The sequence below is a fragment of the Schistocerca americana genome, chromosome 4 (genome assembly GCF_021461395.2).
Source record: "Schistocerca americana isolate TAMUIC-IGC-003095 chromosome 4, iqSchAmer2.1, whole genome shotgun sequence".
Taxonomy (NCBI): Eukaryota; Metazoa; Arthropoda; class Insecta; order Orthoptera; family Acrididae; genus Schistocerca; species Schistocerca americana.
The window spans coordinates 781,890,210-782,405,367 of record NC_060122.1 but is presented as its reverse complement, the minus strand read 5'-3'; the positions used below and the strand labels follow the sequence as shown (position 1 = coordinate 782,405,367).

General features: G+C 43.8%; 2 protein-coding genes and 2 non-coding genes across 4 annotated transcripts; all 4 read right to left on the bottom strand.

The window, feature by feature from the left end:
* Positions 1-46,924: 46,924 nt before the first annotated feature.
* LOC124612938 (dual specificity tyrosine-phosphorylation-regulated kinase 4) lies at positions 46,925-486,721 on the bottom strand. Its single transcript, XM_047141439.1, has 11 exons — positions 486,518-486,721; positions 216,716-216,892; positions 65,854-66,079; positions 59,941-60,104; positions 59,686-59,810; positions 57,812-57,964; positions 57,571-57,709; positions 57,291-57,462; positions 55,940-56,083; positions 50,350-50,479; positions 46,925-49,462 (listed from the first exon to the last, which is right to left on the bottom strand). The coding sequence occupies exons 1-11, from the start codon at positions 486,653-486,655 to the stop codon at positions 49,096-49,098; spliced, it is 1,935 nt and encodes a 644-aa protein (XP_046997395.1). The 5' UTR covers positions 486,656-486,721; the 3' UTR covers positions 46,925-49,095.
* Trnas-cga lies at positions 161,528-161,602 on the bottom strand. The gene has a single exon. It is a non-coding gene; the product is annotated as a tRNA-Ser (tRNA).
* On the bottom strand, positions 374,672-374,746 carry Trnat-ugu. Its single transcript has one exon. It is a non-coding gene; the product is annotated as a tRNA-Thr (tRNA).
* A 77-nt stretch (positions 486,722-486,798) lies between the features above and the next one.
* On the bottom strand, positions 486,799-487,360 carry LOC124613798. Its single transcript, XM_047142521.1, has 2 exons — positions 486,895-487,360; positions 486,799-486,812 (listed from the first exon to the last, which is right to left on the bottom strand). The coding sequence occupies exons 1-2, from the start codon at positions 487,358-487,360 to the stop codon at positions 486,799-486,801; spliced, it is 480 nt and encodes a 159-aa protein (XP_046998477.1).
* Between the last annotated feature and the right edge of the window lie 27,798 nt (positions 487,361-515,158).

The following is a 515,158-nucleotide window of genomic DNA, read 5'->3' as shown; positions in this document are numbered from 1 at the left end:
TCCACAAAAGTAAACTAATTGTTGTTTCATGCTGTATAGTTGAAACTTAGAACACAAAGTTTACGCGTTAAATTTAATAGCCTTTACACTCGTACGTGTTTCTTGTCAGGCAATCACACAGCGTCATACAAGATAAACCAACTGTTTTCTAAGCGGTTGTTGGACAACAATGCATGTTGTCCCGTATAATTCTCTTTCTTGTACAGCCACCACTTTCAAGGCCGGTTTGGCCAGGTCCAGTCGCACATTGGTACAGGGAAGCGCAGTGAAGGAAATACTTCGCGACACAGAGTGTGCACATATTGGGAGACACTGCAGACAGTCTTTCCTCGTTGATCCAGAGGGCAGTCCTTCCTTGTGTAGATATCGCTGAATTCATGAGTTCTATTCTGGTGAGTAAAAGGACATTACTGTGTTATTACATAGCACTCGAAAACGGAACAAATCAGAATGAAAAAGCGGATAAATAAACAGTTCACGAACTGCTTCCGTTTGGACCGGAATCAATTCCACGCAGTTCACGAGCCCATGTGACCGAGAGGTTCTAGGCGCTTCAGTCTGGAACCGCGCTGCTGCTACGGTCGCAGGTTCGAATCCTGTCTCGGGCATGGCTGCGTGTGATGTCCTTAGGTTAGTTAGGTTTAAGTAGTTCTAAGTCTAGGGGACTGATGACCTCAGACGTTAAGTCCCATAGTGCTTAGAGCCATTATTGAAATACATATTTTCGGAAGGGTGTAATGCTTAAAAACCAATTGAAAGCGAAGAAAAACTCCTTGTGTTCTTGAGGTAAGTTTTACCCAAATATCTTACAAAGTAAAGACATGAGCAAGAATTAAATAATGAAATTAATTTGGAAAATTAATTATGGAAATTTCGTTACTATTCATGGATTGAGTGTAAGATCCAGCCGTTGTTCTTGTTTGTCGACTAAGCTCTGAAAAAATGTCAGAGACGTACTGCTGGCTTCCGACGAGTACGACGGATATGAAGAACTTGTTGTGTCGTAATTCCAAGGTGGTTCGAGTTCTTGAGCTGAAGGACTGTGAATTCCCAAGAGGGATGCCTCAGTATGTGAAATCATTTCAAATATTTTACTTCGGACGAAATGTTGACTTTTTGGACGCATATTTTTAGTTGCTTGATACATCGACGTAAATAAATGATGTTGTGGGTCAATGGCAGATTTTGAGTCTTCAATCTTTTCACTTTCAGTCGCTCTTTCCTTTGCCCTTTGTTCACTCTGCACCAGATGCGTGGGGAAGGCTGCGCCATTTATCGATCTGAATTAACCTAGAGCTCAGGCTACGCCACGTATCAGCCCTCAGTTTGAGAGTCAATACCTTCACCTCCGTTGTCGTCGTTCTGAGACACTGTCCCGTGGGAGCACATATGGCGCTCGCCAAGTGAACTGTGCTGTCCTTCCCTGCTCCTCAATTTGCGCTGTTGTGCTTGCGCCGGTGTCTCACAAAAACCTTCTCTGCCCCGCCTTGTTGTTTCTATAACTGAGGGTAGGCAACTTTCAGAAGTGATAGTATGGACCAAAACAAGGAAACAATGTCCAGTAAACATGGGCTCCAACATGCACTCTTTAAGAGCTACGAGCACTCGTTCAATAGAGGAGATGTGTTTCATAGTAACGAAGATGAACAAGTGCTCATAGCTCCTGAGGAATGCATTTTAGAGACTATGTTTCTTTCTTTCTTTTGCTGCATAGTACCACCTCTGAAAGTTGCCTAGCCTACAATCTTAGCAACAACAGTACCCGTACATATATTCCAATATCAGAGTTATCAGAACGATTTTCACTTATACATTTCGGCTGGTTAGTTTTCGATACAGGGACCCGTACCTCAAATTGATGTATTTATCATTCTCCATCATCCTAGAAAGTTTGTCCATCATCGCAGAACCACCCGGTATATATATATCAAAAAAAGTTTTTCATCACCCCGGATCCCAGAACTCCTGAAGACAGACATTGACTGTGGATATTGTATCACAGTCATATTCCCTTTGACTGTTCACAGATGTCACTAAACCCGCCCAAAGATCTAACCAATTATGCATGAGCAGCGCCTATCAGACAGAGGGGGTCCGGCAGCCGATCAGTTGTAGTCATTCCACCAGGAAGGAGGTACATGGTTCTGTTGTCTGTAGTTCAACCATGCCTAGACAGTCAATACCGCGGTTCGATCGCGCCCCAATTGTTACTTTGTGCCAGGAAGGGCTCTCAACAAGGGAAGTGTCCAGGTGTCTCTGAGTGAACCAAAGCAATGTTCGGACATGGAGGAGTTACAGAGAGACTGGAAATGTCGATGACATGCCGCGCTCAGACCGCCCAATGCCTACTACTGCAGTGGATGACTGCTACCTACGGATTATGGCCCGGAGGAACTCTGACAGCAACGCCACCATGTTGAATAATGCTTTTGTGCAGCCACAGGACGTCGTGTTACAATTTAAACTGTGCGCAATTCGCTGCAAGATGCGCAACTTCACTCCCGACGTCCATGGCGAGGTTCATATTAGTAGAGGGACAAGGACAGCGTCACCTCACTCTCCATTGTTGCCAAATTTATTCAAGATGGCGGCGACGACAACATCCAATATGGCGGGATGTAGACTTGGCAACAGCGCATGACATCATCCAAGATGGCGGATTTTGGCGGGAAAATAGGCCAATTCTGCTACATTCACTAATCTAACCTCAAGAAAAAATGGCGGGAATTTTGAATTTTGGCGGGAAAATATACAAATTATGCTACGTCCACTAACCTAAACCTCCAGAAGAAAAAAATAGCGGGAAGTTTGAATTCCAACAGGATAATGCATGCAAAGACCGTCCTTGTCTTTATTATTGTTGATTATCATTTATTAACATTCATTATCATTTATAATTATTTATTATCATTTCTTATTATTTATATTATTGACCTGCCTCCACTAGAAAATTCCCTCCAAATTCAAATTCCAACATGATAATGGCTGCAAAACCTTACTTTTGTTTATTATTATTCGTTATCATTTATTAACATTCACTATCATTCATTGTCGTTTATTATCATTCATTATCATTTATTATCATTCATTATCATTTATCATTATTATTATTATTATTTATTATTATTATAGGCCTACCTCCACTAGAAAATTGCGCCAAATTCAAATTCCAACACGATAACGTCCCTAAAACTGTACTTCTATTTATTATTATCATTTATTATTTATTCAAGATGGCCGATTTTCTCGACGATAAAGACTTTCCCTTACATCCACAACAAAAATCTATCACAAGCTCAAATCCCAACACCATAATTGATCACACGTTCGAACTTTCTCGGACACTTATCTGTTTCCACTAGTAGACTATCATAATCGCGTCAAATAATAAAATGCAATCATAGTAACGTAAGTCACTTCCTTGGATTTTGCAGGGGGGAAGGGACTGAAGACTTTATTTCAAGCAGTACGGTCATCACTTGTTCTCCAACACAGTCAACACACACATCTTTGATATCGCAGTGCAGTCGCCACGACGCCCGTGCTCCAACTGAATTAGTTCAAATCCACGCCACCCACTGGCCAGCTCACGGAGACACTGCCGACGCCTGTCACGTGAGGCGGCCGCCGCGCTGGACTACCGGCACGCTGGGGGGCGAGCCCAGCGATCGCTAACACTTCGTAAACATGTTTTCGCTCGACACACTGGAACTTGCCGAGTTTGACGCCACAGCGGCCCCTTGTCCGCTCACCACGTGTATTCGTCGCCTCCGCACGCTTCCCGCCAAAATTGTTTGCCTCGGAGCTGAATCACACAACGGTCCGCCGTTCCCAGCCACACTTTTGGCGCCAAAGTTCCTGGGCACGTTCAAACCTGTCGATGCCGACCGCTCACCGTCCACCACGTGTCCTTGTGCGAGTGAGAACGCAGGCTGCACTTTTGGCGGCAAAGTTTGCTCTACACTGGAATCCGCCATGACTATATAACAGCACGTTTGGTCCGCACTAGAACGCTCGCTAATTCACTCCCTCGCGCGCGCCTAATAACTGTACAATCGCTGCGCCGCCGCCCCGCTTACATCACACACCCTCCATACACGCGACGGACCTAGTCTTCTGTAAATACCTAAGTACTTAATTCCATTTCGTTTTTAATCATATTAAATAATTTAATTTACAATTTTATACACGTATGCAAAGGTGTTCAACTACCTAATTTCAACTACTTTTTGAGGACCAGACAGCCACCTCATCCTAGGAACCAGCACCGAGTTTGAATTCTGGCAGTAAAGAAAGGTCACTTCTGCTTTCTCTACCAACTTAACAAAATTGTTGTAAATAAAGGCACTTGTACTAACCTCAGCAACCCGACCGCCACGTCCTCCTAGGAACCAGCGCCAAGTTTGAAATCTGCCATTAAACAAAGCTCACTGGCGCCTCCGCCACCAACCTCAGAAAATTGTTGCAAACCAAGCTCATCACTGCTAAACTAAGCCACCAGCACTCAACATCTTCGTACACATTTCGGGTAAAAGGACTCACCCTGCACTAGGCCCATGGATGAAGGAACCAATTAACTTTGTTTAGGAATGGAGTATATGTCTCACACCGACGTGCTCCACACCATACAGACCTGCAAAACACTCTTACATAACTCATTTACAATGCTCTAGACACACGCTTGCTAATTGTAAACAGTTAAAAATAGCTCATGGCCTAGCCTACAGACATGCAAGCCGCTCGTAAATAATGCAAAACATTTATGTCCAAATAGCCAAACAACTGCTAATTTCTGGAATATAATTTCAGTGTACAGGCTGATGGAAGGAAGAACGAGTGTACTTTATTTATTTGCGACATATCTTTTTGATACTTTTACTTCTCACAGGTTTCGATATGTAAGGCTGACATCAGGCAGTTTCGGAACTCCAGTAGTGCACTACACTTGGCAACACAACCACACCCATCAAGATATTCATTCCAATCCAGACCTGTAACTCATCTACAGATAAATTTGTCCAGTTATTTGTTGACTCACTCACAGTCCGACCAGATTGCACTTTTGGCGTAAAAACCGCTCAGACTGCGCTGCGCTGCTCGGGGAAGTAATGAAGGACTGCACGCTATTTGTTTGGAGCCCCTTTTGTTTAGTCGTGGAGTATATTTGTCACAAAACACCCGCACTGATCCGACTGTGGTCATCTCACACAGGCCACAAAGATGTAAACAACTCCTAATTTCACCACACAATAGCAAACAGCTCTTAAATAATGCAGTACACAATATCCGCAGACGAGCTCTGTACTCTTGAACTATCCAAATATAGCACAGCACAGTGCACAGACATGCTCGCAAAATAGTGCAACAGACGCGCCCAAACACCCCCAGCTGCCAAACCGACCAAAAATCTCTGCTTGGTGCCCCCCAAACATGACCACAACACAGTCGCATTCGCGCCTAACACCGGGGGAAATTGATGTCGTCTATGCACCTTAGATTACGCTCCAAGACAGGCGGGAGAGAGGGTTCCAGAGCCTCCACCCAAGTTGCTTGCTCGCTCGCTCGTGACAGCCGACCAGAAAGGGCAATTCACGCGCCATAATCTCTGGAAAACCGTACTTCTATTTATTATTATTATCATTTACTATTATTTATTATGATTTATTATTATTTATTCAAGATGGTCGATTTTTGCGGCAAGAAAGTCAATTCCCTTACATCCATAACAAAATATCTCTCACAAATTCAAATTCAAACACGATAATCTGTCATACCTACGAAAAAAAGAGATGAATTGGGGCCATGCCGTTGGTGGGGAGGCTTGCGTGCCTCAACGATACAGATAGCCGTACCGTAGGTGCAACCACAACGGAGGGGTATTTGTTGAGTGGCCAGACAAACGTTTGGTTCCTGAAGAGGGGCAGCAGCCTTTTCAGTAGTTCAAAAAATGGTTCAAATGGCTCTGAGCACTATGGGACTTAACATCTGTGGTCATCAGTCCCCTAGAACTTAGAACTACTTAAACCTAACTAACCTAAGGACATCACACACATCCATGCCCGAGGCAGGATTCGAACCTGCGACTTTAGCAGTCCGGCGGTTCCGGACTGAGCGCCTAGAACCGCTAGACCACCGCGGCCGGCTTTTCAGTAGTTGCAGGGGCAACAGTCTAGATGATTGACTGGTCTGGCCCTGTAACACTAACCAAAACGGCCTTGCTGTTGTGGTACTGCGAACAGCTGAAAGCAAGGGGAAACTACAGCCGTAATTTTTCCCGAGGGCATGCAGCTGTACTATATGGTTAAATGATGGTGGCGTCCTCTTGGGTAAAATGTTCCGGAGGTAAAATAGTCTCCCATTCGGATCTCCGGGCGGGGACTACTCAAGAGGACGTCGTTATCAGGAGAAAGAAAACTGGCATTCTACAGATCGTGAGCATGGAATCTCAGATCCCTTAATCGGGCAAGTAGGTTAGAAAATTTAAAAACGGAAATGAATAGGTTAAAGTTAGATATAGTGGGAATTAGTGAAGTTCGGTGGCAGCAGGAACAAGACTTCTGGTCAGGTGAATACAGGGTTATAAATACAAAATCAAATAGGGGTAATGCAAGAATAGGTTTAATAATGAACAAAAAAATAGGAGTGCAGCTAAGCTACTACAAACAGCATAGTGAACGTATTATAGTGGCCAAGATAGACACGAAGCCCATACCTACTACAGTAGTACAAGTTTATATGCCAACTAGCTCTGCTGATGACGAAGAAATTGAAGAAATGTGTGATGAGATAAAAGAAATTATTCAGGTAGTGAAGGGAGACGAAAATTTAATAGTCATGGGTGACTGGAATTCGACAGTAGGAGAAGGGAGAGAAGGAAACATAGTAGGTGAATATGGATTGGGGCTAAGAAATGAAAGAGGAAGCCGTCTGGTAGAATTTTGCACAGAGCATAACTTAATCATAGCTAACACTTGGTTCAAGAATTATAAAAGAAGGTTGTATACGTGGAAGAATCCTGGATATACTAAAAGGTATCAGATAGATTATATAATGGTAAGACAGAGATTTAGGAACAAGGTTTTAAATTGTAGGACATTTCCAGGGGCAGATGTGGTCTCTGACCACAATCTGCTGGTTATGAACTGTAGATTAAAACTGAAGAAATTGCAAAAAGGTGTGAATTTAAGGAGATGGGACCTGGATAAACTGACTAAACCAGATGTTGTACAGAGTTTCAGGGACAGCATAAGGGAAGAATTGACAGGAATGGGGGAAAGAAATACAGTAGAAGACGAATGGGCAGCTCTGAGGGATGAAGTAGTGAAGGCAGCAGAGGATCAAGTAAGTAAAAAGACGAGGGCTAGTAGAAATCTTTGGGTAACATAACAAATATTGAATTTAATTGATGAAAGGAGAAAATATAAAAATGCAGTAAATGAAACAGGCAAAAAGGAATACAAACATCTCAAAAATGAGATCGACAGGAAGTGCAAAATGGCTAAGCAGGCATGGCTAGAGGACAAATGTAAGGATGTAGAGGCTTATCTCACTAGGGCTAAGATAGATACAGCCTGCAGGAAAATTAAAGAGACGTTTGGAGAAAAGAGAGCCACGTGTATGAATATCAAGAGCTCAGATGGAAACCCAGTTCTAATCAAAGAGGGGAAAGCAGAAAGGTGGAAGGAGTATATGGAGGGTCTATACAAGGGCGATGTAATTGAGGACAATATTATGCCAATGGAATAGGATGTAGATGAAGATGAAATGGGAGATACGATATTGCGTGAAGAGTTTGACAGAGCACTGAAAGACCTGAGTCGAAACAAGGCCCCGAGAGTAGACAACATTCCAATCCCAAAGAAAGCAGGTGTTGACAGATGTGAAAATTACCGAACTATCAGTTTAATAAGTCACAGCTGCAAAATACTAACGCGAATTCTTTACAGACGAATGGAAAAACTGGTAGAAGCCGACCTCGGGGAAGATCAGTTTGGATTCCGTAGAAATGTTGGAACGTGTGAGGCAATGCTGACCTTACGACTTATCTTAGAAGAAAGATTAAGGAAAGACAAACCTACGTTTCTAGCATTTGTAGACTTAGAGAAAGCTTTTGACAATGTTGACTGGAATGCTCTCTTTCAAATTCTAAAGGTGGCAGGGGTAAAATACAGGGAGCGAAAGGCTATCTACAATTTGTACAGAAACCAGATGGCAGTTATAAGAGTCGAGGGGCACGAAAGGGAAGCAGTGGTTGGGAAGGGAGTGAGACAGGGTTGTAGCCTCTCCCCAACGTTATTCAATCTGCATATTGAGCAAGCAGTAAAGGATACATAAGGAAAGTTCGGAGTAGGTATTAAAATCCAGAGAGAAGAAATAAAAACTTTGAGGTTCGCCGATGACATTGTAATTCTGTCAGAGACAGCAAAGGACTTGGAAGAGCAGGTGAACGGAATTGACAGTGTCTTGAAAGGAGGATATAAGATGAACATCAACAAAAGCAAAACGAGGATAATGGAATGTAGTCGAATTAAGTTGGGTGATGCTGAGGGAATTAGATTAGGAAATGAGACACTTAAAGTAGTAAAGGAGTTTTGCTATTTGGGGAGCAAAATAACTGATGACGGTCGATGTAGAGAGGATATAAAATGTAGACTGGCATTGGCAAGGAAAGCGTTTCTGAAGAAGAGAAATTTGTTAACATCGAGTATAGATTTAACTGTCAGGAAGTCGTTTCTGAAAGTATTTGTATGGAGTGTAGCTATGTATGGAAGTGAAACATGGATAATAAATAATTTGGACAAGAAGAGAATAGGAGCTTTCGAAATTTGGTGCTACAGAAAAATGTTGAACATTAGGTGGGTAGATCACGTAACTAATGAGGTGGTATTGAATAGGACTGGGAAGAAGAGAAGTTTGTGGCACAACTTGACTAGAAGAAGGGATCGGTTGGTACGGCATTTCCTGGGGCAGCAAGGGATCACAAATTTAGTATTGGAGGGCAGCGTGGAGGGTAAAAATCGTAGAGGGAGACCAAGAGATGAATACACTAAGCAGATTCAGAATGATGTAGGTTGCGGTAGGTACTGGGAGATGATGGAGCTCGCACAGGCTAGATTAGCATGGAGAGCTGCATCAAACCAGTCTCAGGACTGAAGACGACAACAACAAGAAGTCAACCTCCTGTGAATTCGTGGGAAAAGGACTGAAGTCTTTATTTCATGCAGTACCGTCATCACTTGTTCTCCAGTAGATTTAGTACACATCTTAGAACGCAGTCCAACCGCCACCAGGACCCCAGTCCAACGGAATTAGTTCACATGGTCGCCACCGCCCCGCGCGCCACCGGCGAGCCAGCGGTCGCCTCACGTGACGGCCGTCAGCTGCGTCCGCGCCCGCTGCCCGTCCAGCGGCCGTCCACGTCACAGCCTACTGGCGGCGACTCGCGTCACAGGCCTGCGCTGGTCCAGCGATGTAAACATGTTTTCGTGGACAGTGGAGTCCACCCCCACCGACCAGTTGGCGTCAAAGCTGTTCGCTGGACAGGTTGGAACCTGCCGATTTCATATCGGTCGGTCGGTTGACCCAGCACCTGGTTGACAAAGAATGTCTTGTCGCACGATTGACGCGAAAGTTTGCTCGAGAGTGGAATCCACCATGACGTCACACAGGTGGTCCAGCACATGTGCTCGCCACGACGTCCCTCGCTAAGTTAATTGATCAACCGACTCTCAGTATTCAATCCACATTCTGCACTTACCTAATCGAAGATCGTCACGAAAACACACGCCCGTACACGTGAGCCTTTGCGCGCGCCGAGCTTAGTACCTCCGCAAGTGAATGTAACAAAATTCCCATGACTACTTAATTACATTGATCAATTAATTAACCTCTCTGATGCGGAAAACTGCCACGTCCACCTAGATGGGGAATCAATTTTCCATCAGTACCACGCCCACCTGGACTCGGAACGAAATAGTTAAAGTCCCTACCGACCACCATGGCCCCTTACCGAACCATGTTCGGCGGCTAACATGTACTAATGTGTACTGCCGTTTACTAACGTGCACCAACCTACATTAACGTATATCACATTTTTTCTATACAAAAAAGCCAAGATTGAATTCTGATGGTCAGTTCGTGTTTCGCTACCAACACGAGAAAATTGTGGCAAACTAAGCCACTAACCTAAGTTACCTGTCATGACTCACAATCGTCTGCCTCTCTCACACACCACGAACGCGAGTCCGCCCACGTCACAGCTTGGACCTTTATACTCGTGTCGGACATACTCCTCTGTAAATATTCTAGCTAAACTATGACCCGAATACTGCTGTTCAATCCACACGGTCTAGGACATGGCCAGAGCTCACCCCCAGTACCTAAGCCGAGAACATCGCTCGCCCCACCTGTAGTTAACCGATGAGAGACGGAGATATGCTGCAATCACATCCCTCGCGCTGTCGTAGATACTTGCCTCAGCAATTCGATCTAACAAAAGCTCCAAGTAGAAAAAATAATAACCAACTCTCTCATATTCTATATCTTCTCACAAATACTTAACCTACATGTTATTTAGGCATCGAGTATATCTATCACTCCCAAACAAAAAACACTCGCCCTGACAGCTCTCAATTCACTCAGAGTTCTCTGTTCTAACCCTCAAAGATGACTTGATGACAGCCACATTCACGCCTAACACCTGAGAAATTCACATCACCTAGACGCCAAACATGACTATCCAAGACAGGCCGCGCCCGTCGTTTGTCACGGTCCTAACTCAGTGCGGTCCAACACACATGTTAAGGCTACATTCCATTGCTTGCCGGCCTATTTGCGACACATCTCCACCTTTACGTCTGTTGTCAGAATAGCCGAGAGCGAGTTCACACGCACACACACACACACACACACACACACCGTCCACACACATCCCAGTGCTGCCCTCCCCTCACAATCTAAAACGATCATCATACTATATAAAAAAAAATTAAGAGCCCAGTCCAGCTCTCCGAAATTGTATATTACCCCCCAGAAATAGTTAACGCTCGCTTTCGTGTTTTCTCAGCTTATTTGTAAATTCAAATTCTTAACTTAACAGAACTTGTTCACGAAAATAATACTAAATGCGCTCCTAACCGCCTACCCTTCCAGCTCTCAACATGCGCAAATGTTCTCAACTCTCCTATATCCCAGAACAACCGATTAATCATTCTTATTCCTTCTTATCGAATTTACAGGTCTAGTTTCCTAAGGACCCGTTATCGAAGTACCATACTGCTTTTCTTTCTGAGCTTTCTGTGCTTACTTTTACAGAGATCGCTAAATTAGCTCCACAGCCCCCTCAATCTATACATACACACACACACACACACACATACACACACACACACACACACGGTCATCCTCTCTACTCATCCCATAACATAAGCAATACTAACATTACAAGCCATTATATACGAACCCTACACAATGTAAGCCACAGTAATTTTACGATACCGACTATATGCCCCAGTGCTCTCCATTCCTAAGGAAGCGCTGTGAACCTGCTCTTTCTTTCTACACACGACACTCAGCGGTAATCAGCCCTTCTACATCAACAGACAGAAGTCCCTCTCATAATTGTTCACAACTTCGGCGATCGCTTCCCCTCAACATAAATGCGTTACTTTCTCTTCTCGCTTTTTTTATACAAACATGTCCAGACTCATAGACTACAAGAACACACCATAATTTTTTGAAGTACTTATAGTCGGTATTGTAAAATTACTGTGGCTTACATTGTGTAGGGTTCGTATCTAATGGCTTGTAAAGTTAGTATTGCTTATGTTATGGGATGAATATAGAGGATGACCGTGTGTGTGTGTGTGTGTGTGTGTGTGTGTGTGTGTGTGTGCATGTTCTGTTAGGGTAAGAATTTGAATTTGCAAATAAGCTGAGAAAACACGAAAGCGAGTGTTAACTATTTCTGGGGGGTAATATACAATTTCGGAAAGGTTGACTGAGCTCTTTTTTTTTTTTTTTTTACATAGTATGATGATTGTTTTAGATTGTGAGGGGATGGCAGCACTGGGATGTATGTGGACGGTGTGTGTGTGAACTCGCTCTCGGCTATTCTGACAACAGACGTGAAGGTGGAGACGTGTCGCAAATAGGCCGGCAAGCAATGGAATGCAGCCTTAACACGTGTGTTGGACCGCACTGAGTTAGGACCGTGACAGACGACGCGATCGGCCTGGCCTGGATAGTCATGTTCGGCGTCTAGGTGATTTGAATTTCTCAGGTGTTAGGTGTGAATGTGGCTGTCATCAAGTCATGTTTGAGGGTTAGAACAGAGAACTCTGAGTGAATTGAGAGCTGTCGGACGTGTGACTTAGTGTGGGACAGGTTCATTGCGCGCGTCTGTTGAGCTATTTTGCTGTGCGTTATTTGGGCAGATTACGAGTACTGATGATGTTTACTGATATGTGTACTGCACTATGTAGGAGCAGTTTGATATTGTGCACTGAAATTAGGTGTTGTTGTTTGCGTGTCTGCCGACTGTGCAACATGTGAAAGGTGGCTACACTGAGCCACTGCGCCAGAGATTGCGCCAAAGAGTATTATTAAGCCGCCTCCACAGTGCTTGTCGAGAGCTCGTAGAAGTCACTGCCTGTCGAGGACTCGTAATAGTCAGTGCCTGTTAAGAACTCGTAGAAGTCAGTGCCTGTCTAGGTCTCGTGGTAGTCTGTGCTGAGATGTAGCAGAGAGTGTTTGTTGAGATGTGCTATTAGGCAGTGCTTGCTGAGATGTGATATTGGAGAGTTCTGGTTGAGATATAATGTAAGGATTAGAGTGATTTTCATCAATATAAATGAGGTAACTAACTCCGTTTGTTTTTAATTTCAGTATCCTAAATAATGCGTCATTACAGGTTCAGTCAACAAAGCATCTGGCGTGTGTTCTTGTATTAGAGTGTAATTCTGCTTTCCTTACGCAATTATCGTATTTCTAATTTTCTTTTATCACGTCAGTATAATTGGTATTTAAAAATTCTTGTCTTGTTGAAGAAGAACCGTGCCAGATGTGTACGTTGAGTCACTCCCACACACAGAACAATTACATTTGTGCTTGGGTTTTGTAGGTTTTATAGTTGCTGGGGACTTAATTAATTAATTGTGTCAACGAAAAATTTCATTTCATTCTTGTTGTTGTTCTTTGCAGTCAGATAGCGTAATAATACTAGTCAGGGCCAACCGATTACGAGACACAGCGTAATCGGCCATACAGCTACTAAAAACTAAAAATATTTTCAATCATATTTAATTAAGCCCCCATGCACATGATACCAGGTCCGTCAGGGCGAGTGTTTTTTGTTTGAGAGTGATAGATATACTCGATGCCTAAATAACATGTAGGTTACGTATTTGTGGGACGAGATAGAATATGAGAGAGTTGGTTATTATTTTTTCTACTTGGAGCTTTTGTTAGATCGAATTGCTGAGGCAAGTATCTACGACAGCGCGAGGGATGTGATTGCAGCATATCTCCGTCTCTCATCGGTTAACTACAGATGGGGCGAGCGATGTTCTCGGCTTAGGTACTGGGGGTGTGCTCTGGCCATGTCCCAGACCATGTGGATTGAACAGCAGTATTCGGGTCATAGTTTAGCTAGAATATTTAGAGAGGGGTATGTCCGACACGAGTATAAAGGTCCAGGCTGTGACGTGGGCGGACTCGCGTTCGTGGTGTGTGAGAGAGGCAGACGATTTTGAATCATGACAGGTAACTTGGGTTAGTGGGCTTAGTTTGCCACAATTTTCTCGTGTTGGTAGCGAAACACGAACTGACCATCAGAATTCAATCTTGGCTTATTTGTATAGAAAAAATATGATATACGTTAATGTAGGTTGGTGCACGTTAGTAAACGGCAGCACACATTAGTACATGTTAGCCGACGAACATGGGTCGGTAAGAGGCCGTGGTGGTCGGTAGGGACTTTAACTATTTCATTCCGAGTCCAGGTGGGCATGGTACTGGTGGAAAATTGATTCCCCATCTAGGTGGACGTGGCAGTTTTCCGCATCAGAGAGGTTAATTAATTGATCAATGTAATTAAGTAGTCATGGGAATTTTGTTACATTCACTTGCGGAGGTACTAAGCTCGGCGCGCGCAAAGGCTCACGTGTACGGGCGTGTGTTTTCGTGACGATCTTCGATTAGGTAAGTGCAGAATGTGGATTGAATACTGAGAGTCGGTTGATCAATTAACTTAGCGAGGGACGTCGTGGCGAGCACGTGCTGGACCACATGTGTGACGTCATGGTGGATTCCACTCTCGAGCAAACTTTCGCGTCAATCGTGCGACAAGACATTCTTTGTCAACCAGGTGCTGGGTCAACCGACCGACCGATATGAAATCGGCAGGTTCCAACCTGTCCAGCGAACAGCTTTGACGCCAACTGGTCGGTGGGGGTGGACTCCACTGTCCACGAAAACATGTTTACATCGGTGGACCAGCGCAGGCCTGTGACTCGAGTCGCCGCCAGTAGGCTGTGACGTGGACGGCCGCTGGACGGGCAGCGGGCGCGGACGCAGCTGACGGCCGTCACGTGAGGCGACCGCTGGCTCGCCGGTGGCGCGCGGGTCGGTGGCGACCATGTGAACTAATTCAGTTGGACTGGGGTCCTAGTGGCGGTTGGACTGCGTTCTAAGATGTGTACTAACTCTATTGGAGAACAAGTATGACGGTACTGCTTGAAATAAAGACTTCAGTCCTTTTCCCACGAATTCACAGGAGGTTGACTTACGTTAGTAAAACTGCACTTTATCACTATTTGACGCGATTTTCATAGCATAGGACTGAAAAAATAAGTGAGGGCGACAAATTCAAACTTCGTAGGATGAAATGGAGTGAGGTTATTGTACATGGCCCCAATTGCTCTCTTTTTTTTCGTAGGTATGACAGATTATCGTATTTGAATTTGTGAGAGATATTTTGTCATGGATGTAAGGGAATTGACTTTCTTGCCGCAAAAATCGACCATCTTGAATAAATAATAATAAATCATAATAAATGCTCATAAATAATAGTAAATGACAATAACAGTAAGTAGAAGTACAGTTTTCCAGAGATTATGGCGCGTGAATTGCCCTTCCTGGTCGGCTGTCACGAGCGAGCGCGCAAGCAACTTGGGTAGTGGCTCTGGAACCCTCTCTCCCGCCTGTCTTGGAGCGTAATCTAAGGTGCATAGACGACATCAATTTCCCCCGGTGTTAGGCGCGAATGCGACTGTGTTGTGGTCATGTTTGGGGGGCACCAAGCAGAGATTTTTGGTCGGTTTGGCAGCTGGGGGTGTTTGGGCGCGTCTGTTGCACTATTTTGCGATGATGTCTGTGCACTGTGCTGTGCTATATTTGGATAGTTTAAGAGTACAGAGCTCGTCTGCGGATATTGTGTACTGCATTATTTAAGAGCTGTTTGCTATTGTGTGGTGAAATTAGGAGTTGTTTACATCTTTGTGGCCTGTGTGAGATGACCACAGTCGGATCAGTGCGGGTGTTTTGTGACAAATATACTCCATTACTGAATAAAAGGGGCTCCAAACAAATAGCGTGCAGTCCTTCATTACTTCCCCGAGCAGCGCAGCGCAGTCTGAGCGGTTTTTACGCCAAAACTGCAATCTGGTCAGACTGTGAGTGAGTCAACAAATAACTGGGCAAATTTATCTGTAGATGACTCACAGGTCTGGATTGGAATGAATATCTTGATGGGTGTGGTTGTGTTGCCAAGTGCAGTGCACAACTGGAGTTCAGAAACTGCCTTATGTCAGCCTTACATATCGAAACCTATGAGAAGTAAAAGTATCAAAAAGATATGTCGCAAATAAATAAAGTACACTCGTTCTTCCTTCCATCAGCCTGTACACGGAAATTATATTCCAGAAATTAGCAGTTGTTTGGCTATTTGGACATAAATGTTTTGCATTATTTACGAGCGGTTTGCATGTCTGTAGGCTAGGCCATGAGCTATTTTTAACTGTTTACAATTAGCAAGCGTGTGTCTAGAGCATTATAAATGAGTTATGTAAGAGTGTTTTTCAGGTCTGTATGGTGTGGAGCATGTCCGTGTGATACATATACTCCATTCCTAAATAAAGTAAATTGGTTCCTTCATCCATGGGCCTAGTGCAGGGTGAGTCCTTTTACCCGAAACGTGTATGAAGATGTTGAGTGCTGGTGGCTTAGTTTAGCGGTGATGAGCTTGGTTTGCGACAATTGTCTTAGGTTGGTGGCGGATGCGCCAGTGAGCTTTGTTTAATGGCAGATTTCAAACTTGACGCTGGTTCCTAGGAGGATGTGGCGGTTGGGTTGCTGAGGTTAGTACAAGTGCCTTTATTTACAACAATTTTGTTAAGTTGGTAGAGAAAGCAGAAGTGACCTTTCTTTACTGCCAGAATTCAAACTCGGTGCTGGTTCCTAGGATGAGGTGGCTGTCTGGTCCTCAAAAAGTAGTTGAAATTAGGTAGTTGAACACCTTTGCATACGTGTATGAAATTTAAATTAAATTATTTAATATGATTAAAAACGAAATGGAATTAAGTACTTAGGTATTTACAGAAGACTAGGTCCGTCGCGTGTATGGAGGGTGTGTGATGTAAGCGGGGCAGCGGCGCAGCGATTGTACAGTTATTACGCGCGCGCGAGGGAGTGAATTAGCGAGCGTTCTAGTGCGGACCAAACGCGCTGTTATATAGTCATGGCGGATTCCAGTGTAGAGCAAACTTTGCCGCCAAAAGTGCAGCCTGCGTTCTCACTCGCACAAGGACACGTGGTGGACGGTGAGCGGTCGGCATCGACAGGTTTGAATGTGCCCAGGAAATCAACTTTGGCGCCAAAAGTGTGTCTGGGAATGGCGGACCGTTGTGTGATCCAGCTCCGAGGCAAACAATTTTGGCGGGATGCGTGCGGAGGCGACGAATACATGTGGTGGCGTCAAACTCGCCAAGTTCCAGCGTGCCCAGCGAAAACATGTTTACGGAGTGGGAGCGATCGCTGGGCTCGCCCCCAGCGTGCCGGCAGTCCAGCGCGGGCGGCCGCCTCACGTGACAGGCGTCGGCAGAGTCTCCGTGAGCTGGCCAGGGAGTGGAGAGGATTTGAAGTAATTCAGTTGGAGCACGGGCGTCGTGGCGACTGAACTGCGATATCAAAGATGTGTGTGTTGACTGTGTTGGAGAACAAGTGATGACCGTACTGCTTGAAATAAAGTCTTCAGTCCCTTCCCCCCTGCAAAGTCCAAGGAAGTGACTTACGTTGCTATAAGTGCATTTTATTATTTTACGCGATTATGATAGGCTACCACTGAAAAAAGATAAGTGACCGAGAAAGTTCGAATGTGTGATCAATTATGGTGTTGGGATTTGAGCTTGTGATAGATTTTTGTTATGAGTGTAAGGAAAATGGCTTTCTCGCCGAGAAAATCGGCCATCTTGAATAAATAATAAATGGTAATAATAAATAGAAGTACAGTTTTAGAGACATTATCGTGTTGGAATTTGAATTTGGCGGAATTTTCTAGTGGAGGTAGGCCTATAATTATATATAATAATAAAAATAATAATGCTAAATGATAATGAATGATAATAAATGATAATGAATGATAATAAATGACAATGAATGATAATGAATGTTAATAAATGATAATGAACAATAATGAATAATAATAAACAAAAGTAAGGTTTTGCAGCCATTATCGTGTTGGAATTTGAATATGGAGGGAATTTTCTAGTGGAGGCAGGTCAACAATAATAAATAATAATAAATGAAATTAAATAATAATAAATGATAATGAATGTTAATAAATGATAATCAATAATAATAAAGACAAGTACGGTCTTTGCATGCATTATCCTGTTGGATTTCAAACTTCCCATCATTTTTTTCTTCTGGAGGCTTAGGTTAGTGGACGTAGCACAAGTGGTCTATTTTCCCGACAAAATTCAAACTTCCCGCCATTTTTTCTTGAGGTTAGGTTAGTGGATGTACCACAATAGGCCTATTTTCCCGCCAAAATCCGCCATCTTGGACGACGTCATGCACTGTTGCCAAGTCTACAAGCCGCCACATTGGGTGACGTCGTCGCCGCCATCTTGAATAAATTTGGCAACAATGGAGAGTGGGGTGACGCTGGCCTTCTCCCTCTACTAATATTTGCATCCACGACACAATGCAGCGCAGTACAGATGGGCCCAAGAACATGCCGACTGGACCTCTCAGGATTGGCATCATGTTCTCTTCACCGATGAGTGTCGCATATACTTTCAACCAGACAATTGTCGGAGACATATTTGGGGTCAGTCTAGTCAGGCTGAATGCCTTAGACACACTGTCCAGCGAGTGCAGCAAGATGGAGGTTCCCTGGTGTTTTGGGGAAGCATTATGTGGGGCCGACGTACACCATTGGTGGTCGTGGAAGGCGCTGTAGCGGCTGTATGGTATGTGAATGCCAATCTCTGACCAATAGTGCAACCATATCGGCAGCATATTGGCAAGGCATTCGTCTTCATGGTCGACAGTTCGCCCCCCCCATCGTGCACATCTTGTAAATGACTTCCTTCAGGATAACGACATCGCTCTACTAGTGTGGCCAGCATGTTCTCCAGACATGAACCCTATTGAACATACCTGGGATAGATTGAAAAGGGCTGTTTATGGATGACGTGACCCACCAACCACTCTGAGGGATCTGCGCCGCATCGACAGCTGCTGAGCCGAGAGGCCGTGCAGCAGAGCAGCAACAACACTTTTGTGATAAACTGTAAATTAATGTAGTCCTTGTCTTTCTGTTCATGGGTTTCCGCAAAAAAATGAACTATACGTATGTCTTTTACTGTGTAGACTAGTGGTTAGAAAATTAATTGTAGTTTTCGTTTTTGCGTATGTCCTGTGAATATCCTTGTGTAGGGCGGCTTCCTAGTGTAAATTTTCCATGTAGAGGAATTTATTTCTGTTTAATAGCTTGCGGTCTCAGAATACAGTGAGAAATCTGCACACCAACTTTTAGTGTCACTTTATTCTCTTTTGGTATATTTTCAAACCCAGTAGCGCCACTTGAGACCTTATATCTATTTTATACACAGTACGATATGGCTATGGGCTGTGCTTGTTGTGAGAAGACGCAAGGAGAGTTGGCTGCTGTCCATAAACAGCTGGAATTTGCGTTGGCTAATGTCGATGTGAAAATTACCGAACTATCAGTTTAATAAGTCACAGCTGCAAAATACTAACGCGAATTCTTTACAGACGATTGGAAAAACTGGTAGAAGCGGACCTCGGGGAAGATCAGTTTGGATTCCGTAGAAATGTTGGAACACGTGAGGCAATACTAACCTTACGACTTATCTTAGAAGAAAGATTAAGAAAAGGCAAACCTACGTTTCTAGCATTTGTAGACTTAGAGAAAGCTTTTGACAATGTTGACTGGAATACTCTCTTTCAAATTCTGAAGATGGCAGGTGTAAAATACAGCGAGCGAAAGGCTATTTACAATTTGTACAGAAACCAGATGGCAGTTATAAGAATCGAGGGGCATGAAAGGGAAGCAGTGGTTGGGAAAGGAGTGACACAGGGATTTAGCCTCTCCCCGATGTTATTCAATCTGTATATTGAGCAAGCAGTAAAGGAAACAAAAGAAAAATTCGGAGTAGGTATTAAAATTCATGGAGAAGAAGTAAAAACTTTGAGGTTCGCTGATGACATTGTAATTCTGTCAGAGACAGCAAAGGACTTGGAAGAGCAGTTGAACGGATTGGACAGTGTGTTGAAAGGAGGATATAAGATGAACATCAACAAAAGCAAAACGTGGATAATGGAATGTAGTCAAATTAAATCGGGTGATGCTGAGGGGATTAGATTAGGAAATGAGACACTTAAAGTAGTAAAGGAGTTTTGCTATTTAGAGAGTAAAATAACTGATGATGGCCGAAGTAGAGAGGATATAAAATGTAGACTGGCAATGGCAAGGAAATCGTTTCTGAAGAAGAGAAATATGTTAACATCGAGTATAGATTTAAGTGTCAGGAAGTCGTTTCTGAAAGTATTTGTATGGAGTGTAGTCATGTATGGAAGTGAAACATGGACGATAACCAGTTTGGACAAGAAGAGAATAGAAGCTTTCGAAATGTGGTGCTACAGAAGAATGTTGAAGATAAGGTGGGTAGATCACGTAACTAATGAGGAGGTATTGAATAAGATTGGGGAGAAGAGAAGTTTGTGGCACAACTTGACTAGAAGAAGTGATCGGTTGGTAGGACATGTTTTGAGGCATCAAGGGATCACAAATTTAGCATTGGAGGGCAGTGTGGAGGGTAAAAATCATAGAGGGAGACCAAGAGATCAATACACTAAGCAGATTCAGAAGGATGTAGGTTGCAGTAGGTACTGGGAGATGAAGAAGCTTGCACAAGATAGAGTAGCATGGAAAGCTGCATCAAACCAGTCTCAGTACTGAAGACCACAACAACAATGACAACAATGTCGACAAGCTTCTAGCTAATGCTCAAAGTCGCGGTGACGTCGGGGCACCAGTAATGAGACCTATGACACCTTTGGTGCCTCTGGTAGCCCCTGGTGGCCCGGATGTCGCCGCAGCTTCCAATGCGCAACATCTGGCCAGTCCGTCTAACTCCAGAGTGGGTGGCAGACACTGGTGGGTTCACGTGTCACTGGGCTTCCAGGCAAAAGAGGGAGCAGGCTGTGCGGCTGGCTCTCTACGTCTTAGCAACAGGTATGAGGTGCTTCCCAGTGTTGATGATAGCTCTGAGTCAGCACAGGATGCCTCTCCTGTTGGGCCAGCAGTCAATTTTCCTACCCAGTATGGACAAGTACAAAGGGTGGGTATGCCAGTCATTGGGAGCTCCAATGTTAGGTGGGCGATGGAGCCCGTCAGGGAGACAGCAGGCAAGATGGGAAAGAAATCCAGTTTGCATTCGGTATGTTTGCCAGAAGGTCATATCCGTGATGTGGAGGAGGCCCTGCCAGTAGCTATTGAGCGCACTGGGTGCAACCGGCTGCATATAGTGGCACATGTCAGCACGAATGACGCCTGCCACTTGAGTTCTGAGGCCATCCTCGGCTCCTTTTGGCGGCTGGCTGATTTGGTGAAGGCAACTAGCAATGTACGTGGGATGCAGGCTAAGCTGACTATTTGTGCCATCGTACCCAGGGTTGATCGGAGTCCTCTGGTCTGGAGCAGAGTGGAAGGTCTAAACCAGAGGCTCAGACAGCTCTGCGGCGGTATCGGATGCGAATTTCTCGACCTCCACTATCGGGTGTAGAATTGTAGGGTTCCCCTTCATAGGTCAGGCGTACACTACACGCAGGAAGCGGCTACTAGGGTGGCGGAGTACATGTGGCGTGCACATGGGGCTTTTTCAGGTTAGAGGACTCCTCCCTTAGGAGCTAACACGATTTGCCTGTTAAATCAGCCATGGCGACCTGAGAGAATCTTGATCCTCGCAGATCAGAGTTAGAAAAGAATAATATAATTTCAGTAAACTGCAGGAGCATCCAAGGAAAGGTCCCAGAATTAGTATCGCTTACTGAAAGTTATAATGCACAGATAGCATTGGGAACAGAAAGCTAGCTGAAGCCAGACGTCAGACTGGAATGTTTATAGTAAGGATACGTTAGTCGACAATGGTGGCAATGTGTTTATTACAGTAAAAAAATTCGATAAAGTCTAGCGAGGTGATCACAGATTCTGAATGTGAATTAATCTGGGTGAAATTGAGTATCAAAGAACGGTCAAAAATGGTGATCAGATGCTTTTAAAGTCCACCTGGGTCAAGATATGTAGTTGTAGAGGGCTTCAGACAGAACTTACAGAATATCATTAGTAATTTTCCTGATCATGCCGTTGTAATAGAGGGTGACTTCAACTTGCCAGGTATAGATTTGGAGTGTTATGCCATCAAAACTAGTGGCAGAGACAGGGAATCATGTGGCACTGTTCTAGATGTCTTGTCCGAAAATTACCTTGAGCAGACAGAGAACCACCTCGTGAGGGTAACGTCATAGACTTCCTGACAACAAACAGGACCCGAAGAGACTTTCAACAGGACAACTTACTGAATTAGTTAACGTAGAGGAGGATATCAGTGATCATGAGGCTGTGAGAGCATCTATGACGATTGGACCTACAAGGAATGTTAACAAAGGTAGGAAGATATATTTGCTCAGCAAGGATGACAGGATACAAATTTCAGAATATCTCAGCAGTCAGCATCAAATATTCGGTGATGAGGACGAAGATGAGGAGAACAAATGAAAAAATTCAAAGGTGTCGTTCAATATGCCCTAGACAAGTATGTTCCGAGCAAAGTTTTAATGGAGGGGAAAGATCCACCGTAGTTTAATAGCCGTGTTAGAAAAGCGCTACGCAAACAAAGAGCTCTTCATCTCAGATTCAAGAGATGTAAAAACCTAGCTGTCAAACAAAAGCTGAACGAAGCGAAAATGAGTGTAAGGAGAGCAATGAGAGAAGCGTTCAATGATTTTGAAAGTAAGACGTTGTCAACCGACCTGAGTAAAAAGCCTAAGAGATTTTGGTCGTGTGTAAAATCAGTAAGTGGGTCAAAACCATCCATTCATACTCTCAGTGACAACACCGGCACCGAAACGGAAGATAAACAGAGAGAAGACCGAAATACTGAATTCTGTCTTCCGAAGTTGTTTCACTGTGACAGATCGTAATACTGTCCCTCCTTTCAACAGTCGTGCAAACGTCGCAATGGCAGATATTGAGGTAATCGATCGCGGAATTGAAAAGCAGTTACAATTGCTTTGTAGTGGAAAGGCTTCATGACCAGATGAGATACCTGTAAGATTCTTTAAAGATTATGCGAAATAACTTTCTTCCTATCTTGCAGTGATTTATCGTACATCGCTTGAGCAACGAAAGGTACCTAACGACTGGAAAAAGCGCGGGTCATTCCCGTTTTTAGGAAAGGTCGTAAGACAGATCCACTCTATTTTAGACATATATCGTTGACGTCAATCTGTTGTAGAACAATGGAACATGTTTTATGCTCAAGAATTATGACGTTCTTGGAAAATGAACATCTCCTCTATAAAAATCAACATGGATTTCGCAAACAGAAATCCTGTGAAACTCGGGTATCATTCAGCTCACGCTAGGAGAGAAGAGCCCTCCGTCATGGTGACGTAGGCACGCGTCATCATGAGTTTCACAAGTTGTCCTCTCGACTGTTGTGTGCATTCTGTATATATCGACTGTTGTGTGCGTCTTGAATCTGCGTTGTTATTTGTTTGTGTTCATTTCCAGCAATACTCGAAATTATCTTCAGAACCACTTCAATTTCTTAGTCTAACGGTTCTGCCCACATTAATTATGTACAATTCATTGGTTTTTATGAAGATATGAAACACTTTAATTTCTCCCTATTTCACGTTTTTATCCACATGATTTATGCACGAGTAATCGGATTAAAAAAATGACTACACACTTTTTTTTAACTTTCGTTATGATTATGATTCCTTCACTCAGCAGGGTGAATAGAAACAGCAGGGTGAACAGAAACAAAACTTCATGTACACAATTACTTTGAATACTACTGGACATTAATTTGAACTATTATTGTTTTTGGGTTGGCCACACTTCAGACTGTTGTTGTTGTTGTGGTCTTCAGTCCTGAGACTGGTTTGATGCAGCTCTCCATGCTACTCTATCCTGTGCAAGCTTCTTCATCTCCCAGTACCTACTGCAACCTACATCCTTCTGAATCTGCTTAGTGTATTGATCTCTTGGTCTCCCTCTACGATTTTTACCCTCCACGCTGCCCTCCAATGCTAAATTTGTGATCCCTTGATGCCTCAAAACATGTCCTACCAACCAATCCCTTCTTCTAGTCAAGTTGTGCCACAAACTTCTCTACTCCCCAATCCTATTCAATACCTCCTCATTAGTTACGTGATCTACCCACCTTATCTTCAGTATTCTTCTGTAGCACCACATTTCGAAAGCTTCTAAGGAAATTATGTTTTGTTGGGTTGGCAGCATTATAGATTGATGTTTATCCTTGTGTCTGTGTCGATAATTTTTAAGTTGTTTTCCTACCTACTTTGAACTTCTCTAGTAAGTAAACATGTATTCTACATATGGCAGTTAATGGCATTGTAAGTACTAGGTATAACATCTATATAAAACAGTAAGGACTGGTTTTTGTTTCACTTTCAGTGAAATCAGGTCTGTGAATTTTCAAAATTTTTAGGTTATGTTTATAAACTTAGCAAAATCTAAAAAAATCTATTAGTATGCCATATTAATACTATATAATTCTCCAGTTATGTTACATGCACAACTAACATATCTTCCTTGTTTCAGAGTTGCTGTTGAAATATGCCACGGAAATACAAACCCATCATAGGAGGTGGTTACGAAAAACACAGACCTAATGGTATAAACAATGCCCCTTCTGACATCAAATTGGGGGTTAGCTTGCGGAAAGCAGCTGAAAAACATGGGATTCACTTTAGTGTACTATACAGACACCTAAAAAGAGGCGCCAACATTAAACCTCAGGGTGGACAAACTGCCTTGTCTTTTGAAGAAGAGAAATTGTTTGTAGACAGATTGGAAACATGCTGCGAATGGGGATATCCTGTTGACTTTACAGCCGTAAGACTTCTAGTAAAGGATTCGCTGGACAGAAGGTGGAAGGAAGTGAGAAGGTTTACGATTCATCTCCCTGGTCATGATTTTGTGAAATCATTTATGAGGCAACACAAAGATCAATTATCAGTGTGAATGTGCCAAAACATAAAACGCTCCAGAGCTGGTGTTACACCAGAAACTATCAACAGTTACTTCGATGAACTGTCAAAGGAATTTGAGAATGTGCTGCTGTCTAATATAATAAAGTATGATGAGACAGACCTTATAGACGATCCAGGAAATCAAAAGGTAGACACACGGAGGAGAACTAAATATCACCCAAGGGTCATGAACTCCTCAAAGGCATCAATTTCCGTAATGTTTGCAGCTGCTGCAGATGGCACTATACTACCCTCTTATGTCGTGTATAAGGCTTTGCATTTACATCGAAGTTGAACCGAAGGTGGGCCAAAATATGCAAGATACAATTGGACAAAATCTGGTTGGTTTGATTTGTTCTACTTCGATGATTGGGTCCTTGCAGTTGCTGTCCCATACCTGAAAAAGCTGGAAGGTAAGAAATTTCCCATTGGAGACAATTTATCTTCGCATCTGTCCATAGAATCAGTTAAGCTGTGTCAGGACAATGACATAAGATTTATATTCCTACCAGCAAACACACCTGACACAACCACTGGATGTGGCATTTTTTCGGCCTCTTAAAACTACTTGGCGCCAAATATTAGAAGAATGGAAGAAAGGCCTAGGAAGAAATGAGGCAACGTTTCCTAAGGATACATTTCCTCTGCTTTTCAAAAAGTTGCGTGACTCCTTGAAGGAGAAAATGTTATTGCAGGTTCTAGGAAATGTGGGATTGTACCTCTAGACCGCAATAATTAAGTGTTGTCAATGCTCCCAAGTACTGGTACCAGTATATCAGTAAATGAAAACCAGGATAAGGTCAATCTTAAGGAATCCACTAATGCTATTGAAAACAGTTTTAAAGAACTCTTCCAGGGTCTTAGACAAGACCAGACTCTTAAACAAAGGAGAAAAAGGACAAAAGATAATGACTAACCTGGCAGAAGTGTTAGTGTTGATGACTTTTAGGACATGGATGGGGAGGGCCCTTCGAGAGTCTTACACAAGACCAGACTCCTAAACAAAGAGGAAAAAGGACAAAAGTTAATGTCCAGCCTGACAGAAGTGTTAGTATTGATGACTTTGAGGACATGCATGGGAAGGATGTAACCTGCAATTCTTCACTTTACAGTGATCGAAGCCCTTGTACATCTAAACAAGACAAGACAACGAAAAAAAAAAAAAAATACCGAGAAAAACAGAACAGTCTTGCTTCATCATCAAAGGATGCAGATGCATACTCAGTGCAGGTCAGTGATGATGACTTGATTTTGCCCTCTTCAGATCAAGATGAAAATACTGGTATCTCCATAAGCCAAGGTGACTAAATGGTGGTCAAAGTATATGGTAAAACATCATCTTTTCGATGTTACGTCTGCAAAGTTAATTACCTTACTGACAATAGTTTTGTTGGAACATTTTTAAAAAGAGTTCCCCAAACCAAAAAGTTCACAATGACATGATAGCTTTATAACACTGTTTCTATTCACCTATAGCTGCGAGGTGACTAAAAACACCATGTTTAAATTTTTTTAATTAATTGAAAGAAAATAATTTGATAATAATATCATAAGGTGATAAGAGCAATACAGACCTGAGTTTTGGGTAGTAATTTTTTGTTTAAACTTGACAAACAATAAGTAAATTTTTCAACCAAAGTTCAAATTTGTTAATACCCCATTTTACAATATTCATTATGTTCATGACACACACTATAACATCCCAAATTGTTGGAATTACAGCTTAATAATTAATTCATCTGGGATGAGCTTACCACACAACTCCTGTCACTTCGTTTGTACACATGTATTTACATTTAGCTTTGACATTATTGGTACAACCGCAACGATCGATGTACTTACTCATGCAGTCAATTTAGGTTATTTACGTCACGTTGACTTAGCGTTACGACACTATGACATAAGGTTGTCCTCATCTGGTGTGAGATGAATGCTACCCGCGAAACTCAGCACGTTCTGTTCCTCCAAGAGATCCTCAGCGCAGTGGACAACGGCGCTCAGTTTGATGCCGTGTTCCTTGATTTCAGTAAGGCATTTGGCACAGTCCCGCATTGCCGTTTAATGAAAAAAATACGAGCTTACGGAGTATCGGAGCAGACCTGCGATTGGATTCAAGACTTTCTTGCAGATAGAACTAAACACGTCGCTATTAACGGAACTAAATCGACAGATATAAACATAATATCCGGAGTACCACAGGGAAGTGTGATAGGACCGCTACTGTTCGCAATATATATAAATGATCTAGTAGAATGCGTCGGATGCTCTTTAAGGCTATTCGCAGATGATGCAGTTGTGTATACTAAAGTAGCAACGCCAGAAAATGGTAGGAATTTGCTGAACGACCTGCAGAGAATTGATGAATGCTGCAGACTCTGGCAGTTGACCCTGAAAGTAAATAAATGTAAATACTGAGCATGCATGGGAAAAGAAATCCACAACTGTACAGCTACATTATTGATGACAAACAGCTCGAGACAGCACCTGCCGTAAAATATCCAGAGCGACCTTAAGTGGAATGACCATACAAAATGGATAGTGGGAAAAGCAGACACCAGACTCAGATTCATCGGAAGAATCTTAAGGAAATGAAACTCATCCACGAAAAAATTGGCTTATATGGCGCTTGTTCGCCAGATTATTGAGTATTGTTCATCTATCTGGTATCCCTATCAGGTAGGACTGATAGAGGAGATCTAACGAAGAGTGGCACGTGTCGTCACGGGTTCGTTTAGCTGGCGAGATAGCGTTAGGGAGATGCTAAACAAACTCCACTGGCTGACGTTACAAGAGAGACGATATGCATCATGGAGAGATTTACTATTGAAATTTCGGGACAGCACTTTTCAGGAGGAGTCAGACAATGTATTTCTTCCCCCCACATACATCTCACTTAATGACCACGAGGAGAAAATTCGAGAAATTAGAGCAAATACACCACTCTCTGTTCACGAGTGGAACAGAGTTGTAGGGATCAGATAGTGGTACCGAAAGTAACCTCCGCCACACAGCATTAAATGGCTTGCGGAGTTTGATGTAGATATAGATGTAGATCCTGTTTCCACTGCAGAAAATACAGGATCTGTTGTTACCCGTCCACTTGAAGGCAGAGAGAAAGTCATGGATAGCACAAATAAGAGCTTCAGCTTATAGAAAGCTGAAAATCGTATAGAATGATATTCATGTCCTGCATATGTGGCTCTTGAGACTGTGCTAAGTAATGAAGATGAGTGTAACATCGTCGTGAATAACAAAGTGATGAAGTTCTGATGTTAGTGTCCATTCTTCTTTCTTGAAGTTCTCCACAAAGCACATCCCTTATTTTACAAAGAGCAGTTTCATTGACATTTTTCTGAAACTTTTGTGAGCTTATGAATTCTCCTGTCTGTACCTGTATCTGTACCTAGTGATGAAAGGAGCTCTTCAAAACTCAAGTTGATAAATGCATACCTTGCGCCAACTCTTTTTCACAGATGATTGTGTGGAATGTCAGCTTCAGCCATTGAAAGCTATACCTTGAAGTTAATAAATTCAAATTCTATTTTGAAATAGTTTACTATATTAAAGGCTAAAAAACTGCAGTATAATGTTTTTATCCTAGGTAAAAATTGTCAGCACATATGCTCAACAACTGTAGGAACTAGGTCTATACATGAATTTATTAGTAAAATATTTCTGATTTGGATCATGTGCAAACTTGTATTTCCTTTAAACTTAACATACATAAAATTTTGGCCCATTAGTCAATCATTAGCTCCTTTCATGTCAGATTATCTAAAATTTAACTATTTACTGGTAAGTTTTAACCACTTATAACATACAATTTAAGCAGTTAAATAGTCTCTTACTAGATGATATTTTTTGTACTTCTGTCCCACTTTTTCCATTGGAAAATGAAATAATTTCTAACTTATCAAATTAAAAAGTTTGATTGATAAATTACAAAAATAACAGAAACTTTATGTTTTCATATTTTCCACTGCGTTTAATAGATAATACATATATTTTTACTGAAGCTAGAAAAATACAATAGGTCTAGTTCTTTCTGCTTTCAATAAAAGCTTTTAAAGATCTCAGAAATTATCTTAAATGAAATGAATTGTTTCTTTTTTTCGTATTTAGCACTGGAGTAGGATTAACAAAATACGTGTGTTACAGAGAAGTATAGCATGGTACATATTTGATAAGAAAAAGCACTCCATCTCCATGATCCCAAGAACTAGATTTATTTTTAAAGGTGTTATCAAAAGTTGAAGGAAAGCCTGTTAATTGAGATTTAATTATTTTACTTGCAATTAATATGGAAGGCAATTTCAGGTTGTGAACTATTTTTATATTAAAATGATAAGCCATGGCGCAATGTTGAAAGAAACTGAGGCCTCTTTCATTAAATGGCTGACTTAGTTCTGAGCTTTTATGAAAGTTAATGTAGTTTCTTCAGAACCTAGTAACGGCCAACAGTTAGGTCCTGGGGAGAAAATATTCGGGTAAAATTTATTACTGGCTGTGATTTAAGTATGTTTCCTTGTCGATTTTAATATCAAATTGATTATCAGACTTTGTTCTATTAAAATGATTGCAGGTGCTATTGTATTTCACAAAAGAAGTACTACAGTGCATGAAATGGGACAAGCAAATTATAATAACCAAAAGAAATGCTCTTGTATTTAAGAAAACAGATAAAATTATGCACCTGTAAAGGAAGGACAGGTTTGTAAATGAAATATGGTCAAACTTTAACAGTGTATTTTAAAGAAATCAAAATCAACTCACAATATTCCACATAGCAAATATTTGATGCCTAATATTTGAAACAAAAGATGCTCCACATGAAACGCGTAATATTTAAATGCATGCACTTGTTATTCTGATTACTATCAACAGTTCCAGTTGCTAATAATTAAGTAACAGTCCAAGAAATATCTCCTATGACCATTTCATCAAATCTGCAGAATTAACTGCATAACATGAATCAAGCTATCCAAAAGAGACAAGTACAATGGCAAGAGAGAAAACAGTGAAAAGAAAAGAGCAAAAGAGATTAGGCCATTGTTTCACTACTGTTTACACTAATTACACATTATGATCTTTGTAAGATATTTGATATATTATCCAGAGGTGTCTGGAATAGTTACGTTACTTTGGGTAAATTTTGTGTAAAAATTTGTGGTTTTATAAAGGAAACTGGAGTCTGTGAGGGCAGAATGGGGGAAGGATTAAAATGATATGTTGGTTGTGTGAAAAAATGTTTTCAAACTGTCATAAAATGACGTGTTACAGATTTCCTGACAAAGTTATTCTGCTGGCCATCAAAATTACACCATAAGGGCAGGGTGCAACAAATGCAAAATTGGCATGAAGTGTAATATTGTACATGTTTAGAGATGCAAATGATTAGCTTTTCAGCACAACACCACAAAATGTGTAGAGGTAAAGCCAACTAAATTCCATAAATAAAGAAAAATTGCCTGTTTTCCATCCAGAAATGACATTTGAATATTGGTAGTTTGTGAGAATCATGTTGTGTCTCATGTAAGAAGGAAAAATGTCTAACAGCATGTCAGAAATTGACAGTGGCAGGATCATGTTACTGAGACTGTGGTTCATCATTCTGTTATTAGCTACTCCCACTTACAGAAATGTGGAACCAATAGGTTAACGAGGGCCCTAATCAAAGCCATGCAAGATCTCAATGGCCTTATACATCTAGCACTCAGGAATACAGTTATATTGGCCACCTAATTTCGCAGAATTGTACAGCTGTGTCACATACGTTGAAATGACTTTTGGAGAACAAAAAACTATCAGCATGGTGACCATTGTTGCAGCTTTCCTTGACACAGAAGCAGAGAGGGGCAAGCTGAAGTTGATGTGTCTAGTGACAACACTGAACACGGGTGTGGGAAGACATTTTCATCTAGGAAAGTCCCAGTCCAGCGTGCAGTTTCATGATGGGCTATTCATGTGTGGGGGCTCAGAGAAGAATGAATATTATCACACTGCATTTGTCATTGTTGTACAGGCCCAGCACATGGTGTGATTGTAGAAGGTGCCACTGAGTACACAACTTTGTTTCATATAGCTTGTAGTTTGGAAAGCTGACATTACATTTCTGACATGATAAAGCTGGTTTTTGCCCTTTCTTTGAGGCTTCTATGAGGTTATCTTTCAGCATGGTATCACAAAACTACATGTTGCACATGCTGCCCTGATCTACATTAATACAGAGAGTGTTCATCTTGTAAAGCCACAGACCAGGAAACAGTGATGCCAGAACTGATCTTGATACAATGGTTGTGTATAGAACAGGTATGTTGTAGGTAACTGCTAATATGTACAATCTTGTTTCCAATTGGGTGTGAGTTTATAACTACCTTTTGGTCAAGTAAGTTTGTTTCCTGGCTTTAGATCATGACGTAAATTTACTTTAATAGAAAATTCCAGAAAAATCGACATGACATTAGTTCTTGAAATTGGTTTTCTAAATTATTTGTCTTTGAAATATCAATAATATAGATATAGACTGATAATCACTGTAAATATGACATGTTGATTTGCAGTCAGGCACAATGAAATGAATGTTATTTATTGTTCAGCCAAAGCCTTCTTCAAAAAATGAAACACACACACATATTAGTTTACAGAAATGAGCACACCTCATGCACACATGGCTGACATCTTTGGCAGCTTGGACCAGAATGCAACTGTCACGTTGAAGGAAATTCACTGTCAGGAGGGGGCAGGGCATAGGAAGGGATATTAAGGTATGACTGGGGTGAGAAAGAGCTCTATCTGGTGGAACGAGCAGGGGCTAGATGGGGAGATGACAAAACTGCCAACAGGCACAGCATCCCTGTGGGGCAGGGAGGTGGGGTGAAATAGAGAGTGGAAAAGGAGAGGAGCAGGGAAGGAGAGATGGGTGGGTGCAATGGCAGAGAGTGGTGCACAATGAGGATGAGGGAACATGAACGGGGAGGTGGTAACAGGACAGAGAGGGCAGACACTTCGGGGTCGAGGATGTGGGCACAATGGGTTACTGTAGTTGAGGCAGCGATAATTTTGGGAGCAGAGAATGTTTTGTAAGAATAACTCCCATCTGTGCTGTTCAGAAAAGATGGTGCATAAGGAGAGGACCCAGATGGCCCAGGTTGTGAAGCAGCCATTGAAATCAAGCATTTTATGTTCAGCTCCATCTTGTGCCACAGGGTTGTCTACTATGCTCTTGGCCGCAGTTTGGTGGTGGATGTTTATCCTGGTGGACAGCTGGTTGATAACTATACTGATGTTAAAAACTTTACAATGATTGCAATAGATCTGTTACACGATATGTCTGCTTTCACAGGTCTCCCAGCCTCTGATGGGGTAGGATAAGTCTGTGACAGGATTGTAACAGGAAGTGATGGGTAGGCGGATTGGTCAGGTCTTCCATCTGGTTCTTCCAAAGGGATATGATACCAGTCATAAGGGATTGGGGTTGTAGGTGGCATAGGAATGGAATAGAATGTTGCGAAGATTGTATGGGTGAAGGAATACCACTTTAGGAGGGGTGGGAAGTATACTGGGTAGGATAACCCACTTTCAGGGCATGATGATAGGTAATCAAAGCCCTGATATGGTACGCTTGTTCCAGTCCTGGGTGCTACTGGTTGACAAATAGGGCACTCCTTTGTAGCTGGTTCTTTAGGTGGTGGGAGGATTGGGGCGTGTGTGGGGAAATAGCTCAGGAGACCTGTTTGCAGACTAGCTCCATGGGGTAGCACCTACCTGTGAAGGCCTTGGTGATAACTTTAGCATATGGGGGCAAAGGAGTTCTTGTTACTGCAGATATGCTGTCCACTGTGGCCAGATTGTATGGGACAGAGTTTTTGGTGTGGAAGGAATGACAGCTTTTGAAATGCAGTTACCGTTGGTGGTAGGTAGGTTTAATTTATTTATTCCATGTGATCTGATGGTACACAGTGTGTTGCAGGTATCGGAAAATGTCATTTAACATTGTTAACATGTATTAATGTAAGCCTATAGTATTCTAATGTATTATATTGCTCAATGTTTTCAATTTAGCACAAACAGCAAGATTACTGTTCTAAGTATTCATTTACAGAGTAAAAACAGTGACACAACAAATATGACTTCACGGCTTAGCTAAATTTTATGTTGTCTTCGATGGACTTAATACTAGTGGGAAGATTGTTGAATAGTTGGAGGCCCATGTGGAAAACTCCCTTTTTACACAGTTGAGTGTTTGTACGTATAACATGCAGGTTTGCGTTTTTCTTGGTGTTGTGTTCATGTATTTCATTATTCTTTACGACTCTGGGGTCAGTTGGCACTATATGTTTTCTGAAGAATTTTAGAGTCTCAAGAATGTAGAGGCAAGGCAGTGTAAGGATTTCTAACTTTCTGAAGATGGGTTTGCAGGAGTCTCTGGGTTTGCTCCTATTAATAATCCTCAATGCTCTCTTCTGGATTCTGAATGTGCTCAGAGCAGTTGGAGCATTTCCCCAGAATATTACACCATATTTTAGGTGGGCTTGTATATAAGCGTAGTATGCACTGGTTAATGTTTTCAGGCTAGCACATGTTTTCAGTACACTCAATGCATAACAGCCAGTACAAATCCTGGCATTTACCCTTCCTGTATGTGTATTCCATTTCAGGTTATCTTGAACCCACAGACCTAGGAATTTGAAAACAGTGTCGGTATCTATTGACTGGTTATTTATAGTGACAGATGGCTGAGAGGAATTTGCATTTTGTGTTGTGTGGAAGTTCATGGAGGCTGTCTTTTTGGTGTTGATAGTTAATCTGTTGATTTTTGCCCAGTTGCTGAGTTGATCAGTAGCCACGTTCACAGCTTTTTGCACCGCCTCTGTATTCTCCCCTTTGAGGAGTACAGTTGTGTCATCAGCAAATATTATTGTTTTGTGTGCATCAACATTCAGGCCCAAGTCATTAATATACAGGAGGAAAAGTAGGGGTCCCAATACTGAGCCCTGTGGAACACCTTGCTTTACAGTTTTATTACTTGATAGTATTTCGGTTATTGAGTTGCTTTGTCTATTAGTATATTTCATGCTGACTCTCTGTATCCGATTGGTTAGGAATGTAGCAATCCAGTTGCTTGCAATTCCTCTGATACCGTAGTGTTCTAATTTTTCCAGTAATATTTTGTGGTCAACAGTGTCAAAAGCCTTTGACAGATCCAGAAATATGCCTGTTATTTGTTGTTTTCTATCTAACAGTTCTACAATCGTATTTATGCAATCATATACTGCAGTTTCTGTAGATTTGTTGCTTCTGAACCCATGTTGAGCTAAACTTATTAAATCTTTTTTTTCAATGAAGTCCATCATTTTTTTGGACATTATTTTTTCAAAACTTTAGAAAAGCAGGATGAGATTGAGATAGGCCTGTAGTTATTCATATCTTTATTATCACCTTTTTTGAAGACAGGAATTACTTTAGAAAGTTTCAGAGCTTCAGGGAAGATATCTGCCTGGAAAGAACAGTCACAGAGGTGAGTTAATGGTTCAGCAATTGTGTGTTCACAATTTTTGATTACAGCTGCTGGGATACCATCAATTCCAGCTGAATATGAATTTTTTAACTCTCTGAGGGCTTTTGCAACATCATTTTCAGTGACTTTGGTAATGAAAATTGACTCTGCACATGTGTGATATTTTTGGTTTGCTGGATGGTAATTTGTGTTAGGATTATTTTGGACCAGTTTCTCAGCTATGCTTGTAAAGAAATTGTTGAATGAGTTCACCACAACTTTGGGATTAGATATAGATTCATTGTGGAGTTTGATTTCTATGTTCGTATGTGAAGCTTTCATTTCCCCTCTTTCCCTTTTTATGATATTCCACATTGCTTTTACTTTATTGCTGGATTTGTCAATGTACTCATCATTCTGCATCCTTTTTTCTTGTCTTATCACTCTTTTTAGGATACATGTGTAGTTTTTATAGTATTCTGTTAGTTGGGGGGAGTCACTACTTTGTTTACGTAACATGTGGAGTATTCTTTTATGTTTGCAAGAGATTTTTATAGCTGGTGTAATCCAACTCTTGTTTCTATTATTATTTATTCTTACTGGTTTTTGTGGAAAGGCCTCTTCAAAGTGGTGGATCATTTTGTCAAGAAATATGATGAATTTCGTGTTGACATCATTGACTGTGTACATCTCTGTCCACTTTTCTTTACTAAGGAGGGCATTTAGCTTGTTCAAGTTCTCTTGGGTGAAAAACCTTCGTAAAGTTTTAGGTGGGACTGGGTTTGAGGTATCTTTGCTAACATCGACCTTTAGAATGACAGCTTGGTGGTCACTGAATCCTGCATTGTATACTTCTAGAGTTCGGTTAAGTTTATTTCTATTTGCAAAAATTTGATCTAGAGCTGTCTTGGATGTGGGTGTTATTCTAGTGGGCTCGTTTACAAGGCCATGGAGATTATAAGTTTTTGCAATGTTAATCAATGTTTCCCTGTTTCTGTTGTGGGTGAGAAAGTCTATATTAAAGTCACCACATATAATCACCTCCTGTTTCCACTGACTTATTTTGGATATAAACAAGTCCATTTGTAACAGAAAATCATTAATACTACTGGAGGGGGGACGGTAGATTGTAGCTACAATTAGATTTAGATCTGTAAGCTTTATGGCTGCACATTCAAAGATCTTATCTGTTCCTATTTCCTTTAGGGTAGGAAGTGGGCTATATTCAATGTGTTGTTTGATGAAGATGCCAGAGGTGTTGATGGAGCCATCAGAGAGGAAGAAGTCAACGTCCAGGAAGGTGGTTGAAGAGTACCAGATGAAACAGACTGGAGAGAAGCTGTTGAGGTCGGGAGGGAATAAGAATATTAAGAGCACCTGGACCAGACTTGGTGTTTGACATTTTGGGAAGCTAGGAAAGCCTCCTCTAGATTGCACAGAGGTTGTTATAGGAGGGTGCCATGCAGCTGTCCATGGCTGTGCTGAGGATTTGTATGTATACCTTCCCTTCAAAGGAGAAGCAGTTATGAGTTAGGATAAAGTTATTAATGTGTATGAGGAATGAGATAGTGGGCTTGGTGTCTAAAGGATGTTAGGTAAGGTATTGCTCAATAGTGGCAAGACCATGGACATGAGGGATGTTGGTACGTAGGGTATCTGCATCGACAGTGATGAGTAGGGATCCAAGAGGCAAAAGGGTAGGGTTAGTGGAAAGTCACTGATGGAAGTGGTTGGTACTTTTAACGTTGGAGGCTAGACTGCAGACAGGTGGTTGGAGATGTTGGTCAATGAGGACCAAAGTGCTTTCAGTGGGGGCACAAAAGCCAACTACAAGGGGTCATCTGTTGTGTTTATGGATTTGCGGGGCTTGACAAGAAGATTGTGTGGGTTCCCATAAGTGTGAGAGGGGGAAATGGATTCAGGGGAGAGATTCTGGGAAGAGCCTATGGCTTTAAACAGTGATTGGAGGTTTTGTTGGACTTATGGGATGGGATCACTCTGGCAGAGTTTATGGATGGAGGATTCAGGTAACTGGCAGAGGCCTTCTGCCAGGTAGTGACTGTGATTCTTAATGACAGTTCAAAATGGTTCAAATGGCTTTGAGCACAATGGGACTTAACTTCTGAGGTCATCAGTCCCCTAGAACTTAGAACTACTTAAACCTAACTAACCTAACAACATCACACACACCCATGCCCGAGGCAGGATTCGAACCTGCGACTGTAGCAAAACTCCTTTACTACTTTAAGTGTCTCATTTCCTAATCTGATTCCCTCAGCATCACCCGACTTAATTCGACTACATTCCATTATCCTCATTTTGCTTTTGTTGATGTTCATCTCCTTTCAAGACACTTTCCATTCCATTCAGCTGCTCTTCCAGGTCCTTTGCTGTCGCTGACAGAATTACAATGTCATCGGCAAACCTCAAAGTTTTTATTTCTTCTCCATGGATTTTAATACATACTCCGAATTTTTCTTTTGTTTCCTTTACTGCTTGCTCAATATACAGACTGAATAACATCCGGGAGAGGCTACAACCCTGTCTTACTCCCTTCCCAACCGCTGCTTCCCTTTCATGCCCCTCGACTCTTATAACTGCCATCTGGTTTCTGTACAAATTGTAAATAGCATTTCGCTCACTGTATTTTACCCCTGCCATCCTTTAGAATTTGAGAGTATTCCAGTCAACATTGTCAAAAGCTTTCTCTAAGTCTACAAATGCTAGAAATGTAGGCTTGCCTTTCCTTAATCTATTTTCTAAGATAAGTCGTAGGGTCAGTATTGCCTCACGTGTTCCAACATTTCTACAGAACCCAAACTGATCTTCCCCGAGGTCAGCTTCTACCACTTTTTCCATTCGTCTGTAAAGAATTCGCGTTAGTATTTTGCAGCTGTGACTTATTAAACTGATAGTTCGGTAATTTTCACATCTGTCAACACCTGCTTTCTTTGTGATTGGAATTATTATATTCTTCTTGAAGCCTGAGGGTATTTCGCCTGTCGCATACATCTTGCTCACCAGATGGTAGAATTTTGTCAGAACTGGCTCTCCCAAGGCCGTCAGTAGTTGCAATGGAATGTTGTCTACTTCCTGGGCCTTGTTTCAACTCAGGTCTTTCAATGCTGTCAAACTCTTCACGCAGTATCGTATCTCCCATTTCATCTTCATCTACCTCCTCTTCCATTTCCATAATATTTTCCTCAAGTACATCACCCTTGTATAGACCCTCTATATACTCCTTCCGCCTTTTTGCTTTCCCTTCTTTGCTTAGAACTGGGTTTCCATCTGAGCTCTTGATTTTCATACAAGTGGCTCTCTTTTCTCCAAGGGTCTCTTTAATTTTCCTATGGGCAGTATCTATCTTACCCCTAGTGAGATAAGCCTCTGCATCCTTACATTTGTCCTCTAGCCATCCCTGCTTAGCCATTTTGTCTTCCTGTCGATCTCATTTTTGAGACATTTGTATTCCTTTTTGCCTGCTTCATTCACTGTGTTTTTATATTTTCTCCTTTCATCAATTAATCAAAATATTTGTTCTGTTACCCAAGGATTTCTACTAACGCTCATCTCTTAACCTACCTGATCCTCTGCTGCTTTCACTACTTCATCCCTCAGAGCTACCCATTCTAATTCTACTGTATTTCTTTCCCCAATTCCTGTCAATTGTTCCCTTATGCTCTCCCTGAAACTCTGTACAACCTCTGGTTTAGTCAGTTTATCCAGGTCCCATCTCCTTAAATTCCCACCTTTTTGCAGTTTCTTCAGTTTTAATCTACAATTCATAACCAATAGATTGTGGTCAGAGACCACATCTGCCCCTGGAAATGTCTTACAATTTAAAACCTGGTTCCTAAATCTCTGTCTTATCATTATATAATCTATCTGATACCTTCTAGTATCTCTAAGCTTCTTCCATGTATACAACCTCCTTTTATGATTCTTGAACCAAGTGTTAGCTATGTTTAAGTTATGGTCTGTGCAAAATTCTACCAGACGGCTTCCTCTTTCATTTCTTACCCCCAATCCATATTCGCCTACTATGTTTCCTTCTCTCCCTTTTCCTACTCTCGTATTCCAGTCACCCATGACTATTAAATTTTCGTCTCCCTTCACTACCTAAATAATTTCTTTTATCTCATCATACATTTCATCCATTTCTTCATCATCTGCAGAGCTAGTTGGCTTATAAACTTGTACTACTGTAGTAGGCATGAGCTTTGTGTCTATCTTGGCCACAATAATGCATGCGCTACGCTGTTTGTGGTAGCTTACCCGCACTCCTGTTTTTTTATTCATCATTAAACCTACTCCTGCATTACCCCTATTTGATTTTGTATTTATAACCCTGTATTCACCTGACCAAAAGTCTTGTTCCTACTGCCACTAAACTTCACTAATTCCCACAATATGTATCTCTAACCTATCCGTTTCCCTTTTTAAATTTTCTACCCTACCTGCCCGATTAAGGGATCTGACATTCCATGCTCTGATCCATAGAACGCCAGTTTTCTTACTCCTGATAATGACGTCCTATTGAGTAGTCCCCGTCCAGAGATCCAAATGGGGGACTATTTTACCTCTGGAATATTTTACCCAAGAGGAAGCTATGGATGAAATTTTATAGAGAAAAACATATTCAACTATGATTTAAAGTATGTAAACAAAATTTCTATTTGTTGTAGAACATTATCAATACTTGAACATATGTAAAAGTATAATATTTGATTGTAAGTTTAGTCATGTTTAAGAACCAACAATGCTTGTAAAACATCTCAATTATTGTACAACATAAATATTCGAGCAGCAGAGCTCGCCATGTCTTAGTTTGCCTCTAATTTTAACCATTTCTCAGTTTTAATCAAGTTCTTCTTACTTTGATTTTAGTGCTACTTTGTAACAAGCTTTGTACCACAGCTGTTATATTTTGCTGGAAAAGTTAAAGACCAAACAAGAGGTCAAATAGAAATATTCATCGGGTTATTACACTTCATTACAAAAAAGATCAAACAGGCTGAATGAATTACATTTCTTGATGATAAGTATTCACTCAGATACTGATTTAGTTGCGCATTACCATTCAGTGCTTTTGGCTCTAAGTGATGTGCATTAGAAATGTGTCTCCATAAAATCATCTGCAGTATTTTCGAAGTTGAAACCCAGACTGAAATACAAAGCATTCAAAAACAGCCTGGATCATATGCTCCTTTGTGGACTTCAAGAAGGCATATGATTCAGTCCATTGGCAATCCCTTTTTGTTATCGTCATAGAACAAGAACTAAACCTGAAAACCTTAAATCTTATCAACAAACACTCACCAACACAATCTTCATAATAGACTGACTTCATGGTTTCCATATTTCTATAAGAAGAAACAATGCATAATGCGAAACTTGCTGAACTCAATCTTTTGCATAGATCCAGGAGGTGGTTTGACCAATTTAATTTGCTGTCAATATGCAAGCCTAGGTATTTTGAGGTATCCACCCTGGTTATCACCTGCTCACCTATTTTTACTACTACTTCCTCATCCTTGAATGTTGTGTGGAACTGAATGTAGTTTGTTTTAGTGTAATTTAAAGAAAGGTCATTGATGTTAAACCAGTTCAGTGTTTTACTTAAAACCTCATTTGGTGTTTCCTCAAGTTTATCTACTGAATTATCAATAAGTAGTGTAGTGTCATCAGCAAAAATGGTAATCTACAATATTCCATACAGAGAGGCAGATCATTTATAAAGATAATAAAAAGTAGGGGACCCAGAACTGAGCCTTGGGGCACTCCACATGTGATGGTAGCCCATTCTGAAGATAACAGGACTCCATTTTGACTATTCACTACAACTTTTTGTTTCCTGTTTGACAGGTACGAGTCAAGCCATTTCCCTGATGAACCACTTATACCAAGATGTGCAGCTTTTTGTAAAAGAATCTGGTGACTGACACAGTCAAACGCTTTTGTTAGGCCAAAGAGAATCCAAACCACCTTTAGTTTTTTGTTGATAGATTCCAAGACTTTTCTAGCAAATGCAAATATTGCATCTTCTGTTGACAAAGTTTTCTGAAATCCAAACTGACTTTTGCTGAGGATATTTTGATCCCTGAGATGCTTAACTATCCTGGCATGCATTAGTTTCTCTAAGACCTTTAAAAAAACTTGTCAGTAGTGATATTGATCTCTCTCCTTATACAGCAGTTTTACGACTGCATACTTAAGCCTCTAAGGAACTATTCCTTGTTTAAGTGATGCATCAAAAATATGGCAAAGGACTTTACTTACCTGGCTGCAACAGTATTTTAATAATTTGTTAGAAATATTGTCAATCTCATTAGAGTTTTTACTTTTCAGAGATTTAATAACTCTTTCAATTTCTTTAACAGTGACTATTATTATCTTCATGTGTTGTACTGAGCTAGGTACTCTGGCTTTCAAAAGATTGATGGCTTGGTTCATGGAGCCTTGTAACGCTATTTTTTCTGTTACTGTTAAAAATGTTTGTTTAATGTGTCTGCAACTATTTTTGGATTGCTAACAAGATGACACTCACTTTTTATTTGGATATTCTCACTATTAACTGCATTTTTCCTTGTTTCCTTCTTTACAAAATTCCAAATAGTTTTTACTTTATTGCTTGAGTAATCAATGTCTGTCTCCAAGAATGTGTTCTTTGCTGCTTGTATGGTCTTATTCAGAACTTTATTGTAGAGTTTATAGTGCATACTCCTACTGGGATCATTTGATCTCTTGGCTGCTGCATATAGTTCTCTTCTTTTTTTTACAAGAAATTTTGATGCCTTTAGCAACCCAGGGCTTGTTTCCAGATTTTAGCAGGTTTTCTCTCACTAACATTTTTGGATTGGTTTCTTCAAAAAGATTTGTAACTTTATATATAAATATATTAAAATTTGAGTTAACATCAATTGCAGCATACACAGGAGACCAGTCCTCTAGGCCTTTACAAATGTCTGCTTGTGTCTGTGTATGTGCGGATGGATATGTGTGTGTATGTGAGTGTATACCTGTCTTTTTTCCCCCTAAGGTAAGTCTTTCCGCTCCCGGGATTGGAATGACTCCTTACCCTCTCCCTTAAAACCCACATCCTTTCGTCTTTCCCTCTCCTTCCCTCTTTCCTGATGAAGCAACCGTTGGTTGCGAAAGCTAGAATTTTGTGTTTATGTTTGTGTTTGTTTGTGTGTCTATCGACCTGCCAGCACTTTTGTTCGGTAAGTCTCATTATCTTTGTTTTTAGATATATTTATCCTAATAATCATATGAAAATGTGTGTGGCTCATCCTCAACATTAGTGAATTTAATGAAAGTAACTCTGTGATCAGCTGAAGAGGACCACACAATTCTGATCTGTAACAATACCATCTTATGTTGTATGGTGTCATTTGGATACAGTATAGAGGGGCGTAGGTAGGGCGAGCATATGGCTCTCCCAGCCATTGTTTTCTCCGATCAGTATAAAAGCCCTGGCACTACTGAGAATTACACCCAGGTTCTTCACATGGCAATCAGATATTCTGACCTCTCAACTATGGAATTGGAAAGTAAGTGTAATGAATTCAAGTAGACTGAGAACTTTGTTATTTGACTATACAATCAATTGGAATTAGACATGACCACGAAGTTTTCATATGTTCATCAAGTTCCTTTGAACTTATGAAGAAGGATAAGCTTTGGGAATGTGGAGAGTCAATGTATACAGTCACAAAAGAAAAGGAAACTAGTAAATTAGAAAAAAAGTCACTGCTTTGATAAAAACTGCTGCTTCCTCAGTTACATTAAATCTTCTTTTGGTCCTTTATATTTTCTTTCTTACAATAATATTTTTTGAAGGAAATAGTAACCCACATATGGAATAACAGAGTTTCCTAAGAGTATCTTTCCAGAATGACTTAAAGTGGAATGACTATATGAATCTTATGATGGCAATGGCAGTTATCAGATGAAAATTTTACAGAAACTTCCAAAGCTGTTCAATACATGTACAGAAGAAACTACTTACAAAACATACATTCAACTGGTTTTTGTGCTTTGTTTTATGGTTTGGGACTCCAGCAGCTTGAATTAGCAGAAGAAATTAATGGTCATTACAAGCATGAACTTAGATAGCAAATCCTGCAGAATGGCAGCTGCTAGGTAACTGATATAGATTTAAAGAACTCTTCTTTTCATTGTGGCTTTGTTTAATTAGTCCAAGGAAAACTCAACTAATTGCAATTGAGGATGTTGCAACAAAAGCAGTGTGCATTGTATAAGACTTTCCTCACAAAATTTGAGGGCTTACATTCCAAAAAGAGTCAAGAAATGTATTACCTCCAATATATTCCACATACTGATCATATTGGGAAACTCAGAGAAATAAAACTTATACTGGCAATATGGAAAACAACAGACCACACAGTGCATTGTGGAGTATGGCTGTTGATAACCAGACAGGTAGATGGTAGGAGCAGTTTGCTGATAAAATCTTCTTTTGGTCCTTTATATTTTCTTTCTTACAATAATATTTTTTGAAGGAAATAGTAACCCACATATGGAATAACAGAGTTTCCTAAGAGTGTCTTTCCAGAATGACTTAAAGTGGAAGATAAAAAAAGACCAGTGCAGCAACATAAAGGGAGGTAGGAAGATAATAATGATTGGAGGGAAGAAAATGCTCTTTCAGCAAGGCACTAATACACAAATTTAGAGAACCAGCATTTGCAGCCAACTGCAGAACTGTTCTACTGCCACCATTTCATGTAAGGACCACGAAGATTAAATGTAAGAAATTAGGGCTTCCACAGAGGCTTTTAGACAGTTGTTTTTCCCTCACTCTATTTGCAAAAGGAACATGGGAGGAAACAACTATTAGTGGTACAAGGTACCCTCCGCCATGTATCATATGGTGGTTTGTGGAGTATGTATATGGATGCAGATGAAGGTAAATATTAAAGCATGTACCTGAGGACTCTAGTAATGTCTGGAGGAGTCCTCTGTCCAGCAGTGGACCTGAAATGGCTGGTGATGATAGTGATGATGAGTCTGCAAGTCTGAGGAGGTGGTTTTAGTTTTATAATTCTCATTTTATAGTACAATGTGGCCTGTGTCACAAAGTGATTTTATCTGAGGCACCATTCTACTGAAACATTGTTTGTTGTTTTATCCATATTTGTGAATGCAGGCTTTCTCAATGATAAAATTGTCTCAGGGTGACATCCGAGTCAATGCATTGTTCTTGGGCAAGTTTCTTACTTGCCATCTTCAGGTGAAGTGTTGGGTTCACATCTCATTAGGACTGGACCACAGGTTTCTCTGCATCCTTGGTGCAAGCAGAATCGGCACAGCAGCATGTGTGTGTGAGTGTAATTGGGGGGGGGGGGGGGGGGGGGTACACAAGTGTCGGGTCCTGGTGTCTTCTCTCCTTCTCTCGGTGTAGCCTGTTGATTCCATCCACCGCCACCGGCATGACTCCATCGGTGCGCTCTCATCTTCTTCTCGCTAATGTGTTCCACGTGGTGCTGAGTTGGAAGCCGCTATCCTGTTTGACCAGGTTATCACTGATCTGCCTCTTTAATAACAGTCCCAGAAACCCTTCACTCTACAGTCTCTTGGTTTGTTCAAATTAAAATGTGTGTTCTTCCCTGAGGCTGCGTTCCACTACCACAGATTTTTCCTTTTGTCTGAGGTGAACACTTCTCACATGTAGGCTGTGTCCCAGTGTGCTGTCTACTGTATGGAAACACACACAGTCCTGTACCTCAATACCGGGAGCTGCCATCATGTAGCATAACAGAAATCCATGCTCACTACCCTTGTACGCAGAGTTCATGACATGTGTGACAAGGACAGTTTATCTATAGAGATTCTGCACCTGAAGAAAACCTTCCAGAAAAATGGCTACACCGAGACGCAGATTAGATGCACTCTGAAGATGAACAAGAAGAAGAAGGAGGACATTCAGGAAGAAGAGAACAACAAAGGTCTGGTATTCCTCCCATATGCAGGGCTGCCCACAGCAAAGATTGCCAGGATATTGGAGAAGAACAAGATAAAAACCATCTTCTACCCTCCAGCAAAAATCAGGAATATGCTGGGCTCAATGAACACCGGGTGTCTACAGCATTTCTTGCAAAAGTGGAAAACAATGTATCATACAGATGAAGCATTGCATCACACAGCGCATCTCTGAACATGTGAGAAGTGTTGGGCTCGGGCAAAATCTGTGGTAGCGGAGCACAGCCTCAGTGAAGCACACACATTTCAATCCGGACAAACCAAGTGACTGTGTAGAGCAAAAGGTTTCTGGGACTCTATTATTAAAGAGGCAGTGGAGATACGGACAGTGATAACCTGGTCAACTGGGATAGTGGCTTCCAACTCAGCAACATTAGCAAGGATAAGATGTGAGTGCACTGGCGGAGCCAGGTTGGTGGCAGTGGATGGAATAAACAGGCCGCACTGAGAGGAGATGCCAGGACCCTGTGCCCACGGCTTCACTCACAACGCCCCACCGCATCGATTCTGCTCATGCCTGATTGGTCTGACCAGCATCGAGGATGCAGAGAAACCTGTGGTCCAGCAACAATAAAGATCTGGATGAGACGTGAACCTGACACTTTACCTGAAGATAGCAGGTAAGAAACTTGCTGAAATATTGCCTGAGAATGACGCATTGACTTGGCTCTCAACCTGAGAAGACTTTATCAATATTTATTCATACTTTCATTTCTCAATATGTTGCCCAAATTTATTTTATAAGCCTTATTATGAAGTCTCTAAGTAGAACTTATAAGTAAATTTGTGGGGACAATACACTGATCCACAATGTTAATTTTGTTCTTGTCATTATTTTACCATAAATAGGAACATGGAGAAAGTGCAACACAATAAAATATAGCAGTCCTCTTGGATGCTAGTTCATCTACATGTACCATCAGTAGTCTGCAGGCCATCTAACAGTGTGTGTCGGATGGTACTTCTGGTGCCACTGATGTTCCCCCCACTTCCCTGTTCCATTCAAGAATGGTGCATGGGGAGAATGATTGTTGGTAAGCCTCTGTAGTAGTTCTAATTTTCTCATTGTGGTCATTTTGTGACATATGTTGCCTGACATTTCCTGGAAGGTACTCTCAAAATTTCAACAGTAGACGTCTCCAGGATGCACACTGCCTTTCCATAGTACCTGTCACTGGAGTTTGTCAAGCACATCAGTTACACTCATGCACCAACCAAACAATCCCGGGAAAAATGTACCAGTCTTCATTGGATTTTCTTTCTCTCTCTCTCTCTCTCTCTCTCTCTCTCTCTCTCTCTCCTCTCAGGCCTACCTGGTAAGTGTTTCAGACTGACGAAGAATACTCAAGAATCAGTCGAACAAGCACCTTGTAAGCCACATCTTTCCTGGATGAGTTATGTTTCCGTAAGATCTGCCCTATGAGTCTGCTTTGCCTACTGTTTAGTTTCACGTTGTCATTCCAGTTAAGATTGTTCTGGATAGTTACACCTGATATTTTATGGTAGCTACTACTTCCAGCATTTTGTCATCAATAGTTGTACAGCTGCGAATTTCTTTCCCTATGTATGTGCAAACATGTTACATTTATTTATGTTCAAGGCCAACTACTGAAGTTCATTCATCAATCAATACTGCCTCCGGCATTGCTACTTTCTCATAGGCAACCACATCATGTGCGAACAGTCTTAAAGAGCTTCTGACGCTTTCTACTACATCATTTATATACATTTTAAACAGTAATAGCACTGTCACGATCTGTGCTCTGGCAGTTACCCTCACTGCCATTGACGTTATTCCATTAACGATGCCGTGTTGAGTCCTATCTGTAAGGAAGTTTTGAATCAAGTTGGGCAAGACTGCTCAGATCCTGCACAGCATTGAGTATATGACCTTCCTGATTCCATATCCACATGAGTCATTGGATTTCAACAATGTGAGCATCAGTATTGCAGAGCAATTAAATTCACTGTTGATGTTAAATGGGCCTGCCGTTGTTGAATTCTGGCACTTGTTGGTTGACATTTGTCCTCCTTGTAGGAGGCATAATTGATATTCTCATAGTCAACTAATGTTCAAATGTTATTTTGAATCAGAAACCCACTGCACACAGAATGTAGACAGCATTACTACACCTGCCTTGAGCAGTTCCACTGACAAGCTAATCATTTACATATCCAAGCCTGCAGTTTGCTATATTCATGGTGTGGCAATTTTAGTGGTGAACTATGTACGGTATTAGTTTTGTTGTGACTGATGGGTGTATATGATCGACTGGATATTTGTTACAGTGTCTGTAACTACGTTTGATATATCAATAGACAGCCTCTTGGTTGATGCACATTGTTAATTTGTTGACACCTCTCTTACATTTGTAATTTCTCTAATACAAAAAAAATCTTTTACTATCTGTGCTTATACAGCAATCTCCAACTGACTTGCATCTTATGAGTTCATATGATCGAATAAAAATGAAACACTTTGTCAGTAGAGAAACTTGTTAACAAATCTTCACAACCAAAAATTTTGTAATCATCACTAAATCTTTACCTTTCCTTAGAAAGTTCTTTCTTGTTGCATTTGGGTAGCTACATGAAATAATGTACTTCTACACACATTGTAACATACATTTATTTAATTACTTATATTGATTCTGTTATTTATTTTTAGATAATTCAAATTAAATTGCAGTATAATTACATGAAAGATTGCCTAACTTCTTGCTTTTTATGGAATGAAAAGAAACCTTTACATCACTTTTTAATCTAGAAAGTATTTTCCTTTGAGTCAACATATTTTTATGCAAATATAAGAATAAAAGAAATCTCATTTCTGTGAAATATGAACAACTGACATGATTTGAAGAAAGGATATCTCATGAGAGCTGCAGTAACAGACAGACTCAAAGTTATACATACTACCTGCATAAGCATGATTTCACTTAAAGTCCAAGAAAATGTGCATAAAAAATAAGATTTAATTTCTTTCCAATTCCAAGATATTGTGCTTCATCAATGTGAGAATTAAGTGTGTATCATGATGAACAAGTAACAAAAGTTGAATGTTGATCCCATAGTCTGCTCAACATTCTACAGTGTAAGTTCATATTACAACGTTTCATTTCACACACCGAGAACACTTTTTACTAAGAATGACACCATTCTCAGTTTTTGTAATAATGGATGTAAAATACCTGTTGTTGCTTAATTAGCTTTTTTCAGCAGTGATAACAGTAAATATTAATGATGAACCATTATTTCTGGCAGTTATAAATCACTACAGGTCTGAGAGAAACATATTTCACATTTGGTGTTTTTAGTTACAAATGCAACATCATGAACTTATTTTGATTGTTCTGATTGTCTAAGTATGAATTTTAAAATGAGAACAATGGAATGAAAGTCTCTGGATGCAGCTTAGAAATGAAAGTCAGTTCACTTTGTCACCCACTTCAGAAACAAACTTGTTAAGCAATGAGTCTGCACTTTATTTACAATGAACATGCATTTTACAGTCCCTTTCATCTGATGAAAACCTAACAGTATTATTTCTGATCATTACATGCTACATTATAACTGAGAATATCACACATTTCTCTTTGATTTCTTTGTTAGGATTGTGGAATACAGTTTTAACAGACTGCAATGAAAATAGTGTGTCCATTGTATCTTTGTTAGTACACATTACAAAATTCTTCAACCAAATCATGCAGAAGATCACTCTGAAGTCTTGTCTATCACTGAAACACAACATATAATTAAATTAAACTATCCCTTTGGCTTCTGCATGCCATACAACTGCATCCATGCATGTTGACAGAACATGCAGTTTTTCTCCATACAGCTCATACACACTTCGGCTTGTATTCCTACATGATACAACACACACATTCATGTATGTGTGTATCCACAAAAGATTTCGCACACACATAGATAAACATATTTATAAGCACGTGAGAAAGTAGAGTGTTTGATTTTTATACACATTCATGAAGGAATATAGTTCAACAAAAGGACTTAACTGAACATAAGTACATAGAAGAACGCAGCAGTATTGGTTCAGTCATGCACTGCATTTTCCTGCAAATTATGATTGCACAGATGCCTGAGTTTGACTCCACATATTTTTATTAACATACAAATGGCTTAACTGCAAATGAGCATAGCACAGGCAGTACATTATTTTCTGTGGAATGAGAGAGATCATATGGACTGATAGCTTATCAGATATTGCTAAAAAACTGGCAATAACATATTTAAAAACATAACTCAGAAAGTTACTGTTTTCCATTAAAGCAACTACCCAGGATTAGGGTAGTAATGTTCATAAATTTCAACGGAGGATAGCTACTGAGTCAGTTCATTACTGTATAAATTGCAAGTGGCAACTAAAATACTGAATTAGCATTTTACTAAAAGTGAGTATTTAAGTAAGGAATGTACAAATTATTTTTCACTTAAAAGAAAAATAGTACATAACAAATCAGATCTCACATCAATTGCAGTGAAAACAATAAGTGTTACAAATAATGAATTCAGTCAGAACAATGGTAAACACTGAGTCTATTCACACAATTTTTAGGGCACGGAACAGAATTATCCAAATCTATTCACAAACAACATGATGTCTCAAAATACAGTATCTCAACAACATTATTTGTATGTCATGTATCACAATTTAATCAGTCACGCCAACACATAAAGAGTGTGGACATCGCCATCCCTCATATCCAGAGTTAACAGATGTCTCACTTTGGCTTCACACTTCTAGTGTCCAAATGCGTGAGTCACAGTATCGGTGGAAGAAATGTGCCAGAGTCATCAAGACTGGGATCTAATGTCGAAACTAAGTCAGCTGTCATACGGCTTCCTATACTAGGTTTTGGTTTTGTAGAGTCCACACGTTCAGGTTCTAAGATCTTAGAGACACATTTCTTGCCCCTGTATAGTCTGTATAATGAATACTGCTGCTGGGAGGGGGCAGGAGCAGGTTCTGGTTCAGAGACAGGCACTCTTCTCGTTTGGTGGGGAACAGCTACCGTCTCGGAAGGTGATCGCCTCAGCTCCTGCTGGTGCATTTGGACAGTGGTTGATGACTGCAGCCACTCATGTCTTAAAGCTTCATCTGGTGTCATTCGCTTTTTAGGATCCCACCTGTTAATCATAAAAAGTATCTCAGTTAGTGCTACTGTAACAAGCTTTAACAAGTTTTTAGTTCCGGAAGTGTATAAATAGAAACCTTTTTCTTTATATTAAACCATATTAATGTTGTTTATCAAGATTCCACAAAATTAATAAACTATTGTAACATTACTACTGAAACCTGGTGCGTTTACTTCTGACAATGTATGTCCAAAAATAACTTAATCACAGTTGTAGATATGTGATATTTCTATTCAAGATGGTGACTTCTAGTTATGGACTGGAATAGCTGTGAACATTTTCAGCCCTGTAGAAATAATATTTTGCACCCCACAGCAATCTAGTTTCTTTGAATGGCATTTTACCTATATAATTTGTTGGACAACCATTGCACTAACACTGCCTCTGCCTATGCATTTATCTTCTCTTACTTTCTTTACCCTTCTTCCTGACAATGGAATTTTAATTCATGAGTTTTATGTACTACTGTACATGTCACAGATTTGACTGGAATACTTGGCTATTCAATATTTTATCACAGCCATTACAGTGCTGAACGTAAGAGCAGCCAAGAGGAAAAGAATAACTGTGTAGACTTTGCAGAAGCTGCTTATGTAAGAATCTCTTATGAAGTTTCGTAAATCACTAAATTAAACTGGTGTTTGTCATTCAGATAAATGGGCTATTCATTGAAACAAGCTTTAACATCACACATTTTCAATCATGATGCCCTACCACTAACCAATGGATGGATAAGGATAACAATAACTTTACATGAGCTTACAATAATTTTTCAGAGTCTGCATGTGGGAACAATCATCTTTTTTATACAAGTGTAGAATTAACTACGTTCATATTAATCAGTATAATAACTAACAAACACAAAAACTGGTACCTACTGGAGACATTTTGATATGAAATCCACAAACAGGGGGTCATTACACCTGATAGCAAGTGCAAGGTCTTTGGACCCAGGCTTCCTCTTCCTGCCTTTACTGTTTGTAATACATCTTGGGTTGCCTTTTGAATCTGCAAAATAAGAATAGGTATTGATGATGTTTATACTCTGCAAGGAATACAAAGCACACACACACACACACACACACACACACACACACACACACACACACACACACACACACACACACACACACACGCACACCTCGGCTATCAATGTAGATTTTTCACAACAGGCAGTTTTCATGAGCCCACTACACTGATCTAAAGGTGTAATGTTTCAGGTGTTTGAGACAAGTGAAACACAGAAACTTTGAAATTAATTCTCTGACTGAAAATTCCATGGCATCACCTGTACTACGTATAGATTTACGAACCAATAGTGAGATATGAAAATTTATGCCAGACTATGACTCAACCCCAGACTTCCCACTTAACGGGAGTGGTTGCCTTAACCACTTCGGCTATCCATGCATGCTTGCCAGACTGACCCAAACTTCCGTATGTTACACTGTCTACATCCTCATGTGATATTTAGTGGACTGCTATATCAGCATATAGCCACTGTGACATATGGAAGTTTGGGTCAGTCCAGGAAACATGCATGGATAGCTGAAGTGGTTAAGCTGACTGTTGCTGACAAGCAGGAAATCCGGGTTGGAGTTCTGGTCTGGCACAAATTTGCGTATGTCACTGTTGGGTAGTAAATCCATACCTAGTACAGCTGGAGTCAAGGAATTCACAGTCAGCAAATTAATTTCAAAATAGTTCAACAATGTCTGTCCTTTCAGATGAGCATGTAACTAACCACAGCAACAGCTCACCAAGTATCAGGGAAGAACATGGATTTGATGTGCATCAGTTAATATTTATTATGGCACTTTAAATGGCATAGGCAATTGTGGATCATTTTCTTCTATCAAAACTCAAACAGTTTTTCCAAATTTTCGCTTTCTCTGATGATTTCATCATCAGTGAGTGAGCAATGAGTGAGATAATAATCTTGTTTTGTCTTTCTCTCAAAATCTTCTCCCTTCATGTTCTAGAAAACTTAGAGTTTAAAATACATAAAGTTTTAAATGGTGAATTCCTGTGGGTATGTTCCTTACTCTCTCTGTGTGTGTGTGTGTGTGTGTGTGTGTGTGTGTGTGTGTGTGTGTGTGTGTGTGTGTGTGTGCGCGCGCGCCAGGAGAGATTCTACATTTTGCTAAGATTAACCTCTTGACAGCTACAAGGCTCTGAATTTGCTACAATCATAGCAACATACTATCCCAATTTATTTTCACCATCGACTCAAGTATACAACTACAGCCAAAAGACCTTTGGATTTCAACCCAACTACACAAAAAAATATTTGTAACAGAAGAGAAATTAAATGGAAGCCCATATGTTGACAAAATTAGATCATTTTTTTGTAGCAAAAAGAACAATCATTATTTAGCTACAATTTTTACAAAATAACACAACATTTTATTGCCACTAATCATCCAAATTTGCAACTACTACTAAATGATCACTCTCTGTCAAATATGCCACTACAACTAACAAAAATAATAGGTTTAATTTAGCGCTTTTACTACTACTGTGATAAGACAATCCAGCAAACTCTTTATCTCTGCATTTGTGTTGTGCTCACAACACTGGTTGTGCTTGCATCTAGCACATGAAATCATATTAAGAAATTCAGGAGGCAGACAATCTTGTAAAGATGAGCTATCTTCTACCGCCTTACCATTATTCTTTGTTGGTGGATGCCATTGTATCACACTCACATGTGCGGCTTTGCAGACTTCACTCTGTGACTGTCCAAGCTGAAATCAGAGTCCTTGAAAATTCCAGTTTATCTGTTCTATAAGAAGCCCTGCCCAACACCACCTCAGAAGCATAGACATCCCAAGACAATTTCACAGTGTTTCCTTTATGCAGGGAACATTCATTGGTCTGACAAATTCAAAGGGTATTTCTTCACAGTCTGGCTCAGTATGCCAGAGTCAACTCCTGAAATGCATGTGCCTATGTTTCTTTTGCAGGCTATGTAATTCTTCTTTCTTTCATGTAATGTTCGAGTTCCTTTAAAGAAACACTATCAATAACATTAATCTTGTTCATTGTCTCTCACTGCTCAATAATCCATGCAATGTTTGTTCCAAAAAAGGTCTTTAGCTGTTACTACTGACTGCCTTTTGAACTCTCACATCATTTGATGTGAAGCCTTGGTTTATTAAAAATCTTACGTATCGCCCTCAATTAATACTTTTCATTAACTACTATGTAAGCCTTGCTCATGATTCATTGAAATATACTATTCCATTAGTAACAAGCATACATTTTAAAACAGCACCAATATAAGTTGTTCTTAGAGTCTTTGGTTAGTCATTCTTGCAAAGACATTAATAAATTTTCTCCTTGCTTGTCATGAGTTATCCAATGATTTGCCTTGTCCTTTCTGTCATTGAAGGGAAGTATCTGTCTGTGTTTATTAAAGAACACATTTGGGATTTATGATGAAAGTGATCTGCTTGGAACACAAAAAAACCTAATGTGGATATTAGTTACACTCCTGATTATGAACACTCCACTGATAAAGAATATAAATAACAGCAGGAATAATGGTGTTTACTCACCATATAGTTAAACACTGAACTGCCAATATGTACATAAACAAGACTGAGGACAGTGCTGAGCTGTCAGATGAATCCCACCTGAGCTGCAGAATACCCCTTGTAACATACACACCCGCACAGTTACACTGTCCCAGCCAACTACACAGTAGAATTTGTCCAAAATCTCAGCAACATACTTAGTATTGTTCATGTGCGAATTGAGGACCCAGTGTCCCAAGTATGCAGTGAGTAGTTGCCTTTATTCCTTCCATTATTTAGATTACACCTAGGACTTTCCTGCCACACCAATAAAGAATTGTTACAGCCCAGGTAATATGATTGTTTGCCCAAAACAGATTCAGTTCAGTGTTTGATGTTTAATATTCTGGGGCCAGAATCCTGAAAAATGAAAAAGTGGACATAGCAGCAAAAGAAGCTTCTCAGGGACACATCATAGACAAATGTAGTGTCCCCGAATGACGTGTTTCCTCATTATTCCATCAGAAATTCATATGCTATAGGGAGGAAACGTGGCTGGAAGTGACAGAAAATAAGCTGCAGTTAATGAAGCCAACTGTCTAGCCATGTTGGTCCTCTTTCTGGCAACAGAATGGGACAATGTGACGCCAATTCACTTCTGTGTAGGCCATTGGCTTCTTAAAATTGCTAGAATTGCTTTTCGTATCACTTTCAATACACAATATGTTAACAAAATGTGTTTTATTTTCTGACGAGAGGCCTGCAGTAAATTTAGCTACTTTAGCTATGATAAGTGTAGTCTGTGTTCTAAACTTTTATATATATATATATGGTGTCTGTTCTTTCAGACAAGTCCAAAAGAACAGATGCCACATATACTGTAGAAAATTAAGCCAAAGATGGCCAATGATCTCTTCAGTGCTGAAGCACACCACACTTGAACTCATGAGAATCAGCAAAAGGCTGCGAGTAATGAGGATAATGGGCAGGGCACTACTTTAGTAGTGTGTGGATAGGTTGAGAATTTGGGTCTGACAGGAGACATGCTGGGGTACTCCACGCAGCATGTCCAGATGGTGCAATGGTCAGTGCAACTACCTTGTAAGTAGGAGACCTGGGTTCCAGTCCTCTTGTGGCACACATTTTCAATCTTCCTCATTGATTTAAATCAGAGCCCACTCACAACCAATGTCTGTTATTCCTTTGTGCCTTACTTTTGTGAATTGTTCAGATTCTAGCCTAAATTATTAATTGCCTTTATGTGGGACCAAAATGTTAAGGGTTGTCTGTCAACTTGACAGGGTAGGCAATTATTTGCAATTCACTGAATGCTTCTGGCATTGTTCTTATATTTTGTTTGACTTGGTTCATCATTTGTTTGTCAGCATGGATTCAGCTTTATTAGCAGCTCTCTCTGCTCTCATAGTAACTTCTTAATATTGTTATTGAAGCATAGTCAGTTTTTCCCAGCATTCACTATCTTCCATGATGCAATCTCATTTAACAAGTGGTGAACAATACTTCTGTATTTTCACCGTATCCCTTCAGAACGCAGAATGTTTGCCACTGATTGGTCAGATATTTTCCAATTCTTTTCGTCTTATCCTTGTTAAAGAGAAATATCTTCAAATTTTCATAACATTTTAATGAACATACTGATAAATGATGGTATAACAACCTTATGGTCACCAATTCCTACCTCTAAACTGCAAAGTTTGGTGAACTTTGTTGTGAACAGATGTACGTGTTCCCCTCACAAGTGTGTTGTCCAAACCCACTGTGCAAGGTAATTTTCAGGAAATTTATTTGCTATATCACCATAAGAATTATTGCTCCTACATTCCTTTCTAAACACTTCCATCTCCCAGTCTATAAGTTGCAAAGATAATTTAAATGCTATATTTTTCTGCAGTGTTCTGCCATTTTGACACTTGCTGTGAGTGGATCATAAAAACATGTCTTGAAAACATCTCCACACAGACTCTAACTCTGCATTTATGTTATTAGGTAGTGTTTTATTGGTTACCTGTGCAACTTGACAGCAGCGTCAACATCCCTCACCCCTTCTTTCTTTTCATTTGTCATTATCTATGATATCTATGACATGTCTTCAAGCTACCTATAGCCACGCCTTTTCCATACATTTCTCTCTACACATGCAGGGAACAAAACCTAAGTGTCTAAAGAGATCGACACAAGGTATTTCCATCGGACTGTCTTAGACATATAGACTGTACATAAAATATTACTCTTTGGCATATCTAGATTCTAATTTCAGATGGCTGTGCCTGAATGTTTTGTTCATATAACAAAAAAGCTTTCCACTTTCAATTTAGTGGGTCACAAAATGTCAGGACATGAGACTGCTGAATGTCCATGCCCACATAAGGAAGGTTGACCTCATGGGATATTAGAAACAGATTTACATAATGTAAACAATACATGAGATGCAAGAGGGTGTTTACTTAATAACAACAATACAGAGACAAGAAGAGAACAAAATATCAAGTACACAATTAAAGAAAAAGGTATACAAAATGGATCTCCAACTTTAAAAAGAGTTTAAGAATTCTATCAGTATGAGGAACAGGCTGACATATATGGTGAAGGAAACAGTAAAATAATAGTATTTAGTTACTGGAAGGAAAAAGGTGTTGCTTTACATGGTATGTGTGGAGAGATTCAAGAGGCAGGAGGGGACTTGTCTTGATGGGGAGACTAACTGCAAGGTGTAACAGCTGGAGATCAATTATGTTTTGGCCCTTCTTTACTTTTGAGCCTATGCAAATCTTGTTACAGTTGCTCTCACTTCCGAATTTGTTAAATGGACACTCCTCTTCTGTCTCAAAAAGTTTTACATTTCATGTATTGCCAGACTGAAATTAATTTTTATTAGGTAATGTTTTATATTCACTGACACACAGCAACCAATTGCTGCACATATACCTACCGAAAAATAACCTTCTTCTTGAAGCATTCATAATAACATCCTCTGGTGGTGTACCTAAAACTTCCATCACACATGCCAGCTGTTCTACTTCATTTTCGCCAGGGAAAAGTGGGTAACCAGTGTATAATTCTGCAAGTATACAGCCTGTAAAAAGATGAAACTAAGCTGTGATTTCCATTAAATTCTATGTTTACCTTCTATTTATATGCTCTATGCACATACTTATAACAATTCAATAAAAATCTTTTTCTCCTTTCTTAAAAGCCTAAATTTTGTAAGTGATTTAATTAGGCGGTTTGGGTGATTTAAAAGGTTTAGGAGCACACTCAGAATATACAAGGGAATCAGTATAAAAATGTGGTTTTACTCCCATGATACACTGTTTAGTAAATTTACTAAAAAAATAATTTTACTGTGTTAATTACATGTTTCTGTAAGCACTGTGAGGAAAAGGCAGAGAATGGTGTGAATAAAATCATATCCAGTTGTTTTCACCTTACTCCTCCCACCCATATGAAATTGAAACAAGGGAATTATTAATGAATAAAAAGACACCACCTGCTGTACACCAGAAACAGACTTGTGGAGTGTATATGTAGGTATTCTGCATATTCAAAACAAAAAATCTTCACATGTTCTTCAGTGTGTTTAAATAAAGATAACTGTATGTAAGGAGTGGTGGATACACAATTGCTTTGCAGTTACCTTGAAAAATGTGAAGAACTTCATACAAGCAAGTGAGAAACATGAAGTGACTGTTATAAGACAGGCAATATATGAACCACATCTAGAACATAGGAAAAGGTAACAAGTGTAATTGTGAAAGAAACTCTACAAACAAACACACACAAAAAATTTGTGCACCTTTGTATTTCATGAAAAGCTTCACACTGATGGAAACCTGGATATGGTTCTTTAAGAGTAATTACAACATAAACATGGTTTGCCAATGAATGACATAAACAAAATATGATGAAAGGAAATGATGGAGAATAAGAAAGAAAATGATGAAATGGGCACAGGAATACAATTCTGCCATATGTGATTCCCAGAGTTGAAACTGGTCTTAGTTTTTATTACAGAATGGTAAAACAATCAAGGACTATAATTATAGTAGTGAATAAGAAACACCACTGAATACAGCAGTAACAACTATTAATGGAAGTGGACTGAGTGAATACACTTGTACACAAGAGACTGAAATAACTAAGAGAACTGTAGCTGCAGAGTTGTACGGTTCTTCAAGTGCAGCGATATCTAAAACCATTGAGCAAGAAATAAAAATATTATTTCGCATACAATGTCGTACTTGTAATTAAGGAAATAGAATATTTTTTGCTGTTAACCTTACCAAGACTCCACATATCAATTGCTGTCCCATACTGCAATCCAAGAATGACTTCAGGAGAACGATAAAAACGAGACTGAATGTATGTATATACTCGTTGGTGAGCATAACAGGAGCTTCCAAAATCTATCACTTTAATGGAACTGCTTCCACGTTGTTTGAGAAGAACATTTTCCTGGAAATTACAATAATGGTTAGAGGAATAATGCTTGTAACAATAGAAAACAATTTCCTTTTACCACAATTGATACATAATTTGCTACATCTCAGTTTTGATACTTACAGGTTTGAGATCACAGTGAATTATATTTTCTCTGTGGAGTAACCTCAGACACTGAACAAGAGAATTTGCAAATCTTCTAATAAGGCTTAGGCTGAACCCTTGATAATTGTTCCGTTTTATCAACTCATACAGATTCAAACTGAAAGAATAATGACAATAAGTAATAGTTTGCACAAAAGTAACCTCTGTATGATTTAATTTGTGTGTATTCTCAGAATAAAACAGGAATTCTCAGACATACCTCATAAGCTCAAAACTAATACACAAATGATTTCGAAAATAGAAGTGGTCCAACATATGAATGACATTGTGACTTCCATCTTTATCCTTCTTCCTTAGATGGTCCAGAATCCTAACTTCTATAAGTGCTTGGTGATGAAATCTCTTCTTGTTCCTACAACACAAGAGACATTTATTGGGTTTCAACCATTCGCTGTGGAAACATGGCTATTACAACATTTAAATGTATTTCAAACAATGGAAAATCCAGTATGGAATAACAACAATATGCCTTATTACTGGGAAACAACAGTGGCCATGTGTGTGTGTATGTGTGTGTGTGTGTGTGTGTGTGTGTGTGTGTGTGTGTCACACTTGTGTGAATTTTCTTGTACATGTCCAATAGCTAAACAATATCTAGCAGACTTTTTCATTATGCCTGTCAGCCACTCAATGTCCCATTTAAATATATTTCATAGTTAATAATGTGGAGAAATAATTTACTGAACTTTGTGTTGCTCATCACTATACTCAGAGGCTGAGTTCCCTATGAGCATGTTTGTCAGCCTGCTTTGTCATCTAGCAGGGGCTCAGAGCAGAATAATGATCAGACTCTTATTTTTCCTTGACTGGGCATCAGTTTTAGATAATTTACAAACTGTTTAACTTCCTCGTGCATTAGCTGTTCTTTTTTGTCTCAAATAATGAGTACACAAAGATGTACAAGACATGAAAAAAGTTACATTATCATAAAATTGAAGATTTACACACACACACACACACACACACACACACAAACTGGCCCAGAAAATATTTAAGAGATTGACGTGGAACTGGTTCTTGATAATGACCAGGAGAACTTCCCATCCCAGAAAATACTGGAAACCACGATTTCAATGTATGTTGAGTTCTGTCAGTGGTTTCTGAATGAAATGGAATCACAAGTTTTGGATCCTTAGTTTTCTTCAGATGAGGCCTGGTTCAGCCTACCAGGATATGTGAATTCGAGAACATACACCATTATGCATCAGACAATTCCCACCAGTACTTTGAAGAGTCGTTGCACAATAAAAACTGGTGCTTGGTGCGCAATGTCTGGTGTCTCCAATGGAACATGATTCTTCCATCAAACTCTTAACGCTAACCAAAGTGTCCAGAAACTGTTTAATCCATATATAGATCAGCTCACTGGAGATGAATGACAGTATGGATATTTTCAGCAAGATGGAGCAGCAGCCTTGACAATTTTGTCACAAGTGCATAAGGTGTTTGATGAGGATACAACAATCAGCAGAGGCAGTGCAACCTGCAGGTTACTCCCATTGCGTAATCTCTCTCCCTGTAGTTTTTGTCTCTGAGGGAAATAGAAGGGTCATGTGTACTCACATAATTCTCACATACTGGAAGAGCTATAGCAGAATAATGCAAACACTATAGCTAATATCCCTCAGGCAGAGCTGCTACACATGTCTCACAGTTTGATAAATTGAGCACAGCACTGAATCAATGTTAAACAGTGGTTATTTCCAAAATCTTTTGTGATGTTCATTAACAAGGGTCAAAAAAATGGTTCAAATGGCTCTGAGCACTATGCAACTTAACTTCTGAGGCCATCAGTCGCCTAGAACACAGAACTAATTAAACCTAACTAACCTAAGGATATCACACACATCCATGCCCGAGGCAGGATTCGAACCTGCGACCGTAGCAGTCGCTCGGTTCCAGACAACAAGGGTCATTTTTGTGTCAGTTTTATTGTAAACAGTAGTCATAAGAATAAGTTAGGAATAGTGCATATTTTGAAATATGTTGGTGTATCCTACAGTGTAAGTTTCTACTTTTCTAGTATAAACTACAAAAGATACCCCTTCAGCACATTGTTATCAAATTGCTTACCTTATTATTTTTATTGCTACATGCTGATTAGTTTTATGGTCAAGTGCCCGAATGACTTGTCCAAAACTTCCTTTACCAATGACTTCCAAAATTTCATATCGGTATGATATGTGGTCATGAAGAACCTACAACAAAGACAGTACAATGATCCTTAAATATCTAAAGAAAGAAAAACATCACAAAAATTAGTCCAACACAAAAAATTAGTCAAATAAAACTAATTACGGGGACCAAAATTTCATTTGAGATACTTACTTTGTTATAACTGCCATTATCATCATCATAGCCACCATTCTGTAGTGGCCCTTCTTCACCATGTATTTTGCAGGCATCAAGACCTAAATACCAAATCTCTGGATATTTCTCTATTTCTGTTCTCTCATAGTCTGTCAGTCGATTTCCATAGTACTTCAATGCTTCTGAAATGTGCAAGAGAAAAATATTTTAATTGATTCTACTCATAATAATTTCTTGGTTTGAAAGACATGGCTCGGACATATGAAGAAGTTACAGGATTAGTTATTATGACAGTTAAGGAAATAGATTTGTAAACTTCCCAGGTTTCATCCTTATGAGCACAACAAAAAAATTGAATCTTTTGACCAGCCTCCCTCTAGTCATTTACTAGTGAAGATATTGTAAACCAAATTTTTCATTTCCTTTCTCTTTACACTTTCACTTGGGTACAAACTTAAGAAAAGTGTAGCAGGGTTTACACGATCAATCATATTTTTATTTGCACTTTTTGTTAGTAAATACCTCTTGTTGTTTTATAGAATGGATGGTATGGACCTCACTTTATATCCCACAGGATAAAAGACATGGCACATTTTTTTATCCATTATAGCTTCTTTCTCATGTATCTGAAGCAATGTCATATCAAATCTCCGTCTACTAATATGAAAAGTATCAAAATCCAACATAAATTTTTATCTTAAGAAGGAACTGCTTAATTGATATTTTACATCTTTGTCCATTTCTTATCACAGCAGACTTAAACTTCAAAGTGCAGTTTCTCGTAAAAAATTTCAAAAACTGTATAGTTCTCTATACTCTTGGTTATTGTAATTTGTATAATTTTCTGATTTTGTTTTTATTTATGCTTCTACTTTCCACTGCTTTAGAAGACAGTGGCTCACTGTAAGCTATACTCCTACTATCTATAACTCACATTTTCATCACACAGAAAGACTTTCATAAATTGGTCTTAATGGGGAAATTTCTCTCTCTCTCTCTCTCTCTCTCTCTCTCTCTCTCTCTCACACACACACACACACACACACACACACTAATTACAGACACAGGATGTTAGAGGCATAAGTGCAGATATTTTTATTAGTGAGTCAGGACAGTGTACTGAATAACATTACGTCAGCATTTACTTCATTTGTAGACTAATAATTAAAGCTAATTAGGAGCAATATGTATTTATTTTGGTTGGTATCTCGAAGTACATGTGGCAAGAGCAAGCCATCAGTGCTTATTTTCTCCTGGGCAGCAGGTCGAGTGTTGAAGTACAGACGTGTGGACACTCAACAGTTAATTCTATAGTGACAGGCATGTTCTACTTAGTGATGCAGTTACAACCATGCAGAAGACAATAGGTAATAACTTATGTGATGTGTTTGGAGGGAGACTGTCAGATGCAGAAGAAAATCAACTAACACACTGAAGCTGGTACATATTATGGTACCAATGATCACAATATCTGCACTTATAACCATAATACCACACACATATATACACATGCACACACAGGGCAAATATTAATGAAACTGACAAACTGTAGGGATGGTTTCATGACTGGAAATGGAGGAAAAAAGTCCTATGAACATGTGTCCAGAAACAGATTGTTGCCACGGCAGGTGGTGCTGACGAATGAAAGTTCCTCTGACCATGTGCCGTGTGTTTCTTGTGTGTTGCAGGCTGTGTGATTGACGCAGCATACTGTAAGCAGCAGAATGGTCTGGTATTCATGTCTCGAACAGGCCGAAATGGTGTTTGTTTATGGCCAAGCACATGGAAATGATCAATAGGCAACACGGCTACGCCAAAACAAGTACCCTCAGAGACACTAATTGTGTCACCCAAATTTCAAGCCCTTTTTGGATCTTTCAGACAGACAAACATGCCGGGAGGTGATGGACTGTGTGAACACCAGATTTGGAGGACTGTTTCTACGGGATATACAGACGAAACCTAGTACAATCTCCAGGTAAGTGGTCTACCAACATTTTGTAAGCCACAGTATTGATTATGTGTATCCTGCATGACAACCGCTACTATCCCTGTCACCTGCAGCACAACAATTATCAGCAGCAGATCTCCCTCTACAGGAAGGATTTTGTCGATGATTTTTGCACCAGACCATCACAATTACAGAATTTCTGTCATCAGTCCTCTCTATCAACAAAACAACCTTTACCAGAACTGGCATCATCAATCTGTGTAATCGTCTTCTATGGGGGCATGTGGTCGGAAGAACTCTCATTTGTCAGCGCCATCTACCATGACAATGATGCATTTCTGGACATATGTTCATAGGACTTCCTGTCAGGAATCTGTCCCTTCTGTTTGTTGGTTTTATTGATGTTCATCCTGTACATATATGAGGGGTTTCAAAAGAAAAGGCACGAAACAACACTGTGGATATAACACAATACTTTATTTAAAAGTAGTCACCATAGAGGCCTGAGCACAACTATCCTACTGTTTCACAACTTGAAGTATGCCCTATTGCCAGAATTCCTATGGCTGTGACAGGAACCAGTACTCCACCACATCCTTCAATTTGTTGTGACAGGTGATACACTTCCCTTTGAGACGGTTTTTTAGTAAACCAAACACACTGAAGTTGCAGGGTGACATGTCCAGATTGTAGGGTGGATGCTCAAGCTACTCTCACTTGAACTTTGCCATTACACATGCTGTACGACCTTGGAGATGTGTGTTACCATGGAGCATAATCACCTGCTCCACGAGCAGCCCCAGGCCCCTTGCTCTTGATGCATTTGCATAGACTACGGAGTATCTCACAGTACACATCACACATAATAGTTTTTCTGTGCTCGAGAAATTCAATGAGCACCGGACTTTGGGCACTGAAAAAGATGGTGTGCATTACCTCGCCTGCTGAGGGCAGGCCACTCACACTTCCAGACAACAACTGACAACATGGCTATACTAGCAACACGTCTGTGTGTGAAAGTTCTACTTCTGAGTAAGGAGTTTCTCTAAAAGCAACTTGATGCATCCTCTATGGAGTGAGTATCTAGCCCTTCCACTCTGTTGTTATGTCATCCTGGACCTTTCATTCTTGACAACAATGTTTCTCAGGATCAGTTATGTATGACAATGATCAACACTTTCTGAGAGTGCATAGTTTGTAAACAGCAATTTTGTTTAAGGAAATAAGCATTTTACAAGAGCATAGAGAGTAGCAACTATGATGCTCTCTAGACAAGTAAATTAGCATTAATGCACGATGAGTGACAACATTGAAAACAGAGTTTATTTATCATAATGACACTTTGTAGCCTTCTACTGACTTGTTCTACACACCTGAAAATTCCTTTAAGGACTGAGCCCTACATAACACACAGTGTGTAGACAGGGGAGTCCCAGCTGCAAATCTACACCCCCTCGGAGAAAGAAAATTTCCACAAACCAAACTCACTTCCTGTCTTTCTGCGTCAGAAGAAAGCTAGATCATGTAATGGATATTGAGTACTAGCAAGTGTGCCCAGAGGCATTTGATACTAAATCTCAAAATCATGTCGTACTTCGCTGTGAAACTAACATTGCCTACCCCCGATCCCACATCTAGCTCACATCCTGAGTGAATACACTCTTGTGTATGATTTTGTAACAAGTCATTTCCAAAGTACTTTTAAAACGTGGAAAGGTCTGTGGGAAGCTGGAAAATTTAAAAAATCATGTTTCTCTAGCCTTTGTGACGTCTTACACATTTGTATTTTTTGTATCCAAAACACAAATGTTCCATCAATACTCGAGTCATTTGTAGAAATAAACTCAGTGTGGTTTACTGTCTGTTAACTGTAATCACGTAACGCATTATAAAACTTTGAAGAGTTTAGTGCTTCATGATACCTCGCAGAACACATTTACTGTGCTCTGATCTCTCAGAGAATAATATCGATTTCCGGTGAAATCATCCTAGAGAAAACAAAGCCTGGCGTGGCTGCAGCTCCAGGCAATTGCCCACCTTGTTTCGTTCTTCTTCTTGAACACAAGGTAATACATCCACATGCACTCGAACCAGTTATTTTGTCTTGGCGGGAAACTGAGGTCTTTCAGACGTGGGTGGAAAGGTGATGTTATTTCTCAGCGGCTCGTATGAATGATAATGCATACCGCTCTTTCTACTGGAAAAAGACACCAAAAGCGTACAGAGGAGGAGGCAAGCCCTGTGGTTCCTGACAGCGTTGTAGTATTTGAAACAAAGCGCTTTCACGTCAGAACTCAGGTACCTCCATCTTTTGTCAGTTGTTTTTTCTATCAATATCTGTGAGGGTGGCGGCGCTGGAAGAGCGGCGTTCAAATTCCCGTTCGACATTACCGATTATTTTGTGCTGGTGTCCTCACAGATCTTATTTAAAGAAAGACAATTTAAGAATCACCTAGAGCTGCTAATGAAATAAGCCTTTATTCACTAAGAGTTTCAAACAACTGATCATCGTAAGGTAATACATATATTCCTGTTTGGTATTAGGCGTCTAAAATAAAATTAAAAAACCCAGGATGGTTGTTTACTACATTTTTGACGCCACTGTAAGAACTACAGCTTACAAGATGATGTTAAAAAAATGTTACCTGATGATGTTCTGTTGATTGAAAGTCGTACTGATTAAGGATTAATTTCATTAGCAGCTCTTGGTGGTTCTTAAATCTACATCTACAGCGCGCAGGCCACCTTATGGTGTGTGATGGAGGATACTTTGTGTACCACTGTCACCTTCCCTTTTCTGTTCCTGTCGCGTGGTTAGAACGACTGTTTGTAAGCTCGAATTTTATCTTAAATGTTCCTTTCGAGAGGAAAAATGTAGGCGGAAGCAATATGCTGGTTGATTCTAGTTAAGGACGTTCACGCATTTTTTAACAGTAAGCCACAGCGCCTCTGTTCTAACGTCTGCCACTGAAGTTGGAAGCGTATCACCATGGCTAAATGAACTTGTGACGACACGTGCCGTTCTTCTTTGGATCTTTTTTATTTCCTCTATCAGTCCTATGTGGCACGGGTCAAAGATACGTCCCTCGTGGTTCGACTAAGCTTACTGAGCATTCTTCCAATGTATGTCAGTCTGGCATCTGCCTTACTTGCGATTAGTCTTACGTGTTCGTCCCACTTAAAATTGCTCCGTAAGCATACGTACTTCTGCATGTTTTAGGGATGTGACTGACAGCTTCCACTGCTTGATCGGCAATCGTGTAATCATATAGTAACGGGTCTTTGTTCCTTAAATATGACATTCTTCAAACATTCGGATTTAGGTTTCCCTAAAATCTAGTATGGCAACGCGACTCAGGGATAACTTGCTTGAAAAGGCCATTGTCGACTTCGTCTCTCACCGTTATCTGACTGAGCGAGTTCCCCGTCTGTAACGACTTTGTTGTTGTTTGTGCTATGAATTCTCCCTTCTCCCTTATTATTCACCACGTCCACCAGATTCTGCATGGCAAATTAATGCTGAGATCATATGTCTGTGTCTTTGGAGATTTACCCGTTTTCTAACATCAGTATCGGTTTTTAGAATATATCTTGCAATTTTTGTATTATAATGGAAAAGGGTGTTAAATATGGCAATGTATGTTACGTACGGTGCAAATGTAGACGCCTAACTACACAACAGGTCTATCAATTACCACAACCTTCATTTCACATTCATTTTCGTTGGCGGGCCACCATCCATCCTGGTCTAGACCTCGGACTATGCTACAGATCAGTCTCTACGCACAACCAAGATTTCAAGGGGTCCACTACCACACCCTAGCCATCGCTAACGATGCTTCGCCAGGCTGGATGTTGGGCAGAAAACGCACTCCCAGTTCTCTTCGTACTAGCGGGATACCTTCCTGCAGCCGACACCATACCAAGTCACAGCACTCGCACACACACAGCTGTAGTGGAGCACACGGACGCTGACTTACCGGCTGGGGTGAGCGGCAGTCTCCGGCCGTGCGAGTCGTGGCGCGGCTGCTGCTGGGGGCTGTGGTCGGCGCTGCTCGAGCCTGAGGTGCCGACCGCAGAGCCGCTGTTCAGCACGGGGAAACACGCCGACACCGGCGTCGGGGCGGCCGCCGTCGACGACGCCCGAGACTCCTGGTGGTGGATGTTCAGCCGGGACACGGACACGCTCTTGAGCGACGGCAGCTTCTGCACAGGTTGGTGGTACCACACCGTGGTCGTGAGCACTGCGCCCGACATGGCTGCGCGGCGACTGCTGGCGGCCAGAGCGCGCGCCGCGGCTCGAGCAGCTGGTATCTCGGCTACCGGTCTGGCGGGAGGGGGAGGGGGGCGGGGAGGGGGAAGGCGCGTGGAGGGGGCGACGCTTCCTGGTGCCACCGGGTCCTTCCCCTCCTCGTAACAGTCTGCTGCTAGCGCTTTGTTTGTATTTGACCCGCTGCGTGCGCGCAGATGCGCCTTGTGACCGACCGCAGTAGTTAAATTCGTCTCGCCGTGTCGAAGGGGATAATGTGTTCATTAAAACCTCTATGGCCAAAACTGCGCACATCTAAAATCCTTGAGAAACTTACGTTCAAGAGAATCATGGATCATGTTAATAAGCATAACATCCTTAACAAAAACCAGGCTTTTTCGACCAAACACGCCATTTTCTCATTTGTCAACCAACTTCTCGAACCCATAAACAATAAAATGTCATCAGTTGGAATCTTCTGCGAGCTAAGTCATTCGACTGCGTAGATCACAAAATTCTGCTTACGAAGGCCGAGTATTATGCCTTATATGGTAAAGTTGAGATATGGTTCGAGTCATATCTAGATGGCAGAAGGTAGTACCGAATAATTCTGCAGTGGCACCTTCCTGCTCTGACAAGGGCACAGAGAAATGTGGGGCACCACAGGGCTCGGTGCTTGGTCACTTCCTTTTGCAGACCAATGATCCGCCATGGTGTACAACACGAAAAGTACACTTCACCCTATTTTTCAGACGACACAGCCATTGTGACTGACAAGAGTACCAAACTTCAGTCCAAAGAACTCTGCGTCCACTATATTCAAAGAACATAGTGGAAGGAAGGGACCAAGCACTGAGCCCTGTGGTACCCCACATTTCACTGTGACCCTGTCAGAGCAGACAGGTGCCACTGCAGAATTATTCGCTACTACCCTCTGCCTTCTGTCACCTAGACATGACTCGAGGCATATCCCAACTTTACAATATAAGGCATAATGCTCGGCCTTCGTAAGCAGAATTTTGTGATCTATACTGTGTCCACTATATTCACATCAAATGGTCTGTCCCTGAATGTTAACAAGACTCAATTCATTCAGTTTCAAACAGCAAACAAAAAACTGGAAAATATTGAAATAAAACGTGGCGGCAAAAGATATTGACAGCTTTCTTCCAATTTCCTGGGCTTACACGTCAACAACAATTTAAACTGGACCGTTTGCCTCATCGACTCATGTAAAAGACTGAATTCGGCAGCATCTGTCATTTGCTCAATTACGTCTGTTTATTTCTTGGAAATAATCAAAGCTGCATTCTTTCGATATTTCCATTCACTTACGACCAGTAGCATTGTGTTCTGGGGAAACCAGTGACGAGGAAATAAAATCTTCATTGCACAGAAGAGAATCACCAGAATTACTTCGCTAATGCGCTTTGTGAACAATAATCATACAATTTATAGAACAAACAGTGAGTATCATGATCATAATACAAGAAGTAAACAGGATTTTCACAAAGATATAAAAAATCTCAGCATGGTAGGCAGTAGATTATTCAAGTATAAAAGTATACAACAAACATCCAGTTCAGGTTAAATCAGGCATTGTGGGTAAGACTTATTTGCAGATGATACAAACATTGCAATAAATAGTATTCAAATATAAATTTAGAAAGGGCAGCTAATCAAATTTTTACTGACATTAATAAGTGGTTCATTGCCAATTCACTGTCATTAAACCTTGAAAAGACCCACTACATGCGGTTCAGAACTTCCAAGAGATTTCCTTCTGGTGTGCGTATAAAATATGATGACAAGGAAATAGAAGAAGTTGAGAGTGTAAAATTCTTGGGATTACAACTTGATAATAAATTCAGTTGGGAGCAACATACTAACGAACTGCTAAAGCATCTAAACAAGTCTGTGTTTGCAATGCAAATGATGTCAGACATAGGAGATATAAATATAAAAAACTGGCATATTTTGCTTATTTTCACTCCGTTATGTCATATGGTATCATATTTTGGGGTAACTCCACAAACAGAGAAAAAAGGTTTAGAGTACAGAAGCGTATAATAAGAGTAATGACTAGTGTAAATCCAAGAACATCAGGTCGAAACCTATTCAAAGAATTGGGCATATTAACCACAGCTTCTCAGTATATTTATTCCTTAATGAAGTTGGTTCTAAATAATACATCTCTTTCTCCAACTAACTGCTTAGTACACAGTATCAACACTAGGAATAAGAACAATATACATAAAGAGTTAAAATCACTTACTCTTGCCCAGAAAGGAGTCCAGTATTCAGCAATGCATGTTTTCAATAAGTTACCAGCAACCATTAAGAATTTAGTTTCAGACAAGGCACAATTTAAACATAGTTTAAAAGAATTTTTGGTGGCCAACTCTTTCTATTCCATCCATGAGTTTCTCAACAAGTGCAGCAGACCATTTTAATGAAAATTTATTATACTTTAATTTTTGACGATACTTGGTTGTAACAGCCAAGTAACTACCTACTGTGTGAATGATAGATGTATGGAAAGCAGATGTAAGTCTTAAGTCTGTAAATAGTGGAAGTTTAATTTTAAATCTTGTACATAATTTGACTGTTCTTAACTGAGGATCACTGAAATTAATAATTTACTTTAATTTTTGACAATACTTGGTTGTAATAGCCAAGAAACTAGCAAATGTCTGAATGATGGATTTAATGAAAGCAGATGTAAGTATTAAACCTGTAAATATTAGAAGTTTAAATTTAATTCATGTACATAATTTTACTGTTTATTGACTGAGGATCATTAAAATTAATGAAAGTCGAGTTTTTCGAATTACATTTTTGTAATGTGTTTATTTGATATGTTCCACATCCAGGAGGATTCCCTCTTTTATGGGTCTATGGAATGAATAATTAATCTAATCTAATCTAATACCGAAACAATGGAGATTTCAGAGGGTTCCAGGAGAAAGATAAACTGTGTCATCCACCGAGGAAACAGGACAACGCATTCATGATAGACAAGGCCTGTCTATGCAGCAGCCAGCTCTCCTTTCTTCACTGGCGATCCTGGCAACCAGTTGGGATCACTGAATAACAAACAACACTGCGAGACGTTCCTCCTAGGGTCCTTCAGCATACAAAGTCACATGTGCTACAGAAGGGGTGGTCTAGCAGAAGGCGCTGGCGCCTATAAATTCGATACTCTGAAGCGTCTTTGTATGCTGTTTCCGGAGACGCGTTCCTATGCTCAAATTGTTCCTCAAGGCACGCTCTACAACCTATCGAAGTTTGTCAGTGTCGTTTTGCAACACGTTGCATATACACTATCTGATCAAACGTGTCCAGGCACCGACAGTGTGAAAGGGAAAGGTGCGGGGAGGGGGGGGGGGGGGGGGGGGGAGGGCGGCATTGTGCTGGCTGTAGAGAAGCAGCAACAGCGCAGAATGAGTCTGTCAGGAGAGCTCATTGACTTCGAAAGTGCCCACGTCACTGGATATCACCCGAGTACCAGATCCGTGAGGGATATTTCAATCCTTCTAAAGCTGCCCAAGTTGGCTGTTGGCGATTATAAAATGAAAAATTGAAGGGACAATCACAGTGAACCAAGAGCAGGCACATGACATGACTGGCCCACAGAGACCGTTGAGCACTGCGGACGGCGGATGCAAAAAATTTTGAAATCAGCTGAAGGAATCACTGAATGACGTTATACTATGTGACAATTCGATGGACGGGTTTGGGTTTGGCGAATGCGTGGAGAACTCTACCTACCAACATGTGTAGCCCCGCCGGCCCGAGTGGCCGAGCGGTTCTAGGCACTACAGTCTGGTACCGCGAGACCGCTACGGTCGCAGGTTCGAATCCTGCCTCGGGCATGGATGTGTGTGATGTGTTTAGGTTAGTTAGGTTTAAGTAGTTCTAAGTTCTAGGGGACTGATGACCTAAGATGTTAAGTCCCATAGAGCTCAGAGCCATTCGAACCGTTCGTAGACGGTGATAGATTGTATCAGTATGACACTGCAACGTTTCATTAAGCAGCGTCTGACAGGCAATGGTTTGTGGGCAACAACGTTTTTGAAACGGACTTGCCGGCCGCGGTAGCTCACTGTAGTCATAAAAAGTTCGGTTTACACATCAGATTTCACGCGGTTAGGTTACGCTTTTCTTCGAAAAATCGTCGGAAAACTGCAACAAACGGCCGGCCACGGTGGCCGAGCGGTTCTAGTCGCTACAGTCTGGAACCGCACGACCGCTACGGTCGCAGGTTCTAATCCTTCCTCGGGCATGGATGTTTGTGCTGTCCTTAGGTTAGTTAGGTTTAAGTAGTTCTAAGTTCTAGGGGACTGATGACCTCAGATGTTAAGTCCCATAGTCCTCAGAGCCATTTGAACCATTTTTTTTTTTTTGAAGCGGACTTGCTTGTCCAGAGTCCCGTAATGAACCCAGTGGAAAACTTTTGGAATGAGTTAGAATGTCGACTTCAGTCAGCAGCCCAGCGTCCAACATCACTCAGTTCGTGGCTTCGGCTCTTGAGGTAGAATGGACTGCCATTTTTCCACAGCCATTCAAACACCTCACTGAATGTGTACCCAGCCGAGTTCAAGGGTCGTAAAGGCGAAGGGTGGCCACACCTCATATTAACATCCACTATCTGTCCGGATAGGTTTGATCAGATAGTGTGTATATCATAGAGAGAACGTTCGCTTGTCAATGAGTAGTTGTGAGATTCACGATTTCGGAGACATACCATTCGAAAGAGCCCAAGACACTCGATTTAGTCTACATGCGTCATGGCTTTCCTCCGTAATACGGGTGTGATGCCAGACACAATGGAGCATCAACGGCATTGTGGGAAACTACCACAATGTTATCAGTACGTCCTTACGTAAACAGGTAGATTTTAGAGGGCTATCAGTTACATGATTCCACGTTATCTGAAAAGAGGCAGAGATGTCAGAGGATTAAGAGCAGCTCGTAGAATGTACGAACCGTCGCCTCTTCTTAGTAATCTGCTCTTATTATTCCGTGTAACGACATCAGAACGAGAACATCTCCGAAGTGAGCGGAAAGCGCTTCTCACGAAAGGAGATACGTCAGAAAGATTTGCACTACGATTAGTACCACCATTAGTCGACTACTTACGAGACGTGAACTGTCGCCCCTTGCAACTGGAAAAGATAAGTAGAAGAAACAGTACGCTAAAGTGACGACAAATCAAATACCAAAAAAGTAGAAATATGGTTCGTTGTTAGCGCTGGATATGTTTTGCAAATGGTTTTAATACACGCAGCACTTTTAGTCTAGATTTGTCCTATCCCCCCCCCCCCCTTAGAAAGCGCTATAACTTCTAGAAACGAATATGTTTACCACGTTTGGGAACTACGGATATGTAGTGAATGTTACCATCAGATGCAAATCACATGTGCAACTCTAGAACCATACACACAAGTATCACTAGACATATTCAGAATAATTCACTGGTTAAGAACTGGAAGAGGTTTAATAGTGATTCAAATGAATAATAGCTATTAGCTATCTCCGTACTGAAGAAGAACGTATGGATTGTAACCGAATCAAACACACACACACACACACACACACATACTGCGTTCCATGGTATCGTAGATGAACGGGGCGAGCTGGGTTTCACAGATGATCGTTTTTTACAGATTCCATGTTGATACCTACAGAGGAGATCGAGCACAAAACTCATTCCAGGACAGACATCAGCGACGTATCGTTCTAGTTGTATAAGTCTGCCGGCCGGAGTGGCCGAGCGGTTCTAGGCGATACAGTCTGGAACCGGGAGACCGCTACGGTCGCAGGTTCGAATCCTGCCTCGGGCATGGATGTGTGTGATGTCCTTAGGTTCGTTAGGTTTAAGTAGTTCTAAGTTCTAGGGGACTGATGACCTCCGAAGTTGAGTCCCATAGTGCTCAGAGCCATTTGAACCATTTTGCACCATAATCAGTTGTTTTTACTCGTTTCGGTGTCACAATACACTGCCCTTAGGTCCCTCTGTGACTCTGGGTGAACATGGTGGCAACGGGAATCACTCCATATATCTCATAGAAGGAACACTTCGTAGACCGTGATAGACTGTAGCAGCATGGCAATGCAATGTTTTATTAAGCAGCGTCTGCCAGGCAATGGTTTGTGGAGAACAACGTTTCTGAAACGGACTTGCCGGCCGCGATGGCCGAGCGGTTCTAGGCGCTTCAGTCCGGAACTGCGCTACTGCTACGGTCACGGGTTCGAATCCTGCCTCGGGCATGGATGTATGTGATGTCCTTAGGTTAGTTAGGTTTAAGTAGTTCTAAGTTCTAGGGGACTGATGACTCAGAAGTTAAGTCCCATAGTGCTCAGAGCCATTTGAACCATTTTTGTGTAAGTCTGTTCGACAACACACCTTGAAAACATGATTGACCTACTTGTTTTCCAGTCACCTGGAACTCTTCGTTCGTGCAGCAACGTACAACTACTAGTAGAAGAGGAGCAACGCATTTCGTACGGAACATATCCGTGATGGTACGTGCGTCCAGCTCATATTGCAACATACTTTTATTCGAATATGACTTCCCGCTAAAGATACGTTATATTGTCAATACCAGGTGGATGGAGCCGCTCACTTATAAACATAAAAAAGACATAGATTAATGGCGAATAATGTAGTCGAGACGTCTTTTTTCAGCTCACCAGTTTTTGTTTGTTTGATTAGTAACATATGCTCCGTAACTACAAACACGTCTGCTTCGATCAATGTTAGGGAAAGAAGACCACCAATCCTATTTTTATCATTTTCGTCAAAGAAAGCCAACGACAACAATTTCTCTGCATTCACTTTCAACGATGACAAAACAAACTCGCTAAATTAATTATTACTATACGAATTCGGCCAACTGAAGACCACGTCAAACAGCTGATTTGTGGTATCATATTCTTTTCCTTTTTTCGCTTCCCAGTATTTCATTTTTTCTCTCTGTTGTTCTCTTTTTTCTTCTGTTCATATACCTCTTCTCTTCTTTCTTGTTTTCCTCCTGGAGTTCTTTCCCTGAATTTTTGTCTGTTTTGTAAGTCTGTCTCTTATTCTCAACTCATGAAGACCTTTCTTAATTTCTATAAACCATGAAATTTTTTTTCGGATTTTTGCCAAAGAAGTTGAATATTTCTTTCTGTCAACCTCCATTATTTTTTAAGTGGCCAAAAAATGTAGTCAACAGCTTTCTCATTGTATCTATTACCTGTTTTTTTATACAATTCCTTAATGTTTCTCAATGTCGAAATCCCATTTCTATTCTTTGGATCGAAAATTTTTCGAATTATTCGTCTGATTATTATTTAACAACTTGTCAATGTTTAAGGCGTGGCATTCTGAGGCATAAAGATACCCGGTTTTAATCACCAAATTATAATGCTTGAATTTTCTATTAATAGATAGGGTTCTTTGTTAAGTGGAATGCCATTACTGGATTAATAACAACAATAAAGCAATTAACAGTCGATTCCTGCCGCTGAGGGGGCGGGGGGGAGGTACATGAGATATTACAGTCTGCGGGTAGAGTGCTGGGATGGAGGGGCTACGAGTGAGTGTGTGTGGATACGGATGGTGGTTGGCGGTTATCGCTGATACAAACGTTTTCCGTTATATTGTTTTTTTCACGCCAGTTTAACCTGACTGTTAAACCCGCTCGAAATAACCAGTTTCTTAAGTAATCTTTTTTCAGTTTTATATCCCTATTATTTTCTGTAATAAAAGTAGAAATCTAACAAAGATTGAAAAATTTGGACTCTCTCAATTTCAAGAGACGTAGAATCAAAATATCAAATTAAATAGGGAAATAGAAGAAAACTTCGTACGTCCGCTGTTCACTGTTTTTCTCGAAAGGTAATAAGTGAATGTATAACACAAAATTACACCAGGATTATCCTATTGAGTCTAATTTTTTGAAACTCTGCTCAGAAATCATGTTGTAATCGGGATCCCAGACCACTATTCGGGCATTTGAATAGTCAGTGCTGAAGGGTGGAAACTGAGGTTGAAGAACTCTGTTTTCCTTGTTAATTTGTCCGTTTTCAAGGGCTAAAAACAGATGAAGACATATTATGTAGACACAGATAGATCACCTGCTTTATATTTTTATTGTAGCCCATGAGTGAACTGTTGGTAAGTTTATCCTTTATTACTGTTCACCTAATTTCCTTCCTTCTTTTATTATTTCACAGAAATGGCAGATAAATCTTTAATCCTTTAAAGCAAATGAAGCATTGTAGCTCACTGCTATGTTACTTCGTAAAAATATGTCCAGACTATGGTTGGTTCTAGGCGCTACAGTCTGGAGCCGCGCGACCGCTACGGTCGCAGGTTCGAATCCTGCCTCGGGCATGGATGTGTGTGATGTCCTTAGGTTAGTTAGGTTTAAGTAGTTCTAAGTTATAGGGGACTGATGACCTCAGAAGTTAAGTCCCATAGGGCTCAGAGCCATTTGAACTATGGTTGGTGTCCTGTCTCAGCAGTGCTGTACCAATACTTATGCCGTGTGTCTGTTACTCGTTTCTGTCGGCATTGTTATTATAACAGCACTGATCATTTTCAGTCGTTTTCTTTATTAGCGGAATATTTCAAATTCATTGCAGATTTTACGAATAAAAATTACTCCTTTTTTTAAAATGTATATTTAAAAACTAAAAATTTTAGCTCTGCTACTATGGTTGATTTCAGTCCTTTTACTCGGTTGTTAATAAAAATAAAAAATGAAAACTACTTTATAACCTAGTCCAAACAAATACCGATAATTCAGAAGTAAAACATCGGTATCGATTTCAATCGGTCTGTTTTTCCCATCCCTAAGTGAGGGAGAAGCGCAGCGCCACAGACGTGATAACGAGCGGAGGAAAGTAGGTGCGCGCGTTGCGTCACGACCTACTTGGGGCGTGGGTCGACGGCGGCCACCGAAGCCCAACTCTGGGCCCGCTGGAGTAACGGGACGCGGAGGCGAAATGGAAAGTCGCACTGCACACGCCATTACACCTGCAGCTACTCTCCGCGCTAGCTCACGAGTCTGTCTTGCGCTCCGGTGTGTAATACCGGTTAACTCCCTCTTCGGCTCTACTGAAATTAAAAAAAAAAATTCAATAAAGTTTTCTGAGAGAGTAAAGAATCGAAGTTCTGCTATACTTGACAGTAACGGAGATCGAACAGATAGTAGGCTCCGTGTAATACTTCAGCAAATCTCGATCAAGTTCTGCAGCAGTGGTCGAAAATAGCACACCGCAAGCGCAAACAGGTATCTTACGCGCCACGCAATCCCTAGTCTATCCAACGCAGAGAGTTGTGCACCAGTATGATGCAACAGCGGGCACACCATCAAAACAGATGTCCATCTAAACGAGAGAATGCGCATTATAACTGTAACGATTAAAGCCACACAATCATGTTAGCTCCACGCCCTTTCAGACATCGCTCGCTAGACCTGAGATGACAACCGGCCACAATTGAAGAATAGAACAGGCTTCATGCTCCAATACTTCAATGAGTAAGTCCAGTCGACACAATACTAGATAATACTACACTCTCATGCTTGAAGTTTCGCATAACCCTTTGGGAAGATAAAGCTGCGTTGCAGCGTCAACTCACTATCCTCGAGAAAGCATGGAAATAGAGATGGAAGGCTAGCAAAGGTTTCCATCATAATGGGTACGAAGTAGCAAGCAAGATTGCAAGATTTGGTGCCGCCTACACAGGATAAGCAACGCCAAAACTAGGGCCGCCCTACACAGATGGGGCTTCGTCGACAGTTTTGAACTGCAGAGCAGCTGAAGAGATTGTGCAGGCTATTGTCCAATAGTGCTCCAGGAAAAGGTGCTCTGGGGAATGGAGTGATGACCTGGAAGCTACAGCTGAAGTTGTTAACTGGACATGATACACATCTGTGGGTGTAGAATGCTGTGTCAAAAGTAGTTTTCCGTAGAATCTGTGATTTGTATTACCTTCTTCTTTAATTCGTGATTTCTAATCTTTCTATTATACTTTATACTTTCGCTTACGTAGCACTGCTCCTTCTTGGCGTTGTGATTCTTTTTCCATCAGTGTATGTAAATTGTCTAAATTTAGCTGCCAATGCTTTTTTTTTGCTTTAATTGTTCACCTCCAGTGCTTATGAAGCGCAGATTGCGAACCATTTGGGCATTTACGTGCAGGGATGAGGGCAAACGTCTAAAAGCCTCACTTCGGCTGACCAGTGCGACACGTGGACGGCAATTCATCCGGGCTGGCTCGTCACCCAGTGTCCAAGCTACGGCTCTATGGTGCACACACAGCAAATTAAATACATGTGTATGTAGAACTAAGCCGACGAGACGTACGAGCACATGGCTAGATGGATTGTCCATTGTTGGCGGTACGTGGTGCAACATTCACCGACAAAAGAAGCAAGTTGCGTCAGGACAAGTATGCTAATAATGGAAGATCCTGTGTAGAATAGGATTCCAACAGAAAAAGCGGAGAATCTTTGGGTGAAATGGAAGAAAAAACAGAAGAAAACGTTGCAATCTGCTTGTGGACCAGATGATTCGCCGACAGTACAGGTCGCTATTGTGAAAAGAACGAAAGAGATTACAATTTTGATAAGCATTCAGGAAGAGTAGTTGGTTCTAATGCAGCAAACTCTCGAACTGTGCAATTCATAAAATGTGTTATTGAAGGAGATCTTGTCTAAAGAGTAACAGTCACAATCGGAATGAGACGCCTCATGAAACACGCGGAAGTAACATTGCCTGTGGATATGAAATGCAGTATATTTCATCGATAAGTAAGTTCGCTTCGGTTAATTAGTAGGATACTGGAAAACTTTATATCTTATAGCCTTTTCTGGAATGTTGCTCAAGTGTCTCGGAAAAATTTTAGAATCAGGACATTCTGAAAACCATGAATCAAAACAATCAGGTAGATGTAGTGTTTCTTTACTAGTGAAAAGCCATCCATTAAGTACTACACCAACTATTATTAATGAAAGTACGGCCATGGTAGGGAGGTTCCAGCATGTTGTTTGGTTGGCGAGTCATCGACCAATATAGAAGTAACCTCAGGCGTACGTATTGGGCTATTAATATTAGTAATTGCGCCAGGCTTTTTACAGATGCGTTGGTCTACAATGAAGTACACTCTGAAAAAAGCTGCGCAAATATTCGATCAGATGTGGATATAATGTCAGAGTGGTGGAAAGATTGCCAACTTGGTTTAATTGTTCGTAAATATAAAAGTGAGCATTTCGCAAAACGAAAATATGTAGTATCATACAACTACAATATCCTTGAGTCACAATTAGAAGTAGTCAATTCATAAAAATAGCTGGGTGTAACAGTTGTGACGACATGAAATGGATTGATCGCATAGGCTCAATCGTGCTTAAAGAAAGTGGCAGACCGGTTCGCTGATAGTATACCAGGATCGTCTGTCTACAAACGAGATAGCTTACAAAACACTCGTGCAACACATTGTAGAATATTGCTCAAGTGTGTGGGACCTATACCAAATAGCCCTAATACTGGATTCTGATTGAATACAAAGAAGGACGTTTTGTTTGACTCGTGTGAGAGCATAATGGGAATGGTGGTACAACTGAACTGCCACAAGCTTGAAGACAGACAACTATCTCGCGAAAGCCTATTTAACAAAGTTTTGAGAACCAGTATAAAGCGAAGAATCTACAAATACTCTTCAAGTCCGCAAGCATCGCACCTGCCGGGACAGCGAAAACGAAGATTTGACTGACTACAGCGCGCCCACAGACATTAAAACAATAATTCTTCCCGTCACCCATACGCGAATGGTTTGATGGTAAGACTCTCTGTCACGCTCTTCACAGTTGTAGAGTACATGAAGACTGAGCTAACTGCGGTATCCAATGGAAGGAAGCCTGACGTGATACCAGCTTAAGTCCGAGGAGAGAGTAAATGTCGGAAATTCTTACCTGGTAGACACTAAAATCTACGTAGAAAATGCCGAGAACCGGTTCTCAGTGATAAAATTGGGAGTAGTCTTCTTCATTCGCTTACCCACTTTCCCCGGAGATGAGATAAAATTATCTGGATGTCGTGCGAAGGTATTCCGGCAAGTGTTTCAAATCACATTTCACCCATGAACGAGACAAGAATAAAGTATAAGATAATACAAATTACATTAACTGATTTTCTAGGTACAGAAATAAAATAGGTTGGAAATTTCTTTCGGCTCTGAATCGCCGCTGCTCTTGACTCAGACTGCCCACGCCATAACAGCGCTGTTACGAGCCATTTTATTCCCTAACTGCTCGCGCTTCTGGGTTGTGGCAAGGGCGTAGTCGAAGAAACGGTTCTAACTATGGCAAACACCTGCGTCGTATGAAAACTAGCTGTGTGAGGATATTGCTTGACTACTTAGAGTTTTACCGGGAAGGTTACAGCCGATACACAACACACCCGGTAGCTTTTCTTTTTAATATTGACCTTGACAGATGTTAATGAACTTAGTTTTCCACTACCTGTGCTAGAAACGAAAGACATAGTGAGTAAGGAAAAAGAAAATCAGGAGAAAGTGAACGCAGCACGTCTGTACTTTGAAAACGTCTAACAAAAAAATGTATGCTTTTCACTGTTCGATAACAAAATAGAACCAACGCTAACGCCTTACGTTATACTCCTATGCAATCTGACAGTGACAGCCATCCAAGTGGTGCCGTGGCTAAGATACGAAAGGGGCTGGGTTCAAATCCCTGTCTGCTATCCTAATTTTTGGTTTCTTCCCTTTTTTCCGGTGGATACCGGGATAATTCTTCGAGCAGACTTCGCCTATCGTTTTCACGTCGTTCTCCAACTGACCTTGGTCTAACTCTAACGTTTCTCCTTCCCTCTCCTGCACTTTTTTGTGAATTAAAATAGGCCACTGTTAAACGACACTGCACTTTCACTGTTAACAGGCCTTCCGATAGCAGTAAGCATTATTTCGTATAAATTCCAGAACGAACACATCAGAAGAGTATAGAATTTACGCTTGGATAACGCTGACTCAGACATTTCAAAATTAAATAAAAGGAGAGTAACTTTTGTGTTACACTGGACATCAATAACATATTTTTTAAGTCAGAGATCCAATCAACAGAAGACGGGCCTACAGCTTCCTATGCTAATGGAAAAACTCGCAATTCTGATATGTTTCTGATATATTAGCTACCAAAGTCATTCACTCGGAGGCCGTTGTTCACTGGTCCACACTTGTACAGGACAATTTATGGGCAGTTCTCAACTGACCAATACGTTTATTGTCGTCGACATTCTGGTCTACCATGCGAGTGATGGTATAAACTGCACAAGATGTTCAATGAAGTAGAACAAGGTAGTGTGTTTAAGAAAAGATAAAGCGTCCCCGTTTTGGAGTACTAGTTAGGCGTGGACAGAAGATAGGATACGGTTTTTTTTTATACTTCACCTTCAAATGTAGCTGGGAAAACTCTCAGTTCGCAGCAGTCGAGACTAGTGACAAAATCCACGGTACTTGGCACAATCACGACGCTTCGAAGGATATGCAGAAACAAAGCAACCACCCAACCTGCTGTAAAATGTGTGACAGAGGGTACTTTTTATTGAACCACACACAAAAGTATTAAGGTCTGTTCAAATACGTAAATTATCTCTTTTGTTGACAAACTGCAATCCCTCAGCATCCTACCAGTAAGTGTAAGCCTGCCATCTTACGTATAACTGTGCCAACGTTTTCATTCCCTGACGTGGAGAGCTCGATGGTAATCCATGCACCAGGCTGATTTTTTGCTAAGCTCTAAAAGTATGTTACCACAATTTCTACCCTCGTCATCTGCCAAAAGCCTGAGATTTCAGCCAAACTACCTGCTAGGCAATGAACGGCAGTGGCCGACCACACTTCCCTGAAGCAGCCCCCTCCCCCAGTGCGTGTGGATGACTCTCCGTTCACGATAGCTTGTTACTCTCTGCCTGTCCTAAAGAACTTAACTCAGTCACGAACGTGGTCACTTAATTACACAGAGATATTAGCTTTTGTAGAAATCATTGCAGTACTGCATGAAAAGCTGTTTGAAAATCTAGAAATATCGCATTCTCTTGGTCTGTTCTACCCATGCCCCTTATAGTATTATATCGCCTGTGCTGTGGCGATCATCTCGGAGGTAAGCCAGTTCGAATCCTAGTGCAAGACGAAATCTTGACTACCAGTATTTGGGCGGTACGAGGAGGAGTTGTGGTGGAGTAAGGTTTCTCGTCACCAGTCTTTGCGCCATGTCCTGGGTTAATTTCCAGATCTCTCCCCAGTGTGTCAACAAGTGAGGGCATGTGATGCATCCATCGGATGACGACGTTGAGTTTGGCGGCCCCTTTGGTGCTAGTAGAGAGGAGTAGCCTATGTCTTGGTACCTGGTTTCACCTTGTCCTTTCTCCACAAATAAATACACTGAAATGCCAAAAAACTGGTACACCTGCCTAATATCGTGTAGGGCCCCCGCGAGCACACAGAAGTGCCGCAACACGACGTGGCATGGACTCGACTAATGTCTGAAGTAGTGCTGGAGGGAAATGACACCATAAATTCTTCAGGGCTGTCCATAGATCCTTAAGAGTACGAGGGGATGCTTCTGAACTGCACGTTGCAAGGCATCCCAGATATGCTCAATAATGTTCATGTCTGGGGGGTTTGGTGGCCAGCGAAAGTGTTTAAACTCAGAAGAGTGTTCCTGGAACCACTATGTAGCACTTCTGGACATGTGAAGTGTCGCACTGTCCTGCTGGGTTTGCCCATTTCCGTCGGAACGCACAATTTACATGAGTGGATGAAGGTGATCAGACAGGAAGCTTACGTACATGTCACCTGTCAGAGTCGTATCTAGATGTATCAGGGTTCTCATATCACTCCAACTGCAAACGCCCCACATCATTACAGAGCCTCCACCAGCTTGAACAGCGCCCTGTTGACATGCAGGGTTCATGGATTCATGAGGTTGTCTCCCTACTCGTACACGTCCATCCACTGCATAAAATTTGAAACGAGACTCGTACGACTAGGCAACATGTTTCCAGTCATCAACAGTCCAATGTCGGTGTAAAGCTCTGAAGGGTACATGAGTGGGCCTTCGACTCCGAAAGCCCATTCGCTGACGTTTCGTTGAATAGTTCGCACGCTGACACTTGTTGACGGCCCTTCATTGAAATCTGCAGCTGTTTGCGGAAGGGTTGCATTTCTGTCACGTTGAACGATTCTCTTCAGTCGTCGTTTGTCCCGTTTTTGGAGGATCTTATTCCGGCCGCAGCGATGTCGAAGATTTGACGTTTTACCAGTTTTCTTATATTCACAGTACACTGGTGAAATGGTCGTACGGGAAAATCTCCATTTCATCGCTACCTCGGAGATGCTGCGTTCCATCGCACGTGCGCCGACTATAACACCACGTTCAAACTCACATAAATCTTGATAACCTGCTATTGTAGCAGCAGTAACCGATCTAACAACTGCGCCAGAAACTTGTTGTCGTATATAGGAGTTGCCGAGCGCAGCGCCATATTCTCTCTATTTGCATATCTCTGTATTTGAATATGCATGCCTATACCAGGTTCTTTGGCGCTTCAGTGTATAACGGCACACCTCTAATGTATCCACATTCTAGTAATGTGCGCGGAGGAAGAATACCCTTTCCGACAGGGCTGAACCCATGCCTGTGGAGTATCCCAGCCAATAAGCCATACGATATTTAGGTTTAAGGCGTCATAAGTAGAACATGCTAGCTGGAGTGTTGAGCTCAAAGTACAGTTTCCAGGCTGTTCGGGGGCTTCGCGAGTTAACACTGAAGAGCGTGAGACTACTTCTAAAATGACCGCTTTCTCAGAAAACAGAGTACAAATCGTTGTTTCCTTCAGCATATTAGTGGTGTTGTTCCAGTGTAATTCACAACCGAATAGAAACATAGTGTCGGGCTCGCCAGACACTTCTACTTTCTAAGGAACGAACATTAGTGTTTAACTACCCGTCGACGAAGAGGTCATTAGAAGAGATGGAGCATGAGCTCAGATTTGCGTTACCGAATGAGGTGGTGCAGTGGTTAACACAATGGACTCGCATTCGGGAGGAGACGGTTCGAATCCGTGTCTGGCCATCCAGATTTAGGTTTATGGTGATTTCTCTAAATTGCTTGAGGCAAAAGCCGGGATGGTTCCTTAGAACGGCCACGGGCGATTTCCTTCCCCATCCTTGAAATATTCCGATGTTGTGCTGTGTCTCTAATGATACCGATGTCAACAGGGTGTTAACCTCTGATCTCCCTTCCTTCCTTCGGAGTGTGGAAGAGGGGGGAAGGAAATAGGTCGTGTCTTTTGAAAAGGAACCATCCCGGCATTTGCGGTAAGCAATTTAGGGGGACTGTAGAAAACCTGAAACTGAAACGGATATTTGAACTGCCGGCATCCCGAATTCGAGTCCATATCATAGCACTGGGACTGCTCGGTCAGTTTCTGTCATTCGATGTCATAAAGTGTAGGAGCTTTTACTTTAACTCTTATAACTAAAGAAAGTATATACTTGGCATCCCTGAGGTTGCTGCTAACACTTTTAGTTATTTGTGTTCTGATCTCTTCAAATGGTTCAAATGGCTCTGAGCACTATGGGACTTAACATCTATGGTCATCAGTCCCCTAGAACTTAGAACTACTTAAACCTAAGTAACCTAAGGACAGCACACAACACCCAGTCATTACGAGGCAGAGAAAATCCCTGACCCCGCCGGGAATCGAACCCGAGAACCCGGGCGTGGGAAGCGAGAACGCTATCGCACGACCACGAGCTGCGGACGTTCTGATCTCTGTCAGTCACTGGTTCATTTTTGTCGTCAGTCTTTTGACTGGTTTGACGGGATACGCAACGACTTCTTTATCTGTCTCAAAGTAGAGTCCTCCATTATTTGCTGGATGCATTCCAGTCTCCGCGTTCCCCTACAGTTTTCGCTCTCTACGATTCCCTCGGGTACCACGACAGTTAAGCCCCTAGGTCTCAACACAGTTCCTCTCATCCTATTCCTTTTTCTACTCAGTGCTTTCCGCATAATCCTTTCCTTGCCGATTCTGCGGAGGAAATTTCTTATCAGTGCAATTAATTTTTCGTATCCTTACGTAACATCTCAGACGCTCCGATTGTATTTCTTTCCGGTTTTCACGCGGTCCGTGATACACTTCTGTTCAATGTTACCGTTTCAAAAGTTGGAAAAGAAGTTTACAAAACAGCAGTAGTGAATTTGAACGAAGGAATAATATTCCACGTTACTTGCAGTTATCTGGAAATTATAACGGAAACGATATTATACGGTGAGTGTGAGAAGTCGGCTGTCCGCACATCGCTTCGAGCAGTAGAGGAGGACCAGGCGAGGCCTGTCAATGAAAACAGCGTATCACGGCCACTGCTATGACGAAGCAGAGAAAGCTGGCGAGCACTCGAAGGCTGTTTTGTGAGTACGCAACTCTGACGCGCGTGGTGGAACACGTCACGATTGGGGCATCATCGATAACGTGCACGATTTCCTGCAGGGGATTACGTACCTCTTCTCACGTGGCTGCGTCCTACCTGTTCGGTGTTCCCCCGAGAGTGGAGGGACATTTCCCAGTAGTGCCGGGGGCTGTCCGGTCATTAGGAACGGACAATGATGCACGGGCCCACGCTCCCCGTTAATGACGATCACTGCGGGGGCGCTGATGGCCGTGTGTACAACAGTTGGAATCGTGTGATCGGAGACTTATTTCTTGACAAAGTTTATTTTACAATGTCTGTTCTCCAGACATATATACAGGGTGTTACAATAGGTACGGCCAAACTTTCAGGAAACATTCCTCACACACAAAGAAAGAAAATATGTTATGTGGACATGTGTCCGGAAACGCTTACTTTCCATGTTAGAGCTCATTTTACTACGTCTCTTCAAATCACATTAATCATGGAATGGAAACACTCAGCAACAGAACGTACCAACGTGACTTCAAATACTTTGTTACAGGAAATGTTCAAAATGTCCTCCGTTAGCGAGGATACATGCATCCACCCTCCGTCGCATGGAATCCCTGATGCGCTGATGCAGCCCTGGAGAATGGCGTATTGTATCACAGCCGTCCACAATACGAGCACGAAGAGTCTCTACGTTTGGTACCGGGGTTGCGTAGACAAGAGCTTTCAAATGCCCCCATAAATGAAAGTCAAGAGGGTTGAGGTCAGGAGAGCGTGGAGGCCATGGAATTGGTCCGCCTCTACCAATCCATCGGTCACCGAATCTGCTGTTGAGAAGCGTACGAACACTTCGACTGAAATCTAGAGCAATGAGTCGCATGTCAACACAAGCACCGAAGTCAACATTACCTTCCTTTAATTGGGCCAGTACATACTGACGAAACTAAATTGAGCTCTAACATGGAAATTAAGCGTTTCCGGACACATGTCCACATAACATCTTTTCTTTATTTGTGTGTGAGGAATGTTTCCTGAAAGTTTGGCCGTACCTTTTTGTAACACCCTGTATATGTCGTCACATTGCTTCCAGCACTGCCTACACCGTCACACCAAACGGACAGAGCTGTTATTCTGCCGTATTTAGACAACAAAATAACAGGAAGACTTTAAGGCACAGTTAACTCTATTTATGACTACGTAACCCAGATGCGTCGATATTGCTGAGTTCTTGTTTACTGAGAAAAAATATATGCAATAAGTAAAAGGGCATCTTAAGTTCGTCCTCCGTGACGTACGACAAATTACTTTGAGCGACTCGATTAAGAGTTCTGTTTCAGTTTTCATCTTTTGGCAGTAGACTGGCTTTCAAGGGCCATTGCTCCAAGAATCCACACAAAACACAGTTAAAGGTATTTTATTTTGAATACACGCACCACATTCGCGTAACGCCATTTCATTAATTTTGAGCTCCTTTCGACATTAATCGCAAATCGCATCGTTCAGGAGATGGTTAAATATTTTCATTGCGGGAGCAAAGTAAGCAGCCATAAAAACATTTAACCATATCCCTTATGAATTAAAGATACTGACAGATATTGAAACACATAAAAAGAAATTGAAATCATTTGTACTTGAAACGTCCCTCTGTTCCGTAGATAAATTTACAATAGATTACATATGATTTAGATACATTTATGGAATTTTGTTGTAGGTTCAGATTTTTTTTAAAAATCCAGTTACATTCAGTTGTTGTAGGTTCAGATTTTTAAAAAATCCAGTTACGTGAATGGCCACTGTGTAGCCATGTTTCTATAGGAAAAATGTATGATGTTTGTAAACCTACTAGTAAGTTCCACATAATGGCGACTTGTTGCAAATGTGAACAATGGCCAAACATTGGTGACGAAAATTTCTTCCACCAGTAGGATTTCAGCCTGTTAAACCGCGTATTATCAGTCTCATGACATGTAGTGTAAAAGTATGTAACCTTGTTTGTCACCACATAAGCCTTTCCAAGAGCATTAAAAAATTATTTGTTACAGTACAATATGTCTGAGTGCCGGCCCAGAGTGCAGAGAATGTACGCGTCACCCGTGGATGTTTTTTTTCCTCGTGTTTGGTGCGATCGCAGAATTCGTGGTATCACAGTTCTCCTTATTGGTTGGCCTACTTTCTGTTTCTTCAGAAATACTTGCGTCGAGCTGCATACCTAGGTAAGAGACATCCGATGGATGGTGTCTCACCCAACACCTTGCCTGAAATCGCTCAGTCAGTCTCTCCAAGAAACATTGGCACTTCGCCAACAGTAACTGAGCGTTCCTAATGTAAGACGCGCAGGAACAGAAAAAAATAACAATGACCTATCACACTATGATCCCCACATATCTCGAATAACCAGAAAAGTTCGAAGCTTGTGGAGAGTTAATTTGATACACTTTGAGAAATGGGAATTGTTACATCACAAATACAATGACCAACGCTATACAAACTAATACTGCAGTATTTCTATGTCTGTGGCATATGACAATTGAAATTTCATCCTTGTGCGAGCTCATTTTCAGTACAGAGAAATAGTCAATCTTACGAATGAAAAAAAGAAAAAATGGGATGCGTGATGGCACTTGGGTGTGTCTAACGTCACTGTAACCTTCAAGTTGGACATCGCAACACAGAACGTGCATGTGCAGCTTATCGCCATCTTTCAAGACTTTGAAAACAGTCGAACCACTTGCACGTGGGAGCTCACGACGTCATACCGACAGATCGCAGACAAATGATGTAGCTTCATGACAAGTGGTGACCAGATGGACTCAGGGCAACGAGAGCAGGCCTGCGTCCTTGCAGGAGGACAACGCGAAGAAAAGATTGTAGACTTCTTCTATTGGTTTTGGCGAATATTCGAATGACACCAAATCGAAATACGGCCACTGGTTACGGGTAGAGTATCACCACGAACCGTCGCCAACAAATTATTTGAGACTGGGTTGAGATCTCGAGTTGTCTTTCATGGTTTACCGCTGACTCCACAACAGATATTTGGATCTACAATAACGTTGGAAGCTGAAGAACTGAATTAAAATTTGTGCTGCGGCCGGGACTCGAACCCGGGTCTTCTTGCTTACTAAATAGCCAGATATGCTGACAATTACACCACCACAGCATTATGGTCAACATAGGTGCACGAGCTACACAAGTCAATTACCCTCCCCAACACAGACTCCAATTCGTATCTCCCCTTACATCGTCACTATTACCAGGGCTCTCCGACATTGGCATAGCACCCCAGCATTGGACGTAATGGGGTAGTATTGTAGACCAGAGGCAGCAGGGACATTATGCGGCATTCTGTGCCGTTCAACAGTGAGTCTCAGTCTGGAAACGCGCAACCGCTACGGTCGCAGGTTCGAATCCTGCCTCGGGCATGGATGTGTGTGATGTCCTTAGGTTAGTTAGGTTTAAGTAGTTCTAAGTTCTAGGGAACTGATGACCTCAGATGTTAAGTCCCATAGTGCTCAGAGCCAACAGTGAGTCTCGCTTTTGTTTGTGACGGACAGATCGACGACAACGTGTCCGCAGGCAACGTGGGGAAAGCTCACAGGATTCTCGAAATCCATACCTCTCCAAATCGTGGAATAGGGAGCTGTTGGGTATCGCAGCAGGATTCATTCAGTAGTGTTGAAGGGAGGCTCGCCAGTATGTGGTAAGAATGCTAGACCCTGTTGTCATAGTCCTCATGACCAGGGTACCAAATGCGATACTGTTGCAGGATAATGCAAGACCCCACACTGCTGTTCAAATCACAGATGCCTTGTGGACTGTACAGATCTGTGACTTGCCTGGCCAGACCCCTGATTTGTTAGCCACATAGCGTGGCCAGGATGCAATGGGATGATGTAAAGGGTTATTCAAAATGATTGAAAAAATTTTTATATTGAGGTAAAATAGTATATGATTATATGTAAGCATACAGCAACTCAAGATTTTCTTTTTTGTTACAGCGATCTCCAGCAACATAGCAGTCAGACCGACGCAGAAGGCGTTTAGCGAGAAGATTGTTTTGCAAGAGGACCACATTTGCCAAGACTCCACCTCTCAAACAATTCATTTGCAAATGGGCACAGAAGTTTAAGGAGACAGGATGTCTTTGTAAAGGAGGTTGCATCAGGGCAGCTGTGACTGACATCGATGCGGACATTTTGGGGCGAACATGGGACGAATTGCACTGTAGATTGGACGTGTACCGTGTGACAAACGGTTCACACATTGAACATTTGTGAACATGACACAAAAAGCTTCTTGAGTTTCTGTTTCTACTCATATAATCATACAATACCTTACCAGCTCCTAGCCAGCAATTTTGATGAACTGTCACTGCAGGTATCTCTGGCATGGCAGGGAACTCATCAAGATGACGTTCGGAGACTGTTTGTTTCCATTCTATAACTAATACAAGAGTGTAGAAGTGCCCATGACGGCACACCTAGTACTGATGTTAACGACGGACGTAAGTTCTGAATGAAATGGAAATTTAATCGTTTAAAATATTCATAAAGTAGGTTAAATGTTGAGCTGGTGTTTCATGGTGTAACGGTTTCCATTTCCATACTTACTAAAATATTCCAGACTATTATGCCGCTGTCGGATGAATTTCTTGTTGAAACACAACACCGAAATTAGAATCGAAGTAGTATCCAGTTGTCCCTTTGATTAAGTCACTTTCACCTCGCTAGCCTGAAAAGCTCCAAAGCAACCTCAGAGTATGTTTCAGGAATGTCGAAGTGGGAATCAAGGCTTCACCCACGCAATGCACTATGCGTTCTATTCAGCTGAAACATCTTTTTGAATTGGCATACTGATTTAAGGCAGCAGACACAAATGGTTCAAATGGCTCTGAGCACTATGGGACTTAACATCTGAGGTCATCAGTCCCCTAGAACTTAGAACTACTTAAACCTAACTAACCTAAGGACATCACACACATCCATGCTCGAGGCAGGATTCGAACCTGCGACCGTAGCGGTCACGCGGTTCCAAACTGAAGCGCCTAGAACCGCACGGCCACTCCCAGCAGACACATTTCTGCTTGATCACGATATCTTTAAAACTACATTGTCGTTCTATGGAAAAGGCTCTTGTTGACAGTGACGAATAAGTACAGCATCTGCCGAACTGAGTGGTCGATGAGTGCAGAATGTGGAGTGAGAGTGAAACAAAGAAAGGTGATAGTAATGAGAAGTAGCACAGATGAAGGATAGGAGACAAACTTAATATCAAAACTGGGGCCCACATAGACGAACTGCTCGAACTCTGCTACCTAGGAAGCAAAATAACTCTTGACGAAGGAAGATATAAGAAGGCTATCGGTATCAAACACAGACCTTCACCTGAGGAAGAAATTTCTGAGAGTATGCTTCTGGAGCACAGCATTATATGGAAGTGAAACATGGACTGACGGGAAACTGGAAAAGAAGAAAATCGAAGCATCTGAAATGCGCCGTTACAGAAAGACGCTGAAGACTAAGTGATCTAAGGGAAGAAACGAGTTTTCCAGACATCCGATGAGGAAAGGAAGAATATGTGAAAAACACTGAGTAGAAGAGATAGCATGGTAGGACATATGTTAAGACAGTAGTGAACAATTTCCATGGTAGCGTATGCTACAATGAGGCGTAGATACACGAAGATGGGGACTGGAAGACAGCCAACAAATAACTGCAGATGCTAGGTGTGCGTGCTGTTCTGAGATGAAGAGAACACTGTTGATCAAAAATAAGTAAATAAAGGCGCTGGTGAGATCAAGATAGCGTTATAATTTGGCAGGTAATTTACTAAGCCTTTCCGCTACCGTCGTGTTATTACTTAGCATTCTTAAAAACGGTACCCACTCACACAACAAGAAAAAGTGAATTTTTCTCTCTCATTCACGTAAATAATATTGAACTCACAATAATTGGAATTTAATGGAACACCCTGTAGAAAACTAAGGCGGAGATACCGCTTTGTCGGAACACACACGTTATGCAGTTCTTTAGAAGCATTTGTCATATTCTGTTTGTCGAATACATTCTGAGTAATGGGAAGTGCACGCTGCGCCTTGTTTGGGATGTTCGGAAGATAAAGTTATCTAGCCAATCGACTCTCGGAAAAGATATGTACGGACAACGTTGTAACACGGATAGGAGTGTCTATAGGAGGTTATCAGTGAGCGGTCACGTGTATTCTTGAAAACTTTGTGTTTCTCCGGCCATCGAAGGATGATAACGACAGCTCTGAACGAATAGATGTCGTCATAAAAAAGACACACAATGCATCACAGTATTCGATCGATCCTTTCTGTGCCATTTATGCTGCCGGTAGATCAACGAAACGGGCATGTCCATATACAAGCGTAAAAGGACACTAAAAATCCGTCACTAGGCCCCCACTTTGGCTATTTGTTAATAGCACTGCGTAGTTGAACATTGTATTCCACCAGCCTGTCGAAGTAGTATATGTAGTGAATGGTTATGACGAATGCTCGTGCAGGGTAATGTTGTGATTTGTTGGTATGGAGGAGCGTGTAAGGAATGCACGTGAGTGTATGAAATCTTATTCCTCGGGGAAAACACCTACTTCAGCCTCCTCCTCCGATAGCGATTTCTGACGTGCTCATTCTGTTAACATTCTGGTACACAATCTGGTAATGAGACACCGAGAGATCCAGCATTATATGTGATCCCTTGTTTTTAATTTAGATGCTTGGGTATAACAAAACAAATGTGGTACTCATAATGCTCTCGATGCAATCATCTACAGTTCGCGTTCACTCAATACCAAAGTCGAGCTGTCTACATTCTTACCGCGCCCTTGAATATAATACGGGATTCTACGGATTCCCGATTCAGTTTTTAGCCTTTAGAACTGTAGATTTTCTGTTCCTGCGTCATTCAAATCAAACGTCTTCATTTTCAAATAATTTGAGACGGGATTTAACAATTCTTCTCTCTTCCTCAGCTAAACAGTTGCAAGAATTACGCCCACTCTCTTCATCGGGGTTACATTACAACTGACGCTGCTGTATGCAATCGCACCCCGGCAAGAAAAATGACACAAGTTGAAAAACGGCATCTTTCGTTAATGCGACCGAAAAATACGTGAGAAGTGCTCCAACGTGCACGAAAATTATAATGGAATTTACTGCATTGAAATTTAAAGGAAGTTTATACAATCCTGATATAAATTTTTAGAATTCATTCTTTAAGTCGATTTTTCTTAAATGCTGCCAGTTTTGAGTTGTGTCACTGTTCTTGCTGGAGTGCGATTTCGTTAATCGAACATAATTCGCACTGCCAGTGGCTAATATCGCTTTGTTGGGGAGACGTGCAAATTTATAAATGCTTTCCGTCACGAAGATATTTATTTGCTTTAGTTTACTACCGCACTTTTATTTCATCATCTTCAGACCATCACGATCAAAAATATCCCAGTGCACATTTAAAATATTCTTCATGAAATATCTGTAAAACGTGATAACTAAAGTAAAATACAAAATGCGTCCTTTAAAGTGAAGACGCCCCTTTACCAGTCGTGTACAGTCACCAACCTCGCTTACCCAAGCAGATGTGTCATACGGGTCTACAATACCATGCGTTAAACATACGCAAATTTTGTAGAGGAACACACCGTATACGAACTATTGTTGGCTCGCTTGGCATACCGAGCGGTTCTAGGCGCTTCAGTCTGGAACCGTTCGACCGCTACGGTCGCAGGTTCGAATTCTGCCTCGGGCATGGATGTGTGTGATGTCCTTAGGTTAGTTAGGTTTAAGTAGTTCTAAGTTCTAGGGGACTGATGACCTCAGATGTTAAGTCCCATGGTGCTCAGAGCCATTTGAGCCATTTCGCTTGGCATAAGGAAGGCTCCATCCAGTAGCCGAAAACAAGCATCTCCGTTCAAGGGAGAAGTAGGTCTCAAGGAAATGTTGCTCATCACAGTCAGGACATAATTTCTTCATAATTCCCTTTCATACATCTGGGGAACGTCTTCGCATTTTAGTGCTCTCCAATCCACTGCATTCTTCTTCTCACTCTTTCACATCCCGCTTCGCCCTCAGTCTTTCCCTTTTTCGCTCTTCGTAATTTTTTCCGCTTCCCCGGAAACGGCGACAGGCCGCCATACCCCGCCACGCCATTGAAGCCTATACCTGATAAATAACAACGATGTAATGGAGCATTGCAGTCTTCGTATGAACGCGTTAAAAGCTGCACACCAAAACGAGAAGCGAAATTTGGTTCATGACACGGTTTTCTGACAACGTTATCTTCGTCTGCGCTACAGTCAGAATGCAGACATGTCCTAGGGAACAGTCCGCAGCTCGTGGTCGTGCGGTGGCGTTCTCGCTTCCAACGCCCGGGTTCCCGGGTTCGATTCCCGGCGGGGTCAGGGATTTTCTCTGCCTCGTGATGACTGGGTGTTGTGTGATGTCCTTAGGTTAGTTAGGTTTAAGTAGTTCTAAGTTCTAGGGGACTGATGACCATAGATGTTAAGTCCCATATTGCTCACAAGGGAACCTCCCCATCGCACCCCCCTCAGATTTAGTTATAAGTTGGCACAGTGGATAGGCCTTGAAAAACTGAACACATATCAATTGAGAAAACAGGAAGAAGTTGTGTGGAACTGTGAAAAAATAAGCAAAATATACAAACTGAGTAGTTCATGGCAAGATAGGCAACATTAAGGACACTGGAACCGTAGCAGCGCCGTGGTCTCGTGGTAACGTGAGCAGCTGCGGAACAAAAGGTCCTTGGTTCAAATCTTCCATCGAGTGAAAACTAATTTTTTATTTTCAGTTTATGTGACAAACTCTTATGTTTTCATCACTTTTTTGGGAGTGATCATCACATCCACAAGAAAACCTAAATCGGGCAAGGTAGAAGAATCTTTTTACCCATTCGCCAAGTGTACAAGTTAGGTGGGTCGACAACATATTCCTGTCATATGACGCACATGCCGTCACCAGTGTCGTATAGAATATATCAGATGTGTTTTCCTGTGGAGGAATCGGTTAACCTATGACCTTGCGATCAAATGTTTTCGGTTCCGATTGGAGAGGCACGTCCTTTCGTCTACTAATCGCACGGTTTTGCGATGCGGTCGCAAAACACAGACACTAAACTTATTACAGTGAACAGAGACGTCAATGAACGAACGGACAGATAATAACTATGCAAAAATAAAGAAAGTAAAATTTTCACTCGTGGGAAGACTTGAACCAAGGACCTCTCCTTCTGTAGCTGCTCACTCTACCACGGGACCACGGCGCTCCTGAGCTTACGTCTTCCTTTATGTTGCCTATGTGGCCAAGACTGATGACCAGTTTGTATATTTTGCTTATTTTTTCACAGTTCCACACAACTTCTTCCTGTTTTCTCAATTGATCTGTGTTCAGTTTATCAAGGGCTATCCACTGTGCCAAGTTATAACTAAATCTGAGGGGGGTGCGATGGGGAGGTTCCCTTGTCAGAGCCATTTGAACCATTTTTCGCAGGGAACAACTGACATTTGTGACACCCGACCTTGACACTCCGAGATGCGACATACGTTATGTGTCAGGTGGCCTGGATTACGAACTGTTTGGTAGGGAGGGCGCCATTCTGCTAACATAAGGAGCCACCGAAATTCGGAACGAGCGACGGAGTGTCAGATATGAGTCAGAGGCGCAGTGCCTGCAACTGGGCCACCTTGCGACGTCACAGCGGCCGCCGGCCGCTGTTTACGTCGAGATAGCGTGTGACGCGGGCGGCAAGGCGCCGGCAAGCAAGGCCGCGAGGGCCAGGTAACTGTTTGCCATTCCCAGCGCCACGTCTAACTCCTCCATGTCACGCGCAGACCGTTAACTGGCCACAGCCAGAAGCTATATGACGTTCTTTGCTTTCGGTCTAATTCCACCGACTACCGAGTCTTAAATGGATCTGGTGTGTCAGAGACGGCAAAGGACATGGAAGGCACAAATGTTCAAAATGTGTGTGAAATCTTATGGGACTTAACTGCTAAGGTCATCAGTCCCTAAGCTTACACACTAATTAACCTAAATTATCCTAAGGACAAACATAAACACCCATGCCCGAGGGAGGCCTCCAACTTCCGCCGGGACCAGCCGCACAGTCCATGACTGCAGCGCCTTTACCGCTCGGCTAATCCCGCGCGGCTGGAAGGCACAGCTGAGCCTTGAAAGTAGTTCATAAGACGAACATCAAGAAAAGTAAAACAAGACCAACCAAATGCAGTCTAAGTCGGGCGTTGCTGAGGGAATTAGATCAGGTAATGAGACAGTAAAAGAAATGAGCAAATTTTGCTATTTTGGCAGAAAAATAAATGACTATGGCCAAAGAAGAGGGGGATGTAAAATATCGACTGATAACAGCGAGAAAAGTATTTATGAAAAAGTGAAACTTCTTAACATCGAGCATATATTTCTATGTTGGAAGTCCTTTTTGAAGGAATTTGGAGTGTAGTCGAACGTCGACGAGCAACTGATGAGGAGGTACTGGATCGAACTGAGGGAGAAAGGAAATTGTGGGACAACTTGACTAAAAGAAGGGATAAGATGAGAGGACACTTCCTGTGGCAGCAAGGAATTCTCAATTTGATAATGGAAGGAAGTGTTGGCGGTCAACATAGTAGAGGGAGACGTAGGCTTGAATAAAGGAAACAGGTTCAAATGGACGTGTGTTGTAGTATTTGTGCAGAGATGAAAAAGCTTGCACACGAAAGACTAGCATGGAGAGCTGCATCAAACCAGCCTTCGGACTGAAGACCACAACAACAACAACAACAATAACAAATATCTCAGAAAAGAAGAGAATAGAAGCTTTTGAAACGCACTGGTTTAGGAATATGCTGAAGATTAGATGGGTAGATCAGTAACTACAACCGGGCCCGCCCGGTTGGCCGTACGGTCTGACGCACGGCTTTCCGGAAGGGAAGGAGCGCCTGGTCCCCGGCACGAATCCGCCCGGCGGACTTGTGTCGAGGTCCGGTGGGCCGGCCAGTCTGTGGATGGTTTTTAGGCAGTTTTCCATCTGCCTCGGCGAATGCGGGCTGGTTCCCCTTATTCCGCCTCAGCTAAACTATGTCGGCGATTGCTGCGCAAACAAGTTCTCCACGTACGCGTACACCACCATTACTCTACCACGCAAACAAAGGGGTTACACTCGTCTGGTGTGAGATGTTCCCCGGGGGGATCCACCGGGGGCCGAACCGCACAATAACCCTGGGTTCGGTGTGGGGCGGTGGAGGGGTGAAGTGGACTGCGGTAGCCGTCGTGGGGTGGTGCACCACTGTGGCTGCGGCTGGGACGGAGCCTCTCCGTCGTTTCTAGGCCCCCGGTTAACATACAATACAGTACAATACAATACAACTACACCCGGATCAGAGTAACGAAGCTGTCTGCAAAAGAAGATACGACAACAAGTAACTGGAGAACGAGCTTCGCCCGCGCCTCCTGTTTAGCTGTTGTGTCACTCTGCGAACGACAGCACTGCGGTCGCTAATGTAACTGTTGTGATTAGTTTTCGTCATGTACTTTGCTTCTTTGTACTGATTTTTTGAATATTAAGCAAAAATAATGTCTCCAGGAAACAGCGAAACTGAGCAGCGAAGAGATCAGACTGTTTACTGTCCTACTAAGACAAGCAGCATTGCAGGTTAACTGAAAACATGGGAAGGAATTCCGGCACTGAATTGCACAGTTGTTGCCGCCACGTTCCTATTGGGCGAGAGGGTAAGGACGAAACGACATCATAGCTCTTTTAAGTGTCCGCCAATCACTTTGTTATTATGATCGAGGTATAATAATAAGGTGGTGCAGATTCCATCAGGGAAAAAAAAAGTGTGGCACAGTTCGACTAAAATATGGGATCGCTTGAAAGATGCGCCCTGAGGCATCAAGGAGTCGTCAATTTACTGTTTATAGGGGAGGAGGGGGCAAGTAGGGGGGGGGGGGGATAAAAATTGTAGAGGGCTTGGCTATTGTGAGGAGGTTGCTGTAGCTACGCAGAGATGAAGAGGTCTCCGCACGATATAGACCAATGTGGGGAGCTGTATCGAACCAGTTTTCGGACTGAAGACCACAACATCATAGAATTGGAATATAGTGTTGCAATAATCACTGTTTTGTATCAAAGGACACTGGCTGAGAGATGTGACTAAGTGATTAAGACCCTGAGCTCGGGTTTGGAAGAGCAGGGTCAGAGTCCATCAGGCCACATTCATTTACGTTACTTCAAAGTTCTTTAATCATTTCAGACAAATATACGGATTGTTCTCTGAAGTGACACCGCGATTCTCTATGCGACACATGACCAGGTAAACGGGTGCTCCGCCTCTAATGATCTCATAGTAGACGGGATACTGAGCTCTTGATTCCCAATAGTTGCAGTTAAATCATAGTCTCACTCATATTCCATCAGGACAGACGTAAAATATACTTCAGTAGAATAAGCTTCCGTTACACAACAGGAGAGGACTCACAGTTCATAGTATCTCTGACAATGCGCAGCGCCACACGAGTTGTAACTGAAACTTCGTCCTATTAAACGTCGCTTATTTATTTTATTTAGCGTATGGCAAGTACAAATCACGTATGAAAAATCTAAAAGTACATAACACACAAAACAGTTACAATATCACAAACAAACATCTAGGTTAGAAATATAATCGATTGCACTGTTAGTCGCATCCATGAAGTCCCTTGTTGGCCCAGGGTAGGCCCTCAGAGGGCATTCGACCACGATATGGTGAATTGTCTGCCTGTCAGCGCCGCAGTCGCACCGTGGTGATGGCACTATGCTCCATTTGTACAAGGAGTCCGCATAACGGCCGTGGCTCGTCCTGATCCTGTTAAGGGTAGACCAGATTTTGCGGGGCAAATCAAAGCCCCGAGGTCTGTTAGATGTTCCCAATAAGGTGTTAACCTGAGGCGGTGTCTTTTCCTCCCATTCTTCTCTCCAGCGGTCCTCAAGAATAAAAGCGTTCTTTACCAGATCTTTGGCACTTGCGAGAGGGGGGTGTCTGGATTTCAATCTATTTTGCTCAATTCCATTACTCAGGGTGTGGATAGGAAGATCTGGGCTATTTTGGATTTTTCGACACTCCCTGACAAGTGCGTGTTCTCTGCGCAAATGTGGCGGCGGGATATGGCTCAATACAGGCAGCCATTGGACAGGAGTTGACCTGATCGTTCCAGAGATAATCCTCATGGTTTGGTTCAAGACTGCATCCACCTTCTTGATGTGAGCACTATTTAACCATATTGGGGAACAGTACTCTGCTGCAGAATAGACAAGTCCTACTGCAGAGCTACGCAGGACGGAGGCAGTGGACCCCCAACTAGTGCCACAAAGCTTTTGGACAATGTTGTTTCTAGTTCTACTTTTTCAGCAGTGTTTACAAGGTGTTGTTTATAGCTCAATGTTCTATCGAGTGTCACGCCCAGATACTTTGGTGTTCTATTATATGGAAGAATGCCGCCATCAAAGCGGATCTTGAGCTCTTTGTTTGCTAATTTGTTATTCAGGTGGAAACAAGTGGCCTCTGTTTTGGATGGGCTGGGTTGGAGCCTCCAGTCACGGAAGAAAAAAAAAAAAAAGTCGCTAAAAATGGAGAACTCAAACGGAGACAGAAAAGTATATAAAAAGGAAAGACAGCATTGCGTTTAGTGAATTATTCCAGAATTTGTAACTGACCGCGGTTAATCGTCGGTTACCTAAATCGTGATTGCTGTCCTGGAAGTCGAACTCTGGTCAAACTCATCAGAGCTGCATGTTTCACTTGTGAGTCCCCAAGCTGATCGTCTGTGGATCTGATTGATGGAAAATGTGGCACAAAGTAAATCGCATTGTGCCCAAAAGTACAGAAATTTTGTCCATAGCCGTGCCACGAAAGGTACTGGTAGTTTTGTGTAAGTAAAACGTGTGTCACTCTTAAGTGAAGAACAATAATTTAAGTGTCAGAGCAAGTGAATTATCAGTTACGCCAGGCAGGTGTTAATAGGAGATATGGAACGGAACCAGCGTCTACATCCGTCTTGAGCAATCGCTTAGCTTACTGACGTCACACAGGAGAGTGGTCCAGGCTGACTCAGGTGGAACGGAGGTCGAATCGCTTCCGTGATCCTGTAATCCGCAGGGCTCAGGATTTATTTTCGGACCTGAGACCAATTACGGCCGTTTTCGAAGAATGGATGAAACAGAGACGCAAAATTACATGTACCATTAACAAGATTATGAGTCGGGCCATGATGCGTTGACTAACGGTTCAGCCGCTAGAGCGTAACGCAAAATACCGGTTCAGCAGGTAGTTATAATTAATTTTAATTCACACTGATATCAATACATCATTCCCGGTTGCACATGCACGATGAATGTGTTAGAAATCTCTTTATGGTTAATATCGTTGTCAATAGCTTATGAGCGGAAAATGAAACGTGTCGATGGGAAATAGTTTACACGAATAAGCGCGGAAGCTTCACGGAGATGTCATAATGATAACCAAAAGCGATTCCCTTTCAATGCTCCACTACCGAGTCCTTTGTAATCGATGACACTGAGGACTGACAAAATTCACTTCGGAATACGACAAGGAGAAACAATTCCACGTTGAATTACTATAATGAATCATTTACTGATTGCACGGTTAACAGGATCAGAAGAAGGTATTTTTACGAAAATGGAGGTTTATGTTGCGTTACAAATTTCGCAACTTCTTTTGAAAGAGTAGAAACTCAGATTTTTCTTTCTTCTTTTTGTTTATATTTCGTGCACTGTCGACAAGAAGGTCACTTGAAACATATCTGTATTAAGAAGGATGAAGACGGAAATGGCTCTGGATTCAATGCAGCACCATTCCCGTCTCGACTGAAGAGATGTAGCAAAAATCATCGAAAACGCTTGTCAGAACTGCAGGACTAGGACCTCAACTCGGTACCTCTAAACAGGAATTTTAGGTATAGCAGCACTTCACTCGGTGCGCAGAAAAACCCCTCGCGGTAAATGACCGATGAAACAACCGTACAAGGAAAATGGGGAAGCAAGGCAAGAGTTTTTGCAATTGGAATATAAATCACATTTCCTACGGTGTAGGTAATGTACAGAATATTTTTTCAGTTTTGATCCAAATAACACGAGGCCCATCTTTCCGAGCAGAACGTAAGTTGATAATGAAACAAATTTTGAAACTGACTATTTTCTGATAGTCTAATAAAATAATCTGATAAGATTGGCTGTTGAAAGCGCATCATTCTTTTGTCAACTGTGAACAGAAATGTGTGACATTCGAAACCGTTTCTCTCACAGTTGGAGAATTAGCGCTACTAAAGTGCCGTTATATTACAGAAAGAAGGTCTAATGAGTGTGCGAAAGTGTAAATGGCGCATCTCCGGAGCCAGATACACCAGGGAAAAGAAACAGCCTCCGGGGGCGTTATTAAATTGCCGTTGGAATTTTTCACCTGGCGTGTAAGATTACTGGGTGCTTCCTCAGGCTGATTCATATACGCTGATGGAAATGAAAAATGTTACACCATGAAGCACAAGTCCGATGTATAACAAACTTCGTAGAGATATTTATCGAAAAACGGGTAACAAATAATTAATTTACATTCCATTTGGATGTCCATTATCAACATCACTCTTTGAGGTGTAACCCCCACGGACACGAATACAACGGTTATATTCCTTAAGGGATCGAAACAGTCTCCCAACATCACCTTGATTAATTTCTTGTCATGCTTCAAACATATGCTACGTCAGTCCCTGAAGACTGCTGGCTACAGGCTGGTAAGACAGTACACGTTTTTCCATCACGGATACGCTCCGTGGGTAACACATCAAGGGACTGGACGGGTCAGTCAAGAATCTGTAGATTCTTCACTTCGTTCGTGACGTGATATGCAGTGTAGGTTCTTGCGTTATCCAGTTGAATATGCCTCATAGTACCACGGTCATGAAAGGTTTACCATAAGGGATTACCATTCTTGCCATATACAGGCGAGCATTCAGTCACTCATCAACGATTATCAAATAAGCGCTGTCGTCATACCCAATAGTTCCCCAAGTCACGGTTCCGCGAATTGGAAAGGCATGGTCCATCTAACCGCCCCAAACAGAAGCGAGACCCATCACTGAAACACCACAGAGTCCTGCTCAGCGTCTCATTTGCCTGTGACGCTACAACACGCGAGTGTGTGATGTCGGCGGCACAGTGTAAGCGGCAACTCGAGAACCACAGACGGCGATAAACTACTCGAGAAAGTCCTTTGGGGCACGTTGTGTTGCAAACTCCATCTGAAAAGTTCCTGTAACGTAAGACAGACCCAATATCCACATGTACTTACACCATTCTTCATTCCTGGGAATGGCTTTTTTCTGTACCGAGAATAATCTCGCATACTGATGAAATTTTAAACAACGTGTCCTATAGGCACATAAATACTGCACTACCAGTTTGCTAGCGTTCGGTCAAATTTATGGTGTAAGTTTCAGTTCCTGTCAGTTTATTATATCGGTAGGTTGAATTCGCCATAAGTTTCGAATATTTCTGGTTGAATGATGATGTGACAGGTCGTGCCTATATTTCTTCTTGCGTTGGCAATACATCTTACACCAGAGAAGCTCTGTTTCGGTTGGTGAAGTGCCAACCCTTTTTGGGGACACTGACTGAGCGATTCTGGCAAGGTGTTGGCTGAGACACCGGCCGTCGGAAGTCTCTTAAAGAGGTATGTGGCTACACGCAAGTGTTTCCGAAGAAACAGAAAGTAGGCCAACGTAAGAGGAGAACAGTGATATCACGACAGAGTAAGGAGAAATACATGTGAGTAGCGCATACACTCTCTGCATACCGATGACACCCTGAAGTAGGTCAAATTAGGTCAACGTGAAGATCGTCCACTGTCCAGTCACATCAATGTGTCCCCCTGTCAAAGGACCGCTGTTAGACGTGCAGGAAGACACCCAGTCAGTGGAAGTTACCGACAGAGACGTGGAGTCACGCCGACTCCAGAGCCGTGGTCATCTGCGTTAGATCTCTCGGTTGAGGATCTATAGCGCGAACAGCCCGTTTGAGGTGGTCCAAGAGATTCTTGACTGGGTTTAAATCCGATATACTTTAGCCAAGCCGCCATATGAATAGTTTACAAACTCTGCCGTTTCAGAAATGCTTCAACCCTTGTACCGAAAACCAATGATCGTGCCGTCCCCTCTCCATTTCCGCATTACGACAACGACTGCACTGTTTTCTGCGTACCCTCGACACGTATTATATCCTCCTCTGCTAGTGCTGCGGCCTGGCGTGTGTGAGTGATTATTGCACGTTGACGTCGTACACAGGTGGTGGTTACATTACTGTGACTAGACTGTGTATCGTCTCTGTACGTCCATCTTTCCAGAGATGGTTGCCGGCCATTGTGGCCGAGCGGTTCTAGGCGCTCTAATCCGGAACCGCGCAGCTGCTGCGGTCGCAGGTTCGAATCCTGACTCGGGCATGGATGTGTGTCACGTCCTTAGTTAGGTTTAAGTAGTTCTAAGTCGAGGTGATGATGACCTCAGATGTCATCCCATAGTGCTTAGAGCCATTTGAACCATTTTGAAGAGGTGGTTGCGGGACTCGACTGTTCGCTACAGGATATCATATCAAACACCTTTGAGCCGTCTAATTTCCAAGCTTATTTTATTTCGCTACCAGTTTCGGCGATTTACTGATCGCAACCGAGGTGGAGTCTTCCTACACGTCGGTCAGGGGCCTGAGGATGGCGCAATAAATCGCTGAAACTGATGTTGTTGTTGTTGTTGTTGTTGTGGTCTTCAGTCCTGAGACTGGTTTGATGCTGCCCTCCATGCTACTCTATCCTGTGCAAGCTTCTTCATCTCCCAGTACGTACTGCAACCTACATCCTTCTGAATCTCCTTAGTGTATTCATCTGTTGGTCTCCTCTACGATTTTTACCCTCCACGCTGCCCTCCAATGCTAAATTTGTGATCCCTTGATGCCTCAGAACATGTCCTACCAACCGGTCCCATCTTCTTGTCAAGTTGTGCCACAAATTTCTCTTCTTTCCTATTCTATTCAATACCTCCTCATTAGTTATGTGATCTACCCATCTAATCTTCAGCATTCTTCTGTAGCACCACATTTCGAAAGCTTCTATTCTCTTCTTGTCCAAACTATTTATCGTCCATGTTTCACTTCCATACAATGCTACACTCCATACAAATACTTTCAAAAACGACTTCCTGACACTTAAATCTATACTCGATGTTAACAAATTTCTCTTCTTCAGAAACGATTTCCTTGTCATTGCCAGTTTACATTTTATATCCTCTCTACTTCGACCATCAACAGTTATTTTGCTTCCCAAATAGCAAAACTACTTTACTACTTTAAGTGTCTCATTTCCTAATCTAATTCCCTCAGCATTACCCGGCTTAATTCGACTACATTCCATTATCCTTGTTTTGCTTTTGTCGATGTTCATCTTGTATCCTCCTTTCAAGGCACTGTACACCCGTTCAACTGCTCTACCAAGTCCTTTGCTGTCTCTGACAGAATTACAATGTCATCGGCAATGGCAAGGAGAGCGTTTCTGAAGAAGAGAAATTTGTTAACATCGAGTATAGATGTAAGTGTCAGGAAGTCGTTTTTGAAAGTATTTGTATGGAGTGTAGCCATGTACGGAAGTGAAACATGGACGATAAATAGTTTGGACAGGAAGAGAATAGGAGCTTTCTAAATGTGGTGCTACAGAAGAATGCTGAAGATTAGACGGGTAGATCACATAACTAATGAGGAGGTATTGAATAGAATAGGAAAGAAGAGAAATTTGTGGCACAACTTGACAAGAAGATGGGACCGGTTGGTAGGACATGTTCTGAGGCATCAAGGGATCACCAATTTTAGTATTGGAGGGCAGTGTGGAGGGTAAACATCGTAGAGGGAGACCAAGAGATGAATACACTAAGCAGATTAAGAAGGATGTAGGTTGCAGTAGTTACTGGGAGATGAAGAAGCTTGCACTGGATAGAGTGCATGGAGAGATGCATCAGATCAGTCTGATGCATCTCATCAGACCACAACAACAAGAATACAAAACTGCTGAGAACACTTCATGGAGTAAGTTAAGAGCTGGAATATTCGGAAATGTAATTGCGATGTGCGGCAGAGGGCGTCATCTGTGAGCGGCTGGCAACGGCTGAGGCGCTAAGGTGGGTAAGGTCGCCGGAATGCGGCGCCTGGGGATGCACGCAGTGGCAGCAGAAGTGGTGTGGGTGTGAGGTGTGAACGAGTGGGGGGGTGGTTGGGGGCGGGGTTTAGGCCGCGGGCGGTAACGAGCCGCCCCCGGCCGGCATGCAGCGTGCAGCGCGGGGTGCGCCCCGCATCGATCCCTGGGCGCCGGCCGGCGCTGCGGCTGACGTCACGGTTCTTTGACGCCCCGCAGCGGCCCCACCCCGCCTGCACGTGCGGCGGCCGCGACCCACCCCCGCCACCCCTTCTCGCGACATTTTCCGTAGCGAGAGCGAAAGCCGGCGCATTTCATCTCGTCAGCGCGGCCGAGAACAGCCGCACTACCAGAGATACTTAAAAGAGGCTGAGAGTTTTCTCCACTTGTGCTCTCTCTCTCTCTCTCTCTTTCTCTCTCTCTCTCCCCGCTGTTTTCGTAATTTGACAGATTAATTTTATTTAACAGTAGCTGACTACCCGGCGTTACTCAGGTATTTACACCGCCGGAAAAAAAAAAAAATTAATACACCTCGAAAGACGACGTCGATTTTAATCCGATGACGGCGTATGCCACCTGCTAATATTATACTACTGGCCATTAAAATTGCTACACCACGAACATGACGTGCTACAAACGCGAAAGGAAGAAGATACTGTATATGCAAATGATAAGCTTTTCAGAGCATTCACACAAGGTTGGCGCCAGTGGCGACACCTACAACGTGCTGACATGAGGAAAATCTCCAACTGATTTCTCATACACGAACAGCAGTTGACCGGCGTTGCCTGGTGTCGTTGTGATGCCTCGTGTAAGGAGGAGAGATGCGTACCACCACGTTTCCCACTTTGATAAAGGTCGCATTGTAGCCTATCGCGATTGCGGTTTATCGTATCGCGACATTGCTGCTCGCGTTGGTCGAGATCCAATGACTGTTAGCAGAATCGGTGGGTTCAGGAGGGTAATACGGAACGCCGTGCTGGATCCCAACGGCCTCGTATCACTAGCAGTCGAGATGACAGGCATCTTATCCGCATGGCTGTAACGGATCGTGCAGCCACGTCTCAATCCCTGAGTCAACAGATGGGGACGTTTGCAAGTCAACAACCATCTGCACCAACAGTTCGACGACGTTTGCAGCAGCATGGACTATCAGCTCGGAGACCGTGGCTGCGGTTACCCTTGACGCTGCATCACAGACAGGAGCACCTGCGATGGTGTACTCAACGACGAACCTGGGTACACGGACGGCAAAACGTCATTTTTTCGGATGAATCCAGGTTCTGTTTACAGCATCATGATGGTCGCATCCGTGTTTGGCGACATCGCGGTGAACGCACATTGGAAGCGTGTATTCGTCATCGCCATACTGGCGTATTACCCGGCGTGATGGTATGGGGTGCCATTGGTTACACTTCTCGGTCACCTCTTGTTCGCATTGACGGCACTTTGAACAGTGGGCGTTACATTTCAGATGTGTTACGACCCGTGACTCTACCCTTCAGTCGATCCCTGCGAAACCCTACATTTCACCAGGATAATGCACGACCGGATGTTGTTGGTCCTGTACGGGCCTTTCTGAATACAGAAAATGTTCGACTGCTGCCCTGGCCACCACATTCTCCAGATCTCTCACCAATTGAAAACGTCTGGTCAATGGAATGGTGACCGAGCAACTGGCTCGTCACAATACACCAGTCACTACTCTTGATGAACTGTGGTATCGTGTGGAAGCTGCATGGGCAGCTGTACCTGTACCCGCCATCCAGGCTCTGTTTGACTCAATGCCCAGGCGTATCAAGGGCGTTATTACGGCCAGAGGTGGTTGTTCTGGGTACTGATTTCTCAGGATCTATGCACCCAAATTGCGTGAAAATATAATCAAAAATGGTTCAAATGGCTCTGAGCACTATGGGACTTAACAGCTATGGTCATCAGTCCCCTAGAACTTAGAACTACTTAAACCTAACTAACCTAAGGACATCACACAACACCCAGTCATCACGAGGCAGAGAAAATCCCTGACCCCGCCGGGAATCGAACCCGGAAACCCGGGCGTGGGAAGCGAGAACGCTACCGCACGACCACGAGATGCGGACAAAATATAATCACATGTCAGTTCTAGTATAATATATTTGTCAAATGAATACCCGTTTATCATCTGCATTTCTTCTTGGTGTAGCAATTTTAATGCCCAGTAGTGTAAATGTACTGGTGAAAGTTTCAACGTCGTCCGCCAACAGATAGCGTAGTGGCATAGGTAACGTAATGCTATCCGTGTCCACCCTTTAACAGGGAATGCTCATAGCCAGAAGGTCCACTGTGGTGTAAACGTGTGAAGGAAGCAGGCAATCATTCCAAGGAGACGTACCCGTGCTTTCTACAGACAACTGAGCGAGTCTGAAAGGCGTCAGTAATTAGCCTTCCGAGAGGCGGATGGTCCTTTCGGAGAATTATCACACAAGCTGGACGTGCTGCGTCAGTCGTGCAACGATGCTGGTACCAGTGGTGACTGAACATTTTACGCTCGTAGACGAGGTTGTGGACGTCCACGCGGGATCCTCGTAAGGGCAGCAGCGGCAGATCGTACTGCTATCAGAGCACAGATAAGAGGTCTCGAGAGGCCAGACGTGTCAACACGAACTCTTGCGAACCGGTTATTAGCAATGGCACTATGAGTACGCAGCGGCTCAGAGTGCAACGAACACTTAAAACTAAACACGGAAAAGAGTGATGTCAGACTGAGATTCGTTGCCAGAATCCCCAGGAAGTGTACTGCACCTACGGGACAGCTAAGTTTACACAACCGTCGTTCGGCCGCCGCTCGTCATTCTGAGACCCGAAATAAAAAGGACTGACAAAGGAAACAGACAAGTTTCAAAGGAGAGCAGAGATTTACTTAGTATACAAGAGAGCGACACGAAGATACTCAGCCACAGAAGATACCTTGTCCACCGTTGTGTGGCTTAGCGTTGAAACTTCGTGCATTCATAGGATTCTGAACCGATGTATTTCTTGCTCCTTCCTATCTGTATCTCGCGAAAAGACCACGAAGAAAATTATTTAAATAAAAATGAATTTTTAATGTACCATGCTTTCACATAGGCCTGGCAGCTATAAAATAATGTGTAATAGCCCCAAACACGTTCCTAACTGCATTTAGAGTCCTGAAAATTTTTGATTGTGAATTTTTAATTGCTATTAAAATACATGTTAAGATTTAAAATGAAAAACGTGGGGTGCATGCAATGGATAATGTTAAGGAAGGGAAATATTCATGCATCAATTAGGAAGTAATGTAATAGTAAGGAGGTGAACTATTCATGCATCAATTATGTATTGCGTGGACCCCCTGTTTTTCGTTCTAAATATTGTAAGTTTTTTCATAGCTATTAAAAATTCCGAGTCACCAATTTTGAAAACTTGGGCCTATTTGTATGGTGTTAGGAACCAGTCTGTAGCTAGGAGAATTATTTTATACTTCTTACAAGGAGAGGCCGCCAATTGTGAAATTCAGATTCGATTCATACTGCGCATAATAAAAGCTCATGGCCAGAGGTGTAATGTGGCAAAGCACCATGATGCACTTCTCAGCCGTTGTCGGGAAAATCGACAGTTAAAAGAAACCGTTGCGGTGAAATACTCTACGATTAATAATTTCCTACAGTGTCGTGGCGCAGAGGTAAGCGCTTGGGCTCGTAATCCGAAGGTCGCCGGATCGAATCCCGCACCATGCAACTTTTTTTCATTATTAGTTTTTTGTAATTCAAATATATATATATATATATATATATATATATATATATATATATATATAAACTATTGATGAATTGCTTATGCATGTTGGAGAAGGCGGATCGCTCTCCAATTGTACCGCCTCCATTTTTCCGTTTGTTTAACAGGGTGTACCAAAACTCTCACGTCCGCACTGATTTTCAACGATGTTATAAGTTGCGCTAGGGACCGCATCTACCTTCTTTCGAAGTTAGCATGCAACTACGCTCTTATGCGGTGGCTCGTTTCGGCCCATTCAACATCTGTCCATCAAGTGTAACGAGCGAGTAACGGAGTTTATATTTCATACCTGCCACAGCAAATTTGTATTCGTGGGGTCTCTATTCTAATTAGAACGTTTTACTTACGCTATACGTATTCGTTTCGGAATATCGTTTCTACGTCTTCCGTTAACTATACGTGGTAAACATTATGAAGACAATTAATAACATTTGTGAAATACAACTTTATTTGCGGAAAACATAATGAAAACGACTTTCAACAAATTATTATATGCATAATTGTTGCAACTGATTGCCGGGAATTATATATATATATATATATATATATATATATATATATATATATATATATATATATATATGTGTGTGTGTGTGTATATACACATTTGAATTACAAAAAACAAATACTAAAAAACAAAAGGTTGCGTGGCGCGAGATTCGATCCGGCGACCTTCGGATTACAAACCCGAGCGCTTACCGCTGCGCCACGACGCTGTAGAAAACTATTAATCGTAGAGAGTATTTCACCGCAACGGTTTCTTTTAACTCGGTTTTCTCGACAACGGCTGAGAAGTGCATCTTGGTGCTTTGCCACATTACACCTCTGGCCATGAGCTTTTATTATGCGCAGTATGAATCGAATCCGAATTTCACAATTGGCGGCCTCCCCTTGTTAGTCCGATTTAGAAAAATGGTATGTTAAAAATTCCAGCTTTACGTAAATAATTATTTTCTGATTTATATTATTGTGAATGTGAAATTTTTCTATCCTTTGCAAATATTTTGATGAGATTACAACAGAGACATGTAATAAATTTCCAGTTTACTTCAGTTTCCCTTCAGCTGACTCAGTCAAATGGTTCAAATGACTCTGAGCACTATGGGACTTAACATCTGAGGTCATCAGTCCCCTAGAACTTAGAACTAGTTAAACCTAACTAACCTAAGGACATCACACACATCCATGCCCGAGGCAGGATTCGAACCTGCGACCGTAGCGGTCATGCGGTTCCAGACTGTAGCGCCTTTAACCGCTCGGCCACTCCGGCCGGCTAACTCAGTCAGTCTATCGCTTTCTCCTACGTATATCTCATGAAAAGGCCGAGAAGGTTAAAATTACAGAGATTCTAACTCACACGGAGGCTCACCAGCAGTCATTCTTCCCGCGAACCATTCCCGACTCTAAGAGGAAAAGGGAGAAACAGCAGTGACACACAAAGTATCCTCTGCCAAACACCAGGTAAGAAAACGAGTTAATATTGCATTGCCATAGCTCATCGGAAAGTTTATTTAAAATCAGCTAAAAATGTTATGCCGAACCGACAGACAGATAGACAAAAAGCGTCAAAATAAACTACGAACCATTCGCGACTGCAACAGGAATGGTGGGAAAGAATGGGTAGTACTCAAAGTACGCTCCGCCACACACCATAAGTTGTGTTTCAGAGTGAAAGTGTAGACTGGGGGGAACATCGTGTTCGCCGTCTATATATGATTCGTGTAAATTTTATTCTTTGTGTTAACAGATTTTAACTGTTTGTCTATCGTATTTTCATTGAGGCAAGTTGGAGAGCAGCACAACATTTGCCTTAACGAGCATGGAAAACCGTTTCAAAACAACACATAACACACAAAACACACACACACACACACACACACACACACACACACACACACAATGGCTGGCCGATATAGCGCACAAACGGTAGTTAATCGCCACTCAGATTCGACCAAGATTCATGTTACCTGTTACTGTGATGTTCCAAGATTTAGACTCCAGCCATTGCCCTAAATCTTTGTGCAGCTCGATTGTCTGCAGAACAGACTTTCCAGCTACCTGAGGTCAACCGAGGGGCAATGACTGAGTGCAGCACGGTCGCAGGTTCGAATCCTGCCTCGGGCATGGATGTGTGTGATGTCCTTAGGTTAGTTAGGTTTAAGTAGTTCTAAGTTCTAGGGGATTGATGATCACAGATGTTAAGTCCCATAGTGCTCAGAGCCATTTGAACCATTTTTTTGAGTGCAGCACCAGTAGCGTGCTTCCCACGAAAGATGCACACGTAGACGAGGCAACTCCTCGAAAAACTTCCGCCTGCCGTCAATAGCTGTTCAGTACTTACTATTTCATCGAAGGCCTGTAACAGCCAGACTGTATATATTGTGGTTTACTACGCTATTATATACAATGAAGCGCCACAGAAAGTGGTATAGGCAAGCGTACTCAAATACAGAGATATGTAAACAGGCAGAATATGGCGCTGCGGTCAGCAACGCCTATATAAGACAACAAGTGTCTGGTACAATTGTTAGATCGGTTACTGCTGCTACAATGACAGGTTATCAAGATTTTAGTGACTTTGAACGTGGTGTTACAGTCGGCGCACGAGCGATGGGACACAGCATCTCCGAGGTAGCGATGAAGGGGATTTTCCCGTATGACCATTTCACGAGTGTACCGAAAGTATCACGAACCCGGTAAAACATCAAATCTCCGACATCGCTGCAGCCAGAAAAAAATCCTATAAGAACGGGACCAACAACTACTGAAGAGAATCGTTCAATGTGACAAAAGCACAACCTTTCTGCTGGTTGCTGTAGATTTTAATGCTGGGCCATCAACAAGTGTCAGCGTGCGAGCCATTCACCGATACATCATCGATATGGGCTTTCGGAGCCGAAGGCCCACTCCTGTACCCTTGATGACTGCACAACACGAAGCTTTACGCTTCGCCTGAATCCATCAACACCGACATTGGACTGCTGATGACTGGAAACATGTCGCCTGGTCGGCCGAGTCTCGTTTCAAATTTTTTCCAGCGGATGGTCGTGTGCGGTTATGGAGACAACGTCATGAAACCATCGACCCATTATGTCAGCGGGGGACTGTTCAAGCTGGTGGAGGCTCTGTAATGGCGTGAGGCGTGTGCAGTTGAAGTGATATGCAACCCCTAATACGTCTAGATACGTGTCTGACACATGACACGTACGTAAGCATCCTGTCTGATCACCTGCATTCATTCGTGTCCATTGTGCATTCCAACTAACTTGGGCAATTCCAGCAGAGCAATGCGACACCCCATATGTCCAGAAATGCTACAGAGTGGCTACAGGGACACTCTTCTGAGTTTAAACACTTCCGCTGGCCACCAAACTTGCGAGACACGATATTTATTGAGCATATCTGGGATGCCTTGCAACGCGCTGTTCAGAAGAGATCTCCACACCTCGTATTCTTATGGATTTATGGACAGCCTTGTAGGATTCATGGTGTCAGTTCCCTCCAGCACTACTTCAGACATCAGTCGAGTCCATATCACGTCGTGCTGCGGCAATTCCGTGTACTCGCGGGGACCCTAAACGATATTAATCAAGAGTACCTGTTTCTTTGTCTCCCCAGTGTACATCTGCCATGTTGGAGTAAGCGAACTATCGCAAAAAAGGAAAGTCAGTGGAAACTTTGATACACTCACATCGCGAACTTTTCATTAGATTTCGGGACGGACTTAACGCTATTTACCTGTTCTTCAAGTCTGACAGAACGTGCCATGTCAGTGAAATTATTATGAGAAGAAGCAGATGCATCCACTTTTTCTATTTCCCTTGACCATTAGTAAAAATGGTTACATACAAAGTACCTGCAAAAAAAGCGCTCTTTATTGCGAGATGTACAGCCTACAAGAGGCTGTTCGGGTAAAATACGATTAAAAAAAAAAAGAAGAAGTATTAGTTCACAAATATCAACTTTAGAATGTACACGCCCCGGCCTGTTTAGCCGCATGTTTATTTTCGAAGCGTCCATGTAGCTTCATATCAATTCACGCATTTGCTGGTGGGAAGCAAACGCGAAGATCGTTGTTCCCCGCCACGTGACGCGTGGCAGATAAGCGGGTCGCTCGTGGCGTTAACGCTAATGTAATGGCCAGCTAATCAGCAATTACTGCGAAACGACGTTCATTTCGAAGACCGGTCAAGCAGCAGAAGTGCATCAATCATGGCCCGTGATTTCCTAACTAAACTGTTTAGCAGCGGAGCCGCCGCCATCAACGCAACATGCACCCGTAAACTTTCAGCGCTGTAACTCTTGAAGAGACATTGTCTATGATTGTTGAAGAACAGAAGACATAAAATGTGGACTGGCAATAGCGAGGAAAGCATTATTCAAAAAGAGACATTTGTTAACTTCTAACATTAAGTGTTAGGAAGTCTTTCTCTGAAGGTATTTGTCTGGAGTGTAGGGTGTACGCAGTTCAGAGAAAAAGAGAACAGAAGTTTTTGAAATGTCGTGCTACAGAAGGATGCTATAATTTAGGCGTCGATCGAATAGATACTTATGTGGTACTGGACCGTATTAAGGAAAAAAAGAAATGTATGGCAGAACTTGACTAACAGAAGGTATCAGTTGATAGGATACATCCTGAGGGCTCTAATACATCAGGCAGATTCAAATGGATGTCCAACAGGTTGCAGTGAAGAGACTTTCGCAGGACAGGCCGGCGTGGAGGGCTGCATCAAACCGACCTTTGGACTGAAGACTACAACAACAACGACAACATAATAGACTGAACAGTCAAAGAAACTGGTACACCTGCCTAATATCATGTACGGCCCCTGCCACCACACAGAAGTGCCGTAACACGGCGCGGCATGGATTCGACTATGACTGAAGTATTGCTGGAGGAACTGACACTATGAATTCTTCAGGGCTGTCCATAAATCCGTAAGAGTAAGAGGGGAGGGAGGTCTCTTCTGAACAGCACGTTGCAAGGCATCCCGGATATGCTCAATAATGTTCATGTACGAGGAGTCTGGTGGCCGGCGGAAGTGTTTAAACACAGAAGGGTGTTCCTGGAGCCACTCTCTAGCAATTCTGGACACGTGGGGGTCGCATTATACAGCTGGAATTGCCCAAGTCCGTCGGAATGCATAAGGGACATGAATGGATGCAGGTGATCAGACAGGATGCTTACGTACGTGTCACCTGTCAGACTCGTATCTAGACGTATCAAAGGTCCCATATCACTCCAACTGCACACGCCCCACACCATTACAGAGCCTTCACCAGTTCGAACAGTGCCCTGCTGACATGGCCGGCCGAAGTGGCCGTGCGGTTAAAGGCGCTGCAGTCTGGAACCGCAAGACCGCTACGGTCGCAGGTTCGAATCCTGCCTCGGGCATGGATGTTTGTGATGTCCTTAGGTTAGTTAGGTTTAACTAGTTCTAAGTTCTAGGGGACTAATGACCTCAGCAGTTGGGTCCCATAGTGCTCAGAGCCATTTTTGCTGACATGCACGGTCCATGGATTCGTGAGATTGTCTCCATGCCCGTACACGTCCATCCGCTCGATAAAATTTGAAACGCGTCTCGTCCGACCAGGCAACATGTTTTCAGTCATCAACATTCCAATGTCGGTGTTGACGGGCCCAGGCGAGGCGTATAGCTTTCTGTCGTGCAGTCATCAAAGGTACACCAGTGGGTCTTCGGCTCTGGAAGCCCACATCGATGATGTTTCGTTGAATAGTTTGCACGCTGACACTTCCTGACGACCCAGCATCGAAATCTGTAGCAAATAGCAGAAGGGCACTTTTGTCACGTTGAATGATTCTCTTCAGTCGTCGTTGGTGCCGTTCTTGTAGGATGTTTTTCCGCCCGCAGCGATGTCGGTGGTTTGATGTTTTACCGGATTACTGATATTCACGGTACACTCGTGAAATAGTCGTACGGGAAAATCCCCTCTCCATCGCTACCCCGGAGATGCTGTCCCATCTCTCGTGCGTATTCGAACTCACTTAAATTTTCATAATCTGCCATTGTAGCAGCAGCTGACAACTGCGCCAGACACAAAACACTTGTTGTCTTATATAGGCGTTGTCGACCGCAGCGCCGTATTCTGCCTGTTTACATGTCTCTGTATTTGAATACGCATGCCTATAGCAGTTTCTTTGGCGCTTCAGCAGAACGGCATGCTCCTGCGGCAAGCATATCTGAAATTTAGTTTGTTTTTGGATTGTGCACTTATGTGCATCTCTGCTTGCTCGTCATCAAGTAGTTCGTTGACAACACTGATTATCCCTACGGGTGACGAGAAATGGTGCCTTTATGCTAACGACCGAGCGGGTTGGCGCAGTGGTTAGACACTGGACTCGCATTCGGGAGGACGACGGTTCAATCCCGCGTCCGGCCATCCTGATTTAGGTTTTCCGTGATTTCCCTAAAAATCACTCCAGGCAAATGCCGGGATGGTTCCTCTGAAAGGGCACGGCCGACTTCCTTCCCAATCCTTCCCTAATCCGATGAGACCGATGACCACGCTGTCTGGTCTCCTTCCCCAAACCAACCAACCAACCAACCTTTATGCTAACGTAAGGATAAGAAAGGAATGGTTGAGCCCAAACAAAGCAGCTCCCCGTACAAGGACTTGAGCGCATCCACGAAAGATAACATTATGCTCGGGCGGAACAGTGGTGGTGTGGTGTATTAAGAGTTGCTTTGCCGAGGTGCAGCCATCACTGCTGACATTTATATTCGACAGCTAAGACGTCTTGCAAACGCAGTTCAAGAGCAACGACCAGGAAGACTGAATGATAACACTCGCCCGTATTCTGCTAGACTGACAAAAATCATTATACGGGAGTTGGATTAGAAGTCTATCCGACACACCTTATTCACTTCATCTTGCACCCTCAGATTTTCACCTTTTCCGCTCTGTATCGAACAGCCTACAAAGAACTTCCTTTCCGGATGAAAATGAGTTCTGAACGTGGCTCGACCAGGTCTTCGCCTAAAAACCGTGTGATTTCTACAGTCGTGAAATCGAAAAAGTATCCCAGCGTAGGCAGACTGTTGTAAATAGTGGAAGAGAATATATTATTGATGACTAAATTCTCTGTTACGTGTATCTACTTATGGAAAAACGCTACGAACTTCTGTACCAACTCAATACGTCCTTTAGGACCATGCCTAGTAACGAGTAACGAGCCTTCGGGTTGATGACAGCTTTACCTTTTACAACTCCCCACGATGTGCGAAAATAAAGAAGACGACAACCAAAGTTATGAAATGTATACGGAAACAGGAGCAGACTGGTGACATCTGTTGGGGTGGGGAAAAATAGCACAATTAGACGATTTCATATACTTTTTTATCTATGAAGCCATCTAGATCGCTAAGGATATTTGTTTATTTAAAGCGACGTTTCAACTTCTGCCATCATCAGATCGGAACTTGGAACCCGTAAAACAAACTTCCCTGTCGGATGCAATAAAATCTATGACCAGGTGTGTCGCTGTCCTAGTAGATCTCACACCTTTTTGCAGTGCAATTTAACGTGTAATTCTTCAGCTAGTGAACCATCTCATGCAACTTATGTCCCCATTGGTATAAAGGTACAGCGTTTCCAGCTGACGGTGGTAAGATCACGAACTTTTGTGCTCTCGCAGACTTACGTCGAAAGGCGTCTGCTAGTAACACAGGAGCAGGTCGGGCGAAAGTGGGTGCGCAGTTTTGTCTGTAGCGGGCGTATACATGGCCGTTGTCTGCTGGGTTTCGGGTTTCAGAGCCTGGCGGGCGCTTCGCTGGTGCGCCCGCCGTGAAGTTCAGCTCGTCTCAGAGCGGGCGCTAAGGCGAGACAGTCCTGAAGAGAATAGCTGCCACCTGGATCTCTATCTCAACAGTAACAACACTCAACTGTTGTCAGCGAGCGCAGGGCCAAGGAACTGAATAGAAAACGAGAACAGTACAGAGGGAGCGTAAAATCTTTTCTTGATTACAAAACGTTTCTAAGAAACTATGCTAGATACTGCTACGCAGTTTGTTGCAAATGGTATCTTCTAGCATACAGATTTTTTACGAATACACTTTCACATGTCTATACGGTTTTTTGCAAATACTAGCTTAATTCATGAATAGGGTGCAGAATAATAACCGTCACCAGTGCAATAGCAGGTGATTTTCTTTAACAAACGACCAGTTTCAGTCTTGTCTCTATCTTCATTTACATGTTTCCACACTAGACGTTTGAGTTCACTGTTTAAATAAAAAGCAAATAAAGTGATGATGACTAAATAGACGCAACTGAAACAGCTGGAAGTGCAAAGCGACATGTGATGGAAATATTAGCGAACTTACATATAGCTGGATTGTCCATATATTTTGAACATTATGGTTTACCACATGTTTTTACAAACATATGGATACTCCACCTGTATGTAGGTAAATTAGTATTTGCACTTCCAAATGTTTCAGTTGTGTCTGTTTGGTCGTCACCACATTATTTGCTTTTTATTGAAACAGTGAACTCCATCACCATGAGTGGAAAGACGTAAATGAAGAAGGACACAAGGCCGAAACAGGTCGTGTATTAAATAAAACAACCTTATATTGTGAGTGGTAGCTGTCATTATTCTGCATCCTGTTAAAGAGCAGTCACTAAGGTTAACTGCATCCATTATGAATAAAATCCATTTCTATTATGAAGTTTTTACTGATACACTTCGGCATGTGCTCCGACAATTCAGTTACAGGAATTTCGACCATGAGTAGTGTTTCAACGAGATGGTGCACCAGTACACCGGGAGTTATTTGTTCACCAGTTCTTCGATAAAATCTTTCCGGGCTCTCGGATCAGTACAGACATCCAACATGACGGCCACCGCGTTCACTAGACATGAACCCTGTTGACTTTTTTGTGGGGTTACGTTAAGGATAAAATGTTCAGTTCATCAGTTTCTGACGTGCAAAGTCTTACGGTTCGAATAAGAAATGGTATAGTGGCGGATACGGAAGAAATTTTGGTAAAGACATGGAGAGAAATTATGGCCTATACATTCTACGGGCAACAAACAAGGCACATGTGGAAGTGCATCCATAAAAACAAAATCCATAAAAAATTATCAGTTAAGGTACCGTTTCCTACAAATTGCATAGCTGTGTGTAACAGAGTTACTTAGAAGTAATTTTTGTAATCAGGAAAAGACTTTACGCTCACCCTGCTATGTCACGTGCGAAAAACCTGTGAGTTGTCACGCAACGTTATATTTCTTTCCAAAATTCTAAAACACTCAACATTTGACTTCTCAGCTGACATTTTCTTCAGAGTTCTTGTGGTGCGCCGCGCGGGATTAGCCGAGCGGTCTACGGGCGCTGCAGTCATGGACTGTGCGGCTGGTCCCGGCGGAGGTTCGAGTCCTCCCTCGAGCATGGGTGTGTGTGTTTGTCCTTGGGATAATTTAGGTCTTAGTAGTGTGTACGCTTAGGGACTGATGACGTTAGCAGTTAAGTCCCATAAGATTTCACACTTTTTTTTGTTGTGGTACACCCACGTGACTGAACGCACAGTCAGCAGAAAGCTACGTAAATGAAATTCGTAGAAAGACCCAAAGCGACCGTCATATTAAATAAGCCTCTCAGACAGAGAAACAAACTGCTCACTTAATGTCGGCCTGTGTGGCCGAGCGGTTCTAGGCGCTACAGTCTGGAACCACGCGACCGCTACGGCCGCAGGTTCGAATCCTGCCTCGGGCATGGATGTGTGTGATGTCCTTCGGTTAGTTAGGTTTAAGTAGTTCTAAGTTCTAGGGGACTGATGACCTCAGCAGTTAAGTCCCATAGTGCTCAGAGCCATTTGAATCATTTTTTGCTCAATCAACTCATTTGATAGCATAGAAATTAGTGGCAGGGCGTATGTACACTGACCAGCCAGAACATTATGAGACACCTACCTACCTAATAGCCGATATGTCCATCCTTGGCACGGATAACAGAGACGAGGCGTCATGACATGAAAGCAGTGAGGCCTTGGCACGCACAAGTCGTCTCATTCCCGTAAATTCCGTGGAGGGGGACAATGAACCCTGACACCTATGTTCAATCACATCCCAGATTTGTTCGATCGGGTTCAGATCTAGCGAGTTGGGGGCCAGTACATCAATTGAAACTCGCCACTGTGTTCTTCGAACCACACTACCATACTCCTGGCCTTTTCACGTGGTGCATTATCTTGCTGAAAGATTCCATTTCCGCCGGGAAACATGATCGTCATGAAAGGGTGTAGTGAACTACAACCAGTGCACGATACTCCTTGGCCGTCACGGTGCGTTGCACGAGCTCCACTGGACCCATGGGCGCCCACGTGAAAGTTCCCCAGAGCATAAAGGAGCCGCTGCCAGCTTGTCTCCATCCCGCAGTACGTGTCAAGGAGTCGTTTCCCTGTGTTCCCATGGAAGACGACGGATTCGTACCCACCCATCGGCATGATCAAGAAGGTATCGGGATTCATCAGACAATTCAGTGCTCTGCCACTGTGCCAACGTCCAATGTCGATGGTCACGTGCCATTTTAGTTGTAGGTGTCGATGTCGTGGTGTTATCATTGGCGCATGCATGAGTCGTCCGCTGCGGAGGCCCACCATTAGGAGAGTTCGGTGCACTGTGTTCAAACACACTTGTACTCTGCCCAGCAATAAAGTCTGATGTTAGTTCCGCCACAGTTGACCGCCTGTCCTGTTTTATCAGTCTGCCCAGCCTATGACGTCCGACATTTGTAATGAGGGTTGGCCGCTCAACTCCACATCTTGACGTGGTTTCACCTTGGTTTCGCCACGTGGTAAAGACACTCACCACAGTACTCCTCGGACATCCAATAAGTCGTGCAGTTTTCGAATTGCTCGTGCCGACCCTCCGGACCACAACAATCTGCCATCGTTCAAACTCAGATATATCGCGCTTCTTCCCAATTCGACACACGGATAGCACGCTCGTTGATACTACATGCACCGTGAATGTGTCTGACTAGCAGTCAATCCTTGCCAGATGACGCTGCTGTCGCCTGGGCGGTTTTTTATCGACAGAAGGTCGGTGGTCATAATGATTTGAGATTTGGCTGATCAGTGTAAATTCTTTAACTTGCACAGCTTGCTGTCAACAAGAGAAGAAAACACGCATTAAATGCCGAAATATACGAGGAAATGTAGCCGAGTGAAGGGGAGATTCTGTTAAATGATGCCTCGGCTGCAGCAGAACTTTCAGCGTTACATGAGCTGGAGTGTGGATGACTCCAACGTTCGGCTGCGCTTGTGCTTTCGAGCTGTCATTGTAATATCATTCATCAAGTTTGTTACGACAAGCGGACAACAATACGCTTCGCTCGGCAGGCTTCCCAATACGTGTGCGGCTTCAGTGCTTGGTAATACTGCAACAACGTCGTGTTTTGGAACACGTATTATGTTTGAGTATAATAACTTTTCTGGAGACTAGAAATCTACTCCGTAGGAATCAGCATGAGTTTCGAAAAAGACGATCGTGTGAAACCCAGCTCGCGCTATTTGTCCACGAGACTCAGAGGGCCGTAGACTCGGGTTCCCAGGTAGATGCCGTGTTTCTTGACTTCCGCAAGGCGTTTGATACAGTTCCTCACAGTCGTTTCATGAACAAAGTAAGAGCATATGGACTATCAGACCAACTGTGTGATTGGATTGAAGAGTTCCTAGATAACAGAACGCAGCATGTCATTCTCAATGGAGAGAAGTCTTCCGAAGTAAAAGTGATTTCATGTGTCGCAGGGGAGTGTCATAGGACCGTTGCTATTCACAATATACATAAATGACCTTGTGGATGACATCGGAGGTTCACTGAGGCTTTTTGCGGATGATGCTGCATTATATCGAGAGGTTGTAACAATGGAAAATTGTACTGAAATGCTGGAGGATCTGCAACGAATTGACGAAAGGTGCAGGGAATGGTAATTGAATCTCAATGTAGACAAGTGTAATGTGCTGCGAATACATAGAAAGAAAGATCCTTTATCATTTAGCTACAATATAGCAGGTCAGCAACTGGAAGCAGTTAATTCCATAAATTATCTGGGAGTAGGCATTAGGAGTGATTTAAAATAGAATGACCATATAAAATTAATCGTCGGTAAAGCAGATGCCAGACTGAGTTTCATTGGAAGAATCCTAAGGGAATGCAATCCGAAAACAAAGGAAGTAGGTTACAGTACGCTTGTTCGCCCACTGCTTGAATACTGCTCAGCAGTGTGGGATCCGTACCAGATAGGGTTGATAGAAGATAAAGAGAAGATCCAACGGAGAGCAGCGCGCTTCGTTACAGGATCATTTAGTAATCGCGAAAGCGTTACGGAGATGATAGATAAACTCCAGTGGAAGACTCTGCAGGAGAGACGCTCAGTAGCTCGTTACGGGCTTTTGTTAAAGTATCGAAAGCATACCTTCGCCGAGGAGTAAAGCAGTATATTGTTCCTTCCTACGTATATCTCGCGAAGAGACCATGAGGATAAAATGAGAGAGATTAGAGCCCACACAGAGGCATACCGACAATCTTTCTTTTCACAAACAATACGAGACTGGAATAGAAGGGAGAACCGATAGAGGTACTCAAAGTACCACACCGTCAGGTGGCTTGCGGAGTATGGATGTAGATGTAGACGTAGATGTAGATGTAGAAACTGTTGGTCCATGACGCCCAGACGCTGACCGTACCTACACCGGAAATGCGTGTTGAGTGCTCCGGCGTTCCAAAAAGCGAGACCGGCCGCTCGGTTTTAGTGCTAATTAAAGCCTTGACTGCCGCAGGAAACAGTCGATAGTCGACAGTGGGACCACTTTTTGTGGCCAACCCAAACGTGTCTTTTGCAGCAGTTCTGGACTCCCAGACTGAGACGTTAAGTTACGTGGCACTGTCTTCTCCCATCCACAACTTCAGCTTTCAGGTATACCGCTGCACGCGAAGGCAAATTTCTACAAGGATTCGATTTTGACTGAAATCGTCAGCTTGGGGACAATTAGTGACTTTATAACACGAGCACGTAGGGAACAAGAAAGTGAGGGTAAGGTAACTCTTTACCTATGTATCGTCATTATCTGTTTATCATCTAAGAAGTTTTGCCAACATGATGGGACGCCAGCGATCTGTATTAGTGAATGTCTAAAACGGTGCGAGGTTCCAGGTGCATGTAACCTATCCAACGGCTTCCAGGGACAATAAAATTTTGATTTTCTATATTTAGTATACTTATTGACCGGATATAAAAATTTTAAACGCTGTCAAAGTCTACTCATTAAGAGGTACAGTCTTACGTTAAAGGTTTAACAGACTAAGTCACTTATTAAAGTTAGAAACCGGGTGCATATCTTGTGGTAGCGTGAATTAAGGCACGCAAATTACCGAGATTATATTCATCCAGTATTTGAGAATGGGAGCACTTTGTGACTTCCAAAAAACCTTAGAAATAATTTCAGACCAATAGCTTATCGCTTAGTGCTGTGTGCAGTAAGAGTTCAGCATCAGTCATGATGACTTAATTTATTACTTCTTTGCTACTATTTCTATTCGTAACGCATTTTGCAGAGGGTATCTGCATACAACAAAGGCCATATCTTCAAAATTATTTCATCGTGCGACACATAGGACAGGAGATGTTACGTCATTAACCTTGAGATGCGTGAAAAATTAACTCTTCTTTAAAACAGGGCGCAAATCACCCAGGCAATACTCATTCTAAACTACTCTCGCTTACGTTCTTAACACCAAATATTTAACACATTAACTTGTTTGTAAAGTAATCAGATGTTTGTAGCCATTTTATTCATTGGTGTTGTTGTGGTCTTCAGTCCTGAGACTGGTTTGATGCAGCTCTCCATGCTACTCTATCCTGTGCAAGCTTCTTCATCTCCCAGTACCTACTGCAACCTACATCCTTCTGAATCTGCTTAGTGTATTCATCTCTTGGTCTCCCTCTACGATTTTTACCCTCCTCACTGCCCTCCAATGCTAAATTTGTGATCCCTTGATGCCTCAAAACATGTCCTACCAACCGATCCCTTCTTCTAGTCAAGTTGTGCCACAAACTTCTCTTCTCCCCTATCCTATTCAATACCTCCTCATTAGTTACGTGATCTACCCACCTTATCTTCAGCATTCTTCTGTAGCACCACATTTCGAAAGCTTCTATTCTCTTCTTGTCCAAACTAGTTATCGTCCATGTTTCACTTCCATACATGGCTACACTCCATACAAATACTTTCAGAAACGACTTCCTGACACTTAAATCTATACTCGATGTTAACAAATTTCTCTTCTTCAGAAACGATTTCCTTGCCATTGCCAGTCTACATTTTATATCCTCTCTACTTCGACCATCATCAGTTATTTTGCTCCCCAAATAGCAAAACTCCGTTACTACTTTAAATGTCTCATTTCCTAATCTAATTCCCTCAGTATCATCTGACTTAATTCGACTACATTCCATTATCCTCGTATTGCTTTTGTGGATGTTCATCTTATATCCTCCTTTCAAGACACTGTCCATTCCGTTCAACTGCTCTTCAGGGTCCTTTGCTGTCTCTGACAGAATTACAATGTCATCGGCGAACCTCAAAGTTTTTACTTCTTCTCCATGAATTTTAATACCTACTCCGAATTTTTCTTTTGTTTCCTTTACTGCTTGCTCAATATACAGATTGAATAACATCGGGGAGAGGCTACAACCCTGTCTCACTCCTTTCCCAACCACTGCTTCCCTTTCATACCCCTCGACTCTTATAACTGCCATCTGGTTTCTGTACAAATTGTAAATAGCCTTTCGCTCCCTGTATTTTACCCCTGCCACCTTTAGAATGTGAAAGAGAGTATTCCAGTCAACATTGTCAAAAGCTTTCTCTAAGTCTACAAATGCTAGAAACGTAGGTTTGCCTTTTCTTAATCTTTCTTCTAAGATAAGCCGTAAGGTTAGTATTGCCTCACGTGTTCCAACATTTCTACGGAATCCAAACTGATCTTCCCCGAGGTCCGCTTCTACCAGTTTTTCCATTCGTCTGTAAAGAATTCGCGTTAGTATTTTGCAGCTGTGACTTACTAAACTGATACTTCGGTAATTTTCACATCTGTCAACACCTGCTTTCTTTGGGATTGGAATTATTATATTCTTATTGAAGTCTGTGGGTATTTCACCTGTCTCATACATCTTGCTCACCAGATGGTAGAGTTTTGTCAGGACTGGCTCTCCCAAGGCCGTCAGTAGTTCTAATGGAATGTTGTCTACTCCCGGGGCCTTGTTTCGACTCAGGTCTTTCAGTGCTCTGTCAAACTCTTCACGCAGTATCGTATCTCCCACTTCATCTTCATCTACATCCTCTTTCATTTCCATAATATTGTCCTCAAGTACATCGCCCTTGTATAAACCCTCTATATACTCCTTCTACCTTTCTGCCTTCCCTTCTTTGCTTAGAACTGGGTTGCCATCTGAGCTCTTGATATTCATACAAGTGGTTCTCTTCTCTCCAAAGGTCTCTTTAATTTTCCTGTATTCAGTTTCTATCTTACCCCTAGTGAGACAAGCCTCTACATCCTTACATTTGTCCTCTAGCCATCCCTGCTTAGCCATTTTGCACTTCCTGTCGATCTCATTTTTGAGACGTTTGTATTCCTTTTTGCCTGCTTCATTTACTGCATTTTTATACTTTCTCCTTTCATCAATTAAATTCAATATTTCTTCTGTTACCCAAGGATTTCTATTAGCCCTCGTCTTTTATTCATAAGAATAATTTTATTCATAAGAATTCGATTCTTCAAAGAAATGGAGCTTGAGGGGGAGGGGGGAGATTATTATTGGTTTTTAATTAATCCATGCACATTATAAAAATGGATGTATGTATGCGTGTGTGTGTGCGTGTGCATGTGTGTGTTCCTCATCTCCACTTAAACCAACGATTGCATTTCAATCAAACTTGGTACGCACATTCCATACTGACGGGCATTAATGGCTGTGGGGTAACAACCGCCTACCTATCATAATTCAGGAGATATGACGTCATAAACAAAGAGATGCGTAAAAACTGCCGCATTGTGAATGGCGTTTAACTTAATAACTTCTTTGCTTATAAATCTATTGACAACGTATTTTGCGGACGGAATTTATGTATGCTGCTGAGAATGTACGAATGTACCAACACAAATATAGCGTTGTACGACACATTTAGTTCAAGAGGTATCACTTCATAAAACACTGAGCTGCGTGAAAAAATGCCGCATCATCCATGAAGTTTTAATACTTATATTCTTTACTACTAAGACACTCCTACAATCGGCTCAATTTAAGGAAATCCTTGACAACAGGCGGCGCTTTTGACAGCTTTAAACTGCGACGCGACAAATGCTGTAGGCGGAAACAATCGCCATCTATAGAGCTAGGAAGAGACGTTGCTATACAGTTGTTGTTGTGGTCTTCCGTCCTGAGACTGGTTTGATGCAGCTCTCCATGCTACTCTATCCTGTGCAAGCCTCTTCATCTCCCAGTGCCTACTGCAACCTACATCCTTCTGAATCTGCTTAGTGTATTCATCTCTTGATGTCCCTCTACGATTTTTACCCTCCACGCTGCCCTCCAATACTAAACTGGTGATCCCTTGATGCCTCAAAATACGTCCTACCAACCGATCCCTTCTTCTAGTCGAGTTGTGCCACAAATTTCTCTTCTCTCCAATTCTATTCAATACCTCCTCATTAGTTATGTGATCTACCCATCTAATCTTCAGCATTCTTCTGTAGCACCTCATTTAGAAAGCTCCTATTCTCTTCTTGTCCAAACTAGTTATCGTCCATGTTTCACTTCCATACATGGCTACACTCCATACAAATACTTTCAGAAACGACTTCCTGACACTTAAATCTATACTCGATGTTAACAAATTTCTCTTCTTCAGAAACGCTTTCCTTGCCATTGCCAGTCTACATTTTATATTCTCTCTACTTCGACCGTCATCTGTTATTTTGCTCCCCAAATAGCAAAACTCATTTACTAGTTTAATCGCCTCATTGCCTAATCTAATTCCCGCAGCATCACCCGACTTAATTCGGCTACATTCCATTATCCTCTTTTTGCTTTTGTTGATGTTCATCTTATATCCTCCTTTCAAGACACTGTCCATTCCGTTCAACAGCTCTTCCAGGTCCTTTGCTTTCTCTGACAGAATTACAATGTCATCGGCGAACCTTAAAGTTTTTATTTCTTCTCCATGAACTTTAATTCCTACTCCGAATTTTTGTTTTGTTTCCTTTACTGCTTGCTCAATACACAGATTGAACAACATCGAGGATAGGCTACAACCCTGTCTCCCCCCCTTCCCAACCACTGCTTCCCTTTTGTGTCCCTCGACTCCTATAACTGCCATCAGGTTTCCGCACAAACTGTAAATAGCCTTTCGTTCCCTGTATTTTACCCCTGTCACACTCAGAATTTGAAAGAGAGTACTCCAGTCAGCATTGTCAAAAGCTTTCTATTTTCTATCGCGTGAGCCTTGTCGCACAGTTACGCAGGGTCAGTCATCGTTAATTGGATTTGGCATGTTAATGGTTAAGGGGTGGGCGGGTGCCCTTCCTGCCGCCACCCCGTACTCCCCGGGACGGGATTAGTTTACCCCAGATGTCTGTGTCGAGTGTAATCCATGGAATAGTGCGAATGTGTTCAGATGTCTGCGCGCCGTGTAAATGAGGCGGAACATGGGGACCAGTGCGGTATTCACCTAGCGGGATGTGGAAAACAGCCATTTTTTTTTCATCTCATTTTGTTCGCTTTTGTTCGTTGCATCTGCTCGGGGCGCACGTCGCAAGACATCCGTTTAAGTTCGTTGTTGATTTTTTTTTTTTTTAATACAGAGGGTAGCTAACCCGCTGACCGAACACGCTGAGCTACCGTGCCAGCATGCTCTCGGCTACCCTGGCGGGTTTGTCAAAAGCTTTCTCTAAGTCTACAAATGCTAGAAACTTAGGTTCACATTTCCTTAATCTATTTTCTAAGGTAAGTCGTAGGGTCAGTATTGCCTCACGTGTTCCAACATTTCTACGGAATCCAAACTGATCTTCCCCGAGATCGGCTTCTACCAGTTTTTCCACTCGTCTGTAAAGTACGTTACATAATTCTAATGTTCGGTAGCCGTGGCACGGCAGTGCAGCCAGAGAAACGGCGCGCCCGGCCTGGACAACGGTGTGCGCCTTGGCGACGACAGGGAGCGCGGACACGGCGCAGAATGTGCAGCCGCGGCGGTGTCGCGTTGCGCGTCGCGCTCTCGCGTTCCGGCGCGCAGCCAAGCACCGACAAGCAGCCACCGGGCACCTGCCGCCCCCGCCTGCCGGCCCCGCCTGCTCCGGTTACCGACACGCCGCCACCTGTCGCCCCTGCTGCCACATGTGCCTCCTGTTGTGCGAACCATCACAACACGTTCTCTGCTCTTTTACTGCGTTAACTTCGGAACAAAAGTGCACGTTCCGACGAGGAGCAAGGAAGTCGATATACCATTACGGTTCTAGGAGGCGTGTGTGAAAGAAATTGCCTCTCTCCTATTAACACTATACCGTAGGTCTCTCGAGAAGCGAAGCGCTCCTAACAAGGGAACCTCCCCATCGCACCCCCCTCAGATTTAGTTATAAGTTGGCACAGTGGATAGGCCTTGATAAACTGAACACAGATCAATTGAGAAAACAGGAAGAAATTGTGTGGAACTGTAAAAAAATAAGCAAAATATACAAACTGATTAGTCCATGGGCGACATAGACAACATCATGGAGAGTGTGAGCTCAGGAGCGCCGTGGTCCCGTGGTAGCGTGAGCAGCTGCAGAACGAGAGGTTCTTCGTTCAAGTCTTCCCTCGAGTGGAAATTTTACTTTCTTTATTTTTGCATATTTATTATCTGTCCGTTCGTTCATTGACGTCTCTGTTCACTATAATAAGTTTAGTGTCTGTGTCTTGCGACCGCATCGCAAAACCGTGCGATTAGTAGACGAAAGGACGTGCCTCTCCGATGGGAACCGAAAACATTTGATCGCAAGGTCATAGGTCAACCGATTCCTCCACAGGAAAACACATCTGATATATTCTATACGACACTGGTGACGGCAGGTGCGTCACATGACAGGAATATGTTGTCGACCCACCTAACTTGTACACTTGGCGAATGAGTAAAAAGATTCTTCTACCTTGCCCGATTTAGGTTTTCTTGTGGATGTGATAATCACTCCCAAAAAAGTGATGAAAACATAAGAGTTAGTCACATAAACTGAAATTAAAAATTAAACTTTTCACTCGATGGAAGATTTGAACCAACGACCTTTCGTTCCGCAGCTGCTCACGTTATCACGAGACCATGGCGCTCCGACGTTTTCAGTGTCCTTGATGTTGCCTATCTTTCCATGAACTACTCAGTTTGTATATTTTGCTTATTTTTTCACAGTTCCACACAACTTCTTCATGTTTTCTCAATTGATCTGTGTTCAGTTTTTCAAGGCCTATCCACTGTGACAACTTATAACTAAATCTGAGGGGGGTGTGATGGGGAGGCTCCCTTGTAAGAACAGCTCAGAATGGGTCGAACAGAGGCACAAAACTATAGGCATACAGGGTGATTCAAAATTCCTATGCTGTTTAGATATGGAACCCATGTCTGGAAATGTACCGTTTGGATGTAAAATCAGTTTGGGGATAGAATCACTTTCAAAACTCACACTTCACGATAGGCGCACAGCGGATGCAGTGAGCTCTGGCCTGCCTGCTGCAGGAACTCGTGGCATGGACAATGTTTCGAGTACTTGTCTTCACCTTCTCTTCTAAGTGCCGAAGGACGTCCTCTTCAAAGTCGAGAATGCAGCGTGCCATGGAGCATCACAACCAACCTTGGAATCTGCACAGTTTCTCTTACAGTTCAGAGTGTATTTCACTGGACTCGGTTTTAGACAAATGGACTAAGTCTTATCCAATAGAAGACGTTCACTATCTATATTATTAAGTAATTATCCCGGAACCCAGTTGCACGTTGCCTATCTAACGGCTTTATGGGGAAAAATGATTTTCAACGTTTCGCATAATTTTTGGTCGAATTTATAAATTTAAAATGCTGTCATAATCTACTCATTAAGAGATATAATCTTATGTTAAAAGTTTAACACAGTAAGACAAGTATTAGAGTTTGAAACTATGTTTGTGTTGAGACTTCCAACAAGCTTTACACATCACTTCTAACATTTACGAAACCTCACAAAATGATGAAAGGAAAAAAGTTTATCGTTTACTACATTTTCGCTGTTCGTGTAGTAAAACTTTACTACCTGACATATTTTAATTTATTAATTTTTTTACTACAGACTCTATTCGCAACACCGATTGCAAACAGTGTCCACATACATCACTGAATGTGCCCGAAAAATTGTGTAGTTGTACAACTTACAGTTCAGCAGATATGTCATAGACATTCAGATTTGAGAAGAACGAACTTCTGCTTGAAATAGCGCGCACTGGAACTTCAACATCAGACATGACGGTTAATTTATTAGTTATTTGCTACTACATCTATTCGCAATACACTTTGTAGGCAGTGTCTACACATATCACTGAATGTATCTGCAAAATCATATCTGTGTACGACGCATCGTTCAAGATGCATAACATCATAAACATTCAGAAGAGTGAAAACCTTGTTTTTACTGAAAATGAGAGTAAAAGACTATATTCATCTCGTTTTGCATAATGTGAGCACTTAGCGATTTCCAACCAACTTTAAGCATAGTTTCAAACCTTTTCTAAACTTTTTCTCTATTTCATGCTTAACATCAAATATTTAACGCATTAATTCATTTGCAAAGTAATCAGGCACTGGAAGCTGTTTTATACATAGAAGTTCGATTCTTTAAAGAATCGGTGGTTGACTGGTTTTTTAACGAAGTGGTTAAACCGTCAGTCATGATTCATACGTTCACGAGCATTCAGGCTGCAGATCGTATGCAATAACACGCCTAAATGTGATCGACATAAGAAAAATTGTATGAAAAACACCATAAGAGTATTGTTTGTGCGAACGCATGAATATTTACAAAATGGTTCAAATGGCTCTGAGCACTATGGGACTCAACTGCTGAGGTCATTAGTCCCCTAGAACTTAGAACTAGTTAAACCTAACTAACCTAAGGACATCACAAACATCCATGCCCGAGGCATGGTTCGAACCTGCGACCGTAGCGGTCTTGCGGTTCCAGACTGCAGCGCCTTTAACCGCACGGCCACTTCGGCCGGCGAATATTTACAAAACGCATTTTGTGCATACTGATGTAGTAACTGTTACCAGAGAACTGTTCGAGAAACATCCTTCACAGAGCAACGGGATTATTCCTAATATAAACGCAAAAAATGTGACACCCTCCTGTGGTATAACGCGCAGGGCAGCAGCTTGCGAGACAGCGAGCAGAGGCAGTTCCGGATCTAATCCGCGTCGCAGATAGTGAGAATCGGCTGCTACACCCCCTAGCTTGAGTGCTGCTTTTAGCAGGTTCCCCACGGTCATTTAGGCAGATGGTCCCTAAGTTCCACCACAGAGAACACGATGCACAAACTGTTGAAATACGATAGCACAGAGAACAAAGTTCACACGATTCACAGACAAGAGGCCTACACGGCTATCTTCCCTGATGTTACCCTGACCGGAAGGGCATCCGGTCACACAGTCGCACAATAAAATTAATTTTGTCAAATCCTGGATAAGCAGACCTCTTAATTTGTGCCATAAATGACAGGGAAAAGAAAGAAGATGAATGCACACTGTGTTTGGAAAGAATCATTCTCTTTTGTTCCATCATTCTCCAATATTCATCTTAATACACTACTGGCCATTAAAGTTGCTACACCACGAAGATGACGTGCTTCAGACGCGAAATTTAACCGACAGGAAGAAGATGCTGTGATCTGCAAATGATTAGCTTTTCAGAGCATTCACACAAGGTTGGCGCCGGTGGCGACACCTACAACGTACTGACACGAGGAAAGTTTCCAACCGATTCCCCATACACAAACAGTAGTTGACCGGCGTTGCCTGGGTGTTGTTGTGATGCCTCGTGTAAGGAGGAGAAATGCGTACCATCACGTTTCCGACTTTGATAAACGTCGGATTGTAGCCTATCGCGATTGCGGTTTATCGTATCGCGACATTGCTGCTCGCGTTGGTCGAGGTCCAATGACAGTTAGCAGAATATGGAATCTGTGGAATCAGGAGGGTAATACGGAACGCCGTGCTGGATCCCAACGGCCTCGTATCGCTAGCAGTCGAGATTACAGGCATCTTATCCGCATGGCTGTAACGGATCGTGCAGCCACGTCTCGATCCCTGAGTCAAAAGATGGGGACGTTTGCAAGGCAACAACCATCTGCACTAACAGTTCGACAACGTTTGCAGCAGCATGGACTAATAGCTCGGAGACCGTGGCTGCGGTTACCCTTGACGCTGCATCACAAACAGGAGCGCCTGCGATGGTGTACTCAACGACGAACCTGGGTGCACGAATGGCAAAACGTCATTTTTTCGGATGAATCCAGGTTCTGCTTACAGCATCGTGTTGGTCGCATCCGTGTTTGGCGACATTGCGGTGAACGCACATTGGAAGCGTGTTTCGTCATCGTCATACTGGCGTATCACCCGGCGTGATGGTATGGGGTGCCACTGGTTACACGTCTCGGTCACCTCTTGTTCACATTGACGGCACTTTGAACAGTGGACGTTACATTTCAGATGTGTTACGATCCCTGGCTTTATCCTTCATTCGATCCCTGCGAAACCCTACATTTCAGCAGGATAATGCAGGACCGCATGTTGCAGGTCCTATACCGGCCTTTCTGGATGCAGAAAATGTTCGACTGCTGCCCTGGCCAGCACATTCTCCAGATCGCTCACCAATTGAAAACGTCTGGTCAATGGTGGCCGAGCAACTGGCTCGTCACAATGCGCCAGTCACTACTCTTGATGAACGGTGGTATCGTGTTGAAGCTGCATGGGCAGCTGTACCTGTACACGCCACCCAAGCTCTGTTTGACTCAATGCCCAGGCGTATCAAGGCCGTTATTACGGCCAGAGGTGGTTGTTCTGGGTACTGATTTCTCAGGATTTATGCACCCAAATTGCGTGAAAATGTAATCACATGTCAGTTCTAGTATAATATATTTGACCATTGAATACCCGTTTATCATCTGCGTTTCTTCTTGGTGTAGCAATTTTAGCGGCCAGTAGTGTAGTAGCCAACAGTACAAATTATAAGAGGTGTTAGGGCGTCACGTTCATAACGTGTGAACTATTTGCCCGTCAATTAAATGTTTAAATTAGCGCACACTGCTGGTCATTACGTAAATTAACAAGCTGACGTCATTAGCAACATGGGCGTAATAGCGTGAACGTAGCTTTCGACCGGTGCTTTGTCCCCATGCCAGTGATGCGAGTACTTAAATTTATTCAAATTATTCTGTCTATTGTCCATTGTTCATAACCATTAGCATAAAAGATTTTGGACGGGCTCAAGGAATGGATTAAGGTGCGAGGGTTTTAGAGGTGCTCGTGCGTCACATTATGAACTGCAATTCATCTATTCCCTGTCTCTGGCGCAACCTGGGAACAATCATTACTATATGATGATGTTAAACACTGGAATCAAAAACAAAAACTTTTGTTTCTTTGCAACATGATATGGCGAAGACAAGTAGAAATGCAACTGCTTGGAGCCGACTGTTCACTTTTTAAACTTTTTTTCAGTTCACGTAAGCCTCCTAACAAAATACATGTTCGGAAGGTCACATCGTACCGCACTATAACTAAAATATCTTACCGAAAACTTGAGTCAATTTGGAATGGTTTCTGTATGCTAAAAGCAACTAGAAATTCTGTTTTGACTCTTATAACGCCTGTTACAGACAGAGGCGGAGTAAATATTTTAGGAGGTGTTAACATAGACTAATTACAATAAAACGTCTCATATAATGTTCTAATCTAACCCAGACAAATATTCACAGAGTGCATTACGGTAAGATAAACGATTAAATTCGAAGCCTATTTTCATAAATAACCCTCCGATTTCAAATGCATTTTCGAATTGCCTTCAGAATGCCGCGTGTAGTTCTTCAGTGGTACTCTTTTTTATGAGAACATCACCGTTTATAATCTAAAGTGTCAATTCGTCTGTGTTTCACGTTTTTCTATGTAGACTTCTCCCTTTAACTATACGCAAACGTAAAAAGCTGAAGGCGTAAGGTTCGGGAACTTTGCAGGCCAAGAGACGTGACCATTTCTGCCGGTCTTTATTCTGGGGAATGTTAGATGTAGACGATGTGTCACATGATGACTGCAATGTGCATTGATCCTATTGATGCTGGGAAGAACATATCCATCCTTGTATTCAAAGGAACCTCTTCCAGTAATGCTAGAACCCCATTTTCAAGGAAGTCTAGATAAAAGCGGCCGTTTAAGGCGATTCAGTAACGCTAGTGGCCCAGTCAACTGATTGTCTGTCGTACCACACCACACATTTACAACGAATCGTTCTTGAAAATGTGTTTCCACAAAGACATGGAGGTTTTCGTCGGGCCACCGACGTCAATTACGAGTGTTATTGATACCGCCCGAGCGAATGTGACACCGTCAGCAAAAAGTATTAATGGGATTAACCAGCGATTAATTCTAGTAGTCTACCCCCTTCATCTCCTTCTAGAAGGTGTTGAATCCGCTATAAACGATAAAGATAGAGCTACAGAGACGTACTCTTGTATCGGTTCTACGCGCTACAGTCTGGAACCGCGCGACCGCTACGGTCGCAGGTTCGAATCCTGCCTCGGGCATGGATGTGTGTGATGTCCTTAGGTTAGTTAGGTTTAAGTAGTTCTAAGTTCTAGGGGACTGATGACCTCAGGAGTTAAGTCCCATAGTGCTAAGAGCCATTTGAACGTACTCTTGTATGAGGAATAAGATCCGCGTAGACATATTGTTCTTCTTGATGGACTACGTTCTGTCAACTGAATACTGTCTTCTATTTCATCCAGACCGCGTTCATTTGCACATTCAGATAATTGTGTTTTAAGATTACATCAAACAAGACACCAAGGAACCACAATACGGCAAAAATATGTGACATTCGGTTGGGCCATAAAATATTCACCATGCCACAGCGTTAAATCCAAGTCATAAATGATGCACTTGATGATGTAACGTGAGACCCGCTTACGATGACACATAGGCGATAAAATACGTCTGAGTAAACTATAAAATTAAAAAAATTGTTTTGCTAAATGCTATATTGAGACACTGAAAATATGGCATTTCAGGAAGGATTGTATTTTCCTGCAGCGGAAAAGATGGGAATTTCATGCAACGTTGTTGAACTTAGTGATAGAAGGAGTGTCAGAGAAAGGGATGAAAGAAGATTTCTTTGAAATACTCGTACTTGCGGAATAAATGAGCTAAGAACAAGTATCGTTTATTGTAACGTTTTGGTAAAGCCATAGTAACCAGCAACAGAGGGACACTGAGTCAAACTACCAGTGTAGTGAAGAATCAAACATTGCCCGAGAGACCGGTAGGATTACAACATAAATGATACCGGTAGGAGCCCGATAAAAATCTGTAAGTGTGCCTTACATTTGGTTCTAGGCAACAAAGATTTGACCGTTGAATTGGTAATATAAAATGCATCTCTCAAAGGAAAGTACAGCTTCGCCAGTGCTCGATTCTGAGGCTCCTGGAGTGCGTTAAACTACGAAACGATCTTGTTGCATTTTCTTCTCTATTTACTGGTGCTTGTCGTTTGTCTGTTATAGCAGCTTCTAACCACCTACATCTGTTTAACACGCGCCGTTTGCAGGAATCTAAACAGACGGACGCGGTCTTCGAACTCTGTGACGGGTCTTGGTGGATGCTTCAAGGACGCCTCTGGTCCGGTCGTTCTCTGCTGACGCACAGCAACCTTTGTGCCTTTCCTGGAGCTGACTGGACGTTCAACCTTCACCGCGCTTTACGCCATTCTATTTCGCAGGCCTAAAGCTGAGTCATTAGTTGACAGACCGGAAGACAGACAACAACGGTCCGTTATGTTTATTGACATCATGCCATGAATCACTCTTCAATATTGTCTCCAAACTTCGTCCACAAAGATTTATCATCATGTTCTTGTCAAGGAAGCAGGCTACTTGAGTCTAAACTCACTGCGGGGTAGTTTCAATGAATGTCGTCTTTTAGCAGTGTAAACTAAGTGGTCGAAAGTCACAGGAAGTTTTGTCACTGTCGAAGATGTACCATTTATGACTACCGAGCGTTGTGCCTCTATGTTGGGTGTGTCTAGAGTGTGGACACGATACACAGGGTGTCCCAGGGGGAAGGGTCAATTTCAGGGATATGACAGGAACGATCATTCGAAACAAAACTGTCTAGCAAACACGGGTTCTAAAAGCATACCTTTACAGCTATGAGCACCTCATTTTTGCTATTGTGACACAAATCTCTTCTACTGGCGGTACTGGAGGTAGTATGGGCCAAAACAAGAAAACAATTGGCTGATGAAAATTGAATCTAAAACCCATACTTTAAGTCTTATGAGCAGTTTTTCAGTAAAAGAGAAGTGTCTCACAATAGCGGAGATGAACAAGTGTTCATAGCTCTTAAAGTATGCACTTTGGAGCACTTGTTTACTGGACATTTCTTCTTGTTTTGATTCATAGTACCACCTCTCAAAAAATGGAAAGCGAAGAGCTTGCGATAGAAGAAATTTGTTTCACAGTATCGAAGATGAAAAAGTTTTCCCAGCTCTTTAGGTATAAATTTTAGAGTTCGTATTTACTGCACTTCTCTTCTTCGAATGATCGTTCCTGTCATACCCCTAAATATTGACCTTCCTCCTGAGGCACCCTCTAAAAACAAGTGCAAGAAGCATGGATCATAGTATATCGAAGATTAGACGATAATTTTGGGTTGGAGAGATCAACGTAGTCTATGGTATCATATACAGTGTAGCAACGATAACATAATCAGTTGCTAGCCGCTGTGGCCGAGCGGTTCTAGGCGCTTCAGTCTGGAACCGCGCTGCTGCTACGGTCACAGGTTGGAATCCTGCCTCGGGCATGGATGTGTGCGATGTCCTTAGGTTAGTTAGGTTTAAGTAGTCCTAAGTCTATGGGACTGATGATCTCAGATGTTAAGTTCCATAGTGCTCAGAGCCATTTGAACCATTTTGCACCATAATCAGTTGTTTTTACTGGTTTCGGTGTCTCAATACACTGTCCTCAAGTCCCTCTATGACTCTGGGTGAACATGTTGACGACGGGAATCACTCCATACATCTCGTAGAAGGTGGAGAAACCTCGGCGCCCGCAAAACTTCTTATCGTCTCTGGTGCGTATGTCTGCAGCACGTCAACTAACATCTTAGTGTCTAATCCATACTAAAAGTTGAGCTGATGCGCTGCAGCCATATGCTCCACAGGCGGTAAGACGTTTGGCGGACGTCGATGGTTTCTAGACCTATAAAAAGTATGGTGGTGATTTCCGTTATCAACGTGATCACACCGAGTAATAGGGAGCCTGAAGATTATGTGTTACAACACCAAACTCTGTAGCATATAAATAAACCAGTAAATACCGGTGATGATGTCATCGTTGATACATATAAGTCGCACAGTCCAATCACATTAACTTGACCACCTGTCAAAAGCCTGAGTAACCACTTTTTGCAGGGAGAGAGTCAACGAGGTTCTGGAAGGAACCGTCAAGGATGCGGATCCATGCCGACTCTCGTGACTTGGCCAGCTGCGCTAGGTTTTTCGGATGAGAAAAAACGAATTGCATGTAGGAGCGCACATGGTTCCCAAGAATAGACGCTTAATTGTTTTGATTCATTGTGCGTTTCAGAATGACGAGAACACCCAGGAAATGACACGAAAACATTCCCCAGCCCTACCGTTGGATCCTTCCGACGATGACTACAGGTCGCACACGCCAACGGCCATCTGTCCGATGAAGCATAAAACGCGATTCATCTGAAAAGCCCAACTGTCGCTACTCAGTAGACGTCCAGCTGTGGTATTGTCGTGCAGATTCCAACCTTCGTACCCCATGAACAGCAGTCAGCATAGGTGCATGAACCAGGCCCATAGGCAGGAATGTCAGTCTAGGAGACACGGTTAGCAGCCCGTTGGCTTATCTGGGCGGTCAGTTCCTCAACAGCTGCACGTCTGTTCGCTCGTACACAGTTCCGAAGCCGTCGTTCACCAGTGTCATCTATGGCCTATGTTGCACCACAATTGCCGTTTTGGATATCTCGAATTTGGGGTGCACGGTGTGCTTTAACAGCCGGCCGGGTGGCCGAGCGGTTCTAGGCGCTACAGTCTGGAACCGCGCGACCGCTACGGTTAGGTTTAAGGGGCTCCGGAAAGGCTCAAAATCATGAAAAGTTCAATTTTTACTTTTTTGCGTTTTCTGAATCTGCAGACTATTACCTTTTAATAGATATATAATTTATTCAATTCCGAAGACTACAACTATTTTTAATTTTTTTTTGAAATGTGTTCTACATGGGCGTGACCCACTGTGGCGCTGTTAAACTGCTGTCAAATGGTGTTATTATTAACGTCCGTGTTCATCAGGTACATTTTAGTGATGTGAGATAAAGTATGTGTTGTGGCTAACCTGTGATGGTTCAATATATATCGCTGGTGTGATTGTAGATTGTTTCATGTTTATTTACTCTGTCGTTATCTCGAAAATATTCGTAATTAATTCTGTTTCTTGAGTCTCTATTTTGTTGAAGTATAATAATGAGTAAAAGTAAAGTTATTAGAAATCCTCTGAAGGCTTTTAAGAAAAGGAGAAATGTTGGAAAGCCAAAGGTATGTGTTATTACTGTAAACAATAAAGACAATAACCAAGTGAGTGAACCTAACCTCTCAAGTACACCTGCCCATAGCAGTCAAAGTGGGAAAGAAAATACTTCACAGAAGAAGCTTGGTTCAATGAGTGAAAACGATGACTGTTTTATGGGCGAATCGGATGTGAATGAAATATTTGATATGTCGGTTCTCAAAGGAATTTTTTCAAACTGTGTAAAATGTATTCATTGTAGTGAAGTTGGTCTGGAACTCTCCATAATAAAGCACGTAGGACTTGCTAGTGAAATACAACTGAAATGTGATAAGTGTTCATACATGACCACCTTTTGGAACAGTGTTGCAGTAACTGCAACTGAAGAGAATGGTAGCAAAATCTACGAACACAACAACGAGCGATGCTTGCTTTAGACAAGGAACGCCTTCGGGCTGCAGACAGGGCTGTAAAGAGTCTAGAAATACAAGCAAGAGTAAACAGGAGGAGGAACAAGAGGAAGCTGGAGGAGGAGTTTGCAGAGGATGAAGATAATCCATCCTATGGACCTGGAATGCACTAAAAAGTTAATCCAATCTTTGTCGCTCGATTCCCAAAACTTTTATTTTCTCATACTAATTACATGTTTTCTAAGGATCTTCCAAACATATTTGTTTCAAACTTTCAGTAAATGTTACACAGTACCTTCTGCATAATTTAACACAGCCTTTTTCCAAAAAACTCTATATTTTTTAATATATAAATAAAAAATTGCAAAAAAATGTTGTGAATTTTCATTACAATTGAAAAAAATCATCTTTAATAACTGAACTAAAATTTTGTAAAATCCCTGTGTTAAGTTGTAGCCCATATTCCAATAAATAATCTGTAAAAAGTTCAACTTCCTACCTCAAATACTTTGTGAGGAAAGATGTACTTTATAAGCGTTATTTTAACATTGCAAGTAAAGGGCGTTCCGGAGCCCCGTAAGTAGTTCTAAGTTCTAGGGGACTGATGACCTTAGAAGTTAAGTCCCATAGAGCTCAGAGCCATTTTTTTGTGCTTTAACAACGGGGCACGCAAGCAGTTAACAAACCCAGCCGTTTCAGAAACGCTTCCACCCTTGGCCCGAAAGCCAATAATCACGTCCTTTAGGAGTCAGATAAATCGCTCCGTTTTCCCATTACAAAATGGTTCAAATGGTTCTGAGCATTATGGGACTTAACATCTGAGGTCTTCAGTCCTCTAGAACTACTAAAACATAACTGACCTAAGGACATCACACACATCCATGCCTGAGGCAGGATTCGAATCTGCGACCGTAGCGGTCACGCGGTTCCAGACTGAGGCGCCTAGAACCGCTCGGCTCCCCATTACAACGACTGCACTGTTTCCCGCGTACCCCCAACACACTTTATATACCCTCCACTGCTAGTGCTCCCAGTCGCCATCTGTGAGAGGTTCTTGAACGTTGAAGCCGAAAATGGGCGGTGGTCACTTGTTTGTGACTGGTCCAAGTGTAAGAGCTGTTATCCCAGTATCCACGACAAGATGGTCGTGTGGAGATTGTGCAGGGAGAATCTTCAGTGCCGGAGAGTCAATGTTTTCACACGCAGAAATGGCCGCACAGTTTCTGAAGTCACGTCGCCTCTTCAGATCGATACGGGGCGAACGACAATTAACTGTGAGTCAGATCGCCTCCGATTTTGGGATTCAGAATCCAAACTGTTCCAGCCAAATTAAGAGCATAGATTTCAGCATCCGATGGCCGACTCGTGTCACAATGCCTGACCATCATCTTTGGCCAGTAATCTGCTGTATATCGACATTATGGCCGAGTTTCCGCTTAAACGCCATAGTGTTCATTATTGTTTACCACCCTAAGCAGTAACAGCTCACACCATACAAAAACAATTAAAGCTTGGCTAGTGTATGGTTTTTCAAAAATGTTCAAATGTGTGTGAAATCTTATGGGACTTAACTGCTAAAGTCATCAGTCCCTAAGCTTACGCACTACTTAACCTAAATTATCCTAAGGACAACACACACACCCAGGCCCGAGGGAGGACTCGAACCTCCGCCAGGATCAGCCGCACTGTCCATGACTGCAGCGCCTTAGACCGCTCGGCTAATCCCGCGCGGCTATGGTTTTTCAGGATATATTATTTTCTCTTCTCTTTGTCAACTTTCGCTAAGATTCGTCATTCCGAAAAAAGCTACTTAAAGTCGAGCTGAAAGCTTCAAATAATGATGTGGAGAGCTTTGCGAAAATACGGGAAAAGAAAAAAGCTCTATAAATGAGGGAATATTAGGTTTTGAAGTGCTGTCGACGACGAGGTCATCCCATAATTAGCTTCAGCTTTTGAATGGACGGAGAGTGAGATGAATGTCGTCCGTTTCCCTGTTTTAAAGGAACCATCCCGAAATTGTGATGAAGTTATTTGGAAAAACAGCGGAAAACATTAATCTGGATGGCAGGGCGGGAATTTGATGCACGCTTGTCCCTACCCCAAATACAGTGCGTTAACCACGCTTTAGTCGGTAGCAAGATTGGACTATAACATCTGGACTCCGCTTCTCGAATGAGATTAACGTTTAGACCATGGAGCAAATCGGGCGTAAATCACGAATGGAGCTGCAGATGTCGCAGGATAAAAAGAACAATAGAAGCGGCGATAACAGACTGGGCGGTGCATCAAAACAAGAAACTTTAGCCACGTGTCAGGTCTATAGCGTGATGATTAGCTCAGTTGTGGCTGATAAGCGAAAAATTTTGAGAACACATTTAAGCTGCGTACAAATTATTTATTACCCGACCGCTGTTCGGGACTATCCTATATCAGGAATACTGTCATTATCACATTCAAGTTGTCACCTATCCAGTTCTAGGCGCTTCAGCCTGGAACCGCGCGACCGCTAAGGTCGGGCATGGATGTGTGTGTTGTCATTAGTTTAGTTACGTTTAAGTAGTTCTAAGTTCTAGGGGACTGACGACCTCAGATGATAAGTCCCATAGTCCTCAGAGACATTTGAACCATTTTTTGTCACCTATCGGTTATCAGGGAGAAAACTTGAAAAAACTGAACCATGTATACTATCTGATCAAAAGTATTGGAACACCTCTATATAATGCGCAGTTGACCACCAGATGGCACGAGAGGCGGACCCGCCAGTATAAAAGGAGATGGGGAGTACCACATTATCAGTAGGGACACAGTAAGGACAGCTCAGTGACTTCGAACATGGACTAGTCACTGGATGTCACCAGAGTAACAACCCCATGAACGACATTCCAACCCCTCTAAAGCTGCTCAAATTGGCTGTTGGTGATGTAGCTGTGCAGTCGAAACGCGAGGGAGCAACCAATGCTAAACCAAAACCAGGTGGTAGACCTCATATGCTGACGGACAGCAACCGTTGAGCACTCGGGAGGTGGCTGTAAAAAATCGCACGAAACAGCGAAAGGAATCACTCTATTCCAGAGTGTAGCCAGCAGTCCAGCTGGCAGAATGACTGTGCATAGAGATTAAAAATGAATTGCGTACACTGGTCGAAGAACTCTTCATAGTACATTTGTGTAGTCTACAGTGAGCTACGCGTGAAGTGACGTAACGGACGCTGCCATTGGACAGTGGACGATTACAGACGAGTGATTTGGACAGGTGAATCACGCTATACCCTATGGTAATCCAATGAACGGGTTTGGGTTTGATGAATACCTGGAGAACGTTAGCTGCCGTCATGGCTAGCACCTACACGGAAGTATTGAAGTATGGAGGAGGTGATGTTATGGCGTGGGATTTCTTTCCGTGTTTGGGCGTGCCTCCTTTACTGCGCTTAGAACTACTGGCAGCCTTGGGAGAGCAGGTCCTGACAAAACTCTACCATCTGGTGAGCAAGATGTATGATACAGGCGAAATACCTTCAGACTTCAAGAAGAATATAATAATTCCAATCCAAAAGAAAGCATGTGTTGACAGATGTGAAACTTACCGAAATATTGGCTTAATAAGTCACGGCTGCAAAATATTAACGCGAATTCTTTACACACGAATGGAAAAACTGGTAAAAGCCGACCTCGGGGAAGATCAGTTAGGATTCCCTAGAAATATTGGAACACGTGAGGCAATACTGACACTACAACTTATCCTAGAAGAAAGATTAAGGAAAGGTAAACCTACGTTTCTAGCATTTGTAGACTTAGAGAAAGCTTTTGACAATGTTGACTGAAATACTCTCTTTCAAATTCTCAAGGTGGCAGCGGTAAAATACAGGGAGCGAAAGGCTATTTATAATTTGTACAGAAACCAGATGGCAGTTACAAGACTCGAGGCGCATGAAAGGGAAGCAGTGGTTGAGAAGGGAGTGAAACACGGTTGTAGCGTTATTCAATCTGAATATTGAGCAAGCAGTAAAGGAAACAAAAGAAAAATTCGGAGTAGGTATTAAAATCCATGGAGAAGAAATAAAAACTTTGAGGTTCGCCGATGACATTGTACTTCTGTCAGAGACAGCAAAGGACTTGGAAGAGCAGTTGAACGGAATGGACAGTGTCTTGGAAGGAGGATATAAGACAATGCTTTAACAAAAGCAAAACGAGGATAATGGAATGTAGTCGAATCAAGTCGGGTGATGCTAAGGGAATTAGATTAGGAAATGTGACACTTAAAGTAGTAAAGGAGTTTTGCTATTTGGGGAGTAAAATAACTGATGATGGTCGAAGTAGAGAAGATATAAAATGTAGACTGGCAATGGCAAGGAAAGCATTTCTGAAGAAGAGAAATTTTTTAATATGGAGTATAGATTTAAGTGTCAGGAAGTCGTTTCTGAAAGTACTTGTATGGAGTGTAGCCATGTATGGAAGTGAAACGATAAATTGTTTGGACAAGAAGAGAATAGAAGCTTTCAAAATGTGGTGCTACAGGAGAATGCTCAAGATTAGATGGGTTATCACATAACTAATGAGGAGGTATTGAATAGAATTGGGGAGAAGAGGAGTTTGTGGCACAACTTGACAAAAAGATGGGACCGGTTGGTAGGACATGTTCTGAGGCATCAAGGGATCACCAATTTAGTATTGGAGGGTAGCGTGGAGGGTAAAAATCGTAGAGGGAGACCAAGAGATGAATACACTAAGCAGATTCAGATGGGTGTAAGTTGCAGTAGGTACTGGGAGATGAAGAAGCTTGCACTGTATAGGGTAACATGGAGAGCTGCATCAAACCAGTCACAGGACTTAAGACCACAACAACAACAACAACAAGAAAACGCTATGTGACGAAGGATACGAATACATTTTATGGTATTTTGGGCTGCGTACAGTAGAGGAACAGTTCGGATACGATGATATTTTGTGTCAACATGGTAATGCACCGTGTCACAAACGGCATCTGTGAGACCATGGTTTGTGGAACATGACGTTTCCTAGTTGGAGTGGCCCGCCCAGCGCCCTAACTTGAACCCATTAGAACACTTTTGGGAGGAGTTGGAACGTCGACTTCGCTCGAGACCACAGCTTCTATCATTACTACCTTCTCTGGTTTCCCCTGTTGAGGAAGGATGACCTCTCATTCCTCCACAGACATTCAGACACCGCATTGAAAGTGCCCACAGGAGAGTTCAAGCCATTTTAAAGACGAAGGGTGGACACAGCCCGTATTAATGTCCTCTAATAAGTGTCCAGATACTTTTGATAAGATGGTGGTACACTCAGGATGTCTTGTTGGAATGACGAGGTAGAAGCGACAGCTGACACTAGCTTCAGTAGCAGACGAGTTGCGCGGAATCCTTACTTGCTACATCTCTCGCGACCAACAAGAAATCACGCATTCACATAATTATATTTCTCAACTTTCTTCTTAGCAAAAGAAACGGTTACAGTTGTCAGCCTAATATGTGGTATCAATATGGACGTGATTAGCGTCAGTGCGAGATTCATAAGGACGAAGGATGGGACAATCCCGAACGCCGGTCGAGTAATAAATAATGAGCACGCAACATCTTAAAGGAGTAGTTTTTAAAAATTGGCGCTTATCAACTACAGGGGAGGTGCGGAGTCCCAAGCATCCAATAATGTTCGTAAGCTGAGGTTATTTGACAATAGCATTTCAAGGAAGTCTTCTGGGAAACTCAAATTACTATCTAAGTTTTTAGTTTTATAAAACATTCTTGCACGTTTCATTAATAGTTTCAACACTTCCTCAGTTTTCACAACATCAAGAGAAGCGAACTGTAGCACGCTGACAGCGGTAGATAATTTATGTGTACATCTGTCTAGTAAGTGCTCTACATAGGAAGGTGAATACCAGTCGTTTGATCTTCACTCCTACATCTTACATCCAGCACATTGAAATCAATGGAAACGATGAATGTAGGTGCAAAGCATTATGAACTTAGCAGAAAAAATAACGTGTACGTTCATTTTCTACAACCTCATCTACATTTTAACACATTATTTTTAAGTACTATTACTAATGGACATCTCGTTGGGCATAATTAAAGACTTCAGTAAGATCCTCCATAATTTTGAGGATCAAAGTAAAAGGTCTCCAGAACTGCTGCAGGATCTTCGCGCTACAAGTAATGTTTTCCTTTCGAAATCTGGTCTTCTGTTCTGTGTGGCTGAGTAAGAACAGTGACGCAGCTGGTGATTTCGCAACACATCAGTTTCCTCCCGCGACATACCAACGATCTTCGTCGCAACTCCGAGGCTATTTCCCGAAGGCGGTAAATAGCAGCTGGTAGTCTGATTCATATCCAACAGTGTTTCCTCACAGTGTTGCTTATTTCGAACGTGTAGCGGGCCGTACGTAGCGCTTACTACTCGTAGAAGGTGTGTAACTTCTGATTGCATTTACCGTTGGTGCGAAATACTACGTGTATTGTGCTACACCCGTAAAGAGATGCTACACTGCTTAAGATCACGGAAGAGCCCGGTTCAGATGCCATTCTCCGCCCGTATTTAAATTTCCTGAGTCTTTCGTAGGACATTGAAAATTGGTGCGCAGATCCCTTCAACGAGGACACAGCCAGAACCCTCTCCACTCCTAGTTGAACTGGACGGGCTCTTAGTCTGAAAAGACCTTGTTGATGGAATATTACTCTTTGATCTTTTTGCTTATGCGAACAAAAACTAAATTATAATTTGCTGTTTTTCTGAAATCCTGTATCAATTAATATTACAAGATTTTACCTGTCTAAGATAGTCCAACAATTTTTATTTGCTTACTTTGGGCTGTGGTGACAACATTTGTCGCAAAAGGATGGAGACTTTGTCCAGTAGCGGAGCACCGACTTGTGAAACGGGAATTTCAGTTGTTGGCCTACTTATACTTCCGAATAACGCTGTAATCAAAGTTTGTGGTGGTGGTGGTTAGTGTTTAACGTCCCGTCGACAACGAGGTCATTAGAGACGGAGCACAAGCTCGGGTTGGGGAAGGATTGGGAAGGAAATCGGCCGTGCCCTTTCAAAGGAACCATCCCGGCATTTGCCTGAAACGATTTAGGGAAATCACGGAAAACCTAAATCAGGATGGCTGGAGACGGGATTGAACCGTCGTCCTCCCGAATGCGAGTCCAGTGTGCTAACCACTGCGCCACCTCGCTCGGTCAAAGTTTGTCTGCCATGTGCTGCAGAGAGAGCGTTGTCGAGAAGTTCTCGAGAAACATAATTTAAGATGATGTTTTATCCATTCTGCATCTTGTGAGCTCCGCAACAGTTGAGTATTGTTGATGAAGAACGCAACCAGTCACAAGCACAAATAAAAACTTCATTTTAATGGGAGGAACGATCATCACGATAAAATAAGGGAAATCAGAGCTCGAACGGAAAGATATAGGTGTTCATTCTTTCCGCGCGCTATACGAGATTGGAATAATAGAGAATTGTGAAGGTGGTTCGATGCACCCTCTGCCAGGCACTTAAATGTGATTTGCTGAGTATCCATGTAGGTGTTGATGTCGATTTTGTAATCAGTGAAATAACATCACATTCCCTCTCAACCAGTGTTCGTTTCGTTTTCTCATCCCCCTCCGGGCGCTTTACTTTTTTGTCAGACTGTGTAACCAATAGCTGTAAAACATCGTCTCGTTACAGTAATTGTAGCGTGTCCTTAAGCCGTCGGCACACGGACCGTGCTGTCGAACGTTAACGTTGAGCGTGCCGAGTTCAACGTGCTGCTGAACGCTCAGGAACGATGCGACTTGTGCATACGTACGTGGGACCCAACGTGGTATACGTGATAGCAATGCACTCCAGCGGCAGTTGAGGGATGTTTCTAGTTCGTAAATCACAGTATTTACTCAACGGGCGCGCGTAAAATTCCCACGTTACCTCCATCGTCCACGAAAAGTAAAGTATCATGTCCAATCAATAAGGACACAGACTTATAAAAAGCTCCATTACAAACAGTGCGGTACAAATTTGGAATACTTCTCCGCATAAGATAAACATTATTTCACCATTCCAACATTTTAGTAAAACCCCAAGGTCAGTCTTACCTGATCACTGTTCCTACCCAGTAGCAGAATCTGTGCAACATGTGAATTACGAAGCGTGAAAGAAAAAGGAGCAAAATATCTTTATACAAGTAGCGCAAGCTGTCCTGTAGATCAAGCCAATCGAACAAAGTCATCCCTCACAAAAAAGGTGAACTTATATTTACATAACATCAACTATTACAGTATATACTTATATTAAACTAATAATAAAGTATCAGAACCTAATAAAAAGGAGAATGTTAGGAAAAATAATTTGGATATGCTAACATGCGAACCACCACCCTAATTATCATCTTCTTAGAGGTCATTGACGCTTCTCATTACGCTAAACCAACACAAGGTAAATTATGTCTAATCATATTGTATTACAGGTTTCTGAAAACATTAATCGTAGATATGTTACCAAGAACAATGCGTTTTGGGTGGATCTTCAGTGTGTCGCAGCCTTCAAATAGCCTACTCTCATAATATGCAAGTTACAATAATTCTCTTGGCAGGAATATGATGTTTCTCATTATTTTATTGGAACGAATCACACAGTTAACAACGGTTTTTCCAGTGATTCTCAATTTGCTGTTGCTCAGAAACGGCATATATACATATAGGCTTGAAATGAATGCCAATATGGCGCCACACAACTCCGTACTGAAGGGAGACGGCGTGCGTGTGACGTAGGTGGCGTTGTGCCATCTCATTGGTCAACGCTCAGACGCACGCTCAGAATATCTGACATGCCAGATATTGCTCTGCACGTTCGGAAAGACTCCCGAAACGTGCTGTTCCACGCTATGACGTCAGAATCTCGGGAGTCTTTCCGAACGTGCAGAGCAATATCTGGCATGTCAGATATTCTGAGCGTGCGTCTGAGCGTTGACCAATGAGATGGCACAACGCCACCTACGTCACACATACGCCGTCTCCCTTCAGTACAGAGTTGTGAGGCGCCATATTAGCATTCATTTCAAGCCTATATGTATATATGCCGTTTCTGAGCAACAGTAAATTGAGAATCACTAAAAAAAACGTTGTTAACTGTGTGATTCGTTCCAATAAAATAATGAGAAACATCATATTCGTGGCAAAAATATTATTGTAACTTGCGTATTATGAGAGTAGGCTATTTGAAGCCAGCGACACACTGAAGATCTACCCAAAAGGCATTGTTCTTGGTACAATTTGTTATAATTAAACTTCAATTAGTAACATATCTACGATTAAGGTTTCCTGCTTGAGCTAAGATACTATGATTAGACTTTACAGTATGTTGTTGTTGTAGCGTAGTGCCTAGCACGGCCGGCACGGTAGGTCAGCGTGTTCGGTCAGAGGGTATAGCTACCCTCTGTAACAAAAAAACTGAGTGAACGAATCAACGATCAACCTGAACAGGCTACTGGTTAGGAACACTGATCAAGTAAGACTGACCTCGGGGTTTTACTAAAATGTGGGAATGATGAAATAATGTTTATGTTATGCGCATAAGTATTCCAAATTTGTACCGCACTGTTTGTAATGAAACTTTTATAAACCTGTGTCCTTATTGATTGGACATAGTACTTTCCTTTTCGTGGACGATGGAGGGAATGTGCGTTTTAACAGCGCTAATGTGGGTTTTTACGCGCGCCCGTTGAGTAAACAGTGTGATTTACGAACTAGAAACATCCCTCAACTGCCGCTGGAGTGCGTTGCGATCGCGTATACCACGTTGGGGCCCACGTACCGTATGCACGAGTCGCATCGTTCCTGAGCGTTCTGCAGCACGTTGAACTTGGCACGCTCAACGTTACGTTCGACGGCACGGTCCGTGTGCCGACGGCTTTATGTCTGCACTCGTTACGAGTTCTCTAGTGTCCGACGGGAGACGGAGTAGTGACGTGAGGTGCAACGCCTGGGAGCGGGAGCTCGGCTAGGGTAGTGACCTGACCCAGGCCGCAGGCACGGCGCTCGGCCGCCGCTGTCACGCGATGTGGCCGCCGCTGGGACGCGTAGGCGCGCCGCCACTTGTTGCAGGCGGGCCGCCAGCGTGCGTGGGCGGCACGGCGGCTCCAGCTCCAGCTCCAGCACCAGCTCCGACTGTGGCTGCGGGCCGGCTGCCCTCGGAGGCCGGCCGCTTTGGCGCAACGCCGTTGCTCAACGGCGGCACCAGGCCGACACGTTCACCGCCGCCCCAGAGCAACCCCTTGTCACAAATCGTGACTGACCGCGCGCGTGGGCTCCGGTATCTAGGAGGCGCGGTCTTTGTCCACAGTTGAAATGATGGACTGCTCTTCCCCTAATACTTCTACAGCTCCACTGGTGTGCAAAAGTTAAGGACGAAAGTCACTTTCATATCTTGTGTCACTTCCAAGTAACATAACTAGATAAATCACAAACGGAGTCCCACAGGGTTCAAGTGTGGGTTCACTCTTATTCCTTATACAGGGTGTTACAAAAAGGTACGGCCAAACTTTCAGGAAACATTCCGCACACACAAACAAAGAAAAGATGTTATGTGGACATGTGTGCGGAAACGCTTAATTTCCATGTTAGAGGTCATTTTAGTTTCGTCAGTATGTACTGTACTTCCTCGATTCACCGCCACATGTGTGGTCTGACGAGAATCCGCACGCAATTGTGCAATCACGTCATCAACACAGATTTTCTGTGAACGTTTGGGCAGGCATTGTTGATGATGTCTTGATTGGGCCTCATGTTCTTCCACCTACGCTCAATGGAGCACGTTATCATGATTTCATACGGGATACTCTACCTGTGCTGCTAGAACATGTGCCTTTACAAGTACGACACAACATGTGGTTCATGCACGATGAAGCTCCTGCACATTTCAGTCGAAGTGTTCGTACGCTTCTCAACAACAGATTCGGTGACCGATGGATTGGTAGAGGCGGACCAATTCCATGGCCTCCACGCTCTTCTGACCTCAACCCTCTTGACTTTCATTTATGGGGGCATTTGAAAGCTCTTGTCTACGCAACCCCAGTACCAAATGTAGAGACTCTTCGTGCTCGTATTGTGGACGGCTGTGATACAATGCACCATTCTTCAGTGATTTCCCTAAATCACTCCAGGCAAATGCCGGGATGGTTCCTCTGAAAGGGCACGGCTGACTTCCTTCCCCATCCTTCCCTATTCCGATGAGACCGATGGCCACGCTGTCTGGTCTCCTTCCCCAAACCAACCAACCAACCATTCTTCAGGGCTGCATAAGCGCATCAGGGATTCCATGCGACGGAGGGTGGCTGCATGTATCTTCGCTAACGGAGGACATTTTGAACATTTCCTGTAACAAAGTGTTTGAAGTCACGCTGGTACGTTCTGCTGCTGTGTGTTTCCATTCCATGATAAATTTGATTTGAAGAGAAGTAATAAAATGAGCTGTAACATGGAAAGTAAGCGTTTCCGGACACATGTTCACATATTTGTGTGTGAGGAATGTTCCCTGAAAGTTTGGCCGTACCTTTTTGTAACACCCTGTATATGCGAACGATCTTGCACTTAACATTCAACAAGCAGAATTGGTGCTTTTTGCAGACAGTACTAGTATTATAATAAACCCTGTTCGAGAGGAATCAACAGAAATGGTGGTAAATGATATTTTCTAAAGAAGTATGAAGTGATTCTCAGAAAATGGACTGTCCCTGAATTTTGAAAAAAAAAATACCACACTGCAATCAGTTCTGTACAACAGATAGTCATAGCAAGAATCGATGTAGCACTTGAGAAGGAGTCAGTATGTACGGTAGAACGCTTCAAATTTTTGGGTGTGCATATTGATGAAAACTTGAACTGGAAGAAGCATATTACTGGGCTTGAGCTACATTTGATCTTCGTACAATTGCTAATCTTGGAAACAAACGCATCACGCTCCTGACCCATTTTGCATGTTTCCACTCAATAACGGCTTATGGACTAATTTTCCTTGGTAAGTCATCACTTAGAAGGAAAATACTGATGGCACAAAAACGAACAGTAAAGATAATATGTGGTGTTCACCCATGGGCGTCATGTAGGCATCTCTTCGAGGAGCTAGGCGTTCTAACTGCGCCATCACAACACATATACTCGATAATGAAATTCGTCATAGATAATCCAACACAATTTGAGAAAAACAGTTATCTCCATACCTACAACACTAGAGGGAAAAATGACCCATTGTTAAAGCTGTCAGGAATGAGTTCAATACGCAGCAACAAATATTTTTGATCATTTTCCCAATAAAAAAATGTCTGTCAGGAAGAAAAAAGGTTCAAATGGTTCTGAGCACTATGGGACCTGCCCGAGGCAGGATTCGAACCTGCGACCGTAGCGGTCGCGCGGTTCCAGACTGAAGCGCCTAGAACCGCTCCGCCACCGCGGGCGGCCATTCTGACAGGAAGAAAAGGAAGTTTTAAATCTAAGTTAAATTACTTGTTCCTGCACAACTGCTTCTATTACATCGACGAATTTCTACTTAAAAACTGATAACCAGTAAAAAAAAAACTTGTTTTTCAATGTGGTTGTATGAGTAGGACTAAAAAAACAATGCATTCATTAATGTTTTCACTAATCGTGTATACATACCCTGTAAACTGGCTCGTTCTTTATCATTTCGCTAAATCAGTCAGGATGATCTACGTAGCACGTAACTAACTAACTAGATCAAACTTGGGCCATACATGGAAAGAACTGCTAGAGTATAGCAGAGAAGGTAACTCGGAGCAGTACACAACGACGCGAAGAGAACTCACACGTTTATTCAAAGACAATAATTACACTGAAGTCACCGCAATTTATGATAGTACTCTGGAGATTACAAAAGGCGTGACACGGTTCTTAATAGGGTGTGTCAGGACCACGGACGGCAAAGCATGCTCTGCGACGTGCTCCCATTCTGGCCAGAAAATTGGTAAGGAGTTGTTGTGGTAGGGCGCTTAACAACTGTTGTGCGGCCGTTGGTGTGTATGGACGTGCTGCAGCTTGTCTCTCCAGCGCATCCCACACGTGACCGATGGCATTCACCTCGGGGGAACAGGCAGACCAGTCCATTTGCCGAACATCCTCTCGTTCCAAGACGTCTCTAACTGTGCTCTTCGATGCAACTGTGCGCATTTATCCATGAAAAAGAAGTAAAGTCCCGATGCACCCCTGTAAAGACGCACACAGGGGAAGAATACAGTGTCACAATAGTGTTTATCAGTTCCAAGATGTGGACGAATGGCTCTGAGCACTATGGGACTTAGCATCTGAGGTCATCAGTCCCCTAGAACTTAGAACTACTTAAACCTAACTAACCTAAGGACATCACACACATCCACGCCCGAGGCAGGATTCGAACCTGCGACCGTAGCGGTCGCGCGGTTCCAGACTGAAGCGCCTAGAGCCGCTCGGCCACACCGGCCGGTAGATGTGGACGTCAATATACCCGTGCAACATTACGCCTCCCCCCATCATAATATCTGGACCACCAAAACTATAATTTTCGACAATGTTCCTGTGCGTATTATGTGTTCCCCCCTCTCGCCATTTCAGAGTACGTCCAGCATCACCAATCAGACTGAATCTGCTCCCATCCGAGAAGAGCATGTGACGCCACTCCTCGCTCGTCCAGTCCCAGTGCTCTCGGAACCTTCACAAACGCTGCCGTTGATGTGCGAGAATCAAGTAGCAGAACGTTTTGGTCGTCGGGTAAGCAGCCCACCTCCATACAGTTGCCTTGACCCTGTGGAACGTCAGACTGTGTGCCTTGCAGGCCAGTTAAATGTTGTTGCAATTAAACCCACTGCTTGAGGTGGGTCCCTTCCTTCCTGTTGAGCGCTGTAGCAGCCATTTGCTGCTGTAATTGACCGTGATGGGCCTCCTCCTCTGCTACGGGCAGCCTGTGGTTCGAACGCTTCTCATGCTGGTGAAACAATGCTGTCAGCAGTATCAAATTCCTGGGCTACACTCGTCACACTTCGTCCTTATTTCAGTTTCCTGATGGTTCTTCCCCGTGTAAAGTGATCTAAATCTTGTCTTCGGAGCATGTTGGAATGAAGATCACCATCACAGCACACAGTTACAATTCCCTGATTGATGCATTGTCTTTCCCCGTTCCTTCAACTCTCCGTGCTGGAGGGGCCAGTCGCACTCGATGCTATAGTCACGTTCTCCGCACACCATGTGTCGCGCTACTTAGTGTGCACGACTAAGAGGCCTTCCGCGAACATTCTGTCGCACTTTCATTCATTTCCACAGAGTAGTTAATATGTTATGTTACTTTATCTATCTCATCCTCAAGTTTTGCAGAGCAGTGTATATGCGTAGTGTCTATAATGATAGCCTAAGGGCTAGTGGCTTGTGCATTAAGGCAGGTATTCCTGCGACACATTTTGGAAATAAATGCTTGAACAAATGGTTGAAATGGCTCTGAGCACTATGAGACTTAACATCGGAGGTCATCATTCCCCTAGAACTACTTAAGGCTAACTAACCTAAGGACATCACACACATCCATGCCCGAGGCAGGATTCGAATCTGCGACCGTACCGGTCGCGCGGTTCCAGACTGAAGCGCCTAGAACCGCTCGGCCACACCGGCCGGCAAATGCTTGAAACATCCTCGCAGGTTAACTGCACTTTGGAGAGAAGTGTTATTAGTGGGAACGGGAAATAGTCATTAAAATGCCTGCTTTTTGTTCCTGAAGTCGTATGGCCGAAGGACGTGAAATTAAAAGAATTTCGGGAGGCAGCCGACATCTCACGAAACTAAGGAGTAGAATGACAGCCATCGAAGGTGTAGGAGGCTCGTAATGAGCCCTACGGCATGGAACTGAGAAAAAGGTGTGTGTATTGATTCCGAGTGATCAGTACAGCTGTTCTGAAATATGGACAAGTTTGAAATTACTTGAAGCTGCATTCTCCATTGCAGACTTGGAATCAGTCACTTCCCAGGTTTGTGAGCACGTGCTCGGTAGGCTGAGAATCCTAAAATCAGATCCCGAAGCCATAGTTACCTGTGTGGTAGTGATGATAGAAGTGAAAACGAGGTGTGACTTTATTCCCTATTGGCTGTGTACTGTTACCCTCAAAAGCAGCCACGCACTATCCAGGGGTTCTGTATAAACTTTTAGCGGTACGCGTTTGTAGTCCAGCGGTCGGATCTCGAAATCTTCATCACAGAAGTTTCATTGTTTCAATGTGACAACTGTGACCATCTCTCACGCATCGAATCAAAGCTGGCTCCTCTCATACTGACTGCAGAGGATTAATCCAGATCCGCCAACAAACGGTTTCACTTAACTTTCCGGAGCAAGACTTTGCGCAGTTTGTCTCGCGCACAGCCCAGCGCAAGCAGTATTAGGATTCTGCCTGGCCGCGACCGTGCATGTGGTTACACGCGACCCTGCGGAAGCTCCAACGCACGGAATAAAGTAAGGTCTCACTCTGCCGCCGTACTTCCCACTGAGCGTGCCAGCAGACGCAAGGAACACGAAACACTTGGCGAGGAAACCGCGTTCCCAATGACGCCACGAGCGTCGTCATATACAGCAACGTCCACACGCTGGCTCTGCGAATCATGGCACTGTCGAAATTCTTTACGTTCTCTCAGCTGACGGAAAACGCAACTAACAGATCTTCGAGCTTCTGTAAAGCCCGGCGAGCAACACCACTTCTAAATACGATTACTAAGCCCATTGACACGTCTTTGATGCTCTTTGGCTCTTTTCCTTAGCGAGACTGCCGTGTTTTACTAAATTTGGTCTACACCTACACATATACTTCGCAAAATTATGCGTATAGGACGGACGATACTTTTTACCTACATTATCGATTTTCTGTCCTATTCCATTAGCGAATTCAGTGAGGGAGTAGTACGCTATCTGATCAGAAGTATCTGGACACAAATTAGAGGACATTAATATAGGCTGAGTCCAACCTCTGCCTTTATGAAGGACTGAACTCTGCTGGAGACACTTTCAATGAGATGTCTAAATGTGAGAAATGGCAGCCCATTCTTCCTCCAGAGCCGAGGTCGGAGAAGGTAGTGACGTTGGATGCTGGCGCCTGGAGTGAAGTCGAGTTCTAACTCATCCCGAAGGTGTTCCATTGGGTTCCGGTTGGGACATTGGGCAGGTCAGCCCATTTCAGGAATGTTATCGCCCACAAAATATTGCCTCTCAGGTGCTATTTTGTGACAGGGCTCATTGCAATGCTGGTGCAATCATTCATTGTCTCAGAACTGTTCCTCTGGTACACGCAGTACAAAATGCTGCAAATTGTGTTCATGTGCACCGCATTTCGTTTTCTTAAGCTCAATAAGGGGACCGCACCCTAACCACGAAAAATGACGGCAGGTAAACTTCTCCAAGCATTCATCAAACCCAGTGGCGGAGCATACTTCGTACTCATATTATTCATTTCCTGACCTGTTCCATTCGCGTGTTCATCGAGGAAAAAGATGGGTGTCTGTATACCTCCATACGCGCCTCAGGCGCTCTTATCTCATTTTCATGATCGCTAAGCTGTGTTGAAAATGGTTCAAATGGCTCTGAGCACTATGGGACTCAACTGCGGTGGTCATAAGTCCCCTAGAACTTAGAACTACTTAAACCTAACTAACCTAAGGACAGCACACAACACCCAGCCATCACGAGGCAGAGAAAATCCCTGACCGCGCCGGGAATCGAACCCGGGAACCCGGGCGTGGGAAGCGAGAACGCTACCGCACGACCACGAGATGCGGGCACTAAGCTGTGTGTTTGTACTGGTATCGGGGACGCAGAGCGTGAAACTCGGTGTTGGCACGTAACAAGTTACTCTGGAATAATTTCGAGCATGAGATCTCCATTCTAGCATCTATGGTGTTACTTGGTCTCTTTCATTAAACTCTAGCGTGTGCGTTAGCGATCCTGAATGCAGCAATGGATTTGTCCACTGTCACGAATGATGATGATGATGATGATGATGATGAAATGTGCGGACAAGACAAACACCCAGTCCCCGGGCAGAGAATATCCCCAACCCGGCCGGGAATCGAACCCGGGACCCCGTGATCCAGAGGCAGCGACGCTAGTCACTAGACCACGAGCTGCGGACGTTTTTCCTCGTTGCATCCCTTCCCAACATAGACTACATTTTCAAGCAACCTTTTGGATTAAGCATAAAAACTATACCGCTACTGTATTTTTCTTATGCCTTCAATATATTTTTGCAAGCATCACAGTTTTACGTCTATTGCCAGATAAGCGTTGCACGCCCGGTTGAAACTGCGTTGTGCACGTTCATCATAATACTCGGATTTTTCTAAAACGTTTCATTGCACAAGTAAAATGCGTCAACCTTATAGGTGTCTCCAGCAACGGGAATAGCTCAGATAGCAAAGAAAAGCCTAGCGAATGTTTTGTTATTGACGTTATGGAACAGTATCGATAATGAAACTTTCCTGGCAGATTAAAACCGTGTGCCGGACCGAGACTCGAACTCGGGACCTTTGCCTTTCGCGGGCAAGTGCTCTACAACTGATCTACCCAAGCACGACTGACGCCCCGTCCTCACAGCTTTACTTCTGCCAGTACCTCGTCTCCTACCTTCCAAACTTTCCAGAAGCTCTCCTGCGGACCTTGCAGAACTAGCATTCCTGAAAGAAAGGAGTTCGAGTCTCGGTCCAGCACACAGTTTTAATCTGCCAGGAAAGTTTCATATCAGCGCACACGCCGCTGCGGAGTGAAAATCTCATTCTGGAGTATCGATAATGTTTGTCAAATATAACGTTTCAACCTGATGGATGGACGGATTTGTATCCAAGAGGTAACACAACCAACATTCATAACAGAGTCATGTTCAGCGGTCAGTATTAGCAATAATTAGGGCTTGGTATGTGGTTGACAGAGTGCCCGTGGCGTGCTAGAGCAACATAAAACTGTATTCATCGTTTCAACGTGATACTTTCTGATAGAACTGAATACATCAAGACGAAAAACTGGGACATTACTTGTGCGTAGGCGATGAGCCGACAGGCCGACAAGGGCGATCGGAGACGTGTATTTATTATACCTCGCGGGACACAATGCAGGTTGCGCCACGTGTGTCGTGTTTCATAATGGTCGTGAACCAGTCAGTTCGTGCAGTGCCAATCGCAATCGACTCATTGCGGCAGAACATGCTTCAGTGGCTGTGAGGTTGCGGAATTTGTGCCCCACTTTGACTACCGTGGGACTCGGCACACAGATCCGGCCGAGCAAAGCCGTCGCTCGTTACGTGAAGCTGTCGTTTGCGCCACAGTCATTATTTCTACTTTAAAGGTGTTAAGCTTCGTAGTCGCCTGTATCTAGTTTATCTGTAGGAACTTTCCTTTAATTTCGCGTATGTCTGGTCCCGCTTTTCAGCACAGATTGCTACCCCGAATAACAAGTAAGGGTAGAACGAAAACTACTGGACTTCTAGGACGCTTCTGGATATGAATTTACCATTTGAAAATGGTCCCGTCGACGTCGAGGTAATTGGATAAGGAGTAATAACTGCGGTCGGAGAAGGACGAGGAAGAAGATAAAAAAAAAATGTTCAAATGTGTGTGAAATCTTATGGGACTTAACTGCTAAGGTCATCAGTCCCTAAGCTTACACACTACTTAACCTAAATTATCCTAAGGACAAACACACACATCCATGCCCGAGGGAGGACTCGAACCTCCGCCGGGATCAGCGGTACAGGAGGAAGAAGATCGCTCGTGTGCTTTTCAAAGGAAACATTCCGGAATGCACCTTAACAGATTAAGCAACACGGTGCAAAACCTATATCTGGATGATCGGGCGAGAATTCCAACCATCCCCCACCCATTGCGTTAACAGTGTATTTGAGAGTAAAAAAGGGAAAGTAAATTCTTTTGTAGAATTCCAACCATCCCCCACCCAATGCGTTAACAGTGTATTTGAGAGTAAAAAAGGGAATGTAAATTATTTTGTAGAATACAAAACTTAAAAAGTCTGTTTATGTTTTACATACCAGTTTAGCAAGATGATGATCATATGAAACAAAAGAAAAAATTTTGCGCTCGAATATTGTTATAAGTTCTACACATTGCATCGCTGTGTCTTTCACTGTGATGACGCCACATTTCATCAAGAATGTAAGTCCCTTGAAATTAGGACTGACACGAAGAAAATCAAAAGATTTTACAGTATTTACAGTCGACAAGTGGTAACAATGCACAAACACTTGCAAGTGTTAAAAAAAAGAAAGGAAATGGAAACTGTAAGTTTTTCATTTTATCTGCACTGCTGATTGACTTGAATCCTGAAAGGATAATGTACGAAATGAACTGTGAGTGGAAATTGGAAGTAAATGCGAGCTTGTTTTTATGACACTGCCGTTACGTCAGAAAATTATGAAAATGTACAGTCACTTTTAAAAAGAAGATGAAGTACGTATGGTCAATAATGTGACTTAGTATGAGCCGCGGGGATAAATATAGTACGAAAACTGAAGTACTTTAGCCATTTCGCCGGCCGCGGTGGCTGAGCGGTTCTAGGCGCTTCAGTCCGGAACCGTGCTGCTGCTACGCTCGCAGGTTCGAATCCTGCCTCGGGCATGGATGTGTGTGATGTCCTTAGTAAGTAGTTCTAAGTCTAGGGAACTGATGGCCTCAGATGTTAAGTCCCGTAGTGCTCAGAGCCATTTGAACCATTTTTTAGCCATTTCGGAAAATAAATCACGCAAGATAACCTAGCACATTTGTCGTGTTCACCTTTCTCTCTTCTTCCCGACAAGGTGACAGTGCAAGGATGCGTTGCATTTATAATTTTAAATCGTTCTGTCGGTAAGGTTTAAATTGTCCCCTGGTTTCTTAAATTAAAGCATAACTCTTCGCCGGCTGAGGTGGCCGAGCGGTTCTAGGCGCTTCAGCCTGGAACGCGCGACCGCTACGGTCGCAGGTTCGAATCCTGCCTCGGGCATGGATGTGTGTGATGACCTTAGGTTAGTTAGGTTTAAGTAGTTCTAATTTCTAGGGGACTGATGACCTCAGATGTTAAGTCCTATAGAGCTCAGAGCCATTTGAACCAACCACAACTCTTCGACAACCGTCACTGCGGTTTCTTCTCGAGAATTAACTTTTTTTTTTCTTTTTTTTTTTTTTTAACACAGATTAGGTCGAATTTCATGAGGGACTGCATGCTGACTTACCAGGCGAATGAATGTTCCATGACATCCTCGAGTTCAATTTTATTCAAACAGTTCCCACTGACCGATGATAACAGTTTGGTACCTACAAAAGACCATCTAGCAGTGGACGCCATCACTTTAAGAGTATCAGCATCTACGCTCCAATAAACCAGAGACGTCAAGGGCCTTCGACTTTATCATTGATTAAAATTTGCACAAGCAGATTTTAAACGCAAGTTCGTTTTCCCAATTACTCACTTGCAGGAGCAGGAACAAATCTCGTTCTCGTATGATATTTTGCTAGATGCTCAGAAAATAAGAATGACTTCTTTAACACTCTGTTAACAAAGAAGATACCGAAAGATTCAGATAGCGTAACCCAAACGCGTCAATTTTAAAGGACATAGCCAGTACAGGGATATACCAATCTTCATGTTACAGCGAAGCTTCAAGTGCTGTTCGAAGCTGCTACATGCAAGATAAATTACAGTTCGCAATTCGTACGTTGAGCATATGTGACCACACTACTTTGATTGTGAAATGTATTCTAGTCTCATTATTCTGATGACTTTTTTTTATTTTCACTTCTCTCAGTCTTCACAAGACCAGGTTTGCACAGACACACAAATTGATGAAGAAACGTATGGTCCTTGGTAATGTTTATACAGAAAAGTTATATGTTTATTTGCTCTATCAAGTTTAGTTCCTCCACTTCGCTAAAAGTGAGCCAATTCTCGAAGTGATGTCATTATAAAATGTTTTTGATACATTATTATGACTTTTATGCAAATGTCTGAATTCTGATGTATGAGTATGCTACCTGTTAAGGAACTAGAGCAAATTATTACAGTGTGGAAAGAAGCTGCTAGTGAAGATACCTTTATATTCTGTATCTTCAGCTTTATTAGAACAAATATGGTGAAATAATGCGAAAGATCGATGAAATACAGAATACTTTTACCATTTTATGCAAACATTCGACAACAACAATGTCGAATAGCGAGGTTGTGGAGGAAAGTACTTTAATACCCAAGCCCCGATGTAGGAGAAAATTCAGATAACCCACTAAGTTAACCACCGAGCGCGTTGCCGTTCCTAATGTTTTGCTACCTGAGTGCCTGTGATGTACGTCGAGCTAGACCCAGAATCAGGACAAGCAGTAGGCAGGCGGGGAGCAGACGACCGCCTATTTACGTGCGCTACCGTGTCCCCCTGCTTCCACACGCGGCCTGGAGAACACCGTTGTATTTTCGACGTCGTGCTCACGGGCTTTCCACGCCGGCCGCCATCTGTTTCCTGGGTGTTACACAGCCTCGAGTTTTCCGTCTGACGTGTCTAAACGATTTCCTGCAACAACTTCACTAGAGGTCTACATTACACGTGCTGATTTGAGTCATTCCGGAAATCCATAACAGCTGATATTTTTCTTGCGACTAATGTGTTTCATATTTCCATATACGAATATATCTGCCAAATGGATTCCAAAATTCCCGCTGGAGGTTCGAGTCCTCCCTCGGGCATGGGTGTGGGTGTTGTACTTAGCATAAGTTGTAATATTTTGTTATGTTTGTAAAATATTTAAAGTTTTGTATTTTTGCTCTGTATGTTTCATGTTTGGAGAGAGCAGCGCAACTCGCGGAAACGGCATCTTCACTGCCGGAACCAGAAAGAAAACTGCTGGCCACTAGACGTCGCGGGTCAACGGCCAAAGAGCAGCAGAAGATCCTGTGACCAGTTTGTTGTGTCGAACTCCAACATTGAAATAAATAAAAATTTGTAATTTTCCGTTGTAATGACGTCACAGTATGTTTAGTTCATGTTGTATTTTGTTCAGTTCTGTTTTGTAGAGTCTGATGTTCACATCTGTATGTAGCATATACGAAGACAATAAAACAGTGTATGCTCTAAAGCTTAAATATGTGTTCGAGAATTATTTATGAAGAGTTATACTGAGGAAGAATTATTTCTGAATTTTTCCAAGCTATTAATTTTCAGAAGAGTTTGATTTCGATTTTTTGAATCTTAAAGGTTTTACAGTCTGATTTTAATATGGGAAAAATAAGATAACTTGCAAGAATATAATTTCCAAGAAGAAACTTACGACATCTAAATTTCAAAAGTTTGTGCAAACCAGTTGGACTGAGTGACGTAATTTTGCACAAACGACTCAACTGAATGTGCTTTAATTGCAGCTTCGTTCAAGAATCTTTATAGAGAACTTTAAAAGAATTTTAATAATTTTTTTGAAGTGTTCTGTAAACGACGTTGGTGACGAAGTCTGCACATGGTCATATTTCAAACAAAAACCATTGAGTCACACGCGTCGCTACACTACACCGTAAAGTAGTGTGTAAGTCTAGGGGCCGATAACCTTAGCAGTTTGGTCCCTTAGGAATTCACACACATCGAAAATTCCATGGACCATTATCCAAGAATCCGGCCGCCGTTATCAAATCGGGACATGACTTAATTTTTTCTGGAGTGAATTTATTCAAATTTTAACTTACTATACGTTCTCTTCAAATCCTTCTTAATCGAAAGAAAGTGATTTCATAGAACAACAAGCCTCTCTTGACATCAGAGCCCACTCCGAAATTATGACTCGTTTTCATAGTCTGTCTTACATGTCGTTTCACTATTTTAGCGATTTGCCCTTTATATTTATGAAGCCTATAACAAATAACTATTAGCTTAAACAAACTCCTAACCCGGCATGGACATCATAGAAGAATGCTAGAGGGAAAATGGCCTTCTAAAATATGGCACTGGAGATCTCCATGACACAAATAAGGAGGATGACCGCGGCTACATTGGAAGGATGGAGCGAGGCATGCGACGCAGGACAGACGTACACAAAAGGAGGACTGCTACATAGAAGGAGATGGAAAGTTGGATGCAAGAGCAACTACATGATGCAGAAAACTCGCAGAAAGAAGAAGCAGAATAAATGTTAGAATTTCCAATGTAAGTTTGATATGTTTTATAGCTTTTATATTTAAAGATATGTCTTATACAGGGTGGTCATAAACAGTCTGAAAACATTGGAAGAGTGTTGGAGGTTAGGCTGCGCTGTGAAATAAACGTTAAGAAAAAAAATTCGATAAGTTGTATCGTTCCCGATTTGAAGTTAGCCAATCAGGCTGTTGCGCGCGCAGATTCAAGTGGCCCACCAGAGACGATGTAATCAAACGTGCTCGTCATTTTGTTTCCTAAAACCGAACTAGAGAGCGATACAAAAATTGGACACGGGACGGTGGTAAGGATCAAACCCGAGCCAAAGGCTGAACAGTCTCGTGCGCTGTGAGAACAACTGACACTAATTGTATCTGGCGGGTCGCTTGAATTTGCGCGCGCAACAACCTGATTGGTTATCTTCAATGCTCAATAACTCGGAAACGGGGCGACGTATCGAATATTGTCAAATGGTTCAAATGGCTCTGAGCACTATGGGAATTAACATCTGAGGTCATCAGTCCCCTAGAACTTAGAACTACTTAAACCTAACTAACCTAAGGACATCACACACATCCATGCCCGAGGCAGGATTCGAACCTGCGACCGTAGCAGTCGCACGGTTCTGGACTACAGCGCCTAGAACCGCATGGCCACCGCGGCCGGCCGAATATTGTCCTTAACAATTATTTCTCAGCACAGCCTACACTGCAACATACTTACAAGATGCACAGGATGCGCGCGTACAGCGGTACAGTAAGAGCAGGGGAAACAAAGCACTTTTAGTTATACGGATGTAATTGTCTGGTTGTTGTTATAAAGTTTATCTTGACATCGCGTGTAATGAACGTTTCGCTCAACAAATGCCGTCCCTGACCAATAGACACGAACCACTCACAAGAAAAATATGGAAAAAAAATTTTTTGGGTGTTTACGATTTTAACATAGTTTTTTCTCGTTCTTCCTGTTATAGCACGTATTGGTCCGATTATGTTCGCCACACATTCTCTTCATTATTCCCCGGCAAAGTGTTAACTTAAAACGAGGTACTAAGATGATCTGACGAAAATACTTGCTAAGTAATGGGATAAGGTCGCAAGAGGGGAAAATTATATTTTTAATTGTTTTGAAAAAAATCTATTACATGTTGAGCTTACGAGTTGCCACACAGATGCGTCCTCCAGCGAAGGGGAGAATGGGCGAGTGCTGGAGGTAGGAAAGCTGTAAGCCAGAAAACCCGGAGTCCACAACTGCTGTCGCCTTGACAAAAGAAGACTCGTTTAAAACTTTTTACAACGCCAGACGTTGCTTTGTGTTCGTCACTGACTCACGTAAGTCTGACTAATTGCCAAATACCAGCCGCGAAAGCCTGCACTATTTGATCACGCAATTTGTTTTATCGCGTCAGTTCAGGATAATAGATAATGATATTGAAGAATTTTTTTTAGAGGAAAGTCAGACAGTACGGTGCGCAGTTGCTATAAATGGCTTTTCAGAATATAGGCCTAATCAAAATATGATGACCAGAAACGCACTTTTTCCCAGTATGTCTTTTGTACTGGAACAGTTAGAGTATTCGGCAATATTCATGTTAAGCGGTTCTTTCGAGTCAGCTTATAAGAACTAAAAGTACACTACTGGCCATTAAAATTGCTACACCACGGAGATGACGTGCTACAGAAGCGAAATTTAACCGACAGGAAGAAGATGCTGTGATATGCAAATGATTAACTTTTCAGAATATTCACACAAGACTGGTGCCGGTGGCGACATCTACAACGTGCTGACACGAGGAAAGTTTCCAACCTGCCCTGGCCAGCACATTCTCCAGATCTCTGAGCAACTGCAAACGTCTGGTCAATGGTGGCCGAGCAACTGGCTCGTCACAATACGCCAGTCACTATTCTCCTTGGGCGAAATGCCGTTCATTCCAAGAAAAGAAAAGAAGGAGACGTTGATGCTTTTGTTTTGGAGATCAGCCCGGACGATTAGCGCGTCAGAATACTCATCGGCGACGGCCGGCTGCGCAGACGGCGACAGGGCAGGACAGGAGGAACTGGTTTGGCGGCGCGGCGGCCTTGCGCGGGCCCACGCGGGAGCGCAGACGGCCGGAATGCAGAACGGCTCATTCGAAAGGGAAATGACCAGCCAGCCGACGGTTCCCATTCACGCTGGGCGCCGGCCAGCGCTGTCGCCGCCCGTCTTCCCACCCCGGCGGTGCCAGCACCCAGCATACAACGCTCGGTACCTGGCACTCACAACCCAGCATTCAACACTTAGTACTCAGTAGCCAATACGGAGCACCCAAAACCGCGGCACCCAGCACCTAATCACCCGGTACACAAATACCCAGCACCCAACACCCAGAATCCAGCACCTAGCACCCAGCACGAAGCACCCAACACCCAACAACCGGTATGCTGAAACTTCCTGGCAGATTAAAACTGTGTGCCGGGCCGAGACTCGAACTCGGGACCTTTGCCTTTCGCGGGCAAGTGCTCTACCAACTGAGCTACCCAAGCACGACTCACGCCCCGTCCTCACACCTTTACTTCTGCCAGTACCTCGTCTCCTACCCTCCAAACTTTACAGAAGCTCTCCTGCGAACCTTGCAGGTCCCGAGTTCGAGTCTCGGCCCGGCACACTGTTTTAATCTGCCAGTAAGTTTCATATCAGCGCACGCTCCGCTGCAGAGTGAAAATCTCATTCTGGAAACATCCCCCAGGCTGTGGCTAAGCCATGTCTCCGCAATATCCTTTCTTTCAGGAGTGCTAGTTCTGCAAGGTTCGCAGGAGAGCTTCTGTAAAGTTTGGAAGGTAGGAGACGAGGTACTGGCAGAAGTAAATCTGTGAGGATGGGGCGTGAGTCGTGCTTGGGTAGCTCAGTTAGTAGAGCACTTGCCCGCGAAAGGCAAAGGTCCCGAGTTCGAGTCTCGGTCGGGCACACAGTTTTAATCTGCCAGGAAGTTTCATATCAGCGCACACTCCGCTGCAGAGTAAAAATCTCATTCTGGAACCGGTATGCTGCTCACAGTTCACCACGGCAGAGGATCGGACGGGCGCTGAGCAGTTGTCCTGGCCTTGGGGCGGGATCACATACTCTGTATAATCAAAAGCATGTGGGCACCTAAAATCGACATTAATACCATGTCTGCCCACTCTTCGCATTTAAGACGGCTTCAACTATGCTGGTGACACTTTCAATGCTGTGTCTGAATATATGCAGATGAACAGCAGCCCATTCTTTCTCAATAGTGAGAGTGGAAAATGTAGCGATTTTGACGGTGTAGGTTGGAACGAAGTTGAGTTCTAACTCATCCCAAATGTATTGCATTTGGTCCAAGTGGGGACTCTCCGTAAACCAGTCCACTCATCTACATCTACATTTATGCTCCGCAAGCCACCCAACGCTGTGTGGCGGAGCGCGCTTTACGTGCCACTGTCATTACCTCCCTTTCTTGTTTCAGTCGCGTATGGTTCGCGGGAAGAATGACTGCCGGAAAGACTCCGTGCGCGCTCGAATCTCTCTAATTTTACACTCGTGATCTCCTCGGGAGGTATAAGTAGGGGGAAGCAATATATTCGATACCTCATCCTGAAACGCACCCTCTCGAAACCTGGACAGCAAGCTACACCGCGATGCAATGCGCCTCTCTTGCAAAGTCTGCCACTTGAGTTTGCTAAACATCTCCGTAACGCTATCACGCTTACCGTATAACCCTGTGACGAAAAGCGCCGCTCTTCTTTGGATCTTCTCTATCTCCTTTGTCAACCCGACCTGGTACGGATTCCACACTGATGAGCAATACTCAAGTATAGGTTGAAGGAGTGTTTTGTAAGTCACCTCCTTTGTTGATGGACTACATTTTCAAAGGACTCTCCCAATGAATCTCAACCTGGTACCCGCCTTACCAACAATTAATTTTATATGATCATTCCATTTCAAATCGTTCTGTACGCATACTCCCAGATATTTTACAGAAGTAACTGCTACCAGTGTTTGTTCCGCTATCATATAATCATGCAATAAAGGATCCTTCTTTCTATGTATTCGCAATACATTACATCTGTCTATGTTAAGGGTCAGTTGCCACTCCCTGCACCAAGTGCCTATCCGCTGTAGATCTTCCTGCATTTCGCTGCAATTTTCTAATGTTGCAACTTCTCTGCATACTACAGCATCATCCGCGAAAAGCCGCATGGAACTTCCGACACTATCTACTAGGTCATTTATATATATTGTGAAAAGCAATGGTCCCATAACACTCCCCTGTGGCACGCCAGAGGTTACTTTAACGTCTGTAGACGTTTGTCCATTGAGAACACACACACACACACACACACACACACACACACACACGTAATCAAATCGATTACTCCGTAACAGCACAGGATTTGTCGTCTCCTCTTAGTCAAAGTGTAACGCTCTTTTCTCCCCAGTTCGATTCAGTAACTCTTCATCAGTCATCCTATCTACACATCTAATCTTCAGCTCCCTTCTGTAGTACAACATTTCAAAAAGCTTCTATTCTCTTCTCGTTTACACTGCTTATTGTTGACATTTAACTTCCACGTAAGGTTATACTCTCGTCTGTTGCTTCCTGAAAAGACTTCCTACCACTATTATGAGACGTTACCAAATTTCTCTTTTCCTGAAACGCTTTTGTTACTCTTGCCTGTCTGCATTATAAAACTCTCTACTTCGCCTACCGGCAGTTACCTCGCAGCTTAAATAGCATAACTCATCTGCTACTTTTAGCGGCTCATTTCCTGATCTAATTGCCTCTCTCAACAGCTGACTTAGTTTTGGTAGACTCAGTTACGCTTGTTTTACTTTTATTGAAGTTCATCTCATATCCTCTTTTCGACACACTATCCATTTCTACTGCTCTAAGTCCTTTTTTGCCTCTGACTGATTACGATGTCATCAGCAAACCTTAGTTTTTATTTTTTCTCTCCGAACTTTGTTACTCTTTCCGAAGTTACCTTTCGTTTACTTAACGCACAATGCACAATGCACAGATTGAATAACGCGGTGGATAGGCTCGTTACAACCCTGTCTCACTCCCTTTCCAAATGCTGCTTTTCTTTCATGTCTTTCGACTTTTACAGCCGCAGTCTGATAGATATGCATATGTTTTCCCGGCCGGTGTTGATCTCATTAAAAGCGTTGTGAGTGTATTGAAGCGTTATCTTACGAAGTGCGAAAGTGTAGCCTACGTACGTTACGGTCGAGCTGCAGCGGCTTTCCTCGGCGCAAAGTCCAATCGGTCGAAATTTCGGTACAATTTATTATTTCACAAGATAACGCGGCAGTGCACAATTGTGATGAAACTGTCATCTTGTTATTGTACAAGTTCTGAATAACCTTTTGCTCCGTTAAATATTTCAAAGAGTATAGTCCAGTCAACATCGTAAAAAGTTCTCTCTGCATCTACTAATGCTATAAATATAGAGTTTCCTTTCTTTAGGCTACCTGTTAAGAAGATGCATTGTTGTCGTGGAGTTACTGACTGTTTCCCTACGTCTCACCATTCGAGCGTTCGAATGGCCGCTGTAACAACGCCGGTTCTTGACCAGTTCTAATGACCTCGAAGCGGGCACCGTAACAAACGCACGATAACTAACTTCGCTCTCCAAATTCCAGTTTCCTCCGCGTTTTTAAGAGGCTCGTATAGAGAGAGAAAAACTTGGCGGAACGCAAATAACAGTCTCCTCGCCGGGACATAATTTCACGCGGAATTATCGGCTCCTTTCGTCGCCCACCGGCGCGGCGACGATACTGACCTCCGAGTCGTTCGCCTTTATGCCGCTCGCAGCCGATGCCATTCACCTTGGACGTCCTTAAATAGGAACGGGTGCCGTTAAGCGAGTGGAACGCTCCTTCCAACTGGCGCTCCCGGACCCTCCCTGGAACGCGAATTCCAGCAGCGCCTGCCGTCGCTTCCACGTACCCGCTGACTTTACTTCCTTTCCCGCGTAGCTGGTTAGCATTCTAGAGCAAGGCACGTTGCCCCAGCGCTCATTTGCAAACAGCTCTCAGATTCGCCTTTCAATAAAAGCTCAACGTATGACAAATTCTTTCGTCTTCCGAGCACCCGTGCTGTCGGCCGGAATCCACACACTCTCAAGGGATGTGGGGCGTGCAACACAAATTACGCGCCTGCCAACGGAAGACAGCAAAACGAAAGCTGAAATTTTAAATTTAGCATTTGAGAAATCTTTCACGCAGGAGGATCGTACAAACATACCGTCGTTTGAGTCTCGTACAGATTCCCGTATGGAGGACACAGTGATAGACATCACTGGGGTTGTGAAGCAGCTGAATGGGTTGAAAATAAATAATTCGCCAGGTCCTGATGGGATTCCAGTTCGGTTTTACGGAGAGTACTCTACTGCATTGGCTCCTTACTTAGCTTGCATTTATCGCGAATCTCTTGCCCAAAGTAAAGTCCCGAGCGACTGGAAAAAAGCGCAGGTGACGCCTGTATATAAGAATGGTAGAAGGACGGATCCTCTAAATTACAGACCAATATCCTTAACATCGGTTTGTTGCAGGATTCTCGAACATATTCTCAGTTCGAATATAATGAATTTCCTTGAGACAGAGGAGTTGCTGTCCATGCCTCAGCACGGCTTTAGAAAGCATTTATCCTGCGAAACGCAACTCGCCCTTTTTTCACATGATATCTTGCGAACCTTGGATGAAGGGTATCAGACGAATGCCATATTCCTTGACTTCCGGAAAGCGCTTGACTCGGCGCCCCACTGCAGACTCCTAACTAAGGTACGAGCATATAGGATTGGTTCCCAAGTATGTGAATGACTCGAAGACTTCTTAACTAATAGAACCCAGTACATTGTCCTCGATGGTGAGTGTTCATCGGAGGTGAGTGTATCATCTGGAGAGCCCCAGGGAAGTGTGGTAGGTCCGCTGTTGTTTTCTATTTACATAAATGATCTTCTGGATAGTGTGAATAGCAATGTGCGGCTGTTTGCTGAAGATGCTGTGGTGTACGGGAAGGTGTCGGCGTTGAGTGACTGTAGGAGGATACAAGATGACTTGGACAGGATTTGTGATTGGTGTAAAAAATGGCAGCTAACTCTAAATATAGATAAATGTAAATTAATGCAGATGAATAGGAAAAATAATCCTGTAATGTTTGAATACTTCATTAGTAGTGTAGCGCTTGACACAGTCACGTCGATTAAATATTTGGGCGTAACATTGCAGAGCGATATGAAGTGGGACAAGCATGTAATGGCAGTTGTGGGGAAGGCGGATAGTCGTCTTCGTTTCATTGGTAGAATTTTAGGAATATGTGCTTCATCTGTAAAGGAGACCACTTATAAAACACTAATACGACCTATTCTTGAGTACTGCTCGAGCGTTTGAGATCCCCATCAGGTCGGATTGAGGGAGGACATCGAAGCAATTTAGAGGCCGGTTGCTAGATTTGTTACTGGCAGGTTCGATCATCACGCGAGTGTTACGGAAATGCTTCAGAAACTAGAGGAAAGGAGGCGTTCTTTTCGTGGTCGCTACTGAGGAAATTTAGAGAACCAGCATTTGAGGCTGACTGCACTACAATTTTACTGCCGCCAACTTACATTTCGCGGAAAGACCACAAAGATAAGATAAGAGAGATTAGGGCTCGTACAGAGGCATATAGGCAGTAATTTTTCCCTCGTTCTGTTTGGGAGTGGAACAGGGAGAGAAGATGCTAGTTGTGGTACGAGATACCCTCCGCCACGTACCGTATGGTGGATTGCGGAGTATGTATGTAGGTGTAGACGTAGACATACACTGCCTGCACCAGGTGATAATAAGTGCATACTGAGGATTGTAGTGCTGCTGATTCATTTGTCAAGGTCATCACAGCGATGTTTTTACGAGGGCAGTTCAATAAGTAATGCAACACATTTTTTTTTCTGAAACAGGGGTTGTTTTATTCAGCATTGAAATACACCTGGTTATTCCCCAATCTTTCAGCTACACAACACTATTTTTCAACGTAATCTCCATTCAATGCTACGGCCTTACGCCACCTTGAAATGAGAGCCTGTATGCTTGCACGGTACCATTCCACTGGTCGATGTCGGAGCCAACGTCGTACTGCATCAATAACTTCTTCATCATCCGCGTAGTGCGTCCCACGGATTGCGTCCTTCATTGGGCCAAACATATGGAAATCCGACGGTGCGAGATCGGGGCTGTAGGGTGCATGAGGAAGAACAGTCCACTGAAGTTTTGTGAGCTCCTCTCGGGTGCGAAGACTTGTGTGAGGTCTTGCGTTGTCATGAAGAAGGAGAAGTTCGTTCTGATTTTTGTGCCTACGAACACGCTGAAGTCGTTTCTTCAATTTCTGAAGAGTAGCACAATACACTTCAGAGTTGATCGTTTGACCATGGGGAAGGACATCGAACAGAATAACCCCTTCAGCGTCCCAGAAGACTGTAACCATGACTTTACCGGCTGAGGGTATGACTTTAAACTTTTTCTTGGTAGGGGAGTGGGTGTGGCGCCACTCCATTGATTGCCGTTTTGTTTCAGGTTCGAAGTGATGAACCCATGTTTCATCGCCTGTAACAATCTTTGACAAGAAATTGTCACCCTCAGCCACATGACGAGGAAGCAATTCCGCACAGATGGTTCTCCTTTGCTCTTTATGGTGTTCGGTTAGACAACGAGGGACCCAGCGGGAACAAACCTTTGAATATCCCAACTGGTGAACAATTGTGACAGCACTACCAACAGAGATGTCAAGTTGAGCACTGAGTTGTTTGATGGTGATCTGTCGATCATCTCGAACGAGTGTGTTCGCACGCTCCGCCATTGCAGGAGTCACAGCTGTGCACGGCCGGCCCGCACGCGGGAGATCAGACAGTCTTGCTTGACCTTGCGGCGATGATGACACACGCTTTGCCCAACGACTCACCGTGCTTTTGTCCACTGCCAGATCACCGTAGACATTCTGCAAGCGCCTATGAATATCTGAGATGCCCTCGTTTTCCGCCAAAAGAAACTCGATCACTGCCCGTTGTTTGCAACGCACATCCGTTACAGACGCCATTTTAACAGCTCCGTACAGCGCTGCCACCTGTCGGAAGTCAATGAAACTATACGAGACGAAGCGGGAATGTTTGAAAATATTCCACAAGAAATTTCCGGTTTTTTCAACCAAAATTGGCCGAGAAAAAAAATGTGTTGCATTACTTATTGAACTGCCCTCGTAGATCAGCAGGCAGTAACTGTGAACAATGCAAGTTTCATTCGAGGGTACAATAATGCGCTATCGACGCGTACGTACTTCTGATGAACAGCGTCAGCCATTCGGGCGGGGTCGCATTGTGGGCCTACGGGAAGCTGGATGAACGTGTCGACGGATTGCTGCACATGTCGGGCACATAGCATCCGAGGTGCATTGCTTCTTTCAAGACTTCTTCTTCTTCTTCGGTTATCAACCCACAGGTTGGTTGGCAGCAGCACGCCATTCCGTTCTTTTGTCAACTTTCTTCTTCATATCTGCATAGGTCTGGCACCCGATGTCATTTATTACTTGTTGAATGTAGCTTAATCTAGGTCGTCCTCGGCGAGTTCTTCCTTCAATGATTCCTTCTAATATTCTCTTAATGAAATTGTTATGCCGTAAAATGTGACCTATGAAGGTTATTCTTCTTTTCTGTATATTTCGCCAAAGAGATCTGTTTTCTTTCACTCTTCTGAGGACATCTTCGTTTGTAGCCTTGTCTCGCCAGCTGATTTTTTCCATTCTCCGGTAGCACCACATTTCGAATGCCTCTAATCTTCTCTTTTCTTCTTTTCCACTAGTCCAAGTTTCACATCCGTAAAGGGCTGTACTCCACACATAGGTTTTCATGACTCTCTTTCTTACGTCTAAACTAACATTTCTACTCGTCAGTAAGTTTCTTTTTCCATTGAATGCTATTTTGGCAAGTTGTATTCTGTTTTTAATGTCACTTTTGCTCCTTCCATCTGCTGTTATTTTGCTACCTAAGTAGTTAAATTCTGTAACCTGCCCTAGTTTCTCTCCCTTTATTGTTATTCGTATGGGTTCATTGTAGTTCAGGGCGCCACTCACCATCACTTTAGTCTTTTTCTTATTTATTTTCATTCCATACTGTTCTTTTAAGGTGTTTTCCATTTCATTGAGTGCGGCTTCTAAATCTTCTTTCCTTTCTGTAATTATGGCGATATCATCTGCATATCGCAACATATCTATTTTCATTCCGTTAAGTTTTATTCCTACTTCAATATTCTCTCTTAATTTGTCTATTGCTTCTTGGATATATGCGTTGAAAATTACTGGAGATAGTGGGCATCCCTGTCTCACTCCTTTCCTTATTCTTGCTGTTTCTTCTTTGTTTTCCTTCTTAACTAAGGCTGTTTCATTTTGGTATATTTTAAAGATTATCCTTCTATCATTATATTTCAGACCAGCCTTCTTCAGAATTCTAAACATTTCTGGCCATACAACATTGTCAAATGCCTTTTCGAGGTCTACGAAGGCTATAAATACTTGTTTGTTTTTGGAAATTTGTTTCTCAATTATTAGTCTTAAAGATAAGATTGCTTCCCTCGTCCCTACACCGCTTCTAAAACCGAATTGGTCTTCACTTAGAGTGCTATTCAATTGGTTTTCAACTCTTTTCAAAATTATTCTTATTAGAATTTTTGATGCGTGTGAAAGAAGACTGAGTGTTCGATGGTTTTCACAGTCCATAGTAGATGCTTTCTTAGGTATGGGGAATATGATGCATTTCTGATAGTCTTCAGGAACTTCACCTGTTTTGTATATTTTCTGTATGAGTTGCAGTAATGTAGCTTTCATTTTGTCTCCTGATTTCTTAATTAGTTCAGAAGGTATATCATCAACACCTGCCGCTTTCTTATCTGGTAGTTCTTTTAGTGCTTTTTCAAATTCATCTTTCAGAATTGTGTCCCCTAGTTCTTCTTTCTCTACTTCTTCGCTTAATTCTATCATATTATCTGTTAGAGGGTCTCCTTGATATAGCTCTTCAATGTATTCTTGCCATCTCTTCAGCGTGTCATATCCAAATAGTACCTTGCCCTCTTTGTTCTTTATAGTTCCTGAAGATTTTACTTTCCGTTTAGCAAAGTTTTGTTTTATTGTTCTGTAGGCCAAGTCAGTTTTTCCTTTAACCATGTTTTCCTCCACCTCTTTACAAATGCTGTTGAGGTAATTTTCTTTTGCTTTCCTAGATTCTCTGTTTATTTGGTTTCTAAGCTTTCTATATTTGTTTTCGCTTTGCTCGTCAGAGGCATTTTTGTATAGTCTTCTTTCTTCCATTAGACAAATTATTTCAGGTGTTATCCACTCTTTCCTGTTTACAGGTTTGGCTTTCCCAATAAATTCTTCTGCTGCTTTATGTATGCCTTCTTTGATTTGTTTCCACTCCTCGTTAGTACTCCCGGGAATAATGTTTGATGCCATCTCATCAGTTTTCCGTGCATAAGGGATCACTAGTTCTTCAGACTTTAGGTTATCTCTGTTCCATACTTTGTTCGTTTTTCTCTCTAATCGCTTGAGTTTGAGTAAGCATTTCATCATTACAAGGTTGTGATCACTATTAATATCCGCAGACGGGTAGCTTCTGCAATCCTTGATTTGGTTTTTAAAACGCGATTTTACTAATATATAGTCGATTTGGTGTCTTCTAGTATCTCCTGGGGCTTTCCACGTGTACCTTCTTCTTTTATGGTGGTTGAAAAGGGAGTTCGCTATGACCAACTTGTTTTTGGCACAAAATTCAATTAGCCGGCTTCCTCTTTCGTTTCTATCTCCTAGACCATATTTCCCTACAATTCCGTCAACTTTCTCTTCTCCAACACTAGCATTCCAATCTCCCATTATAATTAAGTTCTCTTCACCTTTAACATAATTTATAACTTTGTTGATGTCTTCATACACTGTTTCTATTACATCGTCTTCTTCTGCCGATGTCGGCATATAGACTTGTACTATTACCGTGTTCTTTGGTTTGGTTCCAATTTTGACTAGTATTATCCTAGAGTTAAATTGCACATATCCTGTGACTAGATTCCCGAGTTTTCCTTTTAGAATTATTCCAACTCCACCGATTCCAGTTGTTCCTTGGTTAGTACCTGTATGAATGATACGATAATTTCCTGATCTGAAGTCTCCTGGTTCAGGCCATCGCATCTCAGATATTCCTATTATGTCTGTTCCCATTCTGTCCATCTCTAGTTTGAGGTTCTCTAATTTCCCGCATTGGAGGAGTGTTCTTACATTCCATGTTGCTATTTTTAGTGTATTCTTCAACTTTGCCTGACCTTCCATTCCATTCAAGACTAGTCTGCGAAAAATTCCCGCACCTGTGCACCACATTCTGAACGTCCACGCCGTAAGGACGCAAGTCAAGATCGACGCAGTGTGTGAGCAGCGGTGGCCGACCGAATGTCATGCGGGGGCGCAATCCGGGCACGTGTTGCACGAGCTGTGCCATCAGGAACCGTTGGAACAATCCACTTACACGCATGCCACTGCCCTGGCTACTATGGCACCACGACGCCATTGTGATGTCGTGAAAGAGTTGACAGAGAGTGTGATGAGGCTCTGTTGTCTTCAGTGATGAGAGTTTGTTATGTCCGTATGTGACTGATGGGCGCACATGTGTATGGTGTAGTCCTGTGACCTGTCTATTCCGCACTGCAGTTGCCTGCGACACACAGGTCCCACCCCAGGATTCAGTGTGTGTGTGTGTGTGTGTGTGTGTGTGTGTGTGTGTGCCCGCTACATTGCAGAGGCTGTTATCCAGATGCTGCAACTTTTTCTTCAACAGGAAAGTGACGTGCTTTTTCAGTAGGACAATGCACGTCCACACAGCGCTGCTCTTATGTAACGTGCTCCTTGTGGTGTACAGCAACTGCCCTAGCCAGTAAGATCACCAGATCTCTCACCGACTGAATACACGCTGGACATGACGAGGCGAGAACTCACTCGTCCTCCAGTGCCTGCAAGAACCATTGCCAAGTAGCAACAAAAGGTGGAAGTTGATTGGAATACTCTATGGCAGGATGATGATCGTTTGCAAGCGACAAAACACACGCCTACGGTGCCGCCAAATAGGGGTAAACTGTGTACTGACATGACTAGGCGTTCTTTACTTTCACATAAGTGAATCATTTGCTTTGAATTCGTTATCATATACTCCTAACACGATGAGCTACCACCGCGCGGTGTGGCCGCGCGGTCTCAGGCGCCATGTCACGGATTGCGCGGCCCCTCCACCGGAGGTTCGAGTCCTACCTCGGGCATGTGCGTGCGTTGTTCTTAGCATAACTTAGTTTAAGTAATGTGTAAGTCTAGAGACCGATGACCGCAGTAGTTTGGTCCCTTAGGCATTCACACACATTTGAACATTTTGATGAACTACCTCTCATTCCACTTGTGAATAAAATGACCTTGTGCTTGAGGATGTTGCACTTTTTTCCGTCAGTGTATTTCTCCTAATCGAGCTCGGATCATTTACCGTCAATGCTTCACTCATGACCGAGTCTTAATAACAGTCGACAGCCTGTCTTTGAACCGCGAAACAAATGTAAACTTGCTAGTGCTTCAAAACGAATAACTACTCCTTTTTAGCTCACTGCGTTCTGAAAGACTCTCCACAAAGACAAATAGAGATAAGACAATGGCATAAATCATTCAAAAACATCACGCTTCAGGTCTTTTGTATAAATGGGCGCCGGCCGCTAGGGCCGATCGGTTCTAGGCGCTTCAGTTCGGAACCGCGCGACCGCTACGGTCGCAGGTTCGAATCCTCCCTCGGGCATCGATGTGTGTGATATCCTTAGGTTACTTAGGTTTAAGTAGATCTAAGTTCTAGGAGACTCATGACCTCAGATGTTAAGTCCCATAGTGCTCAGAGCCATATGAACCATTTATACACGGGCCCACAGCTTCAGGGAAGTCATAACAGTGTAAATAAGACTGTAAATCGATGAAAAAGTTTGTTAATGAAACTCGTATCAACTACGAAAATGTCAGCTCTACTGAAAGGAAAAAAATAGACTTGCATGTTATGTGGCACTTGGAAAGAAAACGAGAGACAAACGGTAAAGCAAAAATGCGGATTCATAATGCCTTCTAAGCATCGTTTAATGTGTTTACATTTTTATATTTTTTCGAGTAAATAAACGTTAATGTTTTGAAATGTTTGGTCGTCCAGTTCCCAGCCCTGTGGAGAATCTAGCTTGCACCGTCTGTGCACAAAGTTTCGAATGTATGAGCGATGTCAGCGCAGTAACTACGGTCAAAGCTCGAAGTAACAGCTGTAAACAACAGATGTGCATTGGTTCTGCGAGTTGTTTCAAAAATTAAAATGAAGCAACATCTGTAAATCAAGTGTTCAAAACATTTCCCAGAATGTTTCAAGCTGAGAAAAGTATGTGCAAAGTTTTACCCACACACGTTGACTCCCAAACAAAAATTACGGTCCGAGGACGCTTGCCGCATCTTGACTGAAATGCAAAACGAGGTCAGTTCTTTCGTAAAAAAAAATCAACACGGGTGACGAGACTTGATGTCGTCAACACGAACGTACCATAAAAAGACAGAGTGCAGAAATTCACTTACATCCAAACCAGCGTGTCACACGAGTTGAACAATAACCCAAAGATGGACTTTGCTGACAGTTTCACGTGATTGTGTGAACGATAAGTGCGTTGCATTGAAGTGTCGGGAGATAATATAGAACACCAGATGCATCAAAACCACCGTCTCAACTTCTCTCTGATTTTCAATTAATCGGGATTTTTTTGATTGACAGAATGTAACCTTCGTTATAGACATACAGTACAGAATTTTTGCTTTGGTCATTAATAAACTCTATCATAATTTTTTGAACGTAACAGTCTAGAGCAGTTTTTATTTAACTGGTATTGCGAATTTCGTTATATTTAGGTCACACTCAGATTTAAAACCAAAATACAGTATGAAAGTTGCTACCACTGGTGTGCGTCATGATAAGGAATTTTTAAATCTGAGGATCGACAAAGACGGCCAGTTAAATAAATATGCAGTACAGACTGTTTGAGTCATAAAATGATAAAACTAGATCGCTGCTATTCCGCGCGGCGCCGACCGGTGTGGCCGAGCGGTTCTAGGCGCTTCAGTCTGGAACCGCGCGACCGCTACGACCGCAGGTTCGAATCCTGCCTAGGGCATTGATGTGTGTGGTGTCGTTAGGTTAGTTAGGATTAAGTAGTTCTAAGTTCTAGGGGACTGATGACATCATATGTTAAGTCCGATAGTGCTCAGACCCATTTGAACCATTTTTTATCCCGCGCGGCAAAATGCCACCTCTCTGTCATCATCACTAGTTCCTTAGTTGTGTTACTATACTGTGAGTCTTTCTGAGAAGGGCGGCCCCTCATACCCTCACTTTCACCGTTCAGGTGCGAAACTGCACAACAGACAGCACTCAGAACGGGCGCAACTTTGGCGCCGAAGTGAGAACAAAACCGACCACCCGTGACAGACAACGCTCGGTACAGGAATAATACACCAGGGCCGCTGTGGCGAACTCACTTGTCGCGAGTGGTCCACTGCAACAGGAAAGCCACTCCTGCTGAGGCTTTCATGCGTGCGCCTCAGTAGAGGCACCAGAGCAGAGGCTTGTTCGGTCAGCGGCCTGGGCCCTGCGGTCGCCCCAGATCACGTGTCGCACCGAAGTCACGTGGGTGACCCGGGCCTGTGTCTCCCGCTCCGCTGTTCCTACACTTCACCGACACCCGTGAGCACTCCAGAAGAAAAAAATGGTAACCCTCTGGAGGCATCACGCTAATACCTATAAACACAGCCTGCAGCACTGAAAATGACAAAAATGGTTCAAATGTCTCTGAGCACTATGGGACTTAACATCTGAGATCATCAGTCCCCTAGAACTTAGAACTACTTAAACCTAACTAACCTAAAGACATCACACACATCCATGCCCGAGGGTGGATTCGAACCTGCGACTGTAGCGGTCGCGCGGTTCCGGACTGAAGCGCCTAGAACTGCTCGGCCACCAACGGCCGGCTTGAAAATGACACTCAGTTCCGCGACGGAGATAATTCGCGAGGTTCTTCAGTAAGGCACTCATTGGCGATGATAACCGGTAGATTTACGCAACTGCGGGGATATTTATTGCTGTATTTCACCCGCCATTCCACATAGTCCTAGACAATTCGTATGGACGCTAAGATCGTATAATCAAGCTGATCAGTCGAGGCGAAAAGGGAATCTGAACGTTCGTCAAACCAATGTAGCATCAGGAGGCGGAACGAGCCATCAGGAGGTGAAAATTGTGGTAGGGAAGGCAGGTGGTAGACTTCGATTTATTGGGAGAATTTCAGGAATTCATTTGTAAAGCAGACCGCATATAGCGACCTATTCTCGAGTACTGCTCGAGTGCTTGGGATCCGTAGCAGGTCGCACTGTAGAAAGACATCATAGTAATTCAGAGGCAGGCGGCTAGATTTGTTACCGGTAGGTTCGACCAATATTTAAGTGTTACGGAGATGCTTCGCGAACTCAAATGGGAATCCTTGGAGGGAAGGCGACGTTCTTTTCAAGAAACACTATTGAAAACATTTTGAGAACTGGCATTTGAAGCTGAATGCCGAACGATTGCAGTGCCGCCAACAAGCGCGCGTAAGGGCCACGAAGATAAGATTCGAGAAATTAGCGCTCATACAGAGGCGTACAGACAGTCGTTCTTCCCTCGGTCTATTTGCGAGTGGAACAGCGGTGAGAATGACAAGTAGTTGTACAGAGTACTCTCAATCAAGCACCGTACGTACGGTGGATTGCAGAGTATCTCTGTAGATGTAGATATGGAGTGTCTCGTGACTGCTCGTGATCTCTATAACGCAAAACTGATCCGAGTGGTAAGCAGATCTGTGTCTGTCTGCTGGCTAGTCAGCATTGTACGGGACTGTAGGGAAATGCAGGGTGACTTACAGTTTCTATTTGGTGTGATGAATGACTGCTTGCTCTAAATGTAGATAACGTACGTTAATGTAGATGAGTAGGAAAAGCACTCTTGTAACCTGCGAATAGAGTAGTAGTGGTGTGCTGTGTGACACAGTCAGTTCGACTAAATATGCAGGCGTAACTTTGCAAAGCGATGTGAAGTGGAAAGAAAACATAAGGTCGTTTGTGGCGAAGGCGAATGGTGGACTTCAGTTTATTGTTAGATTTCTAAGGAAGTGTAGCTCATCTGTACAGATCACAAATGCGACCCATTCTCGAGCACCGCTCCTGTGTTTGGATCCCCTCTAGCGCAGATTAAAGGACGACATCGAAGCTATTCAGAGGTACTGTTGGATTTGTAACCGGTACGCTCAATCAACGTGCGAATATTGTGGAGATGCCTCGGGAACTCAAATGACAAACGCTGGAGAGAAGACGTTCTTTTCACAAAACGCTGTTGAGAAAATTTAGAGATGGCATTTGTGGCTGGCTGCAGAAAGATTCTACTGCCGCCAACGTACATTATACGTGAGGACGACGAAGACAAGAGAAGAAAAATTAGTGCTCGTACGGATATACATAGATCGATTTTTTCCTCGCTCTATTTGCGAGCCGGCCGCTGTGACCGAGCGGTTCTAGGCGCTTCAGTCCGGAACGGCGCTGCTGCTACGGTCGCAGGTTCGACTCCTGCCTCGGGGATGGATGTGAATGATGTCCTTAGGTTAGTTAGGTTTAGGTAGTTCTAAGTTCTAGGGGACTGATGACCTCAGATATTAAGTCCCATAGTGCTTAGAGTCATTTGAACCATTTTTTCTATTTGCGAGTGGAACAGGAAAGGGAATGACGTACTGGTACGAGGTACACTTCATCAGGCACCATTCGGTGGCTTGCGGCTAATGTATGCAGATGTACAATAGATGTAAGCGTGCAGCCGTTTGAACACAGCTGTTCTCATTTTGGCACAGGGAACTCAGCACATCATTATCATCATGAAACTTTTAAAAAAATGGCAATACGTTGTCATCGAAAATGTTGCAATTAACATCATGGTTAAAGACGATGGTAACCCGAAATGTGCGCCCAAACCACGGTTCGAAAATCACCTCCAAAGAATCACAGAACCACCTCTCTCCTGAACTACATTCCCCACACGTTGCAAGCTAGGGCCTCGTCGACTCTCGGTGCAGTCGACGACTTGAATCATTTGAAAGAAAGAAAAAAAACAACGCAAAATCGTGGCTCGACAGATCACACAACACGCCTCTAATAGCAGTTGTCCAGTTTCTGACGTGCAACTTCATTCGCGGCTGTGAGGATAGGCCTATTGCGAGGTACTTGATTTATTGCTATTACCGTCCCCCCCCCCCTTCCCCCACACACACATACCTTCGTATACACATACCTACGTAGCAGACTGACTAATCTCTCACACCAGTGTTTATTTAAGCTGTTTGTTTTTACAAACTGTAAAATTAGGCCGATTTTATCTGCTAGTTAATCTCCTTTTCCGACTGCTAACGATCAATATGCATACACAGCAATTCAGCAAATTACGGACAATGCCGTAAATGCGCCAGTATAATTACCGGTGAATTTTAGTATTCTGCTTCATTTATGCTGCAAATTAATTTGTCGGCCCGGGGAACAACCGATGGCATTCGTGGAACTGTGACCACATTCACGATCCCAATTAAAATGGCAGCTGCGCGCGACTCCGTTTGCTCGATAGCAGACACTTCGACATTAATAACGTACTGCTTGGCTCGTATTTTAAAAATTTACAGTCTGTGAGTGTGAAAATATTCAGCGTTTTCTTTAGCACAAATTATAGGACAAGGTGTGCTGAAGAAAACTGAGATCGTGGTCCTAATCTTGGAAATAAACCCCAAATAAATGTGACGAAAACTCGGAGGCTGACAGAAGAACATTTCCACGCTAGCCACTATCACAAAAGAAATATTTTCATTTTGTAAGTCACCTTTACCTCCAATCACAATGTTGCATTTATGGGATAATAATCTCAACTGATTACTACTTACGTATCGCCGGCCGGAGTGGCCGAGCGGTTAAAGGCGCTACAGTCTGAAACTGCACAACCGCTACGGTCACAGGTTCGAATCCTGCCTCGGGCATGGATGTGAGTGATGTCCTTAGGTTAGTTAGGTTTAAGTAGTTCTAAGTTCTAGGGGACTTATGACCACAGCAGTTGAGTCCCATAGTGCTCAGAGCCATTTGAACTTACGTAACACCAATTTCCTAGCGCTTAAATCAGATGGCAAAAATCGCCTTATCAAGAAAAGTTATGAATAAGCATAGCTTGCAGGCAAAGAAATAGTTTACAAAACACTTATGTGATCGACCACTGAAAACTGTTCGATCAAATGTGCTCTGGGTCTAGGCTCCCTGCTAAGCAGTTGAAGATTCCGAGAAGATCTGTGTGATTCGTGAAACTTTTTTTGGTTAGTGTTACAAACAAACATTAATGGCAGTGTTGAGGGGCACTACAAAGTTCAGGAAAGAAGTGGAAATTATGTAGGCACCAACTCTTAAAATACTAAGCGTCATTCATCAGACAGGAACAGGAGAAATGTAGTGACCCATATGCATATACAATTACCGCCTCAGTATTATATACACGAACATTAAGCCCAGCAACAGAGGTGTACATGAAACAAATTTTGTTTTTAGTTTAATGAATGCCTTTGCTATCGCCATGGCCATATAAAGTTTGGATAATGCTTCTGTACCACTGCTCGTAGCTGTGATATATAAGATGTACCAGCAATTCGGTAGCTGGGCCGTTCCCCGTCTGCCAAATTATTTTTACGTTTATCTTTATAATTATTTCCATGTGCCCGAATGGTGGTGGACTGTCAGAAGCTGATTATCTGCACTTCAGCGGTAAAGGTGTTGATTGCAATAAAGCTGAATGTAAAAGTGCAAAACATTGGTAAAAAGTGCGAAATTCAACAGTTGACTAGATCGATCTTGATGTCACGACGGATGCCTGCTACGGCGGTGGAGCTGACCCTGTAACGAAGCTGACGCTGTTGAACGTTGGCTCTGGAACTACTGTAGTTCGACTGGATGTCGTCTTCATTGCATCGATTTCCTGCCGATGCCGGCCTCTGTGGCCGATCGGCTCTAGCCGCTTCAGTCCAGAACCGCGCTGCTGCTACGGTCGCAGGTTTGAATCCTGCCTCGGGCATGGATGTGTGTGATTTCCTTAGGTTAGTTAGGTTTAAGTAGTTCCAAGTCTAGGGGACTGATGACCTCAGATGTTAAGTCCCATAGTGCTTAGAGCCATTTGGACCTGCCGATGGGATGGAACTACGAGACGAAAAAAAGAAGGTGGAAAATGAATGGAGGAACTGGAGTGTGAATGTGGGCTAAAGAAGTGAATTATTCAGGTACGCATAACGAGGGCGAAGGGACAAAATAATAGTCGTATGGCATGATTGGTCAGGAGTCCCTCAAGAAGGATATTCTATTGCCTCGTTCAAGTCGCCATTGCGGAGAAACAGGAACTACAGTTAAATGTGGGATCCGAAACACATTACCTTTCCTGGATTGGGGTAAATGGGTAGTACATGGCTGCGCTTATGGTGAGAAGTGGAAACTAGTCAAGGCTGGCCATCTCGAGGTTTTTCGCCACTTCCTGTAGTGTCTTCACGGTCGTTTCTCTTTATTTATTAACTGTAGGACAGGGACAATCGTATACGAGGTGTGGCTAGAAAAAAACCGGACTAGTACTGGTGAAACAATAAAACGAATGCAATAAGGCTGAAAGTCGCGTGGCCTGTCACGTGACTTTCGCTCCGCCTACTGCTCGAGTTTCATCTGCCTCCTGCACTCAGTCTGCCCGTGGCGTCTGTTTTAAGTAGTTGACGTTTTGTCTGTGCGTCGGAAAATGTTGAGTGTACAGAAAGAACAGCGTGTTAACATCAAATTTTGTTTCAAACTAGGAAAATTTGCAAGTGAAACGTTTGTAATGTTACAACAAGTGTACGGCGATGATTGTTTATCGCGGACACAAGTGTTTGAGTGGTTTAAACGATTTAAAGATGGCCGCGAAGACACCAGTGATGACACTCGCACTGGCAGACCATTGTCAGCAAAAACTGATGCAAACATTGAAAAAATCGGTAAACTTATTCGACAAGATCGCCGTTTAACAATCAGAGCAGCATCTGAGTTAACAGGAGTTGACAAGGAAAGTGTTAGGAAGATTCTTCATGAAAGTTTCAACATGAACAAAGTGTGTTCAAAAATGGTTCCAAAGTGTCTCACAATTGAACAGAAGGAACGCCGAAGAATGATTTGTTCTGACATCCTGGAAAACATTGAAAGTGATCCCACCTTCTTAAAAAATCGATGCATTGGAAAACTCCTGGTTCTCCACGACAAAAAAAAGCACGAATGTCAAAATCGAAATTCAAGGCAATGTTGATTGTTTTTTTTTTTTTTGACATCAAAGGGATTGTGCACATTGATTGGGTACCAGAGGGACAAACAGTGAATCAGCATTACTACATTAGCGTCCTGGCTACCCTACGTGAGCGAGTACGGAGAAAACGGAACGATTTGTGGAGAAAGAAGTCATGGATCCTTCACCAAGACAATGCCCCAGCTCACAGTGCGTTGTCAGTGAAGACGTTTTTGGCAACACAACATTCCCATCTTAGATCATCCACCCTACTCACCTGATTTGGCCCCCTGTGACTTTTTTCTTTTCCCTAAAGTCAAGTCAGCTTTGAAAGGAACTAGATTGAGACTGTTGAAGCAGTAAAAGAAAAAGCGACGGAAGTAATGTATGGACTTACCGAAAATGATCTGCAGCATTGCTATGAACAGTGGAAAATTCGTATGGAGCGGTGTAGAGACAGAGGAGGAGAGTACATTGAAGGAGATAACATGAAATTGTAAATAATTGTAAATAAATGTTTTTTCTAGCATCAGTCCGGTTTTTTTCTAGCCGCACCTCGTATTCTAGTCTGCATCACGTAATTTTAGTAATTTTATTCACACTAGCTTTCTAAAATAGATATTAGCATTTATTCCTGGTAACATATCGCCTGTGACTGTTGTATGTCGTTGACGCTGTGGTTGTGGTAATGAAATGTTCGTTTCCGTTTTCATCTGTATTTATTCTTATGTTCTGAAAATTACTACACTTAAAGCAACTAAACTGAAATTCTATTCGTTTTGTATATAAAATCGCCGTTTTCTTTCGGCAATATAATTTATTTGTTTCAGACACGTTTCGCCGTTTAGTTTAAGGTATCTTCAGTGGAATTTAGAATGATGCAGTTTTGTTTTGATATGCGTTATCTGTAGATTATAAAACAGTTCGTGACTTGTTTTTTGCATAAATAAGTGATTACTTATAGTTATCCGAGTTTTTGGCTGGCATCTGTATATAGTCACTCATTTGCGCAATAAACAAGATGCGAAATGTTTTACAATCTACAACTATGTTTTACAATCTACAACTATTGCATATCAAAACAAAACTATATCATTCTAGATTCCACTGAAGATACCTTAAAGTAAATGGCGAAACGCGTCTGGAACAAATAAAATACAATGCAGCAAGGAAAAGGCGGTTCAAAAAATGGTTCAAATGGTTCTGAGCACTATGGGACTTAACAGCTGAGGTCATCAGTCCTCTAGAACTTAGAACTACGTAAACCTAACTAACCTAAGGACATCACACATGTCCATGTCCGAGGCAGGATTCGAACCTGCGAGCGTAGCAGTCACGCGGTTCCGGACTGAAGCGCCTAGAACCGCACGGCCACCGCGGCCGGCGAAAAGGCGGTTTTTATTAACAAAACAAAACAAATATTTCTGTGCTTGTCGCAGCCACGCAAACTCGTTAAGCTGAAATTCATTTACGTTCGTTGTATCTAGGATGAGAGCATTATCAAGAAGTGAGAAAATATATTTTGTGACTAATACTGCTTCCTTTAACTGTGTAACTTACCTGGAATCCGAAATAGTTCTCATTAAAATCCTTCCGGGTGTATTACCGCGTCATCTTATAAAACATTTGAAATGCTAAAATAGTATAACCGACTGAGGATGGTCACTGCAACACGGCCGAAACGTCAGGTATTTTAGTATTTGAGCGTTTTATTAAATAAGGCTTCTATACACCTAGAAGGATTTTAATGAGATTGCCACCGGTCGCGAAATCTACTAATTTATACTTAAAATCGTCGTTGATAAAGGACTGTCACGTATATTTCTTGTTGGTAAAACTGAAGAACTATCGAAGTGAAACATTTCACCATCAAGCGATACCAATTGACGGCATTTGTGATTTTTGTTTTTTTTTTTGTTTTTTACATATATGTGTTGTCCTTCGAGATGATGAGGGAAAGTAAAAAGAGAAGTGCATCGCTTCAGTATCTAGAAGGGAGAAAGCGAAATGGGAGTAATTCTAGACGTGGATTGACGGTGGAATTTGTTGCAGGACATTGGGTCACTCAAAGGGATTGATGTTTTGGAGAACTGTGGTTGCGGAACCTATTGTGTCATCAGTGGTAGGAGCGAAATTTGAATCTGCCTCTACATCTACATCTATACTCCGCAAGCCACCTTATGGTGTGTGGCGGAGAGTACTTCGTGTACAACCATCCCTTCCCCCTTTCCTCTTCAAGGGATCTACATCTACATCTACATCCATACTCAGCAAGCCACCTGACGGTGTGGTACTTTGAGTACCTCTATCGGTTCTCCCTTCTATTCCAGTCTCGTATTGTTCGTGAAAAGAAGGATTGTCGGTATGCTTCTGTGTGGGCTCTAATCTCTCTCATTTTATCCTCATGGCCTCTTCACGAGATATACGTAGGAGGGAGCAATATACTGCTTGACTCTTCGGTGAAGGTATCTTCTCGAAACTTTAACAAAAGCCCGTACCGAGCTACTGAGCGTCTCTCCTGCAGAGTCTCCCACTGGAGTTTATCTATCATCTCCGTAACGTTTTCGCGATTACTAAATGATCCTGTAACGAAGCGCGCTGCTCTCCGTTGGATCTTCTCTATCTCTTCTATCACCCCTATCTGGTACGGATCCCACACTGCTGAGCAGTATTCAAGCAGTGGGCGAACAAGCGTACTGTAACCTACTTCCTTTGTTTTCGGATTGCATTTCAAAAATGGTTCAAATGGGTCTGAGCACTATGGGACTCAACTGCTGAGGTCATTAGTCCCCTAGAACTTAGAACTAGTTAAACCTAACTAACCTAAGGACATCACAAACATCCATGCCCGAGGCAGGATTCGAACCTGCGACCGTAGTGGTCTTGCGGTTCCAGACTGCAGCGCCTTTAACCGCACGGCCACTTCGGCCGGCGATTGCATTTCCTTAGGATTCTTCCAATGAAACTCAGTCTGGCATCTGCTTTACCGACGATCAACTTTATATGATCATTCCATTTTAAATCACTCCTAATGCGTACTCCCAGATAATTTATGGAATTAACTGCTTACAGTTGCTGACCTGCTATTTTGTAGCTAAATGATAAGGGATCTATCTTTCTATGTATTCGCAGCACATTATACTTTTCTACATTGAGATTGAATTGCCATTCCCTGCACCATGCGTCAATTCGTTGCAGATCCTCCTGCATTTCAGTGCAATTTTCCATTGTTACAACCTCTCGATACACCACAGCATCATCTGCAAAAAGCCTCAGTGAACTTCCGATGTCATCCACAAGGTCATTTATGTATATTGTGAATAGCAACGGTCCTACGACACTCCCCTGCGGCACACCTGAAATCACTCTTACTTCGGAAGACTTCTCTCCATTGAGAATGACATGCTGCGTTCTGTTATCTAGGAACTCTTCAATCTAATCACACAATTGATCTGATAGTCCATATGCTCTTACTTTGTTCATTAAACGACTGTGGGGAACTGTATTGAAAGCCTTGCGGAAGTCAAGAAACACGGCATCTACCTGTGAACCCGTGTCTATTGCCCTCTGAGTCTCGTGGACGAATAGCGCGAGCTGGGTTTCACACGATCGTCTTTTTCGAAACCCATGCTGATTCCTACAGAGTAGATTTCTAGTCTCCAGAAAAGTTATTATACTCAAATATATTACGTGTTCCAAAATTCTACAACTGATCGACGTTAGAGATATAGGTCTATAGTTCTGCACATCTGTTCGACGTCCCTTCTTGAAAACGGGGATGACCTGTGCCCTTTTCCAATCCTTTGGAACGCTACGCTCTTCTAGAGAGCTACGGTACACCGCTGCAAGAATGGGGGCAAGTTCCTTCGCGTACTCTGTGTAAAATCGAACTGGTATCCCATGAGGTCCAGCGGCCTTTCCTCTTTTGAGCGATTTTAATTGTTTCTCTATCCCTCTGTTGTCCATTTCGATTTCTACCATTTTGTAGTATGAATCGACGGGACAGATGACTTCAAGTTTAAAGGAATAATGCTTAGCTGTAGATGTATAGGTGCACGTTGGGTGGGGCAGGTCGTAGGCCAGATAACCGTGATGTCTGCATTATATTGGCTCAGAAGATAAGCCCTTCCGGCAGTTTACGTAACTGCAAGAGGCTCGGAAGCAGCGGCAGGTGTTGGGTAATGTGGAGCGCCCGGGATGTGGACTGCAGCCAGACGACACTTCCGCACAGCCCTGGCACGCTGCTCGTTGCGCGCCACGCTATTCGGTAATGGCGAGGCCCCTTGCTTGATTATGCGCGGATGCCGACGGGCCGCCACTTTGGCAGCTCTGCCAAAGGTTGCTGGCAGCACGCGCTTCCGCTGCACCGCCGTCTGTTCCTCAAGAGAAAGGCGCACCAGCTGCTCGTCTGCCGACGCTATCTCTCCAGGAAGCACCTTGCCTGCCTATCGACTCGCGTTGACTGTTTCTTCTCTCTTTTTCGTAGTTTCCGTCCCCTCTGTACACGACCTCTTCTTTTTAGATTGGATCTCTGGCAAGCAACATCTCCCTTTCAGAGTAACCATTCTAACAACCCTACCACAATGAAGGTCAAAAATTAATTATGATTGTAGTGTTGCTCACGCTGCTAAATATTGCATTTTCCGGCATCAACGAAGTTATATTATGTGGCAGGTTTCATTAGAGCACAGTTAATGTAGTCATTTCTTGAAATAATGGATAAACTAGGCACTCATCTTTTCTTGTTTCCGACGCTGGTCTCGTTGTGAACTCGTGAATCGTCGAAAATCTAGGTAGTGATGATTCCAAGCTCGGATGCAAAGAGGCCTAGGTGTTATTCTGCGATATTCAAAAGTTTTATAGATGTGTTTCATAAACCATTCTTGAAGATTAAACTTTTGTAAGTTAAGACAATGGTGATGTAAAAAAAGTAATCAGTACTCCGAATTTTAGTTACACCTCTTTATTACTTTTGTTGCAATATCACGTAACTCGTTCCAAAACATCACAATATAAAACATACTTGAAAATATCTTCCTCACTGTTAAAGTTCACATTTCATAAACTGACTACAATTTGCCTCTTTTTAACATGACGACCAAAATTTGACTCTCTAATAACTGCTTACGCGCCCAAAACTCAGAGTTACAAGTACGTCAAAGATCATAGTGACAAAAGAAAGAATACACATAAGAATAATATCAATGCAATATATAAATATCGATGTATCGAAGCACCTATACATTAATGAAATCAAATCTGAATGTTGTCACAAAAATATGTTAACTATTTTACGGAAACACAGTAGAATATTGCTGGTATCGAGAGGTTGAGGTGAGGTGCCGTAATGGTTACGTAATTCAAGTATAATTACACAATCGAACATAGTCACCACAGCTTGTAGTGAATCATACGTCTACATGCATCGTCCGCAAGCCACCATATAGTGTACAGCGGAGCGTAACTATCACCACTACTAGTTAAGTCCTCTCGAGTCATCGGTGCAGTCGAAGCCTTCTACCATTAGAGAAATCGCAAAATCGGGGCTAACAGTACACACCGTCACTCAGCTCCTATCTAGTTTCCGAGTAGTTTGCTCCACTGAAGACGTGCTACATTTGCCGCTGTGAGTATAGGCCTATTGCGAGATATTCGATGTATCCAGATCACGAATTCTGTTCCTCAGCTAGTGCACTCTCTCCTTCGACGAAATTAATATCGGTATGGTATTATTGTTTTGCACACACACACACACACACACACACACACACACACACACCGTCGTACATCTTACGATTCTAAATCCATTACGCAACAGAGTGAATAATTTCTCAAGCCAGTGTTTAACTAAACGGTTTGTCTTTCCAAACTGTAAAATTAGGCTGATCTGATCTGATCTGTTCGTTAGTCCCCTTTTCCGACTGCTAACGATCAATATGCATATACAGCAATTCTGCAAATTAAGAACAATGTCGTCAATGCGTCCACTGGCAACTGGAGCGAGGGAAAAACGGTTCTGCATGTGCCTCTGCACGAGCCCTGATTTCTCTTGTCTTCGTGGTCCTTACGCGAAACGTAGTTAGGGGCAGTATAATCATTCTGTACTGAACTTCAAACGCCGATTCTCTAAATTTTCACAACAATGTTTCGTGAAAACAACGTCGCCTTCCCTATAGGGATTCACATTTGAGTTACCGATGCATCTCGGTGACACTCGTCTGTTTATCGAACCTATTGGTAAAAAAAATTTAAAAAATGGTTGAAATGGCTCTGAGCACTGTGAGGTCATCAGTCTCCCAGACTTAGAACTACTTAAACCTAACTTAACCTCAGGACATCACACACATCCATGCCCGAGGCGGGATTCGAACCTGCGACCGTAGCAGCAACGCGGTTCCGGACTGAAGCGCCTAGAACCGCTCGGACACAGCGGCCGGCCCTATCGGTGTCACATCTAGTTCTACGCCTCTGAATTGCTTGTATGTCTTCCTTTAATGCGACCAAGTGGTGATCCTAAATACTCGACCTGTACTTAATAATGGATCGCGCTCCTTTGTAGATGAGCAACTTTCTTTCTTTCTTTTGCTTGTGTCTTTTTCCCACAGTGACGCAGGGTCGGCATGGTTAATCGGATTTGGCAAGGTTAAGTTAAGGGGTGGCCGGATGCCCTCCCTGCCGCCACCCCATACCCCCCAGGACGGAATTAGTGTACCGCAACTGTCTGCGTCTAGTGTAATCCATGGAATAGTGTGAATGTGTTCAGATGTCTGCGAGCCGTGTAACTGAGGCGGGACGTGGGGACCAGCCCGGTATTAACCTATCGGGATGTGGAAAACCGCCTAAAAACCATATGCAGGCTGGCCGGCACCCCGATCTCCGTCGTTAATCCGCCGGGCGGATTCGATCCGTGCCCCGCGCGCCTACCCCGGTCCAGGAAGCAGCGCGTTAGCGCTCTCGGCTAACCTGGCGGGTCATATGAGCTACTCTTTCTTAGAATTCTTTCCCACTGTCGCCCTTACGTACTCGTTCCATCCCATATAGCTTCGCAGCGTAATGTCTAGGTATTTAATCTACGTGACTGTGACAAGCAGCACATCATTAGTACTATATTCGAACTTTACAGGATTACTTTTCCTACTCACTTGTATATTTACTCTATATTTAGAGCAAGCTACCATTCATCACACCAAACAGAAATTCTGTCTACGTCATCCTACATACTCAATGTCGATGATGATGATGTTTGGTTTGTTGCGCGCTCAACTGCGCGGTCATCAGCGCCCGTACCAAGCCACAATCACGAATAATGATGATGAAATGTTGAGGACGACACCAACACACAGTCCCCGGACAACGAAAATCCCCAACCCGGCCGGGAATCGAACCGGGGACCCCGTGATCCAGAGGCAGCAACGCTCGCCACTAGACCATAAGCTGCGGACTCTCAAAGTCGACAATTTCCTGTATACTACAGTGGTTTTTCTTTTCTTTTCTTGTGTCGTCAGTCTTCTGACTGGTTTGATGCGGCCTGCCGCGAATCCTTCCCCTGTGCTAAACTTTTCATCTCAGGAAAGCAGTTGCACCCTACAGCATTATTGCAACTACTGGCTTATTAGAAAACAATTCCAGATTGCTGCTAACCCTATGAGTTTTGCTATTTGGGGAGCAAAATAACTGGTAATGGTCGAAGTAGAGTGGATATAAAATGTAGACTGGCAATGGCAAGGAAAGCATTTCTGAAGAAGAGAAATTTGCTAACACCGAGTATAGATTTAAGTGTTAGGAGGTCGTTTCTGAAAGCATTTGTGTGGAGTGTAGCCATGTATAGAAGTGAAACATAGACGATGAATAGTTGAGACAAGAAGAGAATAGAATCTTTCGAAATGTGGTGCTACAGAAGAATGCTGAAGGTCAGATGGGTAGGTCACATAACTAATGAGGAGGTATTGAATAGAATTGGGGAGGAGTTTGTGGCACAACTTGACTAGAAGAAGGGATCGGTTGGTAGGACATGTTTTGAGGCATCAAGGGATCAATGAATACAGTAATCAGATTCAGAAGGATGTAGGCTGCAGTACGTACTGGGAGATGAAGCAGCTTGCACAGGATAGAGTAGCATGGAGAGCTGCATCAAACCAGTCTCAGGACTGAAGACCACAACAACAACAACAGCTAACCCTATCCGTCAGAACGTCTACATATGCAGAGACCAAGAGCGGGACCGATGACCTTGCAGTTTGGTCTCTTCCCCCGAAACAACCAACCCCCCTCAACAAGAGCGGTCTTATCATCCTTCCATGGCGCACTCCTGACGATAGCCTTGTCTCCGATGATCTGACGACAACTTGTCGTCGAGAACAACGTGCGCAGTTGAACTACATAAGTGATTCTAGCCACTCACATGTATGGGAATCTATTCCATATGCTTGGTTAACGTCTGCAGTTGGACGTCGTGTCAAACGTTTTCCGGAGATACCGGGAATAAGGAATCTGCCTGTTGCCCTTTATCCGTTGTTCTCAGGATATTGTGCGAGAAACGCGCAAGCTGAGTTTCTAACTCCTTGCTGATTTGTGGACAATCTGTCCCAAGAAAATGTATTATATTCGAACTTAGAGTATGTTCGAGAATTCTACAGCGAACTGATGTTAAGGGTATGTCTCTGTAAGTTTGCGGGTTGCTCTTTCACCCTTCTTATATACTAGAGTCACCTGTACTTTTTTCCAGTCGCTTGGGACTTCACGCCGGGCTAGAGGTTCGCTACTAATGCAAGTTAAGTAAGGGGCCATTGCCGTAGAGCTCTACCTGTAGAACGATATGGCACAGCAGTGAGACGCTGCAGTAGCGGAGCATCAGCGCTAATTCTGGCACTTCCAGCGTGAGACCGGTTTACAATGAAAAGACACCGTCTGGACCACTTGCTGCGTTTTATTGGATAACCGGTTTCCACCCGTAATACACTTCATCTTCAGATGCGCATAACTGATGAAAGAAGAAAAACTGTGCCATAGTACAAAACTGACAGTAATGTGGCATTAAAAAGATGCAAACAGTGTCGGTCCAAATATAACGGCTCGTGATGTAATTCACATTTATAATTGCGAAGCGCAGCTTGCTGGCAAGGCAAGGATTCACAGAATACATTGAAAAGCTCTTTTATGTATAACCAATTAAAAGTCGCCTTCAAAACAGAAACTGCTTTAGCACAGACAGTTCGACATAATACTTACAGGGGAAAAAAATGGTTCAAATAGCTCTGAGCACTATGGGACTTACATCTGAGGTCATCAGTCCCTTACAACTTAGAACTACTTAAACCTAACCAACCTAAGGACATCACACACATCCATGCCCGAGGCAGGATTCGAACCTGCGACCGTAGCAGTTGCGCGGTTCCGGACTGAAGCGCCTAGAACCGCTCGGCCACAGCGGCCGGCCGAGACTCAACTCTTAGGCTGTCTATTACCATTACAAGAAATTAACAGTATTGTTTAAAAAGTTTCGAAGTTTCAACAGCAACAAGAAAAGATGGTTTCCTCCTTCTTTCTATTAAAATTTTACTAGGATGCAGTGCAGAAAGGCACGACTGGGTCACAGTTTTACTTCAATGGCTATGTAAATTAACAGCCATCCCTAATGCCCGGAGCATAAGGAGCTCGAAACTCGGAACTCAGCTGCCACGTGTACCACGAATAGCTCGATTTGGATAAAACCAACTGCCATGGGTCGACATGTTGAAAGCCGCACAATAGAACGTGAGCTGCCAGAACCGTCTCTTCGCTATGGATTAGATAAACCACGACTCTACACATCGACCTCTGTTGACAGTACGTCACAGAGCTTACAGATCAGCACAGACCGCAGCTGAAAGCTGTAAAGCCTGTTTTACACGATCGACTTTCTGGTCAAGAGCGACTACTTGTGGTGGGTGCGCGTCAGGTGCTTGCGTGTAAATCAGACGCCAACTGGGTCGGTGACGTCAGTGATCGACTGATTGCGCCGTCGAGAGTCTTACAATCCCGAGCATGCTGAAAACTGCGCATGCCCAGAAATAGCCGGTGGCGGCGTCGTTTGCTAACAAGGGCTTGCTGCGCTCTCTCATGTTTTAGTAATAAATTTCGCATCTTCTCAATCTTTATCTTATTGCTTGCCTTGTTTTCGTAATACTTTGAAAAGGGAGCATTAGGACTTGGTATTTTTCCTACAAGTGTTCTCTCAACATAAATATTAGACAGCTCAAAGCAGGAAGTTATTAAAGGTTAACAATATCTGGGCAAAGATACAGCCTACACTTCACATAAGTAATAACGTAAATAAATGAGGAACTACTTTTAATAAAACTTGTTTCTGCCGTAAAAAGACAGCCTCGTTGAATATCATCAGGAGCACTGCATTGTATAATATTATAGCCGCAAATATGTCTCAACATTACCCTAGCTTCCATTATGGAGCATTGTCAATGAGCGTTAAACTGTATAAAACCTCGTGTTGTTACTGAAGTTACAGACTTTACTTATGCTAGGAATACGACAAATAAAGGAAAACGGGTTGTTCTAAGTATCGGAAACAAATTACAAGTTATAGTTAAAAAAGGACGAATCTGCAGTAAACCTTTCTAGTACTAAGGAACAGGCGTACACACAGGGAGAGATGTTTTAACGCTCCGGAGAATGAGAACGGTCGTCAAAAGAAAAGTGGATGAAAAACAGAAAAAATGGACGATTATTTCCCCAAAGCGAACTGAAACTGCTTCTGGATGTTATTTGGCAGTTAGAAAGAGAATAAGATACAAAGGATAAAGTAAAAAGGCGTTATTTACTGATACATTGTTCGCTTTTTTTTTGTTTGTATGCAGGGTGAACCAGAACTCCACCGACAAACTTCCAGAGGTGGACTAAAACAAGGAAAAAACTCAAACATTGGCTCTAAGATGCATACCTTAAGAACTATAAGCATTTGTTCATATTCGCTACTATGAAATACTTGTCTTGTTTTGAACAAGTGCTCATAGCTCCTAAGGTATGCATTTTACTGGATTTTTTTTTCCTGTTTTAGTCCATACTACCACCTCTGAAAGTTTGGAGATGGATTTCTGGTTCACCATGTATATTATATCGAGCAAAGGAATGTTGACATTTTGAAATGTTTGGCTGATCAGTTTTCAGCATACCACGTTTATCAAGAGCGTCCACTGTTCATTTTGGATACGTTTTTCAACAAACTCTGTTATTATTGCCAGTTTCTTAGACTGGTTATTATATTCCTACGTTTTGTAAAGAGGGTGCTACCTCATAACCTGACTGTCACCCTTCAGGGGGCAAACTGCACAGCCGACCGCACCCAAAAAACATAATTTTGGTGCAGGATGTAAGCAAAAACGACCACTCGTGATACGCGAGACGAATTAGTGTAGCATTAGTACGCCAGGAGAGCTGCAGCAGGCTCGCTTGCTCGAGCTGTCGTTTGAGACAAGACAGTCGTTCCTGCAGAAGGGGCTTAAGTATGAAAGAAGGATAGCTGGAACGGCGAGTTACGGAAAACTTTTATACGTGTTGATGGCAACGTACGAGACCACCGCTAGCCACATGAGACAATACATCCTGCTTCAGTTCATGAGGCAGGGCACCATTCAGTCTGGTGGTATAAGCATTCTCGTGTGGAGGATGTTCTACTATGTGGAATAATTACTGTCGAGAAATCTGCGTGCCACAGTCCCTAGAAATCCTTGATCGCCATGCACTCGGCTTTCCTTTAGACATCCGTTTACTTTTCCTCAGATCCATCCTTTAGCATTTCATCAGACTCGGAACTTAGTCACTTTGAACACCCTGGAACAACCTGTACCACCCGAAAACTCGACTTCAATAATCCCAGTCACCCCTCTAATTTCCCATCCTAGTACGCCCCGCGCCTCATGGCACATACCATCAGCCCTACCGCACATTCTCCACATCCTCTTCCACCGTAATTTCAACCACGTTCCTCTCCCAGGCAATGAAATCTGCCCCGATTAATAGTGTGCTTCCAGGTATACTGCCGAACTGTTGTTTGCATTTTCTGTACAATATATCGATGACACCGAACTATCAGTTTAATAAGTCACAGATGCAAAATACTAACGCGAATTCTTTACAGACGAATGGAAAAACTGGTAGAAGCCGATCTCGGGGAAGATGAGTTTGGAAGCCGTAGAAATATTAAAACACGTGAGGCAATACTGACCCTACGATTTATGTTAGAAGCTAGATTAAGGAAAGGCAAACCTACGTTTCTAGCATTTGTAGACTTAGAGAAAGCTTATGACTGGAATACTCTCTTTCAAATTCTAAAGGTGGCAGGCGTAAAATACAGGGATCGAAAGGCTATTTACAGTTTGTACAGAAACCAGATGGCAGTTATAAGAGTCGAGGGGCATGGAAGGGAAGCAGTGGTTGGGAAGGGAGTGAGACAGGCTTGTAGCCTCTCCCCGATGTTATTCAATCTGTATATTGAGCAAGCAGTAAAGGAAACAAAAGAAAAATTCGGAGTAGGAATTAAAGTTCATGGAGAAGAAATAAAAACTTTGAGGTTCACCGATGACATTGTAATTCTGTCAGAGCCAGCAAAGGACTTGGAAAAGCAGTTGAACGGAATGGACAGTGTCTTGAAAGGAGGATATAAGATGAACATTAACAAAATCAAAACGAGGATAATGGAATGTAGTCGAGTAAAGTCGGGTGATGCTGAGAGAATTAAATTCGGAAATGAGCCACTTAAAGTAATAAAGGAGTTTTGTTACTTGGGGAGCAAAATAAATGATGATGGTCGAAGTAGAGAGGATATAAAATGTAGACTGGCAATGGAAAGGAAAGCGTTTCTGAAGAAAAGAAATTTGTTAACATCGAGTATTGATTTAAGTGTCAGGAAGTCGTTTCTGAAAGTATTTGTATGGAGTGTAGCCATGGAAGTGAAATGTGGACGATAAATAGTTTGGACAAGAAGAGAACAGAAGCTTTCGAAATGTGGTGCTACAGAAGACTGCTGAAGATTAGATGGGTAGATCACATAACTAATGAGGAGGTATTAAATAGAATTGGGGAGAAGAGATGTTTGTGGCACAACTTGACAAGAAAAAGGGACCGGTTGGTAGGACATGTTCTGAGGCATCAAGGGATCAAATTTAGCATTGGAGGGCAGCGTGGAGGCCAAAATCGTAGAGGGAGACCACGAGATGAATACACTAAGCAGATTAAGAAGGATGTAGGTTGCAGTAAGTACTGGGAGATGAAGAAGCTTGCACAGGATAGAGTAGCATGGAAAGCAGCATCAAACCAGTCTCAGGACTGAAGACCACAACAACAACAACAACAACATCGATGACTGACCCAGCAACCTTCTTCAGGTGCTGCCAGTTTTGCTGTTACGCGCACTTGCTGCCTGGATTCCAACCACCTGGAGAAGACGGATGGGTCGGTCGTGGAACACTGCAGAAAATGGAAATAATTCGAAAGGACACCAGGATGCACATTATTAATCAATAACGCCCAGAAAAGCTGGGAGGCCACAAATCTGTCCCGACATTTACCTAACCTATCAACTGTGATTTTGTCCCACTTGATCGGGGATCCCATTGCTTTCGCTCCCCATCTTTACCTACCCCTTTTCACCTTTCTCCCTTCCCCTTTTCCCCCTTCATGTTATGGTCTTACCGACATAAATCACCACCCTCCTACCCTACTAAACGCCTAACCGTCTTCCTCTCCAACAACAGACGATCTTTCCCAGGGCAGGTCCTTCAACATTTAGTGACAACTGAGTGCTTAATTTTTAAGATCATTAATTTACATGCTATTTTAAATGTATTGTTATTGTTTTCGTTTTACCTTTTAGTATCCCTGTTTTAAATTATCACTGGATCAAATCAGCTGTATTAATAGAAAAGAAAAACGCGTTTTGCATGCTGCCATATTAAGTTTTTTATTTAAGTTGTGCATCCAGACACGTTTCGTCTTATTTATATCTTCCGCGATTTCTTTCGTTTGCACTTATAGGTTATCGTTTGCACGTATACATTATAGATTTAAATCAGTTGATTGATGTTCGTATAATAGAATTGAAAGGTACTTATACATCAGCGTCTGCTTGTTTATTTGTAAACAAAACAGTTTTCTCTCTTGTGATCACTACTTTCGAGAGACCTCGCTGTTAACTGCTATTTTATGTGTCTAGAGTCTCATTTGTTTCTGTAAGTGTTACAAACGTTCTTTTTTGTTTGTTTGACTATGTATGTGTATACACTCTTTTACGTTTTATTTTATTGTTCATTTATTTATTGTCTCTTTTTTCTTTTTATTATCAGTCTTTTCTTTTTCGTGTTTCGTTTATATACTTTGTTGAGAAGTGGGACTTGTGACCATTTACTTGGTATTTCCGTCTATTGTATGATCATTCAGTGTGAAAATCGAGTGATTAGTCATATTCACCTGGTCATTTAGTAGTAGTTCCTTTCCGGCCTTTGTTTTGTATATGTGAAACGATAACCTATATATGCAAATGAAAACACCGTGTACTATTGCAGGACACTCACTGAAGTTGCCTTGTAAATAAGGCACGGAACGCCGTGCTGGATCCCAACGGCCTCGTATCATTAGCAGTCGAGATGACAGGCTTCTTAATCGCATGGCTGTAACAGATCGTGCAGCCACGTCTCGATCCCTGAGTCAACAGATAGAGACGTTTGCAAAGACAGCAACCATCTGCACGAACAGTTCGACGACGTTTGCAGCAGCACTGACCGTCAGCTCGGAGACCATGGCTGCGGTTACCCTCGACGCTGCATCACAGACAGGACCGCCTGCGATGGTGTACTCAACGACGAACCTGGGTGCACGAATGGCAAAGCGTCATTTTTTCGGATGAATCCAGGTTCTGTTTACAGCATGATGATGGTCGCATCCGAGTTTGGCGACATCGCGGTGAACGCACATTGGAAGCGTGTATTCGTCATCGCCATACTGGCGTATCACCCGGCGTGATGGTATCGGGTGCCATTGGTTACACGTCTCGGTCACATCTTGTTCGCATTGACGGCACTTTCAAGAGTGGTCGTTACATTTCAGATGTTTTACGACCCGTGGCTATACCCTTCATTCGATCCCTGCGAAACGCTACATTTCAGCAGGATAATGCACGACCGCATGTTGCAGGTCCTGTACGGGCCTTTCTGGGTACAGAAAATGTTCCACTGCTGCCCTGCTCAGCACATTCTCCAGATCTCTCACCAACTGAAAACGTCTGGTCAATGGTTGGCGAGCAACTGGCTTGTCACAATACGCCAGTCACTACTCTTGATGAACTGTGGTATCGTGTTGAAGCTGCATGGGCAGCTTTACCTGTACACGCCATCCAAGCTCTGTTTGACTCAATGCCCAGGCGTATCAAGGCCGTTATTACGGCCAGAGGTGGTTGTTCTGGGTACTCATTTTTCAAGACCTATGCACCCAAATTGCGTGAAGATGTAGTCACATGTCAGTTCTAGTATAGTAAATTTGTCCAACGAATACCCGTTTATCATCTGCATTTCTTCTTGGTGTAGCAATTTTAATAGCCAGTAGTGTAGTGCTACGTGTCCTCTGGCTGAAGAGCATGTTGACCGTAGCGCTGACAGCCCACACCCCACCCCCCACGCGTCTGCATTGTGGAGGGCGCAGGCTGGGTGTTGTGGCTCAGACGCCGCCCAACGTCCCAGATCGAGTAGCGGGTGGCCGCCTGTGGGCGTGTCCGCAGAGGCGACCGGTGGCGGGTATCCAGGTTATGTCAACAGGCCGGCACCTGGCGCGCCGCTATTGTGGGCCGCTCAGAGACTGGCAGGCGCTGCGTCTATTCTGGTGCGAGCCTTCCGCATTGCCGGCGGCCTTCCGCTTCCGACAGCTCCCCGGCGGCCGGGCACCGGGCCAGCGCCTCCTCGGACGCACTCACAGCCCTCTCAAAAACCGCTGCGCTCTCATTTCTCTCGCCTCTCAGTCCTAAGCCCCTCCTACAACAGCGACTCTCTCGTCTCTATCGACTTCTCGTGGTGAGCGCGCTGCACCACCGCTGGCGTTTTATTCCTGTCTGTCACTAGTGGTCAAAACCGTATGTATCACAGTCTAACACAGTCTCGACACTCCTGTTCATTTTTATTTTACACTGCTACAACAGAGCTCCAAGCGGTTGGAAAGCTTCACTTCAGAGTACGATATCAGATGAGCACGAAAACTACCGTTTGTTGATTTGTAACAATTTTTACAACAAGGAGTTTATGTAGTGCCATAAAAATGGAGAATAACTAAAAAAAGGACTCCAATATGTCTTTCTTCAGTTTTCTAAGGAACCTGGGAGATACGAAACAGTAAATTATAGGACAATTTATTTACAATTACAATGAAATGAATACTCCTAGCTGCATACAAACGTCGATATACGTCAACAGAGACAGTTGAAAATGTGTGCCCCGATTGGGACTCGAACCCGGGATTACATGGCAGACGCTCTACCCATCTTTTTTTTTTTATTTTCATTCCTTTCGTTCGATACAGTTCGTTGCGTTTGGTCTGGGCGAACGTCACAAGACATACGTTCAAGTTGATCGTTGATTCCTTTACCCAGTTTTTTTTATTACAGAGAGCACGAAGCCCTCTGACCCAACTCGCTGAGCTACCGTGCAGGCATCCATCTGAGCCACTGAGGATAGTGCGACCGCAGGGACTATCTCTGGCACGTCTCCCGTGAGATCCACATTCCCAACTTATTGTTCCGCACTACATTCGTAGTGTCTCTGCCCATTATTCTCATTACTCGCGGCATATCGTTTTCTTTTAAGAACAAAACATTGGCTAATAAGCAACTGAAGACCTGAGCTTTTGCAGAAAGACGTCATATATCTAATCAACAACGTGAAGTTTTCGTCACTACGCTTCCAGTGGAATCAATGAATGTGGAACATAGTAAACTTCTATCGAATGTAATACCTACATTAGTTATCGTACCAAATAAGCCACCACAACGGTAGCTGAAGATGTGATAAAACAATTTCCCAACACACAAGAAGCCAGTTGCACAACTGTTGTTACATCTGAGCCGCAGACGGCAAGAACCTTCAACACATTCGCTTCGGAAGTAAATTTAATTATATTTACGAAAATATTCGTGTATTAGAAAGTCGAACGAAGAGTAAGGATGTGCGACACATTAGACGCCGTACAAAATTGTTACGTGTCGAGGAAAGTGAATTTCACAATAAGAGCAGACAACAGAAGTATATAGAAGTATATGCTTCTCAAACACGAAATATGTGTTTACATTCAGTTGCTTTAAGAGGAGTAAGTTGCAGTTACGTCAGAAATTAATTCTCCATGAATAAGTTGTATCTTATGTCACTCAGTCAGTGAGTTTTTACTATTTCTACATTTATTTCACATCCATTCATGTCTCTTGATAGTTTACTAATGCTTGGGACGCAAAGGTATAAAACTGTACCGTCAATTAAGTAGAAAAATAAATAAAAACAAACATTAATCTTAAGGCCAGGTTTTTCGCCGTTAGGGGTGCTAGTGTCTCTCCAACTGTCAAACGGTAACATTTGTCACAGCAGGGAGTGTGGTAAGTGTGGTTTACACGACACCGCCAAAATTAGATGTGTTGTCAGACTGTCGACTATGCAGTTTGGCGCATGAAAGGTAAATATGAGGTTATAAAGGGACCTGCCTTTGTACGAAAAAAATCGATATATAGTAGCAGAATGTAGAAACTAGAATGACAATAGTGTTCATTAATGAGCAAAGCGAAATTCATAATGAATGTTATCGACGAAGGTCGTGTGGTGAATTCTCTGCATTCCTGAGAACTGAAAAGGATAAAAGAATAGAAAAACTGTAGTCCGAACATTTAGAAACATCTAAATTTATTTTCACGAAAAAATATTTCCTTACAAACACGTCAAACAATATTTATAACACAGAAAATAGTACCTTTTTATTTTCTTTCTAAGAGGCAATTAACATCGAAAATTATTTTCCCCTTTAAATTGTCACGGTTGGAAAAATTTTCATTAAAAATGTTTGTCCATTTACATTCCCATTCATATATTTTTCCTTTGTCTTTCTTGCTATCAGACAGTTCGTCTCTCTTGTGGAAGAACACTAACAAGAACAAGGTCATCGAGGAACCTTCGTAATCTGCCACGAAAACAAAGCAGAGGTTAAGAAGACACATAATCCATCACTACGACAGGAGTGAACTCTGCGAGAATAGACTGACTTCCTATGTTAGTAGACGAATCCCGGCACGTTCAATTGATCACTGACGTCAGTGATTCGCTCCCGACGTGGTTGGCGGATGATTTGCACGCAGGCACAATATGCGCACCCACGGTGGGTTCTCTCTCCTGTAAAACTGGATTTAAGGCTGTATCCTGACCCCTTTTATCTGTACAGCGTCCCGTGATCAAACCTGTGACTAGCTCCTAAGTTCATTTTATAAGAGGGACTTTCTCGTCAAAATCCATTACTCGCGGTGCATTGCACGTCTTGTGTAAAACATGCACCAATCAAGTCGCGAGTGAATCACTGTTGCCAGTGATCAACTGTCTGGCGACTATAGTGATCGAAAATCGTAGCCTGCTACAGACTGCGCACGTGCTAAAAGAGGAAACCGTGGCATCGTCTTCTAGAACTGAAAGTTAACCAATTTTCGCATTGCTAATTCATGCTCTAGTAATGGGTTTTGAACTTTCTTGCCGTCTTCATCTTTATTTAACTTTTTGTTTTGTTTTCGAGTTACTGTACGCAGATTGCACCAAAACTCGATATTTTTCCTAGAAGTGTTCTCTCAAAAGAGATATCATACATCTAAAAGCATAAAGGTGTATAGGTTTCATAGTACCTGGACAAAGACAAAAAGACTTCACTGTGCGTAAATAAGAATGCCAACAGATAAAAAAAAAATTTTCAATTAAAATTGTTTCAGTGGCGAAAGAACAGGAGAAACGGTTTCCAGTGTTATTTCCAATAACAAATAAAACAATACAGGAAGGAAAAAGTAATAAGGTACTATATAATACTTTCTCAATATTGTTAGATGTGTTTGTATGTACATGTTTCCTCGATCAAATAAATGTTGATGTTTTGAAATGTTTGGACGACACTTTCCCTATTACTCCAGATCAAAGCCGTGTGGTGAATTAACCATTTGCTTTGATCGTCGTTAATTATGTGACTACTAAATTTTGAAATTTTATAGGAGAGACAGTACCTCCAACTTCACGGCTCTCACAACATACGGAAATTTAGTGTCTACTTTTCAACAAAAATCGGCGAGACTCAGTACAGGACTAATACGTCACAAGTGCTGCAGTAGACTAACTTGTGAAGACTAGTCAATAGACAAGAAAGTCGTTCGTGTAAAAGGGACTTTAGACATTTACAGTCCGTAGCAAGGGGTTACACTGAGGCATCCGTACGAGGGTGGTACATTAAAGAAGGAAACAACAGCACCCGCAGATCTGTAAATACACTTTGCGAATTAAATCCCACGTTTAGCTGCCTGTAAATATAGCCCATCTGCCTATTGTGGGATCCTAGGCCATATTTTAAGCTCAATGATGAAGACGGAGCTGGAGGGAAACAAGCTTCTCTCAAAGCAGTAGCTCGGCTTGAAGTAAAATCACTCGTATGAAACATATGTTACTTTATTCATAGACATTTTGCAAACAACAGATGCAGGAGAAGAGATAGAATGCGGCCGGCTGGTGTGGCCGTGCGGTTCTAGGCGCTACAGTCTGGAACCGCGAGACCGCTACGGTCGCAGGTTCGAATCCTGCCTCGGGCATGGATGTGTGTGATGTCCTTAGGTTAGTTAGGTTTAAGTAGTTCTAAGTTCTAGGGGACTGATGACCTCAGCTGTTAAGTCCCATAGTGCTCAGAGCCATTTGAACGATTTTTTTTAGCGTAAAGAAGAGGAAAAAAAGAAATGTATGACAGAACTTGACTAACAGAAGGTATCAGTTGATAGGATACATCCTGAGGATTGCCGGCCGCGGTGGTCTAGCGGTTAAGGCGCTCAGTCCGGAACCGCGCGACTGCTACGGTCGCAGGTTCGAATCCTGCCTCGGGCATGGATGTGTATGATGTCCTTAGGTTAGTTAGGTTTAAGTAGTTCTAAGTTCTAGGGGACTGATGACCTCAGAAGTTATGTCTCATAGTGCTCGGAGCCATTTTATTAGTCCTACGGATAAAATGAGCAGCGAATCAGTGCATAATTTAACTACAGAAACTATCCTGCGGAAAGGTTCTTTTCATTTTTTCTGTAGGACCAATAGTTTGCATGTGCAGAGCGAGAGAAAATGAAAATCTCGCACGTGGGTTTTGAAGCCATTTCAGGTTACGTAAAACCCATCGGTGGGGGCAGCTGAATCACGCTCTATGTAGGTGTAAATTTATCTTGGCGACAGGTAACATCAAGTGACTAAGTAATTCCATCCAGATACCTAGATCCATGAATCTTATGACGAGAGTGAAACACACAGTTCATGGCCAACGCCTCAGACTGTGGGAACAGCGGACAAAGACGAAATCCCTCGACAGTTTCGGATACTGGGAGGCCAGCTCAGAGGCGAAGCAGCCACAAAAAAGCCAAGGCCTTCTTGCATCGCGTGGAAGCACAAGGCTGCATTCACAGGCGATGCGGCGGTTCCAAATTATCGGGGCTCAGTCACCGACTCCTAGCCGCCAGGCACTTGCTCCGCTTCAAAAGCGACCAACAAGGGTTCGCGAGGGGGGACAAAGACATTGTATTCTCCTCTTCCGTGCGCCGCCGACTTTCAACAGACGCACCAGTTACTTTCCTTACCCGTAGATAAACCAAGAACAAAGTATACATAAGTACAATTAAATATTTATTTGGTTTTGTGGAGGGTCGTTAGACAGGTCATAAAAAGTATAGTTTTGTGAAATCTATAATACTGAGCAAGCAGTGCGACGATTCGTGGGTAAGTGTGGACCCACTACGCCACCATCACCATAACTGCCGTTGACTTTTACGTATCCAATAGCAATGGGAGGCAGCGGAAACAAATGCAAATATCACGAATCTAAAAAATTCACTCTCGGATCATGAATCTATTCGTGGACAATATTAAAACTCGACTGCAAATTCGAATGAGACAAATGTTTGCATGACTGCTAATGACATCCACAGAGAACTGTGCACTGATAAATATGACAAAAAGTACATCTGTCGATATCTTTACGCCTCATCAGAAAATTTTAAAACATAAATTATTATCTTATTTTGTTAACTGACAGGGTGAAAACGAAAATAAAGCAAAAAAAGTATATTATAAAGAGGTTCCATTGCAACTACTTTTATTCAGAAGATATTTTTTAGCTAACGACAACATTTACGTTTAATAAGAAACACACTTCAATAATGGCAGTCTGTCCCTTTTACCGTTGCATAATTTTGTTCTGGATAAATATTCGTATTTCTTTCGTATTCTTGGTCCGAGTAAAGGCGAAAAAGACAGCAGATGGAATCAACTGGAGTTGAGATACCAGCACAGCGCCAATTACAGAAAGGGGAATAGCTATCTGAATTTATTTTGATGGTGAATAGCTTTAAAAATTGTTCTTAGATCAGTACATACGATCCTTATAAGGATTCAGAAAAATACCGAAAACAGAACTAATAAAAACTAGTGATAAAAGCGCAGCCGGAAATAATGGTGAGTACAGCATTAGTTTTTAAAATATTCGCTACGTCGATTGTGTTTCGATTGGTCTTGCAGCTTGTCTTTCCTCGACCTAATATCAATTGTCCGGTTAGTAGGCGAATCGCAGTTTTCTTTGTTGTTGTTGTTGTGGTCTTCAGTCCTGAGACTGGTTTGATGCAGCTCTCCATGCTACTCTATCCTGTGCAAGCTTCTTCATCTCCCAGTACCTACTGCAACCTACATCCTTCTGAATCTGCTTAGTGTATTCATCTCTTCGTCTACCTCTACGATTTTTACCCTCCACGCTGCCCTCCAATACTACATTGGTGATCCCTTGATGCCTCAGAACATGTCCTACCAACCGATCCCTTCTTCTAGTCAAGTTGTGCCACAAACATCTCTTCTCCCCAATTCTATTTAATACCTCCTCATTAGTTATGTGATCTATCCATCTAATCTTCAGCATTCTTCTGTAGCACCACATTTCGAAAGCTTCTGTTCTCTTCTTGTCCAAACTATTTATCGTCCATCTTTCACTCCCATACATGACTACACTCCATACAAATACTTTCAGAAACGACTTCCTGACACTTAAATCTATACTTCATGTTAACAAATTTCTCTTCTTCAGGAACGCTTTTCTTGCCATTGCCAGTCTACATTTTATATCCTCTCTACTTCGACCATCATCAGTTATTTTGCTCCCCAAATAGCAAAACTCCTTTACTACTTTAAGTATCTCATTTCCTAATCTAATTCCATCAGCATCACCCGACTTAATTCGACTACATCCCATTATCCTCGTTTTCCTTTTGTTGATGTTCATCTTATATCCTCCTTTCATGACACTGTCCATTCCGTTCAACTGCTCCTCCAAGTCCTTTGCTGTCTCAGACAGAATTACAATGTCATCGGCGAACCTTAAAGTTTTTATTTCTTCTCCATGGATTTTAATACCTACTCCGAAATTTTCTTTTGTTTCCTTTACTGCTTGCTCAATATACAGATTGAACAACATCGGGGAGAGGCTACAACCCTGTCTCACTCCCTTCCCAACCACTGCCTCCCTTTCGTGTCCCTCGTCTCTTATAACTGCCATCTGGTTTCTTTACAAATTGTAAATAGCCTTTAGCTACCTGTATTTTACACCTGCCACATTCAGAATTTGTAAGAGAGTATTCCAGTCAACATTGTTAAAAAACTTTCTCTAAGTCTACAAATGCTAGAAACGTAGGTTTGCCTTTTCTTAATCTAGCTTCTAAAATAAGTCGTAGGGTCGGTATTGCCTCACGTGTTCCCATATTTCTACGGAATCCAAACTGATCTTCCCCAAGGTCGGCTTCTACCAGTTTTTCCATTCGTCTGTAAAGAATTCGCGTTAGTATTTTGCATCTGTGACTTATTAAACTGATAGTTCGGTAATTTTCACATCTGTCAACGCCTGCTATCTTTGGGATTGGAATTATTATATTCTTCTTGAAGTCTGAGGGTATTTCGCCTGTCTCATACATTTTGCTCACCAGATTGTAGTGTTTTGTCAGGACTGGCTCTCCTAAGGCTGTCAGTAGTTCTAATGGAATGTAGTCTACTCCCCGGGCCTAGTTTCGACTTAGGTCCTTCAGTGCTCTATCAAACTCTTCACGCAGTATGATATCTCCCATTTCATTTTCATCTTCTTCCATTTTCATAACATTGCCCTCAAGTACATCGCCGTTGTATAGACCCTCTAAATACTTCTTCCACCTTTCTGCTGTCCCTTCTTTGCTTAGAACTGGGTTTCCATCTGTGCTCTTGATATTCATACAAGTGGTTCTCTTTTCTCCAAAGGTCTCTTTAATTTTCCTGTAGGCAGTATCTATCTTACACCTCCTCTTTACGTTAAAAAAAATCGTTCAAATGGCTCTGAGCACTATGGGACTTAACAGCTGAGGTCATCAGTCCCCTAGAACTTAGAACTACTTAAACCTAACTAACCTAAGGACATCACACACATCCATGCCCGAGGCAGGATTCGAACCTGCGACCATAGCAGTCGCGCGGTTCCAGACTGAAGCGCCTAGAACCGCTCGGCTACCAGTCTTCTTTACGTCTCAGATAGTTGGGTAGTTACTCATGACGCAATGTGTACTGTATTTCGTTTAGTATTAACTGCAAACCTAAGATGTTCAACACCATACGCCTCGTATACTTAAAAAAATGTATCAACTATAACAGCAACAGGACAGTTCTTGTCTCACTAGCCCGTCTTGAAAATACACTCCTGGAAGTGGAAAAAAGAACACATTGACACCGGTGTGTCAGACCCACCATACTTGCTCCGGACACTGCGAGAGGGCTGTACAAGCAATGATCACACGCACGGCACAGCGGACACACCAGGAACCGCGGTGTTGGCCGTCGAATGGCGCTAGCTGCGCAGCATTTGTGCACCGCCGCCGTCAGTGTCAGCCAGTTTGCCGTGGCATACGGAGCTCCATCGCAGTCTTTAACACTGGTAGCATGCCGCGACAGCGTGGGCGTGAACCGTATGTGCAGTTGACGGACTTTGAGCGAGGGCGTATAGTGGGCATGCGGGAGGCCGGGTGGACGTACCGCCGAATTGCTCAACACGTGGGGCGTGAGGTCTCCACAGTACATCGATGTTGTCGCCAGTGGTCGGCGGAAGGTGCACGTGCCCGTCGACCTGGGACCGGACCGCAGCGACGAACGGATGCACGCCAAGACCGTAGGATCCTACGCAGTGCCGTAGGGGACCGCACCGCCACTTCCCAGCAAATTAGGGACACTGTTGCTCCTGGGGTATCGGCGAGGACCATTCGCAACCGTCTCCATGAAGCTGGGCTACGGTCCCGCACACCGTTAGGCCGTCTTCCGCTCACGCCCCAACATCGTGCAGCCCGCCTCCAGTGGTGTCGCGACAGGCGTGAATGGAGGGACGAATGGAGACGTGTCGTCTTCAGCGATGAGAGTCGCTTCTGCCTTGGTGCTAATGATGGTCGTATGCGTGTTTGGCGCCGTGCAGGTGAGCGCCACAATCAGGACTGCATACGACCGAGGCACACAGGGCCAACACCCGGCATCATGGTGTGGGGAGCGATCTCCTACACTGGCCGTACACCACTGGTGATCGTCGAGGGGACACTGAATAGTGCACGGTACATCCAAACCGTCATCGAACCCATCGTTCTACCATTCCTAGACCGGCAAGGGAACTTGCTGTTCCAACAGGACAATGCACGTCCGCATGTATCCCGTGCCACCCAACGTGCTCTAGAAGGTGTAAGTCAACTACCCTGGCCAGCAAGATCTCCGGATCTGTCCCCCATTGAGCATGTTTGGGACTGAATGAAGCGTCGTCTCACGCGGTCTGCACGTCCAGCACGAACGCTGGTCCAACTGAGGCGCCAGGTGGAAATGGCATGGCAAGCCGTTCCACAGGACTACATCCAGCATCTCTACGATCGTCTCCATGGGAGAATAGCAGCCTGCATTGCTGCGAAAGGTGGATATACACTGTACTAGTGCCGACATTGTGCATGGTCTGTTGCCTGTGTCTATGTGCCTGTGGTTCTGTCAGTGTGATCATGTGATGTATCTGACCCCAGGAATGTGTCAATAAAGTTTCCCCTTCCTGGGACAATGAATTCACGGTGTTCTTATTTCAATTTCCAGGAGTGTATTTTGAAAGGGAATAAGCCGGCCGGCGTGGCTGTGAGGTTCTAGGCGCTACAGTCTGGATCCGAGCGACCGCTACGGTCGCAGGTTCGAATCCTGCCTCGGGCATGGATGTGTGTGCTGTCCTTAGGTTAGTTAGGTTTAATTAGTTCTATGTTCTAGGCGACTGATGACCTCAGAAGTTGCCGCATAGTGCTCAGAGCCATTTGAACCATTTGAAAGGGAATAACGTCGTACGCCAGGAACACAAGTTTCCTAGACGTGTAATTGAGAGTACGTTTATGTAATTTTATCTGGACGGATTCGTACATCACGTGTCTTTACGTCAGAACGAGCGCATTAGTCTTAGGAGAGTTGAAACAAGTGAATGTCACGCCTACGAAGCTGATTAATTACTTGCTCATTTGCGCTGATAGCTCTCTTAAAAAATACTCTAAGGAAACATTGACGCTACAATGCACACTTTTTAACTACAAGAAACCCGGAATTCAACTCCAAGAACGGTAAACAAGCAAACGGCGTAGTATGTAGACGAAATAATACTCCACTTCGTTTTGTTCTTTCTTTAGCTCATAAACACAGAATTAAATAATGAAATTCGCGAGATATTGTAACTCTGATCTCAAAGAGCATAACACGTCGATCGCTGTCTTCCTTGACACGACGTAATCCCAATATTCACCCAATTAAACAGCGACTCTTCTGTGATGAGGCCAACCTGTGCGACATTCCCAGGTGATTTTCTGCTCCCGCGTAACCAAATGTTGATCTCGATACTTCGTTTCCGTCTTACGGATGTAATGAAATCTGGAGAGAAAGACACAAAAACACTGAACATACATTGCACGATTCGCAATTGTAGGATGCTCAACGCGTCTTCCTCATGAAGGTTGCATTAGGGTCCATTACGATCACGGCCTTCACACACTGCCGCAGCAGGTTTCGCGAGTCGACGACGTCCAAGCCAGAGGGGTCCGACTGCACAATTAACGCCGCAACACACGTCCTGCGAATCGGCGCCGTAGCGAGACGGGGAAAACGTGACGAGGAGGAAGAATATGAAATCAGCACAGCAGAGAAGCGAATAAACAGTCTTCCTTTCCCATTATGCATTCGACTGGGGGACACTTCCTGCTGGTGTAACACGTGTACCGGACTACTGATTGCGCAACGACATTGCAGATGCGACTCACAGGACCCAGAGCAAACCGCAGGATTTCACACTTCACTGATGCTGCCTTTGGATCCAGTCCACTGGCTTATAAAAATAAAGCCGTACCAATAGCCTTGATCGCACTCCAGATTGATTAAAATTTCGAAATGCGTATTGTTTATTGTTACTCATTTTTCAGCTTTACTGAATAACACCGTACAGATATTTTAGGGAAAGATACACACGCTTCCAACTAATTACAGAAGCAGAAACAAAATGTGCAAGTTATATGTTGTAGAAGAGGAAAGACGAACACAAAAAACGGGACTTATAATAAACAAGAAGGAAACGGCATTTTTGTAGTTATGAAACTGGAAACTGAAACAGAGATTTGAAAGCTGCAAATGGTTTTAATATCTCGGGGTCATTCCGTTGTCAAACAATAAGGTCGTTCAGGGTATATATTCGTACAATACGTTAAATGAACGCTGTATTGTGGATCATAATCAAATTCCTGTCCATGTAAACGCTCTGCCGAATCTGAGTCACGCCGCGCGGAGTGGCAGCGCGGTTTAAGGCGCCATGTCACGGACTGCGCGGTCCCTCCCGCCGGAGGTTCGAGTCCTCCTTCGGGCACGGGTGTGTGTGTTGTCCTTAGCATACGTTAGTTTAAGTAGTGTGTGAGTCTAGGGGCCGATGATCTAAGCAGTTTGGTCCCATAGGAATTCACACACATTTGAACATTTGAATTTGATTCATGATTAGGTCGTCAGATTGCTACTTGCTTCCTAAAATTTTGGTTACGCGGCCGAAGTGATTTTGTGTGGAGTGAAGGAAAAGAATAAGTGTTGAATTAAGCAGGATGTTATTCGTTTCCTTTAACTAACTGAACAGAATCACATTTTATCTTTAGCAGATTGAGACTTTGGAAAGAAATTCGTAAACGTTGTGTAACCGAAGTTTAACGGATTCCTTTTAGCACTCATGTGAATGACCTCACACTTTTCGTCATTTAGGGTCAATTGTCGATTTTCGCACTACACATATATCTTTTCTAAATCGTTTTACAATTTGTTTTGATCTTCTGACGACTTTACTAGTCGATAAACGACAGCGTCATCTGTAAACAACCTAAGACGGTCGCTCAGATTGTCTCCCAAATCGTTCATATAGATAAGGAACAGCAGAGGGCCTTTAACGCTACCTTGGGGAACACCAGAAATCAGTTGTGTTTTACTCGATACCTTTATGTCAGTTACTACGAACTGTGACCTCTCTGAAAAGAAATCACGAAACCAATCATATAACTAAGACGATATTCCATAAGCACGCAATTTCACTACAAGCCACTTGCGTAGTACAGTGTCAAAAGCTTTCCGGAAATCCAGAAACACGGAATCGATCTGAAATCCCTTGTCGATAGCACTCAGCACTTCGTGCGAGTAAAGAGCTAGTTGTGTTTCAAGAGAATGATGTTTCCTGAATCCGTGTTGACTGTTGTCAATAGACCGTTTTCTTCGCGATAATTCAAAATGCTCGAATACAATATATATTCCAAAGTCCTGCTGCATATCGACGCTAATGATATTGGCCTGCAATTTAGTGGATTACACCTACTACTTTTCTTGCATATAGGTGCGACCTGTGCAACTTCCCAGTCTTTGGGTACGGATCTCGGTCGAGCGAACGGTTGTATATGATTGTTAAGTATGGAGTTATTGTATCAGCATACTCTAAATTAGAAACCTCGCTGGTATACAATCTGGACCGGAAGACTTGCTTCCGCTACGTGATTTAAGTTGCTCCTCTGCTCCCAGGATATCTGTTTCTGCATTACTCATGTTGGCAGCTGCTCTTGAGTCAAATTCTGGAATATTTACTTCGTCTTCTTTGGTGAAGGAATTTCGGAAGGCTGTGTTCAATAAATCTGCTTTGGCGGCACTACTTCGGTGCGCAAACAGTTTTCGATAAATACGAGCTACGAATTGAGCTAATTCGATGTAATATTAATCAATTATTCAAAAACAGTTTTAATCGCATTTATTATTATTATACCGCCAACCGGTTTCAACCCGACGTAGATGTCATCTTCTGGGCGTTTACACTGTGAAATTACAGATATCCGCCAGAAAGACTCCATTATACAACAGCTAAAATTACGTAAATTTAAAATATGTTACCCATTGGTCGACTTCTGGTGGTGTCACTCCTGTCTACATAACGGCAGGAAACTACGCGAGACTAACCCTTCGTATGGGCTTAAATAGCGTGCTGAGGTCACGTGAATAGACGGCAATACCCCAGCGGCGATCAACGACATTTAATACAGTTTATTATATGTAATCACTAGTTACCTTGGTTTAATAGAAATTTAAGTGACAGTAAATAACAGAAAACGGAACTATTCCATTTAAAAAGAGTTACTTACAATTATAGTGTTAATTGTAAAATAATAACAAATGTTCCGCAGTCAACTAGTAAAATTCGTAAAAGTATATTACATTATGTGCCATAATATAAATTTAAACAATTTGTGACACACAAAAACTGGTGTCGTCTTGCATTATAATATATCTATTCGTACTCAAATGTTTTCTACGTAAATGTACGAATATATATATTATAAGACAAGACGACAACCGTTTTTGTGTGTCACAAATTGTTTACATTTATATTATGGCACATAATGTAACATACTTTTACGAATTTTACGATTTGACTACGGAACATTTGTTATTATTTTACAATTAACACTATAATTGTAAGTAACTCTTTTTAAATGGAATAGTTCCGTTTTCTGTTATTTACTGTCACTTAAATTTCTACTAAACCAAGGTAACTAGTGATTACATATAATAAACTGTATTAAATGTCGTTGATCGCCGCTGGGGGTGTTGCCGTCTATTCACGTGACCTCAGCACGCTATTTAAGCCCATACGAAGGGTTAGTCTCGCGTAGTTTCCTGCCGTTATGTAGACAGGAGTGACACCACCAGAAGTCGACCAATGGGTAACATATTTTAAATTTACGTAATTTTAGCTGTTGTATAATGGAGTCTTTCTGGCGGATATCTGTAATTTCACAGTGTAAGCGCCCAGAAGATGACCCCTACGTCGGGTTGAAACCGGTTGGCGGAATAATAATAATAAATGTGATTAAGAGTGTTTCTGAATAATTGATTAATCATACTAATCGCTACTTCATCTCCACAACCATGTTGTCCAAAAATCGATGTAATATTGCCGCACACACGGCCGCTTTGCCCCGTTTTGGAGGGCCTGAGGGTTTTTTGGCAACAGGCTGTTCGTCCCATATCCCGGTGAGGGCGATAAGGGGCCCGTGAGACGCCGCGCCTATGTGCTCCTCCAGAGCTGCCCTCGTCTCGGGCGTGGCAAGGCCGGCGCCCGCCCGCGCGCCGCAGCCGCTGCTGCTGCCTGGCGACGCCCAAGGCCGTGTCAGCCACCTCGCCTCTGCTGCTGCTGCCTTTGTCCCTGCCACACTTGCTCCCTCATCCGGCGCGCCGCCTGGATCAGCCACCCGGCAGGTGCCACCCGCTCGCTTCTCTCCCCCCCCCCCCCCCTTTTTCTGCTCGTGTTGCCCGTACGTAACACAGCGCGGCTGTCAGCGCCTCGTGCTCATATCCTAGTCACCAAAGGTCATTTTTCAAGTGAAGTCAGAAACGGGACTAATTCTGATGGGCCAAAACATTATAACCAAGACTGACAGTGTGACTAAATGCCGCGCACGCTTGGCCAAATATCTCACGAAATAAGCGTCAAACGAAAAAACTACTAAGAACGAAACTCGTTTAGCTTGAAGGGGGAAACCAGATGGCGCTATGGTTGGCCCGCTAGATGGCGCTGCCATAGGTCAAACGGATATCAACTGCGTTTTTTTTAATAGGAACCCCCATTTTTATTACGTATTCGTGTAGTACGTAAAGAAATATGAATGTTTTAGTTAGACCAATTTTTCGCTTTGTGATAGATGGCGCTGTAGTAGCCACAAACGTATAAGTACGTGGTATCACGTAACATTCCGCCAGTGCTTGCTTCGTGATACATTACCCGTGTTGGTATTTTTAAAAACATCGGGAATCCGATACCTCGATATTTAAGAAGGATGCCATAATCGTACCTCGACATATACGAAAAACGTATCGACGTATCGAAAAAATGTTTAGACCTTTTGGCGTACAAAAATATCAGGTGCATATTATAAATATAATGGCTGTTTTAGAACTGTATATTTAAGTATTGATTTATTATTAGATATTCTGTACCTCAACAAGCTAGCAGCCTACCTACGCCCCTTAGGGCAAGAACTGAAAGGAAAACGACGTACGCTCATGCTTGGCGATAACCACTTTGCTACCAATGTAAGTGGCGCAATAAAAGGTCCCGTCGTTCGGTATCGTCAGATATCGGATATGTCCCGACTACTTTATGACGACTTCCCTGTATTTTCATTTCTGCCAACGCCAGCGACCTAGCACTTGTAGCGTCACAACTGAACAATGCGAGACTGGAATAGAAGGGAGAACCGATAAAAGTACTCAAACTACCCTCCGCCACACACCGTCAGGTGGCTTGCGGAGTATGGACGTAGATGTAGAACTGAATGGTGAAGTTAAACGTTGCAGTTGGTAGCGCTGAGCGCCGAATGCAGCCCTGCTGAATAGTCGCGCGGTGATGGGGCCATGCCACGGATTGCGCGGCCGCATGGGGGTGGGCGTTGTTCTTACCATAATTCAGTTTAAGTAGTGTGTAAGTCTAGGGACCGATGACCTCAGCAGTTTGGGCTCTTAGGAATTCACATACACACACACACACGCCGATTACATCAGCATTTCCCCTCACAAGTCTCCGCCTATCGCAAAGACCATTATTGTCATTTAGATTATTGTTCATCATTTTCAGCAACTATAAACGTAGGCTTCCGCGGCCGTTGTCACAGTCTATAAAATTCTGGGTTTGAGGCCGCATTGTCAACAATAAAATTCCGACGTTTCGGTGACTGTTGCAAGACGCCTTCTTCAGGGTGTACTGCTAAGTGGGACAGTACACCCTGATGAAGGCCTCTTGCAACAGTCGCCGAAACGTCGAAATTTTATACTTGACAATGCGATCTCAAACCCAGAAGAATCTTATTGACTGATTTTCAGCAACTGTTTTGAAGAATGATGATGTGAAGAAATAGCACACTAGTTACGTTAATAACTGTTGTTCTTTTAGAATTTTTTAACGCAACGGGTGTGCTATTTCTTCACACCAGGAGTATTGTTATCCCATTCACGAACACCACCTGCCATCCCCCCCCCCCCCCTCATTTTTGGTAAAATATCGATGCATCGGTTTTTTATCGACAACCTTTTTTCAATCTTGGATGTTCGGCTTTACGTTTCACAGTCACGTCACCAGTATCTACTTGGTCAACTTTAGAACGGTTGAAATCTCTCTGATGGATTTGTTATTCGGATGACTAGTACTCGTCGGAAGTCACTGACCTTCGCTGACCGATCCATTCTGCTGTTACTGGTTCTCTGTTGACAACACAATACTCCCAGCCTGGCGTGTCCACTTCTCGTGACATCTAGTGGTCGATTCGGCGTTACAAAGGGGTGTCCAGATAGTTTTGATGTGATAGTGTATACGGCCTTGCTCTCTCGCCATCTCGTGCCTCTAGCTGTTGCAGTGTTTCCGCCTGGTGTGTATGCTGTGCTCTCTAGCAGGGTTGAGGTTACGAATGCTGGCAGACACGCTGGCCAGTAGCCAGCGTAATGAGACGTGACCGAGGGGTCCGCGGTTGCAGGGGCGGGCGTGAGGGCGTGGTCCAGCCGTGCCGCGACTCACAACGCAGCAGCCGCGGCGGCCTTACCGTGGGAGCCGCCGACGCTCATTCACCTGCTGCTCTGCTCGCCTGCCCATCACCAACGGCTCGGTTTCTGCTTTGCTGGAGGAGCATGTCGGGCGAGCAGGCTGGTGAAGATGGGACGAGGGGACATTGGTAAGGGCGGCGCGATAATAAAAGCTTGCTCCGGCGGATGAGTTGAAGGATTCGGTGTACTGACTGCGAGGGGCAGCGGAAGCCTATGTCACCTGGAAATGGCTTCATCGCACTGGAGAGTAAAAATTTTGACAGGAAACGAGATCATAATGATACTGAATCTACTTGTGAGCGAAAATGGAGGAGTTGCTGGAGCAAAAAGCCCGACGAGAAATGGTCAAAAACAACGAGGTCGGGGAGGGCAGTTGCCCATTAATACCCCATCGCCATCCCCCACCCAGAAATAATCTTCATAGACAAGCCTTTCATCCTAACTCCTTAGGCAGAGGTATCAATTCAGTTTGGAGAAAGCCAGAACATGTCAATATTAACAGCCGGCCGGTGTGGCCGTGTGGTTCTAGGCGCTTCAGTCTGGAACTGCGTGACCGCTACGGTCGCAGGTTCGAATCCTGCCTCTGGCATGTGTGCGATGTCCTTAGGTCAGTTAGGTTTAAGTAGTTCTAAGTTCTAGGGGACTGATGACCTCAGATTGTTAAGTCCCATAGTGCTCAGAGCCATTTTTGAGATATTAACAAACAGCAAGCGTACGAAAGCCATTCGTCGTGAAATATCAAAATTATTTTGTCATTCACTGTAAAACTAACATAAGTTGATCTCGCTCCCCAAACCTACCTCACCCGTCAAGCCTCAATACAAACGACACTATTGGATAAATAATGCCGTTCCGAGATTTCCCACCCGTAATCGACAGCCGGCATTCAGATTCCTTTTTGGGTCCGTGGTTATTGTGACGCTGTCGAAATGGACGGGCTACGACGGAGCATGAGGGCGACCCGCCTGGATCGACTGAGGATGAGTATGTAAGAATGGAGATGGTTGCTGTGCAACCAGTCACAGATAGGATTGATGCTCGAGTGCTGACATGGTATGGGCGCGTCCGGCGGATGGAAGAACAACAATGGCCGTAGTGTTTGCTAATCGGTCTTCGCCAGGGAGAAGGATCCGAAGGAAGGAAACTGTTGTATCATTTTCGCCAAGAAGTTGCTTAGAAATTTTTTTGTCAAGAGCCGCATTCCAAAACATGAGTGCAGTTATAACTTCGGGTGTTCAGCAGAGATGCATACAGTAAGAAGAGTGAAGGTGGTAACAAATGCTTATTACATAAATTTAGTACGCCACAGGCAGTAGTTATTTGAAAAACAGCTATAAGCTGCTGATAAAGTAAATCTTTACTAAATATCGTTTTCGACCAACTGTTCGTCTTCAAGTACCATGAAATTATCTGCAACTCTCTGTATGACGATGTTCTTATTGTGGAATTTTACTGTGGACTCTGCAAGCCGAACGGCGGCTTTGATTTTATTTTGTCATTTTATGTTTTTTTTTATCGTACCGAAACGTGGATGATCGAAGCCGGTACTAAATAGAGAGTTATTTTATCGTCAGCTCTTGGTACTTATGAAATACAACCTTCTTCCAGGAATATACTCTTCTCTTCGGACACCGTGTGAGCAGGGTAGGGTTTACAAACAGCCCCCCCCCTCCATTTCCCCTGTACCCCTACTCCTTTGTAGGAAAAGAGAAAAACTATACCGAGGTGAAGAACCGAAAAAGCTTCTGGTACCTGGTGACGATGATCTGGTCGTGCAGAAAGTGTCATCACTTCTGTCTCTGCGCTGTTCATTTTTGCAACACAACCTACGACCAGCTTAGAGACAGAAGTGATGACACTTTCCGCAGGACCTGACCATGATTTTGCAGGACAATGCTCAAGCTTGAACAGTGCAAGCTGTTACTGATTTGTCTGACCGATGGGGCGGCTAAGTGCTATACCACCTACTGCACTCCCCTGACTTAAGCCATCGTAAGTTCAACTCGATTTCTAAACTGAAGGAAACACTTGACGCCATTCAGAACTGTTACAAATTCGTCGGGTAATAGACCGCGCCGTTCGAACTGTCAACTCAACTGGCACTGCTAAGAGTATCCTACGACTTCCACATCGCTGGCAACGGGTTAGACATAATGCTGGTGACAACTCTGAAGATCAGTAAATCGTTGAAACAGGTATCTATTTTGTACGAGCTGTAAATAAATAGTTGCCACTATGGAGAAGAAATAAAAACATTAAGGTTCGCCGTTGACATTGTTATTCTGTCAGAGACAGCAAAGGACTTGGAAGAGCAGTTGAATGGAATGGATAGTGTCTTGAAAGGAGGGTATAAGATGAACATCAACAAAAGCAAAACGAGGATAATGGAATGTAGTCGAATTAAGTCGGGTGATGCTGAGGGAATTAGATTAGGAAATGAAACACGTAAGGTACTGTAGGAGTTTTGCTATTTGGGGAGCAAAATAACTGATGATGGTCGAAGTAGAGAGGATATAAAATGTAGACTGGCAATGGCCAGGAAAGCGTTTCTGAAGAAGAGAAATTTGTTAACATCGAGTATAGATTTAAGTGTCAGGAAATCGTTTCTGAAAGTATTTGTATGGAGTGTAGCCATGTATGGAAGTGAAACATGGACGATAAATAGTTTAGACAAGAAGAGAATATTTCGAAATGTGGTGCTACAGAAGAATGCTGAAGATTAGATGAGTAGATCACATAACTAATGAGGAGGTATTGAATAGAATAGGGGAGAAGAGGAGTTTGTGGCACAACTTGACAAGAAGAAGGGACCGGTTGGTAGGACACGTTCTGAGGCATCAAGGGATCACCAATTTAGCATTGGAGGGCAGCATGAAGGATAAAAATCGTAGAGGGAGACCAAGAGATGAATACACGAAGCAGATTCAGAAGGATGTAGGCTGCAGTAGTTACTGGGAGATGAAGAAGCTTGCACAGGATAGAGTAGCGTGGAGAGTTGCATCAAACCAGTCTCAGGACTGAAGACCACAACAACAACAACATTAAAGTTCCAACCCTCGTGTCCGCTACATCCCGACTCTATTAAAGCTCCGTCGTGCATTGCGAGATAGAAACCCTGGGAAGATCACCCTGGAATAGGACAGGGCGTGTCCTCACACTGCTGCTGTCACTCTGGAGAAGACCAGAACACTTGGGAGGAAAATTATTGCACATCCTTCCTGCAATCCCGATTTGGCATCCTCCGACTATCATCTTTTTTGTGCTACTACGGAACAGATGTGAGGCCAACGCTTCCAGATGATGCAGGATGGTCGTGGATCAGTGTACCAGAGTCTTCGGGAAGCCGCAGCAGAGTTATATCGTAACAGTATTTTCAAACTCTCAGAACGACAGGAAATATGTGTGCAAAAAAATGGAGACTCCGTTGAAAAGTGACAAAGTGTGTAGATTAAGATGATGTGTTTGGTTCGTCTAGAAAATAAAGACAAAAAATTTTCAGAATTGTTGCAGATTTCTTCCAGTATTGGAAGCTAACACCCACATTTCGTTTCCTTGTTTGTGTTAATGTGTGTGTGGCCAAGTCTCCAGAACATACAAAGACGCCATCTTTCTTTTAGAGCCCCTAGGGCCGCGCCTACCTGACCTATGCGTAACTCCGGCAGTGAAAGTGCGTGATAGAGTATACAAACAGAATCATTTTCCCGCTCTATGACGAGGGAACTTAGGGGCGGTCGCAGAGCAGCGCCGGTACCTACCTCCGCCTTGGGGTGTGGCGGCTGGATGAGGGGCCTCCCGTGGCCGCCGCCGCCCCCGCCGCCCCCACCGCCGCCGCCGACATGCGGCGCGGGCACCGCTTTGCCGCCGGAGCCGCCTCCGCCTCCGCCCCCGCCGTACTTGCCCAACACGTCCTTGTGGTGGAGCGCCCCAGGACTCTGCAACACACAACGGCGGCCGCTGTCAGTCGAGGCAACCTGGCGCAGCTGACGGGCGCTAGCTCACTACCCACCACGTAGCCGCCTGTCTGCAAGGACGGCCGCAGCTCTTTGTTTACACGGCAGCAATAGGCGCCTGCGCTCGCCGCTCTCACACTGAAAATGCCACTTCGCGAATCTCTGGCAGGCTGTAGGCTAATGCTTATTGTTGTGTTGGCAGAAGAGCCAACACCGTGTTACTATTGGAGGCCGAAATGCACGCGTTTAGCTCACGCAGGCTGGCGTGAGGAGGGAAGGACTATACTGACGTGAGGTCTGGAACGTGACAAGGAATGAGAATTCAGAAAGCTGACGTAATTAGTTTGATACTGAACTTTAATCCATTAATGATGAACGTCGCTCTTGAAGGTACATGATTCATAATATTATCTGTTCAGATCCTGACGTACTTGTAGTAACTGAATATGGCACCTTGCTAGGTCGTAGCAAATGACGTAGCTGAAGCCTATGCTAAACTGTCGCCTCTGCAAATGAGAACGTATGTAGTCAGTGAACCATCGCTAGCAAAGTCGGCTGTACAACTGGGGCGAGTGATAGGGAGTCTTTCCAGACTAGACCTGCCGTGTGGCGGCGCTCGGTCTGCAATCACTGATAGTGGCGGCACGCGGGTCCGACGTATACTAACGGACCGCGGCCGATTTAAAGGCTACCACCTAGCAAGTGTGGTGTCTGGCGGTGACACCACACTTATGACAATAAAAACTTTGAACATAGCTGGTAAGGTTCAGTGACCGTGTCAGAATTATATTAGAACAAATAAGCCCTCGGTCACAAATATTAAATCAAAATTGACCAGGTTTCGACGCTACTATGAGCGTCGTCTTCAGAATAACATTAACTGTTCTAAAACATATTAGGTATATAATACATTAATAAAATTAAAGTTTGTGCTGACTGGAAAGAGATGCAGTACTTACAAGTCATATTTTAAAAAATCTAAGCCGGAAAGGCGACGTCATGAATAGTTGTAAATAAGATGGCGAGCCGCTAAGGGCTCCTCGTACTTGAGTGAACGAGGCTTGCAACCCTATAATGCATTAATAAAATTAAAGTTTGTACTGACTGGAAAGAGATGCAGTACTTACAAGTCACATTTTAAAAAATCTAAGCCGGAAACGCGACGTCATGAACCTTGTTCATTCAAGTACGAGTCTCCCTTTGTAATTTAACCCCCCCCCCTCCCTCCCCGTTTCCTTCCATTACTAAACTGAAAGACAACACAACGGAACAGAAGAGAATCGAAGCATTTCCGATGCGATGTTGTATAAAGAACGTTGAAAGTTAGGTGGAATGATAAGGTAAGATTGAGGAGGTTTTCCGCATCGGTGGGCAAAGGAGTACATGGAAAACACTGACAAGAAGAAGGAACAGGTTGATAGAAAATGTGTTAAGACGTAAGGGAATATCTTCCACGGTACTAGAGGGAGCTGCAGGAGGTAGAAACTATAGAGGAAGACAGAGGTCCGAATAAATCGAGAAAATAACTGAGGACCTAGACTGAAAGTGCTACTCTGACTTGAAAAGCTTGAAACAGGAGAGGAATTCGTGGCGGGCCACGTCAAACTAGTCAGAAGCTAACGACTCAAAAATAAATAAATGAGTAAATAAAAATTAAACAAAACTTATTATCCCCCGACCTCTAAGGATTTTTTCTATCGAACTAACCCGTCCTTTAGTCAACTCGTGTCATGAGACTCTATTCCTCTCAGTTATATTCAGTACATCTTCATTGATCGCTCAACCTACTTATCTAATCTTCAAAATTCTTCTTTATTTCAGAATCAACTGAGTCATATGGTTCCTAATCATGAAGATCAAAATGTTTAGAGCTTATGAAGCGTACTACATGGAAGTTTTCACAGTCTCTACGAATAGTAGAGAACATCGAACATAAATGCACGAACTCTAAATTACGCATCCAATTAATAAACAGAGTATTCCGAGGTGCAGGGCAACAATTCGCTTCAGTTTCTACACGTCAAAACATTTGGTCTTGCTGTGAGATGTTTTCGAGAAGCACTCTTCTTCAGCGGCTGCTCGAGGTATTAAGTCACCGAAAAAGTGTGCTGCTGAAGAAGAAAACGCAATTAATCTCCGAAAGAGGTAACCCAGAGAGCCCACGTCCGCTCTGGAACCACTCCTCCCACGTCCTATATGCAATGCATCAGGGAGGACATTAGGGGAGATGGATATTTATAACCGACCTGCCTCCCGTAAGGTGAGTGGCGAACTATGAAAATATATCCCAACCAGTTCTCGTTAGGCAACCAAATACTTGACAGATTGTGCAAAAATTCCCCGACACCTGAGAACTATTAACTAGTAAATTTCTGGTACTTACGCTGGGCGTCACGATCATTTTAGTTTTTTCTCTCTTTGTTTGATGAAATGTGCTGCTTTCATCCAAAATGAATCACTGGAGAGTAGCGAAAACTATCGGCCCCACACTTTCTTTACTATGGGGTATTTTTTTAATAGTGGCATCACCAGCACGTTATACATATGTTTAACATCGTAATCAGAACTTCAGATTGGTGTAACAGTAGCGTCAGCAAGACATTATATACACTCCTGGAAATGGAAAAAAGAACACATTGACACCGGTGTGTCAGACCCACCATACTTGCTCCGGACACTGCGAGAGGGCTGTACAAGCAATGATCACACGCACGACACAGCGGACACACCAGGAACCGCGGTGTTGGCCGTCGAATGGCGCTAGCTGCGCAGCATTTGTGCACCGCCGCCGTCAGTGTCAGCCAGTTTGCCGTGGCATACGGAGCTCCATCGCAGTCTTTAACACTGGTAGCATGCCGCGACAGCGTGGACGTGAACCGTATGTGCAGTTGACGGACTTTGAGCGAGGGCGTATAGTGGGCATGCGGGAGGCCGGGTGGACGTACCGCCGAATTGCTCAACACGTGAGGCGTGAGGTCTCCACAGTACATCGATGTTGTCGCCAGTGGTCGGCGGAAGGTGCACGTACCCGTCGACCTGGGACCGGACCGCAGCGACGCACGGATGCACGCCAAGACCGTAGGATCCTACGCAGTGCCGTAGGGGACCGCACCGCCACTTCCCAGCAAATTAGGGACATTGTTGCTCCTGGGGTATCGGCGAGGACCATTCGCAACCGTCTCCATGAAGCTGGGCTACGGTCCCGCACACCGTTAGGCCGTCTTCCGCTCACGCCCCAACATCGTGCAGCCCGCCTCCAGTGGTGTCGCGACAGGCGTGAATGGAGGGACGAATGGAGACGTGTCGTCTTCAGCGATGAGAGTCGCTTCTGCCTTGGTGCCAATGATGGTCGTATGCGTGTTTGGCGCCGTGCAGGTGAGCGCCACAATCAGGACTGCATACGACCGAGGCACACAGGGCCAACACCCGGCATCATGGTGTGGGGAGCGATCTCCTACACTGGCCGTACACCACTGGTGATCGTCGAGGGGACACTGAATAGTGCACGGTACATCCAAACCGTCATCGAACCCATCGTTCTACCATTACTAGACAGGCAAGGGAACTTGCTGTTCCAACAGGACAATGCACGTCCGCATGTATCCCGTGCCACCCAACGTGCTCTAGAAGGTGTAAGTCAACTACCCTGGCCAGCAAGATCTCCGGATCTGTCCCCCATTGAGCATGTTTGTGACTGGATGAAGCGTCGTCTCACGTGGTCTGCACGTCCAGCACGAACGCTGGTCCAACTGAGGCGCCAGGTGGAAATGGCATGGCAAGCCGTTCCACAGGACTACATCCAGCATCTCTACGATCGTCTCCATGGGAGAATAGCAGCCTGCATTGCTGCGAAAGGTGGATATACACTGTACTAGTGCCGACATTGTGCATGGTCTGTTGCCTGTGTCTATGTGCCTGTGGTTCTGTCAGTGTGATCATGTGATGTAATTGACCCCAGGAATGTGTCAATAAAGTTTCCCCTTCCTGGGACAATGAATTCACGGTGTTCTTATTTCAATTTCCAGGAGTGTATATATGTTTCACATCGTAATCAGAACTTCAGACTGGTATACTTTACGCATCATATAAACTTCAGATGAAATCAGTGTGAATGCTGATGAGATTCAGTTACCAGGTTTAGTGGCGGAGGCAGTTCATAACGCGTTTCTCGACCAGGCGAACTGTCTGGTTAGCTGTAAGTCAGAAGTACCGTGTACTTGTACGCTGACAGGACGTGGCTTCAGCTATACGTTTTACAAACGGCGTGCAGGTCCTCTGTATAAGGCAGGTGTCTTAGGTAAGTCCGTGTTTGATAATGGAAGAAAATTCGAGGCAGATGGTAGGGAGACACTCTTACATCGGAGACTACAGCTACGGGATCGCGCAGTGCAGTGATTCATGTCCGTGTATCAGAATAACGCCTTACGTAAAATGCCTCGCTCGTCGTGGGACGTCTTTATGTAATGACATAGAGCAGGCTTCAAGGCTAAAACCAGTCTTATGGAAAAAAACTTGCAATAAGCTGGGCAATGAAGGTCGAATGAAAAATAACCGAAAGACGGGCGACAGTTTTATTTTAGGTAGAAAAAATAGCAACAAACTACAAAAACTACGGAAAAAAAAAATGCAGACCGAAGTACGACAGCGTCGAAACGTTATATTCGTTCCCAGAGAAGTAATGTCTTTGGTGCGGCCATCACACTTGTGAGTTTTTCACTGCTTCCTTGAATCATTTCAAGGGAATGCTACGATAATTCCTTGAACAATATCAGACATTGTTCCTTGCGTCACTCTCGCAAGAAAGAAAAGAACGTGAAAACTTCATGCTGCTATTTTCGGCAGAGCAGAACTAGTCTGTTTTGAGGGACATAGCCTAATTCTGTTGCATTGTTTATAATAAATTAAAGCAGTTCGTTGCGTCAGAAAATATTTGGTCACGTTCCGGTGGTTGTTTACTTGAAAACCGTATTAAAAGTTTCCTGGAAGTTCCAGAAGGTGTTAAGTCTATTGGTCGATTCTAAAAGGGAGCAAAACCTGCGGCAGAAAGAAGGAAAAAATGAAGACAAGCGGCATTTGAAGCGCATTTGTTGTTGAAGTGCAGTTACGACGACGAAGGAGGGCACAGAATTATTTCTAAACTCTGTGAAGAAACACACCAACACATCTTCGTACAGCCACTTTCTGGCCTAGTTTGAGATGCAAAACCAGTAGACTTCGTGGTTCCACAGAAAAGCAAAACGGATATAAAAAATCAGACTCAGTAAAGGGAAGTATTATGGAAAATTACAACTCAACGTTCCCCAGAAGCCTTGGCTCCACACAGGTGGAATGAATAAAACGAAGTTCCATAATCAACATTAAATTTAATCACGGATCATTGGCGAGCCATCTTCACCGAAAGTAAACTGTTTGGAAACCAGCAAACGACTTCCTTAGAGCAGGTACATACCATCAACCAATATCGAACGATGTACCAGTTATTCTACACGAAAATAATATATTAATTTTAAAAATAATTATGAAATATGCTAGCTACTGAAACTGACCGTAGTTTAAATTAATTGATAATAAGTGTGTTTGAATGTGTTAATAATGTTTGAATGTAGTTCGTCCTATTACGACGCTGAACTGCCAGTATCGTTGCTGTGAAAATTTGCCAGTTTCTCGTCTGTGTAACTACATTGTCTGTTAAACAAACCAGTGTGACGCCACTCGTGGTGTTTGCTTGCGGTGATACCTGCAAGCACTTGCCTTCCGTTTCTAAGCATTACAGAAACCGCTCATACCTTAAAACCTTTAGATCAAAACACGACGATTTTTCCAAGGATCTGACTGGAGAGAAAATGAGAACAGCGACACCCGTTCTCAGCACAAAGAGCTGACGATCTACAAGTAAGAGGCGAGTCGTCTTACGATAATGACGTCATTGGTTCCAAGGGCAAAATCTCTGGCCGTCTGTGAGATCATCCGCCGGTTCCGGAACGAGCGGAAAGAGCACGGGCGGACAGGATAGAAGCGCGAGCGGTCTAGAGGTTTCACGAGCGAAAGGCACGTAGCGCGCGGTGGGCAAGGACAAGTCGACAAAGGCGCTTTCCTCCGTGTCTCCTTCCCGACAATGGCGCTGCTGTCCCGGGCCGCTAAAAAGGAGAAAGGTGATAAAAGGCGTACGCGATTGACTGCAGCAGAACTCCTGTTTTCTGAACAGGAGAAAATCTCGTACGTGCTGGCTTGTGCGCAACGGTATGAAGAGCGTGCAGTACAGCTTTCAATAATAATGGCAATATCTTAACTAATCATACAATGAAGGATTTCACGACCGGATGGTACTGTTGTTGTTAAATTCTTCCGGGTTATAAGGCCGTGGTCCATGGAATACTTCTATTCCTAACGTTTCTTCCAATACTACGTTGGACATCCTCAGAGGTATGGCTGGTCCTGTTGAGTCCTGCCCACTGACGAGTCGGGCGTCGGAGAGCGGCCTAAATATTAGGGAAAGTGGGCGTGGTCCAGCTTGCACATAGTAGCAGAGAGAAAACTAGTCAAAGATAAAACGTAACTATCGATAATAGTCCGTCATAGATAAAAATCATTTACGATCCTGTAACGCCACTGTCCATATCTCGCTTAATTTCATGGCCTCTTCTCTTCTATTAAAATTATCTTCACGCTTATAAATTTAATCACTAAAATAGCGGCGCATACCCTCTCAACAAGCGAAGTTTCATTTCTTTTGCTCCGCCCCTTCTGAGTGCTTCATTTTTGCTGTCAGGAGTTCAAATGCCGAAGTGTTTCATCACCTCGGGGCAGCGTGGCTCTCGCCCTCGAGTAGCCTCAGACGTGAACAGAGAGCCTTCATTTGTGACAGCACCTGTGCCTTCCAGACACGTCACTCCTGCGAGCTTACGTCTCTCGCACGGATCAATGAGTCACGTGCAATAAGCGTAGTCATAACGAACGCTGGCCCTTCGTCGGTCCCGCTCGGTTCAGCTTCTGAAAGGGATTTGTGTTTCTTATGGCAACAACTAGCGGTTTCTGTTCACATAACATAGTGTCAGTAGAGATGGAAAAAGCAAATAAATAAGGAGAATTGTTCAAGCAGAAAGTGCCTTCAGCAAAAAGAAGAAAATATTGAAGTCAAAACTTGTTGTTGTTGTGGTCTTCAGTCCAGAGACTGGTTTCATGCAGCTCTCCATGCTACTCTATCCTGTGCAAGCTTTTTCATCTCCCAGTACCTACTTGCGACCCATATCCTTCAGAATCTGTTTAGTGTATTCATCTCTTGGTCTCCCTCTACAATTCTTACCCTCCACGCTAAATTGGTGATCCCTTGATGCCTCAGAACATGTCCTACCAATTGATCCCTTCTACTCAAGTTGTGCCACAAATTTCTCTTCTCCCCAATTCTATTCAATACCTCCTCATTAGTTATGTGATCTACCCATCTAATCTTCAGCATTCTTCTGTAGCACCACATTTCGAAAGCTTCTCTTCTCGTTTTGTCTAAACTATTTATCATCCACGTTTCACTTCCATACGTGGCTACACTCCATACAAATACTTTCAGAAACGACATCCTGACACTTAAATCTTTACTCGATGTTAACAAATTTCTCTTCTTCAGAAACGCTTTCCTTGCCATTGCCAGTCTGCATTTTATATCCCCTCTACGTCGACAATCATCAGTTATTTTGCTCCCCAAATAGCAAATCTCATTTCTTTAAGCGTCTCGTTTCCTAATCTAATTCCTGCAGCATCCCCCGATTTAATTCTACTACATTCCAGTCAAAACTTAAGATCAAGAAAATCAGGAAAACGTAACTGAAAGCACATGTTTAAAGTACGGCAGTGTATCACTGTGAAACCTAGACCTTGAGGACTGAGGAAAGTAAAATACTGAATTCTAATGAGATATGGCAATACGTAACTAATGCACTGATAAGATCGCGAATGACCAAGTTCTTGAAAGAGTGGGGGAGAAGAAGTTTTCATGGAACATTATCGTATTGTAGACAGAAGACTTGAGATTCGTATTCATCTACTGAGAGGTGAGGGTTTCCTGTAAATAACAATAATGGAGGTATGTGCCAATAAAAAAAAGAACTAGGGGAAGACCACAACAGAAGTACATACAGGATGTTAGGGGTATATGTGCACATATTGGTGACTGAGAACAGTGTACTGAACAACATGAAAACAGTATTTATTTAATTCGCAGACTAATAATTAATAGCTATTAGGAGTAGTACGTTTTTAGGTTGTTTAGTACTTCCTAGTAGCATGAGCAAGCCAATAATGCTTATTTTCCCTTGGTGTTCAAGCGTGGACGTGTGGAGACAAAACAGTTAGTCTATATTGACTGGCGTAGTTCATTTAACGGTGCAGTTACGACCGTGAAGAAAATATCAGGTAGTGAATTATGTTTGCGGAAAGACTGTTAAACGCAGAGAAAAATAATTAACAGATTGAAATGGGCACATATTGAGGTACCAATGATCACAATATCTACACTTACACCCCTAACTCCCTGTACATCAAAGTTATGAAAAATATCAGCTGTAATTCCTACACAGGAATGAAGATGATGGAAAGACGTGAACGCTGGGATCCTGCTGCCAAACAGTCCGCGGCCTTAACACTAAAGGAAGGAAGGAAGGAACGAACAGTGTGATACAAATTTAGCAATATGCCACAAACTATGAATTATTACAGGAAAAGATTATTACAACTTTAGGTTCTCCGCGATGTTGAGACTACCTTAAGAGTTTGATTTACGCTAATGACGGGGTCCATGACATCACTTTATCAGCCACATGTGTTTTCCTCTTAATTAATACTAAAAGGGATGCTGCTGGCGTCAGATTAGGATCTTGTCCTTCAGCTGCATAAATGCGTACAGGTGAAAGATTACGAATACACTCCGAGAATGGTTGTTTGCGGTCTGTAATTAAAAACCCGGTCATTGAAGTAACTTGGTATCGAAAATTGGATACTTATGCAACGGGCGTACAACAGGTTCCTGCCTCTTTTGACGAAACATGAGATAATCAAAGTGTCTGAAATTATCAGGAAAACGTGCAAGCTACAGGGAAATAAATAAATAATCTTTTCGCCTATAGTCACAATTTTTATTTTGCCTGCCGGGTACTGCTTTCGGTACACAGTAACATCCTCAGGCCATCCTATGGTGAGAAAAATGTAGTACATAGAACAACAATGCATAAAAAATCTACAAAATATTTTTCTCTATGACAAAAAACGTATTGTATATAGTGTAACCTTCAAATGTACTCGTGTGAGTAGCCTCTTAGCTACGGTATGCAGTCATCACGTCCGCTTCCCAAGTACGAGCAGGTGTGTCAAGTACTAAAAGTAAATTTTTGCGGCCGGTAGTGATAAGAGTGCTCTCTACGCACAGAGTTTCACTTTTTACCTCCTAAAAAGAATCACAATGTAAAAGATATCGAAACAATACAAAAATAAAAATAGCATAAAATATGAAATTAAGAGAATACATGATGCAATAGTCCCCTCTGTAACAAAACAGTCAACGCTAAATAGCAAATCTATGCGACCAAGTTTTCATTGACCGTTTGCATACGGTTTATATTACTGTAAAGCAGGGGTAAGGAACTACGTATATATTTTAAGGATACGCCATATGCCATACGTTTCCTGCCGCAGAGAAAAATATTTTGTAAATATGTTATGAGCTGTTGTTCTATGTAGTGGAATTTTTTAATCATAGGGTGGCCTGAGCGTGATATGCGTACCGAAACCTGTAGCCGGTAGACGAAATAAGAATTGCGACTGTAGACCAAAATATACATTACTTCTAAAGTGTATAGATCGCTCTTCCAACTGACAGTATGTCAAGAAGATGTAGGGAAAAAATAAAAGAAAAAGAACGAAAGGTGAAAAAAGAACTGGTCGAACTAAAAAGTATGTAAGAATGCGATGCAATTTTTTTCCCCTAACTGTTCAACATGTACATCGAACAAGCAATGAAGGAAATAAAAACAACGGTTCGGGAGCGAGATTAGAATTCAAGCTGGAAGGATATCAATACTAAGATTCGCTGTGACATTGCTATCCTCAGAAAAGGCGAGGAAGAACTGCAGGGTCTGTTGAAAGGGTTGAATAGCCCAATGAGCACAGAATATGGATTGACCAAAGAAAGAGGAAAGTAATGAGGAGTAACAAAAATGAGATTTGCGACGAACTTAACATCAAAATTAGGGTACAAGAAGTAGACGAAGTGAAGCTCACGAAACTGCTATATATCGCACCTCCGACGGCTGCGACGTAACTCTTTCCATTTACTTTGGTGGTTTTATGTAGCGTTTTCAACAATATTTTTCTCGTCATGTACTCTTTATTATCGATTCGACGCTCACTCAAGCATTTCTTATCCGCTGCGGTCTCATTTTCTGTTGCCTTAGAATAAATGAAAAATGCAGATGCAGGTGTGGCTTGCCATGTCCTGATGAATATTGAGCTGAGCGGACGTAAGTAAAGCGAGCCGCGCTCTCGCTTCGTCACATTTCCTTAAAGTCCTTAATAAACGGTGAGTTAAAGTATACGTTGGACTGGGCCAGATAATTTGATAATGTATTTAATGCAATCTATGTTAAAAGTAGAAAGATGGTCGAGGAAGCAGGTGCTTAAAAAATCTTTGTGGGCGAGGGTGGGTAGATATAAAAAATACAATAGAACAGGCAAAGAGAGCACTCCTCGACAAAAGAAGTGCGCAGGTAAAGGGTATTCTAAGGAAAAGAGCAACCGTTAACTGCATTAACTGCGAACAATAGAAGCCACTCTGCCATCCACGTTTCTGATAAACTGCCGCCGTAAGCAGGGAGCTTCTAAATTCTAAATTCTGACGCGGCTCGTATCATTTCCAGTTATGCACTTGAAAACGATGCGCGTTTACTCTCAGATAACGCGTCGAGGTAATGGTGCGATAACGTGACGCCTTAAGCGAACTTCTACGATTGACGTCACACACAGAGCAGAGGAGCGAAGCGACTGTGCGGTTTGAAGCCATCACGGATTGGCGCTATGTTCAGAGTCGCTGGCGACACCAGCACACTGTATTTATGCAAAAAGTCTGTGTCGTACGAACACCATGCGTCACTTGTGAGGATAAATGATCGGTCAAGATTATTGCAACAGAGTACCAAATGGCAGAACATAGACAATGTGTACGCATTTCGCCGTAAATAAAAGTGAAATAACGAAGTTCTAAAATGTGCTGGGAATCCACAAATAAGAAGTTAAATCTCGCATGCTACAGTTGCTTTGAGCGTCCAATAGTTTTGCAGCCGTTGTAACGGAAGGAATGAACGAAGAAAGATTGTAATTTAACGTTCCGTCGATACTGAACGCATAGGAGGAGCAGCAGCTAGTGAGTGTGCTAACACATAGCCTATTCTTCTCGAACAATACGACTGTTGAAGCATGATGGTCATCATCTAACAAACGTAACATTGCCATACAATCTTATGCTCTCGATGTCCAAGACTGGATGGACACAAAAAAAAAAAAATGTTCAAATGTGTGTGAAATCTTATGGGACTTAACCACTAAGGTCATCAGTCCCTAAGCTTACACACTACTTAACCTAAATTATCATAAGGACAAACACACACACCCATGCCCGAGGGAGGACTCGAACCTCCGCCGGGACCAGCCGCACAGTCCATGACTGCAGCGCCTTAGGCCGCTTTTCTTTATCTCATTTTGTTCCCTTTTATTCGTTGCATCTGCTTAGGGCGGACGTCGTAAGACATCCTTTGAAGTTGGTTGTTGATCGATTAACTCAGTTTTTTTTTTTTTTTTATTACAGAGTGCAGCTAACCCTCTGACCGAACACGCTGAGCTACCGTGCCGACTAACCGCTCGGCTAATGGACACATTTAGTATTTATCCATGCAGGCTGGCGTAAAATCTGGTGGCACCAAACTGTAATAGCGTGTTCAGTCGATCGTTGAAGTACCTCATTCTTACCACGAGGCTTCGACTCGATTACATTTGCGTCAGACTTAACCATATTACTGCAGTTTAAAAGTATCACCCTCAAAAGATGTTTAAGAGAATGCACAAGGTGATTCAGTTAACCTTACCTATGTGCTTTATGCAACCTACAGCGCCTTCAAAAACCACTGAGAGATTTTCATATTCTCTCACTTGCTACGCACAAACTATTAGCCCTACAGAAAAAAAAATGAATGGGAGCTTTTTGTAGGAAATTCAGTGTAGTTAAATTTTGGACTGGGATATGTTTTGCTGGAGTCCACGCTTTTCGAGTTAGTCAAGAAAAACTCATTTGAAGGCCCCTTTCGTACGTTTTTCTTGAATAATTCGAAAACTCTGGCCTCTAGGGAAAACGTATCACAGTATGAAATTTAGTTACACTTAATTTTCTACAAAAATTTCCTATTAATTTTTTCTGTAGGATTAATGTTTGCGTGTAGCGGGCGAGAGAATACGAAAATTTCTCATACGGTTTTTGAAGAGGTTGGCGCGTTGTATAAAAACCACAGGTAGGGGCAGCTCAATCAGCCTGTTTAGATACGAAAAGCATATCGCGCTAGTGTCGGATTCTGTAGTATACATCCCAAGAAATGTACTCAAATTTCACACAAATTTTCCTATTAATACGCAGACATATAGTAAAGAACTTAAAAACATCTTGTCTGATGCAGCATGATGTTTACAAACGTCCAAACTAGTGACCATTAGTGTACAGAGATTGGTGATAAAGCATGCCACCGGAATAACAAAATGCATGGAGCATTTCATTTGGAACACACATCTTTCAGTTTCTACATTAAGCTGCAGATTCTTTTTATTTGGGGGGGGGGGAGATAATTACATCTTTGATGTCCCCCTCCCCCCCCCCCCCCGCCCACCACCCCAACGGGTTTGAGATCTGGTGAACGAGTAGAATACTCAACAATATTTCTCTGGTCAAATCGTCTCCTCGTCAGACGTGTATCAGAAAAAGGTATTTGTCTTGAAAATTTCCAATGCCTACAGAATCATCCTTGATACAATCATTGATGCGCTGGATAGGTGGATTTCGATTAAATTTCCTTTTAAAATGTTTTTACACATCAGTGACGTTATCGCACTTTCAGTATCATTTCCGTAAAAGTCTCTCTTCCTGAAGCTTACGCATATTTTCGTCATTATTTGAAGTCGGTTACATGAGCAAAAAGTGAAAAAATTGCAGTATCTTATGACAGCCATTCAAGGACTCAATAAGCGTTCTTACGGTACTCAATCCAATCTCGGAAAAAGGACGGATTACTGGGATACGAAACTGACAGCCAAGAAAATAATACGTAATCATTTGTCATTTTGTCCTGAAACAGGCGCAGAAATTACACCTGTGTTTGCGACGTTCAGTTCTCACCTGGAGATGGCCTAAAAAGCCGCTTGACATCGAACAAATTTAGAGTCGCGCAAGGGTCGTAACGGGCAGTTTAAGCCAGAAATGTTCGGGAAACTTAAATGGTAATCGTTGTAAAAAACACGACGTAATTCTTGTGAAACCCTGTTGGGTATCTTTAGAGAACCAGTATTCGCAGAAGACTGGGTGCCATAGCGTATATCTCACTTAGGGATAGTAAGATAAGAGAGATTAAGGCACTACAGAGTCTTGTACGTAGTTATTTCTCCTTCGCTGAATGCACGAATGAAATACGACCGAAGTCGATATTTCCACCAAGTGTCCTTTCCCATGCACTGTAAATGTCTTGTGGAGTCTTTATGTAGATGTCAAAATGCATAAAAAAGTTATAGAATTATTTTATCAAAAGCTATGACATTAACTGAATTTTCTGTCAGTGCTTGGTAGAACATGGTAACAACGTTAAATAGGAAGCACTTCCAAATGTTCTTCATAATGATATTTGATCCATCACGAAGGGCCCATATGTGCTCGGTTGGAGACAGATCTGGCGATCTAGAAGCCAAGGCATCATTTTTCACACTCTGTAGAGCATACTGGGTTACAACGGCGGATTGTGGGCCAGTATTATCGTGCTGGAAAATACTACCTGCAATGCTGTCCGTGAATGGCACCGCAACTTGTCGAATCACCAGACTGACGTACAAATTTGCAGTCAGGGGAGGTGGGAAATCACAGAGCGTTCCTAACGTCACACGAAATCGCACCCGAGATCGTAACTTCAGGTGTAGGTACAGTGTACAGCACGCAGACAAAATGGTTGCTGGCCCTCAACTGGCTTCTTTCCGACTAACACAAGGCCATCACTGACACCGACGCAGAACCAGCTTTCATCAGAAAACACAACACACTTCAACCTTCGCCTCCAATGAGCTCTCGCTTGACACAACTGAAGTTGCAAATGGCGGTGGTTTGGGATCAGTGGAATGCACGCTACGGGGCATCTGGCTCGGAGCTGTCCTTGAAGTAATCTACACTACTGGACATTAAAATTGCTACACCAAGAATAAATGCAGGTAATAAACGGGTATACATTGGACAAATATATTATACTATAACTAACATGTCATTACATTTTCACGCAATTTGGGTGCATAGATGCTCAGAAATCAGTACCCAGAACAACCACCTCTGGCCGTAATAACGGCGTTGATACGACTGGGCGTAGAGTCAGAGCTTGGATGGCGTGTTCAGGTACAGCTGCCCATGCAGCCTCTACACGATACTACAGTTCATCAAGAGTAGTGACTGGCGTGTTGTGACGAGCCAGTTGCTCGCCCACCATTGACCAGACGTTTTCAATTGGTGAGAGATCTGGAGAATGTGCTGGCCAGGGCAGCAGTCGAACATTTTGTGTATCCACAAAGGCCCGTACAGAACCTTCAACATGCGGTCGTGCATTATCCTGCTGAAATGTAGGGTTTCGCAGGATCGAATGAAGTGTAGAGCCACGGGTCGTAATACATCTGAAATGTAGCGTCCACAGTTCAGAGTGCCGTCAATGCGAGCAAGAGGTGTCCGAAACGTGTAACCAATGGCACCCCATACCATCACGCCGCATGATACGCCAGTATGGCGATGACGAATACACGCTTCCAATGTGCGTTCACCGCGATGTCGCCAAACAATAATGCGACCATCATGTTGCTGTAAACAGAACCTGGATTCATCCAAAAAATTACGTTTTGCCATTCGTGCACCAAGGTTCGTCGTTGAGTACACCATCGCAGGCGCTCCTGTCTGTGATGTAGCGTCAAGGGTAACTGCAGCCACGGTCTCTGAGCTGATAGTCCATGCTGCTGCAAACGTCGCCGAAATGTTCGTGCAGACGGTTGTTGTCTTGCAAACGTCCCCATCTGTTGACACAGGGATCGAGACGTGGCTGCACGATCCGTTACACCCATGCGGATATGTCTGTCATCTCGACTGCTAATGATACGAAGCCGTTGGGATGCAGCACGGCGTTCCGTATTACCCTCCTGAACCCAGCGATTCCATATTCTGCTAACAGCCACTGCATCTCGACCAACGCGAGCAGCAATGTCGCGATACGATAAACCGCAATCGCGTTAGGATACAATCCGACCTTTATCAAAGTCGGAAACGTGATGGTACGCATTTCTCCTCCTTACACGAGGCATCACAACAACGTTTCACCAGGCAACGCCGGTCAACTACTGTTTGTGTATGAGAAATCGGTCGGAAACTTTCCTCGTGTCAGCACGTTGTAGGTGTCGCCACCGGCGCCAGCCTTGTGTGAATGCTCTGATAAGCTAATCATTTGCATATCACAGCATCTTCTTCCTGTCGGTTAAATTTCGCGTCTGTAGCACGTCATCTTCGTGGTGTAGCACTGTGGTACCAACTCCTGCTCAGATTGCTGCTGCAGATGCTAAATGCGCTAGAGCCACACGGCGAATACGATGGTCTTCTCTCTCGGTAGTGCCACGTGACCGTCTGGGCATGTTCGTGACCACCGATGTCAGCAGTCATTACAGTGGCTACATTCCTGCCAAGTTTTTCTGCAGTATCGAGGAAGGTACAACCAGCTTCTCGTAGCGCTCTTACACGACCTCGTACGAACTTACAATCGGTGATGTGTCGATAATGTCGTTTTTGTCGCCTCAAAGGTATTCTTGTCTAACATCAACTCACCACGCCCAATCTGGAAGGTAACTAACCCTCATGACCGTTACCGCTTGTGTTTAAATCAAACCTGATTTGCATCCTCATAGTGGCGCCACTTAGCGCCACTCTTATGCAACTGGCACGAAATTTGAACAGACATCATCTTTTTGGTGTAGAAACACGCGTACCAACTTTCGTTTATGTCGCACATCTCCTCCTCGGGTTTGCGGCTTTTTTCCGTCAGCGAGCTGCTCAGTACTAACCTTGAAGTGTGATACGGTCGGGTTCTCCCTCATTGTCGCAGGCACTGTCAGTGGAAGTGCCGGTGCCAGCAGGTATTCCTAACGAAACCCGCAGCCCTCCGATTCCGTAAAAGCTATCACAGCCGACTCCGAGCGTCGCCATAGCAACGGCCTCGGTACCGTCAGAATGCTAATCACCGTCGCATCACAATGCGAGTGCGGTCGTGCAGGCAGAAACTAATGGTTTCGTAGCGCGTGGAGCACCCTGTTAACAAGACTGGAGTTCATTAGCGGAATCGTTAACGGGAAGAGCAAAAGTGACGCCGAGAACAAAGGTCCACGGTGAAGGCAAGTGCGTGGAAAGGACGTGCGTGCAGAGGGAGCGGCCGGCGCCCAGCGGCGCGTGTGATAGCGGCAGACTGCGAGAGTGAACTTTCTCCAGCGGGTGACCTACTGCTGTTGCCACAGCCGGCCGGTCGGCCGCTGCCCTTCACCTTGCCGCTTCCTGTGCCGCCGAGCGCTCCCGGCCAACAAACTTCTGACCGTCAAATGCCGGACACGGCGCCCACTCCACAACACTCGAGCCACACGTGACGTCATTTTGATGTCACGCTCCGTATCGAACCGAAGCCTTCTAGATACAAGGCCTACGCACAGCGGCCATATTGGCACGTGACGTCACAAACTGTTGGCCACCTTATCTGTAGTCGGCAGTCCTGTTGGCGTGTATGTTGTGTTGAAAGTGTGTGCCACGTGAAACTGATATATATATTTCATACAGTATTCGCATTCAGTTCTTCGAAGTATGGGATACAAGTGTTGCGTTCCCTTTTGCCAGGGAAATTATAAATCCCAAAAAGGCATGAAAGTGCACATGTTTCGATTTCCCAAATGTGTGAAGTTGAGAAATCGCTGGATTGCAGCTATTCCCAGACAGGAATTTGTGTCTACGCATCATTCAAGGGTAAGTAAATGACAAAAAATTTATAGCGTCTTATTTGTTTCCATTGCACCACATTTGCAATTTTTTTTAAAAGCAGTTATGTATCACGTACCAGTATAATTTGTTTCTTAATTCTGGACCATTGCTGCGAGGTTAATACGAAGCTGGCTGTGAAATGTCTCTCATATTTGCAACTATTGTCACACAGAATAGTTATACATATTAATTAGTATGGCTCGAAACTGTTTAGTATTACTTATCATTGCTACCAGATTATTGAGGTTCCAGCACTTTTATTTGGAAGAGCTGCAGAATGATTTTGTTCAGTTTTACATATACAGCTATTCGGAAGTAATTTCAATTTGAGTAAACTACCTTAGAAAATTGCTTTAATGAATTCAGTGTTCGACAGATTAAGCAGTATAGAAAGCAGAATTTCGATGTAAGTGCACTGTGATTAAATTAACAGCACTCTGAGACGAATTTCAGTCAAGGATATAGGAGAAACAGTCTTTTCATGTTTAAGGTTCTGAAGTTCTGGAGAAACAGGGAAATAAAATATTTTTTCGGGTTTTTTGTTTTATTAAACATTATGTCAGGAGGTGCTCCATTTCGCCGAATGATTTGAGTTTCGTGTGAGGTCAGCAAATTTTGGAGTGGAGAGAAAAATTTACGAAAATAACCAGGGAAACAAATTCTTAAATTCTGTAGGAGCTCCAGCTGGTTTATTTAAAACCGAAAACGTCTGCTTATTATTGCATATTGCCGATTTTTTACTGCAAGAAAACGTAGCTCGTGAGGTAAAAGACAGACTTTTAAATTACAGTTTGTATTCAAGCCTAGAAACTCGTATTTAAGGCAAATCGTCAAAATAATTTTACATCTTGAAACAACATAGGGCAGTTTTGTTCAGTTACTTTAAGCAATGTTATAAATTTCCATACTTTCATTACAAGGCCATGTAGAAGAGGAAAACACGAGAATACCTATGCGGTCTCAGCTCTAAAACTCGTAAAGTTCGTATAACTGCAGAGTGCTTAACACGAGCGTTCCGATACAGACCCGGCCATCAGTATGTGACGTCACAAGTGTGCGCGCAGGCCTGTAGTCTAGGTGGTGTTGATCGAAGGTGCCGACAAGGTAGCTCAGCGTATTCGGTCAGAGGGTTAGCTACCCTCTGTAATAAAAAAACTGAGTTAATGGATCAACAACGAACTTAAACGTATGTCTTACGACGTCCGCCCCGAGCAGATGCAAAAAAAAAAAAAAAAAAAAAGTTTGGTACTTGGAAGACGCCATATTGGATTTCGTCGCTCTTAGATGAAACTGGTACTTTGTGGGTTTTATATAATAACTTAGGTACTGAAAATAAATGCTTTTTTAAAAAATACCAACACAATTAGCATCTCTCGAAAACGTGTCTGTATTTGTACAATTTGTTGGAATAAAATGACGAAAGACGTCATATTGCTGATTAAAGAATTTTCGTATATGATTGTTTTCGTATTACAAAAAGGTTCAAATGGCTCTGAGCACTATGGGACTTAACAGTTCTGGTCATCAGTCCCCTAGAACTTAGAACTACTTAAACCTAACTAACCTAAGGACATCACACACATCCATGCCCGAGGCAGGATTCGAACCTGCGACCGTAGCAGTCGCGCGGTTCCGGACTGCGCGCCTAGAACCGCTAGACCACCGCGGCCGGCTTCGTATTACGACTTGCCTGTTAGGAAAGTATGCCGTTTGAAGGCAATGACGCGTTGAGGGCTTTTCAAAAAGTCGTCGTTCTTGATAGTAGTACCAAGTGACCACATAAACAGCGACGTGGGTTGCGGAGATGTAGAGGGTGAACCAGAACTCCATCGGCAATCCAAAAGTTACGACACGGTCCCAAATAGAACAATGGTCTAGAAACTTTAGAATAAATTTCTATTATTTTACCTATGATAATCCTTAGACTACTGGTTTCGGTCAGCGATGACCATCTTCAGATCTGTTTTAAAACGTATCCTAATACAATGAAGTCATAGTGGCGTCGTGAACAGATACTGTGCTGGTTTGTGTGTATCTTTCGACGATGCCACCATAGCTTCATTATATTAGGATACGTTTTAAAACAGCTCTGAAGATGGTCATCGCTGATTGAGACCGGTCGTCTAAGGATGTAACAATTTTGTGATGGTCCCGGCGGAGGTTCGAGTCCTCCCTCGGGCATGGGTGTGTGTGTTTGTCCTTAAGTTACGTTGTGCAAGACGCGACAGTTGGCTGCGACTGCGACGCTGCCCCCTCCTCTTTCCCCACCCTGGCAGACGGCGACACGGCCGCAACACGACAGGAGTCGTCGCCGTTTCCCAAGCTCCGGACGGCGGCGGCGGATTCAAATACATAAGAAAAATAAGAATTCCGATTTTCTTGCTGTAAAAAATACTGTATGTTAATGCAACAAAGTTACATCGGCTCCCAGAGTTAGTTTTTCGATACAGATTCTCCTTTTACTTTAAAAAATTGAAAAGTATCTCTTCCGGTTTTGCGTGTTTTTTTCGCTGTATATTACTTCTCAATCAATTGTGAGGAAAGTAAAAGGCACAAAAAATTGATGTTTGCGTATCTTACAGTTTCACATCACAGCTTGATAATGAGGTGTGTATTTTTCCGATATTCGTCACAGTTATCCCGATACTTAATTTACAAGTAACCTACTGCATAAAATTTGAATTGTGTACAGTGAAAAATGTGGTCGCTGGCTACTTTACGTATGGTTCACGTTAGGTCATACATCGTTGCCGATGAAAAGAAGCTAACATATCGAAATTATTTTTTAAGTTGAGATCAGATTGATATCGATCTCCGTTTCCGAGATTTGGGCTCATATATCTCCGGGAGCGTCGCGACTAGCCGCCAGTTCTGTCGGCGCGCAACGAGAATCGTGTGGTCATCACACGATAGAGAATGCATTTGTTTTGTTTCGCTGACACATTTGGACCTAATGAAACCATTTTATGTCATATTCCTCCGGTATGAGTTACTAATATTTCTCCATATGCTCTTGACAATTTCATTTAAAATGCCACGAAACGTAGGTTTCTTAAAGCCAAGTGATCAAGCAGAACCCATTTTCTTGGTTTTGCTGAGGCATCTGAACCTGTTCCAAGCTTTCTTTCTCGTTTATTTCTCTGATACGAGTCCCGAATATTCCTCCATCTGTTTTTGCACATTTCACCTAAAATTCCAATGAAAGATAAGTTTATTAACAATAAGCGCACGCTAGCTTCATTGCATTGTTTCAAGTTCTTGACAACAAGATAGGGTTACACCTTAAACATCTCTAGAATTTTGATTCTGAACGTCTACAGTATACACTGGCAGAAATGTGGAAGAAATAATGTCCATGCTTGTACACAAAATTTCCCCAAATTATACTTGTCAGTTTCTCCCATGCAGAAACTTTTGGAACAAGCTAAGGCAACTTTCATAGCCGACTGAATCTTTATTCCCATCGAAATGAACTTCCATATTCTTGTATTCTGACAGCATACATCGTTATGGATGACATCAACATTTAATCTTGCCAAGCTGCACTCAAAAGATGACTCCAGGATTTACAAAAGACGAATTTCAATTGTGAACTGTGTCAGACCAGAAGGGCCTTGTAAAACAGTAGTGCACTTTTGGCACAAGTTTTTTGAGCACCATCTTCTACCAATGAATTGAAGTGAATGTGACAAATTACTTATTGCAGCATACTGTTTGCGCAATCTGTTGAGAAACGCCTTCCTCAAAAACGAACATCTATTGATTACAGAAAGCTGTACAACAATCTGGTGGTGGTTTTTCACAACTAGAAGGTATCATCAAGACACCAATCTACCGTTTACTTTCAAAGTGAAGGTATTGTAAAATGTAACTTTCTCGTTGTACTTTAGATTGTTCATTTTATAATGTATTTGCCGTTTTCAATTTTTATCGTCACAAAAAAGAGTAATGCGAAAATTGACCAAGTTCATTTTCATCATTCTAATTCTACATCTGCATGGATTATACTGATTTTCATAACAGGCCTGAAAAATTTGCATTAATGGGAAAATATTATATATTTCACTCACCTGCCAGTTTCAACTGTGCACCAATTACTTCCCAAATTCTGTCTTTGAACATAGTGTCTCTATATTTAGGGTTCTTCAAATCGTAAAGGCAAGGCTGTTGCGAGACCAGCTCACAGAGCATCACATCATGTGAGTGGCTCATTTCAGTTTTCCTTGACTGGCACGACATCTTTCTCGCAGCCGTACGTCTTTGTGTCGTGCGACTTCCGTCGCAACACTGCTCACTGGTGCAGTGCTGCGACAGCTGCCGCAACAGTCGCGCGTCGCATCCCAAACTCGAACTGCGCATGCGCCAGCGGACAACTTCTGACGTCACGTAGCGACCCGTCGCAGTCGCTAGTGTGCGTCGCGCCTTGGACAACGTACCTTTAGGATAATTTAGGTTAAGTAGTGTGTAAGCTTAGGGACTGATGACCTTAGCAGTTAAGTCCCATAAGATTTCACACACAATTTTGTGATGATAGACGGAAATAAAAGAATTTTATTCTCCACCGACAATCTTTCAGACTTTCATCAGGGATATCTTCTGGGTATCTTCGAATAAGAGACGCACGGTCTTCGGCAACTCGTTACATGCTGTTGGATTTCGTTTGGCTTTTTGTCCCAATTAGCTTTTATCTCTGCCACATTGAAAATATCTGCAGCTTGTGTTCAGTGTCACTCGGTTTTGCTTTTACAGGTTAATTGATGAAGAGTAGGGGATGTCCGTCCCCTGCACGGGTTCACTGAAAAGGATTGCAGAGAAGCGCCAGGATGCTATATTGAGCTGTTCCCACAGCACCAGCAACCACACTGTTGTGTACATGTTATACGTCGGGGGTTGTCGTATTACTCTATGTTGTGTGTTGCACGTTTTGGTTATTGCAAACTATGGGTTTCTCCACTGTTGTGAAGGTATTTTCACAGAAGCAAGGGCGATCACGGTAACAAACCGAAAAATGGTAATTACAGTCTTACGCTGTAACGAACCGCCGGAGGTCGTGTGTCCCTTATACCAGAATAGTCAGAAAGTATCCTTGATCAGCCTCTGAAACTTTGTAGGTGGAGTTCTGGTAGTGTTCTAACATGGATACTTTGAGAACGAGCCACTTGCGCACCTTTCGATTCAAATATAGTCCGCTGCAGTGCAGCACAGTATATCGACGTGGGCAGCACCTAAATTCCTCGTAGGTGTCCTAATGACCTGCTGTCGCCTATGCAAAGCATTGTTTTGTTTTCTTTTTGGGGCGTGGCGTCAACACTGAGGGCAGCTGTACAGCAATCCGTTCAGGAGAGTCTCGGAGAGTAGAGAGTTACTGTCGACAGAGACCACTTGTTTTGGACGCTGCCTGAAGTGGGTGTTGCATCTGCAGGAAACTGTACGCAGCAAAGCAGACGAATGATAAACAAAAAAAAAGAATGGTTCAAATGGCTCTGAGCACTATGGGACTTGACTGCTGACGTCATCAGTCCCCTAGAACTTAGAACTACTTAATTCTACCTAACCGAAGGACATGACACACATCCATGCCCGAGGCAGGATTCGAACCTGCGACCGCAGCGGTCTAGCGGTTCCGGACTGCAGCGCCTAGAACCGCTCGGCCACACCGGCCGGCGAATGATAACACAAGATGTTCCAAAACAAAAGTTCGTTTTCAGAAGAGTACTGAGGTTTCAATAGGAAGATAATATGGAGGAATAATATTTGTAAACGACGCTATCTCTTGAATTACGTAACACTTAGACTACTTCCAGTTCTTCGAAGACTCTCATCTCTGCACGTCTTGTATCCCCGTGCCAACTTTTCACCTTCTCAGATAATATGCTTCTTTCTAATTACATCGCTGTAGGCGGGATGTCAAAATTTAATGGAGAATGCATTTAGTATTCCTCGTGAGCTCCCTTCCGTTCGTTAATGATTTTTAACACCTCACGGCATGTGCTATAAAAGATGGCGAGCTTCCAGCACTGCAGCCGACAGTCGATATCAACCGTTGGAGATATCTTCAGAATAACAGAGATCGCTCGTTCTCTGTTTACGCCCTTCTTACCCCGCCCCCCCCCCCCTCCACCACTCTAACTAATGAAAGCTCCGCCTACCAGCTACAAAGTTCTTTTGGCGAATGACTCTTCTCTCTATAAATGATTCTCGTCGGGTAAAAAGGGGGGTTCTGTTTTATTATTTCGATTTTAATTATTCTAAATTCCTGGTTATAAACTTAAATGATGGCTTCGCTTTAGAACAGACACTCATTAACCAGAACACGATGATCGCTAACTACCGCGAGAATGAATGTCGCCTGGTGAGTTTTCGGGCACGTGACGCTGTAGGGAAAGGACATAACCGGAGCAAAGGCGATCGGGGACTCGTAGCCACGGTACCAGCCGCAGATGAGGAAATCCAGTGAGATAAGTGACACTGGTAAAAGCCACATCATTGTGGTCCGACGCCTGCGACGAGCATGTTTGGAAATGGTTAGCTGTTCCCCTGCTAGTGTAATGGGCAGTTATGGCAAGTGTTTGCAGGACGGTGAAACCGTGCGGAGGCGACGAAGTGTCGGACGTCGATGCCTTTCCACAGAACGTGGAACTCGCAGGCTTGCCCGCTCAGTAAATCTGTGGTTGATCTGACAAGAGAGTACAGTCCCGGTGCAGGGACCAGTGATCCGCGCCGCTCCTTTCAGCGTACATTGTTGAATATGGGGGTTCAAATGATTCAAATGGCTCTCAGCACTATAGGACTTAACTTCTGAGGTCATCAGTCCCCTAGAACTTAGAACTACTTAAACACACATCACACACATCCATGCCCGAAGCAGGATTCGAGCCTGCGACCGTAGCGGTCGCGCTGTTCCGGACTGTATTGCCTAGAACCGCTCGGCCACACCGGCCGGCGAATACGGGGGTTCGGAGCAGGCGACTCCTACGTGTTCTCATGTTGATCCAATGACATTATCAGTTACGATTGCTGCTGGCATGCGGATATGCAGAGTGGACCGTGGATCAATGGAAACGTGTCGCCTGCTCGGATGACAGACGTTTCTTGTTACAATAGGTCGATGTTCGATTACGCCGTCATCTAGGAAAACGGCTGCTCGAGACGTACAAGGCAGCACGCACGCGGGCCGATGGTAGCTGTATTGATCTTGCGGACAGTCATCTGAGGTAGTAATGGTATGCTTCTGACAGCTGTGGAATATTGTTGCAGATATTTATAAAAATATTTCCAAAGAACAAAGCAGTACTGGAAAGACGGAACGCTTAACGAGTCTTTTATTACAGGACAGTTTCGTACAGGGAAACTACATACATTTATGAAACATTGCAAGCATGCTAACTTTTTTGTTTTGTTTTGGAAACGTTTCTATAAATATTTTAAGTTTATGTATTAACATTGTTGGCGGAACGGCTTTTAAGTCAATAAAGACGTTTCACTCCACGCTTCTTAAACGCCCCCTCCCCCTTCCCCACGAAATTCCCATTGTAGGTGCCATGTCTTCCGCAACTCCTCCTAGCCTGACACTGCAAGAACTTCATCTTTATCCTATATACACACCTCAAAAAATGTTTTGCATCACCCAGGTTCCCAGAACTCTTGAAGATAGACATGGACTCTGGATACTGTATCACAGTCCCTTTGACTGTTCAGAGATGTCACTAAACCCGCCCAAAGATGTAAACAACCATGCATGACCAGTGCCTGTTAAACGGAGGGGGTCCGACAGCCGATCAGTTCCAGTCTTTCCACCACGAAGGAGGTACACGGCTCCTGTTTTATGTAGTTCAACCATGCCTAGACGGTCAATACCGCGGTTCGATCGCGTCCGCATTGTTACTTTGTGCCAGGATGGTCTCGGAAAGTGTCCAGGCGTCTCGGAGAGAACCAAAGTGATGTTGTTCGGACATGGAGGAGCTACAGGGAGACAGGAACTGTCGATGACATGCCTCGCTCATGCCGCCCAAGGGCTACTACTGCAGTGGATGACCGCTACCTACGGATTATGGCTCGGAGGAACCCTGACAGCAACTCCACCATGCTGAATAATACTTTTCGTGCAGCCACAGGACGTCGTGTTACGACTCAAACTGCGCGCAATAGGCTGCATAATGCGCAACTTCACTCGCGACGTCCATGGTGAGGTCCATCTTTGCAACCACGACACCATGCAGCACGGTACAGATGGGCCCAACAACATGCCGAATGGACCGCTCAGGATTAGCATCACCTTCTCTTCACCGATGAGTGTCGCATATGCCTTCAACCAGACAATCGTCGGAGACGTGTTTGGAGGCAACCCGGTCAGACTGAACGCCATAGACACACTGTCCAGCGAGTGCAGCAAGGTGGAGGTTCCCTGCTGTTTTGGGGTGGCTTTATGTGGGGTCGACGTACGCCGCTGGTGGTCATGGAAGGCGCCGTAAAGGCTGTACGATACGTGAATACCATCCTCTGACCGATAGTGCAACCTTATCGGCAGCTTATTGCGAGGCATTCGTCTTCATGGACGACAATTCGCGCCCCCCTCGTGCACATCTTGTGAATGGCTTCCTTCAGGATAACGACATCGATCGACTATAGTGGACAGCATGTTATCCAGACATGATAGATTTAAATAAAGGGCTGTTTATGGACGACGTGACCCGCCAATCAGTCTGCGAGATCTACACCGAATCGCCGCTGAGGAGTGGGACAATCTGGACCAACAGTGCCTTGATGAACTTGTGGGTAGTATGCCACGATGAATAAAGGCATGCATCAATGCAAGAGGACGCGCTACTTGGTATTAGAGGTACCGGTGTATACAGCAATCTGGACCACCACCTCTGAAGGTCTCGCTGTATGGTGGTACAACATGCAATGTGTGGTTTTCATGAACAGTAAAAAGGGCGGAAATGATGTTAATGTTGATCTCTATTCCAATTTTCTGTAAAGGTTCCGGAACTCTCGGAACAGAGGTGATGTAATATCTTTTTGATTTGTGTTTATGTTGTGTATTACCTAACAAAACTCCAATGGCTGCCCCATCTGTACTTCCATTACAGGTTTAACAATGTCAGAATTTTTAATGACATTTGCAAATACGTGTACTAGCAAACAGTTTTAGGTATTTCATTGTTTTTGAAATTACGTTAGAAGAATAGCAGGGTAAGTCAGTAAAGTTACTACTGCCCATACATGATAGCTCCTCTCCTGCCTCTTCCCGCTCTGGTTTATGAGCATTTCCTACATAACCCTAGGTGATTCTTTGTTCTATATTGTTAGATTTGCTGTTTGCTATTGGCTCTCATCTGTATGAATTACGCTTGGTCTGTGACTGTGTTAGTAAGCTACTTTCCCCTGTTCTCCCTTCATCAATCTTCCATCAACCATCAAATCAGTCACGTGATGTATTGATGTTCTTTTATAAGGTATGTATTAGTCGACCGCAATATTTTTGCACCTGGGAATGTGGGCGCTTCGGTCGGCTTATCGTGAATTTGTATCGTGATATTTCACCAGCACACGCTGAATAACTCGATAGTGTATGCACAACGATCCTGAAAACATTCAGAGTGCGAAGCGTTTTTCTTAATGGCAACTGTACTTGTTACTGTAACATCACCGCATGTTTCTGGTACCGGCCATGCAATAACATCGCGGTTAAGTAGTAAATATAACAGTGAGTGTTTGTAAGTGTTATTACTCTTAATGTCATGCACACGGCTGTGCTCGTATTTTGATGGCAGCTATCATTTGGTGGATTTTCTAATGATGGGCTACTCCCAAAACGCGTCAGCAAGTATAATTTTTAACAACAAATTATCTGTTGATTTTAGCGGCCTAATAAAGTGTAAGTAGGCTGTTTAGGTTTTAATGTTGGTAACGCCACGTAGTGCTCTGTAAGAAAATCGCCGACTGCGCTGTGTGCAGTCTGTGGCTGGTTGGACTCATTGTTGGAATATTTGCTTGTGTAGTGTTGGGCAGTTGGGTGTGAACAGCGCGTAGCGTTGTGCACTTGGAGGTGAGCCGCCAAGAGTGGTGGATGTGGAGAGGGAGATGCCAGAGTTTTGAGAGGTTACTATAAGCGGACGATACGGACGTGTGTCCGTCAGAAAAAGTAAATTTGTAAAGATGGATGTCATGAATTGATAGATATGTATATGATGACTTTTGAACACTATTAAGGTAAATACATTGATTGTTCTCTATCATAATCTTTTATTTGCTAACTATGCCTATCAGTAGTTAGTGCTATCAGTAGTTAGAATCTTTTATTTAGCTGGCAGTATTGGCGCTCGGTGTATTGCAGTAGTTCGAGTAACGAAGATTTTTGTGAGGTAAGTGATTTGTGAAAGGTAAAGGTTAATGTTAGTCAGGGCCCTTCCTTTGTAGGGATTATTGAAAGTCAGATTGCGTTGCGCTAAAAATATTGTGTGTCAGTTTAGTGATGATGAGAATAAGTAAAGAGAGAAATGTCTGAGTACGTTCAGTTCTGGTCAGCTGTTTGAAAATCAAGTTTACCAGCACAGTCACTCTTACTTTTCAAAGGGGACGTTTCAAAAGCAGTGACGTAAGACGTGCTAGGAGTAAGGACCCGACTCCTAGTTCGGCACACAGTTTCAACTCTTAAGGAACTTTCATTACTTTAACCTTTCAGATAAAAATTCCACTGAAGCAGCATAGACCTTCTGAAATTTAGTAACGGTTTCGGTAGCAAGCAAAAAAACTAAATAAAGTTTTTTTTTTAAGTATTTGGGCACATATACAGCACACAAAGTGTTACGCCGCGCGGGATTAGCCGAGCGGTCTCAGGCGCTGCAGTCATGGACTGTGCGGCTGGTCCCGGCGGAGGTTCGAGTCCTCCCTCGGGTATGGGTGTGTGTGTTTGTCCTTAGGATAATTTAGGTTAAGTAGTGTGTAAGCTTAGGGAATGATGACCTTAGCAGTTAAGTCTCATAAGATTTCACACACATTTGAACATTTCGAACGTGTTACACTGAAAGACGTGATAGAAGGGTACGTCAGGGCAGTACAGACTGTGGCTGTTGGGAGACATTCCTGCGTTGTTCAGTCATCTACATCTACATCTACATCTATACTCCGCGAGCCACCTTACGGTGTGTGGCGGAGGGTACTTATTGTACCACTATCTGATCCCCCCTTCCCTGTTCCATTCACGAATTGTGCGTGGGAAGAACGACTGCTTGTAAGTCTCCGTATTTGCTCTAATTTCTCGGATCTTTTCGTTGTGATCATTACGCGAGATATATGTGGGCGGTAGTAATATGTTGGCCATCTCTTCCCGGAATGTGCTCTCTCGTAATTTCGATAATAAACCTCTCCGTATTGCGTAACGCCTTTCTTGAAGTGTCCGCCACTGGAGCTTGTTCAGCATCTCCGTAACGCTCTCGCGCTGACTAAATGTCCCCATGACGAATCGCGCTGCTTTTCGCTGGATCATGTCTATCTCTTCTATTAATCCAACCTGGTAAGGGTCCCATACTGATGAGCAATACTCAAGAATCGGACGAACAAGCGTTTTGTAAGCTACTTCTTTCGTCGATGAGTCACATTTTCTTAGAATTCTTCCTATGAATCTCAACCTTGCCCACAGGCAAGTCGCCTTCCGTAGGCGTTTATGGCAAGCAAGTCGCTCGTGTATCTGTAACCTTGTTCTGTCTCTATATGTAGTTGTTGTCTCCTTCCAGATAGAGCTATAATTTAAATCAGCCAATCCTCTCTCTCTCTCTCTCTCTCTCTCTCTCTCTCTCTACCTACTCCCGACATGGGTGGAGTCTGCATTTTATGTAGGGAAAAGTTCAGTCGACACATCCTGGGAAACGAGCTCTTCCCCTTCACGCCCACTACATTACGTGATTTATGCCTCGTAAACTGGTAGTGAGCTTCTAATATGGCGTCGGAAGGGGCAGGTAATCTCGCGGCTGTCGAAGCGCGCGGTGCCCGCCTGGTAAGGCAGGGCTCCTTCTGCAGAGAGACCGCGAGGCACGTGGCAGAGCGACTAAAACGTCCCGGCCGGATAGCCGCCCCACGTGCTGATAGCTTATCGCCTCGTGTGTGTGCGCGCATGCATCGTATACATGAGACGAGGCCCCCACCACTATTCCTATCCTCAAACGTTTCCCGATTACGCACCAGGACACAAACGCACTTCGGATAATTAAAAATGGGTATAGGAAGATAAGGTAACTGTCCGTTATCACATGCAGTTGGTGCTATCCGAAAACGTTTATGCCGCTTTGTGGTTATGTTATGGAAGACGCGAACATGACATGACCCCCGGCAAAGGTTTCGAATACACTACTCGCCATTAAAATTGCTACACCAAGAAGATGCAGATGATAAACGGATATTCATTGACAAATATATTATACTAGAACTGACATGTGATTACATTTTCACGCAATTTCGGTGCATAGATCCTGAGAAATCAGTACCCAGAACAACCACCTCCGCCCGTAATAAAGGCCTTGATACGCCTGGGCATTGAGTCAAACAGAGCTTCCATGGCGTGTACAGGTACAGCTACCCATGCAGCTTCAACACGATATCACAGTTCAACAAGAGTTGTCACTGGCGTATTGTGACGAGCCAGTTGCTCGGCCACCATTGGCCAGACGTTTTCAATTGGTGAGAGATCTGGAGAATGTGCTGATCAGGGCAGCAGTCGAACATATTCTGTATCCACAAAGGCCCGTACAGGACCTGTAACATGCGGTCGTGCATGGTTTCGCAGGGATCGAATGAAAGGTAGAGCCACGGGTTGTAACACATCTGAAACGTAACGTCCACCGTTCAAAATGCCGTCAGTGCGAACAAGAGGTGACCGAGACGTGTAACCAATGGCACCCCATACCATCACGCCGGGTGATACGTCAGTATGGCGATGACGAATACGCGCTTCCAATGTGCGTTTACCGCGATGTCGCCAAAGACGGATGCGACCATCATGATGCTGTAAACAGAACCTGGATTCATCCGAAAAAATGACGTTTGGCCATTCGTGCACACACGTTCGTCGTTGAGTACACCATCACAGGCGCTCCTGTCGTTGATGCAGCATCAAGGGTAACCGCAGCCACGGTCTCCGAGCTGATAGTCCATGCTGCTGCAAACGTCGTCGAACTGTTCGTGCAGATGGTTGTTGTCTTGCAGACGTCCCTATCTGTTGACTCAGGGATCGAGACGTGGCTGCACGATCCGTTACAGCCATGAGGATAAGATGCCTGTCATCGGTTCAAATGGCTCTGAGCACTATGGGCTCAACTTCTGAGGTCATTAGTCCCCTAGAACTTAGAACTAGTTAAACCTAACTAACCTAAGGACACCACACACATCCATGCCCGAGGCAGGATTCGAACCTGCGACCGTAGCGGTCACGCGGGTCCAGACTGCAGCGCCTAGAACCGCACGGCCACTTCGGCCGGCTAAGATGCCTGTCATCTCGACTGCTAGTGATACGAGGCCATTGGGATCCAGCACGGTGTTCGGTATTACTCTCCTGAACCCACCGATTCCATATTCTGCTAGCAGTCATTGGATCTCGACCAACGCGAGCAGCAGTGTCGCGATACGATAAACCGCAATCACGATAGGCTACAATCCGACCTTTATCAAAGTCGGAAACGTGATGGTACGCATTTCTCCTCCTTACACGAGGCATCAGTACAACGTTTCACCAGGCAACGCCGGTCAACTGCTGTTTGCGTACATGAAATCGGCTGGAAACTTTCCTCATGTCAGCACGTTGCAGGTGTCGCCACCGGCGCCACACTTGCGTGAATGCTCGGAAAAGCTAATCATTTGCATATCACGGCATCTTCTTCCTGTCGGTAAAATTTCGCGTCTGTAGCACGTCATCTTCGTGGTGTAGCAATTTTAATGGCCAGTAGTGTACATTAAAATGCCTACCAAAAGGTCCTCTTGATTTTTTTTTTTTTCTGTGAGACTAATGGTTTGCATGTAATGAGCGAGAGAATATGAATATCTCACGCGCAGTTTTTGAAGGCATTGTGGATTGCTTAAACACCATAAGCAGAGGCATCTGAATCATGCTGTGCAGACAACAAGAGCAGTCCTGACGATAGATATCCTTATCTTGAACACTTGCCGTCCAGGACAACGCACTGGATTGCATTACTCAAAAAATCTTCGAGCCACTCACATATCCCTGAGCAGTGCTTAATTTCTAAACTTTTAGGTGGCAGTACGCGCCTCCTTCTACCACCCCCCCCCTCCCCCCACCCGTCCCGCCGGCCACAGAGAGAGAGAGAGAGAGAGAGAGAGAGAGAGAGAGAGAGACTTGTGATAAGACCTACAATGAGAAATTATTTTTTTTAGAAAATACTGTTCTAAAATTCAGGTTTTTAAACCATAATATCTTATAATCAAAAACATAACACCACAAGGTTCCAATATAAACAACAGCTGCCACCGCCGTACCAGTGTCTACTTTGCTCCATAGTTCTGCTTCATACGTATCGGCACAAGTCGGTAGTCTTCGCGACATTGACATCATGTTTTCAAATGCTGCCCGCCGCAACGTTCGAACAGTTGCTTTGTAGCTGCTCTATGAACGTGTGTTCAGTATTAATGAACAAGGCATTTAGCGGTTAATGACGATGAAGGTATTCCTGCTCCATCTGGGTCTCGTACAATTCCGATTTCCCACGTCTTCACGAAAGGTTAATTTCTATGACATAAATTACGACACGGAATAAAATGATTTCGCGAAAGCGCATTATACAGACGTTCACATTCAAACACGGCTTACGTTATTTATTTCTCATTGACACACAGAACATGAGACGTCGCCTTGCTACTACATCGCTAAGGTTGTTGGCAGTCGTAAACAAAAGGCGATATGTACCGATCACAACTTTGGAATGATACTCAACTTATCTTGTGTGTAGTGTACGTGCGTACACACACACACAAACACACACAGACAGTACCTCCTGCCAGTCACATTACGTTGGCGACCCACTGGCACGTTCACTTGTACTGGCGCAGAGGCAAATTATAGTTACGTTGTGATTTAACACACGTGTACTACACTACTGGCCATTGAAATTGCTACACCACGAAGTTGACGTGCTACAGACGCGAAATCTAACCGACAGGAAGAAAATGCTGTGATATGCAAATGATTAGCTTTCCAGAGCATTCACACAAGGTTGGCGCAGGTGGCGACACTTACCACGTGCTGACATGAGGAAAGTTTCTAACCGATTTCTCTTACACAAAGAGCAGTTGACCGGCGTTGCCTGGTGCAAAGTTTTGTGATGTCTCGTGTAAGGAGGAGAAATGCGTCCTATCACGTTTCCGACTTTGATAAAGGTCGGATTGTAGCCTATCACCATTGCGGTTTATCGTATCGCGACACTGCTGCTCGCGTTGGTCGAGATCCAATGACTGTTAGCAGAATATGGAATCGGTGGGTTCAGGAGGGAAATACGGAACGCCGTGATGGATCCCAACGCCCTCGTATCACTAGCAGTCGCGATGACAGGCATCTTATCCGCATGGCTGTAACGGATTGTGCAGCCACGTCTCGATCCCTGAGTCAACAGATGGGGACATTTGCAAGACAACAACCATCTGCACGAACAGTTCGACGACGTTTGCAGCAGCATGGACTATCAGCTCGGAGACCGTGGCTGCAGTTACCCTTGACGCTGCATCACAGACAGGAGCACCTGCGATGGTGTACTCAACGACGAACCTGGGTGCACGAATGGCAAAACGTCATTTATTCGGATGAATCCAGGTTCTGTTTACAGCATCATGATGGTCGCATCCGTGTTTGGCGACATCGCGGTGAACGCACATTGGAAGCGTGTATTCGTCATCGCCATACTGGCGTATCACCCGGCGTGATGGTATGGGGTGCCATTGGTTACACGTCTCGGTCACCTCTTGTTCACATTGACGGCACTTTGAACAGTGGACGTTACATTTCAGATGTGTTACGAGCCGTGGCTCTACCCTTCATTCGATCCCTGCGAAACCCTACATTTGAGCAGGATAATGCACGACCACATGTTGAAGGTCGTGTACGGGCCTTTCTGGATACAGAAAATGTTCGACTGCTGTCCTGGCCAGCTCATTCTCCAGATCTCTCACCAATTGAAAATGTCTGGTCAATGGTGGCTCGTCACAACACGCCAGTCACTACTCTTGATGAACTGTGGTATCGTGTTGGAGTTGCATGGGCAGCTGTACCTGTACACGCCATCCAAGCTCTGTTTGACTCAATGCCCAGGCATGTCAAGGCATTTATTACGACGAGAGGTGGTTGTTCTGGGTACTGATTTCTCAGGATCTATGCACCCAAACTGCGTGAAAATGGAATCACATGTCAGTTCTAGTATAATATATTTGTCCAATGAATACTTGTTTATCATCTGCATATCTTCTTGGTGTAGCAATTTTAATGGCCAGTAGTGTATTTCAAATCTCGGGTGCTGAACTGTTAAAGAAAAAGAAAAAGAGTGCCTCTGGGAGGTGCCGGAACGCGTTCCGGCTGAAATTACGCCCTGTCCCTGAGAAACTATTCCGTCTGCTTGGACCGTCGCTAACAGCGTGCAGTACAACCACACACAGTCCGGCTTGCTGCAGGACAAAGGAAGGGATCATTACGAGGGACTTCAGGATTCAATAAGCAGAAGACGGACCCGACAAAGCCAATGGCGTCGTCCCGAATGAGAGGGGCCGCACGCCATCGGCAAGTGGGCCTCGAGCTCCTCGTTATCCTCGGCCTCGCCACTCGCCGCCGCCGTCACGTCCTGCTCGGATGGAGGACACAAAAAACTCCCGGAAGCGGGGAAGCGGCTGCTCGTCTGCGGCGCCAACAGCCTTATCTCGCAGGCCCCGAGACGTATCCTCGATACAGTCTTCTACACGACGCCGTGCCCCGTACAGGGCGGACCAGAACTGCATCGATAAACTTTCGAGGATCTTCTATTTTCCGAGTACAAACTATTGATCGTGCACAGCAGGCAAACAGCCGATTTGTCTAGCACTTCTCCGGATCAAACCGTCAACAATTTGTATCATGTAACAGCCACAGTCTCCAATCACGTCTTTATTTGACAAAATTGTATTCTCTCAGTATTTTGATGTTGTTGTTGTTGTTATTGTTGTTGTGGTCTTCAGTTCTGAGACAGGTTTGATGCAGCTCTCCGTGCTACTCTATCCTGTGCAAGCTTCTTCATCTCCCAGTACCTACTGCAACCTACATCCTTCTGAATCTGCTTAGTGTATTCATCTCTTGGTTTCCCTCTACGATTTTTACCCTCCACGCTGCCCTCCAACACTAAATTGGTGATCCCTCGATGTCTCAGAACATGTCCTACCAACCGATCCCTTCTTCTAGTCAAGTTGAGCCACAAGCTCCTCTTCTCCCCAGTTCTATTCAATACCTCCTCATTAGTTATGTGATCTACCCATCTAATCTTCAGCATTCTTCTGTAGCACCACATTTCGAAAGCTTCTATTCTCTTCTTGTCTAAACTATTTATCGTCCACGTTTCACTTCCATACAATGCTACACTCCATACAAATACTTTCAGAAACGACTTCCTGACATCTAAATCTATACTCGATGTTAACATATTTCTCTTCTTCAGAAACGCTTTCCTTGCCATTGCCAGTCTACATTTTATATCCTCTCTACTTCGACCATCATCAGTTATTTTGCTTCCCAAATACCAAAACTACTTTACTACTTTAAGTGTCTCATTTCCTAATCTAATTCCCTCAGCATCACCCGACTTAATTCGACTACATTCCATTATCCTCGTTTTGCTTTTGTTGATGTTCATCTTATACCCTCCTTACAACACACTGTCCATTCCGTTCAACTGCTCTTCCAGGTCCTTTGCTGTCTCTGACAGAATTACAGTGTCATCGGCGAACCTCAAAGTTTTTATTTCTTCTCCATGGATTTTAATACCTACTCCGAACTTTTCTTTTGTTTCCTTGTATTTGATATGAGTACAATAACGAGTATTTTGGTCTGTCGGTGCTCGTTACCGGGTAACTGCATTTCGCTTGATTTCTCACCCCAATTTATGTTTGTATCTATACTGCACTGGAAAAGATCTACACAACAGTGCAAATGTCGACGGTATGTGCTGTACGTTTGGAAATACACCCGTTCAGTGTAATGCCGACTTTATTTTGCGCCATCGAGACCACCTTTAATTATGCTCAGTACTGTCTGGATTTGTGTTTCCGACAGTATCAGCTGTACCTTAGCTCTGACACACAGCAGTATTGACAGGTTTACTGATGAATAGCTGACGCATATGCACATCGTGTACGAGTTCACTGAATACAATGGAAGACACAACTTTGTGATACTTAGCTATTCCCGTAGCGGCGGTAACCACATCACAGTACTATTACTGTGTTCTCTGCGAATTTCGATTCGAAAATTGAATATTAAAGGCTTTTAACTGTTACGATGGCATTTTCACAGAAGCAAATTTAGTTTTGGTGACAAATCTAATAAATGATAATAGTATTACACGTCTGTAATGCCGCCTACGTCTGTAATGCCACCTACGTCTGTAGTGCTGAAGGTGGCAGGGGTAAAATACAGGGAGCGAAAGCTATTTACAATTTGAACAGAAACCAGATGGCAGTTATAAGAGTCGAGGGGCATGAAAGGGAAGCAGTGGTTGGGAAGGGAGTGAGACAGGGTTGTAGCCTCTCCACCATGTTATTCAATCTGTATATTGAGCAAGCAGTAAAGGAAACAACAGAAAAATTCGGAGTAGGTATTAAAATCCATGGACAAGAAATAAAAGCTTTGAGTTTCGCCGATGACATTGTAATTCTGTCAGAGACAGCAAAGGACTTGGAAGAGCTGTTGAACGGAATGGACAGTGTCTTGAAAGGAGGATATAAGATTAACATCAACAAAAGCAAAACGAGGATAATGGGATGTAGTCGGGTGACGCTGAGGGAATTAGGTTAGGAAATGAGACGCTTAAAGTAGTAAATGAGTTTTGCTATTTGGGGAGTAAAATAACTGATGATGGTCAAATTAGAGAGGATATAAAATGTAGACTGGCAATGGCAAGGAAAGCGTTTCTGAAGAAGAGAAGTTTATTAACATCGAGTATAGATTTAAGTGTCAGGAAGTCGTTTCTTAAAGTATTTGTATGGAGTGTAGCATTGTATAGAAGTGAAACGTGGACGATAAGTAATTTAGACAAGAAGAGAATAGAAGCTTTCGAAATGTGGTGCTACAGAAGAATGCTGAAGATTAGATGGGTAGATCACGTAACTAATGAGGAGGTACTGAATAGAATTGGGGAGAAGAGGAATTTGTGGCACAACTTGGCTAGAAGAAATGATCGGTTGGTAGGACACATTCTGAAGCATTAAGGGATCACCAATTTAATATTGGAGGGCGGCGTGGAGGGTAAAAATCGTAGAGGGAGACCAAGAGATGATTACACTAAACAGATTCAGAAGGATGTAGGTTGCACTAGGTACTGGGAGATGAAGCAGCTTGCACAGGATAGAGTAGCATGGAGAGCTGCATCAAACCAGTCTTAGAACTGAAGACCACAACAACAACAACGTCTGTAATAAGCCACGGGAGACCGCTGGTCCCCTATATCAAAATACTCAGGAAATAGCCCCGAACAGCCTCCGAAATTTTCTTGGTGCATATCGGATTTACCCCGTATAACGTAATATACGAGGATGTGCTGGAAACTAATGCCTCCGAATATTTTATTCTGTTCTCAATACGGTTGAAGTATTACATGTCATGAATACTGCTCGCTCGACTTTTCCGCTTCGCTGATGCCGCTAGAGGAGTGTAAATTGTAGCGTTGAGCATGGTGATATATAATGTAACTGTATCGGTGCGTGAGAGGCTCTCAGAAAACTGAAATGACGTATTCGAAGAGGAAGCACCCTCTCCAGCACGACAATGCCAGAGAACGCACAAGCGCTGCGGCGACATCTGCAACAGCCCAACGCCCTGGTTTCACTGTGACTGGCCATCCTCCATACCGTCACAACTTGGTCCCATCCGATTTTCATCTGTTTCCCAACCTTAAAGAACATATTTCAAGACGTCCCTTTGATAGCGATGAAGCCGTGCCAGCAGAGGTGAGGTGGCTCCGTCAATAAAGTCAAACATTATATGGCGACAGTATCAACAAACCGGTCTCTCGTTGGGAGAAATGTGTTCGTCGCCAGGACATGTGGATGAAATGATGATGACAACACAACACTCAGTCCACGAGCGGAGAAAATCTCGAACCATGCCGGCCATCGAATCCGGGCCCGCTGAACCAGGACATAAGTGAGAAATAAATATGTAGACATGAATGATAAAAATGTAGAAAGTCAAGAACGTTTGTTTTATTTAGAAACGTTTTAAGAGGTTTCACCCAAAAAAATTCGGAGGCATTACTTTTCAGCATGCCCTCATATCACAGTTCAAAACAATTTCATAAAAAATAACCTCTATAAAAAATGGCGTGCTACGACTGTCGTCCTTGCCTGTTGTTGGGTGTATAAAATACGTAAGCAAGTTCGAATCAGACGCTGCGTCCGTCAGCTAGTATCCACAAGATCCACCATTTCTTTCCCACATGGTAGCCATATTAAGAGCCACAGCTGTATCATTCCTCAGTCTGTCTCGCGAGTTAAAATGGTGGAACAGTAGGTAATGTGCCCACTGTATTATTCTACATGAAGAATAACTTCTCTTTAAAAAACAACGACAAAAAGTGTTCTACACGAACTGTATGCCGCCTTCTGAAGTTGTATTTAGGCTCGGAATAAGTTACTGACAATTAAGTTTTGAGTTCTGTGAATGTTTGCACTGTTTCCTTCATCGTTACATTTCTGTAGGGCCGCGGGTTTCTCACGCCATCAGTATTTCTTAAAGAAAGCTGACATTGTCAGCCGAAAGAATAATTGAATGAAGACTCTCATACAAGATAAAATATTCTACGATCACATTCTGTTTCCCGGACACGTTTGATTGTTAGCTGTGTTTCCTTCGTAGTTGAAGTAATGATGCAGTCAATTCACCATTCATTTCCTGTTTTTTTTCTACATCTACATCTACATCTACATCTATACTCCGCGAGCCACCTTACGGTGTGTGGCGGAGGGTACTTATTGTACCACTATCTGATCCCCCCTTCCCTGTTCCATTCACGAATTGTGCGTGGGAAGAACGACTGCTTGTAAGTCTCCGTATTTGCTCTAATTTCTCGGATCTTTTCGTTGTGATCATTACGCGAGATATATGTGGGCGGTAGTAATATGTTGGCCATCTCTTCCCGGAATGTGCTCTCTCGTAATTTCGATAATAAACCTCTCCGTATTGCGTAACGCCTTTCTTGAAGTGTCCGCCACTGGAGCTTGTTCAGCATCTCCGTAACGCTCTCGCGCTGACTAAATGTCCCCATGACGAATCGCGCTGCTTTTCGCTGGATCATGTCTATCTCTTCTATTAATCCAACCTGGTAAGGGTCCCATACTGATGAGCAATACTCAAGAATCGGACGAACAAGCGTTTTGTAAGCTACTTCTTTCGTCGATGAGTCACATTTTCTTAGAATTCTTCCTATGAATCTCAACCTGGCGCCTGCTTTTCCCACTATTTGTTTTATGTGATCATTCCATTTCAGATCGCTCAGGATAGTAACTCCTAAGTATTTTACGGTCGTTACCGCTTCCAATGATTTACCACCTATGGCATAATCGTACTGGAATGGATTTCTGCCCCTATGTATGCGCGAAAGAGTTGAAAGCCTGTCTGTCAGTTTTATGAAATTGATGGCAACCACTTTGCGAGAAGAGCTGGCCGAAATGCAGCAGAGAAAAACCTACAGGCTTGACGCGACTCTAGGTAATGGTTTGGCGCCAGTCAAAGCAAGCTTTGTTCAGCGTCCGTCCACATGGCGGCCGAGCTTGGTTTCTACTTGGCACGTGCGCGGCCTGGGAGGCGCGAAAGTAAACGCCGCACGCCACGCACGTGAAACGACCGCAGCTCCTCATTTCTCCAGCACTTTGCTACCACCCCAACACACAGAAGAGAGGCGCGGTACGACCTGAGTTTTTCATGTGTGACAAGGCACTAACGCAGAGCGCTGTAACTGCTGAAAAATCTGTCAGACGACACTACAATAACAAAAAAAGAAAGGTAAGACAGACCATCGCTAGGTCACGGACATCTGAATAGTTGACATTTAGACCCAGGTCACTGCACGAAACCTTTCGGTCATCTTTCTCTGCAGTATCAGGGATGGGAAAAACCAATCGGTTAAAACCAACACCGGAATTTTAGTTCTGAATAACAGCACTTTTCGGTGTTTGTCTGGTCTCGGTTATAACGGGGCTCATTTTATTTTTTAGTAATAATGTTGTGTACATAGTTCTGCGTAGTCAGCGCGTACACAACTTTCCCACTAGAGCGCGCCCCACTAAGCACAACAGCGCAGGCGCAGCGCTCGTCCGTCTCCGCACTACGGGATGGCGTTGCCTTAGGGACGGACCAAATTCTGCTCCCGCCGATCTGCGTATTAATATGTAACGCAGCCAATGAGATTGCTGCTAACGTAGAACCTTTTCTCCTCGCAGATCACACTCGCGCAGTGATATCTGAATGCGCGAGGTATTATAACGAGTGTACAGACCTCCGATTATTCAGTCTGCATTTGTCTGTACCAGTCTGCATTGGTCTGTAACAGTCTATAGTCAAGTTTCAGTCTGCGCCTAATAAGATTACCATATTCCTGTACATAGCCATGAAGATAAATGAATAGACACTTTGTCAAGTTCAAAATGGTTCAAATGGCTCGGAGCACTATGGGACTTAACTACTGAGGTCATCAGTCCCCTAGAACTTAGAACTACTTAAACCTAACTAACCTAAGGACATCACACACACCCATGCCCGAGGCAGGATTCGAACCTGCGGTCACGCGGTTCCAAACTGATGCGCTTAGAACCGCACGGCCACACCGGCCGGCCTTTGTCAAGTATCAGAGATATGTGAGAATAAGATTAACGTACCAAGACCAAAGGAACTTCAGATTGTCAATTGTAAACAGCATCCAGAATCAAGTTAGGTACTGTCAATGTTATTTGTTATTTTAATAAATATGTGTGAAAATTAATCAAGTTCTGTTTAAAGTTGGTCACCGTCAATCTGCTACTCTAAGCGTGCAAGTGGCATTTCTATCATCTGACCTAACGGCAGAAGATAAACATGCCACGATAAGACCACGAGACATATTGCTGACACTCGCCTACTTCGCTAGAGCGACAAGTCAAATAATCTGATGGTGTGTGTACCGAAGGTCTTACAGTACGCACACCACAAATAACCAAGTAAAAAACCGAAATATCAATTCTTTGTATATCCATAATTGAAATGGACGATTTGAGACGTCAGCTAGTATAATATATGTTATAAAATGATGAAATTCCTCCAGCTGTATTAAGGTGTTGGTTTTATTGGCGACTAGTTTCGATGTTGTTAGAACATCATCTTCAGGCCCTGAATACAACATACCATACACAACAACCAATGCACCAACAGTAATTTATAAGTTATTATGCAAAACAATTCTATTATAACCATATTACATAATGGGTGATTTTAATGAACTAATTATATTTTTGGTCATTTCCGTTAAAATGCCATCACTCTGGACATTAACCATTTACGTGGTATCACTAAAAGACAAATGAAGCTGTATAAGCACAACGGCTTGTCACTTAAGCTTTTATATGCTCCCATTTTTTAATACCTGATATTAACCTATCATAAAATGATTTAGTGTTGTGTGACACAACGGTAAACTAGTTACTGTACATTAAAGAGGCAATAATAGTTCGCTCGCGGGTCCCGGGACTGGCGCTCTCGTCTGATGCTAGAGCTCGCACGTGTCCGTGCGCCCGTGTCCACGTGCCGCTGCGCGGCTGTAGCACGCGCGTGCGGGCTGCAGTGGTACGGTTTATCCCCGCAGCATTGTCCGCAGCCGTGGGTAGGTCACGATAAACAACTCCCCACAGAACCGCGTCGTACTCTATGTAACGGCTTCGCTACGATCCGGCGAGTAACACGGTGTTTGACAGATGTAACGACTACGCAGAGCTCATTTCTAAATGCACTGTGAGTAAATGAATGTGAGCCGCAGCTAGGTAGTAAAGTTGATCTCAGCACACAGCGACATTTAACGATGAGTCCAGTTCTTCGAATGTACGTACCCAGGGATGCAGTTAGGGAAAGACAGGCAGGGCAATTGCCTGGGGCGCCTTTACCGTGGGGGAGCAGTTTTTTCATAGTCGGAATAAATGAGGAAAGGCGAAAGTAATGGGCAGAGGGGGGGGGGGGGGATGGGAAGCGGAACGTGTAAAAGTGGGGAAGGAATTGGAGGGCACTAAAATGGATAGGGGTCGGAGATGCATGAAACAAAATCTAGAGCATATCTGATTTGGATGTTGTTAACAGCTGCATGAAACCGACCGCTCCATGGTACGGAAACGCTTGCACCTTGCTTGCCGCTACTGAATGGGGCCGCTCCCGTTTGCCAAGTGAGCCAACGAAACGAAACGGTAAAGAGTATATATAGCTTTTGTTGTTTGTTTGTTACAGCAAGGTAATAAAAAAGAAAGAATAGCATTGTTGTTGCCACCAGTTCAAAACTTGACTATTTGTTTTCTACGTTTTTAATTATACCATACAAAACAGAATTATGGAAATGTGTAGCTTTCAAACCGGCCGATGTGGCCGAGCGGTTCTAGGCGCTACAGTCTGGAACCGCGCGACCGCTACGGTCGCAGGTTCGAATCCCGCCTCGCCGGCAGCGGTGACCGAGCGGTTCTAAGCGCTTCAGTCCGGAACCGCGCGACTGCTACGGTCGCAGGTTCGAATCCTGCCTCGGGCATGGATGTGTGTGATGTCCTTAGGTTAGTTAGGTTTAAGTAGTTCTAAGTTCTAGGGCACTGATGACCTCAGATGTTAAGTCCCATAGCGCTCAGAGCCATTTGAACCATTTGAATCCTGCCTCGGGCATGGATGTGTGTGGTGTCCTTAGGTTAGTTACGTTTAAGTAGCTCTAAGTTCTAGGGGACTGATGACCACAGCAGTTAAGTCCCATAGTACTCAGAGCCACTTGAACCATTTGTAGCTTTCACTTCATTGAAAAGTCATGTCAATATTCAACAAACGAAAAAGCAGGCTAAGAAGAAATAATTGGAACATGTCGGCAACAGGGAAAGGCGCAAAGTCAAACTATAACACTAGTTAAGCTACTGATTGTTGTACGTGAAAAAAAAAGGTAAACACCACTCAGAGATTTAGTGCTTAAGCCTGTTCCGACTAGCCATATACTGTCTGCAAGTCAGTACGAGACGCGATCTGTGTTCGTGGGACGTGTGATCAACATGTCACCAATCCATCGTCCGCAGCTCGTGGTCGTGCGGTAGCGTTCTCGCTTCCCACGCCCGGGTTCCCGGGTTCGATTCCCGGTGGGGTCAGGGATTTTCTCTGCCTCGTGATGACTGGATGTTGTGTGATGTCCTTAGGTTAGTTAGGTTTAAGTAGTTCTAAGTTCTAGGGGACTGATGAACATAGATGTTAAGTCCCATAGTGCTCACAAGGGAACCTCCCCATCGCACCCCCCTCAGATTTAGTTATAAGCTGGCACAGTGGATAGGCCTTGAAAAACTGAACACAGATCAACCGGGAAAACAGGAAGAAGTTGTGTGGAACTATGAAAAAAATAAGCAAAATATACAAACTGAGTAGTCCATGCGCAAGATAGACAACATCAAGGCTAATGTGAGCTCAGGAGTGCCGTGGTCTCGTGGTTAGCGTGAGCAGCTGCGGAACGAGAGGTACTTGGTTCAAGTGTTCTCTCGAGTTAAAGTTTACTTTTTTTTATTTTCGCAAAGTTATGATCTGTCCGTTCGTTCATTGACGTCTCTGTTCACTGTAATAAGTTTAGTGCCTGGTTTTTGCGACCGCACCGCAAAACCGTGCGATTAGTAGACGAAAGGACGTGGGAACCGAAAACATTTGGTCGCAAGGTCATAGGTCAACCGATTTCTCCACAGGAAAACACGTCTGATGTATTCTATTCGACACTGGTGACGGCATGTGCGTCACATGACAGGAATATGTTGTCGACCCACCTAACTTGTACACTTGGCAAATGGGTAAAAAGATTCTTCTACCTTGCCCGATTTAGGTTTTCTTGTGGACGTGATAATCAATCCCAAAAAAAGTGATCGCATCGGACGGACAGATAATGATTGTCTGAAAATAAAAAATCAAATTTTTCACTCGAGGGAAAACTTGAACCAAGGACCTCTCGTTCGGCGGCGGTTCACGCTAACCACGTGACCACCGCGCTCATGAGCTCAGGCTGGCCTTGGTATTGCCTGTCCAGTGCATGGACTACTCAGTTTCTATATTTTCCTTTTTTTATATAGTTCCACACAACTTCTTCCTGTTTTCTCGATTGATCTGTATTTAGTTTTTCAAGGCCTGTCCACTGTGTCAGCTTATAACTAAATCTGAGGGGGGTGCGATGGGGAGGTTCCCTTGTCAGAGCCATTTGAACTAATCCGTCCAGCCGTTACTGCCAGTAGATGAATGCTGATGATGCCGCAGCTTTTTTATTCAAGTAGCTCCTCATCTGGCCTCCGTAAATGACAAAAAATCTGAAGCTGTACCGGGAATCAATGCTGAGCCCTTCCACAACGAAGGCAACGATGCTAAACATTCGGCTACGCAGGCGATCTGTGTATTGCACTAGATCTTTCTCCACCTCCTCCACTTCGACCACGCACCTCTGAAACAATCTACGCACTATCTAAGTCTCATCCCAAATCTATGCTGCATTCAAGAGAAGTCAGTTTCTTTTCCCTGTTGTAAAAGTCGCGGCATATTTTTGACTAGCAGCGAACAAAAAAAATGGCCCTGAGCACTATGGGACTTAACATCTGTGGTCATCAGTCCCCTAGAACTTAGAACTACTTAAACCTAACTAACCTAAGGACATCACACACATCCATGCCCGAGGCAGGATTCGAACCTGCGACCGTAGTAGTCGCGCCGTTCCGGACTGAGCGCCTGAACCGCTAGACCACCGCGGCGGGCAGCAGTGAACAGATATTTCTATCACATTGTCAACACTTTGTTAATACCTATCTCCTACTATTTTTTTATTTCATCTCACCTGTAAACTTGAACCTATTCGTTCTGGTTTTTCTCCGAACCAGTTAACTTCTACTCCAGGTTTTGTACTGCTGCCATACAGTTCTGTTAATATGTAACTTCTCTCATCCGAGCGGAGCGCTATTTTTTAATAAACGGACGTAAGTCAATTACGCATTGAAAAATCTCCTGTCAACGGATTTATCCGGAGTGTAGCCTTGTGCGGAAGTGAAAACGTGAAAGATAAAGAGAATAAAAGTTTTTCAGACGTGCTGCTAGAGATTGGTTGGGTAGATCGGGCAGCTAGTAAAGAGGTACTTAATTCAAAGTGGGATTAAAAGATATTAATCGGTTGATGGTATTTTAGGAAAGAAGTGGCTCATATGTAAAGGAGGCCGCATGTAGGACGCTGGTGCGACCTATTCTTGAATGTTTGGGATCCTTACTAGATCGGATTGAAGGAAGACATCGAAGCAATTCAGAAGCGGGCTTCTAGATTTGTTAGAAGTAGGGTCAAACAACACGTAAGTGTTACGGAGATGCTTCGGGAACTGAAATGGGAATCCCTGGAGGAAAGACGACGTTCTGTCCGAGGAACACTATTGAGAAAATTTAGAGAATCGGCGTTTGAAGCTGGCTGCAAAACGATTCTACTGGGGCCATCATACGCTGCGCGTAAGGACCACGAAGATAAAATACCCAAATGAGGACTCATGGGGAGGCATATAGACAGTCCTTTTTCCCTCGTTCTATTTACGAGTGGGACACGAAACCAAACGACTTGTAATGGTACAGGGTACACACTGCCACGCCTCGTGTGGTAGCTTGCGGAGTATCTATGTAGATGCAGAGCTACAGTTCATGAAAACTGCGATGTTAACTCCTACAGGCTCGCGAAGGATTTCTGGCAGATGTAAGAAGGACCTGAACGCTCTTATCTCGGCAGGTAAAATAAACACATACTTAACGTCTGACACAAAAATCTGCGGAACTTGACCTAAGAAGGTACTCTGACGCAGAATGAATAAACCAGTTAAGCTCCGCTTCCGTGTCTCTTACACCGGGGACAGGCAGTCGTATCGTACAGCGTGCAAACCTCGCCATGGGAGAACCATGAATATTTGAGGTAACACAGGCTGCGCGACGCTCCTTCGAATTAAAATGCAAGTACGATAGCATCTAAAAGTCGCTCACGTGTGGCTATTTTTTAGCACACTCTGTTCTCACTTAGAGGCTCTCTTAGACATTGTGCATGCAAGACCGAATTCGCATTACATCAGCTCGTGTACACAACATTGTTTACGTCTTCCTCAGTGCAAGCCAACGACTTGAAGCGACAAATAATTTCGTCAGTGCACGTTGGCTCTGATGCAAACAGCGCGGCGGATGTTCAGTTCCGAAAAACAGTTCTTTGCCGGTCAGTAGGCCGAGTAGTAATGAATATAGTCTTATGTTCGTGCTTCAGATGATGAGAGAAGGCAGAGGGCGAAACCCCATGCTGGGGATCCATGGCCTACTTCTCGCGAAAATCACCATGGAGGCCGCCGACCGTTGCGTCCCCGTAAGAGGGATCAGTCACAATCGACAGTGTCAAATGGTTCAAATGGTTCTGAGCACTATGGGACTCAACTGCTGAGGTCATTAGTCCCCTAGAACTTAGAACTAGTTAAACCTAACTAACCTAAGGACATCACACACATCCATGCCCGAGGCAGGATTCGAACCTGCGACCGTAGCGAATCGACAGTGTCACACGCCCTCACTTCTGCTGTGGACAGGTTGAGAATTGAATGAAGGACATTAGCGCCAAGACTGGCGATCAGAAACTTTACGCCATCACCTCTCCTCTCCTTACCGGCCAAATACAGCCAGTAAAAATTTCATCCACCATCAGGATTCGAACCGGCATACCTCCGAGTCGAGCGCCATCGCAAATGCGTGCACTAGCGACCCCTGCAACGTATAATAAAATATTTTATTTCGAGTCTTTTTAAACGTTGCCCACATCTTTGACTGTTGGCTGAATTAGGCTCCAGAGTCGTTTCCGCGCGTAATTCAAACATTGCTGCCGTCATTTTCGTTTTACTCGCTGAATATTAGAAAAAATAAAAGGTATATCCGGCCGGAGTGGGCGAGCGGTTCTAGGCGCTACAGACCGGAACCGCGCGACTGCTGCGGTCGCAGGTTCGAATCCTGCCTCGGGCATGGATGTGTGTGATGTCCTTAGGTTAGTTAGGTTTAAGTAGATCTAAGTTCTAGGGGACTGATGACCTTACAAGAAGTCTCATAGTGCTCAGAGCCATTTGAACCATTTTTGAATTGCGCCCATGGGCGCATGCGGCTCCAATCAATTTTTGGTGCGGCTCGCGGTTCCCCGCTGTATTGTATAATAATACGTGTCTAGTAACTAACATCCGAAAACGAGCTTCTTCAGAATGTAGGTTTCCTGCTCAGTAACCAAAAAAATGCTTGCAGTGGTATTAATATTTTAAAATATGTTTAATTTTAATTGGCGCTTGTGGATTCGGCCGTGAGAAAAGTATAGCTGTCCGCTTACCACATGGGCAGATGAGTAAGTGGCGCGGCCACTGCAGGGCTACAGGATACGAGGAGGGAAATTTTTTATTGTTTGTCGTCCAGTGCTGACAACTTACGGGCGCGTGTTTCTCGCGCCGATCAGCTGCTTCGGTATAAATTTCAAATGGAAGTAAAATGGATTCGTGAGTGGACATTATAAGAGATGGTCATCTTCAAATGCAGTACATATTTGCAGCAAGCAACAAGGAATTAAATTAAGGCTGTTGTAATACAATCGAGCACGGAGGAGAAAAATTACATGTCGCTGAAAGTGGCAACAATCTGAAACAAAACAGTGGACTCGAGGTGTGACGAATGGTGTGGCTTATCAGTATCTTGGGACCTGCGGCCAACTTATCACGTTCTTGCTATAGATAGTGGCTCGTAACATACTATTTATGTAGGTTACCAATTAATAAAAGGATCACTACGTATGAAGTCTGAGGTGTCACTTCACACTATCGGTATTGGCTCTCGATCACAACAGATTAACAACCACTGCGTTATACACTTCAAAAACGCTAATGTCAAGCTATCACTGAATGAATTGATTACCGTCTCTGGCTACGGCTTTTGGAGCTGTCAAAGCCACACGGCAGTGGGGAGGAAGTCTAGCAAAGTGCTTAGGTGCCAGTCGCATAATCTGTCTACGATGTGTTTTGGTGCGAAGTACGTGTCGAATTTGCAGCGGCAGTGGGGAGCCAGAGCAGGGCGCATCTGCAGCCGCCATAGCCGGCTTCCTGTTAATCCCGGTTGCGGATTCAATCAAGCCTAACCGACGTGGCTGTTTCTGCAGCGAGAGCTTAGCGTTCTGCGCCCTCAGAGCGAGTCGGATTTACTGTGCAGCTAATTAACGCGACTCGTTCTCTGGAATGGAGGGCAGCGCCCTTTATTGGAGCCGCGGCTGATTCGTTACCTGCCCCGCGCTCTGCCCGGACAGAAAAAAGATTCGCCCTGCCGTTCTCTACCACCGCATTCACACACACAAGATTTTTTCTAACTTTGGCGTAATGGTGACAGAGCATTCAAACACATACTCCCTATCTCACTCTTTCAGTGCGAAGTCTGCAAATGATGACATCGTGAATCTGACATTCCTTTCTCCGATCAGAAATATTTCGTGAAGCTTCCGCTTCACTTTAATCTGCGACGGCGTTCTGAAAAGTAATGCCTCCGACATTTTTTTGAGGTCATTCATATCTACATCTACATGTACATGATTACTCTGCAATTCACATTTAAGTGCTTGGCAGAGGGTTCATCGAACCACAATCATACTATCTCTCTACCATTCCACTCCCGAACAGCGCGCGGGATAACGAACACCTAAACCTTTCTGTTCGAGCTCTGATTTCTCTTATTTTATTTTGATGATCATTCCTACCTATGTAGGTTGGGCTCAACAAAATATTTTCGCATTCGGAAGAGAAAGTTGGTGACTGAAATTTCGTAAATAGATCTCGCCGCGACGAAAAACGTCTTTGCCTTAATGGCTTCCATCCCAACTCGCGTATCATATCTGCCACACTCTCTTCCCTATTACGTGATAATACAAAACGAGCTGCCCTTTTTTGCACCCTTTCGATGTCCTCCGTCAATCCCACCTGGTAAGGATCCCACACCGCGCAGCAATATTCTAACAGAGGACGAACGAGTGTAGTGTAAGCTGTCTCTTTAGTGGACTTGTTGCATCTTCTAAGTGTCCTGCCAATGAAACGCAACCTTTGGCTCGCCTTACCCACAATATTATCTGTGTGGTCTTTCCAACTGAAGTTGTTCGTAATTTTTACACCCAGGTACTTAGTTGAATTGACAGCCTTGAGAATTGTACTATTTATCGAGTAATCGAATTCCAACGGATTTCTTTTGGAACTCGTGTGGATCACCTCACACTTTTCATTATTTAGCGTCAACTGCCACCTACCACACCATACAGCAATCTTTTCTAAATCGCTTTGCAACTGATACTGGTCTTCGGATGACCTTACTAGACGGTAAATTACAGCATCATCTGCGAACAACCTAAGAGAACTGCTCAGATTGTCACCCAGATCATTTGTATAGATCAGGAACAGCAGAGGTCCCAGGACGCTTCCCTGGGGAACACCTGATACCACTTCAGTTTTATTCGATGATTTGCCGTCTATTACTACGAACTGCGACCCTCCTGTCAGGATATCACGAATCCAGTCGCACAACTGAGACGATACCCCATAGGCCCGCAGCTTGATTAGAAGTCGCTTGTGAGGAACGGTGTCAAAAGCATTCCGGAAATCTAGAATTACGGAATCAACTTGAGATCCCCTGTCGATAGCGGCCATTACTTCGTGCGAATAAAGAGTTAGCTGCGCTGCACAAGAACGATGTTTTCTGAAACCATGCTGATTACGTATCAATAGATCGTTTCCTTCGAGGTGATTCATAATGTTTGAATACAGTATATGCTCCAAAACCCTACTGCAAACCGACGTCAATGACATAGGTCTGTAGTTCGATGGATTAATCCTATTACCCTTGTTAAACACTGGTGCGACCTGGGCAATTTTCCAATCTGTAGGTACAGATCTATCGGTGAGCGAGCAGTTGTATATGATTGCTAAGTAGGGAGCTATTGTATCAGTGTAATCTGAAAGGAACCTAATTGGTATACAATCTGGACCTGAAGACTTGCCCGTATCAAGCGATTTGAGTTGCTTCACAACCCCTAAGGCATCTACTTCTAAGAAACTCATGCTAGCAGCTGTTCGTGACATGGGTCTTGAATAATGCAAACGTTACTAGATTCTAAACCTGTATTCTTCATGTCTGCATATTTGAAGCACTGTCGCTAAAGGGCTCCGAATGATAGCGTGTAACGTGGCGGAGTATAACGTTCATTTGTCGATGCGTGAGAATACTGTAACAGAGTTTCGAATACGAAGACTTCGTCCACACACGGAGCGCCCTCTGCTTCAGCATGAGAATTCCAGACCACACACGAGCACTGTGACCTCTGCAACATTCCGACACCCTGGGTTTTCTGTCATCGATCATCCTCCATACAGTTCTGTCTTTGCCTCATCCGATTTTCATCTGTTTCCAAAACTTAAAAGCACACATAACATCTGTTTTATTTAAAAATTCTTAAGAGTTTTCACATTAAAAATTCGGAGGTATTACTTTTCAGCAGGCCTTAGTATCAACGAACCGTACAAACTTCAAAGTATGTACTGTGGGGTTCTGGTGTTTAACTGGTTGTGTTTTGATGCGGGGATGGGTAATCAACCCAGGATTTACCTGAAATATGTTCTTTCACCAGTGATGGCATACTTTCTGGACATAGGAAACTGACCCGCTCATTACCTCTCCTGGAGCTCGTATACGGCGACTGCGGACGCTTCTTTTGAAATCTCTCACAGCAAAAACAAATTTGCACTATTACTGATTTACTGTGTTCGTTGTATTATTGCATGCCGCTTTTTTGTAGTGTTATTAGATATTTACATGATGCAACGAACTCCAAAGAATCACTAATAGAGTATCGTAATCTATCATCTTTATGGCTAATTTTAAAATTATTTTCAGAAACGTAAGGTTAAAAATTCAAAGAAATGGAAGAGGGAGCAAATTATGGGAACAGAATACACAAATCTACTTTATAACATTTACAACAAACAACAGAAAGAAGACACGTAAATATGTGCAAAGCAGAGCATAATAGTTAGATAGTTTAGGCTACCAGTGAGTGACATCAATTGCATTAGGAGTCGCAGACATGGGGTCATCTAGTCTGGACTCGGTGGGACAATCAGTTTAGGAATGTGTGAGTTGAGTTGTCCTGACCTCAGTACAATTGCGAGCGCTAAACGTTCCCCGTTTAAGAAGACCTGGTGATGATATTGTCTGCAGTCCGGAACCGCAAGACCGCTACGGTCGCAGGTTCGAATCCTGCCCCGGGCGTGGATGTTTGTGATGTCCTTAGGTTAGTGAGGTTTAACTAGTTCTAAATTCTAGGGGACTAATGACCTCAGCAGTTGAGTCCCATAGTGCTCAGAGCCATTTTTGATGATATTGCTACATCAGTGAACAAGAAGAAGAATTACAGGAGCTGCAGTGTAGACTGGGAATAAAGCGAAGAAAGATGAAAGTAATCAGAAATTGCAGGAATATGATTAGCGATAATCTTAACACAAAAACTGGGGACAATTAAGTATGTTGCGTGAGTAATTCACTTTCCTTGGAAGAAAATAACAAGCAGCGGACCAAGCAAGAAGGCTATAAGGAGCAGTCTGTCACAGACAAAGAGGGTATTCCCGGTAAAGAGAAGTCTGCTAGTAGCAAACATCAGCCTTAATTTGGCGAGGAAGTTTCTGAGAATGTACGTTTGGAGCACAGTGTTATATAGAAGTGAATCGTGGCCTGCGGCAAAAACAGGAAAGAAGAGCATCGAAGTATTTGAGATTTGGAGCTGCAAGAAGGATGTTGGAAGGTAGTGAACTGAAGAAAGAAACGAGATCTTCTGCAGAATCGGCGAGGAAAGGAATGTGTGCAAATCACTGACTAAAAGAAGGGACAGGATGGCAGGACGTATGTTAAGACAACTTCCAAGGTACTGGTTGGTTGGTTGATTCGGGGAAGGGAGCAAGCAACGAGATCATCCGTTCCATCGGGATAGGGAAGGATGGGGAAGGAAGTCGGCCGTGCCCTTTCAAAAGGACCATCACGCCACTTGCCTGAAGCGATTTAAGGAAATCAGGATGGCCGGACGCGGGTTTGAACCGTCGTCCTTCCGAATACGAGTGCAGTGTGCTAACCAATGCGCCACCTCGCTCGGTGAAGGTACTGGAGGGAGCTTCAGAGCGCAAACAACGTGGGGGGTAGGCAAATAACTGTGGATAGTGGGCGTAAGTGCTGCTCTGAGATGAAGAGGTTGGCACAGGGGAGGAAGGCCGGTTAAGCCGCACCGAACGGGCCGTTGTGGCCGAGCAGTTCTAGGCGCTTCAGTCTGGAACCGCGCGACCACTACGGTCGCAGGTTCGAATCCTGCCTCGGGCATGCATGTGTGTGACGTCCTTAGGTTAGTTAGTTTAAGTAGTTCTAAGTCCCAGGGGACTGATGACCTCAAATGTTAAGTCCCATAGTGCTCAGAGCCATTTGAATTTTTAACCCGCACTCCCCCGCCCCCAGAAAAAAGTGTCCCAAACTGATGAATGATACTAAAAAATCGATCGAACGTATTGTAAGGCATTCCTTTCGTGGATGAATTACGTTCTTCCAATGAATTTCAGTGTCCGTCTGCGTAGATGAGTAGTCAGTGCGGCTGACTGCGACCCAGAGAAGCCAGGTTCGATTCCCGATACTGCCAACGATGTTTTCCCTGGTGTGAGGAGCTGCTAGCCCGAATAGCAGCAATGTCGCCAAGACTGACACCGGAAAAGCGGTGTGCTAACCCGATGCTCCTCCATACCGCATCCAATGACGCCATTGGCAAAGGATGACACGGATGTCGGACGGTACCAACTGGCCCACCAGAGCCTTCGGAGTGGACGAAGCTTATGTTTACAATGAATCTCAGTGTGACATAGGGTTTAATTAAAATTAGTGTTACTGTTCATTCCACTTTAGGTGACTGCTCGGAAAATTACGTTTGTTGCAGTTTTCCGACGATTTTTCGAAGAAAAGTGTAACCGAACTTTTTTTTATGACTACAGTGAGCACTGCGTAGAGGTGGCGGGCATTAGACAGCCTTGAGACTAGCCAGTACAGGAACCCAGGGGCGCCTGGGTTCTTAGGAAGGCCCGAGGACCAGGTGCTGCCCGTGCAGCCAGGAGGTGCGTGGTGCGTGCCGCGACGCATCGCGCCGTGGTACGCAGCCAGCAGGCCAGGGGTCGGACACGCGCCAGATAAACTTATCTCGCGCTCTCAGCGACTAACCTCGTTGGCGGCTGGGGCGGCGTGCCATCGCCGCAGCTGAAAGCTCCTCTACAGCCGCTCAACTCTGTTATGGCCAGCGGTGAGCGGCTTTTCCATCACATAAAAAGTCGAACATTACATTTCCCGCGTCACTACGATCAATTTGAAAATCAAGCGATGTACTTCAAGGGTGGTTTTCTCTGAGTAGGTTTAACACAGTATTTCTACATATGCATCTATACCCCGCAAGCCACTTTACAGTGTGTACCGAACGGTATTTTGTGTACCAGTGTCACCCCTTTCTCCGTTCCAGTCGCTAACGTTTGCTGGTAAGCCTCCGTGTGAGCTCAAATATCTGTAATTTTTATTATCGCGGTCTATTCATGTAATATATGTCGGAGGAAGCAATATATTGGCTGAATGTAGTGGAGAGAAACTGAAAGAAATCTGAAATTAATCTCGCCAGAATGTTTGAAATCGACTGAAAAGACTAAAAACCAGAAAATGATGATTTAAATGAAAATGAATTTTTGATATACTGCGTTTTCAAATCGGACTAAGAAGTATAAAATAATGTCTGATAGACTCATACACGTTCTTCACCGTATACAGTTAGTCTTGAACTATGTGACCATGAATTTTTAATAGTGTTTTGAAAGGACGGTATATGATGAACATCAAGAAAAACAAAACAAAGATAATGCAATGTAGTCGAATTAAATCAGGTAATTATGAGGGAATTAGACTAGGAAATGATATACTTAAAGTAGTAGATGAGTTTTGCTATTTGGAAAGTAAAATAACTGATGATGGTCGAAGTAGGGAGGTTATAAAATGTATGCTGGCAATGGCAAGAAAAGCGTTTCTGAAGAAGAGAAATTTGTTAATATAGAGTATAGATTTAAGCGTCAGGAAATCTTTTTTTAAAGTATTACTATGAACTGTTGCATGTACGGAAGTGAAACGTCGACAATAAACATTTAGACAAGAAGAGAATAGAAACTTTTGAAATGTGGTGCTACAGAAGAGTGTTGACGATTAAGTGGGTAGATCACATAACTAGTGAGGAGGTACTGAATAGAATTGGGGAGAACAGAAATTTGTGCCACAACATGGCCAGAAGAAGGGGTCGGTTGGTAGGACACATTCTGACACGTCAACAGATCACCAATCTCTTTGTGGTGAGAAGCGTGAGAGGTAAATATCGTAGAGGGAGACCAAGAGAAGAATACAGTAAGCAGATTCAGAAGGATGTAGACTGCAGTAGTGCTCGGATATGAAGAAGCTTGCACAGGATAGAGGAGCATGGAGAGCTGCATCAAACCAGTCTTTGGACCAAGCACAAAAACAACATGAAAATATTCCTAAGATTTAAAAAGAAAAAAGTGGGGCATATAATTGATACAAGAGTAATGTACCTCCTTACTATTTGGTATTGCAAGCGCTCCTTGTTTTTCGTTGTAATACTTACGAATATTTTCACTATTATTCACAGTTCCAAATTTTCAGGTCTATCTCTATGCGGGTAGGAATCTGTATGGGGCAAGGAAAAATTATACTATATTTTTGGTTAATTTTGTTTTTATTTAAATATTTATTTCATTTGATGATAGCATCATTATTTTGGAAAGAAGCTGTCACACATCAAGGTTTTAGCGAGTTCGAGAAGATTACAAACAGGATATGCCTCAGTTTTGACGACGATGTGAAAAGATGTGGGGACTCGGATGGTCAGAACTCTAGAGTTGCGAGACAACTCGTCGAAGGAACCACCGTAGTATTACTTTCGTCTGTCTTGGGAACATCCTGGGCTGCCCACATCAGAATAAGTGAATCGACATTTGTTCCCAGTGCTTCGCAATATAAGCTTAATGTTTTGCCAGCATACTGCCTCGTTCAGTAAGGATCTCGCTATTCTTCACGAATTTTCTCGTGATAGGCCTGTAAGTTACCTTGACACGAAGACTGAACAGGTGAGGAATGCCATATTTTCGCTTGCGCTCTCGTCACGATTTCTTCACACGTTCTCACATACCGGTTGTAACTGTAGGATAAGAAAAATGAAAGAAGAGTAGTGCATCATATCTTCCGACACTTGCAGGATTTAAGCAGAATGCTGTGAAGCCATCGCAGCAGCCTAGTGCGACACAAAGTTCGGACGTACGGCCAGTTGGCCCACTTGGCAGTTTCTTATCTTTGGATCGTCAAGCCGGCATCAGTAAGCCGTATCTCGCCGTTGCTGCCAAAGGAAACACCGGCATGTATCCAATACCGTATTTATATAGCGACCTAGTGTCTGCAGAGGACTGCCTTAGAAGCAATAATTCACGGTCAAGACACAAATCGCCGAAACCCACACTCCCAAAACCAAGTGTAATCTTCATAGAGTTCCCCCCCCCCCTCCCCCCCCCCCCCCCCCCCCGTTACTGACATAGTTATTGAATGAGGACGTCTTATCAGTACTCAAAACGGTACGCAGCAAATTGTATTTATTCTAACTCGCCTTCTTCTTGCCAGTTATAATCCCAAATTTTTCTGTCACACCTGAAAAGAAAATATCTGCAACACAAACCCTCATTTACCACATTCTAAAACTACACACACAACACAGCTTTCTGAAAGGCTTCTCACAAGACTCCTAACATTTTTCTGAAGTTCCTCAAACTGCATACTTCCCAAAAAACCTATTGTATGCTAACAGAAGCGGCTGACTATTCATCTGCATCTATACGTACGTCATTGCATATTTTAATCTTGTAAATATTGCGTTTTATTACTTAAATTAAGGTTGAAGAATGCCAACATGGTTAACGCTATGTAGGCGAACCAAGAATCAAATTCAAATGGTTCAGATGCCTCTGAGCACTATGGGACTTAACATCTGAGGTCATCAGTCCCCTAGATTAGAACTACTTAAACCAAACTGACCTAAGGACGTCACACACATCCATGCCCGAGGCAGGATTCGAACCTGCGACCGTAGCGGTTGCACGGTTCCAGACTGCAGCGCCTAGAACCGCTCGGCCACCGCGGCCGGCCAAGAATCAAGAAGCTAAAAAAACTATAGCTGATTATTTATTTAATACAGTTACTATTTCATATACTGGCATATTTAATATACCGGTTTTGGCCGTTGCCGGACATCTTCAGACCTTTGAACCTTTGTCACAGGGTACCGCTTCAACTTCGTCATCGTGTACGGCTGTCTCAGCATTAAGCTACTACTTAACGTAATACTATTATTAAAATACTATTTTAATCTTGAGACAATGATGCTGACGCGTAACGTTGTAACTGAACTGATAATGCCTAAAGATTGCCGATAACGAGCGAAGCCGTTAATCGCCTGCATTAAATCTTAACTGTGACTGAAATGAATAATCAGCTGTAGCATTCCAACAGTTGCTGCCTCTTTCCACATTAAACAGAGGCTGAACTGGAAATACAGAGGCATAGTTTAGGAAGGATATTTTCTGAGTATTTTGGGATAAAGAACCCTTGGTGTCGAGTGACTCGTTGCAGAGTAATAATGTGGGATTTTTGGTCCGCCTTGATGCAGAATACTATGCAAGCACGGACCAATGGAACAATTTCGAGATCAAGGGAGTAATAATGTATTTACGATTATGTTGCCCCAATTATCTTTTTTTCTATGAGAGTACCTTCATAACAGTAAAAGAAACCTGTAACATGCAATAATCAAAACTTACAACACGGAACACAGAATAATGCAGTGCGCCTCAGATGTAAAAGTTCTGTGATGTGGTTTGCGTCCCTGCGGATATGGCTCAACAAGGCGTGGGTTTGTGATTCTTTCGTTTCATTCAGTGTCCGCGGCTCGTGGTCTTGCGGTAGCGTTCTCGCTTCAGGCGCACGGGATCCCGGGTTCGATTCCCGGCGGGGTCAGGAATTTTCTCTGCCTCGAGATGACTGGGTGTTGTGCGTCTTTCATCATCATTTCATCCTCATTCACTCGCAAGTCGCCGTAGTGGCGTTAAAGAACTTGTGGAGCGGCGACCGAACCGCCGCGTGAGGGGTCTCCCGGCCACCAATGCCATATGCTCACTATTCATTATTATTGCATTCAGGAACCCACATCGATCAACACGTCACCAGTAAACCACTCCATTGATGTGCAACTGATGTTGCCAGAAAAAACCAAACCCGAGACAGAACGGAGCGGTACTGAAGGCAAGCTTGAGGACGGACGGTAAAGTGGGCATTGTTCTCAGTAAGTACCGTGAGTGCACGGAGTAAGTGTCTTTTCAAAAAAGACACGTAGCGCACAAAGTTGGCATTTGGACTCTTGCGTTTATTTTCAGGGCAATACAGATACAACGACAAAGGAAGTTAAGACGCCAAACGAAATGCAATTACTTTGCCACGACGCAAGCCTTATACCGGAATACTCAGAAAATGACGTTGAATGACATCCAAAACTGTGCCGATTGTTTCGCGTTCACTGTGTATAAACTGATTCCATGTGTAGAGTAAAATACCTGGGAGAGAAACCAGCTATTGATCAATCGAAAACGAATAGCGTGTTTAGGACAGACAATCCTTTGAATTGGCTCAGAGATTCCAGCAAGTAACGGTTTGATTGCCTGGAAACGTAACCCTACTGAATCAACAGCTGCGTGGCCTCGGCGTACTGGCAAGAGGCGATGCAACGGACTCGTCCGTGCTTGCAACGACTGATGGGTAACGCTGTTGGTTGTGTACAATGATGGAATCGGCATTGTCTGGTTGGACAATACTGTCCAAATCACCCTGTCCGCGGCTGTGGTGGTGCTTACGAGGAAAGACCGTGGCGCAGTGTGTGCCCCTCATTGCAAAAACGAAACTTCAGACGGGCGCGTGAGTGTGTGTGTTTGTGTGTAGAGAGCGCGTACGAGCGGAGACTCACACAGTGAACGCAAGTCAATCCACAGAGGCGCGCCCTTGGCTTTCTACCGACACCCAGCGAAAGTCGTAGATCCGGCCCTCACTGCCCCGAAAGTAGCTTCCTTCTTTTTTCGGTTCGTGTGAAGTGGCCAGGAGCTAGCCTACCCGTTACTACGCCATATCAACCACTGAATGATGTACGTGTTTAACATAGCGACAGATACGAAGATGGAGAGAGAGAGAGAAAGAGAGAGAGAGAGAGAGAAATAGAGACAGACAGAAAAAGAGAGGGAATTACTTGCTGCGTAACTACTTAATTTCAGAGCTATTTAGGGCTCTAAACGTCTAAGCCCATACGAAACAAGGGCTACATTATATATCAGACTCTTAATGCACGGTATATTAAAAAAAAAATTAATGAAATGAATGTACAATTTCATTGAAAAGAGGCGACTATTATAAGCTAACACTTGGAAATATTTTGAATTGGCCAGATATGTTATCGAAACCATTTATTGGAGACATTTAGTAAATTATTTTATATAGGCAGTCAAAAATTCATGTTTCTTATTCCTGCTTCTTACATAAACATGTGGAAGGTTGAAAGGTTTGCGCTTTCACATCGACGAGGCGTAATGTGCTGCCGAAATTTTAGGTACACTATACAGGAAGAATTGCCCTATATTCTAACTCCGAATATTTAAAAACTGTTTAGGATATTGAACGTTGCTCCTGAAAGACTGAAAGATAATAGACTTTGTCTAATCTGGTAACTGTTGAAGACCTCAGTAGTCTATACTGTGTTCAGAGGCATAGAGCATAATTGTATTTTTTAATACTTATAACACTTTTGATTAGGTTGTTAGTCTGTTTTTTTTTCATTTGGCGTTCAGTAATTCATACGTATTGACACGTTTGTAATCGTTACGAGTTTACTCTGTAAATGCTCCGTACGTGTTTCAACACGCCGTATCTAAGTATACATGGCGTACAATTATTGGATATAGGTTCCAAGTTTTATGAAAAAAAAACTGTTTTTTCTTGTAACCTAAACACGTAAAAAATACAAGAGCTACAAATCCAAAAGATTAATATGGCATATAGAGGTCTGCACTTGGGTAAGATGACACAAAACTGTGGAATACATGAAACGTATCTAGCGTGTTTGCAAGATGACCGGAAAGCATCAGCTCATAACACAACGTTCTCTTAGCGGATGTAAATGATATACGCTGCGAGTGAAAACTCAGTAAACAGAATGCAGCCGCAGTAAAAATGTTCTGCTACTATAGTGGAGTAGATTACCAATGGGACGGCCAACTTCACGCATTCGTGGTAACTAGGTAAGTTGACAGCTCACGGCACGGTGTGTGATGTTCCAAACGACAGGTTTGTGATACACAGGAGTCAACCCTGATTGCTCGGCTATGATGATGGACCATTTTATACGCTCATCACAAGTATGTTACTAAACGGATGGATCAGCAAATCTAGCATACATGACATAAAGAATTTGTTTTACATTTGTTTTACAACGTTCCATAACTTATGTCGTCCACATAGCACTGTGATTTTTAAACTGTATCTGTTTATGATACAGCAGACAAATGAAAACATTTATCAACGGTAACTTTTATTTTCAATCACGAAGATAATGAAAGTGACTGGCATAGATACTTGTTTCAATTTATGTTTTAAAGCGTACAACCTAACAGTTTTTCAAGCAGTCAATGTCAACGATCCATATAGGAGAATACGGCTGTACGTATAAGCAGTTTCAAAACATGGTGCAAGAGGATGAGTTTTATTAGCTTATGCTGATGAGGTACTGTTTCCTTGACAGGACTAGCAAACCGAGCTACTGGTTAGGACGCAGAGGCGGGCTGAACACCGTTATAGTTCAACGTATTACTCGACAAGGCCGGTCTAGCGGGAGCTACCTTGGTCGCATACCTAGGTACAGCCGCGTTCCAGTTTAAAGTGCTGTGTCGTGTAACCTCGCTGTGCAAGTACGAAAAGAGGGAAAAATGTCTTGGCGGGCAACTACAACGTCATTAAATTTACTGACGATGAGAAGGGGTAAGAGGTACAGTGTGGAAGTAGAGGAATACGGAACGCACAATCAAAATTGTTAAGTTGAAAAAGTCCGTGTACAGCAAATTGACGATGTGGGTAAATATATTATTGAACAGAAAATCTATGATACTGTAAGCATTGTAAGGAAATACAAACTTTGCACGAGCTTCACAAAGAACTGGACTTCCATCATTGTTCTATCTGCGGAATTTGGTTTTAAAATGCGCCGCAATGAACGGCAATGCCGCAATGAACGAGAATACATATTTTCCAAAACAGCTTAGTGCATTAGATTTTTGTGAGAACAAATGAAGCACACAATAAAAGGCAGCCGGTAGTTTATTCTGGTGAAACGTCGGGTGGTATCCATTCCACGATTGTTACATCTGTGCAAGTGAAAGTGTGCGAGAAGTATTCCCAAGCAAAAGTGCCGGTCAGTGTTTAAGCAGTATTTCGCTGTAATCTGACGCGTCTCTAAACGTTGGTGATTGCAATACTGACCTATTAAAAACACAGGTATTTGTGTTGTTATGTTTGCCTCAGTTTAATATCACGACTGCATTTTCTTTTATTTGGAAATTTTCATGGATTTTGGCTGGCTCTGAGCACTATGGGACTTAACATCTATGGTCATCAGTCCCCTAGAACTTAGAACTACTTAAACCTAACTAACCTAAGGACATCACACAACACCCAGCCATCACGAGGCAGAGAAAATCCCTGACCCCGCCGGGAATCGAACCCGGGAACCCGGGCGTGGGAAGCGAGAACGCTACCGCACGACCACGAGATGCGGGCCATGGATTTTCGACATCCTTTCCGCTTATAATCTGAAAAAGGGTAAGCCGACGTTATGGTTTCTATATTTTCAGCTACGTACATGCTCGGCAAACCACTGCGAAATGTGTGGCGTTGGGCCGGCCGCTGTAGCCGAGCGGTTCTAGGCGCATCAGTCCGGAACCACGCAGCTGCTACGGTCGCAGGTTCGAATCCTGCCTCGGGCATGGATGTGTGTGATGTCCTTAGGTTAGTCAGGTTTAAGTAGTTCTAAGTTCTAGGGGACTGATGAGCTCAGATGTTAAGTCCCATAGTGCTCAGAGCCATTTGACCCTCTAGGGAACTGATGACCTCAGATGTTAAGTCCCATAGTGCTTAGAGCCATTTGAACCATTTCTATACGTAATATATTGCTCTTTCTCCAACAACTAGAGCTATCACCGATGATTTGAACTCATATACTCTTTATCGTAGAGATACATCACACGTCAATTAGGAAGTTCTGTGTGACAAGTCTGCGGTCAATCAAATCATCACTGTGTCAAAACCGTGATGGCGTACGAAGAAAAAGCTTATAAAAATGCGACTACCTGATTGTCTCGGCTTTCAGGATGTCATCCGAAGAAAGTGCGAGTTATTTTCTCGTGGACCGATGTTACGACTGGTCTCGGCAGACGCGTCGAGTTGTGGCGAAAGGGAAAAGAGGAACCAATAGTCGGCCAGCGCGAGAGCAAAAGCGGATGCGATACAAGAGAGCAGAGGAACGGCGGAGAGGCGTGCGGCCGGCGAATAACTGTGCCACCGTTAGGGCGGGGGCGGCAGCGAGAAGCGGGACGGGCAGACAGCTAGGCAAACAGCGGCGCCCACCGCCCACGCCACTGTGCGAGGACGATTAGCGGCTTCGGCGACTGAGCAGCAGTCAGCTTGCCGCCGGCGCACACAAAGGAAGGACGGGCCCCTGGGGCTTGCGACAGAGAAACCGGGCGTAGGTAGCTCTTAACGTCGTCAGAGCCGCTTTGAAGCCACAAGCGAACTCCGGAGGATACCCCAGAAAAACTGAGAAGCCAAAATAAGATCCGCCTAAATGCCAGAGTTACGCAAGCGCGTGCCAGCGCGCCTGCGTTGACCGAGGTCACTACGTCCTCTAGTCCTCTAGTCCGTAGCCGGTTCGCATTCCGGAGTTGGAAGGACGTTTCGCCGCCTCTATTTGGTTCCTTATCACCAGAGAAGAATATGATAATTCCAATCCCAAAGAAAGCAGGTGTTGATAGATGTGAAAATTACCGAACTATCAGTTAATAAGTCACAGCTGCAAAATACTAACACGAATTCTTTACAGACGAATGGAAAAACTCGCATAAGCCGACCTCTGAGAAGATCAGTTTGGATTCCATAGAAATGTTGGAATACGTGAGGCAATAGTGACCCTACGACTTATCTTAGAAGAAAGATTAAGGAAAGGCAAACCTGCGTTTCTAGCATTTGTAGACTTAGAGAAAGCTTTTGATAATGTTGACTGGAATACTCTCTTTGAAATTCTGAAGGTGGCAGGGGTAAAATACAAGAAGCGAAAGGCTATTTACCATTTGTACAGAAACCAGATGGCAGTTATAAGAGTCGAGGGACATGAAAGGGAAGCAGTGGTTGGGAAGGGAGTGAGACAGGGTTGTAGCCTCTCCCCGATGCTATTCAATCTGTATATTGAGCAAGCAGAAAAGGAAACAAAAGAAAAATTTGGAGTAGGTATTAAAATCCATGGAGAAGAAATAAAAACTTTGAGGTTTGAAGATGACATTGTAATTCTGTCAGAACAGCAAAGGACGTGGAAGAGCAGCTGAACGGAATGGACAGTGTCTTGAAAGGAGGATATAAGATGAACATCAACAAAAGCAAAACGAGGATAATGGAATGTAGTCGAATTAAATCGGATGATACTGCGGGAATTAGATTAGGAAATGAGACACTTAAAGTAGTAAAGGAGTTTTGCTATTTGGGGAGCAAAATAACTGATGCTCGAAGTAGAGAGGATATAAAATGTAGACTGGCAATGGCAAGGAAAGCGTTTCTGAAGAAGAGAAATTTGTTAACATCGAGTATTGATTTAAGTGTTAGGAAGTCGTTTCTGAAAGTATTTCTATGGAGTGTAGCCATGTATGGAAGTGAAACGTGGACGATAAATACTTTGGACAAGAAGAGAATAGAAGCTTTCGAAATGTGGTGCTACAGAAAAATGCTGAAGATTAGATGGGTAGATCACATAACTAATGAGGAGGTATTGAGTAGAATTGGGGAGAAGAGTTTGTGGCACAACTTGACTAGAAGAAGGGACCGGTTGGTAGGACATGTTCTGAGGCATCAAGGGATCACCAATTTAGTACTGGAGGGTAGCGTGGAGGGTAAAAATCGTAGAGGGAGACCACGAGATGAATACACTAAGCAGATACAGAAGGATTTAGGCTGCAGTAGGTACTGGGAGATGAAGAAGCTTGCACAGGATAGAGTAACATGGGGAGCTGCATCAAACCAGTCTCAGGACTGAAGACCGCAACAACAACAACAACATCACCAGAGTTTGTGTTAATCTCTGGTATCGTTTCCAAATCTCTCCTCTCAAACAGGGGCTTGCGACAGTCTATACTCCGCAAGCCGCCTCACTGACAAGGGGAGACCACGATGTTTGGAACGCGGATTTACTGCAGACTTCGTACACTCGTAGTACTCCATGAGGACAACAAAACGTGTAACCAGTAGCGCGTACTTCTCAAGCGTTACTGAGAAAATCGAAAGATAATTTCGGTCGTCAAGTGTATAACTGTGCGTGGCCATTTTTACCTCGAAGCGGTGGCAGCCGAGTGGTTGTATCATAGAACTCAGCTACGTTCGGGACGATCTTCCTGTCACCCGTCCTCCCCCTACAAAAGATTATTATTGTTTGTTTATGCTGTCCAAACCTTGCGACCCAATGGTGCTACAGCACCCGGACATTAACTGGCGAACGGTTTGAGGGTGTGTGCATGCACCCTTTTTACCGTCGTCAGTGTTTGCACTCTGATACGTTTTAGTCCACGGCAAATTCCCGACTAATAATCGACTTTATCGCATAGGACTGGCTACCTCCCCAACCTGCCCTGACTGTCAGCTCGAAGACACCGACGAGCACCGTCTTACGTGCCCCCTGAAACAAAACGTATGGCTCCTCATCCAACGAATCGTGGGATTTTACCTCCGTGCCCCGCCAACGACGCTAACCCCAGGTTTCTTGTTGTTGCCCCAGACGTTTCACTACCCTCTTGCTAAGCACCGTACACTCATCTGGTCTCGAGGACAGGCTTTAGAATACCTCTTTCAGAGTGGTCTGCATACAGTCCTCGACTTCTGGTCCAAAGTTGTGACCGCACATAGCACCCACACCCGAAAATCATCTTACCGACAAACTTTAGCCGCTTATCTCCGCAGCGTCTTCCTTGACCCCCCTCAAAGTTGGGGTGTGCCATGCCTACCCGTCACATAATGCTACACCCTTATCCTCGTTCTCATGCATCGACCAAACAAAAAAAAACCCACCAAAACAAAAACAGAGTATGTTATATTTTGTTGTATTTAATGTTTTTCTAATATTTTTGTTTAACTAACAATCACTTGTATATGTTCAAATCGTACCTTGAAGAACTGTTGCATTGTGTGTATGCATGTACTGTTAGTTTGTTCAATAACGATTATTGAAAACAAAACAGAATATGTTATATTTTGTTGTATTTAATTTTATCTAATATTTTTTGCTTCACTAACAATCATTTGTATATATTTAAATAGTACCTTGAAGAACTGTTGCATTGTGTATATATAATGTACTGTTAGTTTGTTCAATAAAGACCATTGAAAAAAAAAAACAAAAAAAAAGTGGTTAGCGTTCAAGCTCCATAATCGCTGGATCGATGGGTCGAGTCCCGTTCGTCACTTTTTTTTTTTATTTCTAACACAGTCACTTTCTTTACCATTTATATTACAATTGATATAATGGGAAACATACGTGAATTCGGATCGATTTTTATTAAATTTACAATGTTATTTGGCAGTCTACAAATTTTTACTATCACAAATAATATAATATTCATAACTATCGACTAGTAAACGACCAAACGCATAAAATGATACTGAAAATGTATGCTGTTGATTTACACCTGTGATATTCGACGTGAAAACAGGAGTAAGTAATTTTTTCGGCATCTTGCACGCGGTATAAACACCACATTTTTACAATTACATGGTTATTTTAACGTTTCTGTAGAAATACACGCGTAATTTACTTCAGAAAAGGTTCTCTTTCATCGGTCATTTTGGGAGCAAACCACGCATAACGAAGTTCTTTAAGCTTGCACAGTTATGTGCAATCCTCAATTTTTCTTTGCCTTTCCTTTCCATGACTTTTACTAGCGTATTAATAAATACAATATATCGAGCATTATTTCGGTTTATAAAAATAAGAAAATGTTTTCATACAGGCACTCGCCCCCATGACCCTCGGATTTCCCCTCCGTTCTGTTTCCGCTGTGCCAACTTGCTGACTGGAAACTATGCTCACGTAAGTTGCTCATGCATGCTTTGCCCCGTCCACAACAAAACTGCTGTTCTTTCTAAACGCTTGGCCATGTGCTCCTGCTGTAATTTTCATTTCTGATCGAGTCTTGCATATACCAAACATCTGGACGAAAGTGGTGATGACGAGTTGGAGCGGTCCCCTTGTCAGTTAATTTCCTCAGCAGAGGGCGACTAAGCGTACGGTGTGAGAAGGTGGCGCCTAGTCCGTTGCGTCACTGCAGGAAGAGAGCGGCAATGTGCACCGTGCAGGAGTGGAGAACGCAGACGCGGAATGGCGCCAGCTTTCGCTGGCGCCTCCGTGAAAACCCGCCCCGAAACCTCTCTGTGAATGTCACTTGTCCATAGGCAAGCACCTTACCCGCTAGCGACAACGTCTCCCCACTTGGCTCTTCGCAGGTTCCGTTAGGCACAGCCATAATCGGACAGTCACTGATCGAGTATGACGAGTTTCGTATGACTCTCCTCCATGATATTCGCATACTATATCACAGACCAGCAAGGAACCTGGATGAATACCTCACCTGGACAGAGAATACTATCACCAAATGCGCGAAAACTTGCGCTTGGCTCCACACGCTCGGAAAATTTTGCAACACATTTCGTCAGGATGTGAAAGATGACCTCGACTACTGAGATGTTATACAACCTGGCACGAGTAGTTATAACGCTAAATGGTTTGAGTCAATCATGAATCCTTGCGTGCTTTTCATCTGTAATGTTAGAATACACTACTGGCCATTGAAATTGCTACACCACGAAGATAGCGTACTACCGACGCGAAATTTAACCGACAGGAAGAAGATGCTGTGATATGCAAATGATTAGCTTTTCAGAGCATTCACACAAGGTTGGCGCCAGTGGAGACACCTACAACGTGCTGACATGAGGAAAGTTTCCAACCGATTTCTCATACGCAAACAGCAGTTGACCGACGTTGCCTGGTGAAACGTTGTTGTGATGCCTCGTGTAAGGAGGAGAAATGCGTACCATCACGTTCCCGACTGCGATAAAGGTCAGATTGTAGCCTGTCGCGATTGCGGTTTATCGTATCGCGACATTGCTTCTCGCGTTGGTCGAGATCCAGTGACTGTTAGCAGAATATGGAATCGGTGGGTTCAGGAGGGTAATACGGAATGCCGTGCTGGATCCCAGCGGCCTCCTATGACTAGCAGTCGAGATGACAGGCATCTTATCCGCATGGCTGTAACGGATCGTGCAGCCACGTCTCGATCCCTGAGTCAACAGATGGGGACGTTTGCAAGACAACAACCATCTGCACGAACAGTTCGACGACGTTTGCAGCAGCATCGACTATCAGCTCGGAGACCGTGGCTGCAGTTACCCTTGACGCTGCATCACAGACAGGAGCGCCTGCGATTGTGTACTCAACGACGAACCTGGGTGCACGAATGGCAAAACGTCATTTTTTCGGATGAATCCAGTTTCTGTTTACAGCATCATGATGGTCGCATCCGTGTTTGGCGACATCGCGGTGAACGCACATTGGAAGCGTGTATTCGTCACCACCATACTGGCGTATCACCCGGCGTGATGGTATGAGGTACATGTCTCGGTCACCTCTTGTTCGCATTGACGCCACTTTGAACAGTGGACGTTACAGTTCAGATGTGTTACGACCCGTGGCTCTTCCCTTCATTTGATCCCTGCGAAACGCAACATTTCAGCAGGATAATGCACGACCGTATGTTGCTGGTCCTGTACGGGCCTTTCTGGATACAGAAAATGTTCGACTGCTGCCCTGGCCAGCACATTCTCCAGATCTGTCACTAATTGAAAACGTCTGGTCAATGGTGGCCGAGCAACTGGCTCGTCACAATACGCCAGTCACTACTCTTGATGAACTGTGGTATCGTGTTGAAGCTGCATGGGCAGTTGTACCTGTAGGGCCATCCAAGCTCTGTTTGACTCAATGCCCAGGCGTATCAAGGCCGTTATTACGGCCAAAGGTGGTTGTTCTGGGTACTGATTTCTCAGGATCTACGCACCCAAACTGCGTGAAAATGTAATCACATGTCAGTTCAAATGGTTCAAATGGCTCTGAGCACTATGGGACTTAACAGCTGTGGTCATCAGTCCCCTAGAACTTAGAACTACTTAAACCTAACTAACCTAAGGACATCACACACATCCATGCCCGAGGCAGGATTCGAACCTGCGACCGTAGCGGTCGCGCGGTTTCGGACTGCGCGCCTAGAACCGCGAGACCAACGTGACCGGCACATGTCAGTTCTAGTATAATATATTTGTCCAATGAATACCCGTTTATCATCTGCATTTCTTCATGGTGTAGCAATTTTAATGGCCAGTAGTGTATATGACCATGTCTATGTTCCATACGCCCAGTTAGGATGGTACTGCCAAACATGTTACGTGGTTGCCATGTGCTATGTCTACTGTGCGCCCTCACCCCAGTACGTCGCACCAGATATTAAACGTGTGTCATCTCATCACAGTGGCGACACAAGGTCTCACTGATTCAGTATCCTAACTGAAACCAGGCACAAAACAAAAATATTCTTAAACTCCATCTCCTTTGCTGCTGTTTGCCTCTGCAACAAACCTCCTTCCAATCTGCTTACAATTCTATGCCCTGTTGCTCCTAAGAAGAAGCTGGACCACTTCGTTCTATCACCCTCATAACATCTCCCCAAACACTAACGCATGTGACCAGTTTCTCCTGTGTCAAACAGTAAAGCAAATGTTTCTCCCAGTTACGCTTCCGTGTCTTTTAATTTCTCAGTTAGTTTTGCCACTTTCTTTTCCCCTATCTTCATTAATTGTGTTTTATTACGTTCCTCGTTCCATCCTTCTTCTATTCGTCCTCTCCCGTTCATTGCCGCTGTCGCTCATAGTTTACCTACGCCTAATTTGTCTTTGTTGTTCAACTCCTTATGAACGAATGTAAACCGTGTTTTGTTTCTGCATGAAAGTAATATCCAAATTTTGTATTCTATACTAGATTTTACTTATAAGATGCTTATCGTAATATAAAATACGAAGAATATCTTTTGAAAAGTTAAATAAATCAACGAATAAAAATAAAATACAATTTCGCACCCACATCCTCATTTACAGATCATCCTAGCGACTGCTTAGGATATCACCTCCTTCTGACAGCTACTAGAAGCCATATCTCGGACATCTACCCAGGTACAGCATACAGACTCAAATTCCACATAACGTAAGTGCCAGTAATATTTCACTGGCAGATTGAAATTCAACCCTGGATACTGATGGAAACACCTTCACAGAGTTCACGTCACACCGTGACAGTGGGATCAGGGGGTACTCTGGCTGCCATAGACACAGAGACGGATCAGACTGTCTGCTTAGGAGCTTGTTAAAAAGAAACAAGAACTTCCGTAAACGAGCTGATATTCTTCGTAACAATCAATATAAACATTTATAAAATGCTCCCAAAACTGTTGTTAATTGGCATTAACGTAGCTCGTGATCAGCATTAACGTAGCACGTGACCAGCATGTGTGTGTGTGTGTGTGTATGTGTGTGCATTGTTTTGGCTTATTCATACCAAGTTTGTTAACCCAAGCTCAGAGACCACTCGGCCACGGTAGTTATTTAATCTAAATGAAATTTGTGTTTCAAATTAATCAGCGATTTCTGGAAAATGAGCGTCGTAAAATAGAGCTGGCTGTAATGATTTATCGACAGGCAAAATAAATAAATACAATAAAATAATTTCGTGGTTCAAAATATCGAAACAAAGTTTCCTGCTTTTGGTAATGTGCGTAGTACCGAGTATTCTGTTACAAGGTTAATATTTACAATTCCTTTTTATTCACCGAAGCAACGAGGCATCTAATTTTAAACCACACGCTCAGCAGAAGAGTTTATCGGTACTGCGCTTTTATAAGTTTTGAGTGAAATACGCAGACAAAAGCATCGCTCTAAGGCCACTTAAGTGGAGTTTAAGAGCCAATAGCAGTGAAAATACGAGGTGGCTCAAGACTACGCCTTCACATTTAGGGTACTTTCTGGTTATTTTTGTATACGGTCACAGAGCGTAAGAAATATAGCCGCAGTCGCAGTTTCAAGAGCTCGCTAATACAGCTGATTAATGTCTTTTTCCTTTTTTTACGAAGTACCTTGTTGGGAAAAAATATCCAAGCAACACAATTTCCTATTGCGTCTTGGCAGTTGTGGGAAACGAGTTTTCCGTGCCTGTAATTTTTTATAGAGGTTAATTGTGACGAAATCAGTCGGGTCGCGCCATATTGGTATTATCGTTACAAAAAGAGAACATCATTGCACTTACGTTATCTTTCGTTTTACATAAATCACTTAGCGAGTACAAAATAGCTTGCCGAGATGCGGCGGTCACGCTAATCGCAAGTTGCATGAGTGAAAGCTTTAGAGCACGCGACGACCGAGACAGAGGAAAGTTAGCCTGTCAGATAAGTTAAAGGCTCTTTGTTACCATGTTAGATACAAAACGCTGTCACTAGTTTTTCTTTATACCTCACACGCACACAATACGGTTATTTCGACACTAACTGGCATGCACAAAAAGCACATTCAAAGCGCATCCAAGCAGTAAGAAAAATACTTTTTTTGTCGTTTGGCATCGTAACCATCGCAGCACTCATCGTAAGCACTCAGACGTGCAGATTACAATCGGGAACAATATGTACCACGACACAAGGGAACGTACGCTGTAACGAATCAGCGATACCAACTGCACTTTCGGTTTTGCGCAAGACAAGTCCGCCAGCCGAAAAACCACACTTCAACTCGTTGGTCAGTGAAAAATAACAATTACCTAGATTGCCAATTATCATACAGCGCTATATGTCGCCTGCATGAAAAAAATATATACTTCGTATTTAACAAATACGTGGGTTTCCGCAGCCGGTGTGTCCGATTAACACCATGAATGAATACCACGGATGAAAAAATATATACTTCGTGTTTAACAAATACGTGGGTTTCGGCAGCCGGTGTGTCCGATTGACACCTTTCTCGACGTCGGCCGTGTCACCTTATAAAATGCTAAAGTAACCGACTTTCTATCCGAACTGCAGCAGTTCTCTAACAGCCACCGAAAACTGAGTTATTCCCGTGGTTTTAAGTATTTTATAAGGTGATGAACCAGTACAACCATAATTACTTTATTGAGACACAAGTAATTGTCACAGAAAAAGCAAAATATTACCAGCCTGCGAAATTGTCCAATCCTGTGGAGGATGTGAGGTACGAAGAACCAGTTTAGGATACTTTGAAAGTCTATAAACGGCTTTTCACCCCATAGTCTTTACTTCATTCCTTAAATATTGAATGTGATAGCAGCACGATTCGAGTTCAAATGCGGAAAATTTTCAAAATAGTTTACCCGGTACAGCAGTCGTCTTTCTGTAAAATGATGTCACCCAGCGCTTTCCGCGGAACAAAATCCTTATGGCTCACAATTACTGATCAGCAGTACACGCTATGTTATGGAATATGGGTAATTATAGTGTACAATAATACACCATGGGCAGATACACTGGGCAGTCGCCTTCCCAAGGTTGTTTAGGCAAATGGTTTCCAACTTCCCCCTCAGAGAATACAATGCACAAACAGTTATAATACACTCCTGGAAATGGAAAAAAGAACACATTGACACCGGTGTGTCAGACCCACCATACTTGCTCCGGACACTGCGAGAGGGCTGTACAAGCAATGATCACATGCACGGCACAGCGGACACACCAGGAACCGCGGTGTTGGCCGTCGAATGGCGCTAGCTGCGCAGCATTTGTGCACCGCCGCCGTCAGTGTCAGCCAGTTTGCCGTGGCATACGGAGCTCCATCGCAGTCTTTAACACTGGTAGCATGCCGCGACAGCGTGGACGTGAACCGTATGTGCAGTTGACGGACTTTGAGCGAGGGCGTATAGTGGGCATGCGGGAGGCCGGGTGGACGTACCGCCGAATTGCTCAACACGTGGGGCGTGAGGTCTCCACAGTACATCGATGTTGTCGCCAGTGGTCGGCGGAAGGTGCACGTGCCCGTCGACCTGGGACCGGACCGCAGCGACGCACGGATGCACGCCAAGACCGTAGGATCCTACGCAGTGCCGTAGGGGACCGCACCGCCACTTCCCAGCAAATTAGGGACACTGTTGCTCCTGGGGTATCGGCGAGGACCATTCGCAACCATCTCCATGAAGCTGGGCTACGGTCCCGCACACCGTTAGGCCGTCTTCCGCTCACGCCCCAACATCGTGCAGCCCGCCTTCAGTGGTGTCGCGACAGGCGTGAATGGAGGGACGAATGGAGACGTGTCGTCTTCAGCGATGAGAGTCGCTTCTGCCTTGGTGCCAATGATGGTCGTATGCGTGTTTGGCGCCGTGCAGGTGAGCGCCACAATCAGGACTGCATACGACCGAGGCACACAGGGCCAACACCCGGCATCATGGTGTGGGGAGCGATCTCCTACACTGGCCGTACACCACTGGTGATCGTCGAGGGGACACTGAATAGTGCACGGTACATCCAAACCGTCATCGAACCCATCGTTCTACCATTCCTAGACCGGCAAGGGAACTTGCTGTTCCAACAGGACAATGCACGTCCGCATGTATCCCGAGCAACCCAACGTGCTCTAGAAGGTGTAAGTCAACTACCCTGGCCAGCAAGATCTCCGGATCTGTCCCCCATTGAGCATGTTTGGGACTGGATGAAGCGTCGTCTCACGCGGTCTGCACGTCCAGCACGAACGCTGGTCCAACTGAGGCGCTAGGTGGAAATGGCATGGCAAGCCGTTCCACAGGACTACATCCAGCATCTCTACGATCGTCTCCATGGGAGAATAGCAGCCTACATTGCTGCGAAAGGTGGATATACACTGTACTAGTGCCGACATTGTGCATGCTCTGTTGCCTGTGTATATGTGCCTGTGGTTCTGTCAGTGTGATCATGTGATGTATCTGACCCCAGGAATGTGTCAATAAAGTTTCCCCTTCCTGGGACAATGAATTCACGGTGTTCTTATTTCAATTTCCAGGAGTGTATGAAGACACACAGAACAAAGTTTACTATAATAACAGATACATGGTGCACGCGACTTCGAGCGGTTCTAGGCGCTACAGTCTGGAACCGCGCGACCACTGCGGTCGCAGGTTCGAATCCTGCCTCGGGCATGGATGTGTGTGATGTCCTTAGGTTAGTTACGTTTAAGTAGTTCTAAGTTCTAGGGGACTGATGACCACAGAAGTTAAGTCCCATAGTGCTCAGAGCCATTTGAACCATTTTTTGCACGCGACTTCCCCATCTTACGTTACCTCGACAGCTGTGTTGTCAGGGGGCGGGGGGCATCCGGCCACAAAGTTAAATAATAAAATAAAAGATTGCCAAATCCTGAAAAAGCGAACGTTGTACTGGTCAGGACAAACGCTAGAGAAAAAAAAGAAAGCGTACTGTCAAAGGCAGGGTAGGCGCTGCCTCAACACAGGTTTCCATTAGCTTCAGTGTCCCGCTACGGGAGCAGCCTGTGTGTGCTCTAGAACGTCCGACACGCCGTATCGGAGCGGCAGCGTAGCTGTTGTTTACACTCCCGCTGCGCAAACAACCGAGGGCGCCGCCAACGCACGCCGCTGCAGCATTTAGATGAAACTGGCACCCGTGTGGCACGCCTGGGATTTTAAAATGGCAGGTCGTTTAAGAGAGACGGCACAGTTTTAATACACTACACTATGAGAATTTAAAGAGCTGCGTCACGGAGCCAACAAAAGCCGGTGTATTACACTATCTGACGAAAAATATCCAGCACCTCAATGTGGTCCGGCATCGACTACTACATGTCACGAGAGGTAGACCTGTCAGTATAAAAGGAGGCGGGGATACTGCAAGTCTGAAGGACGTTGCAAAGTTGTGGCGGTAATTTTTAAGTTGATTAAAAGACGCGCTCTCTGACCGCTAGATAGCATTAATATCTTTGGCAACGATAGAATGTAGCTGAGACCAGAGATGGTTATTAATGAGCAATTCAGCGCGCACTAATTAACTAGTAGCTTTCTGTCTATGTTGAGATCTGAAAGAGACCAAAAGTATACGAGGTTTTGTGAAAAAAAAAGTACGGACTCCAAGTATTATTAAGCTTGTGAATCTATTACGTAAAGGTACAGTCTCACCAACTGCGACATGGTCGCGTATACAAACAGTGATCCAATACTGTCAAATGTTTTTTATTCCAGTCTTTGGTCACCATATCAATTCTTCAGACGATGACCGGTTTCAGTCCGTAATGACTATCCTCAGATCTTTTTTACACCATGTTCTAAACTGATAAAGCCATAACGGCATCGTCAAAACATATAATTATGATCAGCACAGCACCGTCACATAGATCTAAAACAAGATGTAGAATAGGCCACATCGTCCACACAGTCGCTGCTGGAAGCACGAGAAAGTTTTCTTAGTGTCTACCTCTGTGAGACCAAGCCACCTTACGTAACAACTATGTCGTTAAATAATTTTAGGTTATAAACTGAAGCAGATGTAATGCCCAAAACACCTCAGTTTAATGCTTGGAAACGGAGTCGTAGCTTCTAAAGGCTTTGCAAGAAAACAGGAAAATAAAATATTGCAACTGAAGACGGTATACTGGGGAAGAACAAAAATACGCAGATACCAAAAACATAAGACATTATCATGCCTAATGCGATGTAAGAAAACCGATGACATACAAAAGCGTTTCCACTCATCTCGGAATGGATAAATACAGGTCCTGCATGGTTTTGAAGGGAATCTTATATCATTCTTCCCGCAAAATAGCGGCAAGTAACGAATATGGAGGTGCATAACGATCACGTACCGTTCTCTCCAAAGCAGGCGACAGAGGTTCAATAATGATGAGACATGGAGACTATGCTGGCCAGAGGATATGCAACTATTCATCGTCGTGCTCGCAAAACCGGTCCTGGCCAATGCGAGGTGTGTGTCAACAGGGGCCGTGTCGTTTTGGAACACAGCGTCACCACTGGAGAACAAACATTGTACCATATCAGCCAAAATGGCCACATAATTCTTTCCAGTAATGCCACCTTGGAGAATGTCCGCCCCCGGTAGCTGAGTGGTCACCGCGACAGAATGTCAATTCTAAGGGCGCGGGTTCGATTCCTGGCTGGGTCGGAGATTTTCTCCGCTCAGGGACTGAGTGCTGTGTTGTCCTAATCATCATCATTTCATCCCCATCGACGCGCAAGTCGTAGAAGTGTCGTCGAATCGAAAGACTTGCACCCGGGGAACGGTCTACCCGACGGGAGGCCCTAGTCACACGACCTTGGTTCAAGTGGTTCAAACGACTCTGAGCACTATGGGACAACATCTGAGGTCATCAGTCCCCTAGATTTAGAACTACTTAAACCTAACTAACCTAAGGACCTCACAGACATCCATGCCCGAGGCAGGATTCGAACCTGCGACCGTAGCACCAGCGCGGTTCCGGACTGAAGCGCCTAGAACCGCTCGGCCACACCGGCCGGCACGCGACCTTGGAGAGTACTTACACGGACGATGCAAGACTACCATATGGCTCCCCAATTCGTCACCAAACACCCGCCGTGTTTCATTCTCGGGACGTAAATTCAGCCAGAAGTTGGAAACACTGTGCAACGAGACTCATTCGAGCCAATTACTTCTTTCCATTGCTGTACAGTCCAGGTTTTATGCCTTAGGCTCCACGTTTTCCTATTACCAGCATTTGCATCACTGTTGAGTGGTTTTGGAATTCCAGCTCGCCGTGCAATGCTATCCGTACAGAGGTCGCCCCGTGTTGTTTTAATGCCGACAGGATTCGCGGGAGTGACATTGGAGTGTGCATTGTGTTTTAAGGCTGCCATCTCTTATTTTTCGTACAATCCTCTTCCATGACCGTCTGCCACGATCACACAATACACATTTTTGTCCGTGCTGTGACTTAGCCGATGATGTTTTTCCGCTTACACTGGATGCCCTATAAATGTTCGATACGGTACCTCTTGCAACACCAAACACTTCGCCTACCTTGGTTACGGAAGCGCCAACAATTTGCACCGATTCGAATTCACTTAGCTCTAACATTATGCACCTACATCTGCACGCAACACTGTTCTGAACATGCGCGACGCTTGCAACGTATTGACTATACTGTATAGGTACAGTTCGTGGCCAAGTACCGGGTGATCAAAAAATCAGTATAAATTTGAAAACTGAATAAATCACGGAATAATGTAGATAGAGAGGTACAAATTGACTCACATGCTTGGAATGACATGGGGTTTTATTAGAACCAAAAAAATATAAAATTCAAAAAATGTCCGACAGATGGCGCTTCATCTGATCAGAATAGCGATAATTAGCATAACAAAGTAAGACAAAGCAAAGCTGATGTATTTTACAGGAAATGCTCAATATGTCCACCACCATTCCTCAACAATAGCTGTAGTCGAGGCATAATGTTGTGAACAGCACTGTAAAGCATGTCCGATGTTATGGTGAGGCATTGGCGTCGGATGTTGTCTTTCAGCATCCCTAGGGATGTCGGTCGATCACGATACACTTGCGACTTCAGGTAACCGCAAAGCCAATAATCGCACGGACTGAGGTCTGGGGACCTGGGAGGCCGAGCATGACGAAAGTGGCGGCTGAGCACACGATCATCACCAAACGACGCGCGCAAGAGATCTTTCACGCGTCTAGCAATATGGGGTGGAGCGCCATCCTGCATAAACATCGTACGTTCCAGCAGGTGTGTATCAGCCAGGTTGGGGATGATGCGATTCTGTAACAAATCGGAGTAACTCTCACTCGTCACGGTAGCAGTTACAAAACCAGAACCACGCATTTCCTCGAAGAAAAAAGGCCCGATAACGGTAGATGTGGTAAATCTTATCCATACCGCGACTTTCTCGTCGTGCAATGGAGTTTCCACGACAGTTCTAGGATTTTCGGTAGCCCAAATTCTGCAGTTGTTGGCGTTGACAGACCCTCGGAGCGTGAAATGAGCTTCGTCGGTCTACAACACGGTACTCAACCAATCGTCATCTTCCGCCATCTTTTGAAGCGCCCACACCGCAAATGCCCTCCGCTTCAGTAAATCGCCAGGTAACAGTTCATGATGCCGATGGATTTTGAACGGATAGCATCTGAGGGTACGCCTAAGTGCCAACCAAACAGTAGTGTATGGAATGCCGGTGCGACGTGCGACTGCACGAGGGCTAACTTCCCCGTGCATAGACGTACCGGCTACAGTCTCCTTTTCTTCCTGAACTGTCTCAACAGTATTATGCCTTGTGCTCGGTCGTCCACTACGGGGTCTATCGTCTAAACAACCCGTGGCTTCGAACTTCGAAATCATTCTCGCCACAGCTGCATTTGTCAACGGACCTTTACCCGTTCGAATCCCCTTCCTATGGTAATAGGATCGTAACGCTGAACTAGCACATTCTCCATTCTGATAATACAGCTTCACTAAAAGCGCCTTTTCAGGTAACGACAACATGCTGCGACTGCTGGCGCATCTGATTCTCTCTCTCATTACAGCTCCTTTTCTACACGATTGTCATGCGCAGTCACTGACATTTTGCTGTCCAGCGTCATCTGTCGGACATTTTGTGAACTTTCTTTTTTTTTGGGTTCTAATAAAACCCCATGTGATTCCAAGCATGTGCGTCAATTTTTACCTCTCTATCTACATTATTCCATGGTTTATTAAGTTTTCAAATTTATATTGACTGTTTGATCACCCGGTATAAGAGCGCTACATGCAAGCTTGGCTAACATTTGAATTTACGTTAAAGCATGCATTTGTCGCGGTATTTCCATATTTTTGTCCAACCCTTGCATAACAAACAAACAAATAATCGTAACGGAGTGCAGGTGCAATCGTGTGGACAACGGGACGCGATTTTTTTCACCCGCCGAACCCGGGGGGTTTGCGCCCCTAAATTTTGCGGCTGCGCTGTTTACGGCCGGGGAAGTGTGCAAGTGGGTCAGCGGCGAGCGCGCATGCGCAGCGGGAGGCTGGGCGCGCACCCCGCGACGCCGCTGGGGTCAAGGCCGGCCGCGCAGCCGCCCCCTCACGGCAGGCCCACAGCTCCTTGTCCCTGCGGCCGCCGTTGCACCACATCCTGATCTGTCTGCCTGCCCCGCCGAGCCAACTCTCGCGTCGGATTTCGTAACGTTTTTACATCGCCTACCCGTGCGTAAAACGCATCGCCAAAGCAACTTTCTACAACCGCATATGCGCGACCATAAGCGCTTGGCTTATGACAACTGAGGCAAAAGCGAGCTATAAAGCAGAGCGTAAATAAACTGCCGTTATTTATTGCTACTTCTTTTTAACAAATTTCTATCTCGTACGCTTTTTGCAATGCTCTAAGGGAAACTCCCGCAAGACTCAGTTTTTACAAGCGTTGAACGAAAGAGGTTTTGATGTACACTACTGGCCATTAAAATTCCTACACAAAATTCACCACTCTTTGAATGTCACTTGTCCATCGGCAAGCACCTTACCCGCTAGCGACAACGTCTCCCCACTCGGCTCTTCGCAGGTTCCGTTACGCACAGCCGTAATCGGACAGTCACTGATCGAGTATGACCATTTCCGTACGACTCTCCTCGACGATATTCTCGTACTGTATCACAGACCAGCACGGAACCTGGATGAATTCCTCGCCTGGACAGAGAATACTGTCACCAAATGCACGAAAACTTGCGCTTGGCTCCACGCGCTCAGAAAATTTTGCAACACATTTCGTCAGGATGTGAAAGATGACCTCGACTACTGAGATGTTATACAACCTGGCACGAGTAGTTATAACGCTAAATGGTTTGAGTCAATCATGAATCCTTGCGTGCTTTTCATCTGCAATGTTAGATTACACTACTGGCCATTGAAATTGCTACACCACGAAGATGACGTGCTACAGACGCGAAATTTAACCGACAGGAACAAGATGCTGTGATATGCACATGATTAGCTTTTCAGAGCATTCACACAAGGTTGGCGCCGGTGACGACACCTACAACGTGCTGACATGAAGAAAGTTTCCAACCGATTTCTCAAACACAAACAGCAGCTGACCGGCGTTGCCTGGTGAAACGTTGTTGTGATGCCTCGTGTAAGGAGGAGAAATGCGTACCATCACGTTTCCGATTTTGAGAAACGTCGGATTGTAGCCTATCGCGATTGCGATTTATCGTATCGCGACATTGCTGCTCGCGTTGGTCGAGATACAATGACTGTTAGCAGAATATGGAATCGGTGGGTTCAGGAGGGTAATACGGAACGCCGTGCTGTATCGCAACGGCCTCGTATCACCAGCAGTCGAGATGACAGGCATCTTATCCGCATGGTTGTAACGGGTCGTGCAGCCACGTCTCGATTCCCGAGTCAACAGATGGGGACGTTTGCAAAACAACAACCGTCTGCACGAACAGTTCGACGACGTTTGCAGCAGCATGGACTATCAGCTCGGAGACCGCGGCTGCGCTTACCCTCGACGCTGCATCACAGACAGAAGCATCTGCGATGGAGTACTCAACGACGAACCTGGGTGCACGAATGGCAAAACGTCATTTTTTCGGATGAATCCAGGTTCTATTTACAGCATCATGCTAGTCGCATCCGTGTTTGGCGACATCGCGGCGAACGCAAATTGGAAGCGTGAATTCGTCATCACCCTACTGGTGTATCACCCGGTGTGATGGTATGGGGTGCCATTGGTTACACGTCTCGGTCACCTCTTGTTCGCATTGACGGCATTTTGAACAGTGGACGTTACATTTCAGATATGTTACGACTCGTGGCTCTACCCTTCATTCGATCCCTGCGAAACCCTACATTTCAGCAGGATAATGCACCACCGCATTCTGGATACAGAAAATGTTCGACTGCTGCCCTGGTCAGCACATTCTCCAGATTTCTCACCAATTGAAAACGTCTGGTCAATGGTGGCCGAGCAAATGGCTCGTGACAATACGCCAGTCATTACTACTGATGAACTGTGCTATCGTGTTGAAGCTGCATGGGCAGCTGTACCTGTACACGCAATCCGAGCTCTGTTTGACTCAATGCCCAGGCTTATCAAGGCCGTTATTACGGCCACAGGTGGTTGTTCTGGGTACTGACTTCTCAGGATCTATGCACCCAAATTGCGTGAAAATGTAATCACATGTCAGTTCTAGTATAATATATTTGTCTAATGAATACCCGTTTATCATCTGCATTTCTTCTTGGCGTAGCAATTTTAATGGCCAGTAGTGTAACATAAACATCTTTATCTGGAACCTGGCTAAAAGTAGGAAAAGAAAGCGCAGGAGCTACGTGCTCTCCCTACCTCCCTCCCTCCCCCCCCCCCCCCGCCTCTCTTTCTCCCCCCCTCTCTCTTTCTCTCTCTCCCTCTCTCTTTCTTTCTTTCTCTCTCTCTCTCTCTCTCTCTCTCTCTCTCTCTCTCTCTCTCACACACACACACACACACACACACACACACACACATAGGACCGCAAGCACGCTCACACATGCAACACTCACCTACATAGCCGTGCGACACACATACAGGTATTCATAAATTTATTTATTTATTTTGTTTATGGCTACATCAGAAAAAATAATATTACAACTTTCTCAAACTACAAACTAATATCCAGGCCACGGACGTACTCTACCGATCCCTGTGCCATCACCAGGAATTCTGTTGGACCGCTAGAGAAAGCACTCAGAGGAGGTTCTTGAATAAAATGGCGAACAGTCTGCTTTTCAGCGCCACAGTCACAACTTGGAGGAGTTATGTTCTCCCACTTGTGGAAAGGGTCGGCACATCCTGCACTGTCGGTGACCAGTTCTTCAAAATGTTCAATTGTGTGTGAAATCTTATGGGACTTAACTGCTAAGGTCATCAGGCCCTAAGCTTACACAGTGCTTAACCTAAATTATCCTAAGGAGAAACACACACACCCATGCCCGAGGGAGGACTCGAACCTCCACCGGGACTAGCCGCACAGTCCATGACTGCAGCGTCTCAGACCACTCGGCTATTCCCGCGCGGCGACCAGATCTTGCTTGGAAGAAGTTGAAAGCCACGTGGTTTCGTCGATATGCATGGCATTTTAAGTTGTTGTGTCGTAGCATTAATCTGCCACGTGAGTCTCCAGCTGTCATTAGTATTAAAACCGTTTACTACTAACATTCTAGCGTTTACCAGGGGTGGGTGAAGCGAGCGAAGCCTACATTTACTGATTTATTTATTTATTTCATTAACAGTACAGAATAACCCACCGCCTTGAAACGTAAGGTGGGTCGGATGCTTCTGAATCTAATAGCAAAGACTTCTCATTATTACAGCCTACATTGTTACATTTACTGATGCTAAGATTCTTGGAATGTCTGCGTGAACTGGGAGATTAAGATTTTTCTGTAGTTTTTTTATACTTCCGTACAAGCGCACTTTCCCGCCGCAGGGATGGAGGTGGTGTGTATGGGTAGCCAGAAAGTAGGTGTGTGTCTGATGGTACCAGTTACAAGCCGCATGGTGTGGCTGAGATGTGTATCAACAAGATTTGTGTGATCACTATTCGTCCTGGCTGGTGAGCAATATTCAGTAACACGGTAAACCAATCCAAGAGTGTTGAAGCAGTTGATCCACATGATGTGCTATGGAGATTCTGGTTCAAATGGCTCTGAGCACTATGGGACTTAACATCTTAGGTCATCAGTCCCCTAGAACTTAGAACTACTTAAACCTAACTAACCTAAGGACATCACATACGTCCATGCCCGAGGCAGGATTCGAACCTGCGACCGTAGCGGTCGCGCGGTTCCAGACTGGAGCGCCTAGATCCGCTCGGCCACTTCGGCCGGCTCTGGAGGCTGTTCTTTCGAGTTTTGATGTCGGCAGCTCACATACGCTAACCACTCTGAATACTGTCTGAACCTGACAATTCCTTATATTGATTTAGCTTTTGCTAGCGACTCAAAGAAGTTTCATGCGTAGTCATAAAATTTCAACTATCACCCCGAAAAAAATACATTTACGTAATTAGTAATTTGTTTGTTTCTAGGTACACGTCTTCAGTTTTGGTACTGATTGAAATCCCCTCGTCTCAGTACCTTGCAACGCCAGTAGAGGAGTCAAAAGAATGGCGCACTCCATTATTAAGGTGCAGTATCAAGTGGTATTCGGTTTCTGCGTTTCAAGGGGAATAACGGTGCACAATCTTTACTGTGTTCGTGGAAGTAACCTGCCCCGATGAACTACCAAGCGGCACATTGGCTAGGTGGCCTAGATGCTTTTAGTGTGGCCAAAATAGTGCGAATAATGAAGAATGAAGTGACAGACCATCAGTCTGTGAAGAACAGGGCGTGGCCACATAAGTGAAGGCCGTGGTGCTCGAACTCCGGCGAATCACAATAAAGACGATATTGGAAAAAGTGAAAAATCAATCATGGATCAGTTTTCAACTTGCACGTCATTTTTTAACATGACGGAAGCGGCCGCCGGCGTGGTTCGGCTGCTGCACTCGCGCCCTCAAAAAGCCCGCCGAAGCGATGTGACAGAGGAACGGTTGCGGAAGATAAACTGTCATTTTAAAATAATACAGGAACCTCAGCCCTAAGGAAATAGAAGTCAAAACACAATTTCAAAATCCAGTAGCTATCAGCTACCGTACGAATATTGGTAAACTGCCATCCTCAGATTTAAAACATATTTTAAAATGACAAATTTCACCATATTTTGCAAAAATGTCGTTTCCTCGAAATTTTCCTGCCCCTAGCGAGATGACCACGGTGATTAGCTCGCTGCACGAGACTCTCTGCACAGTGACCCGAAGGCTTCAAATCGTTATCCAGACGTGGCCCACGATCGAAAAAAATGGAATTAACGAATCCACTCACAAAACACCCTGCCGCCAGCCGGGACACACGCGGAAGAAAAAGAAGAAGGTAATTAAAATTTTATGTTCAGCCCTTGTATAAGCTTGTATGTCCTCATAGTAACTTTGCCACTTTCAGTTACTACCACTGTAGTCCTCAAAGAAAAAAGTCTGGTTGGCCTCTAAGGAAGGTCTCTTTGCAGTTACATCCACCAACATGTGGAGAACTGCTGACACACACAGCTTCACAGCGTCCACGCCTTCGTCGCTCAGCTGCACTGCACGTCCCACAAAGTGACGCCAGACGCAGCAGGTGCCAACTTTGCCGTGATTGCTCTTGACGTCAGACGGCGTTACTGTCAGCCTCGACTTTTGACGTATAACGGAAGTATCAGAAGAAAGTTTAAGGTTGTCAGAACAGTTTTCCTCCGCCATTAATGCACATATCGGGCGGCAGCGCGACACTAATACAGCGCCCGAGGCCGGCGTATCTCAGTGAGGTCAGTAGATTGCTAGCGACTCGTGTGATCTTTCAGTGAACCAACTTCGGTTCTGTCGCAAGACTAGGGATCACGTTGTTAATACATCTACATCTACATGACAACTCTGCAATTCACATTTAAGTGCTTGGCAGAGGGTTCATCGAACCACAATCATACTATCTCTCAACCATTCCACTCCCGAACAGCGCGCGGGATAACGAACACCTAAACCTTTCTGTTCGAGCTCTGATTTCTCTTATTTTATTTTGATGATCATTCCTACCTATGTAGGTTGGGCTCAACAAAATATTTTCGCATTCGGAAGAGAAAGTTGGTGACTGAAATTTCGTAAATAGATCTCGCCGCGACGAAAAACGTCTATGATTTATTGACTTCCATCCCAACTCGCGTATCATATCTGCCACACTCTCTCCCCTATTACGTGATAATACAAAAAGAGCTGCCCTTTTTGGCACCCTTTCGATGTCTTCCGTCAATCCCACCTGGTAATGATTCCACACCGCGCAGCAATATTCTAACAGAGGACGAACGAGTGTAGTGTAAGCTGTCTCTTTAATGGACTTGTTGCATCTTCTAAGTAAACCGCCAATGAAACGCAACCTTTGGCTCGCCTTTCCCACAATATTATCTGTGTGGTCTTTCCAACTGAAGTTGTTCGTAATTTTTACACCCAGGTACTTAGTTGAATTGACAGCCTTGAGAATTGTACTATTTATCGAGTAATCGAATTCCAACGGATTTCTTTTGCATCTCATGTGGATCACCTCACACTTTTCGTTATTTAGCGTCAACTGTCACCTGCCACACCATACAGCAATCTTTTCTAAATCGCTTTGCAACTGATACTGGTCTTCGGATGACCTTACTAGACGGTAAATTGCAGCATCATCTGCGAACAACCTAAGAGAACTGCTCAGATTGTCACCCAGGTCATTTATATAGATCAGGAACAGCAGAGGTCCCAGGACGCTTCCCTGGGGAACACCTGATATCACTTCAGTTTTACTCGATGATTTGCCGTCTATTACTACGAACTGCGACCTTCCTGTCAGGATATCACGAATCCAGTCGCACAACTGAGACTATAGATACCCCATAGGCCCACAGCTTGATTAGAAGTCGCTTGTGAGGAACGGTGTCAAAAGCATTCCGGAAATCTAGAATTACGGAATCAACTTGAGATCCCCTGTCGATAGCGGCCATTACTTCGTGCGAATAAAGAGCTAGCTGCGTTGCACAAGAACGATGTTTTCTGAAACAATGCTGATTACGTATCAATAGATCGTTCCCTTCGAGATGGTTCATAATGTAATAGGTGTTGCACGGCATCTCTGAATCTACTATTGAAAAATAACATTTTTTGTAATTCACTTCTTCTTTTCTCTTAATAGTTACAACGTCACTAATTTACTTTTTATTTTATTTCATGCACTGTCTATAAAGTGAAACAAACTGTATAGTACAACATTCACCCTCCTACTGTTTTTTTGTTTACTGTAAAAATAAACTCAGAAATCGATTTATTAACGCTGCAGTCAGTTGGGTGGGTTTTGTTAAGTGACCCTCGATATCACAGTCATCAGTTCCCATTCGAAAACATTTACAACTTTCCAATCAAAGAATTCAACGTAATAAAATGACACCAGAATAAAATACTAAGCTACAGAGAATGTAACGTTACAAAAATACACCGAACAAAACTGTACGAATACGATGTATAAGACATCAGTGTAATAACGCCGAAATAATTAAAACCAATTACTAAAAAACCAAGTTCGTCTTCCTAAAAGTTTTGAGGAAAAAACTGTTGCTCTCACAAACCAAAGACACTAAGATTGAAAATGTAGCTCTCCAAAATAAAGAACATCTCAATAAAATTAATCTTTCTCTGCAACGGAATGTGCGCTGTTTTATGCTGAACTAGAACTCGAACGTGAAACCTTGCCTTTCGTTGGTCTTTGGGAGTAGGAGGGCTGGACCGCCAAAAGCTTTAGAGAGAGAGTTGTGAGTCGTGCCCGGATAACTGAGTTGGTAAGGGCATTTCTGGCGAAAGCCAAGTTTCCAAGTTCGTGAACCGATCCGATATACAGCTTTAATCTGCCAGCAGGTTTCAAAGTCCCCTGCCGAACGATCTGAAGCGTCTGTTCAGCATATATACCATACAGCGCCATGATGCAGTGTGTTCGGTAGTCTATGGGCCTTTCTGGACCGAAAGAAGCCTTGGGCTCAAAAGCAGTACACTTTACATAGGCAAGTAATGTTACAATATTTAATTATCATCACTGCCGTGACGCACAGGACTACGGCGTGGTTATAAGTAAACTTTCTCTACTTGAGGGGGTAGTCGTGAAAAACGAGTGATTGGAGGACAATGAAACTTTGTGCAAACATTTTTGAGGACATGCGGAAGAGAAACAACGAATAAACCATTGAAATAAATCCTTTTAATTTCGACACAAGAGGGTTCAAATCGGTGATCTCGATGATCACTCAGCTAGGAACGACCAGCCAATGATTCGATCTTCTCCAAAAGTGTTACGAAGTAGCCGGCCGCGGTGGCCGTGCGGTTCTAGGGTCTTCAGTCCGGAACCGCGGGACTGCTACAGTCGCAGGTTCGAATCCTGCCTCGGGCATGGATGTGTGTGATGTCCTTAGGTTAGTTAGGTTTAAGTAGTTCTAAGTTCTAGGGGACTGATGACCTAAGATGTTAAGTCCCATAGTGCTCAGAGCCATTTGAATCTTTTTTTTTGTTACGAAGTAGCCGAGTCACCTTACGAGCAGTGTGAGGTGGAGCTCCATCGTGCACAATGGTTCAAATGGCTCTGAGCACTATGGGACTTAACTTCTAAGGTCATCAGTCCCCTAGAACTTAGAACTAATTAAACCTATCTAACCTAAGGACATCACACACATCCATGCCCGAGGCAGGATTCGAACCTGCGACCGTAGCGGTCGCGCGGTTCCAGACTGTAGCGCCTAGAACCGCTCAGCCAAGCCGGCCGGCTCCATCGTGCATCAAAACTGTTGTGTCCAAAGAACCTCTCTACCATAGAGCACGGATCACATGTTGACGAAGCAAATCACAGTAAGGTCTGCCTTTCGCACTGCATGCCCTTGGTCCTTGGGATCCGAACTCCCCAAAGAAAAATGGACGTCATGAACTGTGCCGCCAAAACCACACTACACACTGACGCGTTATCTATGCAGGGGAACTTCATGAACGTTCGTTGTCTGTGGCGGTCCCCAAATGCAACAACTGTGAATATTAACTTTCTTAGTGAGCGTAAAGTACTCGCCACCACTCCACAAAATGTTTCAGGGCGACATGTTTTCAACTTCAACCCTTGCAAGAAACATAAGACCGAAGTCTACTTGAATATGTGGGTAAGGTGCCAAAACTTGGTGAGTGATGTGACGTGTGTGCGGATACACAATTGTTCGCAGTATTTTTAGAACGGCGGACTATGGAATGTTCAGGTGTCGTGACACAGCTCGTACACTGCTTGAAAATCGCGTTTTGCTTCCAGCATTCTCAACCATGGCAACAGTAATTTCTTCAACAATTTGTAGCGCAACTGGTCGTTGCCCTTCACAGGAACAAACCGAATCATTGGCCGATCGTTCCAAACTGCATAATCGCCAAGATCACTAGATTTGAGCCCTCTAATGTGGAAATTAAAATGTATTTCCTTCATTTCTTTTCCGCGTGTTCCCCAGAAATTTTCATTGTCCGACGATAAATAGTTTTTCATGCGGACCTCTCTCAATTAGCGAAACTATAACCATCCTGTAAACCCGCGCCGATATCATTGTGACACGTCGAGGACCTTTCAATTCTACATTTACATCCATACTCCGCAAGCCACCTGACAGTGTGTGGCGGAGGGTACTTTGAGTACCTCTATCGGTTCTCCCTTCTATTACAGTCTCGTATTGTTCGTGGATAGAAAGATTGTCGGTATGCCTCTGCGTGGGCTCTAATCTCTCTGATTTTATGCTCATGTTCTCTTCGGGAGGGAGCAATACACTGCTTGACCCCTCGGTGAAGGTATGTTCTCGAAACTTCAACAAAAGCCCGTACCGAGCTACTGAGCGTCTCTCTTGCAGAGTCTTCCACTGGAATCTATCTATCATCTCCGTAATGCTTTCGCGATTACTAAATGATCCTGTAACGAAGCGCGCTGCTCTCCGTTCGATCTTCTCTATCAACCGTATCTGGTACGGATCCCACACTGCTGAGCAATATTCAAGCAGTGGGCGAACAAGCGTACTGTACCTACTTCCTTTGTTTTCGGATTGCATTTCCTCAGGATTCTTCCAATGAATCTCAGTCTGGCATCTGCTTTACCGACGATTAATTTTATGTGGTCATTCCATTTTAAATCACTCCTAATGCCTACTCCCAGATAATTTATGGAATTAACTGCTTCCAGTTGCTGACCTGCTATATTGTAGCTAAATGATAAAGGATCTTTCTTTCTATGTATTCGCAGCACATTACGCTTGTCTACATTGAGATTCAATTGCCATTCCCTGCACCATGCGTCAATTCATTGCAGTTCCTCCTGCATTTCAGTACAATTTTCCATTGTTACAACCTCTCGATATACTACAGCATCATCTGCAAAAAGCCTCAGTGGTGGTGGTGGTTAGTGTTTAACGTCCCGTCGACAACGATGTCATTAAAGACGGAAGCCTCAGTGAACTTCCTATGTTATCCACAAGGTCATTTATATATATTGTGGATAGCAACTGTCTACGACACTCCCCTGCGGCACTCCTGAAATGACTCTTACTTCCAATTGACACGCCGTACTCACGGCTCTCGTTCACAGCTGAACACAGGTTAACTTTCGCTGATGATATACGTGCAAGCATATTAACTGCACAACTGGCGTTAAGTGTGACTCTGGCCCGTGATATAGCACGGACAGTGTTTCGAAGTATGAAATCCGAGGAGGAGATGGCGGTCTTGATAGAGGCACAAGCAGAAGGCATCTGCGTGAGAACCGCTGACTGGCCGCCTCCAGCGCGCAGTGTCGGGTTGCGCTTCCAAGTTGGCTGTCGACGAAAAAAGCGCTGGCGACGGCGCAAGTGCCCGGCTGCCCGGATGCCCTCGGTGGCCTTTGGGTTGCCTAACGCCCAGGCGCTCCGCCGCCGCTACTGTCTGGCGAAAGGAAGGCGCGCGACTGCTTAAGTGGGCCAGCAGACAGGTGAGGTGCCTCGCGGCGGCGCCTGGGGTCGCCAGCCTTACGTCTAATGCAGGGAGGACTCGCTCTGAAGAGCCAGGCGCGTGCAGCTGCCTACGGGCCACCGAGCTGATGGCTTCTCATAAACAGCCAGCGTCGTAGTGGTTAAAACTGAGGGAAGGGTCATTCCACCTAATAGAACAGTGAAAGAAGCCACCAGAGTAAAATTATAAAAGTGGACTTAACATTTCACTTGACGAAAGATGTTTTTGATATTACTGTTGCCAAACAAAAGTTATTTTATTGCCACTTCGCTTTTCTGTGGTTTAAACATTCATCATCAGGTTGATCCATGTCTTTTGTTATGTCTTTGTGGCAACCTGAGGCACTGTCTTCAGTGGATCATTTGCGATTTGTAAACACTACAGTATTCTGAAACGGCAAATTATGTAACACGACAGAAAAACGAATTTGTGGCCGCTGGAGACAGTGCTGTGGGTTACCTAAAAGCAGTAACTCGTGCATTCACGTAATTCTACCTGATAAGTGAGGTTTAAATCTCTGAAATATGTAGTGGAAACAAAATAAACTGATTCAGCAAGCTTTTTTTCATTCGATATCAATAAAAGTCACGGCAAAACTGCTAGTGAAACCTCCGGGCTGTATACTCGCGGGCAGTGAAACATTTTCGTTCTTGACGTATAGTCCAGAGCTGCGTTGGAGGTTCTCCTGAGCCTCGCCGAGTAAAGAAAAGCTTAACTCAAAATATTCACATGTTCTAGTGTTTACAAAAAAATCGTTCTCTAAATACATGAGGTGAAAGGAACCAGTTATTACAACTTATCATTGATAGGAAAATACAAGCGAAAACTCGTGGCTGAAGGACGAGCAGAGGTGATACAACACAAGAAAATACCCTTCACGCTTCACTGTCATGTCCAGAGGTGATGGCTACGTAGACTGTCAACCTCTGTCGGGAGAAAGCTCCTTAAGAAGAAGAAAAATGCAAACATCCATCATCATAGGGCAATAATAAGGCCAGAATGCTTTGTATCAGATATGCTAACTGTAAGATCAATGAAAGAGAATGAATAAATCAGAAAAACGCGAAGAAAAGTTATTAGGAAGGTACTTGGAAATGGGAAAACAGCAGGAGTATTTAAAGTAAGAGGTAACACAGAAGTATACTCTCACGCAGAACGAAATATGAAGATAGGGAAAAAATGGCTTATGTTCTATGGCCAAATCCAATGAATAGCCGTAGCAGAATGAAAAAAAAATTGAACAATATTTTGAGAAATTAAAAGGCAAGCGAAATTGGCTTAGGAAAGTGCATGAATCTCGAACAATCTGGTGTAAAAAAAAAAAAAAAAAAAAAAAAAAGTGGAAGGAGCTCAGATCACTTCTGTTTACAAAAAGGGACAAGACTCTGATGCGAAGAATTATTGACTTTCTTTATTGACGTCCATCTGGTGCAGGTTCCTAGAGCGTATTGGCTCAAATATTATTGCGTTCCTGAAAGAAAACAAGTATTTCTCTCAAGAAAAGCTTTTCTTTATTCATATGCAACATGTCGCAAACAATACGTGAACAGGCAGAATTTGTCTTCGTAGATTCCCTTAAGACGTTCGGCGCTGTACCACATTGTCAGCTACTAACTAAAATGCGATCGTGATATGTATCTTCGTAAATGTGTAACTGACTCGAGGAATATTTGATTAGTAGAGTTCAGCAGGTTGTACTGGACGGCGGTAAGTTCCACAGAAACAAGATAAACACTGGAATTGGCCCAAGGAAGCATTACAGCTAATGTATTCAGTATATACAAACGACTTGTCAGACAAGGTGAACAGCAGTGTGAGATTGTTCGCTGGTGACACAGCTGTATATTGGAAAGTACCGTCGTCATCCGACGGTCGCGAGAAATTGCTGAAAGAGTCAGACAAAATTTTTCTTTGTATAACTTATGACAGCTCTCTTTATATGGGGATAAATTCAAGATAATGCGTCTAACAAGGAGAAAGAACCGTGTAGTATCCAGTGACAAGATTAATGGCGAACGTCTTGAGCACGCCACATCGTATAAGTATGTTCGAGTAATGTGAACAAGCGACAGCAGATGGAACGATCACGTAAAATCAGTATTAGAGAAGGCGAAAGGAGACTTACAAGGAAACATCACCAACCAGTATCTTAAGGAGAAAAGATTACACGTGCAAGATATCAGCCCTAGCGATCGGTCCCGCGCGAAAATTGGGCCATTAGCCAGATAATAGCCAGTTATAACCTTCTTAAAGTACAGCTTTTGAACACCGCTCCGCCCCAGCGCATCCGCGTAGTGCCCGAACGCGACAGCGGAATGACAAACAATGCCCTCCTATTGAAAACCATCACAGCTTCTTTAACAGTGTCAGCTTTACAATCCAAAGGAAATACGGCACAACAGCGATAGAAGTCGCCAGCGGGTGTCCTCAACATGTTCGATAATGAAGACCGGAACTGAGTTTCGTATTAAGAGTTACTTGAAACATATTGTGCGTAAATCAGGGAACATTGTGTAACAGGGGCCAACCGAATAGGGCAGTGCAGTTGTTAAGCCACTGCTCTGATATTTAGGAGTCGCCCTGTCCGACCATACTGATTTGAATTTTCCGTGGTTTTCATAAATCACTAAGGAAGGCAAATGCCGGGACGTTTTGTTAAGCAAGACCACGGCCGACCACCGGTCCTATGCTCATAAATCATGTTATGTAGTCTATGTGTTGCACATTTTGGGCTTTTGATTTGTATTGTACTACCTTCACAATTCCTACATCATTGTGAGATGATCCTGAAGTAAAAGAAGATAATAATAATAATCATTATTAGCTAGGGCGGAACATCAACTCCATTTTCAAGTAGGTGGATATCAGTAGGTTTTAGAAAGAGTAGATCACATTCCGAGCTGGTTCTCTATTTAAAGTGAATAGCAATGTACCTGAAAAGAAGACCTAAAATTTTCGTAATCACTGTTGTTGACTTCAGGAAAGTCGATGAGCACCGTCAACAGGAATTCACGGTTTTAAATACGCAATTAACTGGGCTTAGATAGTAAAACTGCATCTCAAATTAAACACACACTAACAAACGAGTTCTAAAGTGAAATTTAGAGGTACAGTTTCTAGAAATTTTTAGATGAAAACTGGAGTGAGCTAGAGAGATTGTCTCTGCCCGCTGCTCTTTAACTGAGTTCTAGAAAAAGAAATAAGGGAATGGAGATTGTCATTAGGAGGAAACCAAACCAATGAGGGAGTTAGATTAGGTTACACAAAGGGAAATATGCAAATGGACTGCTTTTTTTCTCAGACTCAATGGAAACAGCCACCAGACAAACGGAACGGTTTAAACAACAAGCTGAAAAAACGGTCTTACGTGTCTCCTTTGAGAAAACCAAATTTATGACAAACACCAATACAGCCACGAAAATAATGAAAACGAAGAATGAAAAAAATTGTGTGAACTAACAATTTCAGGTATGTAGGAGAAATAATTGAACAAGAGATTTCGGAAAAAGAAACCATTAAAGTGAGAATTATTAAGATGAAAATAGCATACTGCTTCAACAATGGCTAATACGATGAGAAATCAATATCGATTAATGCTAAGCTTACACATTACTCTGCAGTAATTCTCCCAGAAGTACTTTATACAGCAGAATGTTAAACTCTGAACAAAAAGACAATAAAGAAAGCCCTGGAAATCGCACAAAGAAAGGCACTAAGATAAATTTTAGGAACAATTAAAGTGCAAACACAATACAGAAGACGTCATAATAGTGAAGTTTATACACATATTGAAAAAATTGCAGACACGATCAGGGAAAACAAAATAGCTTTCTACGGCCTCATTTAAAATATAAATCCCAACAGACTAACAAAAAGATGTTCACATACTTCGATAAATTAAGTGCAAAGAAGATGCGAGGGACATGGACGAACTACAGATAACTGCACAAGATATTGAGGAAAGGCTGCCACTAAGAAAGGGTTACGGGACTGCAGGGGTTCCCACGAAAAAAACAAGAACGGGAGCCACGTGGACGAAAGGGGAAAAAAGAGAAACATCGAGAAATGATAAGAGAAATGTGGAAGAAAAGAAATGGGAAATAGATGAAGTAACCGTAGTCCATAGCGACTCGTACGCGAAAGAATAAGAGCGGAAAAGAAAACTGATAATGTTAATACGATGTAGTCTCCGTCATGCAGTGTACCGTGTCTTACCGAGTATTTATGTACACTACTGGCCATTAAAATTGCTGCACCACGAAGATGACGTGCTACAGATGCAAAATTTAATCGACAGGAAGAAGATGCTGTGATACGCAAATGATTAGCTTTTCAGAGCATTCACACAAGGTTGGCGCCGGTGGCGACACCTACAACGTGCTGACATGAGGAAAGTTTCCAACCGATTTCTCATACACAAACAGCAGTTGACCGGCGTTCCCTGGAGAAACGTTGTTGCGATGCCTCGTGTAAGGAGGAAAAATGCGTACCATCACGTTTCCGACTTTGATAAAGGTCGGATGTAGCGGTTTATTGCGATTGCGATTGCGGTTTATCGTATGGCGACATTGCTGCTCGCGTTGGTCGAGATCCAATGACTGTTAACAGCATATGGAATCGGTGGGTTCAGGAGGGTAATACGGAACGCCGTGCTGGATCCCAGCGGCCTCCTATGACTAGCAGTCGAGATGACAGGCATCTTATCCTCATGGCTGTAACGCATCGTGCAGCCACGTCTCGATCCTTGAGTCAACACATGGGGACGTTTGCAAGACAACAACCATCTGCACGAACAGTTCGACGACGTTTGCAGCAGCGTGGACTATCAGCTCGGAGACCACGGCTGCGGTTACCCTTGACGCTGCCTCACAGACAGAAGCGCCTGCGATGGTGTACTCAACGGCGAACCTGGGTGCACGAATGGCAAAACGTCATTTTTTCGGATGAATCTAGGTTCTGTTTACAGCATCATGTTGGTCGCATCCGTGTTTGGCGACATCGCGGTTAACGCACATTGGAAGCGTGTATTCGTCATCGCCATACTGGCGTATCACCCGGCGTGATGGTAGGGAGTGCCATTGGTTACACGTCTCGGTCACCTCTTGTTCGGATTGACGGCACTTTGAACAGTGGACATTACATTTCAGATGTGTTACGACCCGTGGCTCTACCCTTCATTCGATCCCTGCGAAACCCTACATTTCAGCAGGATAATGCACGACCGCATGTTTCAGGTCCTGTACGGGCCTTTCTGGATACAGAAAATGTTCGACTGCTGCCCTGGCCAGCACATTCTCCAGATCTCTCACCAACTGAAAACGTCTGATCAATGGTGCCCGAGCAACTGGCTCAATACGCCAATCACTACTCTTGATGAACTGTGGTATCGTGTTGAAGGTGCATGGGCAGCTGTACCTGTACGCGCCATCCAAGCTCTGTTTGACTCAATGCCCAGGCTTATCAAGGCCGTTATTACGGCCACAGGTGGTTGTTCTGGGTACTGACTTCTCAGGATCTATGCACCCAAATTGCGTGAAAATGTAATCACATGTCAGTTCTAGTATAATATGTTTGTCCAATGAATACCCGTTTATCATCTGCATTTCTTCTTGGTGTAGCAATTTTAATGGTCAGTAGTGTAGATGTAGACCGGTCACCCATCCGAGTATCTGCCCCGCCCCTATAGATCTCGCCGTCGACGGGACGTTGAACTCTACGCTCCCTTCCTTCCTTTTGGCTAGCTGACTATGCTACAGGTACGTCAGCCAGTGAGACAGCGCAGTGAGAACAAAAGCCGGCAGCGAGCGGAGGCGCGGTCGTAAAGATGCCCACACCGCACGGCACCAGCCGCGGCCGTCCTTGGCCCGCTGCAGCCGCAGCTGCAGCCGCGGTTGTCCGGCCTTTTATGCCCCGGGGGCGTCGCCGGGGCCCACGTGCCGGACTTAACGCGCGGGAGCCGTTACGTTACCGGGCCCCGCCCACCCTCCACTGCGGCTCTCCTAGCCTTCACGCACATCTCCGACGCTGTGGCAGACTTCGCTAGGAAGGAAGGAAGATTTAGAGTCGACAATGAGGTCATTAGGGACCGTGCACAAGCTTGTGGTGGGGAAGGAAATCGAGTGTCTCCTTAATCTGGACGCCAGGCACTCAGTTGTGAATTGCAGAATAAACATGTAGATGCATTTGTCGATGGAGACTTGAACCGGCATCCTCCCGAATGAGATTCCAGTGTGCTGAACACTGAACGGTATGACACATGTACACCTATACTCCATAAGTCACCTTACGGTGTGTGGCGGTGGGTACTTATGGTACTGTCATCACCCACCCTTCCTCTTCTCTTTCCGCCCCCTACACTGCTCCATTCTCGAATGGTGCGGGGGCGGAACGACTGTAGATAATCTGCCGCTTGAGCTCTTATTTCTCTGAGCACGTGTCACAGACCGGTTTTGCGATAATACACAATGCTACCAGTGATTCGCTGCGATTCTACCAACGCATTCCATACATTTATTGGATTCAGAAAAAAATCCTTTATTGGTCAAAATCGCAATTTAATATTTTTATTCGTTACTATTTTTAGCTGAAGTTGTTAGCCATCTTAATACCACAGGATAAAAAAAAATATTCTGTATGCAATCACCAACCAGTAGAACACATCGTCATAAATATTGTGAAAGCTGTATATCTCATTCTTATTATAGAGCTCGATGAAACATTAATGTGAAATCGAGCAAGATTAAGAGAACATCACATGCACTGCATAATAATATTATATGAATAACCTCCGCATGCGCCTAGTGACATCGCTATTACACACTATTTACTCAAGAGACGTAGCACCGGAAAACAATATATAATTTCCATTCAGTTTTATCAGGATGAAGTATCCATACGCAGTACCACACTTGCACAGTGGATATGACATCCTCACATAAATTGAGTGGAAATTATGTATTGTTTTCTGTTGTTACGTCTCACGAGTAACGTAGTGTGTTGCGATCTCACTCCGGACATGGGAGGATTATTCGGTATAATGCTATTATACAGTAGATGCGACGATCTCATAGTCTCGGGTGATTTTACATTAATGTTTCGTCGAGTTGCGTAATAAGCTTCAGCTATACAGCTTTCACAATATTTATGAGGGTGTGTTCTACTGGTTGGTGATTATACACAGAATAATTTTTTTGTCCTGTAGTATTAAGATTGATACCAACTTTAGCTGGAAATAGTAATAAATAAAACAATAATTTGCGGCCTTGACCAATAAAGTATTTTTTTTACTCAAGTTATAGATAGCGTATCTCCGATTTGACCATGCCAAGTAACAACTAAAGTAATCTACTATAGCATTATCAAGCGTGAAAGCAAACAGTATGGCTTTAGCCATCACTAAATAACTCTGTCCGTCTCTCCCGCTGTTAGCTGAAAATTACTCCTTTCCCTTGGTGCTGCAGTAATTTCGGTGCCGTCCTCCGGAAACGATGATTTACAGAAAACTGCTAAAAATTGGGGTACCAAATCTATATCCTGTCCCTTTGCCTTGTACGTCCTCATACATATTTTTGTTAATGTCAAAAAGGGTTTTTCTCAACTATTCTGATAGTTTTTCTGTTTCAGATTTTTAGCGTTCAGTTCATAGATATAAGAAGAAAAAATATTTGTAATTTTTTCCTATTTTATTTACTGGTTTATTTGATATCCTAGATTTCATCATATGAGGATGTAATTTCAGGTTACCGAATTGTGTCGTATTCACAATATTAAGAGCTGTACTTAGCGTGTACTAATATGTTTGCTGTTTATGTATCAAAGTAATCTATCTCAAAAATACTGACTGGATAACAGTCAGTCGTTTAAGATAAAATAAATTTTGTATACAGCCTGTTAATTTTGATTTTTGCGGCATCACACGATCTCAAATTGGTCTATTCAGTTGTATCATAAATGCCAACTTCAGAACTTTTCTCCTCTTGGATAATTTTTTTGTTATTGGCTTTCGGAAAGTACCCATACAGTCATCTCAACACTGGAAATGTTATATTACAGTTTTTTTGACAATTCAGAGTATACATTAGTTCAAGTCGTGCGCTGGTACGAAGTTATGTCAGATTCCGACGAGAAACAAATTTTACATCCATAGTACACTGAAACGAATAAACAAGACGTAATGTATCACAGAAAACACAGAGGTAGTGCGCTGTAAAATTCTTATTGGTAACTCAATAAGAAGCGATGAATCGCTTTTGGTACAGATTTGGGATGTTCCCACTTCAGTGCATATTTTGACTATGTATCTAAATCCATACACATAATAAAACTGGATGTATGTAGGTGTGTATATGTGTATATTCCACATTTCCTCCAAAATCAATGTACCGATTTCAACCAAGCTTGGTACAAATATCTCTTACTATCAGGTAACAATCGCTGTAGGGGTAATACCCCATACGTATAATAGTTCAGCAGAAATGACGTCATAAACAATGAGATGCGTGAAAAACTGCCGAATCATGCAGTTTGTTACTTCTGCGCTACTAACTCCATTCGCAACAAATTTCGCACACAGTGAAAGTACCTACACAACTACATAGTTGTATGGCACTTGATTCAAGAGGTATTACGCCATAAACAGCTATATGCACGAAAAGTGCCTCATCATGAAGTTTTAATACACTTATTCTTTACTACTAAGACACTCCTACAGTCGAGTTAACTTAAGGAAATCCCTGACACCTGGCAGCACCTTTCACAGCTTTCAGCTGCGAAGCCAAACAGTTGTAGACGAAAACAATAGCCGTCTACAAAGCTACGAAGAGGCTTTGCCATTGAGAAGGTTTACACAATCGCGTTGCAGACACTCGAAGTAGCTGTGCCCAGAAACTGTCCGGAATCGCTTCACACAGAGGCTACTGCAGGAGTGCATAAAAGGTAATAATAAACGAATGGAAGATTTTGTCTTGCTCACAGGTCAAATTGGCAAAATGAATACCCGGACAGTGCCTGGTTTGTCAGATAGTTAACAATAAATTGAATGGTTCGAATGGCTCTGAGCACTATGGGACTCAACTGCTGAGGTCATTAGTCCCCTAGAACTTAGAACTAGTTAAACCTAACTAACCTAAAGACATCACAAACATCCATGCCCGAGGCAGGATTCGAACCTGCGACCGTAGCGGTCTTGCGGTTCCAGACTGCAGCGCCTTTAACCGCACGGCCACTTCGGCCGGCAACAATAAATTGTTCTTTTGTATGTCCTGTAAGAATTCTCAATAGCTGCGGATAGAGAATTGAATATTTGTCGAAGTCCATAAGTACCACGTAGAGTGAACGTGAGACCAATATACAAGAACAGATATGGGTGTTACAGATATACAGGTACTGCAGTATTCAAAATGGTTCAAATGGCTCTAAGCACTATGGGACTTAACATCTGAGGTCATCAGTCCCCTAGGCTTAGAACTACTTAAATCTAACTAACCTAAGGACATCACACACATCCATGCCCGAGGCGGGATTCGAACCAGCGACCGTACCAGCCGCGTGGTTCCGGAATGAAGCGCCTAGAACCGCTCGGCCACAGCGGCCGGCTGCAATATTCAGACAAATATTTAGGAGGTACATACTGACATGCATTTGTAGGCCAAGCGCTCCATATCCTGCTGAGTAGCACTTGGGAATGCATTCTGCATGGAGAAATTTCTGCGGACGCCCGTGGTCGTGAAATTGGTTTGTGGTTTTCCGTGCTGGTAAAAAAACACTTTTAACTGCGCAGGTAAGTGGATTACACGTGGCCTTCCTCATTTCTCCTGAAAGGACGACGCAGGCTGGCCGAAGGGAAACACGCAAACAACAAAGTGTCGTTGCACAGAAAGACCTGTGTGTAATCCACAAGGGGCAGCAGGCAGATAACAGGTGCGCAATGCCGACAAAAGAACGGCAGACCACAAAGGACTAGCGTCCGAGCCGGCTACAGCGCACAATAGCGAGGCTTAGCTCGTAACCCACAGCGAGGAAGGACCTGCTACATACAGTCTACACGACACGCGCAGAACACCACTCCCCCGTCCAGGATGCCCAGCGTGAGACCCCTCCGACCCGCCGCCGGACGCGGAGGAAGCCCTGCCGCGGAAGGGCAAATAAAACACCGCATGATATCCCGTCTTTCAGGTCGTAACACTTTTCTGCACGTCCGATAGAAAAAGGCGACTACGACCAGAGTTGGAGCGTCCGGTGTCTACCGGAGTATCTCCTGGGAAGCGCGCAAATCTTCTTCCACTTCAGTCAGATTACATGTCTCCTACAGTCAAATCTTACTGTGTGTGGCGGAGGGTACTACGTGTGCCTACGTCCCTTCCCCCCTTTCTTGTTCCAGTCACTAACGGAGTGCGGGAGGAACCATTGTTGGCTACCCTTCGTGTGAGCCCGAATTTTTACCTTCGTAGTTTCTTCGCGAGATATACCCCCGTCTGTCAAAAACGTTTCGACACTGGATTCTGGATTAATGAAAAACAGAGAAAAGTTACGATGGTGGTTCTAACGTTTCGGTGTTCTACATGCTCTTTCCCCCCCTATGGGACTTAACTTCTAAGGTCATCAGTGCCCTAGAACTTAGAACTACTTAAACCGAACTAACCTAAGGACATCACACACATCCATGCCCGAGGCAGGATTCGAACCTGCGACCGTAGCGGTTCCAATCACGCCGCGTGATACGCCAGTATGGCGATGACGAATACACGCTTCCAATGTGCGTTCACCGCGATGTCGCTAAACACGGATCCGATAATCATGATGCTGCAAACAGAAGCTGGATTCATCCGAAAAAAAAGACGTTTTGCCATTAGTGCACCCAGGTTCGTCGTTGAGTACACCATCGCAGGCGCTGCTGTCTGTGATGCAGCGTCAAGGGTAACCGCAGCCATGGTCTCCGAGCTGACAGTCCACGCTGCTGCAAACGTCGTCGAACTGTTCGTGCAGATGGTTGTTGTGTTGCAAACGTCCCCATCTGTTGACTCGGGGATCGAGACGTGGCTGCACGATCCGTTACAGCCATGCGGATAAGATGTCTGTCATATCGACTGCTAGTGATACGAAGCCGTTGGGATCCAGCACGGCGTTCCGTATTACCCTTAGCACACTGGACTCGCATTCGGGAGGACGACGGTTCAATCCCGTCTCCGGCCATCCTGATTTAGGTTTTCCGTGATTTCCCTAAATCGTTTCAGGCAAATGCGGGGATCGTTCCTTTGAAAGGGCACGGCCGATTTCCTTCCCAATCCTTCCCTAACCCGAGCTTGCGCTCCGTCTCCAATGACCTCGTTATCGACGGGACGTTAACAACTAACTACCACCACCACCGTATTACCCTCCTGAACCCACCGATTCCATATTCTGCTAACAGTCACTGGATCTCGACCAATGCGAGCAGCAAAGTCGCGATACGATAAACCGGAATTGCGATAGGCTACAATCCGACTTTTAACAGTCGGAAACGTGATGGTACGCATTTGTCCTCCTTAGACGAGGCATCACAACAACGTTTCACCAGGCAGCGCCGGCCTACTGCAGTTTGTGTATGAGAAATCGGTTGGAAACTTTCCTCATGTCAGCACGTTATAGGTGTCGCCACCGGCGCAAACCTTGTGTGAGTGCTCTGAAAAGCTAATCATTTGCATATCACAGCATCTTCTTCCTGTCGATTAAATTTCGCGTCTGTAGCACCTCATCTTCGTGGTGTAGCAATTTTAATGGCCAGTAGTGTAATTAAGGAGGTTAGTCGGACCTACGTTGCCATAACCTCTTCATCGAGGGGTGCGAATGGTAAGCAGCAAATAAAAAAAGACGGTGGAGCGACAATCGCACAGAAAACTCAAGACTTTTGAGGCTTGTCTGAATTTAGAGCTTCTCTCAAGTTTTAAGCTTCTTTTACCACGAGTCCGGTTAAGAAGCCGTCCTACTAAAATCTATGCGCTGCTATCCGGTGGGAGCGACAGTCTTCAAGATCTCGTTGAGTGGCAAGCAGCGCCACCTGCGAGGATGCAGCGGCCAGTGAGTAAGTATGTTGTTGTCAACAGAAGGCACGGGGGCAGCGGAGCGCCAGACGGCCGGCGCTGGCTGCGGGAACGGGGCCGGCGCGTAAATATAGCGCGCAGCGCCGCCGTGGGCGTGCCTTTTTTGTCGGCTGCGGCTGGCGGCGGTCGGTGGCTTACTGGCCCGCCCGTGTTTTCGGCCCGTCTCCGTCTGTTCCGGGAAGCGCCGTTACCCGGCCAGGCGTGTCTGCGCTTTCCGCAGCTGTCAGCTGTTTGCACAGCGCACACGCCGCGCCCGGCACCGACCGTGCTCCTCGCCAGATAAACACGAGAGCTAGTCGTAAACTTTTATTTGCAACCTCGAGAAAAAAGACACCACGGCAATGAATTCAGTCTTTCGCTACATATTCGCCCATCAATGTGACACAATTTTTCCCGACGATGAACGATTTGGCGGAGACCTCGGTTGTGGTAGTCTGCCTTTTGGCATATAGGAAGACGATCGACCTCGATAATGACCTTGTCGTCATCATCCCAGAAAGTGGAAAAAGTATCTGGGTCCCAAGTCGAGAAAATACGGGGAAGAGGTAAAATCTGAAAGATAAATTAGCAGCACGTGTTACTGTGTCCTGTTCGCGATGATATAGCCAGCTGTCGTGGATCAATAGCACTGCCGTATATACACACATCTAAAAAAAGTTTTGCATCACCCTGGTTCTCAAATCTCCCGAAGATAGACGTTGACTGTGGATATTGTATTACAGACACAGAGATCTCACTAAACCCGCCCAAAGATGTAAACAACCATGCATGAGCAGCGCCTATTAGACGGTGGGGGTCCGACAGCCGATCAGTTTCGGTCATTCCACCAGGAAGGAGGTACACGGCTCGTGTTGTCTGTAGTTCAACCATGCCTAGACGGTCAATACCGCTGTTCCATCGCGTCCGCATTGTTACTTTGTGCCAGGAAGGGCTCTCAACAAGGGAAGTGTCCAGGCGTCTCGGAGTGAACCATAGTGATGTTGTTCGGACATGAAGGAGATACAGAGAGACAGGAACTGTCGATGACATGCCTCGTTCAGGCCGCCCAACGGCTACTACTGCAGTGGATGACCGCTACCTACGGATTGTGGCTCGGAGGAACCCTGACAGCAACGCCACCATGTTGAATAATACTTTTCGTGCAGCCACAGGACGTCGTGTTACGACTCAAACTGCGCGCAATAGGCTGCATAATGCGCAACGTCACTCGCGACGTCCATAGTGAGGTCCATCTTTGCAACCACGACACCATGCAGCGCGGTACATATGGGCCCAACAACATGCCGAATGGACTGCTCAGGATTGGCATCATGTTCTCTTCACCGATGAATGTCGCATATGCGTTCAACCAGAAAGTCGTCGGAGACGTGTTTGAGGGCAACCCGGTCAGGCTGAACGCCTTAGACACACTGTTCACCGAGTGCAGCAAGGTGGAGGTTCAAATGGGTGTGAAATTTTATGGGACTTAACTGCTAAGGTCATCAGTCCCTAAGCTTATACACTACTTAACCTAGATTACCTTAAGGACAAACACACATACCCATGCCCGAGGGAGGACTCGAACCTCCGCCGGGTCCAGTCGCACAGTCCATGACTGCAGCTCCTTAGACCGCTCGGCTAGGTGGAAGTTCCTTGCTGTTTTGGGGTGGCATTATGTGGGGCCGATGTACGCCGCTGGTGGTCATGGAAAGCGCCGTAACGGCTGTACGATACGTGAATACCAACCTCTGACCGATAGTGCAACCGTATCGGCAGCATATCGGTGAGGCATTCGTCTTCATGGACGACAATTCGCGCCCCCATCGTGCACGTCTTGTGAATGACTTTCTTCTGGATAATGACATCGATCGACTATAGTGGCCAGCGTGTTCTCCAGACATGAACCCTATCGAACATGCCTGGGATAGATTGAAAAGCGCTGTTTATGGACGACGTGACTCACCAACGACTCCGAGGGAATTACGCCGAATCGCCATTGAATAGAGGGACAGTCTGGACCAACAGTGTCTTGATGTATTCGTGGATAGTATGCCACGACGAATACAGGCATGCATCAATGCAAGATGACGTGCTACTGGGTATTAGAGGTACCGGTGCGTACAGCAACAGCTTCGGTGACGCATAGAGGCATTTAGACAATTTTCACTCGCTCAGTACGCGAGTGGAATAGGAAAGGAATTGGATAATATTGGTAACTCATGCACTGTATAGTGGTTTATGGTTTGTTTATGCAGTTGTTTACAGGAAACCTGAGAATGCAGCATTTGTGGCCGCCAGCACTTCTAGCAACTGGAGTGGAGAACTTTATGAATGAGAGACCTAGAGGTCCTCTGTGTCCCAGTGGTTGTCTTGGGTATGGCGTCGGATACTACAAACCTAAGTATGTTAGCTTCCATAATGCAAAATGGAACTCGTCGTGTTCCAGGTCTTCTATTAAAAAGAAAGGCACAGATCTTCAAAACAGTAATCATATTTTTAAAGATAAGGAAATAATGAGGGTGAAAGTGTTCGGCGAGTGTTTAAGAAAAACTAGGGGGGAGCCGCGCGAACCGTGACAGGACGCCCTTAGACCGTGCGGCCATTTCGCGGCGTCAAACACAAGAATTTCTTGTTCTTACTGGTAAATACGAAAGTTGGTTGCGAATAGTAGATACGTTTTTCACATAAGTTCGGCGAGGTATTGAAGTAATGAATGATATGTTTTTGTTCTGCTGTTTTTTCATTTTTACCTTTTAGATGAGGTTCAAATGGTTCAAATGGCTCTGAGCACTATGGGACTTAACATCTATGGTCATCAGTCCCTTAGAACATAGAACTACTTAAACCTAACTAACCTAAGGACATCACACAACACCCAGTCATCACGAGGCAGAGAAAATCCCTGACCCCGCCGGGAATCGAACCCGGGAACCCGGGCGTGGGAAGCGAGAACGCTACCGCACGACCACGAGCTGCGGACTTAGATGAGGAAATTGCGTTTTATAGCGCTGCATGACAAATCTATATTGTTTTCTTTATTTTACTACAACATCCCTCTGTTTCACGCCACAAATCAACAATTTTCGAATAAAACCTGAATTAAAAATTGACAATTTCAATTTTTTTATAAAGACTGCTCACTTTTAAGCAACAGACAGGAGGACAACTATGTATGTTCCGTAGAATACACGGTCCTCTATATATCCTCATTGTTTCTAGACAGTTTACCGCTTCCGGTTTTTAGGGGAATCTAGTAAGACGCTGACCGCACATGTACAGAAAGTGATCGTTATGAGGTAACGTCCGATAGGTATGCAACAAACACATTGCACAGATAAGTGGGTACGACCTTAAGTGACCAAAGCTACTGGAAAACTACTGCAGTCTACGCTTACTTAAGGTAGTCTACGGTAGTTTCACAACTCTGTTATTGCTGTATTTTGCTGATTCATTAATTAGTGAAAGAGATTTTTCTGAAACAACCGTTTTGCAGCAATGGGGAAATCCAGGTCGTTCTCTTTGTAGTTTGTACTACAGAGACGAAACGGTGAAATAAACGTTTCACAGCAAAAAACACACAAAGCCTGTTAAATTTTCAACATCGGATCAGCAATCCCTTAATGAACATGAGATCTTTCAAAAGGCTGAAGAGATTGAGTGTGCCTTTCCTCACACATAACAAGAAGAACATAAAAGGGAAGCTCAGCTGCGCGACTGTTGGTAATCGACGCTGTTGAACAAAGCGAATATAGTATCTTCATTACTCTTCCTACAGTCCGAACTCTAAATTCAGTCACCTTTACACTAGCATGCTGCTTTATGCTTAACCTTTAATTCCTTCATGACTGTTGCAAGATTATCCGCTAGAGAGTAACACAGTTCGCACTCCTCTTATATTAGCGCATCTGCCAGGTAGGGTTTTTCGGCATTTCTGTGATGACTCGAACAAACCTTAACCCTTCGTGCCGCCCCCTTTGTATCCTCTGTTAGTCCGGTTTGGTGTGGTCCCACATACTTGGACAGTATTTAAGATGGGTCTCACGAACAGGTGTGCTCCTTGGTAGGCTCATTGCCAGCGCCCTAGCAGTGAAAACCCCTCCGCCGCACCCGTAGTGCACAGCTGTATGCGGGCGCGGACCGCTCACGTATCGCGGACCCTAGCCGGCTGGCACCTGCCGGGTTCAACGCCCCGACCTTGCTGTCTATATCTGTAGCCACACTCTGCACGCTGCCATCTGCTCTCTGGCGATCCCCCTCTGCTCCTGCCGTACCGCCCCCCCCCCCCCCTCCTCTTGTAATGCACTACTGCGCCGTCTTTTTCTTGTTCTTTGGCCTTTTTCCCATTTCTTATAAGAGGTGTGCTTTGTTACACGGCTGAGTCCCTGTTAATGGCAGTCGGTGGCTGATGCGTTTCGTGAGGCCATGAACGAAATAGTTCTAAATGTTTTCGCAGCGTGTAACTCTGGCGAGACATAGATACCAGGTCTGAATTTACCTAGGTGGATGTGAGACACCGTCTTCGTATCACATCCACACTGGCCGACTCTTCACTCATAGTGACTAACTCATGAGGCAGACTCGATCCCGGGCAAGGTCGCCCGTATCCCGGAAGCAGCGCGTTAACGCTCTCGGTCATCTGGGAGGATGCTGTACTACATACGATTATTTTCTTTCGCTATTTACCATCCTCTCATCTGTGAACCTAACTAGAAAAGACTTCTCCATTAGGCCCCCAGCCAACCTCAGTGACTCCACTGCGTGGCCATTATCCACAGGAAGCACAGATATATTCGTTTTGTAGATCAAAATCGCCTTTTCTTCGCTGCAACGTATTTTATTTATTCCAGACACGTTTCGCCTTTTCTGCTTTAAGGAATCTTCAGCGCAATCTAGAATGATACACTTCTGTTTTGATATCTGATATCTGTACATTATAAAACAGTTCACTTCTTGTATTTACCTAAATAAGCTGATTACTTACATTTTATCGAATTTTTCGTTGGAATCCGCATTTCCTCTCACGTGATAACATGCAAGAGGTCGCACTATAATTTAATTTACGAAACATAAGCATATTTTCACTTTACAATGTTTTTTCTTCGCAATTTTCATGTTCTTTGCGCTAATTACTTTAGTGCATTATTATTCTTCCATCCCTACTTGTACACGTTTTTCCCAAAACTGTGATTTAAAGTCGTTTACTTTATGTGTATAACTGAAATTTACAGTATACCCACAGTAACTGATATTATCATCCCCCCACTCTGCAAATGGTTAAAATGGCTCTGAGCACTATGGGACTTAACAAAAAATGGTTCAAACGGCTCTGAGCACTATGCGACTTAACTTCTGAGGTCATCAGTCGCCTAGAACTTAGAACTAATTAAACCTAACTAACCTAAGGACATCACACACATCCATGCCCGAGGCAGGATTCGAACCTGCGACCGTAGCGGTCGCTCGGTTCCAGACTGTAGCGCGTAGAACCGCACGGCCACTCCTGGGACTTAACATCTGAGGTCATCAGTCACCTAGAACTTAAAACTACTTAAACCTAACTGACCTAAGAACATCACACACATCCACGCCCGAGGCTGGATTCGAACCTGTGACTGTAGCAGTCGTGCGGTTCTGGACTGAAGCGCCTAGAACCGCTCGGCCACCGCGGCCGGACCCCAATCTTCAAACCACCCACACTCACAACAGGAAGCTCCATAGGGTAAACACAGTGCCACTCAACAAGGAGAACTAACAAAAAGACCCTGACATAGTAATGCAGATGGCCAAGAACAATGGTTCAACAGAAACAAACACAATCACGATTACACAGTACCAGAACAACTACGCAGAATAATCAGTGCCAGACTGTTAACGAAGGTCCGACCCTACAGAGTACGCTCTCAGATATATGAGACTACTTTCTAAATAATATATTCGGTACGTTGTCCTGGATGACGAGTGTTTATCGGAGACGAAGGTATCGTCAGGAGTACTGCAGGGAAATGCGAGAGTGCCGCTCTAGTTATCTGTACGCATAAACGATGTAACGGATGGGGTGAGCAGCAACCTGCGAGCGTCTGCTGATGACATGGAAGTGTCGACGTTGAGTGACTTTGTGACAATTTTTATGTGGTATGATGGATGGCACTTGCTCTAAATGTGGAAACTGAAACGCAGGTAAGGAGGGAAAACAATACTGTAATGTTGGAATACAGTATTAGTGGTTTGCTGCTTGGCACAGTCAGTTCGATTAAGTATCTAGCCGTATCGTTGCGAAGAAACTTGAAATTGAAAGGTCAGTTTCAGGGAAGGCGAATAGATAACCATCACTGGGAAAAGTCGGGCCGTAATTTTAGGAAAATGGTTCAAATGGCTCTGAGCACTATGTGACTTAACATCTGAGGTCATCAGCCACCTAGAACTTAAACCTGACTAACCTAAGGACATCACACACATTCATGCCCGAGGCAGGATTCGAACCTGCGACTGTAGCAGTCGCGCGGTTCCAGACTGAAGCGCCTAGAACCGCTCGGCCACCGCGGCCGGCCGTAATTTTAGGACTGCCATGCTGTGGTGCCAACAGATTATGCCTGTAATCTCCCGACGAATTATGGGAGGCTGTCAAGACGAAGGTGTTATGATGTGGGGAAGGATAATGTTGCGTGGGCGTACGACACGGTCACTCACTGTCCAATGTTATTCTGACACTGTGCTCCTTCAGCACGTGCGTCTTTTCAGGGATGCAGTCGATCTTTAACCTTATTTTTGTGAGTGAAAACGCACGACCGCATCAAACTGCCCAATAATGGAGTGGCCTGCCCGTTACTCTGACTTAAAACCCATCAATCACGTGTGGAATGCGTTGGAGAGACGTGTTGCACATACTCCAACGAGCATATACCCTATTAAACGAGTATACAGGGTGTTACAAAAAGGTACGGCCAAACTTTTAGGAAACATTCCTCACACAGAAATAAAGAAAAGATGTTATGTGGACATGTGTCCGGAAACGCTTAATTTCCATGTTAGAGCTCATTTTAGTTTCGTCAGTATGTACTGTACTTCCTCGATCGAATTGTAAATTTTTACTATCAACATGTGTGGGCTCACGAGAATCCGCACGCAATTGTGCAATCACGTCATCAACACAGATTTTCTGTGAACGTTTGGGCAGGCATTGTTGGTGATGTCTTGATTGGGCCCCATGTTCTTCCACCTACGCTCAATGGAGCACGTTATCATGATGTCATACGGGATACTCTACCTGTGCTGCTAGAGCATGTGCCTTTACAAGTACGACACAACATGTGATTCGTGCACGATGGAGCTCCTGCACATTTCAGTCGAAGTATTCGTATGATTCTCAACAACAGATTCGGTGACCGATGGATTGGTAGAGGCGGACCAATTCCATGGCCTCCACGCTCTCCTAACGTCAACCCTCTTGACTTTCATTTATGGGGGCATTTGAAAGCTCTTGTCTACGCAACCCCGGTACCAAATGTGCTCGTATTGTGGACGGCTGTGATACAATACGCCATTCTTCAGGGCTGCATCAGCGCATCAGGGATTCCATGCGACGGAGGGTGGATGCATGTATCCTCGCTAACGGAGGACATTTTGAACATTTCCTCTAACAAAGTGTTTAAAGTCACGCTGATACGTTCTGTTGCTGTGTGTTTCCATACCATGATTAATGTGATTTGAAGAGAAGTAATAAAATGAGCTCAAACATGGAAAGTAAGCGTTTCCGGACACATGTCCACATACCATATTTTCTTTCTTTGTGTGTGAGGAATGTTTCCTGAAAGTTTGGCCGTACCTTTTTGTAACACCCTGTATACCCCTCTAAAAATCATGTCCTGCCTATTGCAATGTCCAGAGGACCACCAAAAATTGCGGCGTCTTTAATGTGTTTGAATAAAAGTGTCTTTTATGTTCGTCTCATTGTGTAATTCTCTCAGTTACCTTCTGTACTGTGCTGTAGCAGTTCTTTCTATGTGTGTGGTCCAAGTTTCATGGAGCTATGTTACTTGGCAGTGACACATAATGCATAAGTTACTTTCGTCCTTAGGTTTTGAACACCAGTGTAATCAGACGGAAGCGCGATCGCCCACAGGCAGTGCCAGGCAGCCCGCGCCCTTCTCGGGCCTCGAGGGAATAGTTGCTGGTTCGCAGCCAAGCGGCGGTCGCGTGCTTCCCCTAGTTATCACGCGTCCAGGAAGCGCCATGGCAGCGGGGGCGACGGCCCGCGTCAGCCGAACTTCGCCTATAAATCCTCCGCATGCGGCGGCCGCTGCGGAAGCGACTAGCGACCGAAATGCTTTGTCCTACGGTTCCAAATTTTTGGCGAAACATCGCTCTCGCTGCTTGATTCCTGCGATAAAGGCCGCGGTCGACTCACACGAGCTGGCCGGAGTGGCCGTGCGGTTCTAGGCGCTACAGTCTGGAACCGCGAGACCGCTACGGTCGCAGGTTCGAATCCTGCCTCGGGCATGGATGTGTGTGATGTCCTTAGGTTAGTTAGGTTTAAGTAGTTCTAAGTTCTAGGGGACTGATGACCACACCAGTTAAGTCCCATAGTGCTCAGAGCCATTTAAACCATATCCTTTTCACAATTTTACTATAGCACAATTCTTTTCTGAATGAATCTAATCTTGTCTTGTCATTTTTTATAACAGAACCAGATCCGACACTATTTGGACAAATGTAATAGTTTGTGTGTACTCTCCTAAAGTTACGCACGAAAAGGTATGTATTACAGTGAGCCAGTTAAAACGAGAATGAAAAGTCTCGCTCGCATTTGTTGTTCTCCAAAGCGCAGATGATTCAGAATGAATTTTCACTCTGCAGTGGAATGTGTGCTGACTCGAAACCTTTTCGTACATTAAAACTGTGTCCCAGACATGGACTCAAACCCGGGACCTTCACCTTTCGCGGGAAAGTTTGGAACGTAGGAGATATGATACTGGCGGATGAAAAGCTGTAAGGACGGGTCGTCAGTCGTGCTTGGGTAGCTCAGTTGGTAGAGCTCTTGCCCGCGAAAGGCAAAGGTACCAGTTTCGCCTCCCGGTCCTCCCAGCAAGTTTCGCAGAGGACTCTTCTGTCCAAATATATTTTCATGTCCTACATGAAGGGCAAGTTTCCGAATTTGGGTTAGGGAATTAATGAACAACTCGTCGCTTTTCAGCAAGCCGCAATAGAGGAGAAGAAAACATTCTGAAATTTAAAAAAAAATCTTAGCTCTCCATTCTACTCTGTCTGTTTTTGAATCCTGGATGCCAAGTTAAAAAGTGCTTCATCTGTTTCGTACTTTTTATTAAGTTTGTTGTTGTTGAAACACTAGTCTATTAATTAAAAAATGGCTCTGAGCACTATGGGACTTAACATCTGTGGTCATCAGTCCCCTAGAACTTAGAACTACTTAAACCTAACTAACCTAAGGACATCACATACATCCATGCCCGAGGCAGGATTCGAGCCTGCGATCGTATCAGTCCCGCGGTTCCGGACTGAAGCGCCTAGAACCGCACGGCCACCGCGGCCGGCTATTAATTAAATATTTCAAAGTTAAAGTAGTTGTTATTGCCCATATTTTGTGTGCTAAACATTTATTTACCTTCAAATGTTCTCCCTTCATCGCTTTATAAATCTCTTCGCACGTTTCTTGAATTATTTTGGTTAATGTGCTCTGTGGTACTGGAGTGCTGTATTGCAAGCTAGAGTAGCTCTCTCCCTTAGCAAGAAATCGCAATGTTATGGTAAGCCTGTATTGTGCATATATAGGATTTCTGAAAATGTTCAAATGTGTGTGAAATCTTATGGGACTTAACTGCTAAGGTCATCGGTCCCTAAGCTTACACACTACTCAACCTAAATTATCCTAAGGACAAACACACAAACCCGTGTCCGAGGGAGGACTCGAACCTCCGCCGGGACCAGACGCACAATCCATGACTGCAGCGCCTAAGACCGCTCGGCTAATCCCGCGCGGCCAGGATTTCTGAAATGTGTGTATTGTTTTGTAACGTGAGGAGCCACTTTACTGAGCAAATACTGAAATGCACTCTCATTCATTTTTAAGTAATGTATATAATACTTGAGGTCCTCCATTTGCAGCTCTCGTAAAAAAAAAAGTACTGAATGCTTTTATTATCTCGACGTAAAACCTACGGCTTCAGCCAAGTATGTTTCCTTTTTTTCCACCGCTTCTCTTCCAGACGCACACGCAAATCAGTTGTGGTACAAGCAACTGCAGAGCATAGTAACAAGTTGTTGTTATCCGCCATCTTGAACTTTTGACGAAAAATGTAACGACAGTTTAAAGCCCATTTTTTGCACCACGTCAAAGATCTTTGTTAAAGAAATTTGACGAATTTTTGATCATATTTTTTTGTCAAAGAAATATGATATTGTAATACTGGCCTTACACGTAACGCGTAATGTCACAGGCTGGTTATTAATAATCACTGCAGAGCTCCTGCACGTGTTTTTCGAAGTTTTCTCCGGCGATTGTGGACTACATGATCGTGGTAGCGGTAGCAGCGTATTCAGTTTGAAACTGTGGATAGGTGCGGCCTGCACAGCAGATTCGTGCGCCGGCTGGCCTTGGGCTGTTGCAACGGCCGCTGCAGCTAGCTGACCAGCCAGCTTTCTCGGCGGGAGTCTGTGAGCGCTTACCGTAGCAGACGAACGATCCGCCAGGCCTCTCTGCACGCTAAACGCAACGTTATCGTCGGCTCACCGCGCCAGATCTCTCTCTTACTGACAGCCATCTGAAAATTAGCTTCTCTGCCTGACTGGGGTCTTACTGCATCGATTGTCACAAATAAGGCGACCACGTGACAATCGGATTTTTGCAACTTTTTTTACATTTGTGTTACGTGAAGTTCAGATCTCATACACTCAGTCGCAAAAGTATTCGGACAACACGTAACGGCGCATAATTTTGCAGTTCGCCGCATGAACAAATACAGAAATTGCACTTTGTAATGTATTTGGGACTCTGGGTACGATGTCTCAACGTGAAACACGCGTCAAATACGAAGAATTGTTGTTGGACATGTGTCTGTTACGTAATATTTCCTGAAAACGGCATGGGAAGGTGCAACAAAAGTATTCGGACAAAGGCGGACAACGTGAGAAAATAGTTCATTCCGAGACGCACAGAGGGTGAAGCGACTGCAGTGTGTCCGACATTTCCGCGAGACGATAGCGATGATTAGTAAACACGTATCGCGAGCCTGTGCAGGCCGACGATGGGACGCAGAGGGAAGTGTTCTACGTTGGAGCAAAGGCAACTTGTCGTTTATCATCTCGCGAAGGGGAAAACCTGCAGGGAAATTGCCGCAATAGTGAACATGAAGAAAAGTACAGTTCACGACATTATTAAACGGTTCGAGAAAGAAGACCGATTGGAATTCCTTTGCAGTACAGGACGGCCACGGACATTTTCACAGAGAGATGAACGTGTGATTGTGCGGAAGGTACAACAGAATCCGAAAATATCTGCCACACGAATTGCAAGTGAGGTGGAGGGAGACCTTCGTATAAAAGTTCATCCCGAAACCGTGCTGAGAGTACTACGACGATCGCAGTACCACGGTCGAGTGGCACGGCGAAAGCCATTCATAAATGCAGTGAACCAGGAGAGACGTATGCAGTTTCCGAGGGAATACTCCGAATACGTTCAGGCTTGGTGGAATCGGGTGATATTTTGCGACGAATGTAAATTTACATTATGGCAAAGCGACGGAATGGCAAACGAGTGGCGAAAGACTAATGAAGAGCTGAATCACAGGAACCTCAAACCAACAGTAAAGTTGGGAGCATCATGGTGTGGGGATGCATGTCCGGCAGTGGTGTGGGTAATTTAGTGTTCATTGATGATACGATGAACAAGGAAGCGTATTTGACTATACTGCGAGGACATTTGAAGCAGAGTGCACGACATCTAGGTATTACGAACAACTTTCATTTTTATCAGGATAATGATCCCAAGCATACTGCACGTATTGTACAAATGTGGTTGCTCTTCAATTGCCCGAAAGTATTGCACCCCCCTCCCCAATCACCAGACCTTAAGCTAATCGAACATTTGTGGGATAAAGTGAAACGGACCCTCCGCGTGGACAACATCTATACGAAGGAGACCTTGAAAGAGAAACTGCGCCAAGAATGGGCAAATATAGGTCCAGATTTCACGAAAAAACTCGTGGAAAGTATGCCTGGTAGATTGGAGGAGGTATTGAAAACGAAAGGTGGACCCACAAGGTGTTAACATTTTCGTCGCACAACATATGAACATTTATTGGACAGTGTCCGAATACTTTTGTAGCACAGGGTGTGCAGGAAGTTTCATTTTTGTTGTTAATTTTTCTGTTATGTTTTGGAAACGAAATAATAAAATAATTCTTCTGCAATTAATGTTGTTACGCATATATATTGCTAATAAATATGTTTGGGTTTCATAGTCAGTGTTTCTCGAGTACTCATTGTGAAACTTCCCACTGTCCGAATACTTTTGCGACTGAGTGTTTATCAATCCCCAAAAGCAGCTCGACGCGACTCTTAAAAACTCTGGAGAAAATCGAATTTGAAGTTTTCTGAGTGTTTTAAAAATCAAGGTTAACTTTTCCAAAGGTATCTGTGGTCCTGTGGTGGAATGGTCACCTGTCATGCACGTGGCCTGCTGTCGATGACTGGATGATACGGTGTTTTCAATGAGTCTGTATGCTTAACGAGCATGTTCATGAAGTATAAAATACATATAGATGAAAAACAGATATATCGATAGCGCTCGAGCCTGATGAACGCAAGTTCGAGTCTCGATCTGTTATTATCCTATTTTCGTTTTTTTTTCGTTTTTTTTTAATTCAGTTGGAATACATACGACGTTCAAATATAAACTTCACGAAATATGTTCAAAAATGGGTCAAATGGCTCTGAGTACTATGGGACTTAACTTCTGAGGTCATCAGTCCCCTAGAACTTAGAACTACTTAAACCTAACTAACCTAAGAACATCACACACATCCATGCCCGAGGCAGGATTCGAACCTGCGACCGTAGCAGTCGCGCGGTTCCAGACTGTAGCGCCTAGAACCGCTCGGCTACTACGGCCGGCACGAAATATGTGATAATTATCACATGTCTAACTGTCGGATAAGTGCACATCGAGGGTTCCGTGCAACTTTAATTATGTACGTTGATAGTTATCCGTCATGGGAATCGAGAATCAGGGGGAACGAAGCAGTTGTTTACATTAGGAGTTAGTGAGTCAGCAAGCACGAGGTTGTGACTTTCATAAGCCGTTATCTGATAAATTTTTCATTAGGGCTCAAGCAGATTTGCATGTATTTGCAACTAAACTACGTGTGCTGAGAAATTTAGCTCATCTAAATTTTTTTATGGCAATGTCTATATTTCGGCAAGGCACCACATATGGAGGGCGTGCGGTAACGCCATAACGAGAGCGCCGCACAAGTTGCGGTTAACAACTTTCGCTCTACGGTGGATGCAGCGGAAAAAAATATTTTTTCCGTGCGGCTAGTGTACAGAGATGAAAATAAAATACTGCAAAAGATATTTTTTTCTAGTAGTAAAAACACTGCGTTGTGTAGAAAATGGGCCATGCTGTTAAAATACTTTGGCTTTTTATAATTACAAACGCATGCAGTCGCCATAACGGCGGAACTAGTTAAGTAGACTTGACAGTAGAGGACGTAGGGATTATCAAGGAAGGACGGGGGTAAGATTAGGTTTTGACGTCCCGTCCACGACGAGATCATTAGCGAGAGCACACAAACTGCGAATGCTGACAGCTCTAATATTTCACTAACTGTTCAAGGTATTGAAATAAATAAAGCAGGATACAAAAATATTTGGACAAATTTGGGGCGTTTATCGGGCAGAAATAAGAAAGAAAGAAGTTCAATTGTGTGTCAAACTGCTACGCTTTTAAATTATTAGAACTAGCACTTTTCTGATACAGCCGATAAAAGTTGACCTCCTGATAACATTTCGAGATACGCAGCATACTGTGCCTGGTCGTCATACTTCCACCAGGCGCCGGCCAGGGTGGCCGAGCGGTTCTAGGCGCTACAGTGTGGAACCGCGCGACCGCTACGATCACGCAGGTTCGAATCCTGCCTCGGGCATGGATGTGTGTGATGTCCTTAGGTTATTTAGGTTTAAGTAGTTCTAAGTTCTAGGGTACTGATGGCCTCAGAAGTTAAGTCCCATAGTGCTCAGAGCCATTTGAACCACTTCCACCTGGCGACAGGAGAATGTTCGTAATCATAGTTCTTGGATTTGATCATTAACATTACACACGACAACCAGACCATTTGTGTCACAACTCGGCACCATAAAGATGGTCTACGAAACCGCTTATTACATAGTAAATGTGTGATACTACAGCTGATGTGTTTTTCCATTAATCAGTGAAATTCAAGACGCTCTAAAAAATCTTCCTAAGGCAGAAAAATTGTATATGATGGGATTTCAGCGGATTTGGTCTTCTGTTGTAGACGCATTTCAGGTGTCTCCTATGGCAGATTTATAAGTGGAGAAGGAATAGTTCCACGACCTGCCCGATCTACACATTTGTCCTTTATCTGTAGAAAGATCTAAGAGAGCTAGTTTATGCAAAAGAATTCCAAATGTGGATACGACCTATACCTTGTCATGGTAATCCCGAATGTTTCCAATATGGTTGGTATATCTTTGAAATATTTCGTTAATTCAAGATTCGAAGATACTAAAGTGAAGAGACCAAGAGTAGAACAGTTTGAAAATTGATGAAGTGAACAAGCACTACGAGCGGATAGTTAAAAACAAATAATGTGGTTTCCTATGACGTACTTTATACACAACTTAAAAGCGAAACTTTTCCAAACATACTTTACGTGACTTTTATCCTTTGTTTAATTGGAGGAACTAAAATCCAGTGTTTGTTCTTGTATTTCTGCTGCAACCTCTGTACAGACGACGGCAAAGACGTTAGTCATTTAATTGGTTTCAATCGAATTAAAAGGACACTCTTTGTGAACATTGTATGGGACAACGTATTTGAGAATTTACATCAGGCGTTCTTCGCCCTTCAAGACGTTATTTTTATTCCTTCCGTAGCGTTCTCTTTTCCCGTTTAGACAGTGACGTATGATAAACAAAACTTTTGATGGGTTCTGAAACGGCTTCTTTTCAATGGAGCTACTTCCGTGACCCCACGCTCTGTCTGGCAGCAGCAAGCCAACTTGTAGTACCTCGAGACCGCACTGGGGTCAGATACGAAACGACACACGTCAAACGGCTCGCCAAAGAAAATTATGGACCATACGAGATGTGTTACAGACGTGTAAACGGTAGTGAAAATGTCAAGATCTAGAGTAAAACAGCTAAATATGATCGAGAATGAAGGGCTGTTTTCTGCTAAAAGTTCCACAACATGCACTCTCGTTACACATTTACGCGAAATTTAACATCGCGTGAAATCATTATCACGAAACAATTCAGAAGCAATGAAGCCATAACATCCTAGTCATCAGATAAACTCAAAACTCGTAGCAACTGTTGGGAGACAAAGCCTGCTCTTCATGTATACCATATTCCGCTCGTGAAGTACATCGCAGAGGGTACTTTTCTACAGTACCACATATTTGGTTTTCGTCCGATTACATTCGTATACGGAGCGTTGCGTGAAGAATGCCTCAGTGCGCTTACAGGGTTTTCGTATATTACATATCATTCCTAACATTATACCAATAACTGAAACTTTACCAGTAGGCCTTCGCAGCACATTTCAAGCGATGAAAACCGCAACAGCTGCGCCAGAATGATGTATTAATGTCGATTAGTCTCGTGACATTATAGTAACACTTTCAGGTAACAAACCATTGAGCTTTCGTCACGTAGCATCATCAAAACTCCGCAAGGGCAAGTAATAGAAATATCCTATCTTATTACGTGAGGATGTGACTGTAATGTCACGAAATTAGTCGTGATTAATAAATCACTTTGACGCAGCAACTGCGGTTTATATCAATAGAAATGTATCATCACTACTGTGGTTGGCTCTCATACCAAATGAATTGTAGGTTGGTAGGACAGTTGGCGTCCATCTTCAAATGTCAGCAGTTCTGCAACGCTCTCTCGTTACTCAAACAATTCTGTGACCGTTCGTGCTCCCCTTATACAATCAATATCTACTGTTAGTCTTATTTGCGATACGATCAGTCCCCAGTCATTTCGTAGACTGAGTGCATTTCCCCATTATCCTACCAATGAACCCACGTCTGTGGTCTCCTCTACACACGACTGAGTCTACATTATGTACCCGCGAATTGTTGCTCACAGATAGCTTATTTGTATAAGTTGGCTGATTCCGTTTGTGACACACAAGTATTGTAGTAATAGAGAACTAATTTTAGCTTTTTTGAAGAGAATAATTTTACATTTTTGAACATTTAAAGCAAATTACCAATCTTTTACCGCTATGAAATCTGTCAAGATCTGGCAATATTTGTGCGTTTTTTTTTTTTTTTTTTCAGATAGCATTTCACTGTAGATAACGATTTCCTCTGCACAAAGTCTGACGTTACTATTAATACTGTCTACCAACACAATTTCGTGGCGTACTCCTGATGTAACTTCTACATCTATCGATCTGTCAATAGTATCAGCCGTACGAGAGGGGGGTGGCCAGTGTGTTGGAGCGTTCCTTCCAATCCACCGATCCGGACAATACTCCCCTCCCCAGACATTACGGCCCTTGACTTTTTTTCTGCGGCTATATCAGGGACAGAGTCTTCGTCACATCAGTTGCTGACGTCGACGAACTGGAGGCTAGGATACAAGATGCTGTGGGTACTGTGACAGAACACATACGAAACACCTGGAGGGAACTGGAATACCGCCTCGACAGTCTTCGAGCTACCGAGGGAACACACGCTGAGGGTTACTAACGTATGTGGTCTTTAAAAAAAACTAGTAACACTAACCTATGTAACGGCATCAAATGTAAATTATTATGTCAAACGGTTGTTCTGTAATAAATTGTTATAATCAGGGCAAGACTTTTTGCTCACGCTGTATATTTAAATATAAGTACAATTACCGTTATTAATAAATTAATCATCCGCTTGCACAGACGACACAACAACATTTCGTCAGGATATTGCTGTTTCACAACTTCGTTGTCGTTAGGGGGAGATTTGTGGGGGAAGGGGTATTTATTTAGGCGGTAGGCGGCAGCAGTCTGAAAAGCAAAACAGTCGACACGAAGTATTCCGAATGCTGCCGATCAGAACTTGGTAGCCAGTGGTCAGTTCATCGTGATGTAATATAGATTCTATAGGGGCTCATTAACAGCTTATATAGTTTACCAGTTAATAATGAAATAGTTATACATGCGGCCCGAGGTATTACCCCACAATGTCAGCATTGGCTCTTGAACAAAAAAAGACTGACGACCACAGGTGTGGAAGGTGTAATTGGCGCCGCAGGTGGTGTTTTTCGTATTATGACTTGGGTCCACTCAATCAGATGACTGCGATCATTCCAGCCTTCTCTGCGACCAAGTGTTGCCCCTGGTTCTCCATATTCCTGATGAGTATACTGTACACACTCTCGTCCAAGATGACAGCAACTGTGCTGACAAGACCGCACGCATCCATTCATGCTTTCACGAACACTGAAGCACCCTACGGGGTAGCCACTGAACCACAAAATCGCCCATCTTACGATAATTCCATAGAAAATATCAGGGGCTATATGTAACAGCGAGTGGAACGCATCAATCAACACTCCATGATGTGGATCGTTTCACCAATGAGAAGGTTCACCTGAATATGCTGCATTTGAAGAAACTTGTGGACATTCTTACTCGCCGAATTTAGACCGTCATCAAGGTCAGAGGTAGTGTTACGCGGTATTAGCGTGCTGTCTGGTGTGGTTACTTTTTGTCCCGTGTGTTTATGTGCCAATAATTATCTCGCACTTAATTACTGGACAAGATGGTTAAATAAAAATTGCAATGCTGATTTCAACTAAATGTACACTACTGGCCATTAAAATTGCTACACCAAGAAGAAATGCAGATGGTAAACGGGTATTAATTGGACAAATATATTATACTAGAACTGACGTGTGATTACATTTTCACGCAATTTGGGTGCATAGATCCTGAGAAATCAGTACCCAGAACAACCACCCCTGGCCGTAATAACGGCCTTGATACGCCTGGGCATCGAGTCAAACAGAGCTTGGATGGCGTGTACAGGCAAAGCTGCCCATGCAGCTTCAACACGGTACCACAGCTCAAGAGTAGTGACTGGCGTATTGTGACGAGCCGATTGCTCCGCCACCATTGACCAGACGTTTTCAATTGGTGAGAGATCTGGAGAATGTGCTGGCCAGGGCAGCAGTCGAACATTTTCTGTATCCAGAAAGGCCGATACAGAACCTGCAACATGCGGTCGTGCATTATCCTGCTGAAATGTAGGGTTTCGCAGGGATCGAATGAAGGGTAAAGCCACGGGTCGTAACACATCTGAAATGTAACGTCCACTGTTCAAAGTGCCGTCAATGCGAACAAGAGGTGACCGAGACGTGTAACCAATGACACCACATACCATCACGCCGGGTGGTACGCCAGTTTGGCGATGACGAATACACGCTTCCAATGTGCGTTCACGGCGATGTCGCCAAACACGGATGCGACCATCATGATGCTGTAAACAGAACCTGGATTCATCCGAAAAAATGACATTTTGCCATTCGTGCACCTAGGTTCGTGGTTGAGTACACCATCGCAGGCGCTCTTGTCTCTGATGCAGCGTCAAGGGTAACCGCAGCCATTGTCTCCGAGCTGATAGTCCATGCTGCTGCAAAAGTCGTCGAACTGTTCGTGCAGATGCTTGTTGTCTTGCAAACGTCCCTGTCTGTTGACTCAGGGATCGAGACGTGGCTGCACGATCCGTTACAGCCATGCGGATAAGGGCCTGTCATCTCGACTGCTAGTGATACGAGGCCGTTGGGATCTAGCACGGCGTTCCGTATTACTCTCCTGAACCCACCGATTCCATATTCTGCTAACAGTCATTGGATCTCGACCAAAGCGAGCAGCAATGTCGCGATACGTAAACCGCAATCACGATAGGCTACAATCCGACCTTTATGGAAGTCGGAAACATGATGGTCCGCATTTCTCCTCCTTACACGAGGCATCACAACAACGTTTCACCAGGCAACGCCGGTAACTGCTGTTTGTGTATGAGAAATCGGTTGGAAACTTTCCTCATATCAGCAGGTTGTAGGGGTCGCCACCGGCGCCAACCTTGTGTGAATGCTCTGAAAAGGTAATCATTTGCATATCACTGCATCGTCTTCCTGTCGGTTAAATTTCGCGTCTGTAGCACGTCATCTTCGTGGTGTAGCAATTTTCATGGCCAGTCCACTGGCCAGTCCAGTGTCAGTGATTAGTCGTGTCACAGACATCCTGACAAGGACGTAAGGTGCCCTCGTATAAAGTGTGTGAACGTAACGAACTCAGGACAGGTGGAACCCCTGGCCAGGGAGACTGGTGTGGTGGCGGTCGTGAGCGGCTCCGTGCGTGCCTGCGGCCATCTTCTGCCAGAGCCCAGGGTCGATTTCCTGTGGTCGCGCCGACACGCAAGGTGAGGTGACCCTGCCGGGCCTGCTTCTGCAAGAAAACTTCAGGGAGTCGCCCAACCTGCCGCACCTCCAAAGTGAAACTTAACTAACGTCTTACGATTCATTATTGATCTTTACGACGCTACGGAAATATCTGTTTCCGTCGCTAATACCACTACGTCTGTAGCTTCTTACGTATTCCACGAGCCAATGCACAATGAATGATGGAGTCACTTTCGTACTGCGTGTCCCATTTGTAAAAACCGAACGTGTCTGTCCAGTGGTAACACGCTGAATTCTTATTATGAAGGACTAAGGTTCAAATCCTCGTCCGGCTATCCAGATATAGGTTTCCCGTGACTTCTGGAAATGGTTTAAGGCTCGACTGCCTCCGTAGCCAAAAGGCTCCATACAATAGGGCATATAGTTATAAAGAAAAATTAGTTGCACGAAATTCAGCAACTAGGAAGACATTCAATGCAGTATGCCAACATTATAAGAGCAAAGTAGAAACAGTAGCCGGCCGAGTTGGCCGAGCGGTTCTAGGCGCTACAGTCTGGAACCGCGTGACCGCTACGGTCGCAGGTTCCAATCCTGCCTCGGGCATGGATGTGTGTAATATCCCTAGGTTAGTTAAATTTAAGTAGTTCTAAGTTCTAGGGGTTTGATGACCTCAGAAGTCAAGTGCCATATTGCTCAGAGCCATTTGAACCACTTTGAAACTGAGTATGGCTGCGAGAAGTGGAAGAAGATATAGGCAAATACCGATAAACAACTGATGAATTCAAAAGCACGATCTTTGTGGCACAGGGTTATCCACCAAAAGATTCCTACGAGCAGCAAACGGTATGAAATGGGACTTAGCCCTTAGTCACTGTCTACTCGCTGCAGCCTAGAGATATGATACGTCATCGCATAACACGAGCTGTGAGAAGACCGAAATTTGGCAATGGACGAGACAAAGACATGCAATCATAACGTGTATTCCACCATCGACCTACATTCAGAAGACATTCTATTCTCAGGCAAGTTCTTTTATGCAAAAAATGGTTCAAATGGCTCTGAGCACTATGGGACTTAACTTCTCAGGGCATCAGTCCCCTAGAACTTAGAACTACTTAAACCTAACTAACCTAAGGAAATCACACACATCCATGCCCGAGGCAGGATTCCAACCTGCGACCGTAGCGGTCACGCGGTTCCAAACTGAAGCGCTTAGAACCGCACGGCCACACCGGCCGGCTTCTTTTATCCAAGAACGAAACACAACGCATATCTGGCCCCTAGCCTGTTGGACACACTACTCAATTAGCAAGAAAACAGAATGAGTGTTGATCATCTGGTGTTACTTGACAGTGGAGCACAACAAACTGCTAGACTGCACAAAATACAAAGATACTTTCGCCCGATTTTTGACGTCTGTTCTATAATACTGACCCATGCTACTGCAAAGATGATTTGGTTAAATTCCAACTTTTAGAAACATGTTTTTATAAGTTTTTATTATTCTCGAGAAAGAAGAATTCTGTTTTTCAACAGCAGACGAACCACGATTTATTTGTTCATACGAAACGAATTTTAATTTCAAGAACAATAAAGCAACGAAGCTAGTCGTAGAAGGCAAAGGAGGAGATAAAAATTTTTTTTAAAAAATTGTTAGTGTCACTACCATCATTACAGAAGGACCCGGGTTCGATTCCCGGTACCTCAACGGATTGTTTTGAGCTATGGCTGTCTGATACGGAGTCCACTCGGCCTCGTGAGGTCAGATAAGGAGCTGCTTGAACAAAGAAGTAGCGGCATCACCAGGATTCATCACTGGCAACAACGGGTGGCAACATGATAATCACATGTCCCACGATCATAAATCGCTCTTCGTACTGCTTTGTAGGGAACAGTGGGCCAGTCGGAACAAGCCTGAGGACTAATCTGTGAGTGGTGTTTACTTGTTCGTTTTACGGTTTAAAGCTAACGCTGGGATGTTTCCCGTGAAAAGTACATTGCCGATTTCGTTCGTAATCCTTCGCCAAGACGATCTGTGTACTCTGATTCCAATATCCACATTGCCAATAAGAAGTTAAATGTGTACTTTGTAAATCCTTCGGCCGGCCGGAGTGGCCGAGCAGTTCTAGGCGCTACAGTCTGGAACCGCACGACCGCTACGTTAGCAGGTTCGAATCCTGCCTCGGGCATGGAGGTGTGTGATGTCCTTAGGTTAGTTAGGTTTAAGTAGTTCTAAGTTCTAGGGGACTGATGACTTCAGAAGTTAAGTCCCATAGTGCTCAGAGCCTTTTGAACCATTTGAGCGGTGGCTGTTGACGAATAGGCGGACAGCGCGTTTCCGGACCCATGTCCACATAACATCTTTTCTTTATTTGTGTGTGAGGAATGTTTCCTGAAAGTTTGGCCGTACCTTTTTGTAACACCCTGTAATTAGCGTCTGTCCCTGTTTCGCGATCTCTTTGCGATTACTCATGTAGGTGAGAGGAGAGTGCAGATGTCTGTGAGGGGTAAAACGTTATTAGATGTGAAAAAGAGGCCCGTGAGAGAGAGACCAGTGGGAGAGACTGGACAGTTTCCGGTGCGGCCGCGCCGCCGGCGTCTGCGGCGACAGCTGGAGCGACAGGTGCGGCCAGCGGCCGAGCCATTGACACGGCCAAGGCCACGCAGAGCCGCGGACCAGCCTGCCACACGAGTCTGCCCGCTGCGCGCCTTGTCATTTTGTCGCACGCACGTCGTTTCACCCTGTGTGGTGTCACCAGCAATGGGCTACTTCCTTTCGACACCGTCCCGTTTCGCAGAAACTCGTCAGAGTAATTGCGTGTTAACGAACTGGTTTCCTGGCGCCTGGAGCTGCAGCGCAACATTGCACTAGTTCGGCCCTCACTCTTAGTTTCTTCAGCGCATGCGTAATGGCCGTTACTGTCATATGAAGTGTGGCCACTGATGAACCCGCGTTCCAGCTTCAGAGCTTAGCAGATTACATGAAAGAGCGCTTGAAAATCGCATTGCCTCTCCGAAACTACTCGCGAAGAATAAATAAATAAATAAAAATAATGAAATTAGCTATGGAAATGCTATTATACGTTCTCAATTATCTGGTGGGGGCAACGCCGTTGCCGCAGTAGATACACCGGTTCCCGTGAGATCACCGAACTTAAGCGCTGTCGAGCGTGGCCGGCACTTGGATGGGTGACCATCAGCCGCCATGCGCTGTTGCCATTTTTCGGGGTGCTCTCAGCCTCGTGATGCCAACTGAGGAGCTACTCGACCGAATAGCAGCGGCTCCGGTCAAAGAAAACCATCATAACGACCGGGAGAGCGGTGTGCTGACTACACGCCCCTCCTAGCCGCATCCTCAACTGAGGGTGACACGGCGGTCGGATGGTACCGATGGGCCACTTGTGGCCTGAAGACGGAGTGCAATTATCTGTTGGCTGTAGTCCAATCACCGTCACTCTCTACAGCTCCCTCTAACACCATGATCCCCGACGTCTTAGCAGCCGTCCTGTCATCCTTCTTCTTGTCAGTTTTTGCCGTATATTCCTTTCCTCTGCCATTCTGCGTAGAACCACTACATTTCTTACCTTATCGGTCCACCTAATTTTTGACACTGTTCTGTTGCACCACATCGCAAATGCTACGAGTCTCTTCCGGTTTCGCCACAGTCCATATTTCACAACTATACAATGCTGTGCTCCAAACGCACATTCTCAGAAGTATCTTTCTCAAATTAAGGAAATTTATTCCTCAAATTATGGCCCATGTATGATACTAGCAGGCTTCTCTTAATTTCGTTCATTATAATCGACGTTTTTGGGAAGCTTGCAGTGGCGTCATTCATGACAGACTGGATCAGTTACTTATTTTGTCCAGAAATTCCCTTTTTGCCAGTGCTAGTCTCCTTTTTACGCCACCCTTCTTCAGTCCGTCACGGGTTATTCTGCTGCCTGGGTAGATTAATTACTAATCTTCATCTGCATCGTGATCACTAATTTGTATTAAGTTTCTCGCTGTTCTCGTTTCTGCTACTTCTCATTGCTTTCGTCTTCCTTCGATTTACTCTCAATACATATTCTGCACTCATTAGATTGTTCATTCAACAGATCCTGTAATTCTTCTTCATTTTCACTGAGGATAACAATGTCACAACCGAATCTTATCATGGTTATCCTTTCACTTTGAATTTTAATCCCACTCTTGAACATTTCTTTTATTTCGGTCACTTCTTCTATGTGTATGCTATACTGGAAAGTAGAGGCGAATGCATCCCTCTTATACACTTTTTAATCTGAACACTTCGATCTGCATTCTTAGTTATAGGCCCACAAAATTCTCCACCTAAAATAACGGAGAAGATCATGAAGAACTGGACTCTCCCGGTAACCCTCTGTTTATCACATAATGTCGACGCATCTTTCGAAACATCGAATGTTTACTTACATCAAAAATGCCTTTCTACTTGGCAGAATGAGATATTCGTCGAGAAGGACATCAGCCATACTAATTACTTTGAGACAGTATCATTATTTTCGATTTCTGTATATGGGCAAAAATAATGTTTCGTATAAAATCAATTTTCTCTTAAATATACACTGCCTGAAGAAAAAAGTGAAGCATTAAGATACATGTCGGATTGTCAATGTAACATCGTGTACGTACACACCAAAGGCGAGTCTGTGGATGGTTAAGAGAGGCAATTCTCTGTGACATATAGAGCAACCACCAGAGTACATTAATCCTTATCTCGTAGCGTACACAGAGGAGTGAACAACGCCAGTTGTTGATAGATCACTTGGAGGGGACAGAGATGCCACGTATCGTCTGAGACAGCATTATCAGTACCTGACAGAATTTGAAACAGACCTCATTGGGGGTTTCCATTTGGTCGGCTGATCTCATCGTGCAATACCTTCATTTATATGGCTTTTGGATGTGACAGAGGCCTTTGTTGGCCCTCACTGGAACGTGAGCGCAGGCATATTCGTCGTCACGGTTTCGGTCGATCGCGTGTGACCACCACCAGGGAGCATGTACGTGTTGTGCAACCACCCCGTAACCCCTTCACGTCTACGCCCGCCGTCTGAGTACAAGCGATGGACTTCCTGCAACATTCTGCGTCATCCCGCAGTATTGCTCGGAGACTTGCAGAAACCGGTCTACGGGATTACCGGCTCACGCGTGGACTGCCGTTAACATCATATCACAGACAGCTGTGTTTCAAATGGTACCGTGACCGGCAAACATGGACTGCTGACGAATGGTGTATTGTGCTCAGCGACGAATCGCGGTTCCGCACGTCCCTGGGTGACCAGCACCGGCGAGCATGACGGCGACTGGAGAGAAATTCCATTCTTCCAGTATTTTGGAGAGGCACATCGGTGCTACTGCTTGGCGTCATGGTGTGGGGAATTATCGAACATAATACAGGTCACGGCTGGTGGTGATAGAGGGACTCTGACTTCACAATGATACGTCAGGGACATCCTACGTCCTCATCTCTTACCTCGCACGAGACAGCGCCATTGTGTCTTGTGAAAGCTGAGGGAGGAGAAAGGAAAGGGAAGGGACTGATGATATTAGATGCGAATTCCGCGTGGTGTCTATTCTTTCGCACAAGTCCGAAAGAACATAAACCGCGCATTCATGTAATTCGTATGTCTATTTTCCAATGGACAATGCTCGCCCTTACAGTGCACGTGTGTCTATGAACTCAGATGTCGAGGTGCTGCCTCAGCAGCAAGATCCCGAATTTTTCCCAGACAGAACATGTGTGGGACCAGCACGGATATCAACTCTGCCTCAGGGCAGGATATCAAGGAACAGCTATATCGGTTGTGATTCAAAAATGGTTCAAATGGCTCTGAGCACTATGGGATCTAACATCTGAGGTCATCAGTCCTTTAGACTTATAATTACTTAAACGTAATTAACCTAAGGCAATCACATCCATGCCCGAGGCAGGATTCGAACCTGCAACCGTAGCAGTCGCGCGGTTCCGAACTGAAGCGCCTTGAACCTCTCGGCCACCACGGCCGGCGCGACACCTCTCCCTGCACAACAGCGTCATTAGCGAAGAGTCGCAGATTGTTGCTCAGACTAACTGTCAAACCGTTTATATACGGGTGTCCCAGAAATGTTGCGACAAGCTTCGAAGCCGTTGTAGGGAGTGTCTTGAGGATAGCAACCCGTGTCCAGGAACGTCTTTCGACGACGCTACAGGGCGTCGACGTTGCAGGAGCTGGCGCCTGCCGCTGACTCCCCTCCGGCAGTAAACGTGACTTTGTACGCGGAACATTTCGCAGTGTTGTTTGTTATACATCGATCACAACTGACCGCCACGATCACCAGTGGAGAAGACGGAATTTGCTGCTGCTTAGACAGGCTTTGACTCCTATGAATGCCATGCTCTGTTGCCTTAGAGGATGATAGTATCTGGCTCGGGTTTCCATCCGCAAATCGTCTCCTGTATACCGATATACATTTGAGATTAGAGAGGGTTTAGAGGGCCAATGAGACAACAGAGCGTAGCATTCATGGGAGACAAGGTCTATCGATGTAGTAACTGATTCCATTTTCTCCACTGGCGATCGTGGCAACCTGTCGTGATCACTGAATAACAAAGAACATTGCGAGACGTTCCGTCTTCGGTCCGTTGCGTACAAAGTCACGTTTGCTGCCGAAGGGATGGCCTGGCAACAGGGGCGGCACTATAACTTCGACGCTCTGTTGCGTCGCTGGATAACATTTCTGGACGAGGGTTCCTATTCTCAATTTGTTCCTCAAGACACCCTGTACAACCTATCGAAGTCTGTCGCAGCATTTCTGCGATACCCTTCATATAGACAACAAAAGCAGTCCTAAGCACTTCGATGGGGCGCTCCTGACGATACTCGTTGTCTCTCATAAACACTCGCCGATGAGGACAGGGTACTGGGTTCTGTTACTTACGAAGTCTTCGAGCCAGTGATATATCTGGGTACCTACTCCGTATGCTCGTACCTTCGTCAGCAGTCGAAAAAGGGACACCGTGTCAAACGCTTTTCGGAAATCTAGTAATTGTCGAACTATCAGCTTAATAAGTCACGGCTGAAAAATACTAACGCGAATTCTTTACAGACGAATGGAAAAACTCGTATAAGCCGACCTCGGGGAAGATCAGTTTGGATTCCATAGAAATGTTGGAACACGTGAGGCAATAGTGACCCTACGACTTATCTTAGAAGAAAGATTAAGGAAAGCCAAACCTACGTTTCTAGCGCTTGTAGACTTAGAGAAAGCTTTTGACAATGTTGACTGGAATACTCTCTTCCAAATTCTAAAGGTGGCAGGGGTAAAATACAGGGAGCGAAAGGCTATTTACAATTTGTACAGAAATCAGATGGCAGTTATAAGAGTCGAGGGACATGAAAGGAAAGCAGTGGTTGGGAAGGGAGTGAGACAGGATTGTAGCCTCTCCCCGATGGTATTCAATCTGTATATTGAGCAAGCAGAAAAGGAAACGAAAGAAAAATTCGGAGTAGGTATTAAAATCCATGGAGAAGAAATAAAAACTTTGAGGTTTGAAGATGACATTGTAATTCTGTCAGAACAGCAAAGGAGCAGCTGAACGGAATGGACAGTGTCTTGAAAGGAGGATATAAGATGAACATCAACAAAAGCAAAACGAGGATAATGGAAGGTAGTCGAATTAAATCGGATGATACTGCGGGAATTAGATTAGGAAATGAGAGGCTTTAAGTAGTAAAGGAGTTTTGCTATTTGGGGAGTAAAACAACTGACGATGGTCGAAGTAGAGAGGATATAAAATGCAGACTGGCAATGGCAAGGAAAGCGTTTCTGAAGAAGAGAAATTTGTTAACATCGAGTATAGATTTAAGTGTCAGGAAGTCGTTTCTGAAAGTATTTGTATGGAGTGTAGCCATGTATGGAAGTGAAATGTGGACGATAAATAGTTTGGACAAGAAGAGAATAGAAGCTTTCGAAATGTGGTGCTACAGAAGAATGCTGAAGATTAGCTGGGTAGATGACATAACTAAAGAGGAGGTATTGAATAGAATTGGGGAGGAGTTTGTGGCACAGCTTGACTAGAAAAAGGAATTGGTTGGTAGGACATGTTCTGAGGCATCAAGGGATCACCAGTTTAGTACTGGAGGGCAGCGTGGAGGGTAAAAATCGTAGAGGGAGACCAAGAGATGAATACACTAAGCAGATTCAGAAGGATGTAGGTTGCAGTAGGTACTGGGAGATGAAGAAGCTTGCACGGGATGGAGTAGCATGGAGAGCTGCATCAAACCAGTCTCAGGACTGAAGACCACAACAACAACAGTAATATGGAATCTGCCTGTTGCCCTTCATCCGTTGTTTTGAAAGGTAACATGCGAGAAAGGCTAAAGTTCGCGCGAGCGATGTTTTCTAATCTATGTTGATTTTTGTACGGAAACTTTTCTCTCACAAGGCAATTTATTGTATTCGAACTTCTAAGCACTTTTGCAGCGACCCCTGCTGGTAGGCTTGTGAGTAGGCACTGCCTTTCCCTGGCAAGCGCGCGTGTTTACGGGAGCGCGGCGCCTCGGCTCCTGTGGTAGAGGTGGCAAAAAATAACGTAACTGATAGAAATAACCGGTTACTGAGAAGTAACGGTTACTGCGATAACCGTTCCTCTGATTCTGGCAGTTATTTCAATAACTGTTTAGTGTCAACAGTGCCTCGCGCCATCTGTTGACCGAAGATCGTACTGCGCATTTAGAGGCGTTCTATAGACCATGGGAATAACTGTGAGACTGCGCGCCATCTGTTGATAAGAACTGTGTACTATTTCGTGGGCCTTCGTTACTTTTAGCATAAACAATTAAATAAAGTTAATGTCCGAGCCGTGGCTGATAGGAGCTGCAGTACAGGCATTAACAAGTGCGGTCGTTCCCTTAAGTCACCGCCTTACGTGTTAATTTAGCTTGGACGGGTAGTACAAGGAAAGTTACTAAGGAATTCGAGCGCATATGGAAATAACTGTCAGAGCCGGTATTCTCCTCTGGCAGTTATCGTTATTGGCTCGTAGTTCTAGTTCTCTGGTAGTTATCGGGCTACCACTACAGATAACCTGGAAGCTGGTAACGGAATAACTGTGTGTCTAGACGTTCCTGACTCGGTGACTCCAGTTAAAGGTCGTAGTTCCAGGTGATATTTCCAGAGAGGATAGCAACTGGAGCGAACAAATATTTTCGTACTGCTACGGAAATAGCCGCTGGCCATCACGAATGACAAATAACATGTCAGAAAGTATAACATAATACAGTGGAATATAATAATTATTATCCTCATCATTTGTCAGGAGATTGTCAAAATACGTGAATATATCACAGTAACTGCTAATATTTACAGAATTGGCACACTGACAGAATAAAACACAGTTACGTACTTTTAATAAATTTATCGTACACAGAATACCCGATCTTGACTGTTGCAACCAAGTGCTGTCAAAACTGAAATATAGCAGAATTTTTACCTAAGCTGGTCCATCAGTCTCTGTTACGATATTCATCTACAGAGTAGAAGGAGGGGTCACTGGAAGCGTCTGATTCCATCCGTCTGCTTCGACGTAAAGGTGTTGTGGTGTGTGAATGTCATTACGGCACGGTGTTTATGAGTTGGTTTTTTTGTGTGTGTGTGTGGTTTTTTTGTGTGTGTGTGTGGGGGGCGGGGGGGTGTCGATCTAGGTTGCAGTGCCGGAATTTGCTGGTGGTAATTAATTTTTTTTTTCTTTCTAGCTGTGATGTTTTGTGTATTTATGAAGTATTGAATGTGATTTAATTTATGTAGGGATGATTGATTTGTGGACTTTTGGGATTGTGGTTTTATTTTTCGCAGTTGTAGGTGTTGATCTTTTGGTATCAGTAGCTGTGGTGGACCTACATAGGTCACCGGATAATGACCGATTCCCATTTTCATAATTGTGTGTGTTGATGTTTTAGTATCGTCATCTGAGGTTGACCTATGTAGGTCAAGGGAAATGTCTGATTCCAATTTTCGTACTTTTAGTTGTGGGTATTGGTGTTTTGGTATGGTCACCTATAGTTGACCTATATTGTTCAAGGGAAGTGTCCGATTCCTGCAGATTTTTGTTGGTGTAGCAGAATGCTGTATTTTTTTTCATTTTGTTCTTCATTTTGTGTCTTGGGATCATGGTGTGTTTTTTTTACTAGCTTGTCCTCACCCTAAAACCCCCAACTTCCCGCAGTTGTCCCATTGGTTTGATTGTATTTTTGGTGGGAAATGTTATTGTATTATTTATATGTATCTTCGTGTTTGTTGCCATGTGTATGTAGTGACGTCATAGATACACTTAAAATAGACATTTCCGGCATATTGATGATGGGTGGAATCAGACACGTATGTATCAAATAGTCATTCAAACACACTGTAAACCGTGCCTTATCTGAAACCAAGTTTTTAATGGTTGCTGACTTGCTGGCAGCTTATTGAAAATGCATGTTCCTGAATATTGGACCCCTTTTGGACCAAGGTAAGTAATTTTAGGTCTTTATGTAGATTGCTGTTCCCATTTCTAGTACTGATATTATGTATTAAGCTATTGGTTGGAAATACTTGTAACAAATTTCATTAAGGAATAAATATACTAGGAAGCAGTGGTTAGAATACAAAGTTCCTTGAACAGGTTCCTACATGATGTTCCTGAATTGATACCACAAACGATTTTTATTACACGCTTTTACATGCGAAAAACTTTTGCTACGTTTGATGAGTTACCACAGAATATGTTCCCTTATGAAATAATAGAATGAAAAAATGTGGTATGCCCTCCCCAACTGAATTTATTATCGAGTTGTAGTCCCAGAAATGTAACACTGTCAACCTTTTCGATCTGCATGTCTTCATATGTTATAAACATGCTGTCGCTGGAGAAATCGAGCAGTTTGCAAATCTGACATAAAACTTGGATTAGCGTACTCACACTTTCCCCAATAGGACTAGCTTTTACAGCACAGGAGTAAACGAATCTGTCACATTACGTATATTTTTTGTTGTATTACAAGGCTGTACACTTTATTCTATTATGTGAGCAGCACAAGAAATTAAGCTTCGAATTTAACCTACAGTACTCAGTTTACATATTACTTCATACTTAAAAACGCACGTTGTTAACATTTTACTTAAACATTGCTTTGGCGAAGTTCCGCGTACTTTCTGTCGCAGCTGCGAAGATAATATTTCTAATTGCGACCGATAACCTACAAACATCGAATCTGAAACACTAATAATCGTTCTAACATCAACTAAAATGTACCCGGAGTTAATAAGCTGAGGTTATGACACGATTCATACGACATTCCTGCTATTTCACACTATTCGCAGTTATACTGATAACTAAACTGATGGATTCCAACTATGTCGTTATTTAACTGTCGGAGTTATCGGTATTCGCTAGCGAAAAATAACTTGGCAGTTATTAATAACCGTTAACGATAACGGTTATCAAAGAATAACTGGAACTGTGATAACGGTTACTCCAGAATAACCGTTTGGCCCACCTCTATCCTGTGGGCATCCTCGGCCGAGCCGAGCTGATCTCCCATAAAAAGAGGAGGGGGTGGGGGGGGGGGGCGGCTCTAGCCTAATTTCCATCGGCTGCGGCGGCGCCGGCCGCGGGGTGGGGGCGTCAGAGGGGGGAGGGGATAAAGGGGAGGCGGAACCGGTCCCTCGGCAGCCTGTTGCCAGCTCTCCTCCGCGCCTGCTGCCTTCGTCTCAGCACGCGTGCCCTGTCGTGCGCCCTGGGATTATCTCTGATCCTTCGTTCTACAAGTGCACACTTGTGGCGCTATCCAGTACTGACTATGTACGAGGCATACTTCGAATATAGTGAACGCACTAATGTTGTTGCTCGCATTTGGAGAAAATAGCTGTAGACACTGCACAATTACTTAGACCTATAATGCGGTTCTCTATAATGAAATACTTTCCGAAAAAAGGTTCACAAAGATCCGGTCATATCTGGATAAGATTTCAAACGCTGAAAATTTACTTCAAATGTTCAGAAAGCTACAAGTTTACACTTCGCAAAAGGCGAAAGCGTGACCACGATGTGAAATCGAATGATCACATATGGTCGATCGTAGGTAAAGCAGTTGGCAGTTCCTCGGTATGAAACTGGGAAAATGCATTCCGTCTACATAGAAGATTGCTTACAAAATGCCCCTGTGTCCTCAACCTACAATCCTACAATCCAGTTCGTAGTAATAGACGGAAAGTCATCGAGTAAAACAGAAGTAATGTCCGGCGTTCCCCAAGTAAGTGTTATAGGCCCTCTATTGTTCCTGATCTATATTAAAGACATAGGAGACAATCTGAGTAGCCGTCTTAGATTGTTTGCAGATGATGCTGTCATTCACCGTCTTGTAAAGTCATCAGATGATCAAAACGACTTGCAAAATGATTTAGATAAGATATCTGTATGGTGCGAAAAGTGGCAATTGATCCTGAATAAAGAAACGTGTGAAGTTATTCACTAAAATAAATCAGCTAAATTTCGATTACGCGTTAAATCACATAAATCTGAAGGCTGTAAATTCAACTAAATACTTAGGGATTACAATTACAAATAACCTAAACTGGAACGATCACATTTATAATATTGTGGGTAGAGCAAACCAAAGAATGTGATTCATTGGCGGAACACTTAGAAGGTGCAACAGGTCTACCAAAGAGACTGCTTACACTGCGCTTGTCCGCCCTGTTCTGGAGTATTTCTGTGCGGTGTGGGATCTGTGGGACTGACGGATGACATCGAAAAAGTACAAAGAGGGGCAGCTCGTTTTGTATTATCGCGAAATAGGGGAGATGGTGTCACAGACATGATACGTGAATTGGAGTGGCAATCACTAAAACAAAGGCGTTTTTCGTTGTGACAGGATCTTCTCATGAAATTTCAATCACCAGTTTTCTCCTTCGATTGCGAAAACATTTTGTTGGCACCCACCTACATAGGGAGAAATGATCATCACGATAAAATAAATCAGGGCTCGCACAGAAAAATTTAAGTGCTCGTTTTTCCCGCGTGCCGTTCGAGAGTGGAACGGTAGAGAGACAGCATTGAACCCTCTGCCAGGCACTTTATTGTGAATAGCAGAGTAATCACGTAGATGTAGAAAGAGCGGTATAATTTTCACCAGGGTATAACTTATACACTGTCCAGTCACATTGTGACCACCTTTCAAAGGGCTGAATAACCACCTTTGGCAGACTTGTGTGGCCGTGCGGTTCTAGGCGCTTTAGTCTGGAACCGCGTGACCGCTACGGTCGCAGGTTGGAATCCTGCCTCGGGCATGGATGTGTGTGGTGTCCTTAGGTTAGTTAGGTTTAAGTAGTTCTAAGTTCTAGGGGACTGATGACCACAGATGGTAAGTCCCATAGTGCTCAGAGCCATTTGAACCATTTTTTGAACCACCTTTTGCAACGAGGAATGGTGAGAGATGTCCAGTAAGAGGTTCAGTGAGGTTCTGGAAAGTACTGGCAGGGGACGTGGAGCTATATCGACCCCAGTACCGTGACCAGCTACTCAGGTTTCTCGGCTGAGGAAGTGAAAAGCCCGATAGAGGTTGTCCCCCAGATTTTCGACTCGGTTTATATTCGAGGAGTTTGTTGGCTAGGTGGGTATGGTAAACTTATCCCGGTGCTCTTCGCAGATGCCAACGCACCGGAGGAAAACAAACCCCATGTGGGACTAGACAAGGTCCCCAAAGGTAGATGCACACTTGTGTTGATGTATTGTGCCTTCCAGGATGATGAGATCACCGAGGGAGTGCCACGAAAACATTCCCCAGACCACAAAACACGAAGGGTGTTTGCTTTCAGACGATTCACGCCGGACACGCGGACAGCCATCTGTCTGATGGTATATATAAAACATGATTCAACTCAAAAGACCACCTCTCGCCACTCCATGGACGCTCAGTTGCGGTGATGACGATGATGATGATGTCCCATATTCATGGGAATTCATGAACGAGGCGCCTGCTATGGAGGCCCATAGGCAGCAACGTTTACTGAACGGACATTGGACAGACACTGTTGGTAGTAGTGATGGGGAGCTCGTGAATGAGTCGTTCAAATGAACGCTTCACTCCAGTGAAGTGTGAACTAACCACTCAATTTCAATGAACTGGTACTTCAAACTCTTCACAGACAGCCCACTCTAGACTTTTTTCTAGTTCACTCACTCTCTTCCCCTCTCCCACTACATCGGCGCTACGTCACTCATCCTCCCTTCACTTCAGTCCTCCCTTCACTGCCCGTCGACGAATCGCGCGGTGTTTGTGGGGAACGATAGGTTTACGAGGGGATGGGGAGGTGAGGGGCGAGGAGAATGCAGCGTCAGATGCTTCCTGCAGTGCTGACATCATTACCCGTGATTATTTGTGCACTTAAACTTCGCGTCTACGGCTAGCCTACCGTTGGCAGCGCTTGCAGACAAATGAATATTAAAGATACAAACGAAGAGGCTGGCTGTGTGAGCATGCACAGCCAACATGAAAATAAGAGGTTTGTTAATAACACTGAAAGAGGGATTTTACCTGAAATCGTACCAATGACTACAGGTGACAGTTTACGTTTTGAATCTGGAGGGTTATTATTCTCAACAAAAATAAAATCTACGGGAAAACTTCTGAATAATTACTTAACGTAGGTATATAGACTTTGTGACAGTGGTAAACATACTCATTCTATTTTGGATTAAGTTTTAAAAGGAACATAAAATTGGACTGCATTTCGTTGGTAGCCCTAGTTTTCAGTCCATGAATACAAGAAATAATGTTTAATTTGGCAGATAAAGACTTTTTTGGGCGCTTCACGAGAAAATGTCGAGCAAGATTAAATGTAATATCTTCTTTATATGTGACAGGCTCCTCTGTTTATCTTTCCTTTGTCCCCCTCGACCATGCTCTATTTAAGTTAACTCAGACGCTGTAAGAGCGTATAACGTTGCGTGCACGTTACTGCATAGTTCGGCCATCCATTGGTAAAATTATGAAGTATTACGAAGCTTTATTGTACGAGCGAGGCGAAGCGAGCGCAGCCGCGGCTGAGAGGCGAAATGGGCAACTTCGCCAGGCTTCCGTACTTCATGAATGAACTACTTTATTTGAACGCTTCACGGCAAAGAGTGAAATGAACGAAGTAGTTCACGGTAATGAACGAGTTCGACCCATCTCTAGTCGGTAGGCGCTTGGTTCACCTGCGCGGTCAGCTGCTCAACAGCTGCACGTCCATTCGCCCGTACACATCTCTGCAGCTGTCGTTTACTCCCCACCACAGGTGCCTCGGCGCCGGTGTTGGATAGCGCCATTTTGCCATGCACGGTGTACTTGAACCGCATCGGCACGAGAACAGTTTGCAGACTGAGCCCTTTCGGAAATGCTTCCATCCTTGGCCCTAAAGCCAATGATCGTGCCCTCAGTCAGGTAAATCGCTCCGTTTCCGCATTAAGACAAAGAATGCACTGTTTACTGGATCTCGCCGACATTATTACCCTCCACAGCCAGTGCTGCCGTCTGTGAGTGGTTATTGCACGCTGTCGTCGAACAAATCCGATGGTCAATTAATATGAGAGGGCCGTGTAATAAGTACTCATTTAAGCAATGGTTTCACCTGTTACAAAATAACATTTTCAGAATGAAATTTTCACTCTGCAGCGGAGTGTGCGCTGATATGAAACTTCCTGGCAGATTAAAACTGTGTGCCGGACTGAGACTCGAACTCGGGACCTTTGCCTTTCGCGGGCAAGTGCTCTACCAACTGAGCTACCCATGCATGACTCACGCCCCATCCTCATAGCTTTAATTCCGCCAGTACCTAGTCTCCTACCTTCCATACTTCGCAGAAGCTTTCCTGCGAACGTTACAGAACTAGCACTACTGGAAGAAAGGATAATGCGGAGACATGGCTTAGCCACAGCCTGGGGGATGTTTCCAGAATGAAATTTTCACTCTGCAGCGGAGTGTGCGCTGATATCAAACTTCCTGGCAGATTAAAGATTCTGCAAGGTTCGCAGGAGAACTTATGTGAACTTTGGAAGGTAGGAGATGAGGTACTGGTGAAATTAAAGCAGTGAGGAAGGGGCGTGAGTGATGCATGGGTAGCTCAGTTGGTAGAGCACTTGCCCGCGAAAGGCACAGGTCTCGAGTTCGAGTCTCGGTGCGGCACACAGTGTTAATCTGCCAGGAAGTTTAAAATAACGTTTGCTGGCATTAGTCACGATTTTGATATATTTATTTTATGTACGATGCGTTTCAGGAAATACCGGTGAGAATCCATCTAAAGAGTTTTTTTTTTTGTGTATCAGCACATTTTTAGACGCGATCTGAGCTCGTGCCTTTACTGTAATGTAAACACGCGCAATTTTCTATGTATGATGGAACTTTCTCTATAGCCAACGGCGAATTTGCAAATAACGTCTTCTTAAGGATTATTCGTTGTCCTCTGTATAGCGTTATTTCCAATTTCGACATCAACTATTCAAATACCACAGATTTAAACTAACATTGTAGTGGGAAATAAGTCATTTGAATCTATTGAGACTGTGGTCTCCAGCCAGAATAACTTCATTGTAGAATATTGCTCAGGTGTGAGTGATCCTTACTAAATAACACTAACAGGAGACAGGCAACGCGAATAGTGAAACACTTGTTTCATTCACGGGAGGGCGTCGCGGAGCCTGCGAAAGCCTACTTCTAAGTTTCAGAAACGAGTATCAAGCAAGAAATCTAGCAATCTACTACATCTCCCACAAAGAGAACGCGCAGATTTGATTAAACCAGGAACAGCGCGCTCCGTACGCGAACGGAACGAGGTAAAATCCTTATCCGTGGATCAATGGAAAATACCCTCCGCCATGCACTTCACACGCAGCTGACGACCTGACATAACGGAACATGAATGGTTACTGTTTTATCACGATTTTAATTCCATGTGACACGCCACTGTTAACTTCAGGCCGGCCGATGTGGCTGAGCGGTTCTAGGCGCTTCAGTCCGAAACCGCGTGACTGCAACGGTCGCAGCTTCGAATCCTGCCTCGTGCATGGATGTGTGGGATGTCCTTAGGTTAGTTAGGTTTAAGTAGTTCGAAGTTCTAGGGGACTGATGACCTCAGCTGCTAAGTCCCATAGTGCTCAGAGCCATTTGAACCCTACCTTCAGGGCGAGAATTGTAAATAAACAATTCTCCACTTGAAGATGATGGTGTGAACCATCAAAACGTGTAGTGGCAAAATAAATAAGTGACTGATGCAGAATCTGTTTTATTTGCATATACCTACACTTGAAAGAACGAACGTTTGTGTTATGAAATAAAGTTTGTGACGTGGTTGAGGACTTCTTGGTAGGGAGGACGCAGTGTTGTCTTGGATGGAAGGTCATCGGCAGATGCAGAGGTAACTTCGGGCATAAACCAGGAAAGTGTGTTGGGACCCTTGTTATTACATTATTGACCTTGCGGACAATATTAATAGTAACCTGAGACTTTTCGCAGATGATGAAATTATCCACAATGAAGTACAGACTGTGAAAAGCGGCACAGATACTTGGACAGTGATAAGATTTCAAAGTGGCGCAAGGATTGGCAACTTGCTTGCGTGTTTAGAAATGTAAAACTGTGCACTTCACATAACGAGAAATATAGTATACTATGATTAGAATATCAACGACACACAATTGGAGTCCGTTAACTTACAAAATTACGTGGGTGTAACAATTGGTAGAGAAGGTAAATCAGGTTGCTTACTTCGTTTTATTGATAGAATAAATAGTATGGTTATGAAATGAGACTACAAAGGAGATTGCTTACAAATTATATGTACCTCCCATGCAAGAATACTGCTCAAGAGTGTGGGGCCCGTACCAAATGAGTCAAAAAAGGCTTACTGAACGATTACAGAGAAGGGCAGCACGAACGGTCAGGCGTTTGTTTGACGCATCGGAGATGAGTTCAGTGATGCTGAAGAAACTGAACTGGCAGACGACTGAAGACAGACGCAAACTATTTCGGGAAAGCCTTCTTACACAGTTTCAAGCAGCGGATTTAATTGACGACTCTAGGAATATACTACAAACCCCTACGAATCGCTCTCATGGCGATTGTGAGGGAGCCGGCCGCGGTGGTCTATCGGTTCTGGCGCTGCAGTCCGGAACCGCGGGACTGCTACGGTCGCAGGTTCGAATCCTGCCTCGGGCATGGGTGTGTGTGACGTCCTTAGGTTAGTTAGGTTTAAGTAGTTCTAAGTTCTAGGGGACTTATGACCTAAGATGTTGAGTCCCATAGTGCTCAGAGCCATTTGAACCATTTTTTTTTTTTGATTGTGAGGGCAAGATTAGATTAATTACACAACACATTGAGGCATTTAAGCTATCATTGTTCCCACGTCCTTGACGTGAATGGAACAGGAAAATGCCCTAATAACTGGTACAATAGGAAGTACCGTCTGTCATCTACTTCACTGTGGCTTTCAGAGTATTGAACGTAGAAAAGCTGCGCCACTGGAGGCCAGAGTGAGTAGTCGAATGTGCACGCCTCACGTGTTACACATTACAACAGCACCAGACAGACAAAATTTATGTATCATTGACAAATTAATGCAAGCCCCATCTGTGACACAGAACCAGTCGAGAAGCTGAATTTCTACACTGATTACGAACGAAGTGGTTTATCGTTCAAATTGTTAGCAACAGTTGGAATGCGAGACAGTGAAGCTCACAACATGAATTCCAGGGAGAACTAACAATGGAAAAAAGATGCGAGATAGAAGCAGTGAACGGTGCAAGCTCAAGATGTGGAACACCGAGCGAGTTACAAGAACCATGGCGTCCTAGCTATTGCCGGCACGGTAGCTCACAGCGTGTTCGCTCAGAGAGCTGGTTGGCCTCAGCCTCTGTAATAAAAAAAAACTGAGTGTAAGGAGCAACAAACGAACTTTAACGGATGTCATGTGACGTCCGCAACGACAAAACACAACGATAAAAAAAAGAGCTACGTGGTCGCTGTGTTGGACTGCAAAGTGGAAGATCCGAGTTCAAATCTCCCTCATGCCCCAAATTTTTCACATTTATGAACTGTCCGCCCGGTCATTGGCGTGTCTGTTGTCTTGGCAATTGTCATACCACACATTAGCTATAGAATATGAGTCATGTGGTAAAAATATATAACCGTCACAAGTAAAAGTGATGAATAGTGAGAGCAAGCGAGATGCCGCATAGACCTCTCACAGAAATGAAAACAACAATTAAACGGGTGTGCACTATGTTGCAACAAAGGAGTTCAAGAGGCAAGACTTCCAAAGCGGAATACAAGAGCCATAACGTGTGGTACTTATGTAGAACAAATAGGAGGTACGTACGTCTGGATGTCCCTTCGTTACTGCTACAGACGGACGTTACACGACACGGACACAAATCTGAATACACCGAACAGACATTTCAATGACCGGACGGACAGTTCACAATTTCGTGAAAAAAAAAGTGGTATAAGGAGATTTGAACAAGGATCTTCTCCTTCGGTGTCCATCATCGTGGCTACATAAACCACGATCCATAGCTATTCCACTTCGCTCGATGTTGCACATCTCGGGCTTGACCTTTCAATGTTTCTATTTTGCTTCTTTTTTCACTGTTCAATACACCTTCTTCCTATTTTCAAGCTTGATCTGTGTTCAGTTTTTGACGGGCTGTCCTATGGGCCATCTTACCACTAAATCTGAGGGGGATGCGAAGGGAAGTTTCCCTTGTAAGATGTGCAATAAGAGACTTCGATGAGTCTAGCTGGAGGCTCTTGTCTCGGTTGATCAGGTCTGTTGCTTCCTTGTTGACCGTATAACCACGAAAGGACGATACTATGTCCAGCGTCTGGAGTTCGTTCAAATTGTTAGCAACAGCTGGAATGCGAGACTGTGAAGACTCACAACATGAATTCCTGGGAGAACTAACAATGGAAAATGATGCAAAATAGAATAGTCAGTTAAAAAACAGCCACAACAGGTATTTTCGACTCTATTACTACGCCCTGACATTCACAATAAATTGTCACCGATAACACAAGAGGAGGTCACTGTCTTCTATGCTATTTACTTTACACTACGCGTTTCGACGCTAATTTCCATCACTGAGCGACATAAAGAAACCTCCTCGTGGGCCGTTGGGTTCCGATTTTTACTACATAACTAAGTTGTCTATGCTAACGTGCAATGTTTTCTGTGTAGGGCGTACTTTAAAAAAAGTCCGCAAATTTTCAAACGATCCACGTCTTTGGAAAATGTGTGCTCATATTCTAAGTATGTCTGCAAGTGGGTATTACCTAGAAACGGTTCCCCGTTTATAAACACCCATAGGCCACTTGATTCTGTTGGAGGACTAGAAGCACTCGGACCAAAAAAGCCACTTCTGTACATCGTCTGGCAGAGGAACATAGGATTTCAGCAGGATGTAGCGTAAGAACAGTTACTGGTTATCGTTTGATTTTCACGAATTAAGCTTTCCTTCAGTTCAGAGCTTTACATGACGAGATCTTATTAGACTGATTTCATCTCCAGGTATCATATTGCAGCGACATTAAGAAGCTTAAAAATATTCTCAAAGTCCCCACCCCCTCTCCCCAGTTAAAAGTACGTAGAATTTTTTTGCGTAGTTTGCAAGAAACTTTACGCATATTTGTCGAAGCGCCCGCTAATTGAGATTTTCCAACGGTTTCGTTACACTTTCCCTACAGTAAAGCAAGCTTACGACCGTACGCACTGCCTTCTGTATGTAATCTCGATGTCCCACGTTAGACTGATATTAGTAATCCCCCGATCTCCAAAGTATCGAATTCCCACTTATAAAACAGCTTCAAACTTCTGAATACTTTGCAAGAGAATTAATTTGTGAAATATTTGACGTTAAGCATGTAAGCGAGAAAAAGATTAGAAAAGGTGTGAAATTATTTTTAACGTTTGTTGAAAGTAGCTATGTGCTGTCATTAGCAAACAGTGAATGAGTGTAATTTGGATAATTTGCGCTCCATTTTTAGCAAACGCTATTTTTCCACCCATCTCAATGTTCATGATATCATATCTCCTGACGTATACGTTGTTCAATGATATAATTTTGAACGCACATTTAGTGGTCTATGTGTATACTGTCTCGACAATGTGTTACGAATAGAATTAATAGTAAAGAAGCACTGTAATAAATTAAAACGTTATGCCTGATGGCGAAATTTTACAGCATTAGCAGTGAAAATGTAGCAAGCGATAAACGTTTTTCCTTCCACCATTTTGTGGGGGATGTCAGCGAGAAAAAGTTTCGTAAACGTTTGAGATTATATGTAAAGTTTGTTACAAGTCACTAAGTGCTCTAATTCCCAAATTCTGGACGAGTAAAGTGTGGGTATTTGCGCGCGGTGAGTTAAGCATATACACTGTTTCTAACGGTAGTACTTTTCGTACTGTGTTAAACCTCTAACGTAAGATTATACCTCCTTATCAGTAAGCTATGACAGCATTTTAAATTTTTAAATTAGGTCAGTAATTATTTTGTTTCCACTGTAAGTCATTAGATAGGTAACCTGCAACTGACAGTAATATATATGTCCCATATACTTAACAGTATACCGGTATAGATCGAACAAGCGTTTTATATCAAGGCTCTTTCGTGGACTACTGCTCTCCCAATATTCTACGATTCGTACGTAGTAATTTCTTGTAACTAAAAACAAGTCTCACTTACTGTTACTTTAAAATATTCGAACGACAAGAGTGGCTACAGATGCGACTGTTTAATCGTGTCGTCACGTTCTCACGAAGTCAACTCTTAAAACTTTGTCTTTTCTTACACGTAGAGCAAATTAGCAAGCTTCGTAACAGGATGATACGTTATACGGTCTAATTACGAATGCTGAACTTTGAAAACTTCTCAATATATTATACCTAAATCTGACGAAGCAGATATCCTTGTCCGAATATAGTCGTTTATGACAGACAAAGAGGGGATTTCACTCAGTCTACAAATACTCAATCTCAATCCACTGTTGCCTTCACTGCTGTTGACAACACAACGAGTATCGCTTGCACCAAGCGTCTTCTTTATTCCGTAAACAATCACTTCGCAGAATTTATAGATTCCATAGTGAATATTTGTCTCCTCCATTTATCTGCTGACAATGTGAAGACGACCACTGCCTGGTCGAACCGATTACGCCATTGTGAAATGCTCATTTGATTGTGCCGTAAAAAAATATACGAAATAAAACAATATTTATTAATTTTCAGAGATATAATCTAGTTCTAATGTTTCCCGCGATATCCCGAGATCACGCGGAACCGTGTTACGGAACGGCTGCCTGAGCGTATGCAACTTCGCTGGAGTCCCTATCAGAAGAGACGAGAGTAAAAGCTAGCGACTGACAGGCAGTTGACTCCCACGCGGTGAAGCACAGCTGAGCGCGCAGAAAGCTACCGACGCGCTTTTTGCGTGCAGTACGCACGTTGTCGGAGGTCCGTTTAAGGTCAGTGCGTGGGAGTTGTTGGTAAACACTCGTCAGCTCGCGTGGGTGTCTTCCACCCCCGGCAGCCAGACGGCGGAGGCGCAGTCCTGGCGCGCGTCTGCTGAGGACCACACGTCCCCGACAAATGCGAGCGCAGATGTTGATGTGATGGCGTATAGCTGTAAACAGCGAAAGTGCTCTTGGAAGAGAATGTTGTTGTTGCATATCCCGTGTCGTTTTCTCGACAGCTTTGCGAGACGAGTTCTCATGGAGTCGGCCCATGACGCTGTGAAAAATTGTAAAATGCTTGTTCTACGAAAATCACACATCAATCCAGACATTGTATATGTTAATTTCCAAGTGGTAATTACGTGACACGGTATAAAGGAGCGACAACGTTACCGAAGTTCTCACAACCACCGAACTCACTTCACCGATTTATCGGTTCTCACAATGTTAGCCCTCCATCTATTACCACTTTTCTGCAAGCGGCGATGGTTGACATCATTACTGAAGCACAAGTATCCTACATTGCGCCAACCTTGAGCGAACATACAAATTTTCGAGCTCAGATTCTTTAGAGAAATATGTTCGAAAGCGCATTGTCAGATTTAACTTAATGTATATGTAGAGGTAAAGTACTTAATGAAACTAATCACTTGACCTTAAATAGATTTTTTTAAATTACTTTACTTAAAATCACAAAGCACGTTCTAAATTTCGCGCATCATCGGTTTCTGTTAGCTGACTGTCTTATAGTTACTGGCCTTGGAAATGTTCCTCTTACTTCGCGAATGTACTTCGGAACACTAGACAGAAATATTTGTATCGCTCAGTCTGGCGTTGTGAATAAGAAGCTAGATCGATGTTCTATAGTCGCGTACCTCTGATCCGAATTTCATTGCCAAGATTTAATGGTGTCAGCGGTTATGATGATGTATCGTTTAGCTTAGTTGGTTCTCCGTTCTTAGATGACCAAGATGCCAAGGATGTGCAGTTCTGAGAGCATTATAGGGCTTTAACTCCATAACTGTGGCGAAAACGAACGTATAAGTTGATGACACACAGCAATTAGCAACCACTAGAGGTTTTAACTTTATTTGAAAATATAAAATGCGATTTAAAATTTCGCTCGTTATCAGGAAGAATAATGATTTGTGTAGGTTGTGCTCCACAGCTTTGATATAAAAAATGGATGAAATTTGGAAAAACACAAAAAGTTGATTTTTATGTGAAAACTCTACTTCGAAAATTATCATCTAAAATAGCAGCGTTCGGTGTTTTTCAAGATGTTTTTATTACTTAGCAGCTAACATTCTCCATTTATTTTCACATTCGCTCGATATTTACTTCCGAATTGTATTTTGAACGAAATTTAAGAATACGATGCTCACGTCTAAATTAACTTTCCATCTTCAATTTTCGAATTACAGTAAATATTTTGTGGATCAATAAACACAATAAAAAGAATCCTATCTACGACATATTTTCTGGTGAGTACTTCAATTCTGGCACAATACGTTTTATTCTTATAAGGATTACGAGTTGTATCTAACGCTCGATTAGCTGTAGTAGATTTATAAGCGTAACAGTTCATCATAAGGTATTGCAGGTATCGAAAATTTGAACAACGGTAAAAAGTGTAATTGGAATGCGAATAGAAATACGTTCTCTTTGGTACGTTTCAGACTTTGTTCATGGATATTTTCTGAGTATTTTGGTATAATGGACCTGTGTTCTCCAATGGCTTGTCACATAGAAATGACACTTGGTTTGATTTCTTACCTCCATTTATCTTTGTACCTATACTGCACCGAAAATACCTGCGCGATAGAGGAAATGTCGACAATATGAATTGTTTGTTGTTTGGAATCAAACTTGTTCTATTTACTCAGGATATTTGTTGTTGAAGACGGTAAGTTTGCATGAAATACTGCTCTGTTGTGTTTCGCGTTTGTTTTTCCGTTAATGTTAGTTGTACGGTACAGAGCATGCACAACAGTGCGGATAGGTTTATTGATGAAGAGTTCGCCGAAATGCCTCTCGTGTAATGAGTTCATTGACAGCAATGGAAGAGCGGCACAAGGATCCTATGATGAGCCGTTCGCGCACCACGTTGCAGTATTTATACGACACAGGCATCTACGAGCAACCAGCTCCTTCCGCGTTAGAACGGAATATACTAGCCGTGCAAGGTATGCTACAACCTTTATTCATTTATTTGCTATTTTCTTTTAGTCTGCTATCTGTATAAAAGAACAGACCGAATGTTGCACATGAATTGGCATGAATAAAGCACATATCATAACATAATTTCAAATGTTATGCTAAAACACCCAATCTAGAAGATTTGACTGAAATAGAGGTATCTGGAGAAACAAAAAGTATAAATCAAAATTACGACAGTACTCTGCAACGAGCCACCAGAGAGAAAAGGCATGTTGAACCAAAATTCTCAGATATGTCCCAGAACAATCTCAGAAATTTTGTGGCTCGAGTTCGGGTTCGCTTTGAATACATGTAAATGTATTTATTTCATGTACAAAAGTCAAGTCAGACCGACAATGCAACCAGTACACATCACAATTTGTTTTAATAGCTATATTTACATTAGCACGACGCGTGCTGCCGTCACCAGGTGCATGGTTATTGGTTAGATACTATTTTGTATGATTACATACGCAACAGGTACGATGTTTTGTTGTTGTTGTTGTTGTTGCACAAGTCATTGAACATCGTTGGTCGAGTTCTGACGTATAAATTACAGTAGGTTAGGATCAATCACTTACTTTCAACACGACGTGCACTGATTATACTGCCCTGTTAGTCGCGTATGGAATGAAATACATTGCAATTTCTGGCACATAGATAGCTAAACAAAAACAGTAACATCGTTTACAGTTCCTCTCAACTGCGTTCACAATAAAGACCGGACGCCCATAGGAAGATGTTGAGAATGATCTTCAAATATTATATCGAGTCGACAGAGAATATGAAATGGATTTGTACGAAGAACTAAAAATTTTCTTACATGGCAAGGAATGTGGAAATGAATTACTGAATGACAATGGAACACAATGATACGAATTTTTTTCATAAACTTTTTCACAGCTGAGTGCCTCTTTCAAAAAGACCATAAACACCTGAATAACTACTGAGTCTCTTCTAAAAAAACTAATATTTTCCGTGATTCCTGTACGACAAATAGTCATGGAATGGAACGCAATGAATTTTTTTCAAAAACTTTTTCACAGCTGAGTGCCTCTTTCAAAAAGACCATAAACACGTGAATAACTGTTGAGTCTCTCCTAAAAAAAACTAAATGTAATATTTTCCGTGATTCCCGTACGACAAATAGTCATCCGGTGCTAATAGCTAGTTTAGCTTAATTCAGGCATCATAATATGTGTGTTCAAGTTCAATAACTTAACAGTGCAATGGTGTTTGTCTCCAGAATAAACATAATCCTGTGGCTCTGTAATAATCTTGAACGTATAGTCACTTGATACGCAAGTAACATTTTTTGTCAATTGATACATGTGATGTTAAAGCAGAAAAATTGTGTTGATCGTAACCCACTGCGAATTCTCGTCAGAACTTTGCTAACTGATCTCGCCGGCACTCACAATAACAAACTCATCGCACCTGCGGCGTAGGTAGTCGTACTAAATAGTTGTTAATTAACAGACGAGCACCTGATGGTGACACCATATTGCCGAAACGCCTCGCGTTTAAGTATATATATTGGTATTATACGTGAGTGAAGCAGTGACTTGAGTTGTTTGTAAAATTCGTCAGACGGTTGCAGACCTCGCCCGGACCCACAGAACACGAATGTACGCATTGTGAACGGTACTTGGTGATTGTATTTCGTGGTTCGACCACTGGTCCGCCGCAAATTGTGACGACAGGCTGGAGCCGATGTAGGTACCGCTGCGCAGGGTGCCGGTTCGGAAACTCGAGAGCGGCTCGCCGACTACTGTCTAGACCAGCCCGCAGCCAGCACGCGGGCCGCGGAGGAGCAGAGCAGCCAGCAGAGGCGAGAGGGCGTACCGCGTGCAGGTGCGCCGAGCCGCGGTTCCAGGGGTACGTGTGGTAGCAGCACGAGCCCATGGCGACGCTGCCGACCGCCGGCGTTCACTGGACCCGCCGCCCGGCGCCGGCGCCGCCGCCGCCTCCGACGCCGCCGCCGACGCCGGCGTCGCCTGCCGCCGCTGCCGCCGGGCGCGCCACCGTCGCGCGCCCGCCGCCTGCACGCGGCGGTCCGCGATCAATACCCGGCGCCGGCCGACAGCCGCGGTTCAGCCGCTGCCACCGACACCGGCCGGCCCTCTCCGGGGAGGAGCAAAGGTCAGGCACAGGCGGTGTCAACACGGCGCCCGCACAGCTGCCGGCGGCCGCTGCTTTTGCCTTACGAAATTGGCGATCTCGTTGTGGAGAGCCGAGGCTATTCTCTTACTACCTTTGCACTAATCTTCCTTTCTTTCTTCTTGTCGTATTGGGCATCGGCGGAGTACATTATTTCAACCCTACGAGGTTTGTCCGGAAAATACGTATAAAAGTTGAATAATAACTTTATTTTACAATTATTCAGGCATTACAATATGGTCTCCTTCAAAGTACTCGCCCTGAGACGCGATACACTTCTGCCAACGCCGTTTCCACTGTTGATAACATTGCTGAAAGTCTTGAGTTGTGACGTTGTTCAGTTGCCGTGTCGTTTCCGCCTTGATGGCTTCCACATCTCCCAAGTGCCGCCCCCGAAGCACCATTTTGCATTTCGGGAACATGAAGAAGTCACACGGGGCTAAATCGGGTGAATAAGGCGGGTGGTCTGTCACGGTGATTGAGCTTCGGGCCAAAAACTCGCGCACAACGAGCGACATGTGAGCGGGCGCATTGTCGTGATGAAGGATCCACCTGCCCCCTTTTGCCAACTCCGGTCGAACTCGGGCCACACGAGCTCTGAGACGTGTCAGAACTTCAACGTAAAAATTTCCGTTCACTCTCTGGCCGGGAGGGACAAATTCCTTGTGAACAATGCCCCTATAATCAACGAAAACAATCAACATTGTCTTCACACTGCACCTTGATTTTCGCGACTTTTTTGTTCTCGGTTCTCCTGCTAGTTTCCATTCCTCGCTTTGAGATTTGAGGTCCACATCGAATTCGTAAAACCATGACTCGTCTCCAGTGATGACACGGTGGAGAAAGTCCCCTCGTTCCTCTGCTTCCAACCAATCCTCACAGCACTCGACCCTCTTTGCTTTCTGTTCTGGCGTCAAGAGCTTCGGTACGACTTTCGCACACAATTTCTTCATTTCAAGTTTTTGTGTCAGGATTTCGTGAACTATTGTTTTGGGGATTGACAGCTCGTCAGCAATCATTCTGACTGTCGATCTATGGTCTTTAAGAACACAAGCCCGAATTCGTCCAACATTTGCATCGGAACTCGATGTCGACTGCGTCCTGGGCGCGGGTCATCGTTCACTTCTTTTCGGCCATCCCGGAACCTTTTTAACCACTTGTTCACGGTTGTTTCCTTCAGAGAATTGTCTCCGTAAACCTGTTTCAAACACTCAAAAATCTCACGGCCATTCTTGCCTAGCTTTGCAAGAACCTTGATGTTGACGCGCTGTTCCTCAATCAGAGAGAGCTCCATGCGGACGGCAGGTGAAACGGGGTAACTGTCAACAAGCTGCCGCACACTCCCACCTTCACGCAGAGTGCTCTGACTCGAACTGAACGTTGATGGGATTGATTACAGCAGTAGTCCCACCTGGTGGTGACTGCAACTTGTAACATAAAGACATTATTAAACTTTTATACGTATTTTCCGGACAAACCCCGTACTGTTCTTTTCCCTTCCACCTGGGTCTTAACTTTAGTCTAGGAATAACTGAATTCCCGGCGTTGCCCGCATATGTATTAATTCAAACTTTTTATTAGTCCATCTCTTCTTTCTCACTCTCTGAGTCCGCCTCTTCCTTCACCCCATCTCTGTCCATATCCCCACCCCCTCTCTGTGTGTACCTCCTCCATCCCCCATTTTCTGTCCATCTCATCATTCCCTAGTCGCTGTTTACGTTCTTCTCCCTCGTCTCCCTGTTCATCTTCTACTTCTTAAGTAATAGAACCCAGTACGTTATCCTCGATGGTGAGTGTTCATCGGAGGTGAGGGTATCATTTGGAGTGCCCCAGGGAAGTGTGGTAGGTCCGCTGTTGTTTTCTATCTACATAAATGATCTTTTGGATAGGGTGGATAGCAATGTGCGGCTGTTTGCTGATGATGCTGTGGTGTACGGGAAGGTGTCGTCGTTGAGTGACTGTAGGAGGATACAAGATGACTTGGACAGGATTTGAGATTGGTGTGAAGAATGGCTGCTAACTCTAAATATAGATAAATGTAAATTAATGCAGATGAATAGGAAAAAGAATCACGTAATGTCTGAATACTCCATTAGTAGTGTAGCGCTTGACACAGTCACGTCGATTAAATATTTGGGCGTAACATTGCAGAGCGATATGAAGTGGGACAAGCATGTAATGGCAGTTGTGGGGAAGGCGGATAGTCGTCTTCGGTTCATTGGTAGAATTATGGGAAGATGTGGTTCATCTGTAAAGGAGACCGCTTATAAAACACTAACACCACCTATTCCTGAGTACTGCTCGAGCGTTTGGGATCCCTATCAGGTCGGATTGAGGGAGGACATAGAAGCAATTCAGAGGCGGGCTGCTAGATTTGTTACTGGTGGGTTTGATCATCACGGGAGTGTTACGGAAATGCTTCAGGAACTCGGGTGGGAGTCTCTGGAGGAAAGGAGGCGTTCTTTTCGTGAGTCGCTACTGAGGAAATTTAGAGAACCAGCATTTGAGGCTGACTGCAGTACAATTTTACTGCTGCCAACTTATATTTCGCGGAAAGACCACAAAGATAAGATAAGAGAGATTAGGGCTCGTACAGAGGCATATAAGCAGTCATTTTTCCCTCGTTCTGTTTGGGAGTGGAACAGGGAGAGAAGATGCTAGTTGTGGTAAGAGGTACCCTCGTCCACGCACCGTATGGTGGATTGCGGAGTATAGATGTAGATGTACATTCCTTTCTCTGCGCATATCCTTCTAACACCCCCCCCCCCCCCCGTACTCCTCTGTTCATCTCTTCCTCTTCCCCTTCTGCAGTTCGTCCTCCCTCTCTGTCTGTTATTCCCCTCCTCAACCTCTCGCTACTTATCTCTTCGCCTCCCTGTCTCTGTCCATCTCCTCCTCTCTTCTTTCTCTATCCGCCCCCCCACCCCACCCCCCCCTCCCCCCGTTTCTGTGCCTATCTCCTTCTTTCCCTTTGATGTCTGTTCATCTCCACCTCCACCCTTCTCTCTCCACGCCATCACTATCAACCAAATAGGAGGCTTGTGGTACTTACCTCCACAATATTTCTTCCTAGACTGTAGCTAATATGTGTACGAAATTTGGTTGAAATCGTTCCAGGAGTTTAGGATGAACTTTTTATCCGTGGCTTTGCTTTTGTACGCACATGTCAAATATATTTCACGTATTTTTACATGTTTCACACGTATTTGTACACATATTTCAATGATATTCCTAGCGAATTTATACTGGAGTTTCATTTTTATGCAGTTCAATATTTACGACGTTGTGTCTCCTGAACTGTGAGTCGTACCATGCAATATTCTTCTAGGTACATTTAGCGGCATATGTGGATACTGTCTGCGAAACGTGTGGCGAATAGAGTTAGTAATAAAGAAAAAATAAATTAAAACGTCATGCTTGATGCGGCAGTTTTATTGCGTGAATAGTGAAATCAGTTTGTGGAGTCCGTCATCGAGAAAAGGTTTCGTAAAGGTTTGAAATTATGTGTAAAGGTTGTCGCAAGTCTGTAGTGCTCTCATTCTCAAACATTGCGTGAGTAAAGTGTGGGTGATACTGGCAGAAGCGAAGCTGTGAGGACGGGGCGTGAGTCGTGCTTGGGTAGCTCAGGCGGTAGAGCACTTGCAAATGTCCCGAGTTCGAGTCTCTGCCCGGCACACAGTTTTAATCTGCCAGGACGTTCATATCAGCGTACACTCCGCTGCAGAGCGAAAATCTCATTCTAAAGTGCGGATACTCGCGCGTCGTGGGCGACACTGCTTTCTCACTCCCATCCCCACCAATACCCCTTTCATGGGTACGTGGTTCTTACCCACACAGCGATGATTTGTGCGCCAAGTTTGATTGATATCTATCCAGTGATTCAGAAGGAGACGTGGAACATACATATATATACATACATACATACATTCGGTCATCCATTTTTGTAATGTGTATGGACATGAATTCCTGCTTTCCTTTCCTATACAGTTCCTTTGTCGCTTCGGTCTACATTTTGCCACTTGTTTTGGCTTTTCCCGGGAGCCAAGGCGCTGTCTGAGTTTCTTCTGTGTGCGGAATGCTTTTATGGATACGCTCCAGTGTTATCTCCACCCCTCCTAGATCTTTGTCAACGCTGACGAACTACCCCTTCTTAGTTTTCTTAGAGAGTCGCAGACTATGCGATTGCTTAGCTTCGTAGAACTCATACAGGCAATGTGGCCTTAGAAAACAACCCTACTACTACGAATGGTGATATTCTACATACGTAAACGTAAACTCCATCCACAGGCACTGGCGGGTCCATCGATACCGACCGACTGTCGCGTCATCCTTCGACAATGGCGTCACTGTTTGCGGTATAGAAAGGCGTGTAATCAGCACACCTCTCTTCTAGCCTTTGTCAGTTTTCATGACCTGGAGCCGCTGCTTTCCGGTCAAATAGCTCTTCAGTTGGCATCACGGGGCTGAGAGAATCCCGTTCCAGTTCTCACATCAAGGAAAAAATCCCTGACAGTACCGAGAGTCCCATGTCGTCCATGCTGATCGCTCAGCCACGGAGGTGGACGTTACTACGGCAGGTTAACTAACTTGTATTGAATGTTGCACTCCACTTCAAAGTGACACAAGCATATGACAGTGTCTTTCGAAGCTGCCACCAACGCTATAACAACGGTCGGAGCATTCCACCATCGTTCAGTCTCTCGATGACAAGAATGCGCTCATTGGTCACCGAACCACATTTATGAACACCCTCATTGCCGGAAATCTGCGATTGTTGCGAATCAGTTCCTGGATTGCCTGTAGAATGTTGTCTGTGGTCATGTCGATGGCTTTCCTTCCCCCGATTAGAATCACCAGCGCCTGTGAGGCTGCGGTCAAATTGTCAGCTGTATACAAGCAATTTGGCAGGACACGAGATTGCACTTGACCCATAAAACGCCAGAATTTCACTGTTAATCTGTGTGAAGTTTAAGTGTTTGCCTGCAAGGGTAGTACTGTCCACCGTACTGCAGCTTCGGAGTACGTTCCATTTGCCGCGTCACTTCAATCCCACTCTGTGACGCACCTTCCATCCGTATCGTAGCAAAACTGTTTCTGTGGGAAATACAGAAGATTTACTCTCTTCTGACAATGCCCTGCTACTGCGCACTATGATCTTAGCGCGGGATGACACGTGTAACTTATTTTTGGAAGTTCCGATGTCTATATAGAGTTCATGTTGTGTCGTCTCCTGAATTTTATTGGGCCTACAATGTTCCGCAAGATCAGTCTTTCTCTTATTTCTGATTTCTCGATAAGACATTTTCTGTTCATAGCAAGGCATTGTATGGCGTTTTTGTAATAAATTGATACTGATATATTCTTGTGAGCACTTATGGCTACTCGGTATTGTTTTCCCATACTTCCAATTTGTGATGCAAAAGCTAATTTCTCAGAGATGTTAGGCTCCTCCAGCCTCCTAGATACACTCAGCCCTATTTATTGTTTTATTTATTTGCAATCGATTCTGTAGCAAACGGCGGGTTCATCTTCAGCCACTTTGTCCTTGATACCGATATGGCGTATCACCTGAATTAGAGGGCTCGTGGTTTCCATACTGGAGAAATGGTTAAACGGCTCTGAGCACTATGGGACCTAACATCTGGGGTCATCAGTACCCTAGACTTAGAACTACTTAAACCTAACTAACCTAAGGATATCACACACATCCATGCCCGAGGCAGGATTTGAACCTGCGACCGTAGCAGCAGCGCGGTTCCGGACTGAAGCGCCTAGAACCGCTCGGTCACAACGGCCGGCCATTCTCGAGAAGGCTGCGATTCTAGAGTGCAGGAGAGTTCGGTCAATTTTCTTGTCGCCTTCGATTATGTTTCAAAATACTGTTTTTGGGAATTCTGTCGAAATCACTCGTTGCGACTACCTCTAGTAGTGGCAGTGTCTCTAATGACTCACTTTATTAAGTAAACGCCGTTAGCAAGCAAGGGAACTGTTAGCAGCTGCAAGTAGCCACACGTGTTTGGCTTACTTACTTCGTTTAATCATTCGTGTAACACTCGCTAGTGGTGTCTCTAATATTACCCTACTCTATTGCACTCTAGGCAGACTCTTGCAAACTCAACACTCTTTTACTAAGGTGGATAGAACTTCGGAGGCCAGAATCAGAAAACTATATTTAACACTATTAAAACAATAGTATGAAATACCAGTTAATGACGTATCAAAGTATAAGTGACAACTGCAGGGACAGGGATTCCAGAATGCAGGTTCAGCCATCCCGTTAATTCCCCTTCGTTGTAAGCAGAGTAAAGTGAAGGTCATGTGGAAGTAAGTACGACTACCTTAGGCACAGCTGGTTCTACAAGCGGTATTCTATAAAAAAACACTCCAAAATCCTCTCCCATGGAGCTAATTTACGTTCCATGTCGTAGCTACCACCTATTTGTGAAAAATCTCTCGATATCACCAATTTTTTTAAAAAAAGTTGACAGTCATTATTTAGTTCCATCTGGAAAACATTCGAAAGCTCCATGATAATAATTTAATTTCTGTTACTCAATCCTGAAGAATATATTTCAATGTGTACTTGGGGGCGGCTTCGGCTCACACGGCCTTTAACCACGAGGCACCATTGTTAACGAACCGTAGCATCATCTGCTCTTGTAACAGCCGGCCGCGGTGGTCTAGCGGTTCTAGGCGCTCAGTCCGGAACCGCGCGACTGCTACGGTCGCAGGTTCGAATCCTGCCTCGGGCATGGATGTGTGTGATGTCCTTAGGTTAGTTATGTTTAAGTAGTTCTAAGTTCTAGGGGACTGATGACCTCAGATGTTAAGTCCCACAGTGCTCAGAGCCATTTGAACCATTTCTTGTAACTATAAGACAATCAGTACAAACAGTCGAGTTATTACAGTTCCAAAATACACGATCTGTAACCAGGAGGAAGAAATATGACTTCTTAACTTTTGTTCAAACGTGGGGTCTACTACTTTTAGTGAGTTAAACTATACGGCATGCACACGTCTTTGTCGTAGTTTCTCGCGCTGCAGCTTTCTGAATATTTCTGTGACACCTTAGCGCTGACTAAGCAAGCTCGGGTAGAGTGGAACAGCCCTTGTTTCTGTCTTCAGTATCTTTTCAGTTAATCCAACTAGGTAAGGGGCCCCAACAGACGAACAACAAATAGTACAGGAAAAATTCAGTTAGCCGTCCCCAGCTGCAACGAATTGCTATCCTTTAGAATTCTCCGATAAATCTCAGCCTGACTAGATTTACGAGGTCGTTCCGCTTTAAATTGCTCCGGATAGACACCTCTGGATACTGCACGTCTCAGACTGATTACACTGCCGCGTCGCTGACCATGTTGTTCGACACGGCTTCTTTTCGCCTGTTTTCCCAGCCACGTTACTTCATTTCTAAGTCAACTCCCTGCACACAACTGCAGAGCCACGGCCGTCTGTTCATAGAATAGATGGAGCTGATTTAGCAAATATATGAGCCGCCAAAATTTTTCTAGAAATCATACTGATTTGCTTGTAAAATTCTGTGCGGTAGTAACCTTGTTGTAGACAATCATCGTTTGGTCCTCTAACGGCAGCCGTGTTTGCAGATAAAATTATGGGATTTTTGTTGTGTCTATCAAACAAAAAACTAATCTCTATTTCAGCGCCTTTGTGCCGTTACCAGTGGGTCATATTTTTTCATGTTATATTCTCGAGAAGGTTTTTCAGGGCCTTGTTTAAATTATGTGTTTTTCCTGTAACCAAGTTTGATTTCACTGGAACCGTTGTGCACCGCGAATGTAGTAACTACTTTTTTTAAGGAAAAGGAATTCACCAATCAGTTGCAAATCCAATCCACATTTTTAGTGCAGGTCTGGATTTCAGCCACTGAATAGCTATTATCTTCAGTGCATTTAAGCCGGCCGCTGTGGCCGGTTCTAGCTTCAGTCCGGAACCGCGCTGCTACTACGCTCGCAGGTTCGAATCCTGCCTCGGGCATGGATCTGTGTGAGGTTAGTTAGGTTTAAGTAGTCTAGGGGACTGATGACTTCAGATGTTAAGTCCCATAGTGCTTAGAGCCATTTAAACCATCAGTGCATTTAAGTAGAGTCATATAGACTCGTCAAGCTTTTCGCCACACGCATTCTCACACATTTAGGACGTACATTGCCAGATTCAATTAGAATCTGGCACTGTAGGTCCTAAAGTCATGTAATAAATGTGGTCAAAAGTTTGACGAGTCTATATGACTCTACTTAAATGTACTGTATATAGCTATTTGGTATCTGAAATGTAGGTCTGCAATGCAGATCGGATTTGCGACCGATAGGTGAATTCCTTTTCTTTTTTTGCGGAGGGAGTGGGGAGTAATCCCCATAATTGTTGTCCTTATCTGTATATCTTTGCAAAAATACAGAGCCACAGTACATGTTTTCAAACAATCAACTCTCGCTAGTTAAAAAGTCAAACTTCGCAAAACACACTGCACAAACTTCGACATTGCGTTTTGCAACGTTCGACGCTTTAATTTGTGAGTGTGTTCATTTTTTTAAAGTACTATGGCTCTATGCCTGTTTCTGTAATAAATGTTTTGTATCTGTCGTCAACACTAAACGCCCTATCACTCTCCTTCGGTGGACTCTATTTACCCTTTTGTTGGTGTTTCCCTTCTAATAACGATATACGAAATTATGTTTGTTAGGAAGTCGTCAACCCAATATCATTTCTCTTCCGGTATTCCGCATGTTGTTAGGATGGAAATTTCAAACGATCCGAATTGTAAGTGCTATTAGTTTTGTCAGCTTGTGGCTAGATACAGGGCTCGAATGTACTTATTAACTCCCAAATTTGAAGACAGACGTATTTCCACATTTAACGATGGTAAACTGCGATGGTTGTTCATAAGTGTCTGAAAAATGGTTCAAATGGCTCTGAGCACTATGGGACGTAACATCTGAGGTCATCAGTCCCCTAGAACTTAGAACTACTTAAACCTAACTAACCTAAGGACAGCGCACGCATCCATGCCCATGCAGGATTCGAACCTGCGACCGTAGCAGCAGCGCGGTTCCGGACTGAAGCGCCTAGAAGCGCACGGGCGCAACGGCCGGCATAGGTGTCTGACATTCCTCCTTATTGGATAGCGCCTCTGAAAGAAACCTCGTACGATTTTGCTTTTGGGCTCTCACTAACGCTTCGTATGAGCGAACAGTACGTCCGTTGTAGGCGCGCACTCTGAAGACATAGACAGACAGACAGCCCGTGTGAAGGAAGTAGCGATCCACTGTGTGTGCGGATGTGGCGGGCTTTGTGTGTAGAGTGGTATCAGCAGGCAAGTAGGCCAGCTAGCGGTGAGCAGGCGCGATACAGGTTGTCACCGGGAAAGGGGGGGGGGGGGGGGGGGGGAAGGGAGAGGATGCGGCACGTGACCAGTGCTGCCACGCCCCAGCGCTCTTTTGTTCCCAGCAGGCCCATAGGACGCCCACACTGGCGGGCTGTGGTGGCCACTAAGCACCATAATACAGACGTACCAGTCTCTTGACCTTAACGGAATAATTCCTCGTGTTACGGTTATGAAGAAAAAAGAAATATATCAGTATCTTCTGGGGGCAAAACACAGCTGCTGCGCCGCTCTTGATGCAGCTTCATTACGATGCTGCCAAGCCTTGTATCAGAACCGAGCATGAAGAGATGCCTGTGACCTTTGTCAGCGTCTACAAGTTAAGGGAATTTGATTCCGCCTATTATGTAAACAACTGATCCTTTTACTGCCTAAATATGTTGCAGCACATTATTGCCATCATCTCGGGGTCATGCTTTTTTTAATTTCTTATTCTCTTGAATTTCATGTTTTGTAGGGCCATATTTACATCTACATCTACATCTACATTTATACTCCGCAAGCCACCCAACGGTGTGTGGCGGAGGGCACTTTACGTGCCACTGTCATTACCTCCCTTTCCTGTTCCAGTCGCGTATGGTTCGCGGGAAGAACGACTGTCTGAAAGCCTCCGTGCGCGCTCTAATCTCTCTAATTTTACATTCGTGATCTCCTCGGGAGGTATAAGTAGGGGGAAGCAATATATTCGATACCTCATCCAGAAACGCACCCTCTCGAAACCTGGCGAGCAAGCTACACCGCGATGCAAAGCGCCTCTCTTGTTGAGTCTGCCACTTGAGTTTGTTAAACATCTCCGTAACGCTATCACGGTTACCAAATAACCCTGTGACGAAACGCGCCGCTCTTCTTTGGATCTTCTCTATCTCCTCTGTCAACCCGATCTGGTACGGATCGTACCAGATTATCGTATAACTTGCCTTACTTTTTCTCACAGTTGTTATCCACATCTCTGTGCTGCTATCTTTCAGAAATAGGCAGAGAAAAACAGTATATGTTTTTAAATGAACAACACGCACATATCAAAATGCCGAAAGCTACAAAACGCAATGTATACACGGTGTAACTGTTATAAGTTCAGATATTTCTAATGGTGACTTTTGTGTTGGCAGAAGAGCCAACACCGTGTTACGAGTGGCGGCAGAATTGCACGCGTTTTAGCTCACGCAGGCTGCCGTGAGGCGGGAAGAACTATACTGACGTGAGGTCTGGAACATGACAAGGAATGAGAATTCAGAAAGCGGACGAAATTAGCTTGATACTTAACTTTAATCCATTAATGATGAACGTCGCTCTTGAAGGTACATGATTCACAATATTATCTGTTCAGAATACATTCTTGAAGATAGTACTTATAGTAACTGAATATGGCGCCTTGCTAGGTCGTAGAAAATGACGTAGCTGAAGGCTATGCTAAACTGCCGTCTCTGCAAATGAGAGCGTATGTAGACAGTGAACCATCGCTAGCAAAGTCGGCTGTACAACTGGGGCGAGTGCTAGGGAGTCTCTCTAGACTAGAGCTGCCTTGTGGCGGCGCTCGGTCTGCAATCACTGATAGTGGCGACACGCGGGTCCGACGTATACAAACGGACCGCGGCCGATTTAAAGGCTACCACCTAGCAAGTGTGGTGTCTGGCGGTGACACCACAGTGACTGAGGACAGTGTACTGAACAACATTACATCAAAAAAATGATAATTAATCGAAACCCTCAGCTGCGAACAGGTGCTGTTGATCTACCTCAATTGGGACAGCTGAAAAAGTGTGCCCCGACCGGGACTCGAACCCGGGATCTCCTGCTTACATGGCAGGCGCTCTATCCATCTGAGCCACCGAGGGCACAGGTATATCAACAGCACCTGTTGGCCGCTGAGAGTTTCGATTTATTGTTATTTCTTTCTAGAAAAGCTGCATGGTCATCATTGGTATCTGTTTTTCGGAACAGTTACTATCTTCATAACATTACATCAGTATTTACGTTTTTTTGCAGACTAATAATTTCAGCTCTTATGAATAGTATATTTTAGGTTGGTTAGTACCTCCAAGTACATGTGACAAGAGCAAACCTTCAATGCTAGTCAGAGAAAAACAGTATGTTTTTAAATGAACAACACTCACATATCAAAATGCCAAAAGCTACAAATCGCAATGTATACACGGTGTAACTGCTATAAGTACAGATATTTTTAATGGTGACTGAGGCAGCAGGACAGGTACCGAAGTTAGTCTGACAGGCGTTAGGACCGTGCAGAAAACATCGTGTCCTAAACTTTGTGACATGCTTTTGGGAACTCTATTGGACGCAGAGGAGGAGCAACCAACACATTGACGAGTGTACATATTAGGTACTACCTATAAAAATATGTCCCCTTACACCTGTTACACACAGTATGTTCAGCCTAAGTGTTTTGTGAAGTTTGACGTTTGAAATCGCGAGTGTCGTTCATCTGAAAACATGTGCTGTGGTTATGCCTTTTCTCGCAGAAGTATACAGGCGAGGACAAGAATATGAGAAAAACTGATAATTTAAAGAAGGCTCTATACAGAACCCAACCTCCTCGACAATAAGACACGAAAAAAACATAGCCCCCTAATAATTGGACAAATGTGCTGAAACCAGTTTGAGAAATGAAAAGATCAGTTTTTGAAACTTCCTGGCAGATTAAAACTGTGTGCCCGACCGAGACTCGAAATCGGAACCTTTGCCTTTCGCAGGCAAGTGCTCTACCATCTGAGCTACCGAAGCACGACTCACGCCCCGTACTCACAGCTTTACTTCTGCCAGTACCTCGTCTCCTACCTTCCAAACTTTACAGAAGCTCTCCTGCGAACCTTGCAGAACTAGCACTCCTGAAAGAAAGGATATTGCGGAGACATGGCTTAGCCACAGCCTGGGGGATGTTTCCAGAATGAGATTTTCACTCTGCAGCGGAGTGTGCGCTGATATGAAACTTCCTGGCAGATTAAAACTGTGTGCCCGACCGAGACTCGAACTCGGGACCTTTGCCTTGCCCGCGAAAGGCAAAGGTCCCGAGTTCGAGTCTCGGTCGGGCACACAGTTTTAATCTGCCAGGAACTTTCATATCAGCGCACACTCCGCTGCAGAGTGAAAATCTCATTCTAGATCAGTTTTTGTTTGATAGGCGAAATCAAATCCACACAGTTTAATTTGCAAACACGGCTCCTGTTACACTAACAAAACCCAGATGACGATGACAACGTAGTTACCACAGCCAGAATTTTAGACGTAAATCGGAATTTTTCCAACGAAATTTTGGCGACTGATATGTTTACTAAGTCAGTTTCATCTTTTCTATAAATACGTATTCGTGTACGTGCAGAAAAAGATTTGAACTGAGAAAAAATGTCGGCACGATAATTAAAAAATATTGAATCGATTTGTCAACAGAAGATGCGTAGGGAGAGTAGCTTGACATCATCCCGCATAGGCGGAAAGAAAGATAAAGTTTAACATGTGTTCGACGTCGAGTACATTAACGACGGTGCACAAGAGCAGTTGCATAACGGGGGAATCAAAGTCGGTTGGGGCTTTGTTGAAACAAACCCGCTCATTCTATAGAAAAGGAATCCAGTTTCTTAACAACTGCGTCACATTGCTCAGTCATTAATCATTATTCTAACGGCAGTTCGTGGGGAGGAAGTATCACGATCAGGTGTCGTTACCAGCTTCAGGTATCTACACAGTAAGCGAAAATCTTTGTTAACAGTGTGAGGTATTTTACTTGCGGAAGATGTAGTTGTACAGTATTATAGTTGTAATTCGGTTTTGTGTTTGTGAAGTAATGGGATTTTATTCAGTTACTTTCCGGATAACGGCCATGCCATCCCTCCCATCATGCATGCGTGAGCCTGTCAGCTAAGTTTTGGAAGCTACTCGAAACGACCAACTGATAGAATCCATGTACTAATTACTGAGGTAGCTGCGCATGGTTCTCCAGGGAATGGCGGTTTTAATTTGCTAACCTGTGAACGATATGTCTGATGTGTAACTGTGTTGCATGGACGGCTGCGATTTGTGGTGGTGCCGCATTCTGTTGTTCATGGTAGGAAAGAAAAAAAAAAAAAAAAAAGAAAACCAGAGCTCCTTTCAAATATATGAATAGGGCCATAGACCTAACTGGTCTCAGTGCTATGTCATCATTTAACGATGTGTTGCGTATGTGTCAGTTACTGCGCGACGGAGGAGGCACAGTAACTCAAGGAAAAAAAAATCAGGGAACGAGAGACAGAGCAACATAAATACACAGACATTACCATCAATATCTATGTAAGGTCCTAAAGTACGTGAAAATGGAAACAGATTCCTGAAACATGTCGTGCTGCACGTGAAAAGAGATGTAACTGGTGAAGTACTTAATTATTTAAATAATTATTGACGCCGTTGCAGACTTCCAAAAAACGTCATTTACGATGGATGAAATTAATTAACCGCCTGATAGATGTCAAGTGTCTCATGCCTGCACCCCACGAGACACTGCGCACATGCTTCGATGCGATATCAGGAATTTCACTCTGAACACTCCCCTGAGACGAAAATTACTTCCACCACTGGGATTGGAATGGGTCACCGCTCTGTCGAGCTTCATCACACTAACGTGCATTAGAGACTTCGAAATTGGAGGCTATCGTAATCTGATCTATACAAAGAGAACCCTCGCTTTACAGATAGCTGAATTAATATTGTTTCCATGTGAAACCCGTAAACATTTTTCGTTTCCAAGCGTAATAATAATTTCAATAGTTACATCCTGAAATAAAACTTTTCTTGACGTCATAGTTTACTACGAAGGGCATCCGCCGCATACGTCGCGTATGTAATGGCTCCCAAGTCCTCCCAGCTTAGAAATAACTTTGGTGTCTAGTCTCACAGTTCTGTGAGGGTAAACAAATTCGGAAGATGTAGAAGACCCCGAATGGGGACTTCGACAACGAACATGTGTTCTAAAGATATCGACGATGTATCGGAAGACAAAGTTTACTGTAGCGTTGTGTTTGTGCTTGGAGTATACGTAACAGGTAAACAACCTGCAACTTATGTGTGCCCTGGCTCCCACGGAAGTAGGTTGCGTAAAGAAGCGGGGATATTCACGTTTCTTTTCCTTTCCAAAACACAGCTCCATTCTCAGAGGTTTGGCCCACCATAACAGTCAATTCCCCTTCCTCCCATTTATTAGCCAGCGCAGTAATATTGCAGCGCGCAACGCAATAATCTCCCAAAACATCGTGCGGTGCAGTGTAGTGTAGCAATCACTCAGGGTCACTGTGATTTTGAAACGACAGACAAGTATTCTCCAATATAGATGTCTAAAAACAACGCCAGAAAGCGTTTACAAGTGCGGTAACACACTGCTTTAAAGAGGATTTATTTCGTGAAAGTGTCGCTTTTCCAGAGTGTAGAAAAGAACTGTATACAGAAACCCCTTGAAATCTTATAGGACCGAGCATGGCTTGTTACTATATCCACTCATCTGCAACTGAGGTAGAGGCAGATTACTATACTCCAATTACGCATACGTTCTTTGACCTATCGAATCTGTAAACCATGTACATATATAAAACTGTATGTGTGTATGTGTGTGTGTGTGTGTGTGTGTGTGTGTGTGTGTGTGTTTTACACATCTCCTCCTAAACTACTGGATCGATTTCTATCACACTGGGAACACCTAGAATGGGAAGAATATTGTAGGGACAAGAAACACGTAACTCCCATATTATAGGTGGGGGTGAAAAGGGTTGATAACTCCTGATATCTAGGCTTCCATGCATAACATGAAACTTGTGCAGGTATGCATCCCAAGGAGCATAGGTGCGGATATGGATGACTGAGCAGAGAGCAGACAAGGAGATAGACAAAAGTCGGAGTAAGAGATGGATGGAGAGAGGTGGAAGAGAGTGGGGGTGAGAGTGAAAAAGTTTGGTAGCCCCTGACATCTAGGCTGCTCTGCATGACATGCATGTTGTGTGGGTTGTTTTCGAAGGCAGTCCAGGTGGTGTATGTGCGGATCGGCACAGCTGAGCAGGGAGAGGGGGGAAGAGGAGGAGATGGACAGAGAGAGGGTGGAGGAGGGCATAGACAGAGAGTTGGGGAAAGAAAGAGCAGAGAGGAAGGAGGAGGAGATGAATGGAGAGAGGGTGGACAAAGAAACGTATGCGATACGTATGCTGTTTGAGTCTGTGAGAGAAGCTGTTGAAAAAGGTTTGTGTATTTATGAGTTCATTAGGCTTTTAAAAAGCGATATTCAATGATACTTTAATTTGTACCAATGACTTGATAGTTTCTTTAATTTGTTAATGTATGAAAACTTAACTTCTGGTATCAGAATGTTTTGTGTTTCTGTACTCACGAAAACGTAGCCAGCCAGCCGAAATCGGCTATCATCCAGTTGTTATTGCATTATAAAGCGATAAAAACGATTGAAATTTATGACGAAAGATGATTGCTTCTGGTGTGTCCCATGGGAACGAACTAGAATCTTCAATTTTCTCAGTATACGTAAAAGATTTACAGGCAGCAGCAGCAATACCATAAGATTGTTCGCTGACCCCGATACTGCCCATGGGACACTATCGCCGTTGGACGAGGAAGACTTGGACAAAATTTCCATGTAATAAAAGTGGATAAATATAAGATAACGTCTATAACAAAGAGGCAGAACCCGACTGCATCTGATTATGGGATTAGTGGTGAGGATCTTGAGCATGTCACGTTGTACTCGTATTTAGAAAGGTAGTAAGCCTTCTAAGAAGCGATTTGAAATGGGACGATGATGTAAAATCAGTATTAGGGAAAGAGAAGGGAAGAATGTACGGAGCAACTGTTGAGTAACTGACCGCGCAGATGAACCAAGGGACTCCTCAATGACCGTTCAGCGAACGTTGCTGCCTATGCGCTTCTGCAGCAGACTCCTGGTTCACAGACCCATGCTGACTGCTGTTCGTCGTCGAAGAAGATCAGAATTTGCACGTCAATACCCCAACTGGACGTCTACAGAGTGGCGGGAGGTGGTCTTTTCAGATGAATCATGTTTTATGCTCCATGGGAAGGATGGCCGTTGGCTTGTCCGGCGTGCAAAGTCTGAAAGCATACACCCGCCTGCATTGTGGCCTGGGGAATGTTTTCCTGGCATTCCCTGGTTGACCTCGTCATTCTGGAAGTTACAGTAGGTCAACACAAGTGTGCATCTCTGGGGACCATGCCCACCCCTACACGGAATTTGTTTTTCCTCGGCACGATGGCATCTACCAGCAGCACAATGTAACGCGTGACACAGCTCGCATTGTACGCGCCTGTTTCGAAGAGCACCAGGACGAGTTTACTGTACTCCCCAGGCAACCAAACTGCCCGGATTTATAACCAGCTGAGAAACTATGGGACCACCTCAACCGGCTGTTTGCTCCGTGAATCCCCAATCAAACCTAGTGCAGCTGGGCACGGCGCTGAAGTCGGCATGGCTTCATATCCCTACCGGTATCTTCCAGAACCTCACCAACTCTCTTGCTGCACTTCTCGCAGTGGTTCGCGCTGTAGAAAGTGATTATTCAGGCTTTTGACAGATGGTCACATTAATGTGACTTAAAGCAGCACTCCGTCATCAGGCCAGATGTGGGCAACCGGTACCATCCGACCGCCGTGTCACCCGCAGCTGAGGATGCGGATAGGAGGGGCGTGTGGTCAGCACACCGTTCTCACCGTCGTTATGATGGTTTTCTTTGACTGGAGCCGCTACTATTTGGTCGAGTGGCTTCTCATTTGGCATCACGAGGCTGAGTGCACCCCGAAAAACGGCAACAGCGTATGGCGGCCCGGATGGTCACCCATCCAAGTGCCGGCCACGCCCGACAGCGCTTAACTTCGCTGATTTGACGGGAACCGGTGTATCCACTGTGGTAAGGCCGTTGACGTTTAATGTGACTTGGCAGTGTATATTACTTAGCGACTGTCCCGGTACCCCATTCAAGTTGCAGGTTGTCCATGTAAAGTCTCGCGGCAACAACGAAAATATTATTTTAAGTATTTCGCGTTGTTATTGTTCAAATTTAAAAATGTGAAATACTGTCATAATCTACTCATTAAGAGGTGTTACATTATGTCAAAAGTCTGACGCAATAAGGGAAGGGAAGTATTTTCTTGCGACAGCGTAAGTGACGGTGCGCAAATACCCGGACTTTAATCATCCAGTATTTGAGAATCAGAGCACTTAAGAAACTTCCAACAAACTTTAAGCGTATTTCCAATATTTTCTAAATTTTTTCTTGCTTACACAATTAACGTCCAACATTTGACTCATTAGTTAATGCGTTGGAATCATCATAAACTTTTTTGTGCTTTATTTTAGGTAATATTTTTAATTTATCGATGTTTATGGTGGCCAGGTTGCAATGTGTTGGGGATTTATATTCAGATATCTGATGGTATGTAAAAATGTGTTAACATTTTTTCGAAATAATTTCAACCCTTGCAACATATTTGTAACATTTACAAATCTGAAGATGGCAATATAACTTTGCTAAACTAGTAATCAGGGTATGTATCAAAGGCGTTCTGGGCAATAAAATTTCGATTTCGGAAGTTTTTTTTTACATATAACACATTAACTCATTTGTAAAGTAATAAGACGCTCGAAGCTGTTTTACACGTGGGAGTTGGATTCTTTAAGGAACCGTGAGAGGGTGGGGTTAGTATCTAATTCACTCCCTCATGACAGTATTCAAGTCGGCTTTGATAACGGAGTACGAAGAGCCAAAACAGAGCTGAAAAAATGCTATCATTCGTATTGCAAAGCCGTATAGGCTACGGACACAGTGTCAAGCGCGCTAGCTGTAGCACACAAAACTACGTCATGAACAAAAAGCTGCGACATTTTGCGAATGGGGAAGGCAGCAGTATGCAAAATGCGCTGGGCGCTGCAGAAATTTCTGATAGCAGCCAAGCGAATTGTAAAATGAAAAATCCTGAAATTATTTTAAAGCGAGCGACAAGTCTACATTTTACTGCTCTAGAGACGGACAGTCTGTCTTACTCACCGATGTACCTACATCGCGTCGTCGTACTCGCGACCGGCTCGATGTCACATGGTTCTACTCCCAGTGAGGAAACAGAAGGAAAAAGAAATGTCATCAGTAGTACACAGCTGATGCTTTATTGCTGGTTACAAGCGTGCGCGCTAGTGTATTAGACCGGACCTCAATCCTTTCATATGATGGGACTGAGTGAACCGAAGACATGCTAAAAATGATGATTTGTCTGTACACTGATTACATAAATTTCATCATACTTTTGCAATTTTTACACACGAGGAAGCTCAACTGGATTTTCTTTCACCCTTTTATTTGCATCCTCAATCAAACTTTCGCAGTTCTGATGAACCGCTACACTAGCACGCACTCGTAACATCTGTCTATACTAAACACTTACATTGCAAAGTACGTAAAGGATGAAAAGAGACAAGATCAAGTTACATACACCAGCACCACGCTACAACAGCAACTCGGGTGTTCAGTATTTTAATCACAGTCAGTAAATAACAAGTTCGCCAAACGTGAGTAGGAAAAACCACCATCTTTAATTTTGTAATTCCCTCGCAAGGCGTTAACGAACACAGTGAAAAGCTTTTAAACTTTCCGTGATTACATTTTCTTCTGACTTTCTCTCGGCGTCTCTCATTCAGTTATCAAATCTGTCACAGAAGACACACTGCTCGTTTGTTTATTCTCATCTTCATCAGCGTAATGGATCCAGTAATTACTGCGCACGTGAGGAGTGCTTAAGGGCGGCTATCAGGTATGCTGTCTAAACGCCCTTCTTTTTACGTTTTGTAAACTTGGCCGTATGTCTTTACGGTAGTAACTTACATTTTTACTCATATCTTCCCTTCTCCATTAACATTTCCGTCGCTGGGTCCAAGAGTACGCTCTTTATTTACTAGAGTCTTTCAGATTCCTATAAAGTGTAAAGGGAATCAGTACTGCATCCAGTTAAATGAAAGTGGACAGTTTCTTAAGAACTCAGCAATGTAGGAAAACGTTTATCGGTTTTTTTAGACTGTGGATACCTTATTGCTTGTAAATGGACGCAAAGTGTACAGCGTATAGTTTAGGTAAGGAAACTGTAATTTGGCGTAGCTTTATTCGGATATTGACGATTTGAGTAACGGTAGTGAAATGTGTTTTCAACATCAGTATTTGAACAGTACAAAATTGTTAAGGCTTTTGTGGCCACTTGTTGACAAACTGCCTATTGGCTTCTGTCTCGGGTTCTTCGGCCGACGTTCGTCTAATGATTTTTCTGACGTTTCGCCAGCACGAGTGGCTGGCATTGTCAAAGCTTCACCCTCCGCCCAGTTGCTATCACCTGTTCCCTAGGTTAAAAGAACATTTGGGCAGAAAGCGATTCAGCTCCGACGACGAGGTGAAAGAAGAGGTTCATAACTTTCTGAACAGCATGGCGGCCAGCTGGTATGACATGGGCATACAAAAACTGCCACAGCGTCTACAAAAATGCATCGACATAAATGGTGATTATGTCGAAAAATAGCTAAATGTTCAAGCTGTAAACTGATGTAAACCAATGTAGAAATAAACAGGTCTATGTACTTATAATAAAATAGGAGACCTTACTTTTGGGATTACCCTCGTAAGTCCCATAGTGCCTGGCGCCATTTGAATTTAAACTTACGTGGAGCGAAGCGTTCCTAATCAATGGAAAAAGTACAAGTCATTCCTGTGTTTAAGAAGGGTCGTCGAACAGACGCACAGAAGTACAGAAATATGACGTCAGGCTGTTGCAAAATTTTGGAACATGATTTACGCTCGCGTATTATTTTTCTGGACGCCGAAAATATCCTCTGTATTAATCAACAAGGGTTCTGAAAAACAACGGTCGTGTGAGACCCAGCTCGCTCTTATAGTCCACGAGTGCCAGAAAGCAGTAGATACAGGCACCCAGGTAGCTGTAAACTGATGTAAACCATTGGAAAAATAAACAAGTCTATGTACTTATAAAAAATAGGAGACCTTACTTTTGGGATTACCCTCTTAACATCTGAGGTCATCAGTCCCCTAGAACTTAGAACTACTTAAACCTAACCTAAGGACATCACACACATCCATGCCCGAGACAGGATTCGGACCTGCGACCGTAGCAGCAGCGCGGTTCGGGACTGAAGCGCCTAGAGCCGCTCGGCCACAGCGGCCGGCTCTGCGTGAGTAATGACACGGAACAATCAGAGCAAAATATCTCTATAGCTATGTAGCGTCACTGTCACTTTACCATCTCTCGGTCGCCATCGCATCACACATAAAATTGATTTTCAAAATTTTCAACTAATTAGTTTCCTGAATCTAAATTAATTTTCAGCCCCAAGTGCTCAAGTTTCTTTATCTAGGCACTTTTTATTGTCTCGCCGTCCCTCGAGTGTGTGTCATCGCAGCTGCCTCGAACAGGTGAGCTACGAGGCTGACTGCAATCCTAGGTTGCGAGCAGGCATTTTGGGCCGAGTGAGAGACGGGCGTAGCTTTCCCAGGCAGCACCCGTGCTGATTAGCCTCGGTAGCTATCGGCGGCCGGAGAAAGCCCGCCGTAAACGCTTTCGTTCACAGCTAGAAAGCGCCAGCTCGTCTCCGAAGAGTACCCCGGGGGACGAAAAGGTTGCTGTCTCGAGGCTCTGCTGTTACTGCGCTGCAACAAAGCACAGGTAATAAGCTGAGGCTGCCTGTTCACGAGCCGAAGACTAGATAAACAGCTCATCACGATGCATTCGTCTCGGTCCATTACTGCTTGGCACCTTTACTCGATACTTCTAGGCGACTGGTACCCGCTCGTTACCTTATTCGGATTCGTAGTCTCAAGCCGAACACTGATGGAAAACGAGTTGCAACTCCTCCACTAATATGGGCAGCGTTTCCTTGGACATATCTGTATTACACTTCGCTGGTTATGGCTATGTAGTTCGTTCCCAAGCGACGACGTAGTGGCGTTCCGAAAAGCTTGAGTTTTCAGGCAGGTTCTCCATATCTCCACATATACTCACGCAAACAGCCGGCCGCCGTGGTCGAGCCGTTCTAGGCGCTTCAGTCTGGAGCCGCGCTGCTGCTGCGGTCGCAGGTTCGAATCCTGCCTCGGGCATGGATGTGTGTGATGTCCTTAGGTTAGTTATTGGTTCAAATGGCTCTGAGCACTAAGCGACTTAACTGCTGAGGTCATCAGTCGCCTAGAACTTAGAACTAAGTAAACTTAACTAACCTAAGGATATCACACACATCCACGCCCGAGGCAGGATTCGAACCTGCGACCGTAGCGGTCGCTCGGCTCCAGACTGTAGCGCCCAGAACCGCACGGCCACTCCGGCCGGCTTAGGTTAGTTAGGTTTAAGTAGTTCTAAGTCTAGGGGACTGATGACCTCAGATGTTAAGTTCCATATTGCTTAGAGCCATTTGAACCAACTCACGCAAACACTGCCCTACTCTGTTCATGAGTATGTGGAGTAAACATTAATGCTCCAAAATATTTGACCTCCTGATTAATAGCTTGCTGGAAACCAATAATGCAGTTATTCTTCGTGGCATGGATTCATTAAGTCATTAGTACATCCCCGGAGGTACTTGGCAGAAACGTCTGTGCGCACGACACTCAGTTTCTGTAAAATACGGGCCAGTGGTTTGTCAGCGCGGAGCTGTATTCCAGTAGCATCCCAGGCGTGTTCCATCGGGTTCAGACGAGGCAAATTGGCTAAGGTATCAACGTGAGTCCGCTATCATGGTGCTTAAACCACTGCAGCGTTATTCTGGCCGTGTGACACTAATAGCTATTCTGCTGACGTCATCGCTTCGGGGTCTGCATGTTCACTAGTCCACAGCTGTTCAAATGGCTCTGAGCACTATGGGACTTAACATCTTAGGTCATCAGTCCCCTAGAACTTAGAACTACTTAAACCTAACGACATCACACACATCGATTCCCGAGGCAGCATTCGAACCTGCGACCGTAGCAGTCCCGCAGTTCCGGACTGAAGCGCCTAGAACTGCACGGTCACTGCGGCCGGCTCCACAGCTGTCACGATGCCTTCGATTACAACCACTTGTTCCCCGGAACCCCAAGCGAATTTCGCCAAAAGTGTAATTCTGGCCCTACGGACCTGCGTTTGTGTTTCGCTGAAAGTTTCTACCACCTATCCACCTGGATGACACCATATCCAGAGATGACAGACCTGCTGCAAGTAGGAACGTCATTCATCCGACCAGGTGAAAATTTATCATTAATTCAGTGTCAAATATCTATGATCTCGCGCCCACTGCATTCGTAAACGCCCGTTGGGTCCACATGGAAGCAAGTAAGGGTCGCCTACTGCGGAACCCAATGTTCAGAACGTGCCCTGAGCAGTGTGCTCAGAAATACTTATGCCTGCACCAGTACTGCTTTCTGTCGTTAGTTTTGCCACTGATCACCACCATTCCCGCCGCACACGCCGGGCAAGTTTCAGACCTCCACGTTCATGGACCAGGAAAAAAAAAGTATTTATTCTTAACTATATATCTATCGCTGCAATTAATGTTACGATTTAACAGATGGCCATTTCGAGTCATTGCTTTGAGAGACACCTTTTGATCAGATAATGGCATACCAACATTATCTCGAACACCTTTTGCTCCTATTAAGCGAGGCGGTGCAGTGATCTCAAAGCCGAGTAATGCGAATTCTAAGATGATTCGTTTGTAATGAATACGGCTATTTCGTTCCCCGTCAGAACATGTGCTCCGTCTCTAATGATCGTATGGTCAGTGGCACTTAGAACTCTAATCTTATTCGTAAATAAGGGACGCTTGAAAGTGAGATACTCCGAATCTAAGTATTGACCACAGATATCAGAACCCTTCCAACAAATCTTTTATTCACTTTCACTAATAGTGATTAACGTGACAGGTCATTTCGTATTGTTTTTCAGTATTACTGTATTGGACGGTAAATGGCAGCATCACCTGCAAACAATCGAAAAGGTTGCTCAGATTGTCTCCTAAATCGGTTATACTGATCACCGATAGCAGAGGGCGTTTAACACTTCCTTCGGGAACGCCAGAGATCACATCTGTTTCACTCGATCACTTTCCGTCAGTTACGACTTCTTCGTCTTCCTCTTTCCTGTTCCAGTCGCGAATGGTCCGCAGGAATAGTGATTGCTAGTAAGACTGCGTATGACCTCGAATTTCTTCAGTTTTAACTTCATGGTAGTTTGGTGTGATATACATATAGCAGCAAGCAAAATGTTCATTGCCTCTTATAGAAAAACATCATGTAGGAATTTTAACAGTGAACTACACTAATGAAGTTTCAACTACACTATAGTTTCACAACAATGTTCTTGTAACGTCACCAAAGAAGCCGAAGTAAATATTCCCGTATTCGAATCAAGAATAACTGCCATATGAGTTACTTAGACGTAGATATTTTCAGTGCAGCGAAGCAGCTTAAATCACTTAACGAAGGTACGTCTTCCAGTACAGATTGTACACCGGTTAGATACTTTTCAGAGTATGCTAATACAACAGTCTATATTTAGCAAACTTATACAACCACTCGCTGAACGAAGTATCAGTACCTAAAGTTGAAGAGTTCAAATCAGTACTCAAGAAACGAAATAGGAGTAATCCACTCGATGTCAGACCATACCATTAGAGTCGATCTGCTGTAGGTTTTCGGAACATATACTGTTTTCGAACTTTATGAATTACCTCGGAGAAAACTATTAATTGACAAATAGCCAACACGGATTCAGAAAACACCGTTCTTGTGAAGCACAACTTGCTCCTTATCCTCACGACAGGGGATGTCAAATTGATTCCACAGTTTTAGATTTCTAGAAGGCGTTTGACACCGTTCCTCAGAAGTGGCTAATAATAAAGTAACGTACATAAAGATAGTCTCAGTTGTGTCACTGGATTCGTGATTTCCTGTCAGAAAGATTTGTTACCGGTAGGTTCGAAGAACACGCAAATATGACGGGGATGAGCCGGGAACGGAATTGGAAATCACTGGTGAGAAGGCGCGTTGTTTCGAGGAGCACTATAAAGGGGCTCCGGAACGCCCTATACTTGCAATGTTAAAATAACGCTTATAAATTACATCTTTCCTCACAAAGTATTTGAGGTAGGAAGTTGAACTTTTTACAGATTATTTATTGGAATATGGGCTACAACTTAACACAGGGATTTTACAAAATTTTAGTTCAGTTATTAAAGATGATTTTTTTTTCAATTGTAATGAAAATTCACAACATTTTTTTGCAATTTTTTATTTATATATTCAAAAATATACAGTTTTTTGGAAAAAGGCTGTGTTAAATTATGCAGAAGGTACTGTGTAACATTTACTGAAAGTTTGAAACAAATATGTGTGGAAGATCCTTAGAAAACATGTAATTAGTATGAGAAAACAAAAGCTTTGGGAATCGAGCGACAAAGATTGGATTAACTTTTTAGTGCATTCCAGGTCCATAGGATGGATTATCTTCATCCTCTGCAAACTCCTCCTCCAGCTTCCTCTTGTTCCTCCTCCTGTTTACTCTTGCTTGTATTTCTAGACTCTTTACAGCCCTGTCTGCAGCCCGAAGGCGTTCCTTGTCTAAAGCAAGCATCGCTTTTACCATGTTAGAACCTATCTTCATTCCCATATTTCTAAATACCTTGCACCTTACAATGTTGTCATCATTGAAAGTCGCAACAGCATCATACACACCAAAGTGAAGTGTTTCTATTCCAACAAATACAGTCTTGGGGATTCTCGACCATATAACACTATTTACACTTTCATTCGGGTTTTGAGTTTTTCCGTGAATACACTTTTTCAACAGTTCAGGTGCTGCTAAGTCTCTGAAAATAGGTTTTATCACCTCCAGTATTGCATGAGGCAGACTATGCTTGTGAGTGTACACTTCACCAGTTAGCAATCCTTTGTTATATTTACACCAACTGTCTTCTTCTTTGGGACACAAGCATGTTGGGGATTTTCATCGGTTGAAGAAGTATGAAAAAAAAAAGAGCCCAAACAGCCTTCTTCATTTCGTCGACACTTTGTGTATTTTGCCTAATAGCCATTCCATAATAGTTCTGTATTTTGTCAATTACACTGTCAGTTAACCTTCCCTTCCCATCCAACCCTTTACCATCACTGAGTTTTTGTTTTTTGTACGAAGCTTTCAGTCGCCGAAGTCTTGTTCCCATTCGCTTCTGTACGTGTCCAATACACTCAAATTTCTGCACTACAACATCATCACCATAGGGCTTCAGTCCTTGAACATGTTTGAAACTTTTAGAATCACCGTCACCGAGGTAATTAACATATCGCACTTTATCACACGCCTCAGAACGCTGGAATATACTGGCAACACCAACCACTTCCATTCCTCCACTACTGCCACTATAGTTAGCTTTGCAATTATTTTCATGTGTACCTTTATATTTTTGTGGACATCTACAATACTTTGATATTACTGCTACATCTAAAACTTTCCCTGTATACATACTGGTGGCAGATACTACACCATGAAGAGATGTGTGTTCCCGTTTATGCCAGGTACCATCGAACGCTGCAGTCAAATCTCTGTTACCATTATTTTCCATTACTGCCTCTTCCAAAGCGTTCTTCATAGATTCTATACAGACATCTTCTACTTTAGACCCTATTAATTTATTATAGGTCGTAAACTTGGTTGGGGGATTTGAAAGATTCATGATGCCACAGAAAATTGCACCTGCAGTAGCACCCTTACCAACTGAAAGCAAGGAATAAACAAATCTAATGTTGTGTTCGTAGATTTTGCTACCATTTTCTTCAGTTGCAGTTACTGCAACACTGTTCCAAAAGGTGGTCATGTATGAACACTTATCACATTTCAGTTGTATTTCACTAGCAAGTCCTACGTGCTTTATTATGGAGAGTTCCAGACCAACTTCACTACAATGAATACATTTTACACAGTTTGAAAAAATTCCTTTGAGAACCGACATATCAAATATTTCATTCACATCCGATTCGCCCATAAAACATTCATAGTTTTCACTCATTGAACCAAGCTTCTTCTGTGAAGTATTTTCTTTCCCACTTTGACTGCTATGGGCAGGTGTACTTGAGAGGTTAGGTTCACTCACTTCGTTATCGTATTTATTGTTTACAGTAATAACACATACCTTTGGCTTTCCAACATTTCTCCTTTTCTTAAAAGCCTTCAGAGGATTTCTAATAACTTTACTTTTACTCATTATTATACTTCAACAAAACAGAGACTCAAGAAACAGAATTAATTACGAATATTTTCGAGATAACGACAGAGTAAATAAACATGAAACAATCGACAATCACACCAGCGATATATATTGAACCATCACAGGTTAGCCACAACACATACTTTATCTCACATAACTAAAATGTACCTGATGAACACGGACGTTAATAATAACACCATTTGACAGCAGTTTAACAGCACCACAGTGGGTCACGCCCATGTAGAACACATTTCAAAAAAAATTTAAAAATAGTTGTAGTCTTCGGAATTGAATAAATTATATATCTATTAAAAGGTAATAGTCTGCATTCAGAAAACGCAAAAAAGTAAAAATTGAACTTTTCATGATTTTGAGCCTTTCCAGAGCCCCTTAAGAAAATCTCGAAAACCGGCATGTAAGGCTGACTGCAGAACGATTCTACTGCCGGCAACGTACATTTCGCGTAAGGGCCATGAAAATATGATGAGCGAGATAAGGGCTCGTACGGGAGGGCTCTGTTTGTGAGTGGAACAGGGTACGGAATGGCTCGCACCTTGCGGTGTTCGTATGTAGATGTAAATAGGCAGTGCCTTACACTGAGAGCTCGCGGCTTGGGGTGGCTTGACCGCCGGGGTAGGCAGGGCGCGGCGCTGCGGCCCGGTGGGGGCGGGGCCCGGCCACGTGTGCCGGCGGCTGCCCGGGTATCGACCGCCGTGGGCGGCGGCGCTCAGCTGGACCGCAACTGGGCCGCGCGCCGCCGCGCCACCTGTTACCCGGAAACTCCCTCCTCAGACGTGCCAGCGCTGAATAATTCCGCAGCGGCGCGCTCTGGGACGTACCTCGGCCCTTCTCACTTACCGACCGTTGCCGGGTTCTTCCTCTCTCTCTATCCTTCACTCTCCCCTCCACATCATCTAACGCTGTGTGGCAGAGGGCACTTTGGCTGCTACTACCCGATCTCTCCTTCCCTATTCCACTCGCGAATGACGCGTGGGAAGAATTATTGCCGGTAAGCCGCTGTATTAGCTACAATTTCCCGATTTTTCTCGTCGTAATCATTTCGTGAGATGAGTGTGGGAGGAACTACATTACTGGCCATTAAAATTGCTACACCAAGAATAAATGCAGATGATAAACGGGTATTCATTGGACAAATATATTATACTAGAACTCACTTGTGATTACATTTTCACACAATTTGGGAGCATAGATGCTGAGAAATTACTACCCACAAAAACCACCTCTGGTTGTAATAACGGCCTTGATACGCCTGGGAATTGAGTCAAACAGAGCTTCGATAGCGTGTACAGGTACAGCTGCCCATGCAGCTTCAACACGATACCACAGTTCATGAAGAGTAGTGACTGGCGTATTGTGACGAGCCAGTTGCTCGGCCACCATTGACCAGACGTTTTCAGTTGGTGAGAGATCTGGAGTATGTGTTGGCCAGGGCAGCAGTAGTCGAACATTTTCTGTATCCAGAAAGGCCCGTACAGGACCTGCAACATCCGGTCGTGCATTATCCTTCTGAAATGTAGGGATCGAATGAAGGGTAGAGCCACGGGTCGTAACAAATCTGAAATGTAACGTCTACTGTTCAAATTGCCGTCAATGCGAACAAGAGGTGACCGAGACGTGTAACCAGTGGCACCCCCATACCACCACGCCGGGTGATACGTCAGTATGGCGATGACGAATACACGCTTCCAATATGCGTTCACCGCGATGTCGCCAAACACGGATGCGACCAACATGATGCTGTATACAGAACTTGAATTCATCCGAAAAAATGACGTTTTTCCATTCGTGCACCCAGGTTCGTCGTTGAGTACACCATCGCAGGCGCTCCTGTCTGTGATGCAGCGTCAAGGGTAACTGCAGCCACGGTCTCCGAGCTGATAGTCCATGCTGCTGCAAACGTCGTCGAACTGTTCGTGCAGATAGTTGTTGTCTTGCAAACGTCCCCATCTGTTGACTCAGGGATCGAGACGTGGCTGCACGATCCGTTACAGCCATGCGGATAAGATGCCTTTCATCTCGACTGCTAGTGATACAAGGCCGTTGGGATCCAGCACGGCGTTCCGTATTACCTTCCTGACCCCACCGATTCCATATTCTGCTAACAGTCACTGGATCTCGACCAACACGAGCAGCAATGTCGCGATACGATAAACCGCAATCGCGATAGGCTACAACCCGACCATTATCAAAGTCGGAAGCGTGATGATACCCATTTCTCCTCCTTACACGAGGCATCACAACAACGTACCACCAGGCAACGCCGGTCAACTGCTGTTTGTGTATGAAAAATCGGTTGGAAACTTCCCTCGTGTCAGCACGTTGTAGGTGTCGCCACCGGCGCCAACCTTGTGTGAATGCTCTGATAAGCTAATCATTCGCGTATCACAGCATCTTCTTCCTGTCGGTTAAATTTCGCGTCTTTAGCGTGTCATCTTCGTGGTGTAGCATTTTTAATGGCTTGAAGTGTAACGTGTTATGCTTTGCCGGTTGAAATAACCCTCGTCGCCACAGTGGTAGGTTCTGAGATTTGCGTGGGGCGTATGCAAAAAAAATTTGCGAATGGAGGCTGGGTATATGCGACAGTATCACACATCTTAGTGGGAGGGTCTATACGCCCATATGGTACCACTCTACTGGTCAACATAGAGTCCAACGTCTTGTTGCAGCGGTAACCTCCCCATCCTACACGAAGTGCATCCTTCATTGGGCCAAGCGGATGGAAGTCGGAAGGTGGGAGGTCCGCGCTGTAGAGTAAGGGAGGTCGAATGAAGTTCTGTGAGCAATTCTCGGGTGCGCAAGTTTCTGGTAGGCGTTCCGTTGCCATGGAGAAGGAGGAGCTACACCTCGCCCAGCGACTCACCGTGCTTTTCTTCGCTGCCAGCTCTCCGTAGAAATTCTACAAGTGCCTATGGATATATGCGATGGTTTGGTTTCCGGCGAAAAGAAATTCGATGACAGCTCTCTGCTTGGAACACACCTCCGCCAGTTTAGACACGTACAGACGTACCTCTTGAAAAAATGAATTTTTCATCTGGAATATGTTTTTCGTATGATCCTTATTTTTGGAGATATTTTGTTGCTGCAAGTTTATATGTAAACACGTTGCAGAAACGACAACGTGCTTTTAACAACTAGCGCTGCGCTTTCAGTTTAAAACTGGATGACCAACGCGGGGGGTGGGGGGGTGGGGGGGAAGGCAGCGGAAAGAAAAATGGTTTGAGGAAGGGATAGGGTAATTTGCTGGTTGAAATGTTGGGTAATGTCAAAGAACACGTCCGTCACGTTAGTTGGCCAGTTTTTAATGGTTCAAATGGATCTGAGCACTATGGGACTTAACTGCTGAGGTCATCAGTCCCCTAGAACTTAGAACTACTTAAACCTAACTAACCTACGGACATCACACACATCCATGCCCGAGGCAGGATTCGAACGTGCGACCGTAGCGCAAACTGTTTCAGCTGAGTGCTGTTCCGAGCCGAGGCTCTGGAGGCGGGGCAGTGTACTGAGTATGCTTTTGGTTCCAACGACTCTCATTCACACAAACGCAGTTATATGGAGTACTGCGCTAAATGTCCAAAAAATAACTCGAAGAAACAGAGCCCATAACTGTTCCAAACTGTAGCGCCTAGAACCGCTCGGTCACTCCGGCCGGCGCCAGATTCGACGGAACCAGGAGCGCTTCTGAAGATGTCTAACGCCGTTCTTGGCGAGCCATGAGGAACAACCATGCGAGGCGGAAGATTCACCAACAACTAGGGTAACTGGTCGTGAAAAGCCTTCATTGTATGATCAATGATTTTTATGTTTATTAATGTTTTCGTATGCTCATCGGCTCTTGCGTAAGCACTAGAGGAGCGCAGTATACGTTTCTGTTTATGACATAGTTCTGCGTTCATCTAGCGACTACACAAAATTTTTTAATATTAGTTATGGGCTCTGTTTCTTCGAGTTATTTTTTTGACATTTGGCGCAGTACTCCATACAACTGCGTTTCTGTGAATAAGAGTCGTTGGAAGCAAAAGCGTTCTCAGTACGCTGCCCCGCCTCCAGAGCCTCGGCTCGGAACAGCACATAGCTGAAACAGATTACTGAACGTCAGCTGCAACATCTCCGCAAACCGGGCAGCTCTTCGCTCCCGCAGTGAACGAGGTTGAGTAAGACCGCCGACGTAGCGTGTGACATCTCCAGGCACGAGTTAGCGCGTGCCACATACCGACAACCTGCGTCAAAGTTCCGAGTCAGGGTCAGTCTGAATCACACCCAACAGCTTTACTTGATAGTGGCGGCTGCGCGCCGTGGCTCACTTGCAGTGTGTCACTGCGTACGGCTGGAATGTAGACTGCACGTGGCTATGCAGCGCTGACTCGAAACTCCCAGGCTACATGTTCTATTCATAAAAACGGAGCTGTATCAGTCGGAAGCAGCATTATACAAAACCCAGTCAGGCCGTTCTGACTCATATTTTAAGTATTTCCGTAGTTTCCCTGAAACATTTGCAGCGAAAGCCAGTGTGGTGCTAACAACTGCAGTTTCTATAAAATAGTCATTATTCCGTCTCTAACTTTTAGACTTCAGCGACATCATAAACTTATTCTTCGTTCCTCCACTGAAGAGAATTTAATCTCCTCAAGCTCTGTTCATTGCCGGCGATTTGTGTCACATCTGTAAGAGAAAACTCTTGCAACGTAACGCATTACAAAGTTGTTTCTAGAATGACTCTTTCACTCTGTGGCGTGGACCACTCTGCTTTGAAACTTTCTGGAAGATTACAGTTGTACGCTGGACTGGAACCGGAACGCGCACCCTATTCTTCGTGCGGACAATTCAGCCCCTTACAGACATTGTAAGGTGTCAGGCAAATCCAACACCTTCCATGAAAACCCTGACATGATAGCAAATCCGGCAGTATGTCACATAGCTCCAAATAAATCCTGACATTAAATTAACCAAAGTAATACGATCAACGAGTGATCAAGTGGAATACCACAGACTAACACAAGAACGCCTGAATGCATGTCATACCTTCCCACCGTGAAACAGACGCAGTTCCGAGGGAAGAAACGAGAACAGAAGCCGAGAGCAGAACCGTGTTAAGCTGGAAGCCCCTACGATAAGGGACGGACACCCACGTCGCCAGTTGACCGCCAAAACCACCCCCCAGCCCATGTTAAAAGATAGAGGCCTCCCGAAGAACAGTATAGATCTTACGATAACAGTAAAAGGGCCACACCAGCTGCAAGTTTTATCGTGAGACTTTTTCGCGTCTCTGTTACGTTGCAAACTTTAAAAAACATTGCCCCACCACGAAAAGTATAACGTTTCTCATTGGATAGACAGAATTTTTGTAGGCGGAGCTTAAGGTTAACATTGAGACCCTGATCGGTCAGTTGAAAACACAGCCAGATAGCTTTTCTTAAACCAACTTCGGTAAATTGTAGTAAGGAGAAGTTAGAGAAGGAGTTGCTTCCGAGACGGCGAAATGCGTGGAGCTGTGCTGCCCGCCGCCCCCTGACGCTGCCTAACCAATGACAAGATAATGAACGCACGCGATGCCGCATAACAGCGCATAACGCTTCACTCAGAACTGCAGAAGTGTCATCTGTTACACCCCTTTTTGCGTAATACTAGTGTCGATCGTCAATTAAAGCTCATGGTATTCACATTTGCTACGTAAGTTAAAATCTGAAACGCGATGATTTTTCTGTTATATAATTATTGAGAAGCCACATCAGCCACTGTAATTTACAACAAGTTAGATAAATAATTAAAGATAATTGAGGGTCACTGTAGACCATTTTGGTAGTTTTCTCTTTTGTGAAACTTAATTTAAACCTAGATTATAGATGTGATATGGCATAGGTTATCCTTCGATCCATTGTAGAACTTGGAAACCCATTCAGGGAATATTCGTTCACATTTTTGATGAACGCAGTTGGTTTTTATCATCCTGTATTAAAACATTTCCTTTTATCAATAGTGCAATTTATAAACAATGTTTTGGAGTAGAATAAAATTTCCAATGGTAAACTTAACTGCTTTTTCGACGTTATTTTACCAGCTAACTAAAAATAGGAAAGCCTTGAACCCCTTTCACTAAATTTAGTTAGTATTAAGATTCTTTTACAGGGAGTGCAGTGGAACTGACGCTGAAATCATTAAGTATTTGATTATATCATCGCTAGTCTCACTGAACTCTTCTGAACTCTAAATGTCATGTGTGGTCTGGCGTCTCCTTACCCGCAACAGGTCCCAGGATCAACCTAGTCAATTCCCTAAAAAACACGCTCAGAGCGTCGTTGCGCGAAAGTGGTAGGGTGACACGACTTAGAACAAACAGACACCACGAATGTTAGAACATATTTAGGCCAGTACTGCCTACCACTTCCCGAACTTCTCAGAAGCTCTCTTGAGAGACTAGCACTCCGGGAAGAAAGAGTATTTTGCAAAAATGACTTAGCCAAAGCCTAGGTAATTTGCACTTTTAGAGTGGATCATAGTTCAGTCGTTAAGAGCATTGCCCGAGGAAGGCAAGCTTCTGGGTTTGAGTCCCGGAATGGTACACAGTTACTGCCTGTGAGAACGCGGACGTTGGTTTTGCCTTGACAGCTCAATTGGTAAAATCATTTCCGCAAAAGTCAAGGTCCCGGATTTGAATTCCGACGTGGCGCACACTTATAAATGCGACAAAGTTTCAAAATGTTAGCTATCTGCTGTATATTTGTAGTAATAAAAGAAAAAGCAGAAACATAACTAATTGGCTCATGAAGAAAAGTAGGAAGTACAAGATGTTGCACGAAGTTCGTGAAGGGAATAGTTACTCAGAAAGAGCTATCATACTGTAACTCTGTTTCTCACGTCCTGCTCTCATGTGCATCATTTCCTGCTGGCATCAACAGACGCTCACTTTCATCCACGCGCGCATGAAAACAAACTATTGCCGTTTGCAAAACACTCATGCAACAGCCCGCTGACGCCGAACGCGGCAATGGTTGATCAAAAAATCTACTTTCGTTCAGCCGTAATTGATTACCGCTGTAGCAAAGCTTTTAAAGCGTTTGCTTACTCTTCAACTATTACGGACATTGCAGTCTTTATCGTTACCCCCCACGGGTTCTGAGAAGACATAACAAACCTCAGTTAATGATGTCAGCAAATCTGGTAATTAGCAGTTCTCGTACATGAGGCTCGGTGATGGAACAACTTCATTCGAAGTACTACAACAAACGTTAACAAAATTACTCTTAGTACGAAAAGGAATAAAGAAAAGAAAATCGATACAATCATAAACCGTTTAATGGTAATGTACTTGAGAGGTCTACAAAGTATAAATCTGCTGAGTTAAACAAACAATCCACGATTTTTGTTTATTACTCCGCATAGGGAATTTTCGTTATGCTTTAAGTCTTCCCCCTTTCATTCCAAATTATCCGTGGCCGTCACACGATGCAATAGTGTCTTCACTGAAACGTGGAAAATTACGCTATTTCAACGGGCTTCTTTTTGCTTTTAGTGAGGTTGTTAATTAGGAAATAATTTAATGACATTACATTATAATTACATGGCAAGCTTTCGTACTAACGGTTCATGACTCGACCAAGTTAGCCACAATTTTTCACTCTGTCATCTGGTGAAATTGATTATAGATGCAATCTTTTTTGTGTTTCCCAACGAAATGAACTTCCTTGTAACTTTGGAGAAATGATACACAAAGACAACAGGAAAAAAAATTTAGTGTTACAGAGGAAGCAGTTACCTTTCGTAGACCAACGTATGACACGGTATGGAATCTTTGTTTTAAGATACTGTTGTGTGAGAAATATCCCAATCATCACAGAATAACATTGCCCCGTTGTTTCGTAATTCTACCGAGTTCTTCCTTCTTCCAACTGGACAGCATAGTATATACTACCATCAAGAAGATGTCGCTGCTGGATGAACTATCAACTGCTTAGGAATTAGGGATGGAATCTACATCTACAACATTCCTGTGCAATTCACATAAATATTTCGCAGGCTGTGCATGTGACCACCTTCAGACTATTTCTCCACCTTTCCACTCTCTACTAAGTTGGAATAATGAACATATAAGCTTTTTTTTTTACTTTGTCACGATCGTCTTTTACTTCTGTGTAGGTGGTAGTCATCAAAGAGCTGGTGGTTCTAATTTAGTGAAAAGATCTCCCCGCAACGAAAAACGCCAATTTGCTTATCATGTCTGCAGTAGTCCCTCCCCTATTTCATGATAATACAAAAGATGTGCCCTTCTTTGAACTTTATCGATATCCGCAGTCAGTCCTTTGTGGTAAGAACACCATACCGCACAGCAGTAGTCTACAAGAGGACGGATAAGTGTGAATTTGTTGCATCTTCTAATTATTCTGCTAATAAAACAGTGTTTGGTTCGCCTTCCCTACAATATTTTCTATCGGACTGTTCTTATTTAACTTGTTGTTAATCGTAATCCCTATGTATTTATTTGAATCGACAACCTTCAAATTTGTATAGTACAGGGCTATTACAAATGATTGATGCGATTTCATAAATTCACTGTAGCTCCATTCATTGACATATGGTCACGACACACTACAGATACCTAGAAAAACTCATAAAGTTTTGTTCGGCTGAAGCCGCACTTCAGGTTTCTGCCGCCAGAGCGCTCGAGAGCGCAGTGAAACAAAATGGCGACAGAAGCCGAGAAAGCGTATGTCGTGCTTGAAATGCACCACAGTGCAACGACACTTCAGGACGAAGTTCAACAAAGATCCACCAACTGCTAACTCCATTCGGCGATGGTATGCGCAGTTTAAAGCTTCTGGATGCCTCTGTAAGGGGAAATCAACGGGTCGGTCTGCAGTGAGCGAAGAAACGGTTGAACGCGTGCGGGTAAGTTTCACGCGTAGCCCGCGGAAGTCGACGAATAAAGCAAGCAGGGAGCTAAACGTAGCACAGCCGACGGTTTGGAAAATCTTACGGAAAAGGCTAAAGCAGAAGCCTTACCGTTTACAATTGCTACAAGCCCTGACACCCGATGACAAAGTCAAACGCTTTGAATTTTCGGCGCGGTTGCAACAGCTCATGGAAGAGGATGCGTTCAGTGCGAAACTCGTTTTTAGTGATGAAGCAACATTTTTTCTTAATGGGGAAGTGAACAGACACAATGTGCGAATCTGGGCGGTAGAGAATCCTGACGCATTCGTGCAGCAAATTCGCAATTCACCAAAAGTTAACATGTTTTGCGCAATCTCACGGTTTAAAGTTTACGGCCTCTTTTTCTTCTGCGAAAAAAACGTTACAGGACACGTGTATCTGGACATGCTGGAAAATTGGCTCATGCCACAACCGGAGACCGACAGCGCCGACTTCATCTTTCAACAGGATGGTGCTCCACCGCACTTCCATCATGATGTTCGGCATTTCTTAAACAGGAGATTGGAAAACCGATGGATCGGTCGTGGTGGAGATCACGATCAGCAATTCATGTCATGGCCTCCACGCTCTCCCGACTTAACCCCACGCGATTTCTTTCTGTGGGGTTATGTGAAAGATTCAGTGTTTAAACCTCCTCTACCAAGAAACGTGCCAGAACTGCGAGCTCGCATCAACGATGCTTTCGAACTCATTGATGGGGACATGCTGCGCCGAGTGTGGGAGGAACTTGATTATCGGCTTGATGTCAGCCAAATCACTAAAGGGGCACATATCAAACATTTGAGAATGCCTAAAAAAACTTTTTGAGTTTTTGTATGTGTGTGCAAAGCATTGTGAAAATATCTCAAATAATAAAGTTATTGTAGAGCTGTGAAATCGCTTCAATCATTTGTAATAACCCTGTATATCGCGTAACCGAAATTTAACGTGTTTTTACTGCTCAAGTGTTACTAGGCGGTAAACAGCAGCGTCACCTGCAAAGTAAATTAAAAGGTTGCTCACGTTGTCTCTCAAATCGTTTATGTAGATTAAGAATAGCAGAGGGCCTATGATGCTTCCATGAGGAACTCCAGCTATAACTTGGTTTGGTTTCATAGAATGATCTCCCGTCAATTAGTAGGAACAGTGACCTTTCCGACAGGGCGTTAATTCTTCGTCTGATGACTTTGCTCTCCTATCCGGCCAAGTACAGACGGCCAAAGTTTCTCTTTTTTCGCGCCGATTTACCTTCAGTTCGACCACCATCGTCCGAGCGTACCTCGCCGATCGCGACTACTGACGAGAGGGCAATGTGCAAAATGTGTAATCAATAGTGCGTGCAACGATAAGCCAATCGGTGAACTCAGGGAAGACGACTTGAAGGTGAGAAGACTACAGTTAACAGGAAACCGTGGTAGCCTGCATAAGCAAACAGCGGTGGAACACCGGTGAAGGCTGAATAATACTTTCCGCTTCCCTTGGCGTGGGAGCCCGCAATCTCCATAGTATTAACATATCAACGCCGCGACGTCCAGAGGCATGTTTATGGACTGGCCGTATTCCAAGTCACATGGAGCGAAGAGAGTAGGTAGCCTAGCGTCCTAGCACACGTGAAATATTTGCTAGGGGAGTTCTCGCCTTCGCTGCGCGCTAGTTGCAAGATTAATTCCCTCATTTTCACATCATTCTCCTCGTCAGTGCTTTGCTAAACGGTGATCAATGCATCACGGAACGTACTTACTGCCTCGTTTATGGACTGACCTTCATTATCCAGAACGTACATTTATAACACAAGGTCTCGCACTCTGGATTTTGTCCAACTTACGAGTCTCTCTCGGCGATCGTCAGACGAACTTTTTGTCGACAACTGCAATGACATTAATATCGTTGCGAAAGCAATAAGTAGTCGTACTGAAATATCGTACTACATAAGTGTACTTGAGAGGACAAGGTAATTACACAATTTCTTAAAAATGTACAGTCTAGACCACATATCTTACTGATATTAATAAAATACGAAACCTAGACTATGCTTTGATCAGAAAATAACAATACAAGATCATTTTTTCTTGGCTCAAATGCAAGGAAAAGATGATTATTCTTTACCACCAGATGGTACTAGTACGTTTTAGGGGCCTTTGTCATGAAAATGGGGCATCATCAAATACAAAATTATAAATATATTGACAAATATACGATTTGTTGTGTTCCCGACTGCTTAAGATGTAGCACAGGACACACCCAAAAAAAGGTAAAGGACGATACTAAAATGAAAACTTTCACGGCCGGAAATATCATGTCCATTATAATTATCCGGGCTGCTTTGCCGTGGTCGGTTGATGAATTCTGAGGTGATTCCCAACGTTTCGTCTCCGACTGCGGGAGACATCTTCAAGGGGGTCCGTAGCTTGATGGAAGGTCCAACACACACACTGGCTCGCTACTGACTGCCGCTAAATTCCGTGTCCGCGCGCCCCCGCGCCGCGGCGTGACGTCACGTGTTTTGAAGACGTCAGTGCAATTGGCCGCTGTCCGTCGCCGTCGATCGCCGTTGCCATCACCCAGTAGTGGACGAGTGGTACACATCTTCTTTAACACCGGCATCCATATACCGTTTAATTTGACGCCCTCCTCCTTTCGGTTGAAATTATTTGGGTGTTTAGCGATTTCGATTGCCTCCCTGTAGAGCCTTTCGTAGTATCCGCTCTTGGGCGCTAGTACTTGCGTCTCCTCGAAATGAATATTGTGGTTCCCTGGCTGGAAAGCATGCTCCGCAACAGCTGATCGTTCCGTTTCTCCTCTTCTACAATTTCCCTTGTGCTCTTCCAAACGTTTAGAAACAGTTCTTTTGGTGGTACCCACATAAACATCACCACAGCTGCATGGGATCCTATACACTCCAGATTTTTCCAATGGTTTGCGAGCGTCCTTGGCAGGGCTAAGGTATTCCTGTATCTTCCTGGTGGGCTTGTAAATTACGGTAATATTCCGCTTCGTCAAGATCCTCCCTATTCTTTCCGTTACATTTTTAACAAACGGCAGGAAAACCTTAGATTTTGCAGTAGCCTGTAAGTCAGTATGATTTCTGCGTGGCTGCCTCAACGCACGTTTTATTTCGGCGGACGAATATCCGTTCTTCGTTAGTGCATTGTGTAGAAGAGGAGAAACGGAACGATCAGCTGTTGCGGAGCATGCTTTCCAGCCAGGGAACCACAATATTCGTTTCGAGGAGACGCAAGTACTAGCGGCCACGAGCGGATACTACGAAAGGCTCTACAGGGAGGCAATCGAAATCGCTAAACACCCAAACTATTTCAACCGAAAGGAGGAGGGCGTCAAATTAAACGGTATATGGATGCCGGTGTTAAAGAAGATGTGTACCACTCGTCCACTACTGGGTGATGGCAACGGCGATCGACGGCGACGGACAGCGGCCAATTGCACTGACGTCTTCAAAACACGTGACGTCACGCCGCGGCGCGGGGGCGCGCGGACACGGAATTTAGCGGCAGTCAGTAGCGAGCCAGTGTGTGTGTTGGACCTTCCATCAAGCTACGGACCCCCTTGAAGATGTCTCCCGCAGTCGGAGACGAAACGTTGGGAATCACCTCAGAATTCATCAACCGACCACGGCAAAGCAGCCCGGATAATTATAATGGACAGGTAAAGGACGGCTAGAGTCTAGTGTCTCGTCGACGCCGATGTCATTAGGAACGCTGAATTATCATGAGATGGATAGGATCATGGGATAGTGTGTGGTGCTTTTGAAAAAAACTGTCGCAGCATTCACCAGATGCGATTTAGTGAAACTACGGGAAACGTACCCCTGGATTACCGAAGAAGAATTTAAACCCTTCTCCTCTCGAACACCAGTCGAGCGCCGTAGCAACTGTGCGAGATCGTTCCATAAGACTTTCTCAGTCGTGAAACTGTTACTGTCCATTGAGCGGGTTTGACACGGCGTCATCTGTGTGGCTGCAGTCTCGCTCTACATCTCTGCCGAATTGAAACGCGACATTCACCCGAAATCAGAAAGGAAGTAAACTACGGTTCTGTCCGCTAACATGAATAATGCGCGAGACAATAATGTGACAACAAAGCGGGTTTGCAATGTGGTGTGCTCTAGAAATTCGAAAAACATTTTCATCAGAAAATGTCAGACTACACTTGCTGACAAAAATAGGTGAAAGACCCACAAGGGGCCGAGCGGTTAAAGGCGCTACAGTCTGGAACCGCACGACCGCTACGGTCGCAGGTTCGAATCCTGCCTCGGGCGTGGATGTGTGTGATGTCCTTAGGTTAGTTAGGTTTAAGTAGTTCTAAGTTCTAGGGGACTTATGACCACAGCAGTTGAGTCCCATAGTGCTCAGAGCCATTTGAACCATTTTGAACCCACAAGGGGAGGAGGAAACGAAATAAAACCTCAGGGGTAAGAGTGTATTTGATGTTATTCCAGTGATTACAAAATCGAGACAAATTAAAAAGTAGTCGACAGTATGAGCCAGTTTATCGCTATGATGCACAGCCCCCGCTCGGATGTAAGCACTGCGAAGGGTGTAATGAAGCTGTTGTATCCTATCCTGGAGCAAACTGGGCCATAACTGTTGTAACTGGTCCTTGATATCCTTGGTACTGTCTCGTGGACAGAGTTGACGTACGAGCTCGAAGTACCTCAACATCATGTACACAGTTCATAGATGATGATGATGACGATTTTAGTCTGTGGGCCCTCAACGACGCCGTTATGCAGCGCCCGTGCAAATTCCCAATCTTTTCACTGTCCAGTCTCGCCATTTTCGTGAATGATGGTGAAATGATGAGGATAACATAAACACCCACTCCCCGGGAGCAGAAAATCCCCCACCCGGTCGGTAAACGAACCCAGGACACCGTGATTCAGAGGCAACAGTTCATAGAGAGACGTGTCCTGCATGAACGAGGATTGTCCTTTTGAAACATGGCACTTTGGTGTTGTCGCATGAGAGGTGACACACGAGGATGCAGAATGTCTGTGACGTACCGTTGCGCCGTCAAGATTTGCCTCAGCTACCAGCCGTGACTTGCAGTTGTACCTGATGGCTCCCTGCCCATCACGCCAGGAGTAACTCCTTTCTACCTCTCATAAATATTGGAAAATGGGGCTTCTCGCTACGTCGCCGCCAAGTTTGCCGAAGATGGTCAACCAGGATAGTGCACAACTGCGATTCCCCGACGAACGCAGTGCGACGCCATTTATTAGCAGCCCATGCTTACCGGTCCCGACATCACTCAAAACTCAGCCGTTCGTATCTTGGCGCCAACGGCAGCCTATGCACGGGACGACAGATCCCTAATCCAGGTGCTGCCAGTTTCCGACCAACGGTGCGCGATGACACAGAGACCTTTACTTGTTCTCGGGTGGCAGGCAGAGATGTGAAGGGGTTACGACGTGCCTGGTGCACAGTATTGTGATTCTCCCTTGTGGTGGTCACACACTGACTGGAACCTTGATGACGGATATGCTTTCGTCACATCCATCGGGCCACCGTCACATTCGAATGCCCCACGAATCTGGATATTGTACGGTACGACCTGTCGACCAAATGGTGACCCTCAATGAAGCCCCTTTCCAATACTATCAGATGATGATAAGACTTTCTCACGCGAGTTTGCGTCTCTTTCATTGTGATCACTCAACATATGACGCTGTTCACGGCCTTTAAATACCCTACAACGTGTGGCGACAAATAATAGTCATGCACGCCGGCCGCTGGTGGCCGAGCGGTTCTGGCGCTACAGTCTGGAAACGCGCGACCGCTACGGTCGCAGGTTCGAATCCTGCCTCGGGCATGGATGTGTGTGTTGTCCTTAGGTTAGTTAGGTTTAAGTAGTTCTAAGTTCTAGGGGACTTATGACCTCAGCAGTTGAGTCCCACAGTGCTCAGAGCCATTTGAACCAATAGTAATGCACTCTGCTGGGCGTTCTACGTGTCACAGAATACTGCAACTCTAATAATTAAGATACCCGCCGATAATGAGTGAGTGCATTACATTGACATCCGACCATATACTGTATGTTGAGTGCTTCACTTTTTTCCTTGGGCAGTGTAGGAGTATATTAAAGCGTCTCACGTCTTCATTGTGCTGATATTTTAGGAGTAGTATCGGTCGGATTTTCCAGCAATTTGTACGTGGTATCAGCAGCTGCTGCATCAACAACTTATCAGTACTGGTACTCGTACGAGGTGTGTGAGAAAAGTGATGAGACCGACAACACTGCAATCCTTCTGGCTACGCTGTACTGTTTCACTTGCATAGACCGGCTTGTCCATCCCTTCCAGATGGTCAGTCCGAGTTTCAGCTCCGTACAGCCATATACAATATGTACAACAACCAAGAGGGAATAATAAGAGTGGACGATCAAGAGCGAAGTGCTCGTATTAAAAAGGGTGTAAGACAAGGCTGTAGCCTTTCGCCCCTACTCTTCAATCTGTACATCGAGGAAGCAATGATGGAAATAAAAGAAAGGTTCAGGAGTGGAATTAAAATACAAGGTGAAAGGATATCAATGATACGATTCGCTGATGACATTGCTATCCTGAGTGAAAGTGAAGAAGAATTAAATGATCTGCTGAACGGAATGAACAGTCTAATGAGTACACTGTATGGTTTGAGAGTAAATCGGAGAAAGACGAAGGTAATGAAAAGTAGTAGAAATGAGAACAGCGAGAAACTTAACATCAGGATTGATGGTCACGAAGTCAATGAAGTTAAGGAATTCTGCTACCTAGGCAGTAAAATAACCAATGACGGACGGAGCAAGGAGGACACCAAAAGCATACTCGCTATGGCAAAAAAGGCATTTCTGGCCAAGAGAAGTCTGCTAATATCAAATACTGGCCTTAATTTGAGGAAGAAATTTCTGAGGATGTACGTCTGGAGTACAGCATTGTATGGTAGTGAAACGTGGACTGTGGGAAAACCGGAACAGAAGAGAATCGAAGCATTTGAGATGTGGTGCTATAGACGAATGTTGAAAATTAGGTGGACTGATAAGGTAAGGAATGAGGAGGTTCTACGAAGAATCGGAGAGGAAAGGAATATGTGGAAAACACTGATAAGGAGAAGGGACGGGATGATAGGACATCTGCTAAGACATGAGGGAATGACTTCCATGGTACTAGAGGGAGCTGTAGAGGGCAAAAACTGTAGAGGAAGACAGAGATTGGAATACGTCAAGCAAATAATTGAGGGCATAGGTTGCAAGTGCTACTCTGAGATGAAGAGGTTAGCACAGGAAAGGAATTCGTGGCGGGCCGCATCAAACCAGTCAGTAGACTGATGAAAAAAAGAAACTAGCCATCACACGATTTTTGAGAGCGCCATCAGTGAAACCTTGTTTTTTTCTGTGTGTTACGAAAACGGAACAGCGGAATGTAGAACAAAGTTATACCCTCAAATTTTGTGTTAATCTTGGGGAAAACGCCCGAGTGTGATCTTTGAAAAGTTGAAACAGGCCTGTGGAGGAATAGTGTTGATCATGAGCACAAGTATTTCGCTGGCAAAAATCATTTTTGGAAGGCTGAAAACACGTCGGAAATGAACATCGCTCGGGGGACCTTCGACTTCAAAAACCGCCGAAAAAGTCGAACGTGTGCCTGCTTTTGTGAGATTGTTCCTACAGGACAAGCTGTCAACCAAGTGTTTTACAAAGATGGCCCCAAAACGCTCAGGATATCGAGTTAGAGTGGACATTGGAGGCAAGTGGACGCTGCATGGTGACAACGTTCCATGTCACATGGCGACTTCCATTACGGAATTTTTGACCTCAAAGTCACTCCCGTTCTGCAGTCGTCCCCCCATCTTTATCCCCTGGTCTGAGACCTTGCCACTTTTTTTTCCGAAATCGAAAAATGTCTTAAAATCGCGTCATCTTGGGTCTGGAGAACATTCAAAAGAATGTGACTAACGTGTCAAGGGACCGCCAGTTGAAGCCTTTCACAGCTGCTAACAATGCTGGGACCAACGATTCCGCCGGTGTATAGCTGCCGAAGAAAACTAATTTGAAGGAACAACACTGTTGTTTGAAAAAAATAGAAAACTTTGGTAGATGAAAAATCAGTCTCATTACTTTTGGTAGATAAGGAATCAATCTTATTACTTCACTCACACACCTCGTATGCTGTTAAGTCACGATATACTTTTCAAATGGTTGAAATGGCTCTGGGCACTATGGGACTTAACATCTGAGGTCATCAGTCCCCTAGAACTTAGAACTACTTAAACCTAACTAACCTAAGGACATCACACACATCCATGCTCGAGGCAGCATTCGAACCTGCGACAGTAGCGGTCGCGCGGTTCCAGGTTGAAGCGCTTAGAATCGCTCGGCCACACCTGCCGGCGATGTACTTTTCGTTTTATTCAGTTTGAACATAACCAATGGCAAGGCTTCTTGATATTGATAACAAATAGGATGTGATGTCTGCACGAACGTTCCAGTTGCGTTTTCCAGTTTTGGCGCTGCTGCTGCTCATAAAAAAATAAGAAGAAATTTGGGAGACCATAAATGAAGAACGGAACACAAGGAGGCTGACACTGAAGTATATTGTTAAAGCAATATTTTTCGGTCTGTTACTAGCACTGAGTATGGGAAGTGGGTGAGGGAAGGAATATTTCCTCACTCTAGGCTTCACCCCTCTTCAGAGGTGCGTATTGTACGCGGCATTCCGGATGAAATTAAAAGGGTAAAGGAAATTGAATAGCAGCAGTGCGGCCGGTGTAACGTAGTGAAAGAGTAGCATTAAATTTTGGGACGACGTTTTAAAAGCGGAGGGGGCGACGGCGTGGCGCCTCGCCGGCTGGCCCTAAACTCATTGCAGGCAGAGTGGCTGCGTGGGCGTCCATTATGTGGCGCGCTGCGTGGGCGGAACGCCGGTGGCCGCTGCGGTCCGCGGGGGTAGGCGCGCTCTTCACAGCGGTACAGGCAGCTACAGCTCAGCGTTCTGGCCAAAAGTATCCGGACACGGCTACGCACTGCAAAACTGACCACTAGATGTCACGAGCGGCGCGCCCACCAGTATAAAAGGAGGCAGCGAGTATTGTGTTGTCAGTAGGGAAGCAGTAACAGCAGTCGTTGAATGTCATTAGCTGTGATGTCCGCCCCCGGTAACTGAGTGGTCAGCGCGACAGACTGTCAATCATAAGGGGCCGGGTTCGATTCCCGGCTTGGTCGGAGATTTTCTCCGCTGAGAGACTGGCTATTGTGTTGTACTAATCATCATCTATTCATCCCCATCGACGCGCAAGTCGCCGAAGTGGCGTCAAATCGAAAGACTTGCATCAGGCGAGCGGTCTACCCGACGGGAGGCCCTCGTAACACGACATTATTATTATTAGCTGTGGTGGCTCCTTCGCGTTTCACCTTCACAATCACATAACTAGCAGTCGACTTGGGCAGATTTAGAACGGTTGAAACGTCCTTGACAGGTAACAAATCCATCAAGGATATTTCAACCGCCGGCCCGTGTGGCCGAGCGGTTCTAGGCGATTCATTCCGGAACCACGTGGCTGCTACGGTCGCAGGTTCGAATCTTGCCTCGGGGATGGATGGTGTGATGGCTTTAGGTTAGTTAGGTTTAAGTAGTTCTAAGTCTAGGGGACTGATAATCTCAGATGTTAACTCCCATAGTGGTTAGAGCCATTTGAACCATTTGATATTTCAACCGTTCTAAAGTTTCCTAAGTTGACTGTTGGTGATGTGATTGTGAAGTGGAAATGCGAAGGAACAACCAAAGCAAGGTACTGACGGAGAGGGGCCGTCGAACATGGTTGCAAGAAAATCGCGTCAGAGCGACAGAAAGAATCACTCGTGAGTTGCAGAGTGCTACAATGGCTTTAGGGAGTTAGAAAGATGGCGTACAATGACCGAGCAACTCCTCATTTAGTAGTCAGTGTTAAGTTACGCTCGATGTGGTGTAAAGAGCGAGGCTAATGGACAGTGGATGACTGGAAAGTGATGATTTCGAGTGATGAATCACGCTATGCTCTGTGGCAGTCCGATGGACGGTAGTGGCAACAGTGAAAAACGGCGGAGGGAAAGTTGCAGTACGGGTGTGTTTTTCACGGTTAGCTTGTGGTCTCCCTATTGCAGTTAAGAAAGTGCGGAAGCATATGAATACGTTTTACAACTTTGTGTTCTTCATACTGTAGAAGAACAGTTCGGAGACGATGATTGTTTCTATCAGCACGATAATGCACCCTGTCATAAAGTAGAATCTGTGAGGAATGGTTTGTGGACAACAACATTCTTCAAATGGACTGGCCTGCAGAAATTCTCTATGTGAACCGAATGGAACCCATTTGGGGTGAAGAACCCCGACTTCGCTCCAGATTCTATCGTTCAACTTCACTGCCTTGTATGATTACGGCTTCGAAAGTCCAGTGGGCTACCACGCTCCACAGACATTCACACATCTCACTGAAAGCTGTCGTAGATTCATCTTCTATGAGAAACGGGACGACGGATGGTCACTATCTCAGGAATGACGCTACCGCCTTCAGCCGTGAGTTTTTCAACTTCCTTTACTAAATGTGGCTGTTTTCGGTGCTGCATTTAGTTTTGATTCAGTTATTGTCAATTGAGGGCTCGATGAGTGTAGACCGAAACCGGTCGCATTGCATAAACGAGTTTTAAAAACACACGGCTGATGGTAGTACCATCACTCCTCACCTCGTTAAAAGTGCCCCCAGTAGAGCTCAAAGGTGGACTTACCCCATAACAAGTGTCCGGATATGTCCGTGTGCATCCAATTCTCGAACACAAAAAATGGTTCAAATGGCTCTGAGCACTATGGGACTTAACATCCATGGTCATCAGTCCCCTAGAACTTAGAGCTACTTAACCTAACTAACCTAAGGACATCACACACATCTATGCCCGAGGCAGGATTCGAACCTGCGACCGTAGCAGTCGCGCGGTTCCGGACTGCGCGCCTAGAACCGCTAGACCACCGCGGCCGGCTCTCGTACACAAACTGTTAAACTTCTCTGTATCTAAATATCTACCAGGAACTAACGTCATAGAGTGTGGCAAAGGGTTCTTCCCCCTTTCCTATTCCACTGGCGAACAGCGTGCGGGAAAAAAAAATTGTTGGTAAGTCTCCAAGCGAGCTTGAGTCTCTCATGCTAGAATCGCTGTCTTTCCGCGAAATACAAGGAGGAGAAAGCAATATGAACACTGAATTTTGTAAGCAAGTTCGCACACAGAATTTTAATAGCAGACCAAACTGTGATTTACAACGCCTCTCTTGGTAGGCCTGTATACTTAGTTGGCTTAGTGACATTTTCACGCTTGTTTGACGAACCTTTGACGAAACTTGCTGCCCTTCTTTAGATCTTCCCTATTTCCTCTATCAGTTCTTCTTGAAGATTCTTCCGATGAATGACATTCTGGCGTTTGCCGTTCCTGCCTTTTATTTTATGTGATCGAGCCACTTTAAATAGTTGCGTACGGATACTCGCAGATATTTAATGATTGTATTGCATTGCTTGTTCAGCGATCGCGTAATCATACAGTATGTGTATTTCCCCCAATGTATGCCAAATATGCTACATTCGTTTAAATGTCACGGTCAACTGACAGTCCCTCTACAAACAACGGTCTGCAGATCTTCCTGTATTTCGTTACAGTCTTCTTTCATTGTGTAACATCAGCGAACAGCCTCGTAGAGTCTCCGTCGTTATCCACTAGGTGATTTATACCAATGGTTCCACAACACTCCCTTCGGTGAACAACCGAAGTATCTTTTCAGCTATAGATATCTCTCCGTTAAGAATTACGTGCTGTGTTGTACTTCCTAGGAGCTCTTCAATCCGACAAGTCTCATATTCCATATGTTCGCATTTTCTTCCTTAGGCGGCAGTGTGGTAATGTATCGAACACCATCCGGAAGTCAAGAAAAACGCAATGAATATGGACATCGCTATCTACTGCATTGTGGCTGCCCTGTACGAACAGAGACCTGGAGTTCATTACAAGGGGTGTTTCAAAAGGTACGTTACAGTTTCAGTGTCGTATAACTCGACTTTTGCTTAGTTTAGGAAAAAAAAAAGATGTTCCTCCGATGCACCAACTCAAAAAGCTTTTTATGTAAGATAATGAATATAATATATTGCCTTCCCAGTTGACAAGAGCGATATAACTGAAAAAAAAGTTTTTTTCTTTTTGTCCCAGGATATCAAGGGCACCATAAATGAATCTAAGAACGGAGCTTGCGCAGGAGAAAGCACAGTGTGTGGCTTGGTTTACTGAAACGAAGTCAGACATCCAAGTTCAGAGAAATTTCAGGATTTCAGGACGCGATACTGGAAACCACCATACTCTCAGTCACCTATAAGAAAGTGGTACACGAACTTCGTGGGAACAGGGAGTGTGGATTTGAAGCACCATGTACGCAGGTCAAGGAGAAGTGGCGAAGACAGGGGGAGAATACGACAAGTTTCCACTGTTCACCACAAAAGACTGTTTGTAAGGCACTAAAAGAACTGCGAATCCCTCGAACGACAGTGCATCGCGTACCCCGAAACCATCTTCATCTGTTTCTCTGAACTTGGGTGTCTGACCTCGTTTCATTAAACCAAGCCACACACTGTGTTTTTCAGGCAAAATATTTTCTCATTATCTTAGATATAAAAACCTTTTTGAGCTGATGCATCAGACAAACTTTACTTTTTTCTCTAAGTTAATCACAAGTTTGAGTTATATGACACTGAAATTGTAACATACCTTTTTGGAACACCATTGACAGTATAACTGAGGCGCTAACGACAAGAAACGCCTAAAGCACACTGTCATTGATTTTGAGATTGTAGCATGATTGCATGCTCCCGACATCTGTTGATCTTATGGTGAAGCAGTTTTATCTATGTCTGTAGCCCCACACTGTATATATGAAGATTCACGAAAAGCTGTCTCACCACTTTCTCCGATATTCAGTTCCATAAGGGTCCAGAGCACAAAGCTCAATTTTGAGGTGTTGGAATAGGTCAAATTGCGTATGGAGTGAATTTAGTATCTCTTCTTTATGTTGTGATTGTGCTTTCACATTAATTACAAATCTTAAAACTGTCAAAAGACACTATTATCACTAGCCTACAAACGGAAATTTTGTGAATTAACCTTAACGATAAATGTAATCTTAAATACGAGGCTTATTCGGAAAGTAAGGTCCTCTGGTTGCAAAATGGAAACCACTGTGAAAATCAAAAATGCTTCATTTGCAACAGTTAGCTACCCCTTCCAGCTACTTCTCTACATAGTTGCCACTCCTATTTCGACATTTGTCATAGCGTTGTACCAATTTTCCAATACCCTCGTCATAGAAGGAAACCACTTGTGTTTCCTGTCAATTCTCTGCGCTGGTCTACAGCTCGTTGTGTGTGCCAGAACGTTGTCTTCATAGCTAGCGGTTCATGTGAGCAGAGGTGAAACTCATGGAGAGTCAATTACGGGCTCTATTGTGGGTGAGCAAACACTTCCGATCGAAAACTCTGCAGGAGCATCTTCATTGCCCCTTCGGAGTGCCGCCGAGAATTGTCATGCGGAAGGAAACGTACAACAGTTAAGTTGTGTGGGCTGCATGACATCAGGCGAAATCTCGCACCAGGCCCTCATACTTGGCGGGAGACACTATTGTTCTAAGCATCTTTACGTGCTCACTGTGCGCTCAGAACTGAAAAGAACGACGTGACGCGATGGACGGGCTTACTAAAGATATTGCCCAACACATATGTGCAAAGCTTCATGGAATTTTTCATTGGGTTTCCATTTCACACCCCATCGGACCTCGCTTTCCGAACAGCGCTCATATTAACTTATATTTCATAGCATAAAAGTTCTAAGCAAAGAAGGGAAAGCAGAAGGGGGAAGGAGTATATACAGCGTCTATGCAAGGGTGATGTTCAAGAGGACAATATAGTGGAAATGGAAGAGAATGTAGATGGAGATGAAATAGGAGATATGATACTGCGTGAAGAGTTTGGCAGAGCACTGAAAGGTCTAAGTCGAAACAAGGCCCCAGGAGTAGACAACATTCCATTAGAACTACTGACAGTCTTGGGAGAGCCAGGCCTAACAAAACTCTATGATCTATTGAGCAAGATGTATGAGACAGGCGAAATACCCTCACACTTCAAGACGACTATAATAATTCGAATCACAAAGAAAACAGGTGTTGACAGATGTGAAAATTATATAACTACTAGTTTCATAAGTCACAGCTGCAAAATACTAACGCGAATTCTTTACAGACGAATGGAAAAACTGGTAGAAGCCGACCTCAGGGAAGATCAGTTTGGATTCCGTAGAAATGTTGGAACACGTGAGGCAATACCGACCCGACGACTTACCTTAGAATATAGATTAAGGACAGGCAAACCTACGTTTCTAGCATTTGTAGACTTAGAGAAAGTTTTTGATAATGTTGATTGGAACAATCTCTTTCAAATTCTAAAGGTGGCAGGGTAAAATACAGGGAGCGAAAGGCTATTTACAATTTGTACAGAAACCAGATGGCAGTTATAAGCGTCGAGGGACATGAAAGGGAAGCAGTGGTTGGGAAGAGAGTGAGACAGGGTTGTAGCCCGTCCCCGATGCTATTCAATCTGTATATTGAGCAAGCAGTGAAGGAAACAAAAGAAAAGTTCGGAGTAGGTATTAAAATCCATGGAGAAGAAATAAAAACTTTGAGGTTCGCCGACGACATTGTAATTCTGTCAGAGACAGCAAAGGACTTGGAAGAGCAGTTGAACGGAATGGACAGTGTCTTGAAAGGACGGTATATGATGAAAGTCAACAAAAGCAAAACGAAGATAATGGGATGTAGTCGAATTAACTCGGGTGATGCTGAGGGAATTAGATTAGGAAATGAGACGCTTTAAGTAGTAAAGGAGTTTTGCTATTTGGGGAGCAAAATAACTGATGATGGTCGAAGTAGAGAGGATATAAAATGTAGAGTGCCAATGGCAAGGAAAGCGTTTCTGAAGAAGAGAAATTTGTTAACATCGACTATAGATTTAAGTGTCAGGAAATCGTTTCTGAAAGCATTTGTATGGAGTGTAGCCATGTATGGAAGTGAAACGTGGACAATAAATAGTTTGGATAAGAAGAGAATAGAAGCTTTCGAAATGTGGTGCTACAGAAGAATGCTGAAGATTAGATGGATAGATCACATAACTAATGAGGGGGTATTGGATAGAATTGGAGATAAGAGAAATTTTTGGCACAACTTGAGGAGAAGAAGGGATCGGTTGGTAGGACGTGTTCTGAGGCATCAAGAGATCACCAATTTAGTATTGGAGGGCAGCATGGAGGGTAAAAATCGTAGAGGGAGGCCAAGAGATGAATACACTAAACAGATTCAGAAGGATGTAGGTTGCAGTAGGTACTGGGAGATGAAGAAGCTTGCGCAGAATAGAGTAGCATGGAGAGCTGCATCAAACCAGTCTCTGGACTGAAGGCCACAACAACAACAATAACAGCATTAAATGGGTACACTATGTTTTTGTAGGAAGTTGAGACCTGGTTAAAAACAATTCAGACTTTTGTGACTCGTGATTTGTCTATAAATTTGATTTCACAAACATCTATTTTTCTCAGAAGTTTGTTTCTGTGCCGCATTTGTTAGCGTACCCTAAAGTCGGGACATTTGGCGTCTCGCAAGATATTTACGCTGGATGGGTCATGCCACACCCCAAAATCGGAAGGTCCCACGAAAATCGGGTCACCTGGAAACGATAGTTCCGCAGCAAATGTTTATTTCCTGAGAGATAGCTATCATGGTCAATTTCGGTGGCCAGTCGCGCTGGTGCGTCGCAGAAGGATCCTCCGGCACGGCGCGTGGTGGGGGCCGATCTCCCGCAGTGGCGCGTCCGGACTCCCACGGGTGTGCGGCGACCTTGCGCTGGCGAGATGGAGTGCGGGCAGAGTTATGGGCGCCGCGTGTGATCGGCCACGCCGCTATTTCGGCGCCGCGGCCGGCAGAAATAGCAGCGCCGAGCGACGCCCCAGCCTCCAGGACCAAAGACCGGTCGCTGGACAGCGAGCATCGCGCTGCACAGCGCAGACCGCCGCCACGTGCGCCAAACGACCCCCCCCCCCCCCCAAAGTCTTCCTGTCGCGGCGTCCCGGCCCACAGCTTCCCCCGCGGGGAACGAATGGAACCGTACACAAATGAAAACACGTCTGGCCAGTTGCAAGCTTCCAGATCACTCTTCTCGTCCTTCAATTCTCACGGCCGCGGTACATAAAAACATTTAATCTAGTTAATACTAGTTGAGAAACCCGGCGGTTTCCCGTGTATTTATTTATAGCTGTGCTCGACGCTTCGAACGCGTGGAATTTATTTTTGTCTTGTAAAGCGTCTTTGTATACAACGTTTGAAGTAGTACGTGTGCTGCCGTAAGGTGTCGCGCACTGGTCGGCAAAGAGGTTGCAAGAAGATCGATAATACGCGCTGAATCAAGCGCGCCTATCACGAGAGAGGCCAAAACAGACTCGCAAACAACGAGCCTCCAACGCCCTGTCGATCGCCAATATTTAGATCGCCGCCGCAAATAGGAGGGTCCGGTCTGTCATAGTCCCAGTAAGTCACAGACAGTCAGCCCAGTCAGTCAGAGAGAATCAGTCGCAGACAGCTTAGTTACTAGCTCAGTTACTATTCTAGTAGGCGTCTGTCAGTTTACGTTACTGGCTATGAGAGTGTAGCGGGACTTTTACTTCGCCAACAGCGAGGCTAAGTGGACTACTACGGAAAAGTTTGTACCACAGCACATGGATTAGCTAAAAGTAAAGAACCCAGTTAATACATGTGTGCAGTTCGTGTTTTGGAAAGGAGATACTGGCCACCAAACAACATCCTCTCCCTGGCTTCCCCTGGTACAAGACTACAGTGACAAAGACGACACAAAAGTATGATGTGGGACAGAACGAAGAGCTTGTTTCCTTCATTGACACAGGAGACAGCCAAGAAGAGCTGGCCCTACGAAAAGCAGCTGAAACTAAGGTCCACGACCACAACACGCAGCGCCTGACCTTGGGCTTTGTTGACGGTCATGGCATAACATAAGCTCACAGGGGACTATACATGTTTGAAGCGAAAATTGACAATTTGTAGTAAGTTCCTACGGGACCAAACTGCTGAGGTCATCGGTCCCTAGGCTTACACACATCTTAATCTAACTTAAACTAACTTACGATCAGGACAACACACACACAAATGCCAGAGGGAGGACTCGAACCTCCGACGCGGGGAGCAGCGCGAACCGTGGCACGGTTCCTAAGACCACGCGGCTACCGAGCGCTGCTCTTAAAGCGAATAGGTAAGCTGTTAGGGATAAGTGGGATTCTCGTCTGCTCCACTTCCCGTCAAAATTTCCGCTTCTATGGTGTTACGTTGCAGAGGAGAAACTTTAATGTCCTGTGAATGAAGGGTTCTGAGGATTAAAATAATGCATGACACTTTCGATGGGTCACTTCGTGTCTCGCTTTCGCAAGATGTTTCCACAGACCGAGTTGAAGCCTGATGTTCTCGAGCCGCAGCAAGTACCGTCTCACGATCTTCATTGGATTCTGTCTTGTGCCCGTTTTGATGTATTCACTAAGATTCGCCCGTTTTCTAGGCATTTTTATTCGCAAACAAAACGAAATGAAAAACTGATGAGTAGACACCCAAACCACAAAGAAAACTTAATAAATTGGTTTATTCTAGCAAAGAATATGCATAAAATGTATAGAAAGGAGCAAAGGAATGTCGTTAAGTTTTTCACACAAATCGAAATAAGTAAATCTGTATATCCTAGCCAAGTAAATTCAATGTTACTTTGTATCCGTACAGATAAGATTGCGTCCTTTAATTCTGATATTGAAGTAAACGTCCGAAAATACTTCTCAGGTAAAAATAAAATCTGGTTCTTTGGTGTACTACGAATATCAGTGCTCTCTGTTGGATTTTTGGTGTACAACGCCATGATCATGAAATATCCGAACTACTAGGCTGACCAGACAATTTTAGCCGGCCGTAGTGGCCAAGCGGTTAAAGGCGCTACAGTCTGGAACCGCGCGGCCGCTACTGTCGCAGGTTCGAATCCTGCCTTGGGCATGGATGTGTGTGATGTCCTTAGGTTAGTTAGGTTTAAGTAGTTCTAAGTTCTAGGGGACTGATGACCTTAGAAGTTAAGTCCCGTAGTGCTCAGAGCCATTAGAACCATTTTTGAACCAGACAATTTTAGATAAAATTTTAAATTGTGGTACTGGTACCTTTTCTTTCCGTTACCCGATTTTTATGAAATAAAGCCTGTACATTGCCCCATGCTACACTCTAGTTATTGCCCCATGAAAATTCGTCTACTAGTTTTGGTGATTAGCGTGTTCAGACGGAGACGAGGGTTTTACAGTTTTATTGTTAGTATAGCTATAGGTAGATACAATACATATTCCAAGTCGGAAAGAATCCTTGTTGTCAGGTTAGAGTGAGGGTACCAGTTTCAATCGGTTACGGTTCTTACTGATAGAGACACACGTGTTAAGTCACAAACCTGCTGATTTATTAACATGTAACACTTAGTTAGGCAAACTTCCATATTCTAATATTTGACAAAAATACACCGTTAATATCGTGGTTTCTGCCATTTGATTTTTAACACACCTAATATACGTGATGAGTGTACGGGCGCGAAAGCAACCTGGCCAGCCACTTCTGTGTGAGACTTGAACAATACTATTTCCAGCCTCTTCCGCGCTGCAAATTGTTACGCAAGACTACAGCAAACATCACAGAGCGTTCACTACCATTCACTTGTAACAATTAGCAAGCGTTTACACTGAAGCGACACGAGAAAACGGTACAGGGTGCCAACATTAGGATCATTGAGTTATAGTTTTTTTCTTTTCTTTTTTAACGTGAAAACGTGTTTTCGATCATCAGTCGAACTTTGTCGTGTGAGAAAATACAGTCAGATTTGAATCGCTAATAACTACGAAACTAATAACGCTTAAACAACGGCTGAGCCCACAAAGGATAGGTCAGATCTGTAAGTATTTTAATCGCAGTGTTTTGTTCTGCATGTGACGTAATCGTACAAGTGTAGCCGCATTCGCATGACTGTTTGCATAAAATTATAAATTGTTGTAGCGTTGAAACGCGTTTAGCTAGGACATTGAGTCGAGTGTGAAGAGCTTACGGAGCACTAAAAATATTCGCTGGAATGTAAGTGAAATTCGGTATATAATTGAAAATTACAAAATAACGGGAGCTGTCGTCTCCTAATACTCTGAAATATGCTAGAAATGATAGAAAACACGAGTTGTAGCCATTAGAGTGTGTTTTTCTGAGATCGTTTGGCAGTGTCACAGGCCACAATCAACAAAGATGCTGACACAGATGGCGTCAGAAATGAGATTATAGAAAAATTTTATCCTGCCTTGGAATCGTACAGTTTTGGAGCTAATCATTGTACGAGACGGCGAAATTCACGATGGGAGCAAAAAACTCGTATTCTCTTAATCGTACCTGAACTGCTAAATTTTAAGGTACTACTACTCGTATTACCTTTCCACTCAAAGTGTGCCAACGAAGAACTTGTATTCAGTTTAGCTTATCATTCAGAATTCTTAATTATGGAAATAGACTCTACAGGGAATGGTGGTGACGGCTGGGCATGTAAAGTGGAAGGAGATGTACGATTCACACTGATGATCGAGCACAGATTCACTACGTCAAATAATACGCGCTTCCGCAGGAACGTTTCTACTTTTAAACTAATAAAAGTGTGCGCACTGCCACATTTCGCAGGATTACAAGTATCGTTCAAAGTAAACGTATGTGTCCAAATTGATAAGGGAAGATCCGCAATCGGGCTATCCGAACTGATTTTGTCGATACTCAAGTTAAATTAATCGAAATGACCACAAGTCTGATGAACACAGATTACATTGATCCCCTTGTAGCTCAAATATGTCAAGATACGTGTTCATCAACCAGAACAACGTGTTGTTGTTACTATATCTGCAACTTGTCCTACTTGGTAACCACTTTATAACATCGATAGCCCACAAAAATGAGCATACACAGACGAGCAGTTTGGATACTGTCAGAAAGAAATGTCGGGCTACATTAAAACATTTAAAAGTGTAACAATGGAAGTCACCTACGACGCAGTGTTACTTGGACCACGAATATAGCGACGAGATTGACTGAAGACAAACTCTTTAACTGTATTGTCAATGTTAGCCAGACTTGCGCATGTATTTCGTACTATGAGCATTATTGCAGAAGACAAATCTGATTGAAACAACGAAGGGAACAGTATACTATAAAAGAGCTGATTGTTACAGTGCCGCATGGAAGTTGAGGCACAACCCACGATGGTATGAAACTTGTCACCAGCAGTTCTGTAAGTGAAAACGACCCGATCTTGAGGAATTCGGATGCTAAGGCTGCGCAAATGCAATGATACTAGTATACTGGAAACGTTAAGGGAAGCCCTACAGTGCTGATCGATCCCACATATGAACTTAAGAAGTGCGCTGTTTGGGTCGATGGCCGCTTGCGTGAGTAATCGTGTTTACTTTCACCGTGTTTGTACACGACAATCAAACTTCCAGGAGCTCAGTAGGTAGGTTCTTGACCTAACCGTATCTCTTCACTTTCAGGAGAACGGGGAATGCAAATAATGTCTCAATGGTCTATGAGTTAATGTCATTAGATGTAACAACGACATGGCAGCTTTCAATTTCGGTAGGATTGTAATCTAGGTCTGACTTATGACGCCAACTGAACACTTGCTTCAATACGTAAGATGTGACGTAAACACGAGATAGCTCTTTATCTGTCAGATTAGAAGTAGTACCTTATTTCCTTACAGTGCATTTTCGATAGCGTGACCTTAGAAAAACTTTGAGATGTCCACCATCATTTCTTTGCAGAGGATTATTCACATCTGCCATTGCACTGAAAACGAAAATATTTTACACATACTACTTAATGAGATTTGCTCAACTTAGTAATCAAATGGTATACATCCTCAAATTAAAGTAGATTCACACTGTACTCTTTATGCGTACCGTATACACAGTAAATAAGCCGAAGAACAAAAGTTGTCAGCACAGTTACTGAATGTAAATCTGAAACACGGATTTTGTTTGTTTTTCAGGTAATATGGACCAGTTTATGGTGAAAGGGTACAGTACCGCCCGACATTGAAAATAGGTACAACATACTTCATTATTTTTGTCAGAACAACACATTTTTTTGGAAAAATAACTCAGTTTCAATTAATACAGCGAAGCCGGATACCAGTGTGGGAAAGAATGACAATTTATTTATTTAATTGACCACATGTGCACTCCCACAAAATAAATCCCTACATCCAGTTTGGTGAGATCTGTGAAATGAATGAATGTATGGTCGTCTGCTAACCGCAGATAGTGAATGTGAATATATGATCATCGTTGCGACGATCCTTTGGCCACCTTTAGTGGGACCAAAGAGATGAAATTTACCTGAGCTTTGAGCGCCTGAAATGTGGCTGACCAATACGGTAGCAAGGTCCTCCCCCACTTGGGCAGAGGTGCGAGAGGACCTGAAGAGCGGCCATGTTTCAGCACTCTGCCGCTGGACCTTGTGCTGTTAAGACCTGTTTTAGGTGTGCTCCGTAAAGACAAAAGAGTGGAGACATGGTATGCATGTGGAATACTGAAGAGTAGTTTGAAATAATAATTTCTCTATTTCAGGAACTTCTGTGGGGAGAATTAAATGTCAGGCAGGTAATATTAATGGGATCGTAGTAATCTTCGGAAGTGACCAACGGTCACAATGAAACCACGTGTAGCAATAAGCTGAAATACTTCCGTATGCTTAAGTTAAGCTGAATTACTAGCATGTGTACTATAAGTTGAAATACACTCCTGGAAATGGAAAAAAGAACACATTGACACCGGTGTGTCAGACCCACCATACTTGCTCTGGACACTGCGAGAGGGCTGTACAAGCAATGATCACACGCACGGCACAGCGGACACACCAGGAACCGCGGTGTTGGCCGTCGAATGGCGCTAGCTGCGCAGCATTTGTGCACCGCCGCCATCAGTGTCAGCCAGTTTGCCGTGGCATACGGAGCTCCATCGCAGTCTTTAACACTGGTAGCATGCCGCGACAGCGTGGACGTGAACCGTATGTGCAGTTGACGGACTTTGAGCGAGGGCGTATAGTGGGTATGCGGGAGGCCGGGTGGACGTACCGCCGAATTGCTCAACACGTGGGGCGTGAGGTCTCCACAGTACATCGATGTTGTCGCCAGTGGTCGGCGGAAGGTGCACGTGCCCGTCGACCTGGGACCTGACCGCAGCGACGCACGGATGCACGCCAAGACCGTAGGATCCTACGCAGTGCCGTAGGGGACCGCACCGCCACTTCCCAGCAAATTAGGGACACTGTTGCTCCTGGGGTATCGGCGAGGACCATTCGCAACCGTCTCCATGAAGCTGGGCTACGGTCCCGCACACCGTTAGGCCGTCTTCCGCTCACCCCCCAACATCGTGCAGCCCGCCTCCAGTGGTGTCGCGACAGGCGTGAATGGAGGGACGAATGGAGACGTGTCGTCTTCAGCGATGAGAGTCGCTTCTGCCTTGGTGCCAATGATGGTCGTATGCGTGTTTGGCGCCGTGCAGGTGAGCGCCACAATCAGGACTGCATACGACCGAGGCACACAGGGCCAACACCCGGGATCATGGTGTGGGGAGCGATCTCCTACACTGGCCGTACACCACTGGTGATCGTCGAGGGGATACTGAATAGTGCACGGTACATCCAAACCGTCATCGAACCCATCGTTCTACCATTCCTAGACCGGCAAGGGAACTTGCTGTTCCAACAGGACAATGCACGTCCGCATGTATCCCGTGCCACCCAACGTGCTCTAGAAGGTGTAAGTCAACTACCCTGGCCAGCAAGATCTCCGGATCTGTCCCCCATTGAGCATGTTTGGGACTGGATGAAGCGTCGTCTCACGCGGTCTGCACGTCCAGCACGAACGCTGGTCCAACTGAGGCGCCAGGTGGAAATGGCATGGCAAGCCGTTCCACAGGACTACATCCAGCATCTCTACGATCGTCTCCATGGGAGAATAGCAGCCTGCATTGCTGCGAAAGGTGGATATACGCTGTACTAGTGCCGACATTGTGCATGCTCTGTTGCCTGTGTCTATGTGCCTGTGGTTCTGTCAGTGTGATCATGTGATGTATCTGACCCCAGGAATGTGTCAATAAAGTTTCCCCTTCCTGGGACAATGAATTCACGGTGTTCTTATTTCAATTTCCAGGAGTGTATTTAAGAAATAGCGTGTGCAGGACTTGAAATTAGAGGCGAGTACTTCCACGTGGTGAGTACTGTGTGGGTTTCAATCTGTGTATGAGACAAAGGATAAAGAGAAGTACTCGTCCATGGTATCAGTTGAGGACTCGTGTGTGTAATGAATATGTTCTTAATATTACTTTGCGTGATATGTTTCCGTGTGACGCTGGATTCAAACTATAATACTCTGAGAGAGAAGCAAGGTGAGTCAGCCGTCTATTCAGCAACGCCACTTGGCTTGCATTGCACAGGAAGACGTGCATATATTTCCAGAGTTCATAGTAAGAAAGTAGAATTACGAAGTGGGGCAGTGTCGTGTGAAACTGGGATAAATATTAATTGAAGTGGGAAAGCTGAAAGTGATAATGTTGTGACTATTCCCTGTGTTGCATTTCATGTTGTAGTGTGGTGTATGTCATGTAATTTGAGTGTGTGTGGTTTGCATGGGAGAATAGCAAGGTAGTTTCAGAGGTAGTGGGTTATGCGTGTTCCTTTTGTACCGCTCGGTCTGGAGGAAAGTTTCGTGATGATGGTTGTGAGAGTCGAAGTGTGAGATATAGCAAAAGATCCACCAACCTATCCAGAAAGTGCACTGTAGCGTTAAATAATTACGAGACCATAAGGTAGAGAATCACCAATGTAAAGCCATGCCCACTGGGCGGAATTTCTCATGTGTTATTGTTGTAGGTTATAGAATTTGTGTGTTTAGGTTAGAGAATTTATCGGAATAAATAAGATAGTGAAAAGAAAAAGATTGGTGGCCTTTTCCTTCGAATTGTATGTTGTCATGATATCCAGAATTTATAATGTGTGCGCCACTAATATTCAGTGCGATGGCCATGTGTTGATAAAAGCCGTTAAATAAAAAAAAAGAAAATGTGGTATTGCCAGTGCGTAGTGAACAGTCAGAGTAGTGTAAATTACTAAAAGTCAGATGTGCGTTTCCGTTGCGTAATATTCATACAGAAGAATAATTTGTAACTTAATTTTGAGTACTAGAGTTCATGTTACTCGATAAATAAGAATGAATCCACTCGCTTGGCAGACCACTCATCTTGCAGGCCTGACTGCTTGATCCCACAGTATGAGCTAGGCATGTGGGTGCCTCTCAATAGCTAGAGACAAATTAAACCCTAGTCGTTTTTTTGTTCTACGTTCACACTATATAGTGTCTCTGCTACACTAGGCTATTGGCGAAAAATAATGCATCACATTGAACTTCAGTTGAGTCCCTCACTTAGTACTAAGCATTTCGACTTAACGTTGCGCCGGTAATAGCGTAAACTAGGGGAGCTATAGAGGGTGGTGCAGCGGTTAGCACACTGGACTCGCATTTGGGAGGACGACGGCTCAAATCCCCGTCCGGACACCCAGATTTACGTATTCAAGGATTCCCCTAAATCGAAATAGCAAATGCCGGGATGGTTTCTTCATCAAACGCACAGCCGATTCCCTTCCCCATCTAGGCCTAATCCCAGCCTGTATTTCGTCTCTAATGACAAAGTCGTTGACGGGACTTTAAATTTTAATTTTGCTTCGTTTTTCATACAGGTTTTATTTTTTAAATGTGTCACATATTCCTACAGGAATAATCATATGTGTGAAAAACAATACCTGTCGAGGTATGGGTCGTTTTAGTTGTGACGAGAATGTGTAGTATTTAGCGATGTAGCAGGATTCACAAGCGATGGCATAGAAAATATACTAAAATGCACACGAGTGGGCAGATTCCAACTCTCGAGCAATCGCGGAGGTAAGACTGCAGAATTGCTTCAGTATCAATGCATGGGCAGGAGTTTTCGGTGACACACTCATAGGACCGTACAATTTACCAAACAGATTAACAGCTGCTGTGTGTCACCGATTTCTGTGTGATGAGTTGCCATTTGAGAATGTTATCCTTGAAGAAGGAGAACTACTGTGATTTATGCACCACACCATTTTCAATCGATCGTACGACGGTACCTCACTGCAAAGTTTCCTGGGCGATGGTTGGTCGAGGAGGCCCGGCAGCATGGCCTGGGTTCAGAGATCCTGAATCCGTTGAATTTCTGGTCATGACGACGTTGAAAGGCATTTGTGGGTGCTCAACCCGTCTAGAACGTGTATACGTTAGAGATGCGTGGAACAACGCACGTTGCGCAGTCCGATTGAAGCCAAGCGTGCTTGAAAGAATGCGTGATTCACTGCGAAGACGGGCAAAAAGATGGCGGTAACCACATGCGGCACTCTCTACTGTGTCTGCTTCTACGAGGCAGACAGATGGGAATGAGAAGCCAGATTGCCCCATGGGAATGAGAAACCAGATTGCGCCATATCTCAACAAATTTTGGTAACTGCATGTATTATTATGTGGACATACTATACTATCTCCAGCAGAAAAATGTGACACCCTCTATCATTAGGTAACGCGCCATCAGGACGAGAGATTGCTGTGAGACTCGATTAGCTTGTACGCAGCTGATCAGCATGGTTCCCAGAAGGCGTTTGACCCCGTTCTCCACAAGAGCCTACTAATGAAACTGCGTGCCTATGTAGTACCGCTACAGTTGGGTGACTGGATTCGTGAATTCCTGTCACAAAACTCCCAATACGTAGTAATCGGCGGAAAATCATCGAGTAAAATAGAAGCAGTATCTTGTGTTTCCGAAGGAAGTGTTACAGACCCTCTGTTGTTCTTAATCTATATAAGCATTTTAGGAGACAATGTGAACAGGCCTCTTAGATTGTTTGCAGATGATGCTGTCTTTACCGCCTAGTAAAGTAATCAGAAGATCAAAATCAGTTGCAAAACAATTGAGATGCGATATCTCTATGGTGCGAAAAGTGGCAACTGTTTCTGAATAAGGAAAGAGGTGAGGTGATCCACACGAGCACCAAGAGAAATCCGTTAAATTTCGATTACACGACAATCACACAAATTTAAAGGCTGTGAATTCAACTAAATACCTAGGAATTAGTAATAGGAACAACTAAAATTGGAAGGATCACATCGATAACGTTATCAGGACCATAAACTACAGACAGCATTTTGTTGGTAAAACAGAAAATGCAACAGGTCAATTAAAGGGGCCGCCACAGATCCATTAAAGAGACTTTCTACACTACGCTTCTTCGTCCTGTGCTAGGGTGCTACTGTACTGTGTGAGATCCTTATCGGATAGGATTGATGGAGAAAATCGAAAAAGTGCAAAGAAGGGCAGCTCCTTTTGTATTATCGTTAAATAGGGGGGTGAGTGTCACGAGTCTGATAACCGACTTGGGGTGGCAATTATTAAAATAAAGGCGTTTTTCGTTGCGGCGAGATATTTTCGCGAAATTTCAATCACCAACCTTCTCCTCTGAATGTGAAAATATTTTGCGATCGCCAACCTACAAAGGCAGAAATTATCACAGCAATAAAATAAATCAGTACTTGTACAGAATGGTTTAAGTGTTCATTTTTCCCACGCACCGTTGGAAAGTGGAACGCAGAGAAACAGTCTGAAAGTGGTTCGAAGAACCCTCTGCAAGACACTTAAATGCGAAATACAGATGTCACTTGACTACTCGGAGCAACTTACACTGCTGCGGAAACGATAATCAGTAAATTCGTCGACTTGATGTGCGCCTGCCTCACGAATCAACTGCATTTACGCGCTCCAGTTCATCCGGGATGGTGAAAGCAACGGTTTCCGTTGATGAGGACCTCACGCTCAGCGTGAAATAGGAAGGTATGTGATCTGGCCTAGATTTCGGGTGCCTTACTCTTTCTCTCTTTCCTAGAGTTTACCCGTTTCATTGGCTGCCAATTTTATTTTTACTTGAGTCAACCTAAAGTGGGTGAGTCAAGCGTCAGGTATTCCTGCGACTCACGTAAACTTTCTTCTCTGTGGTATGAACATTACCTTTTTGGGTTTTCTCAAACAGAGGTTGGGAACTAGCCAAGCATTTGCCTAACTGAGCGTGGAAACAAACTTCAAACCACACTTAGGCTTAGATCCGAGTCTGTCTATTCTTGTCCCGCAAGTTAGGGCGCTGTACTTTAAGCTATACGAGCATACAGGCATGTCAAAGGTCAAGTTTAGGGGAGGAAGGGGGGGGGGATGAATAGGGTGCTTTACAGTATAATAACAAACATTTAGTGAATACTAAAACAGAACTGAATTCCACGACACTTGAAATGGGACACAAGAGGCATATACAATAAAATTAAATTTGTAATAAAAACAGTGAACAGAGTAAGTAAGAATGGCATTATAGCTAATCAAGGAGTTAAGCAAGGTTGCAGTCTTCCTCCAATTTTGTTCAGATTATGTATAACAGATATGTTTAAAAATGGAATGAGGAAACGAAAAACACCGAAGGAATAAAACTGGAGAAGGGCCATTGCGTAAACACTTTTAAATTAAACTAAAGGGTCATATTGTAATTTAAAAAAATCTTTAAAAAAACAGAGGTAATGGCACCTGGAGGAAAACAACAATTTCGCTCAAAAATGGTGGTAAAAAAACAAAATCATAGAGCAAGTAGGTCATTTTAGCTACCTGGGCTGTGACATTTGTTTCGATTACAACTAAGATATATGAAGAATAAAGCAGCAAAAATTTTTAACAACTAAAGAAACAGAGCTAAAATTCTATAAAACGCTAGCTGTTCCAGCGCTACTTTACGGATCTGTGGCATGAATAGCAAACAAGCAGGACTAAATCGACAAGTGACGTCAGAAATGAAATTCCGCAGATCAGCTAAAGAATGTAAACTAGACGGTGGAATAAGGAACAAGATGTTGTAAATGAGCGTAAAATATTTGCAATAACAGAAAAAATCGGTACATGTTAGCAGAAACGGAAGTAACATGTAGACATAATGCAATAAGGCCTAGATCCTAAAAGGCCGGCCGGAGTGGCCGTGCGGTTCTAGGCGCTTCAGTTTGGGATCGCGTGACCGCTACGGTCGCAGTTTCGAATCCTGCCTCGGGCATGGATGTGTGTGATGTCCATAGGTTAGTTAGTTTTAAGTAGTTCTAGGTTCTAGGGGACTAATGACCTCACATGTTAAGTCCCATAGTGCTCAGAGCCATTTACATCCTAAAAAAGTTTTGCAATACATACGCGAAGGGATAAGCGGCGTAGATCGACCCAGGAAGCGATGGAGCTAATGACGTTGCAACTGGATCACTTTCGTCGAACAAAGCTAAATTTCGTGGTGTTATTGTCCTCGAAGGACAACAACTGGTGCATTTTTGTAAGTTGTTCGTAAATTGAAATATGTTACGCCTCATTAGCGACAGTACTTATTTTCCTGTACTTATCATCAGGCTGTGGACTTTCGAGGACGGTGAATCAGAATAGCACGTTAAAAACTGTAAAACCTAAGTAAGCTCTAGGTAGCTACTGACAAGGCGAAAGGGCTGTTTCATAGGAAACGTGGTAGACTAAGCTAATGAAAGCAGGTCGGATACGGAAGATTTGCTACAGGATGGTTAGCCTGTGTGTTTGGGTGTAAGAGTAGGACGCAAGTGGTATTACAACGCCGCCGCGGTGTGCGGTGAACGCACGCGGCTCTCCGCTCCCCCTATCCTGTTTAGCTACTCGACGTCGCTGAACGTGCAGGCTCTCACGTACGCAGCTACATCACACCCTTCCCCTTCCCGGGACAACGTGACACCATCCGCAGTCACATTTGTGACCACTTCCTATCTCAGAAGGAAAGAACCACTTACAAAACACCTGTTCGACGGGTTTTTAATTAATTATTGGACCATTACCAGGTTGGTTTTTAGAAGAGGTAGAGAAGATCCAATGAAGATCGGCACGTTTCATTACAGAAATACTCAATAAACTCCAGTGAGAAGCGCTGCAACACAGGTACTGAGCTTTAGGAAGAGGTTTGTTTACCGTTGAAATTCCAAGAGACAGTGTTTCAAGAAGACTGGTGCATATTACCTCCTCCGACGTTAATCCTTCGAAATGACTAGGAAGAATTTTCAACATTTATTCTTCCCACGCACCATTCGCCAATGCAACAGCGAAGGTCAAGAAAATAGTTGTAACCCAAGCACCCTCCGCGGTACACTATAAGGTGGGCTGTGCACTGTAGATGTAGAGAAACGATGAATAATTTTGTTGATTCTATCAAATGGAAATACATTGTTGTTGTTGTTGTTGTTGTGGTCTTCAGTCCTGAGACTGGTTTGATGCAGCTCTCCATGCTACTCTATCCTGTGCAAGCTTCTTCAACTCCCAGTACCTACTGCAACCTACATCCTTCTGAATCTGCTTAGTGTATTCATCTCTTGGTCTCCCTCTACGATTTTTACCCTCCACGCTGCCCTCCAATGCTAAATCTGTGATCCCTTGATGCCTCAGAACATTACCCTACCAACCGGTCCCTTCTTCTAGTCAAGTTGTGCCACAAACTCCTCCCCTATTCTATTCAATAACTCCTCATTAGTTACGTGATCTACCCATGATTCCAATCCCAAAGAAAGCAAGTGTTGACAAATGCGAAAATTACAGAACTATCTGTTTAATAAGTCACAGCTGCAAAATACTAACGCGAATTCTTTACAGACGAATGGAAAAACTGGTAGAAGTCGACCTCGGGGAAGATCAGTTTGGATTCCGTAGAAATGTTGGAACACGTGAGGTAATACTGACCTTCCGCCTTATCTTAGAAGAAAGATTAAGTAAAGGCAAACCTACGTTTCTAGCATTTGTAGACTTAGAGAAAGCTTTTGACAATGTTGACTGGAATACTCTCTTTCAAATTCTGAACGTGGCAGGGGTAAAATACAGGGAGCGAAAGGCTATTTACAATTTGTACAGAAACCAGATGGCAGTTATAAGAGTCGAGGGGCATGAAAGGGAAGCAGTGGTTGGGAAGGGAGTGAGACAGGGTTGTAGCGTATCCCCGATGTTATTCAATCTGTATATTGAGCAAGCAGTAAAGGAAACAAAAGAAAAATTTGGAGTACATATTAAAATCCATGGAGAAGAAATAAAAACTTTGAGGTTCGCCGATGACATTGTAATTCTGTCAGAGACAGCAAAGGACTTGGAAGAGCAGTTGAACGGAATGGACAGTGTCTTGAAAGGAGGATATAAGATGAACATCAACAAAAGCAAAAAGAGGATCATGGAATGTAGTCGAATTAAGTCGGGTGATGCTGAGGGAATTAGATTAGGGAATGAGACACTTAAAGTAGTAAAGGAGTTTTGCTATTTGGGGAGCAAAATAACTGATGATGGTCGAAGTAGAGAGGATATAAAATGTAGACTGGCAATGGCAAGGAAAGCGTTTCTGAAGAAGATGAATTTGTTAACATCGAGTATAGATTTAAGTGTCAGGAAGTCGTTTCTGAAAGTATTTGTATGGAGTGTAGCCATGTATGGAAATGAAACATGGGCGATAAATAGTTTGGACAAAAAGAGAATAGAAGCTTTCGAAATGTGGTGCTACAGAAGAATGCTGAAGATTAGATGGGTAGATGGAAATACATACCATCTGTAATAAGTCAGTTGTTATTGCTACTCTATATGACTTCAGCTATATGACTGAGATGTTGAACTATACGTCCTTTTTTTGTGCGTCACGCTTTGTAACCGCTTTCAGCATCACGTCACATTGTCTGGGAGACACAATAGAAACTCACTCTTTTACGTTATTTTGGGAGCTTGAATTATTTCTTGAGAAATTATATAGATTGGCAGAACACTTAGAAGGTGCAACAGGTCTACCAAAGAGACTGTTACACTACGCTTGTCCGCCCTATTCTGGAGTACTGCTGTGCGGTGTGGGATCCGCATCAGGTGGGACTGACGGATGACATCGAAAAAGTACAAAGAAGGGCAGCTCGTTTTGTATTATCGCGAAATGGGGGAGATAGTGTCACAGACATGATACGTGAATTGGAGTGGCAATCATTAAAACAAAGGCGTTTTTCATTGCGACGGGATCTTATGAAATTTCAATCACTAGTTTTCTCCTCCGACTGCTAAAACATTCTGTTGGCACCCACCTACATATGGAGAAAAGATCATCACGATAAAATAAGAGAAATCAGGGCTCGCACAGAAAAATTTAAGTGCTCGTTTCTTCCGAGCGCCGTTCGAGAGTGGAACGGTAGAGAGACAGCTTGAAGGTGTTTCACTTAACCCTCTGCCAGGCACTTTACTGTGAATAGCAGAGCAATCACGTAGATGTAGATGTAGAAGTCTTCGCGCGATTTTATTAGGAAAGAAAAAAAATTCCCAGTCTTTCGCCGAGTAGCAGAGTGGACTGTTTGCAGTCCGGCTCATTATGGAATCGCAGTTCTTTTCAGCTATTGAACAGGCGAGCATGAAATGCGACAGAGGGGTTCCCAATGGTGAATAAAAGGCAGGAGTTAGCAGTTCTAGTATCTGCCTAACAGCTATGCATCCCCTCCCCCCCCCCCCCCCCCCCCGCCCCCATTACCTGTATTGGAACTAGGGTACTAGAACTACTTTTAATTTAATGAGCACTTCAATGTTCTGTCGCACGGAATAACAGGTGAATCTTTTTTGGAAGGAATTACTGCATTTTTCTTAAACTATTGTATCTGAAAATGGGTGCGGTATTTTAACGGAAGTTATAATGTCTCTCAGTTGCGGTGAAGTAGAAGTTTGTATTTCCAGTTCTGCTGCTGACGAAGTCGTTAACGCACACCAGCTTAACGCACTCCGGCCTCGTGCATTCAAAAAGAAAACTTCCACTATAAGTATTCCAACTAGCTATTTCTAGTTTCAGAATTTGACCACAAAGAGTGATAAATGTAGTGTCGTATAGGTTCCTAATTAACAGAGCACAGGCCTACATTATAATCCTTGTCTCAATTTCAAGTACAAACCAGCACCCAGTGGCTCGAGGAGTAAGGCCGTTGTTCTCGGAGGTTCCTCAGCGCTGTGCAACAAGACGAAACTCCGTCAAACTTCCCGCTATCCTTCAACGCAGGCACGACGCTAAACTTCACGTGCACCCATCTCAGCAAACTACCCAGTACTAAAAAGTTACACCAGAGACACAACTGCCATAGTTTGTAATGAAATGCGTATACTCACATAAGAGCGAGGAACACCTCCTTAAATTCGGTGTACGGGATATCTAAGCCAACAGCTCTATACAACTTCGCTTTAGTTTTTACTTTGCGTGAAGCAAGTAGTGCATAATGAGATTTCACGCGTCGCTTGATTTCACTATTTAGGTAGAATTACAAGAGCCATCAATGGGGCTCTCTATTTTGAACTTCCCTGCGGTTGTAAAACTTAGCTTGTACTTAGCTTGTCCGTCTGACTGAAATGAGCCGCCAGAAAACGAACAAAGCTTTTAAACTGCGTAATTTCTTTTTGCTTTGTTAGTGCTTTAACTTCTCGTCTGCAAGCTAATTAAGAACGGATTGGCCTACTTCAGGTCTAAATCAGTTTGAGTTCTCTCTCTCTGTGTTTAATTTCTGCTCTAGTCGACGTCATTAAGAATCTACTAAAGGCAATGCATCGTAGGATACGCAAACCGCTGCGGCTGTATCGCAGCTTTTTTTCATAAAAGAAGTGATGTTTCGCCAGAGAATAGTAACGTCGCACAATACCTGACGAAGATTCCCGCATTGAACTTTTGCCACTCGGAGAACTGTTCTGAAACTAGAGCAGTGTGTTTACAGTCAATGAAGTTGACATTTTATATCGAACTGGTACCTTTGCAGGCGAATAAGAAGAACCACGTAAGCCCAATATTCTTGCTGGTCACAGCTTGAGTGTGAGATGGATGCAAGGCGAGTTTCTCTGTTGTTTCCAGGATTACTCGGCATCTTCAGCAAGATCTAGGTTTTTCTTGTTGAGCGTAATACCTACGAGCGTGGATAAAAAAAAGCCTCCTGTGTAATAAAAAAAGGCCGGCCGCGGTAGCCGAGCGGTTCTAGGCGCTTCAGTCCGGAACCGCGTGACTGCTACGGTCGCAGGTTCGAATCCTGCCTCGGGCATGGATGTGTGTGTGATGTCCTTAGGTTGGTTAGGTTTAAGTAGTTCTAACTTCTAGGGGACTGATGACCTCAGATGTTAAGTCCCATAGTGATCAGAGCCATTTGAACCATTTTTTTTGTCATAAAAAATTTAGTAATGAACATTTAACAGTGAAATTAGTACATATCATAGACTGATCCTACTTCTACACAACATTACCGTTTAACAGGATTACAAGGCATTTTTGCACATTTGGTCATCATTGAACGCGGGCATTAAATCTAGTTTGTAGAAATTGTGAATTTTGCTTCTTGACCCATGATTTTAAAGCTGTTATCAGCAGTGTGCGGCGTTGGGTGAAGACTTTCCGTAACAGAGAAACGGGCATTGCAGATAAACTGCGCAGCCGCTGGTAGATAACATCTCTCGCGGATACCAGTTGAGGATGTGCTGATGAAATTATTCGAGGAGACAGACGCGTTAGAGTTTACAATCAACACCTTTAAAATCATTCTGAGAAAAATGAATCAGGAAGCAAAAACCTGAATTTTTACAGCCTGATTTTGTACCCGTGTTCAACGATGGCGCAAATCTGTACAAGTGCATGTTGACTATGTTGAACCATAGTGTTGTGTAGAGGGTGGTCCAGGCTCTGATCTGTATTAATTCCACTTTAAGTGCTCATTACTACATTTTTTATGACACAGAAGGCATTACTTTTTTGATCCATCATCGAGTCTGTGAGCAATAAAGGAAAAAGCAAGTATTCGCGGATAACTTCCTAAAAACAAACTGACGCAATCAACCTGCGTGTTTCCAAGTGCGTCACACAGCACGGCGCTTCGCTATCTTGCACAAACATCGGTGGCGTACGACAAAGGTTGCCACATTCTTTGAGCTGCCGCCAGTGCTTTCGCGTCAAACGTATCGATCGCTGGTCTAAATGTTCCGTGTTTCCTGAAGGGTGCTTGCTTTGGCCGTCCGGTGACTGTGTCGCTCAAAAGCTTATACATTTATTTATCGGCTTTGTCGCGTGTCTCTTAAGCTGTGCTTTTGTGCAATGTTAAGATATTTTGCCGTTCAGTTTTGTGACGAGTCACAAAAGCACTGGAGAACTCATTGCCCAAGAAGACAGGTATAGGGAAAAAGTTGATGTAAATTGCTAACGAATTATATAGCATTTCTCGTGAAATGATATTAGAGCGCCTTATTCAGACGTCATCACTGTTGCACATTTTCTTAATCTCATCCGCAGAGCGTTTAAAAAAAGTCTCACATATTTGTATAGGAGATTAGACAGATCAAGGAGAAAAGTTTTTGTAATGATATATGCGAAAACCAGTACCTACTGAGATACGGGCTAATCTGAGCTCTCATTCCCATCTGTGTGTTACGCACAAGCAGAGCTGCATGCAGTTACCACGCATCCTGACACATCCTTCAGCCCTTCTTCACAGTGAATCGCACATTCTTACATTTACACCTAGTTCCATTCGGACTGCGGAACATGCGTTGGTCACGCTTCTTTAACGTCTGCACATTGTCGATTAATTGAGCATACACCAGTACATTTATACATCCTCATAGGCAGAAATCCAATGATTCAGGTCCGGTGAACGGGGAGGTCATGCCACTGAAGCAGTCCATCGCCCACATAACGTCGCGGTGAGGCAGTATCGCACGATCTGTAAAAAAACGTTGCAGTGCCCTGTCGTGCATAAAAACTGTCGCTCTGTTTCTGCAAGGATAACGTTCTCCAGTGATAACTCATCACGCAGAAATGGGTGATACATAGCACCTGTTAATCTGTTTGGTAAAATGTATGGCCCCACCAGTCTGTCACCCACACTCCTGCTCATACACTGCTGCTGAAGCAATCCTAATGCTTCAGCTGCTGCTCGAGAATTTGAATCTGCCCACTCGCGCGTACTGCGACAATTTGCTATGCTGAAACTTCCTGGCAGATTAAAACTGTGTGCCCGACCGAGACTCGAACTCGGGACCTTTGCCTTTCGCAGGCAAGTGCTCTACCAACTGAGCTACCGAAGCACGACTCACGCCCGGTACTCACAGCTTTACTTCTGCCAGTACCTCGTCTCCTACCTTCCAAACTTTACAGAAGCTCTCCTGCTATGCTGTCTCTTGTGAATAGTACCTACGTTATCACAGGAGAATACGCACTTGTTCAAAATGGTTCAAATGGCTCTGAGCACTATGGGACTTAACATCTATGGTCATCAGTCCCCTAGAACTTAGAACTACTTAAACCTACTAACCTAAGGACATCACACACATCCATGCTCGAGGCAGGATTCGAACCTGCGACCGTAGCGGTCACGCGGTTCCAGACTGAAGCGCCTAGAACCGCACGGCCACACCGGCCGGCAATACGTACTTGTTCTAACCATGCAGTCATTTGGTACATTTTATGTAACACTGCTTGCAGCTAACAGATCATGGTTAATGAGTGTTCGATACATAGCATGTTGACACTAACTTATTAATCCAGTGACAAGTATCACACCTAGAGTCTTCGGATACAAGCTGTATATCTGAGCTTAGCCGTGGAATATAAGTACCTCTGCCGGCCGAGGGGTTCTACGCGCTTCAGTCAGGAACCGCGCGACCACTGCGGGTGCAGGTTCGAATCCTGTCTCGGGCATGGATGTGTGTGATGTCCTTACGTTAGTTAGGTTTCAGTAGTTCTAAGTTCTAGGGAACTGGTGACCTCAGAAGTTAAGTCTCATAGTGCTCAGAGCCATTTGAACCATTTGTAAGGACTTCTGTTTCTCCGATGTTGCACCGTATCGTATTCCGAAATGATTTTTGCTTGATGGTGATAAATAAAGAAGTTGAAGAGAAGTGCTGAAAGTTTTGCTTATAACAGAAGGAAGCGCAACTTTCGTGCATGCGTAAGCATGAGGGTCTCCGAATAATTCGTTATTATTACGACACTACGTAACTGTCCACGAATAGATTCTTCTTTGCAAGTACAACATTAAAAAGCAACGCAGTGATTATTAAAATCTTCCACAAGACACAGGGTTTGTTTAAACACCATGGAATTATCCAGCTGTAAACAACCGAAATGTCTTTCTGCCGTTCCTCAGCTGTTGCCGATCACATTCTTATAAGCCATCCACCCGGGTAAATCGTCTGACTGTATGCAAGAAAGACATTGTATAGCAACTCATTGTAATCATGGAAAATGGTTTCCAATGTGAAGCTGGTAATGTACTATCAGGCAGGAAAAAAGATAGTCTGTTTGTGAACTAATGCACGGTTCATTTAAAAATATTTTCGCAACAAATGGCTCTGAGCACTATGGGACTTAACATCTGTGGTCATCAGTCCCCTAGAACTTAGAACTACTTAGACCTAACTAACCTAAGGACATCACACACAGCCATGCCCGAGGCAGGATTCGAACCTGCGACCGTAGCGGCCGCGCGGTTCCAGACTCTAGCGCCTAGAACCGCTCGGCGACAAAGGGCGGCAATAATCCTGAATATTGGAACACCGAACTGGCAGTTAATAAGGACAATAACGGAAAATAATAGTCGATAACAATATTATTGCACATGGGGGAGAGGCCGCTTCGATTTGGTTTATCGTGAGTTTTTATCGAGGTTTTTCAAGAGGGCTGGCCGAACCACTTGGTAGTGTACGGACAAGTGTCTTGAAATCATTCACAGTGCGATACGTTTTCCTTAATCGTTGCTATATGTGTTTACTGTAACTTCACCAAGTGTTTCCGATAACAGCCACTGAGGACACGAGCAATAATATCGTGATGGGGTAGTGGCTACATTTAAATCAAACGAATGATTGACAAGCATAAAATTGAAATAAATTTTCAGACTTTATTTTCTATGAGGGGGCTGGTCAGAAGAGGCAGACACGGTTTACACCACAGTTATGGTCAGGACACAGCCTACATTATATCTCTTGATAAAAACTACACTCATTGCCAACTAACAGATTTCAAACATAGGTGAGACCGCTTGATATTTCCTTGGTGTGCTTTATTCATGGTTACGTAGCGAACTGAACACCACGTGCAGTGTACGAAAATATTTGGCGGCGTCTGTCTTTTGCAGCAGCAGCTTACGCTATCGTTTAAACTTGCACTGAGTCAAGCTCGGATTACCCCTGCAGTCACTGACTCAATGGCGCAGCGCTGTCTAAGCTTTCGCAGAAGAATGATGACAATTTCCGCTCATCTTGATTATGTGAACAGGCGCCGTCTGCCTGCCTCGTCCATTCTGTGCGACGCTAACATCATCAGTTCTACATGTAATTTTTTCTTTATTGTTAGTTCAATTCCTCACGAAGAGGCGGTGTGGCAGCGGATAAAACGGCTCTTCGTAGGTCACACGATTTGAAAATTGGGCAGAAAATACAAAAAAAGATAAAAATAAATGATTATTTAAAAACACGTTGGTGGACAACAGTTACAATTTTTACGGAAAACCGGATGCAAAATGAAGATTTTAAAGAACACATTGTTGGACAATATTGAAGGTTTTTTTTTTTTTAAAAGCGTTGTAGCTGATTTTATACTATACTTGAAATAATTTGATGATAAAAAGAATGGTGATGTTGGTGATGCATGAAAATGATCGTGGTTATAAAGATGGTGGAATGACGAGTATGACTGTGCGGCAGGCAGGTTGCGACTTATCAAGGTAGAGGAAAAGGGAGGAACGAAAGTGGAAGGTTGGTGGGAAGTGTATCGTTGTGACTAGGGTTGGAAATAGGTGTATTGCTCGAGATGGATGTCATCTTTGGAGGGTGGGAGCTGGTTGAAATTCCATAGAGGGTCGGTAAGGCATGAGTGAGCATGGAAGGTGGAATACGGATGTAGTGGCTCAGCGGAGTACCTGGACTAATGGTTGGTGGGAGGGAAACTAGATGCCAGGACTGGGTTTCATAATTAATGTATTGAATCGAAGGTACTCTCGGAAGAGAAGAAGGTGTGGGAAATGGAGGAGTCATTACGGAATGCGAATTGGCGTAGGTAGGTGGATGCGAAAGGCGAGGCGAGTGCGTATCTTTCCAAGGTTTTAAGGGACTCGTAGAATTTAGGGGAGGTGCAGATTGTAAGGGGTCCGTAGGCCCTTACTATAAGTTTTGCGACAGCACAGGTCGACAGGACAAACTATCGATAGTGTGCGTCGGGGAGCGAGAGCGAGTGTTGAGTCAGTAGAGTGGGACCCAGGCTGCGGGCCGGGCCGTGGAGCGGCCGGTGGCCGTAATGCAAGGCCGTACCGACAAAGGGGGTGGCCATCGCCGCGGTTTAACCCCTTTTCTGTTAGAAATATACGGGAAAGTGAACAAGTACAATTACTAGTGTGATTCAGTGATATTTCAGTGCCGATATTTGTATTTTCGCGTCTACCGCGCCGGCATTATTTGGATTGCAGTGTTGGATACAGTGATTAAAATTTGCGTGTGACGATAATGAATAACAAAGAGGCCTGTGCTGAGATTTGCCGTTATTAATTTTGTACGACGAAGGCAGTGGCTGTCTCCTTACTTTGTGTTTTTGGTGATAAATATAGGTTGTTGATTAATGAAGCTGTGTTGTTGTTCTTCTTGGCACCAGACATATCATTATTACAGCATTTGAGAAGGACAAAATGGAATGTAACAACTCCGTAGCAGTCCAATCCGATTGCCAGCCCCATTAGGTACACGGTCACATTATTTAATACCTGTTTTGGGCTGCTATCAGATCTCGATCGAGCGGGATAAGTCAGTAGTTTAAACCGGAGTGTTACAAGATCCAGGCAACAATGGCGTAGGTGAGGATTGCTTGGATGGATGTTTACAGGTGGGGATAGTGGTAGAAGGATACAGTCCCCATTTGCGGTCTGTTAGTAATTTTAGTAGGTGATGGATGGTAAAGAAATGTGCATTCCATGTTCGTTTTTTCCGTCGACGGATAGTTCTAAATACTTTATTGTGTAAGAGGGATGGAAATCTGAACGTCGAAACAAACTATCTGTGTGATAAGTAATTCTATTTTGGCCAAGCCGTGTATGTCGTTTTGTCATTATCTCAAGGAACTATACATCTACATGTACAATCCGCAAGAGCTATGACAGCTCGTGACAGAGGGTACTTCGCTGTAATACTCTAACGATTTTTTTTGTCTTAAAATCACTCCCCTCCATAACTACTGCGGTGGCGCTGGTACAGCAACTGTAATAGATCTTTAGATACAGAAAAAATAGTCTCGGTTGCACAAGATAGGTTTATTTAATCTTTACATGTGACGCGTTCCGCCTGTTCTAGACATCACCAGGCAGTCGATAAAATTGTTGCTAATAGTGGCCGAGTCACGCATCAGTTTTGGTAACAGCGTCGCCATAGTTCGCGTTTGCAGCGCGCACGTCGGAAAGATACGAATTCCACGCTAATCCCCTGCCTAGAAGTCGTTGCTTAGAAACCAGCACCGGAGTCGTACTACGTTGAATGTACACTGCAGTAAGGCCCTCAGACGGAAATTTTTTGATCGCCCCTATTATATTCTGACATTTGTATCTCATAACCTGACATTCACCGTCTCGTACTGGGCTAGGCCACGTGACATTGGTTTGACGATCCGTCTAGCGTGAGGACACCTCCATTTGCCGGTGTCCTGTAGACTTCGCCTAGTAAAATTCGCAACCACAAAACGTCGAGGAGAGGTCCACTAGTCTGTCTCTCCGAACTCCGCACATTGCTCGGCAGCTAGAACAGCCAAGGGTTCTTACGTGGCGAACTTATGAAGAGAACCACAGATGTTCGAAAACAGTATTGTTCAAATGATAATTAATTGAAACCCTCAGCTGCAGAAAGGTGTTGTTGATATACCTCGCCGGGGACAGCTGTAACTGTGTGCCCCGACCGGGACTGGAACCCGGGATCTCCTGCTTACATGGCAGATGCTCTATCCATCTGAGCCGCCGAGGACACAGATGAAGAGTGGGAGTGCAGGGACGTATCCCTTGCTCGCAGGAGATCCCGGGTTCGAGTCCTGGTCGGTGCACACATTTTCAGCTGTCCCCATCGAGCTATATCAACAACACCTTTCGGCAGCTGAGGGTTTCAATTAATTATCATCTAGAGAAGCTGCACGGTCATCAATGGTATCTGTTCTTTCGAGAAAAGTTACTATCTTAATATATATAGTTAAAGGCTACCCAGCCATCGACCTTCGTCTGTGCAAATGCGCACAGGTTGCCCAAACTCTTACGGGAATCGTCACCTTAGTGTGTGCGAGTAATGAGTGGATGGGCAAATACCTATTATGTACATTACGTGTGTAGATTGTGGACAGTTGGGAATGTGGGTCTCACGGGAAGCGTGCAAGGGATATGTCCCTACAGTCGCGCTATTCGTGTGTATCCTCGGTGGCTCAGATGGATATCGGCACGGTAGCTCAGCGTGTTCGGTCAGAGGGCCGATTGTCCTCTGTAACAAAAAACTGAGTAAAGGAATCAACGATCAACTTGAACGGACGCCATGTGACTTCCGCCCAGACCAAACGCAACGAACTATACTGAACAAAATGAAAAAAAGAAAGAGAACGATGGATAGAGCGTCTGCCATGTAAGCAGGAGATCCTGCGTTCGAGTCCCGGTCGGGGCACACGTCTTCAGCTATACCCATCGAGGTATATCAACGACACCTTTTGACAGATGAGGGTTTCAATTAATTATCATTTATTCTAGAGAGGCTGCACGGTCATCAATGGTATCTGTTCTCTCGAGAACAGTTACTATCTTCATACATACAATATTGATTATTTCTTGACACAATGACTTTTTTATGACACAATCATAACCTATTTCAGCCACAATGAACATCTTCAAATGCTAAAAGCAGCATCCGGATAATACATGTTCGTGCAATACACTGGGCGCAGTTTTCAAACGTCCCCAGTGGACAGTACTGTCGCTCTCCATTCCGTTTCGTTGACGTCCAATGAGAGTCGTTTTAATGCGTCGCTTCCCTTGAACAAACGCGACGTTTCGGTGGGTAGCCGAGGTACGCTGCGTAGGATAGTCTACGTGTGCCTTTTTTTAGCGCCAGAACACAGGAAGAGACGCGAGAGAATGCGACCCGCCGCAGACTGCGGTATTCCGAGAGCGCGAGGTGTCGGCAGACTCAGACATTAGCATCGGCGGCAAGCCGCGTGTAGCAGCGCGTGCTTCGGCTGAGTCAGGCGGCGCTGTCCTATCAGCTTTCCGGGAGACTTGCACCGCGGCCGCGGCTGACGCACGGCTTCACAGCTAACTGCACCGTCGCTAATTGGCAGCTTTCCTGTCTGCTGTTCCCAATACTGCTCTGTCTTTCCCGGTCGGCCTGTCGGTGTGAAGTGGACCACTAACCTAAGACACTCATCCACGCGGTACTTTGTCTGCGGCTGCAGTTTGTTTGCACGAAGGGTGAGTCACAAAATTTCAGTTACGCCCTCGAAAAAGTAAAGTTACATAATTACTTTTTTCTTTGTCCGCAGGGGCATTTCGTGTGATATGAGGGTGAGTCAAATGAAAACCTTAAATATATTTTTTTAAGTACACTACTGGCCATTAAAATTGCTACACCACGAAGATGACGTGCTACAGACGCGAAATTTAACCAACAGGAGGAAGATACTCTTGATAATGTTGACTGGAATACTCTCTTTCAAATTCTGAAGGTGGCAGGGTCAAATACAGGGAGCGAAAGGCTAATTACAATTTGTACAGAAACCAATGACGGACGGAGCAAGGAGGACATCAAAAGCAGACTCGCTATGGCAAAAAAGGCATTTCTGGCCAAGAGAAGTCTACTAATATCAAATACCGGCCTTAATTTGAGGAAGAAATTTCTGAGGATGTACGTCTGGAGTACAGCATTGTATGGTAGTGAAACATGGACTGTGGGAAAAACGGAACAGAAGAGAATCGAAGCATTTGACATGTGGTGCTATAGACGAATGTTGAAAATTAGGTGGACTGATAAGGTAAGGAATGAGGAGGTTCTACGCAGAATCGGAGAGGAAAGGAACATGTGGACAACACTGATAAGGAGAAGGGACAGGATGATAGGACATCTGCTAAGACATGAGGGAATGACTTCCATGGTACTAGAAGGAGCTGTAGAGAGCAAAAACTGTAGAGGAAGACAGAGATTGGAATACGTCAAGAAAATAATTAAGGACGTAGGTTGCAAGTGCTACTAGGAGATGAAGAAGTTAGCACAGGAAAGGAATTCGTGGCGGGCCGCATCAAACCAGTCAGTAGACTAATGACAAAAAAAAAAAAAAAAAAAAAAAACAGAAACCAGATGGCAGTTATAAGAGGCGAGGGACATGAAAGGGAAGCAGTGGTTGGGAAGGGAGTGAGACAGGGTTGTAGTCTGTCCTCGATGCTATTCAATCTGTATATTGAGCAAGCAGTAAAGGAAACAAAAGAAAAGTTCAGAGTTGGTATTAAAATCCATGGAGAAGAAATAAAAACTTTGAGGTTCGCCGATGACATTGTAATTCTGTCAGAGACAGCAAAGGACTTGGAAGAGCAGTTGAACGGAATGGATAGTGTCTTGAAAGGAGGATATAAAATGAACATCAACAAAAGCAAAACGAGGATCATGGAATGTAGTAGAATCAAGTCGGGTGATGCTGAGGGAATTAGATTAGAAAATGAGACGCTAAAAGTAGTAAATGAGTTTTGCTATTTGGGGAGAAAATTAACTCATGATGGTCGAAGTAGAGAGGATATAAAATGGAGACAGGCAAAGGCAAGAAAAGCGTTTCTGAAGAAGAGAAATTTGTTAACACCGAGTATTGATTTAAGTTTCAGGAAGCCGTTTCTGAAAGTATTTGTATGGAGTGTAGCCATGTATGGAAGTGAAATGTGGACGATAAATAGTTTAGACAGGAAGAGAATAGAAGCTTTCGAAACGTGGTGCTACAATAGAATGCTGAAGATTGGATGGGTAGATCACATAACTAATGAGGAGGTATTGAATAGAATTGGGGAGAAGAGGAGTTTGTGGCACAACTTGACTAGAAGAAGGGATCGGTTAGTAGGACATGTTCTGAGGCATCAACAGATCACCAATTTAGTACTGGAGGGCAGCGTGGAGGGTAAAAATCGTAGAGGGAGACCAAGAGATGAGTACACTAAGCAGATTCAGAAGGATGTAGGCTGCAGTAGGTACTGGAAGATGAAGAAGCTTGCACAGGATAGAGTAGCATGGAGAGCTGCATCAAACCAGTCTCAGGACTGAAGACCACAACAACAACAACAACGAGGAAGATGCTGTGATATGCAAGTGATTAGCTTTTCAGAGCATTCACACAACGTTGGTGCAAACTGACCGCTTGATTCACGTCTGCGAGTGGGATCGCGACAAATCCTTCTATGGCCACAAGTTGTGACATCTCCTTTACGGGGTTCCATTCGTTTGCGGAAGCTGTGGACAGGCGAAGTGTAGCACCACATCCCAGCGCACAGTGGAATCCTCGAGCCACTGAATTGCAGCACAGCAAGAGGAATGTCGCAGCTGTGTTAGGGCAATCACTACGACTTCTTTAGACATGAGGAGTGAAATTCCCACGCCTATCTAGTTATAGAGGTTCAGGTTTCTGGTGGCTTCCTTAAACAACTTCAGAGAAACGCTCGATCGAATCCTTGTAGAAGGTCAAGCCGAAGGAGGCGACACGTTAGCCGATATATCTGACTTGCAGTCGGGAGGATCGGCACTCAGACCCCTGTCCAGCTATCGAGATTTCCGTTTTACGATATTTCCCTGAACTGCTTACGGTAAATCTCCGGGATGGTTCGTTTTAAAAGGTTATAATAAACTTCCCACTCCATTCTTTCCGATCTGAGCTTGCGCGGGCCGGCTGGTGTGGCCGAGCGGTTCTAGGCGCTTCAGTCTGGAACCGCGCGACCACTACGGTGGCAGGTTCGAATTCTGCCTCGGGCATGGATGTGTATGATGTTCTTAGTTTAGCTATGTTTAAGTAGTTCTAAGTTCTAGGGGACTGATGAGCTCAGATGTTAAGTTCCATAGTGCTCTGAGCCATTTGAACCATTTGAGCTTGCGCGACCTCACCACGAATGACACTTTAAACCCAAAAGTTACTTACACACAAGAAGGTCAAGGTTAGTTCTTTCGCCAATCTTACCACCGTTTTGCTAGGATTGTCTCGAATCACAACGATCTCGATGGGGTGGTCGTTTCTTTATAGGCCGAAGATTATGTTGGTTCTTGGTAAGTGATTAAGAAATAAAGTGAAAATGTCGTGTCCCACTTCTGTGAGGAATGCTCCCAGTGAGCCACGTGGTGACTTGCCGGTCTGAATAGGGACTGCGGGTGCAATCCTCGCTAACAGTGCTAACTAAAAAGTAAAGCCGTCTGGCATTGTGGCCGCGGAGGTCGCGAAGCGGGCGGTCTGCCCTTAGTTGGAACTATTCATTCTTTCTCCTCGCGCTCTTTAGCACACCTTTTTCGCAAAACACGAATTTAGCATTTTTAACTGTAAACGTTACACGTAGACGAGAGACGAGCGCTTGCTGAATGTTGATCACAATGAAAGAGAGAGGAGGGAGAACATTTCTGCTTACTTTTCGAATAGCACGCAGCTGGTAGCCAACCTTATTATCGCCATCAAACGATATCCGTGGACTTCACTGCATGCCGGAGGTTACTTCGTACCATTGCTACGACTTTCTGTCCTAGTGTAATGGCATATAGAGCGTGTGAAAAACGACTGTTTATGGATTGGTCAGAAAAAGTCTCAAAAGCTTATAATGGTGTTGCAGGGGAGGCTGTGCTGAGAAACAATTGTTAAAAAAACGATTCGATACGTTGTGCCATGTCCGAGTTAATCAAAAATGTTCAAATGTGTGTGAAATCTTATGGGACTTAACTGGTAAGGTCATCAGTCCCTAAGGTTACACACTACTTAACCTAAATTATGCTAAGGACAAACACACACACCCATGCCCGAGGGAGGACTCGAACCTCCGCCGGGAACAGCCGCACGGTCCATGACTGCAGCGCCTTAGACAGCTCTTTTTAATTAGTTTTTTTCTTTTTTAAATTTTTTAATTAACCCTGAGCGGAGAAAATCTCCGACCCAGCCGAGAATCGAACCCGGGCCCTTAGGATTGACGTTCTGTCACGCTGACCACTTTTTTTTACTTAACAAAAGAAATAAAACAAAATCATAGCCATCCCTACGGAGCACCGCCATTTGTGTGCCTGCCAAACAAAAATGAACTCTTACCTCTTCAGGCTCTGTCTTCCTAACTGTACGTAACCACTCCCCATCTAAAATGTGAAGAAACTATACTATACGGGACTAACGTGTAACCACTCGGCTAATCCTGCGCGGCCTGAGTTAATCAGCATTGCTGTTAGACAATCAGGGCGTTGCGGGCTCAAATTGAAACGGCCCGCCAGATACAATAATTAAGTGTCAATTGTTCTCACGGCGTAGATGACAGCGCAAGAGACTGCTCAGCCTTTGGCTCGGGTTCGATATTTACTACCGTCCCATACTCAATTCTTCTGACGATTTTTGTCCTGTGTTAGGAAACCAAACGAAGAACACGTTTGGCAACACCGTCTCTACAGGCCGCTTGCGTCTGCCACGCCGCGACGTTGCGAATTTTTTTTCTTAACAATTATTTCTCAGCGCAGCCTACCCTGCAGCACTCTTGCAAGCTTTTTTGACTGTTTCTGATCACCCTGTATACGACTCTATACGCAGCCTAATCTCTCCTATGACAGCTGCGGATACAAGGGTGGAGGGGGGGGGGGGGAGGGTGAAAGGGGGGATCAAGGTGGGGAGTCTTATTCTCGCAAAACATATTTCAATAGAAACTTTCACCATCTTGTGACTTTTTGTAAAGTTTTTTTGCAAGACACTAAGTACTCTCATTCTCAAATACGCGATGAATTAAGTACGGGTACTGCGTGTCGTGGGGTACATTGCTTTTGCATCTCCATTCTCACGCCTCTGATAGGTAATGGTTGCTACCGCAACAGCGATTCTTTCCAGACAGTAACTAGTATGTTACGAAGTCTGGTTGAAATCGGTCGAATGGTTACATGCATAAATACATACATACATAAATACATACATAGAAACATTTTTATAACATGTGTGGATGTATGGATATCCGCTTCTTGGAGAAACAGGGCATCACTGACAGCTGCGGTCAGCTGACGTCACAGATCCGTCACAGATATAGGTTGGGCCCCTCAACCCCTGACAAACTTGCACCTACGTCTGTCGTAACGCAAACATCCAAGTATAACGTGGTTCTAGTCGGCAATCTCAATCAGGTGTGCTTCGCAGTACTGAGGTTGCTGAACTTTCATGCTATAAAGATCTGAAAGACAACGGCTGTGACCTAGCCAAATGAACATTATCGTAGAGTTATGACGCCTAGATAGCCTTATTTGTGAAAAATCTGGCGGATTTGTGTGCTGTGCTGCGGAGTAGTGCCTTCATCTGGACCGTTGTGAAATCTGCCACGTTTGTAACCTTTCTTGGAAGACAAGTGCAGTGGGGTTAATCAGTCACGCTTTGTTGCGCCACGTGGTCCACCAACTCGTTAGATGGGACACCAGAGTGGTCCTTGATCCATAATAACTGGACACGTTGGGTTTCATGCTGGTGGTTAGTATTGCAGTCCCAATGCTGTTTTTCTAGGTTTTCCAGTGGACTCTTCGAATCCGCGATATGATGTCGTCAAACTGATTCGCCGCGTATCTAAACACTTTCTTAACTGTAAGAGTCGAGGGGTATGAAAGGGAAGCAGTGGTTGGGAAAGGAGTGAGACAGCGTTGTAGCCTCTCCCCGATGTTATTCAATCTGTATATTGAGCAAGCAGTAAAGGAAACGAAAGAAAAATTCGGAGTAGGTATTAAAATTCATGGAGAAGAAGTAAAAACTTTGAGGTTCGCCGATGACATTGTAATTCTGTCAGAGACAACAAAGGACTTGGAAGAGCAGTTGAACTGAATGGACAGTGTCTTGAAAGGAGGGTATAAGATGAACATCAACAAAAGCAAAACGAGGATAATGGAATGTAGTCAAATTAAATCGGGTGATCCTGAGGGAATTAGATTAGGGAATGAGACACTTGAAGTAGTGAAGGAGTTTTGCTATTTGGGGAGCAAAATAACTGATGATGGTCGAAGTAGAGAGGATATAAAATGTAGACTGGCAATGGCAAGGAAAGCGTTTCTGAAGAAGAGAAATTTGTTAACATCGAGTATAGATTTAAGTGTCAGGAAGTCGTTTCTGAAAGTATTTGTATGGAGTGTAGCCATGTATGGAAGTGAAACATTGACGATAAATAGTTTGGACAAGAAGAGAATAGAAGCTTTCGAAATGTGGTGCTACAGAAGAATGCTGAAGATTAGATGGGTAGATCACATAACTAATGAAGTATTGAATAGAATTGGGGAGGAGTATGTGGCACAACTTGACAAAAAGAAGGGACCGGTTAGTAGGACATGTTCTGAGGCATCATGGGATCACAAATTTAGCATTGGAGGGCAGCGTGGAGGGTAAAAATCGTAGAGGGAGACCAAGAGATGAATACACTAAGCAGATTCAGAAGGATGTAGGTTGCAGTAGGTACTGGGAGATGAAGAAGCTTGCACAGGATAGAGTAGCATGGAGAGCTGCATCAAACCAGTCTCAGGACTGAAGACCACAACAACAACAACAAGAAGTTCGCCAGCGAAGATGCTGCCTTCCGTCGGTAACTTGAACATAGCCCAAGGTAGAGAACCCCGGCAGAAGTAAGAAAAGCCAGAGCCCTCTCTTGTTTTGGAGCTGTCTGGTAATATCTGGACGCATGATGGCCACGTTGATGCCATCAGATGGGAGATGCCCGTGGAAGAAGTGTACGACCGTCCGGGCTCAATTTCTAGCTTGGCGTTCATCATTGGCTACCTTTACTGGACTACGTCTGGCATTGTGAAGAACACGGATACCAATGTGGTTGACATGTTCTGCAGTGTATCATATGCAGAGACAGGGAAACAAAATGCATGTGGCCGCGAATGTAGGCTAAGCGTGGCAGACTCCTTCCTCCGCCGCGCCTGCCGATGCTCCATTCATTCAGCGGGCTCGGCGCCCAGTGAATGCGCCGTGTTCGCGGTCGATTGATTCGCCGGCAAAATGCAATCAGTCGGCCGCGCCTCACGCAATCATATTGCCGGCGCTCGTTCCATTCACAAGTGCAGCCGGGACGGCGCCGCCACGTCTACGACGAATCCAGCTTTCGTGGGCGGCGTCAAACGTCCTTCACAATACTTAGGAGTGTACTACTTACCACCTTGTGTCTATGCTGTTCCTATTGGGACGCCATTCCGATTCCTATGATCTATATACAGGGTGAGTTACCTAACGTTACCGCTGGATATATTTCGTAAACCACATCAAATACTGACGAACCGATTCCACAGACCGAACGTGAGGAGAGGAGCTAGTGTAATTGTTTAATACAAACCATACAAAAATGCACGGAAGTATGTTTTTTAACACAAACCTACGTTTTTTAAATGGAACCCAGTCAGTTTTATTAGCACATCTGAACATATAAACAAATACGTAATCAGTGCCGTTTGTTGCATTGTAAAATGTTAATTACATCCGGAGATATTGTAACCTAAAGTTGACGCTTGAGTACCACTCCTCCGCTGTTCGATCGTGTGTATCGGAGAGCACCGAATTACGTAGGGATCCAAAGGGAACGGTGATGGACCTTAGGTACAGAAGAGACTGGAACAGCACATTACGTCCACATGCTAACACCTTTTTTAAGGTCTTTTTCATTGACGCACATGTACATTACCATGAGGGGTGAGGTACACGTTCGACGGGCGTTTCATAGGACGTGGAGAATGCATAAATTGGCCAGCCCGTTCTCCTGATCTTACACCTCTGGACTTCTTTCTGTAGGGTCCGTTAAAGCAGAATGTGTACCGTGATGTGCCTACAACACCAGAGGATATGAAACAACGTATTGTGGCAGCCTGCGGCGACATTACACCAGATGTACTGCGGCGTGTACGACATTCATTACGCCAGAGATTGCAGTTGTGTGCAGCAAATGATGGCCACCACATTGAGCATCTATTGGTCTGACATGCCGGGACACACTCTATTCCACTCCGTATTTGAAAACGGAAACCACGTGTGCACGTGTACCTCACCCCTCGTGGTAATGTCAGTGAAAAAGACCAATAAAAAGGTGTTAGCATGTGGACGTAATGTGCTGTTCCAGTCTCTTCTGTACCTAAGGGGCATCACCGTTCCCTTTGGATCCCTACGTAATTCGGTGCTCTCTGATACACACGATCGAACAGCGGAGGAGTGGTACTCAAGCGTCAACTTTAGGTTACAATATCTCCGGATGTAATTAACATTTTACAATGCAACAAACGGCACTGATTACGTATTTGTTTACATGTTCAGATGTGCTAACAAAACTAACGGGGTTCCATTTAAAAAAACGTAGGTTTGTGTTAAAAAACATACCTCCGCGCTTTTTTGTATGGTTTGTATTAAACAATTACACTAGCCCCTCTCCTCACGTTCGGTCTGTGGAATCGGTTCGTCAATATTTGATGTCGTTTACGAAATATATCCAGCGGTAACGTTAGGTGACTCACCCTGTATATTTCAGACCCTGTGAATTTCATTCTCTGTTCAAGCTTTGTTACACTGCTATAGAACTGGTTGAGGTAAATTCAATGTACATTTCTCACAAAGCTAAGAAATTATCAAATTTGAATGGAAATAAAAGTCTTTAAGACTCCGTAAACGCCGTTGCCGATGCACGCTAGAGAGATTGTACTAGATGCAGCTACAGTGGGCGGAAGCACCAAAAGCACATCACACTGCCAAGCCTAATACAGTTTAGGACAGGGGTCTCCAAACTACGGCCCGCGGGCCGAAACCGGCAAACCGGCCCGCGTTAGCTGGCCGGACATCCCCGGTATCCGGCCCGCCAAATATTTGAGGTGGTACCAATACTGGCAACAACTGAGTTTCGAGGCCTATCGCGACCAATACACCGCGACATTGTCGGAGCTCTATCTTTACAAAGCGGAAGGTCATAGTTAAACTTGTGGCTATCCACAATAAACAAACAGACCATTCTCCGGGCGATAGTGAATAAAAAAAAGAACGGTTAACAGACTAGTCTGGCGAAAACATTTTAAGTAAAAAAATTCTTTGCATTTTATTCTACTCACGAGTCTGGTGCAAGTCTTGCAAATGGACGCCACTTCGGTGACTAGCCTTAGTAATCAATCATTATGGAAGATGCTTCTTAAGCGAGGTTTCATTTTCTTTTGATTACGTTGTAAAATACACATAGCAAGTAAATCGTACAAAATATTTTTATTTAAAGGCAACTTAAAGAAAATACAGTACCTGGTGTACATAATAATATTGGATATTTTAGTTGTTACTGATGTATAAAAATAAAAGTAAATAATTTATATCTCGAAAACTCACACTGTTAGAGTATTCACGTAAAGAAGTTTAACATCTTAGTGATAATTAGTGACTTTTATGTAGTCGTAACTTTCATTTAGCCTTACATTACGGTGATCATGGAGTGCTAGGGTGGTTTAATCCAACTAGGTAGATCTTGACCCTTATGACTTCGTGGAGGAGTCAATGTGGCCCGCGGACTAAAAAGTTTGGAGACCTCTGGACTTTAGGAAAGCCCTTGACATTCAAAACAGCTGGCATTGGTCTGGGATTGGATAATTACAAGTCCTGTAAGGTTTTCAAGGGAATCTTATCCATCCATCCGGCAAAATAGCTTCAGGTGAAGATGATGGGTGGTGGATAGCACCCTTCTCTCCAAAGCAGACCACAAAGGCCCAACAATATTGTTGAGATCTGCTGACTGTAGTGGCAGGGTGAGATGCTTCAGTTGATCCTCGTTCACAAACCAGTCCTGACGAGGCGAGCTGTGTGAACAGGGTCCCTGCCTTCTTGGAAAACACAGTTACTGTTGGGGTACAAACGTCACACCATAGGATGGGCCTGGCCAGGCAGTATGGTCACATAATCCTTGGGAGTAATGTGGCCTTGCAGAGTAACCATGAGGCCATGGAATGGCACGATATGACTGACCAAATCATCACCGAACCCCCGCCACGTTTACTCTTCGGACAAAAACTAGACCAGAAGCTGGGAACACGACTCTTCCTCGAAATGACTGTCTTCCGTTTCTGCCTAATCCGAATGTCATGACTGTGAAGTCACGTTTCCCTGTTACTCGCAGTTACATCACTAATGTGCTGCTTTGGAATTCCAGCACGTCCTGCTATTCGCTTCGTGGGTGCTACACTACTGGCCATTAAAATTGCTACACCACGAAGATGACGTGCTACAGACGGGAAATTTCACCGACAGGAAGAAGATGCTGTGATATGCAAATGATTAACTTTTCAGAGCATTCACACTAGGTTGGCGCCGGTGGCGACACCTACAACTTGCTGACACGAGGAAAGTTTCCAACCGATTTCTCATACACAAACAGCAGTTGACTGGCGTTGCCTGGTGAAACGTTGTTGTGATGCCTCGTGTAAGGAGGAGACATGCGTACCATCACGTTTCCGACTTTGAAAAAGGTCGGATTGTAACCTAACGCAATTGCGGTTCATCGTATCGCGACATTGCTGCTCGCATTGGTCGAGATCCAATGACTGTTAGCAGAATATGGAATCGGTGGGGTCAGGAGGGTAATAAGGAACCCCGTGCTAGATCCCAATGGCCTTGTATCACTAGCAGTCGAGATGACAGGCATCTTATCCGCATGGCTGTAACGGATCGTGCAGCCACGTCTCGATCCCTGAGCCAACAGATGGGGACGTTTGCAAGACAACAACCATCTGCACGGACAGTTCGCTGACGTTTGCAGCAGCATGGACCAACAGCTCGGAGACCGTGGCTGCGGTTACCCTTGACGCTGTATCACAGACAGGAGCGACTGCGGTCGTGTACTCAACGACGAACCTGGGTGCGCGAATGGCAAAACGTCATTTTTTCGGATGAATCCAGGTTCTGTTTACAGAATCACGATGGTTGCATCCGTGTCTGGCGGCATCGCGGTGAACGCACATTGGAAGCGTGTATTCGTCATCGCCATATTGGCGTATCACCCGGCGTGATGGTATGGGGTGCCATTGGTTACACGTCCCGGTCACCTCTTGTTCGCATTGACGGCACTTTGAACAGTGGACGTTACATTTTAGATGTGTTACGACCTGTGGCTCTACCCTTCAATCGATCCCAGCGAAACCCTACATTTCAGCAGGATAATGCACGACCGCGTATTGCAGGTCCTGTAAGGGCCTTTCTGGATACAGAAAATGTTCGACTGCTGCTCTGGCCAGCACATTCTCCAGATCTCTCTCCAATTGAAAACGTCTGGTCAATGGTGGCCAAGCAACTGCCTCGTCACAAAACGCCAGTCACTACTCTTGGGTCGTGCGGTAGCGTTCTCGCTTCCCACGCCCGGGTTCGATTCCCGGCGGGGTCAGGGATTTTCTCTGCCTCGTGATGACTGGGTGTTGTGTGCTGTCCTTAGGTTAGTTAGGTTTAAGTATTTGTAAGTTCTAGGGGACTGATGACCACAGAAGTTAAGTCCCGTAGTGCTCAGAGCCATTTGAACCATTTGAACCAACTACTCTTGATGAACTGTGGTATCGTGTTGAAGCTGCATGGGCAGCTGTGCCTGTACACGCCATGCAAGCTCTGTTTGACTCAATGCCCAGGCGTATCAAGGCCGTTATTACGGCCGGAGGTGGTAGTTCTGGGTACTGATTTCTCAGGATCTATACACCCAAATTGTGTGAAAATGTAATCACATGTCAGTTGTGGTATAATATATTTGTCCAATGAATACCCGTTCGTCATCTGCATTTCTTCTTGATGTTACAATTTTAATGGACAGTAGTGTAATATCATTCGCGATTGTAACATTCAGTTCTATAGTAACTTTTGCAGTTGTCGCCCTCTTAGCATTCGTCACAATCGTCCTCAGTGACCGACTGTCAAAATTACTCAACATACACTTTTATCCGATGATGTTTTTATGTTTTCACTGTGTGCGGTATAAATCTTCGACACGGTGTGTCCTGAAACAACAGAAACCTGGGCTCCCTAGGTTAGGGACGCACCCGTTGTACGAGCACCAACAGTTTGCTCACGTTCGAATTTACTTAGTTCACTGACAGTTATCCAGAACTCTTTTCTGACCACGAGTGACAGTTGCAAAATATTGAGGACAATTCACAGGTGCCGTTCGTGCTCAAATAAAACAGCGCAACCTGCAGGCTCTGCGTTTATGTTCGAGCAATTATTTATCCCTATTTTTGTGCGACCCCTATAGCTCTAGATATTACACACACTGATGGCGATTAACATTTTTATGGTTTCGAGGTCCACCTTTTCCACAGTCCCTTAATTATTGATAACAAACGTAGCAATAGATTGTAACAGTATTGACAACAATTCGGAAGCAAAATAACTGATGATGGTCGAAGTAGAGAGGATATAAAATGTAGACTGGCAATGGCAAGCAAAGCGTTTCTGAAGAAGAGAAATTTGTTAACATCGAGTATCGATTTAAGTGTCAGGAAGTCGTTTCTGAAAGTACTTCTATGGAGTGCAGCCATGTATGGAAGTGAAACATGGACGATAAGTACTTTGGACAAGAAGAAAATAGAAGCTTTCGAAATGTGGTGCTACAGAAGAATGCTGAAGATTAGATGGGTAGATCACATAACTAATGAGGAGGTGTTGAATAGAATTGGGGAGAAGAGGAGTTTTTGGCACAACTTGACTAGAAGAAGGAATCGGTTGGTAGGACATGTTCTGAGGCATCAAAGGATCATGAATTTAGTATTGGAGGGCAGCGTGGAGGGTAAAAATCGTAGAGGGAGACCAAGAGATGAATACACTAAGCAGATTCAGAAGGATGTAGGCTGCAGCACGTCCTGGGAGATGAAGCAGCTTGCACAGGATAGAGTAGTATGGAGAGCTGCATCAAACCAGACTCAGGACTGAAGAGCACAACAACAACAACAACATGTGTACGCTGTTATCTCAATAATTCATTACGTCGCAAGAACACGTACGTCGCTCTACAATCAATGACTAAGCAATGAAACTGTTAAAAGAAGAAAAGTAGTCATTCATGACAATAGTGATTTTAGATTCCCATAGTGTAATTCATTTTTGTTGTTGAATAACTATAATGAAGTTTCATTTTTCAGTAGAATGTGTGCTGTTATGAATCTTCAGTACCTGAATAGCGAACCCAGAACGTTATGAGGAGCCATTGATTATGGAACACGTTTCCCAATGGGTAGCATAGCAACAGCAGCACCTTTTCTGACGTGATAGGGACACCACAAGCCACTGTACAGTGCATGGCGGAGGGTACGTCATAGCAATACTGGCGACTGTGTATCCAGTTCCATTAGCGTGTTATGCGACGAAAAAAGGACGTCGCACAGTCTCCTACGAATACCAGTTCTCTAAATTTTCCATTCACGAGTTCAAATGTAGCTGCTCTCTCTCCCTCTCGAGGTTTCGGCCAAAAATATATCACAAGCGCAAAAACGCTAAATGTGCTAGTGACCTAAAGGGAGCGATGTAATACACTACTTTGCCGAAGCACGCCATAATAGGCTTTACGCATGACGCCGGCAGATCTAGCAATGAATACTGGTTCTCCACAACTTCAGTCACTACTTCAAAACAATAAATCTTCTTTTGCTAATCAGGATTGCCAGAACACTGAGCACCAACAGGCCAGTTTCCTTCAGCACGGTTCTTTCGCAGGTTTTTCATTACCGCGAGTGCACGATAAGCCTTAAGCCTTGCCGTTCTTCAGTCTGTAACAAACGCGCACAAAGCTACTTGTTTCACTGTAAATCTGACGGTTGCTTTCTTCATTAGCAGAGGATTATCGTCCATAATCTCGGCGCACATTCCAAAGATGTATCCTGCTTTGTTCGCTTCGTGCCGTGAAACCCACACGGTGTAGCCAGCTGAAGGAGCCTGACTGTAAGATTCATCACCAGACAACGACACATTTCGTATACGGACCTCTAACGTACTACCAATTGCTGTGTAGACAGACTTTCCCGTTCTTTTATTTTTCATATGTTTCATACGACACAATCGCATGAGCTTTTCACAACGCTGTAAGCGGTTTCGACCATAAAATAGTCGTTTTCACTGTCCGTCAATAGAAAAAAAGAAACAAAGACACATAACAGAATCTATAAAACTAGCTTAGCAACTACCTACGCAATGGTAGAAAAACTAAGTTGCAAACTGTAACACGTGCTATTATTGTAGGACATTAAAACGCCATATTTCATCTTTTTAAGGGGGGTAGGACGTCAAACGGGCAGACTTGGAGCAGGAGAGGCACCACAGGACATTTTAATTTCCACTGTCTATACTTTTACAAATAAATTCATAAAACTTTGAAAGCATGATCAGGAAGGATTCAGGATTCATACTCATAGCAGTGGAAGCTCAAAAACGTAACAAAATATATTTTTTTTACATGTGAAATTTCATCATTTTTTCACTCACTACTGGCTGCATTTGTTGCTATAGGTACACTTTTCTTCCTAAGTAAGAGAGATTCTTCGATGAATTTTGCACAGCATAGAAACTATAGTTACATGAAACTCTAGAGTTCATTTAATTTATGAAAAAATGAATGAACAGTTACATTTTAAACTTCATGTTCAGAAAAAACTCAAATTTTATAGTTAATTATCTAAATTTTTACCACAGATTTTAATAGATTTGTAAAATTCTAGAGTTTCACACACCTGTAAGTACTGCTTGTGTGCTGTGCAAAATTCATCGAAGAATCTCTCTTACTTAGGAAGAAAAGTGTACCTACAGAAACAAATGCAGCCAGTAGTAAGTGAAAAAATGATGAAATTTCACATGTAAAACAAAAGGTATTTTGCTACGTTTTTGAACTTCCACTGCTATGAGTGTGAGTCCTCAATCCTTCCTGGTCATGCTGACAAAGTTTTATGAATTTATTTGTAAAAGTATAGACAGGAGAAATTAAAATGCCCTGTGGTGCCTCTCCTACTCCAAGTCGGCCCGTTTGACGTCCTACCCCCTTAATGTATCAATGCTCCTCCAAATATAGCTGGAATATTTCGTAACAAGACGATAAAATGGCTCTTAGAGATCTAAACCAGTTACGTCATTGTGAAATGCTCATGTGATAGTGCCGTATAAAATAAAATAACGCCATCAGTCGCTTATTGTCCACCGTCAGTATGTCATTCTTTCCCACAACAGAACAGCAGACGTGGTGGAAGGTTCCGGGACCACGCGAGGAGAGAGACACTTATCGTTAATGGTACTGCGGCGATAACGTGGCGAGGGCTTCTCGACTACACAGTTTCCGTCTCCCGCTGTAACGGACGAGGCGGAGGTCCTGGGAAGACAACGTAAGTGTCCCTGATACGCTGCCAGACGGCACGACGCCTCGGCTGTTCTCGTGGCCGAGGTCCTGGTTCACAATACCAAGCGAACAAGGTGGCGCCATTGTTAAAACAGCGTACTTCGTGGCGGAAGAGGAAAACAGCTAGAGATCTTCTTTAGTACTGACGCACACGCTTTACCAGAACTCTTTTAGGTTTATTCAAAGCTGATGTCCTTCGTATACACACATTTGACCTTGTGTGGTGACCTAACCTATTTATTCTACACTCAGACCAATTAGCGAACATAATCAGTTTTCCTTAATAACGACAACATTTTCTACATTAACCGAAGTTTCTACCCAGCGAATGACAGGACGCTCCTACCGGCCTCACCCCTAAACCCGCCCCCCCCCCCCCCAAAAAAAAAGAAAAAGAAATTCCAATTGCCGAAGAAAAGAAATTATACTCGCAAACCGAACTAGGATCCAACACTGACACACATACACAGATGTATCAGTCTTAGCAAAGGCGGAATAAAGAGTGTCTCCAAAGTCAGTTGTCGGAGAACCTCATTTAGCCATTCATCACTACCTACTTTCAATTGAAACTCCGAAAGGCTGTGGGTTGTATAAACTTCCAGTAGTTTCGAACGTTCAATTCGTGACGTTACTCCCCATGCTACCAACCAATGTCAAAAACTGCTAGCATGCGAATATAGAGAGCATTCGCATGTATCTGAACGTTACATGTCTTACAGAGAAATAATACAAACAAATCTCATATTAAATATTCTGTCTCAGTTACGTACCAGTAAACCCGAAATTTTTTAAACAATCGAACTCCCATGCATGAAACAACTTCAAACATATGATTACTTTACAAATGATTTAGTGTGTTAAATGTTCCATGCTAAATATGTAAACGAGAAAAAGTTTGGAAAACATTTGACATTATGTTTAAAGTTTGTTGGAAGTCGCTACGTGCTATCATTATCATATCCATAGGAATATAGTCCAAGTAATTAGCACTCTGTGAAATAGGCTGCCTGGAGATATAAATCATGATTTGTGTCAACCTTTTAGCGTAAGATTATATCTGTTACTGATTAGATTATGACAGCATTTAAAGTTTTTAAATTGGGTCAATAATAATATGAAATACTGGAAACCAGATGTATGTTGTCCTCGGAAACCATAAGATACGGAATCTGCAACTGGGAGTGCTCCTGCCATAAATGATATAGATGACTAGCCTGTTCTCTACTGCTTCGCCAGCTTATTTGTTTGACACATATTGGTCACATCTCTTCCTCCATCCCCCCCCCCCCCCACCCACTCACTGTGAATACCCTTCTCCTCCCTCTGTCCATCTCCTCCTTACGCCTCTCTCTGACCCATTTTCACCTAGGCTCCACCTGACACATGTTCTGCTCGCCCCTTGGCTGCCTACTTCCTCTTCCCACCCTCTCTGACCATCTCATCTTGCCTCCTCCGGTTATAAATCCCAAAGTGGTGATACTGACGTTTCTGCGTCAAATTTGGTCTATTGGGAGGAGAACCTGTGCGTACACACATATGCTCTGCTTTATACATTCATATTCTAACCTTTTCCTTGCAGCTTTGCCTGTATATGCATTTCACATATATATTGAACACACCTCCTCCTCCCCCTCTCTGTGTCCACCTCTCTGCCAGTCTACCTCATCTTCCTACGTCTGTCTGTCTATCTGCTCCTTCCCACTCCCTCCATCTCTTCATCTCCTCCTCCCCATCTTCGTCAATTTCCTCTGCCTCCTCTCTCTGATCGTATCTTCCTTCCTCTCCATCTGATCAGATCTTCCTCCCCCCTTCCTCTTACTATATCCTCCTTCCCCTACCTCTTTCAATCTCCACCTTCCCTTCTTCCTGTTCCACCTGCCCTCCACCCCTCTACACCTTTCACCTGCACAATGCAGTTCCCCTGCTCCTCTCTCTCTGTCCATCCGCACCTCTATCCATCTCAACCTGTCCCCAGTCATGCTTATCACCACTTGTAGCCCCTGCAATACAGTTCAATAAAGCACTAATCCCACAATACACCTGTCATGCAGGGTAGCCTACCTGTCAGGGCATTGGTTGGTTTGGGGAAGGCGACAAAACAGTGAGGTCATCGGTCCCACCAGATTAGGGATGGAGGGGGAAGGAAATCAGCCAAGCCCTTTCAAAGGAACTGTACTGGCATTTACCTGAAGCGATTTAGGGAAATCAAGAAAACCTAAATCAGGATGGCCAGACGTGGGTTTGAACAGTCGTCTGGGTGTGTAAAACCGTTTCTTCTCCCTGACATGTAGGCTGCCTTGCAAAGCATCTTGATTTGGCAGGCCGTTACTGTTCCCCTCACACCATCTCTGGCGTGTAGGGCAGTCTAGACGCTGGAAGGACACGTTTTCTCCCGAATCTCCGCTCCTATTGGAGAAAGAAGGTTATAAATCCACAGTGCTGCGACTGGTGAGACCTGCTGTTTGCATGACAAATTCGGTTGAAATCGATCTAGCCGTTTGGGAGCGGATACTGGACACAAACATACACTCTTATATATTTCCAGTAGGAGCGGAGACACGGGAAAAAACGTGTCCTTCCAGGCCCAGCACGCCACAGATGGTGTGAGGGGAACAGTAACGGCCAGCCAAATTAACTTGCTTCTCAAGGTAGCCTACATGTCAGGGACAAGAAACGGTTTTTCACATCCCGACGACAGTTCAAACCCGCGTCCGGGCATCCTGTTTTAGGTTTTCATGATTTTGCTAAATCGCTTCAGGCAAATGCCAGTACGGTTCCTTTGAAAGGACTTAGAGAGAGAGAGAGAGAGAGAGAGAAACAAGGAACCCAAAAGACATACGGTTCCTCATTGCTCGCCACACTGCATATGCAGCTCCAGAGCAGAAATCGCTTTGCTGTTCCAGCTCTCCCGCTTGACAGTGCGTGCTCTGCAGAACGGCACAGCCCAGCTGGGAACGCGCCTGGGACCCTGTGGGCCGTGATTGGCGAGATCTGCGCGGCTGGCTGCGCAACAGGTCGTTTCGCGTGTCCGCCCGTGTCGTGCTGTCAGCGGTGAAAGCATGTCCCCCGATCGGGCCCGCAGATTACGGCGCCGCTGCAATTCCACACGCCAATAGCCTCGCACGAGCCGTGACTAGACGCTTTAGAGTATTACTTCTCGCACGCCGAGCGCCGACCAGCCGGTGCACAGGTTCAAAGAAAAGGGAATTTAGTGTGTTTTTATCAGCGTGTGGCTACTAACAACGATACTACACGGCAATCGATTTCTTAAAATTTTTTGTATTTGTGGTGTGTGAAGTTCAGAGCTCAAATGTCAAAGCTGTTGCATGCAACTCTCAGAAATTCTCGCGAAAATCGACTTTGAAATTTTCCGATCATCTTTAATACGCTAAAGTGAGGTCGTATTCTCGCCAAACAGCGTGGCTCTGTGGTAGATTACTTGCTCTCATGTGTGGTGGCTTGGGTTCTATTCTGATTTTTTGACAAAAGTGCATGTTCCAAGAGAATTTCTGTGAACTGTAAAATGCGTAAAGATGGAAAATAACGGCAGAGCTCGAGAGTGTTAATCGCTGGATCGAGTTTCGCTTTAGTCATTATGTTTTTCGTTTTTTCCGTTATAATTTTCTATAAATACATGTTAATTAACTCAAATGTAATTGTCATTCTTATGAAAAATATTCGTCCTCTTATTTCTAATTGCATATAGCACAGTTTGGACAAGAAGAGAATAGAAGCTTTCGAAATGTGGTGCTACAGAAGAATGCTGAAGATAAGGTGGGTAGATCACATAACTAATGAGGAGGTATTGAATAGGATTGGGGAGAAGAGAAGTTTGTGGCACAACTTGACTAGAAGAAGGGATCGGTTGGTAGGACATGTTTTGAGGCATCAAGAGATCACAAATTTAGCATTGGAGGGCAGCGTGGAGGGTAAAAATCGTAGAGGGAGACCAAGAGATCAATACACTAAGCAGATTCAGAAGGATGTAGGTTGCAGTAGGTACTGGGAGATGAAGAAGCTTGCACAGGATAGAGTAGCATGGAGAGCTGCATCAAACCAGTCTCAGGACTGAAGACCACAACAACACAACAACATAGCATAAAAAATCTAGTTTTGATTGAAAATATAATTTCGTAATCACTGATCGTTTATAAAACATTGTTAATCAAAATTGTTCAAATTAAAATAACTTAAAAATTAGTTTTTTGTATTTTTATATATTCCATTCTTCGTGGAAATGCTCATAGAGTATGCACCTTTGACTAAAAGACAGAAAGCTTCAGGAATTGAACGTAGGTCCCCCACGCGGGAGGAAGGCAGTCTACAACAGAGCCACACTGCTTGTGGAAAATGCGACCTCCCTACGTATTAAAGATGATCGTGGATCTTCAAAGTCAATTTTCGCGAGAATTTTTGAGAACTGCGCCGAACTACCTTGCTTCATTGATATTTGAGTTCTAAACTTCACTACTATAAACACAAGACATTAATGCATAAATGAATAAAAATAATAGGTCCGATTGTCATCTGGTCTCCTTGCAAGTAAATAAGCTGGAAACCCACCCGACATTATGGGGCTTCGGATGAAGTGATAACAATGATGGTGATGATGGATTTAGTGCACCCAACGACATTGTCACAGGTCCTTTACGGGATATCAGCATACGTACGTCGTGTTTCAACGATGCCTGCCCTCGCAAGCAAAATTGCTGCGACGATTCTCCAAGAACAACAAACCAGATATCTTTAGAATATCTGGCTATTTCGCCGCAAATATGATGTTCGTTCGCTTTTAAATCCTCCAGTCGTTTAGAGAGTCGCCTTAATGGCATATTGCCTGTTGTACGGGTGGAAGGCTACTTAAACGAAACCACGGAGTTTACTGACTTTCGTTCCCCACAAAGCTTTAGGTAGGAGGCCAGAGACTGCACAAAGTTTTAAAATGTGTGTTACGCAGTTTGTAACATTATGTGATTGCCTTATCATTTTAAATCATTCACTAATCGAACAGTCGCTCTGCAGCAGCTACAGTTAGCAAATAATGTTGCGAGAATGTAAAAGGTGAACGACCTGTGACGTAACTTGTTTATTGTCGAAGCGCCGTCAGAGATGCTGTGAGTTATTGACTTTGAAAACCGCGGCGCGAAAAACGGACAGAAGAAGAACACTTTTTTTACACGTTTTTTTTTTTTTTTTTTTTTTTTTATGTACGAGATATTCTCGATGAACAGTTACTCATTCTTCTCTTGTCTCCTGTAACGTGTGTCGGACGCGCATGTCTTGCCGCCGTATTATTATTGTTAAAAATAATATTGTTCTAGTGTAAAGTAAATGTGTAATACTAAAAGTGCCTAGCAGTAGATTTATTGTGCGACGTGTATGTGAAAACGTCGAAGGAATTGTTTTCATTACGAGAAGTGCCAGTCAAAACGGCATCCATGTTAAATCCTTCATTGCAGTGTAAGTTCGTCTATTAATTGCCATAAATTCAGACTTAAATGGAACTGGTGTATGGACTATTTATTTAATATAGAATCTATGTCTCACTCCTTCATGAAGTTATTTAATTTTCTTTATGTTTCTGCCAAATAGAGAGTTCACAGTCACGAATTCTTTCGTCGAAATCGGACGGAAGTTGTATGCGGCGAAATATTTTCTCCGCGCCATATTCTATTGGTAAATGCATGATAAACTACGGTCCCTTAGGAAATTCATGTTGAGCTATCGAAAAATAATTATATTTTGAATAGGCATTTACTTTCTTCCGCAATGCAACTTCCGACTGATCAGACGATCCAACAAGAAACAGCCGCACACGATCGGCGTTCGCAAATATGTTTCCACCGCTGATTATAGCTATATGTTACAGCACAAAAGTAAACATATTGTTATAATTAGCGGCTACGAACGGGGACATTTATAACTGTATGTTTATGTATACACATTACGTAAACATATCGTTATAAGTTGGACAGGACAAACTGCTAGATCATCCCGTCGGATGAAGAAACTGTCAATGGATAACGGCATACCACATGACCATCACTTACTTTCATCGATGGCCTTAGCTTCAGTTTCGCCAAGTTAGATGATCGATTTGACTGACCGCAGTTTGTTGTTTAGCTCCTGCAACCGCTCATATTCGGATACAAGCTTCATCTTTCTGTCATGGAGATAACTATTAATTAGTAGGCTGCAAATATTGGTTGAAAACTGGCAGTGGAGACACAGTAGGCGTCTTCGTGAAGGAAATATTGACCTCGAGAGAGAGCTCAAAGCCTGCAGAGTGAATTCATGGCACTCAATGTGGGACAGCTGCGAAAAGGCCCTTAGGATATATGCATTCTTCCCCAACATCAGGGAGCGATTGATAATGGGAACATTTTAGTCCCATTCGGGAAATGTTTCATTTCTTAACCGGCCATGGACCACACCCCCACGCACTGGCTGCGTTTAAACGTCGGTCGGGTTCAAATGGCTCTGAGCACTATGGGACTTAACTTCAGAGGTCATAAGTCCCCTAGAACTTAGAACTACTTAAACTTAACTAACCTAAGGACATCACACACATCCATGCCCGAGGCAGGATTCGAACCTGCGACCGTAGCGGTCGCGCGGTTCCAGACTGTAGCGCCTAGAATCGCTTGGCCACTCCGGCCGGCAACGTCGGTCGGGAGTCTAAGTGTGCATGTGGAGGGAGAGGGAACCCAGAACACGAATAGCACTTTCACACGACGACATGACGACATAACACAATCACTTAAGGGGGCGGTGCGTAAAGAGTACTTGCACAGCGACGGTACAGGTTGCAACGGGCAAGGGAAACAAAAAATGATACCGCAGACAATACTCGAACTAGCGAGACAGACTGCAGTAGCAGCGGTTGCAGACTGGACGGCAGCGGCACGGAATGACTGAATGTGTAGTCACCACAGTGTCACAATAAAAAGTGTTCATTAGACGGTAACATTAGCTTCTAAGAGAAGACAGCACACACCGCGGTGTAGCCACCAGAGGGCGAGAAGCTCAAAGTATAGTTGAGATCCTCGCCTTCGGATAGCGAGTAGTAGCAGATCGGACGGTGGCTGCCCGGGACCGAGAAGCTCAGTGTCTTTCTGAGGTACAGCTCCGCGAACTAGGTTCCAATAAACCCACTGTTTTCCCCTCTGATCGCCTATCTTTGTTGCCGTGCCTGTAGCAACACATCCCAGTGACCCTAATGCTACAAATCCTCCATTACTACAGCGCAACTTCTGTCTACTCCCTCTGCCAGACTATGGAATCCGCCCCGATATTTATCGATCCTACCAACCATAAATCTTAACTACGTATTTCAGTCCACATCAAAGCTCCCCTTGCATCTCTCCTCATACGTTCTCTTTCTATTACTACGAACCTTTCCACGCACTACATTCCTGCTCATTTTCTGCCTTCGGGGCATCCACCCAACACCTACCTGCATCTCCATAGCCGGTCGTTCAGCATTTTAGTGAAAGTGCAGTGCTCCTTATCAAATGAAAGTCGTCGTTTCTGTGAGGTGTTTTGAACAGATATTTTCATCTTCATCTTCACTTAGAAGTCTGTCAGTTGTAATTTTTTCTTCATGTTTGATCGTGTTTGTTACTCTTTTATATTTTTAAACTTTTTTCACTGAAGAGACGGCCGGCCGGAGTGGCCGAGCGGTTCTAGGCGCTACAGTCTGGAACCGAGCGACCGCTACGGTCGCAGGTTTGAATCCTGCTTCGGGCATGGATGTGTGTGATGTCCTTAGATTAGTTAGGTTTAAATAGTTCTAAGTTCTAGGGGACTGATGACCTTAGCAGTTAAGTCCCATAGTGCTCAGAGCCATTTGAACCAGCCACTGAAGAGACGAACTTTCCGCTCTTCTGTACAACAATACAGGCAAAAATGCTAGAATGTCATACTAGGGCATTGGCGCAGAATGCAAGGAAATGAAGTTTATAAATAAGTCACGTGACTGTTATGGTTCGGTATCGACAACATATGCAGTACGCTATGCTTACCCCATAGATATTTCTACATCTACATCTACATCTACAGACGTGCACCCCAAGCTGACGGTTCCTTGTTCCAGTACTAGTCACTTCCTTTCCTGCGCTACTGGTAAACAGATCGAGGGGAAAACGGCTGCCTCTACTCCTCCTAATTTGTCTAACCTTCGTGGCCCTCAGACCGAAAGTGCTTTGGCGTTAGTAGAATCGTTGTGCAGCTAACTTCGACCTCCAGTTCTCTAAATTTTCTCAATATTGTTCGTCGAAAAGAACGTCGCCTTCTGTCCAGGTTCTCTCATTCGAGATCACGAAGAATTTCCGTAGTAATCGCGTGTCGATCGAACGTACCGGCAGCAAGTCTAGCAGACACCTCTGAGTTGCTTCGTTGTCTTCCTTTAATCCGACCTGTTGGCGTTCCCAAACACTCTAGCAGTACTGAAGAATTGGTCGCACTGGCGTTCTTTACAGATAAACCACATTTCCCTAAAATTCTCCCAATAAACCGGAGTCGAGCATTCGCTCTCCCTACTACCTTCTGCTGTTATGACGTGAAGCAGTGTTCCCGGCAGACGTAAACCCCTGTCGCGCGTGTCATCCCGCGCGCACGTCAGTTCCGTATGCCGGAGGCGCAACATGCTGCCAGGGAGGGCGTAACGCTACGTCAGGGGGCTGTTGGTAGCGGTCGCGCCTCCCCGAGGTAATCAGCCGGAGTGGCGGCTGGGACTGCGGGCCTCGGCAGGACAGCTGCGGCCGCGGCTAAACTGCTCGCTTCCTGCCGCGCTCTAAACCAACTCCACTGACCTCTTTCCCGGCAGCACGCCTTTTGCCTCTTTTAGTGGTTCGCAAACAATGCCGCAACGAGCGGTACAGTAATCTTGTGACCTACTTTGCCTGTCCACGGAATGCCCTGTTTGTACGTCTCTAGCGCTTTATTTGGCAGTGTTGCCAGAAACCACGGGTACTTTGGAGAAATGAAAACATTTCCTGATCCTATTTTGGGCATCATGAGGGTATAATACGTGCAGATGTCATGAGGTCGCAAAATTGAAGCCGACGTCAGCCATTTTAGTTGCCCCAAACATTACCTTCCCGAGCTTTGATTTCGTGGAGTCATGAAAGCCTTTTTGTCAAAATACCAGTTTGTGTCATTTACAGATGTACTAATCGTTCTGATTATGATCTAAGGTGTAAAATAAGCACATTTCATTCGTAAGCAGACTAGCTGAAGCGATTTTTTTCTTTTATACAGGGTGTTACAAAAAGGTACGGCCAAACTTTCAGAAAACATTCCTCACACACAAAGAAAGGAAATATGTTATGTGGACATGTGTCCGGAAACGCTTACCTTCCATGTTAGAGCTCATTTTATTACTTCTCTTCAAATCACATTAATCGTGGAATGGAAACACATAGCAACAGAACGTACCAGCGTGACTTCAAACACTTTGTTACAGGAAATGTTCAAAATGTCCTCCGTTAGCGAGGATACATGCGTCCACCCTCCGTCGCATGGAATCCCTGATGCGCTTATGCAGCCCTGGAGAATGGCGTATTGTATCACAGCCGTCCACAATACGAGCACGAAGAGTCTCTACATTTGGTACCGGAGTTGCGTAGACAAGAGCTTTCAAGTGCTCCCATAAATGAAAGTCAAGAGGGTTGAGGTCAGAAGAGCGTGGAGGCCATGGAATAAGTCCGCTTCTACCAATTCATCGGTCACCGAATCTGTTGTTGAGAAGCGTACGAACACTTCGACTGAAATCTAGAGCAATGAGTCGCATGTCAACACGAGCACCGAAGTCAACATTACCTTCCTTCAATTGGGCCAACTGGCGGTGAATCGAGGAAGTGCAGTACATACTGACGAAACTAAATTGAGCTCTAACATGGAAATTAAGCGTTTCCGGACACATGTCCACATAACATCTTTTCTTTATTTGTGTGTGAGTAATGTTTCCTAAAAGTTTGGCCGTACCTTTTTGTAACAACCTGTATATAGTTCAAATGGCTCTGAGCACTATGGGACTTAACATCTGAGGTCATCAGTCCCCTAGAACTTAGAACTACTTAAACCTAACTAACCTAAGGACATCACACACATCCATGCCCGAGGCAGGATTCGAACCTGCGACCGTAGCGGTCGCGCGGTTCCAGACTGAAGAGACTAGAACCGCTCGGCTGCACAGGCCGGCTCTTTTATATACATGAAATCTTGGTTGCGCTGTTTACCTTTACTGTAGTAGTTTTGTTTCTGTCATTTGACTGTATATTTCCTACCAATCCTGCTCGAAAAGCTCTCTGGGTGAGTGCTGTGACAAGTGTAAGACGTGTATACTTCTATTGTCTATTGTCAAACCACAATTTATGAAAGATGTTTATATTTTATTAATAGGATTAAGTTGCAATAATTAATATTTGTCATTTTGGAAATAATTGTGGTAGCAGGGAATGTCTGCCCCAAAGTATTGTTGGCGGGAGGGACTGCACACTGATATAATTTTAAAAAGGGCGGTAGAGACCGCGTGTGGATACACTTTAAGAAAGAGCGGGAAAGATCGCGCATTGATACATTTTGTAATGGTAGCAGGGACTGTCTGCACCAGAAAGCATTGTTGGCGGGAGAGACCGTACTTTAGCATTCGTAAGAAGTCAGTAGTAAGCGAGATGTGAAGCGAGTCGGTAGCAGGTCTGAAGCGAGAGGTTGAAAGGAGCGGTGTGCCTGCCAGCCACCAGCTATGATTTACAAGAGATTATATACGGATGTACAGAGACATCAGCTAACTATTACCATAAGAAGAACTAATAATATTGAATTATTTTTTGAGAAACTCAGGACTATTGAAGGTATGTTTGCGCAATGCTAGTTGTAAGATTATTGTAAAAAGTAAGTCCCATTTGAACGTTTGTAAAATCATTTCATTACCAGCAGTAAATATTTGAAGAAACGTTTTCAGAATATAATTAATTTTTGCCAGCAATGTTGCATTACTGATTATAATCCATCCCCAAAACCATCAACGTAAAACTCTGCAGAATTTTATTGTTGTCAAGAAAAAGTTTAACTATGAATTACGTAGCTTCAGTCAAATTAATTAAAGAATAACGTCAGCTTTGGTAATAAATACAGCCACTTATTATGACAGCCCACCAGCAACTAATAGAGTATAGTAAACCAGAGTAACTATATTCATGTCGCAGTTCGATGTAGCAGTCAGATGGCGATCCGGTAACAGTAAAAAAGGTAAGAAACGGTTTTGGGTTATTGCAGGTAACGACTGAGAGTCACAATGACGACACATTATATGTTTCGCCGAAATAATCAGCAAATCACTTTTAATAAGCAGCATTTAAATTTGTAGGCGAAGGTTGCACTTATTATTATTGAGAAAGAGAGTTAATTTCAAAGGGAAGATTTCATTTGTTATTATTAAGCAAGAGACAGAAATCCTAAGGAAGGGTTTCATAGGTTATTGTAGAAGGGAAGGTTGCGTAACAAAAGAGAGATAGAGGAGACGGGAAGGTTTCAGCAGGAGACTGGAAACCTACCAAACATAGTAAAACATGTTCCCAGCATTTTCGGAAAGATAACATAGACCAATCATGTTTCGTCAGCCCTCATTAACGAAAGCAGCCTTTTCACATCACATACTTCTCTACGTGTTCATTCGAAAACTATAACAAAAGAAGTTGCACTGACGAGGTCTAACGAATCTTATTACTGGATGAAATATGCATTTAAAACCCGAAAAACGTCTGCAAATTGCTTCCAGCCGCTATGATACTCGCGGTAGTACTGCAGTGTTTGCTATTCAAAACAGCTGGTGCGTGCACGCTACAGAAATTGACAACAAGAAGCTATCGCAAACAGCAGTACGCTAATGTTTTGAGGCCTTTGAACGTGGTGGTACCTGCTTCAGAGCAGCCTACAGATTAAATGTGGAGCTCCATCTGCCCTTATTACTCCTCCGTGCTTGGCAGTAATGCGTTCAGAGAGATATAATATAATAATTATATCTCCATGGATACATACAAGCATAATTTACTCTGTGTGATCCAAAGATATTTAGTGCTCATAGTTGCAAAACTGGTCAGCGACAAGCTTGCGAGAAGAACCACATACAGAATAAGAAGTGACAGCGCTGATTTAGAAGAATTAATCGTGTAGTGTCGGATAATTTGTCTAGTTCGTCGAATAATGATCTATCTATTAGCCAGGGCAATAAAAAAAATCCTCCATAGTGTACCAGTTGATAAAACAAAACATTTCTTCAAGCTCAACAATAGGTTTATCTGTTACGTTAGTGCTACCGACGAATCATTGTAGTACTTCGAGTAGTTACTGTGCAAGGTCGCATTACTGCCAAGTATTATATGGAATTTTGGTTGGTCAGACCCATTCCATTGTATGATGTTTGTTCCCCAGTGGTGAAGCTGTGTATCAAGATGACATGGCCTCTCTTAACACACACCTCGCACTGTCCGGAACTGGTTTTGCGAGCACGAGGATGAATTGTAGTATCTCTTCTGTCCGCCACAATCACTACATCTCAATATTATTGAGCGTTTGTGGTCTACTTTGCAGAGAAATGTGTGTGATCTCTAACTGTCTCCTTCGTCTTTACCTGAACTGGCCACTATTTTGCAGAAAGACTAGTACAGTATTGAATTGAAAACCATACAGGACCAGTATTTATTCATTCCGCTATAACTGGAAGCCGTTTCGAATGTCACCTGTTTTCCCACACTGTATTACTCCAAGTAAAGTGTTGTGTTTTTGGCGTCTCCGTATTTTTCTCTGACCACTGTATAATCTTACATTAAAGTTTCACCAGAATGAATCAAGTATTAAAGTTGGAAACTGTGTATCTCTCGAGGCATCTTAACTCATGGCAGGTAAATTACCCAGTCTATATTCATCCAATATTTGAGAATGAGAACCCTTAGCAATTTCAAATTTTTTTCCAAACTTTTTCTTGCTGACAATGCCGAGAAAATAATGAAAGGAGAAAAGATTATTGATTACTAATTCGCGCTGGTCAAGCATCAGGCACGACGTTCTAATTTCTTACTTCTTTGCTACTAACTCTATTCATAACATATTTTGAGACAGTATCCACATATGCAATTCAGCTATCTGAAAAATTGTATAGTTATACAACACATAGTTGAGCAGATACGATGGCAAACGTTGACATGCGTGATAACATTAGCTATTCTTGAAGTGGAGCACAAATTACTCAGACTATACCGATCCAGTGTTTGATAATGAGAGCGGATATATTTAACATAGTAACTCATTTGTGAAGTAATCAGACGTTTGGAGCTGTTTTATACGTGGAAACTACAGATTAGTCTAACACAACAGAATATCTGGTAGTCTGAAATTGACATCAATGACGGAACAGTTATACGACACGCAAAAACATCTAAATATCTAGGAGCATATATTGACAAAATCGTATTGGGTAATATGGAAGTAAAATATAGAATACAAGAAAGCAGAATTGTAAAATGGTGTATGAATCAATGATTTTATCTTGGAACTCTTCCATTTGGTACGTGTTTGCAAAGAAAAACAGTAATTTCAGAAACTGAGTCCGCCTTGATGCGAAACACCTTGTTATTCGTTTGTTTCTTTATTCTCCCAAACTAGTTTCGGCGACAAATATCACCACCATCAGTGGGGTTTTTAATCTAAAACATGCAGAAAATAGCATGGTTACACAAACACAGTAGCACATTATTACATTTTTTTCTTACCATTCGTCTTTTGAAATATAGTATACTATGGATACTTTCATACTACCTTATTTATTGTATGTTACAGCTTGTTTTGAGCAATTATTGTCGCTGTTTGCGACATATTTCTGTTCGCTTTTTTCTGTTGCCCTTTTTTTTCAGATGACATGATGTTCGCTAAGTATGAATTCTTTTCGGTGGGACAAGGACATTTCTAACATCAATAAGAAACCAATGGGTGGGCTAATGTTAGAACTGTCCTACGCTATGGACCAGAACTATGGATTTTAAATGCTGGCCTCAAAAGAATAGTGATAGCTTTGGAAACGCGTCCTTTACGAAGTAGCGCCAGAATATCAAGAATAGCAAAAATAACAAATGGTGAGGTGGAACGACGGCAAATGAAACAGCGACAGACGCAACTGAAAGAAAATAAATAATGTGGAATGGCCTTTGTTGACGGTGACAGATCATAGGTTCAAAATGTTCAAATGTGTGTGAAATCTTATGGGACTTAACTGCTAAGGTCATCAGTCCCTAAGCTTACACACAACCTAAATTATCCTAAGGACGAACACACACACACACACACACATGCCCGAGGAAGGACTCGAACCTCCGTCGGGACCAGCCGCACAGTCCATGACTGCATCGCCTTAGACCGCTCGGAGATCATAGGTGGCCAGGGAAAATTTTGGACGGAAACCACCTAGCAGACGTAACCGCGTAATACCATAACGTTCTTGGAAAGACATCATCAACGAAAGAACGGAGCAAGCCCTGAATATTGAGTATTGGCAGAAGATAACAGGAATATAGCAAAATGTTGTTATTACTTGATATTTTTATTAATCAACGCTGTAATAATAATAATAATATCAGTAATAATAATAATTGTTCGATTGTTTAAAGTATCGGCTGGGAGAGGTTGCTGTCGTCTTAGTATCCGTCCTATCTGTTATTTTTGCTGAACTTGGGGAGTGTGTGCATTAATTGTTCTCGTTGCTGTTGACAATCCGAAGCTTTCCCTGGCATTGGATTACTTCCTCGAGGTCCGGTAGCTGAGTGATAGCCGGCACGGTAGCTCAGCGTATTCGGTCAGAGGGTTTAGCTACCCTATGTAATAAAAAAAAAACTGAGTTAATGGATCAACAACGAACTTAAACGGATGTCTTACGACGTCCGCCCCGAGCAGATGCAACGAACAAAAGTGAACAAAATGAGATAAAAAAAAAAAGTGGTCAGCGCGACGGCCTGTCAATCCTAAGGGCCCGGGTCCGATTCCCGGCTGGGTCGGAGATTTTCTCCGCTCAGGGACTGGGTGTTGTGTTGTCCTAATCATCATCATTTCATCCCCATCGACGCGCAAGTCGCCGAAGTGGCGTCAAGAAAGACTTTCACCAGGCGAGCGGTCTACCCGACGGGAGGCCCTCGCCACACGCCATTATTATTTCCTCGAGCGCATATTTCTGTTCCAAGGCTGTCGTATTTCGGCTTCTCCGCCAGGTCCTTCAGTTTGTGCGCCCATTTTGGAACCGCCCTGTGTAGTCATCCCACAAGCAGTGCTGCTGCTGCTCGCACCACAGTGACCCCCGCCCCTGACAAGTTATAGGTGGGGAAGCAGGTGTGTATCGCGCTGCAGGCGGCTGGAGAGACTTGTTGCGCTGAGTCAGCAGCGAGCAGCGCGCTGCGCGCCTGTCTGCCCTCTGCCACCGCCGGAAGCGCCTCCCGGCTGCCTGCACGTGGCCGACCGACATGCGGCCGGCGGACCGACACGTGGCTCTGCCGGCTAGCATTCATCTCACGCTAGGTGAGGAGAACCCCACGTCATAATAACGTAACGCTACCTCACCGTGACGTAAATAACCTAAATCGACTGAATGAGTACGTATATCGATCTTTGCAGTTGTACCGATAACGTCAAAGCTAAATGTAAATACATGTGTACAAACGAAGTGGCAGGAGTTGTGTGACATGCTCATCCCAGCTGAATGATTTGTTAAATGTAATCCCAACAATTTGCGATGTTATTGTGTATTTCATGAACATAATTAATGTCTGAGCGAAGGAGCCATAACGAAATAAAGAAAAAAAGCTTGTCATTCTTTTTAAATCCGACGAATCGTGCATAAATCGTGTGGGCAGAAAAGTGAAGTAATTAATTATTAAGCTGCAATCCAAAGAATGTGGGATGTTATTGTGTGTTTCGTGAACGTAACGAATATCTGAATGAAGGAATCATAACCATAACGAAAGTTAAAAAAGTATCTAGTCATGTTTTCAATCCGATTAATATTGAATAAATCATGTGGATAAAAACGTGAAATAGGAAGAAATTAGTGTTTCGTATTTTTATAAAATCCAATGAATTGTACGAGGGCTGTCCAGAAAGTAAGTTACGATCGGTCGCGAAATGAAAACGACTATGAAAATCCGATAAAGCTTTGCAAATATGTGTTGGGCAGTGTCTCTAGTATAACTCTAGGTAGAATTATGTTGCTCTTTTCATTCCTGAGCTCTTAGTGAGCGCGTAAAGATGTTATAGAAAATAGTGTCTCCCGCCAAGTACGAGGGCCTGGTGAGAATTTTCCCCTGAAGCTATTCAACCAACATTACATAACTGTGGTGCGGTTTCTTCTTCAAAACAATTCTCAGCCTCATTCTGCAGGGGCAATGAAGATGTTCCTGCATCGTTTCAATTTGAAATGTTTGGTTACCCACAATACAGCCCGTAATTGTCTCCCACTGAGTTTCATCTCTGCTCAAACGAACCGCTGGCTATGAAGACAACAGTTTGGCACAGACAACGAGCTTTAGGCCAGCGTAGAGAATTGGCGGAAAGCACTGGCGGCTGCCTTCTATGATGAGGGTATTGGAAAGTTGGTACAACGCTACGACGAATGTCTGAGTCAGAACGGCGACTACATAGAGAAGTAGCTGAAAGGTGTAGCTAACTGGTACAAATGAAACATTTCTGATTTTCACTGTGATTTTCATTTCGCGATCAATCGTAACTTACTTTCTGGACAGCCCTCGTGCATAATTCACGTAGGCAGAAACGTTAAACTGAGAAATTGAAGTGCTTCTGAAGATAATTCCGAATGTTGCTAGAAACATTGAACCATCTAGTTCCATTTAATTTTGCCTTCGTGTTGTAAATCAACTAAGAAAGATAGTGAAATCTTTCAGACTATCTTCATGGATCTGCTCGAAAGTTCTCTCATCTCCGTTAAGAGCCCATGTTCAGAACGACGTACACGCTAGCAACAACGGACAATAGGACAATGAAAGCACATAAACAAATAACAATGCAGATTCAAGACGCAGACAACAGTCGATATATATAGAATGCACACAACAGTCGATAGGACAACTCGTGAAACCCATGATGACGCGTGCCTACGTCACTATGGCGTAGGGCTCTCCTCACCTAGCGTCAGATGACTGCTACTAGGCTCTGCCTACCCACGGGAACAGAGCTCCAAACACGCTTCTGACCGAAACATTGTTTCCGACCAAGCTCGCAACACCTTTCAAACTTGTTCGTGTCTCCTTTCGCACTAGCGATTATCATCTCCCAGTATTAGCACCGTCTACGACGCTCAACCTGACGGCAACCATTACACACTGTGTTTCCCAACGATGTGCTACGATATATCCAGCGAAGAGGATGTGCTACTGCGTTACTAGCACCCCGGGTCACGTAATATTCATAATTAATTGTGGCCATACTGGATACGTTTGGGGTTTAGTTTAACATAACGCAGCGCGTTTAGAGCATGTTCTGCCCATCTTCAGGCGTTTATGCATACAGAAAATTACTTAAAAATAAACTGTCCTAAATTAATGTTGACATAGAACGTTTTGCTTATTGTTCGCTGCTGGAGGGGCTGTTTGGGTATTAACACTAAAATTAAAGATACAGCCACCCTTTGAAAATCGAAGATAACCTCGAAATTTTCCAACAAACAGGAAAATGTAAAAGAACGGATATTATGGAAGAAACGGAAATTTTTATTTATACAACAAAATATGGAGTTCTTAATGGGACAACTGAATTCGAAAACTGAAAGTCCTTCAGTAGTCTTAAGCCAGTTCCCAGGCAAATGACGCGAAACAAACGATCGCCGCATTGTCAGTTATCGTGAATATCGCTGTAAAATGCGATAATCGACACTCATCCACGCTACAAGGCCGCCATATTGTATTAACTGTACCAACGTCTACAGGTAGATAGAAAAATTTCTGCAGTGAATTATGTCAAAAGTAAATAGTACAAAGAGCAAAGTTACACAACATGTCCGCCATTATACCAAGGATGAAATAAGATGCTTTGGGACGCCAGTATCGTAAGCGCACAACTGAGATCCAGAAACGTGTATCACACGACTTCCGCAACATAATACCTGGCGCAAAACTACCTGCATCCCACAAAAGCTGTCGTGGTGTCAATTGTAATAAACAACGAGACACAGCTCCAAATAAACAAAAAAACATCACTGGACATCACCTTCTAGCCAATCACTGCCCTTCCCTCTCACTCCAAATATCAAAATGTGTGTGTGTGAAATCTTATGGGACTTAACTGCTAAGGTCATCAGTCCCTAAGCATACACACTACTTAACCTAAATTATCCTGAGGACAAATACACACACCCACGCCCGAGGGAGGACTCGAACCTCCGCCGGGACCTCACTCCAAATATCCAGCCCCACCAGCAACTAATAGTAAACAAATGTTAATACAGTTTAAGACAATTTATTTTTAAGTAACAATTTACTGTATGAATAAAAGTCTGAAGATGGACAGAACGTGTTCGAAACGCGTTGCGTTATGTTAAATTAAACATCAGGTAAATAAAAGTAGCATAAAATACCAATATACAACGTAACATTCAGCCTGCCTGTTATTACGGAGAAACAGGCAGTTACATGAATAGTTTTTCCGTCGTTTCATTTGTGACGCTACGAAGTCAGTTGACCTACACGTCTCACGGAAGTGGTAACACGGTTTTTTCTGTGAAGCGTTTTGTGCAAGGTTTGTTGCCTATTTGCAGAAGTCGGCTCAGACGAAGCGCTGCAAGACGAATGTGTTCGTTTCATAACCAACTGTGGGTGAAGGTTTGCTATGATTTCTCCAGAGCAATTTTTCCTCGAGTATTCAATCGATGAGCGCAGATTACCTCGCGTAACTCTACGAACGAAGTTCATTCCTACTATAGGGATACTTCTTACAATTATATGCGGAATAAATAAATGAAATCAATGAAATATATCACTTATAACAATTTCTCAGGAATTTCAAAGTACACTGTATTGTGCTGAAAACTTTCTGATAAGTTGTTGGATTTATGTATTTGCATTGTTTACACAATCGTCTTCCTTCATGCCGCGTATTTGCTCTCTGCTCTGCAGCTCGTCTTATATGGATTATGGGGATAAAAAGACCTCCATGTGCGGATATATCATTTGAAATCTTTCAAGTTCTTTGATTATCATCAATTACTGCCCAAATCAATAGACAATAAACAATAAACAATAGTTGATTATCAGATACGGATTGGTTTTGGCTACCACGTCCTATAGAGAATTGGACACTACAGCAGTTTCAGTAATTTGTTTCCCGTTCTGCTCTTTTATGGTTGTTAACCGCTTCCCAGTAAGGTCGTAGTGACTCTCTGATTCCTGCTTGTTAGGCTCTAGCAACAGTACCAATAAATAATAAAAAAGATTTCTTACGTCATTTGAGTAATGACTCAAATACTCGGCAGTACAAGCAGACAGAGGCAGAATAGTCGTCTTTGTTGGACGAACAAAGTATAGCAGACGTCCTGGGAATGACATTTTACGAGAGATGAATCTGGAAGACCACGCTGCTCTTCTGCTAGAAGAAGAGCGTATAACGTAACAGATTTTGGTTACCAGGATTTTGTGGACTTCAAAGCACTCTCACAGAAAATAGAATCAAACTATAACAGAACATCAAACAATGAAATGATCGAATAAAATGACATGAAAGAACTCAAAAGTGCAAAAGAGTGACCCAGGCACTCCTTTTGTGAAAACCATATACGAGCAAAAGGAATATGCGCACATCACCGTCAACAGTACCAGGACAAAACAACTCAACATCTCTGAAATGCTGTGCGTTGCAGCTTACAAGAATAAAATGGACTTTTTTGCTATAAAGAAAGCTCATGTTGAGTCCCTTCCCCCTCTGAAATGTATCCCTGCATCCCATAAACCCATTTATGATACTGTGTCTTCGTAAACTGTGTTCCTTAAATTATAAGTGGTTCAAATGGCTCTGAGCACTATGGGACTTAACATCTGAGGCCATCAGTCCCCTAGAACTTAGAACTTCGTAAACTTAACTAACCGAAGGACATCACACACATCCATGCCCGAGGCAGGATTCGAACCTGCGACCGTAGCGGTGGCGCGGTTCCAGACTGAAGCGCCTAGAACCGATCGGCCACACCGGCCAGCCCTTAAATTATAGCTAATTGTTGTTCATTGTTAAATTGTATCATTTTCATAAATTATAATTTTGTATTTTTCTGATGAAACAGTTTCAACTTGTTTTTCATTTTGTATTGTAACTTGACTGATTTTGTCTGATCGAGATTCGAATGTCTTACTACAGTAATTTTAAACAAATACAAATTATCTGAGGTAGAAAAGTGGCAAAAGTATTATACGACCGATGATAACAAAAACAAGAAAGTTTTTAGAAAAGCAAGAGAAATGACACAACTCAAAGAACTACTTAATGAGTACCTCATAACACCTCACTTTCGACGTGACCAGAACTTCATGTCCATACTACTGTATAGAATATAATGAAATTTACTGCCAAAAATAGTTATTTGAAAGTTAAACTATTTCAATATAAGTTTTATAGACTTCTTGAAGTCGATTTTTCTCAAGTATTACATTTTTGAGTTGTGTCACTATTCTTGTCAAGGTTCAATATCTGTTATTCAAAGACAAAATAGCTAAGTTAACACAGAAATGCTAAAGCTACAATTTCGTGTGCTGTTCGCCTGACGGAGTCGCTATTAAGAGATGTTGGGAGGAAGAGGCGGCCAGAAGTCAGCGTCAAGTGGTAACTACTCCTGTTATTTTCTTGTCGAACTCAGTAAAATGCTTCTCGTTGTCTGTATCGTTGGACAACACAGCCTTTTTGGGATGGAAAATTATCTTCCATGCGAAAGTACCAGAAAAAGACAGGCGTGTATTGCAACAACAAACCATTATGCCACTGAATCCACTCACAGAGCCACTCATACAGTCATGTCCACTCAGGAACATCAGTATAGGTCGAAATTTCTGTTCTCTGGCTATTAACAGCTCGTTGACCATAGCGGCACGCTTTGGAGATTAACCTACTCTTATCCAAATGTAGGGACTTCGGAAGCTTTTCGTACGCGTCGACCTCTTTTTACGTACCTGACGTGAGGTAGTTCTGTCCGCCGACGTTACATTTGTGAGATAACCGGGGTTTCAGGTGGCTTCCTACATAAGGTTGTCGTTCTTTTGGTTTCATATTTCGCATACAGTTTGTAAAAGACCAACTCCGAAGGTATTTTCTGACCTTAAGTGGTTGCAATGGACTGGGTACTGTTACTGCTCCGAGCAGCCACAAAATCACTTCAGCACGGAGGTTAGACTCTACATGCTATCAGGGACGTTTCTAACATTAGGCAAGACTACATTGTCGTACAGAACGGCGTAATTTTCCAGGGGAAGCAAAGGGCGGACAAATTAATTTAAATTAAACAGCCGAAAAAACTGAGCAAATAGGCGAGAAAATGAAAAAGAGGATACATTAAAACACCGAAATTATTTTCAAAACCATACGGAACAGTTACTTTATAAGCCTTCACTTACTTTGACGAAAATGGACACATTGCCTCTGCCTACCTCAAAACTGAAGTTCCCGCTGCTGAGTACGAAACGGAAACAAACCTGACCTTCATTCGTCTCAGTCGAGCACTGGTGCGGGGCACGTGGGCTGGCTTACGATCGTGTTGCGACTTGATATCTTACCTCCCTCAGTCCCTTTTTTGCTTTTGTCTCTGCAGATAATTTGTCAAGCGTCACTTGAATTCAGTGGTTCTGTTGTTGTTTTTTGTTCTACTACTATTTACAATGGTAATCGATCACATGGTGACAAGCTATGCTTTGTACTTCTTTTCCAACATTATCTAAAAGGAGTAAAAGGAAAGTGAAGTTCATCATACACATCAATAAAAAATGAGTTGGGGTCTGTCTCTAAGTCTGCCTCTGAGTGTCTGAGACTCGCAGTACAAGAAAATAACTACACTGTCTTTTATCAAACAAATTAGCCGCCATTTTTTTTTAATTTAACATATGCGCAAGCAATAACCCGGAAGAGAGCGTCATGAGTCTTTCATCGACAGGACATAATTATAGAAACTGCGTACCTTGTGCTTGCAAGCTGTTGTCTCAGTACAATTTAAAAATTAGTGCACACTTCTATCTCTATTCTGCTTATTGCAATTTGCTGATGGTTGTATTTACACAAGTAACATGCGAAAGGACATTTTCTGCTTTAAAGTGTGTAGACACTAGGCTCCGTGCACAGTTAGGACAAGAAACCGTGGAAGCATTTGTAATTTGAACAATGAAACGGATATTAATAACGTCGATGTTGTGTTTCATGAGAGTAGTCCCACGCCTTTACTAGTTCATTTTCTTGCCATTAAGTAAAATAAGTAATTGATCCCAAATTAGATTACACCGCTGTATTCAACTGATTCTAGTTTAAAATGTTCAGCACATTCCACCTATTTCAATTACTTTGGGAACTTTCAAAAACTGAGGACAAAAAATAAGAAAGTAAGGACATTTGATTTCCTCAATCACTTGTAAAGGAATTGAGAACTAAGCACGAAAATTGAGGACTGCCCCGGAAAATAAGGGCGGCTGGTGACCTTAGTTTAATGATTCAAAGTATTAAATGAGATTCGCATTGTTGTGTCGTTGGATGTTAGTGATGGTGGAGGGGGGCGCTATCTGGTTTACCAATGGTAGCAAAAAAAAAAAAAAAAAAAAAAAAAAAAAAAAAAAAAAAAAAAAGAGGTCGCGTCATTTTTCAATTGTCACCTAGGGCCCAAAACACCTAGAAACGGCCCTGCATGAGACTGATTATATGAAATAAGTTATGTAAATGGTTCTGCTGTTAAGAGTCCTTTATTTTACAGTCTATGTTTGCAATTAGCCAAAGCATACTGAAGATCTCTGTATATGTTACTAATCCTAAATGTTTTGGACAATAGCCAGTCAGCTATATATCTCGCTGCAGTTCACAAAGGAAGTTCAGCTATACGCAGCTGGAGCAACCACAGAGCCACCTAGCGGGCGCTGTGAGAAGCTACTGCTCCTGCGCTGTAGATGGCGGGCAGTCGCAGAATGTGAGGTCGAAGTTCCAAGCTTCGCTCCTAGAGCGCTCTCGCTGTGCTGCTGCAGCGGGCGTCGCGCTGTGGACATTGTGATACTCTCCCGCGCATCATGTATTTTGTCCATCATATATTTTGCCCATTTCACTCGACCTCGGCTGTAAGCTGTGTTTTACACGGATGTTGTGGTTAAAATACGCGAATCAAGTTTCTGTGCAAAAGAGAAGCGCTGATAGACATATCTTTTCTGTTGGTTTAGTTTCGTGGTTTATTCGTTTCATTCAATCTTGAATGTCAAATATTAAAAGAAGAACATATTTACATGAACGTGTAGCACTGTAAATTAGGATGTTTGTCAAGGTCATTGTCAGAACCAAAAGTTCAATGTTCCCAAAGGTTATCAACACTGTTAAGTACACCTGCAAAACGAGGGTGGCTTACTTCTCAGCTCTAAATCTCAGCTAGCATTTGTATTTTGATAAACGTTTGAGCCGAAAAGGCAGCGGTCGCCCCGCTAAGCCATAGGTTTTATCTGATCTGACGCTGAACTTGTTTTACCACTGATTCTTATGTAACTTAGTAACACATCTGATGATAATAATAAACGGTTCATTTTCATTTAGGCGGTTTTATACACACAAATTCATCATGGTCGCAGATTCACTTAGGGAATTTATATCCTATACCCATGAGTCAGGTCGTGTCGATCACATGGTCGTGCTTGCAACAACGAACGAGGTATCGGAACACGGTATTGGATTATTATTAATTTGACTCGCGTGTAAAGAAGTACACTTCAGACAGCATTTATTTTGTAACGCTGTTTGGTTTTCATTTCGCATTAATGTTATTTTCAGGTTTATTCTTTCACTTTCTGCTTCCCTTGAATGAAAGCCCACATACACAACGTGATCAAAGGTATCCGGACACCCTCATGTAATGCGGAATTGACCTTTAGATGTCACGAGAGATGAACCCGTCAATAGAACAGGAGGTGAGGAATATTGTGTAATCAATAGAGAAGCAGCATCAGAATACGTGAGTCAAGGGAATCTCAAGACTTCGAAGGGTACCAGTTATTGGAAGTCACCTGAGTAACAAATCCCTCAAGGACATTTCAATCCTTCTAGAGCTGCCTCTTGGTGGTCTGACTGGAAATGCGAAGGAACAACCACACCGTTAACTGCCGTCGTGTGTAGTGCCAACAATGGAGTACATGTCCGCCCCGGTAGCTGAATTGCCGGCACGGTAGCTCAGCGTGTTCGCTCAGAGAGCCGGTTGGCCTCTGTAATAAAAAACTGAGTGGAAGGATCAACCACCGAACTTGAACAGGATGTATTGCGACGTCCGCAACAACCAAACACAACGATCAAAGACGAAAAAAATGCAGAAAAAAAGGTCAGCGCGACAGAATGTCAATCCTAAGGGCACGGGTTCGATTCCCGTCTGGGAGATTTTCTCCGCTCAGGGACTTGGTATTGTGTTGTCTTAATCATCATCATTTCCTCCCCATCGACGCGCAAGTCGCCGAAGTGGCGTCAAATCGAAAAACTTGTACCCAGCGAACGGCCTACCCGGCGGTAGGCCCTAGTCACACGACATTTATTTAATGAAGTACATAGGAGTTTGTGTTAAGGTACGGCTGTTTTACGTGGTTGATATGTCTCTCCTTACTCTGCTTAGCAAAACGCTGAATACAGAATGATGTGAACACATTTTTCGGCATTGCGTCCTGCGTGCAGTAGAGGAATAGTTCGGAGACGATGATTGTTTGCATCCGCGTGGTGATGGACCCTGTCATAAAGCACCGTGTGTGAGACACTGGTTTGTGGTCAATAGTATTCCTGAAATTGATTGGTCTGCCCAGCGTCCCCACCTAAACCCAGTACAACACGTTTGGTATGAGTCACAGCGTCGTCGTAGCTCTACATAGCAGCGTCCAATATTTCTACGTTCTCTGGTTTCAGCTCCTAAGAAATAATGGGGTGCTGTTCCTCATCATACATCGAGACACCTCATCGAAAGGATCCCCAGCATGGTTCATAAGGGCGAAGGGTGGACACATGCCATATTAATATAACCTGATAGGTGTCGGGATACCTTTGATCACACAAGCGTACGTTGGCAAATATGGAGGCGATGCGACACTGTTTTGGACAATTTACATAACTTGAGCTACACAGGAAACGGAGGGCAAACGTTTTCGTGTCCCCTTCTCCCAGGACGGAGAAGTGTTACGCGGAGCTGTTATCTTACATCTACATTTACATGGATGCTCTGCAAATCACATTTAAGTGCCTGGCAGAGGATTCATCGTGCCACTTTCACAATTCTCTATTGTTCCAATCTCGTATAGCACACGGAGAGAATGAACACCTATATCCCTCTCTACGAGCTCTGATTTCCCTTACGTTAGCATGGTGTCGTTTCTCCCTATGTAGGTCGGTGCCAACAAAATATTTTCGCATTCGCAGGAGAAAAGCTGGTGATTGGAATTTCGTGAGAAGATTCCGCCACAACGAAAAACGCCTTTGATTTAATGATGTCCATCCCAAATCCTGTATCATTTCAGTGACACCCTCTCCCCTATTTCGCGATCATACAAAACGTGCCGCCCTTCTTTGAACTTTTTCGATGTACTCCGTCAGTCCTATGGTAAGGCTCCCACACCGCGCAGCAGTATTCACCGCGCAGCAGTATTCTAAAAGAGGACGGACAAACGTAGCGTCTCCTTAGTAGATATGTTACATTTTCTAAGCTTCCTGCCAATAAAACGTAGTCTTTGGTTAGCCTTCCCCACAACATTTTCTATGTGTTCCTTCCAATTTAAGTTGCTCGTAATTGTAATTCCTAGGTATTTACTTGAATTTACGGCCTTTAGATTTAACTGATTTATCGCGTAACCGAAGTTTAACGGATTGCTTTTAGCAGTCATGTGGATGACTTCACACTTCTCGTTATTTTGGATCAATTGCCAATTTTCGCACAATACATATATCTTTTCTAAATCGTTTTTCAATTTGTTTTGATCTTCTGATGACTTTATTAGTCGATAAACGACAGCGTCATCTGCAAACAACCTAGGACGGCTGCCAGATTGTGTCTCAAATCGTTTGTATGGATAATGACCAGCAAAGAGCATTTAACACTACCTTGGGGAACGCCAGAAATCACTTCTGCTTTACTCGATGACTTTCCGTCAATTAATACGAACTGTGACGTCTCTGCCAGGAAACCACGAATCCAGTCATATAACTGAGACGATATTCCATAAGCATGCAATTTCACTACAAGCCGCTTGAGGGGTACAGTGTCAAAAGCCTTCCGGAAATACAGAAATACGGAATCAGTATGTAATCTCTTGTCACTTTCATCACATGCATACTCGTATCTCTAGAGAAAAAGCAGCTGTCTCATAACGAGCCTGTGAATACAATTCACTCTTACAGTTATTTCTTCCAAGACGTCTGCGAAGCTGGCCGCTCACAGATGAAACAATATTAAGTGCTAAGTTTTTGTATGGAACCCGTGAAAAAGTAACTGTTAATGTTACACTACCACTAGAGCATGTCGCCAGATACACTAATGAAACTGAATTTTCAACTCTTATTCAGTAGCTTGATCGGATGTATCAGCTGTCTTCGTATATCTAAATGACCCGTGTCTTGCCAGCCAAAGCATCCACAATTAATAACGAAGTTTACTCACTGAACGTTTCTTTTAATTTTTGCAGGCTCTATCAGAGCTCTACAACTCCATCAAAAACAACTGCAAAAGTAAGACATGATGTAGCTATTTTGTCAAAAATTGAGATTGCGAGTCAGCAGCTGTGGAAGAACAGAGGTTAATTCGAACAAATAATAATAATAAAAAGCAGCGACCGGCCACTTTTCGTAATCCTATTGGTTAAAAACGAATAGCACCGTTACTGGTTCGGTTGTTGCGAAGTTTTCTTGGCGTGAAACTATGCGCCATATAACACTGTTGACTATTATTGAAGATATTCCTATTCCTCTGAACGAAGATTCACTGTTGCGGCCACGTGGTTATAAATCTGGCAACATCGTGCTAACTAGTGTGGACTGCCGGTTGGCTCCTACCACTTGACATTCTGCAGAAACGTAAATCACACAGTTAATTTACTCTAGTTAGCTGAAGCGCTATCACAGTGGTCGAGAGGTCAACGAGATCACTGGGCCAAACATCGCCCCGCCGACCAATGTCAGACACAGCCCAAATGATCTGCATCACTTAAAGTGCTTGTTATTGGAATACAGCTGTATCCGTACGAGAATATCTGCCAAACAGATTATGGAGATTAACGACATGTATAAGAATCTTGTAGCAGTCAACACAAGGAACGTGGTCGAACAAAAATGGAAGCACAAAGACTGATCAGTCATAAAGGAAAAGGGGCTCAGTTCACATCTGCTATCTCAAGTGTAGGCAGAGTAAACAGGAAACTGTGGTGTCACCGCCAGACACCACACTTGCTAGGTGGTAGCCTTTAAATCGGCCGCGGTCCATTAGTATACGCCGGACCCGCGTGTCGCCACTGTCAGTGATTGCAGACCGAGCGCCACCACACGGCAGGTCTAGAGAGACGTACTAGCACTCGCCCCAGTTGTACAGCTGACGTTCATAGCAATGGTTCACTGACAAATACGCTCTCATTTGCCGAGACGATAGTTAGCATAGCCTTCAGCTACATTTGCTACGACCTAGCAAGGCGCCATAGCATTTGATAATTTATCTTAAAGCTTGTACAGTAACGAGAGATGTTCGACAATTGTGGATTAAAGTTAAGTATTATATCAACTACGTACTTTATTTGCAATTCTCAAGATATTGTCCTGTTCCAGACCTCACACCAGTCAGCGTGTAATTAAACGCGTGCATTTCGGCCTCCTCTAGCAAAACAGTGTTGGCGCTTCTGCCAACACTACGGAAACTCCCAAGAAATTTCAAACTCCGTGCAATTCAGCCAGCAACCTGACCCAGGTGCGTCACCTGTGGCCATGTAGACAGCGACGAACATGGTTTCATGAATAAAAATTCGAGGGAGTTGTGGGATTTCATGAAACAGAAACTTGAAATGATAGGCTGAAACACTCCAGAAAGCATAACATCTGTTAATATTCTCATTCGTGATGAGGAACCGAATTCTAGGATCAAAAGAAACGCGACAGGATACATGACGTTCCTTCTTTTAAAAAGAGAAGAAAATATAGAATAAAATTTAGTAGGATATTTATTGGCCCGTCTCCATTCGTGCAGACTCAAAAAGTATAAAGAGATCTTCGTAGTTTTTTTTTTTTTTTTTTTTTTTTTTTTTTTTTTTTTTTTTTTTTTTGCCGGACAATATTCTTTAACTTAACAGGTGCATGGATGATATCACAGTACTGTAAATTTGGTGACAACACAGAAGTTCTAGTTTTAATTTTAATTATATTTGCCTTATATTTTGTCATTTCATTCCCTCCACTTCATTTTAAATATATTTCTCTTGATCAAGAAGATTTAATCTAACACAAATCACCGCACCTCCGTTGCCAAAGAAGAAGACATAAGGAGTCTTAGTTAAATTCACGATAAAAAGAAAGTTTAACAACCACATATGGTTTAGTCCAATGACGGAAGATGCCACAGTCTTTATCAATAGCAGACGATGCTTCACTATTTCAGTTACTCTTGTTTACCACAGTTAATTTGGTTACGTCAGTTAATTTGGCAGAAAATGACGTCTATGTTAATTCACTTTCCATTATAGGTACTATATTTAAGTTCATACGAGGAAAGCTTCGTTTATATATTTACATTTTCATTCGTTGGCCGACATTACCACGACCCAAATGTATCTTCACGCGGAAATATACAGTTACTTTGATCATCCCCTGTTTCATGAATCGATGTGGCAGAAGACGCTGATTATATTTAATTACATTACTTTTTTATAAGAAGAAATTTTAATTTAGTTAAATCGCACTACCTCATAGTGAATAAGATTCGATAACAGTATTTTGAACACAATACTCGGGTATAAAATTAGAAAAGGAAAAAATATATAAATAAATAGGCAAATGGTCAGCTTTGCTGGTTGTATACGTGGACATGCACGGCTGTATCGCTGGCGATTACCTCAATTATTTTCTACGGCGGTTAGTTTTCCAATGTAGTCTACGCAGCCTTGTGGTATACGAGGGTCAGTAGCGATACTGAAAGGTAATCCGCCAAAAGAGGAGTCAAATAGAAAGGCTTACACAAGTCTGGTAGCTAAACGACACTTACCTTCAACTAGAGATGCTCTCTATCAACTCTACGGTCCGGTAGTTTTCGCACAGAACATAAAAGGCGTACTAGATGTCAGCATTACCGATAGTATTGGTAGGGAAAAAAACACAATTTACTGTGTGTGAGACAAATTATGAGGTGACGATGGCTCTTCATTTTTTGTTTGTTTGTTTGTCCTTACAAAATATAAACAGCATTTTATGAGCAACAAAAATTAGTTGATCAAGTAATTTCAGGTCTTTTACGTAAAAGCATAACAATTACTTTTGAAGCAAGTACAGATTAAGTTCTCAAATATAAAATAAATATATGTAATTATTGTTGTTATTTTGAACTCAAGTTCATCTTGATTAAAATCAGGAGTTTCAAGTTATAAGTGTAAAAGTTCTTTAGGATGACACAAAAATATGTTTTATATAAGTTCTGCGAAGAACTAAAACAATGGCTGATATGCTTTCGTTTCGCGTTTTTTTAAAACATTATTTTTAAGAAATTGCGATTTCTAGCGCTGTATGATGAATGTGTATATTTTTTATGTTTTTAGTACAACATCTCTCTTTGGCACGCTACAAATCAACAATTTTCGAATAAAACCTGAATTAAACAACGGCAGTTTAAATATTGTTGTAAGTAGTATTTATTTTTAAGTAACAGACAGGTGGTTTATTATATAGTTTGCGCGACCCTCTTTACAGACGTTAACTGCTTCCAGCTTCTAGAGCGTATACGCAAACAAAGCGACGGAAATGAGGCAACGCCCGATTGGTATGCAACACACTTAGCATACAGGTAACGCAATGTCGATCTTAACTGACCATCGTTCCAAGGGAATCTACTATAGTCTACACTTACTTGCTATAGTCTACAGTAGTTTCACCACTCCACCTACAACTATAGTTACACCGAGACTGGTGGAAGGAGAACTTCTTCTTAAGGCGGCTACAAACTTATAATTTCAGTTTATCGATATCGCGTTGACGCGCAGCGATGACGTGTTAGTAGTGAGCGTTTGTGGTCGATGTTAGTAGCGAGGCGAGTGGCGTCTGTACCGTGTCGTAGCGGCGGCAGGAGCAGTCGCGGCACGCGAGCAGCCGCAGCGGGGGCGGCGGGGGCGGTACGGGCGGCGGCACGGGCGACGACAGCTCGAGCGAGTCTGAGGAGCTGGTGTTGGAGGCGTGCTGGCGCATGGCGCCGCGGGCCGGCCGCAGGAAGTCGTCCAGCAGGTAGAAGGACTGCGACTGCGACTGCGCTGTGGCGGGCGGCGCCGGGGGCGGCGGCACCGCCGGGGCGGCGGCGGCGGCGGGGGCGGGCGCCTGCTGCTGGAGGCGCATCAGCGCGCCCAGGCTGCGCCAGCGCCGGCCGCCGCCCCCCGAGGCGGAGGCGGAGGCGGCGGCGGGCGCGTCGGGCGGCGGCTGGTGGTCCTTGCGGTGGCGGCGCCACCAGGCGGGCGGCGACAGCAGGCTGGCGCTCTTGCGCACCGCGGCGGCGGCGGCCGGGGGCGGCTCGTCGTCCTCCTCCTCGAGCAGCGGCGGCGCCCGGCGCGTCACGAAGCCGTAGTCCGTGTCTGCGGCGGCGGCGGCCGACGGCAGCGTGGCGGTGCGCGCGCGGTGCGGCCCGCGGCCTCCCACGCCCGCCCCCGCGGCCGCGCCGGCGCCGACGCCGCCCCTCGGCAGACACGAGAAGGACGCCGAGTGGCGCAGCCCGGCGGCCGCGGTCGGCGGCGCCCCCAGCGCAGGACGCCGGCCCAGCTGCGAACCCAGCCGGCCGAGCCGTGCTCGCTCACCACAGCCCACCTGCCTCTCACCCCACCTCCGTTCCTCGCACCTCTGCGCATCTACCGATCTGACCACCCGCGCAATAGCAGAAGCAGGCCTCGGCCTTACAAGTGTCATTACAAACGTTGCCCGAGTACCACATTAACAATGAGACTATCTATATTTACACATTTCCCACAGGCTCACACGATCTCCGCAACTTTTACCTACTCAATACTTGAAATCCACAGATGGGAGCAGACACGATTTTCTCTTCCGCACGGCTCACAATTCGTCAGTAAGCCACAATCTAGGACTGTTCAATGTCAAGTTAATGAGTACTATTACATATTATATATATATATATATATATATATATATATATATATATATATATATATATATATATATATATATAAAGCAGAGAGTATGTAAGTGTTTGTTTGCAGCTCGTTGTCTTGCGGTACCGTTCTCGCTTCCCGCGCTCGGGGTCCTGAGTTTGATTCCCGGCGATGTCAGGGATTTTTCCTGCCTCGCTGGGTGTTGTGTCGTCTTCATCATCATTATTCATCCCCATTACGGTCGGAGGAAGGCAACAGCAAACCACTTCCACTAGGTCCTTGCATATTACAGCGGTGCGGGTCTCCCGCATCATCCCCTACGCTCCTCGTAGTATGGCACATCATCATTTATGTTTGGCATTTCTTCCCCTACGCTCCTTGGAGTATGGGACCTTATCATCATCATTTAAGTTTGGGATCTCTTCCCAACCCTCCGGATCGATTTCAGCCAAACTGGCACAGAAATGGCCGGCCTCGCGAGTATCAGCACTGTGGGGCCTATAGACTCCTAGCAGCAAAGATACGGGCAAAAATGTGTTTTCCCAGATTCTGGGATATGGGCTGTCCAGCGCAAAAGGCGTATGTGGGAATAGTATCAGCCTGCCAAATCAACATGCCTAAATGTCAGAGACAACAAACGGTTTTCTGAGCCCTGATGTATAAGCTGCCCTGAGAGTTGTGTTGGGGGAGTTTCGGTCTGCTTTGCATGCTGCCCTGTACATCAAGGGCAAATAAATGATTTTCGAGCACCTGATCTGTAGCTTTACCTGCATGTGGGTGTATTGTGGGACTCGTATGGCCTGTTTCGTTAAACTGTGTTCCAGGACGTATTCCGGGACGTATACATGCCAATGAGCATGGCTCCAGAAGGATTGAACATGGCGAGGGAGAGGAGGAAACGGACAGAGAGAGAGAGAGAGAGAGGGGGGGGGGGTGGAGAAAATGTATGTGGCAGTTGGAAGCTGTACAGGGGTAGGGGCAGGTGGAAAAGGAAGTGGGGGAGACAGAGATAGAAAGACAGAGAGGATGAAAGATATGGTCAAAGGCAAGGAGGAGACAGATTGGGTCAGAGGGAGGGGGTGGAGGAAATGGACAAAGAGGAGAGAGAGAGAGAGAAAGGGGGACGAGAAGACAGACAGAGGATGGAGGATGAGGTGGAAAGATAGAGGGAGGAAGAGATGAACAAACAGAAGGGGAGGAGGAAGTGTGTTCAGAATGTGAGACAAAAACATATGCGGGCACAGCCATGGGAAAAAAAGTTGATACTACATTTCAGAAACGACAGCTTATTATCTTGATTGAAATGATCCTAAACTCACTGCCCACGGGATAAGATGAGGTCCCTATAAAAATCCGGAGTTTCCAAATTGGCCACCACAGCAATGCTTCCCAACATTTCTGAAATCATTACCCATGAGTGTAATTAGATGTTAGCTAGTAGCTGCTGTCAAAACAGGCATTATTTAATGCATTCCGTTTGGTAAAGGACATTACGAAGACAGACGGAAACCATTTTGAAATTTTGGTTGATTTTCACAATTTGCGCAACCGAGAAACATTATAATGTCCAATCACTCTTGCCTGATACACAGAGAATGTGTAAATGACCTACGAACAACTCGGTTAGGGGCTGTGAACTATATCTACTCGATTGTGTAGCAGCGTTCTTACTAATGTACAGAACTCATTTTTCGGAATTCGCGTTGAATGAGGAAAATCACGCGTAGCTTAAAGTGTGCCACTGGAGATGACAGGACAACGACAGAAATGTTGCTGACACTAGAGGTTTTCTTCTAAGAGCAATGAGCCTTAACATTATGCTTCAGGTCGATATTGTTCGGAAATTTTCAAAAGCAGTCTTGGGTCATCAGTTTATCGGCTGAGCCAGTATCCCAACACAATCGTGCGTAAAATAGTCGCAGGGCTGTTGGGATAAATAATTAACGCTGTGATCTATACCTAGAGGAGACTGTGGAAACGAAAATATCTTGGATGTTAAGAGAGAAAATATTTCAGTCACTGTAAACGATAAGCATCCTTTATAGAGCATAGGTTCAATAGGTGGAAAAGAAAGGCTTGTTTTCGGCAATACCAATAGCTTACTGTAAAACATTAATGTGGAATCGCAGTTTCGTTTTGTCAATTATTTATTGATTAATTTCTGTTTGTGACCAGGGATGACAGTCACTTGTGGTACCTGCACGTCTGTGATCTCGAAAAACCCTGCATCAAAGGGGAAGGATAAACTCGTTAATAATAAAGCGCAGATTCGCCTGTTAAGGTCTGGAATGTACGAAAGCGGATTCGTCTCGAATTTAAAACCGGAACAAACAAACCAAGGAAGGCAAAATGCAGTACTGACACTTTCGTTATGTTGGCTCACTAGGCATATCGAGAGTGGCTCGAGCTAATACCTCAAACAAAACGTGTCCTTACAAGGAAGACGTCGGTCTCACGTGCAAGCTGCACAACACAGTCCAGACCGAATCTTCTTGATATGATTTGTGTTTCGTTGGGAACCACTGTCATAATTTACTTTTTGGATGAAACTGTCACCATTTCACTGTAAGTTTATTATTATTAATTTATTTCCCATTGCTGCGACTTCGGGTTTATTGTCATTATCAAGTGCAAAGGTGAAAAAAAAAGTCGTTAAATATCCGACGTGTTTTACTGAGACGTTGTCCTCGATGCATTACAGCACATATATACCCGTCGCCACCTTATACGGACTGAGTGTGAACTAAATAAAGATATTACAGCTCGGATGTACGAGTTGTAATACCTGGTTTTAGTTATCACTCATGTTTAACGACCTTTCTTCGCCTTTGCGCTTGATAACGGCTATAAAGTCGATATAGCGAAAGTGTGAAACAAATTAATAATAAAAAAATTACGGACAAATGGCGCGAATTTCACACAAAAAGCTTCTTAATTATTTCCTTTCAGGTATCTCGACCCTTTTCCAATTTTTGTGCCTTGCAGTTTCTTCTTATCTTTTTTCTTCTTCTGCTATTACTATTATCTCCTTTCCCTTCCAAATTCGTTCACCCTCTTCCCCATTTCTTTTACCCTTCCTCATTTTCTTTTATCCGTCACAAAAACGAAGCATCTCCGATGGAAGTTACCGTAACACCAAAGGAAAGAAACTACTTTAACATTATAAGTACCCCATCGCATACTGGGATCATGAAGTAAATCCAGATTTGTTCGAAATCACCGCAGTGGAACCCAGTTTGTAGAAATTAATCTCATTTCAGACTGTAGAAAGTATCTCTGTCAAAGAGTGTAAACAGCGCAATTCCAAATCAGCTATCACGTAGGTCGTGAGTAAAATCAGCACGTAAACCCCTGGGACGCAAGTGAGACGTGGGCGTCAGAGGTGCGAGGAACACTGCAGCGCCTTCCAGTGCTCTCTGCTCGTGAGAACGGAACAGAGCAGACGGTTAGTAGACCACACCTCCACCACCAGGAAGCTAACAGCGTGCACGAGTTAGTTAGTGGTTAGCCGCGAAGCATGCGTTGCAAGCAGCCGTGCCGCTGTGTGAGCGTGTGTGTGTGTTGACACAAGCAACTCTCCAGTTCCTCGCTAGGCGCGAAACCGCGTTTTTGCTGCCTTTGCGTCCAACTGTTGCGTCTTTGTGTTGCGCCTGTTGCCGACACCGAAGAGAGCCAGTGCAGTCGCGGAACGCGGTCGCGTCTCACAGATGTACGTCCACGTTATCTTTTTCAAGTCGTGTCCTACAAAGTTTCTTGACGCTGCTGCTCCCATTCTCGAGCTACGATACAACAGCAAACACGCCGAGCAAAGATGTCTGTATGGTTATGAATGCCGCACGAAAAAAGTATAACAAAAACGTTGAATACTCATCGAAGCTTAATAACAGAGAGAACATAAATAAGTTTCCTTTAATTTACGTCTACGGTCACAAACTTTTTGTTAACAGATTACCGGTTTCTGTCTTTAATGACCATCATACGATCTGCAGAAAAAATGGGAAAACATAAATACACTCGCAAACTGTATACAGCTTAAGAACAATACATAGACCATAATGAAAAGTAGTACTGACAAAATTTACATTTGTGTCCTTTAAAGATGCAGAGGCATACCTGTTTCATAAAAACAAAGTCCTAATGTACTGCAGCCACAGTGGCATCGTCAAATGTTAAATGCGGATTCAGCACCAGCATCGTCAAACACTTATAAATAACATCATTATGGTATATGTATTGTTCTTAAGCTGCAGATCTGATAATGGTCATTAAAGACCGAAACCGTGGACGTAAATTAAAGGAAACTTATTACATATACGGGTCACTGTTTCTTCGCGACGATGTCGCAGCTTGTAGAACATAAATACTCGATGCTGCTACGGGAGTGCAACCGATCGTCTCTTGGTACGGTCGCACTCGCGAAACATTATAGAGCACTCAGTACGCCAGGAAATATTCACGTTTCACACCATAGATACTGCAATAGCGATACGAACTTGTACCACTTTTGCTTACTTGATGCAAGGAAGGAAGTTCCACGTTGTAATGTAATCAAGCCCAAGACATATTGTGAATCCTGCGATACCAGACGGTATCGGTATCTTCCTTTACAAAAAGGTCATTTAAAAACATTGTCAACTAAAATTAAGTACTTCGTCATCAAATATCCACATTTCATGTCTTTTGTAAATTAAATTTCATTAAGTTTTGCTAAATATGTACCAGCGATTGTTTCAGATAAAGATGTAAACTCTTTGGTTTGTATAGTTGCTTTGCACTTTCTTCATCGTGTACAGACTTGGCGGGAAGTTGTGGTGAATTACGTTCAAGTCATTTTGTAATGCTGCACAAAGCAGACGTATTGTTCGGGTTATTATAACAGACTGCGTCGTTAAACGTAACCTGAGATTTACGAGGTATTCACAATGCTCACAGCACTTAATTTTCTACACAGTAGCCCTATTGGCGGAGATTATTATGCCTCTAAAGAAGCCAACGAAGCCAACATGGAGACAATCAGCTAAGTAAATGCTTTATATCTTAGTGTGTGGATATGCTCTCTAATGCATCTCACTTCAAAATAATGACAAACGTCGGGCCCGAGGACAAATCACTAAATATTCAGCACTGAAGAGGCACATTATAACGACCGGTCTATATCGAGATTATCAGTGACAGAGCATGAGTTGTGTTGGGTAAGGATTAGGCATTAAACGAACAGCAGCCAACTGTAAGCAACCGTACCGACATTTGCCTGACACAGGGAAACAGCGGAAATCCTAAATAAGCATCGTTGTAGTTTGTTCTGGAGCCTGTTCTCCTTAATACGAGTGCAGCATCTTAGCTGCTGCGCTGTCTGCCTCGTTGCTAGCAACTGAAACTCTATAGACGTTCCACCACCACGTCTGCAGTTTCAGTTGGTACATCAACGTGATAGCTTGGAGGTTTCTCGTGTGGTTTTAACACTCGTGTGGGCGAATTCCATGGTGTTTCCCGAAATCCATATTACTAAAATAATATTCTGAAAAACCCGCACGGATTGAAGCGTTCGTCATTCAGGAGCAGATGACACCTATATCTATACTTCGCAAGCCATTGCGTAGTGTGTGGCGGAGACTCTCTGGCTTAAAAATGGTTCAAATGGCTCTGAGCACTATGGGACTCAACATCTGAGGTCATCGGTCCCCTAGAACTTACAACTACTTAAACCTAAGGACATCACACACATCCATGCCCGAGGCAAGATTCGAACCTGTGACCGTAGTCCACAGTTCCGACCACATTTATAAGCTACGTAACTTCAAGGTTAACGTACCCTGCAGTAATCAAAAAGAGTAACATACAGTTTTCTGTAACTGATGCGAACGTTGTTCTTTTGAACGTCACATTCGCTTCACGTGTTGTTAAACGTTGTATCACGAAGTCGACAGACTGCTCTTTCCGTCTTCGAGGTTGCGTGTGATGTTAAAATGACGTCACGTTTGCAGAAAGTTTGTGAGATGAGTGTTACGCTGACAGTTGTTACCGTCTGACAGCTGGAACGACACTAGCGACCCTAGTGGTGAGGAAGCCAGCCGTAAGATTAATTTTTGTTTCTAATTATTTTTCTGCTTAATTAACGAAAGGGGGTCTATTTTTGTGTTACGAGCATTAGCAAATTATCAAGAGACATGAATGACGCGAAATAAACGTAAAAAGAGACGAATCTCACCTGTGCAATCACAGAAGCTACAACTTATTCATGATGAAATATTTTCGAGTACGTGACCACTTGCAGCTTACTCCGCTAAAAGCAAGAGAATACAAACACATATTTCATGCACCAGATGCATATATTTCTCGGCTGTTCTTATTACGATAGGCAATTTCCTTGACACGCAACTATTTTGTATGGAGTCTAATGATTCACACATCATTACACTTCACCAATACACGAATATTATTGTAAATGAGATTACTTTCGCTTCAAAAGCAAATGTGTTGAAGATTTTTGCCGTTTGTGGCTCAGATGAAACAACTACCCTGGAATTTGGGAAACAGTTTAATCGGTTTTTACTTTTTATTACCACGTTGTGTCGTTTTTCCATCATCTACAGTTGCGGTGGCTTATTTGGTACTTTAAATAATGTACGTGTAGCATTCCATTGAATTTTCCGACGTTCCACATCTACTGATTTGCCTGGAAGGGTAGTGAAGAAAACTTCACATTGTCTAGTAGATATATCACATTTTTCTGCACAAGATTGGGTCTTTTGCTATTTAATAGCCCTCCCCCTTTTTTTGTTCTTAAAAGAAAACTACTTTATCGAGTAAGCATCTGCAGGGTAAAGGAGAATCGTAAATAAACTGTCCTGGGATAGTGTTTCATGCGTCCCACGGTCCTTATAAAACTAAAGAAAGTTAAATATGGTCACATCAGTAGTTAGTGCCGGTTTTTATGGCAATACGTACGCTTCCTACTCTAAAACTATGTTGCAAATCATTATTTTTACTGAATGAGATTTTCAAAAATGGTGCAAATGGCTCTGAACACTATGGGACTGAACATCTGAGGTCATCGGTCCCCTAGAACTTACAACTACTTAAACCTAACTAACCTAAGGACATCACGCATGACCGAGCGAGGTGGCGCAGTGGCTAGCACACTGGACTCGCATTCGGGAGGACGACGGTTCAATCCCACGTCCGGCCATCCTGATTTAGGTTTTCCGTGATTTCCCTAAATCACTCCAGGCAAATGCCGGGATGGTTCCTTTGAAAGGGCACGGCCGACTTCCTTCTCCGTCCTTCCCTAATCCGATGAGCCCGATGACCTCGCTGTTTGGTCTCTTCCCCCAAACCAACCAACCAATCAACATCACGCACGACCATGCCCGAGACAGGATTCGAACCTGCGACCGTAGCGGTCGCGCGGTTCCAGACTGAAGCGCCTAGAATCGCTCGGCCACACCGGCCGGCACTCTCTGGCACTTCCTTCATTTCTGTTCCGGTCTCCAATGGTACCGGTACGTGGGAAGCACGTCGGTAAATACTGTATTGTACCGGCTGCTAATTTCTACCGCTGCGTGAATTAACTGATCATAGGAGCCATATTCTCAGCTTGAGTGTGTGCATGCTTGTGAGTGTCTGTCTGTGTGTGTGTGTGTGTCTGTGTGTGTGTGTGTGTGTGTCTGTGTGTGTGTGTGTGTGTGTGTGTGTGTGTGTGTGTGTGTGTGTGTGTGTGTGATGTATTGAACAGATCATCTTAGGACAGTGATGATTTTGATGTTGTTTTAATCTAATTTTTTGTGTGCATGGCGAAGAGAACTACTGTTAATATGAGGTAAGTGGTAACTTGATGTTGTATTTATGAGCGAATGTACATGAAATAACCTTGCTTTGCAGACAGTCACGAATCTGTATTCGTTGTGACTCGTTTGTAGGAAACTGACAAACAGAAAATGGCGACGACGCTCCTAGCGCACCGCTATACGTTTCCGATATTGGACCGGTGCAATTTAAAAGACTTACTTATATAATGAATTTCAAAAATACGTTTAGCATTATTTGTGCAAATAGTGGTTCAAATGGCTCTAAGCACTATGGGACTTAACATCTGAGGTCATCAGTTACCTAGAGTTAGAACTACCTAAACCTAACTAACCTAAGGACATCACAAACATCCGTGCCCGAGGCAGGATTCGAGCCTGCGACCGTACCAGCAGCGCGGTTCCGGACTGAAGCAAACGTAATGTTTAGAACGGATGAGGTGAATTTTCTAATACGTTATTTATCCTAAGTTGTTATTTAAAAAATGTGGCAACAGAAACGCATAATGGAATGTAGAGCACAGATGAACAGCATTTAGCTGTAACAATATATCCAAATGGGAATCATGGATTAAATGAATGTGTACGCATATGAAACGTGCCTCAGCCAACAATTAAGAGGCGTGCTGAAAATAAAAAAAAAAAAAAAAATGCAAACGGAGATATAAAGCTTTTGGTAACAAAAAACAAAGTTGAAAATGAATTGGAAGAGCATGTTCTTACATTTGAAGAGATTATGTTCGTTTATGCCTGTTGGATGTTAGAAAACTTGCCCTTGACATTTCACAAAGAAACGAATTGCGCCATAATTTCAATGAAGAAGCCATAGCAGGCAAAATGTGAGCTAAGTGTGTCCAGCCAAGAAATAACACCTAATCGGAGGGAAATGTTGAAATTTCCAAGCAAAAGATCTAGCCAAGAAGCCAGTAAACTGACAAGTAGCAAGGGTGGGTGGAAGTCTTGAAAAATAATGATGCCATGCTTGCAAATAGTGATGTAGGAACTAACAAATAGAGGATTTCCTAAAACTTAGGGTACTACATATCTTCAGGCTCAGGGACATAGGTTATAACGGTAGTAGAAATTATGCACCCACTGGTAAAAATTAGGAAACCTGATTCCTAATTTATATCACTTGCAGAGGTTTAGAAAATTAAGTGTGGTGTCTTTATTTTTCTCAAAATTTCCAATCTTTCAATCAGGTACCAAGAAAAATATCCTACAGTTGAGAATGGCACTATGTAAACAATTTTGTAACTTTGTCTTTCGGCTATAATAAGTAAAATATTGAAAATGGCACAATTTAGGCAACTCCTCCTACATAGGAAGAAGGAATTTGATAGCTGACTCTCGTAGGAACGGGTGCTCTTGGAATTTTGACAGTAAACTACACTCTCTTGAGCCCTCGGCACTGGACTTATGTGAGCATCTTATTAAACGAACCTGTGATTAAACAGATCGCCACTCTTTGACTCTTCCCTATTTCCTGTACCAGCCCTATATGTTAAGGGTTCAGACTTCCACCAACCCGTGCTAGCCACTATGATGGCATAAAAAGAAGTTCCGAACTACGACAGGCGTATGTTGAATATCCAACAAATGAAACGGAGTGGGAAAAAAGGAATGAAGAAGCAACATAAATAACACGAAGTTATCCATCACAATTCCATCTGGTGTTCGAACGTAGTAGCCCCGTGTTGTGTACATAGTTCCGCGTAGTCAGCGCGTACACAACTTTCCCACTAGAGCGCGCCCCGCTATGCACAACAGCGCAGGCGCAACTCTCGTCCGTCTCCGCACTACGAGATGGCGCTGCCATAGAGACGGACCAAATTCTGCTTCCGCCGATCCTCGTATTAATATGTAATGCAGCTAACGTAGAACCTTTTCTCCTGGCGGATCACACTCGCGCAGTGATACATGAACGAGCGAGGTACTATAACAAGTGTACAGACCTCCGATTAGTCAGTCTGCATTTGTCTGCACCATTCTGTACGAGTTCTACATTTGTCTGTACCAGTCTGTAGTCAAGTTTCAGTCTGCACCTAATAAGATTACCGTATTCCTGTACATAGCAATGAAGATAAATGTATAGACACTTTTGTCAAGTATCAGAGATATATGTGAGAATAATATTAAGGTACCAATACCAAAGGAACTTCAGATTGTCAATTGTAAATACCATCCAGAGCAAAGTTAAGTAATTCTTATGATTGTTATTATTTTAATAAATGCGTCTGAAAATTAATCAAGTTCTGTTTAAAGTTGGTCACCGTCAATCTGCTACTCTAAGCATGCAAGTGGCATATCTGTCGTCTGACCTAACGGCAGAAGGTAAACACGCCATAATAAGACCACGAGACATATTGCTGACACTCGCCTACTTCGTTAGAGTGACAAGTCAAATAATCTGATGGTGTGTGTACCGAAGGTCTTACAGTACGCACACCACACCCCGCAAGCATCCTGTGCCCTGGATGCAGTGCTGCCATTTCTACGCGGATAGATGTCAGCTGAGACCCTAGCAGCAAAATGCATAAATGCTTTATGAGATGTTGCGGCCATTTTTAATGCATTCAAAAGCTGATATTGCTCTTGACCACAGTATTTATTAATTTTAATAAAATTTAATTTATTAATTTTAATGAAAGTAGTAAGTACGGTAGTCAGTTTCTTGGTTTAGCAATGCGAACGGGCGGAGCACAGCGTTCGGCGCCACGGTGTGAACTCGCGCCTTCCCAGGCGACTCCGTGAGAACGAGCTGCCCGCATTCTTCATCCGATCCGGACCACGCCGAGCAGACCTGTCCGCTGCTAACAACAGATACGGACGCCAAGGTTCGGCCTTGTGAAGCTTTCGCCCTGCGTCATTTTATAGTCTTCGCCTGACGTAGTTCCGGGCTACAAATTTTCAGGCCCGATCTGATCAAAGGCTCCCAACAACTAGGTAACGAAAAAGGCAACAGGGAATCCAATCCCATACAAGCAGCACCGCTAGTATTTTTCAATTGCGAATTGTATGAAGATATTCAGAATCAGCAAATATGATAGCGGTGTCCGCCCCTGGTAACTGACAAGGGAACCTCCCCATCGCACCCCCCTCAGATTTAGTTATAAGTTGGCACAGTGGATAGGCCTTGAAAAACTGGACACAGATCAATCGAGAAAACAGGAAGAAGTTGTGTGGAACTATGAAAAAATAAGCAAAATATACAAAAATGAGTAGTACATGCGAAGATAGGCAACATCAGGGATGATCTAAGTTCAGGAGCGCCATGGTCCCGTGGTTATAGTGAGCAACTGCGTAACGGGAGGTCCTTGGTTCAAGTCTCCCTTCGAGCGTAAAATTTTATTTTTTATTTTCAGACAATTATCAAAGTTCAGGCACTCACACATAATCAAGTTCGCTCTCCAAAATTCCAGGACATGTTCCGATTTGCTTGGACACATGCAGGATTTGACGGTCTACACGCGGAAAAATTTGAAAACGTTAAAAACATATGTTTTGATAGAGCACAGGGAAAAGTGTGCGACTGTGAAACTGTTGGATTCATTTGTTGCAGTTTATGTGACAAACTCTTATGTTTTCATCACTTTTTTGGGAATAATTCTCACATCCACAAGAAAACCTAAATCGGGCAATGTAGAAGAATCTTTTTACCCATTCGTCAAGTGTACAAATTGGGTGGGTCGACAACATATTCCTGTCATGTGACGCACATGCCGTCACCGGTGTCGTATAGAATATATCAGACGTGTTTTCCTGTGGAGGAATCGGTTGACCTATGACCTTGCGATCAAATGTTTTCGGTTCCTATTGGAGAGGCACGTCCTTTCGTCCACTAATCGCACGGTTTTGCGGTGCGGTCGCAAAACACAGTCACTAAACTTACTACAGTGAACAGAGACGTCAATGAACGAATGAACAGATCATAGCTTTGCGAAAACAAAGAAAAATTTTTCACTTGAGGGGAGACTTGAACCAAGGACCTCTCGTTCCGCAGCTGCTCACGTTAACCACGGGACCACTGTGCTCCTCAGTTCAGATCATCCTTGATGTTGCCTATCTTCGCATGGACTACTCAGTTTGTATATTTTGCTTATTTTTTCATAGTTCCACACAACTTCTTCCTGTTTTCTCGATTGATCTGTGTCCAGTTTTTCAAGGCCTATCCACTGTGCCAACTTATAACTAAATCTGAGGGGGGTGCGACGGGGAGGTTCCCTTGTGAGTGGTGCCGGCACGGTAGCTCAGCGTGTTCGGACAGAGGATTAGTTTGTAAAAAAAAAAAAAAAAAAAAAAAAAACCTGAGTGAATCCATCAATAACGAACATCAACGGGCGTGAGGGGACGTCCGCCACGAACAATTGCAACGAACTATGACGAACAAAATGAGATTACAATAAAAAATATAAATAAATAAATAAAAAAGTGGTCAGCACGACAGAATGTCAATCCTAAGGGCCCGGGTTGGATTCCCGGCTGGGTCGGAGATTTTCTTTGCTCAGGAACTGGGTGTTGTGTTGTCCTAATCATTATCATTTCATCCCCATCGACGCGCAAGTCAACGAAGTGGCGTCAAATCGAAAGACTTGCACCAGGCGAGCAGTCTACCCGACGGGAGGCCCTCGTCACACAACATTATTATTATTGCGGTCATCACCATCACCTCTTCGTGCATTAAGCTCTCCGGCCAATTGCGAACTTCAGACTCGATGTTTCTGTCTTTTCTGTGGTCTGTCCATTTTGCAGAACCTTCTATGCTAATATCCGTACACCGAATTTGGCAACCATTTATCGCTCAGTCAACGTCTATGGAATCTTCAAATTCACCCTAATCTAAAATTTTGACATTTAAGGTATAAATGCTGAGTGTTTGCCGTATCGCTTCATTTCTCTTCCCGTCCCTCATTGTTATCTTCACGGCTAGTCGAATAAACTGCTTGTCAGAGACTTGAACTCCACTTTTGTCCTTGCTTCTAAGGAACCAAGCTTCGACTTAGTATAAACCCGCCGGTACTGACATAGAGTCATGTGCAAGCTGTTTTTTAGACGCTTCGATGCTACAAATGTTCAAATGTGCGTGAAATCTTATGGGACTTAACTGCTAAGGTCATCAGTCCCTAAGCTTACACACTACTTAACCTAAATTATTCTAAGGACAAACACGCACACCCATGCCCGAGGGAGGACTCGAACCTCCGCCGGGACCAGCCGCACAGTCCATGACTGCAGCGCCTTAGACCACTCGGGTAATCCCTAGCGGCTCGATGCTACAGATAATGCAGATTCTAAGTACAACGTGCTATTATGCTGCAGTTACGATTACAAATTCCGTTCCGATCTTGGCACTCAGCAGAAACCCTCTTTATCCTTCCATTGACCATTAAATAAATTTGTTTTTGGATAAGTTTCACCTTTAGCAAACACAGTTTTTTCTTCCTTTCTATCCAGACATGTTCCGCTGAAGTTACAGCGTCGTCAGTGCTTCTTTTATTTATTTTCATTAATATGTCTGATTATAACAGAAGGAAAAAATGTCTTTGCTCAAGGCAGAACCTATCCAAAAGCAAATTTATTTGTAATCAAACACGCATACAAGAGTGAGCTTCAACCTCAAGATGAGTATCAATTCAATATTTCGAAGATACCACACTTTTGCATATACTGCGTGAAGTGCACAGCTTCTCATTTCTGAATGGCAGACGAAATATTATATCGGTGTCTCTCCATCCAGGATACAGAGAGAGACAGAGTACTGAATAAAAAACCTTACAAAAGTCTAGAAATACCGAATCATCCGGTTTCCCACATACACACTCCAGAAGATATCATGTGTAACGAGCAGAGGGTTGATATCTGCATGTCCGTACGCCGCCACCTAGAATAACGCCGACACCATAGCTCAGCGTGTTAAGTCAGAGGGTTATCTGCCCAATGTAATAAAAAAAGAAAAAAACTGAGTGGACGGATCAACGATGAACTTGAACGAGCGTCATCGGACGTCCGCCACGAACAAATGGTTCAAATGGCTCTGAGCACTATGGGACTCAACTTCTGAGGTCATCAGTCCCCTAGAACTTAGAACTACTTAAACCTAACTAACCTAAGGACATCACACACATCCATGCCCGAGGCAGGATTCGAAACTGCGACCGTAGCGGTCACGCGGTTCCAGACTGTAGCGCCTAGAACCGCTCGGCCACCCCGGCCGGCTCGCCACGAACAAATTCGGCGAACAATAACGAACAAAATTAGATCAGCAAAAAGAAGAATATTGATCGTAGGGTGTATGACCCATACGAGATAAGTCTAAGAGGTGACACTGAACGTATATAAAGAAAAGCAGCACGAACTGTCACAGGATTGTATGACTCATGGCAGAGGGTCACGGAGACGCTAAAAAATCTTGAAGTAGCAGAGGCCAGCTCCCCCGCGAAGGAAAACTTGTAAAGTTTCAAGAAACAATATTAAGTGGGGAATCTAGGAATGCGTCACAACCCCTCCGTGTCGCATCCGTTGAGACTGTAGATTAATTAGAACGTGCACAAAGGAATTCGATCATTGTTCTTTCCACACTCTATAAGCGAATGGAACGGTAGCAAATCCTTAATACGAAATACAACAGGAAGTACTCTTTCCCATGCACTTCACAGTATTTTGCAGAGTACAGACTTACTTGTAAATCGATCTCCCTTTTTTTTTTTTTTTTTTAAGAACCCATCCTGATTTCTGTGCAGAAGGCCATTTTGTTCAAGGTATGACATAATGTTTACTGAGAATATGAGCCAGAGTTCTACTAGAATCAGATGTGATATTAGCTGGTAGTACAAGTAGCTGTTTTTCTTCGACCTCCTAACTTCGTCCACTGACTGCCATTTTTGTGGGAAGGCTGCGGACTGATTCGCCCACATCTCGCGACTTGCCGCGGTGCCGGCCGCGGTGGTCTAGCGGTTCCAGGCGCGCAGTCCGGAACCGCGCGACTGCTACGGTCGCAGGCTCGAATCCTGCCTCGGGCATGGATGTGTGTGATGTCCTTAGGTTAGTTAGGTTTAAGTAGTTCTAAGTTCTAGGGGACTGATGACCACAGATGTTAAGTCCCATAGTGCTTAGAGCCATTTGAACCATTTGAACTTGCCGCGGTCCTTGCGGAGTGGAGTGGAGTGCAGACATGAGTTATTCATAGGGCCACGCGCCGGGCTCGAGTTTACTGCCGGCCCTTTAATACGCCCCACGGTCGACGGCCGTGGCACCAAGGTTTATAAGCCGAGGGGCGGCTTCCGCCTCCGATATAGAACGGTGGAAGGTTATCAGCTGAGGGCCCGCCACGCTCCTGGAGGACTGCATCTTCACTGCAGAGCAGTCCACATGCTACAGAAGGACGGTTCTAGGCGCTTCAGTCCGGAACCGCGCTGCTGCTACGGTCGCAGGTTCGAATCCTGCCTCGGGCATGGACGTGTGTGATGTCCTTAGGTTAGAGAGGTTTAAGTAGTTCTAAGTCTAGGAGACTGATGACCTCAGATGTTAAGTCCCATAGTGCTCAGAGCCAGTTGAACCATTTGAATATCCGAGGGTTCGTTTGAACACCACAGCGGCTTGCGACGCATGGACCAATTTATTGGAAGCGGTATGCTGTTGCGCTTTTCCAACATTTAAAGTGACTTGCCCATCCAGTGATACCTACAGTTTAACCACAGTCTGACACATGCAGTCACGACACTCTGCTCATTTTTTCTGTACACTGCGACAGCAGCGCTCCAAGAGGACTTCTGAAGTCGATATCAGGTGAGTGCGAAGAGTAAAAATAATGAAACATCCTTGCAGATTAAAACTGTGTGCCGGACCGAGACTCGAACTCGGGAACATTGCCTTTCGCGGGTGCTCTGCATCTCATTTTGTTCGCTTTTGTTCGTTGCATCTGCTCGGGCCGGACGTCGAAAGACATCCGTTTAGGTTCGTTGTTGATCGATTAACTCTGTTTTCTTATTACAGAGGGCAGTTAACCCTCTGACCGAACACGCTTTTTTTCTTTTTTTTTTGTTTTGTTCGATATTGATCGTTGGGTTTGGTCGTTGCGGACGTCGCACGACATCCTGTTAAAGTTCAGTGGTTGATCCTTCCACTCAGTTTTTTTTTACAGAGGCCAACCGGCTCTCTGACCGAACACGCTGAGCTACCGTGCCGGCTGCATCTGAGCTACCCAAGCACGACCCACGCCCCTTTCTCAAAGCTTTACTTCTGCCAGTACCTCGTCTCCTACCATTCAAACTTTATAGAAGCTGTTCTGCGAACCTTGCAGAACTAGCACTCCTGAAAGAAAGGATATTGCGGAGACATGGCTTAGCCACATCCTGGGAGATGTTTCCAGAATGAGATTTTCGCTCTGCACCGGAGTGTGCTCTGATATGAAACTTCCTGGCAGATGAAAACTGTGTGTCGGACCGAGAACAGTTTTAATCTGCCAGTAAGTTTCATATCAGAGCACACTCCGCTGCAGAGTGAAAATCTCATTCGGCCGGCCGGTGTGGCCGAGCGGTTCTAGGCGCTTCAGTTTGGAACCGCGCGACCGCTACGGTCGCAAGTTCGAATCCTGCCTCGGACATGGATGTGTGTGATGTCCTTAGGTTAGTTAGGTTTAAGTAGTTCTAAGTTCTAGGGGACTTATGACCTAAGATGTTGAGTCCCATAGTGTTCAGAGCCATTTGCACCATTTTTGAAAATCTCATTCAGTAAAAATAATGATTTGTAATATAGTTTTGGAGTAGGAAGCGTACGTATTGCCATAAAAACCGGCACTAACTACAGATGTGACCATATTTAACTTTCTTTAGTTTTATAAGGACCGTGGGACGCATGAAACACTATCCCAGGACAGTTTACTTACGATTCTCCTTTACCCTGCAGATACTTACTCAATAATGTAGTTTTCTTTTAAGAACAAAAAAAGGGGGAGGGCTATTAAATAGCAAAAGACCCAATCTTGTGCAGGAAAATGTGATATATCTACTAGACAATGTGAAGTTTTCTTCACTACCCTTCCAGGCAAATCAGTAGATGTGGAACGTCGGAAAATTCAATGGAATGCTATACGTACATTATTTAAAGTACCAAATAAGCCACCGCAACTGTAGATGATGGAAAAACGACACAACGTGGTAATAAAAAATAAAAACCGATTAATCTGTTTCCCAAATTCCAGGGTAGTTGTTTCATCTGAGCCACAAACGGCAAAAATCTTCAACACATTTGCTTTTGAAGCGAAAGTAATCTCATTTACAATAATATTCGTGTATTGGTGAAGTGTAATCATGTGTGAATCATTAGACTCCATACAAAATAGTTACGTGTCAAGGAAAGCGTCTATCGTAATAAGAAGAGCCGATAAAAATATGCATCTGATGCATGAAATATGTGTTTGTATTCTCTTGCTTTTAGCGGAGTAAGCTGCAATTGGTCACGTACTCGAAAATATTTCATCATGAATAAGTTGTGGCTTCTGTGATTGCACACGTGAGATTCGTCTCTTTTTACGTTTATATTCGCGTCATTCATGTCTCTTGATAATTTGCTAATGCTCGTAACACAAAAACAGACCCCCTTTCGTTAATTAAGCAGAAAAATAATTAGAAACAAAAATTAATCTTACGGCTGGCTTCCTCACCACTAGGGTTGCTAGTATCGTTCCAGCTGTCAGACGGTAACAACTGTCAGCGTAACACTCATCTCACAAACTTTCTGCAAACGTGACGTCATTTTAACATCACACGCAACCTCGAAGACGGAGAGAGCTGTCTATCGACTTCGTGATACAACGTTTCACAACACGTGAAGCGAATGTGACGTTCAAAAGAACAACGTTCGCATCAGTTACAGAAAACTGTATGTTACTCTTTTTGATTACTGCAGGGTACGTTAACCTTGAAGTTACGTAGCTTATAAATGTGGTCGGAACTGTGGACTACGGTCACAGGTCCGAATCCTGCCTCGGGCATGGATGTGTGTGATGTCCTTAGGTTAGTTAGGTTTAAGTAGTTCTAAGTTCTAGGGGACTGATGACATCAGAAGTTAAGTCCCATAGTGCTCAGAGCCATTTGAACCAATTGAACTGTGGACATGTGGACAAGGATAAGATTGAAGTGTCGGCAAAAACTAATTGCGAAGCTTACTGAAAGAGTTGCTTTAACTATTTTCCTAGCACGTCTTCATCAACCTCAAATGTAATGCGATTTACAAGCAAAAAGAAGCCGAAGCCATCCAGCACTGATTACATCTAACATACAGTACATATTCAACGTTGCTTTCTTTGTAGAAATTCTGAAATCTAGTTTCAGGAGTGGTCTGTAATTAAAAAGGATGGACTGTCATTCTGTCAGACGAATTAAAGTGCAACTCACTGAACTTTCGTTCTATGAGCAAACACTGTTTCAGAACACCACACATTGAGGATCTCTCTTAAACGTTTCGGTATAGGCACAATTTGTTGTAGCAAAATAACGAAAATCGTCATACTGGTGGTGAAGGATATACTTCAATTGAAGACACTCTTGTTTGGCAAAGAAGTGACGTAAAAGAACTAGCTCGTAAATTTTCTTTTAAACTTTATAGATGGCTGAGACTAAATTACTTTTTAGTTCTTTTGCAATTGTATCAGTTTCTTCCGTGCTTTTTATTCTGAGTGGTAGTTTGTTTTACCAGATTACCAACGTGTTCTGAATATTTACTCGCATTTGCGTGTTTCAAGCTTAATGTGTAAATTATTGACAGCGACGACTCTCTCCTGAGAGAGCACACTTTTATGTTTCTTACATCGAATGTCACAGAACATACTTTTATTAAATTAACAGGGAAGTCACGGAATCCTTTAGAAAGAGGAAAAAATGGAGGTAGCAAGACACGAATCAGGAATCTCCCACTACACAATTACAGACACAAAAATACTACAGTACGATGAGACTGTACAAATTTAGACTCTGTGGTGTAACTTACATCTGATATAAGCCTTAACCGTCGATAAGTCATTATGTGACGTTTAATTATAATAATAATAATAATAATAATAATAATAATAATAATAACCGTACCAATGACGACGTGCTCTTATGAAGCTTCGATCCTGTGTGTGTCGTCAAAATGACGTCACGTGTGCACGAAGTCTTGTGAGCTATTATCCGAGCCAGAAAGGCCTACATAGAACGTTAACGGAAGTTGATAGCAGCTCCTGCTGTTGTCGATATGGGGTGTGGCGCCAAAATGACGTCAGAGTTGCAGGAAGTCTTGTGAAATGAGTGTGTCGCGACTGTATAAATACGTTAGACTGTGTTTAACGTAATTACGGTACAGATTGCTATTTTTCACGTTAACTAAAGTTGCCATAGCTGAAGGACTGGTAAATAATAAGTGACAAATAAAAATCCTATCACTAAAACCGTAGTCTGAATGCCAGGCCTTCGGATCTGTAGTCTGTCACGTAACCGCTGAGTCACAAGCTGAATACAGCGGTATTGCTGATGCAATACAACCGTGCAGCGTGTTTTCATTACAGACAGTTTCATGCAGTTCGGATATAACTGAATAGTGTCCGGACCCAGTCTTCACCTTAAAAAACAGTGGAAAAAAACTAGTTCCAAGGGCAGAACTGTTAGTCTCAAACAGTTGCAGGGAATCTTAAATCCTCTGCACCTTCGAACGCTCGTTTAGGTGATATCATGCAAATATTTTCACTGAGCAAACGTAGTATGGACTCCGACATAAAACAGTGCTTTACGTAAACTTGGCAATGCGGAGAGCCTTCGTTATCTCCTTCAGTTTTAATTCAGATACTCTGCAGATAAACTTGCGTTCTTCTCTATGACGCAACTGTCAGAACAAATATTTTCTCTCAGATTTTCCCGATTTACGGTTGACACTGAAAGACAGGAAACATGATGATGCCAACTAAAATTTCTTGTTTTCATCCCGACGCTCTTCCCCAAGAAAAGACTGTAGCATATAGACGACGAAGAAGGCACACACACACACAGATTTACAGTGTGTTGCGTGTTCCTTTTTTTTTTATGGGACCTGAAGGTATGTATTTCACCGGATGAAAAACGAATAGACACCAGCAATACAACTTTCAATTGTTTTCAGGCTGTTCGCTGTCGACTGTGACAATTTCACTGTATATCTAGCGAAAGTACTGTCTCTCAACAATTCCATGGTGTCGAATGAATTTCTTTCCGCCGGTCTAGAAGATTATTCCAAAAATATTAATTTAGGTACTTTTGAAATGTGTTTTCGAAGCTTGAACTTTCCACGAGAGACGGTTAAATTTTTGTTTTCTTTCTTTCTTGGGGCCCTTTCTCCGCTTAAACGCGGGTTCGGCCGTGTTACTACAGATGTGGCAGTGTTAGTTGCAGAGGGTGGCTGATTTTTTTTCAATATTTTTCTCAAGTGTTATCTAATGTTCTACAAGCAGAAGTATTTGTTTCTCTTTAACTTCAAGTTTCACCTTTCAGTAAAACATAAAATGTTTTTCGTGTTTGATAAGCATTTTGTAATACGATAATCAACAACCTTTGTAATTTTTTGTAAATTAATCTTGCACTTGTTCACTGTTGGTAGGGAAATGTTACATACATTTCGTTTTTTTTCCAGGTGTAAACTGTTCTGGTACCAACACGTTGCCTTGTTACGTCAGAGTATACGCGCTGCTGGAAACGATTCCTGAGAGGATAAGGAAGAAAAGGCATCATATGGGCACCTGGCTGGGAATCCGTTCCAAGCGAGGTACGCACTCTACAAAGTAGAGATAAAAAAATTACTGACAGTGATCCCAGTATCAGCATCAGGCAATGCAGAATAATTTTGAAGACCAGACCACTTTCAAATCTCCCCCTTCATGGTACACTCACAGCGGAGACAATGAACTATGTCTCGAGGGCTCTAGAGGAGACCATGGCATGGGAAATTTTCCGAGAACTCGTCATCGGTATGTCTTGTACTTGTCCTCTTCAAGCTCGAATTCGACGCGCGTCCGTGGAGCACCACAATCGACCACCCTAGTTGCGAAAGTAGTAGTTTCTAAGAACAGTGGAATGTGGTCTAGTCACTGGAGTAGCGGATTCATCTGGGACATTTCAGCCCTTGTACAGCTGTCCAAGTCCGCTATTGTGATTGCTTAGCGGAAAGGGAAATAATAAGCACAGGTAAGCCAAGACCAGACAGACCTGATGTACTGATGGACTGGAATCTTCGAGCATTGCGGACAGTTATTGTTAAAAAAATCACATGAAATCGCCTTAAGTAATCATTGGTGAGTTCCAAATTTCTACAATTGTCCATCTAGAACAAGGACTGCCATGTATGTTAAAAATTATGGGGTATATTGGTCTAGCGGATCCTCATTGGACACACATTTCTGTAGGCAATACTAAGCGACACTGGATAGTGGGTGACTGGAAACGAGTGGTCTGGAGAGATGTTTCGCGTCTCATCCCGTGCAATCCAACGGAATGGCGAATGCCTGGAGAACAGTATCTGCCATCATGAGTAGCGCCAATAGTGTAGCATGGAGGAGGTGATGTTCGGGCCAGGGGGTGTTCTTCGTAGTTAGGGGTGTGATCCCTTAAGAACACGCTACATGCCGACTGATATGAACACATTATACAGCATTGCGTAATGCGAAGAGTAGAGGAACAGTTTGAAGACGTAGACTATTTGTATCAACAAGACGACACACCCTATCATAAAGCGTCGTCTGTGAGGCTGTGACTTGTGGACAGTGGCATTACTAGAACGAACTGGCCTTTCGAGAGTTCCGACGTGAACCCAATGGAACAACTCTGGATCAGTTAGACTTTACTCCAGACCCCAGCGTCCATCACTATCTTTTCTGGTTTCGGCTCTTGAGGAACAATGGACTGTCATTCCTCCATAGACATTCGGACACCTCATTGAAAGAGTCACTAGCGGATATCGATCCTTCATTTTGGGGAAGTGTGGACACGTGCCATTTTAGTGTCCACTGATGGGTGTCTGGATTCTTTTGGTTAAATAGTTCAAATGGCTCTGAGCACTATGGGACTTAACTTCTGAGGTCATCAGTCCCCTAGAACTTAGAACTACTTAAAACTAACTAACCTAAGGACATCGCACACATCCATGCCCGAGGCGGGTATTTGAACCTGCGACCGCTCGGCCACACCGGCCGGCTCTTTTGGTTAGATAATGCCTGTGTTGCGTTGTGTGTGTGTGTGTGTGTGTGTGTGTGTTTGTTAAAGAGTGAGTGATACCACTTGCGCTGATTCCTCGGCTGGATACATATACAGTAGCTGCGACAAGAGCAGTTAGTGGCTACTGCCACTGCCTGTGAGAGAACTGAACTGCACTGTCGGCCCAGAGAGGAAGGTAAAGGGAGAGGGAGAGGGAGAAGGCGCGCAGACAATAAGCGGAAAGAGGCCTTCAGCGGCAACAGCGCGGCCAGCTCAGCCCACCACACGACCCGGGGCCGCAGGATATGTCTGACACGCGAGCGCCTTTTGTTGGCACCGGGGAATCTTTCTTCGTTGTGTAGGCGGCACGCCAGCAGCGACCAAAACGCAGCACGACAGTGGCGCAACCTGTACCTTCCCTGAACACTATCCCGCACCAATTACGCAGGCTCATCGCAAAAAAAGAAAAAAAAAACACGTTGTATGTGTAACTATACAGTATCAGTGAATCTCCATTAGAGTTAATCAACAACAACTACAAAAAAATTGGTTCAAATGGCTCTGAGCACTATGGGACTTAACTTCTGAGGTCATCAGTCCCCTAGAACTTAGAACTACTTAAACCTAACTAACCTACGGACATAACACACATCCACGCCCGAGGCACGATTCGAACCTGCGACCGTAGCGGTGGCGCGGTTCCAGATTGTAGCGCCTAAAACCGCTCGGCCCTGACAATCAAGACATACAAATCTTGGATGCCACATTTTGTGGGGGTACGGAATGGAATGGAAAACGGGTAGGTTCGGTCGCAGGCAAAGCAGATGGCAGCCGTCGGTAGAAACACAGGGGCACCTCACGCTTAGTGTTGCGATGGGACAAATGTCTCAATCGGTCCCGGGACTATTTGGAAAAATAGTGTGAGCTACGTAGGCTGGTACGTGTGTACCTTATTTCGGCTAGTAAAAAAAATAAAGGCAAAGACCTTCTGATTCGTCCTCGTAAAAATGGGCGCGAAACCTGTCCTCCACTGCTGTTGTCATCGCACCGAATGAAACGTGTTTGGCTGTCAAATGATCAAAGCGTGATGCCTTCAGTGACTACCGTAGCAGAGAATTTTCAAGTGATCATTAACAGAACCCAAAGAAATTCTTGTATGTAAAGGCTGTTAGTGGCACCAAAGATGCCGGTTGTAAGGTGCCTCTTACGTGAGGAAGACATTTTTACCAGTTTTAATAAATTATTGTCTCTTATTGATGTATTCACGATAGTTAGGAAGTGCTGTAGTCCGCAGCCGGTCATGAGTCGGAGAGCATTTCCCACGCTGGCTGGCTAGGTGACGAAGCGACCATATGTCGCGCGCAGTGGGTTGGGGCTCGGCGCTGGACCGTAGCAACAAGCGTCAGCCTGGGAAATATACATGACGGGTAGTACCGCCATCTTGGCGCCAAAGTCTCCGATTTTGTTTATTTATATTTAATAATTAAAGTCATTTATAACAACATGAATACTAGGAGGAGCCTCTGGATGTTTAAAGCTATTTATCATAATTTTGCCTCGTCAAAATTCACACCCGTTCATTGACAAATGCTTATCTTAGTAAGTACGAACTTGATCGGAAATCCACGAACTATGACGAAACTAGTAAGAGATACGAACTGCGAGACCGTGGCTGCGGTTATCCTTGACGCCGCATCACAGACAGGAGCCCCTGCGATGGTGTACTCAACGACGAACCTGGGTGCACGAATGGCAAAACGTCATTTTTTCGGATGAATCTAGGTTCTGTTTACAGCATCATGATTGTCACACACGTGTTTGGCGACATCGCGGTGAACGCACATTGGAAGCATGTATTCGTCATCGCCATACTGGCGTATCACCCGGCGTGATGGTATGGGGTGCCATTGGTTACACCTCGGTCACCTCTTGTTCGCACTGACGGCACTTTGAACAGTAGACGTTACATTTCAGATGTGTTACGACCCGTGGCTCTACCCTTCATTCGATCCAGGCGAAATCCCGTATTTCAGCAGGATAATGGAGGACCGCATGTTGCAGGTCCTGTACGGGCCTTTCTGGATACAGAAAATGTTCGACTGCTGCCCTGGCAGCACATTCTCCAGATCTCGCACTAACTGAAAACGTCTGGTCAATGGTGGCCGAGCAACTGGCTCGTCACAATATGCCAGTCACTACTCTTGGTGAATTGTGGTATCGTTTTGAAGCTGCATGGGCAGCTGTACCTGTACACGCCATCCAAGCTCTGTTTGACTCAATTCCCAGGCGTATCAAGGCCGTTATTACGGCCAGAGGTGGTTGGTCTGGGTACTGAATTCTCAGGATCTATGCACCGAAATTGCGTGAAAATGTAATCACATGTCAGTTCTAGTCTAATATATTTGTCCAATGAATACCCGTTTAACATCTGCATTTCTTCTTGGTGTAGCAATTTTAATGGCCAGTAGTGTAATAGGCTCCTTTATCCCCGCCACACTGCGAAATAAAAGAGGCACGCGTGAAAAAGTTACGCGAGTTTTGTTCGACATTTCACAATGATAGCGACGAAGTCGCCCTCGGCAAGTGTAACAGTGCTTTCGGCGTTCCCGGCTGCGGTGCGTAGAGAGCGTGTCGCGCCACGCGCAGGCGTAGCTTCCGCCGGACACGGCGGACGCCGGCGCAACTGCGTGACGAGAGCAGCCGCCCCCGCGCAGCGCGAGACCGGCCGCAGCCGGCGCGGCGAGGCCCGAGAGCGGCCGGCCGAGGCAAGAAGCGGCGCCCGCGGTTTTTGCCGGCCGCGCGCCGCCAGACCGTGTGAAAGCTCTCCGCCCGTCCCGAAGCGTGCAGCGGGCCGTGGCGACCCCGCCTACGCGCACTCGTCAAAAGACGCCAGATATCGTCATACACCTGCTATAGGCTCCTGCGGTGTTCAGTGGTTAATGGTCTGCACCGATGCGGATATTCGCGGATAGCCCATATGGCGAGTGGCCCAGAGGTAAAGTGCCAGATTGCGATTCCAGAGGACTGCAAGCAGTGACATCGAATGCTAAAGGGAGTTGTAATTTGGCATATCATAACCATTTGTGTGTGCGTGTGTGTGACTGGCGGTCGACGGCTCGAAGAAACCATTCCGAGATATTCACCGTCAGTCACAATCGGTGATGATATAAACAAATATATATATATATATATATATATATATATATATATATATATATATATATGACCTAGTAAATAGTGTCGGAAGGTCCAATGCGGTTTTTCGCGGATGATGCTGTAGTATACAGAGAAGTTGCAGCATTAGAAAATTGCAGCGAAATGCAAGAAGAATTGCAGCGGATAGGCACTTGGTGCAGGGAGTGGCAACTAAACCCTTAACATAGACAAATGTAATATATTGCGAATAAATAGAAAGAAGGAGCCTTTATTGTATGATTATATGATAGCGGAACAAACACTGGTAGCAGTTACTTCTGTAAAATATCTGGGAGTATGCCTACGTAACAATTTGAAGTGGGATGATCATATAAAATTAATTGTTGGTAAGGCGGGTGTCAGATTGAGATTCATTGGGAGAGTCCTTAGAAAATGTGGTCCATCAACAAAGGAGGTGGCTTACTCCTTCGACCTATACTTGAGTATTACTCAGTGTGGGATCCGTACCAGGTCGGGTTGACAGAGGAGATAGAGAAGATCCAAAGAAGAGCGGCGCGTTTCGTCACAGGGTTATTTGGTAAACGTGATAGCGTTACGGAGATGTTTAGCAAACTCAAGTGGCGGACTCTGCAAGAGAGGCGCTCTGCATCGCATTGTTGCTTGCTGTCCAAGTCTCGAGAGGGTGCGTTTCTGGATGAGGTATCGAATATATTGCTTCCCCCTACTTATACCACCCGAAGAGATCACGAATGTAAAATTAGAGAGATTCGAGCGCGCACGGAGGGTTTCCGGCAGTTGTTCTTCCCGCGAACCATACGCGAGTGGAACAGGAAAGGGAGGTAATGACAGTGGCACGCAAAGTGCCCTCTGCCACACACTGTTGGGTGGCTTGCGGAGTATAAATGTGGATGTAGATGTAGAAATCTCTCCTCTATCCTACCTTATTTTTATATCCTTCTTAAAAAAAAACAAAATTTTATTCACATTTCAACAAATTATTGTTATTTTGAAAAGTATCATTCTTTGTAAATGTTGTAGATAAAACAAAATAAAGAAAATTGTAAAAAGATGAAAAACGAAAATTGTAAGATGTACGACCTGTTTTAAACATCAGGTAACAGGTCCTTAATTTGGTAATAAATAAATAAATAATAAGTACCAGATGGCTGTACGTTTGCATTGGTTGTGTTGGTGTGAACAAGGATGATATAAGTGCGGTACTCAGACACATGACCAAAAGTGAATGGAATAAGGCGTGGGAGACCGAAGATCTGTACAAGGACACCTGGTATAAACAAATGTACCCACATTTACCGAAGGCCCAATGGTAAACAGAAAAATGGGATGTGAGCGTTATAAGGAGCGACCAAGAATTTTCCGTTTGAGGACGTTGCTACAGCATGTATGCAACCCAGCGACTCCGATAAGTGTGTATAAGCACAGACATGTAGGAAAGGTGTTAGTGTGGCCTTAGGACAGATACTTTTTGATCGCCCCTTATAACTCAACTGGCATAGGGAATAAGACGGAGTTCGTAAGGACCACTGCCAGACTGTAATTCAACTACAGCTGCTGCCATCAACACCTCTTTAGAAATCACATGGAGCCATCAATTGCAACTAGGGAGTGATCCAGGAGGTCAACCACATCTATTTTGAGATACAGGACGTCAACCATATCTACTTCGGCTATGCTTTGTATAGAAGAGAATCAAACTGGCAACCTATGGAGCTGATCCACATGAATCAAGAACTTACTTCGAATATGTTAATGCAGATTGCTTGCACAATTTCTGTTGCAAGTCGGAACCAAGTAATTTTAACCGTTTAGTTGAGGTTTGTGGCCGGCCATGGTGGCCGAGCGGTTCTAGGCGCTTCAGTCGGGAACCGCACGACCGCAGGTTCGAGTCCTGCCTCGGGTATGGATGTGTGTGATGTCCTTAGGTTAGATAGGTTTAAGTAGTTCTAAGGTCTAGAGGACTGATGACCTCATATGTTAAGACCCATAGTGCTCAGAGCCATTTGAACCATTTGAGGTTTGTGTATATGCATAAATGCTTATGTGTACGTCTGTATGTATGTGTGTGTGTGTGTGTCTGTGTGTAAGTGTTTATTTTGTTTTTTTATTATAAAAGCCTTTCGGTTAATTAAGGGGCCACTGTATTTAATTAAACACCGTGTCAATGAAATTCGTTTTAAGTTCCTCAGCAACTGTAGAAACGATAGAATGATGCCTTCAAAGGTTAGGCAACACTGTGCGTTTGCACTGGTTGTATTGGTGTACGCAAAGACCAAACAAAAAAGTCCTGAGTGCAGTTCCGATCAGTGATAGAATTCTTTTGTTACTTGTAATTTTTTTCTTCTTTGGCAATGTTTCTTAATGTGGCGCCGCAGTTGGCTGAGGAGATCGGAGGAAGACGAGTGCACGCCAGCAACAAAAAGC

Coding starts and splice junctions, on each gene's coding strand:
- LOC124613798 (XM_047142521.1), bottom strand. CDS start 487,360: ATGACACTTGTAAGGCCGAGGCCTGCTTCTGCTATTGCGCGGGTGGTC.
- LOC124612938 (XM_047141439.1), bottom strand. CDS start 486,655: ATGCGCCAGCACGCCTCCAACACCAGCTCCTCAGACTCGCTCGAGCTG. Junction 57,965..59,685: donor GTAGCAATAAAAATAATAAG/GTAAGCAATTTG, acceptor CTTGTGTTGTAG/GAACAAGAAGAGATTTCATC. Junction 50,480..55,939: donor AAGAAGAAGGTTATTTTTCG/GTAGGTATATGT, acceptor CTTATTTTGCAG/ATTCAAAAGGCAACCCAAGA.